The sequence below is a fragment of the Sus scrofa genome, chromosome 15 (genome assembly GCF_054392235.1).
Source record: "Sus scrofa isolate SSC_HxYL_T2T_F1_AM1 chromosome 15, Sscrofa_HxYL_maternal_Yorkshire_Landrace_v2.0, whole genome shotgun sequence".
NCBI lineage: Eukaryota > Metazoa > Chordata > Mammalia > Artiodactyla > Suidae > Sus > Sus scrofa.
In genome coordinates, this window is record NC_139397.1 from 101056342 (window position 1) to 101633057 (window position 576716).

Genomic DNA, 576716 nt, shown 5'->3' on the forward strand with positions numbered 1-576716 from the left:
TGGCATTTTGTTATAGAAGCCTGGATGGATTAGACAATAGTATTTGAATGCAAATGAAGATCATTCCTGCTGAGACTTCTCCTACCTCTTGTGCTTATTTGGAAATCTGGATTCTGAAGCTTTGTAATTTCCTTTTCTAAAAAATTGAAGTATAGTTACTTTGCAGTGTTGCATCAGTTTTTTTCCGTACAGCGAAGTGATTCAGTGTGTATATATATATATATATATATATATAGTATTTATATGTGTGTGTGTGTGTGTGTGTATATAAAATTTGTGAATATATAAGCCATTATGGCTTATCTCAGGATATTGAATATATTTCCCTGTGCTATACAGTATAAACTTATTCTTTAGCCTTTCATTTGTAATAGTCTGTATCTACTAACCTCAAAACTCCCAATCATTTCCTCCCCACCTCCTCTCCCTCTTGGCAACCACAAGTCTGTTTTCCATGTCTGTAAGTCTGTTTCTGTCTTGTAGATAGGTTCACTTATATCATATTTTAGACTTCACATATAAATGATATCACATGATATTTGTCTTTCTCTTTCTGATTTACTTCACTTAGTGTGATAATATCCAGGTCTATCCATGTTGCTGCAAATGGCATTATTTCATTCTTTTTAAGGTTAATATTGTATATATATATGTACCACATCTTTATCCATTCATCTGTTGTTTCCATGTCTTGGCTATTGTGAATAGTGCTGCTGTAAGCATAATATGCATATATCTTTTTGAGTTATATTTTTGCCCAGATATATGTCCAGGAGTGAGATTGCTAGGTTACATGATAATTTTGTTTTTAGTTTTTTGAGGAAACTTCATATGGTTTTCTATAGTGGTTGTACCAATTTTCATTCCCAGCAACAGTGTAGGAGGGTTCCCCTTTCTCCACACTCTCTCCAGCATTTGTTATTTAGTACACTTTTTTATGAGGGCCATTCTGACTGGTGTGAGGTGGTACTTCATTGTAGTTTGACTTACATTTTTCTAATAACCAGCAATATTGAGCATCTTTTCATGTGCCTATTGGCCATCTGGATTTTTTCTTTGGCGAAAGCCTATTTAGATCTCTGCCCGTTTTTCAATTGGGTTGTTTGCTGTTTTGCCATTGAGTTGTATGAGTTTGTATATTTAGGAAATTAAATCCTTGTTGGTTGCATGATTTGCAATCACTTTCTCCCAGTCCATAGGTTGTCTTTTATTTATTTATTTATTTTTAATGTTTTCCTTTGCTCTGCAAAAACTTATAGCTTGATTAGTTCATTTTTGTTTTTGTTTCTGTTGCCCTGGGAGACTGACGTAAGAAAACAATGACACGGTTTATGTCAGAGAATGTTTTGCTTGTGATTTCTTATAAGAGATTTAGGGTGTCGGAGTTCCCGCTGTGGCGCAGTGGTTAACGAATCCGACTAGGAACCATGAGGTTGCGGGTTCGATCCCTGGCCTTGCTCAGTGGGCTAACGATCCGGCGTTGCCATGAGCTGTGGTTTAGGTTGCAGACGTGGCTCGGATCCTGCATTGCTGTGGCTCTGGCGTAGGCCGGTGGCTACAGCTCCGATTTGACCCCTAGCCTGGGAACCTACATATGCCGTGGGAGCAGCCCAAGAAATGGCAAAAAGACACACACACACACACACACACACACACACACACACACACTCTCACGTTTTAGGGTGTCATGTCTTATGTTTCAAGACTTAAAGCCATTTTGAGTTTATTTCTGTGTATTGTGTGAAAGTACATTCTAACTTCATTAATTTACATGTGGCTGTCCAACTTTCCCAGTACCACTTGCTAAAGAGACTGTCTTTTGTCCATTATATATTAGTCCTCCTTTGTGAAAGGTTAATTGACTATAAATATATGGGTTTATATTTGGGCTCTCTGTTCCATTGATCCATATGTCTGTTTTTGTGCCAGTACCACACTCTTTTCATTACTGCAGTTTTGTGGTATTGTTTGAAATATGGGAAGGTTATGCCTCCTGCTTTATTCTTTTTCTCAGGATTGCTTTGACAATTCTCAGTCTTTTATGATTCCATATAAATTTTTGGATCATTTGTTCTAGTTCTGTGAAAAATGTCCTATGTATATTTGATAGAAATCACATTACATCTGTAGATTTCTTTGAGTAGTGTGGCCATTTTAACAGTATTAATTTGAAGTTTTGTAATTTCTCACTTTCATTTGAGAAAAAAACATGGTCTTAAAAACTTTAGAACTTCTGAATATGGCTTATATATGTAAATTTTTATTTCTACCTTATAAAAACAAAAATTTTTTAATCTTAATTTATTAATTTTTTTAATATTTTTTTATTTTCCCACTGTACAGCATATTAAATTATTTTTGGTTTGTCTTTATAGTAATATAATGTCTCCAGTATTTCATTGTGCTTTTAAGTGAGGGTCAGGCACCTTGTGAAGCAAACATTTTTGTGCAAAATCAGTATCTTTCTATTTTTCACATTTGGAAATAGAAAAAGGAATAGTGCCACTTTAGTTGGTATTCTGCCATGTGCTCAAAGCAAGTGTCTTGCCCTTCTGAATCTAATGTATATTCCAATTTTACTTTTGCTTGAAATGATTCTCTATAATCCTGCCATACAGTTTATCCAAATATCATCGGGGTGACTCCAGGTGACCAGAGGGTTCTGTGTTCCTGGCCACTTATTCTGGGTTCTTCAGACCATGACCAGAACCCATGAGCTTTCCAGTTTTAAAAGGTCTAGGTCTTGGGTCACTCAGAATCATTCTGTGTAAAAGAAACCTTTCTTGTCCACATTCTCTTCATTTGATTAGAAATCTATGGGAATGGGGAGGGGGAGGGAGCGGGAGGGATCGGGAGGGATCGGGAGCTTGGGCTTATCAGACACAACTTAGAATAGATTTACAAGGAGATCCTGCTGAGTAGCATTGAGAACTTTGTCTAGATACACATGTTGCAACAGAACAAAGGGTGGGGGAAAAAAATGTAATTGTAATGTATACATGTAAGGATAACCTGACCCCCTTGCTGTACAGTGGGAAAATTTAAAAAAAAATCATTTGCCCATATTAAAAAAAAAAAAAGAAATCTATGGGAATGAGATGAGTTATGGGAAATGCTAAGAAATTGGAGAATTGTAAATTTGCCTAGTGTTATTATGTAAAGCAATTAACAGTTGGAAGTTAATATTTCCTGTAATTATTAAGCCAAAGTACATATTTTCTCTCACACATCCCCCAAGACAAAGAATATGAGTGACTTTGAGCTCTTAAGTGAGCCTTCATATTTTGTCGACTTTCTAGAATTTTGTATTTAGTGTTCTGTGATCTATACCTGTATCTGTACCTACAATGTTAAGGATATTAACAGAGCCAAAAACGAGGAATGAAAGAACCCATATATTCCCACAAAATGTATGAATAAATGCTCGACCCAAGATTAATTAGGAAAACAAGACCACAAGGAGATACCACTTTACACCAATAGACTGCAAAAAATTAAGCAGTCTAACAGTACCAAGTGCTGGTGAGGATGTGAATCACCTGAATTTCTTGTCGCTGACAGGAGTATAAATGGATACAACTACTTTAGAAAATAATTTGGCATTATCTTGAAAATGAGAGCATTTAAATAAAGTTCCTCTCCCTTATGTGTATACAACCATGTGTACCAGAAAACATGAACATGTACTTATAATAGCCGCACACTGGAAACATCCCAACTGCGGCCCCTGGATGAGTCTGTGATAGTGTCTGGAACCAAGGATAATGATTCTGCACAACTGGTGTGAATCCAAAATAAAAGACTAAGTTAAACCAGAAGGGCTAAGAAGAGTACCTCACACAGTATCTAACACATAGAACACACATAATCGTTTCTTGCATAGATGAATGATAAAAATCATTTACTTGGGGATATTATGTGACTCTTTAGGTATTGGCAAATGTTTAAGCAGTTTCTCCTGACTCACCTATTTCCCTCTGGTAAGACAATAAATATTTACTAAGAACCCCATTGCCAAATATATTCACTGAATATTCTGAATTATATTTATTTGTATTTTACCATGTAAATGGTACTAAAATTTTTTCACCTTGATCATTTTGTAACTGGAACAAGCTTATAAATTTCTGGAGGGTTAGGGCCACATTCTGAGTTTCCTTTTTCTTTTCTTACAGAACTACATGGAGTGGGCAGTCAGTAACTGCTTAGAACCTAATGGTGAAACAGAAACCTACTCAAGTTTTCCTCTTTTTTTGAAAAATGTCTATTTTGAAAAGAACAAATCATGGCCAAAAGCAAAATCTTTCAATCAGGCTAGGAGCTCCATGACTTCAAGTGAATTTTTTCTTAAAGAAAAATTTGATATATAGATAGTGAAGTAGTGGCTGTTATCTTTATATATAGGAATATGTTTATGATAAATACAAGGGAATTTTTATGTTGTAATTCTAGGATGTAATGAAATTCTTAGCATACAAGGCATCAGTGATAGAAAAACATTGCATATCTGATATTCATCCAATTAAAAAGATCTAAACAATGTGCTATGCTCATTATCTTGCTAAGAAACATAGAATCCAGAAAGCTGTTGATATTTCTGTTCTAAGAGGTTATTTTTGTTGTTGTTGTTTAATCAAGTACTAATCAGGAGAGATGCACTTTATAACAGGAGAGGCAATTTATCTAACATCAAAACTACAGAGGCAGTTAGCCTTGGATGATTATTCTTAGAATTAAGTTAGCTTATTTCCAATTAATCTGTACTTCCTGTTGTTATAGCGGTTCTAAGAGTCACAAATTTAAAGAGAAAGAGGAACTGTACTTACCTACTCTATCTAGTATGTCTCTAATTTAAACCTTCTAATATGCTAATTGGTTCATGTGTATCAGAAGAGATTCTTTTGATAGAAAGCAACAGAAGTCCCAAACTGAGGTAACTTAACCGAAAAGGAAGTTTATTGTTTCATTAATTGAGCATTCTGCATCTGATATAACCAGGATTTATTGCTAGTTTTGCTTACTCTGAGTTGGCTCCATTTTAAGGTAGAATTTATAGTGGTGTTTACATGTCATCTAACAGGAAAGAGAGCTTCTGTCCTTTAGGAGTAGATCAAAAACTTAGTTCTCATAGGTTGATATTGACATGGAGCTATTCCTGAATCAATCAGTGTGTCCAGCAAAACAGAATTAGTTTAAGCTATGGTGCAAGTCTACCTCTACTTCTACAGACATAGGACTAGGGAGTCAGTTGCTTCCAGACACATAGGCTGCATCTAGAAGAATAAATATTTGGACAGAATTTAGAGTACTATTACCAAGATTATCTCTGTGCTAAATGATCCATCATCTACTATGTTACATGTTTTCAGATAATTCCACATTTTCTTTTTTTTTTTTTTTTTTTTTTTTTGTCTTTGTGCCATTTCTTGGACCGCTCCCGCAGCAAATGGAGGTTCCCAGACTAGGGGTCTAATCAGAGCTGTAGCCACCAGCCTATGCCAGAGCTACAGCAACGCGGGATCCGAGCCCCTTCTGTGACCTACACCACAGCTCATGGTAACGCCGGATCATTAACCCACTGAGCAAGGGCAGGAATCGAACCCGCAACCTCATGGTTCCTAGTCGGATTCATTAACCGCTGAGCCACGACGGGAACTCCTCCACATTTTCTTATATCTTTAATAATTATGTTTGTGTGTATGTAGAGTTATGAGGGATACCTGTCAAGATAGAACGGCTTTTTTGCTTCTTGGTGAAAGAAGCTGCAAGCCACTTTTCTGCTAGGATACTACAAAGATCAATTTGGAGCAGATTTTCCTAATTCTGAGAATTTCCTGAAGATCACTTCTTATTATCCAAATGGAAGAAGTAGGAACCCATTGACTCAGGAAAAGTATGTATCAGAATATTTTGTGATGTTTTAAAGTTTTCTCTGTGTATCTTTTGCTATGAAAGCTTAGAGAAATGTGGAGTACATTTGCATTATGAAAGACTTCTAGGAAGAAATAGAATGTCCCTGTTTCATTTGAGACTACCTTATCACAACATCAGATCGATTGAGTTGATTTCATCTAAGTTCACCTGGGTCTCCAAAGGAGCGTCTTTCTACAGGTAAGACAGATATTTGATGAGCAAATTGTAGGAAATCATGAAGGAAAGTTCATTCCATTAATGGTGTGTGCCTGGGAGACCTCCCTGTCATGAGGTCTGACTGAAAGGGTAAATGGAGATTTGTAACTTTGGAAGTCTGTGTACCTCTACAGCTTGTGGTGCATCACTGGGAGTGTAAAAAGGCTCAAATGAATGCACTAGACAAGATGACTGAAGTGCAGTGAGTTTGTGTGGTGGTGACAGCAGAAATGACAATTGACTCTTGGGGCCAATATGAAACTGGCTAGACAGCTTGAATGCCTTCTCTTCTTCCTCCTCTAATCTTTCTCTTTCCTTTCTTCCTTCTCTCCTTCCTTACCTCCTTCCTTTCCCATGTTAATTTTCCTGCTAAGGTAACTGAGAAACAGAGATGACTCCTTTTGACTGCGTAAGTGTCCACAGTTCCTGACAACTTGGTTAAGGGGAAAGTTTTCAAGAGGTAATAACTGGCCCTATGGGGGATTGAAGGATTAATTTAAACATTAAAAAGATTTATGATCTTAATTATACCTTAAGCTGATGATGCAGGCCACATTGACTTTACCAGACTTCCCCCCCCCGCCAAAAAAACCCCCAAGCTTAGAGTCATTCCTAAGAATTCTGCTTTTCTTTCTGCTTTCTAGCTTCCAAACCTTGTCAAGAATAAAATTATCTTTAAAATAAACTGTTCCACACCATCCAGTGGGGGCTCAGATGTCAATAACATGTCTAAAGACAGAATGAAACAATCAGAAGAGAAGAGGGATCAGCAGAGAAAACAAGGGTGGGAAAGTGGAGCTCTGGCAACTTCTATCCCTGTGGAGGGAAGGCTGGCTCGTGGACTTGTCAGACATCTTGGCAGAAGTATCTCCGTTTTCAGTCAACTTTTCTTAGCCAGACAACATTGAACAATCAAATCAAATCATTAACTCCATCCATTTTCAAATTCCATGTTCATGAAGCAAATTTCTAATTATATTTTGGCCTCCCCATAGGGAAAGAATTCACTGAATAAAGTAGATATTAAACTGGAATCCTTGGTGGCAGAGGATGGCAGCATCCAAGTGGAGCTTTGAAAACACTGCTTTTAAAATTAAAAGAAAAAACTACATTGGAAAATGTAAAAATATATGACAATATCATTCTTGGTTCACACTAAAATGGATGATTGATTTCAGCTCTCAGACAATAAAGGCAGGAAAAAAAACCTTGTGCTTTAAAAACCAAAATCCTTTATTTTTTTTGAGAGAACCTATGTGAGATTCTGAGGATATAGCAGCGAACAAGATGGCTGTTTGCTGCCCCTGTGGAGAAGAATTCTACTGGAGGAAAACTGATTATATAACAGTACTTAATAATTAAATATAACACTTTATAACAAAAGTGAGACTGAGAGATAAAAAGTGCTAATAAAATGTGGAATTTGGTACCTGTCCTAGTCTGTGGGGCTAGGGAAGGCTTTGTTGAAGAAATAACTGTAACCTGGGATATGAAGTCTCAGGAAAGAAGAGGATTCGTAGTGGCAGAGGACAAAGGGGAAATATTCTGGATCATATTAGTCAAGGTTCTTGGTTGCAAACAATACTAGCCAACTGACTGGCTAGAAGATTAAAAAACAAATTATTAAAAAAATATTGGGCTTATCTCTGAATCAGTTGGGAGACTGTGAAATAGGATTAGTGAATGAGAAAGAACCAAAAAAATCTAAGACAATGGGAAACACAATTCAGAATACACCAGGGTAATTGTTGCCTGAGATGCTGTAACTGCTGCTGTCCCCACTTGGTATTTGTGCTGAGCTGTAATTCATCTTCTCCTGTCACTGTGTCCTTGTTTCACTTCCATGTTTGGCAGGAGCATCTGACTGGCCAAGTATGGTAGCTATTTTTTAAGATGACTCCTATTCGTGACATTGCTTGGTATTCAAGCCCTTGTTTGGCCCCCTCTCATAGTGTATTAGGGTTGGTCTTTGTGACCAGTAGAATGTAGCAGAAGTGGGAGTTCCCATTGTGGTGCAGTGGAAATGAATCCAACTGGTATTCATGAGGCCACAGGTTCGGTCCCTGGCCTCGCTCAGTGCGTTAAGAATCTGGTGTTGCCATGAGCCGAGGTGTAGGCTGCAGATGTGGCTTGGCTCTGGCATTCCTGTGGCTGTAGTGTAGGCCAGCAGCTGTAGCTCTGATTCGACCCCTAGCCTGGGAACTTCCATATGTGGCAGGTATCGCCCTAAAAAAAAAAAAAAAAAAAAAGAATATAGCAGAAGTATGTAACTTCTGAGGACAGGTCATAAAGACACTGTCACTTCTACCCTGTTCTCTCTTAGACACTTGCTTTTGAAGAAGCCATGTGCCATGTTGTGAGGGTACTTCATCAGCCTTTTAGAGAAGGCTACATGGTGAGGAAGGGAAGGCTCCTGCCAACAACTGTTAGCAACTTGTCACCCACTTGTCCCCCATAGGAGTGAACCATCTTGGGACTGGATCTCCAGCCACAGTCAAGCCTTCAGATGATGTCTCAATTACAACCTCACGAGAGACTAAGCCAGAATGACCTAGCTAAACTGCTCTGAATTCCTGGAGCATAGAAACTGTGTGAGATAATAAGTGTTTTTTATTTAATTTGCTAAATTTTAGGGTAATTTGTTATGCATAAATAGGTAACTAATACACGTGCCTGTATCTGCCAAAAAGAGAGGTCCTACCATTTTACAGATGAGGAAATTAACTCAGAGAGGTTGAAAAGCATTTTTTCCCCCAAGTCACAAACTTTGCATAGCTCTACTTTGTACCAGCCACTGTTCTAAACATTTCCAAACATTACTTCACTTAATCCTCCTAGAAGCCCTGTGAGTTAGGCACTATTAGTACCTATTTGGGACTGAATTTTGTTCTTCTAAAATCAATATGTTTAAGCCCTAACCCCTATTGTGACTGTATTTGGAAATGGGATATTTCAAGTGGTAATTAAGGTTAAAAGAGGTCATAAGTTTGGGGGCCCTAATTCAATATGGTTGATGTTCTTATGAGAAGAGGAAAAGACACCAGGCATGTACATGTACAGAGAGAAAGTCATTTACAAACAGAGGAGAGAAGCCTCAGGAGAAACCATACCTGCCAATACCCTGACTGTGGACCTCCGACCTCAAGAATGTGGGAAAATAACTTTCTGTTGTGTAGGGCACCCAGTCTGTGGTGTTCCGTTATGGTAGTCCTAGATGGCTAATCCTAGTCAGCATCTATGCAAGTGTGACTGCAGCTTTGTCTCCGCTGTCCATCATGGTAATCATCCCCATTTTGCCTTTGGTGGTTGAAGCTGTAAAGAAACTGAAGCACAGAGAAATTAAGTAACTTGTTCAAGGCCACACATAAGTGGTAAATTGGGATTTGAACTGTCTAAATGAATCCACTATGCTACATCTTAATACATACAGCTTAACTTCCTCAAGAACTTTATATTCTATATGAATTTTTACATTGAAATTGTTGGCATAGTTTCTAAATGGGTTTCTGAATTTCCTGAACTGCCTGAATAATTTCACTTCAGACTAAGTTTTTCCCTGGGATACACTAAACTGTAAGTAATCTCTGTCAATAATGTCTGTCCCCTTTCACCCTCTCAAATTTCCAAGTGTCAGCAGAAGCATCTGATTGGCTGAAGTCAACTCCTATCTACCAGCTAAATGCAGTTAACTTCCTTAGCTGAATGAATGGCAGGAAGCTTTCACATAATAACATGGGTAGAGAAAGACTCTCCAATGCAAGGATTTACCCTTTTGTATTAACCTCACCCAAATGCGGTCCATGATGTCCTTAGTGCTTGCCTTGTACTGAGACACTGAGCACTTGATTGGTTCCTCAGAACACAACCCCTTTTATAATACGTTTATGAGAAATTAATATTCTACTAAACCTCTACTGTACAAAATTTCCATTATACACAGCCCAGCAAACCCGTAATACAACTCACTGTTAGATCATTTGGTTTACATTCTCAAAATTTCTCTTCCTGCCATTAGTCTCAACTGTCATTTTTTTTTTTCTTTCCCTTACACAGTCCTTAAAAATCCCCTCTGCTGTCTGGATTATTTTAATTCTATGCAAACTCCAGTTGGCAAAACAAATGGCCCATCTTCAGTGATGCAACAACCATCTATTACAAATTCAATTGCCTGTAGGTAACACTGCAGTGGGCTAGGGGTTTGCGTAAGGAAAGAGAGATAACTGTTGATGAACTCTGAGGCTGTGTCTTTCTCTAAAGACACTCAAATTCAATGAAAAAAAAAAAAAAGTATCCAAACAAAACCCAAAGAGCACCTATGCTTGCTAAACAGAAAATTTCTGTGGGCTGGGTTTAGTTGGTTTTGCTGTACCTTCTTCAGTGTTACTCTACCCTAAGTGACTTTTCAAAGTATTCAAATAATGCAAAGTTATTTCACAGCAGGAATTCTAGGCTAAGAAAACAGTAGTGTGTAATGACTTGTAGGCATGGTGAGAGAGAGCATTGGATAAATACTTCACCAGTGATCTTGGGGCTTGTAGGTAGGAAAACGGGTGAATCTGTACTGAAATCAAAACAGATAAATCTCAGCCCAAATCTGAAAACCAACTATTTTATAATTACAGTAACAGACTACATCCTTATTCTGCACGCATTTTGCTATATGATATTGGAGAAACAATTTGGTTTCCTATTTTGGGTTCTGACCCACTGCCAGCTGATAGTGAGGCTTAAATTAAAAACAGAGATATAGATGCAGATTGGTAGGGATCTGGCATTTGGGCAATTTTCTCTTTTTCTTTTTTTGCTAATTGTAACATTGCCCTTATTTGAATCACCTCAGGGCTGAGATATATCTATTTCACATATATGTAAAACAAAGCAATCAAATCTTGGTAGGAAAGGGCATGAATTACATTGATCTATTTTTTCTCAAGTACTAAATTTTCATTCAAGGATTTTGTAGCATCAGAGAAAGCTATAACTGAGTAGAGTATTAATGCACCTAAAAGCTAAATGCTGATAATGTGTAATGAACAGTCTGCTAAATGTTAATACAATTTATCCATTGTAAAATTTATAAACATGACATATTGCATGCACTTAGTGCTAATCTATTTTAGACATTTCACTTAGTTTGACCTATGACCATAATATATTATGTTCCTTGAGATATTTATCTTGTCATTTGGAAACAAGATTACAATTAATGCGACACACATGACTTTAAATTACTACCTCAACTAGAGATGTGTCAGTAATGAATTAGCCACAGCTTTGAACCCTCTGCTTATAATTTAAATTACCACCCTTTAGCTGATGCATCATGGTAATCCATTAAATAAATCACAGAATCAGAGAACCAAATAGTTTTTGATTCTAGAGATATGACATTTTTCCTCTTAATTTACCCAACTCTAGGCTAATGTATCCAAATTCATGTAATAAAAAGAATCACAAGAGAGAACATTTATATGTTTATATTAATGCTACAATAAAATCATAGCCAGACTTCACATGCTAGATGTACAAAAACATTACCCTTTTTTGCTGCATTCCACTTTTAAGGAGAAAAAAAATGACATTGGAAAAAGTAAGCTCATACCAAGCACTTGGTCCACAAGGCATTTTTCAGGAGAGAACCTGTAAGAAGTTCAATTTGTAATATTTCCACACCTTCTCAGCACTGACTTTACCAGTCTAAGTTCTGGAAAGGCACAGAATAGAAACACACTAAATATTTGCTGAATGATACCTGTGATAATAAATGATAACCATTTATTATGAACATTAAATTTTGTCCACTAGCCTCCATTTGCTCTGACTGGATGGATACCTTATTAAGCTCTTACTGTATGCAAGGCACGGAACTAAAGTGTATTTTTTGTATAAACTCATGTTTTGTGTATTAACTCGTATACATACATAACATGTATATATATACACTTATATGTAACACATGCTTAATATACATTATACACACACATACATATATATAGAGATAAAATCTCTCTCCAAAAAGATAATAAGGTTCTGAAGATCAGAGATTGTCTTAAACCTCTTTAGTGCTTTCCTCCTTGTGCCTGGGAAAATGCTATCACATAATTGTCACTCAGTAAGGACTTGCTGAGTGAACATTACGATGTTCTTTTGTGACTTCCACATTTAGTAGTGCCCTAGAAGACTAATAGTCCCCCAGAGATAATAGAACTATAAATACCCAAACCAGTGGTAAAGTAACAAAAATAAGAGAAGCCTAGCTTTCAATATATTAAAATGCTGTGGATTTACTAGATTCAATCCATCAACAGGTTAAATGCCTGGTATTAGGCTGGAATGGGGGACAAACTTCTACTCATTTATAGTCTAAATGAAGAGCCTAGACTAGTATATATGACACAAGAACTATTAAATAGTGAATCAGGTGGTACTGTCTAGAAAATGAGTTCAGAGAAGAAAGCATTAAGGAACAAAAAACAGAGTAGTTCCCTAACTACGTAGGCCTTCAAGTCAAATGGGGCATGAATCTGAACTCCACTCATTTTTGCTGTTTATCCTGAGGCAAGTTGCTTAACTGCTCTGAGCTTTTTGCATCTTTAAAATGAAGTACTATTTCCCTGTGGAGTTGTGACGAATAAGGTCGTATATGTTAAACACTTAGAAAATTGCTTTACACAAGGTAAACAATCATTTGCATTAGTCAAAAAAGTTTTCAGAGTTCCCCTTGTGGCTCAGCAGTAATGAACCCTACTCATAATCATGAGTGGCCTCGCTCAATGAGGTAAGGATCCAGTGTTGCCTGTGAGCTGTGGTATGGATTGCACACGAGGCTTGGATCCCACATTGATATGGCTGTGGTGTAGGCTGACAGCTGCAACTCCAGTTTGACCCCTAGCTTGGCAACTTCCATATGCTTCAGGTGAGGCCCTAAAAAAAAGGTTTAAAAGTGAAGTGATAATTTAGCTAGACCGTAGAGGGTTAGGCTTTGGGTAAGAGAGGAAGAGGTCAAGGGCAATCCAGGCAGAGGAAGGGCATCCACCAGAGAAGGCAGAAATAAGAACAGCACCTATGAGCAAGAGTGAGGGAGTCCTTTAAACAGAATGGGAGAGGTTGGCAGCAGGGGAAAATTAAAGGTGTTCAGTAAAATGGGTTCAAATAGTTGGAAGCCTTGATAGCACACTAGAGGCGTCTAGACTGGAAATGACACAGCGGATGGAGGATCCTTGGTTGTTCCATTCTCCAAGTTTTAGATGGCATATCATTGGGACTAATTACCCTTTGTATCTGCTTTTTCTTCCAGCACTTGGCATGCTATCTTGTATCATGGGCAGTAAATATATTATCTTTATGTAAATGAATGGTTTGCATGCTGACAGTCTTTTACTTTGCTTTTTTTTTGTATGTGTCTGATGTGTGTACATGTGTGGCTATCCCTCCATAAGAAAGGAAGAGTATATAGATATTAAAGATGACCGATAAGTGTCTAGGAAGCTTAGAATTAAAGTTCCATGGAAGTATAATATGAACTGGATTCTACATAGAGCATATATTTATGAATGTTGTCTCTGTCGTGGTGCTGTATTCTCTTAAGGAAGTACTCCAAAATGTTGTTTTAATAATAGAATTAATTATATTTCATATTAGTTTAGCATATCCACATCAAAACTTTTTTTTCCCAAGTTTTAAAATAAGGAAATTTACATCTTTTGGAAATTTAAATTTCAGTTTATTGAACTTATTGTGACATTTAATAAATTAAGGCCATCAGTCAGTAATTTGACCTGTAGAATGACTCAGTAAGAATATATCATGAAAAAAGAAACTAAGACTTTTTTCAAAACACTAGGCTTAATTTTAAGTGAAATTAATCTCTTAGCCAACTGCTGGATATCTTGGATTTCCCAGGCCCAAAGGCCTGGGAATAAGTTCTTTTTATTGAACTTGACTATTGTACTCTAAGAAAAATGTGTTTGAAAAAATAAATGTTTATTCTCTGTACTTTAGAAATAGCTATTTGAGGAGTTGATAGGATTTTTCTGGGTGTTTGATTGAAGCTGTCTGATTCTTATGTAGATTTTCATCAACATACAACACTTAGTTTGCAGAATGGTGGCTCACAAGAAAATGGCTCCCTAGCAGAGGCAAAAGTATAATTATGATATCATTAGAAATATTTAAATATAAATAACATTCTATATTTGTCCTTGTCACTTGTCTGGGTTTTGACAGGAGGAGCCAGTTTTGATGGGATTCCTGTGGCCCCATAGATTTTTATCCTGTTATCCAATTTTCCGCTGCACTGCTCCCCTTCTGTCAAGCTGAATGCCAGCCAGCCTTACAATTTCCCGGGAGGAGGAGCAAAGCTTTGTGTTATAGTGGACAGAAGAAGGAGAACAAAAAAACTGATTTTTCCCCTCCGAGTGCTGCACTCTTTCTTCCTAATGGAAAATTCCATTGTCTGGTGGTTGAGAGCATAGGGGGGATAGGGGAGAGGAGACACCTCACGTTTTCCTTCAGTGGTGCAAGATAATGTTGCAAAGCAGATACCAAGCTGAGCAGCATACAGATCAGCAGTTTTCCAGGATGCTCAGAGTCATGAGTGGCTGAAATGCTGCCAGAACTGGTTTGTGCTGAGTATTCCCCAGCATTTCAAATATTGGCTTGTTGTTGTATAAAATAAAAGGATACTCATCATTCATGGAGTGAGGGAAAAGAGCATTTTTTTCCCCAGGTGAAGATATCGCAGTGGATGCTGTTCTGTTTGAGAGTTTTCCATTGACACTAGCTCATGTTTCAGGACTTAGAGCAGACATCAGATGGGTAACAGAAATAAGTGGATTTGACAGGTGTTAAACAATAAGGAAGAGTTAGAAGTGGGGAGAGGTGGCAAATCAGGCCCTATCTAAAGGCCTTCAAAATGCCAAACTGCAAAGACCATACCAAACTAAAACATACTCTTCAGGCCACACTCTTCAGGCCACACTCTTCACTCTTTAAGCTGAATGTGACCCATGGGCTTTTGGATGAAATTTCTGGGTGAGAGAAAGAGTGGCCCTATGGGCTTGTTAAGGAACAAATGATACATGAGATAACTGAGAGGGCAGTTTTTTAATAACTATGCTCGCTAGGATTAATTTTGGGATTAAGACTTTATGATGCCTCAGAAACTGGGTTTTGTTTTTCTCATTTAAGCCTTATAATAATCTTTGAAAAATTGATTTATTACATGTGCAAAAAGGCATAAAGCTCAACAAATATTGTCTTCTTATTTGTATAAGTAAACCATGAGAGTTTTTATTAGAAACTTGGGAATATATTTATCCTCATGTATTACACATCAATTTCTATGCTTGTACATACCAGTGTTATATGAAATTGAAAATGTTGAGCTATATAAGAAATTCTGTCAGCCATTTTTTAAGTTCCATTCTGAATCTAGTGAAATGTCTTAGTGAATAGGATATGATTTTCTCATAAACCTGTGAGTACTTCAGGAACAAGTATATTGGGAACAAATGTGAGAGAAATTCATCCTTCCTACCTTCTGGGGAGTCTGTGCTTTAAAATGGAGATAGTACAAGCATATGTAGTAGGGATTTTTGTTTTTACCCTTGGTCATAGAACAAGTGAAAAAGCTTAATCTACCTCTTTTTTAAATTTTTTTTTTTTTTTGTCTTTTTAGGGCTGCACCTCTGGAATATGGAGGTTCCCAGGCTAGGGGTCTAATCAGAGCTATGGCTGCCAGCCTGTGCCAGAGCCACAGCAACACCAGATCCAAGCTGCATTTGCAAGCTACGCCACAGCTCACGGCAACGCTGGATCCTTAACCCACTGAGCGAGGCCAGGGATCAAACCCACCACCTCACGGTTCCTAGTTAGATTCGTTTCCACTGTGCCACGAGGGGAACTCCTTAATCTACCTTTTGACATTGAAATGGGGTTCTGATGCCTGTCAAAGTCCTGGGCTTTCTTTAGTCAATGCTTGAGTGAATGTATTTGCCAATTTAATATAGGAGTCAGGTCATTTAAAGTCATTGTATCCTATTCTTGGGTATAAATACAGTATCTTTGACAATATTTCAAAATATTTTTGAACACTTTCAATCAAATTACATTCTTATTTTATAATCATTAATTCTTTTCTAGGTTCAGTGCATACAAAATGTTTTGAAAAGAGTTAAATACCTGAAACCCCACTTGATTTGCTTTTTGACTCACATTAATGTGTCTAGTCAGTAATGTACCATTTTTTCCCTCCATCTTAAGAGACACAGTTATGAGAAAAATTAAGAAAAAGACAATAGCAGTTAATAACAGTATTTTAGTATTCACACTAGCTTTTAACAAAGCCAAAATCATGTAAGTTAGTACATCTGTAGTGGAAGAAATGAAACATCCAACTATTGAAAAAAATTGTAATTTTTGTTGCTGTCAAATCTATATGTTAACTTTAGCTCCAGAAATTCTATTGTAGTATGAGATCAAATAAATATACATGTTCTACTCTCATTCCTTATATTTTGTTGACTATATAGTTTATTAGAATTATAACACATTAACCAGATGAATAAGATTAATTAAATAGTACAGTCTTGAGTAGGTAGCAGATGGAATTACCTGATTTCCTAGTCAAGATTGTATTAAAAGTATGTGGACAAATCGAGAACAACAAGAAGCTGTAATTTTTAACTTATATTTTTCTGCCTCTTTTAAGAAAAAGAACCAGATACCTATATTTTCTGACTTTGTTCATACAGGCAAACTTATCCTAGGTTTTACCATTGTATAATGAATCAAAGTTGCAACAGTTGAATCCACCTGCACAGTGTCAGAATCTATTGAGGTGGATTTTTCTGTGATTTACTAGAATAAATTTAAAACTAGAAATAAGGAAATCATGAGAATCTATTTCCGTGTGTATACGTGTACTTTTTTAATAGAGGTGAGGCCATGGATGGTCTCCCTTAAGATTTCCTGCCTTCCTGTTTGTGCCCTGCTTGTATCATTACACTCTTAGTCTACACCATTTTTCAATTCATGGTTTCCAATAGCATTTTAATGGTCTCTTTTTTTGCTGGCCCATATGGAGGACATCGATTCTGTTGTTCATAGTGGTATGAAATATAGTTTGTGGTTGCTTTTGAGGCTAAAAGAAACTCTTTACAGCTTCCTGTTCCTCCCTGTGTTGCCAAAAATGTTATTGTTGGTCAGGTCTGGAGATATCTCCTGAATCTGTGACTATTTTTTAGATTTTCACAATAGCATATTTCATAAATACAACAAAATTTGCCACAGGAGTTGGGCTTAAAATAATCAGGGATGTTTATCCCTATCAAAGATAGTAAAACAAATAAAAATCAACCTTTTGATAAACAATTCTTAAGGATTTCAAAGGGAAACTCCATGTGTGCAATCCTTTTGATGTACTAAGGCATACAAAGGGATGGAACACTAACTAGTCTAAAGGTTAAAATCCCAAATGAATCAGACAAAAACTGTGGGAAAAAAAGGATAATACTTAGCAAAAAATTCTAGGTCTCAAAAGCCTTGTTGTTCAAAATGTCACCTGCTGACCAGCAGCTTCAGCATCACCTGGATGCCTGAAATGGTGAACCCTTAGCCTTATTCCAGACCTTCAAAATCAGAATCTGCATATTGACAGGATCCCAGGGGATTTGTGTGCCTGTTCAAGTCACAGAAGCACATAGTTTGTTCTTGGGCAATCAACACAATCATTTCAAACTTATCACTAGGTGATGTGTTTAGAAAGAATTGGGGTTTATAGAGGCAAACTGCTTTGTAAATACAGTCTGAATTATTTCTGTAGCACAAGAAAGTTAATCTCTCCAATAGGACCAATTTAACTTTTAATTGCCATTGTAAGCTTAAAGATAGATAATCTTAGAATAGAAAATATAAAACAATATTAGAACCCCAAAAGTCACATTTGAAAAACCAAAATACCTACAAACATGCTACAAAATATCCATTTGTGTTTAAATGCATGAATCTTCAAAATCATGCCTTTTTTTATTACTTGAACTGTTGACAGGATAGTTACTTGTGACTTATTTGAGTGTAAAAATGCCACTGGGGAAGGAAACATATGTTTTCCTCTTTTCAAAATTCAGAACTGGCTGAATGAATTAAACTCAAACTTAAGAAAATAATTTACCTTCAGGCTGAGCCTTTCCCATCACAGTGACAACCAGAATTTAAGAGTGACTTGAGTGTCATTTATGAATACTTACAGTCATAGGTTTTAATAAGGACATTTTCTCCTTCAGCATTCACAGTTGGGTTTTATGTTTGAGAACTGGTGGTTAAAGTGATCACTGATATTTGTTCTATTATTTGGATGCCTACTGATGTGATGGTACAGAATAGTTTTCTTGGATGTTCTCATTTTTTCCTCTCCTTCTCTCCTCCCTCCCCCACCCCCAAATAAGTATTTGAGTGCCTCTTATGTGCGTGGCTTTCAGGCAATAAAAAATTCAAAAGGAACAGAAGACTTGACTCTTCTAAAGTTCCTAATATTTTCCTGAAATAAAACACCCTCTCAACATATCCTATCTTAGTATTTTTCTTGCTGTTATTACATATTCAGGGCCAGTTACTTCTATTTTTCACTCTAGTTTCTTTGTTCTTCTTCCACATCACCCTTGTTTCTTTATAAGTAGGTCAGTTACTACGGCAACAGCACTATTCTGGGTGTGGTGACCACCACAATATATGTATGATTTTCAAATCTGAGTGCCTGAAACCAAGATCATGCTTTTTTTCTAGACATACTGTACCTTAACTGAGGCCTTATCATCCTATAAAACACTTTTTACCTGTTTGATGCATTTTAAATTTTAATTTAGGCATATTTACTCCCAAAATGTATATTTGTGTTAACCATTAGCATATTTGTTTTAAATAAAAATTCTATTGTATTTCAACATCTTGCAAAAATTAACGAGATATACTAATTTGGTCCTAAACTAGAGGAGTAGCATTCAACTCTATAACAGTATTTACCAAACTCCATAAATTCCAAAAAAAAAAATCAGGAAAAATTAATATAAATTTCAAATCTAGCTTTCAGGGAGTTCCCATTGTGGCTCAGCAGGTTACAGACCTGATGTGGTCTCTATGAGGATATAGGCTCAATTCTTGGGCCTCACTCAGTAGGTTAAGGAACTGGTGTCACCACAAGCTGTGGCTTAGTTTGCAGATGTGGCTCAGATCTGGTATGGCTGTGGCTGTGGTGTGGGCCTCAACTGCAGCTCCAATTCAACCCTTAGCCTGGGAACCTCCTTATGCTGAAGTGTGGCCCTAGGGGGGAAAAAAAAATCTGGCTTTCAGGTCATGGTAGGTTGCCTTTCGATGGAAAGTGGGGAAGCTTTTTCCCTTAATCTCATGTCCCAGAGTGAGATTACAACATAATTTCTGGTGGTGGGGCCCACAAATTAATCGACAGTAGACAGATGCAGGAGAAAAGATTATTATACTTGTGGGAGTACTCAGTAGTGAATGATTATCAGAATAGCCAGAGCTAGGGGTTTGTATATCAGTTTAACCAAAAAGGGGGTGAAGAGCGGGGCTGGGGTGAGACTGGTTAGATCTTCACTTTGGAAGTAAAGAAGATTTTATTGAGCAGTCTCCTCCAGAAAGTAGCTGGAAGCTTCTCCAGAAAGGGTTAAAGCCACCTCTATTTAAGAGAGACTTTTTTAGTCAGATGAGAAAGGTTTAGATAAGATTTCTTTCTGCTGATCCCTTCAGCAGCTTTTCCAAACTTTCTCATCATGCTGGTGTTGAAAAAGTTCTGTTTTGCATTTGTAATATGCAGTAATGCTCCACTTAGTCATGGGAGTGTTCCACTTCACGTTGTAGAAACCTTACAAACAGCCTCTGTCCTTTAATATTGGAGCACCTAGATCCCAAACAGGGTTTTTTGTTTGTTTGTTTGTTTGTTTTGATGTTTTCTTTGAACAGAAGTATCACTTTCAGTCAGGCAGTATACAATATTTCATTAAAGCATGTGTCTTTAACCCATTTTATCTGGCTGTTGCTTAAATTGTAGACTTCTAGATTAGTTTTAATGTAAATTATACATTAAATTGGTAAGAGTGACCATGCTAAAACCAGGTCAGCATTTGGAAAGTGAAAAACAAAACTGGAATCATACGAAAGTAATTTATGAGTTTTTTATGTTTAAGAGGAACAGACCATGTCAGTTCTAATTAAGCATTTTTTTCTTTGCTTGAATTTTATGACATGGTTAATAACCATCTCCATGATTTGTGACTAGTTTAGAAAAATTGTGCAATTTAAAAAGCACATGATTTGTTGGAAGGTTACAACCAAATATATTTGTTTTCTTCTCCCCCCTTTTTTTTTCTTTTAGAGCCACACCCACGGCATATGAAAGTTCCCAGGCTAGTGGTTGAATCAGCTAGCCTGGGAACATCAGCTATAGCAATGTCAGATCCGAGCCACTTGTGTGACCTACACCACAGCTCACAGCAACACTGGATCCTTAACCCACTGAGAGAGGCCAGGGATTGAACCTGTGTCCTCATGGATACTAGTTGGATTTGCTACCACTGAGCTACAATGGGAACTTCTCTTCCCCCTTTTTGATATCTAGTTTGAGGTTTGTTTAAATCTACAGGATCCTATATCTACAAATTTTCTATGAGTTAATCAAGATTAAACTCTTTGTCCTCCTGTCTTCCTCGCTTCTTCTTTTTAAAGATACTTATCTTATTGGACTAAAATTCTGAAAAATACACAAGTGATTTTCATTAAAAAGAAATTAAGATGACTGTTTTTCATGAAACTTTTCCTCAAAAGCATGAGGCATACAAATGTACCCTTATTATCTGGTGAGGTGGACCCTAGAAAGAGGAAATAATTCTGTTTCTCTCACCTCCACCTTTAACAGACATGCCCTTTATGCCTAGAGAGCGCATCTCAACTGAGAGTGACAGTAAGTCCCTTGTCCCCAAATATGAGTCATATGCCTTTCCGTTATGATTGTTCTATTCTACAGAGTCTAGAAAGTTTTCTTGTGTTCTGAGTGTCCCTTTTAAAAAAAAAAAAACATAAATTCTCTTGAGATGGACTAGTTATCATTACCTCTTTAATGGGGTAGAGTTGACAGCATCAAGGAATAAAATGGTACTTAGAACAGGCATAAAATGGATGGAATGTATGTAAAACATTGGAACACTGTATGGCAGTCAGACTTTTCATGCATAATTTGGATTTCATCTGTAACATAGGGTTTAACTGTTGAGCCATATTGATGAGAATCCCTTTATATTTGACAGTGTCTTAGAAATAATTTTATAGAAATCTTCCGACATGGAACCGATGTCATAGGTACCTAGGTCATACTGACGAGGATAACATTGTGGGATTATCAACTAGGGACACTGTAGATCTATGAGGATACGGTGGTTTATATAGGCCTCCATATGGAGAAATTCATGGGACTGTTGACTGTCATCCTGCCCTTGTTCCAGAACTGTATGTGGTTCTGAATTATCTAATCATTCAGTCTGAAGAAGGATTAAGTGGATACTTGCTTCTTACTACTGTTGCACCCTCCCACTTCTTACCTCCACTTTGCATATGTGTGAGGACTGTGTCTTAAGAGTACTATTCAAATTATATTATTAAGTACATCTCTATGTCTGGATTCTTGAGACTTAGAAAGTCCCCAGTAATTCACAATATATATGTATTTATTCATTTATTTATTCATTTATAAAAGCCACTGAAGTATTGCTATAGCCTAGGTTCCTCAGAGTTTGGAATGTAAGAGGTGTATTAAGGATTAACACCTGTAGAAAGGAATGGGTGAAACTAAGATTGGATAGAGGAGGAAGTCGAACTGTGAAGGAGACCTGGCGAAACACTGTCCAATCCGGTAAGCACCTCTGGAGAGAGGGTTGTCTGTCAGGGTCCTGGACCAAAATGGCTGGGCTTTGTGCCTCTGCCTGGCTTAGTTGGAGGAGGCAGACTAGCCCAGGTCAGGTGGGGATATGGGCAAGGTAGCTCCCAGCAATTAAAGCTGATCCTGAAAAAGCTGACTGCACAAGTCATCATTCTCCTATGCTTATTCACTACCTGCTATTCTCCAAATGGTTGAATATTAACATGGTGACTTTCTTTATCATTTACAGTATTGGTTTATTTCCCCAAAGTGATCGAGTTTATAACTGCAACTACTTGAGTGTTGCATAAAGATTAAGAGTAGGAACTTGACACTCTTATTCACCACAGTATTGGAAGCCCTAGTCAGAACTATTATGTAAGGAAAAGAAATAAAAGTCATCTGAATTGGAAAGGGAGAAGTAAAACTGTCACTATTTGCAGATGACATGATTTTTATATATAGAAAACCCTAAAGAGTCCACCCAAAAAACTATTAGAAATAAGAAATGAATAAAGTTGCAGTATACCAAATCAGCATACAAAAAATAAGCTGTGCTTCTGTATGCTAACAGAGCTAGCAGAAAGAGAAATTAAGAAAATCCCACTAATAATCACAATAAAAAGAATAAAATTCTTAGAAATATATACTGCAAACTAAAGACATTGTTGAAAGAAATTAAAGATGACACAAATAAATGAAAAGATATTCTGTGCTCATGGATTGGAAGAGCTAACATTGTCAAAGTGTCCAAAGCAATCTAGAGATTCAGTGCAATCCCTTTTAAAATCCAAAGGACATTAAAAAAAAAAAGAACAAAAAATTCTAAAAGGCCCTGACTAGTCAAGTAATCCTGAGAAAAAAAAGAACAAAACTGGAGGTATTACACTCCCTGACTTCAAACTGCATTACAAGACTATAGCAATCAAAACAGCATAGAATCAGCAAAGACACAGATACGAAGATCAATGGAACAGAATTGAGAGCCCAGAAATAATTGCACGCATATATGGACAATTAATTTATGACAAAGGAGCAAAGAATATACAGTGAAGAAAGGATAGTCTCTTCAATAAGTGGTTTTGGGAAGACTGGGTAGCCACATGCAAAAAATGAAACTAGATCACTATCTTATAGCATACATAAGAATCAACTCAAAATGGATTAAGGACTTGAATATAAGACCTGAAACCATAAAACTCATAGAAGGAAACATAGGAAGTACCTTCTTTGACACTGATCTTAGTAATATCTTTCTAGATATGTCTCTTTAGGCAAGGGAAAAGAAAAGCAAAAATAAACAAATGGGATTAAATCAAACTAAAACTTCTGCATAGCAAAGGAAACCATTAACAAAATGAAAAGATAACCTTCCAAACAGGAAAAGATGTTTGCACATCATATATCCAATAAGGGGCTAATATCCAAAATATGTAAAGAGCTCATACAGCTCAACAAGGACAAAAACACACAACCTAAATAAACAAAATGGACTGACGAGTTGAATAGACATTTTTCCAGAGAAGATATACAGATGGCCAGCAGGCACATGAAAAGATGTTCAGCATCATTAATTATTAGGGAAATGCCAATCAAAGCCACAATTAGATTAGATATTACCTCTATCCTGTCAAAATGCTAATTATCAAAAAGGAAAGATATAATAAGTGTTGGCGAGAATGTGGAGAAAAGAGAGCACGTTGTACATTATTGGTGGGAATGCAGATTGCTATAGCTACTGTGGAAAACAGGATGGAGATGCCTCAAAAAATCGAGAACTATCATTCCTATCCCATTTCTGGGTTTTTATCCAAAGAATACAAAAACATTAATTCAAAAATATATATGCACCCCTATGTTCATTGCAATGTTATTTACAGTAGCCAAGATAACAGAAATAACCTAAGTGCTTTTCAACCAATTAATAGTTAAGGAAGATGTGGTGTATACACACACATACTGAAATATTACTCAGCCATAGAAGAGATGAATTCTTGACATTTGCAACAACATGGATGGGCCTAGAAGATATTAGGCTAATGAAATGAGAGAAAGAAAAGTACTATAATATTTTACTCATATGAACATAAGAAAACAAATGAACAAACTAAACTAAATACGCACATAAATACAGAGAACAGAGAAGTGGTTACCAAAGGGGAAGGGGCTAAGGCGGGGGAGAGTAAATGCATAAACAGGGTCAACTGTATGGTGATTGATGGAAACTAAATTTTTTATGGTGCACACACTGTGGTATACACAGAAGTGGAAATATAATGTTGTACACATGAAACATTTTGTAAACAAATTTACCATGATAAAAAATAACTTAAAAAAATAGTAGTGTTCAGACTCTGCCTCAACTACTTACTAGCTAGTTAGCCCAGCGTATGTTTCTTAACCTCTCTAAACACCAGCCTCTTCATTTGTGAGTCTTTGGATGATTAAATGAGAAATGTATTCAAATTCATTGGCTCAGTATCTTGCATATTGTATGTGTCAATAAGTGTTGCTAACACTAATAATGATTTTTTGTCATCCTTATTCTCTACCCTGACTTGATCCAGAATCTAGAGCTTGAGAAATGTTTCAAATGCACTGGTCAATATTAGAAGAAGAAACCAGCTCCCAAAATATGTCAGCCTATTAGGCATCATGGTAGCAGAACAAAAACTAACTTAAAATAATTAAATAAGTGCAAGGCAAAGGGTGAGAGAAAACACCATCTGCCAGCTCTCCGTGAGTCATTTAGGAGGAGCTGGAAGATAATGAAGGCCATTGCATTCTGGTCATGGATGGGCCCTTCTGCTTGGCTGATGTTATAGCCTTTCTCTGAATAAAAATAGCCCATGCATCCTTTACCGCAGCTCAGTAAACACAGATTATGTGAATAAAACTAAAAGGATGCACAACAAAATCATTGGGGAGATTTGCTGCAATTTATTTTGTTTCCTAGCATACCAGTGAATTTCAGTGCAATCAACAATTTAATCTGAACAGTGAGGCATTCATTTTTTAGCTCTTTATAGTCACTTATATACTATTTTCCTAGCAGGATTGTCATACAAAATTCTCATCAGAGCCATGAAACAATGTTAATATTTAAAGCAGGGTGGTGGATTGAGTGTGTCACTACATGTATCACAAATGCTCTAACTTGTTTTTGGCCACTTTCTACCTGTGACGACACTGAGTATTTTCCAAACCTTGGTTTTTCTTCAACCAAACAGTGATGCCAAGCAATCCTGTAAAATTTAAATGAGATCATATGAGAGATGAGTAAAATGTTCTTTTAAAAATGTTTTGTAGAAGTTTCCTGGTGACCTGGCAGGTAAAGTTTCTGGCGTTGTCCTTGCTGTGGCACAAGTTCTACCCTGGCCTGAAACTTCTGCATGCTGCAGGTGTGGCCAAAAAATAAGCACATAGATAAATAAAAATTCTTTGTAAATATTAGTTGATCATGATTAGAAAGCTACTTTCGAAGGACAGCTTCACATTGTGACTTTTGAGATTAAACTGAGTACGTAGGCATGCAAAATTATTTAAACGGGGAGAATTTACCTGGGGAAATTACTTGAATTTTGGTGGCTCAGTTTTCTTATTTGTAAAATGGGAATAATAATATACTGACCTCATAAAGCTGTTAGGAGGACTTAGTGAGATGAGGTAGGTCAGACACCCCAAGTACGGTGCTTGGCACAGAGTGCTTATCTGGCTGCTATTGTTATGATTTTTAATACTAGATCAAATTGGAGTTATTTCTTTGTGTTTTGCACTGTTAAGAGTAATACTTTACTGGGTGATTATGGAATGGCCTACTAATACTTTCATTTTACATCTGGAGTTGTATAGTGACACCAATTTAAAACTGGCATTCAGAGGAGACTGCAGTAACAGAAATATAGAACATAAGGAAGAAGCCCTTGAAAGGGGGAGAATAGGTCTAGGTTTTGTTTTTCTGGATATTTCTATCATCATGTTAATTTTGATGTTTAAAAACCACAGATAAGTATGTAGCATATAATGGCGAGGAAAATGCACAGGTGTAGAGGTCTAGAGTCTGAGGTTGTAGTTCTTCCTGTATATGGACACTGGATAAAGCATTTACTCTCAAGGGCCACCAAAGAGGTGGATGGACAGATCAGTGCTTCTCACGCTTAGCGTTAGAATCACTGGGAGTGCTGTGGGAAAATGATGTCTCTGGCTCAGTGAGGTTCGCCTTTGGTCAACTGAATTCTAATGAGAAAGAATTAGTCTCCAAGCTCTCCAGGGGTTTGAGCTGCACGGTGAGGCTGACCAAACACCCCACTGGGTGATCACTAGGGTCTCTTCCACCTCTGAAATGTCACACATCTGTACCTCTCTCTTTACTGTAATCGCATACATAAAGAGCACATCCTAAATGGAAACAGAGAGCAGTAGTTGAAGAGTGTCAAGGAATTTGATTCAAGCTATTAGCTTCTGAAAAAAAGAGCAAGTTATTTTCTGAACCTCACTGTAAACTCTACGCCTCTCTCCTTATGAGAAGTGTGATGACTCTACTTCAAGTGTACAGGCTTTATACTGGACTCAACTATCCCCCTTTCAATGTCAGTTTACCTGGCTTATATGTGGAAAGTTATGCCCTTATAGAAACTTGTCTCTAATACAAAAAAAAAAAATACAACATTTACTGCAACACTTAAAAATGACACATACCCGCCCCCCGCCCCTGCCACATATGCGTAATAATAAGAAAAAAACATGTGGCAAACTGTTTCCAGAGAGGGATTTTTCTTTCCCACTGATTGCAGCATGGAGCATCAGCCTGGAAAGAACATTTTTGTAATAGAAATACTCAGTGAAAAACACCAACAATTTCCATTTATGTTGTTAACACGATGGAAGGAGCATATGGCTTAGATTAGTAAAGTGAATGTTAGCTATGAGGATGCATTTGCAGGAGACATTAATTAGGACTGAGAGTACCTCAAGTACTTGGGACACAAATTTGTTTAATAAGCTTCATAGTTTGCAGATGCCATTTTCCCCCCTTCACCATGATTCCAAAAAAAAAAATCTGTGCAGAGCTAAGTACACTCGAGAAGTCACATAATGTTTGGGCTTCACTCCATTCATGTTTGAAAGCAAGTTGACAGGACCTTCATATGAGTAAGACACCTCTTAGAGTGATACACAAACACAGGTGAGGGCATCGTCATGCTAAATCAGGATTTGAATTGAAGCTTGATGTATTCAAGTCTCTGCCTTTAAAGAGACCTCCATTCATGGGCCTCCTATAGCCAAACGCTGATGTGCTCTCTCTATTCCTGAAGACATTGCTCTGGGGTGTGCTTGAGTGGAGAGAACACTGCATGCGTCCTATCTTGTGTTTGTATCAGTCCCTGCTGCTGCCTTTGATCAGTGGCTGATAAAATATCTCTTGAGCTTTGTGGAGCTGATGAAAGCCATGTGTCTGGGCTAAGTATTTGGAATTTGATTTTTGGCATTCTCATGATGGTAATATCTGTCGGTGCATTTTAAAACATGAGCACATGGTCTTAGATACAGCGAATTCTCTGGTGGATACTGGCTCTGGTGGCTGACATGTGGGTTATGCTGAATCCTCAAAAGCATATACTGTATCACTTTCTTAAACTGTAATGACTCTCTTGGGACAAATAAACATTTCCTGTGAGGTCCCACACTTGCATAATTGCTGGCCGTGAGCTTTAGAGTCCTTGCTACCCTTGCAAAGTCATTTTAATATAAATAAAAATTTCCAGCTGTTTTAGTGGTCCTTGGTGAAGAAAGCAAAGATCAAATGGAAATTGGGGAAGAACTGGTTCCCTCATGAAGGTACCATTTGTGGGATGAAATAGAAAGGTAGGGCCTGTGAACAAGTAGACCAGGGTAGTGATTAAGAGGAAGGATTCTGGAGCCAGACTTCCTGGCTTTAAGTCTTAGCTTTACTACTTGGTTGTTTAAAATCTCAGGCACGTTACTAAGCTCTGTGTGTCTCAGTTTCCTCATCTATAAGATGGGGATAATTACAAGTTGATTATACATGTAAAGTGACTAGTTTTTGCACATCAAAAGTACGTAATAAATGCTACTGTGCATTGAGCAAACAGCCATGCTCGCAGTCCTGTTAATTTCAAGTGAGTATCTGTTTTGAGAACCAGGTTGTTCTTTAAGCCTAATTTAAGATTCTATGGCTATTCTGAGGCTGGTGCTATAAATGGGTTTTGTGGTGCTAGATGAAGAGTGTGAATACCAAATACCTAACTGCCCTTGGTTATAAAGTGTATCTGCTTCTAGGTATGTTAGGAGAAAAAAAAATTAAGACCATTCTTATTAAAAAAGAAAAAAAAAGACTATTCAACTCAGAGTATATAGCAGGGCCAGAAAATATGTATAATAACTTATTAGTCAAAACTTTTCCAAAAATAACAGAAACACCATGATATGAGACATCTTTTGTGGTGGATGTTTTTTTTGGTTTTTTTGGGGGTGGTGGCTACACCTGCAGCATATGGAAGTTCCAGACCAGGGATGCACCACAGCAGTAACCAGAGCAATGAAAATGCCAGCTCCTTAATCCACTGAACCACCAGGGAATGCCTTTAAAAGTTTTCTTACAGTTTTATTGAGATATAATTTCCTAGGTCTTTAAATGAGGGGCTTCAAACTACGAAAAGATCATACCTTCTAGAGTCTCAATTTTTTTAATATCAGGAAATAGTTCAATTTTAGGGTGGCAGGAAGACCAGGATGGCTGTTATCTCCATCCACCTCATAAATGGGTTCATTTTTTCATTTATTTCTCACTTTGTAAATACCTAACCTTGTAAATACTTACCTATGTGTTCATGTTTATCTTGTCTAGATAAGATAATGAGGGCCAGAGGCAGTGACCTTACCTCCACTATCTCCTGCAGCTCCGCGATATCTGCTAGAGAAAACATGAGCCCTGTGAACTCCCAATAAATATTAAGTGAATCAAAAAAAAAAAAAAAATTACCGTCTGAGGAGTTCCCATCGTGGTGCAGCAGAAACGAATCCAACTAGGAACCATGAGGTTGAGGGTTCGATCCCTGGTCTTGCTCAGTGGGTTAAGGGTCTGGCATTGCTGTGAGCTGTGGTGTAGGTTGCTTGGATCTGGCATTGCTGTGACTCTGGAGTAGGTCAGAAGCAGCAGCTCCCATTGGACCTCTAGCCTGGGAGCCTTCCTATGCCGAGGGTGTGGCCCTAAAAGGACAAAAGACAAAAAAAAAAAAAAAAAATTACCATCTGAAATTCCCTCTGGGTATGAACGAAAAAAATCTTTTTTTTTTTTTGCTTTTTAGTGCTGCACCTGTACCTTATGGGTTCCAGGCTGGGGTCGAATCAGAGCTACAGCTGCTGGCATGCACCACAGCCACAGCAACTCAAGATTCATGCCATATCTGGGACCTAGACCACAGCTCCCAACAACACCAGATCCTCAACCCACTGAGCAAGGCCAGGGATCGAACCCACAACCTCATGATTCCTAGTCAGATTTGTTTCCACTGCGCCATGACAGGAACTCATGAGACATCTTTTAATAGAAAATTTTTTTGTCATCTAGATCCCTGAATCATCATAATAAGAAATGTTATTGAAATATAACTGATTCCCAGATTGTGTCCAAGTGTTTTGTTTTGCCCACTTATTAAACGCAAAACAAAAATGCATTTGGTTTTTTTATTTCTAAATTGCTCCACCTAGTTCCGAAATAGATTTAAGGCCACTGAGAAGCACTCATTGAATATGTTCAGAAAACAGGAGTTACTAACGTTTATCGTCTTGTGGCTTTCAGTATCACTACTTGATGGAAAGAAGTCAATGGTATTTTTCTTCCTGGTTTCATTTAAACACATACCTTTGACTGCCACATGTGTTATTCATTAAAATCCAATAGAAACCAAGTAAGGAACTCTGTCTTAAGGAAAACCCACTTGTTGGAGAGCTCAGGGTTAAACATCCATATTATTTACTATTAGATTATGAACAAACTATAAGTTGACAGTCAGTGGTCATGTTATCATAGCCCCTGACACCTCATGAGGGGCCCTTCTTTCTGACTCCACCCAATCTTCAGTTCCTCTAATGTGTTTGTGGTGACTTATTTCATAGTTATCTAACTGGGTCCTACAATTAGAGATAAATGTGGGGTGATAAGGGCGTTGTTTCCCTTGACACTTACTGGATCTTTAGCATATGTTGGTTATGGTCAGTGTTTCCTTTGTACAGAACATAACACATTTGAAGACAATTGAGGGGATACAGAAGACTTGGTTTACACTGATATATTTAACTGAGAAATCAGGCAAATCACTTTATTTCCTTCAAACTAAGCTCTTCATCTATGAAATGACGAGGGTGAGATGTTCTAAAGTCTCTTTTCTAATTAACATGCAGTGATCTTAAGATACTAGGAATCAGCATAATTGTAGAAACTAGCAGCTGTATTACAGCTTAAATGGATAATTCCTTAATTGTGTTTAAATGGATAATTCCAGCTTAAATGGATAATTACATAATTGTGTTTACTTTATCCCTATAACACAAAACCAAGATATGGAGGTTTTCATATATTAAGATATATGACCCAGGCATAACCAAGGCTTTTCATTCTATTGTGTATAATTTTAGTGTCAAACTCTTATTAAGATGCCTCCCTTGACTTCTACAGCTTTCTGACTCTTAGAGGTAGGCATATTTGTGTATTAATTTCTTTATTGCATAGAATGGGAACATATAATTGAGAAGGAATAATTCCTGTCAAGCAAATTGCTAAAATATAATATGCATTAATTCAAAAAGTATTTATTCAGCAATCTAGTAAATAGGAATAAAATAGTTAATAACACTTGGGAATTGCCTCAAGAAGCTTATGGTCTAGTTGGAGTATAGAAAAGTAAATAGATAAGTTTAATACTGCAATGCTGATGATGATTGGGGAAAGTGCAGAGTGCAAAGTGCAAAGTGAGCACATGTGGGACACCTAATCCAGCTCAGGGAAATCACTGCAGACTTTCCAGAAAACATTGCATGTGAGAGGATGACTGGAATTAGATTATGGAATTGTTCCAGGCAGAGTGAAGCAAAATGTGCAAGAGCTAGAAGTGAGAACGAACCATGAATGTGCATAAACTGAAGGCTACTTACAGTAAACATTTGGGGGGTGTGGGGGGAAGCAGCAGGGAGATAGGACTCTTCAAAGGAACACAGGAAATTTGGGTTTGATCTTGAGGACAATGAAGATGTGTTAGAGGTTTTTCCACAGATGAGTAACATATAATGTTAAGATTAAAAATATAAACAAAACACTGACTGGTGTGTAAAGTGACTTGGGGTGGGGCAAAACTGTCAGCAAGAGATCAGTCAGAATATTGGAACAATAATCTAGAGGTGATGGTGGGCTAAACTAAGATAGAGGCAATTGGATAAAAGACAAAATGAATTCAAGGGATGTTAAGAAGATGGAATCAATAGGTTTGATGATAGATTCATTCAAAAATACTTGTTAGATTTCTGTATCTGTATATTATAGAGTAACTGGTATTAGGTATACCCTCTCACTGTAAATAACTATGAAATCTGGAAAAATTACATAAAATATTCTTTGCTGGCATTGGATAATGGCTCAGTACTGGGCTACAGTCCTTGGGAATGGGGAAACAAATGCCATAAGCTCTAGGTTCATGCAGGCTTTCTCCTCAAAAACACATTCTAGACTATTTTTGTAAGGAGAGGGAACGTAGTTTTGCCAAATGAAGGATAAGTCTGCAGCTGCTAAGTTGGCTGATATTGGGTTCAGGACACCAAAAATGGAGAACTTACAGGGAAGAAAGCCAAGACGTTTGAGTGGAAATTTTTCTTAGTTCCTTGGTCAATTCCTGGACTATACAACTGTAGGATGAAATTCCAGGAAGTCTGGAAGAGAGGCTCTTCCAGAGGGCTATGAGCTAAGCAGACATTCCAGTGCAGGGGAGAGGTGAGAGTGCAAGCCCATCCAGAGGGAAGCTCCTAGGCATTTAATTGGCTCACAGAAGGGCCACACTGTTGGAATAAATATCATGTCTTAGGAGTATAAAACACAAACAAAAAATGAGAACAGACCATCCTAATGAAGGCTAAAATCAACAAGAAAAAGTAAATCTGAAGTTACTTAATGCCTGCCATAACAAAACTCAACCATTTTTTAGAAGACAACATCATGCAGGATCCCTACAGTATATTCCCCACAGTGTTAAGCATTCAATAAAAAATTACTGCACATTTGAATAAGTAGGAAAAGCACCTTATAATCAAGTGATAAAATAGTAAATAAAAGCAAACCTAAAAATAGTGTTGGTAAGAGCTTCGTATTTATAGAGAGTTTACTATGCATAGATAAACTGTTTCAGTTAAAAATGAGACAGAAGAAAATCTCTGAACTTACGGAACTTACACTTTAGAGAAAGAAAATAGATGACAGACAAGATGTATAGGTAAAATATTTGGTAGGTTAGATGCTGAAAAATGCTATGGAGAAAAAGAAAGAACAGAAGCAAGATAGAGCATATTAAGAGGGTGAGATTTTGAGTAGGCAGGCACAAAAAGATAAATGTGTGAGGCTGATGGGGAGTAAAATTAAAAGATGGAAGCCGTGTTTTGAGCTTGTGCCTTCCTATTGCCCTGATAGACAATATAAGAGGAGGAACAGAATAATTTATAGGAATATGATATTTTGGGAATGTATATAAAGTGCCTGTGAGACTTTAATTGGAATTTCAGGGGGTGGGCAATTGGACAAATGCATGTGAGAGCAGATGTTAAGCTGGAAGTGATCAGCGTTGATAAAAACTATGACTAACAGTACAAAATAATGAAGCACTTCAGGATTTCATATACAGACATGAGACATAGAAGTAAGTCCATAAGACTGATAAATATCTGGATAGATGGGATAATTGAGTAGAATATGTGGTCATGGAAGTCAAGTGTTTGAGCAGGAGGAAGTGGTCAGTGATGCACTGAGAAATCAAATAAGCACTGAGAGGTTTTCTTGGAGTTAGAAACAAAGAACTTGGCAAAAATTGGTGAGAATTGTGATTAAAATGTAGGACAGAATTCAGGTTACATTGTGACGAAGGGAAAATAAGAGGTACATCTGTTAAGATATGGAGAACTCTAATTCTGGCTAAATAGGGCCGTAATTGAAGAGCCTCATCAGGTTATGGGACTCTGAGGGGTGTGTGTGTGTGCGCACATTTGTATTTTAAGAATAAAGACTTAAACACATATGTGTACTTACAAGTACTTTTTGAAGCACTACTTAACTATGCAGTCTCAAATGGAAAGGGATGAGAGCATGATAATGTAATAAGCATGTGGTATTTTAATCTGAGCAATGATTCTTCAGTGCTACCCATGAGGCACAGAGGAAACTTTAACTCTTGTTATACAGTTGTTCAAGTTAGATGAATCCTAAATTTTGCACACCAGGACTTTCTAACTTTATCTCAGATTCTTCCTTACTTAATTAGTTACAAGTAATTTTTAAACCACAAACACTAAAATGAGAAAAAAATTTATGGCAGTTTTTCTTACTCATTTTATTTATCATTGATTCAAGTGCAATTGTAGCCTAGTTCAATGTATATACCTTTCAAATTAAAAGACTAAAAAAATCCTGCAGTTACTGATTTTGAGATGGGAATTCAAAAATTATTTTAAATGGATGCATCTTTTGTTATCAACATAGTCAAACTTTCCTTTGTGTTTATACACATTATTCTTTAAACAGCGAGAACTCTTTGTAATGTTTATTACAATCTAGTGTAACCCCTGAGCTTGAATTATAATAATATATATTTTTGTCACTAATGGGTTCACTTACTGTCTAAACTTTCAAAGAAGGACATCTATACAGATAGGCTTTTCTTCTATTAATGGATGTGTATGAACAAAGTATAAATACTCTTAGAAATCTGTTATCTTCTTTACTCAAGTTTATAGGAAATAATTCAAGATGGTCCTTATTAAATTTCCAAGAATAAAGTGATGCAAATTAGAATGTTTATGAGAACTTATGCCATAATATTCCAAGAAAAAATTAAGAGGAAATTTTGAAGTACATGTTTACATCAGTGAGAATGAATTGTGACAAAAATATTATGCCCATTGAGGGCATGAAAATTGAGTCTATGAGCTTCTGACAAGATTGAAAGTTTTCAAAACTAAAATATTTTAACAACTATCTTTTGGTTTGACAAGTAAAAAAAAAATTATGTACTAGTTTTTCCAAGATTCACAATGATGTTTGAGACAAATTTTCAAACTAATTTAGGAATTTTTTTCAAAGTATTAATTCTTTCTGCAGACTCAGTTTATTATTCATCTTGACATCTTTTGCATTAAAAACATCTAGTTATCCTAAAGTGTCTCCTTTTTCATGAATGAATAGAGATCATCAAGAAAGATAAGCTATTAACATCATTTTGAAGAACTAATTATTGTTTTATTATACTGCTAATGCTCAAAGTGATCATAGGACACTTAAGCCATCTTGGCTCTGATAAACTTGAAAACAACCAAGGAATTTAGTGGGAATAATGACACTTTTTATGTTGCTTAAGGGAATATATTGAACAGGGTGACCTGCTGTGCTCTTCAAACCCAGAGGAAAAGATTATTCTTAACAGAGTATGAAACAAGATACTGATCTGTGTTCAATTAGTACTTCCAGCATCTTGAAATATAATGTCATTTAGTTTGTAGTCTGTATTTAGTAAAAGTTCATATTTTAAAGTTGAATGTGATTTGTTGGGAATTCAAGTCAGACTTTCACCTTGGTGGGTTAAAATAGTTTACAGAGATGAACAATTTGTATTTTGTGCATACATATCCCATTTAAAGAAACTGCATACTTGACCTGGTGTAATATAATATTTGTGTTTGAAGTCAGAGTACCAGTCTTTTCTTTATGTGGTTGGAGGCAGAAGGAGAGAAGTACACTCTCCTTTTTCTCTTCCTAGTAGGTACCCATTACCTGAAGCATGCTACCTTCCAGCCTCAGGTGGTCTGCAGTGATGGCGACACTTCCCTGTATGTGGAGTGGAGAAAGGCTACTCAAAGGAGAGCTTCCTCCCTGGCCTCTCCTCCTTTCCCCTTCTTTCTTATCAACTTCTTGAATTCTACTCTGTACTTTGTCTCAAACTTTCAGGCCTTTTGGAAGGCACTAAACAGCCAGGCTCTTGGGCATTGTGGATGTCTCATTTACATGCGAGGATTAGCTCTGGTTTGGGAATAAGGAGTCACCAAGTCCCTCCTTACCTCTCACTGGGAAGGACTTTATATAAGGTCTGTTGAGTTATAATTTACCCTGGCTGCCAAGGATGGGGTACCTGAGTGTTGTCACTACACTTCCAGTTTCCATGATTTTCTGGATTTTCCTGAAGTTTGGGGCAAGACAGATTAAAGAAAATTTACAGCTCTTTTGGACTCTTTGTGTGCCTCAAAGTGACTAGTTAACCCTCTCGGTATTGATGGTTGAGCCTACCAACTAGTTATACACTGAGGCATCATCAGTGGTAAAGGAACCAGAAACTTGTTCTTGTAATGCCTACACCACAGCCACAACAATGCCAGATCCAAGCCACATATGTGACCTATACCACAGCCATGGCAACACCAGATTCGAGGTGCATCTGTGATCTACACTGCAGCTTGCAGCAACGCTGAACCCTTAACCTACTGAGTGAGGCCAGGGATTGAATCTGCATCCTCAATGGGGGAGGATTCTTAACCACTGAGCCACAATGGGAACTCTGATTTTATGTGTCACCTTGACTGAACCATGTTACCCAGACATTTGATCAAATGTTATTCTGAATGTTTCTGTTAAGGTGCTTTTTTTAGATAAGATTAACATCTAAATATGTGGACTTTGAGTAAAGTAGATCATGCTCCATAATGTGGATGGGTCTCCTTCAATCAGCTGAAGGCCTTAAAAGATTGACCTCCCTGAATCAGAAGGAATTCTCCTAGCAGACTGCCTAAGGACTTGAATTGCAACTGTTCCCTGAGCCTCTTACTCCATCACATTTATGACTTGTCAAAGCCTCTAGAACTGCATGACCCAAATTCTTAAAATAAATCACTTTCTCTCTATATACATACATCTTGCTGGTTCTGCTTCTCTGGAGAACTGTGACCCATTGCTTAAACATAAAATCAAAATATTCCTGGCCCATGAAGAATCAACATTATTGAATGATTCAGTGAATAAAAATATATACTGGCAATTTTGTTTGGAAAAAAATAATTTAATAGTGAAATCTTCAGGGTAAGAATATTTCTTAATACTTCTAAATCCAAAATGGTGCAGTTTTCTTCATAGTATTTTAAAATTAAATGTCTAAAAAAGATATACTGGAGTTCCCATCATGGCTCAGTGGAAACAAATCTGATTAGGAACCATGAGGTTGCAGGTTCAATCCCTGGCCTTGCTCAGTGGGTTAAGGATCTGGCATTCCCATGAGCCGTGGTGTAGGTCGCAGACATGGCTCAGATCTGGCATTGCTGCGACTCTGGTGTAGGCTGGCAGCTACAGCTTCGATTAGACACCTAGCCTGGGAACCTCCATATGCCACAGCTGCGTCCCTCAAAAGACAAAAAAAAAAAAAAAAAAAAAAAAAAAAAAAGATACACCGGTTTGGGAAACAAAAGGTCTGCATTCTAGTCTTGACATTACTTATCATTAGCTTTGTGACCCTTAAACTACCTAGGTCCCAGTTGTTTCTTCAACTATAAAATCACAGGTGTGGACTAGTTGATATTTCAAGTCCCTTTGGTTGTGAAAGTTCTTAATTCTGAAATTCCCTCTGAAAACCCTTCCAGCATAGTTATTCTGAATATGTTACAAATTCCTGCGTATTCTCCTAACCAGCTCCTAAGGCAATGATATCATATCAAGTCCTGATAGCTATGTGGTTAAAGGGGAAATAAAAGAATGCAGTTTTTGAGTATCAGAGGTTTCTCCTTTCTCCAGGAAGCTCTTTGGAGAAAATTTGGAGATAGCAGAAGTTCACTGTATTTACAGTTAACAAATCTCTAACAATTGAGAATAAAGTAAAGAAGATGTCATCACTCAATTGTATCATGGATCATTTACATCCATTGCTTTGGCTGCATAGGAACTTAGTTGTTTGCCAATAACTTGATGTCTTGAGAAAGTGATAGGTCATTTTGCAGCCCAGCATTTAATAGCATTGTCTCACAAATCTGATTTCATCTTTCTAATCTGTCACCTGTTTGGGGGTATGATACAAGGTCCAAATCATAAGGCTTTAATGGCCTGAATGATATTTCATGTTTCATCTCCAAACATATTTATTTTACAGAGAATTCTCTGAACTTTCTCTGCCACATTCATTGAATGGAAATATTCACCTGAGCTTAAGAATAAAAGATTGTTGTAATTATGAGTCTTGTCAAAGGATAAATGAAAATGTGTTCACTTTTGGATAAGACATGAATTACCAAGTGCCTGCTTTTATTAAAATCATGGGAAAAATTAAATATCAGCAAGCATTAAATGGCATTTCAGTTAAGATTATTTTTCCTAAAATAGCGTTTCCTTTTTTGGTTGTTGAAAACTCAGTACTGGATATCAGAAAATATAGACAAAAGAAAATACTTAAAAATAAGAATACCATCCACCCAAAACAACTATGCTTAATGCATTGGTATTTGTTCTTTCATACATGTTTTTACACACACCAACATATAGCTTCCCCTTCACCCGCCACCTCCCACCAACTCATCAACAGATACATACATAAAATAGATGTCTTCCAAACTGACAGCTCTCAGGGTTCAGATTTTGGCCCACACATAATCGTTATATTTTTCTCAAAGAGCACTCCCAGCTACACTCAGACTATACACTGCTCTCAAAACCAGCTTACCTCTGATGGCCTAGATTGAATGCTGCAAGAGAACTACTAGTCCAGACTTGCTGGCTGTGGCTGCCTAGGTTTTGTTTGTTTGTTTGTTTGTTTGTTTGTTTTTTCCCCTGGATTCTAATTCTCTTTTCTCTAACCAGGCCTCAGTCAGGGTTCTCCTGGCTCAAAGGACCTGATATTTGAGTCTCAGAAAAAATTGGGTTTTGATCTTGATATTTAATCTTCTAGAAGTCATCTTGACTCCCATATAAATTTTGAGATGTGATTGAGTATCTGGGATATGGGGCTTCCCTGGATTTACCCATGAACAGCACCTAAAAGATGGGCGTTGCCATGCCAAATATAACAAATGATCATTCTTTCCTCTAAATGTTGAGTAGGTACTGGTCTTACAGTGACCTTTCTTCCAGGGAAGCTCTGTGGCATAATGGTTAGATAAACAGCCACTGTATCTAGATGACTCACATTCAAACCTCTATCATATTTTCTGGATGATGACCTTATGAAATTTACCCAAGAGCTCTGTGCCTTAGTGTCCACATCAATAACACAGGGCTGATAATACATGTACCTTTCTCATATATAGTTATGAGGCCTAAGTGCATGAGTACATGCTTAACATTCCTGGTACATGATGAATACTCAACTAATGTTAGCCATACTATTTCAATGATTCTAATAATTGAGAGAGCTTCCCAGAGAGGTTCCCTCCAGAACAATCAAAGGAAAAATGTCATCACTAAAAATAAAAAATTCCTGATAATTTAAAGATATCACTTCATTATATTAAAAAAAGTCTTAATCCATTGACTTTCTGGTTGCATTACCTAAATCTGCCTATCTCCATCCGTCCATCCATACATCCATCCATCCATCCATTCATCCATCCATCTGACTTTATATGTTGTTTTCTTAAGTTCATACTTTTTTGTAACTCACTCTCCAGGACAGTATATTGTGAAACTCTTTGTCTCAATAGATATACTTCCATTATGTTTTAATCTTCATTATCCTATTTATTGAATTGTATTTTGCCAATAATTTCTTGTTCCCATATTTTCATAGCTAAAAAGGATGGCAAAATAAAGTCTCATAAACATGGCTCCTTAATTATTTGGGGGGATAAACACCACAAAAGGAATTTTAAAGCTTTTAAAATATACTATCCAGTCATCTCCAGTAATACTAACTAGTTCATACCAGAATCTGTGGCCCTGCACCTTCACCAACAGAGAGCATTTAAAAAACTAGATGTTTAGGACGTCCCACTGTTGCACAGTGGCTTAAAGATCCAGCATTGCCACAGCCATGGCTTAAGTTGCAGCTGAGGCTCAGACTTGATCCCTGGCCTGGGAACTTTCATATGCTGCAGGTATGGCCAAAAAAAAAAAAAAAAAAAAATTCTTAGTAGGAGCTTACAGCTTTTCCTTTTCATCTTCCTAAATCCCCTCTCCTATCTTGGTTTTGGTTCAAGAGGGAGCAGCTAGAATACTTTTTATTTGTTTCTTTACTTCTCCTGCTTTATTCTTTCACATATCTACTAGTGTAGAATTGGTATGTTTTCTTCTTTTTCTTTTGATCTAGCTGGAACTCCCCTTGAGCCTATTCTGTTCATGGAGGCAGTGAGATTCAAGCATGGAAAACCCCCCCAGGGGCTGAATTCACCAGCCTTGAAAGTTGGAATGGGTACCTCGGGGCAACTACAAATCAGAAATTACACAGGGCAAAATGTGTTTTTTTCATAGTCCCAGGATGTTACTTGTTTACATATACATACACACACACACACACACACACACATGTTCATATATACACACAGACACATATAGATTCAGATATTTAGTTCAGAGAGAATTGAAGTCTGTCATATACATTGCAGATGTTTATGCCCTCATTTTTCCTTTTTAAAATTATAATGCTTCTTGTGGTAGAGAATTTCTGCATTTTCATGTGGTCAAATCTACTAATCATGTGGGAATTTTTTTTCCATATTTTGTAAAGCTGAAGAAGCCATTTCTGCTTTTCTGCCAAGATTGGAACAAGACAGGATATCCACGCTCTACACTCCTGTTCAACATAGTAATAGAAGTCCTAGTTGGAGCAATTAGGCAAGAAAGAGAAATAAAAAGTATCAGAATTGAGTATTCTGGGTAATTGAGTATTCACATGTAAAAGAATGAAACTGGACCCATATCTTATGCTATTCACAAAATGGATTAAACTCAAAATGAATAAAAGACTTAGATGTAAGACTTGAAACTATGAAATTCCTTGAAGAAAACACAAGCAGCATGCTCTTTGACACTGGTCTTAGCAATATCATTTTAGATATATCTCCTGAGGGAAGGGAAACAAAAGCAAAAAATAATCAAATGAGACTACATCAAACTAAAAATCTTTTGTGCATTAAAGGAAGTCATCAACAAAATGAAAAGACAGACTCCTGAATGGGAAAAGATATTTGAAAATTGTATATCTAATTAAGGGTTAACATAAAAAATGTATAAGGAACAAATACAACTCAATAGCAAAAGAAAAAGGACCTGATTATAAAAGGAATAAGATTGGAATAGACTTTTTTTTTCAAAGAAAACATACAGATGACCAACAGCTATATGAAAGATGCTCAACGTCACTAGTCCTTAAGGAAATGAAAATTAAAACCCCAGTGAGCTATCATCTCTCACACATCAGAATAAAAAAAGAGACAAATGCCAGTGTGGGTGTGGAGAAAAGGAAACACTTATGCACTGTTGGTGGGATTTTAAGTTGGCACAACCACTATGGAAAACAGTATGGAGTTTCCTGAAAAAATTGAAAATAGAACTACCATACTAGCAATTCAACTTCTGGGAATGTATCCAAAGGTAACAAAAACACTAACTTGAAAAGATACAGGCACCCTTCTGTCCATAGCAGCACTATTTACAATGTCCAAAACATGGAAACAACCTAGCTGCTCATCAGTGGATGAATGGATAAAGAAGTTATGATATATACATACAGTGGAATATTATTCAGCTGTAAAAAAAAACTAGGAAATTCTGCCATTTGCCGCAACGTAGATGGACTTTGAAGGCTTTATGCTAAGTGAAATAACTCAGAGAAAGAAAAATACTGTATGATATCACTTATATGTGGATTCTTAAAAAAGAAAAACAAACCAAACCCACCAAACTCATAGAAAAAGACATTAGACTTGCAGTTACCAGATGCAGAGGGTAGGGGGAGGGGAGTTGGAGGAAGATGGTCTAAAGGTCCAAACTTACAGCTATAAGATAAATAAGTACCAGGGATATAGTATCCAGCATGATGACTATTGTTAACACTGCTGTATGATATATACAAACGGTAAAAGATTAAATCCTAAGAGTTCTCATCACAAAGAGTAATTCTTTTTCCTTTCTTTTCATTTATTGTGTTTATAGGAGAGATGGATGTTAGCTTGAACCTAAGCGATAATCACTTTACAGTATGTGTAAATAAAATCATCATGCTGTGTACCTTAAACTTAGACAGTAAAGTATGTGTCAGTTATTTCTTAAAATGATTAAAAACATATTAAGTAATTTAAAACATCAAAAGCATTTGGTTCATCACCAAGGAAAAATTATATTCACATATATGTCCTTCAAATATTTTTATGGCTAAAATACTTATTTTACCTGGAGGCATTTGATTTGAAGTATAGTGTAGCAATCTAGATATATATGTACACACACACACACACACACACACACACTTAATGACCAATTCAAGTTCAACATATGTTATTGAATAATCCATTTTTCTGCTCACTTTATCATTATTAAATTCTTATTTGTCTGTTTCTGTACTTTCTGTTCTGTTCCATTCCTTACTACCTCTTTATTCCTTTACTAGTTCAACAATATATTTAAAAGCTAGGTTTTCAGTATTTTTAAATATCTCTTTAGGCTGTTTTCCTCATTGCTTATATATATACCTCATTGCTTATATATACACCCTCAGCATATAGAAGTTCCCAGGCTAAGGGTTAAATTGCAGCTGTAGCTGCGGTCTATACCACAGCCACAACAATGAGGGATCCGAGCCATGTCTGTGACCTACACCACAGCTCAGAGCAACACCAGATCCTTAACCCACTGAGCAAGGCAAGAGATTGAACTGGCATCCTCATGGATACTAGTCAGGTTCGTTTTATCACTAAACCACAGGAGAATCCCCCTCATTGCCTTTATTTTTTACCATGTTCTTGGATCTTTTCATGAATTTAGCTCAGCTGATTTCTAGAATAATTTTTATTCTCTTCAACTTGACTGTCATTCTCCTTGTCATGCATTAAAATTTAAGATTATCATGCTCCATCATAAGTAACTAGACATAGTTCCCAGTAACTGGGTCACCATGCTGCACAGTAGAAAAAAAAAATAATGTATTGGGGAAATAAAAAAAAGATTATAATCAGTAACCTTTTTAAAAAAATCCCCCAACACAAAATCTATTTCTCCCACATAGCTTGATAACACATATTAATTTACAGCACGGCAATAATTACCTCTGTCTTCACTCTCCTCATCATCCTATTAAAACAAAAGTGGAATTAAAAATTGCAAAGTATAATGAAGTGTCAAGGTTTATCTAGGTAACAAAAGCCAGGAAAACATGACTTAAAAACTAGCAATTGTACAAAAAAAATTGTTTTCCTTTATATTATCTTTGGGAGTAATGCACATTTTTATTTCTAGGATTCCCTTTTGATTTCAGAAAATGTTAGTGATTTTCTATTACTATAATTATCAAATTCCAAAGGCTCAACATTTTTAGCCATTTCAGTGACTGAAAAAATATTTAAAATCTAGAAGTTGGCTATCAATTTTACCCATGCTTCTCCTTCTTCACTTTTTATGTTTTAATTATATCAAACTTTCTTTATGTAGCCTTTAAACTGTAAGGAGTTTTCCCTTTTGTTTCTTCCTCATTTCTCACGTTTTGATTATATCAAAATGTCTTTATGTAGCCTCTAAATTGTAGGATTTTGTTTCAGTCAACATTGATTATTCCATCAGGCCTAAATTTATAAAAATGACCCCATATTAATCCATAGATTCTTCTCTTTTGAGAATGGATGGGTGGATGGATGGATCCCCTATGAACTTAATCTACTCCCTCAAGACCTCCCTATGGCATGTAACTTGACAATGAAGACTGAATATCATGGTTATTGGAGGGACCTTCTTGTCTCGGATTTTGTAGTCTCCCCTGGTGATTTTCTGTACCGTGAAGAGTCATCACATTGGTTACTTTGCCATTTTCATCCTACGTGCCCTCCACTTGCACAGAAGTGAGTGAATTCGAGGAGACAATGGAGGGGCCAGTGGTTTGGGTAATGTGATGGGTTGTGAACTCATCTGTAAGAACCATATACGTTTATAATCATTCACCTTTGAGCTCACAAGCCAAGTAAAGGATCTAGCTCCTTGATACTTATACCCCTTCACTGCTCTAGACATTTTTTTTTTTTTTTGGCTTAGATTTGGGAAATAAAGGAACAGAAAAGCCCAAATTGAAAGGGAGAAAAGAAAATGATGAATGCCAAAGAATAGCTTCACCTGAAGAGAACCAAAATTAGCTGTGCCACCTTTAAGTCCCACTGGTTTCAGGCAAATGACTACAGATTTTCACACATCTATGAGGCCTTCTATGAAGTTTTTTTCATCTAAAATATTTTTACACTAAACCTCAGAATATTGAATTTTATAAAAATAATGAAAATACAGTATTTCTTCACATAAGATTATGTTCGATGCTTTTGGCACCCTGAGTTATTTTTAATGAAAAAATTGTGTTATAAACTCATGGCAGTAAATTAGCAAAATCTGCATTTATTTGGTATTATCATAACCACCCACATTTAACACAGTTATTTAGCAAAAGATTTAGGAACTGTTTCTCATTAGCTGAGATAAATTAGCAGGATATTTATGGATGATATTAAACTGTTACTTTCCTGATCATTTTATAGAGGTCTCATAAATATCAACAGCTGGCTTATTTGTTCTTTGGGAAGTTCTTATGGGTATCAGTAACACCAAAGCCCAATATTTTAATGCTTCTCAATGTCAGAGCAGTTGACTGGCCAGAGAGTATTCTGAGCGAACAAAACTTTGACCCACTGATGAGCCTCAGTGGGATGAGGACCTCCATGAACCTCTTTTTAAAATTTTTTTTAATTAAAGTATCGTTGATTTACAATTTTCCTTCAACTTCCGCTGTACGACAAAGTGACATAGTCATACATACATATACATTTTTTTCTATCTCACATCATGTTCTAGCCCAAGAGATTGAACATAGTTCCCTGTGCTGTACAGTAGGACCTCATTGCTTATCCAGTCTAAATGTAATAGTTTGTATCTACCACCCCTAAACGCCCCATCCAGCCCACTCCCTTCCCCATCCCCCCCCCCGCCCCCGGCAAACACAAGTCTGCTCTCCACATCCATGAACTGTTTCTATTTTGTAGATAGGTTCAGCTGTGCCGTATTTTAGATTCCACCTATAAGTGATATTGTAATTCCTGGTCCAAAGAGCCTCTCAGATCTTATGTATAGATGTCAGGAAATATAGAGAGAGTGAATAATTTAGAGGGCATTAGAAGGTACTACTATGTTTTCCATAAACTGTTTTAATCCATGTCCAGTCCCTGGTATGCATGCCTCCTTCTTCATTAGACCTATTTCGTTTGCACAGGGACCCAAAAGATTCAAGACTGTCCAAAATTAGTTTCTAATCTGCTGGGAGCTATAGAACTCTACAATATTTTTAGAACTTGTAAACACTCTGTGAGTGGGGCAATGAGGTCTCAGAAATCAAGTATATTGTTCACTGACTATCTTATCTGCCTTAGGGATCATCTTCCAGAAAAGCAAGTCATAAACAATCTAACTTGAGATATTCAAAATGACCCAAGGAGAGGTTTTACTTACCTACAGGGAAGGGTAAGAACTACTTTTGGGAAAGTGTATTTTGACTGATCCTGGGGGTCACGAATGCCAAGCTAAATTTGAACTGTCTTATAAGCAATATAAGGACAGTTGAAGCTGATCAAGAACAAACTATGAAAATGGTGTTAAACTTTACCTAGGATTGATGAAAGCCAGCAGTGCTTAGAGGCAGACAGACAAGCCCAGGTGAGCCTTACAAAATCGTCTAGCTGAAGGGGATATGTGCCTGAGAGAGATAGAGAAACCCAGGAATCCTTATTAAGATTGACTGCAAGTGGCAACTAATTGCTTATAAGAACAATAATGAAGGTGGTTGTGAACTCTATCATGACATTTTGAGTTAGGGAAATTAAGATAGCAGAAATGCTACTGAAAATGACAGGCTAGCTGGAAGGGTTCTGGCTTTGGGTGAAAGTGGTGATTTTAAGGAGATAATCCTGGAAAGGGTCCCACATAAAGGTGTCAGATATTGAGATAGTGGATTAACTTTGTGATTACTTGTCAATGTGTCACTCTGAGAAGGCACAAGGTAGAAAGAGAAGGCTGAATCATGATGTGATGACACTTGAGTCACTTGGAGACTGAAAAGAAGCATTAAATTAGGATGTCGATGCAGAATGAAAGAGAGGACATAGGAAAGCAAAGTGCCTGCTTCACACTCATGGCAAGGGAAACCCTGACCAAAAGCATTTGAATGAAAGGGTCATACAGGTTTATCAGTCAGAGCCAGAGAACCTGGAAGCCCACGTGACTATTACAAGCAGAGAGAATTTAATACTGGACACTGTTTACACAGGTGGTGTAAGGGCCAAGAGACCAACAGGAAATGGTGAGCAAACCCAGAGACTAACCACAGCAGGAAACCACCAGACCCCCAGGGCTGGAGGGATTTAAGGGAGGTGGTGTTACTAGAAGCTGGGATTGTGCAGTGGAAGCTGGGAGCTGGAATCAGGGAAGAGACTCTGTCAGTGCTGACAGTATCACCAGAGGCAGATAGAAGGGGTGAAATGCCCTGGCTTCATTCCTTAGCCTGTCCTCCAGCCTCCCATAATTGCTGCCTGTTGGCCAAGTCTGCCTGCATGCTAGAGGGCAAGGGAGCCTGGGAAATGTGATTTCCTGCAACACAGAGGAGGGGAACGGCAGATCTGGAGCAGATCTGAACAAAAAGAGGCACATGCAATCAGCTCATCTCACCATACCTAATATAGAGCATTTTAAAATCTTGAGGGCTACCTCCCAAGAAACTTTTGGAACATAAATGTAGACTAAATGTTGATATTTTCTCCTCTGCATCCAAACAAATTTGCAAATGGTATTAAAAATAGAGAATTTAATGATCATCTAAAATGGCATTCAGTTGCCAGACTAGCCTGCAGTACCCCCTCCATTTCTTTATCTTGTTGATTCCACCATGCATTTCTTACCTATTTATCCCAGAGCTGAGCATCTGCCAAAAACAGTAGCTCTGCTGTTTTAATAACAGATAAAAGCTTTCCATGATATGAGTGGTTTTAAAAGATAATTGTGCTTCTCCTCTTATGTAATCATGACTCAACCTTACTATATATTTTGCAAATGATTATGATCTCCCAGCTAGAGGACTTAAAAAGTTTCTATTTTTAGATGCTTTCCCTCTAATTTCTATGAGTCTCTTAGAAAGTCACTTATTCTATCAGAGACTGTGCTTACGTTCATAGACGTAAGGAACAGAAGCCAAAGACAGAGAAGGGGGATAGACGGGAGCACCCTGATGTCCCCCAATAGAGGAATTAATGTTGCCTGGGTTGTTTGCCCCCTTTTTGTAGCACCATGAAACTGAGCCAAGTGTTTGGTGAAAAATAATAATAATTAACATTTATTGAGTACTCACTGTTTTCCAGATAAAATTTTAAATACTTCATATGTATTACTTCATTTGATGCTTAAGACAAACTTATAAGGGTGGTATTCCTATAATCCTGTTTTATAGATGAAATAAACCAAGGAGCCAAGGGGAATTTGCCTACAGTCACCTGCTTGATGTGTGTCAAGGACAGCATTTGAACCTTGCGGCTTGTCTCCAGACTACTCATCTCAGGTAGTCTCAGCCATGGAGACCTAGAGGGCTGCTAACACATATACAGACTTCGTCTGGGCAGAGGTGCTGCTATCAGGAGGATATGGGTTAGCGAGGTTCTTCTAAGGCTATATTTGGACAGATGTGCTTGGTCAGCTACTGAGCATTGGTCGGGGGGCAGGGGGGCGGTTTCTGGTGTCTGAACAGGAGGCAGGAGAGAGAAGTGCTCAAGCACCAGGAGCCTGGACAATTTGACTTGTCTTCTTAGGTATTTTACATTGATTTGGACGTTTGTTACTTCATGCATAAAATAGTAATGAGTAACCACCTCATAGGGCAGTTGTGAGAATTAAATGAAATAATATAAGTAAAGCCCTTGTCACATAATAAGTACAGCACTCAATGAAGAGTTGTTTTAGTAATTACCATTGTTATTGTCAAAAAGAGGAGGGGATCAATTTAGAACTGATTATCCCCTTCCTGTATTACTATGACAAATCCTAATTAACCACTGATTCGTCCCCTAAATCTATTATTTCTTTATACATTACATCTTCTCTACCTATTTGTTGATGAACACACCTAAGTGTTTCCACATCTTGGCCACTGTGAGTAATACTGCAGTAAGTGTGGAAGCACAGATCTCCCTTCTTGAGGAATACAATTTCCACTTCGGTCCACTCAGTCTCTGGCCCTGCTCCTCAACTCAGCTGAATTCTTGCTGGAGGCTTTCTTCCCTGGTTTCAGATTAATCATTGCCCAAGTAAACTATGTATGTGGAAGCCTTCATTGAAAAGAGACCTTCAGTTGGAAATGTACTGCCATTCATTTTGCACTTAAATAAGGGCAGGAGTTCTGAATTTATACCCAACCTACCATAGCCTTTGGAATGGCTGCTTAATTGGACATTAAGTATATACATGCAAATACACACTCTCTCTAGCGAATAGAGAAATATGCCACCAAACAATGCTGGCTTTTCCCAGTCATCAAGGGAGTAAGCATTTAAAAAAATTTTTTTTAATTGTAGTTGATTTACAATGTTTCAGCCAATTTCAGCTATACAGCAAAGTGATCCAGTCATATATATATATATATATATATATATATATATATACATTCCCTTTCTTTTCTTTTTTTCTTTTTATGGCCACACCTGTGGAATATAGACGTTCTGGGCTAGAGGTTGAATCAGAGCTGCAGTGTTGGCCTCCACCACAGCCACAGCAACACCAGATCCAAGGTGCATCTGTGACCTATGCCACAGCTTGCAGCAATGCCAGATCCTTAACACACTGAGTGAGGCCAGGGCTTGAACCCACATCCTCACAGAGACAACATCATGTCCTTAACCTATTAAGCCACAACAGGAACTCCCTACATTCCCTTTTTTATGTTATCTTCCATCATGGTCTATCCCAAGAGATTGGACAGATTTGCCTTATCTGTACAGTAGGGCCTCATGGAATATGCATGTTTTGAATGGATCAAAATCTTTCTCTTTCCCTTGCAGGAGATTCTGTTACCTCAGAGGAGGTGGGACACCCCAAACTCATAGCTCAGAACACCTGTACACACACGAACCCAAATTCATCCTTTTATTTCTTTTCCAATTCATAGATGCTATGGAAATTGGCAAGATGAATCCAAGGGAAAAAATTCTAATTTCTTAAATTTTATGTGTACATCCTGATAAAGATGGATGTGATAGAAAAGTGAACACGTTTTGAATCAATGAGCCACAGATACTCTCTTGCTGCTGTCACTTGGCAGTAGGGTTTGCTGAGTGTGTGTGAGTATATATTAAATAGTGTGATGAGGACCATCCCATGGGGGAAAAACAGAATGAAATGCAAAGCCCTAACCTTTTAGATTTGTGTCTACTGAGGGTCTCTGTGACAGTGTGGCAAGGCTCCAAGCTTTAAGCACTTGGCCATTGCAATTGGATTTTAAAAGATCCCAAGCCATAAATTCTGGCTGCAATTAGAGCTGGTGAAAAGAAAAATACCCTTGGAGTTATTAATATGTAAATCTAGTAATTTGGGAAATTGAATGATCTCAGATTAGGGTTTCTGAATTTATGCAATCTAATTTTGGCTGAAATGACATCACACTTCAACAGTTCTGCATAAATTGATGGCAGATTGCATAATGTTACTTTAAAAATTGGTGCAAAAAAGTTCTTGAAGAGAGAATAAGACAAGAACACGCATGTGGCTACAATGCATCACACCAAAGATCCACAGAGACTGAACTTCTCATTCCCAAAGTAGCCAATGTCATATGTTTTGGTAGGAAAAAAACATCTAGTAACAAAGAAATGATGTCTTTACATATGGGGCAGAATTGTTCCTTTAAAAATATTTTGTCTTTGTCAGACTTAGAATATTTTATCTCTATTCTGGTATAAGCAGAATAACCAGGTTTTCTTATCTCTGCTAATAGTCCTGCTATTGAGAAGGATAGTGTTGATAGGTAGAAATGTTTCTGGGAAATGTTCAATGGCCAAGCCTATAGACACAGCTGGAATCCATCATGAAATGGGATACATGGCTAATCAGCTTACAATATGGACATGAGATTTGACTGCTTTTGCTCTGCTTACAAGCACTTAAAACAATCTCAAGTAACCTGAAATAATCGATTTGTTTTGAAACCCAGTCACACAGTTCTTTTGTCTGACTAAAATAATAAATTGGAATAGTTATCAGGCTGCATTAATCAGTTTAGATCCTTTTAGTACTGTAAACATCAAGGGGCACTCTATATTCTTTCATCATGCTGAAATCTGTTGGAATAAAATATCCATTCAGACCTGGAGTCATCAGTCCAATTATCTGTCTTCAACAGTCACATGAAGGGCAGGCAGATTTGTGAAGAAGAGCATGGCTTTCTCAAAGTCAATTGTTTCACTATATTTTGTTTTATCTTAATAATCTTTTGTGAATGTGCCATGTACAAAAATGTAATCGTTTCTATGTAGCTATTTGCACTTAAGGCTCATTACAGTTATGTTTCTACATAAAAAGTATGCTTCTTGGTTTTAAAAAGCTAGCTACTTAAATCTCCAAGAGTTGAATATTCAAGGATTTGACAAACAAGTTCATGTGAGTCCATTTAGGAAATCAGCATTGGCTTTGGAGTAAGAAAACCTGGGTCTGAATCTTAGCTTCCCCACTGATAAGTTGGCTGATTAGGAGCAAGTAATTTAAATTCTGAGCCTCATTTTCTTTTGAAACTTGGGGTTAGTAAGCCATACCATATCTTGATTTCATTTATTTTTTCATCTATCCAATATTTGTTAAACACTTACTACATGTTAGGCCTGCCAACTAAAAACTGGCACTTGCCACCTGCCTCTACAAGGATTAAATTACAAACTGCTGCAACTGCTGATCTTCAGCATTACCCTGAAAGCAGTTCATGGTGGAGATCAGGAATGAGGCACTCTGTACTTTGGGAAAACAGGCAGAACCGGCCTTCAGATAGTTAGATTTTTTTTCAGGAGAAGATTTGACGAGCCCGATTCTTGCATATCCTCATATCTAGAAAAGCACTAACATCCTTCATGGTGACTTCCTGCTTCTCATGACTAGCGACAACCTTCTGCAAAACGTGTGCTCAAGTGCACGTACCGCCCCTCTTCACCAAAATCACACATACACTGACCTTCCCCCTATCTCTTTGGAGTGGTTTCTCAGAGCTATCTGAAATGCTGTCTCTTGGGCTATAAACTTCATTTTTCCCCAAATAAAACTTAACTCATAACTCTCTTGTGGTTTCTTTTTTTTTTCTTTTTTTCTTTTTTTCCAGTTGTCAGACCCTTTAGCAGATTCTTTTAGTGGATTGTTGTGATACAAAACAAAAAGTGAATAACTCAGTACCTACAATCCAGGGGCTTATCCATAACAGAGGTATGTTGTAAGAAAGTAATTAGGGCAACATTAAGAGGGGTATCATAATTGAGAGAGGGTCAGAATGGCAGGAAATTGAGAGCAAATGTGAATTTATCTCTCTGCTTTGTGGGGAAGTTTCAAAAAAAGAGGTAACATTTAATATATCAAAGAACCAAGAAGATTAACAGACAAGGAGATACAAAAGGGCATGGCTTGTTCAGAGAAAACAAGGTAATTATTATGGAATATGGGGGTTAGAGTGAGAGGAAACAGATATTCCTTTGCCATTGGAAGGCTCACAATCTTATCCATTGTGTCCACATGGCTTTCGGGATTTTCCTTCCTTTCAAAGAAATCCAGTGGATTATTCAAGCATTTTTTTCCCCTTTAAGCGTGTGTTCCCACTTTTCTTTCTTTTTTTTTTTATTTCTTCTTCTTCCCTTTTTTTTTTTTTTTTGGTACCTAAATGTTCAACAGAGTTTCTTTTTACAATGGATTCAACAATCAGACTTTCATATATGGGGAGAAGACTCACCAATTTTTATTTCGCAGGATCTTCCTTGGAAAGTATCTTAGGGTAAGGAGGTTGTACTGGCCATTTATCACTTTTTCTAACATGGTGTAAACTGTAAAGATAGATATGTTGCTCAACTATTCTATAGTTTCAAAAGCTAGTCCTCTTAATGTTCTTAAGTGGATATCTTTCAGCCTCATTCTGTGATCAATCAGGTGGCAAAGAATTGTTCATTGCTGTGGGACCCAAGAGAATTATGTGTAGGTGTAAAATTTATCTAAGTCTTAAAGGATAAATAAAAAGTTAGTGGGAATTCCAGACAGAGGAAACCTCAGAAATAAGGTACAGAGGCAAGGAAACTTAGGGCAGAGAACTTGAAGGATGATAGAAGAAATATAATTATTGATTATGAAATCAAGATGGCCTACCTACGTTTGGGCTTTATGCAATAAATGGTTTAGGGTAAGCAAAGGTTTTACATCATAAAATTATGACTAGAATTGTTCTCTAGGAAAATGAATCATAAATCTAACTGTAAAGGGAAGATCAGAGATAGGGAATCCAGCTAGTGCATATTTAGAGAATAAAAATGTGGTAAGAAAGGAAGGTTTGAATTGTGTTTGCAATATTGGAAAGAAAGAGAAACAAATTAGAAATCTATTCTAGAAGTGGAATCAGTTACCAAGTGACTAATGGGGGGAGGGCAGAGGGGTAGCTAAAATGTATTCAAGCTTTGGAACTGAAGTAATGCTTATTCCATTAATAGAAACTGAGAGCACAGGAGAAGGAGGAAGAGAATGTTTCAGGGAGAATAAGATGAGTTAATTAGCTACACATTGTAATATAAGTAGCACTAATAGGCTACATATAAAATTAGATATGTGGGCTGGAGAAAATTAAACCTTTGCCATTGCCTGGCATTTGTGTTTGCTAATTTTCTTGGTTTTGACTATAACAGACTAAGACGAAAGGTGAATTACGATTACAAACCTACCCTCTCAAGTTTACTGAGAATTAAGTATGATATTTTTGTCATCTATTCATACAATGCCCTCATAAGTGTAGCCTTTTTTCCCACTAATCTGTGTCTCCTCACCTGGGTCTCTTACTCAGCAGTCTCAATTAGCTCCTCAGCAGGTAGAGAATCTCTGTCTCTCCCCTTTACCTCTGGGTGACAGCTGGAAAAGGTTGTTGGTCCTGAACTCAGATAGCTTCTGTGTCTTTTTCTTCCTAAACTCCCATCGTTAATCTTTTGCAGACTGACAATAATTCTACTGTCTTCATTTCACAGACACAAAACTCACATGGCTTCGCAGCACTTCAGATAATTTATTACTAAGTTAAAAAGGAATGGAAATACTCCTTCAGGCTTCTCCAGTTTCACCGTGTGCTGCCAGGTCAACATTCTCAACACAGCTAAGCAGGGACAGATGGTGCCCATTCCCTCAGTGACAGAATCATCCAGCAATGTCAACAGCATTTACATCCTTGAGAGAGAGATGCCTTATGACTAAAAGTTTCTCACCATGTGTACTCCAGAATGCAGAAATGAAAGTCTTATAACAACTCATAGCCAATTATGTTCAAATTTAATTACATGAATCATTTAGAAATAAACTCAGTTACTTTGTTTTATCATTGTTTCCAAAGACTCTTTCTGGAAGGACATTAGGACACTTGACATAAAGGTACCTATAATAATGATTATGCAATATTCAAAATTGGACAGTGTTCATTTTCAGAATGTTCATTGATGGTATACATAAATACAATTGATTTTTATATATAGGTCTTTTATTCTGCAACTTTGTTGAAGCTATTTATTAGCTCTTATAGTTACCCTTGTGTGTGTTCACTATGATTCTCTATCTACAAGACTATTTTATCTGCAAGTGAAGATCATTTTACTTCTTTTCCAATTTGGTAGACTTTTATTTCTTTTTCTGGCCTAGTTATCCTGGCTAGAACCTCAAACATAATGTTGATAGAAGTTGTGACATCAGCCATTCTTGTCTTTTCCCTTATCTGTAGGGGGAAGTATTCAGTCTTTCACCATTAAATGTAATATTAGCTGTGGGTTTTTTAAAATTTATTTTCTAGACGCTCTTTATGAGGGTGATGAAGTTTCCTCTTGTTCTTATGTTGTTTAGTGTTTTTATCATGGAAGGCTGTTGAATTTCATCGTGTAATCTTGTAGCTATTGAGATAATCAAGCATGTTCCTTTGTCCTTTATTCTATTGATATGGCATATTATATTAATTATATATTACATGATTATATATAATGTAATTATATATATAATATATATATTATATTAATTGACTTTTGGATATAAAAACAACCTTTCATTCCCTGGATATTGCTTTTTTTTTTTTTTCATTTGCCAGTTTTTGTTGAGGGTGTTTTGGTCTATGTTCATAAAAGATGTTGGCCTGTAATTTTCTTTTCTTGTAATATCTTCGGTTTTGTTATCAAGGTAATACTGACTACATTAAATAACTTGGTAAGTGTTCTCTCCTCTTATTTTTTGGAAGAGTTTGTGAAGAATTGGAATGAATTCTTTAAATATTTGGTAGAATTCACTGGCAAAGCCATTCAGACCTGGAGTTTTCTTTTTAAGTAGTTTTTAAATTACTATTTCAGTCTCTTTGCTGATTATAAGTCTATTCAGATTTTGTTTCTTCTTGAGTGACATTTTGTAGTTTGTATCTTTTAAATAATTTTTCACATTTCATCTAAATAATTTGTTGTCATATGGCTACCTTTAGTATTCCCTTAAAAAACCTTATGTAAAACCAGTAGTAATGTCCTTTTTCTTATTTTTGATTTTAGTAATTTGAGTTTTTTTTCTTTTTCTCTGGTCAATCCAGCTAGAGTTTTCTCAATTTTACTGATCTTTTCAAGAAACAAATCTTTGGTTTTATTGATTTTCTTTTTTTCCCTTTCTTTCTCTTTCTTTTCTTTCTTTCTTTCTTTCTTTCTTTCTATCTATCTATCTTTCTTTCCTTCTTTTTCTTTCTTTCTTTCCTTCTTTTTCTTTCTTTCTTTCTTTCTTTCTTCCTAGTGCCACACCCATGATATATGGAGGTTCCCAGGCTAGGGGCTGAATCAGAGCTGTAGCCGCTGGCCTACACCACATCTATAGCAACATAGGATCTGAGCTGCATCTGCGACCTACAGTACAGTTCACTGTAATGCTGGATCCTTAACCCAATGAACAAGTCCAGGTATCAGACCTGCGTCCTCTTGGATGCTAGTCAGATTTGTTTCTGCTAAGCCACAAAGGGAACTCCTATACTCCAATAATTTCTATTCAAATATTATCATTTCCTTTCATTTGCTCTGAATTTAAACTTCTTTTTTCAGTATCTTAACATGGAAGATTACATTACTGACCTGAAATCTTTCTTCTTTTTTATTTTTTTATTTTTTTATTTTTTTTTGTCTTTTTGTCTTTTGTTGTTGTTGTTGTTGTTGCTATTTCTTGGGCCGCTCCCGCGGCATATGGAGGTTCCCAGGCTAGGGGTTGAATCGGAGCTGTAGCCACCGGCCTACGCCAGAGCCACAGCAACGCGGGATCCGAGCCGCGTCTGCGACCTACACCACAGATCACGGCAACACCGGATCGTTAACCCACTGAGCAAGGGCAGGGACCGAACCGGCAACCTCATGGTTCCTAGTCGGATTCGTTAATCACTGCGCCACGACGGGAACTCCCTTTCTTCTTTTTTGATATGGGTGTTTGCACTGTAAATTTCCTCCAAGTTAAACCTCATAAGCTTTTGTATGTTATATATTCATTTATATGCATCTCAAAATATTTATTTTCTAATTTGACTCATTCCTTATTTAGTACTATGTTGTTTAATTTGTGTATTCCTATAAATATGTATAGATGAGTTTTGAGTTTTGAGAGGATTGATTTCTTAATATCTTTCCAGTTCATTAAAATGGTATATCTCTCCATTTATTTATGTCTCCTTTGATTTCTTCCATCAGTGTTTTATAGTTTTTGACAGACAGATATTATACATGTTTTATGTTTATGTCAAATATTTCATATTTCCAGAGCTATTGTGAGATGTATTTTTATTTCAATATTTAATTATTCATCACTAGTATATAAACTTGTGATTGATTTTTGGATATTTATCTTATATCCTGAAACTTTTCTAAATTAGTCATTATAGTAGCTTTTTAAAGATTAGTTGGGAATTTTTATACAGACAATCCTGGTATCTGAAAAAAGAGTCTTTTATTTTTTCCTCTCACTTTTGGATGCTTTTTTAAATTTTTCTTATTGCACTAAGACCTCCAATAAAATTTTGAATAAAAGCTGTGTAAGTAGATATTTTTACTTTGTTCTATACCTTAGGGAGAAAACATTCAGTCTCTCACTAAGTATAATGTTGGTTATATATTATTTTCTAGATAGCCTTTATCACATTGATTAAGTTTCCTTCCATTACTATTTTGTAGAGAGTTTATGTAATGAACAGATGGTGAATTTTGTGAAAGACTTTTTTTTACATCTATTGATATGATTTTATGATTTCCATCTTTAGGCTATAGATATGAGTTTTGCTTGATTTTTGGATGTTGAACCAATCTTGTATTTTTGAGATACTGCTTCACTTGGTCATATCATGATATATATATATATATATATATATATATATATATATATCATAATATATTGTTGGATCAGATCTGCTATTATTTTTAAAGTTTTCATGTATATATTTATTAAAAAGTTATGTGTAATTTTCTTGTAATATCTTTTTAAGCTTGGATGTCAAGGTGGTGCTAATTTCATAGGATGAGTTTCAATTTTTGAAAGAATTTGTCGAGAATTGGTATAGTCTCTTTCTTAAACTTTTGGTGAAATTCAACAGTGATGTCATCTAACCCTAGTTTTCTTTGTGGTGAGATTTTTAAACTTCAAGTTCATTGTTATATATATTTATTCCTCAGTTATTTTTAATTATTTCCTCAAAGGTATTTATCCAGTTTATTTGGATTCTAAAATTTATTGACACAAAATTTTCATTATCCATATAATCTTTTTAATAACCTAGAATCTATAGACATACTCCCTCTCTTATTTCTAATATTGATAATTTGTGTCTTCTCTATTTTTCTTTTCCTGATAGTCTGGCTATCTGTAATTCTGCTGAGTCATTTTAAAGTGAATGATAGATGTCAGAACAATTCGTCCTTGAATACTTCAGCTTGTATATCCAGAAATTAAGAATATATCCCTCCATAATCATAAGCCAGTTCATAGAATGACACTGTGAGTCCCAGAGTCTGCAGCCTTGGATGTGGTTTTTGCCAAAGATACATGAAAGAACAGATAGGAACAGAGATAAATATACCATGAAGTGCATGCAAGGTTTTCTCACTTATACAGGCTCCTTTTAAAACCATTTATATTAAATTTGCCAATGAAAACTATTTTAGCCATAATTGGTTAAGATAATTATTTCTTTACTTTTTTATTTTTCAGAGTTTTATTGAAGTATTGTTGATTTACAATGTTGTGATAATTTCTATTGTACAATAAAGTGATTCAGTAATATGTATACACACACCCCTTCTTTTTCAGAATCTCTTCCCTTATAGATTATCACACAATATTAAGTATAGTTCCTTGTGCCATTATTTCTTTCAGTCTAGCTTTGCTTCTCTTACAGCCTCTCCCCTCTCACACCACATAGGTTTGGAATGACTGTGAGCATTTTGGGGATTCCACTTTTAAAAATTGGATAGTTATCTTGCTTGCTTGCAACCGCTGCTGTGCAAGGTGAAGTTATTGCTAGTTCTACAGAGGTACAAATGACTTCTAGGAATACTCTTATCTGAGGCTAGAAGTCTTAAAGCAACATAAACTATGGTAATAGATGAGGAAAGGAGGAGAAATATGGGACAAAATGAATGGAACCTGGGAAAAGGCAACCAGTCTGAGTAAATATAGATTGGGAAGCTGAGGATAGGCACCTAATGATGGCCTCGTCAAAATGCAAGTTCTCCCCTGATAGGAATATACTACTATTTCATGTCACCTTAAGAGTTAAATGTGTGTTATATGTACTATATATGGGAATTGCACAAAATAGCATTTATCAGAAAACCTGTTGCTGTACTACATTTTAAATACTTCTAGGTGAGAAGCGGCACTTCTTATGCATCTAAGTATATTATCTCACATCTTAGAGAACCTTATTCATCTTTACCTAAGCAAGTCTGGCAAGGTCAGAATTAGTATGATGCAAAATTGTTAACTGTGCTGTAGAATGACAAACATAATACTCAGGTGAAGTAAATATGGTAAAATGTTAATAATTGTTGAATCCAGGTAGTGGGTGCATAGATGATTATTGTAGTTTTATTCTCTATTTGAAAGTTTTCATAATGGGAAGAAAAAAAAATCACCTTACAAAATCCTGTTTACAAGAGAGAAAATTGACACAAACCTATCAGTAAGTTGATGTATATGATAGAAATGGAATTTGATTACACAGTTATACTGCTTAGTACTGTGTGCATCCATTTAAAAATGTATTTTGGTTTGACTTATCACATATCACTTAATTTCTGCTTTATTTTGTATATTTTTTATAATTGTTCATCAGATTAACATTCAAATATAACTGGAATGAAGTATGTTGGTGGAAGCCAAAAAAAATAATAATAATTGAAAGACAGAAGACTGGCAGAAACTTAAAAAATGTCAAATCCCCCTTAGCATATCACAATGAAATTTAAAAAGCTTTGATGTCAAAATCAATAAAACGTTTTCTAAGCTATCAATAAAGAATGATTTTTCAGTCATAAAAAAGCAAGATTAAATTATCTTTTTTATTCTCTCTAGACATTTTAAAATTATCGTATGGAAAAGCAAATAATATGCAGCCAAAAAATTCAGAAAAATAGAGTTGTGTCAAGTGGTTCATTAATAAGATGTATTATTTTCGTATTTTTTTATTTGTATGCTCTTTGTTAACTTTTGAATTTTGTGATTTGTTTTGACTTTTTTTTTCTCATTTAAAGTAACACAAGCTTTCATACCTAGTTTTGAGTTTATAAGTTTATAATCTTAAAGAAGGCTGTAAAATCCTCAGGTCCCAGGATTGGCCACTGGCAAAACTCTGTATTTTACATTGTTCATATAGATACATTTTGTTTTCTATTCTTCTCAACCTTATTTTTTTCTAGTAGCAAACTACAATGTTAAGACTGATGGAATATTAGAAATTCAGATATTTAAATATGTTGGTTGGGATATTGTAACTCAAAAAGATGGCAGCTTGTCCCAAGTCAGATAAATATGTAGTGATGACACAATTGTAAGATTCATGGCTCCTGACTACTGGCTCATGTTTTTCTCCTCATGGTGTGTAGCCTCTCTTTAGTTAAAGAAACATGTTATAAAATATGATGTTCAAAAGATGGTCTTGATGAGATGATTCTGTGAAATGCATTACTCAGTGACTAGTTTATACATCACATATTCAGTGATCATTGGAGTTTAACAGGTGGCTCCTGACCACATGATCTTAGAATTTATTTTTTATTTTATTGGAGTATAATTGATTTACAATGTTGTATTAATGTACAAAGTGATTGAGTTTTACATATACACACATCCATTCTTTTTCAGACTCTTTTCACATATAGGTTATTACAGAATTAAGTAGAGTTCCCTGTACTATTAGATCCTTGTTGCTTACCTATTTTATACATAGTAGTATGTTTATGTTACTCCCTAACTCCTAATTTATCCCTCCCCCCTTTCCGCATTTCCCCTTTGCTAACCATAGGTTTGTTTTTGAAGTCTGTGAATCTGTTTCTATTTTGTAAATAAGTTGATTTTTATAATTTTAAAATTATATTCCACTTATAAGTGATATCATATGGTATTTGTTTTGTCTGATTTCACATAGTATGATAATATTTAGATCCATCCATGTTGCTGGAAATGGCATTATTTCATTCTTTTTATGGCTGAGTAATATTTCATTGCAAACATGTACCTCATCTTCTTTATCCAGTCATCTGTTGATGGGCATTTAGGTTGCTTCCGTGTATTGGCTGTTGTAAATAGTGCTGCAGTGAACATTGGAGTGCATGCATTTTTTGAATCATGGTTTTCTTTGGACATATGCCCAGGAGTGGGTTTGCTGGATATTATGTTAGTTCTGTTTTTAGTGTTTAAAGGAACTTCCATACTGATCTCCATAGTGGTTGTACTAATTTACATTCCCACCAACAGAGTAGGTGGGTTCACTTTTCTCCACACGCTCTCTAGCATTTACTGTTTGTAGACTTTTTAATGGCATTCTGACTGATATGAGGTGATACCCCATTATAGATTTGATTTCAATTTCTATAATAATTAGCCATGTTGAGCATCTTTTCATGTCCATTTTGGCCATCTGTATGTCTTACTACTTAGATTTTCTGAGCATTTTTTGATTTTTTTTAAATTTGATATTGAGGCACATGAGCTATTTGTATATTTTGTAGATTAATTCCTTGTTGGTTGCTTCATTTGCCAATATTTTCTCCCATTCTGTGGGTCATGTTTTTACTTTTTTTTTATAGTTTTCTTTGCTGTGCGAAAGCTTTTAAGTTTAATTAGGTCCCTGTCTTAATTTTTGTTTTTGTTTTCATTACTCTAGGAGATGAATCCAAAAAGATGTTGCTGGGGTTTATGTCAAAGAGTGTTCTGACTATGTTTTTCTCCAAGAGTTTTATAGTATACAGCCTTACATTTAGGTCTTCAATTCATTTTGAGTTTATTTTTGTGTATGGTGTAAGAATTCGAACTTCATTCTTTCACATGTGTCTATCCAGTTTTCCTAGCACCATTTATTGAAGAGACTGTCTTTTCTTCATTGTATATTCTTGCCTCCTTTGTCCTAGATCAGTTGGAAATAGGTGTGTGGGTTTTTCTCTTGGCTTTCTATCCTGTTCCACTGATCTATATTTCTGTTTTTGTGCCCATACCACACTATTTTGAAGACTATAGCTTTGTAATACAGTCTGAAATCAGGGATCCTGATTCCTCCAGCTCCATTTTTCTTTCTCAAGATTGCTTTGGCTATTTGGGGTCTTTTGTGTTTCCATAAAAATTTAAAACTTTTGTTCTTGTTCTGTGGAAAATACCACTCCTAATTTGATAGATATCACATTAAATCTGTAGATTGCCTTGGGGAAATAGTCATTTTGACAATATTGATTCTTCCACTCTAAGAACATGGTATATTTTTCTATCTGTGTCATCTTTGATTTCTTTTGTCAGTGTATTATGATTTTCAGAGTATAAGTCTTTTGCCTCCTTAAGTATTTTTATTCCTAGGTATTTTATTCTGTTCAATGTGATGGTAAATGGGATTGTTTCCTCAATTTCTCTTTCTAATCTTTTGTTTAGTGTATAGGAATGCAGGAGATTTCTATGTATATAAAATTTCGATTATATATTGTATATTTCTATGTACATAAAATTTCTATTATGTATTGTATATTTCTATGTATATAAAATTTGTATTAATTTTATATCCTGCAACTTTACCAAGTTCATTGATGAGCTTTAGTGGTTTTATGATATCATCTTTAGGATTTTTTTGTACCATACCATGTCATACGCAAAAAGCTTTACCTCTTCTTTTCCAGTTTGGATTCATTTTCTTTCTTTTTTTTCTCTGATACCCATATCTAGGACTTCCAAAACTATGTTGAATAAAAGTGGTGAGAGTGGATATCTTTGTTTTGTTCCTGATCTTAGCAGAAATACTTTCAACTTTTCACTGTTGAGAATGATGTTAGCTGTGGGTTTTTTGTATATGGCCTTTATTATGTTGAGATAGGTTCCCTCTATGTCCACTTTCTGGAGAGTTTTTTAATCCAAAATTTGTGTTGAATTTTTGTCAAAAGCTTTTTCTGCATCTATTGAGATGATCATACAGTTTCATTCTTTGGTTTGTTAATGTGGTGTATGACACTGATTGATTTGTGGATATTGAAGAATCTTTGCATTCCTGGGATAATTCCACTTGATCATGGTGGATGATCCTTTCAATATATTGTTGGATTCAGTTTGCTAGTATTTCATTGAGGATTTGTATGTCTATGCTCAGCAGTGATTTTGGCTTATAATTTTCCTTCTTTGTGATATTTTTGTCTGATTATGGCATCACAGTGATAATAGCCTCATTGAATAGGCTTGGGAGTGCTCCTTCCTCTGGTCTTTGACTTTAAACAGCTCACAGGAGCAGGATTATAGAATAGTACTGAGAAATGATGCAAAACAGACAGCAATTATACACACTGAAATCCAGTGGGGAAGGAATGTATCTTCTATTCCATATTTTTTGTACCCACTTACATTCCTTTGAAAGAGAGAAAAGAGGGTTGGTTCTAGCTCCATTATCATGGAAATATTCTTTCTATTTAATCTCATTGCCACTTATTCCCCATTTTTACTCTCTTTTAAGGGAAGTGAAAAATGTAAGGAACTTCTTTGCTTCTGAATCTTCTGCACTAGTCAGGGTTTTCTAGAGGAACAATCAATAGGGGAGGTTTATATATGGGGGGAGAACAAGAGAGGGAGAGGTCAATATAGAGATATTTTCTATTTATGTATATATATTATTTACTATAAAGAATTGGTTCATGCAATTATGGAGGCTGAGAAGTCCCAAGGTCTACAGTCTGAAGGCCTGAGAACCAGGAGAGCCAATGATATAAGTTACAATCCAAGTCTAAAGGCAAGAAAAGACTGATGTCCTAGCTTAAAGACCATTGAGTAGAGAGAGTATATCCTGCCTTGCAACATTTTATTGTATTCAGACCTCAACAGATTGGCCTTGGCTCACCCACACTGGGGAGAGCAATCTGCTTTAGGCAGTCTGTTGATTCAAATGTTAACCTTACCCAGAAAAACCCTCACAGACACATGCAGAAATATTTTAGCCAGACACCTGGGTACCGTTTGGCCCAGTCAAATTGACAAAGTAAAGTAACCATCACATCTATGTTTCTCCTGGCTTTCACCTCTCCCTCCTGTCTCATCACTATCTTAGATTGGGGTTCCCCAGAAGCAGACCTTCAGATGAAGTTTTGGGGAAAACAGTTTACTGAGTAGTAACACCCCCAAGAAAAAAATAGAAGAGGGACAAAAAAAGGCCCTGGGAAGGAGAGGAGGCCAAATACAATATTAAGCAAAGTTCCAGTACAATTTTGTCTCAATCCTGTTGAAAAACTCTGGATGCATGTAGGCCGCCCCTCAGATTACCCTGTCCTGTGTCTTGGGACCTGGATACTTCTACCCACACAAGATTAGTGGCCATAGGCTGCACCTGGAGGACGTAAATCTCCAGGTGGTTTCCGCTCTCTGTTCAGGCAGGAAAAGTAGGCCCTGCCAGCCTAGGGTTGGCTGTTGGTGTGATGTCACAGTTGAGGCTTTTAGAAGTGAAAGCACTGTATCCAGGGCAATCAGAAGAGATCTGAGGAAGTTCGGCAGGGCACAGCCATGAGCCACAGTGGTTATCGGCTTCTTATCAATGATCACAATAATCTCAATGTTATCAAGGACTCACGTGCAGGATACTGGACTCTATGTTTCCTAGACATAATATTATTCAATCTTCATGTCACATTTATGCAATTAGTATAATTATACTACGGAGGCTGAAAGTGAGTGAAGTGGCTGGGGGTACAGTAAAGACTGCAAGAATACAATCCTCCTGTCCCCCAGATGCTGTCTGTCCTTTGCTCCATGTCCTTGCTTATCCTCTCAAGTTATCAGGTGAAAATATTATTAATTGCCATGCAAGATAATGGAGACAATGTCAACATTCCTATTTGTAGTGGAGAAAATCTGTCTCATTATTTATAGCCATGTTCTTATATATCTTGATAACTTCCTAAGAGATAATTCTGCATTCATTCAAAGTGAAACTTCCTGTTATTGATGAAAGTAATGTAGGTCTAAGGGGGACAACAAAAATATCTGCTCTTCCTCTGAAAGTTTGTTTTTTTTTAAACTACTTAAAAAATGTGATTCTTGGATGTCATGGAATTTTTTTACACCCAAGTTTACACTCTAGGTTTCAGAAATTTGCTGAATATGAAAGAAGTCTTTACCATGTAATGTTATTTTTCACTAACAAGATACATTTCCCAATTTAGCCATTCACTACTAAATGTAAAGAACAAGTGGTGAAGAAAATTATGTGTGTAAGCCATAAATTCTGGGAACTTCCTGCATTGGTAAGTGGTATAACTTCACCTCCTGAAGGCTTTCAAAGGGATGCTTGTGTCTTTTATAAACAAAAATAAATTGGTTTATATACACCACTATTCCAGATCTAGTAATTACTTCGAGTTCTTCGTTAAAAATGCATATAAGTGAAGATTTATAATGAGGCAGATTTAGAAGGTTTGGGGTTTTCTATGGTTACTTTCTGTTTGCCAAAGGAGTACTCTCACAATAGTTTCTTCCTCTTAAATGTTAATCTTGAAAATAGCTTAGCAAGGAATAGTTCAACCAAATTATAGCATTGTTTTATAATGAATCTCAGGTTGTTTTTCTTCATGAGTGATTTCGTCACCCATCATCTATATAATTAATATTTTCAGTTACTGGAATTACTCAACGAATTGAATAATTAAATTTTTGTGTAAGGTGACATCTCCCAAATTAGAGCTTTCCAATTATATATGTGGAGAGAAACAAGAAGTTTGATAAATTTGCACAATTGCACAATATTGAATATGTTAAAAAGTTACTCTGAGAATTTTTTCTTATTAATTTTCACCTTGTGTTTTAACACATGTTTGGCTTCTTTTATTGTGCGTCTAGCATTATTTTACATAGAAGATTGCACTTCAAGGAATGCTTTAGCATGTGTGGATATATTTAAAGTTACCATATAATAGTGTTGAGATGAAATCTTGCAGTAATTAGGAGAAAGACAGCTTGAGGCACCTAAATTATGTGGCTCCAACTGGCCTCTTCTAATCATCCTCATTTTGAAAAACAGAACTAAAAGAAGTTATCATCTTTGCTTTGTGAATATGTTTTTTATTAAAAAAGAAAGCAATGCTTATAAAAATCTCAGTAATACAGGCTAGTAGAAGAGGAGCAAGCCATTTCCATAAAAGTCCCTTTAACTCCTTGGCGTATTTATTTCTGTTTCTTTCTAGGCACTGAAGAGTGGTAGCTATTGTTTTCCTATAGTGTACATGGCTTCTGACTGCAGATAATATAGGTCTAAGCTGGAAAACAAAAATATCTGCCACCACGCGTGTGCACACACACACACACACACACACACACACACACACACACTCTCTCTCTCTCCCTCTTTCTTTCTCCCTCTCCCAAGGGACCCAAACAGCTCTTTCTATCCAGTGTGCAATCCCAGAAATCTCTTCTTACCTCTTTAGTTTTCTCAGAGCCACCCTCTTCTTTCCTTCCCTCTGGTCATTTAGCAGAATCCCTTCAGGGAGTGAAGGAAATGGTTTCAAGAATCTTTGAGACAAAGAACTTAAAAACTTGTCTACAGCTAGAAATCTGAGGGCAGAAGAAAGGGAAAACTTGCGGGAAAAAAAGATTCAGTAAGTTATGGAGCATCTATCTGCTGTCTTGTCCCCTCACAGCATCATATTGTGAGGTCTCCACCTTCGGGGTACAGCCTCTCAACATCACTTTCTCAACCCTTTCTCCCTCTTCCTGCTCTCTTGGGAATCACCTGGATAGAGTTCAAAGAGACAGAGCACTGGCTGACCCTCATTGCTATTCCCACACAGGAAAGCAGGTTGTCCACATCACCTGATCTGTACAAATGCCATATGGCGGGACCATGACTCTCAGGAAGGCATAGTAATACTGTAGTAATAATTTATATCTTTTCCCCCTACCTCACTAAAGAGTAACCAGTTTTAGACAAAGAGCCATATGAATTCTTTCTAATCCATGAGTTTCCTTACCTTGACATTGCAAGGTTTTTACCAAGTTTTAAGCACAGTAAACTGATTCTTAAAAAAAAAAAAATCTTTAAGTGACTAGAGAAAAAAGAACGTATACATTTATGTGTAACTGGGTCACCACGCTGTATAGTAGAAAATTGACAGAACACTGTAAACCAGCTATAATGGAAAAAAATAAAATTCACTATATAAGGAAAAAAAATCCTTATCTTGAAGAACAGATCAAGACTTCAAAACATTTGCATTTGGAAACCTTTGAGTAGAAAAACTGTAGTAACAATCAGAAGGGGTAAAAAGGTGAAATGTGCAAAACAGATGTTACACTCAATTTCATGCAGGAAAAAATTAAAAAAATCAGACCCTTGCTTTGTGATTTAGATGATAGACAATCTATACAGATGTGTGTAGACTGAAAAAAAATTCTACATGTGAAATTGGACATTTTTTAAATTGTGAGAACCTATTTTCCAAAGGCAACCAGGCTCAATTACTAAAACAAATCTCTTCCTTGTTTGGAAATTGTCTGCAGTGTTCATATCGTGATATTAGGTCAACACCATGTGGGAAAGAAAATAACTCTGAGGCTTACGCATCAAATGGCAAAATAAGATGAGAAAATTTCAGAACATTTTTATAAAGAAAAATGAAATATCCATGTACTAGTTGGTAACTTAAAATGTATCAAAATGCGTGAGTTGGGCATCTATTTAGCGCAGAGATTTTGTTGGGACACTAGATCTCATGGTCAGATGGTAATAAAAATATAAAAGACACAGTTTGGACGGAGGTGGGTAGCCTTTAAACTCCAAAACAAGCTTCAGAATGACAATCAATGCCTCGTATAGCTACTTGTAGGGTTTTTTTTAAATGCGGTATAAGCATCCCCGGGAAGGGTATTTCAATGTAATATGAAATTAATACAATAGATATTTGAATTAATACAATAGATATTTCGAGCATTCTTTTTCATAATGATCATCATTAAGCAAGAATAGAATTTCTTAATTTGGAATCTATAGGTATTTCAGAGGATCTATTGATGGGGCTACCCAGGGTCCCTGTCTCTGCTAAAAGTGTATGTAGTGTATTTTTATGAGAGAGTGGAGAGCTTTCATATATTCTCCTGAAGGCTGATGACTTCTCAAACATTAAGAAACTGTTTTTGAGAAAACAGAGCTCTACTAATAGTAGGAGACAAGTTGATTTATCTTATAAAAAAATGAATTATACAACACACAAAAGATTTTTGCAAATAGCAGAAGTGTAAAACAAAGTAAGCGCTATGTTTATGCCTTCAAACAAGTGCAATACAGCAACTCTGGTAACATAGTTGCCATTTGGATATGTGTTTTAGAAGTCCAAGCTATTTGTCATCAGACACCCTCTCTTTGCAACTTGAACAATTTAAAGAGTAGTGGGAAGTAACCATAGGCTGCACTATGTCATGCATTATTGGAAATTATTCAAGAAAGAGCTGGGAAGAGAAAGGAAATGAGAGATAAATATGGACTCAAACTTATGATCAAGGGACACTGACATGGATAAAAAGAAAGGCTCAGGTCAAGTGCCAGGTTGTGGCTTGCGAAGCACCATATCACATCAAATTGAATTCAACTCAGCAATACTAATTATTAACATTAATTATTAACCTATTAACATAGGTTCTTGATTTTAAAAAAATTGGAAACTTGAAACTTGGCCATATTATAATATTTCTCTTTCAACACAAGAAATACTTGTTCAGTAAATGAAGAAATTAAGATTTGGGCTTGGTTCTTCTCATTGGTAAGAGGATATTAGCAAGTAACAGCAATGGTGTGGTACATTTGCATTATATCGATTTAGCTAAGCTGGAAATAAATTTCCTAGAATTTCTTACCTACCTACATCCAGGTTAACGTGGGATACAAGAGATATGGCCTGCAAGATTTGGTAAATGGAAGTGAGGCAAAAGGAATGTTATTTTATGCTTGGAAGGTCAGTTTAGGGCACCATGCTCTGCTGGCAGCCCTCACGTGTTGCTGTTCCTTTGCTGGCACACCTTGTTGGCCTGGGCCTGTGGTGGCAGCTTCTTTAGTTCTTGTCAGATCTTCAGCTGCTCTGACTCCTGAGCCAGGTGCATGATGAGCTCAGACATGGAGAGTACCAGCTTCTACTGCTAGTACTCCTATTGATGAAGTTTGACACTCTTATCGTCAAAATTGGAGGTTCTGAGAGACTGACTGGTTTCAGTTTATCCTTGCCCTCCCAGCATGAGTCCATCTTTCCTTCCTTGCTGACTGCCCTGCTGTCTTCAGGCCCAGCACCAGGTGTAGAATCAACAGTCTCACAAAGATTGTTTAACCAGCTCCCATAGTTGTGTAAGGTTAAATCCCTTTTCTGTGTCATTAAGCTTAGGTGATGTCATATGCCCATATGTCCCCATATAAACAGAGGTGTATACACACACACACACACACACACACAGATTTAGAGTAGGGAATAGATTATTGAAGTCAGAAATAATATTCTTGTACCTTTTTAAAACAAATGCAAGCGCAACCATTTCTTATGCTAATTTATTAAGATTTATAAGCAAAAAACATTTTAAAGTTGTTCTGTGCTTTCCTAAGCTTAGGAAATAATTGGAAATAAAAAACTTTTATGGTTTAGTTTCCATCCTTTTTCATAATAGATACTTTCTAATAAAAACTGGGGCGTTTCCATTGTGGCACAGTGGAAAGGAATCTGACTAGTATCCATGAGGATGTGGGTTTGATCCTTGGCCTCGCTCAGTGAGTTAAAGATCCATAGTTGCCATGAGCTGTGGTGTAAGTTTGCAGACATGGCTCAGTTCCCCTGTTGCTGTGGCTGTGGTGTAGGCCGGCAGCTGTAGCTCTAATTCAACCCCTAGCCCGGGAACTTCCATGTACCATGGGTGCAGCCCTAAAAAGCAATAAACAAACAAACGACCCCAAAAAACTAGTGGAGACATAGATTTCTGCAGAGAAAATGGAGAAAGGGAAAATCTAGGAACTGCATGGAGTCATTCTCTAGGCACATTGTTTCTCAAAATTATCTAGGAAGGATATTGATCTTTTTCAGAAAAAAATTACATATAATTAAATATCATTGGTTAGGGTTATTTATGGAACTAGATGAGTATTTTATATCTAGTACTTTAAAAAAATTTTTTTTTATTTTTTGGATGCACCCATGGCACATGGAAGTTCCTAGGCCAGGGATCAAACCTACACCACAGCAGCAATCTGAGCTGCTACTGTGACAGTATTGGATCCCCAACCCCACTGCACCACAGGGGAACTCCTAGTGTTTTAAATCCCCATCCTAATGTTGGTAGGAGTTACTACACACCATACTGGTCCAGCAGAAGAGAGTTTAAGTAGAGAATCAAGGAATGAGTTAAGAGTCATTGTATCTTAGGGAAAGATTTGTTAGAAGGAATAAAGATAAACTCAAATTTGATTGAGTTAAAGAGTATTTATTGGGGATGTAATTTTATTTATTTATTTTAACACAACCCGAGGGTAGAAATATAGCCCCCGCTTCATCTCTTGATACTTTAGGGTGCATCTGGCATTCATTCCTAGGTTACTTGTGCTTTCAGTTTGAATGCCACTGACCAAATGGCTAGTGTCCTTTGACCTAGTTTGTGGGAGTACTGATTGTAACAGCTCAGCCAGTGTACTATGCTACAGGAGTTTCCAGTCTTGGCCCAGTCACCTTTGGGTGGGGAGAAAAGTATAAAAATGGCTGCTAAATGACAGAGGAGGGTCTTCTCAAAGAAGATAGGGCTGGGCAGACATCCTGAGATAATTTCTACTATATTGTTTTTTCTTTATTACCCAGTAAAAAGCAGCTGGACTCAGTTGTTTTTCTTTCTTTTTTTTTAAATTATTCAGATGAATTTATCACATCTGTAGTTGTGTAATGATCATAACAATCTGATTTCACAGGATTTCCATCCCACAGCCCAAGCACATCCCCCCCCCCAAACTGTCTCCTCCAGAGACCATAAGTTTTTCAATGTCTGTGAGTCAGCATCTGTTCTGCAAAGAAGTTCATTCTGTCCTTTTTTCAGATTCCATATGTCAGTGAAAGCATTTGATGTTGGTGTCTCATTGTATGGCTGGCATCACTTAGCATGATAGTTTCTTTCTTTTTTTTTTTTTTGTCTTTTTGCTATTTCTTTGGGCCGCTTCTGTGGCATATGGAGGTTCCCAGGGTAGGGGTCGAATTGGAGCCACAGCCACCGGCCTACTCCAGAGCCACAGCAACGCGGGATCCGAGCCGCATCTGTGACCTACACCACAGCTCACGGCAATGCCGGATCATTAACCCACTGAGCAAGGGCAGGGACCGAACCCGAAACCTCATGGTTCCTCGTCGGATTCGTTAACCACTGCGCCATGACGGGAAATCCAGCATGATAGTTTCTAAGTCCATCCATGTTGCTAAAAATGCTGGTATTTCATTCTTTCTAATGGCTGAGTAATATTCCATTGTGTATATATACCACATCTTCTTGATCCACTCCTCTGTCGATGGACATTTAGGTTGTTTCCATGTCTTGGCTATTGTAAATAGTGCTTCAATGAACATTGGAGTACATGTGTCTTTGCGAGTCGTGGTTTTCTCTGGATAGATGCCCAGGAGTGGGATTGCTGGGTCAAATGGTAGTTCTATGTTTAGTTTTCTGAGGAATCTCCATACTGATTTCCACAGTGGTTGCACCAATTTACAATCCCACCAACAGTGTACTAGTGTTCCTTTTTCTCCACACCCTCTCAGGCACTTATTGTTTGTAGACGTTTGGATGATGGCCATTCTGGCTGGTGTAAGGTGGAGTAATCTTCACACTTGGAGTTTCTGGTATGTATCAATATGATGGCACTAAAGCAGCAAGAGAGCTATTTGATTCCCACCTTACATCAGTTGTTGTTCTTAAGCAGGGAATCAAATAGCTCTCTTGCTGCTTTAGTGCCATCATATTGATACATATCAGAAACTCCAGGTGTGAAGATTACTTAGATCATATTTTTTTAAAGCATTAAATATTTTGGTAATAAATACTGCATATATATTTGGCCATTATAAGTCTTTCAAAATGATTTATTATCTTGAAAGGCCAATTTTAAAAAATCTTTAGATAAATGTTTGGTCTCCCTATCAATCAGAAATAGATGATTCAAACTCCTCATTCTCAAGGTATGGTCATAATAAATACAGCAATAATTGTAATAGTTTTTATGATGTATCTTGTTTCTCTGGGGTTTTGGTTCTTCCTCCTGAACAAAAGGAAAATGTTATGTTGCTTCAATGTTCATGCAAAGAAAATATTCCTTTTAACATTGAACCATAAATAAAATAATATATTTCTGATGAGAATAAAAATTAGCACAGTAGGATTGAGAAATTATAATGTGCAAGAAGAATAATGAAATTGCAGAATGCTGAAAGCAGATGGGCTTTAGACAACATTCAGAGAAAAAAATGGTCCAACCCAACCCTTTTAATTTCTAGATTAAGGTATTGAAAATTAGTGGGGATTAGGTAGCTTTCTGAGAACTAATCGTATTTAAACCAGGACTGGGCCTTGCAGTCCCAAATACAACCAAAATAACAAAATCTCAACCTAAAAAGTCTATCAGGACAATGAAACCTTTGCTCCATTGTCTCTATCTCTTTATTAAGCATTATTGTCCATTCAATAATTTATAGGTATGATTATACTATTTAATGATGTAAGAAAGGAAAATTGGTTGAATCTTCCCTATTCATATAATTAGAAAAAATTACTCTACCTTTGTTCACAGTGACTTTATTTTTTACCATAAACTGCTGCATAGTATATGTTTTTTAATAAAATTAATTGAAAGTGATATTCTTAGGATACTCATAACACTGATACAGTTAGCTATGTTTATCTTTTTTAAAACAAGAATTGGCCATTTCAAGGTTGATGAAAATATTAAAGACCAGCCTTAATTTTCATCACATATTGGCACTAAATACCAAGGACAAGAATCATATTTAATTTACTGTACATGTCTAAAATAATGGGGATGCTGGGAAGACTAGAGGGCAAGCAGTGAAAGCCTTAAAATACTCAGGCAAAAAGAATAATACTTTACTATTTTGGACTTACATGAGCCTGAAATCTTATCATTCTATCATGATCCCTGTCAAAATGTAACATTAAAATGTTCTAAGATTCAGAGTAAATGAAACATAAACTTATTAGGCTAAATAGTTGTATCAGTATGTCAGGGGAAATAGTCAGGGAATATTTCAACATTGAACCATATGCAATTGTTTGTATATTGCCTTTTCTTCCCCCGAGATATTCTGGCTGTCTTCCCATTGGTCAAGTCTCCTGGCTCATTTGTAAACTTAAATTTCATCCAGGGGAAGCCTTTCATGTCTATTTATAACACATTCTGCTTTCATTTGGTTTATTTAATGATTTATTAAATGCATTAAGCACAGTGAAATTTCCTATGAGAGTTGGAACATGTGAATAAAATTATTTTAAAATTATGTTTATGTTGTGATTTATAGAATTGCAAATTGTCAAAGACATAAGGGATCATAGTAAAGTAGCACAGAGTTGCTTGGAGCCCACACATTACTCTAAGACCTCACTTAAAAGCTGGTAATTTCCCTGAAATAGCCCAAAGGGGAAGCATATGCAAGGCAACTAACAGCGCATGGTTTGAATAGATGTTGCCTGTCCAGTAAAATGCCAAACTGAGGAAAGTATTAATCGAGAATGTAAGTACAGGAGCAACTTCTTAACTTGATTCAGAGCCTGACCCCATTTTCATCCACTTTATATCATCTTATTGAAAGGAGAAGGAAATTTTACTCAGGACCACAAACACTTGCCTCTTTAAAGTGTGAGCTAATGGATGGATTATGCAAAGAACAATGCAATTACAAACCTCTTTTATGATTTGATGAATTTAGAAAGTAATAAAAAATATTTGATAGCCATAGCACCTTGTATTGATAGTGACAAGTCACTTAGCTTTTTTTGTGTATGAGTGTCTTTAAATAACTCAATTATTAATTCAACAAATACTGATCATCTACTAAGTGTAAAGCATTTTACTAATTTCTGGGTGGAGGAATGGAGTAAGTGATGAGGAGGAAGCCTGGAAGGATATGCAGATGATATATTTTAAAGGGCCTTTTGTGACATACTAAGCAGTTAGGATTTATCCCTTTTAGTCTGTTAGGTGTCATTTAAGTATTCTAATCAAGAGAGAGACATGATTAGGCCTGACTTGTAGAAATAACGTGACAGTGGTATGCAGGATGGATTGAAAGAGGACAGACCTAGACTCAGGATACAAGGGTAATTAATCGGATTGAAGATGTTGGTAGCCTGAACAGTGGCCATGAGAGTGGTGATGAAAAATGATGGGTTTGAAGTATTGTTAGAAGTTAAATTATTAGCATCTGTGATTGAATAGTTGTGGAAGCTGAGAAAGAGGAATGACTTGATGGTGATTGATAGAATGAGAGAGTGATTGACAGTGATTTCTGGCTGGTACAAATTGAGCATGTATGGAACTCTCATAACCTCTATTCACTTTTATAACACTAAAAGTAACTGTTAAAGAGAACTGTTGATTTTATCTATACACATAAAACAATAAAGTATATTTTCGTGCTGCATTTGTAGCTTCAGCAAGGTTAAAAACAGGTTTCTGTTACTTTGCTTTTGCTAATAATCTGAGAAAATGGGTAGAAATTACCAGTCTTCATGGTTCATATTTACAAGAACAGCCTTCATTTCCCCATGAAAATAAAGAATAGACTTTATAGAAAATTCTACACAGAGCTTTGAGGTCTAACATGACAGGACTTGATAGACCAGGACATCTGAAAATCCAGTTTCTAACTCCAGAGAGCAAGTGTTTGAGGATAGAATTGATGAATACTTGACTTACACTAATTCCTTGAATATCAGGCCATGCATTTTATGTCATCTATCATTGCTGTTTCTTAGCACTTAGAAATATGAGCCCTGAATAAAAATGTAGAGGACCACCTGTCTCCATGGCAGTATTCCAAGAATCCACAGCCTAATTTATGCTTACCACTAGCAGAGGATGTAGATAGCCACTTTCCATTTGCCATTCACAGCTCCAATTTTCAACAGGGAATATTGCAAAGAAACTAACTTTACATGAAGGCATATACAATAGAGTGCACTCCTTGTACATGGCAGCTTAGAACTAGGTGCTAGGATCCAAGGAGGGACTTAGGATCTGAGGGGAACCAGGTAAGGCAGACTTGCACCAGATCTTTTCTAACATCTCTCTCAGCCATTTGACTTCTGAGTCTAAAGCAGTATGAGTTTGTTAGTAATGAGACTAGGGGTATTGTGTTTCAGCCTAGAATAGATTCGTGATATGAAAATAATTTATTTTTATTTAATTTATAGGTTTTTTTAAAGTTGGCAAATTTTTAATGAGTTTTCTTTCTCAGAACTTTAAACTGATGTCTTGAATTGTTATGGTATAAAGTAAAAAGAGTGCATGGCCTCTAAACAATGCAATCAGTAGTAACCTGTGTTAATAAGATACAAATGTCACTGACTGAAAATGGAAAGTAAAAACTGATATGTAACAATTATTTGTTTATGATTTCAAATGATCATACTCTCATAAGTGATAGCATTCACTAGTTTCTTTACTATCACAATGTTTGAGATTTACAACATACCACAGTTGTGTGTGGTATTAAATTAGACTTAGGACCAAGCTTTAAAACCCTGCCTATGACATTTTCTAGTAGTGACACTGTGGATCATTTATTTAACCCCTCTAAAATTCCTGTGTTTCATTTGTAATGCAGAAATGACCATAGCTATCTCACTCAGAGTAAATGCTCAATAAATTGTTGTTGTTAGTAATAGTACCAAAAGTAGTAGAAGTCTTGCTGGAAGTAGAAGTAGAAAATCCTTGTTTGTCCTACAAAATCCTTGAGATGAACTATTTTAAAAACTTACAAAATCATAAGCAGAAGAGAAGAATCAGGATTTTTTTAGCATGTAAAATAAAAAGGGAAGCCAGCATATGTGTGCATGTGTGCATATCTGTGTGGGTTTATATGGGGTTATGTCTCTGTATATTATTAGGACTAACGTGAGCTTTCAAATTTCAGCTTCGAATTTGGCTTCAAGATTTATGGCTGACAATTAGAAGAATAAGTACAATTATATAATTTTTAATTATCTATATGGAAAAGGATGTCACCTATTCAGGTCAAGCCAAGTTTTCCTTAATAATAATTTCTTCTTAAATAATAATTTCTCCAAGGGATTTCTTATGTGAGGATTTATGTGAAGGCATTTCATGATAAGGATGGATCATGTTTTAAGTATGTATTCCTGAAGCAAAAATAGTAATGTATTGCTTCATGTTTGATCCCTTGACAAAAGCCAGAGTCTTATCATTAATTGACAACTCAATGAAACCAACTCTATGAAGGATAAAATTCATACAGTTCAATTATGTAGCCTTTTCATGGTCTAGTTCATTGATTCAGGGAAGTACCTAGAGCAATTTAAGAAATAGATGCAGTTATCTTATTCAAGATAAGGCTTTCAATTTGCTTTCTAATGAAAGCAGGAAATTTGAGCTTATGCTCTTAAGTGAGGATAGATTCATGCAGTTTAAAAACAAAGAAAAAAATTAAGAATATTTGCATCCTTGTGTTAATGTAATGGTTAACCAAAAACTTCAGCGAAAAATACTTTCAATAACAGAAAAGAAGTACTTGTCCTGGGGATTACTTTCTTTAAAAAAAAAAAAGGTTTAAAATGAAAAAATGTTGTTTTCCATTTTTTTCTGATTATTCAATATCTACATGATTTCAGAATCCCAATATGAGACCCTGGGTGACATCATCAAAAACAGGAGGCCATTTAATCTTAATTATATAAATGGTATGTTGAGAATTATTAAATTGCAGTTTTGGAGAAGATTTGGGAAAATGGGATAAAGATTAGGAACAAGACACCAAATATATTTCTTTGATTATTTTATTTAAAGGTAAACACATCCATGTCAAGTAACAGCAGTATGAAAACATGCTATGACTTTTGTAATCAATTAATACTAGCATTATGACTAACACAATGATGATGATTATAAAAATAGCTGAAAGAGCAAAAGACGTAACTATTCTGTTCTTTTGACTAGTGCTATTGAAGTCTGTAAAATTTGTTCTCTCTCAGATCTTGTTTAGTTGAATGAAGATAGTTTTCCTTATTCAGTACTGAATGATTAGTAGTCAAGTGTGTTGGTTAAGAGCAAGGTTGAACAGTTAAAGGGTCTAGGCAAGTGTTTCCTAAATCTATTTTATTATAATATTATCATTATGATAATAGGAAAAGGCTAACCTGGGTCTTATCAAAAATATGGAGCATGGTATCATCCAGCCCTACTGAATAAGAATTAAGGTTGAGGGAGGGGAGAGGGAACATTGTTGTGAAATTGTAGTTTTGACAAGTGTGCTGGGTGATTCTTATAATCAGACAAGCCTTGAAACAACAGACTAAACCAATTCTCAGGAGCTGAACTTTTGGAGATGAACTTTTCTTTATAAATGCATTCCCCCATATCCTCACTACTTCACCCTTTAGAACCATGGAACAATCCATATATTCTCCATTAAAACATCATTGCCAACATTTGGGCTACTTTTCCTCCATTCACAGAATTCACCAGATTACCATCTGTGTAGGTCTCTGCTAGTAGGGCTTTGGGAGTACATTTTTCACTCACAACTCCTATGGTCTAGAATGCATGTTGCTGACACCCTACACTTAGCTGTAGAAGATTAAAATATAGAAGATTAAAATCTGGTTAATTCTGTCTTTATACATTTAACATATTGAGACATTTATTATTTTTCCCTCTTAAAAATGGATACAGGGTATAAAATATTGGAATAATTGCCCAAACTGTCTTCTTTTTCTTATCTTTCTAAGTACTAGCAGTGCCAAATAGTTACTTATTGCTTCTGGTTAATTTTGCAGATTTTAAGTTTTTTTTTTTTTTTTTAAAGATATGACATTTTAATTTGACATTTAAAAAGTCACATCCAGGAGTTCCCTTCCTGGTGCAGCAGAAACGAATCCAACTAGGAACCATGAGGTTGCAGGTTCCACCCCTGGCCTTGCTCAGTGGGTAAAGCATCTGGCGTTGCCATGCGCTGTGGTGTAAGTTGCAGACGCGGCTCAGATCTGGCATTGCTGTGGCTCTGGTGTAGGCTGGCAGCTGTAGCTATGATTAAACCCCTAGCCTGGGAACCTCCATATGCCAGCCATTGCAGCCCTAAAAGGACAAAAGACAAAAATAATAAATTAAATAAATAAATAAAAATTCACTATCAGATCTTTCATTTAGGCCAATTACCAATCCAGTATGATGTTTCTATGGGCTCAGTTAGCACGTGATGTAGAAACGGTACTCATCACACGTGTGCAAAAACAAACTGATGTATTTTCTTTTTCAAAGTAATGTTTCTTTTGAAAATCTACCTTTAACTAATCTCAAGTAACCTTTGGCCATAAAAATAACAAGAGTTAATTTTTACGAAGTCTTATAAAATGTTTTGGAAAATAGCTTCAGGAGAATAGGATTTTTTTTTTTTTTTTTTTTTTTTACCATTTCCTGGGCTGCTCCCACGGCATATGGAGGTTCCCAGGCTAGCGGATGAATCGGAACTGTAACCACCGGCCTACCCCAGAGCCACAGCAATGCGGGATCCTAGCTGTATCTGCAAGCTACACCACAGCTCAGGGCAACGCCAGATCCTTAACCCACTGAGCAAGGCCAGGGATCGAACCTGCAACCTCATGGTTCCTAGTCAGATTCGTTAACCACTTAGCCATGCCAGGAACTCCAGGACCCATTTCGTATCTTTGAATGTGCCCAGTTCTTAGTTGGTTTTTTTTTTTTCCTACTTTTTCATAATGAGAATGAACTGATTCTCTTTTGGCTATTTTTATTTAGTATTAAATAAGAGGGAATGTGGCTAGTCACTCAATATCTTGCCTTGTGACACAACAATTGTTATTGAAAAATTATATTTCATATAATTTCCCAAATTATACTTACTAAACATATAAATTCTGAGTCATAATGCAGTGTTTAGGACTCATTTAGAAGTTATCTTATCTTGTAACATACGAGTACAGTAGCCTCTTATAGAAGATAGTCTTGTTATAAGCTACGCTCCCCATATCCTTGAATGAATGCTCAGTCAGAATTATTTTAGCAGTGTATTCCTGGAAGATAGTGTAGGGACTTACAAAGGAAACTTTGCTATTTATTGTTTAACATATGTCTATAGTGAGAACACTATTTTCAGACAGGTGACTTAGTGTCAAATAATGGATCCTTCAATCTGCTGTATTTGTGAGTTTCAAATCCACATATATGTATTTAACTGCCATATAATACTATTTGGCTTTTGATCTTTCTTTTCAGGAGATATTGGAGACTTTAATCAAGAGGATTCTTGAAACATGACCACCTGACAGTTGGAAGACAGTTTTCCACCCCATAAAGGTGAGAATTTTTCAGGTTATTTGATTTCTTTTGATTGAATAGGATAATCTTCTACTTTAGGTTGATGTAATCATATTTCATAACATAACTGATACAAAAGATAGCAAGACAGAAAAGCAGAAAGTCAAGACTTTGGTTACAAACATTTCTTGTGGCAGTGCCCTTTTGTGAATTTTAAAATTGAATTTAAGACCCCTTTTTGTCATTCTTTATATTTTCATCTTGTTAAGTCTTCCCCTAGAGTCAAGGTGTTCTGTTATTTGACAAACATTTTAACTATGTGTTTGTGAGCCCAAGTATATCCTACAACAGGATAAAGGAAGCAATGGTGTTACTGTTTTCTGGACACATTCTTGTAGAACAAATGATTTGTCATATGATCTTAGAACATTCCAATTTCAGAAGATATATGTTAAAGATATCCAAGTTATGTGTATTCATACATATGTTTGCTTATATTATATAGTTTATAAATTTACTTAAACTTTCCTTTACCTAAAGGAGCTATATGTTTTACATTAGAAAATACTAAATGTTCAAAGAAATACATTATTAACAAAAACTAAAACTGTACCTTTATTATTTGAAATAAGTATATTATGGACAAATACTTATTCTTAAAAATTGCTTTTGGGGAGTTCCCGTTGTGGCATAATGGAAATGAATCCAACTAGGAACCATGAGGTTGCGGATTCAATTGCTGGCCTCACTCAGTGGGTTAAGAATCTGGTGTTGCCATGAGCTGTGGTGTAGGTCATAGACTCGGCTTGGATCCTGCATTACTGTGGCTCTGGCATAGACCAGCAGCAACAGCTCCGATTAGACCCCTAGCCTGGGAACCTCCATATGCCACTGTTGTGACCCTAAAAAGATAAAAGACCAAAAAACAAAACAAAACAAAAAAACGAAAACGAAGCAAACACTGCATTCTTTTATAGCATTAACTGATTAACGTAGTGGGAATTAGAGCCACTTAACAAAAATTATTTCCAAGACTTTCTCTTATAGTTGATCTCTAATCTCATAGTGTTGTGGTCAGAAAAGATGCTTGATATGATTTCAATATTCTTAAATTTACTGAGGCTTGCTTTGTGGCCTAACACATGATCAATACTGGAGAATTTTCCGTGTGCACTTGAGAAGACTGTGTATTCTGTTGATTTTTAGATGGAATGCTCTATAAATATCAATTAGGTCCACCAATTAGGTCTCATTTAAGGCTTGTGTTTCGTTATTGATTTTCTGTTTGGATGATCATTCCATTGCTATGAAAGGGGTGTTAGTCCCCCACTGTTACTCTGTTACTATTGATTTCTCGTTTTATGGCTATCACCATTTGACTTATATATTGAAATGCTCTTATGTTGGGTGCATATGTATTTATAATTGTTATATCTTCTTTTTGGATTGATCCCTTGGTTATTATGTAGTGTCCTTCTTTGTTTCTTATAGCAGTCTTTATTTTAAAGTCTATTTTGCTTGAGTTTTGCTACTTCAGTTTTCTTTTGGTTTACATTTACATGGAACATTTTTTCCATCCCCTCACTTTCAGTCTGTATATATCCCTAGATAAGAAGTGGGTCTTTTGTAGACAACATATAAACAGGTCTTGTTTTTGTATCCAGTCTGCCAGTGTATGTCTTTTGGTTGTATTATTTAATCCACTTACATTTAAGGTAATTATCAGTATATACGTCTTTAATGCCATTTTATTAATTGTTTTGGATTTATTTCTGTAGGTCTTTTTTCTTCCCTTCCTCTTTTGTTCTCTTGTGATTTGGTGACTATATTTAATGTTATTTGGATTGCTTTTTCTTTTTTTGGTGTGTATCTATTGTAGATTTTTGGTTTGCAGAGCATGGGATTTGATTATATCATGAAAGCCCCCCATCTACCATCTAATTGCACCTTCTTCTTTGTCTTTGGATGTAGCATATCTTTTTGGTAAGTTCTGATTTTTTGTTGTTCTTGTTGATGGCTGTTCAACAACAGCAGTTAGTTGTGATTTTGGTGTTTTTCTGAGAGGAGGTGAGCTCAAGTACTTATACTCTGCCATCTTATCTTTTTGTTATAAATTAATTTATTAACCAGCTCCAATTTTTTATTGAAGCAAAACTGACAGACAATATTATATTGATTCTTATGTACAATATAATGATTTGATATTTGTATATATTGCAAAATAATTGCCACAAAGTCTAGTTAACATCTGTCAGCATACATGGTTACAAAATTTTTTTCTTGTGTTGAGAACTTTTAAGATCCACTATCTTAGCAACTTTCAAACTGTAATATAGTATTATTAACTATAGTCTCCATACTCTACCCTATATTGCCATGACTCACTTATAACCATAAATTTGTACCTTTTGACTACCTTCATCTATTTTATCCACCCCTACTCCTCACCTCTGGTAGCCACTAATCTTTTCTCCATATCTATGAGCTTAGTTTTTTGTTTTGGTTTGTCTTGTTTTTTTGTGCCTTATTTGTTTGTTTTTCTAAATTCCACATATAAGTGATATCATTTAGTATTTGTCTTTCTCAGTCTAGCTTATTTCACTTAGCATGATGACCTCAAGTTCCATCCATGTCATTGCAAACAGCAAGATTTCCTTTTTTATGGCTGAAAAATATTGTTATGTATATTTATTTTGATAGGAATTGCATTGAACCTATAGATTGCTTTGGGGGGGTCTGGACATTTTAACAATATTAATTCTTCCAACCAATGAATATAGAATATCTTTCCATATATATGTGTCTTCAATTTCTTTCATCAATCTCTTATAGTTTTCAGTGTATTTCAATGGATAATAAAATGCCTATTCCTGGGTAATTTATTCTTTGATACAATATTAAATAGAATTTTAAAAATTTCTCTAATAATTTACTACTACTGTATAGAAATGCAACAGATTTCTGTAAATTTATTTTGTATCCTACAACTTTACTGAATTTATTTATTAGTTCTAATAGTCTTTTTGGTGGAATCATCAAAGTTTTCTATATGTAATATCATGTCATCTGTAAACAGTACTTATACTCTGCCATCTTATCTTTTTGTTATAAATTAATTTATTAACCAGCTCCAATTGGTGGTTTTTTTCATTTCCAATTGGTGTGGCTTTTCTTTATTATGCTTAATTACTGTGATTAGTACTGTCACTACTATGTTAAATAAAAGTGGTGAAATTGGGCATCTTTGTCTTATTTCTGAGTTTAGCAGAAAATCTTATAGATTTTCACGATTAAATATGATGTTAGCTATAGGTTTTTCATATATGGCTCTTATTATGCTGGAATATATTCTCTCTAGCCCATTTTGGTGAGAATTGTTATCTTATGTGGATGTTGAATATTTTCAATTGCTTTTTATGCATTGATTGAATTGATCATATATATGTATATATATATGTATATATATAAAATCTTTCATTTGTAAATGTGACATAGCACATTTACTTGCAGATGTTGAACCATCTTTGAATTCCTGGAATAAATCTCACTTGATCATGGTGTATGATCCTTTTAATGTGTTGTTGAATTTGGTTTTCTGATATTCTGTTGAAGATTTTTTTGTCTATGTTCATCAGAGATATTCTCCTGTAAAATTTCTTTTCTTGTGATGGTGATGTCCTTTTCTGGTTTTAATATCAGAGTTACACTGGCTTTGTAAAATGAATATGGAAGTATTCCCTTCTCTTATGTGTTTTTGGAAGAGTTTGATATGGATCGATATTAATTATTTGAATGTTTGGTAGAATTCATCAGTAAAGCCTTTTGGTCCTGGACTTTTGTTTTTTTGGGAGGTTTTTGATTACTGATTCAGTCTACTTACTAGCATTGGATCTTTTTAGATTTTCCATTTCTTCATGATTATATTTTGGAAGATTGTATGTTTCGAGAAATTTATTTATTCTAGATCCATTTTGTAGGTGTGTGGTTGTTTATAGTAGTCTTTTATGATTTTTTTTGTAGTTCTGTGGTATTAGATATAATCTCCTTTTTCACTTCTGATAGTATTTATTTGACTCCTCTCTTTTTTTTCTTGATTAGTCTAACTTAAGGTATGTCAATTTTTTATTCTATTCTATTTTTTTTTTTTTGCAATTCAAAAATAATGTCGAGAATTCACTGAGAACCAAATTCTCCTTGTTTTTTCTGTCTCTTCTAGTTCTTTTTGTTGCAGAATTGAGGGGAAAAAAATTAGCTTCCTATAGAGTTGTGAACAAAGATAAGTTAGGGAGAAATATATTAAATTCTCTTTAGTACTCTTTCCCAAGTTCTATTAGGATCATTATTTGTCTTGTACCCTAATCCAGTGGTTGGTTACATGTTGCTATTTAGTGTTCACTTGAAGGCTGATTTTTATCATTTCCACTTCCTGTAATAGTACAGGCAGTCAGTGTTTATGTCTAGAATGCATTCCAGGAAATCACATCAGAAACTCTGGTATCACTTTTCCCCTTAAGACTAAGATTGTAACTAAGGATTATATTCCTTTTACAGCTTCTAGAGGCTGCCCATATTCACTGGCTCATGGTCTTTTTCCATTTTTAAAATTTTTTTTTATTACTCAAATGAATTTATCACATCTGTAGCTATATAATGATCATAACAATCTGATTTCACAGGATTCCCAACCCACAGCCCAAGCACATCCCCCCACCCCCAAACTGTCTCCTCCGGAGACCATAAGTTTTTCAATGTCTGTGAGTCAGCATCTGTTCTACAAAGTTCATTCTGTCCTTTTTTCAGATTCCACCTGTAAGTGATAGCATATGATGTTGCTGTCTTATTGTATGGCTGACTTGACTTAGCATGATAATTTCTAGGTCCATCCATGTTGCTAAAAATGCCAGTATTTCATTCTCTTTAATGCCTGAGTAATATTCCATTGTGTATATATACCACATCTTCTTGATCCACTCCTCTGTCGATGGACATTTAGGTTGTTTCCTTGTCTTGGCTATTGTAAATAGTGCTTCAATAAACATCAGAGTACATGTGTCTTTGTGAGTTGTGGTTTTCTCTGGATAGATGCCCAGGAGTGGGGTTGCTAGATCAAATGGTAGTTCTATTTTGAGTTTTCTGAAGAATCTCCATACTGCTTTCCACAGTGGAAATTTACAATCCCACCAACAGTGTACTAGGGTTCCTTTTTCTCCACACCCTCTCAGGCACTTATTGTTTGTAGACTTTTTGATGATGGCCATTCTGGCTGGTGTAAGGTGTTACCTCATAGTGCATTTGATTTGCATTTCTCTAATAATGAGTGATGTTGAACATCGTTTCATGTGTTTCTCGGCCATCTGTATGTCTTCTTTGGAGAATTGTCTGTTTAGATCTTCTGCCCATTTTTTGATGGGGTTGTTTGTTTTTTGGGTATGGCGCTGCAGAAGGTGTTTATAAATTTTGGAGATTAATCTCTTGTCAGTCACTTCATTAGCAAATATGTTCTCCCATTCTGTGGGTTGTCTTTTTGTTTCATTTAGGGTTTCCTTTGCTGTGCAGAAACTTTTAAGTTTGATCTGGTCCCGTTTGTTTTTTTGTTTTTATTGTCAATACTCTAAGAGGTGGATCTGAGAAGATGTTGCTGTCGTTCATGTCAGAGAGTGTTTGGCCTGTTTTCCTCTAAGAGTTTTATAGTGTCTGGTCTTATATCTAGGTCTTTAATCCATCTGGAGTTTATTTTTGTGTATGGTGTTAGGGAGTGTTCTAGTTTCATTCTTTTCCATGTGGCTGTCCAGTTTTCCCAGCACCAATTATTGAACAAGCTGTCCTTTCTCCATTGTATATCCTTGCCTCCTTTGTCATAGATGAGTTGGCTGTAGGTGCATAGTTTAATACTGGGCTTTCTATCCTGTTCCACTGATCTATATTTCTGTCTTTGTGCTAGTACCATACAGTTTTGATGATTGTTGCTTTGTAGTATACTCTAAAGTCAGGGAGCCTGATTCCTCCAGCTCTATTTTTCTTTTCAGGATGTCTTTGGCTATTGTTGGTCTTTTGTCCTTCCAAACGAACTTTAAAATATTTTGTTCAAGTTCTGTGAAAAATGTCCTTGGTAATTTGATAGGAATTGCATTGAATCTGTTTATTGCTTTAGGTAGTATAGTCATTTTGATAATATTATCTCTTCCAATCCACGAGCATGGTACATCTTTCCATCTATTTGTGGTCTTTTTCCATTTTTAAAGCCAGCAATGGGTGGTTATATCTCCCTCAAGATGGTTTTATAACATTTTTTTTTGTAATATATGTCTTTTACTCTATAATATGGCAGGAATTTCTTTTCACATAGAATCATATAGATCACTTTTATATGTTTTACTGGATATGTATATATATAAAGCATTCATTTTATTGTTATATCTTAAGTTGTTAACCAAATCCCTCATGATGGACACTTTAATGGTTTAAGAAAATTTTTGCAATGATAAAAATGTTGTAATAAATGTTCCTCCAAAATATTGAGCTCATTTACATTGTCATCAAAAATATTTGAAAAAACTTATTTCCTTACACTCATACAAAATTTGGCATTATCAGTATTTTTATGTCTTTGCTACTCTGAGGAATGAAAAATGATTTATCAATTGGCATTTTTGTTGGTCATCTTTCACACTATTTTTAGTCAGCGATTTTCTTTGGGATTGCCTTTAATGTCATGTAACTGTTTCTTCCTGTGGAGTTATTTGTATGTATCTGGAGTGAGTTGTTTCTTTACATACTATGAATATTATCTGTCTCTCACATAGGTTGGAAATATTTTTTTTCAGTGGTTCATTTGTCTTTTGATTTTGTATATCCCTCCATAAAAATATGCAGTCAACTCTCTATTTTTTAAATCATTTTGATCTTTTGACATCAAACCAAAAAAGCTTTCTACTTCAAGATTCAGATAATACTTGCTTTTAGAGTTTTCGTATTACTTGTACATCTTTTTTACACTTATATCTAATCCATCTGTCCATCTGAACTTTTATCATTCATTTATCCTTTCAGATGAACTGAACATTCTGGTTTTATGTATTTTTAAATTTATTTTGGCCAAAATTAATAACATATATGGATTAATTTAGGGAGAATATTTTATCAGCTTTGGGTATTTCTTTTTTTTTTTTTTTTTTTTTTTTTTTTTGTCTTTTGTTGTTGTTGTTGTTGTTGCTATTTCTTGGGCCGCTCCCACGGCATATGGAGGTTCCCAGGCTAGGGGTCGAATCGGAGCTGTAGCCACCGGCCTACGCCAGAGGCACAGCAACGCAGGATCCGAGCCGCGTCTGCAACCTACACCACAGCTCACGGCAACGCCGGATCGTTAACCCACTGAGCAAGGGCAGGGATCGAACCCGCAACCTCATGGTTCCTAGTCGGATTCGTTAACCACTGCGCCACGACGGGAACTCCAGCTTTGGGTATTTCTATCCTTCATAGAAATATAGTGTGACTTTTAATATATTTAAATTTTCTTTTATATTATTTCACAAAGCTTACCTCTGCAAAACTGTGTGAAAAGCACAGTCCCCATATATTCCCTTTCCATTGTTCAACCTTCCCCACTACGAACTTCCCTCACCAAAGTGGTACATTTGTTATAATTGATGAACCTACATTAACACATCATCATCACTCAAAGTTCAAAGTTTACATTAGGGTTCACTCTTGGTATCATGCATTATATGGGCATTGAAATATGTGTAACAACACGTATCCACCATTGTAATATCATGCAGAATAATTTCACTGCCCTAAAAATTCTCTGTGCTCTGCCTAGTTATTCCTCCCTCCCCCAACTCCCGGTAACTATGAATCTTTTATTGTTCCCATAATTTTGCCTTTTCCAGATTGTCTTATAGTTGGAATCACACAGTAGGAAACTTTTCAGATAGACTTATTTCATTTAGTATGCAGTTTAAGTTTCCTCTGTGTCTTTTTATGGTTTAATTACTTTTTTTTTTTTTTTTTTTTTTTTAGCTGTGAACAATATTTTGTTTTCTGGATGTACCATAATTTATCCACTTACTTACTGAAAGATACATTTGTTCCTTTGGCAATTATGGATAAAGCTGCTATAAAGATCCATATGTAGGTTTTTGTGTGAATGTAATTTTTCAATTCATTTGGCTATGAACCAACGTACACAAATTCTGGGTCATATGGTAATAGTATGTTCCATTTTGTATGAAACGGCCAAATTGTCTTCCAGAGTCATTGTATCATTTTGCGTTCTGAACAGCAAAGAATGAGAGTTTGTATTGCTCCACATTCTTGTCAACATTTAGTGTCAGAGTTTTGGATTTTGACATTCTAACTAGGTATGTAGTAACATCTATTGTTTTAATTCGACATTCCCTAACAATATGCTGTTTAACATCTCTTTGTATGGTTAGCTGCCAATTGCATCTCCTTTGCTAAGGTGTCTGTTCAGGTTATACCCATCTTTTAGTCAGATACTTCATTTTCTTCTTGTTAAATTTTAAAAGTTCTTCGTATATTTTGTAAACAGTTCTTTATTGGGTTTATTTTTTGCAAATGTTTTTTTTCCCAGTCTGTGGCTTCTCTCATTCTCTTGATGTTTTTAGCACTGTCTCAGATTTATTCTTTCTGCCAGTCTTCACTGTTGTTGAAATAGGATCTGGGAGAGAGGTGAAATAAGCATGGGTATTCAGTGGACTATTTAGAACCAAAAGTCCAGTTCCTTTTTAACAACAAGGATTAGGAAAAAACATACACCTTTCAACAATATTTGTTGATTTAACTATATTTTGTTTTTTTTTGTCATTTTTGAGACTTTTACTGTGAACTCCACTTAGTGATAAGTGCTTTGACATACACTCTCTTATTTAATCTTTACATAATCGTCAAAGATGGGTATTACCATTTCCCTTGTATAGAAAGGAAACTGAAGTTTATGAAAGCCAAATAATTTGCCCAGTTCATGCTTCTAGTAAATAATGGATTTGAAAGCTAAACCTGTAGTTGATTGTGTCAGAAACTATAGTAACTCTACATACTGCTTCTCTAGTCTCTTTCTAAATTAACGCCATCATTACTCATTTAGCCTGAATATCTAGTTCTTTTATCTGCAAAAACCTATTATTATTGCCTGTTATGGGTGAGATACTTTTCTAGATGTTGAGGATGTATAGATGCATAAGACATGGTCTCTGCATGTATTCTTGTCCAGGAGTTCTTAGTTCAAAGGGAGGTAGACAAGCTGTTAAATTACATTATAACAAATGCAATATAGACACTCCTGTGGTAACCTAAGGTTGACTGCTCTTTATGACAGATTAACTGATCAGTGTTCAAGATTAAATAGAAAGTAAACATATTAAAATAATTTTGTTATTTTATACATTGAACAGAGAAGATGTTTCTTTTAACTTGGACTGAATAGAATGAAAGGAAGTACTAAACCACCAGGCCTAAATGGAAATACTGGGCCATCAGAATTGATCACCCTCACATCGGTATTCATCCAGTGATACTGAAAGGTGATACTAAATAAGAGAGGTCAAACCAATTGGGGCCTATGTGGGGTAATTTGCTTCTCTCCTGTTTTCATTCTAGTCAAAAATACTTCACTTAACCATGTAGAAGCAATTTGACTCTTTTTTTTTTTTTTTTTTTTTTTTAGTTCAAACCAAGGTATTAGTTTCCCTACCATTTCTCTGAATCTGAATATTACTCTATTTTAAAAAAAGAATTCCTGAAAATTTCCCACTAGCTTTATCCTTTATTGGAAACACAGCCAGGAAAACATCTCAAAGTATCCAAGTGTACATAGTTTCTTAACTCTACAATAACCTGAGGCTTTGAGTCCATACCTGCCTTAGATATTCTGAGAGAGCTTGTCATTTTGGTTACTTTTTAGACCCAAGGGAGGTCAAAAATACCTTGAGACACCAAAGATTACAGAACTGTGTTATATCTATACCACCATATTGCATTATGACCTTGTAGACTTTCTTTAGAAATAATCTGACTTGGGAGTTCCCGTCGTGGCGCAGTGGTTAACGACTCCGACTAGGAACCATGAGGTTGCGGGTTCGGTCCCTGCCCTTGCTCAGTGGGTTGATGATCCGTCGTTGCCGTGAGCTGTGGTGTAGGTTGCAGACGTGGCTGGGATCCTGCGTTGCTGTGGCTCTGGCGTAGGCCGGTGGCTACAGCTCCGGTTAGACCCCTAGCCTGGGAACCTCCACATGCCGCAGAAGCGGCCCAAAGAAATAGCAAAAAGACAAAAAAAAAAAAAAAAAAAAAAGAAATAATCTGACTTAACAATAGATGTACATTAAGTCATAGAACTAAATGATATTTCGGCTGAGGACAAGGATTCTATAGCTTTCCAACAGGGAACTTTAAAATATATGAAAATATAAATGAAGATTAATTATATGTGTGTGAAGCTGATAGGGATTAAGACATTTTCATAAGGCCACCAGGTTTAAAAGGTAACTTTAAAAAAAAATTAACTTGGAACTCTGCTTCAATGACAAGGGATAGGAAGAGCTGATGAATTAGATCTTAAGAAGTAACCAGATTTCTTGAACTATTAAAAATTTTACCAAAATTAAGCAAAACAATTTCCTAATGTTATATAGCAACTGTTACAATGCTAATGGTCTCAGAAAATAGTTTAAGAATTCTATGTAATAATATGTATTGTCTGAGATTATTTTGTTTGTGGCATTTGGTTAATTTACAAGACATGTATGTAGACTTGTTTCTTTGGTCAAGTTCCAAGTAGAGTCTTTAAAGACTGCAGAATAATCTTTTGTAACTGATAGGACCAGAAAAAAGAACAGAGATAAAGATATAGTGATTAGCAAAGTCCTGGATGCCCTTAAAAGTCTTGCCAAAGGTTAGAAACAAAACAAAAACTCAAACAAGTTATTTCCTTTCTTACTGGCTGATGTGGAAGAACTCTTTGGTGAGGAAGTTGAAAAATTTGCAATTGTGAAACAAATGTCATAATCTTTTCCACAGGTAATTTTAACTGTGAAAAATTAGAGGATTTTCATCCTTCCAATTGAATTACTTGGTTGTGCAGAGCTGTATTTTCTAAAACAGAAGTAAATAACAAAACATGTGGTTAGGATTTAACCTCATGTCTCTTGCTTGTTTGTGTGGCATAAAGTGAAACTGAATGGCCTCAGTAGCCTAGGGAGTTATGCGTGTGGTAACTTGAGGAAACCACACTGTGAAACAAAAGGATGTTGAAAAGGTTAGAAAGCAAAATTCATTTACAGGTTTGCCAGCTTTACCTTGTTGTTAAACATCACTACATGCTATCAAAGCACTTATTTTTAATACTGCAATGTTTCAATGAGGCAGCATCCCTTAGTGACTGGTTTAATGATATAGAGATCCATTTTCCTGTGCTTCTCCCTCTTCTTTTTTTTTTTTTTGTCTTTTTGCCATTTCTTGGGCTGCTCCCGCAGCATGTGAAGGTTCCCAGACTAGGGGTCAAATCAGAGCTGCAGCCACTGGCCTACGCCACAGCCACAGCAGCATGGGATCTGAGCCGCGTCTGCAAACTGCACCACAGCTCACAGCAACGCTGGATTCTTAACCCACTGAGCAAGGCCAGGGATCGAACTCACAACCTCATGGTTCCTAGTCAGATTCATTAACCACTGAGCCATGACGGGAACTCCTCCCTCTTCTTACTCTGAATTATCTTCTGGGGTCATCTTACACATACTCCTGGCTTCAATGATTGCCTGTGTCCTTTCACTGCCAAATTTATTTATTTTTTTAAATTTATTTATTTATTTATTTTTTCCATTATAGCTGGTTTACAGTGTTCTGTCAGTTTTCTACTGTACAGCAAGGTGACCCAGTCACACATACATATATTCATTTTCTCATATTATCATGCTCCATCATAAGTGACTAGATATAGTTCCCAGTGCTATACAGCAGAATCTCATTTCTTATCCACACCAAAGACAATAGTTTGCATCTCTTAACCCAAAATTTCTAGTCCATCCCACTCCCTCCTTCCCCCTTGACAACCACAAGTTTATTCTCCATGTCCATGATTTTCTTTCCTGTGGAAAGGTTCATTTGTGTTGTATATTAGATTCCAGATAATAAGTGATAATAATATGGTATTTGTCTTTCTCTTTCTTACTTCATTTAGTATGAGAATCTCTAGTTCCATCCATATTGCTGCAAATGGCATTCTTTTGTTCTTTTTTATGGCTGAGTAGTATTCCATTGTGTATATATACCACATCTTCTTAATCCATTCATCTGTCAATGGACATTTAGGTTGTTTCCATGTCTTGGCTACTGTGAATAGAGCTGCAATGAACGTGCAGGTACATGTGTCTTTTTTAAGGAAAATTTTGTCTGGATATATGCCCAAGAGTGGGATTGCTGGGTCATATGGTAGTTCTGTGTATAGTTTTCTAAGGTACCTCCATACTGTTTTCTATAGTAGTTGTACCAATTTACATTCCCACCAACAGTGCAGGAGAGTTCCCTTTTCTTCACACCCCCTCCAGCATTTGTTATTTGTGGACTTATTAATGATGGCCATTCTGACTGATGTGAGGTGGTACCTCATAGTAGTTTTGATTTGCAATTCTCTAACAATCAGTGATATTGAGCATTTTTTCATGTGCTTGTTGGCCATCTGTATATCTTCTTTGGAGAAATGTCTATTCAAGTCTTTGCCCATTTTTCCATAGGGTTGTTGGCCTTTTTGCTGTTGAGTTGTATAAATTGTTTATATATTTTAGAGATTAAGCCCTTGTCAGTTGCATCATTTGAAACTATTTTCTCCCATTCTGGGAGTTGCCTTTTTGGTTTTTTGGTTTTTTGGGTTTTTTTTTTTTGTTTTGTTTTGTTTTTTTTGTTTTTTTTTGTTTTTTTTGGTTTCCTTTGCTGTGCCAAAGCTTGTCAGTTTGATTAGGTCCCATTAGTTTATTTTTGCTTTTATTTCTGTTGCCTTGGGAGACTGACCTGAGAAAAAATTTGTAAGGTTGATGTCAGAGAATGTTTTGCCTGTGTTTTCTTCTAGGAGTTTGATGGGGTCTTGTCTTATATTTAACTCTTTAAGCCATTTTGAGTTTATTTTCCTGCATGGTGTGAGGATGTGTTCAAGTTTCATTGACTCACATGTGGCTATCCAGTTTTCCTTGCCGAAAAGACTTTTTCATATTATATATTCTGGCCTCCTTTGTCAAAGATTAATTGATCATGTCTGGGTTTATTTGTGGGTTCTCTCTTCTGTTCCACTGGTCTGTTTTGGTACCAGTACCACACTCTCTTGATGACTGGCTTTGTAATATTGCCTGAAGTTTGGGAGAGTTATGCCTCCAGTTTGGTTTTGTTCCTCAGGATTGCTTTGGCAATTCTGGGTCTTTTGTGGTTCCATATAAATTTTTGGATTGTTTGTTCTAGTTCTGTGAAGAACATCATGGGTAATTTGATAGGGATTGCATTGAATCTGCAGATTGCTTTGGTAGCATGGCCATTTTTACAATATTAATTTTTCCAACCCTGGAGCATGGAATATCTTTCTATTTCTTTACATTTTCTTTAATTTTCTTGATTAATGTTTTATAATTCTTGGCATATAAGTCCTTTACCTCCTTGGTCAGGTGTATTCCCAGGTATTTGATTTTTTGGGCGTGCAATTTTAAAAGATATTGTATTTTTGTACTTCTTTTCTAATATTTCATCGTTAGTATACAGAAATGTGGCTGATTTCTGAATGTTAATCTTATATCCTGTTACTTTGCTGAATTTGTTGATCAGTTTGAATAGTTTTAGAGTTCAGTCCTTAGGATTTTTGCGTATATTATCATGTCATCTGCATACAGTGATAGTTTTACCTCTTCTCTTCCAATTTGAGTAGCTTTTATTTCTTTTGTTTGCTTGCTGTGGCTAGGACTTCCAATATTATGTTGAATAACAGTGGTGAGAGTGGACATCCTTGTCTTGTTCCAGATTTTAGTGGGAAGGCTTTCAGCTTTTCTCCAATGAGTATTATATTTGCTGTGGGTTTGTCATAAATGGCTTTTATTAAGTAAAGTAATGTTCCCTCTATACCCACTTTAGTAATAATTTTTATCATGAATCGATGTTGGGCTTTGTCAAATGCTTTTTCTGCATCTGTTGAGATGACTATGTGGTTTTTGACTTTTCTTTTGTTAATGTGGTGTATGATGCTGATTGATTTGCATATGTTGAACCATCCTTGTGCACCTGGGATGAATCCCACCTGGTCGTGGTGTATGATCTTTTTAATATGTAGTTGGATTCAGTTGGCTAAAATTTTGTTGAGAATTTTTGCATCTATATTCATCAAAGATATTGGCCGATAGTTTTCTTTTTCAGTGGTATCTCTGTCTGGTTTTGGAATGAGGGTGTTGGTGGCATCATAAAATGTCTTTGGGAGTGTTCCTACTTCAACCTTTTGAAAAAGTTTACGGAGGATGGGTTTAAGTTCCTCTTTGTATGTTTGGTCCCACTGGTTTATTTCCCATCTGTGAAGCCATTCGGTCCTGGACTTTTATTTGTAGGGAGTGTTTTTATGATATATTCAATTTCATTTCTAGTGGTCAGTCTGTTCAGTTGATCTATTTCTTCTTGATTCGGTTTTGGCGGGTTGTAAGTCTCTAGAAAGTTGTCCATTTCTTCTAGGTTGTCAAATTTGTTGGCATATAATTGTTCATTGTATTCTCTTACTTTTTTTGTATTTCTGTGACTTCTCCTTTTTCGTTTTTTATTTTTTTTATTTGGGTTTTTTCTTTCCTCTTTTTGGTGAGTCTGGCCAGAGGTTTGTCCATTTTGTTTACCATTTCAAAGAATCAGCTCTTGGTTTTATTGATTTCTTCAATTGATTTTTGAATCTCTATTTTATTGATTTCCTCTTTGATCTTTATGATTTCCTTCCTTCTGCTGACTTTAGATTTTGTTTGTTCTTCTTTTTTTAATTCATTTATTTGGTGGTTTATGATGTCAATTTGAGATTTTTCTTTTTTGAGGAAGGCCTGAATTGCTATGAATTCCCCTATAAGCACTGCTTTTGTGTCATCCCATAGATTTTGAATTGTTGTGTCTTTATTATCATTTGTCTTGAGGTAGTTTTTAATTTTCTTCTTAATTTCCTTATTGACCCATTGGTTTTTCAGTAGCATGTTGTTTAGTCTACATGTAGTCAGTTTTTTCTCATTTATTTTTTGAGGTGGATTTCTACTTTCATGCCATTGTGGTGGGAGAAGATACTTGAAATAATTTCTGTACTCTTAAATTTGTTGAGGTTAGTTTTGTGCCCCAGTATGTGGTCAGTTCTTGAGGATGTTCCATGTGCACTTGAGAAGAATGTATATTCTGATTTTTTTGGATGTAATGTCCTGAAAATGTTGATTATGTCTAACTTTTCTATTGTGTCACTAAGGATCTCTGTTGCCTTATTGACTTTCTTTCTAGAGGATCTGTCCATTGGTGTGAGTATGGTGTTAAAGTCTCCTACTGTGATTGTATTCCCATCAATTTCTCCTTTTATGTCTGCTAGTATTTGTTGTATGTATCTGGGTGCTCCTACATCAGGGGCATATATATTGACGATTGTAATATCCTCTTCTTGAATGGATTCTTTTACCATTAAATAGTGTCCTTCTTTGTCTTTCTTTATGGCCTTCATTTCAAAGTCTATTTTGTCTGATATGAGTATTGCAATTCCTGCTTTCCTGTCTTGTCCATTGGCATGAAATATCTTTTCCCATCCCCTCACTCTCAATCTATATAAGTCCTTTGCCCTAAGGTGAACCTCTTGTAGACAGAAAATTGAAGGTTTTTGCTTTTTTATCCAATCTGCCATTCTGTGTCTTTTGATTGGAACATTCAGTCCATTCACATTTAAGGTTATTATTGATAAATATGTATTTATTGCAATTTAAACCTTGTTTTCCAGATGAGTCTATGTTTTACCTTTGTTCCTTTCTTTTTTTGGTTGGATGATTTCCACTTATTTTATGCTTGTGTTCTTTACTTTTTAGTTTTTGTGACTGTAATGTTTGGTTTTGATTTGTGGTTGCCCTGTTTTTTTAAGTATATTAACCCTTTCCTATATCTGCTTGCTTTATCCTAATAGTCATATAGGCTCAAACACATTATTAAAAAAAAAAAGAGTCTAGATTTTCTTACTTTCCTTCCCCATATTCTGTGATTTTGAAGTCCTTTTTAAACATCTTCATATTTGTCCTTTTGCTGTTCCTTGTGTTTATCATCACTTTTACAGCAGTTTTTTTTTTTTTTCCTTTTAGATGTGTATGCTGGCTTATTTAAGTGATTGCTTTCAAATTGTGATTTCCTTCATCCTATTTCTTCTTACTTCTTTTTTTATTTAGAGAAGCCCTTTCAGTATTTCTTTTAGAATGGGCTTAGTATTGCTGTACTCTCTTAGCTTTTGTTTGTTGGAGAAATTCTTTATTTCTCTTTCTATTTATTGTAAATTGTATTTTTGCTGGGTAGAGTATTCTAGGCTGCAGTTTTTTTCCTTTTAGAATTTTGAATATATCTTGCTAGTCTCTTGTGCCTGTAGTGTTTTGTAGAGAAATCAGCTTATAGCTTTATGGGGGTTCCCTTATAATTAACACTTTGTTTTTCTCTTGCTGCCTTTAGAATCCTCACTTTAACTTTTTCCATTTTTATTATAATATGTCTCAGTGTGGTCCTATTTGGGTTCAACTTGTTTGGGGCCTTTTGTGCTTCCTATATGTTGATATCAGTTTCCTTTAGATTTGGAGAGTTTTCAGCCATAATTTCTTCAAATATATTTTCAATCCCCTTTTCTTTTTCTTCTCCTTCTGGAGTTCCTTTCTAAAGAAATCTACATTACTGTTCATATCCACTCTTAATTTCTTGATATTCAGCCTTAATTCCTTCAGTATTTTCACTATCTCTCTTTTGAACCCAGTGTCTATCAGACTGAAGAGCTTTGTTTTATCGTTTGCTGCTTCAGGTGAATTCTCCTGTTCTTTTAACTGGGAATGGTTCCTGAGATTCTTCATGTTGCTTATGTTTTTCTGTGAGTTTAGGGAAGCCAAATTGTAGTCTAGCAGGGCTACTTTTATGCAAGAGTACCCCTTTGTATTTTGTGGGGGGTTACTATTTATTTTTGGTATGGGAGTTTGGATATTTGCTGCCTCTTTCTTCATTGTGAGCAGGCTATTATCCACAGGGTGCTGAGTGTGTTTCCAGGGAGAAGGAGGCAATGGGTAGGGATAGTATTCCATTCCTGGTTGCTAGGCTCTTAACAGCAGCAGGAGCCTGAGAAAGGTGGCACAGGCTACTCCTAGTTGTAGGGCCCTGGGAAGTGGTAATGAGCCTTAAGCAGATTTACAAGGTGCCCAGAACATTTGGCAGTGGAAACAGCAGGGTGTATGATTTCCTAGGGGAGTGAGAGCAATAACAGGTAGTGTTTGGTCACAGTGCCTTCTAAGGTGATTGGGGCCATAGGTGGTGCCTGTTCATGGACCCCTAGTGGCAGGCCATGCCCACCTCTAGAGACAGAGATAACTGCAGTAGTTTGCCCCCACCACCTGTAGACCACACAAAAAGCACCCTGTCCCACTTAGCCCATGCAGGAGGTGCTGCACCAGCTGCTCCTAGTTGTAGGGTTTGGGAAGGGACAGTGATCAAGCATCTGGGTGCTGCCCAGAGCATTTGGCAGTGGCAGCAGCAGGATGGTTGTGTTCCCAGGGGATTGAGAGCAACAACAGGTGGTGCTCAGTTGCAGTGCCCTCTTTTTTTGCTGACCTTTGAGGTGACTGGGACCACAGTGTAGCCTGCTCACAGGCCCCTAGTGGTGGCAGGCCATGCCTCCCTCTGGTTTCTGAGATGACTGTGGTGGTTTGTCCCTGCTACCTGTAGATCACGCAAGAGGCACCACCTCACACTTAGCTGCCTGCTGCCCTTAGCCCACATAAGAGGTGCCCAGATACCTGTAGCCTACACAAGAAGTGCCTGGTCTCCCACAGCTTGAGCAAATGGCTTCTCACCACCCATAGCTTGTACCAGAGGTGCCCTGCCCTCTGAGAGTCCATGTGTACAGGGAGTTTTTTATGGCAGTCTACCCCCATTCCTCTCACCTTTCCCAACAATGGCGCCTTGCTTCTGTGGGCCCAGACTTCCTCCTGGGTTCCCTCTGCTATGGCGTTCTGCTCTCCAGCCCAAGGCACACTGCTCCTTAGCCCCTCAGGTTGTCTCCGCACAGCCAACCTTAGTCCTCTCCCTGAAACTGACCTCCAGAGCCTGAGTCTGTGCCCCGCCTCCACCCAAACATCTCAGGCTGTGCTGTCTGGGGCAGATGGTCTATGCAGCTCTCACTCAATCCAGCTGCTGCACTTTTCTTGGCGACTTTGAGTTTCCTCTGTCTTGGCTGATCTCCCCGTTGGTTAGGTGTCTTCCTGGAGTGTACATTCCTTTCCTCTTTCACAGCTTCCTCTCATGAATGCTAGTCCCATTCTGATTCCTTTTCTCTCTCTCTCTTCTCTTTTCTTCTTTTGTTCTACCCAGTTATGCTGAGAGTTTCTTGCCCTTTTTGAAGGTTCAAGTTCTTCTGCCAGGATTCAGTAGATAGATATTCTGTGTGAATTGTTTTACATTAGATGTGTGTGGGAGAAGATGAGTATGACGTCTTACTCCTCTACCATCTTGATCCTTCTCCCACTGCCGAATTTACACTCCTTGTGAAGCTCTTAATCATATCAGTGGTACCCTTCTATTGGATGCTCCAGGCATACCTCTGACATATCTCAAACTACACTCATCTTCTCAGTCTCCTCTTTCTTTGCAAGCTGCACATATGTTTCTCTTTCTGTGCTCCTGAGTTCAGTAAATAATACCATTATGCACACATGCTATCACACATGAAACATGATTGTCCTCCTGACTCCCCTCTTTTTCCTATATCCAGTAGACCACCAAGACCTATCAGTTGTATGACCTGGGTCTCAAACTGTCCACTTCTCTTGAATTTCATTACTATTATAACAGTTCAGGCCCTCATCTAGTTTCTCCTGAAGTCCTCCAGTTTTCTAATTATTGAAAATACTGCTCATGTACAATTTTTTTCAGGATGTCATTATAATTAAGCAGATGTTATTATTATACCATTTTATGTTTAAGCAGACTGTAACCTATGGCTTTGTTATTAATGGAAGTTTGACAATGGTCTTTTTGTGAATGACTAATTTGGCCATAAAAGTCCTATCCCTGTGTATGGCTAAACCTGAAATGTGCAGTGTACACATGGCCCTTCAGTGTTCCCCCCATCCAAACTGTAAGGTCACTTTATTGACTGTTCCCAAAATATGGCATTTGAGAGCTTTGATTCTACCTTAAGTTCTAATCCAATATTAGACTTCTATGATAGCTAGAGAACCATTTTCAGCTTATGCTAGGAATGCCAGCCCAAGAGGGGATTAGGTAGGAAACATATTGTGTGTGTATGTATGTGTGCATTCTAAGGAATGAAGTGTCTATTCAAATTGAACATCATAGTAATTACCAAGAAATACTTCTTATTAGGTAAGATAAAAAATGGCACCATTTATTTTTTGAGAATTTGTATCCCCACGTCAGAAAATATTACATTTCTAAATGTGATTTTTTTTTTTTTTTTTTTTTTTTGCTTTTTGGGTCTACACCCACGTCATGTGGAGGTTTCCAGGCTAGGGTCGAATTGTAGCTACAGATGCTGGCCTATGCCACAGCCACAGCAATGCAGGATCTGAGCCATATCTGCAACCTACATCACAACTCACAGCAATACCAGATCCTTGACCCACTGAGTGAGGCCAGGTTTCGAACCAGTGTCCTCATGGGTACTTGTCAGGTTCATTTCCACTGTGCCAAAAAAGGAACTCCTAAATGTGATTTTTTTACTTTCCAATACTGAAAAAAAAAGATGTTCAGTACCATGTGCCTACATCTCAAATAACATGATCATAACATAAACACATTTGTGTTGTTTGGTACCTTCTTTAGTGAACTGCATGAGCGGCCTCCCAGCTTGCCCCATTCGTCTTAATGTACTTTTACTTACACATCATGTATAATAAACACTCTGGAGAGCAGAAGGATCAACCATACATGGCTCCCACAAAAAAAATAAAAATGATTAAAAGCAAGAATAAGTTCTCAGTATATTCCCTCTAATTCAAAGGAAAGATATCAGACCACTAGATTGGTTATTTCATTCAGTGCCAACATGAGAACATAATCCTTCAATGCTTTTCACTTATATAAATCTGTCTATAAGCCATAGGAAAAGCCGTTGGTTTTGAGGTGTATAGCTTTACATGTAAAAATCAGGTATTGGTTTAGTCTATTCAGTCAACTATTTAATAGATTCAGTGAGTAAAACATCAGTAACCATTTAAACTGGTTATTTGACATGATTTGGGGTAAAATGATAGATTTTATATTATTTTTATTTAATTGGTTATTAGGTTATCATTATATATTTTTCTCTTTCTAGGCATAGTCTAATTGCAAATATACTAAAAAACACAAATAAAATACTCCATAATGTTTTACATGTATATGTTCCAATAACATCAGTGTAGGTCCATCAACAGAAACATGATGGTCATTCACAGAGGAGAAAACATGGAGCCACTTTCAGCTCTGTACTACTCCTATTTGAAAACAAGAATGGAATAATTTTGAAGCTTACATGTGCAAGATATACTGTAAGTTCTAATGTAAGTTATGAGAGCCCCTGTGTCCTATGTTTCATTATAAATCGTACTCTTGCAGTATTTTTAATGAATGAAAGAAATTCCTCTTGTCACAAAAACAAAATGTAAAAGAAAAAAATTAAAGACAACAAATATGATTATTTTAAGACCACATTATAATTTTGTTTCTGTATATGGAGGATGTTTAGTCAATTACTCTAATTTGCCAGGCAATCTTCTAAGATTGGATTTTTTTTTTTCCAGCTGAACCTGTGTCATATGGAATTTCTCAGGCCAAGGCTCAAACCCATACCATAGTAGGAACCCAAGCTGCTGCAGTGACAATGCTGGATCCTTAGGAGAACTGCTGCTGTGCCATAGGAGAACACCTAAGATTGGATTTTTTTTTTTTACTGCTTGAAGATAATACAGTATAGATTGTGTGTTGACAAGAGTCAATCACAACCCTAAGTAGGTAACTATAAGATAAAAATGCTATGAGCTCTACAAAAACATTCTATTTATATAGTACACACACACATACACACACACACACACACACACGATACACTTTTTAATCTGATCTTGAGATTGATTACATTTAAAAGTAGAACCCTGATAACCAACAAGGACCTACTGTATGGCACAGGGAACTATATTCAATATTTTATAATGATATATAAAGGAAAATAATCTGAAAAAGAATATATATATATTATATACACAGCTATAGATACATAATACACACACATATATATGTTAACTGAATCACGTTGTTGTATACCTGAAGTTAACATGACATTATAAATCAACCATACTTCAATTAAAAAAAAGGTACAATTAACTTTAAAAAAAAGAGTAGAACTCTGTACATTAGTGTGTTAAATAAAATAGATGAGATCCTGCTATATATCTCAGGGAACTATATCTAGTCACTTGTGATGGAATATGATGGAGGAAAATGTGAGAAAAAGAATGTATATACATGTATAACTAGGTCATTTTGCTGTATAGCAGAAATTGACAGAACATTGTAAATCAACTATAATAGAAAAAATTAAAATCATAAAAAATAGATGATAAATAGTGCATAGAGGAGTTCCTGTCATGGATAAGCATAACAAACCCAACTAATATCCATGAGGATATGAGTTTGATCCCTGGCCTTGCTCAGTGGGTTAAGGATCCGGCGTTGGCATGATCTGTGGTGTAGGTTGCCCATGAAGCTCAGATCTCGCGTTGCTGTGGCTGTGGTGTAGGCCAGCAGCTACAGCTACATTTCAAACCCTGGCCTTGGGACTTCCATATGCCATGGGTATGGCCCTAAAAAAAAAGTGTATAGAATATGTGATTTATATGTTTAAATATTTAAATATATGCATTTAGATATTTAATTAATGATTTTATTAAAATAGATGAAATTGTATTTCAGTCATTAAAAAACTTTCTGACTCTTGGCCTTTTGAACTTAAGGTTTTGTCATAAATCTGAGTTACTTTTCTGAATATCTTGGTGCCATCTGTGGCAAGTGAATCATTTTTACTTAAGAAACTGTGAATGAGGCTCCTCTGAAGAGACAGTGTAACAAATGCTCTGCAGATGTTAACTCAGTTAACCATTTCAACAACCCTGTATGATAGAAACTACTGTAATGCCCAGTTGCAGATGAGGAAGGTAAATAGCTTATTCTATGCCACACAGCTAATTGGCACAATCAGGATTTAAATTAACTCCATAGTCCAGATGCCAATTTGCAAAGGACTGGCAATCATATCTGAGCATTTTTTGCTCAAATATTAACTTGACAGCAAGGGCACAGAAAATATTACCCAACCTGTGGTAGCTTGGTTGCAAGACATCCAGAGACCTGGAGTCTCAGCTTTCCATTGTCACTCTCTTATTCTAGAGTCAGAGCCACCTCTTACCTGCTCTCCTCCTTGGGCCATGTCTGCACAGCACCCTGTCAGCAGTCAGTAAAGGGAAAGTTGGCATCTAACAAGTAGCCTCTCTTTAGGTGACACAGAAATGACCCCTTTGTTATCTTTGACCGATTCCACAGCTGTCATAGTTTTCGTTAGCCATGGTTACAAACTGGGTTTTGTGGTAAGTTTGACTTTTGAAATTCTTTGAAGTTTCTCCTAGAACTAGATTTGAGTCTCTGTATCAGTTCCTCTATAAATGATACAAATTTGTGAGTTTATCTGCCTATAGATCTTCACAAATTGCAGTTTAAGCTTGCTTCTTTAAGATATTAGAAACTACTCTTAATTACTACAGGATGTTTTTCACTGTCTTTAGAATTTAAGTTAAAAAAACAACTCTAGTTTCTGTTTGGAAAGTGAAGATAAATTTTAGATTCTTTTTCACAAGCTCAGGGAAAACATTAGACTTTTCTGACTTTAAGTGAAGACTCATTATGCCAAAAGGGAAAACAGGGTTTTAAGGGACAATAACTATACTTAATATGTAACTTTCTTTTTTTATTTTACCACTGAAGCTTCAATACTAGAACTTAAATTGTTGTTTAGATTTAAATTATTCCTATGTCTTGAATTGCTGTTCAGATACCCTGAGGTGGTCATATGTGTTACTTCAGCAGAAAAGCCCTAAAAATTACCTCAGAAATTTTATTTCTTTATATTATAATTTGCTTACATTATAATTTCCCTCAATAATAATAGAAAAGTTGTCCAAAGATAAATAGAGCTTGAAAACTTAGTATATTCTTTCACATGAGGAAAGGCAGCTAGCATTTACTGTGTGTTCACTGTAGGACAGACATTTGATCTCACTTAAAGCCCATACCAAACATATGATATGGATATTTTTTCTCCCCATTTTATTAAAAAAATTGGATCTCAGAGATATTAGGTGAATTGACTAAGGCCACATGGGTCCTCCATGGCACACAAACTGGGGTTATCCTAACCTTAAAAATTGTGCTTTTTTTCATTACAATATCATATACTTCGGGAATTTTAAAAGTCTTGGTTATTTACACCTTTAAGTTAATCAGTCTCAGCAGTACACATTAAAGAAGAGGTGCACTTCTTGAGAGAGCTAGCAACTTACTCTTTTCATTGCAGATGTGGAAATCATGCCATACATATATCTTTTTAGGGCCACACCTCATGGATACTAGTTGGGTTTGTTACTGCTGAGCCACATGGGATCTCTGATGCTGAATATTAAGTATAATTTACTTTCGCAAGTGCTCTGGTTTAAACTGACAAATGCAACTGTGCTTAGTTAAATATCTCTTTTGAAACAATTAAAATGTAAAGCCCAAGTGTGAAATATGTGGACTCAATGTACAAAGTGTTGTTGTATTCTTTTCAGAGTCCTCTTACGGATGACTCAGAGGGACTATGGGGGAATCAGCAGGTGAGAGGCATCAAAGGTGACAGCTCACAGTTTCCTTCACCTTCAGTCCAAGGCAGAGGCTCAGAGTAACTGTTAACAGAAACCATTGTACGAGAGAATTGCTTAAAATTCTTCTGTTGCTCTCCCTGCACAGTGGAGACACTGTTTGTGGTTTGGAGAGCATAGCGACAGTTTGAAGCTGTTGTACCAGTTCGGAGTATATATATATCTCTGTAATGCAGTGTGCTTTCTTATCTTGAAGAGCATGTGTTAAAACAGTTGAGGTATGTTGACAAAATGGGGTCTGTAAGGAAAGAGCAAGTCTTGATGTTTCCTCACTTCATAGTTTGTGTTCAGTTGGCAGTGTGTGTGTGGACACAGGACAATGTTATTGCCCATTTGTGATGTGAAAAAGAGAAACAGTTATGGATTTATTTCTGTTTGTTTCTTGACAGCTGTGAGAAAGGCTATACCAAATTTCCATTATATTATAGCAAGTTTATTACTTCTATGAAAAAATAAAATACAAATATAATTTATCCCTGAAAAGAGATTATTACGCTACTGTAGCTAACAACTTATTAATCTTCTTATAGTTAACAGCTAGTAGTACTGGATAGAGGAACTCAAGATAACTTGATTTTAGGTCCTAAAAGTGTCTTGCAAATCACATTTTAAGTGTGCAATAAATATTTGTGAAGTAAATATACATGAATATAGTTCTTGCTGAGAGTTCTCACTTCTCAGTTGTATTTCCATTTTCATCTGTGAAGTGGAAGTATTTATCTCCGACGGTTTTAGGCTTATCTTTCAAAGATCCTCGAGTACTTTAGACAAAATAACCACACTATTTGTTATGCCAATCCTATGTGCCTGTGTGCGCACACACACTCTCACACACACACACACACACACTCACACACACACACACACACACACACACACGCACTAACCAGGAACTTCTTGCATATTTGGGAAGGTGAGAATACTTGTTTTGCCCACGGCTTAGAAGTCAACACCTGTCTTTGACCACAAAAGTAGGAAATGCCTTCTTCGTTATTTACCATGGATGTTTACTATCTGTTTTCTTTAAGTCTGGTGAAAAAACCATTGGTAGGGTTTCTGAATGGGACAAGTTTCCATAAGGAGCTTCATTTAGGAAGGGTTATCCTAAACACCAAGTTCAAAGGATCCAAGAAGAAGATACTCTGACTTTTCTTTGCAAATGTTGACTATTTTAATATTTCTTGGGCAGGATTGATTAGACCCATAAGACATACCTAGTCCCTTACAGACTATTCAGTCAAAACGTCCATGCCTGTTTGATGCACAGCTTGTAAACATGTCTGAGAGTTTTCATATCACTTGTCTTCTTCCCTTTCACTGGTGATTTAATTCTCAATTCTGCCTAAGCATCAGATTTCAAAAATTGCTTCATCTTAATTTGTGCTTAAATAGGGTGAGAAGTTTGATAATGAATTTCCTAAGGAAACACTGGGCTTTGAACAATATTAGCATCTCACCAAGGACGACGCACCTAATTCCTAGTGCCTAACAAATTAAATATTCTTAATCAGTAATTTCTTTTTATTGTAAGGAGATGACGTGTGATTTTGCATACATGGAGACTGAGATATGGGCCAAAGAGCCAAAATGGACAAAAGAGAGTAAATGGGCAGGATAGGATAGATAAAGTAGGCAAATAAATGAGGAAAGGAAAACAATGTTTATTATTTTGAAATTTTTCTCTAATTTTATTCACAGCTGCAAAAGAGATACATAGAAGAAAGAAATATAAAATGTAATGAATTATGGGAAAGAAGGAAAAATGAGAGGGAGAAAATGGTATAGGAGAGGTGGAAGAAAAATGTCTAGAAGAACAAGGTATTAGTAAAATAACCGTAAATCTTCTGCCCTTTCTTCAGTCTTGAGAATCCTCTGGTTTCATATTCTGCTTCTTTAGACAGGATGTACATTTATAGATTGTTTACTTAGTAACTGAAACCTTCGCTTTTTTTCCTCTTCAAAAAAAAAATCATGAAATGTGAAGATAGTTTGTGAAGTTTATTCCCAGTCACTTACAAGTGCAAACCTCATTTAGGAACAGTTGTAGAGATTCAGAATATTTTTTAATAATATAAAGTGATGAAACTTGAAAATAATTAGGTTGTTCTTAATGCTTTTGAACTTCTTAGAACATTTTTTCTGCAAAATAATTTAGTGATATTAGTGACATTTGAGTAAGAATTAATTTGAGTACCAGTAACAGCAGTTGTTGCTTTACAATTCTTTTAGAATTCTTCTAGTTAGTCATTAAGCACATATAACCCAGTAGAGCTAAGGAAACTATGGCTATGTTCTCTGAATTGAAGAGACATTAAAAACTCTATCTTTAGAAGACTGTCTCTTGCTGAGGGCGCAGTGCTGGGTTCTGAGGCCAAACTGTCTGGGCTACAGTTCCAGCTCTGCCTTTTACTGTCTAGGTCACCTTGGCAAAGTCATTTCTCCCCTAAGAAGGTACTCCCTGTGAAGGGGCCATCCCATGGCTGGGCTATAATTAATAAGTGCAAATAACTCAGAAAAATGCCTGACATCTAAGAATTATCTAATAAATTTAAGGTATCAGAGCGTACTGTCTAATATAGAAGAGAAAAAAAATCACTTCAAAACATTACGACAAAAAGACAGCAAAGAAGTAAGTAAATGTATTTTTTAGCCAAGGTGATGTGTATTCTTTAAAACTAAACAATCTATCAAAGTATCTTCCTTATAATTAGAAGTTTAGTAAATATATAATGAAAGGCTGGGTGGTTAATTAAAAGAATAAAATATAAAACTGAAGGTATTCACTGAAAGTACTCATTGAGGGAGTTCTGGTTGTGGCTCAGTGATAACAACCTGACTAATATCTATGAGGGTGCAGGTTTGATCCTTGGCCTCACTCAGTGGTCTAAGGATCCGGCATTGCCATCAGCTGTGGTATAGGTTGCAGATGTGGTTTGGATCCCATGTTGCTATGGCTGTGGTGTAGGCTGGAAGCTACAGCTCCAATTTGACCCCTAGTCTAGGAACTTATGTATGCCACGGGTACGGCCCTAAAAAGACAAAAAAAAAAAAAAGTACATCAGAAAGAGAAAGATAAATACTATTATGATATCACTTATGTCTGGAATCTAATATATGGCACAAATGAACCTTTCCACAGAAAAGAAACCCAGGGACTTGTGGTTGCCAAGGGCGGGGGGAGTGGGATAGACTGGGAATCTGGTGTTAATAGATGCAAACTATTGCATTTGGAATGCAAGGGCAATGAGGTCCTGCTGTATAGCACTGGGAACTATATCTACCATGATGGAGCATGGTAGAGGATAATGTGAGAAAAAGAATGTGTGTGTGTGTGGGGGGGAGTCACTTTGCTGTACAGTAGAAAACTGACAGAACACTGTAAACCAACTATAATGGGAAAAAAATAAAAATTATTTAAAAAGTACTCATGGAGATCTAACATGAGCTTATAATTGTATTAGGTCTGTTCAGAGGGAAAATATGATAAAATAACTTAGGTCTTCAAGGTTGTTTCAATTAGTTGAGAGGGAAGTTTATATATGACAGCTAAGATAATGTTTTGTAAATAATAAGCACTCAATATACACTCACGAGATGAATGACTGGAAAAGTCTGAAATAATTATAAATGATAACAGAAATATAAGAAACTATGATGTAGGCATTCAGGCGATCATAAGAGCCAGATGGATATATATAGTTCAGAAAGTGGGACTCAGGCTGTTATTTAAAGACCGTGGTCTTAAGCTTGTCATTTTTAACCTTAGTTGCACACTAAAATAAATGAATGACCACAGCCACCCCCAAGAAAATCTTATTTGACTGATCTGAAGTGAAGCCTGGGCATTTATATGGTTTAAATGCTACTGAGATGATTCTAATATTCAGTCAAGTTGGGAATTCCTGGTATAAATGATAGGAAGGACTGATAGGGGAGGGATGGTAGTGTGGGGCATTTCTGTCTAGAGCCATGAAAAGATGTTCAGTGTCTCAGAAGGGAGCTACACTGAAGTTAGACTAGTTTTATTTTCAAGTAATAACATCCTAAACGAGGGAGCCTGGAAGGGATGGAATTGACAGATATGTGGCTTGCTCATATGCCTGGACTTTGACTTTCGACCCAATTTAAATCCCCTTGGAAGGTGGCATAAACTCTGTATGCTTTATATTTCTCATCTATAAAGTGGGTGTTATTCTCTCAAAAGGGCCATGGAGACAGAAAGGACGTAGTGAAAAGAACCGAGTTAAGTGAATTAAGATTCTGGGGAAATGATAATGTCATGGCCAGAGCAGGAACATGAAAGGGGCTGAAAGGGAACAAAAGCAAGTCACATACTTCTTGAGTTTGTAAGACTGCATATCTAGAGAAATTAATCACTCATTTAAAAAAATTTCCATATAAAATACGTGGTGGATTAGAACACTTCTATTTTATAGAACAAAGTGAATTCCTTCCCCCCAGCTACTCACTATAAATTCCCCCTCAAAACTGATCATATCAACTCAGAAATGAAACCAGAGCTGTTAATGGCAGTTTGGATAAGCCTCTTGAAAGTTTACTTTGTGTTTCAGATGTTCTTATTAGAAGCAGAAGTATGTAAGTCCCGTGAGAAAAAGCTAAATGAAAATAGGAAGTATTGAAAATGAAAGCCACATACATGTTGTAAGAATTTGACCTTCCATATTCTTTCAGTAGATTTTTTTCTACATAAAAATAATTCAGATTGTTAGACCTACTGATGAATAATATCTGTGTGGAAGCACATATTAGTATTGCTATTTCTAAGTTAAACAAATGCAGTTGCTTAGAAACATATTAAATGGCCATCTATGCATCCTTTTGACTGGTTAAAAAGAACAAAATGTGTTAAGTGAGGCAGAGAGATCTAGAGAGAATAGTTGACCTGCGATTAAATTGTCTTTTTATCTGAAGCTATTGTATTAGCTCTATGATATATCTATGTCATGTTGAAATGGTTTTTAGATATCATTGGCCTAAATATTTCTATTACTTCCAAATATTATTATGTACATTTCCTCATTTTTTTGCCACAAGGGTGCTGAGAGATAGAAAGGTATCCCATTGTACAGTAGAATAAGGAGAATTACAAAGAGTGGTTGTTTCAAGAAATTGTAGTTGGCCAAGCAATGATAATGACCAAGTTGGAACCCAACTTTCTTGAGCTTTTGTGTGATATTGTTTTAAACCATAATATTCATACTGGCGGTCACTGCCCCTCTCCCCCCTCTTTTTTTAAAAAAATTAATAGTTGATTTTACAATGTTGTACCCATTTCTGCTATACAGGAAAGTGACTCAGTTATAGATATATACACATTTTTTAATATTCTTTTCCATCATGGTCTAGCACAGGAGACTGAATATAGTTCCCTGTGCTATACAGTAGGACCTTGTTGTTTATGCATTCTAAATGTAATAATTTGAATTCATTCATAAAAACCATCCCAGTATCTCTAGTCAGCTTGATATAACACTAATGAAACCAAATGCATTCACTTTTTGAAATTACGTGTGACTTGGTCTCTGACAAATGTTAGTTTTTAAAGCAAGTGATATTTCATATTTTCAATATGTGCAGGCTTTAAGTTTTGGTAGACTCGGCTTAAAATCCTGGAAAAGTTACATAACCTCTATATGCTTCAGACTTCTCTTCAATAAACTAGGTTAATAATTTGTAATTTATATGTGTGAGAATCTTATCAAGTAAGAATGAATGTGATGTTCTTACACATTTGGCTTAAAACATGTTATTTACATAATTTTAAAGTTGGAATTTAACTTTATTGATTTATGATTTATTGTAAAAATTACACTTTTTAAAGAAACACAATCTATGTTATAACTGAAGACACTCTGGAAAAGTTAAAATATGGAAAATATTTTTGAAGATATAAATATGAAACATAAGTTAAAATTATCAAACATTTTTGTAAAGAGATAAGTTGATATTAAAGTTCATGCAGAAAAATAAATGTATAGGAATAGGGAAGAAAACACTGTATGTTTCTTTTATAAGAAAAGCTATATGGACAGCCACACGCAAAAGAATGAAACTAGACTACCATACACAAAAAACAACTCAAATTGGAACATAAGACCTAAAATTATAAAATCCCTAGAAGAAGACATATTGGATAAGACCTTGACATCAGTCTTGGCAATGAGTTTTTGGATTTGACACTCAAAAGGCAAACAAAAGCAAAAATAAATAAGTGGGACTATATCAAACTAAAAAGTTTCTATACAGCAAAGGAAACCATCAACAAAATGAAAAGTCAACCTACTGAATAGGAGAAATTATTTGCAGATCATATATCTGATAAGAAGTTAAAATCTGGAATATACAAAGAACTCATATAGCTCAACAGCAGAAAACAAACAATGTGATTTTAAAAATGGATAGACCTGGATAGACATTTTGTCAAAGAAGATATACAGATAGCCAACAGGTACATAAAAAGGTGCTTTCAATATCACTTGTCATTAGTTGAAATACAGCTTGAAACTACAATGAGATATTACCTCATACCTGTTAAAATGTCTATTATCAAAAATAAAAGAAATAACAAGTGTTGGTGAGGGTGTAGAGAAAAAGAAATGCTTCTGCGCTCTTGTTGGGAGGTAATTTGCGCAACCTTTATGGAAAACAGTATGGAGATTCCTCAAAAAATTAAAACAGAACAACCCTATTTTCCAGCAATCCCTCTTTGGGGTATTTATCCCAAATAAACAAAATCACCATCTTGAAAATGTATCTACATCCCCATATTCACTGCAGCATTGTTTACAGTAGGCAAGACATGGAAACAATTTGTGTCATGGACAAATGAATGGATAAACATGTGTGTGTGTATATATGTATTTACATATAAGGTATATATATATGTATGTATATAGATGTGTGTATATGTGTATACATGTGTGTGTGTGTGTGTATCTCACATGGATGGACTTTGAGGTCATTATGAGTGAAATAAGTTAAACAGAGAACTTTTAACTTATTTAACTTTAAATTTTTTAAATAACTTTTAACTTATTTGACTTATTTGATCATACAGAAATATGATATGATCTCACTTATATATGGAATCTGAAAAAAAAAACCCTGAAAATACAGAGAACAGGAGAACAGATTGGTGATTGCCAGAAGTGAATGAAATGGATGAAGAGGATCAAAAGTACAAACTTCCAGCTATAAGGTCGATACATCCTGGTGATTTAATGTACAGCATAGTGGCTGTAGTTAACAGTACTGTATTGCATATTTGAAAGTTGCTAAGAGAGTAATCTTAAAAGTTCTCCCACAAGAAAAAAAAATGTAACTGCGTGTGGTGATGGATGTTAACTAAACTTCCTGAAGTTAAAATTTCACAAAGTATACATTATTAAACCATTATATTGTACACCTAAAACTAATACAATGTTTTATGTCAATAAATTTCAATTAAAAAATGAAATAAAGAAATAAGCTCAAAAGCAAAGAAACATACAAAAAGAAAACCTTAAATAGGCACTACCTCTAACAGATGCTAAAACCTATAAGTCATCTATAATTGAAAAGTGTGGTACTGGCACATAATCAAGAGATGGACCAGTGGAATGACTGGATATTGTAGAAATAGACCCAGGTACAATAGAACTTCAGTGTGTATGTGCATATCTATGTCTTTACATCCATTTCCAAGTCTCCTGCTCAACCTGACTATCTACCATTCCTCTGACTCCTTTCTATAACTGCTTGGAATTGCTCTTCTGGCAGTTGTAATTTGATTCCATTCCATGCTTCTAGATGTCAGTTTCACTCTATACCTGTTCTATTCAACATATCTTTCTGTATTGATAGAAATGGTCTAAAATATGGAATGAACAATGGGGTGGCGATTGAGCCCTTGAAATATAGCTAGTCCAACTGAGGGACTTATTTTAAAGTTCTATTTAATTTTAATTAATTTATATTTAAGTGGTCACATGAGGTTAATGGAAATTCTACTGAAGAATCAAGCTTTACATTCTAAGCTCTTTAAGGACAGGTTCAAGTCTATTTATTTCATTCTAGTGTCTAACATGGTACCTGAGGACTAACTGGCTTTTATTTTTCCAATTAATATTACTTGTATTATAAATACTCGGCATGAGGGCTGGTTGTACCCCAATATTCAGCTCCATAAAGGTACACAGTCATGGAGGAGAACTACATCTGTAATAGAGGCTTCTTGCAGTGTCTTTTCTCTTTGCTAGACAGAAGCTACTTAGCCTTAATCAATCAGGCTTGCAAAAATCCACTCTAATTTGCAGGAACCTCAGAGTACTGTTTCTATGTAATAGTGAATAAAAAACAAAATCAGGTGTAAATATATTTATTCACCCACATTAAGGAAACTATAGCTTTCTTAAAGTAATATTTTCATCTCTTCTCATAAAGAAATTTGTCTTTGAGGAAACATGCAGTCAGTGGGTTTACATAAACACCGGACTCAGAAGAGCAAAACATCAGATGGAGGGCTCAATAGCAGCAGAAGGAGAACATTAAAATTTTGAAAAGGAATTTCTGTTCTTCTAAAGATTGTTCAAATCAGATCTTCACAGACAGTTTGTGGCAAAGTCAAATAAAATGTTAAGTAGCATGCTGGTGTAGAAAGAACTAGAACTTAGGGCCATAGTTCACTGACTTTGACGTAGTTGACTTTCAACTTTCCTGTTCCCTTCAGCTGTGGGATGACAGCTACTCAGCTTCTCAGCACCACCTTTTATCTGGCAAAAAAAGAAGAAGAATTATATTGCGTAAGTGTGGTTTGAGGGATGGAATGAGCTCATGTAAATAAAGGGTCAACAGAGGTGTATTTCCCTCTACTCAACTCTCTGCCCACACTGACCCCACCTCCAAAAGGTTGTTGCCCAGAGTTAAGAACGTGAGAGCTGGATAATACTCTTGAAACCACCCAATAAAATATTTTCTCTTTATAAATGAGGAAATTTAGTATGGGGTGTATGAAGGCAAAACAGATACCAGCTGCAGGCTCTAAAAAAAGGAGATGGCAAATATCGTCAGCATCATACCTGTTCTGTCCTACCACCTATGTAGTCCTATCATCTGCTGAAGTTCAGATGCAACACTCAAATGCATGTGTTGAATTCTTTCCCACACTGTGTTTTTCAGTATTTATTTTTTTCTTTATTGAAAGTATTACTAGAATGGTTAATTTTCTCTAGTTGAGCTAATGATTAAAATCACATTAATAACAAATAACTAACAATGTTATTTTATCTACTGGGAGGGCAAGTTCTGTTCAGATTCTTCTACACTATTCTCTCTTCTAGTGTGCTTTGGCCTCTCCTAAACCTTAATGCACACAACTTTCACTTAAAAAAAGAATACAAAAAAAAAAAAAAAAAAGAATACAAACTCTTTGGTGACTTCTTTAGCTTCATTGCCTTTTCTTTTGGTGATCTTGAGACACAGCATAGAGCTGTTTAATTGTGATAAAGGACCAGTAAAATTACACATTAGAAACAAAGAACATTTTAGTGATGTCAGTTTTGAGAATTCTATTCTACAGCGCAGTGTGGATATGCAACATCAATGCATAGATCAGGTATTCACTTATAAGAAATCCCTAAAATACCATAGGGGATTTGCTTGGTTCAATGTTGAGTTTGCTTTTAATTTAAAGAAGCTATAAAACACATTCTCCTTGTTTCCCAATTTGGTTATTTAATTTTACATAGGTAAACACAAAACATTTTGTGTCAGGTTAATTTTCTCATATAGAATTTTTTAACTTAGCTACTGTTTTACCTAATGGAAAATCATTTTATGTGTGGTATTCAGATATCATAGAACCTAAGAGAAAGAAAGAATAATTATTTTTCTTTTGTTATGAGTTAATAAAACTTTAAGTACTATATGTATAATATGACAAAGAAAATAATATGTAACATTTTATCAAATTTTGGAACACAGCAAGAGTATATTTTTCTCCTTCTTTACATATAGAAATGACAGAAATGAATACAGAATTAAAGAGTATGGGAGTTCCCGTCGTGGCGAAGTGGTTAATGAATCCGACTAGGAACCATGAGGTTGCGGGTTTGATCCCTGCCCTTGCTCAGTGGGTTAACGATCCAGTGTTGCCATGAGCTGTGGTGTGGGTCGCAGACGCGGCTCAGATCCTGCGTTGCTGTGGCTCTGGCGTAGGCCGGCAGCTACAGCTCCGATTAGACCCCTAGCCTGGGAACCTCCATATGCCGCAGGAGTGGCCCAAGAAATGGCAAAAAGACAAAAAAAAAAGTATGTATACAATTAAGACTGAAATGTAAGATATAAAAAATATCTAGTCCAATATATATTTTTAAAGATTTTATTCAAGTGTAGTTGATTTACAGTGTTGTGTTTAGTTTAATAGATGTTTAATTTCCCTTGAACGGATATTGTCATGATACATACTATCCATCATCTATATCCCTTTTACCATTTGTCTATTAAGATTTTCCCCATTTTACTTCAATTTAAGTTAGGAGAAGGAGATTAAGGGAAGGATACAATATGGCTCAGTGGTATTATTTCGGAGATGAACCTACAGCTTATCCCTGGGAGGGATAAGGCATGGGTAGTTTTGCTGTTATCCATTGTAGATATGACCAACAGCATGCTTCATTTTTCAGCAGGTCTTCCCATCCTTCCCTTCAGATATTGTTCTCCTAACAGTTTCTCTTACTTTCTTTTATTTGTAGGCACTCTACCTTTTTTCATTAGCACATATCTGTTCCATACTTATATTATTTAAAAAATCTATCTCTACCTATGTATTTATCAATCTGTCTCATTCAGGAAGAAGTCATAAGATAATAAGGCTAATATTAGTCATAAATAAAGGAGGATCAGTCACAATACTGAATTTTGGTCTTTTTATTTTTCCATTAAGGACAATATTTGGAAAACTTCCAAGTTGAAATCTCTTCTGAAAAATTGCTTCCTAAGTGAAGCTATTTTGTAGTTGATTTTTCTCCCTCTCCCCCAGTTTTATTGAGAAATAATTGATATACCTCACTGTATAAGTTTAAGGTGTAGAGCATAATGATTTGATTTATGTATATTATAAAATCATTACCACAATAGGTTCAGCTAACACCCATCTTCTCATGTATATATAATACAAAGAAAACAAAGGAAAAAAGGAAAAATAATCTCCTTGTGATAAGAACTCTTAGGATTTACTTTCTTAACAAATTCCCTACATATCATATAGCTGCGTTAACTATAGTTATCATGTTGTACATTACATCCATGGGAATTTGTATAACTAGGAATTTGTATCTTTTGACCACCTTCCTCCCTTCCCCCACCCTCTGCTTTTGGTAAACACAAATTTGAACTCTGTAGGAGGGTTTTTTTTTTTTTTTTGATTCCACAAATAAATGAAATCATACAGTATTTATCTTTGTCTGACTTATTTCCCTTAGCATGATGCCCTCAAAGTTCATCCACATTTTTGCAAATGATTTTCTCCCTGTATGCTTTAGTGCAATATTTCTGGGTACTTAACCTCTTACTCTTCAGCAGGAACCTCTTTTTTTTTTTTTCTCTGAGAGTAATTAAGCTGGGAGAAAAAGCAGGTGTTCAAATCTTCATGGCCACAAGGGGGAAAATAATTTTAAAAAATTTTATCTCCAATCTATCTAGAGCATAATGTTTTTAAAAATGTGCCTTACTCAGCATAATCTTGTTTTATTTATTTGCTTATGGATTTATTCAATTTGCTTAACTGTGAGGGGATGCTAGAACCTGGCAAGAAAATTTTTTGGAACATCCTGTTTTGTCTTGTTCTTCCTAATGAGAGAGAAGCCCTAGACAGCATGCTGCTTTGGCACAACTCATGCCCTGACCCAGGAGTAACAGACCTAACTAGAATAAGGACAAAGGGGACTCCCAGGAGCTTCACTGTTAGTTCTTTATAATCATCATCTGTAGAAATTCACAGATCAGTAATCAAAACATTCAATCTTTGGACAAGTTATTCTAATAATGAGTTAGTTATAAAACTACAAATTAAATCATAAAATAAATTAGAATGTATAAATTAAATTATAATACCACAAGTCCACTACTTTTATTTCCTAATTGAATGTAAAGTGATCCAAAATGATCTATAGAAATAATTAAACTTTTTAAAGTGATAAATTAGTGAAATTAACTTGTTAATTATAGTGAGACATTGAAATATTAGTACTCCATTCAGACAGAAAAAATATGAGAGAAATTAAGTGATGATATCTTATTTTTCTCCTGTATTATATCTCCTTTATTCTCTATGAGTTCTAAGATCTACATTTTAAAATTTCTAAAGTAAACTATTTGATGATTTCCTTTCATTCAAAGTCAGTTAAATACACTTTCTTCAGTCAAGCACAGATATGTATCTTAAACCAGGTTACATTTCAGATGTCATTTTTAAAAATACCTTTAATTCTTAACTTCTTGTAAAAGGAAAAATGGACATCGTTGCATATTGACATTAGGTAGTAAATTGGTATAGCCTCTGCAAGGAGCAATTTGGCAACATAACATTAAAATTCTAAAAGTGTATAAAATTTGATCTACAAATTCCATTTCTAAATATTTATTCTGTACACGTGGGTTCGTGTGGAAAATGCTGCATCTGTAATGATAATGCACTGGGGTGTTTTTATAATACTGATGATTAGAAACAACCCAAATGTCTTTAATAGAAAACTGGTAATAGGTTTTGCTACGTCCATAGTGTGGAATGAAATAGAAGTATTAAAATAATATATAAAACAATAATAATAAAATTCTGAAGCTATTAAATTCATAATAACACATCATTTATTGAATAGTTAACTTGCATACATTCATGTAATGCTTACTATCCCTACAATGTATATACTATTATTAATCTCATTTCATGTGTTAAAAAAAAAAATCTAGGAAATGGAAAAGTTTCCTTTAGTGACCAATATAGAATGCAGTGAGATTATTATATAAACCCAGCCAATCTTATGTTGGTATACTATATAAGCAATTATAAAAGCATAGAGAGCATGCACCCATTTGAAAGAGAAATATGTATTTATAAAGAAAAGAAGAAAGAACAGAGGGAAGGAATCTATTAATTTATCTTAAGAATATAATTCTTTAAAAATGTGCTTTGGAGTTCCCATGGCACAGCAGAATATAATTCTTTAAAAATGTAATTTGGAGTTCCCTTTATAAAGAAAGGAAGAAAGAATGGAGGGAGGGAATCTATTAATTTATCTTAAGAATATAATTCTTTAAAAATGTGATTTGGAGTTCCCATGGCACAACCATGAGGTTGTATGGCTACTTCCCTCGCTCAGTGGGTTAAGGATCTGGCATTGCTGTGAGCTATGGCGCACGTCAAAAACACAGCTCGGATCCTATGGCTGTGGCGTAGGCCAGCAGCTGTAGCTCCAATTCTACCCCTAGCCTGGAAACCTCCATATACTGTGGCAAAAAAAAAATAAAAATAAAAATATGCTTTGATAAGTGTTATATTGTTTCTTGTTGTGCATAATAATATACATTAAAAATAAATACTTTTCAGTGCAGGCAAGAGTTTTATACATCATACACTGCAGTGTATGTGCTGCACTGTTCAATATGGGAGCCTCTAGACACATGCAGCTTTCGAGATCTTAATATATGGCTCTTCCAAATTGAAATATTCTATAAATATGAAATAGTTATCAGATTTTGAAGATTTAGTATAAAAATAATGTAAAATGTTTTGTTAATAATTTTATTGATTACATGAAGAAATAATATTTTTATTATTTTGGGTTAAATAAAATATATTGTTAAAGTAAATTCGCCTTTTTAAAAACCTTTTTATAATGTAGCTGTTAGAAAGTTTAAAATTACTCAATTTATATCTCTATTAGATACCAATGATCTGATATATTCAAATTTCATTGTACTTCACTTGCTTTCACTTCAGGATTATTTCTCTAACATGGTGGTGATCAACACTTGATGTGCTTAGAATCACCTGAGAAACTGTAAATACACGTGGGCCCCACTAAGACGTTCTGGATTTGTTGTTCTGGGCTGGGGCACTAGTGTCATTTTTTTAAAGGCTTTGCATTCTAACATGAAACCAAGGTGGAAAAACAACTGCTTAAACCCCCTCCACTTAATAGGGTATACAAGGAACTTAATTTTTCAGAAGGCAATCTTTTCTCAATAATGTTTTAGAAGCTAAGTTTTGCATTTTCTTAACTAGGTAGGGATTTTATTTTTTTTTTTAATTTTTTGAACAGTGTCAAATAAGGCACAGGAAATTTTCAATTAAAGAAATATTTAGACATTTTGTGTAGTTTATTTTATTGTGTTTGATTTCCCCAATACATTATTTTTTTTCCTACTGTATAGCATGGTGACCCAGTTACACATACATGTATACATTCTATTTTCACACATTATCATGCTCCATCATAAGTGACTAGACATAGTTCCCAGTGCTACACAGCAGGATCTCACTGCTAATCCATTCCAAAGGCAACCCCAAGCTCCCCAACCACCCCACTCCCTTCCCCCACCCTTGGCAGCCACAAGTCTATGCTCCATGTCCATGATTTTCTTTTCTGTGGAAAGGTTCATTTGTGTCTTATATTAGATTCCAGATATAAGTGATATCATATGGTATTTGTCTTTCTCTTTCTGGCTTACTTCACTCAGGATGAGTCTCTAGTTCCATCCATGCTGCTGCAAATGGCATTATTTCCTTCTTTTTTATGGCTGAGTAGTATTCTATTGTGCATATATACCAGACCTTCCTAATTCAATCATCTGTCGATAGACATTTGGGTTGTTTCCATGTCTTGGCTATTGTGAATAGAGCTGCAATGAACATGCAGGTGCATGTGTCTTTTTTAAGGAAAGTTTTGTCTGGATATATGCCCAAGAGTGGGATTGCTGGGCCATATGGTAGTTCTATGTATAGATTTCTAAGGTACCTCCACACTCTTCTCCATAGTGGTTGTACCAGCTTACATTCCCAGCACCAGTGCAGGAGGATTCCCTTCTCTACACACCCTCTCCAGCATTTGTTATATGTGGACTTATTAATGATGGCCATTCTGATTTGAGTCTTGCTTATCGTTATTAGTTAAATTTGTTTAATTATGATAGAACAAAGAGGCTTAATCCATATTATTGTTTGTTCTCCAAACTTGGCCAAATAAAACACTTAAAGCACTTTAAATAGAACAAGTAAAAGTTGCAAATCTGTAGAAAGTCCATGAAAATGGAATGTGGCCAACAGTACTGGCTCAAAGATTATGTCTTTATAAATCATAAAATAGATTTTTCTGGCCCCCATATTCCCAGTGTCATATAAACATACTGTGGTAAATATACCAATAGAATTTTTTGTACCCTTATGGATAAACCCTAGTTTTACAACGTAGCAATAAAAGATGATTCTTATCATTCATCATTGTGTTCCATGGAGCCAATATTCAACATCTCAATTTTTATATCTTTTTTGTAATTAATTTATTCCCTTTTCTACCACAATGTTCTGCTCCATATTTTGACTCCTATTGCTTACTGGGCAATGGTGAGAAAATGTTACTGATTGAGAAAAGAAACTGAAGGAAAATTAAATTGTGACTTGTAAAACTATCTACCTATTTCCAAGGAGAAAAACTCATTGATAAAATCTTGGATTTTTTTTCTGGCCTCTTTGGTATTAGCTATATAATTTTTTTCTGTTTGTAAAGTACTAGAAACTGATTCATAGGACTCAAAGTTTTGTTAGGGGAATTCACACTGTGGCTCAGCGGGTTAAGAACATGACTAATATCCATGAGGATGATTTGATTCCTGTCCTCACTTAGTGGGTTAAGGATCCAGAATTGCCATGGGCTGTGGTGTAGGTCACAGACATGGCTCTGATCCAGTGTTACTGTGGCTGTGGTGTAGGCCAGAAGCTGCAGCTCCGATTAGACCCCTAGCCTGGGAAGTTCCATGTGCTGCAGGGGCAGCCCTAAAAAAAGAAAAAAAAATTTTGTTAGCATTTAAGTTGTCAGAAACTTACCTTCCCTTATGAATTACTTTTTTTTCCCCAAATTACTGAAATTCTCTTATTAGTTATCTATATTGATGAGCTAGAATATAATTTTCTTGAGCACCAATATATCTAGCTTGTTCATTGTATCACCCCACTATCCAGTAAAATAACTAACACATGCATTTTTAAATAAAAGAAAATTTGTAAAGTTGTAATTTAATCACTGTGAATTTTGCATTTTTACTGTTTCAGAAACCTTATAATTGTCACAGAAAGAACTTCTACCAGGAGTACAAAGTACTTAGCAAAATGATCCTAATGATTTGAGAATTATTCAAGCCTCTCTGTCATCTGTTATTAATATATTTTACAGATATGCTTAAAAGTGAATAAAACTTCCAGCAAAAATTCATATATTTATTAACTTTAAAACAAATAATCTAAAATTAATCTTTATTAATTGTGAGATATTTAATTTTTCAGAATGCCCCAATACTTTGGAAATGTGATTCTACTAGATAAACCCTTGGAAATATTGTTATGCAACTGAATTCTGGATTTCATTTATATTAAATGGCAACAAAATATAATATTCACAAATTCATTTCCTGGGATTATAGATGATCTATGTTTGAATTATGGTTCTCCTAGTTACTAGCTCTATGGTTATGGACAAATTATACAACTTCTTTGCACCTAAGATTCCTTTTCAATAAAACAGGAAAATGTATGATACCCAGTGTCACAGAGCTGTTGTAAGGATTCATTTAGGTAATAGCTGTAAAGAAGCTCATATAGCCAACATTTGGTTAAACATGAGATATCAATATTATTGTTTGCATGACCATGAGAAATTATATAACTATCAAAATATTACTGGGCAAAATCCTTGTCAATACAGAGACAATGTAGCTTTAAATCATTAACTCTTCCAGTTAAAAGTTGCTTCAATATAGCCGGGCCAAATTGTTTTTAGTTTTCTGAAGTGATTGCTGCTTAATCACTTAGGAACAAGAGACCTACAAATATAAACCCTAATATTCTTAGTTAACAAAAAGAAGCCTATACAAACATAATGCTTGTATCATCAAAGTAGTCAAGATTGCCTCAATTTATTACCTTCCAGATACCACACATGAATAATTTCATTTACTCTTCACAATAACTTGATGATAAAAGTATAGTATTATTATTCCTTTTATGAGTCAGAGAACTGAAGCTTGGAGAATTTATGTAGCTTTCACCCAGCCCTGCAGTTAGTAAGTGTTAGAGGTGTAGTTTAATCATAGAAAATCAGATTTTAGCATATGTAGTTTTAAACATATAGTATTTCCAAATATGTGATATATATGAGATTTAAGATAATTTATGCAGCAATTTAAATATGTGTTTTTAGAAGTTCCCATCGTGGCTCAGCAGTTAGCAGACCTAACCAGTATCCATAAGTTTGATCCCTGGCCTCACTGAGTAGGTCAAGGATGTGGTGTTGCCATGAGCTACTGTGTAGGCTGCAGATATGGCTCATATCCTGCATTGCTATGGCTGTGGCTATGGCTGGTAGTTACAGCTTCAACTCATCCCTAGCCTGGGAACCTCGATATGTCACAGGTGCCACCCCCAAAAGATAAAAAAATAAATAAATATGTGTTTTTAAATTTTAACTTTTCTATATTCTTAAGAATATAGAAATTATTTCAAGTATCTTCTCTGACCACAATGGCATGAAACTGAAAATCAACCACAGGAAAAGAAATGAGAAAAAACTTACTACAGGGAGACTAAACAACATGCTGCTAAAAAACCAATGGGTCAATGAGGAAATCAAGAATGAAATTAAAAAATACCTAGAGACAAATGATAATGAAGACACATTCACTTAAAATCTTTGGGATGCCACAAAGCAGTGCTAACAGGGAAATTCATAGCAATACAAGCCTTCCTCAAAAAACAAGAAAAATCTCAAATCGACAACTTAACCCAACACCTAAATGAACTGGGAAAAGAAAAACAAACAAAACCTAAAGTCAGCAGAAGGAAGGAAATCATAAAGATCAAAGAGGAAATCAATAAAATAGAGATTCAAAAATCAATAGAAGAAATCAATAAAACCAAGAGCTGGTTCTTTGAAAAGGTAAACAAAATTAACAAACCTCTGGCTAGGCTCACCAAGAAGAGGAGAGAAAAAATCCAAATAAACGAAACAAGAAATGAAAAAGGAAAGTCACAATGATACTACAGAAATATAAAAAACCATGAGAGAATACCATAAACAATTGTATGCCAACAAATTTGACAGCCTAGAAGGAATGGACAACTTTCTAGAGACTTACAGCCTGCCAAAACTGAATCAGGAAGAAATAGGTCAACTGAACAGACTGACCACTAGAAATTAAATTGAATATATCATAAAAACACTCCCTACAAATAAATGTCCAGGACATGGCTTCACAGGTGGGAAATAAACCAATGGGACCAAGCATACAAAGAGGACCTTATACCCATCCTCTGTAAACTCTTTTAAAAGGTTGAAGAAGAAGGAACACTCCCAAAGGGATTCTATGATGCCACCGCCACCCTAATTCCAAAATCAGACAAAGATACCAAAAAAGAAAACTATAGGCCAATATCTCTGATGAACATAGACACAAAAATTCTCAACAAAATTTTAGCCATCTGAATCCAAAAACATAAAAAAGATCATACACCACGACCAGGTGGGATTCATCCCAGGTGCACAAGGATGGTTGAGCATATGCAAATCAATCAATGTCATACACCACATTAACAACAGAAAAGTCAAAAACCACATGATCATCTCAGTAGATGCAGAGAAAGCATTTGACAAAGTCCAACATCAATTCATGATTAAAAACTCTTACCAAAGTGGGTATAGAGAGAATATACCTTAACATAATCAAAGCCATTTATGACAAACCCACAGTAAATATAATATTCAATGGAGAAAAGCTGAAAATCTTCCCACTAAAATCTGGAACAAGACAAGGATGCCCATTCTCACCACTGTTATTCAACATAGTACTGGAAGTCCTAGCCACAGCAAGCAGACAAACAAAGGAAATAAAAAACATCCAAATAGGAAGGGAGGAAGTAAAACTGTCACTGTATGCAGATGACATGACACTATATGTAGAAAACCCTAAGGACTCAACCCAAAAACTACTTGAACTGATCAATAAATTCAGCAAAGTAGCAGGATATAAGATTAACATTCAGAAATCAGTCGTATTTCTGTATACTAACAATGAAATATTAGAAAGGAAGTACAAAAATACAATACCTTTTAAAATTGCACACCCAAAAAATCAAATACCTGGGAATACAGCTGACCAAGGAGGTAAAGGACTTATATGCCAAGAACTATAAAACATTAATCAAGGAAATTAAAGAAGATGTAAAGAAATAGATATTCCATGCTTCAGGGTTGGAAAAATTAATGTTGTAAAAATGGCCAAACTACCCAAAGCAATCTGCAGATTCAATACAATCCCTATCAAATCACCCATGACATTTTTCATGGAACTAGAACAAACAATCCAAAAATTTATATGGAACCATAAAAAAACCAAAATTGCCAAAGCAATCATGAGGAGCAAAAACCAAGCAGGAGGCAAAACTCTCCCAGACTTCAGGCACTATTACAAAGCCATCAAGATAGTGTGGTACTGGTACCAAAACAAACAGATAGACCAATGGAACAGAAAAGAGAACCCACAAATAAACCCAGACACTTATGGTCAATTAATCTTTGACAAAGGAGGCAAGAACATAAAATGGGAAAAAGACAGTCTTTTCAGCAAGTATTGCTGGGAAACCTGGACAGCTGCATGCAAATCAATGAAACTAGAACACACCCTCACACCATGCATGAAAATAAACTCAAAATGGCTAAAAGACTTAAATATAAGACAAGACACCATCAAACTCCTAGAAGAGAACATAGGCAAAACATTCTCTGACATCAACCTTCCAAATGTTTTCTCAGGTCAGTCTCCCAAAGCAAGAGAAATAAGAGCAAAAATAAACCAATGGGACCTAATCAAACTGACAAGCTTTTGCACAGCAAAGGAAACCAAAAAGAAAACAAAAAGACAACTTAAGAATGGCAGAAAATAATTTCAAATGATGTGATTGATAAGGGATTAATCTCTAGAATATATAAGCAATTTATACAACTCAACAGCAAAAAAAGCTAACAACCCAATTGAAAAATGGGCAAAAGATCTGAATAGACATTTTTCCAAGGAAGATGTACAGATGGTCAACAAGCACATGAAAAAATGCTCAACACCACTGATTGTTAGAGAAATGCAAATCAAAACAACCACGAGGTATCACCTCACACCAGTCAGAATGGCCATCATTAATAAGTCCACATATAACAAATGCTGGAGAGGGTGTGTAGAGAAGGGAATCCTCCTGCACTGGTGCTGGGAATGTAAGCTGGTACAACCACTATGGAGAAGAGTGTGGAGGTACCTTAGAAATCTATACATAGAACTACCATATGGCCCAGCAATCCCACTCTTGGGCATATATCCAGACAAAACTTTCCTTAAAAAAGACACATGCACCTGCATGTTCATTGCAGCTCTATTCACAATAGCCAAGACATGGAAACAACCCAAATGTCCATCGACAGATGATTGAATTAGGAAGGTCTGGTATATATGCACAATAGAATACTACTCAGCCATAAAAAAGAAGGAAATAATGCCATTTGCAGCAGCATGGATGGAACTAGAGACTCTCATACTAAGTGAAGTAAATCAGAAAGACAAATACCATATGATATCACTTATATCTAGAATCTAATATAAGACACAAATGAACCTTTCCACAGAAAAGAAAATCATGGACATGGAGCATAGACTTGTGGCTGCCAAGGGTGGGGGAAGGGAGTGGGGTGGTTGGGGAGCTTGGGGTTGCCTTTGGAATGGATTAGCAGTGAGATCCTGCTGTGTAGCACTGGGAACTATGTCTAGTCACTTATGATGGAGCATGATAATGTGTGAAAATAGAATGTATACATGTATGTGTAACTGGGTCACCATGCTGTACAGTAGAGAAAAATGATATTTGGAAATAACTATTAAAAATAATAGTAACAAAAATAAAATATAATAACAACTAAAAAAATTTAACTTTTAATTAAATCAGTGATTTTGAAATATTTTTACATACAATGAGGCTAAAGTTATTAGCGCAGGGGACAATCTACATGGGCCACATGACCTTTGTGATGGTACCACGTATACCTATTAAGACCCTTAGTAATTAAACTACTAGGATGTTAATATGATATAGCTTCTGTAGTCACAAAAGTGGATTCTCATTAACTGAATTTTTGTGTAATTATGTCCTTCTTTTATTGATGCACCTACGTATTTTAAATTGTAAAATATCAGTTATAAACTGTATTTGGGACTAGGCACTCTTTGATTTCCTCTTTTCTTGAAACTGTCATGGATTAAGTTTCATAAATACGTCTTTTAAAGCATAATACTGAAGATGCTGATGGAAATATAGGTGTGATGGTGTTTGCAATGAAATGAATCATATGCTTTCAGAGTAGTAGGAAGACCAAACTGATGAATCACCTGAAACCACTCATTACTATTGTAAAAACACCAGATGTGAAAAAAACAGCAAAATATATCATGCAAATATAGTGAAAATTATTTGAAATTTGGATTTTAATAGAGAGAAATTGAATATAAACTCCTTCATTATGTATAATATGTCTGGAGACACAAAGTTTTGGCAAGAAAGTATTCTGTCTCAAACATCAGTTTTTAAAGTGCAAGGACTACTATGGGAGGTGTTGAATTTTTAAGAGCAAAGTAGGAAGACATTCAAGTAACAGAAACTTCAGCACAGGGTGGTAGGTGCTAAAATTGCAGAAGTTGCAGAAGCCTTGTTTATGGCATTGGTTTCAATTGCCAAGGTTAGAATTGCTCAAATTATTGGTGAGACATCCATTACTGTTTGGCTGCCAAACAGCACAAGTGATGTTCTCGGGGACAAAGTAAGGGGAAAAAAAAAATCTGGTAGAACGACTCTGTCAAATATGATAATTTATCAAGCAGTAACATATTGCCCAAATATGGGGCAACATTTATTGCCCTGAGTACAAAAAAGTCCACAACATTCCCTTGAGACTTTAGAATGAATTGCCCAATATTAGCAGCTCAGCTGATCTTCAGGCGTTTGTGAGATATGATTTGGATAAAGGAGCCTAAGAAGAAAAAAAAGAAATATTGTTTGGCCAGTCTTTATTAACTCTTACAACTGGAGAAGAAATTTTAAAAGTATTGATAACTTCAAGGTAAACCATAACATGTTGGGTCATACACAGATTGTGCTAAGGCAGCCGCATCCAGTAAGAACAACGTGTTCCATGTGTTTAAGCTCTTGTTCTAGAAATAAGATCTACTCGCTAGGTCATGCATTTGGGAAGCTCTCCCAACCAGAGATATTTTTCAAAATTAAGGGAAAAGACTTAATAAAGTCATAATGATTGTCAGTTACATTAAGCTCAGGCAAATTAAATTCTCTACTTTTTCTCATATTTGAGAAAATATCAGCATCGATTATAAACAATTACTGTTTTCTGCAGTACATCAAAAACTTTATGTCTTTGGTGATAAAATGTACACAATGAGTAAGAAGCTATGCATAATGTAAATTGACTTTGCAAATCGGCATATCAGTGATATGTCTTCTCTTCTTTGAATGGACTGAATTTATTCTTTCAAGGTAAACCAACTTCTATTATTATTCCACATGAAATCAAAAATGAATGTGACAGTTGCAGATTTGAATCTGTGGGACACATACCCTGTCTGGAGTAACCCAGATTAGTATATCTGTCTGAATAACTTTGTAAAAAATTCACTGAAAGAAGTCACTGAAAATATCCTGAAAATTTTGAGTCACTTGATAAATACACTTCATAAATACTTGTCCAAGGAGAATGACTGGAGAGTGAGGAAGCTCCACATTTTTCATTATCCTTGACATGTTCTATAATAATACATTCTGCAAATGGCTCCGTCCAAAAGTTTGTTGAGCTAAAGTTATTCATGGAATTTTATGGCACTGTGACTATGAAAACAGCTTATATTCATCTTAGGATATTCATATTGTTTGTTTGGGGATTATTACATATGGCAATTTTGGGGGCAAATTTTCCAGAGACACTTTAAAAATAGTGACTCCCTCTTTATAGGGCATAGAACTCATGATATAACTGTTAAATAATCTTTAGTAATGATATTATTCATGTCCTGTATATCCTTATTCACTTTTATCTACTGTTCTTTCAAGAACTGAGAACTAAAGTTTTCCATTGCTTTTCTGTTTTTTCTCTTCTCTTTGTCTTTTTAAATTTTTTTTCATAAATACTGTGGTACCAAGTTATTGAGCATTTTAAGGTTAGAGAAATTACACTTTCATCATAGACTATTGCCATCTTTGAAACAAATTAAATTAATATTGTCTGACATTTTCCCTTCATTCACTCTGAGTTTCTTTTGTTTTATTATGTATGTCTCTTATAGGTCCTTTGTCTATAGCATATAGATTTTCATTTTTTTGACCTAATGTTTAAAATCTCTTTATTTCAGTAATGGATTTATCCTATTTATTTTTATTGTCATTTTTTTTTTAGATTGGCCCTTCCTTCCACTCCTTCCCTCTTTCTCTTTATCATCCATTAATTCATTTTCTTCTCAGTGTTATTTTCCTTTAACTATATTATCTGAGATTTCTTCCATTTATTTTTTTCCTCTTATAATTTCAAGGTATAAATCTGTGTTTAGACAGTAACCACTAAATATTTTTTGAAAAACTATTTAATGTTTATTCTCTAAGTTATTAGCTTCAAAAATTAATCAACTGTGTTTCTGATCCATGACATCTCACCGTCTCAGACTAGTTATGCTATTTATTTCCCTCCCGCATTTAAACATTTTACTTATTATCACTCTCCCTTGAAATATATAATTCTTATCACACATCTCTCTCCTGAAATTGTGTCATCTCTTCCTCACTATCAAACTTATGGAAAGAGAATTGTTGATACCAGCTGTCCCCATTTCTTACCTCCTGGGCTTCTACCAAATCACTCTCCTTTTTCACTCTTTCCTCTTGGGGGCTGCTTATCAGTCTCTTTTATAATGTCATAGTCCTCCACCAGGCCCAGATATGCTGTAATTCTAGGTCTCTTATCTCTCCTCTCTGGAACATCCATACCAAGAGTTTCAAATAACATAATGTGAAGATGACTTGCAAATACATATCTCCAGTCCCAGACCTCCATGCTGGGACCCCAGATCCATTTTGGAACTGCCTTCTTAGTATTTCTGGGACATATCAAAAGTCCTACCTTAAAATCAAAATGTCTACAACTGAATTCTTGATTTTTCCTCCCTGAACCAACTTCTGTCATCCCCTCAGCAAAGGGAGCTCTAAGAAAGCCAAGAGTGAGCGATGGGAAGAGTGGAAGGAAATGATGCAGGAGAAGAAGCCTGATCATAACTATGTTTGGAGGTCATGGCATTTGGGTTTTGCTTTGAGATGCAAAGCCATCTGAGAGTTTTTTGTGGGGAAGTTTTAAGACATATTTTAAAAGATCTCTCTGTCAGTGGAGAGGGTTGGCAAGAGTGGAACAGGAAGGTCAGGTAGAAACCTGTTGCAGAGTTTGGGATGATAGGCATAGGCTTGTAAAATGGTGGTAGCCATGAAAGAGATTGATGTGGTCAGATTCTAGTGCTCTTCCAAGGTAAAGTAAACAATATTTGTTGATGGGTTATATTTAGAGTATAAGATAAGGAGAAGAGTCCAGGACAAGTCCTGGGGTTTTGTTGTCATTCTCTGATTTATAAAACTTAGAAAGGCAGATATGAGGATGAACTGGAATCAGAGTTGAGTTTAAAGCTTGATGCTCTGAGATGCTCATTAGACATCAGATGAAGCTGCTGGTTGGGCAGGGGGCTTCACATATCCAGTTCAGAGTAGAGGTCAGAGCTGCAGGTATAATTTGGAAATCATCAGCATAGAGATGAACTCGAGCTTGGGGTTAATGGATGCAAACTATTGTTTTTGGAATGGATTAGCAATGAGATCCTGCTGTGTAGCACTGAAAACTATGTCTAGTCACTTATGATGGAGCATGATAATGGGAGAAAAAAGAATGTATACATGTATGTGTAACTAGGTCACTATGCTGTACAGTAGGAAAAAAGTTGTATTGGGGAAATAACAATTAAAAAAAGAGATGAACTTTAAAACCACTTGAGGGATCAGTGTAGATTAAAGATTAGAAGAGGTGGAAGCACTGAGCAAAGAAAATTGGTTTAAAAAAAAAAATGAGCTTTGTGTGTGTGTGTGTGTGGCAGGAATCCCTGGTTAGAATTGGTTAGTGACAGAGAACACATACCTTCAAGGAGGGTTTGGTTAACTTTTGTTTTAGAGCCTGTCTTACTCTTTAGTCATTACTTCTCCACATTAAGGCTACTTTGCTATTCTTAAAGAGCTCCCTAGTATCACTTGGACCCTTCACAGTACTGTGAATCTAAGTCCAGGAAAGTCATGACAACCCAGCTTCGAGTTGGATAAGATCATGCATATGTCTTCTCCAAGCTCCAATGGAGAGTTTAAGAAGGCTGTCGATCCACATCAGAGAGAAAATTTCTTCAAGGTTGTTGGCCCCATCTCTCCCATGGCCCACCCTCACCTCAACTCTCACCCTTCCAAATCTAGGTATGCTAGTGAGTACCTAGTAGAATTTGCTAAAATGTATTTCTTTACTTTCAAATGAAATCCATCATTTTCTTAAGAACATTGGTGTTTCATTCTATTTGGTTTCTGTTTTGCTGTATTTAACCATACTTCCTAAAAGGAAGGTTTGTTGCATATTAATCTTGGAGAGACTTTATAAGAAGATGAAGGTTTGTGGTTTATTAATCCTGTTCTCTAGTGTCAGAAACTTAGTTCAACTCCTTTATAGATACAGCCAACGCGTGAGAAGACTGAAGCATGCAGACATTAAATAACTCTCATTAAAATCACATAGCTAGTGAGTGAGACCTTTTAAGACTTTGCATTCTACAAAATCAAAGTATGTGATTAATTTATAAAGAGCGTAATAGTCCTATTCCTACTTTTCAGTGATATTTTTCATTGATGTGACAGAACTTATTAGTTTTCCAGATAAAGATACTAAAGATAGTACCAAGATATTATCATTGTCTTTATGAATCAATTTATATTACCACTCTAAGAAATTCACTACATTTCAAGTCAAGATAAGTAGGCTTTAGAGAGAATTTTTCATACTTTAGGTACGTGACTTGAGAGTTTTGAATTCTGTAGAAATATAAAAAAATTATCTTAATAAATACCTGCCTGAGGAAACAGAAGGGTTTTCATTTCATAAAGCTGAATTCATTAGCACAGCTTATAAGCCTTCCATGAGCAAGCTACCTATCTCCCAGCTTCTCTCTTTGCAGGTCTCCTCCTGACATCATATTGTCTGGCTTTACTTAATCACCAGCATTCTCCAAACATGCCAGGCTGTTTCCTATCTCTGTGCCTTGATTCCTATGTTTTCCATATAATGTATCTGTTGTTCTCTCCAAGAACAACATCTTCCAAGACTTAATTCAAACATCTGCTTATGATTTCATTCCAGTCACTATTACTCCTGCTTGTACCTTGTCAAACTCCCTTTTATACCATGTAAATTCCCCAGATGTAACAAACATCGTATTTTATTCCACTTATTTCTTTACATGTCTTTCTCTCCCTCTAGATTTTTTTCTTTTTTTTTTCTTTTTTTTTTTTTTTTTTGGCAAGACCTGTGACATGCAGATGTTCCTGGCCAGGAATGAACCTGATTTACAGCAGTGGCATAAGCCACAGCAGTGATAACACCAGATCCTTGGTCCACTAAGCCCCCAGGGAACTCCTATCTTCCCACTAGATTTTGAGTAGGTGGAGGGTTTGGATACCATGTCTAATTAATATCAATGTCCTTAATTAGTTCAAGGTACATTTAAGATGCTTAATAATATTTTATTATATTCAAGGGTGATATCTAAAATCTTCACCAGCCATGCTGTACAAGAAACGACCCATCTGAACGGATATTCCACTGATCATAAGGAACACCATACTGGTACGTATCAGCTAAATGTCAGCTCATCAAAATCTGCTTTATTTCCATTTCATACCTTCTTTCTTTATTATTTTGATCTTTGGGGATCTTATAAAATAATACACAACCAAATAATTTTATAGTTAAGTACATAGTTTTTTCCAAAAGCCAATTTCTTAAAACAGTGCGGGTCTACACTCCTGCCACATCAAATTCCACGATAAGATCTTACCAGACCTTCATATTAATACATCTGCCAGATTATTTAAAAGGGAATTGCTTTCTTTGCCTTCTAAATTGATGGTTTTGACACTCCCTATGTAGTTCTACATCATATGAAGTGCGGACACACCAGCTGGATCACTGAGAACAGTGAAATTATAAGGTTTTTATTGAGGGATTATTTATACAGCAGCAAGAACGATCTTAACCTTTAATACATATTAAATAAAAATCCACTGTCAGTTTGAGTTCCACGTTATGCTAGGCGAAAAACCAACCTACCAGACCAAAGCAACCATAGGTGCCGACAGGAGAAGAGCCAACCTGCTTAAAGAAAGTGATTGTTTTGATTTAGTGGTCTTCTTCCTGAAGATACTTAATTAAACAAGGGTTAAGCTGAAATAAAAGTAATGTATGATGATATTTTCTGTAATCCTCAAAGAAAGATATACAGACATAGGTGTTAGCCGTCATATTATGAGACAGCGGCTTTTAGAATTTTGGCAAGTAGGATCACAAATAATCTCAAATGCTATTTAATCTGTAGAAAGTATTTACAACAAGCTAATGCCCCCTAGAATAAAAGGGAGCGTTTAATGTGGCAGACCATGATGGAGGGGAAGCAATAAAAGAGAAAGCACAGCTTGAAGCGCAATATAACTGGGTGACTTACACCTCCCTACTGAAAGCAGCAGACTTGCAGTTACGGAACTGCTAATCTGTTCTACTGTTTTTTAATCAGATGTTGGCATTATCTGCCACTAATTGCTTTTTCATTTCCACTTGTAATTATTCCATTGCATGTTTGTAGTGAGAAGCTGAAAATGAGGCAGATCACTGAGAAAGAATTAATTGTTAATGAATAATCATCAGTAGGAAGCCAATTTCATTATCTTCAAAGAGGTAGCCAGAGATTAACCACTAGCTGTGGTTCTCCTACTTTCCGTGCATGACTGTAAAGTAATCACAAATAATCACGCCCTCCAACTTCATCAATTATTTTCTATTATGTGGATTGATACCCATTTTTGTCTTTGTTGTTTAATGATAATGGTGGTATTCATGCTGGGGAGTGCTAATTGGAAGGTGTTACATTCAGTGGGCTCTAGGCCTAATTATTAGAGCATCTTCTTCATTAGCACATGATCCTACAAGGGTTGCATGGTGGGAGTTACTAATTTTTCCAAGTTACAAGAATGTCGTCTTAGGAAATGTTTGTATGTCCATATGCCAAATAACACACAGAAAATCTTCTATCTGGTCAAAGTTGTGTAGCTTCTGACAGACACTTTCTATTCTATAAAGTGGGACATTTAAACCTAATATGAATCTTTAAACACTGAGTTCATTTCTGCCCTAGAATCATGGTCTGCCCAGGACTGGTGATGAGCTTTTGCTTCTGCTTTATTTCTGTACAAACACTTGTTCTTCAGAATGGCTCGAACAGGTCCCTGGGATTATTGTAGCACTCAGCTGAGCTTTGCCAGCTATTAATGGAAACCTTATGAGATGAGTTTGAAAGTTAGGATGGAAAGTTAGGATGGAAGTCTCCTAATGTTTGTTGCCTTGGTAGCCAGGTGATGTCACTGCCAGACTTAGAGAGGAGGTACAGCCCAACATGCACATTTGCATCAGGTTTCAGAACTTCTCAAGTCTCCTTTGCATGTATCAGCTCACAACATCCTTGAACAGAACAGTAAGATTTCTTGCTGGTAGACCTGCTGTGGCTCCAGAAACTGGCACAAAATCTCCTGTCCATCTTAGCACGGGCACAGAAACCTTCCTCCCTTTCCATTTCTGGAATGCGTGTAACTACAGCAGCCACTTTAATAAGGAAGAACTTCCTCAGTGCTTGTAATCCCTCCCAAGCAACCAAGGCCCTGTTTCTAACTATACCCGCAGCTAAAGAAAGGTATTGTGTGAGGCCATCTCAAGTCCAGTGGATGACAGAGCATGTTTCTGAGACATTTCCAGGAGAAAAACTTGCCAAAGAGATAGAAAAATTAGGTGTAGTTAAGAGTATGAGTTTGGGGTTAGTCCTACCCATTTTGTTAACTGTGTGAGCGAGCATAGATTATTTAACCTCTTGAAACCTCAGTTTTCCTCATTAGGTTGTTATAAAGCTAACTGAAAGGTTATATGTAAAGTGATAAACTCAGGATCTGGCATCTAATCTGAGTTTGCCTTGGTTAGAAAGCATATCAAGATGAACCTTAATTGTCTCAGTAATAGGTCTTTTCCTAGAAATAAAACAAAGGTTTTAGAGAATATTAGGTAAGTAAGTAGCCCAAGTTCTGCAACAGGCAAATCCTAAAAAGTCCCATCAGGTTAGTATGAGAGCATTTATTTCTTGCTCATCAAAAGTCTGCTGTGGGGTGGTCATACCTTTCTTCGCTCTAAACGGTTGGGGATCGAGGCTCCCTGCATCTGGTGGTTCTGCCTTCTGATGACACAGCCTCCAAGATCAGCAAGGAAGGGAAAGAGACAGATGACAGAGGCATAGTAGCTCTTAAGTGTCATCACCAGATGTGGTGCATTGTGTCAATTCATATCTTATATGCCAGAATACAGCTGCATGGTTCCAATCTTGTGGCCAGGAATTGCGGTCCTTCTCTGTGACTGGTGTGACAAACAGCATCATGTATTGTGTCTGCCATGGTGGGCAAAGAGTAAAATAATCAGGAGATTAATTTGAAAAGATTATACTGAGAGTACATAGAGATGTTTGGGAACAGAAGGAAGACTAGAATCTAGGATGCCCTTTAGAAGAATATTATAATCACAAAATAGAAGAGATAATGGAAGCTTGAGATAGTTTAGAAATGTCAGACAAGAGAAAGGAGTCAAAAAAAAAAAGTAAAATTCCTAGCTTAAATGGTGGTTCTATAGAGACACTGGCTTTGTATGGGGAGATTAGATATGGAGAATCAGAATAGGGAAGGCATATCAGGTGGTATTCAGAATAGTTATATATCCTGGTACTTCTGCTATGATCAGGGTAGGAACAATCATAGAAAAGAGTAAAATACACCTATGAGAGGCCTGGACATTCAAATGTCTGGAAGAAAGTTTCAAATACTTCCTAATTTTAATAGGTAGAGTCACTGATAAGTACCAAGCCTCCCCTCCGGACAGATGAAGAGGGTTTCTGAATTGTTGCAAGGTGAAATTCCTTCACAGAACTTCTCTCATAAATATAGTAATACTATTATTCTTTTACATGGCAACCTTAGGTACATCAAAACTTTACCTTCCAAGGACAATAACAGAAGACTCTTAGTTTATCCATTGTTAAATGGGAGGTTGGGAAGGAGATGGTGAGGAGGAGAGAAAGGAGGTAGGATACACAGATATACCCCTATCTTCACAGTTTTTTTAGTGTTACCTGTGATAAAAATGATTGCCATTGATGAACCTAATGGGTTTGTTAACTTATTAACAAGTGAATTTTTTTTCTTTTTTTTTGGCATTTGGGCGTTGGATAATTCCTAGACGCTGAGCTGTAGGTGGATGCTATGGCATGAAATGCTTTCTTTTGATTAAGTCATAATGACTAAGACCCCTTGTTCACATGCCTTATTTATTATACATGACATTTCACAGGGCATTGACCATGTAATTCAAAGATCCTGACCCTAGTATGATATAGTTTATCATGGTTTACTGGTTTACTGATGCTTAGCTGCTCTTTCCAAAAGTTTTATTTCTATCTCTCATGCCCTTCTCAATCACTTGACTGATGCTTTTGATAAGAAAAACACTCTACTCTCCCCCATCTCCAACCTTACCATTCCACTCCATAATGGCTACCACCACGCCACTGTTGCTAAGTTAGAACCCAATAATTTATTTTATTTTTTGTATTTCTTTCTTGTGGATCAAAGAGATGTTCAAGCCAGAGGTAGTACAATAGAGACAATTACCAACATTTGGTAGCAACTTCATTCTGTCAGAGACTAAGCAAGAGAGTAAGCAGCCCTTGAGAGCAAATATGAGCACCTGAGTAAAAAGGCATCCTGGCAGTTCCTCAGAAAACTAAATATAGAGCTGCCATATGACCCAGCAATCCCACTCCTGGGCATATATCCAGACAAAACAATAATTCAAAAATATGCATGCACACCTATGTTCTTGCAGCACAATTCACAATAGGAAAGACATGGAAGCAACCTAATGTCCATTGACAGATGAATGGTTTAAGAAGATATGGTATATATATACAATGGAATACTACTCAGTCATAAATGAACCTATCCTCAAAACAGAAATTGACAGACATAGAGAACAAACTTGTGATTGCCAAGGGGAAGAGGGGAGGGAGTGAGATGAATGGGGAGTTTGGGGTTGGTAGATGCATACTATTGCATTTAGAATGAATAAGCAATGAGGTGCAACTCAGGGAACTATATCCAATCTCTTGGGATAGAACATTATGGAAGATAGTATGAAAAAAAGAATGATATATATGTATGACTGGGTTACTATGCTATACAGCCAAAATTGACACAGCACTGTAGGTCAGCTATAGTAAAAGTAAAATTTTTTAAAGAAGGCATCCTGGAAGTAAAATGTGGGGAATATCACAGCCCTACAAGACATTTTCTTCAAGACTCAGAGAAGGAAATCAGATCCAACAAGCTTGATTTATTGGTATTTAATATTTGTGTATAATAATATTACCTTAAATGTTAACAGTTTTAGGACTTTATTCATGAATTCTGATGGCTGGTATTGTGTCAAGGATATGAAAATGAAGAAGCAATACTCCTTGCTTTCCAAAGTTTAAGCTTATATAATATTCTCTCCTAATGGCAGCCCTAATTCAGAGTGCTTCATGGTGTACAAAAGAAATCCAAAATAGAGATTTCAGAGTCTCCTGAGTGTTTTCAGGCATAAAGATAGTTTCAAAATTAAATAATATGGGCAAAAATTATGAATTTTTCTGAGATCATAGTCTTGGACTTTAGGGTAAAATCACTAATTACATTGCTCTTTAAAGCAGATTAGTGATAAAAGTAAGTGGGGCTTTCACATATGAAAATAAATCTTGATACAATTAAGGAAATTCCTAAAGTGTCTTTGGGAGTTTTCCTTCCGTCAGTCAACTAAGCCATCAAGTATCCTTACAAATAAGATATTTCTAGCACTTAATACATTTTCAGTACTTTATGCAAGAGATAAGAGCTAATTACATGAGACCAGGCTCACATCCTATATTACACATTTCCATTGAAAGAACTAGATTCTGAATCAAACATGAAGATTAGCTGAGGCTCAGGAACGAAGCCATAATAGACTGTTCTCAAGTGAAAACTTTACCCATGCATTGCTCTTCTCCCATTTTGTCATCTCATATCAATTTTAATACCTTATGTCTCATCAGAGGGCGGTTATACTCTGACATGTTCCCTCCTGGCACAAAGTGGCAGCTACTAAAATATAAATCACTCAGAGAATTGCTGGATTTAGAGCCAATTCTTCTAATCGAAAACAACAGCAATGTTAATTTCAGCTTGAGAATGATGGCTTTTGTATGGTGATATAATGGTACAGACTATAATAGTGTCAACTATTGCCACAAAATATGTTTCAAATGGGCTAACTTTTTTACATTTAGACTAGGGTGACTTCTGTCACATTTCTTTTTTTTGGCATGGAAACTGACAATCTATTAAATAAATATTAATCCCTAGCAGTCTTCAAAGCAGGCTCAACCATATCAGGATTTTAAATAACTTCATTAATTGCTTAACTACCTTTCCCCTAAATTCCTAAGGGATCTTTCAATGCTAGTCACTCTAATGAGTTAGCAAGTGATTCATGACTTCAACCTGTTATCATGCAAAATACATTTCCAGTTGGAAATCTTTACAGATGGTTTTGCCAGAAAGTAAGTAACCACTCTAGACTTTAAAGAAGACAAATTCCATTTATGCAGTGTATGAAGAAAAATGACTTGGCTTTATTTCTTTTCTTTGCCCTTTTTTAATATTAGTACTCTAAAATGGTGTAATGTATCAAAAAAATCTGTTTGGGCAACGCATGATCAAAGAAGGAATTCTATTTGAACAGTAAAGATGCTCTGGATTATCTGTGGGTGCATTATCCATAATAATAGCAGCACCTATTGCTAGTCCTAACTTTCCTTCTAAGATTTCATATCACTTCCCTCTTCTCAAAGAAGTTAATGAAAACACAGAATGGTTTTTCATTAACCTGGACTGGACACAATTGAGAAGTTAACTCTTTTTTTCAAAGATCAAGAAGAAATGATTTTTAGAAATCTGTTTTTCAAAAGCTGTGTTTCTGTTTCTCTCCACTTGAATGGTAATCAAGATTGAATACTCTTTATTTTTAATCAAATTTATTTTTATCATGCTAATGCATGAACACAATTTTTTAAAGTACTGTAAAGCTAATAAGGAGCAGTGTCTGACCTGGAGAAGCCTTTCTGGTAGCGCTGTATTCTCTCTTGTGTTCTAGACTGGCTACCCTGTAGGAGCAGAGCAGAACCATCACTTTAGCATTTACTTTTGCCTCTCTGTAGAGTCACTCTTTTCCAGTGTTCTGAAAGCTAGAGAAAGAGGGCTAAAAGAAAGTATGCCTTTCTTTTAATTTTCTTCTACAAAGAAGATATCTTTGAGTCTGAGGCCTCACTAGATATTAAATCTTCTATTTTCTGGAAATATAATTGAGGGGTAGTTGCTTAGCTCAAATAATCCTCTTGTTTATAGCCCCTCTTTTTACTTCTATCTTCAGTGTCTGGTGCCTCCAATTCCTTAGCCTTTCTTGGGGTTTGTGGCATGAATTGATTCATTTTCCTGAGACCTACAGATTTCAACTTTCTATCTTAAATTTGTTGAGAGTAGCTTTACTTTGTGCAGTGGATTTGTTGGCTTGTTTTGTTTGTTTTTGTTTTGGTGTTTGTGGAGGATGATGACGATCTACCATCACTTCAGCAGTGTTAAGGAGTAGGACAGTAATAAATGTATCGAGTCTGCCACATTAACTAAATGTCGACATTTGTCAAGTCTTGTCTTTTTTGTTAGGGATCTGGGAGTCAACAAACAGTTGGTCTAATTTGAACAGAAAAATATTTCCAATCTATATGATTGAAATGCCTAACTTTCTTTTTAAATGTTTCAGTGTTATGACTCAGAACCACCAGAGATTCCCCAGAACTTTTCTGCGGAGCTAGCACTCAAAGAAGGAAGGAATAAAAGACTAATAGGTGGTACTTCAGGCCACCAATCTTACCTCTCACCTCTGACCTACCAAGTTTCATTTTTACTTGTTTCAGATGTCATATTTTACATATGATTTTAATTGAACAAAAAATTTCAAACCTATAAAATGTTTGAAACCAGTTAAAGTAAAATTACACTTAAATGTAGATTATCCAGAATTCTTGAAAATGAGTGGCTGAGTTTTATGTGATCTGGTACCTTGTAACTCTTTATGTGCTGCAATGTTTGTCCTCATTGTTTTGTCTTTGCTATTACTTTTACGTAGGCTAGAGAATAGCTTCTATGTCAGCACATAGTCACATTCACAGGACAGGCTCTTTGTACCTGAAGAAGTGCTGGACTGATATTGACACAATATAACGGTGGAGTCCTTCATATTGCACAGTTGCTCTATGTTGCGGCTTTTATTTTCTCCTTCTTTTTACTTTTTCTCTTGTCTTGTTTAGTCTTATAACAACTTATCTAGAAGTTCATTTTTTTGCATTAGCTGTCCAGCATGTTTAGATATCACAATTAGATAATTCTTTTATTCTACACAGTCCACTCTCAATTAGCCCACATTCCATATAATCATCAGGTAAGCGTTTCTATTCCATGCTCAATTAAATACCAGAGAGTTTATTTTCCTGGGCACAGAGCTGTTTCCAAAGTTCATATTTTCAGAAACCTGAATGTTTTTTATCAGAGGATAATTGATAGATATTTCATAGAGAGCCAAACTAGAGATAGGTAAACACCTAATTTATTTCACAAAGGAGCATATCTCCATGCCTTTCTTATTCTTGTTGGGAGTGTTGCCATTGAGGAGAACATTGGCAGTTCCACTCGTGAGCCAGTCCTTTGTCCCTCCTTGGCCCACTTTAGAGGCCACCTGCATCTGTTAAATCTGAAAGGCAAGGATTTTATTCCTGAGTCAATTGTTGGCCAGCTCCTTTAAATCACAGGTTTAAAATATGTAATTTCTCAAATATGGAAAACTTATTAGTGGACACATCCCATTTTACAGAAAAAAGTCTGGAATATGAAATATTTGGAGGCCACTCAATTTTTACAAAAGAAGATCTGTAGGCCTTGGAATAGGACCAAATTTTGAATTATTTGAGATTCAAGACACGGATTAAGCTTTGCTAAAGGGTCCTCTTTATGCATGTACATACTCCAGAGGAGAAACACATATACCAATTGACCATATTCATAATTGTTTTAATATAGTCAAGTGATGCTTGATGTTTTCCTATTTAGAGGCATATAAATTATAAGAAAAAATATATGATATTGGAAAGAGATGCTTCCAAATGAGCAGGGATTTACCGATATTTTATGACAAATTTTACCCCTAGGTTCTTAATTCCTAGACTGCCTTACCCCGCTAAAACAAATATTGACAGGTAGAAGATCTGGAATAAACCTTTTTTTCTTCCTCAAACCCCATAAGGAACTCCTCCATGAGTCAAGAACTCTGCCATGCTGCCAGGGAAGACTTGCTCAGATAATACTGATGTTTTGCTGCCACTGCAGCCATCTCTTATGCTTGGTCACATTCAGTACTGACTCAGGGCAAACACTCAGCCTCAGTGTCCTTCCTTTTGCTTTTTATGTCTTTCGTTTAAGACAGAGGATATGGATCTTTTTCAGGCAACATGTAGTTTTAGACTAAGTCCTTTACTAGAACCCAGATTACAAAACACTACTTTCATGATCAGATAGCATAAATTTTAAAAAAAGAAAAGAAAAAGAAAAACAACAACAATCTTTTAGGTACAAGGAAAGTGGGCAGGTGAAGTAAAACGAAAATGAACCTATTTGAACTATACCACAAGTCACATTTATCACCAGTGCCAAAACACAATTCAAGTTCTGACTACAGAATCCTACAAGGTAACATCATATTGTGACTTCACCTGAGCATATTAACGGTTTACAACTGGTATGTGACGGTTGAGGAAAGTCATGTATTTTGGTTTTTATGGTTTATGTCTTTGGTGGTGCTTTTGCAACTGGAAAAATATATTGTGGTCTCCTCACTCAAAAAAGGCAACCGTTTATTATACCCTGGACAACTGTAATTTAAGTGTTCTAACGTCTAGGTGACTAAGCATTTTGAAGGATAAGTCCCCTTTTCTCATAAACTTTTAAGTAACTAGGAAGAAAATAAAAGAAAAAAATAGACTAAATTATGATTGATTTTTAGAATAAGACTTCATCATCTGTTCTAATAATATAGATTGGTGCTAAAGGATTTAGCAAAAATTATAAAGAAAATGGAAAGACTTCTGAAGTCAAATTATTAGATGGGCAAATTCAGATTCCTCAGTCATTTGGACTCTTTCATCATTTAGTAAATATTAAGCACTCAAATAATTCATGAAATTTCCCACGATACTTGGATATTTTGAAATAACTAACCATAATATTTGTCCTCAGAAAACATGGTACTAGATGGCAGAAAACAATCAATATGACAATAAACAGATAATTGCATAGCTACCTAGAAAGGAAACAAAGTCATGGTAAAGTTGGGAAAAGATGAAAGGGGGAAATTCACAAGAAGGTAAAACTTAATTTCACGTAAAACTCAGATATGTGGCTGAATTCTTTCTTGAGCTCAAAAACCAAAAAGAGGGGAGGGGGAGCGGGTGGGGTGGTTGGGGAGCTTGGGGTTAATAGATAAAAACTATTGCCTTTGGAATCTATTAGCAATGAGATCCTGCTGTGTAGCACTGGGAACTATGTCTAGTCACTTATGATGGAGCATGATAATGTGAGAAAAAAGAATGTGTACATGTATTGTAACTGGGTCCCCATGCTGTACAGTAGAAAAAAAATTGTATTGGGGAAATAACTATTAAAAAATAGTAATAATAACAAAAGATGAGATTGATAAAAAATGAAAAAGAAAATAATGAGTCATTTTTACAATAAGCAGTTTTTGCCTCAAATGTTCTGTATATCCATTTCTGATAATTAAAATGTGCCAGTAGATTTAGGAGGAAAATAGTCTATAAAGTAAAAAGTTTAAAGATTTTTTAGCATTGTAAGAATTACAGTTCAGGGGAGTTCCCATTGTGGTTCAGTGCTAATGAATCTGACTAGTATCCATGAGGATGCAGGTTCGATCCCTGGCCTTGCTCAGTGGGTTAAGGATCTGGAGTTGCGGTGAGCTGTGGTATAGGTCACAGATGAAGCTTGGATCTGGTGTTGCTGTGGTTGTGTCATAGGCTGGCAGCTGCAGCTCCAATTTGACCCCTAGCCTGCAAACTTCCATATGCTACAAGTGTCCTAAAAATAAAAATAAAAAAATGCAGTTCAGGATATTCAGGATATAAATAATATTTATTTATTAAAAAGAGCAGGATATATCATATGACTAGCATTTTATACACACACACACACACACACACACACACACACACACACATCACCTTCCCTTCCATCATACTTCCTCTCCAGAATTTCCTAGCTCTAATAATTGGCATCATCAAATGAGGTTTCTCCTCACACTGGTCAGAATGGCCATCATTAACAAGTCTACAAATAACAAATGCTGAAGAGTGTGTGGAGAAAAGAGAACACTCCTACACTGTTGGTGGGAAGGTAAATTGGTACAACCCCTATAGAAAACAGTATGGAGTTTCCTCAGAAAACTAAAAATAGAATTACCACATGATCCAGCATTCCAACTCGTGGGCATATATCCAGATAAAACTATAATTGAAAAATAAACATGCAACCCCCTATGTTCACTACAGCAGCATTTGAAATAGCCAAGACAAGGAAACAACCTAAATGTCCATTGACAGATGAATGGATTAAAAAGATGTGGTATACATATACAATGGAATATTACTCAGCCATAAAAAGAACAAAACAGTGCCATTTGCAGCAACATAGGTGCAAATAGAGATTCTCATACTAAGGGAAGTAAGTCAGAAAAAGGAAGACAAGGAGTTCCCATTGTGGCTCTGCAGAAATGAATCTGACTAGTATCCATGAGGATGCAGGTTCAACCCCTAGCCTCGCTTAGTGGGTTAAGGATCCAGCATTGCTGTGAGCTGTTGTGTAGGTCACAGACGCAGCTCAGATCCCACAGTTGTTGTGGCTGTGGCGTAGGCCAGCAGCTGTAGCTCCCATTCGACCCCTATCCTGGGAACCTCCATATGCTGTGGGTGCGGCCCTAAAAAGACAAAAAAAAAGAAAGAGAAAGAAGAAAAGAAAGAAAGAGAAAGAAAGGAAGGGAGGGAAGGAGGAAGGAAGGGGAAGGCAAAAAACCATATAATATCATTTACATGTGGAATCTAAAATATGGCACAAATGAACATATCTACAAAACAGAAATAAACTCAGAGACATAGGGAACAGGTTTGTGGTTGCCAAGGAGGATGGAGGAAGGAGTGGGATGAACTGGGAGTTTGGGGTTAGTAGATATACACTATTAAATTTAGAGGATAAGCAGTGGGGTCCCACTCTATAGCACAGGGAACTATATCCAACCTCACAGGATAGATCATGATGGAAAATAATTTAAAAAGAAAGTATGACTGGCTCACTTTGCTATTCAGCAAAAATTGGCACAATGTTGTAAATCAACAATAGTTTTAAACAGATGACTTCCGACCTATCAAAAAAAAAATTGGCATTATCATCCTCTACGTTGCCTAAATCAGAAATGTAGACATCATTCTTATTACCACTCTTTCACTTTGATGCCCAGTCAGTCCCCAACTTTTATACTTTTACAAGACTTTGTTGAATACTTTGCTTTTCTCCATTCCTACTATACTGCCTCTATAGGTCTTTTCATTAATTTGATTCCCACTTTGTCCAGTTCTCTAAATTTAAGCCATTGTAATTTTCCTGAAGTGCAAAGCAGAATGGATCATTCCTAGTTTGAAACCTGCTTCAGTGATCTTAAGGATAAAGTTTAAATCTTCAGGATGCTTTACCCAACCACACCTAACCTGGGCCCTATTTGCCTCTCCAGCCTCACCTTGCAGTTCTGTATGCTCCAGCTATCTTCCTTCCTCAACTGTAGTAACACTGGGAAGGCACTGTGGCACTGTTGGTGTCTGGGTGTTCAAGCAAACTCTACCTTTTGCATAAAATGTTCTTCCCTCCCATCTTTTCACAACCTACTATCTTTGTACTGTATTAATCATTTCCTACCAGGTCCTCAGTTTACTTAGAATTTCCACAATAAAATTTTTCTTGACTTTTTTTTTGCTGTTATTTCCCCAATACAATTTTTTTCTACTGTACAGCATGGTGACCCAGTTACACATACATGTATACATTCTTTTTTCTGCCATTATCATGCTCCATCATAAGTAACTAGACATGGTTCTCAATGCTACACAGCAGGATCTCATTGCTAATGCTCAACATCCCTGATTATTAGACAATTCTCTGATGGGGAGGTCAGTTATTTTAGTAGGTTTCCCTTGTATTTTCATTTAATGTTCACTTGTAAGTCCCACTTGCCATGTTACAAGTTCATTGTTGAGAATATTTACCATTAGATTATATCCCAACATGTAGCATGATGTCTAGCACTCAGTGAAGACCAATTGCAGAAGTTAATTAATAAGAGACATTTTATATGCTCTTCTACAAAGCTTTGTTAAAGAAAAAGCAAAAACAATGCTGCTACTAGAGATGAAACGAAGCTTCCCTGGTACTATTTGTAGATGGTGCTTTGGTATGATTCATACTTTGTTTGCTACACAGACTAACCTAGGCAAGCTAAAATTGGTAAGCACTAACCATTTATTAAGTCCATATTATCTGTCAGGTACTGCGTTGCATTCTCTATAAATATTATCTTATTAAATTTCAGTTACTCAATTGGAAAACATGGCAAACATCCACCCACTCTCTTCCTAGATTAACTGGGATAATTGACAAATACAATTGTAAGATATTTAAACTGTACATCATGATGATTTGTATATGAACACATTGTGAAAGGATTCCTCTTATTTAGTTAATTGACACATCTATCACCTCACATATTTACCCTCATTTTTTTTTTTTTTTGGTGAGAACTTTTAAGTTCTACATGTTAGATTCTCAGACTTCATTCATCGTGTGAGTTTGTATATATTTTTTTTTTACCAACTTCTCCCTATTTCCCACTCCCTGAGTCCTGGCAAGGACTTTTCTACTCTCTGTTTCTATGAGTTCAGTTTTTTTTGTTGTTCAGTTTTTTTGCTTGTTTGTTTGTTTTAAATTCCACATTTAAGTGATGCCATCTAGCATTTGTCTTTGTTTAGCTTATTTCACTTAGTATTGTGCCCTCCAGGTTCATTCATGTTATCAGAAGCGGAAGAATTTCTTTCTTTTTTAAGGCTGAATAATACTTCATTGTACACAAAGGCAGCATTTGCTTCATTCATTCATATAGCAATGGATACTTAGGTTGTTTCTATACCTTAGCTATTGTAAGTCATACTGTAATGAACATAGGAGTACAGATATCTCTTTGCAATAATGATTTTGTTCCTTTGGAGGTGTACTTGGAGGTGGGATTGCTGAGTCATACGGTAAAAACTAGGTCCGGAGCCTCCCACAGCACCATTTGGTCTGCTCCCAGTCCACTCTCCCTCTCCTTTCCATTTCCTCTCTTAGGACCCTGTTTTAAAGCTACCATTATTTGTTTCCTTCCTTAAAAGTTAGATTTTTTGAGATGTTATTTACAGAGAATAAAATTCTCATGTTTAGCTCTACAGTTGGTTAAGTTTCAGCTAATGTAAATAGTTGTGTTACCACCAGCACAAATGAGATACAGAACTTTTTTTTTTTTTTTAGTTTTAGTTTTTCTTTTTAGAGCCTCACTTGTGGCATTTGGAAGTTTCCAGGCTGGGGTCTAACTGAAGCTGCAGCTACCAGCCAGTGCCACAGCCATGGCAATGCCAGATTCAAGCCGAATCTATGACCTTAGCCACAGCTCCCAGCAATGCCAGATCCTTAACCCTCTGATCGAGGCCAGAGATCAAACCCACATCCTCATTGATACTAGTCAGGTCTTAGCCCACTATTCCACAATGGGAACTTTCAGAAAATTTCCATGACCCCAGAAGTTTTTCTCATTGCCCTTTGTTTTCAGTCCCCTTATCCTCCCAATCAGTGGTAATGTTAGATCTGTTCTCTTTCTTTATAGTTTTCACTTTTTAAGATTCTCATATAAATGAAATATTGAAGTATATAGGCTTTTGTGTTGGTGCAGGTAGCAGTAGTTTGTTCTTGTTTGTGCTGAATAATGTTATGTTTTATGAATATACCCAATTTGTTTATCTCTTTACCACTTAATAGACATCTGAGGTTTTTAGTTTTTGTCTATTATAGAAAAAGATTCTATAAATATTCTCATACAGATCTTTGTACATACAGATTTTTTTTTTCTTTTGAGTAAACACCTAGAAGTGGAATTTCTGGATCGTTTGTTAGGTGTATGTTGAATTCTACAGGAAACTGCTAAACTATTTTCCAAAGTTGCTGTATCATTTTGCATTCCTCCTAGCGATGTGTGAGTACTTGTATTGCCTCCTTGCCAAAACTTGACTTTTTTTTTGATGTTACAGTAGTACATCATCATGCTATTAACTAGTAACTAATGATGTTGACAGATTTTACATATGTTTATTTTGCTCCCTGTTTTATTTTCTCTTGTATCCATTCAAATATTTTGTAACATTTTAAAGAATGTAGAATTTCTCATCTTTTTACGGAGTTGTGAGAATTCTTTATATATCCTAAATCAATTACTTTACGAGGTAAATGTTTTGCTAACAGACTTTGGCTTGTCTCTCTTTCCTAACAGTGTCTTTTGAAGAGTAGTTTTTGATTTTGGTGAAATCCGATTTATTACTGTCCTAAGATCTTTGATGAACTTGAGGTCGCAAAGACTTTCCCTGATATTTTCTCCTAGAAGTTTTATAATTTTAGGTGTTTTGCATATGGTATGAGGTAATGCTAGAGATTAATATTTTTGCATGAGAGTTTCATTTTTTGCAAGTCGTAGCTCTTCCCCTTACACCAGGGTCTTTTCTGTTTTGTAGGAGTTGATAAGGTCTTTATATATACACTTACTTATATTATCCCAAGCCAACAATTATTTGTTTCTATAGTAGGCATAGGCAAGAATTGTCATGTTTGACTTTTTCTTAGACATTATAAGTAACTAATTTTGAATGTTCCAGACTAGTTATCATTATTTAGATTCAGCATGAGTGTGTCTGGGCATACCAAGTCATTGTTATATGACCAGTGGACACTGAAGTAAAAGGTGCTGGTGGCATAGTAAAAGATTAGATCCAAATAACATGGCCTGATCCCTTTTTTAAATACTCACAGTAAGTGATATGGGATATGCTTTCACAACCTTCCCTATAGAAGATGGTATCCATAGTCCTAGTATTGTAATATTTTATGAAGTTATGCTTTCTACTTTGTAGCATTCATCTTTATCAGAACTATAAGATATTAAGTAACAAAAAATGAATGACTTTTTTACATATATTTGCTCTTATTTTTTAAGATGCCAATGTAGATTTCACAATGGTATGTATGGCACTTATTTTGATTTTTAGAGTTTTCAGAAAACTGGAAATGAATTTTCCTGCTAGATAGATGTCTGTTTGGGTTCCTGGTTCCCTTTCCCACAATTTCCTTTCTATTTATTCTGCTTTACTCCACATGGATTCTGTAGATTTGATTTAAATTACACCAACTTGTACAGACCTGTCTACCCTAGAGAAGTTTGACTCTTTTAACATTCTACTCACCACTAATGTTTCTTTTTCATTTGGGCTTTTAATTTGGATGAATTCCAAATTACTATTTATTCTGATAGAAACACTACTAATTACACAAAGCATCTTAATAAAGAATGGAAACACAATTCAGTGCGACCTCCTTGTGGCATTCTAATACCTAGTTGCTTTCAAATAGCATTAAGGCACTTTTATTCTGCAGTTCTTACCCCATGCTATTTAAACTCTTGCTACTTGATGTTTTATCTAATGGAGAACAAACTTTAGATTCGAGAGTTTTTGATCCTTCAGATAAATCTTAAATTTGACTAAGTGGGAAAGTTGTTTGTTTGCTTTTTTCAGGGGCATACCTGCAGCATATGGAAGTTCCCAGGCTAGAGGTCAAATCAGAGCTGCAGCTGCCAGCTCCACCACAGCCACAGCAATGTGGAATCTAAGTCGAATCTGTGACCTATACCATGGCTCATGGCATCACCAGATCCTTAACCCACTGACTGTAACCAGGGGTCTAACTTTCATCCTCACAGATACTAGTTGGGTTTGTAATCTTCTGAGCCACAATGGGAACTCCCTAACTGGGAAAGTTTAAGCAAATATATTGACTTGCTGCTGAGGTTTTAAAATAAGTCACCAGAGTTTTACTAAAAACAGGGTGTGAAAATAAAAGAATAAACTTGATTTCCTAGGTCTTGACACTCCTCAGAATTTGTTACTAGATCCTAATCTTTTGTTTCCTTGTTTATGTTCCTCTGATAGATAGCATTAACTGCCTAGATTCTTCCTCCCCTCCTCATATCATATCCTGTGCTATGTGATTTTAAGGTTTTCCTATCAAGAGGTGAAGTATTCTCCTTGCCTCTTGATTCTGAGTTTAGGCATATGACTAACTTCAGCCAAGGAGATAGCGGTAAATGTGATGCAAACAGAGACACGAAGAAGCACTACCATGATTATGTTTATTCTCTTGTGTTTGATCATTGCCATGGAATCTCAGGCCCCGACTAGGTAGCTAGCCCTAGGATGAGGGTGAGAGACCCATGAAGCAGAATCAAGTTGACCCAGCTAAAACCAGTCTGGATTAGTTTACCCTCAGATTCCATTCAGATGTCTGAGTGAACCCAGTGTAGATAAACTGAACCTTGCAGACACATAACAGATGTTTATTGTTGTGTAATACTGAATTTTGTCATTGTTTGTTTAGAAAAAACCTGATATAATCACCAATCAGATTAAAAACCTTTTGTTTTATTCATTTTGTTTAGGATTCAATAGGGGCTTATTTAATGTATGTTGGATGACTTCATGAATAAAGAACAATTGAAAATAAATTTTCTCAATTTTTGTTGTTCTTCTGAGAGATCATGCTAATAGCCACAATTGAATGTCTCAAAATCTAATAGCAGAGGCCCATTCAGTTACTAACCTGTAATTAAGCATCACATTTTTTTCTCCCACAATCTTCAGGGATAATTTTCATGAGCCACTCCCAGTCCCCTAACATGGTTGGCGCTTAATAACTCTTAACAATAAGAACTTGTGCTGTAAGGAGAAGTAACCATCAATAAATGATCTGCAGACCATAAATGAGCAGTGCATACAACATTTTCTATACCCCAGATCAACATGGCAATAGCATATTATCTCCAGCCAGTTATGGAGCCATTTTTAATCTCATATCTTCCTGTTCCTCCAGTCAAATAAATACCCTTATCTTCTTTCCTTCTTTTTTTTTTTTTTTTTTGCTATTTCTTTGGGCCGCTCCCATGGCATATGGAGGTTCTCAAGCTAGGGGTCAAATCGGAGCTGTAGCCACCTGCCTACGCCAGAGCCACAGCAACCCGGGATCTGAGCCATGTCTGCAACCTACACCACAGCTCACCGCGACGCTGGATCGTTAACCCGCTGAGCAAGGGCAGGGACCCAACCCGCAACCTCATGGTTCCTAGTCGGATTCATCAACCACTGCGCCACGACGGGAACTCCTCTTCTTTCCTTCTAAACCCTATTCTTAAAAGTGAATCTAAATGGCAGCTAAATGAAGAGTTGCAAGTAGTGTTGCCTCTCATGAGAAGATTTGCATATTAACACACCTTTTTTTTTTTTTTTTTTTTCACTGAATCAAATGCCCAGTGGCCACTTTGCCTAGCACTATGGAAAGTGTTGGAGATATGACATGGACTGAGGCAAACAAGATTTGTTCCTTCATATAGCTCATGATTTGGAGATGGGGCAAGTGGGAAGAGATGGAAACAGAATAGGGGTAGCACATGTTTGAAAAGGGCACATCAGAGTGTGTGGCCAGAGCTCCTGACCTAGTCTGCAGAGGCAGGGAATTCCCCTGGGGAGATGATGTTTATACTTGAAGAAGAAGTCGGAGTTGGCCCAAGAAGTGTAGAAAATATTTCCTAGAAAGGCAACTGTTTATATAAAAGTCCTGAGAGAGATAGATCATAGTTTGTTCCAGGATGGCTAGAGTAAAAAGAAAAAGGGGGTGATCCTTGATGGCAACATGTTGAATAGTGTTCAAAGTTTTTGCTTGTCAGAATGCTGTCTAAGAGTAGCATTTGGATTATCTGGGATGCTAGTTCAAGAAGCAGACTCTGGTGTTTCCCCCTGTATTTCATGGCTAGAATCTCTAATCAGAAACTCCGATCTGCATCTTAATAGGTTCATGTAGCAATTCTTATACCCACTAAATTTTGAGAACCCATGGCCTAAATGAATAACAAGTAATCAAGGGTTGTTCCTGTTATATTTTTTGTGGCTGGTCTGGTAGTCATTTGTATAGTTCTGTAATTATTTATATGACCTACTCCTAGATTCTCTCCGGATTAGTATCTTTATTCTTAACCACTGCTATTTCAACAATGTGTTTATTGGCAATTCCAGATGACAGATGCACATGTGCTAAGATGATGAGTGTGCTCATCTGATTTTTCTAAATACCTCTCAGTAAACGAATAAACGGATGCTCAGAGAATATCTGTGATGCTATATTTAAGGTTCCTGTACACATTTTGTTTAGCATTCCAAATTGACTGTCTAACAGAATTAGGTAGAGAAACTATGTCTCAGATCCATGATGCTTTGTGAATAATTGACTAGCCACACAGGTGCATAAGATTTCAAACGTGATTTCCTTCTTTTGTGGAGAAAATGTATTATTAAAAGATGGCGTTGGGGGTGGAGGGAGATTCCAGGGATTCTTTATTATCTTTATAATAACAAAACTTTATGTATCGTTCATCACATGGTTTATCAAATAACCAGTGTTTTCTAAATGCCTTGCCATTGTTGTAATACCACCTGTACCACTGTTTCACTGCGAAAATAGAATTATATAATTCACTCAGATAGTAATCATTATGCTTTCATCAAAACCAGCTCTATCTTCTTCTTTTCTGGGTATCTATACTGCTATAACATGGATCTATACATCTATACTTCTCCTTTAAAGCACTCTGCCTTTTCTTCCTGTAGCATTTGTCCCAGTTGTGACGATATAATAACCTACATAATGATTCCTTTCATACCTGTCACTGCCGCTAGATTATAAACTGCAAGTCATCAAGGTTCATGGCAGAAGTTTAACTTATGTTATGTTCCCGGCACAGATAGGTGGTTAAAGAGTAGACAGACAGAAGGGTGTGGAGAATCCTATGTTTCCTTCACTCATTCCTCTCTTGGCTTTTCTAGTGCTGTTGTGCATAATGCAGGCCCCATAAGGAGGCAGAGGGGACACAGGCAATAAGCCTCTCTCCCCTCCTCCAAATCTCTGCTCATTCCAAACTCAATTTCTCCCCCTCTGGTTCTGACTCTCAGATGTCCTGCCACTGTAGACCTATGCAGATGAGTACATAATTTATTCTGAGACTAACGAAGCTCTTAGTGCACTGCCAAAAAGTTGTTGCTTTGACACGTGGCCAAGGCCACCCTCATACCACTATTCATGTACCACATACTCAGACCCATTCATAGAGAAAATATATTGTGAAAAATCATACTATTTCAAGTGTTTCTTAACTTTATTAAAGTTGACCTCAGAGAGAGAAATCATATACTCCTCTTCAGTGCCACTGTGGGAGGCAAAACATGGGATGGTTGAAATATAGTTCTGGTAGAGTTTTATATTTCAGTGTTTTTTATCCTGATATATCAATACAAAACTCATCACATGTAGTATAGCTCTAAAATATAGTGTTAGAAATACATATGTTATATACTAAATTTGGGAGGGGAGATAGAGTGGCAGCTGATGCAGAGAGTTCAACAAACAAGGTAAAAATAAATAAAAATGATCACTGACCACTAAGGAATTGCATGTTAAAAATCACATTGTAATAATGAAAATAATATTAAACATTAGTAAAGGCAATAATCAAATCTGGTGATAGAAGGTGGGCTCAAAAATATCTAAAGATTCAAAAATTAAAACAAGAAAACTCCTAATAGTATGTAAATGCTAAATATTAAATAAGAAAATTTCATGTTATATCATGGTTTGGTGATTCAAACATGATTACACAATAATATATAAGAGGTGGTGGAGAAACAAGAAAGCAAATGTATCCAGTTATAATTTTAAAGTCGGTCAATCAGTATCTAAATTACCCTAGACTACCCTACCTTGACTATTGCAATAACCTTTGAAAGGACCCTCCCACTTGTTCATCAGGCTTCTTTTCTGATTCTGCATTAAGTTACTTTTTCACTCATATCTGCATATCTTGTTAGGCTTCATTGAATGCCAGCTGTTCCATGAGGCCTTCTCCATAAACAGCTATACACGAATGTCTCCCTCCTCCAGAATTGTACCAGCACCTGTCTTACTTATGACTCTTAAAATGTGCTACTTTATATTTTAGTGACTAATGCACATTTTTGTAGTGTTCTTACTAGTCTGTAAACTTTTTTTTTTGTCTTTTTAGGGCTGCACCTGAGGCATGTGGAGGTTCCCAGTCTTGGGGTCCAATCGGGGCTGTAGCTGATGGCCTATGCCACAACCACAGCAAGACAGAATGCAAGCTGCATCTACAAACTACACCACAGCTCACAGCAACACCAGATCCTTAACCCACTGAGTGATGCCAGGGATTGAACCTGCATCCTCATGAATGCTAGTCAGATTTGTTTCCACTGAGCCACAACGGGAACTCCATATAAACTTTTGAGGTGAAATTTCTCTTTGGCTATACACTACACAGGGTATATTAAAATACCCAGCACAAATAGGTGCTCGATTGATAATTGTAGATAGTACATGATTTTCAAGAAAAGATTTTATACATCAGATGCCAGAGATCATCCATCTTTCCCCTTCTTCCCTACATCCCCTTCTTTGCTTTTCTAAACTTGACTCTGATGCCCACTGAAGGCTTAGCTCCTGAGGAAGCCTTCCATGAACCCCAAGCTCAAAGTGATCTCTTCTCTAACATAAACCCATAATAGTCAACATCTAAAATGTTTAAATCACCGTGTCAGGCATTCTGTTCCTTGTTGAGTACTACCTCATGGGGTAGGTCACCATTTTTATGTTTATCAACCCCACTCATTCGAGATGGTAAACTCCTCCAGAATAGGTGACCACATTTTACACATTTTAGTACTTATTGTCATTTGGTGTTTATTCTATATTTAGTTAGTGTCAGGGCTAGAACAATGCTTCTATTTTCTATTGCTATTTCTCTTTTTCTATCACTTCTATTTTTTCCCTAAGGTATCCTAAGCATCTAGAACACTCTTTGGCATATAGTAGGTCCTCAATAAGTATTTGTTGAAAATTGACTTCTAATAACTCTGAGTGAAAAGTTTAGTCTTTTGGCAGCAGCTTCTACTAGTTGATTTATTGGCTGTGAGCAGAAGGAAGTTGTGTGTCCTCCTGGCATGTCTATGCAGCAGCAGGAAGGTTAACTGGGTTGTTTCTATAGGCATCTTCTCTCTGATCCTCATTTCACTCTATCTTCAGCTTTGCTTCCTGTAGGAGCCATGTGCCAGGTCAGAGTGGCCTCTACTTGGAAATGCTGTCCTTAATGATATGGATCAAGTACTCTTTTTCTAACCACGTGATTTTTCTCCATCCTGAATAGGTATATACAGCATTCCTCCTTGTTCAAAATTTTCCTTATTCATGTGATAATCTCTAATATACATTTTAGTCTCCTGGAATTAAGATGGATAAATTTATCTCTATTCACTTATCATTAATAAGCATATGATAACTCACCTAAACATGAAGATATTTGTTAAGCGAGAGTGGTTTGAGTACATGTAGCAAGACACAGTGATATGGAGTCATATGGAGGGTTGGCTTAGAACATTGGTCTGTGTTTCTCTTTTTACTGTTGGAGCCCTTTCCTTGCAAGGTCCTACCTTCCTTCCTCCCGCCACCACCCCCCCACACACTGCTAGTATCTACTGAAGCCCTCTCATGCAAGGTACAATACTCTTTGCTGAAGATATGATGAGGAACAAGACAGAAGTACACTTGTCCTAATAGAAATAATACTTTTAGATGATATTTAGGCATTAAACCTCTAATTTTCACTATTTTAATTACAATTGTTATAAGTGCAGCAAAGAAGAAGTAGGGAGAATTATGGGAGCTTAAAGGAATCTATCCTGGCTTGGTGGGAAATGGGCAGAGGGGCTTGGCAGTCTGGAAAGGGGTATTTGGGAAAATGGTTGAGTGGAGAAGAACTGGTAGGAGAAAGCATGAAAAGGGGGAGGGAAGGGAGGGAGAGAAGTGGTCACTTCTCCATACTGTTACATATCCATCAGTTAATGAGAATGAAAAAAAATTAATCAAATTATTAGGTTAACTTCAAGAGACTCATTTAACTAATTAGCTCATTTAAATAGGGAAGAATACTGCATGTTAATATAAAATTGTATATGTTTGTTGAAAAGCCTGTATTTTCTTCCCTGAATTTAAAATAAAGCATAGCATATTGAATCCTGGCCAAATAACTAAATAGGAAATCTCTCTTTCTTTATGTACACATGAATCTGGGGTGGGGATGAGCACCAGATCAGGTCCTTTTTTTTCATCTGTATAATTATTCCAAGTTCAAGTTATTTGCTTTGTTAGTTTTTTAAATATTTATTAGCTCTCTCCTTAAGAAAATGTGCATTATTAGTCATTTTCAAATTGGTGATTTGTAGTCAACTTTTAAATGGATGTCTTTTAGAAAAATTTTTCACAGTTTCTGGTTTCTAGGTTGATTGAGTTTTAGTAAATAAATCACAGTAATCTAAGTGTAATCCTTGAAAGTCAGATTAAAGGGTATTAAAGGTAAAAACTGGTAGGAAAAGAAGTCTACAAGTTAATGAAATGGATGTAATTTAGTTGAAAAGAAACATAAGCCAATTGAAGATTACCATTCTATGGTAATCCTTCTTCTGGTTTACATTAAACTTGACTTTCTAAGGGCAGGGTTATTGGCTTTTTTATTCATATAATGATTTGGCCCCTGTCTAGAGGAGTGAAAATTTTATGTAACTTTAACACTATGAAATATATTTTGGAAAAAATATATATAATTATCACTGCAGCTAGTACTAGTGAAAAAAAATTTTGGTCAAAGGGAATGAGAAACATCTATAACTGTTACATGTGTAGTCTTTCTTTTGCTTTTTATGGCTGCACCTGCAGCATAAGGAAGTTCCTTCCTATGCCACAGCTTCCGCAACACCAGATGCTTTAACCCACTGTGCTGGGCTGGGGATTGAACGTGCACCTCTGCAGTGCTTCAAGCTGCTGCGGTTGGATTCCTAAACCCACTGTGCCACAGTGGGAACTCCACATGTATATTATTTTTGCTTATAAAGCTAAGCAATCTAATAGAGTAAAATTTATCTAAGTCACAACTGATAAGTGGCATTTTTCTTGCAATAATATCACAAAGGGTATTTTTATCCTTCTCAATTCAGCACTCAGCTTAAGGCTCCCTAATAGAAGGCTCCATTAGTCCTGCCACTTTTAGTAGCATTTGTTTGTACTTTAATTCTCTATAAGTAAAGGGGGTAGGCATATGAATTTGCAGGTGCAGAGGGGAAAATGAAAAAGCTGTAGTCTTCCTTTCCTCCAAAGAGAGAACTATCAGACCCAACCTTATGATTTCCCCTTTGGTTATGTGGACAAGTATGATCAATTCTGAGCTAACATCATCTGACACACTTCTCTACTTACAAATGTTGCAAGAGTTCTCATTTACTATCAGAGGTTCTCAAACTCTACTGATCCTTAGAATCACCTGGAGAGCTTATAGACTCATGGATGGCTCACAGAATTTCTAATTCAGTAGGTCTGGGATTGGGAGCACACATTGAGAATCCTGGCCTATAATATAAACCAAAATTCTCATGCCCTGAGAAGTTCATCATAGTCCAAAGATGGCAGAGGACACTGGTTAAGGGTGTGAGCTTTGGAATCAATACTCTAGGGTTCAAAGTTCAGCCACTTACTTCCTTAGCCACTGTGTGACCATGACCAAGTTATTTCATTTGTAAGATTGGGATAATAAAAATATCTCCCTCTTAAAGTTTTTATAAATATTATATGAGATTGTACATTATAATGTACTAAAAATAATGCATCCTACTGTGGTAGGTACCAGATGAATATCAGCTATTAGCATTGTTATTATTATTACTCTAGTCTTTCTTACTTTGATGTCTTAGTTCCAACCATATTAGACTTCTTCTAGACCATAGTTACATCACCGATTTTCCCTCATTGGAGGCTTCAACTGTCCTGTTTTCTCAACAGTGTCTACCCTTTTCCTGCATCATTCCCATTTTCAACTACCTAACTCCTACGCATTCTTGAAATTTCTACTTTTATATTACTTTTTCAGGGAAGTCCAGACCAACCACAATTGTAGCCTCTTTGTCCCTGGAACATAGTTGTTTATATGCTTGTTCATATCTGCCTTCTCTACTAGACTGAAAACTCATTAAGTCAGGGGATATCTGTTCATTGGTGCAATCACATGTCCAGTAGTTACTTACATGAATGAATGGTCACTCATGCTGTCCTCTGGGGCCCTAGCTGGGACTCATGAAGACGAATGTATAAAGAGAACTTGCCCTTTCACTAGAAATTTCAATTTTATTTTCCTGCCAGTGCTGGATATTTCAATTTTATTTTTTGTTACTACTGTTCCACACTGAGGATAGATGCAAGTGACAATCGATAGCACCTTTGGTGAAATTCTGAATATCTGAGGCATATGTCAGGTCATACTGTGTTACTATAGGGATTTAAATTTCTTTTATATTTTGATATATCATTCTACTATTATTTAAATCCTAAAAAGTGATAAGACTAATAAGGATTCTGGGAAGCATACATCAACACAGTTTTAGGAGTTTGGTATGGCTATTTTGTATAACCAACATAACACAATAATTAAAAACATATGTAAAAAAATAGAGCACCGTTGTATGACTTGCTGATGACTTTGGTCAATTTACCTTTCTGAGACCATGTTATACCTCTCTAAAATGAGCATGATAATAATTACCAAACAGAGGTATTCTGTAAAACATTTAGCACTTACTCTTAAGTACAGAAGGAGACAGATTTTAGCTTCTCATTGCTTTATAGCATGGCAATCTTCCTGCTCAGGGAGATTCAGTTGAAAGCTAATAGTGTGGATAATTTGGCATTGACTTGATTTTGTGAAAGGAGAAAAAATTTCAGCATTTAATGAGGGGAAATAGAAATGATGACCAGTGAAAAAATTAGTCAGTAATGCAATCTACAGGAAATCTCCATAAAATTACCACTTAGAATTGTTTGAGGATCTCTAAGTATAAAGCACATAGGACCACCTAGGATCCTAGGATCCTACGATCTCATAGGACTTTGACTAGTGGAAAATTTTGGCTGATTTTTTCTTTAGTGAACTAGTGTAACATTCTGTAATGTTGTTTCCCTAATTACATATGATGCAAGATGCTGACTGTTGCACAAGGCAGTTATCAGTCTTATATCAGCTTATCTTTTCATATTGGGATAGATGACTTCTGAGGATTAAGCAGGGCAAATTCTAGTGATTCTGGAACACTTGGATGCATTCTGTTCTCTGACCCACTTCTCTCCGGGCTATGCCAACAGGCTTTCAACACAACACCACCATTGAACTTTCTGTATCAAATGATAATTGACCATTTCAGTTGTCTGGATCCCTCATGGACTGTCAGCTCCTTGAGGAGAGCAATTATATGTTATTCATATGGGTACCTCGGTACTTGGCACAGTACCTGGCTCAGAGTAGGGGACTCCACTGTTGAGATGAACTGCAGTTGAACAGAATGTTCTAAGATTCATAAAGTATGTGACTAGAGAACTATCTAAGTTGACTCTGAGATAGTCACAAAGTGACAATGAGTCATTTTGAAATTATGAGACCACCAATTAAGAAATGTTCAAGTACAAGTGTGTACATTTGGGGGGAAGTTATCTGTCTCTCTAGGAAGAAATGATTTAGCATTTGCTTCTTCTACACATTGCTGTTTTAGTTGATAGGACCAAACTAAAGAAACTAAAAAAACCTTTAATACTCAGATTATATGGACCAATTTTTACTGCCAAATTCATAAGTACAGTCTTCCTAGTGTATACACAGATTGGTAGTTCTTGATATTCCTCAGTGATTTGAGAAGGCACCAATACTGACAAACATAGGATTCTAAAAAACTACATTTCTAAAATGCCACTGAGGTAAAAGTCACTCTTTTTCCTTAATATTAGTTAGCTAAGCATTTCAGCAGAAAAGATTCTTTAAATTCCAAGAATTAGACTTCTTTTCAGAAGGGAACCTGAAATTGAATGTCAAGGGACAAACTATCAATATAATTTCTTCAAATGCTTCACATTCTCTTCCCCCGAATTCAGTACAGAGTGGTACCCCTACCAGCAGGAGTCTCTGACCCAAGGAGGGTCACAAATTGAGCTTCTTCCTTTTCGAACCCAAGAGAAAAGAAGCCCTTTATCCATTTTGGGCTAGTAAAGGGAGCCAAAATATAATGGAACTTCAGTTTTCTCTGTAAGTTGTAGTCATTGTGAATTCTCTCCTCTAGATAACAAAGGGGGCTATTAGAGACAGACCTTCTCTGCCCTTCATGTTAAACTGACTTCTCTTTAAAATAAATTAATTTAAATTCTGTCACTGTATTCCACTCTAAGTTCCCACCTTCTCCAAGTACGTTCTACACACAAACTCAAATGGATTAATATTTTATGTCTAATAAAAATAACTGCAAAATAGTGTCATTTCACAGTGGACATAGATCAACATTGTATTTCAACTTGAGCTCTAGGGAAGAAAGATCTCAAATTATATGCATGAATATGCAATAAGCCTATGAATCATTCAGTCACAAAGTAAGGTTTAGAAAGGAGGATAGGTCCTCATGCAAATAAGAAAATAAACAAAATGAAATTCTATGTTTCTGACAAGGCCATAGAACACCTAATATTCTTTCTGGCTCTATATCTACACAACCTAAACATCTAATTGAAAAAAATGAAAAATAAAATTCAGTGATTTTTTTTTTTTTTTTACCAATGTAATATTGAACAGTTTTTAGAAATTTCCCTCTGTCAAAGAGACAGAAGTTTCTAGGTACATACCTTGAAAATATTGTAGGTTCAGTTCTGAACCACTACAATAAGACATATATCACAATAAAGTGAGCCACTTGGATTTATTGATTTCCTAGTACATATCAAAGTTACGTTTATACTATACTGTAGCCTATTAAGTGTGCCATAGCATTTTAGCCAAAATAACAATGTACATACTTTTAAAAAATACTGTATTGCTAAAAAAAAATGCTTACCGTCATCTGAGCCTTCAGCGAGTTGTAATCTTCTTGCTGGTGGAGGGTCTTGCCTCTATGTTGATGTCTACTTACTGATCATTGTGGTAATTGCTGAAGGTTGGGGTGGCAGTGGTAATTTTTTAAGATAAAATAGCACTGAAATTTGCCAAATGGATTGACTCTTCCTCTCACCTGAACACTCAGCGGCTGTTGTAGCATTAGTAATTGGTCTAATTTCATTATTGCCATGTCTCAGGGAATAGGGAGGCATGAGGAGAGAGAGAGACATGGTGAACAATCAGTCGGTGAAGCGGTCAGAACACACACACACATTTATCAATTAAGCTGTCTCCTGTGGGCACGCTTTGCAGTACTCCCCCAAATTACAATGGTAACATCAGAGATCACAGGTCCCAGGTCATAATAACAAATATATATAATCATAATGAAATATCGTGAGAATTACCAAATGTGACACAGAGACACGAAGTGAGCAAATGCTGTCGGAAAAATGTCACCAAGAGACTTGCTTGACACAAGGTTACCTCAAAGCTTCAATTTGTAAAAAACCACAATATCTGTGAAGCACAATAAAGTAAAGCACAATAACATGCAATAAAACAAGTTATGTTTGTACTTACATACATACAGTGTTATATAAATGTCTAGCATGAGACCTTTTTCTATTATTGTAATAATAATAGAGAATAATAATAACAAATAATAACAATAATATTATTATTATTAGAGAATAATAATTATAATAGGATGCGGGTTCAATCCCTGACCTCACTCAGTGGGTTAAAGATCCAGCATTACCGTGAGCTGTGGTATAAGTTGCAGACGCAGCTCAGCTCTGTGGTGTAGGCCAGCAGCTACAGCTCACACTGAACCCCTAGCCTGGGAACCTCCATGTGCCATAGGTGTGGCCCTAAAAAGACAAAAAGACAAAAAAATAAAATAACATTTAAAAATAAATAAAATTATTTATTTTCTAAAACTGAAGAAAATGTTCTATTTATGCTCAAAAGAAATATAAAAGTAACTCATCATTTGTTCGGGGAGAAATGAAAGTTTTCTGACTTGTAGTATGAATGTATATTCACCTTACATTTTTTTTTTTTTTTTTTTTGGTCTTTTTAGGGCTGGCATATGGAAGTTCCCAGGCTAGGGGTCAAATTGGAGCTGTAGCCACTGGCCTATGCCACAGCCACAGCAACGCCAAATCTGAGCTGTGTCAGTTTCCTACACCTCAGCTCATGTCAATGCCAGATCCTTAACCCACTGAGCAAGGCCAGGGATCAAACCTGAATCCTGGATCCTGGATACTAGTCAGATTCATTTCTGATGAACCACAACGGGAACTCCCCACCTTACAAATTTTGAATAACATAAAACTTAATGCCTAGAAATATCAGAATATGGATAAGATAGGACAATATTTTAGATAAGTAGAGCAGAAATCATAGGAAACTAACATTGCAGACATTGACACCTCAGGAATAACTTTGATTTATAAAGTGTCATTAAACTAATTTCTACTTAGTAAACTCTTGGAAATAAAGAATATGTATATTTGGGCTTTATGGTTCTGATTTTGATCTGGACAACAAAGCTGCTTGGCAAAGTCTCTTAAAAAAACAATAGGGCCCCTTTTTTTAAGTACGTAAAAGGCTCCCAAGAGAACTTAAAAGAAAAAAAAAATCTGCTTTCCTCTCTAAATCCAATATACTTGACATTCTGTATAAGCTGACATCAAAACTCTGTTAAAAATCATAGTTTTAAAAAAGGAAGTTTGGATTCAGATGTAATTCATAGGATAACAGTCTTACCCATGATTCTGACATTTGTATAACAAAATGAATACAATGTAAAAAAAAAAAATAGCAGCCATGAAGATTATGTCAAGAGTAGATTAGACTGATGATCTTACAAAGCTTCACTGAAGGTTGACATTCAGTCAACAAAAATTGTCTTTGTTTACTCTTCTTCTCATCAAAAGGAAAATTTTTTCCAAAGGCTGGAATGTCTGCAACTGCTTTGCAGACTACAGTTCATTAAAAAACATAAACTATGGATCAAATTGTTTTAACCTGTCTACTTCAATTCAGTGGGTGCTCTCTCAATGTAAAGGATGATCATTATGAAAGATCCTGCATCTATACAAATTAACTTATGATTTCAGCATGTGGTTATCGGTCCACTAAAAATTTTAGTCACGAAAGAGTTTGTCTCCGTTGGGTGTTTTATTGTGTTGTACATGTGAGCAGAGTGACATAGAATTTCAGAAAAGGATGTCAAGTTAAAGTATCCCAAGGTATTTAAACAAAGAAGTATGTACCATGTCGCATCATAGCTTATTTAGACAGTAGTTATATTTGATTTTATTGTAAAAAATGTTTTAAGTGTTTGAGTAATATCTGTGCCAATATTGAATAGGAAATGGCAGGAAGTCAAATTCATATATCTGCATGAGCCACTTGAGTTCTTATTCAGACACCAGGTAGGAAGTACAAGGAATATTGCCTCTTCAAAAATGCTGCTATGTTTATCACTTTATAGAAAGGATAATAGAGAATAGCTCATGGGATTTAGAAAGGCAGCTATATACAGAATAAAAAACAGAAGCAAAGTGTTTTATCTTTTTACTTAAGAGTTATTGTCTCCTTGGTGTGAATTTGCATAGTTGCAATCATGTCAAACAAAGCCCTTGCCTCCTAGATTTACATTCCATGGTCATGAACTGACAAATGAAATATAAACCACAGACACTTACTTTAGTTTGGAGGATCCAGAGGAGGAGAGAAGAGCAAAGAGGAGATACTATTATTAAAACAAACTTCTTAAGTGAGTGAATTTTTCACTGTTAGATGTTCTCAGACCTCTAGGTGATGATTACTGTTATATTTTAATGTTTTGAAAAGGTATTGGTTGGCGACCTTGATTCCTGAAAATGCCTTACTAAATCTATTATTTCGAAAATCATTTTGGCCAAATCATTGTTTAGATATACTGGTGTTTTCCATCTAAGTTCCCGGGGTGGAGGTTCCCTGTAGATTGGGGAGTCCAGGAACAGGGAGTAGCTACAGTCTCTGTACAAGAAGAGAGAATTCCCATAGTTGAAGAAAGTAGTGTGGAAGGCCAACAGCTTTTACTGTACAAAGGAAAGAAATCATACTACAATATTCGTCAGAACACATAGAAAGATATCCAAGCTATAGGCTTTTAGCCATTCTTACTTACATCAAAGTTCCAATAAAATAAACCTTAAGAATACTGTTTGTAAAACAGATTTAAGTGACCTTGAATGGTTTTTAAACTCCAATTTATCATGAACAAACCCATACTGAGTTCATATGCAATGCATTAATCATCAACTGTATAAAATAAGCTACATAATAAAATTAAATTAAATTTCAATTTACCAAAACATTAACATGCTAACAACTACCAACTTTGTTAAGTCACAGCGTAAAGATGCAACGAATAAAACACTAGAATCACTATACCAAACAATATAATTGAAGTTAAAATGCTATTTTCTGTGGTTCTTTTTAGAGAAAATAAAAAGTTGTTTACTTTAATGCAGTGACATTTTATTTTGTGATTAATTTTAAAATAACATTGTAAAAACTACAAACTCATTTTAATTTGACAAGCATTTGGTAATTAATTTTCAAACAATGCTATGGGAACCCAGAAAGCACTCTTCCTTTGACATGTATTTTATAATTTATTTTAAAACAATGCTGCACAAATCTGCAAAGGCATAATTCATTTGGGAGTTCATTAATTATGCAAATGAGTTGCAATTAACAAATCTGTTCCGAGGATGGCATTTGCATAATAATGAACTTCATGTTTGCGACATTATTTAATAAGATACCTTTGTGCATTTTTAAACAAAACACTCCTGTGAATACTATATGATGAGATGGGGTTGAAAATGGACATCTAGTCAATGAGATTCAAAACTGTATCCAGAAAAATGTTGTTAAAATAAACAGAATTATATATAATTTAAATAATAAATATGGATACTTTTTTAAAGCACAGGGGTTTTGATTAATCTCAGCTCACCTCAATAGCACAAGATTTTAATTTACATTTATAAAGACCAATATACAAATTAGGCTAAAGAAAGATGAAACAAGGAAAACTATAAACTTCATTTTAATATTTTAAGTGAAGGTAGGTCATACACTGTACACACGAAATCTCAAAACACACACATTTCAGTAGCAAGGAAAAATTAACAGTGAATCAACAGATCCCTCCTTTCTTAAGGATTATGTCAGAATGACCATGAAATTCAGTTGGCATTCATTTATCCAATTAATAATCATTTACTGAGCATCTACAATGGGCCAAACTGTTCTTAAGTTAGGACAAGTCAGAAGAATAAAATTTATGTATACTTTCAAGTGGCATGAAGCCTGAGGCACAGACATATAAACGCTAAAACTCAGTAAAAATTATCTTATAAGTAATAAAGAAATACAAAGTGTTACAGTGATACAGAAGGTAGGAATAACTCAGTTTGGTGGAATTTAGAAAGATGTCAAAGATTAAAAAAAGGGATGAACTGTTTTGAAGCATGGAAAGAAATTCATCAGTGGGTTAGAAGGTCAGTATTTGAGAAAAGGGAAGCTGCATATATAAAGTTATGAAATAGTGAATGATGGAGATGAGTTTGAGAAAATGGTGAGAAGGTCACTGTGACTTGACCTAGAGGGTACAGGTTTCAGAATAAATGCTTTTGGAGCAAGACTGTAAGGAGCCTTAGAGATCTAGTTTGAAATTTTAAAAAGCTAATGAGAGCAGTGCTAGAGTAGGTAGGTTTGGAAGGGACAGAGCAACAAGTAATTTTCTCTGCATCTGATCAGTCACAGAGTATCTTGAGTGATGAGTAATGTATATCTTGAGCATAGAGTAAGATGAGGTGAGTTTTTAAGTGAAGTATTTGGTATTCCAAATCAGTGTGATTTTGTGATGACCATAAGATTTTATGGTTCTATGTTATGTTTTTCCTAACTATTTGATCTTGTGTGTTTAGCTTATCTGATCACATCTCAGTTTGAAACCAAGAATTCCTTAGGAATTACTCCATGCCCCAACTGCACCATCTTTATGCAGCTAAAAGGGTCTTCCAAGCCCAGTCTGTCTGTCTTCTACTTACCTGAAGTCTACCCAGTCTTCCAAAATGTACCTTTGTGCCTTGGAAATTGAAGTAAATAAGTAATAACGGATGAAACAGATAAAGACAGTAGCCCAACCAGACAAGCAAGACATATTTAGAACCACCTGGCATTCCCTGACAAGTTTTGTTCCAGAATCGTGTGGTTAAAAACAATGGTGAAAAGAAACAAAGGGAAGTGTTCATGATACTAACATATAACAACCTTACTCCAACTCTGTATTTCCAAAACCTTATAAAAGATTTTCAACCTCTGATTCCAGTTACTAGGAATCAACGCCATTATTAGAAACTACCACTGACAGTTTTGAGCCTTAATCTATGGTCCTTTGTTTATACTTCATTTGTTTAAAGTACCATTTTCCTTAGGTTGTTTTCTTATATCCCTTTAGAAGTTCTGATTATTTCAACCCAAAAGAAAACTTATTGGGGGGCTGGTGGTTAACATTACCATTTTGTGATTCCATATTTTTTCAGTTAGAGTTCTTCAGTAATAACAGCAAAAAGGGAATTTTGTGGAAGGATGTGGGGGAGCTCATGGGATTCGTTTTATTTATTTTTTATTTTTTTAAACTGTTATTTCCCCAATACATTATTTCTTTTCTACTGTACAGCATGGTGACGCAGTTACACATACATGTACACATTCTATTTTCTCACATTATCATGCACCATCATAAGTGACTAGACATAGTTCCCAGGGCTACACAGCAGGATCTCATTGCAGTGAACCAGGTTTGGAAAAAGCAGGTCCCTTGTCCAACTGCCACAAAAAGGAATGAAACTCTGACCAATATTCAAAGCCCCAGGAGAGATAGTTTTACTGATTGAATTCAGCTCAGGGCCTAATTGGATCTAGTGAAAGGAATAGAAGTGAAAAAACCTAGCTTTACTACACTACCAGAACTTCACACAACAGGGAAAAGACAATTTCCCAAGGAAAGAGTGATAAGACTAGAGAATGGATGCTGGCTGGCCAGAGGAAATAAATATCCACCTCCATGTTTTTGCTTTTATGGGACAGATGATAAGACTTGCTGACCATGAGCAGGAGTACACACCTGAAGAAAAAAAAATGTATTAAGGAGAAAACTGAATCTGAATAAACGTGGGAATCCTTATGCTAAAAACAAGCAAAAGAAAATAAACGAAAACAAAACACAAACAAAACCTATGTCTGAGTTGGAGTAAGGTTGTTATATGTTAGTATCATGAACATTTCCCTTTGTTTCTTTTCAGCATTGTTTTTACCATGAGATTCTGGAACAAAACTTAGCAGGGAATGCCAGATGGTTCTAAAGGTATCAGTCTTGTTTGTCTGGCTGGGCTACTGTCCATTATTACTTACTTACTTCAATTTCTAATTCTGTCTGCTCCCTCCCTCTTCATACCATCTTCCCAACATGGCTCTTTCCCTGTGCCTTCAAGGGGAATAAACAAGCATGCCTAGCTTGTGACATCTCCAATGTAGACATGATGAGTAACTTGGCCAGATAGTAATGATCCTAATGTTGAAAACGGATATATCCATGTCAGTCACAAGACCTTGAACATCAGGGCCATTATATCTGCTCAGAACAACTAGCTAGCTAAAAATGACTTCCAGCTGTCTCTGAAATGCAATGAATTTAAAAGTGTAAAAGGAACTGAAATAATTTGTTGTTGTTGTTGCTTTTTAGTGCCATACCCACAGCATGTGGAGGTTCCCAGGCTAGGGGTCAAATCAGAGGTGTAGCTGCTGGCCTATGCCTCAACCACAGCAATGCCAGATCCGAGCCGCATCTGCAACCTACACCACAGCTCACAGCAACACCAGATCCTCAACCCACTGAGCGAGGCCAGAGATCAAACTTGCACCCTCATGGATGCTAGTCAGACTTGTTTCCACTGCGCCATGACAGGAACTCTGAAATAATTTTTTAAAAAATATAGCAGTGTAGTAACTGCATTGGCTATAGAAATTAGAGAAGCAATTATATTTATTTATATTTGATCCTGGCAGGAATTGTAGGATTTTTATATACACTAGATTACAGAATGAAAACTTCCATTAGGTACCTGGATATTTTGAAATATTTGGAGAGGAATTGTGATAAGATATTATACAAAGATTTTTGAGAGAGGAAAAGAAAACATTGTTAATTGAAGTATTATCAGGGCAAATACCATCCTCATACAGTTTATATTATGGTATATGCAGAAGTTGGAAGGAAACACCTTACGACCCATTATTTGTGTAATGATGCTGTACAAGCTTTAAGTTAAGCCCTGAAATTCTTTCTCTATGTTTCTCAGATCCTCATAAAGCATTCTCCACATACTCGGGATGTTGTCAAAGCTGTGCCCTCCATATGCCCACAAACAATAAGGCAATGACCTTCCTTTTCCTTAGCAAGGGTATCAGCTGTAATCTATTCTGAAGGACTTCTTTCTCATGTCCTTCTCCCTTTTGAAATCCAATTGCCAGAAATGGTTAGTCTCCTGGAGTTAAATCAGGCTGCTGTCAGCAGGCATTTTTTAAGTTGATATCTGGGAGCTTCATGGAGTATAAACATTTTCTCTGGTTTAACTTTATCTGTATAATGAAGCCAAAGGAGGTTTAGACTGGACTGTACTGGATGTAAGTTGATTTAAAAACAAAACAAAAAATTTGGATTCCCTTTGTGGCTCAACAGAAATGAACCCGACTAGTTAGTATCCACGAGGACGTGGGTTTTTTCCCTGGTCCCATGGGTTAAAGATTTGGTGTTGCTATGAGCTGTGATGCAGGTCATAGCCATGGCTCAGATCTGGCATTGCTCTGGCTGCAGCTCTGATTGGACCCCTAGCCTGGGAACTTGCGTATGCCACACCTGCAGCCCTAAAAAAAAAAAAAAAAAAAAAAATAGTTGACTAAAGTAAAGTGCCTGATTGTTTTCATTAGTAATTTTTACCCCTAGTTGGGGCTAGGGCTTCTGAGATTGGAAGATTTTTTTTGTTTGTTTTGTTTTGTTTTGGTCTTTTGCCTTTTTAGGGCTGAACCTGCGGCATATGGAAATTCCCAGGCTAGGGGCCAAATCAGAGCTGTAGCCACTGGTCTACACCGCAGCCATAGCAACGATGGATCCGAGACACAACTTCAATCTACACCACAACTCAGGGCAATGCCGAACCCTTAACCCCCTGAGAGAGGCCAGGGATCAAACCTGTGTCCTCATGGATAACAGTCAGGTTCATTAACCACTGAGCCATGACAGGAACTGCTTTCTTTCATTTTTTTTTTTTTTTCTGATTCTAGCCTACAATATTCTGACTGATACAAAGGAGAATTTTAATGATGTATTATTCTGTGTATATTTTGATGGTGTTCCCTGCCAAATATATAGCAGCAACAAACAAACAAACAGTCAGTGGAAGAGAAACTAGTGCTTTCCATGGCATTATTAATTCTTTTATTTTAAACAAAATAATGAGAGCATCCTCTCATATTTTACAGTTACAAGACAAAATAGCTCAGAAGAAACTTTGTGGGGGTTTTTTTGTTGGGTTTGTTTGTTTAATGGCTGCACCTGCAGCCTGTGGAGGTTCCTGGGCTAGGGATTGAAGTTGAGCTGCAGCTGGGGCAACAGCTGATCTTTTAACTCACTGTGCTGAGTCAGAGAACCTAACCCCTGCCTCTGCAGTGACCTGAGTGCTGTAGTTGGATTCTTAGCCTACTGCACCACTACTGAGATTTTGTGTTTTCAGGATTTTTGAAAAGCTTTTCAAGGTTGCTTTAGTATCTAATGTGTTGTTACTGTCTTACTCAAGTAGACCCTGAGTAGAATTCTCGGAGACAAATGCTTTGTTTCCATGGCGATAAGATATATGTCACCAAGCATGGCCCATTTGGCCTATACTCCTTTTTGTCCCAGTTTAAGGCTGGAAAGGTTGAGTCTGAAGAGCTGTTTTACTAAGTTTAAAACCCAGCCCCTCGGGCTCTGTGATTAAGTCTGTTAAGACATGACTAGGAATCAAGACATACACATTCTAGTGTATAGAGTTTCTACCTCATATCAAAGGGGTCTCAATGATGAAGGAATAAAAGATGAAAATACACTATTCTCAGAAGAGAAAAATGTTTAGAGGTGACTGATTCCTTCACTGGGAGGCAGTATAACTTCATGATTAAGACCATAGACTTTGGTCTAGAGATCAATTCCTAGGTCTACCACTTAAAAGTGGATTCCTAACCTCCTCATTTTCTTTATTCATAAAACAAAGATGATATTAGCACCTAATCTTCAGGGTTGTTGTAAGATGTCATATATATGATAAATATAATATTGCATATTTATAATACATATCATATATATTATATATTATATATGTTTATAATATACATTATATATATCTTATATATCATACATATCATATATATTTAATATATAATACATAGTAGTACCCAATAATAATATAGGTACTATATATATATATATATATATATATATATATAAGTTAAAAAGCTTTAAAGAAGTATATATGTATGTATATATGTAAAAGGCCTATAAAGAACTTTGAATAGTGACTGGCATCGTGTTTTTATTAAGTAGTAATAATACCATTATTATCATTATGTCCTGTCATATGTAACCCTGTGTATGATGAGAAACTGAAGGTCATAGAGTCCTTCCCAATGATAGCAGAACTGAAATAATACCTTTCTTCTTATCTCTTTAGATTATATCCATGTAATAGAGAATCTATAGTAATAGTGACTCTAAAGAGATAAGAGTTTATTTATTTCTCATATAGAAGTCTGGAGTTAAGCATCCCGGGCTGTTCTGGCAGCACAGTCATCAGGAATCCATGATCCTTTCATTTTTTGACTTTCATTACAGCCTCAACTTTACCTCATAATTCCAGATGGCAACCAGAGCTCCTTTCATCACAGCTGTAGTCCAACATCAAGACAAAAGAACAAAAGCTAAACATCCCTGCTGAATAAGTTCCCTCTAAGCAACCTACCCAGAAGTCTATTTCATCTCATGGGCCAAAACCTCGTTGTGTGGCCACCTAACTGCAAGGGAGGAAGAAAAATTGTAATCTTTAGGTTGCCTGCTTTTCTACCCCAAGTAAAAATCTTATTCTTGGAAAGAGAGAATGGATATTGGATAGCATCTCACAGTCTCCAGTCCTTCTTCATTCTTGGTGGAGAGGATGAGAAGTTCTATCTGAGCACAGATGCATAACCTGGAACTACTTAAGAGCTGATCCTAGACCCAAATGTGGGGCGAGGCTTCCTTTACCATACCACCACTTTTTCTGACTTAATTGATCCAGGAATAAAAGGGTTACAGAGGAGTGACCATAATATAAAGCAGAGAAACAGAAGATTGTACAATTTATAAATCAATGACCTCTTTGTACTCTTCAGCCATTTCATGATGGATTTTTTTCTCTATATTGTGCAGAGCATTTGGCCTTGTTGACCCTTAGCAAGATATAAATTAGCCCATTCATCCTATAGAAAAAAAAATGATAGCCACTCAGATGCAGTACATTCTAAATATTCTTTATTTGCAATGCAATAATTTTTTAAAAGAATGTGTTTACTCACACAATCATGTTGTCAGCCTATTGAAAGTATCCATAGATTTAAGGATAAACATTAACTGATATAGTTGCAAAATATTATCTATAATCATTTTTTCCTAAGTAGTCATAAGTGCTGAAAATTTAGCTGAAATCTTCTTAGCTAAATAAACATAACTAAAATGTTACTTCATTTAGATTCAAACATAGAATCTGAAAACATACTTTAATTCTAGCTTTTTCCTAAAGGATATTTGGGATCAGGCACATTTCTTAAATTTAATTATCAGGAAGGATTTTTTACGTCTTATTATTTTTATTTGACCTATCTACAAACTATCTTTTGAGAAAGATCAGTTCTTAAAATTTGGTACTTCTGGCAGTTTCAGCAGTTATTCAAGGATTATGAATTAGTACATGAGATGTGTTATGAAAATGATCTGTGTGATAAAGAACAGTATGCATATTCGTAGCTGCTTCTTGTTATAATAATGTGGAAAACATTGCATTCACTTCATAACAACACAGTTAGAATTCAAACTGTGAATTTGAATGAAGTGAGAAAAAAAATAGCTTATCTCTACTTGGAGGAATTATTTTGACTACTTGTATCTGCAGATCCAAAAGATGGGGAGGGGAGAAAATCATCGCCCTGCAATGGAAATCAGGTTAAGAGGCAGACATGAACAAAAGAGCAATTGATATTGAAGAAAACCTCACAAAGGAGGAAGGGATTATGAGTTCAGAAGTCAGAGGCCTTCACTGAAGACAGGGGCTCTTTGCTTCCCAAGGCTGTACCACCTTGTGCTCCCCCACCAAAGGACTTCTCTTTGCCTGGATCACCACTCTTCTATGATCCTACATCCTTTTTCTGAAACTTAGACTGACCTCCCTTTCAGAAGGGAAAACACTTAGCCCCCTAGAATCTCTCTCAGCCCAGGTCTATAGGTTAGAATGGTCACTTTGCTGTACAGCAGAAATTGACAGAACATTGTAAATCAACTTATAATAGAAAAAATAAAAATCTAAAAAAAAGGAAAAAATATTTTGGGTGATAGAAATGTTCTAGATTTTGACTATGGTAGCAATTATATGAGTAAATAAATTTGTCAATATTCATTTAAAAAAAAAAAGAAATTCTCCAAGAAATTTCTTTTGACTTAGAGTCTGGAAAAACCCACTGTATTATGAGAGAATGATTTAAAGCCTGGAAGTTCATTGAAGAGTGACATTGTCAGATGCTCAGAGATAGGGCACCTAACTCCCTCCCCTTCCCAAACTCTTGTAATTAGTGAAAATTCAATGGAAACTGAAAAAATAGAGCTGGTATTCTGAATAATACTAACTCGGAGCCTCTCAGATATTGACTGAGCCAAAATGAAACTTTTTCTAATGAGGAAAGCCATATCCTTCAGGCAACAAAGGCTGTTTTCAAAAGTCAGAGGACCAGCACTATTTAACAGACCATCTAGGACAGCTGTACAAGTTCAACAGTGAAATAATTAGACATTCCATAGTGCTGTCATTTGATATGAGGTGCCCAGACAAGGTCTCTGAGGCAGTGAAACAAGGGTCGGTAACACAATAAGGGAAAAAAAAAAAAAAAGTGTGACTGGAATGAGTAATACTGAATGGAATTAAGATTCTGCACTTGCCTCACCAAAGATTTATACTCAAGAAAATCCCAAACCTAAATAAAGTAGGGCTTGGAATGTTGGAAAGCTTTCAGAGATGGGAACATGTGTGAAGCTGCCAAATGGGTCATTGTTTCTAAAAATGATGTGTCCCAAGATGACAGCAAACTTGTTTTTCAGACAACTGGCATTCATTTCTGTGACTGCTCCAGCACCTCCTTCTTTCTTGATTTGTCCGGAATATGTTCTGTTCTGACAGGGCTGGAGAGGAATCCACATGTGTTGCCAAATTGAAGTATATAACTGTTTGGAGGCTTTTGTATCTTATCAAATCATTTTCATTTGGTAAATGTTACTATAATATCATTTAGGAAAGGAAGAAGAAATAGGTCAGGTTGAGCATTTCATTCAGTCATCATTTCAGAAACCTCAAAACGCAGAGCCTGTAAATAGCTTCCTGTTAATGTGTTCTTTTTCTTTAAGTTCAAAGGACTAATTTATTACTTGTATATTTTATTTTTCACCCCAATTGTTCCAATCTTTCCAGTTGTGTTTGCCTTTTATAAGCATGTGTAAGATTTGGTTTTGCTCTCATTTGGTTTATTGGCTTTCTCAGTGATAGCTGGAAATGGTTTGGTGGAGGGCTCCTCATTATTTTCCAAAGACTGATCTCTGGAAAATTTAAATGTTGTCTTCCCCTTTGTCCTTGCAGTCCTCTCACTCCTACATCTGCCCCAGCCAGCTGTTTTCTGTGTCCCTGTTACCATTTACACAAAGCTGGGAGTCATCCTCTATCATATCTGTTTTCCCCCATATGCCAACAATCGCCCAGTCTGGACAGTTCTGTTGCAGAGAGGTCTTCAAAATGTGTTGCTGTCCTCCTTTCTCATTGTCTCTCTATGAGGCTCCTGAAATGACTTCCTATCATGATCCCACACTGCCTCTTCCCTTCCTCTCCCACACCCTCCCCCACTCTACTGGCATCACAGGCAATACCTACCTAGTTGTTTCTCTTGTCAGAGACTTCCTTGTGTCCCCAGTTGCCTGCAGAGTGAACTCTGCAGTCACTAGTAGGGCACTAAGGCTACTTCTTATCCTACCTTAGTTCAACTTTCTAGCCTCACCCCCTGCCATATCTTCCCCTGCCCTCTGCTTCTGGCCACTGACCATTTCACTCTTCTCTAAAATTCTATGCCTTTTACTATTCTGTGTCTCTACACAAAATAGAATAGACCTTGAGACTTGAATGCACAGAATAGACCTTGAGCCTTGAAAGGGTTTCCTTGTTCTCGCTGCCAGGCCCTTTTTTACTACAACCCTGCCCAAGTGTCTTGAGGTAGAGCATGCTGCTCCTTGAAGTCTCTTGAAACTTGTATTATAGCATGTGCCATGTTTTGTTGGAATCACCTTTTTCCGTGCAGCCTCTGAGTATTCTGAGAGCTCTACGATAGCAAAAACTGTTTTATTCATCTTCTGATCCTCAATTCCAAGCATAGGACCTGGCACAAAGCAGGAGCTTGGAAAGAGTTTGTTTACCAAATGATCCTGTAAGGCAGGCATTTCAGATTGCTGTAAGCTTTAAGAAGAGCAAATCATCTGTCAGCATTCTCTAAGAAAACCCTCCACACATGCAATGACTTTTAGCAGCAAGGATGTTCTGCATAAAATCAACAAATGGAGCTATAATAGTAAGGTCTTAAATGGGATCATACCCTTCTAACATTTGTTCATCCATCCACCCATCCATTCATTCAACAAATATTTTTGAGTATCCGCTCAGTACCAGGCACTATGCTAGATGCATCAGCTGTAACAGCTGTGGAGAAATACTAAGAAGCCTTTATAGGCATACCTGGAAACTCAGCTAATTCTCCCAGCAGTGTTCCCCAGGAAAATGGGCAATAGATTCTGTGTGTGTGTACATTACACATATATGTATATACAAAGTTATATTCAAAAATTTTTAACCACCAGCAGGGCACAGACGTTAACCAATCAGGTAGATACATTAGTTTTACACTAAAGCCCTTACCCACAGAAAAAATGTACTGGAATAGAGTGGGAAAAAGTAGAAAAAAGTGCAGTAAGAATGTCTACCAGCAAGTCTAGGACCCAAGGTGCAGCTTTGAAGAGGGATTTTAAGTCTTTCCATCTGCATTTCTTCCCAGCCCCACAGGGAGAAAAAGCAGTAATGAATTAGAGATTGAACCATCTTATTTTTCGCATAGGCACACATCACTGGTTTCTATCTTTTAAATATTGTCAATCTCTGTGCTGAGAAATATAGCATTACTTTTTTTTTAAAGAAGTGTTTTTTGCTTTTTGGTTTTTGTTTTTTTGTAGAAAGCAGGGCAGTGGTCAACTGAGAGAGCTGGTGAACCAGTCCTCACCGGCAGAGCTGATAATGATCAGTCAGTTGCATGCCATTTTGCAGCTGATACCTCTTTCAACAACAACAACAACAAAAAAAAAAAAAGGAAAAAATGATATTAATTGCAAAAGTTTCACAGATGTCTGCAGCAGTTGACCAGAGCTCCTGGGTTATTGCTTGTCAGACTATTAATGGGTTTGGCTAACCATGACAGTCATTACTTTTCCCCTCCTGTGAGCTACTTTCTGTGTAATTTATGCATAGGTTTTGCCAAGATTTGACAACTTTCAGGATATTAACATAAAATTAGACTGCAGCGCTAAACAATGGGTGGCTTTAAAATTAGCTGTGGTGAAAACCAATCAAACAGAATTGGCTTTTCCTTTGCATTGCTGCTAAGTTTATTATAGCTGTCTTTCTTTCTTCACATAGAGTTGGTATCAGTAATTCTGCACAGATTAGAGGAAAGAGGAAGGGCCGAGAGAGGCATGATACCCTATGATCTCAGAGAAAGAGTTCTTTGTAACCCAGGCAGGCTCCCGCCAAATAGAATGCCTGATAGGAGCTTAAATGAATTTGTACTGCAACCCTTCCTGAAATCACCAAAGCACACCCACATTTTGAATCTCATCCGAGAGGAGAACTTTCCCTTTGCCATCTCTCGGTTCCACACAGCTTGCTCCTTGAATGCCATTACAGAATGCGATGTGTGTGTTAATAAGCCAGGACATCTGGTAACCAGCTTTTTTCTGATTCATTAACTGATTCTGCTTCTGAGGCCAGGGGGGATGAGAGGAGAAACTGGAAGGTTTTGCTTTTAGCAAATGGGCACTTGATATACGCCTTGCTCACTTGGCCTTGCCTCAACTTAAACTTTACCCTAAGGTTAGCATTTAAATACAAGCAACCTTTGGTGAACAGTATCTTGTCCCATTAAAAAATAGATAGCATTTACTTTGGTCTATACAGTCTGAAAATGCAGGAAAGAGGAGAGGAATCTTAGGAATCTGATAGCCTAAATCCTATTTTAAAGCAGAAGATGAGGGAAGTGAGGAACTTGCTTAGGATTACACAGGTATAGTTGTGGCAAAGCAGGGGCCAGACTTCAGGTCTCCTGACCTTTAATCCAGTCTTTCTACCTCCACATATTGCTGTCACGGACTTTTGCTTTTTTTTTTTTTTTTTTTTTTTTTGGCCTTACTGTTATTTTTTAGGTCACCAGGAATTGCTTGATTTTTCTTTTTCGACCTCCCATGCATTTGCCTTTAGAACCGTTAAGCACACTACAGGTGCTGAAACCTCCTTCTGACTCTTCTAATAAGTGATTAGGGACCCATTCAAGCATTTATAAAAGGTGCTCAGGGATAGTCAATTTAAACTTTTGAAGAATGGGTAACTTCAATCCAGATTTTGAACAACTCTAGGGAATAGAATTAACTAATTAGAATACAATGGGAAAACTAATGGAAAATAGAACAAGGTTACGAAAACCTCGCAATGATCAAGGCATTTAAAAATTGTAACAAAAAAATATATATATACATATACTCTTATCCTATCAGAAAGTGATTTTTTTTAACCTTTTTATTGAAGTAAATCAGGTCCAAATGCTCAAGAGAGTGATAAAGGAAAGGAAGTCTGACTTGACGGTACATGTTGGGAGATGAAATGGACAATGAAGTTTCCATATGTTGTTTTTATGCAGTAATTAGAAACTGTCACACACCGTTTCATTTTTTCATTTCCTTGGGCTTATTTGCATGTTGGAACTTCCTTTGGAGCAGAATGGAGAGCATCAAACTGGCACCCAGTTGCAATGAGCAGTAGCTCGTGGGCGTCCTCTCCACCTCCAAGGCAGGAAGGAAGCCAGAGACAGGTAGTGTCAAGGTGCAGAGGACAGCTAAGCTTCGAGTAGTGCAGCTGCCCTGGACACCGTTCACATGGCACCTCATCCCTCCCACCTGGGTTGAAGTGCTGACCAAGCCCTCCAATTGGTCTTCATGGAGCACTTTGGCTCCTCTGAGCTTATATCCCTTTTAAAGCACTTTCATTTCATCCATATTATCTTTCCTTTTCTATTTGCCCGGGCAGACTTGAAGGCAGGTACCCTATCTTTCCTATTGCCAGGCACCATCTGGTTCCCATGGGTTCTTAGCAAATCTAAATAAATAATCTTTTCATGTCTGGATCCTTATATTTTCTATCTTCTTAGAAATCTTTAGCATTATATATAAAAAAAATACAAAACCAGAACAGACTAGGCAGTTTTCATTTAATGAGGACTGTGACTAGGAGATGTAAACTCCAGAATTCTTTTGAATGTCAATTGTGTTCTAAAAATCTGCTGCTTTCCACTACTAAGCTGCTACAAGTGAACTGAGAGATCCCAGGAAACTGGAGGAAAAAAGAAACTTCATTTGTCTATGATGAAATATCTTTCTGGACAGCTCTCCATCTGAATTCTTAAATGACCTGGAACCATAAGAAGAATTGAATTACTTATGATGCAGTAAAAGAATTTCCAAAATCACATTGTTGTAAGAAAGAAGTTCCTTGAGAAGTTTAAAGCTTAATTAAGTCCTTTAAATAAATCATTTTTAAAAAACTAAGGATAAGCATCAAAAAATTAGAAACTCTTATCGATCCCACCTCCAGGTGCAAGCATCATCACTATTTTGATATTTGTCCTGTGAGTTGGATATAGATAGGTTTTATATGAATTTTTCACCAAAAGATGACTAATAATGAAGCTAGTATTTTATAACACTTTTTTTTTGGCATAAAAGGCATCAAGTACTTTTTTCTAGAACAATTATTTCTACTACATCATTTTAATGCCTGTAAAGTGTTCTGGCATATAGGCATTCTGTATTTTATTTAGGCAATCTCCTTTGCTTTAGACATCTGGATTGTTTTACATTTTTTTCTTAGTATAGTCCATGGGATGATCATTGTTGAATATTCATCTTAATGTATATCTTTATTTCCTTGGGATATATTTTCAGAAATAGAAATGCTTAGCAAAAGGCTATGCCCATTTTTCAGGCCTTTGATGCATACTGCCATTTGCCTTCCAAAAAAGTTGTATGAATTTAGAATCCCACCAGCAGAGCGAGAGGCACTTGTTTCCTGCTCCTCTGCCAACATGAAACATCATGGTTCTTTTTAATCTTGGCAAATCTGAATAGTGAAAAATGGTGTCTCTTTGTTATTTTGATTAATTTACTCTTGAAACCAGTATTTCTGAAGATAGCACTTGCCCCTGTACATGATTAACTGTGTCAGTAGTTATACCCAGAATTCATTATTACTTGTATTTATAGGATTGTCATGGTTTTACAGCTGATAAAACTGATCTGTTTAGATCACAAGGCTGTTTGATCTCCTGGAAAATACAGACTTATGTAAATAAATCATGGGGACTATCTTCTTCCTTGTGTCTGGGAAAATACAAAAGACAATAAAATTTAAAAGCCATAGTTTGCTTGCTGCTAAGGGAGAAAGGAGTGAGATGGTTGGAAGGTGACAGTGCTATTGGTCAGTCCAGTGGATGGCATCCATTGGCTACAGTACAATTGCTAGAGGTGACTGTGTTGGTATCTGTAACATGTTGATGTGTGAAGTGAAAAAATGAATCCTATTCCTCAGGAGAGACCTGCATATGTCAAGTATATTGTCTCATTAAGCCAATCCATTTATCAACCCACTGAATGCCAATTAAATTGCACAGGATGGTGCAGGTATATGGTGGGCTGTTGGTGCCAAACTTTATTACAGCTGAGCTTTTCTGGCACAGTATGTTCCACCCAGCAAAATGGCAGGCATATCAAAGCCAAATTAAATGTTCTTGAAATAATGCCTTTAAAGAGGATGAAATGCTGCAACCTGGCAGAAGAGAATGTGAAATGTAATGTCAGTTCTTAGTGTACTTTTAGTTCCAATGAAGATGTCAAGGCTCAGATCCAGCCAGTGCCAAATGTCTTCACAGCGTGCAAATTAGATCAGTGTAATTTCATCAGGAGAATGATCAGGTTCTGCTGTAGTTATGGCTGAATTCACTGCTTCTGCTGAGGGCTGGACTGAGGACTGTGGGGCCCAGCTGAGCTCACACCACCATCCTGAGAAAGAGGGAGAACCTGATTTGTGCATTTTTCTCTTGATGCCACTGTTGAAAGTCAGTCTCACCTCTCAGGCACATTGCTAAATGAGCATCTAACAGAGAGTACAATGACTTCATTTGGGTTTTTTAAAAAAATCTGTTTAGTGAAAATTAAACCCCAAGTAAGTGAAATACTAAGCCAGCTGCTGGGAGGGCATTAGAAGCAGAAGAGCTTTATGTTTGTGGTTAAACATGAAATTTGTATGAAAACATATGGATGTTGGTATTAAATACTTAAAGTATTCAAATTTAAATGTGTTTGGATATATATATATATGTATATGATCTGATTCATTGATATAATGATAGATATTCTTAAGAGGTACTAGAGATAAGTAGCTAGTACAAAATAAAGACAACTGAAAATCTCTAATGAAAAAGCAGAAACCTAGTAAGAATACTCTGATTTTCAGTGTTAAGTATAGAAGAAATAGGTCTGGGTATATATGTTGGGAAGGAAACTATAAGTGATTTAACATTTGGAATAAATTGAAATAAACCAATTTTATCAGGGGGTCACTTATCACCAAAAAATTGTTTCCTATTTTAAAATTTTTTCTCAATGCAGCACTCTTAACTATACTCCTGGAATGGTATTTTAGTTTAAAAATCAATTTTTATTTTCCTTTTCACATGTAGCTTTGTACCAGAGCAATAGTATCAAGATTCCAGGAGTTCCCATTGTGGCACGGCAGTAATGAATCCAACTAGTATCCATGAGGATGTGGGCTGGATCCCTGGTCTCGTTCAGTGAGTTGGGGATCTGGCATTGCCATGAGCTGCAGTGTAGGTAGCAGACGTGGCTCGGATCTGGCGTTGCTGTGGCTGTGGTGCAGGCTGGCAGCTGTAGCTCAGATCTGACTCCTAGCCTGGGAACTTCCATATCCCGCAGGTGCAGCCCTAAAAAGCAAAATAAATAAATAAAAATAATAATAATAAATAGCTTCAAGATTCCTCTTTGAATTTATTGCCATGGCCCCAGTAAAGAAGCAGAAAGCCCCACAATTGGATGAAATTCCCAAGAGAAGCTAGAGAATTTGCAGTGCTTCCTGTTCAAAGAAAGTTTTATCTGTAGAGGATTTTTTGCTTGTTTTTGTTGTTTTGGGTTTTGTTTTTTTTTTTTAAGTACTATTTACTTATGCCTTTTAGCTTTTTCCTTTTGTTTTTTATTTTTATTTTTTGTTAGAGGATAGTTGATTTACATGGTTGTGTCAATTTCTGCTATGCAACATAGTGACCCCATCTTACATATATATTTATATACATTCTTTTTCTTATACTGTCTTCCATTACGTTCTACCCCAAAAGACTGGATATAGTTCCTGTGCTGTAGTAAGACCTCATTGCTTGTCCATTATAAATGTAATAGTTTGCATCTACTAACCCCATACTCCTCATACATTCTACTTTCTCCTCCTTCCCTCTAGCAAACACAAATCTGTTTTCCATGTCTGAGACTCTGTTTCTGTTTTGTAGACAGTATCATTTGTGCCCTATTTTGGATTCCACATATAAGTGATATCATATGGTATTTGTCTTTAAGTGATATCATATGGTATTTGTCTTTCTCTTTCTTACTTAGTGTGATATTCTCCTTTGCATCCATGTTGCTGCAAATGGTATTTTATTCTTTTTTATGGCTGAATAGTATTCCATTATATATATGGACCACATCATCTTAATCCATTCATCTGTCAATGGACATTTGGTTTGTTTCCATGTCTTGGCTATTGTAAATAGTGCTGCAATGAACGTAGGGGTACATGTATCTTTTTGAATGAAAGTTCTGTCTGGTTATATACCCAAGAGTGAGATTGTTGGATCATATGATAGTTCCATATTTAGTTTTCTGAGGAACCTCGCTATGTTTTCCATAATGGTTGTGGTCAATGTTCAGCCTTTTCAAACCGTGTGCATTGTGCTGGTATAATAATCACACACATTGTTTCAATTCATACTTACCTATTTTAAAGTGTTTATTATATGGTCTTTATAAATTATATTAACAATGCTAACTAATGAAGATGAAATTTTAAAATACCCACAATCCACCATTCAGATATAACAATGCTAATATTTTTATATATTTTTTCTACTCTTGAGTCATTTTACATCTGATTTTGTTTTTAAATTTTCACATTGGAGTTCTCTTTATATAATTTTGTCTCCTGCCTTTAATATATCATGAGCAGTACTCTATGTCAAACCGTCAAAAATGATTTTAATGCTGCATAATACTCTATGGTATGTCACATCCCCTTTGATTGCATATTTGTATCAGTATTTGGTTATTTATTTTCACAATAAACATCTTTACAAATAAATCTTTGTCCATATCTAATTAATTTATTTGGACAGATTTTTAAGAAGTAGAATTACTGAGTTAAAGACATGAATCTTCAAAGTTCTTGTTATTACCATGCTATTTCTCAGAATCTACCTATAAATCTAAAATTTGTAGCTCCAAGAACAATACCTTTACAGACTCAGATCTATAAAATAATTCATTTTTCCATTCTAAAAGGTATATTATGATTTCTAATGTCAAACCTTAAGTTTTGTAGAAATGGGATAAATAGTTCAACTATAACTACATGAAATCTGAGAGTAAGACTATGGCTGCCCTCCTTGTGTTGTTATTCATGTGAAAGGTGTCAGGCACTCTCAGTTACTGGAATATCATTTAATTGATTGGTACAGTCAACTTAGAACATGCCTAAAGTCAACGAAAAATGATTATTCCAAGCCCTGAAGCTATTGTGACATTTTCCCAGTATATTTAGTTAGTATATACACACCAAAAATTTACTAAAAGCTACTGTTACTTTGAATTACTTTTCATTCCTGTGTATCTCTTCAGAATCATTGACTCTGTACTGTGTAACTTTCTTTCATGTCCTATTTTAGCAATAGGCGTAAGACCCAAGGCTATTTCTGGGGCTTGCCAAGACCCAGATGCCAAGCCTTGGAATATTGTAGCAACATCTGGCCTTTTGGTGCGCTCCACAGGCAGTTGTGCATTGAGCTTGGAACTGCCTTTAGAGATGTTATATGGTCAAACAAAATCTAATGGTGTTTGGGCTGGGTGCTCTCTGAGGAATCATTTGCCTTTCCACTCACTTTGAATATGTAGCAGATATACTTAGAGCTATTAATCATGCAGAAAAATAATGTTTTCTACACAAAATAATTTCTTTTTAAAATCTTCTTTACTTGCTCATGTTGCATTCCAACCTAATTTCCAGCTATTTGTGAATTTTTTCAGGAGTTAAGAGAGACACTGCCTATTTCAGTTTTGGAAAAACCTTGAACAATTGCACCAAATTCATTAAGAATTTGCATTTAGGAGTGGCTTATATTATTTATGATAGTCAAAAAAATTATTAATACCCCCAAGACATTTTCTCAAAAATAACTTTCCTAGTTGATTGTGTTTATACTATTTTCTAAATGAATGCAATACTGTGACCCACCATAATTAGTTTCCTGTCATTAGATGAGTAAAGATCTGTTTTAACGTCTTTTTCAATAAAGGGATTAAAACCCATGTTTAAATAATACCAATGATTTATTTAAAGTTATTATCAATTTAGCATAAAGAGTAATCCCAATTGTTTCCCTTTTTGAGTATGCAAGATTAGTCAGAAATAAGAAAAAAATGTAATTAAATTAACATATTGCCTCCAACAATTTTTATTTTTCAAGTGAAAAAAAAATGCATTTATGAATATTTTGCCTCCTTTGTGGAAAATAAGGTCTAATACCACACCACAACACATGGACTTCTTCAGATAAACCTTTATCCTATTATTTTTAGAAACTGCTAGATTTTAGCTCCTTAATAAACAATCTGTCATGAGTTTATGAAAATGTATTTCATTTTCATTGATAATTAAGTTTTCAGATTTTTGCACTTTTCCATAAAAGTTTAATATCAGAAATTTGTTTCCATTTATCTTGCTGTTTAATATTTTTTAGTATTTTTTAAAGACAGCCTTATCTATATAATCTTTGAGTTAAAGCACTAAATGAGTGATTAGCATTTTCTTACCATAAATTCAAATTGTATACATATAAATGTCTGCAATGAAATAAGAGGAATTTCCTTTTAGATATTAATTGAATACTTCCCCACCTTTCAAAAGAAGTAGAAACAATCCCTGCCCCAAGGGATTTAAATGTAATCCCTTTACCAATTTAAATACGGTACGGTTTCCCTAATATCTAAATGATTAAAATTGAGGATCAATTTAATAGAATGTAGAAAGACCATTTCCAGGTAGGCCCAGCAGAATGAGAATTGTTGATTGGGTAGCAAAATTATAGCAAAGGGCCAGTTGAAGACATTTAGGTTTTGATATCTTTGCTTTACTATAAAGTGGATAATTTCTTTTTTCAATTAAGGACTTTGGAAACCTCCTAATTAGCCCAAATGGCATGGGTTAGTACATACTGTTTTGTAAAACTATCTACTTGAACAGTTTACTGTAACGAATTCCCATATGAATTAGACAACTAAAAGAGGTCTTTTGGTTTGCATCTGACACCAGGCTCAGATGTAAGAATGATATGGAAACTACCAAATCATTTTAATTTTGCTCCTTTTTCTTCAAATCTGTCTTTTCTTTCACTTCTTTAATATGCCCTTTCTCATTGGCTTCTTGTCCTATACACAGGATCTAAAATCTTTCAGCCCAGGTGCCTTCCCACTAGACCCAACACAGTTATGTCACTGGTCACAACTTTCTCTTGTCATTGCGTCCAGTGAGCAGTGTGGCATCAGGGCTGGATTAGCTTTGCTCTACTTGTTTTTTCTGACTTTGTTTCTAATGCTCACTCTTTCTCTATGTAGTCTGAACAAACTGGAGAAAACTGTTATTCTGTCCCTACAGAGGAAAAAAAATAATCTTTGGGCTGGAAATCAGCAACCCAAATGTGAGCAGAAAATAACTTGTCCCTGCTTTGGCCCTTTCGTGGGTAATCCCACAGGCCCATATGTTCCTCCTACTTGAGAACAGTGGTGGCACCAGAATGGTAGTACAACCTGAGCCTGGGACTGAAGCAATATGCTGCAGCATAGGCATAGGTAGGAGGTAGGATAAGGGACATAGAGACATGGGAAGGAGGCTTGCCTAAATAGAATGGTGGCCTCACTTTGAGAAACAGAGAACAGTAAGGCTGTAAGCTTAACATACAGCAAGATTGGTCAGGCCTTGAAATTCTGCTAGTAGGATTAAGAAGCACTTATAATTTATTTTGTGTGAGGAAGTGACATTCATGCAACTACAAGTGGCTTGGAAGTTTCCAGTTTAGCTTTCCATATATTTTTCTCTTCCTGTACCTTTCTTTATCTCTTACCTCTTCTTGCTCATCTCTTAACCCTCAAAAGTGACATCAGCAAGATTGACAGAGTAAGAACTTCTGAAAATTTTCTCCTTCATAAAAGCAAAGAGAAAATTGGCCAAATATATACATTAGAATCACATTTTTCAAAACTTTTTTTTTTTTTGCTTTTTAGGGCCTCACCCAGGCTAGGGGTCAAATCAGAGCTACAGCTGCCAGCCACAGCCACAGCAATTTGGGATCCAAGCTGCCTCTGTGACCTACACCACAGCTCATGGAAGCACTGAATCCCTGACCTGCTTAGCAAGGCCAGGGGTCAAACCTGTATCCTCATAGATACCTCATCAGGTTTTTTTCTACTGTCCCACAATGGGAACTCCAGTGTTTTTTAAGCTAAAGGATTCTTGGATATTAACTAAACGATTTCAGCAATTTAGGAAGTGTTTGTTCAAGAAAGATGGCTGAATCATTGTAAGAACAGTGAGTTTTGTGTCATTTTAACTTACCCTATTCTCATCCCCACTTCCCAGCTTAATGGTAGCCTTGAAATGTAATAGCCCATCATCATAGTGAAAATCAGGGGTCTGTAAGCCATTGGAAGCAGAAGAATGTAGAGCTCCTTCAAAATTCCGTTCCCAGAGAATTGGCATTATTTGACTTGTTTAGTGGTTCTCAAGAACACTTTTCATGAAAGGTTATATGTATTTGACCTTATTCAGAGATCCTCCAGTGTGAAATGTTTTTCTTCTGGGACTTTTGTAGAAACCAAGTATAGGAAATTGTTGACATTGTGGTTACCTGAATCATGGATAACAGCTGGAGCAAACAATAGGCTAATCAAAAAGCTTAAAAAAGGAAAATGAAATCTCCATAGGGACTTTGGTAGGCTGAAGGATATTCTTGGTATTCTAGAAAGCTGTGCACATGACCAGGGCCACATGTATTCTCAGGAAAGAGTCCAAAAGGCCCTAAGTTCTCACTCTTGGCTAACATTAAGGTTCTGCACAAGCTGGAAATGAAGGTTAGGGCAGAGTTCTCAACTGTCTGGTTCAGTGATAAAGGCATATCCCAACATGCATACAGAGCCCTTTGCCAAAAATCTCTTTCTAATTATTAACTGACAACTAACCTAACTGAGCAGAGATTTCCATGGCCAAAACTGACAAAGAATACAGACTTTATGGAATTCATCAGAAAAGTCACAAAACATCAACAGCAACAAACCTTGAGGAGGAGGAATTTCCGACTTTCCACATTATATTATTTGAAATGTCAAGCTTTGACCAAAAAGTTATGATACATACAAGGAAATAAGAAATTTGGTCTATAACGTGACAAAAAGAAGTCAACAGAAAATGTCCTTTAGGAAGCTCAGATATTGGACTGATTCAATAAAGATTTCTACTCAAATCATCTATTTAAAATATGTTCAAATAACAAAAAGAAACTCTGTGTAAAGAATAAAGGAAAAGTATGGGAGCGATGTCTTATTCTGAGAATCATTTTACTGGATATAGGATTCTCAGCTGGCATTTTTTTTCTTTCAACATTTTGAATATGTCATCCTTCAGTTTCTTGCTTTCATGGTTCCTGATAGAAATCAGCTGTTAATCATATTGAGGCTTCATTATCTGAGATGAATTGGATCTCCCTTGCTGCCTTAAAGAATCCCTATTTCTTTTTGTCTTTCAAAAAATATGATGTATTGAGATGTGGTTGTCCTTAATTTTATCCTGCTTGGAGTTTAAGCTCCTTGGATGTATAGATAGATTTTTTTCATTAGTTTTGTGTAGGTTTCAGTAATTTTTTTCTTCAAATATTTTTTCTTCCTTTTTTTTTCTCTTTTGCTTAGATTTACTTTAGGCGTTTATTAATATGCTTGATGATATTTTATAGGTCTCTGGGATTATGTTCCTTTTTTTTCCTCTATTCATCAGGTGGCATAATTTTAACTGACCTATCTTCAAGTTCACTTATTCTTCTGCCTTCTTAAATCTATTATTGAGCCCTTTTAGTGATTTTTTTCATTTTAGTTACTGTGCTTTTTTAAATAATTTTATCTCTATATTGGTATTCTCCAGTTGTAAAAAAGATGTAGGAAATGTGAATATAACTATAACATGTAAAGAAATGGAATTAGTAATCAAAAACATTTCACAAAGAAAAGCCTAAGGCCAGATTACTTCACCAATAAGAGCTACTAAACCATTAAAGAGGAATTAACACCAATATATTTCAAGTTCTTCCACAAAAATAAAGAGGAAGAAATACATCAAAACTCATTGTATGAACCAGTGTTGCCATGATATCAAAACTAGACAAAGATAACACACACAAAAAAACTACAAACCAATAGTCTTTCTATAGATGTCTTCAAAAATCATTAACAAAAATCATTTCAGTACCATCAAACTGAATCCACTAACACAAAGTAGTAAACACCATGTCAAAGTGGGATTTATCCCAGAATGTAAGGTTAGTTTAACACATGAAAATGAGTGTGATATGCCGTATTAATAGAATAAAAAGCAGAACCACATGATCATCTCAATAGACACAGAAAAAGCATTGACAAAACCCAGTATCCTTTTCTGATAAAAATACCCAAGAAACTAAATCTAGAATTTCTTCAACCTGATAAAGCACATACAGGTATTCCCCAATTTTCAAAAGTTTGCTTTACAACACTTTACCTTTACTAAAGACCTACATTAGTATCTGTTTTCACTAACTGAAAGAAATATGTAAGGATTTTTGCTTTTATGAAAAGAAGCAAAAAAGCCAAAAATACCATTTAGCATTTGTTTTGCAGCAAGCCATTAAAGAGGCAGCAGCTACCCAGAGCATGGAGAGTGGCCCTGCCGAGCTCCTTCTCCAGGAACTATACTCAGCATCTCAGCCTCAAGTCACCATGGTTTTGAATTGTGTCTGTGAGCATCTGTTCTTTATCTCTATTTATTTTGTGCATTGTTGGCAAGATGTGTTCATTTGAGCTTACAAAAGATTTCACAGGGATGCTCTACTTTTAGATACCAATAGAAGGTAAACCTGTGTACAAAAAGACAACCCCACAATTAACATCATACTTAATGGTGAAAGACTAAAAACTTTAATAAGATCAGAAACAAAATAAGGATGTTTGTTCTTATCACTTCTATTAAACATTGTATTAGAGGTTCTTTTCAGACAAGAATGAAAAGTAAAAAGCTTTCTTTATGCTAAATGAAATAAGTCAGACAGAATAAGACAAATACCATATGATTTCACTCTTTGTGGAATCTAAAAAACAAATAAAATGGAAACAAGTTCATAGACTCGTAGATAGGATACATAGAGAACAAACTGGTGGTCGTCAGAGGGGATAGGGGTATGTGGACAAACAAAATAGGTAATTAAAAGGTACAAACTTCCAGCTACAAAAATAAATAAGCCACGGGGGTATAATGTATATATAGGGAATAGGGTCAATAATATTGTAACAACTTTGGCAATGGATGGTAACTGGACTTACTGTGGCGATTATTTTACAATGTTTAAAAATATTGAATCATAGCTCCTGTTGTGGTTTAGCAGTTTAAGAACCTAACATTGTGTCCTTGAGAAGGGTTTGATATCTGTCCTCACTCAGTGTCTTAAAGATCTGGCATTCCCACAAGCTGTGGTATTGCACACCAGAGATGTGGATCAGATCACACAGCAACACTGGATATGCCAAAGGTATAGGCTTAAAAAGAAAATATATATATATTGAATCATTTTGTACACCTGAAACTAATGTAATATTTTATGTCAAGTATAACTTTAAAAAAAGAGAAGATATCAAATACTTTAAAAAAAAAAAGAAAAACCGTCCAGATTGGAAAGGAAAAAGCATATGAAATGATTTTGCATATATAAAACACTAAGTCCACTAAAAAAAAAATTAAAGTAAATAAACAAGTTCAGCAAGCTTATAGGATACATGATCAAGATATAAAAATCAATTATATGTTTATAAGGGTAAACAATCTGAAAAGGAAATTGAGGAAAAAATTCCCCTTAAAATAGCATCAAAAATATAATACTTAAAAATATATATATAATACTTAGAAAAATAACAAAAAGTACACAACTAACACTAAAAACTACAGAACATCATCAATAGAAATTAAAGAAGACTCAAAAAGGAAAGATTTCCCATGTTCATGGATTGGAAGACTCCCCAGATTGATCTATAGGTTTAATATAAACCCTGTCAAAATTTCAACTTTTTTGCAGAACTTGATGAGATAGTACTGAAATTCACATGAAAAGGCAAGAGATAGAGAATAGTTGAAACAGTCTTTAAAAAGAAGAACACAAGGGGAGACCTCACATGTCTCCATTGTAAAATTTATTATAAAATGAAATTAATCTAGACTGTGTAGGGCTGGAATAAGTATATACATATAGGTCAATGGAATAGAATTGAAAGTCTAGAGATAAGCCTTATATTTATGGTCAGTTTTTAACAAGAATACCATAACAATTCAATGAAGAAAGGATAGTCTTTTAACAAAGTGTGCTGGAACAAGTTGATATCCAGTAGGAAAAAAAAAAAGACATTGGATTCCTTCTTCAGATCATATATAAAAATTAACTCTAAATAAGTCATAAACATAAATATAAATGCTGAAAATATTGGCCTCTTAGAAGATAACATAGGTGTATTTCTTTATGACCTTGTATAAGCCAATATTTTCTTAGCTATGACCCCTAAACAGCAAGAAACCACAGAAAATATAGCTAAATTGAATTTTAATGTTGAAAGTGTTTCTGCTTCAAAGGACACTATCAAGAAATTGAAAAGAGGAGTTCCTGTCATGGCTCAGTGGAAACGAATCTGACTAGCATCCATGAGGACCCATGTTCGATCCCTGGCCTCACTCAGTGGGTTAAGGATCCGGTGTTTACCACGAGCTGTGGTGTAGGTGTAAGCGACTCAGATCTGGCACTGCTGTGGCTGTGGTGTAGGCCAGCTACAGCTCCGATTCAACCCCTAGCCTGGGCTGGGTATGGCCCTAAAAAGACCAAAAAAAAAAAAAAAAAAAAAAAAAAAAAAGAGAGAGAGAGAGAGAGAAAGAAATTGAAAAGATAATACAGGTAATGAGTATGGCAATGACTTTTTGGAAACAGCACCAAAGCACATACCATGAAAGAAATAATTGATAAGCTGAATCTCTTGAAAATTAAAAATTGCTGTTTTGTGAAAGACAACATTAAGAAAATAAGAAGACAAACCACAGGCTGGGAGATAATATTTGCAAAAGATGGAATATTTGAGGCAGTCTCCCTCCAACTTTGATTCACTGGCTGCCACTGGTGAGCCAGGGCCCTTGAGGCAGAGGAGCTGCCATGGCCAAGTACCTGGCCCAGATCACTGTGATGGGTACGTGGTTGGGCAGGGCCTTTGCTTGGGCCCTGTGGCATGAGTTTGCAGCGAGGCAGGCAGCAGGTGATGCCCAGGTACTCACTGGACACCTGTCTACACAAGCTTCCAACCTCTCTGGCCTCAGTATCCTAGAGTCACAATAGATTCTCAGTGTCTCCAAACTGAGCCCCAAGGAGACCCAGAAGAACTACAAACATCTATTTAAGGTAAACAGTAAATCTGTGGGTGGCTCCTTCTACCTGCAGTCAAAGGCAGTTAGAGCTAAGGAGCAAAGCACCTTGATGAAGAATTCAGAATCCTGGGCCAGAAGAACAGAGAAAAAGAGCAGATGCCCAAAACTTGACCACTTGGCTCCTCCCACCCCACCCACCACTTCAAAATAATTTTTTATTAAAGGACTATTATCCAAAATGCACAAGGAACTTTTATGACTCAATAATTACAAAAACAAGAAATCTAATTTAAAAGTGAGTCAAAGACTTTAACAGACACTTCACCAAGAAGATATACAGATAGCAAATAAGCATAATGAAAAGATGCTCCACATCTTATGTCTTCAGAAAAATGGAAATTTAAAACAATGGTAGGATACCATTACGCACCTATTAAAATGTCGAAAATCTGAAACACTGGCAGTATCAAATGTGGGTGAGGATTGGGATCAACCAGAATCCTTGTCCATTGCTGCTGAGAACGCAAACTATTAAAGCCACTTTGGAAAACAGTTTGGTGGTTTCTTATAAAACTTAACATACTCTTAAACAATCCAGCAATTATATTCCTTGGTATTTACCCAAAGGAGTTGAAAATTTATGTCAATACCAAAGCCTGGTTTCTGTTTCTATCAACTTTAAACTGTTTGTAAACATATGTTTATATCAGCTTTACCCATAATTGTAAATTTTAAACAACCAAGATGTCCTTTAGTAAGGGAATGGGTAAATAAATTGTGGGATTAGACAATGGAATATTATTCAACACTAAAGAAAATTGCACTATTAAGCCATGGAAAGACAGGGAGGAAGCTTAAGTGCATATTAGTAAGTGAAAGAAGTCAATTTGAAAGAAAGTTAATCGTATGTACTGTATGATTCATACGCATTGTATGATTCCAACTATATGACATTCTGAAAAAAGCAAAGAAAAAGATTAGTAGATGCCATGGATTGGGGAGAAGGAAAGGGATAAGTAGAGCACAGAAGATTCTTAGGACAGTGAAACATTTCTGCATATTACAATGATTGATAGATATCATTACATATTTGTCCAAACCCATGGAAGGTACAACCCCAAAACTGAATCATAATATGAACCATAGACTTTGGGTGATGATGATGTGGCAGTGTAGGTTCATCACTTATGACAAACGTACCACTCTGGCAGAGGATGTTAGTAGTAGTGGGGGAAGAGTGTACAGGTGTGGGAGCAGGGAGCAGATGAGAAAAACCTATGCCTTCCTCTCAATTTCACTATGAACTTAAAACTGCTCTTAAAAAACAGTCATACCCACACACGTTTTTAAAAAGACAATGCACAGAATGGGAGGAAAATATCTGCAAATAGTCTATCTGATAAGAGTCTAGTATTCAGAATATGAAGCTCTTCCTATGATAGTATTTTTTAACAACCACACAGTGAAGAAAGGGAAAAGGATTTTTATAGCCATTTCTCCAAAGAGATATACAAATGGCCAATAAGTACATGAAAAGATGTCCAACATCATTAGGCATCCGGCAACTACAAACAAAAACTAAAATAACACTTAACACCCACAAGCGTGGCAGCAATCAAAAAGTTGGCCAATAAATAGTGGTGGCAAGGATGTGGAGAAATGGGAACCTTCATATGGTGCTGGTAGGAATGTAAAATGATGCAGCCACTTTGGAAAACAGTTTGGCAGTTAAACATAAAGTTACAACTTGACCCAGCAATTTCATTCCTATGCTCAAGAAAATTGAAAATATATATCCACAGAAAAATTGTACACAAATGTTCATAGCAAATTTATTATAACAGCCAGATAGTAGGAACAACCCAAATGTTCATCACTGATGAGTTCATAAAGAAAATGTGATATAGCTACACCATGGAATATTCTTTAGCCACAAAAATGAATGATATCACTGACTCATGCCATGACAGGATGAACCTTGAAAACATCATGTTAAGCAAAGGAAACCAGACTTAAGAGGCCTCGTATTATATGAATTCATTTATATGAAATATTCAGAAGAGGCAAATCTACAGGTAGATAAAATTACTTAGCTGTTGCCATGGGCTAGAGGGGGAAAAGGGAAATGACTGCTGTTGGGTTTGGGACAGACGAAAATATTTTAGGATTAGGTAGTGGTGATGGGTACATAATCTTGTGAATATATGAAAAAATATTACTGAAAGTTACATTTTAAAATGGTAAATTCTATCGCATATGCGTTAGACAATAAAAATATATTCTCTCACCACCTACATCCACCTACCCCCCCTAATGATTATAGTCATAGTTAACGGTAAAGGAGGGTCAGATTCACAATGACAGGGAAGGAATATTTTTAATGTCCTCTTCACCCACATCAAGCCTCTAGTTAGCCCATGTGCAGTGATCCTATTGCATTCTCTCCCAGTCAGTCTTCTACACCTCCACATTCTGTACAACTCAGACCATGTTAGTAGCATTGCAGATCAGCTAGAAAGAGAACAAATTTTAAAAGGGCAATAAAGGAGTTCCCGTTGTGGCCCAGCAGTAATGAACCGGACTAGTATCCATTACGATGCAGGTTTGATCCCTGGCCTTGCTCAGTGGGTTAAGGATCTGGTGTTGCCGTGAACTGTGGTGTAGTTCACAGATGGGGCTCGGATCTGGCATTGCTGTGGCTGTGGCTGTGGCTGTGGCTGGCAGCTGTGCCTCTGATTCGACCCCTAGCCTGGGAACTTCCATATGCCCCAGGTGCAGCCCTAAAAAGAAAAAAAAAAAAAAAAAGGCAATAAAATATGTGTGTGGAAAGAACTTATCCGAATCTTCCCTAAAACTAGGCTGATGGTATCACTCCTGCTTTGCAAACCCTCATAGGCTGGCTCCCTGTTACATTCAGGAAAGAGTTCCCATTCCTTACTATGATCTGCAAGGCCTTTGCAGTTGTAGCCCGACTTCCTAGAAGCAGACAAGCACTTCTCTAAACTCTAGACATAGTCATTGAACGTCTCACTGTTTTCTGGACATAATAAGGGTTTTCTTGACTTAGACCCTTTGAACATACTTTAAAATTTTTTATTATAGTTGATTTACAATGTTCTGTCAATTTCTGCTGTACAGCAAAGTGACCCAGTCACACATTCATAGACATTTTTTTCTCATATTACCTTCTATCATGTTCTATCACAAGTGACTGGATATAGTTCCCTGTGCTATACGGCAGGACTTCATTGTATATCCATTCTAAATGTAATAGTTTGCATCTATTAACCCCAAACTCCCAGTCCATCCCAATCCTCTCCTCCCACCCACATTGGCAACAGTACATCTGTTCTCCGTGACCATGAGTCTGTTTCTGTTTTGTAGATAGGCTTATTCGTGCCATATTTTAGATTCCACATATAAGTGATAACATATGGAATGTGTCTCTTTCTCTTTCTGACTTACTTCACTTAGTATGAGACTCTCTAGTTGCATCCACATTGCTGCAATTATTTTGTTCTTTTTTATGGCTGAGTGGTATTCCATTGTATATATGTAACTCATCTTCTTAATCCATTCATTTGCCTATGGACATATGTTTTTTCCACATCTTGGCTATTGTGAATAGTGCTGCTATGAATATAAGGGTGCATGTATCTTTTTCAATGAAAAGTTTGTCTGGATGGATGTCCAGGAGTGGGATTGCCAGATCATACCGTGGCTCTATTTTTAGTTTTCTGAGGAAACTCCATACTGTCTTCCATAGTGATTGTACCAATTTACACTCCCACCAACAGCATAGGAGGGTTCCCTTTTCTCTATACCCTCTCCAGCATTTGTTATTTATTGATTTACTAATCATGGCCATTCTGACCAGTGTGAGATGGTAACTCAATGTAGTTTTGATTTGCATTTCCCTAATAACTAGTGATATTGAGCATTTTTTCATGTGCTTATTGGCCATACATATTTCTTCTTTGGAGAAATGTCTATTTAGGTCTTCTGCCCATTTTTTGATTGGGTTGTTTGTTTTTTTGTGCTGTTTAGTCTTATGAGTTGTTTGTATATTTGGGGGATTAAACCCTTGTCGGGTGCATCATTCGCAACTATTTTCTCCCATTCTATAGGTTTTCTTTTCATTTTTCTTTTTAATGGTTTCCTTTGCTGTGCAAAAGCTTGTAAGTTTGGTTAGGTTCCATTGGTTTATTTTTGGTTTTATTTCTACTGATTTGGAAGACTGACCAAGAAAACATTTGTACAGTTGATGTCAGAGGATGTTTTGCCTATGTTCTTTTCAAGGGTTTTATGGTGTCATATTTATGTCTTTAAGCCATTTTGAGTTTACTTCTATGTATGGTGTGAAGGTGTGTTCTAGGTTCATTGATTTACATGTAGCTGTCCAGTTTTCCCAGCACCGCTTGCTGAAGAGACTATCTTTTTCCCATTTTATATTCTTGCCTCCTTTGTCAAAGATTAATTGACCATAGGTTTATGGGTTTGTTTCTGGGTTTATTTCTGTGTTCTCTGTTTTGTTCCTTTGGTCTATATAGATGTTTTTTTTTAATCAATATCACACTGTCTTGATTACTGTAGCTTTGTGATATTGTCTGAAGTCTGGGAAGGTTATGCCTCCTGCTTGGTTTTTGTTCCTCAGGATTGCTTTGGCAACTCTGGGTCTTTCATTGTTCCATATAAATTTTTGGATCATTTGTTCTAGTTCTGTGAAAAAAATGTCATGGGCAATTTGATAGGAATTGCATTAAATCTTTAAATTATTTTGAGTAGTATGGCCATTTTAATGATATTAATTCTTCCAATCCAGGATCATGAGATATCTTTCCATTTTTTTGAATCTTCTTTGATTTCCTTTATTAGTGTTTAATGAAATATTATAAAAGGAATATAAAAAAACAATACCTTTTAAAATCACACCCCCCAAAATTAAATACCTAGAAATAAACCTGACCAAGGAGGTGAAAGACTTACCTGCTGAGAAATATAAACAAACTTTTACTTCACACTGGAAAGTAGAATGTCTTTGGTTGATTTGCCTTGGAATGGTTTCATTGGTTTCTTTTCTTAAAACAGATCAATGTTTCAGTGGTTATTACTATGTATAACTCAACCAAGTAGAATTGTAGGTCTACTTCCTTTGATAAACATGATCTGCCAGACACATAATACTATTATCCTAAATATTACTTCTGTTAAGAAGTATCAAAAATTTAGAAAAAGACAAAATGGAGCTCTGTTTATTTGACTATTAATCAATGATTAAGGCTCAGACTCTGTGTTTCACATTAATTTATAGATTTTTATTTGGAAGAGATACAAATGAATTCTTCCTGGCAGAAGAGTTAACCACAAATGTTATGGTTTTATTGACTGTATAATATTATGTTGTTTTGTGTCTAACCCAGCAATCTTATTTTGACTTACCTTCTTTCCTCTTTTGCTGTTAATACTCATGTCCTCAAATACTCTTTGAACCAGTGTTATTATCCTATGGGTTTCCTTATTAGTGAGTTCAGTAAAGATTAGACAAATACTTATTCCCTATTTGTAAAAGAGGTATATTTCACTTTACATTTATTTCACAGTTTTACATTAAGTACTAAACTAAGTCTCCTGTTTTCAGAAGTCTTTCCAAGACTTGTGTTGTAATTAGTTTTTTTAATTCCAAAAGACTTTTTAGAAAAAATCCATATTTTAAGGGAAAAAAATTGAGATTCGTGCATTTCAGAGCAAGCTATTTTCTCGTAGCCCAATGCATTAAGTATGGGAGATGAATAGTGAGCCTTGCAGGCATATGCCACTTTCTGCATCTGTTTCTTCAGAGTGATGTAAATTCTGTGTCGTCTTTTCACCCACAGCCAGGTCCTTGAAGAGGTATTATTTATAAAGTGGAGAAATAAAGGACTCCAATTCAAATGATGTAATAGCACATCTGATTAATGGAATCCACATGAAATTCTTGACATTCATTTGCCTAAAATGAATACCTATCATAATGTTAACTGTTAGACTTTTTAAAAAATTTGGGCCTGTAATATGTGAAAGTTTGCTCTTTTTTTCTTCTTATGGAAATTTACTTTATTATCCAGTTTGGGATTACCTTAAATTGTACTATATCCCCAAAGCATTTTTTACTCAACAAATGTTAACAGGGATACTTTTGAGTGAAATTTATTCACTAATATAGAAAAATGCTGAAATGATAGAATAGCAACAGCTTGAATTTGGTATGTCCATTTATAATTATTACCCATGAAAAAGTTTTAAGAAACAAATTAATATGTAGAGAAAAGGAAAAACATGCTTCAAAAATTGTGTACACAAACTGAAAGATGACAGACACAATGTATGTGGGTTTTAAGGAAAAGAAAGAAAAGGAGACTATCATCAATTTTATTAAAGCCATGAGGCTTGCAGGGTAACTATGGAGAGAATAGACAAATTCTGGATATTCTAGTCCTTGACCTATTACTTTTGGTGCAATAACTAGAGTACATTCCTGATACTATATTTACTTTTAAAAGTCTTCTGTTAATGAATTACCTGGATTTTCAATATTTTGTTTTATATCATAAAAGTCTTCCTTTGAGTTTCTTATGTTTGCTTTTTTTGTATTTTATTTAAGCATACAGATCTGAAATAAATATGCTTCAGATAGAAAATTAAAATACTTTGTGGAAAGTAATTCCTCTCCAAGTAAGAGCAGGACTGTATCCTGCCACAATATAAATAATAAGTCAAAGAACAATTCTACTTTAAGTGAAATTGCATGATTTTAGTAACTTGGGAAAATGGATCTTTGGTTTCTGCTTGAATTCAGACAAGATGCAAAGGATTTGATGTGTAAAAAAATTTTCAATATGATTTTTTTGCTTTTAATTTTTTAATTTAAAGTATCGTTGATTTATAGTCTCGTTCCCCAATATGCTTAACTGCTACAGTCAAGGCTTCTTTTATTTCCCTAATGAATTTCTTTCCTACTATGAAGAAATGACTCTCTAAAGGACAATCATTTATTACACCTGAGCCTTCCTGGTCCCATTTGTACCACATGCTGCTTAATAATTTGCAGTGATTTAGGAAGATTGCCATAAACACTCAATTAAACAATGGCTTTGGATGCAACCTATATAGTACACATTTAGAACTGCCGTGTTAATTAGACAGAATCTAGCAACCACTGTGTTCTGAGTATCCTGCAGACAGCAGACAACCTATCCTGGAGGACTAAAGGTAGTCATCCATTTTCTTTGGTTCAACTAGGTACATGTGGTGTTGCCACAGAGTAGAAATGGAGCCATGGAGGGAAAGAAGTAGACTAAGATATAGAAAACTGGATTTTTAACTCTGGCTCTAATATGCTTTCTTTAGTTTTTGCTCCTTGGGTAATATCCTGAGCTTCAGCTTCCTCCTCAACATAGAATGTGAGCTATAGCTGATAACTTTTTTGACATTTCCCTAATCAATGGCATACTTCTCTGTAAGTTATGTTAAAGGTAGAAAATGTTTTGCAAAATATTACCAGGATATACTATGAAAAATCTCAGTGGCTTATTTACATGCTGTATCCTGAAGCAACATGATAAAAATCAAACTGTATGAGACAGAGTAATTTAAAACTGTAATTGTCAAAAATTTTTATTACTTCTGGGCCAATGATATATAATTGCCAGACAGTGCACTTTAACTAACAGTAGTTTAATGACAGAATTTCCTGTGGGGAAGATAGACACATAGCCATATGTCTAGATAATGAAATCTGAAGGATAAAGGGAATATGAATGAGTGTGAAGACAAATTTTACTGAATTTATGATTATGCCTTGGACAAGTCCTATATTATTGTTTGAAATAAGCCCTATCTGGTAAATTTTTTAAACTGTGGAAGTTAGGTAGAATGTATTCAACAGTACAGATATAGTCCTATAAATAAATTAACTCTCTTGGTTCATAATTAAAAGATTTAAAATGAACAGTTTTAACTTTTAGCTTCATTTTTTTACTATATCATTTCAATCATAATCTATTTATGAAATTCAGTGTGTAATATATTTTTTTTCTTCATTTGTCTGTTTAAATAAAGTAGTGTTAATTTACATGGACTCTAATGTGTAGGGCAGTATGACCATATAGTTCTCTTTATATAATGCCTAATATAGTACAGTAGAAATTTGAAACATTTTGTAGTGATTCCTAGCATGGTGTGAAAATCTTAAATTTTGGAGTTGGCATATTTAATTTCTTTTCAAATAATGTCTGACTGATAAAGGACAAGCCAGTTAGAGTTGCTGAGACATTTTTCTCATTTATAAAAATATGCATAATGATATTATCCAGGGTCTTTTCACTGTGTAATAAAATAGTGACATTTATTTTCAGGGAAGTATTTGTGACATTCATTCAAGTAAATTACTTTCCCCATCTCTTTAGACATTAAGAGTGAGAAGAGTACTTGCCAGTTTGATCAGGAGTGGGAAAGGAGATGGAGGAGGAGTAGAAGGACAAGGGCAGCATTTTGCAATTTTTCGAAATATGTGTGCAGCTCATCTCTCTAGAAACAAAAGTACTAATAATGCCTATCTCAAGGCACCTATGAGCATTTATGGAGATAATGTCGTAAGTACTTTGAATTTTTTCTTTATAATTTCTAAAATAGAAATAGCTTGTTTTATTTGATGATAAAGAATACCTGCCATTATAATTTTGATGCATAATTTTCAACACTACTCATGCTTAAAGAGAAAAAATTACTAAAAGAATGGGATTCTAGGAGTTTCTGTCATGGCTCAGGGGTTAATGAACTCCACTAGTAACCATGAGGATACAGGTTCCATTCCTGTCCTCTCTCAGCAGGTTAAGGATCTGGCATTGCCGTAAGCTGTGGTGTAAGTAATAGATGCAGCTTGGATCTCTCGTGGCTGTGGCTGTGGTATAAACCAGCAACTACAACTCTGATTTGACCCCTAGCCTGGGAACCTCCATATGTCCTGGGTGCAGCCCTAAAAAGACAAAAGAGACAAAAAAAAAAAAAAGAGAGAGAATGGGATTCTATATGTAAAATATTTTGAAATCTGATTTTTTTACCTAATAACATCAATTGAACTCATATCAGATACAGATTTACTACATACTTTGAATGGTTGAATAGTATTCCATTATATGAATATATTATAATTTTTTAAACAATTCTGAATTTTTTGACATCTTGCTTCTAAGAGTGAAAAATTGGAAACTATAATCAATTTCCCAGTACATAAATACTTGTGCACTTGTCTGAGTACTTCCTTAAGATAAATTAGTCAGTAGATCAGTAGATATGCACTTGTCTGAGTACTTCCTTAAGATAAATTAGTCAGTAGATCAGTAGATATGCCCTGTATTCAAAGTTTGGACATATGATACTGAAAGCCAGTATATTAGTCACTGCATTTTAAAAATCACCCTGCATGCAACTTAGTGGCTTGAAAAACAATAGTCATTTATTATCTCCTATGGTTTCTGTTGGTAAGAAATTCAGACACACTAGGGATGGCTTGCCCATACTCTATAATATCTGGATCTCAGCTAGAAGATCAGAAGTCTAGGGGCTGCAGTCATACGAAGGTTTAGTTATTCACTCGTATTTCCAGTTGTCTGGTGGTTGATGCTAGGCACTGGCTAAGTGCCTTCCTTCTTCATGTGATGGTTGCTGGGTTTCAAGAGAAGGCATCTAGAGAAAAAGAAAGAGCTAGGTAAAACCATATTGCATTTTATGACCTAGACTTAGAAGTCATACAATATCACTGTTGCCACATTCTGTTAGTTGCAGCAGTTGCAAAAGTCACCCAGGTTCAAGAGGAGAGCACATAGACCCCATTGCTCAATGAAGGAATGTTGATGTTGCATTTGTAAGAAAAACGTGACATAGCTTATATATTGATACTGCTCTCTTTGGAAAACACTGTATGCCCCAGCCAGTATTAAGACTTCTGATAGATATTTTGAGTAATGTCTGTGCCTATCCATCATATGAAAAATAGCATTCTATCATTCTATCAAAATGTCAGCTTGTTTTTATGATTAAATATTCTAAATTTTGTTTGCAAGTTATTTACCATTTATATTTTTTGTGATTTTTTGCTGTTTGACATAATTATGTTTTTGTAGATGTACTCATTTGTTTAATAGTGATTTATAAAACATCTCCATATATTAAGAAAAGAACTCTTTGTCAGTTTTGTTGAAAATATTTTCCTAGTGTGCCCTTTACTGCTTTATTGCATTGTTAATAATTTATAATCTTTTAAATATACTTTCTATCTTATATGCCATACTTAAATATACCTTTCTTACCACAGAATTTAAAAATCACATTTTTACTTGTGTGCTAATATATTTGTTTGTAAGTTACTTCTAATTCCATATAGATTAAAGACAGAGGCTAACATTTTTCCAGATTTTTTAGCTATTTAGTTTTGTTTATTGAAGTAGTCAAAATACCAACCCATTTTTTTAAATGCTCATATCCAGAGAAGATGAAGAAGGAATTCTATGCTGATTTTGTTCTGCTGAATATAAGTCCATGCGTCTTCTACATATGGAAATGTTATATTTGTCGTGTATTAACTCCCACAGATACTTGAGTCTCTGGACTTTTTATCATTTATCTCTAGTGTAATTCAGTATCAAGATACTCTAATCATTACAGCTAACAAATACATTTTAATATCTGGAAACCTCCCTTTCTCTAATGTAACCCATGAAGAGCTGTTCAATACTCAGTCTCTAACTCTACTTCCTCCCTAGTGACCTTATCCAGGCTCATGGCAATAAGAACTTTCCATGATGACAACCCCCCTTTTCGTAGCTCCAGTCCAGACCTCTTCTTTGAACTCCTAACCTAGTTACTCCCTAGGAAGTTGAACAGGCCTCTTTGTTTCAACAGTTCAGAACTCAACCCTTGAATGTTTTTTTTTTTTTTTTCTCTTTAGATCTTCTCTTGCCCCATTCTTCTCCATCCCAGTAAATAACGTTATACCAGTTACTCGGGTAATATCATGAAAGGCAGATACAGCATGGTGGTAGCAAATTGTGAATCATTGTAATAGCCAGGGATTTCGAATTCTTCTAGCATAGCCATTAAAATAGGCAATGTGACTTTAGGGGGACAAGTTAAATCTACACTGAATCTAGAGTGTCAAAATTTGTGCCTGATTTAGTAGATGAACATGGGATGCGAAAAAGGAGAGTCAAGAACCCTTGGTCCTGCTGAGTATTTTGGGAGTTTATGTTTATAGATGGGGAGATGCTATCTTCAGACTTCTATCTCAAGGCTATTCCAGTTTCTTAAGTTTTCCCATAAGCAAGCAATGTGTAATTCCACTTCTGCATTTCTCATAAAGAGTATTTTTTTAAATATTTGTGTTTTCTCGTATGTTTTAAATAATTAAATATGTAGTTTGAAAAAGTGAAGGATAAAAATAGTCCTGAAGAACATACCAGGTGGAAAAGACTATAGACTTCAAAATGAAGTAAAGGTTTACATTAAAAATCATACATTAAAATAAGAATAAACTCCATTTTCACTATTGTTAGATGAACAGTTTAAAATACAATAACTCTTATAAATAGTACAAAATCAGTGGAACAACATAAGATGATTTTGAAGAAAAGTTAAAGAAACACCATACTTGACACAAATGATGTAATTTTATACATTATTATTTGGTGATAAAATTTTGCATCTGGTGACCAATCCTTTTTTACTTAGTAAAAAGAGAGTCACATACAAAAAGTTTTATAAGCAGTAATATCCAAAGAAAACAGGAGGAAGTCTTGTACTTTATTATCCTCCATTGGTCCTTCCAGATCCATTCTCTGCTCTTTTCCATGGTGATTGATGCTCCAGCAAGCTAACTACCATGGACTGCATCATCTTAAGTCCTTCACATCTTTACTTTCCCTTGGATTCATCCAGTGGGGGAGGGACCAGGTAGATATCAGAGAGGGGAGGAAAATGCATTGTCACCTGTATCAATTATTAAATCCCAATACGTATTTGGTTCCAGCTAGACTTCTTTAAGGAATGAGATTCTGAGTAGTTCCTGTTTTTCCTTTTTTTATGTTTTTTTTTATGGATGCACCTACAGCATATGGAAGGTCCCAGGCTAGGGGTCGAATTAGAACTGCAGCTGAGGCCTACACCACAGCCACAGCAACACAGGATCTGAGCCACATCTGCAACCTACTCCACAGCTTGTGGCAATGCCAGATGCTTAACCCACTGAGCAAGGCCAGGGATCAAACCCACATCCCCATGGAGAATATGTTGTGTCCTTAACCCACTGAGACACGGTGGTAACTCCCTCTTCTTTTTTCTTTTTTTTTTAATGTTTAAAATTTACTGCAACAAACATACACTTTTATAATTAGGAAACAACAAATTATAAGTTTTCTCCTCAAAGATAGTATATAAAATTATGTTCATTCAATAAGATCTTATTATGTTTTTAAAAATAAGGAAACAGCATGAGTAAAATATTAACAGTGATTCTGTTCATATAGTGTCACAATGGCTTACTTTTCCCTTTTATTTGTCCTGTTGCTTTTAAGTTCTTATGCACTGGAATATGGAAAAATCTCTAAAATTCAAAAATTGAGTTTTTGTGATAGAAGAAATATGTCTCCTGTCACACATAAACCTGAGGTTATCTTCTGTATTTAAACTATTATATGGAAATCAAATGCGCTACTTTCTGTCACTGGCTTTTTTTTTTTTTTTGTCTTTTTGCTATTTCTTGGGCCGCTCCCGCGCGGCATATGGAGATTCCCAGGCTAGGGGTAGAATCGGAGCTGCAGCCACCAGCCTACGCCAGAGCCACAGCAACGCTGTATCCAGCCGCGTCTGCAACCTACACCAGAGCTCATGGCAACGCGGGATTGTTAACCCACTGAGCAAGGGCAGGGACCAAACCCTCAACTTCATGGTTCCTAGTCGGATTCGTTAACCACTGCGCCACGACGGGAACTCCTGTCACTGGCATTTTAACTTAGATCTGAAAATTCCAAATTCCTTTCAACATTTATCAAAAAAGCATGTTCACAGCCAATTCCATTTAATTCAATATTTATTTAACTTTTTTAAAGTACTAGAAGAAACATTAAAATATATTCTTAGACTTCCATTTGTAATGATTTCCAAACTAAAATATTAGTTTTAGAAATAGAAACACTAATAGTGACACTGTACTGATAGCAATGTCATAATTTGTGACATATTTGCTTATCAGGAAATAGAAAGCCTCAAAACAATCTCACTTAATTTTACAAATTAAGCACTTCAGAACAAATCTTTTCCTTTTTATGGAAAAGCAAAATTCTTTGAATATAATTTTTCAGTGAGTCATATCATTAAATTTTAAGTTAATATAAAAGAAATACAAATAGTTGAGCTTTTATCAATCCTTTTAGTCTTTTACACTTGTATCTCCTTGTGTAATGGTCTCAAAGGACTTTTTAATTAATAAATAGCCAGTGCAGTTCCAAAATGGTAGTTAAATACACAGACATAATTTACTTACTAAAATTGAAGGTTCATTCTTTCTGTTAAACCAAATTACAAAGTAGAATAAATCCTTAAGTTATGAATTTTAATTTTTTAAAATTTCATTTATATTCTCCCCTTTCATTTAATATTTCTTGTCAGAAACGGTGCCTACTTAAAAAGCAAAGTCAGACTTAGATCCATAAATCCTATTTTATAGAATTCAAATCAATGAAGAATTTCCATAACTATGATGACACAGTCATTAGCAATAGCACCCCTTAGATGTCTACCTTGTGTCTGACCATAGAAAGAGATGTAAAGTGCAATTACAGCCAGGATCCTACAACCCAAACATGCTTGTTAGGTTTGTTTATCCAGTCAAACCACATGCCACACAGCTGTAAGCTATTTTGAGAAAGTTTACTGGACGCTCCTCTGTCCAGGAATCTTTTCTTTCTTTTCGATTTTCTGCTTCATATCACACTGTGGACTATGTAATATGACTACATTAAGTGTTTTCTGAACCGCTGCTATTTCTAAATAGTTCTGATGTCTTTAGGGGCATTCTTCCCTCAAAAGCCAGATTTCCTTGAAAGGGATTCTGGTTCAATTAATTAATTTAGCATCATGAGAATATAAGTTGATATAAACAACCGCAGTTATTGTTTTGTCTAACAATGGCCAAGGTGCGGGGTTGAAGCAGGGAATACAGCACACAGATTGCTGTTTTTAGGGAGAGTACATTCTGGTGGAGGAGACCAAAAGTCAATAAACAACCAAATAATTAAAAAGAGAACACTCAGAACCATATCTAGTCACTTGTGATGGAATATGATGGAGGATAATGTGTGAAAAATAATATATATATATTTAATTATCTGCACATTACTGGGTCATTTTGCTGTATGGTAGAAATTGACAAAATACTGTAAACCAACTATAATGGAAAAAATAAAAATCATAAAAACTAGATAACTAACAAGGATCTACTGTAAAGCATAGGGAACAATGTAATAACTTACATGGGGGAAAGATTATGAAAAAGAATGAATATAGGTATATGTATAACTGAATGACTTTGCTATACACCTGAAACTAATATAACACTGTAACATCACTATACTCCAATAGAATAATTAAATAAATATTTCTAATAAACATCAAAAATAAATAAATAAAAAGAGAATGCTCCCAAAAGGACCGATATGCACATAAATAACTGGGTGACGTTTCCTGGGAGGCCTCTTTCAGGCCTCTATTTCCTGAAGCGTCTTAAAGAGCGTAATTCATATCAAGTGACTGCAAATCTCTATTTTGCTCCCTTTCCTTTGCTGAGACATTAGAGGGAGAAATAAAGGGTGGGATCCAAAACAAAAAAGAACAAAAACCTGAGGACAGAGCGGAGAAAAGGAATAGGCATACCGAGGACTGTAAAACAGCCAGTGAGTGTGAACACCAAGACAAAGCAACTGGAAGAACTTGTGCCCACAGTAAGTGGGGCATCTTGAGCTACCATCACTATTACAGATGCTCTAGGCCTGTAGAGCTGGGAGTGATCTTTGCTCATGTAGTCCAACCCCCGCCCTGTCTTATAGACAGCATGACTGGCACCTGAAAGGATGAAACTCACACATGTCGTGGATAGAAATTTGGAACCAGAACTAGAAGTTAGATTTCCTGGTAAATTTAATTTACATCTCTAACAATATTTGCTCTCATCTGAGTTATGATGTGAGTACTAAAAAACATGATTCCTGAGCTAGAATTAGGAAGTGATAGTATAAGATTTAGATATTCATAAAATTAGGTATTCAGTGAATGTATTATGGTAATTAAAGTGCTGGGCATTGAACATCCTGTAAATTATTAGTAAGACTGGCTCATGGATCTTTTATTTTCCTTTTCTTTTGACTTGAAGTATAGTTAATTTATAATATTGTGTTAGTTTTAAGTATATATCAAATGATTCTGTTATATATATATATGTGTGTATGTACATATGTGTATGTTATAGGAATATAGGTTATTCCAAGATATTGAGTATAGTTCTCTGTTCTATACAGTAGGCCCTTGTTGTTTACCTGTTTTATTTATAGTAGTGTATGCATCCCAAACTCCCAATTTAATGGATCCTCTTCTGATAGTGTTATGGAGAAATATAAGCCCTATTCCTTTTCCCCAAAATCACAAACCAAAAGCAGCTTGAAAATGGAAAAAATAGAGCTTCTATTCTGTTGCAGAAGGGTGCTTGAAAAGTCCCAAACTGGAGACAAAAAAAAAAAAGAGAGAGAGAGAGGGAGAGCTAGGATGATTAGCTCTTTAGTTACTTGGAAGGAATTCTAGTGAAGATTAAAAACACTGTGGTCTGGTCTATAGTTAAATCCCATGACATATAATTTTAGCAATCATCTGGGAGACAACCAATGGTGGGGTGTAATTACAGAAATGCTGACATAGCAGAACACAGTGGAAACTAAATTAATTTTCAACATGCATATCCAAGACCTAATAAGAAACTTCATTCATGATGAGAAAATAATTGAGAAATAAAAAAGTGAGAATATGTGAGTAAATATGGGAAATAAACTGAATTCTCCTTCTCATCTCTCTGCTCCTTCCATTAGCTCTTTACTTCATAATTTGAGTAACAGCATCAAGGGATTCTTCCCAACAAGTCCTCTGAGTGAAGGCAAGAAGCTGGGTTAATATTTCAAGGAACTTTTTAAAGCAACCTGCTTCTGCTGACATAAGGAAAAAGCTAATTAACAAGAAAAATACCTAAATTGCATTTTTGAAATTGTTAGGGGAAAAGCATGAAATAACAACTGTAACAATAAATCTAAGTTTCTCATGGACCCAGTTAGGGGCCCAGGAAAACCAGAAAATAAAACTCCATGAAGGTAGAGCTGAGAGATGGCAGCTGCTTAGAGACACTTGTAGAAACAGAAGCAGGACAAGAGAAAGAGTAGGTCAGTTAACAGAGGGGATGTAGAACTTCAGACCACATCTTCTCAAATCAACCTGCTGTTGGAAGGAACTAAATTTCTCTTGGCTACAGAGGCTGCTTTTGTTAAAAGCCAATAACCCTCTCACGGTCAGGAGCGATGATAGTAAATGCTTGCTTTGACAAATAGGAGGTACCATATGCAGACTTAGCAAAAAGAGGAAGCAAGAGGTACACTTTTTGTTGGATCTCAGTTCAGCTCTATGTAACAGAAGCTTCTGACAAGAGGAGAGAAAATAAAACTCCATCTGAACAACAGTAAATGGGATTCCCTATCAGGGATGGCTTGGTATTATTTATCAATTATTAGTCATCGAATATTGCATAGCAAAGTGCCCCCAAATTTACCATCTTGGATCAACAATAAGCTTGTGTTATCTCACACAGTTTCTGTGGGTCAGCAATTCAGGAGTGGTTTAGATGAGGTGGTTCTAGCCCTGGATGCCTTATGAGGTGGAAGTCAAGATGTTAGCATTTTTACATGACTGTAGGCAAGGGGACTTGCTTCCTTACTGACTGTTAGCAGGAGGCCTCTTGGTTATTCAGCACAGGGAACCCTCCACAGGGCTGCTTTTCAGGGTGTGGCAACTGACTCCTCTCAGAATGAATAATCAAAGGTCAAAAAGTCAAGCCTTAATGATTTTCATGCTCGTCTTGGAAGTCACACTCCTTAGTTTCCACAATGGCCTGTTAGTTACATGAGCTTATTGGTTATATATCTTCCCTATAGTGTGTGTGTGTGTGTGTGTGTGTGTGTGTGTGTGTGTGTGTGTGTGTGTATATTATACAAGGGCACGAGGACCAGGAGTTGAGGCCCATGGAGCCATCTTGAAGACCACCTACCACAGTCATTTACATGTTGGACTTCCCAAGTGGCTCACAACATAGTCATTTACATGCCAACATCAAAAGTTTTTACCTTTTCCCCTACATACCGCTTATACTATTATCTATATATTTTTTTATTTGAACATTTTAAGCCCATCTTAAGCAACAGTATCCAGAAAATCATAGATTTGATGTGGTCTTTATAATTTTAATGTACTAAATCTCCAAAGAAAAATATAATTTTTCTTATATCTCCTAATAGTAACTCAGGCATCACCAGTGTTACACACACTGCCCTTTGGAAAACGCCACTAGCCACACTCTTGAGCTGGTCTTGCTTGAAGGAGGGTCTCATAAGTCTGGTGTAAGTCAAGAGGCATTTGTTTCATGTGACATCTTCACTTACACTAAATTCCCTAGAAGTCTAAGATAATAGTGCTCTTGGGTAGAGCACAACACTACAGCATAGTCCATTTGCTACAGTGGTTATAACTGTCACTTGCCTGCTATCTTTTGTAATTACTTAAAATAGAAACAGTTTAAAGAATTGAACCGTGAGGGTAAAGCAGATTGTTCTCAGGACATAAAACTAAACTCACCTTATTATGTATTGTTACACTGCTGTCCACTCTCATTACCAAAGGCCATAAAGCAATTGTAACTGTTCCCTGGAATGTCACCAGCAATAAGTGTTTTTGCTTTACTGTTCTGTTCAGCTGAGTGTAATAGTTATATTTTTGAACTCTTACAGCTGGGAAATCTAGAAATGTATTCTGATCTTTATGAATTGATCAAAATACTTGGTTTGGGTAACCTTAGTATTACCTTAAGTATCATTGGGGAAATCATGTCATAATCACTGAATTTTATTAGCTACCAGCCCTTTTTTTTTTTTTTTAAATCATAAAACTCAATGTTCTGAAACCTAGAAGCTATTCTGTCCCATGCTGGTGACTTTATCTCTTCTTTTGATGGTACGTCCATGAACCCTGATTATGCTTTCCTGAGGGTGTTGTATTTATTGGCGTCCTTCATGACCAAAGGTGATAGTACAGATGATGGTACAGTGTGGCTGATAGTGAGAATCTCTACATGAGTAACAGAGCATGTCCCATATTTCAGCCCAAAAAGCCTGTGATCATTCGCAGGGTCAGGATTCTGTGATTTTATCATATACTTGTCATGTTTACATTTTTACTTCATTTAAGAAGAAAATAATGACTTTTACTTTAATTCTAAATTTGTATCCAAATTACTACAACTATTACACTTTAAATTAGATTTTCCTCACCATTGTGTTTCATAAGATGGAGGAATTACGGGGAGTTGCAAAGCAATACATACATCCACCATGCCTATGCCATTATTTCCTCTTCTTTCATCAGTTTCCTTATATGAGGAAGTACAACTTCCAAAATTTGCAGCTTTAAACTGTATATGCCCAGCCTCTGCTTCATCAAGACAAAGGAGAGTAGGCTCACCCTAGGTTGTTCTAGAGACATTTAATACCTGGTCTCTGTTATAGTACGTGTGACTTGGGCATTTTTTTAAGGTGATTGATGCAATTATTTTTCTCTTCCCTTACCCAGATAGGAAGTGTGCTGCATCTTCATAATCAAAAACTCATCAAGCTAAATTTAAAAAAAGGAGATGTATTGTAAAGCTATAAAGGACCATTGTGCATGTGCCTAAGAAAGAATCCAAGTAGATATGGAGCTAAAAGTGGATCTCAAGGTCATGCTCAGGGGTTATTCTTTCTCTCTCTCTCTCTCTCTCAAGCATCTTGTCTTCTCTGTCATCCTTGGTTCTCTCTTTGTTTCTTCACTCTCAAGCAGCTTCCTCTGCTTGCAACTGGTCCCCATCCCTCACACCACACAACTATTTCAGTGCCAACCATCACCTCATAAGTATCTGTGTCTCCATTCAAATTAGAGAAAAATAAAGAGATCTGTATGTAATTTATACTTTTCTTCTATAGATTTAAGAGAGGTGATATTAATGAGAGTCCTTCATTTACTGAATGGAATGAGGAATATGAAAATATAAGATTACATAAAAAGATTTCTAATTGGTCTAAAAGAGAGAAGGGGAAGTTAAGAGAGAGATAAGTTGTCTTGGTAGTCAGTAAGAAATTTGGTGAGTCATTGAGAAGAACATAAATGTTTAATCGGGATTTTTGTCAAGTTTTATTGGGTATTGTGTGATGTTATTCTCTTTTTTTTGTTTCCTTATCATATCTTCTGCAATATCTATCTTTTGCTAGCCTTTGTATGGTCACAATTGCCTTGGGGGACTGTTATTAAGTCTTAAGTCAAGGTGAGTAGGGCCAGCCGAGAGCGGAAGCTCCACTGAGCAATACTCTCCTATCTGTGGGAAGGGAAAAAAACCTAGATTCCTCAATTTCCTGGCTCACTTTTCCACCATTTAGCACTCATCTTCTTCCCTAGCTTTATTCCCCAGAAGTCATCCTCACATACCCAAAGTCTGAGCTTGAATGAACATGTTTCTAGATTCTCCTTGTTTTCTCATACTTCTGTGACTTTGCTCATGTAATACTACGTCCTCATCAAGAATCCATTTCAGCGATTCCAACAACTACTCTACATCAAGAGCAAACCCAGGGCTACTCTCTCCAGTCAAAACTAACTCTCCTACCTCTCAACTCTTATAGCACTTGGTTTATACTCATATAATACTTCTGTCCCAGTATGCCTTGCCCCAAACTTACTGATTGCCTGTTTCTTTTGGAATGTAAGAAACATCTTTTTCACATCTCAGGTTACTCACCTATGAGGCCAAGCATGGTGCATGGCACACACACATGAGCACTCAGTAAATGTTTCCTGAATTGAATGAAAAGGTAAGTGACTCAGTTCACTGTATGATTTGCATAGGGTGTGTTCCATCCAGACTCTTACACTGTAGCACTAGAAAATAATAGGCTAAAACATGTACACTTAAATAAATGCTTTTCCACGATGAAGATATTTTGGCCTCTCCCTAATAAAATAATGAACTTTCATCTACTTGCCTCATAATCAAGTCTAAAGATAAATGAGAGTGTGAGCATGCAAACACTTTGGGAAGTAAAAGCATGCTGTATAAATAAAAGCGATTGTTTATTTCTATAACTGCTACATAGAGTAGGATTCCTGTAACTCAGTATTTCTCCATACTTTGGGGTGAATGTGATAGTTTCGGTTAATCTGAACCCTCTAAATTAGTGCTATTGAAATGGTGAGCCATGGACCAGTCCCAATCTGAGAATATTAGTCTATAATGTGATAAATGGAAACATTTACAGTCAACATTTAAAAACATTTATAGAAACTTGACAGAACAATGTAACGATTGAATTTAATAATAAAAATGTGACTTATGTCTGTACACTTTTGTTAGTTAATTTCATTTTTCTAGCAATTCATTTCTGTTGTTATGTGGTAGAATAGATTGAGAACAAAAACAAGACATCAAAAAAGCTGGTCCTTCAATGGACCAAAGTGAAGAATTTGAGAAACACATCTCCAGAATGGAAGAGAACACCCACATTGTATACATGGGAGTGTTGGGGAAAAAAGATAAAAAATACACTGGTAGATATTATAAAATGCTAGCATCAATAAAACATTAGCAAAAGTTGGTATAAAAGAGTAGTATAGTGAATAATAGTAAGAAAAAATATCTGAACTGTGACAGTTCTGATTTATAGTATTTGTTTTGATCAAAGCCTTGCTAAAATATTTTGTGCATCTTTAACAATCCTCTCTGCAGTCTCCTCTCTCTAGTAACTAAACTTACATTCTGGAACTTTTTGAGAAAATAACATTCTCTCCCATTGTTTAATGAATTTAGATGTTGTGCTTGCTGAAAGAAAACATCTATGCACTCATTTAATTAAAATGAACAGTAATTCTCCAGTTATCTGTAAGTCTTCTTATGAAAAATTCCTATAGGAGGTCAGTAAGTCGATGTCTTTGAAATACAACTGAGTTTTGTAATCTTTTGCTATTTTTGGTAATATTTTTGGTAATGACACTGACTTTTTGTGGAAAGTCATCTTTTTTTATATAATGATTTTAATTTTTTTCCATTGTCACTGATTTACAGTGTTCTGTCTTCTTAACCTGGGTCAGGATATTTTAAGTAAAATTCCGGAAAAAAATTCTGTAGCTCTATACAGTGACAATGTTAACTAGACTTAGTGCATCATATACAAATATTGAATCATTACATTATGTACCCAAAGCTAATATATGTTGATTATGTATCAATTAAAAAATAAGTTAGAAATATATCAGTTCAGAAACCTGAAATACCATTTCACACTGTGCTTACCATGATCTGCCTCCTGAGTCTAACATGTGTGCCCTGCCCTGAATTACTCTCTGTCTGTTGGCATCCCATGTGAGTATTTCACTTGGCACCAGCAGCAGCTGCTCCCCATGGCAAAGCAGCTGTGAAAATTGATCAGCCAGGATTTTTCACTTGAATCAGTTTATACTGACTACACAAAGATGTGGCAGACAAAACTTTGCCATTTCTTTCAAATTTACCATCTCAACCTTATGCTTGGAGCAGCATGTTTGGTCTGTGCCTTAGGTCTTAAGAAGAATACCAAAGCCTCCTGTCACTAATAACACCCTTTTCCACATTAACCCTTCAGATCTCAATCAGTTTTTTGAGAACAGATAGAACTGACTTCCCCAGGGTTTGGCTTCTGTCTCAGTGGGTGACACTAACACATTTCATCTTTTTGAAGTGAAGCAATCTGTCAGTTTCAAAATAGCATTTCTCTTTTCCTCCCATATTTACATCTGTAACCAAAACTGATCCATTTCACTTACCAGTAGCTCTCAAAAGAATTAGATCTTTTATCTAGCTATCTACCTACTTATCTATTTAACATAGTTACTGCCTTATCATCTGGATTTTGAATAATTTCGCTTTTTAGGGCTGCACATGTGGCATATGGAGGTTCCCAGGCTAGGGGTGCAATCAGAGCTACAGCTGCTGGGCTACGCCAGAGCCATAGCAACTTGGAATTCGAGCAGCTTTTGCAACCTACACCACAGCTCACAGCAACACTGGATCCTTAACACACTGAGCAAGACCAGAGATCGAACCTGAAACCTCATGGTTCCTAGTCAGATTTGTTTTCGCTGCGCCATGACGGGAACTCCTGGGTTTTGAATGATTTCATACTTTTTGTCTTATACTCATGCTGAACCTGTCCGTTTGACTCTTATTTCTTTCAGCCTTGTGGCTGCTCTCCTGACTGATTTCACCTATCTATCCAAGACCGTCTTGTCTTACAAGTCCCTCTCTTTTCCACCTATCCCTGTCTTCCTAGGTTAACATAATCCTGTATGAGCCTTTCATTTTATCATCCACTACCACATGTGAGCCTTGTCTCTGATTGAATTCCATCTCAGAAATGCTAGTTCTAAATAGATCACTTATACAGACCACTTGTATAGATCACCTGTACAGATAACTGTCAAAGAAAACAGAACTGGATCCTGTCCACCAGTCTCATTTTTGCAAGCGTCCTTGGGAAGCCACTTCGTGTGTTCTCAAGGGTCCCTGATAAATGTGTTTAATCTTGCTTATTCAGTGCAGACAATTTGCTAAATGCTCCATATATGCACTCATTGAATGCTTATAATACTAGAAAATTTGGAGCATTATTCTTCCCATTCACAGGGTAAGACATTGAGGTACACAGGGATAAATGATTTGTTGTTTGCACAACTTTTCAGAGAGAAACCAGGCTTAACCCAGGCAGTTTAGCTCTAGAGCCCATGCTCTTAACCACCATGCCCCAAAAGAGTGTTTCAGCATCTAATATTTCTGCTTTCCATCTCTTCTCTAGGTCCCATGAACTACCCAGGTTCCCCATTTGGTCACATTCTGACAAACTAGAGGAAAATAAAGATTCTCTCTTGAACTCATGAAATCTTATGACTTCCTCTTTACTCATCATGTTTTCATTTCTTTGTGCAAATGGAGTTCAATTCCTTTTTTTTTTTTTTTTTTTTTTTTTTTTTCTCTTTAAGCCTGCACCTGCAGCATATAGAAGTTACCAGGCCAGGGGTCAAATTGGAGCTGCAGCTGCCAGCCTACACCACAGCCATAGCAACACTAGGTCCGAGCCACATCTGTGACCTACATTACTGCTCATCGTAGTGCCAGAATCTTAACACACTCAGCAAGGCCAGGAATCGAAGCCATGTCTTCATGGATACTAGTCGGGTTCATTACTGCTGAGCCACAGTGGGAACTCTTGAATTCAGTTCCCTTATCTCCATGGCTTTCCTCCATAACCTTGCCTCCAGCTGACTTTACTGAATAGAGATAGACATTTGTAATTCTCTTCCTGTCATGAGGTGCAGATTTGGAGAGAGCCAGGCTCCTCCAGAAATGCTCACAGCCCTTATCTGACCTCCCAACTCTTAAGAGTCTAGAAAGAAAATTTTTATTTTCCCCTTTGAGTTTTTTTTGCTTGACTATTACACAATTTTAGGTCGTTTTAATGCACAGAGGACTCTGTGGAATTCCTTACCGTCCCCATCAAGGCTGAAATTCAAGCACATAATAAGTCAGACTCTTAACCAGAACAGCTGTTATGGTGGCAAAGGAAGGAGCCCAGGAAGTGACATAAATTTAAACACTTTAAGTGACTGAATAAAATTTTAATTTTCAGAAAGGGAACATTTGAACCTGATAATCCAGTAGCCATATGTTATGCAAAAGTTTACTGGCAAGAACTGAAGTCTTCTACCTCATGTCAAGCTATATGACTTCTTCTCATAAAAGGGCAGGACCCTGCTTTTCTACTTTTCTTTTGTTTTAATAATAATGAGCCTGAACTTGGTGATATTGAGGAGTTAGCTTTGATTCTCTTTTTCTTTCTCCTCCAAGCTATCAACTAAAAAAAAAACTTCCTCCTCTGGTTTACAAAGAGCAAATATCATGCCCCCCACCCCCTTTTCTGACTTCATCTCTCTCCCTCATTCACAAACTTCACCCATACAGGCCTGCTTTCTGCTCTGTGGCCCTTCACAAGTCACTTTTTCATGTCTTCAGACTCTCCTCACTAGCTCTTTTCTCTGTTCACAATGCTATCTCTTCCCTGATCTTTTCATAGCTTATGCTTTTCTGTCCATAGCAGCCTTCTTGAACCATCCTCTCTGAAGTCCACTGATTCTATCACATCACTTTAATTTTCTGCAGTGCACTAATTAGAGTTATAAGACCTTAAACTGGGAATTTTTACCTAAGTTTTAGCTGAGTTCAAAAACAAGAGGTAAAAAATACTCCGACATTTTAAAGTGAAGTGCTAGGTTATCTACACAGGACTCTTCAGAGAAGTGGACAACTTGGTTTTGTAATTCTTGTTTAACCCCTAACCTATAGTCAGGGTTACCCCTATCGTCAGACAATTATGGGAAGCATTTGATTGAGAATCCCAGAGTAAGAGTGGACTAGAAAAGCCAACAAGGAGGTAGTGTTTGCGTCAAGGCCTGGATTTTGAGAAAATGTGGAGGAAGTAGTAGATGCCAAGCAGAAGGAAGAGCGAGGGCAAAGGCCCTGAGCACAGTAGGAGGTTGCTGGTTTTCAGGAGCAGAGCAAACCAGTAACATCACAGCTTCACCAATTAAGAACATCGTGTCTGAAGGAGGTTAAAAAGGAAGCAATGAGCTATGCTAAGGAGTTGGAAGTTTTTAAACAGGACAGGCAGATTTTAGATGGCTTTAAGTAGAAGAGTGATGATGTGATAAACATTTCAAAACATCTATCCAAAAAGACTAGTCACCAAAATGAGATTTGAGAATGTGCTTCAAAATCCCCTGGGATGATTTCTTTAAAATGTAGTTTCCTAGTTCCTAAACTAGGGCCCAGACTTCTGTACTTCTAACAAGCATCCAGGGTTGAGTAATACAGCTTCAGAGTAGAAGCTGCATGAGCCTCTGGACTCTATTTTATTTACCACTGTATACCCAGTGGTAGCACTGAAGTAGTAGGGATATTACCTAATTTCTGAGGATCTCGTAAAATGTTTGAAATGAATGTATAAATAAATAACCAAATCTTCGGTGTTTAGAATCAATGTGATCCGCTTTAAAAAATCAGATATTTAAGGGGTTCCCCTTGTGGTTTAGTGGGGTTAAGAACCCAGCTAAGTGTCCGTGAGGATGTGGGTTTGATCCCTGGCCTTGCTCAGTGGCTTAAGGGTCCAGTGTTGCTGCAAGTTACAGCATAGGTTACAGATGTGGCTTGGATCCAGTTTTGCCATGGCTGTGGCATAGGCCTACAGCTGCAGCTCCAATTTGACCTGTAGGCCAGGAACTTCCATATGGCACAGTGGCTATAACAAGAAAAAAAATCAGATATTTAACTAATCAGCAAAATAAATAAGATTATTGGCAGTCCTTACCTATCTCAAATATTCCCTGAACAAATAAACTATAATTTATGCCAGTGCTTTAATCATTTTCATTAATGTATGAATCATATTCTGGCTTCTCTAATTTACTTAGATCTGGTCAGATAATCTGTCGTTACAGGAGGCTGTTGATGAGTAGATGATTGTTACAGGTTATAAAATGTAACAAAGCAATAATTATTCTTGAATATAGTTTCAGTTGCTTAACACTCAGTGTTGTGTAACATCTTTAGCATCTGTGATCTGTAATGTTTGAGAAGGAAAAAAAATAAGAATCAAGGCAAAACCCTATAGTTAGAATATCAGCATTTTTCTTCTAAAATTCAGCTAATATACATAGACATGGAGAACTTTTACATTTTTGTTTTAGTATTTATGGTAATTGCAAATATTCTTTTTTTCTGAGGATCAAAAGAAATGCTATGAAGTTCAATAAATAATCTGTAAAACTTTGAGGATAATACAAATAATCATAATAGGAGTTTCCCAGTGGCTCAACAGGTTAAGAATCTGGCACTGTCACTGCTGTGGCTTGGGTTGCTGCTGTGGAGCGGGTTCAATTTCCGGCCTGGGAACTTCCATATGCCATGAGCACAGCCAAAAATCATCTTAATAATCATAATAATATGTGCTATGAGTCATATAAAGGACAACATAGAAAGACATACTTTTCATAAAGTAAATAGGAGTGAAGTATGAGAAACTGTGTAATCTATAACTAAAAACTACTAAAACTTTAAAGAATTTCTGGGATGAATTTATATCATTTCTGTAGATAATATACAAAATATTAAATGTAACTAGATCACTTACAAACCCAATCCATATTGGGTAAATCCCATATCTTACTCACTTTATCTTCAGGGATTAATAAAGTACGGACCTTCAATAAATGTTTCATGAAAGACCGAATGGTTATCACATTTGATTTATATCTTGAAATTGATGAGACCAAATTCATGTTCATTCGGTTGAACATATCTCTTTCCTTGTCATCAAGATACATTGTATCTTTATTTCCAGGCAGAAATCCCAATGTATCTTTATTTTATCACACAAGTTACCTTTTGGTCTCAGAAGAAACTGGGTAAGAGGATGCTTCCAGTTTAAAATGATCCACCACAACTTTTTGACGAATGTGGTAGTGTCACCTTCTTATACCAAGATCAGGAAAGTGTGTGTGTGTGTGTGTGTTTGTATATAAAATCTAGAGCTAGAGCTAAATTGAAACATAAATACCCACAAATACAAATACACAGTGCCATATATATATGAATTGTTCATATTTCTGTAAATTAAAAGATGTGAATCTGTATTACCATTATTATGTAATAAGCTGTTATGATTTCAAAGGGAAAAATGTTAAGGCCCATTGTCATAGGCCTGATACACGTTATTGGCTTTTGAGTGTGTGTTCCAGAGAGATCCTACTAAGGAGCTAAATATACTTAAAGCTAATAAAAAGAAAAGATTTTTTGAAAAAAAATTATATTGAAGCTCTTTATACAACCACTTTATTCCACTTTCTGTCAGAGCTTATGTGCTTCCAAGGAAGTACAGTAATTTGTGCATTTTCTATTTTTAAATCATTCATTGTTCTAGTTAAATATTATGAGTGTATGCCAATTCCTAAAAGAGTTGTGCAGAGATAGTAGGTGCAATTGTGTTGTACTCAAAATAAATTCATGGTTAAAGCAAATATTTAACAACTGTCAAATACTGGATTGCATGTAGAAAAACTAATCCTGTATAGCTCTGGTAAATTAAAACTTCAAACCAAACCTTCCTTCTGTGCTTTATAATTAGAAAACCAAATGAGGAACTTTTCTGGGCAGCCTGGTTTAAAAAACCCACCTGTTTTCTCTTTTTTAAAAGATATTTTTGAAGTTAATATATTTAAGTAAAGGATTTAAATGATTCAGAAAACTGGAATCAAATCATAAAGAATAACCCTCTTACATTTAATTATTATGTATAATTGTGATATACAGCAATTTGATAAGTGGTATAGAAGGCATTTATTATAAATAATAAGCACTAAAAAAGAATCAAACTCAGGTTATGCAAAGAAGACATCACCTGAGAAACAGCAACCATCCATCCCATGAATCAGTATTCAGAAGAGCTGTATTGAAACATTAAGTTCAAGCATTCAGCTTTCTGATCATCCAATCACCAGTGTCATTCTATTGGCCCCACCATATCTGTCTTCAATCTTTCAGGGACACTTAGTCTCTTGACTCCTTTTTTTTTTATTATTGCTTTTTATGGCTGCACCCATGGCATATGGCAGCTCCCAGGCTAGGAGTCGAATCAGAGCTGCAACTGCCAGCCTACACCACAGCCATAGCAACATGAGATCCAAGCCACATCTGTGACCTATACTACAGCTCACGGCAATGCCAGATCCTTAACTCACTGAGCAAGGCCAGGGATCAAACCCTCATCCTCATGGATTCTAGTCAGGTTCCTTACCACTGAGCCAGAACAGAACGCTTAGTCTCTTGACTCTGGATTTAAAGGATTATCTCTTTCATTACTTTCTCCAAATTAAATTCTATGCTCCATTGTTTCAAATACTCGATTCCTAATTCCTCAGCCCTCTTCTATTGTCCTTTAGTCTGAGTGCACAGAAAAAAACATCTTTGGCTCAGTCTAATTCTTCACTTTCTAAGAGCATACTCACATTGCTCAGTGCCTCTGGAGAAATTTTAAACAAACTTCAAATTGGTGTGAGCCTAAATGCATGATTTTTCGGACTCAACTATGTTCTCAAAGAGTTCTGACAATCCTATTTTTTCAAAATATTTAGAACTCCTCTTTTCTTTCTCTTTTGATTTTTTCTTTTTATGACCACACCTGCAGTATATGGAAGTTCCCAGGCCAGGAGTTGAATCCGAGCTGCAACTGCAGCCTGCACCATAGCCACAGCCACACTGGATCTGAGCCAATCTGCAACCTACACCATATCACAGCAACACAGGATCCATAACCCACTGGGCAAGGCCAGGGACCAAACCACATTCTCACTGAGGTAACATTGGGTCCTTAACCCACTGAGCCACAACGAGAACTCCATAACATCTCTTTTCTTTTTGAATCTTCAAGTCCATCACTCACTTAGGTACCTTGCTTTTAGTTTCCCAAGGAAAAGAGAGGCCATCAAAATAGACTGGCCTCAATCTCCTATTCAGATTCCAAGCTTTCCTGCATTCCAGCCATATCTTCCTCCCTCCCTTGTACTCGTATGACTATAGGACAGGGTTCCTTCTAATGGGTTCCTTCTAACTCTTCTAATGGGGGGGGGGGTGTCCTATTTCTTCCCACCTTCTTAGGGGACCATGTTCTAGTTGCTAGCTTCTTTTGTCACTGTAGTCCCAAAATCTCTTCGTATACTGATTTAAACTCACAAATAATGAAATGATCAAGTCAGGAAAAAAATACATAAAACCTCTCTGGATGTTTCTCTGTGGCCCCTATCCTTTCTCTCTTCATGCTTTATTTGCTATCCTTCTTGAAAGAATACTCTCCTTGCCATTTCCTTTTCCTCAGCTCCCCTGTATTCTTTGACCCATCCGTAATCTGGTTTATGCCTCCAGCACACCACTGAAAGAACTCTTACCAAATTCTCAAGTGACCACTGTGTTGATTAAGATTACAGCAGAAAAGAGATAGAACTTTCAAGTTGCAATAATTTGAAGAGAATGTAATGAAAAGACTATTAAGAACCATTGGTGGAGCCCCATGAACTCTTAAGGGATGGTATAGTACTCCAGGGCGAATAAATGCAGGAATGCACGAGGGGTGCACAGGGAGAAATGCCTGGCAGAAGCTATGACCTTAGGTCAGGGAAGCAAATCTACAGAGAAGAAGCTTCAGGGGAAACATCCTCTCCTCTCTTCTTACCCCCTTATCTTCTGCCAGTGCACACCATTTGTCTAACTGAAACAGAAGATAGGTTGCAATAGAGTTCAGTGAGGCCACCCACACTGGTCAAACTCCTGGGCATGGAGGAAAGTGAAGGATGGGGACAAACAGAAGATAAACCGGCACAACCTTAGTGCCAAATATATTGTGTAGCTTGCATCTTTATCTTACTAGACTCTTAGTAGCACTGAACAATGTTGGCCTCTTCTGGAAACTCTCTTTTGTGAGCCTTCCATGCCACTGCTATCTGTCTTATTCACCTTCTTTGGCAGTGTCTCTATCCTATGCCTTTCTTTTTTTATTGTTAAGTTTTTTTTATTTTTTTAAATTTTTCTTATAGTTGATTTACAATGTTCTGTCAATTTCTGCTATACAGCAGTGACCCAGTTATCCATATATAAATGTATATATATACATATATATACATTCTTTCCCTCACATTATCCTCCATCATGTTCCATTATAAGTAGATATAGTACTCTATGCTATACAACAGGATCTCATTGTTTATCCATTCCAAATGCAATAGTGTGTGTTAGCTTAAAAAGATGCACAACCCGAAAATTGAGAGTTAAGTTTTATTTGAGGCAAAATTAGGACTTAAGCCTATTTGATATGTTTATATCAAACATATCATATGATATGTTTATATCAAATAGCCCTGAAAAACCACTCCCAGGAGACAAAGGGAGAAGCTAGGATATTTGAGTTTTTGCAACAAAGGGGAGTAGTAGGAACAAAATATTTACAGATAACCAGATTTACAGAAAACCAGTTTCTATGGGAAGCTGTAAAGGTCTGGGTTTACTGGAATCACTTCTTTACTATGCACCTCAGCTGAGGGCCAGTCTTCTTTGTTTTTTTCCTGAGTTCCCTCAGGGCTCACTGGCCCACCCTTGGGAGTGGCTGTTCTCCGAGATGACTGTGACATCTTTTGTTTTGGTCATTTAACTACAGCCCAGGAAGCGGTATTTCATATGGCTCTGAAATACTTCCCCAAAGAGGCAAGGGGTAATATCAAGATATAAGTCATAAAGGTGAAGGGGGAGGTGCATACTGCCATGCATACATTTTACAGAAGTTTGCTGCTGGTCTCGTAAAGGTTACTACTAGCCACAAACGTCAGTCATCATTGAAGGATTTTAGTCTTTTTCTAGATATGAGGAGATGCAAGAATTGGGCTCATAAAATCTTCTCCTAAAAATATCTAACTATCTGAAAACTTGTTCTTTCAGTTTTCCTAGAGCACAGAGTGCCTCACTTCTGGTCTCCACCCTGAGTTCCGCTAAGGGGTTGCTGTGGGTTAGCAGCTACAGTGGCTCATGTTTTACTCCATGTAGAAGCTGATGGAGAAGCATGTAGAAGTGCTAAAATTCAGTTCACATTTGTGTCTACTAATGCCAAACTCCCAGTCCATTCCACTCCCTCCCCCTACCCCTTGGCAACCCACAAGTCTGTTCTCCATGTCCATGAGTTTGTTTCTCTTCTGTAGATAGGTTAATTTGTGTCTTTCTTAAATGACAGTGTTCTTTAAAGCTTACTTTTCCTCTCATTGCCCCTCAGTGGCCTCATCTGTTCCAGTTGCTTCAGTCACGATCTTCATGATTCCCAAGAGTACTTTTTTGGACCCAGATCTTTCTCCCGAGCTTCAGGCCCATTTACCCATCTGTCTATAAGGCTGCTTCACTTAGAAGTCTTGTAGATACCTCCAGATCAACATGTCAAAATTAAAGCAACATTCTAACCTCAAATCCATTCTGTTTATGCTTCCTATTTTCGTAAAGAGACCATCATTCTTGCAATTTCCCCAAAAAAAAGAAACTTGGGATTCGAGTTAACCTACCACTTTTACAACTAATTAGCATCTCTATCATTTTTATCTCAAGCACTTCCCAGTGTCACTGATTTATATTCATCCTCACTGCCCCTGCTTAAGTCTAGGCCACCATAAACTCACATCTGGGTTCTAGAAGCAGCCCCTTCCCTTGGTCCTCTTCATCTCTTCTTGATCAATTCCATACTTTCAGCCTGAGTGTAATTTCTATGACACCTTCTCATTATATTTTCCTTCTTTAAAAACTTCCAGTTGTTCCATGTTTATCTTAGAATAAAGTCGCAATTTCTTACCTCAGTTTTCAGAATTTATCTTCTCCTTTCTTAGGCATCACTCTACTAAATTCCAACAGAGCAAAATCTCAGTTACTTAAACAGACCACAATCAATCTCACCTCTGGACCTTCACACATTCTTTGCCTTCTTGGTGCACCATTTAACCACTCCTTACCTGGGTAATCCCTGCTTTGCTTTTAGGCCATATGTAAATGTCACTTTCTTTAAGAAGTCTTCTCTGATAATCCAAGCCTAGATATTATGCATCTATCCTATAGTACATTATATGTCCCAACATGAAACTTGTTTTACTTGTGTGCATGTCCCTCTAGACTCCAAGAAATGTGTGCTCCAAGACTGGGTCTTTCATTTTCTTTGGTGCATCCCCAGCACCTAGCAGAATTGCAAATATTTTTTAATGAATGAGTGAAATTGCCTTTGAGGTCATGAAGGCATTTAGAAAGTGGAAGTATATAATTGATGAGATGAGGAGAGGCAGCATTGCAGATGGTGTTCTAGTTCTGCCCCCAATATTGTATTTATTCCAAGGGCAGTGGTAAGCCACAGAATGTTCTTAAATGACAAAACAATAGGCAGAATTTGTGTTTTAAAGCGAGTAATTTTCCTGCTGAGGGTAGAGTAAACCAAAGGAGAGGAGAACCTGGATGTTGGACAAACAATTTTGAAGACTAAACAAATTCAAGCAACAAGTGACACTTTATAAGACTACAAAGAAAAGTATAGCTGTGGGAGCTGTTTGGAAAATATAAAGAGCAATACTTGGACATGAAGGGCAAAGTAGAAGAAGAAGTAAAACATTACTATAAGTTACATCCTGGGAACCAAAAAAAAATATTTCTGTCATTTATCAGAATGGGGAAGTCAGAAAGGAGAATTTGTTTGGGGGAGAAATACAGAAAAAATTAGACATTACAGTGAGGCCATAACATCTAAGTAGAAATGTTCTAAGAAACATGTTTGTAGGATGGGACTGAAATATCTCTGTGGTTTCTCAAGGAAGAACACCTTTTCCTGATCTTAAAGAATATATTCTGCCACCAAGAGAAGCATTCTAGGGCCTGAGGTGAGCTGTTGTCTAAATTCTGAGTCCTGGCAAATTCTTTTTGGTGAGCTGTTGTCTAAATTCTGAGTCCTGGCAAAGACTATTAATGATGGTGGACAGAGAACACAGAGGTAGAAACTGCATTATGTATGTGTGTCCCCTCTCTGATCAAAGGCATAGTTTTGAAGAGCAGTCAAGACAATTCCAAGTCCTTGCTTTTTCTGTTATAAATCCCCACCTAGCTGAAACACACATTGCCAGTTATTGCATTAGCTTTCTGCACACTGCCTTTAATAGAAGCTTGTTAATTAATAGAAAGAGGGTTTAAATGCACAGGGAAGTGTTCTCTAGTGTTCAGATGTTGGGAGTCTGTGTAGACATGTGTGAGACACATGACACAGCATTTTGTAAATGACCTCCATAGGTTGTCTCCACCTGACAAAAGTATGCCCACTACTTGTAACGATATTTGAGGGTTTTTTTGGTTTTTATTGTTTGTTTGTTTTGTTTTTGTCTTGCTTTTTAGAGCCACACCTGTGACATTTGGAGGTTCCCAGGCTAGGGGTCAAATCGGACCTACAGCTGCTGGCCTACACCACAGCCACAGCAACTCAAGATCCAAGCTGCATCTGCAACCTACACCACAGCTCATGACAACACCGGATCCTTAAGCCACTGAGAGAGGCCAGGGATCGAACCTGCATCCTCATGGTTCCTAGTCGGATTCATTTCTGCTGTGCTATGACGGGAACTCCTGAGTCATTTTTTAAAACAAAGTAAAACTTATATTTACAAATCATAGAACAGTTTTCTTTTTTCTCTCAGCCATTCAAAGCTGTTTTGTGGGTCTCTTTCCCTCTTCCTGAAATGTCTAGGACTTTCCAATTCTCTACATTTGGCAGGTGTTTAAAGTGACTCTTCCCTCTTACAGGTATTTTCTTGGGCTCTCCTGAGACTCCTCGTCACTGGAGATGTCTCATTTACATTCCTCAACTTCTCCAGCTGGTCATCTGACATTTCTCCTTTAGTCCCTGGTTATCTAGGAGGTCACATCCAGGCTCTTTCTAATAAGGCCTCCTTGACCTTCCTTCCAACAGCCTTGCTGGGAAGAACCAAAAAAAACCAAAACCCAACAAGTTTCCTATGAGGCCCCATCTGGGCCTCTGTCTGTGGGCCATGAAGTTTCTTTTAAGAGCATCACCCTCCTCCATCGCCATGGGTTACTTCAACTAGACACATGTCCTCATGGGGCTTTCAGGCATGACTCCAGTCTACCCTATTCCCAGAGTTCCAGGAGGTATGCGAAAGTCCCTGTGTGGCCTTTTTGAAGCCCCTCTCACTTGACTTGAAGAAACAAAGAAAAACCTCTCAACCTTCTCTCACCCAAAAGAACCATAAGGATCCTGACACCTCTCTATCTGAAGAATCCTTCCAGAAACCCCTTCTCTATTGAGCTTTCCAAACTTCTTTATAAGCTGGAATCAGGTAGTTAGCTAATGGGATCAAGAACCTCCTCCTATATGAGTCCTCAAGTCATTAGCACCTCAGCTGAGAGCTGGCAGCACACTTGTCACCTCTATTTTGGGCCTTAGCTAAAACCCAAACAGGAAAAGACCTACTTAACATCCTGTTACCACTGAGATGTAGCTATGTATTAAACACTTATCAAGATCATAAAATTAATATTTGACTGTGAGACCAATCTGGGTAAATGAAGCCTAGAGAAGACAAATGAGAGAAACTATGACACGTGGAATAACAAACAGCTCAAGAACGTGGGCATGTACAACTCGTCTAATCCCTTGAACAAATGCTTGTTTCCAGAGAAAATGACACTCACACCAGTGTCACACTTTAAAGGGGAAAGTAAACTGTTCTATACATCTATGGAGCATAATGGCAACATACATGAGAAAGAAATGAGCCATATGATTTCATTTTCAAATATTTGCATATGTGTTTTGTGTGAAGAACAACCAGAGAACAAATGAAGGATGTTTATTCCAGTAAACATGAAGTATGTTCCACAAAATTATTCAGATATTTAAAGAACAGAGAAAGACTACAAATTTTTCTTGCAGGTTTTTAGTTTTTTAGTTTCTTTTTTCTCAGAAGGACCGACTTGATATGAGAAGAGACCTCATCTCTAAAAACCACACTTCAGCCTCGACATATGACTTCAGAGGGACTTGTTTGCCCTTTGGAAAGTTTTTAAGCTTTATAACAGAGAAATAGGCATGGAGTAGATTGGAGAGCTGGGAGGGGTGGGGGAATTAGCTGGGGATTTTCATCCAGAGAAGACACAACAGGAAAGCCCTCCAGTGGTCCAGATCTCCATCAGCTCTATCTCCCCCTCTCTCAGTAACTTTCTTCTTCACCTTGGTCTTGAGGTCTAGTGACAATATTGACAATCACCTCATACCCCTGAACTCACACTGTTAAGTAGTTCCTTGGTTAAATACTCTTCATTTACCCTTATTTGAGTGTGCCATCCCTTTTCCAGATGCACTGAGAACAGTCTTTCTGTAGAAAATTTGTGTTTGCCAAATTCCCCTTGGGTTGGTCATTGGAATTTCTCAAGAAATACTTGGGATTCAATCCAGTGTCAAAATGGTAAAGATAGCATTTTCTAGGGGGTAAATTGACTTTATATGTACCTATTCAGGAGGCCACAAAATATTTTCCACAAAATTATTTTGTAAAACTAAGCTTACAGCTCATGGATATAGCATTGCCACTGTTCACGTCATACAAATAACAAGAAAATGCTAATCCAAAAATTACCTTTCGAAGTTTAAAGGCAGCTTAAAGGATTTTTTTTTTAAGGGACAGAAAATAAAAATCTATAATTTTAGAAATCCTTCCATGTACCCAGCCATCCAACCACCACATATTTTAATGATTCACTAGGTTGGAAGCCAGTCTCCTCCTTGGTGCATTCATTGCAAAGGAAGCACAAGGCAAAATGCTAAAACAACCTGTTCAAAATTTATTAGGTGGAAAACATCCTCTAAAAAAGTACAAGTGCATTAACTCCATAAACCAGCAGGACCCAAGAGTTGCTGTTCAGAGATGCAGCTTGAGTAAAAGAAGAAGTGATTTGTAGTTTCCATATCAAAGGTCAAGCTGAGCTGAGCAGGGTGGCCTTTTTGTGGCAATTAGTGTTTGCACATTTCTCAAATTCTTCATTCTGATCCAATCTGGCACTCTTTGTTAAATAAGCCACTCCCCTTCCTCCCTAATTTCTCCCTTCTCAAAGGATCCGGAAAAAAGACAAACTGTACCCTAGGTCAAAGCTGAATAATCACGTACTTTATATTAGAGAAGTTTGAAAAATACTTTTTATTTTCTTTACCCTTGGTATTTTTTGCATATTTTCAGATATTTCTCTGCTCATAGAAACTGTGTGTCTAAATCCAAAATGGTTTATTTTATGGTGAAGTGTTCAAAAGTATTATACAGGAAAAGGTTAAAGCTATTTCATAAAGCTGTCGAATAGACAACAATGAGCTCTTGATTGAAGTATTAAAAGCGTCATCTGAAGTTCCCGTCATGGCGCAGTGGTTAACGAATCCGACTAGGAACCATGAGGTTGCGGGTTCGGTCCCTCCCCTTGCTCAGCGGGTTAACGATCCGGCGTTGCCATGAGCTGTGGTGTAGGTTGCAGACGTGGCTCGGATCCAGCGTTGCTGTGGCTCTGACCTAGGCCGGTGGCTACAGCTCCGATTCAACCCCTAGCTTGGGAACCTCCATATGCCGTGGGAGCGGTCGAAGAAATAGCAAAAAAAAAGAAAAAAAAAAAAAAAAGAGCGTGTTCTTAGAATAAAATTGTTATAACCTATTCTTAAGACCTGAGTTTTGATATTTTCTCTCTTTTTCATTTTTAAAGTTGCTACCTATGAGCAAATTGATGAGTTTATAGATTATTCTTAGAAGACTGGTTTCCGAAAAGTAGAATAATTTAGAGTTAAAAAATTAATTTTTTTTTTTAGAACAAGTAAGCATTTTCATCTGCTCATTGTTCAGTCAAGTCTGTGCTTAAATTTTCTTTTCACTGTAGAATAGATAATGGTGTAGGTTATTAGTTAAGCTACTGGATATGATCATTCATAAGATAAACTAGTGTGTCAGTATTTCTAACTAAGGCAATCAGTCAGGAATTTCTCCCTTCCCTTGATTTATGTTTTTTGAGTGTGTTGGAAAATATTTTGTACTTTAAGATGTACAATAATTAAACAAATATATTTAGCTATCAGCAGTTTCATGTGGTATGTAAACAATTCTATATGTAAAAATCTAAAATCTAAATGTAGTACACAATTTATACTAAGAAATTTTGTGTTTTACAAAGTAATAAGTATTTTTTTCCAGTTAGAATAAAAGTGTTTCCCTAATATTATTTCCTCAAAAGATAATCTTTAGCAGATTCTACACATGTATTTGAGCATAAAGCTGGCCACATTCCTTTTATTGCAGTAAATAATCCATCACCTACATTGTTCAATTGTACATTGGTGCTTTCTTGGTAAGAAACTGTTTGCTACTTTGAGAAAGTACATCATGAAATTGTCCACAATTAAGGAAATTTAAAATCAGAGGCCATATGTTTATTCTATATGTTTAATTCAGTTAGTAACCATAGATAAACAGATACTGTGAAGTCATTTTTTTTCCTTTTTCTGGTATTATTCTTAGCTGGAGCATTGTTGGGAATGGGGATTGATTTTTACAGAATCAGACAGAATTAAATAATTTTGGAAGAGGACAGCCCTGGAGCTGACTCTCTGGTACATAAATATGTAGCTTACAATTCCAGGGCACTAAAACTTTTTTGCAAGATCTCAAGTTCAAGTCAAGAGACTCCATTCACTGATGCTAAGGCAGTAGGAAGGCACACATAGAGAGCTGCTATCCCATTTCTAAAATGAGCTGATGGGCTGAATAAGTCTTTTCAAAATTTTGTTTTTAAGCATAAGAAATACAGTTTCATATCACAACACAGTAGCTACTAATACACAAACACGCCCTCACATTTATATACAATTGACACTAAATTTCACAAAACAGTAATTACTGAAATTATAGCCAAAGCACTGTTTTACTATTCTATTCCATTCATCCTATTATTTTTGTAAGCTGACCATCCATGACCCAGTATGTTATGTCATGTCCCACTGAAGTGTAGCATCCAGCTTTTGAAAAGCACTGTATCGTGTGTTATAAAGACTGACAATGAGAGCCTATTATTCTCCAGTTTCCAGATAAAGGTGCCCAAGAGAACATAAACTTTTTCCTTTTCTTTTCTTTTTTTTTTTCTTTTCTTCTCTCTCTCTTTCTTTCTTTCTTTCTTTTTTTCCTTTTTCTTTAATATATGGCCACACCAGCAGCATATGTAAGTTCCCAGGCTAGGGGTCAAATGGGAGCTGCAGCTGCCAGCCTACGCCACAGCCATAGCAATACAGAATCCAAACCACATCTGCAACCTACACCGAAAGTTGAAGCAATGCCCAATCCTTAACTCACTGAGCAGGGCCAGGAACCCAATTCATATCTTCATGGATACTAGTCGGGTTCTTAACCTTCTGAGCCACAGTGGGAACTCCAACATGAACTTCTTTTGATCAGTGCTATCTATAAATTCTTTTAGCTTCACAAAAACTGATTAAATTGGAAAATCTAAGGCACTACTCAGACACTTTGAATGTCTAATTCCCTGAGATGAGTAAACAGAATCTTCTAAAACCTAAGTTGAGTCACACACTCTCATTAGTTGAATCACTTCCAGATAGCAGGTAGTAATTGATGTTTATGCAGTTCATGACCATTTGATATTATTAATTAATGTATTTCTCAGATTGAAAACTGGGATCACCTCTTACTTCTAATCACCTAGGGAAATAGTGGCAAGGAGGTTAGATGAAGAGCCTCGCCTCCTGCTTGGCTCTTTCTGTCCTGAGAGGGGAGGCTGAGCCCAGCTCTAGTCTGAGAATCTTGGAGGCAAAGATTCTTTGCTTTTTGTGCACAAGGAGAAGTCTAGCATTACAGAATTTAACTGGACAGACCCCAGAATGGTCTGTGGGCTTCTTGAACTTCTGCCAAGAAAAAACCCATTGATTTGGATTAAGTCACAACTCTCAGGAAGAATAAGTACCTTTCAAATAACAGCCTACAAGCTTCTAAAAATTGACTGAGTTCACTGGAGTTCTTTGAAAGTGTCAGGTGGCTAAAAATAAATGCAAAAGGACTCAGGTCTTAGATGCCAACCAAACCTAGAGCATGAAGGAAAAAGCCTAGAACAGAGCACACACAGGGAGCTCCTGAGAAGCTTGATGAGTGACAATGGTCTAAGACAGAGCAGAGCCCGAAAAGGAAGTGGGCACCAGAGAGGGCTTTAACCCCTGTATTATGTAGCATTAAAGACTAAGCTTCTCTTAATACCTGTAAGTCTGAACCATAGAGAAGCTTCAAAAATGACTCTTATTTCTTCCTCACATATCAATCCGGGGAAAGTAGGCAGCCTGCTATACTCCACACAGTCGGGCATCCAGGCTTCTTCTGTCTCATTTCTCCATTATCATTTGGGGTGTTCCCCTGCCCCATAAGGTATGTTTTCTAAGGAAGTTTCCTTTAAATAGAATTTGCTACAGCTTTTGGGGGGAGAAAATGCCTGAAGGATCATATGCACAATGTTTTAGACTTAAAATATTGTGCACACCGTACTCGCATTGACTTGCCTCTGGTGAGAATGAAGTCACAGAGCTGCAAGGATTGGGGGGGGTTGGGGGGATGGTGATGCTAGAAAAGATAGTCCCTGGCTCCATCGTCAGATTCCTAGCTTAACTGTGTTACTTAAGGGGAGAGGGCGCTTTGATGAACAGCCAGCAGTCTCTGTCACAACTCCCTCTTAGTCATCCCCGGCTTATGGTACATTTCTGTATCTACTGTCCAAAAGTAGCCTGCGGTGTGTCCAGGATGCTGTGACTATGTATAAAGCATTCTTAATGGTGCAAATTTTACTTGTGCATTTATCATCAGCTCCCTGACATAACTACAAAGCCTTTTGAAAAATAACCTGATATTAATTTTAATCCAGTTTTTCTATTAGCTTGGAATGCTTTACATTGCTAATATAAAATTTCTGGGACTAAGGCCATAAGTTAAAAGTGAACGTCTTTAATCAGTTCCAGACTTCCAATCTTACTTCTAGATATAAATCTTACTCCTTGAATTTAATATATACTGTAGGAAACAAGGCATGTTTGACAAGACATAAGCTTTAAAAATATTGGTTTGAACAGAAATCAGGCTAAGTGTTAAGGTCTTACAATATCATCTATCTATACTCAAAATTTGGGTTCTTTATATATGAAACAATGCATAGCCCAGATAAAAACTGTTAAATGTATGAATAATCTAGACTTGAATTTTAATGACTTATTAGCTGTTTTTAAAGGAAAGTTCTTTCAAATAGAATTTGAATGAGAGTTCCCATTGTGGCACAATGGAAACAAATCCAACTGGTATCCATGAGAATGCAGCTTCCATCCCTAGCCTGGTTCAGTGGGTCAGGGATCCAGTGTTGCCCCAATGGCTGTGGTGTAGGCCATCAGCTGTTGCTCCAATTTGACTCCTAGCCTGGGAATAGCCATATGCTTCAGGAGTGGTCCTAAAAAGCAAAACAAACAAACAAATAAACAAACAAAAACAAATTAAAAAAAGAGAGAGAGAGAAAATTTGAGTGTAAGGAAAGGATCAGTTTTGTCTAAATGGAAAACTGGAATTTCTGTAAATCACTGAGCACCTGCTTCTTAAAATAAAAGTGAAAAAGTAACTTCTGTGTTAAAAAAAAAAATACGTATGTAGAAGACAACTCAGATTCTGTCTAATTCAGAAGTTGGTTTTTTTGTCCATTCAATCCATGATATTCTCTAAGAATCAGTGCCCTGATCCTATATCTTTATAGGCAGTCCTCCCTTATACTGATAAGAGGTCTCTGGTTCCTCTATCAACATCATAGCCTTGCTAACACCTAATGAATTTAGCCTCATCCCTGGGTTTAAAGAAATCAAAGATTTCAACAAGGACTTCAATATTCAGAGTTCTCATTTTGAAAGGCTCCAAATGATTTCTATTACTCTGCCAAGTTCTTTACAAACAACACATCACATTTTCTTTTAACAGGCCATAATGGTTTTCTCTTTTATTTATTTATTTATTTATTTTTTGCTTTTTAGGGCTGCACTCATGGCATATGGAGGTTCCCAGGCTAGGGGTCGAATCTGAGCTGTAGCTGCCGACCTTTGCCACAGCCATAGCAATGCGGGATCCAAGCCATATCTGTGAGCTTCACCACATCTCGCGGCAACATTAGATCCTTAACCCACTGAGCAAGGCCAGGGGTCAAACCCGAATCCTCGTGGATCCCAGTCGGGTTTGTTAGCCGCTGAGCCACAAAGGGAACTTGGTTTTTCTTTTAACTTTACAGATTTCATTCATACATTCCACAAATATTTTCAAGCCGCTATATGATACACCATTCTAAGTGCTGTGCATGCAGAGATAGACAAGAGCAGTGTGTGTTTTCGTAGACAAATGTAATAGTATATGACAAAAAATACAAATCAGAAAAATAAAGCAGGTATCCTAGCTTGATCAAGGAGGTGCTCCCTGTGGCAGTGACATATGTACAGGGAATAAGGGAGCAAGTCATGTGAAAATATGAAGAAAGAAGTGTATGAGCAGAAGGTAGAAAGTACCAAGGGCCAAAGATTTTTAAAAATAGTCTAGTATTTTGGTGCAACAGCAAAAAGACCTAGGACTAGAATGAACTGAACAAAGCATGGGGTGAGGTTGCAGAAATTCACCAGGCCTGTTAGCTATGACCAAGGGACCATATGTCATCGGGCTAAATGAAATGGAAACTCATTGGAAGGGCTTGAGCAGGGAAGTAACATGACTTGATTTATGTGTTTAAATGATCACTCCGGCAGCTGTGTGGAGAATTGATGGAAAGGGGATAAGAATGGAAGCACCAGTAAAAAGGCTTTTAAAGAAATGAGAAGAGATAGTGACTTGAACCAGCATGAAAAGGGTGGAGGTGGCAAACATATTTTTGTGAGACTCCCTTTTAAGCTTCGTTAGTTGCCTTCCCAGAAGCCATCCTCACTTTGATTCCTTGCTGACAGAGCTCTGACGTTAATCTGGTGTGCCAGCCAGGCGATAAATCATGACTGGTCTCATTGTGTCCCCAACCACTCCATCCCCGATTGTTAAGCATTCTTTTGCCCAACACAGTTCAGAATGCCTGGTTTTCCAAAAAGACTTCAGAGAAATACATCTGACTTTCCATGATGGCTTTCTTTTTATTGATGAGTGAAGGAAAGGCATTCTGTCCAGCTCTCTCTCAAACCAAAAATTTCATCAGTATGGAAAAAGACTGAAAATGGAAAGGGGAACGTTTCCCAAAGTGTACTCTATGGACAAATAAATTTGAGAAACACCATGCTAGAGTACAATACAGTCTTATTTTCAGAATTTTTCAAATATTTATATGCTTTGTGGATATCTAAGAGCGAGCTAAAGAAATCAGATTTTGCCTAACTTAGGTAACCAGAGAATTCCCCTTTGGGGAAATAATCTGGTTCCCAGAACTAGTCTTGTCCAGAATAGCGTAATGGTCATATTGGACAAAGAAATGAATCTTTAGAATCAAATATTCTTCAAAATCTTGGTACATCATTGATGAGCTCAGAGACCCCACAGCGGGCTGCAAATATCTAAAGACTTAAAAGTCTTTTGAAATAAAAGTAGATCAACTAGGAGTTCCCTGGTGGCTCAGCAGTTAAGGATCTGCCATTGTCACTACTGTGGCACGGGTTCAATCCCTAGCCCCAGAAACTTCTGCATGCCATACATGTGGCCAAAAAGAAAAAAAAAAAAAATGGATAAATTATGTGGGAGAATCTATCAAAGTAGATGTTTGATGTTAAGATTTGAATTCTCAGAAATTTTATTCTGCAAGAATTAGAAGACTCATTCAAAACAAAATTTCAGTAAAGACAGTTAGAAAATTGCTTCCTGGATTTTTCCTCCTTATTAAATAGACTCATTATGAATTTCAGTTATTATGGAAGCTGCTACTCTCCTTTGAGGGAGGGGGGGGGAAGGAAGAAGGAATCAGCTAACAGTCTTCTTTATTAATCATTCATTCTGTTAATATAAAAAAATATTTAATTTAAATAAGGAATCTGACCTATACTAGAAATTTTACCTTAACAATTACAGACAGTTATAGAAAGAGATGGGATTTCTAACTATAAGTCATTGAATCTGTTTGCAAAGATAGCAGGCTTCAAAATTTTATCTCATCATAAAAAAGGATTAATATGGCTTATAACTAAATGTCAAAATGGATTTTCATTACATAGTCTAATTTTTCAACCACAAGATGTTGACAGAAAAGAGCGATTTACACTTAGCTGCTCAGCTCAAATTTTCCTTGCTGGGTTTACTAACACTAGACTTTATACTCTAACTGGTCTAACTATGTAATGAAACTCAACCAAAAATATGCTCTTAAAACCTTACTAAAGTGTGATCCATAGCCTCGCACCTTCGGCCTCACCTGGGAACTTGTTAGAAATGCAGAATCTTAGGCCCCACCCCGACCTACTAAATCAGAACTTGCATTTTAACAAGATTTCCAAGTGCTTCATGGGCACAATAACATTTGAGAAGCTCTTACTTAAGAAGTCATTCTCCAGGTGTTTCACTCTCATTGAGGATCGTTCTGCTACCACCAGGGGTGGTCAGCAGGTTTTTCTAAGAACTTGACACTGGGATTATAGCTCAGCCTCTTCCCTGTGCAACAACTTAAAATGTGTGAGCGACAGGTAATGTTTAGAGTGCAAAAGATTTGCCACATCTTATTAAATAATTCACATTTTATCTATCTAGTCTTACTTGAGTAGGGCACAAGACTACAAAACTGTGTGTGTGAGAGACAGACAGACACACAGTGTGTGTGTGTTTTTGTGGGTGTTGGGGGTGGGGGTGCCTGGCTCCAAGTTCATACATTTAGCAAAAATGCAAACAGCCATGTCCTTAGACACTGAGTTCCTCAGAACAAAACCCCACTTTATTGGAAGTATATGGACTCATCGAAATCCTTTCACCCTAGATTCTTAACCAAATTTCTGAACCATGTTTCTCTAAAATCCACAAGTTTATTCAAAACTTAGCCCACTCTAACACTTCACCAAACTAACTGGGTGGCGTGAGCTCTCAAGAACCACTGATGTTCTCAAAGCCTGACCACCATAACCCAATGTGCAACTCCCTGCCAATCATTCACCCCAGCCCCATAGCACAGGGGCAGTGCTACTGGGAAAATTCACCATCTGTGTTATGGGGAAGCATAACCATACCCTTAGCTGCCTTCATTCTTCCTCTGCTGAGCCCAAGACTTGGCCTTTCTGTGTAGACCCTCTTGCTTCCTGCCCTGTTCCAGTACTCCGTGTTACAGCTACATTCTCTATGTGAGGTTTGCAAGCACCAAATTTATATGCCCATAATCTCTTTCAAAAAACCAACTTCTAAATTTGAAGAGACCAAGGCAGCTGGAATGGGGGACATCAAAGTTGTTCCGCAGGCTATGGTCATCTTTAGTTATCATCCTTAGAGGAGGAGAGAGGGAACTAAAAGTTAGGACCCAGGCTGATAGAGTTGAGACCCGAGAGAGGGCTTGCTATCTGGTAATAGCAAGGATAAAGAAGATGAGGCCTATGCTGGCAGAGAAAGTGAGAAAGGAAATGTGGAAACTAGACATAGGCAAAAGGCAACAGAGGGAGCTGTCTTCTTGGTCATCTGAGACATGACATGTCCTTAGGGCAGTGACATTTCCCTGGCTTTTTCACCTCGCTGATGATTTTTCTTTCTTTCTTTTCTTTTTTTTTTTTTTTTTTTTTTGTCTTTTAAGGCTGTACCTGTGGCATATGGAAGTTATGGGCTAGGGGTCGAATCAGAGCTGTAGCTGCAGCCACAGCCACTCGGGATCCAAGCCATGTCTGCAACCCACACCATCGCTCATAGCAATGCCAGATCCTTAACCCACTGAGTGAGGCCAGGAATCAAACATGCATCCTCTTGGATACTAATCAGATTCTTAACCTGCTGAGCCACAATGGGAACTCTGCTCTGATGATTCTTTCGTAGACCTACTATGGATTGCTTTCCCTCTGTGTGACCCTAAACTTTGGTGTCCTTCACCAGTCTCTCAAAACTATATTCTCTTTCCACATGTTTTCCATCATTCACCTCTGTGTTAATGATGCTACAAAATGGTATCTTTAGCATTGTCTCTTCTGAGCCCCAGATTGTCTATCTAATTGTCTTTGGAATATTTTCAGTGGGATATTTCTCAGAAAGTTCAAACTCCACACAAATAGCCCTGCTGGAATTATCTTCCCATTCTGATTGGTCCCCCTTCTTCACACTTTATTCCAATAAATGGCAATACCTAGTGACACCATGACACTGTGACACCATGCCCAATTCCTGCCCTCACCCCATTCCTTCCTCTTCAGCCCATCATCATTTAGTCCAGGCTCTTGGCCTTTCACTCTTATTTTAATATATCAGTCATTTAAACTATCTGCTTCTAATTTCCTATCACTCCAGTCTCTCTAGGCATGTGATATTTTACAAAATATTTTTCTAAATATAATAAAAACCCCTACTCCTTAGCATGGCGCATGAGGTTTCCATAATCTAAAGCTTGCCTACTTCTTCTGCATCTTCTCCTACCACTGCCTGTTCTATGTCATATGCCTCAAGTTCCCTAAACACACCATGCGATTGCATGTGGTCCTCATGCTCCACCAGCCTATCTGGTAATCACCTCATCATACTGAAAGAGTCAACATATATGTCCCCCTTCGGATAAAGCTTGTTTTGACTCCAAGAATTGACCCTTCCTTTGTTCCTACATGGAATATTGCACTTTAAAATGTGTATTCTTTGTATCATGTTACTCTCATGTGTGTTACTGTAATTCCCTCAAGTGTGGGATCCTGTCTTATTTATAGTTGTATAGCACAGTGCCTGACATAGGGTATGTGTCAGTAAATATTCAATGAGAGAAAGAATGAATGTATAGGCATGGGATAAGTTCAAGGAAATCAGGGAATTTGTAATTTACTTGCTGATGCCTAAAGTTTATCAAGACTAAGCCAGGTTTAAAGTGAGATGCCTCTGGCAGACTGGCCAGCATTCAGAACGTGAGCCAAAGGAGAGAGATCAGAGTCATTCTTGTGATGGGGGAACCTAAGAGGAAGCAGATCTCCTAAGGTATGGGCAATGACAAGTGGTCAGGGACATTCCAAAAGGAGAGGCCAGATTTTATCTGTGAACAGACATCTGAGTTACAAATGCAGAGGAGCATTAAAAGTACAAGAAGGCTTGCTCTCAGACAAATGTTCTCTTCAATTCCCATACCAGAGACCTTTTGATGTTGTTTTCAAGTCATACTGTCATCTCACTTCAAACAATATCCCTAGCCTATGCACATCTTCCGTTTCTTTGAGCTGAGTTCTCTCCTGTGAAAAACAAAGAATTTCCCTAAATTGGTGTGAAAAGCCATTTAGAAGTCTTACCTGTGAAAGATTATCCAGTGAAGTGAAGTTATGAAATCTGGGATTTCTTTTTTCTTTTTCTTTTTCTTTTTTTTATGGCCACATATGGAGGTTCCCAGGCTAGGGGTTGAATCAGAGCTGCAGCTGCTGGCCTACACCACAGCCATAGCAATGCCAGATCTGAGCCACATCTGCAGCCTACAGCTCAGGGCAACATCAGATCCTTAACTCACTGAGCAATGCCAGGGTTTGAACCAGCATCCTCATGGAAACTAGTCGGGTTCATTAACCACTGAGCTACAAGCTCTCTTGGCTTATAAAAAAAAAAAGGTCTTATGCTTTTGATAGTGTGCTTTAGAATGAGAGTCTGTTATGAGGGCAATGGAACAAGTTTATCCTGCCTCGCCCTTGTTCTGTTTTATGGTTTTTATTTTATAAACAGCCTAAAGGACTCAAAGTTGCTAAAATGACCATTGGCAGTGACTGCTATCAATATGAGCATTGATCCCCAAACAAGGATTCATTCAGTCAAGCCACTAAAATTTTATTTGGCTCAATGAAATTTTTTTTCCAACGGAGCTATGAAAGTGTTTTTGCCCATTCCCTAAACCATTTCTAGTTGGATACGGAATTGGATTTCATAAAGATTTATGAACACTTCCAAAATCACTTAACGGCTGAAAGTCCTATAGTAACTTTTTCCATGTCTGAATAAAACGTGAGGCCTGTAGAAGTAACAGCCATAAAAGAGCAGTGTGATTAGATTTGGATCTTTTCCACCCAGGCCTTGCTCTGTCTACTGCTCGACCCACAGCTCTATTGCTGGCCCACGTCTTTTCCCCCTAATGAGTTACACAAGCTGGTTGAAGCTTTGGAGTGCAATCTTTATACTATTAACTTATTGGAGTTCAGTTAAATGTTAGGATGGCCCACCCCTAATTATTGGCAGTAATTATTGCTCCTATTACTACAAGGGGTAATTATGTCTCAAGTGCCAGTTACCTGAAAATTATTCTGAATAGGGTTGAAATAGATTTATTTTTATATTTATACCTGGATATAGGTAGGTCAGGTGTTCCCGTAACTGTTATTAACAAAGTCTCATTATTAAGATCTGACTTACATGACTCTAGAAAGTCATCCTGCTTAATTTTATTCCTTCAGCCTCACTTCCTATCCCTGACACTTACTGAACATGAAAAGCACTAGCTAGGCAGAGTGGTTCTCCTTGATGGAGAGTGGTTCAGAGTCTGCTTTCTTTTTTTTTTTTTGTCTTTTGTCTTTTGTCTTTTAGGGCCATACCCACAGCATATGGAGGTTCCCAGGCTAGGGGTATAATCGGAGCTATTGCCGCCGACCTATACCACAGCAACGCCTGGCACCCACTCTGAGAGCTGTCTTTCTAGACAAGCCAATCCAGTCTCCTTGTAAGGGAATGTAAAAGGATCAGGAATATAGTCACTCACCTTGAGCAAGCCCTTAGTGCTTTGAAAGCCATTGCCTCATCTCAAAGTGAAATAGATCATCCTACCTAAAAGCATTTTCTTCTAAGGATCACTAAAGTAAGATTATGTAAATCTGTAATATAAAGTATTTAAGTAGCTAGGAATAAGCCTTGGTAATATAGCATTACCTCCTACCTAACTGATATATATTCTAGGTAGCAGAATTGACTGCAATTTTTAGTCAAGTTACTCTAGATATAACTAAAGCTGGTATCTCAGTACTTTGTACTAGTAATAAAATCTCAACTAGAATTGATTAAATCCAGAGTAATGTGAACTATATGTAACTTACAATACCACTAACTTTAAAAAATCAGCTAGGGAGTTCCCACTATGGCTCAGCGGAAATGAATCCCACTAGTATCCATGAGGATGTGGGTTTGATCCCTGACCTCGCTCAGTGGGTTGGGGATCCAGCACTGCTGTGAGCTGTGGCTTAGGTCACAGATGCAGCTCAGATCTGGTGTTTCTGTGGCTGTGGTGTAGACTGGCTCTGATTCGACCCCTAGCCTGGGAACTTCCATATGCCATGGGTGTGGCCCTAAAAAGAAATATAAAAGAAAAAAGAAAAGAAAAAAAATGAACTAGGTTGGACTTCATATAGTAATTTTCATTTTCTCCTCCCTGAAGCAGTAGTAATTTTTACTCAGTTGTGACCAAGAAAATTGTTGCTGGCATGTTCAGTTTCTATACAGCATTTACCTTCATGCCCAAGTTTGTACTTGTGTCATATTAATGGGACCTGGGGTGGCATTTCCTTTTATTAAAATGGTTAATTCTAAATACAGAGGCTTCTCAGTTTTTCACTAAAAGCTCAGTCTCCATTACTAGAGTCTCCAGTATTCTCCAATTACACTGCAAAATCATTTAAATCAGGAATGTTCTGTACTGCTACTCCAGGAATGTTCTGTCTTTGCTCTTCTCCTGATCCCTGAGGTCTGTCTATGATCTGTCCAGGTGTTTATTGGCATTTTTGTCTTCTCTAGGTTTTGCAGTACTGATCTTACTTACTCACTTACGGATAAGAAAAATAAATTCCAGATTAAGCCTCTGATGAATATTTTGTCCCTATAGCATTTGTTTTCAGTTTTTGTTTTTGTTTTAATTAAAAACCGTAGGCTTGGCTACCATGTTGCATTTTGTATTATTTCCTTTTGCACCACTCTATCAAGCTTTACTGATAATAACTTCACAACTACTTCAGTGTAGCTTGGAAAATGTACTTTGTAAACTGCAAAGATCCATACCAGTGTGATTTACTCTTCAGTCATTTATCAGAAGACCACATATATAAGAGGACAAAAGGAAATGAGTCCTGGACACTAGTAAAGGAAAAAACTGTATTGTTTCTCTACAATAACGACTTCTGACACCAAATGAGTGGGTTTTCCTACCAAGTAATTCTTCTGTTCTCCACAGACACCAGCTGGGTGTCCTGTGACATAATTCCATTCTGACACTAACTATCCAGAGCACAGACTCTATAGGAAGGGCTTAGTTCCACAGAAGAGATGCCACTCACAAATCTGGGCCTCTAGTACTTCTGACTAAGCAACTGAAAAACTTAGGGGTTCCCATGACTGCCTCCTTAGGTTCAACAATTTGCTAGAATAGCTAACATTACTTATATCTACTGGTTTATTATAAAGGATACAACTCAGGAATAGCCAAATGGAGGAGATGCACAGGGTAAGGTATGGGGGCAGGGAGATATATAGGGTTTCCAGGCTCTCTCTGGGCTCAGCACCCTCCCAATAGCTCCCCACACCCATCATTTAGAATCTTTATGAAGGCTCCATTGTTTAGGCACAGTTGATTAAATAATTGGCTGTTGATGATTGAACTCAGTCTCTAGGCCCCCTCCTCTTTCCTTAGAGTTTGGGGGGATGGGACCAAAGGTTCCAACCCTCCCGTCCCAGGGTTGGTTCCCTTGGCAACCAGTCCCCCATTCTCAGGGGGTTTACAAAAGTCACCTCTGCACTTGCGTATCTCGTCTTCTTGAATAGAGTTAGCAACTGAACTAAATGGCTTTCTCCTACCTATCTGTCTATGAGTGTTTTTCTGATTCCTTTTGCAGGCTCTAAAGGAAAAGGATTCTCTGTGTGTGTGTGTGTGTGGTAACTTAATAACATTTGAGGAATGGAAATAACTTTAGTTACAATATAATTGAACCCTTTCTTTCTTTATTTTAGGGCCATACCTGAACTGCAGCTGCTGGCCTGTACCACAGCTCATGGCAACGCCAGATCCTTAACCCAATGAGCAAGGCCAGGGATCGAACCTATGTCCTCATGGATACTAGTCATATTCGTTACTGCTGAGCCACAAAGGGAACTCCCTGAACACTTTTATTTTAATAACAAAGAAGCTGTAAAAATGTAAGGGCACTTCCATTATCAGCTTCATGCCTCCTCAATTCCTGTGTGGTTTCTAAACCTAGTTTTTTAAAAGCCTGCTGATGTTTACGTGAAGCAATGAAAAGAGTAGGAAGTAGCTCTATGATCCAGCAAAAAATATTATGTTATCACTGTATTGAATTGGTATTACTATCCTTTGGACAGTAATAAGGAAGATGGGTTTTAATTTTTTTCCCCATTTTTACCCACAATTCTAATTAGTTCCTTATGAACAACATGTAGTTTTAAAACCAGAATAGTTTTTCAAGTTTCTGTAAACAGAGGAAATTTACTTTGCTGGGTCAATATACTATGCAACTGTTATAAACAAAGCTTTTCAGTGTGCACCAAAAATAGAATATACAAGCTGTCTGCTGGACTTCCATTGCATAGATGTGAGATAGAGCTGTAATTATTTTTATATATGTGGTATTATTCATTATATTTTACTAATCCAAATTAGAATTATTTTCCCAAAGTTTCTTCAGGATTTTAAGCAATTCGGGAAAATTTTGTGCATTACATTATTTCTCTTATTTTGCACTGTCGTCCTTATTGTACACAGGTAGTCTCTTTCCACTGTTTACATTCCTCCTATTTACTGATGATATTTTAGTTTCCGATGTTCTCTTTCCTCTTTTATCTAGTCTACAAATACAAATCACTGTTCCCCCAGTTTTCTCTAATTAAAAAAAAAGAAACAAAAGAAAGTTAAAGTATACGATCGAAGTAAATGTATTTCCCTTAGTCTCCCAACAAAATATTTTGCCATTCTAAAAGCCCCACTTTTACATTATGTAATTTGTGCTATATTCACAACATATTTTTAAAGCTGCTTTGAAATTGTTTTCTGGCTTGAAGTTTGTATGTCTTGTCTGTCTAATTAGATTGTCAGCTGTTCAAGAGTAAGTACTCATCTTTAACTTCTTTTGTGTCTGCAGAGTGCTTGGGACACGTGTACATAAGTGTTTGTTGTGTGATAAAACTTTACCCATGATTAAGCAATGTTACACTGTTTATTCACCATGATCCTTTCTGAAATGCCTAGGAACTCAGTTTTTCAAGATGAGGTCGTGTGTATGAGAGGCCTCAGATAAGACATAGTTGTATAGCCCTTTTCCATGGACTCTAACCTCCGATAATAGAAGACAGTGATGCTGTAAACTATCTGTGAGTCTTGTGAACTTTTGAGATCTTGCATGGACCAGTTGTTAAATCATTCCAGTGCACAAATCCAATCTTCCAGATCAGATTACTTACAAGATAAAATGTTGTCACATAATAAAGATGTGCTCTGAGGGGAGAATGGTTTTATACCAGGTCCTTTATACACTGTAACAAGAGAAGCAATTGTTTCTTCTTCTGAACTGAAGCGTGAAATAGACATAGTTTAAGAACTTGTAAAATTTCAGGAGTTTGGGGAGTTATAAAAAAACTGATAAAAGGTGAAATTCCTAAAAATTGTCCTTCTACTCCAGAAAAATTTCCCCGAACACCCCCATCAGAAGAAACTTGTCTTTTGAATTTCTCTGGTAGGCACCATTTTGTATGTCATTTGGTACCTACGGTCTCAAATTATTTCTTGAGCTCTTTATTTCCCCAACGAAAGGGAACATTTCCAGAGGGAAAGAGAAGTAGGCTGTGTTTGGGATGAGTTGAAAGAAAGTTAGTTGGAGGCCAAGCATGGAGGGTATTAAGCCCCAAGCAAGAAATTCTAATTTAATTGGGTTGAGTTATGGGGGGGAGGGGAATCATTGACAGGTCTCTGAGAGGGAAATGACATATTCACAGCTGTAAAAAAATCATCTGCTTATGTATGCCAAGGTACTAAAAAGTTACAAGGGGATAAAAGTATCAAGAGAATAAGGATCCCAAATCCATTTGTCATGTTACACAAAGCATCTCTCAGTTATACAAAATAACTGTTCAATAAATATTTGTTGAATGAGTGAATAAATAAATAGAAGCAAATTGAGACAGAAAATGCCTTTTATTAACTTAGACAACCTTCCATATGAGAGTCATTTGCACTGAGCTCAGATTTCTATACACAGTTTATTTCTGTAAGTAGTTTATTTCTATACAAATTACATCATTAATGATGATGATGATAGAAGAAAAGAAGGATGAAGTAGAAAGGGATTTTTTAATTAAATATCAATTGATTATGTGCTCAGCAAGGCATTAAACTGCTTGATACACATTCACTCATTTTCCCAAGCCAACCAGAGAAGACTTAAACCAGGAGATTAAATACCAAGTTTGAGAAACACTAACAAAATGTATAGGGTTTTGACTGGCTGTCATGGCCAGTACTCTCACTGTCAATGCCCTGCCCCTTGGGCTGCCTGAGCTCTGGCTCCAGAAAGACAGTGTCCCTGGTTCAGCAGTTTCTGGGTTCTGGAGCCTGTGTCCCTCACCTCTTCCCCCACCCCCACCCCCACCCCACAGGACTCCTCTGGCACCTGGGAGCATGCTTGGAAACAGATGCAACCTGTAAGTATGGCACAGTTACCCCTTTACCAGGAGAGGATGAGTCCTTGGAAATATACCCCAGTCTCCAGGTCCTCCAGGTGTGGGGATTCTGAGGTGTGTTTTACATAATTCTCAACAGATTCCAGAGCTCTCGTAACAAGGAAGAAGCATTATTTCATGTTTTCTTTAAAAGCATTGATATTTATATTCAAGAATCAGGAAACTGGGGGTAATATTACATATCAGGATAAAAGAGGTTCTTGTTTCATGTTAGGAACTTTATTACTGTGGGAAAAAATAATCTCCTATTGACTTAGTTTGGATCCCCCAAGACTTCTAAGACAAGTGCTTAGAAGTCAAATTATTGAGGGAAAAGGGGTGTTTCAGAATTTGGGGTTAGTGGGAGGCAGGAAGAGATTGCAAATATTTTCTTCATGCACCACTAATTGCTTTCCATGTTACATGCTTTACTTTAGTGATTTAAAGTATATATTAAATAAAAAGTTTTAAAAACTACATGCCAAATATGTCTATGAATGTTCCACAAACTTCAAAGACTCATCTCTAGAACCCAGACATATTGTTCAAAAACATTCTCCTCCTCCTCCCTATTCCAACTCCTTCTTTCTTGTTGCTTTATTTTTCTTTTTTTGCTACTACTACATTCCACCTTAAAAACGTCGTTTTACTTCCTCATATGACCTGTAGCTGACAATTTATGTCAACTTTTTCCCCAATGTACCCTATCAGTTATTTCATTTTCCCTTCCCTACACTCCACCCAGACTTAGGTTCTAGGACTGCCCTTTATGCCTACATCATTTGTTAGCAACCAACTGTCCCTTCTCTTTCCCAGCTACATGACATTCACATTTGACTCTGTTCTCTGGTTCACTGAGGCCTATCATGTTTCTCCTCAGAAATTATAAGCTTATTGGGAATAGGACCCATATTTTGTAGTACATTTTTGAATCTGCCAAAGGACACATTGTTTTGTATATAATAATGCATGATCATAGAATTATCCAGATTTCTCTCAATTTATGACATTAATGATGTAAAAAGTACAAATCACGAAGAGCCATTCAAAAAATAATTATTGTACACCTGGTGTTGGCCAGGCAGCATATCAGGTGCTAGAGATAGAGTGGTGAACAACAGTAAAAACGAAACATGTGTGTTCTGCTCTCTAGCAAGAAAAACTTGTAAAGACACCTGTGATTATAAATTAAAGAGCTCTAAAAAGAATGAACAGGATGGTTTGTAATATGATGACCTATTTTAAGTGGATGGACAAGAAAATCATCTGTGAGGAGGAGACCTTTCGGCTAAGACTGAAGAAAGAGGAATCATGTGAAAAGTCAGAGGTTGTGTATCTGGTCAGAGGTAATAAGATGGGCAAAGGCCCCAGGGTGAAAAAACTTTGATGCACTTAAAGAAATTAAGGATGGGCAATGTGGATGAAAAAAGTGCTCCTGGGGGAAGTGGCCATTGGTGAGATGGCAATGTAGACAGAGGCCAGATCACAGGGTCCTTGTAGGCCATGCTAAGTGTGGTTTGTACTAGAAGAGCATGGGAAACTCTTTAAAGAGTCTAAGCAAGGAAGTGGAATGCATGATTTGATTTAGAATTTAAAAATTCACCTTAGCTTCAATGTAGAAAATTTATGATGTAGGTGAGAGGCAAATAGTGAGAATAGGTCTCAGATCCCTAAGAGATCAGATCAGATGACTTTACTTGGAAGAGGATAGGAGCAAGGCAGGAGAAGCTCATCAAACAGATGAGCTGGGGATATAGTGTGAAAATGGATTAATAGGACTTAATTACTGATGGATTCAAGGTAGGGAATAGAGAGAGAGAGGACTCAAGAATTACTTTCCAGTTTCTGATCTGAATAACCAGGCAGATGGTGTGCTGTTCTGGGGAAAGGAAGATTGAGTGGAAGAATAATTGAGCTGTGGGTCGGAATTCAGTGTTAAGTTTGTTACGTGCACAGTGCTCATTTAGACATCCAAATAGAGACATCAGGTAGCAGTGAAACATATGAGTCTGGAGTTGAGAAGAGAGATCCAGGCTGAAGACCTGAACTGTGACTTATGGAGTATTTAGTGGGATTATTTAGCTAGTATTTAAAGATTCAGGAAATGAGTTAAAGAAGGAGGAGGAGAAAGAGAAGGAAAGAAAAAGAATGGAGCTCCCACCCCCACTCCCCGGGGGCTTTCCTATACTTAGGGAGGAGGGGAAGAAACCAGCAAAGGAAACTCATAGTGGCCAGATAAAAAAAGGGGAAAGAGTTCAAAAAGGTTAGTATCATGAGAAGAGAGACTTTCAAGAAGGAGAAATGCTCACTCTTGATAATAGCTGAGAAACTGGGCAAGCCCATGTGAGAATTGTTTCTACTGGGCAGGACTTCTTACCAAGGATAGAAATCACTTGAAGTATGTTTTTTATTTGAGAGTTTTATCCAGCTCCTAGCACATTATGGGCACTTGAAGCATATTAATCAAGTGACATTAATTGAATGACCGAGTATTTGAGTTCAGTTCAGGGTAAGGGATAGGCCTAAGTAGTTTTACAAAGTCCCTCTCTTCCTGCATGAACATGCTCACCCACCTGCTACCTGACTGTCACTCTTACCTGCAAAAGTATCTATTGGAGAGAGAGCAGTATCTTCAGGCTCTGTCATAGCAACATTAAATACCATTTATTCCTCCATACTTGGGAAAAGTGAACTGTTCAATAAGCCTTGGATGAATAAAAATTGGGGCTAACATAGTGCATGAGGTCATAAAGGATGACTTTCTGAAATTGTAATGAAAATCAGAACCATGACTATAACCATCATCATAGAAATGAGGTCCTGTCCCATCAAGACTCCTTCATCTTAGCTCCACATTGGTATTTACCAGTACTATTACCAAGTTCTTCTAGGTTCAGTTCTCAGAACTCTCTTAAGTCTATTTCTTCCTTTATCCCTCCTGTTCCTTCCTAGTTCAGGGAGTGCTTAGTCTAATGCAGCCCTCCTTGTCCTGTAAGTGCCCCTAAAGCATTCTGAATTTTCTCTAGTTAGTAAACATCTGTCTATCTACCACTTGGCTGAAAATTTTCCTAAAAGCTTGCCCTGCCTTGTTCACCTTGGCATTCTGTGGGCCTACCAAGTGCCCATTCAATGAATATGTTGAAAAAAGGAACAAGTATTTTAATTATGTATCTGCCTTTACAACTTCAGATGTGCTATTTCAGTTGTTTTAATGTGCACAGACGCTATGTGATGAGCACGTTTTCTTATGTTTTTTTACCATAGAGTAATAATATATTAACTTGGACCTGCATTGCCTACAAATACCATCCTAATCATTTATGGCTGTGGCTGGTTGCTCTAGAAAGAAACCTGAAGCACACCATGGATTAATTAGGATGAGAATCAAGCCCAGTTCAGGTGTGTTGTGCTGTGGGTCCTCAGCGCTTTTTCATAGGCTCATTGTGGTGTGTGTCTCTTGACCTCAACTGGGTCTGAGCCCTGATGGCAGGTGCATCCGGTGGCAACTGGGTGGATGTGTGGAAATGGGGAGCGTCAAGAGTCCCAACAGAGGAATCTTTTGAAACGAGGCAAGTCACAGCGCTTCCTTAATCCAGCCCTTGGACTTAGCAATAGCCTTAAAACACCCGCCCCTCTTGTTCAGCCCTAGCCACTGCTCTTCAAGCAATAAGCTGGGACTTAAGAGGAAGTGCGGGGAGGAAGGAAGTGGGCATAGAGGGGTGCAGGGCTCTGAGTCTCAAAGTGAATACCAAAACGTCTTTGTCACCAAAATATTTCTCAGGTGCCTTCAGGGAGTGCCTTTTGTTTGTTTTTAATTTGTGTCTCCCTGATTGATTTTTCTAGTGGTTCCTTATGGCCCCCAAATCAAATATAGCGCTTAACCAACGAAAGATCAGGATGAATCCCCACCGCAGTCCATCCCGGTGCCCGAGTTTGCAACTGGCCAGGCCAGGCGGGGCAGGTCGAGGAGCCTCATAGTGGGGCTCTCGAGGCTGATTGGAACCTCGTCGCTACGCATCTAGGCCCCAACCACAGTTAAAAGGCGAAGCCCGGGGCCCCTTCTCGCCCTACTCTTGCAAAGTCCCAGGAGCCAGGCGTCATCCCGCGCTCAGCTTGGACTAGGTGGCCCCAGTCTGGCGCGCGTCCTGCGCAGCTAAGGTCCCCCAGCGCCCCCTACAGCCGCGCGATGGGGGAAACGGCGCTAGGTACTGCGCCTCTGCACCACGCCCGGGACCCCACCCAGCGGCCCGCGCCCCAGACCTCGGGAGTACCTCACCTCCTCGGCTCCAGAAACAGGGCGTGGGGCCCGGCAAGCGCGCAGCATCCCGGGCCACCTCTGATCGCTCCGCCCGCTGCGGCCCGACTTCCCCTCCCTCCTTCTGTCCCTCCCTCCCTTCTTCCCTCCCGCCTGCCCGCCGGCGCCGGACACGCTGAGCCTCTTCTCTTGGGGCGCTCTTCCCCTTGGCTGACCGTCGCATCCCGCGCAACTTTGAGATAGACCATGGTCGTTTGGTGTTGAATGTTCCTTTCCGCAAGCGCATGGCTGTACAATCGAGGCGCGGGCCTGGCCCCCGAAGGGCAGCCGTCTCGAAAGCAGTGATGCTACTGTTGTGCTTGGGAGTCCCGACTGGGCGCGCCTACAACGTGGATACCGAGAGCCCGCTGCTCTACAAGGGCCCCTCCAAAACCTTGTTCGGCTACTCGGTGGTGCTGCACAGCCACGGGGCAAACCGATGGTGAGTGGGGTCGGTCTCGGTAACTCAAAGCCGCGAGCAAAAGACGCCTCAGGGATTCCCTGCGGGTTGAAACTTTCCTCCCTGTGGAGGAGGAAGGAGGGGGACGCAGAGACGGCCAGCTCGCGAGAGAAGTGCCCGGGAAACTAATTTGTCTTGAGGTGGCAGCACCCAGTGTGCGTTCTGGAGTTTGGGGTGGTGGGCGGGCGGAGGAGGAGGTGGGGAGAGCGGCCCTGCTGCCAGCTGCACGTCTGTAGAGACCTGGAGTTCAATGGGCAGCACCGCTCACGTCTGCGCGCACGTGCACAATTCTCTTTTTAGGCTGGTAGTCGGGGCGCCCACCGCCAGCTGGCAAGCTAATACTTCGGTGGTCAACCCTGGGGCGATTTATAGATGCAGAATCGGAAAGAATCCGGAGCGGAACTGCGAACAGCTTCAGCTGGGTGAGTTGAGTCTGCGACCAGAAGCTAGTGACCCCTCCCCACCCCCATCCCCACATACCCAAGGAAGCACAAGTCCTGGAAGAACTCCTGTTGCCTATTCTCCAAGTGAATGATTTTCACTAACTTCACTCGTGACAACGATTGCAGTTCTCTGACAAAACTATGTGAAGGAAAAGTTTTTTTATGAAACCTTCTTTTCACCTCTCCCTTTCTTCCCGCATTTGTAAAACACATTTTCAAGTCTCTCAGCACATTAAGGACAGGATCCAGCTAAGCCAAGACTTGAAAATTTTATTTCCATCTTTGACATATCAGCCTTATTAAAGAACAGGCTAAGGAATAGATAAGGATTAGCAATTGGAATTGATTCCCGATCCTGTCATTTAGCCCAAGAGCTTTCTAAAAAAGAAAATGATATAGTTTTACTTTGAATGTGAAATCTAAAAGAACACAAGCAAAAAGTGGCATCTCCATTGTTAATATACTTAAAATAAAGCTTAACGTATAATTATTATTTTTTCTCTCCAAAAACTGATGTTACGTAGATACCTCTATTTTACGTCATTTATTAATGTCTCTTCTTAGGTTTGTGATGACTTGAAAAATGCATTCTGGTGAGGGAGGGGAGAAAGTTCGTGTTTCAAATCCAAAAGCAGATTTGCTTTGCACAGACACATGGGAGAAGAAAGGGGAACTAATATTAATTCAGACTATATCTTGTTCTAAATATTGTTAAGAACTGCTATGTATGTTGCTTATTTTCTGAAAAGTGGCATTGTTCTTATTTTACCCATGAGGACTCTGACTCAGAGAGTTGCAAGGACTTTTTCTAGAATTACTTAGCTAGCAAGTAGAAGATGGGACCCCAAGTCAAAGTCAGGTCTACTTGTGTCCAAAGTCTAAGCCCTTTCCTATCATGTATACATCTTCAGCGCAAATAAAATTAAATGAAAATTCTAATATGTTGTCTGCTGAGCTGATACGTCATCTGTGAAAGTGAATAAAAGGTCACAGTTGGTACCTTTCTCATCTTTATCTTTGTATCAATGCACTTTTGGGATAAGCTAGTTATTGCGTCTTACCACCTCCTCCCCCCTTTTTGGGGGTAGTAGTCTTTGCTTTTTCTCAAACTGGGAAGCTGCTTCTCTTCATTGAGAATGAATTCAAATAGAGTACGCACATGATGGAATTTTATTTTTGAGTCAGAGAGCATCCATAAAAGTCTTGAAGTTGTCTGCAGGGTATAGAGTAAACTTCATCCTCTCATTAAGCATTTTCCACCCCCAAAGGCAAACTAGGTAAGCATAACACATTCACGGACCTATCTATTTGGATAATCTGCAGATCATAATTTTCATTGCATGAGGAAGTTATAGGATGAAGAATTAGGGAGCAGAGCAGACGACCTTGATCTGCCAGAGGATTTTGACAAGGTCTCAGGAGGGAAGTTTTTTATTTTTGTTATCCTGTCATAGTTTCCTGATTCATGGTATTACAACTACTGGTATTTAGCCCTTACTTCCTGTATGGAAGGGCACCGAGTCTATTTGTAGATGTCTGTACTTAACTGGGAAGAGCCTGTCATAATATTGGATGAAATTTAAAATTTATCATAATAATGCCTGTCAGAATTGAAGGAAAAACCTAAATTCTTTGGGCACACAGAGCATAGGGATTGACTCCAGAAATAACCTCCAAGGAATGTGCATGTGGTAGATGTGCAGCAAACATGAATTAAGTGAAGATTTGTTGGACGGATAAATGAATAAAAACAAAGTGCAATTTTGATTGTTTTCAACCTGATTGGTGAATAAGAGCATTAATTAGAAGTGATAAGCTACAGGGATATTTTTAACTTTCAAATTTTTGATCAATAAAAAAGCTATTTACTAGATGAAAGGCCAAAAAGAAGGAGAAGATTTCTAGTCAGACAACTGGTTGAAACACTAATAGCTGTCGTAATAGCCTTGAGCATTTGCAAAAGAGTTGACTGAAGTTACTTCTCAGATAACATTTTAAACATATCTTCTCTTCCTCATAGAAAGAGATGGTGTGTTTCTATTCAGAACAATCTCAGGAGTAACTTTAATTTGTAAAATCAGGGACTGAGGATAATGTCTGAAAGGGAACACTGAAAACAATAACTTGGTAACTAAAGACATTTAAGGATTCTCAGGCTTGTGGACTATGTAATATTTTTTATGAAGAATTTTCAGGGAGAAAATACATACAGACCATTGTCTATATAAGATGACTTCACTTGTTCTGTTTCAAATGTGGGTGACTCGTAATGTATGGAAAAAGCTTAGCTCAGTAACTGACATAACTGACATTCAAAAAATATTACTTTTTTGTTTTCTACTTAAATCTATATCTGCACATTATCTATTATAGGCAGTTTGAGGTTAAAAATAAGGACAATTAATAGATGAAACCAAAAGTTAAATGTATAAATGAAAAGTACCAGTTGGAAACACAACAACTATTTTTTTTTTGTTCGCCCAACCAAAAATCTTATAACAACTAAAGACTGAGCTATGATTGCCCTGTCATAAGATGTTTTCTTTCATTCATGGCTGAAAGTGCTATCAAGGAGATGAAGTTGGAAGACCCCTTAAAATGATGCCCATCTCCTACACAATTCAAAATGCTATTTCACATGGACTTTTTTAGGTCTCAGAATTTCAGTTAGAAGTTTGATTCAGATATTCAGATAGGCTCCTTCCCTAAAAAGAGGAGCTCAGTGCCCTTCCCCCATCTCCTACCAGCATTGTCCCGTATTATGGTATCTTTGCTATGGTCATAATCAGAAGTGAGCAGCAAATGGCTGTTTATCTGAAATGTTCAGGGAATGAGATGTTGAGAGTCAGATACTCCTTTTTTATCCCTTTTAAAATTTTATTGAAGTATAGTTGATTCATAATGTTGTGTTAATGTCTTCTGTATAGCACAGTGACTCAGTTACACATATATATTCTTTTTCATATTCTCTTCCATTATGGTTTATAACAGAATATTGAATATAGATAGTTTCCTGTGCTGTCAGTAGGACCTTGTTTTTTTATCCGCCCCATAGTGAAGTGAAGTGACAGAAGAAGAAGCGCCTTTCTTCCTGCATGCAAACAGGCTTTTTCCACCTCCCTGCCTGCCTATGAAGTGTCTTTTCCCTCACTTCTTTGGTACTTCCCTCTAAACCAGAGAAAGGTCATCTTCCCCTCAGGGGGGTCTGAATCCAAACTTGTTCATAAAGGCCTCAGTGTGTGGGGAGGCCATAATAATTTCCAGAGGTTCAGTTGCTTTTTCACTCAGGTGCTCTGCAACCTTGCTGAAGTTTTTTAAAAGGATGCATTGATCACAGATGATTGCTAAATGAAAGCATCACAAATAATGGCTTTTTAATGTATTTAATCATAGTTCACCCATGGATTACCAGTATCCAAAGAATTAAGGACATAATAAAATGTATAAATACTATTAAATTTTACCGAAAAGATTGTCTTCATTTGGTTATTTGAAAGGCATATCAGATCTTTCATTACTTTGGATTTGCCACTAATAGCATTATATATGTATGTGCAGGCATGCACACACTCACGCACACACACACCTACACCCACACTTATTTGGGTAATAGAGGCTAATGTTACACAGCCCAATACAGTAGCCATTAGCCATTGTGGCTACTGAGCACGTGAAATGTGGCTAGTTTGTAGTGAAAGGTATTGTAAGGCAAGTTACATCCTGCATTTCAAAGACGTAGCACCAAAAAAAAAATTACATATGTAAATATATGTATATAAAATATCTCTTTTTTAGATATTATTACATTGGAATATTTTGAAATTCATATTGATTACACATTTAAATGAGAATATTTTTGATGTACCAGATTAAAATTTATTAAGATTAATTTCACATATTCCTTTTAATTTTTTTTAATGTGACTACTATAAAATATTTCACATGTGGCTTTTATTATGTTTCTATTAGACATCACTGCTCTAGAGAAACGTAACTTCCCTGTGTAAAATAACATTAACTTTTTAGCAGGTGCTTTCCCAGTGTCTACATATAAAATGAATAGAATTTTTACTTTTATTTTCCAGGCCTATGCTGTTACTAGACCTTTAAGTTCCTTGCTTGTACTTCTTTTTCTAATTGGAAAGAGCAATGATTTATCACAAGTTAGTCATTATTATTCCCCTTCATATGTCTTCTGAGAATTGAATTACCTTAACCAGTCTCCTGGTTTATATTACATAACCTGTTTGGAAGAGGATTAGCATTTGTATCATTAAACGAACTCACACTTGAAGGTGCTAGCTACCTGTGGATGTGGTGGTGCTGAGCCGAGCTGCTGCAAAAGGCATGGCCTGATGCAGCCCACAAGCTATCCTCCTCCGTAGCTGCATGCTTTCCCCTGGGTGTGTGGACTACAGTGAAGCTTGACAATGAGCAGAGGTTGGTGATGGCAGAGGCACAGATGCAGGGACAAACACTGAGCCTGGGCAGGATGGTGGGATCGGCCACAAGCATCTAGGCTGATCTTACACTTGCAAGAGGCCTGATTACTAGGCTCTGGTGGGTACAGGGAGGGATTCAAGTGGCTGGCTTCTTACATTATGGTAAGAAGAGGCCATCCTCAAAGGCTCCTGATGGGTGGGGGTAAAGGGAGTGGGAAAAAACCTAGGTAGCAGTGTACAATAACACCTGTTGAACTAAAGTTGGCAGGATCTGCAAAAGGTCCATGGTGGCTGTACTGACCTTTGGCTTAGTCAGTGATGGAATCTGCTGTTTTTTTGCAGAGCAGGTCTCTGTGACCTGGACTTTGTAATTATTGCATGAGAGAGATGAAAGACGTTACCCAAGGTTCTGACTTGGGCTGTTGGATGGATGATGGTGCTATGTCCTGTGAGATGTAAGAGTAAATAGCTAGTAATCAGTTGGATGTGTGGGTCTGGTAGGCAGGAGAGGTCTGTACTGGCAATTCGAGTTGAGGGTAATTGGCATAGAGATGATAATCAAAGCCATGGAGGTTAAGGAGTTTAACCTGGGAACTCTAGGCCGAACAGATCATAGTGCCCAGGAGAGGTCCCAGAAGATTCCTACAATTTGAGAAGCAGCTAGAACAGTGTTGCTCAACTCTGGCTGCAATCTACATTCTCTGTAGAGCTTTAAGAATACCATTGCTGCCAGCCTCCTAATAAAACCTCTGGGGCTGGGTCTAGGTAGGTGGGATATTGTGATTTATACTAAGAATATTTGATTTTCATCCCCATTTCTGGCACTGAAATCCTAAAACTCTTGCAGTTTTCTAAGTTATTAGTGATAACTATGTCTTTTGTTATGTTAATGAGATGACTTTAAGACCTAAGGGTGTGGCTGGTTGTCAGTGGAGCCAACCACCAGGTTAGAGGTTTGAAACTTTCATTCCCCCCATCTCCAACTTTCAGAGAGATAACAGGGCCTTGAGGTTGAACGAGTTGCCAGTGGCCAGTGATTTAATCCATCATGACTATGTAACACAGCCTCCATAAAACCCCAGAAGGGCAGGGTTGGTGAGCACGTGGAACTTTAGGATGAGTAGTGAGCTCAGAGATGGCCTAGAATCTTTCCTGCCCCTTCCACACACCTCGCCCTAATTGTCTCTTCCACCCGGCTGTTCCTGAGTTAATTCTTTTATAATAAACTGGGGATCTAGTAAGTAAGTTCGGTGCGCCACTCTAGAAAATTAATCAAACAAAAAGAAAAAAATGGAAACCTCAGTAGCTGGTGGATTTGAAATTGGCTTCTGAAGTGGGGAAGGAGGTGGGGAAGGTACAGGTGAAAGAAGTCTTTTTCATTTATTTTAATCAACTATTAAACAGGTACTCCCAGTGCTTTTTACCTTTCAGCTTTCTTCTAAAATTCCTTTACTTATTAAGGAAGTTTTGTGCTAATTTATTAAAGTTGCCTAAATTTCCTAATACTATAGAAATAGTCACAAATTACTAGATGATAGTCAGCTATTTTTTGGTGGTGTTCAGTAATGTACAGTACTTATTTTTCTGTTTTTACCTTTTGACCCCCTTCACCCATTTCTCCCTTCCCACCTCCCACCCCCACCTCTAGCACCCACAGATCTGTTTCTATATCTATGAGTTTGTGGTTTTTTGGTTTGTTTGTTTTAGATTCCACATATAAGAGAGATCATACAGTATTTTTTTATCTAACTTATTTCACTTAACATAATGTTATTATTTCATTCATGTTGTTGCAAATGGCAAGATTACATTCTTTTTTATGACTAAATAAAATTCTGTTGTATATACATACTAGATTTCTTCATCCATTCACCCCTCAATGGACACTTAGGTTGTTTCCCTATCTTGGCTATTGTAAATAAAATACTTCAATGAACATGGGGGGGGTACATAATTTTTTTTTAAGTTAGTGTTTTTCATTTTCTTGTGATAAATATCCAGAAATGGAATTGTTGGACCATATACTATTTCTATTTTTAATTTTTTGAGGATCTTCCATACTGTTTCCATAGTAGGTATACCAACAGCCACCATTACCACCAACAATGCCCATCCTTTTTCTCTGCATCCTCATTCACTAACTCTTGTCTTTTTGATAATAGCCATTCTAGTAAGTATGAGGTGATAGCTCATTGTGGTTTAGATTTGCATTTTCCTCATGACTAGTGATATTGAGCATGTTTTTATGTACCTCTTTATCCCTCTGTATGTCTTCTTTGGAAAAATGTCTATTTAGGTCTCTTGCTTAGATTATTTGCTTGTTTTGCTATTGAGTTATATGAATTCTTTATATGTTTTGGATATTAGCCTCTTACAGATATGTAATTTGCAAGTATTTTTTTTTTCCATTCAGTAGGTTGCCTTTTCATTTTGTTGATGGTTTTCTTTTCTGTGCAGTTTTTTAGTATGATGTAGTCCCACTTACTTATTTTTGCTTTTGGTCTCATATTTTTAAAATTTATATCTAAGGCCTATGTCAAGGAGCTTGTAGGACTGAACCCTTATCCTATCGATCTGACATTATCTCCAGGTAGTGTTACAACTGAGTTGAATTGTAGGACACTCATCTGGTATCAGAGAATTGCTTGGTGGTGGTGTGGGAAAACTTTCTCACACACACACACACATTGGAATTGGATGCAAAACCCTTAGTAGGGCATCAGAAGTTTCCAAAAGTCTCTAGATGATTCCAGTATTCATCTATGATTGAGAACCATTGGAGAATGGAAAAAAAAAGAAAGAAAGAAAAATAGATTGAGAAAGAAAAGTCAAAGAGTTAGCTAGGAAATAAGGTCAATGTCATTATGGAAGTGGAAGGATGAGAGGTTTGGAGAAGAGATGAATGGTTGACAGTATCAAAAGTTGCCAAGAGGTCAAGCTAGGTAAGAACTTCAGAGGTTTCTTGGGATTTAGAGAGAGTTGATTTATTAAAATCTTCATAAGACCAGTTTTAGTGGTGACACCAGCCTGCAGGGGGGTAAGAAATGACAAGAAATATTGGCAGCAGGTGTCAACTTTTAACTAGGTTCTTCCTTTATTTATAAAATGTGTCAATTACTTATGCTGGTGCTGAGAATAGGAAGTTGGCTAAGACAGCTAAAGCCCTCAAAGTACTTGTTGACAAGAGAGACAGGAATATGTAAAGCATAAGGATAGAGACACACACAGTGGGGAGAAGAAATTGTTTGGATGATGAGTTTCCCAGAAGAGCAAATACTTGAGTAATTGAGCCAGTTCTGACCAGCTTTGATGAGCACTTGGTAAAATCTCAATGAGTGTGAAATGGATAGATACATTTCTCAGATTGGGGTGGGATCTTCTGGGATTTGCTGTATATTTCAGCATCATTCCAAGAGGTCTAGGCTAGCCTTGGGTTTTAGACTCTGCCTACTCATGCCAGGCAATCGAAAGAATATCTCTAACTGAGATAGGGAGCTTCTGACAGGGGCTTTAATTTTAGTAATGGCTGGAAACATCAAATTAGAGTGTGGAAATAGATTTGCAAGTGTCAGGACTGTGCTCAGTCATGCAGTGTGTTTATTCTGATGCTCTCAGTTTCTCCTCAACATTTTTTTAAATGATAGAAAATCTTTTTCATGTAGTTTATATGAACTACTGTAATGCATACTGAATATGTTCTGAAATAGTAAGAGTGTAGACTTAGTTGTCAAATATCTTTTAGGATATATTTTGTGAAGTGGATTAGATGTGCCCTTTTTAAATTATGCCCTGTGTAGAAGCCTCTTGTCAATATCTGCCCTCTAAAATTTTTCTAGATCTACCTCACCCCAATACTATTCTCTGTTTTCCTGTGACCATTTTATAGTATTCATTAGAATATCATTATTTTGTCTGCAAATCATTGTCTCTGCAACATCCTATCCCGTTTGTCCTTTAAACTTTGAACGACAAGATGTCCTCTCTTGTCACCTCCCCCTAATCTCGCTCTGACCCTACACTGATTGGTACAGGGCTCCCTGCCTGACTTTTACTTCTCTCACATATTTTTAAACCTTGATATCATCTCAACCTCCTTCTACATCCTACCCTGTGAATTCCAAACCAAGCTCAGAACTTCAATATTGACCACTGAGCGTTATGTGTGAGCAGGTTTCCCAGGAGTTCTTTTTCTGTTTACATTTTTGTATTGTTTCAGAGCCACTCAAGTGGTATTTTTATGAGTGATACTTTTTCAAATGAACCCTTAAGTCTAAGAGATCAACTGAAAACCATGGAAGTAGAGAATTTTTCCCATTTTTTTTTTAATGTTGAAAGTTGTGGTTATAATGTAATAAGTTGCTGTGGAAGTAAAATTAGAGTAAGATATTAATGAAGTCAATACTTGGATGCATTCCCCGAATAACAGGGAAAGGTACTAATGGCAAATCATTGTAAAGTAGTATAGGGTGGTGGATAACAGTGTAGGTTTGAATCCTTCCTTCCCCTTATACGGGTTGTGACTCTGGTCAAGATGCTTAATCTCCCTTCGTTTCAGCTTCTCCATCTGTAAAATTGGGATAACGATAAAAATACCTCCCTCATGGATATATAACAAAAATTAAATCAGTTAACATATACGTTTACATGTATTAAAAGTATGCCTGATACATAGGAAGCTTATAACAAATATTTATTATATAAACGATTATATAATTATTATTGTAAGACAATATTTCTTCTTTTAGGTATGCTCACCAAATATATCAGTTGCTGTGTATTTTTCTGCTGTAGTTAGTAAAAGGACTTGTATAGGTTTTCTGCAGAAATTTTAAAAAGTTTGGGCCTGAGGTACCTGAAGGAAACTCTGATCTTAGATTCAAGCTCTCAAGCAGGATGGTTTTTAGAGATTTGAAGTCTGATGATGACTCGGGATCAACCCAGATTTATAAAATTTCAGCCATCAAGCTTGGCACTACTTCCTGAAGATGTTTACCTCTGTGTTAGAACTCTTTTCCTAAATACAACATAGTAAATAAAATGATGCAATAAAAAATTAATTTTAATTAATTAAAGTAAAATGAAATAGAGGATTGTTAATAACTGGCTTTTTCAGGCCTCTGATTATAGGAGCTGATTCTCACATAAACTGAGTGTGATTATCAACCATTATCAGATTCTGATTAGGAAGTCTTAGAATAAGACACTTAAAACATATTTTTCCTGAAAAAAAAAAAAAAACTTTGTTAGTGGTTTCTGAGTTTGATATTTTGACTCTCATCTGCCACTATATGAGTTGGAGGGAATGGTGTTGGAAGTTTAGTACTTTCATGTCATATCTCTTCTAAAACTTAGGTGTTTGACTTTTCATTACTCATTGCTGTTAAATTCATGAATATCACTATTACCTTTGAGAAACATCTCCACCAAATTTTATTAGATATGTGGTGAAAGTACACAGTTTAATATAATAAATATGATAGAATGGATTTGATTGTAATTAGGGTTTGATAAGAAACTAAAACAAGGGGCCATTTGACTTAGCAGCTGAAGGCAAACTGCTGATTTAGTCTTACAGCACTGTGAGCTCCCTCTGCTGGTGGATCCCCATCAACACAATGTGGGTATGCAGGGAGCAGAGCATTTACCATTTAATGAACACCTACTAGGTGCCAGGAAGTCTTATTTGCACAGATATAAATTTTCTGTAATTTTTACATCCCTCCAATAGGGAGGGATGTAGGTCCTATAGTATTGCCATATTTGAATTGGTTTGTTCGCTTTTAATACTGTATGTTTTTTTCTATATTCAGAATTTAGATAAATGAAGGAATTTTATGATTATTTTCACTCGGTAATTATTGCTTCTACAAATAAAGATATCTTGAATGAATGACTCTATAGAACATAGGATAGAATCGGGGTCACTTATTTTTTAGAATTATTTAATAAAAATTTAGAATGGAAGAGTTCGAAATATATTTAGAATGGAAGAGTTCTATATATAAATAATATATATAGAATTATTTAATAAAAATTTAGAATGGAAGAGTTCGAAATATATAGGACTCGTCTTTCAATAGACTAGAACCTCATGTTTTAAAAAAGTTATTGTTGGAAGTAGGGTCTTTCACTATTTTTCTGAAACTTAAAAATGATGTCACATGTTTTGAAAGATCAGATAAGTGAGTGTTGTCTTAGCCATAAAGCCAGACCAAGAGCCCCAATCAAATTTTTGAATTGAAGCCACAGCACAGTGATGCAGGCAAATAAGCCAAACGTGCCACTGCATCCAGATGTCCCAGGCTGCCCTAGCCACAAAGTGTGTCACTCAAGCTGTCAAAAAGTTACAGAAAGAAGACCTTTGAATCTGGTCTTTCCCCTTGGTCCTTCCTCAGTGGAAATACCAAAATATTAAGAACTGATCTAAGTTGAGAAAAAGGTCAGAGTAAGATAAGACCAAGTATGTAGCATTTTGTGTGTGAACACTTGAAAATTGATTTTATGTCTGCAGACAGATTTGTGATATTTTATACACTTTCAGCTGAAAAAAGATTTAGATGATAAAGTTGATTCAGTTAATTCATACATCTGAAATATTTGTGGAGTTCTATCATAGATACTTCAGACTAGTAGAAAGTAACTACTTTTAGGTCTTCTATTTCTAAAAGTTTTTTAGTTTTCTTTTTTAAAAATTCTTTTCCATTATGGTTTATTACAAAATACTGAATGTAGTTCCCTATGCTATATCTATTTTATATAGAGTTGTTTGTATCTGCTAATCCCATACTCCTAATTTATCCCCCCTTTTCCCTTTGATAATCAAAAGTTTGTTCACAATGTCTGTGGACTATTTTGCTTTTGTAGATAAATTCATTTGTATCATATTTTAGATTCCACATATGAATGATATCATATGATTATCTTTCACTGTCTGACTTCACTTAGTAGGATAATTTCTAGATCCATCTACTTTGCTGCAAAAGGCATTATTTCATTCTAAAAGGTTTTTTTTTTTTTTTAATTATTTATTTTTGCTTTCACCTGCAGCATGTGGAAGTTCCCAGGCTAGGGGTTGAATCTGAGCTGTAGCCACTGGCCTACACCACAGCCACAGCAATGTGGAATCCGAGCTGCATCTGCAAACTATACCACAGCTCAGGGCAACACCAGATCCTTAACCCACTGAGCAAGGCCAGGGATCAAACCCAAAACCTCATGGTTCCTAGTCGGATTTGTTTCCTATGCATCATGACGGGAACTCCCAAGTTTTTTATTTTTGATGCTTATCTTTTCCATTTACCATCCCCATGGGTTTGGATAAATCACTTCTTTAAGGTTCTCTTTTCTCACCTGTAAAATTGGAGTGATAACATTGTCCTCTGCTGCTACTGTGAGAATGAAATAAGTTAACATGTATGGGAAGACCTCGCGGACAGGGATGTGCCACAAATACGTTAGGGAGAAGGATGTATGCCATGACGTATGTGCAGCTTAATCATATCTTTTGCTTAATCCTTAAAATAATAATGTCAACATCAACTAATGTTTGCCTGTTTTCCTGCCAGGCTCTGGCCCGAGCACTTCTCACATACCTCATTTACTTCCCACAGTCCTTGCAGAACCCCTCTGAGACATGCATCTCCCACAGGCCCAGCTAATTCCCAGTCTTAAATCATCCTACTCACATCACACTTTGTAAAGATCTTCAAACCTGCAAACACTGTTTTCCTTCAGACCATCTGTTACTATCCTAAAACTTAAGGGACTAATGTTTTTGAAGAGAAGCAGGGAACATAGTAGTGAAGGAAGAAGACCTCTCTAAAGTTAGATCCCTGAGAGATGGGTGAAAGTTTGCATTAGTACCCTCTAGTCAAGGGTTTGGATTTCAGAATTCCCTCAGCAAATATTTTGTTCCTGCCTACTGAATGTAAGGCCCTGTTCTGTGCCATGGGAATGTCTCAGCAACAAAATAGTCAGTCTGCCCTCATGGGGGTGACAGTCATGACAGAATATCTGGTTTTCCGTATCTTCTGTCACATTTTGGCACTTGGAACAATGTCTCTAAAACAGAATAACAGCAACAACAACAACAAAAAAAGGCCAGGATAGGAAAGAATATACCTACTTGACTTTGTACTAACATCCTTTGCATCTGTCTATCAGAATTACTGTTTAACCACATTTATATGCACATGTATGTCCCTGACACACAATCAGTAAGTGGAAATAAAAAACTGAATAGTAAGCATACATCTTTATATTTTCTTTTCTCAAATGAAAACCAAAAGAGGAAAAAAAAAGATGGGCTTAATTTTCAGGATAAGGGGTATGATTTTTATGTGGCTTTGTATTTTTAGTGTCTGTTGGGAAAATGCATTCAGCTGTGTTAAGAATTAGTCATTCTAATTGTATGAAAGCATGGAAAATGATCCCATGTTAATTTCTACTGACCTCTTTTATGTTAAACCATGTAAGTACTTTTTTTCAATTATGAAGCTGATTTGATTTGCTAAGACTTTAGATTAGTAATGTATGAGCTGAATTGAAAACCAGATTATAAATCATTTTAACATGACATTTGGATAAAATATAAAGATGATCTGTGTTTATTTATGATGTCCTGTCAGGGAAATGCATGAGAATTAGCTTTCTCATGACAGTTCTAATAATCATCATTTCTGACCAGTTTAGAAATCCTCCATTTCCACATGAGGAAAATTGGCTTAATATTTGATATTCTATTTCAATATTTAGCTGAAACCAAGGAGGGCAAAAAAGTATTACTGTTATTTTCTAGATGGAGTAGTTTCTTTTCAAATACAATGCGACACAGGAAATGGCCTAGCTATGCTGTTCACAAGCCCCACTGCACACTACCATTACCTGGGGAACTGTTTGCAAAATTCTCAGCCCAGATGCATCAAATCTGAGCCTCTTAGAGTGGAACCAGGTATCAGTATTTGTTCAAACGCCCCCTCTCCATGCAGCAGGTGATCCTAATGTGTGGCCAGGGCTGAGAACCACATGAAAAGGTATGGCCTCTGGAGCAAGGAGTTTAAGGAAAAGCTTCGGAGAAGCCCAGAGCATAAGCTGGTGATGTGAAGGTCTGACCTCTCTGCCAAGATTCTGCAGGGACTACAGAGTAAAGAGGAAAAGGTGCTTGAAATTAGGCAAAAACCCTGATTGGTAGTGGCGATTTATAAACTGATGTTGGAACTGATTCCCTCTGGTGACCAGTGCTGAAAGCACCTCAGGATTATCATTGCTGTTGTTGGGTGCTGCTCTGTGGCAGAAGCAGTGTTAGGAAGTGCAAAGAAGAAACCTCTGTAAGTGTGAGTCTGTGTGTTTGTTCACTTACTAGAATAATCAAGGTGTGTGACCCTAAGTGTGGGAGCAGTGATGACATTGTGATAAAACATACAATAATTCACTGTTTTGTGCAAAAGAACTTTTGGGCCATTTTTATCAAGCAATTTACGTGGTGTTTTGGGAGTTCTAAACATTTGTATATTTACTCCATGAATACTATTGTGTGTTTAAACTTTGAGGTGGCATTTCTAGAGCAGTATTATTTGACCATAATCTTAATGAAACTGTGTATTAAATACACAACATTTTAACAGAGGTAATGGGTTCTTGGAGACCTCTGACCCCTCCTGTCTTTAACTTTTCCCTTACACAATTGCTTAGTTAACTGAGTATTGACTATAATTTTAGAAAGACTTTGGTATTTTTATTTTTAAAAATTTTTTATTATTATTATTTTTTGTCTTTTGTCTTTTTAGGTCCACAACCCTGGCATATGAAGGATCCCAGCATAGGGGTCTAATCAGAGCTGTTGCTGCCGGCCTACGCCACAGCCATAGCAATGCCAGATCTGAGCCGTGTCTGTGACCTACACCACAGCTCACGGCAATGCCAGATCCTTAACCCACTGAGTGAGGTCAGGGATTGAACCGCAACCTCATGGTTCCTCGTAGGATTCGTTTCCGCTGTGCCACGATGGGAACTCTAAGACTTTGGTATTTTTAGAGTTGATTCTTTATTGCAGTGTCAACTGGAATAAATAATAATAACTTCAACTTCAGGTGGAGGAATATGCCATTTATTATCTATTTTTGACACTAGTAAAAAAATAAGCAATTGGCAATTTTAGTAAAAAGTCAAATTGAAAATTTTGTGTCATAATGAAAATTAAAATTTATTTCATTCTTTCTGTTTCTTTCATTTATGTTGGCATCTTGTAACTACAGTAACAACTTTCTATGTTAGAACTTACCACACAATACTACAATTTACTTGTCTTTCTCGCTTCTTCCCTCTTCCTGTCCCTTCCTTTCTGTATAGAGACCTTATGCTTCCACCTGGGTCATCCTTGATCAAGGTTTGGGCTGCATCAAGATTCCCTTCCCATTCCAAGTAGATGCTGCTAATCAACCCCAGCAGTCTTCCCAGACCTTTCCTTAGTCATCTTCCTCTGTCTCGTGCTCTAGGTAGGCAGCGCCAGTAGGTGGGAGTTGACACTACTATTCTGAAGTGTCAAAAAAACTCTGCCAGAAAAAGATGATCCACCTACCATTGCAACAGTGTTCCAGATTATGGGAGTCACCTGGAGTAGTCAAGTTCTCAAATACTAAATCAGTCTCCAGAGAAGGGACTAGGAGACTTTCTTTAGTTCAGCTGTGTTGAAGGGTTGGTTTGTCCTGAAAAAATTTTTTAGAAAACAAACAAATGTATAAAATATATATACAAACATCTTTCCACACTCCTTACCCAGTCTCTTACCCAGGAGACTTATTGCAAATAATTTCACTTTCAAAGACTAACCTCATCTAGGAAGTATTCTGACTTTGCCTGGGAAGCTTTATTTAGGGGTCAAGGTTATCAGAGACAAGGAAGTACCTAATGATTTAGAGTATGGTCCTTAACAATGGATGAAAACTTAGTTCCAAAGTTAAGTAAACAAACCCATGTTCCATGTCTTTAGCCCATAAACTTGGTGCAAATACGTTTACCTGCCTTTGGAATTAAGCTCAGGTGGAATAGAACTGTCACCTGGTAGTTGAAGAGGATGGAAATGGCAAAAGGAATCTTAATGTCCTGTATCTTATTCTCCCCCCAAAACCGCTTTACTCAAAATCACATTTAATCTAGGATCCAGCTGCAAAGCCAAGAAGTCACTTTAACAATTTTTTTTTAAATAATTGAAAAGATGTAAAGAGAAATCACTTTCTCTTACATAGCATGGAAGTACTCTATTGCCATGTGCAATATTTTATTTTTGGCTTTCTGGCTATTCATGCCTTTGTCAAAGTGCCTATTGAAGTTTTTCTTTACTAAAATAATTCAGCTTTTCAAAGTTTTTTCTTTGTTGAAAAACCTTACAATCCACTAAATGTAAACCGTAGGTCGGTTTGTTTTATACACTAGACTTTATTAGTATGTTAATTATACACAGCCACTTTCCACATGCTCAGTCATCACCTTTCAACTTCAATAAACTGTGACTTAAATTCTGGGGACCATATTGCAGTCCTTCTATTCTTAATGTCTCAATGTTTCTTAAAGAAATTAATGTCTTAAAGAAACATTTAAGAAGGTGCTCTGGTGATGTTGCTAACACTGCTAGATAAATGTCCAAAGCAAAGGGGCACATTCTTTGCCAAGCATCACACACAAGGAGGGGTTGCACAGCCTGTGCTGGTTTAAGCTGGTGTTCCCCTCTCTGGGTCGGGTTGGTTAGTTATCTCCCGTGTGGAAGCCATCTCTTCTCAGTGTTACCAGTCGGAGGTCTTACCTACAAACCAAAACCACCTGTGAGAGAACAATTCTGCTGGCACAGAGTAACTCACAGTGACCCAGCAATGTGCGCTGAATATAAGATGACAGGGAAACAGTGAGGAAGGCATTCCATGGATGGCTGAAAGAAAAAAAATACTGGGGATACACATGCATGTTTGTTTTCTCCGCTCTTGTGGAATAAAGCTGTTTTCAAGATAACTGATGGTGAAATTATTTTCAATGCTGCAGGTAGCCTTAAAGGAGAACCTTGTGGAAAGACCTGTTTGGAAGAAAGAGACAATCAGTGGCTGGGGGTCACACTTTCCAGGCAGCCTGGAGAAAACGGATCCATTGTGGTAGGTTATTGGCCTGGGTCCACTGAGAACATGATGGAATCAGATACTCTGGGTGTGACTTTCACATCATTTGGTCTACTTTTGTGTTTTATTCAGACTTGTGGGCATAGATGGAAAAATATATTTTACATAAAGAATGAAAATAAGCTCCCTACGGGTGTTTGCTATGGAATGCCCTCTGATTTACGAACAGAACTGAGTAAAAGAATAGCTCCATGCTATCAAGGTAAGGCATGGTTTTGATATTAACTGCATCAAGAGAAATAAGAGAATGCCTTTAAATTTTTTTCACTTTTCAATTTTGGATACTCAAGGGTGGGGGGAAATCTTTGAAATAGCTATGTTCTTTTTAGCTGCTCAAAGTATTATTTCCTTTCCTTTTTTTACCCACTTGCAGCAGTTTTAAATTTCAAAAATGTACTGTGTGTTTCAGGGACTAGGAATTTACAATTTAATTTGAATAATTTAGCATCTAGTTGATAATTTCCCACTTTAGCATTAAATATATTTCCAACTCCATATAAGTGAATGAATGCCCAGGAAAGGTAAGACACTTAAAATCATGAAATTAGACTGAAAAATCTGAGCAGAAGGAAGACTGTTTCTTGCTTCCCTTTCGCTTCCAGCAATATTCAGAAAGATTCAAAGTATAAACATAAATCTCCACCCCCATGTCTTTTTTCAAATTCACATTTTCTCCTTGAAACAGCAAGGGATTGATATCTTAAGTTTGAAAGGCCTTTCTCTTTAAAATTTTAGGTCGTAGGTAGCATTAATGCATATAGAGCTAGGACATAAACTGAAATAAAGCAGTGAGTGTCCACAATGCACTAAAAAATAATACCTGCAAAAATTCCAAAAATGTGTTTTTAAAATAAAATACATATGAATGCTAATTTCTGGTTTATCTAACCAGAATGATTACCCAATTGTCCCCTCAAAATTTCTATTTCTTGACAAAACTTGGACCAAGTTTTCAAATTGGAGTTGATTCTGTTTATATTGGGGTCTTCCCTCCCTCCCTTCTTAGAATTTGATATAATAGGAAACATTATAGCATCTGTATTTCTAATTTGCTTTTGAATGCCAAGAGGATAAAAGGTGAATTTTAGCTTCTCAGTGGCAGTAAAACTTTGTTTATCTGTCATCTTCTTTTTCATAACAGTTTATGGTTTATACTTTAAAACATTTCCCAGTAGAGGCCTCTCTCCTGGTTAGTTGTGGAGGCCCTCATGGGTGTTTGAGGTCTTACAGTCTCTCCATAATGCAAACCTGACCAGCCTGTGTCATAATCTCATGTCCAGATGAGGCCTTTCCCTTTGAGAGCCTGGCTTCCTTTAAAATCAAGTGTGAAAATATGTGATGATAGGACTTAGCTGTTTCTGCTGAAGGAAACCTATCAAAGGACAGGGTAGTAGAGATGCAAGGTACAGATACCCCTCAACTGCAGCACCCCTTTCCACATAGCTGGCCTCATGTCTGGGGCTTTTAATTGACTCAACAATCACATATAACTGTTCTAACGGTATGAGAGGATGCACTTGACCCCTTAATGTTTTGCAGCTTTTGTTCTGCTGCTGGCTTGTTTCTTCATTAAATATTGGTGCCTCCCTGGGTGCAGATTTCAGTCCCCCACATTTTCTCTGTCTTCTCTGTGTGACTTTATGCAAGGACTGATTATGTACATGGATGACAGTGTCCCCATCCCCCCAAAAAACCCATTCTATGGGAAAAAAAAGTGGCAGAAATCTAAGACACTTAAAATTATAGTAATTTTTTTTTTTTCTTTTTTGGCTGCTCTGAGACAGATGGAGTTCCTAGGCCAGGGGTCAGATCCAAGCCACAGTTTTGACCTACACTGCAGCTGTGGCAACACCAGAACCTTTAACCCACTGTTCTGGGAGGGGAGTGGAACCTGTGTCCTTGCTCTGTGCTTCAGAGACACCTCCAGTCCCATTGTACCACAGCAGGAACTCCTATAATAATTTATTTTTAAATAAAAGGACTATAGGATCAGAGAAAATATAAAAAAGAGTGAAGAAGCATGCAGGGAATGGTAATTATAAATGACTTAGCAAGGAGTTCTCACATTGTGGCTCAGCAGTAACAAACCTAACTAGTAACCATGAGGATGTGGATTCCATCCCCTGACTCTCTCAGTCGGTTAAGGATCCAGCATTGCTGTGAGCTGTGGTGTAGGTTGCAAATGCGGCTCTGACATTATGGTGGTTGTGGCCTAGGCCAGTAGCTGCAGCTCCAATTCAACCCCTGGCCTGGGAACTTCCAAATGCTGCAGGTGTGCCCTTCCCCCCAAAAAACATGCTTAAAGTCAACAACAAAAAAATCATTATTCCAAGCCCTGAAACTACTTTGACATTTTTTTTCAGTTTATTTAATTAGTATAATCAAACCAAAATTTTAAGAAAAAAATGACATAGCAACTTAACTTTTCTAGTTAGCAAAGCCAAAACGAAGATGTGGTCCTGATTATTTCCTTTATAGAGGCTTATTTACGTCAGTTTTTCAGGAAAAGTGAGCGTTGTTTCCGTATTAAGTTTTACAAAACATTCATTCATGAGGGCTTTGTAAGAAGAAATCTCCACGGGATCTTAACTCAGTTTTTGATTTTCAATGAGGGGCAAAATCTAGGAAGCCTATTTTAATTTTTTTTTCTTTTATGACTGCACCTGTGGCACATGGAAGTTCTGGGGCCAAGAATTGAATCCAAGTCACAGCCGTGACCTATGCCACAGCTGCAACACTGGATCCTTTAACCTACTGTGCCTGGCACGTGAGCAAACCCATGCCTCCACACTGACCCATGCCACTTTAGTTGGATTTTTAACTGACTGAGCCACAGCGGGAACTCCAAGGAAGCCTATTTTATTTTATTTTATTTTATTTATTTATTTTTTTTTTTGTCTTTTGTCTTTTTTGTCTTTTGTTGTTGTTGTTTGTTGCTATTTCTTGGGCCGCTCCCGCGGCATATGGAGGTTCCCAGGCTAGGGGTTGAATCGGAGCTGTAGCCACCGGCCTACGCGAGAGCCACAGCAACGCGGGATCCGAGCCGCGTCTGCAACCTACACCACAGCTCACGGCAACGCCGGATCGTTAACCCACTGAGCAAGGGCAGGGACCGAACCCGCAACCTCATGGTTCCTAGTCGGATTCGTCAACCACTGCGCCACGACGGGAACTCCTATTTTATTTTTTAATTTAGTTTTATTATTATTTTGGGGGACACACTACCAGAATAGGAAAGTTCCTAGGCTAGGGGTTGAATCGGAACTGCAGCCACAGCAACACAGGATTCGAGCTGCATCTGTAACCTACACCACAGCTCATGGCAACGCCAGATCCTTAACCCAATGAGTGAGGCCAGGGATGGAACCCTCATCCTCGTGGATACTAGTCAGATGGTATTGTTAACTGCTGAACCATGAAAGAAACTTCCAAGGAAGCCTATTTAAATGGAAACCTGGGACTTGCCACTGTGGTGCGGTGGGTTAAAATCCAACTGCAGCAGCCTGGGTTGCTGTGGAGGCGTGGGTTCCAGGCATAGTGGGTTAAAGGCATAAAGGCTCACCTGACAGTTTTTTGAGTATATGTTGTATGCTCTTCCCATGAGAAAGGCAGAGTGGATATTTTTATTGCTCTTTGACAGGGATAATTTGAAGATTAATATGGAAAAGATTTGTGATCTTAAATTTTACCAGTTACTCTTTTTTAAATGATACTGTAAAATCGAGACTTTACAAGGTATATTTACAAGGATATATGAGATAAACAAAATTATGCAGATTTTATCTTTATTTTTAAATGAAATCCTGAATTGTTTTCTACTTCATTTTAGATTATGTAAAAAAATTTGGAGAAAATTTTGCATCCTGTCAAGCTGGAATATCTAGTTTTTACACAGAGGTAATAGTCCAAAAAATAGATGCTATGGATGTTTTTATATAGCATTTTAATTGTTTTGAAGATCTAGAAGACTGATAATGAGTTTTGAAGTAAAATCCCAAATAATATGTCTTATAAATTTGATGTATTATAACTTAATTTTCACTGCTCAATATTCAACATATGTGGTGAGAAAAATATTAATATTTAGGTGTCTGGCTAACTCCAGAGCAACTAAAAGTCTATACCAAATAATGTTACTTTCATTAAGAATTTAATAGAAATCAAAAGTAGCTGTAGTATTGTCAGTTTAGGCATTGAAAATAGCTAAGTACATTATTTTTAATTGCTAAAATATATAGCCAAGTATATCTAAGTATAGTAGTTGAAGGGGAAGGAAGAATATGAATTCACATTTTTCATTAGAAGTATGATAATTGGGAGATTTAAGAACATAATAATATCCTTTTAAATAAGATATATTTCCAAACTCTATTATTCTCTTTCCAACACTATCTCATATACAATGAAAGATCACAGTTGTACTCCCAAATCACCCACTTTCTCTTAACAACCCATCATGAAGTTACGAATGTTTTCTAAATCTATGTGGACAGGCTGTATCAAGCCTTGAGTTAACAATTTCCATAATTACCAATAGTATGTAAAAATAATAATAATGCGTTCTGATTTTATATTTAAATTCACCTTCTCCCCCCCCCAAATTTTAAATTGTTTAGTAAATTTAAATGAAATGTTAAGTAGGTTTAATTACTGAAAAGTTTTGTATTTCACCAGACAGGTATCTGCTTATTTCAATCATCCCTCTGTTTCCTTTTTTTGAATTTCTATGTTTATCATCAGTCATGCCCCAATAATATTTGACTTATTTTTTCCTAAGCTAACATTATTAAGGAAACTATTCATTGGCTTTTTGCAAATTGAAATAAATTATGTCCATTTTTTACTCTTTGGAAAAACGTGATAATCTCTGTAATGAGCACTAATGAATTACCCAGATACAATTTACTTTAATAGAAACCACATTGCCTTTCTCCCCAGAGCTTACTCTAGTGTTCAGTGGTTCTGCCTTTGATTTTAAAGTTCACCGTTAAGTATGAAGTGAATGTTCCTTTTCTGAAACTCTACTTGTAGGTGAAAATTCATTAACTAGTTTCTCTGGCTTTTTTTGATATATTTTTAATCTCATAAAATGCTTACATATCAGAAATTTATTTTAAAATATATTTTTGTCGCTAAGTACTTAGTGTATATCTGGAGGGGGTTTTGTATAGTGAAATCAAATGTTTAAATGATCATAAATTGCTTTTTATCTTACAGGATTTAATTGTGATGGGAGCCCCGGGATCATCTTATTGGACTGGCTCTCTTTTTGTCTACAATATAACTACAAATAAATACAAGGCTTTTTTAGACAGATACAACCAAGTGAAGTTTGGAAGTTATTTAGGTACTATAAAAAGTGACAAACTCAAATTGTTTCTGCCTTACAGATACTGGTAATTATAAAGAAGGAAAATCGTACCTTCAAAAGATCAAAATGGCCAATAGGAATTAAAGGGCCACTTCAAAAACTGCATCTTTAAGAATGTAATCTATGAAACTTTTAGTTAACTTAATATTTTATATATGTAACTGTTACCATCAATGTATAGTTAGATAAGAACTCCTGGTTTGGTTTACTCTTTGCCGTAAATCACTTGAAAGTCTGTATCTTTATACGGTCTACGTTTTATTGTAAAGGTAGTGTCTATTGAGTGCCTGCCATCTCCTAGGAACTTCTGTAAGCACTCTACATGAATTGATTCATTTAATCATGAATGAGTGAGTAAGTGTGGTTTCTTCAAGGACCCACTGAAAGTCAATGAGACTGCGGATGGCTTTCTAGACAATGGGTGACATTATGAAGAATATGTGTCTAAAAACAGCTCATTGACCTTTGCCTCATAAGTTCTTAGAATATTTCCCAGAGCATAACTATTTTTATCTATCTTCTTATTTAAGAAAGAATACTTATTTAAGATAGGATACTTTATAGTCTATGTTTCTACAGAAACCCAAGATTTTCTCTGGCATTATTTCCCTTGTTGTAGTATAAGGAATTCTTTTCCTAAGGTTTCTTTAAAAATACAGATTTGTTTAAATGATGTGTGCTTCAAATGTGAACAGCCTACACTCAGGAATAATTATAATAGAAAGCAGGATTTTTCCCCCATTTAAACAGAAGGAATTCATTTTCATACAGAGGGAACTAATTTACAAGTCAACATTTACTTGTTTATGGTTGAAGGATATCTTAAAGGATTACAAAAAATGTAACTTAGTATTATACCTTTGACCACATAATAAAATGAGAATATTTTACCTGTTGTGTTATCATACAATTTTATCATAATTGGGAAGGTTTCAGGGCAAGAAAAATTCAAGTTTAGGAAAAATATGGGGTTTTTTTTAACTTCAAGTTCAAAATGTTATATTTTAAATATGCTAAATTATTTCTGTTGTAATCCTAGAAGCTAGAATGTCCTGATACCACAGAGACTAACAAACCAAATGTAAAGGTGCTATCTTCAATTTCTAAGACTGAAAAATATAAGCCATGTGACTAGTTTCATGATGCACAATAACTGCTTAAGGCATATAATACATAACCAGTTTTGAATATTGCTATGCTAAATTTTCTTAAATCTCTGGTTTAGTGTAGTTATTTTGAATTTAGTCTTATTTAACTCTGAGTGGATTTATGATCGGGGTTTTACCCATTGCCAATGATGATTCTCATACTTTTCTACATTTTCTTGAAGGATACTCGGTTGGAGCAGGTCATTTTCGGAGTATGTACACTACTGAAGTAGTTGGAGGAGCCCCTCAACATGAACAGATTGGTAAAGTAAGAATTTCATTTTAGTATTTTATTTCTTCAAAAATGTTCAAATAGATCACATGAGAGAATAAGATATTAAAGGGCACCACCAAAATTCTAAGCATTCAAGCTGAAAATGATGAGCAATGTGCTGCTGTTAGAGGAAACTTAGTGAAAGTTGTATGGCTTTTAGATAAAATTGTGCAGAAAAGCTTTAAGGAAAATTATGGAAGTCAAATGATGCTCTTCTTTCTAATGAATAATTGTTTCTGAGATGATAGAATTTTCTCAAGATATCATAGGAATACACTTATTGGTTAATAACTTTATAGCTGAAGAGAAATCAAGGCAGCTACATTTGTGGTGTAGTAGTGTTAAGACTAGAAAGAATAAAATATTATTTCTCATTTAACTTTCATTACATTGTTGTGAATGTTAACTAAATTTTTCTGAGCCTTATTTTGAAAATTAAGGCAAACAACGTTTTCTGTGCTCTCTGTAATGGATCCGTGAGATTGTTCCTGAGAAGGTGGTTTTGCAAGGAAGGCATGTTAATGTGAAAGTGGATCCCTCGGCCTTTTGTATCACTCTGAAAAGGATTTTTTAAAAATATATTTAAGCAGGAAGTTCCCCTGCGGCACAGTAGGTTAAGGATCTAGCATTGCCAAAGCTGTGGTGTGGGTTCCATCCCTGGCCCAGAAACATCCACATGCCGTGGATGCAGCTAAAAAAAAATTAAAAAATAAAAAAAACCTGAGCAATTATGACAATTAATGTTTTGACTGAATGAAAAACTTTTAATGTGATAGTAGTGTAACCTTTCCTAATGCTTTTCCCTATTGCAGGCATACATTTTCAGCATTGATGCAAAAGAACTAAATATCTTACATGAAATGAAAGGTAAAAAGGTAATATGTCTCTACCTTTGGTTATCACTGAGGGCGTTGGTGAGTAACTCTGCTTTTTTCTCAATGACTGGATCTGGTTTGCCTTGGAGCAGCTTGGGTCTTATTTTGGAGCTTCTGTCTGTGCCGTGGACCTCAATGCAGATGGCTTTTCAGACCTACTGGTGGGCGCCCCCATGCAGAGCACCATCAGAGAGGAAGGAAGAGTGTTTGTGTACATCAACTCTGGCCTGGTAGGTCCGATTGCCTGCAAACTGGAAGCCATTTATGGGATTTTGATTACAACTGATGCTCTTCTTATTCCAGCAAGACTATAGATTTTTAGGCTTATTTTACCAATGAAAATTAAAGTTGTGATACTGTACTGATGCTCTAAAAATGAAATGGAACATGGTAGGGAAAGGGCCTCTGTCCTATTTTAATGTCTCAAAAGTATGAGATCAGGTGTCTGAAGTTTTTCTATTCACAGCTTGTGTTCACTCAAGTAGTAGAAGTGTCTTCCAGTTTTATTATGATGCAAATTTATAATTTGAAAGAATGATTTTTCTATAACCCTAAAAATGTGGGTGTCCTACTGGTTTGACAGTGAGTGTCCTTATATAATTTGGTAGTTATAAACACTACTGGAAGTAGATGATAAAGTATAAAATGTTTTTAATTTCTTGATTTGAAACAATTGGAAGCAAGAATTTTGATAAAATGTTTATTTGCACAGTTCTTACAGATTTTAATTCTTGATGTGAATGTAAAATTGACATTGTTTATTCCAAAGCAGATATAGTAGTTGTAGAAATATGTGTTTACTTGCTTATGGTTGAGTTTTAAATTATGCACAGTGTTTTGGAGTAGAAACTGACCAGTTAACACTTTAAAGAGTTCTGCTGGCCTTATCTTGGCCAGTTTATCTTCTTGGTATTCTATCAAAAGAAGGACTTGATAGGACCTTAATGGGGTCTTCTTGGCTTGTTTCTTTAAGAGCAAGAACAGGTTTGTTAAGTTTCTTAAGTCACAGCATTTTCAGTTGGGATTTAACAAAGTAAAATCTGTTTCAAAAAGATAGCTTATTTAATTAATGGTTTCAGGTCGTTTAATAAGGTCCTGTATTCAGCATAAGATGAAACTCTTTACAATTGAAGAGAGAACATACTCGGTCTTACAAAGCTGAGACATTCTCAAAGTTCCAAATATAGAGCAGGAAAGTTATTTATATATTGGGGTTTCCTGGACTTTAAACCTAAGTTTAATAGGGAAAGCATATCACCTATGAAGTGATCATTTTTATCTCATTAATGGTGAAATACTTTTTCTTGAGTAGATATTTCACATTCCCTTATCCATAAATGGTCTTCCTTATACTAGTTACATCTTCATTCTACATACTTTTCTTTCTCTTTAAAACTAAACTTTTTAAAAACATTTTGCAACAGTAGAGTATATACCCAAGATAAGGTGATATAGGACAGTTTTTCCCATTGAAATCTTATGCAAGCCTAGAATGAAAAACAGATAAAAGGGGATCTTTTATCCACTTGCTTAAAGGGCAAGGGAGGGGCTCTACCCAGTAGATTACTTGTTCACCCCTCACTTCTTCACTATTCAATGCTGGATTAATTTCATAATTGATTTCAGCTTTAAGATGTCTGAATAAAGTATTCTTCCTTTGTTCCCTTCCATCTTCCTGTTTCTTAGCTCTAAAAAGATACTAGCCACTCCCTGATATTATATTACATATTTATTGGTTTGATTTGCCATTGCCTGTTCTTCTGTTGGAGTATAAACACCATGTGGAAAGGAATCCACTGTCTCATTTACTGCTGTTTCCTCAGGGCTCAAAAGAGTTCTGGACAAGCAGGTGCTCAGTAATTGTTTTTGAATGAACTCAAGAAGGAATGATACTTGAATGAATCTGGCTTCCACCCACTTCTGCTAAAATAGCTCTCAGAGGTCCCCAGCGAACTCTTAGTCACCTTTCTGTGACTGGAGAATCCTTGAAGAAGAGTGATCTCCACTTCTTGAAACTCTACCCCTGGAAATTCAGTGCCATTGAGTTGTCTTAGGTCTGCACCCCCTCATCCTCACTGGAGCCTCTTCTGCCTTCTGCCCTTTTTAAATTAGGCAATTCTCTAGGAGAAAAATAAGTATAGAAATTTTTTAGTTGGAAAATAAAAAGTAAAAGGCACTTCACAAGGGGAAGAACATTTGTGTCTGTGGGAACGAAGGACAGACTAGTTTGGGAAGAGGAAATTATCTATGATGAGTAGTGTGTGGATTTTTTTATTTTTTCATTACAGGGAAGTTACATGATCAGAATTGGGAGAGAGGTCTGGCAGCTGTTATTGCAACAGCTCTTTTGGAAACATTAGTGAGTGTCTAATTGTAGTAACTCATCTTCCAACTGCAAAGACAGCAGTTAACTGATCCATGCTCCAGTGCTACTGGAAAAAAATTCCAAAGGCAGCTTAAGTTGTGTCCCTCCTCAACTCAGAAAGCTTAAGTGGTTGTTTTGTTTTCTCAATTGAGAATAAATTTCTCCCAGCATTCAAAGTCCCACCCCATAAGACTCCAGTTTGACTTTTTAGGTCTCATTTATTGTACATACTAATCATTATAGCTAAATGCTTTGGAATTTGTGTTTTGCTGGTTTCTCTATGTATCAAAGCTGTGCCATTCCTTAAATAGCCACCTTGACTACCACTTCCTTTATGCAATCTTCTCTGGCTCTCAAAATTAGACATGCTCTCTTTGCTGCTTGAGGTCTCAAAGAAGTCTGAACTTCTGAGTCATTGACATGCTTGTGCTACATATTCCAGCAACAGAGCACTTCTTCAGGAAAGGGCGTGTCATATACACACCCTGCTTTTCCCCTTTCACCAGTTCACTCTTCGCATAGTACATTGCCTTTACTAGGAGCTCACTAAATATTTGCTGCATTGAATTATCAAAATGATTTATTGGATTTTCAAAGCTAGGGATCATGATTTTGACATTTTTTTATGTCCTCTGAGCTCTAATCATTCTATTCTGTATATTGACATACTTGATAAATATTTATTGAATTGAACTGAGATGTGTGTACTAAAGCTCAGACTATAGTTTGTCCAACTTGTTGGAAGCATTAGAAAAAAAAATCCATATCCAATTACAACAGTAAATCATGTGTAAAGTTGTCAGGGAGTGTTATAATGACACCTTTCTCTCCTCTCTATCTAGGGAGCAGTAATGAATGAAATGGAAACAGAGCTTGTCGGAAGTGACAAATATGCTGCAAGATTTGGGGAATCTATAGTCAATCTTGGTGACATTGATAATGATGGCTTTGAAGGTAATTAAAAATATCTAATTCTGTATTTTCCACTTTTAAAATGGCACATGGAGGAGAATATAATTGGAGGTTTATGTAGTTTGCGTTTCTATAGATGATGAAGCCGGACTGGTATGCTAACTTTTTTTTTTAGTGTTGAACCTGATTTCTTCTCAGTTGTCAACTATTGATTCTCACCACTATTAATAAAGAATAATATTCAAAATACCTTATTTCATTGATTCTAGGGCACCATTGATTATAAGTAAGATCATTATTTTATGTGTCCCTTAAAAAAAATAGTGCCTCTTAAACTGACTCCCTATTTTTCTATTTTAAGAAGGATTCTTATTTCATAAATATGAAAATGTAATAAAAAATGTGTATCATAGAACCGTAGTATTTAACTATCAGTTCAGCAGAGACACGGACAAAACCCAATAGACCCTGGCTGCAGAGCTGGAGCCCGGCTCTGAAAGCTCCTTGCTATGCCAGCCTTTCCTTGCTCAGCTGCCACATTGTGGGAGGATTTGGGAATTCCAGGAGAGAGTCCTGAGCAGTGAGTGGTAAGGGGGCAACTGGCAGACACGGAGGTTAGTTGCCAACTGATATAGATGCATTTCAATAATAGAAATGATGATGCCATCATAACTGTGATTGTGAATTAGATGTTGGTCCTGCTGTGGATGTACCTGTCTACCAGCCTGCCCTCTTAAAATTTGCTTTTTTCAATATACTTCTGAACAGTAGTTAAGCCTGCTAAAACTGTGCCTAAAATGATAAATGGACTTGAGAGTGTATAATTCCTAAAGTTTAGCAAATAAGCATTTGATGTTTTCAGGGCTCAGAATTGTCTTCTTGATGGTCATTGGCAACCGTATGTAGAATTAGGTCAAAACATCCTTGGATCCTGGAAATAAGTGAGGGAGTACTGTAAATTCTCACTTTCTTAATTTCTTCTTTTGCCTAAATGATTCATTCTACTTTAAATGTATAAACCATGTTATTCTACAAGAAGAAAGCTAGTTGGTTATTGAATATATGTTCCCCATGAGCCCTATTGAATATAAGTGTAATTTGTTACAAAAATATTACCATTTTTGGATTTGTTTTACTATTTTTAAAACAAAAGGAGATGAAAAGTATATGTAGATTATTTTTATGGTAATGATTACATATAAAAATTTACATCAAAATATCAAATGCTGTTAGGATGAATGTTACATTTCACAAGTAATCAGCAATTCTATAGTATTTAATTGAACACTTATTTTGTGTCATTTGTACCATGCCAGGTATAGAGTATGTGCCATAATGAATGTAAATGAAGGACATAGTGGCACTCTTTTCTTTTTTTTTTTTTTAATATATATATTTTTATTTTCCCACTGTACAGCAAGGGGGTCAGGTTATCCTTACATGTATACATTACAACTACATTTTTTCCCCCACCCTTTGTTCTGTTGCAACATGAGTATCTAGACAAAGTTCTCAATGCTATTCAGCAGGATCTCCTTGTAAATCTATTCTAAGTTGTGTCTGATAAGCCCAAGCTCCCGATCCCTCCCACTCCCTCCCCCTCCCCCTCCCATCAGGCAGCCACAAGTCTCTTCTCCAAGTCCATGATTTTCTTTTCTGAGGAGATGTTCATTTGTGGTGGATATTAGATTCCAGTTATAAGTGATATCATATGGTATTTGTCTTTGTCTTTCTGGCTCATTTCACTCAGGATGAGATTCTCTAGTTCCATCCATGTTGCTGCAAATGGCATTATGTCATTCTTTTTTATGGCTGAGTAGTATTCCATTGTGTATATATACCACCTCTTCCGAATCCAATCATCTGTCGATGGACATTTAGGTTGTTTCCATGTCCTGGCTACTGTGAATAGTGCTGCAATGAACATGCGGGTGCATGTGTCTCTTTTAAGTAGAGTTTTGTCCGGATAGATACCCAAGAGTGGGATTGCAGGGTCATATGGAAGTTCTATGTATAGATTTCTAAGGTATCTCCAAACTGTTCTCCATAGTGGCTGTACCAGTTTCCATTCCCACCAACAGTGCAGGAGGGTTCCCTTTTCTCCACGGCCCCTCCAGCACTTGTTATTTGTGGATTTATGAATGATGGCCATTCTGACTGGTGTGAGGTGGTATCTCATGGTAGTTTTGATTTGCATTTCTCTTATAATCAGCGATGTTGAGCATTTTTTCATGTGTTTGTTGGCCGTCTGTATATCTTCTTTGGAGAAATGTCTATTCAGGTCTTTTGCCCATTTTTCCATTGATTGATTGGTTTTTTTGCTGTTGGGTTGTATAAGTTGTTTATATACTCTAGAGATTGGCACTTGTCAGTTGCATCATTTGAAACTGTTTTCTCCCATTCTGAAAGTTGTCTTTTTGTTTTCTTTTGGGTTTCCTTTGCTGTGCAAAAGCTTTTCAGTTTGATGAGGTCCCATGGGTTTATTTTCGCTCTAATTTCTATTGCTTTGGGAGACTGACCTGAGAAAATATTCATGATGTTGATGTCAGAGAGTGTTTTGCCTATGTTTTCTTCTAGGAGTTTGATGGTGTCCTGTCATATATTTCTTTCAGCCATTTGGAGTATTTTTGTGCATGGTGTGAGGGTGTGTTCTAGTTTCATTGCTTTGCATGCAGCTGTCCAGGTTTCCCAGCAATGCTTGCTGAATAGACTTTCTTTTTCCCATTTTATGTTCTTGCCTCCCTTGTCAAAGATTAATTGACCATAGGTGTCAGGGTTTATTTCCGGATTCTCTATTCTGTTCCATTGGTCTGTCTGTCTGTTTTGATACCAGTACCACACTGTTTTGATGACTGTGGCTTTGTAGTATTTCTTGAAGTCTGGGAGAGTTATGCCTCCTGCTTGGTTTTTGTTTCTCAGGATTGTTTTAGCGATTCTGGGTCTTTTGTTGTTCCATATAAATGTTTGGATTGTTTGTTCTAGTTCTGTGAAAAATGTCATGGGTCATTTGATAGGGATTGCATTGAATCTGTAGATTGCTTTGGGTAGTATGGCCATTTTTACAATATTGATTTTCCCAATCCAGGAACACACTCTTTTCTTATGGTTTTACAATCAAATGGAATATAAGATGAAGACATTAAAAAAATTAAGTGGTAAATTTAAAGACCCAACTTAATAAATATCTATTAAAAAACATGTTTTTGCACATTGATATTTCATATACTTATATGAAATAATAAAATTCTTTCTTTAAAAACAAAGTCATCACTTGGTAAAATATTTGTTTACTTAGAATTCCTTCCTTCTACACCCTGTTTTAACTGACACAGCCAAGGAAAAGCATTCACTACTTTGAATGTACTAAAATATTTGTGTATGTGCTCATAAGAAATGAGTTTTGTGGCATCTAAATGTTAATAACAAACCTGAATTATTCTTATAATCAGATTGAGTTATAAAAACGTTATGGACAGTAGGCAAGTTCCCTTATCAAAATCACTCCAGTACTTGGGAGAATCTGAGACAATTTTCCATTGATGTGAAGAACAGACAGAAGCTGTTCTGTCCTTTAGACTTAGAGAGGGAGAACTTAAAGGAGACCTGCAGGGCACAATGCATTATTTCAGAGTGAGTATGAGAACCTGGGTTTCATATAGCATTTGTGTCTTGGAGCCCTCAGCCCATCTCTTAAAGATAATACCTTTATGCATGGAAGACTGTTAATTCAAAGGAATGATTTCAATATTTCAGGATATTTTTGTGCTATTTATAATTTCATATATAATCACAACTATTTACATCTAGTGGCCACATTCATTCTGATTCACTTCAGTGTATGTATGTAATATCATATTTTTTTTCTAATTTATTCCATTTTTTCTTCCAGTTTTATTGAGATGTAATTGACATGTAACACTGAATAAGTTTAAGGTATACAGCATAATGGTTGATAAGCATGTATGGTCTGAATTATTTTGCAATAAGTTTACTGTCCATCACCTCACATAGTTACAATTTTTTCCTTGTGATGAAAACTTTTAAGATCTACCCTCTCAGCAACTTCCAAATACACAGTACAATATTGTTAACTATAGTCACCATGCTGTATGTCCCCAGGACTTGCTGATTTTGTAACTGGAAATTTGTATTTTTTTGACCAACTTCACTCATTTCCTCACTTTCCATCCCCCCATCTGTTGACAATCAACAGTTTGATCTGTTTCTATGAATTTTTTTTAAATTCTGTGTATAATTGAGATTACAGAGTATTCATCTTTCTCTTATTTATTTAGCGTACTTCTGTCAAGGTCCATCCATGTTGCTGCAAATGACAAGATTTCTTTTTTATGGCTGAGTAACATAGCTGTTTTGCCCATAGATGTGTGTTTTCTACATTTTAGGTTTTAGCCAAGACTATGCTGATTTGGAAGTTGGTTCAGTGTTAGTTCTTCACTGAGGTCTTTAATCCCATTCTACTGTATCTGCCTGGGTGAGACAATAGGGCATCTGTGTTTTATTTTTCATTATGAGATTCTCTTGTTCCCTCATCTTGTAACCTAGTTTATTTTTCTGGGATTTGGATGAAGTTACTTCATGTTCATGGCAGGGTGTGTGGGCTTGTGTGGAAAAGAGATGAAAACTGCACCTGTTCTTTTTCCTTCTACCCCCAGTCTTAGATGCAAATCAGACTTAATGTCCTTTTCCTATGTGCAGTTTTGTAGTGTTTTGAATAGTAGACCTCAGTTATTTTGGCATTTATGATATAATTTATATTGTTCTTCAAAAGAAACAAAATATATTTTCCGTGTCCTTAGAAAAGCAAAACAAGCCATTTTCTAAGAAGATAACAAATCAGTTCAAGAGTCCAGCATAAAAAGTTCATCAAATGTATGAGAAAGTTTACAGAATAGATAATAGAGAGACAGACCTACTCAACCATTGTGACCAGACAGACAGATGATAGCATTTTACCCATAAAGTAGATTAGGTCATTCCACTCTTTTTGGTTTAGGTTTTTACTTTGAGCTTTATCACTTGACTTTTATTTTTTTATTAATCGTATTTATTTTTATTAAAGCATATTGTCACCTGACTTTTAGCATGTGTTTGAGTATTTTTTAACAGAACAATAATAAAATTCTACAGTTGTAAACTTTATGTTGTATTATTTTATGTGCTCCTAAAATGCTTATATATTATCAATCATTTATTGAGCACGTCTTTCACACAGAAGAGGATCAGGTGCCAGTAGGGGAGAATGTTGGTCATAACTCTATTGTTAATGATTTTATAGAGTATGTGATGGACAACACAGATCTAGAGTCAGACTGCAGTGTTTAAATGCCAATTCTACCACATCTGGTTCTGTGACCTTGAGCAAGTTACGTTCTGTACCTCAGTTACCTTATCTATAAAAAGTGGGTATCCCAAAGTATTTCTTTGATAGGGCTCTGGTGAGAGTTACATGGGTTACAGTGGGATATGTGAAAATGCCATGAATTATATGTAAAGCCCCTATCACAGTGCCTGCACTGTAAACATTATATAAGTGCTAGCTGATGTTAAGATTATTATTATGCTAATGATAATCATTGTGATTTTTATTGGCAGTGGAATAACATATACACAGTACTCTAATAAATAGATTAATTAAAACCTACTGTATAGCACAGGAAAATCTACTCAATAGTTTGTAATAACCTATATAAAAAAAAGAATGGATATATTTATATGTCTGATTCACTTTGCTGTACACCTGAAACTAATACAACATTGTAAATCAACTAGACTCCAGTAAAATTAAATTTCAAAAATAAACTATAATAAAAAGAAAAGTAAAAATAATTGTCAAATACCTCAGTGTTTATTCTGTTTTGTCCCAAGTGAATTGCATTGACATGGAAAACCATTTTATTATTTATCATATATATTCTCCTCATTACTATTATGATAGGTAAAACTTCAGTACATTATAAATAGATCCAAATGTCATCATAGGAAGTAAGATTTTGGATCTATATATAAGATAGCCAATGACCAAATATACTTAAATGTCTTCTGCTTAGAATTAAATTGATCTGGGTCTTCTTACTTCAGCTGAAAAGGCTCATCTGTGTATTGTTTTAAGATAATTGCCTACTATAGATCACTAGTGCTAGAACTGATAAACAGAAATTCTTATAGTATCAATAATCTTGTAACCCAACTTGTGATCTGTTCATATATTATCATTAAGAATCAAGGTATAAAATTCTAGTTACTCAGGAGTAGCCGCAGTGGTTGAAGTATAAACCCACCACGGGTTAATGAGATTGCTAACTGGTCTTGTCTTCAGTGGTTACAGGATACTTCTTCCCAACTGGTCTTGTCTTCAGTGGTTACAGGATACTTCTTCCCTCACTCCTTCCCCTTGCCTCCCTCTCCCTCTCCCCTTCCTTTTTTCCTTCCCACCCCTACCCCTTATGTTGCTGAATGTATTCAGTCTGCACATAATTGGCTCCAGCTTTTCCAAATTGTTAGTCTTCCTGTGTGCCATGATGCCTTTATGTTCCCCTCCTATTGCTCGGGGTCTGTCTAAAACTTTGCTTTTCTTCACCTGCCCCTGATCTGGCAATACTTTCATCTCAGCATTGGCATCACCTTCTATGAGAAGCCTTTCCTAATTTCCACCACCTTCTCTTCACATGCTGTGTTATTATTTTTACTTGCTGTTCTTCCTTTTTGGGGTACTGCTCCTGGCAAATGTCTCAGGTGCAGTAGGTGCTCAATAGTTTTCCACTGAATGAGTAAATGAATGAGGTGTATTTGTATATGAAAACTTAAGCATGAAGGTTAGTTTTATGAAAACAAAATAGTTTGCAGAAGCAAAAGAGGCTAGCCTTGGTATGTGTAAGCAAAATAGATATAAGGTGAGCCTACTATTTAATTTTAGATGAAAATAGAAAAGCTTTTTCTTTGAAAAATTGAATAGCATTTAGCATAGAATTATATATCAAAGATGTTTTTACTCCCATTGAAGCAGCAGTGAAAAATTACCTCTGTAGCTGTTAAAAAGCTTTCAGATCTGATGAACAATGATAAAAAAAAATGAGTATCATGAAAGCAAACTTTCTGTATTTTAGGTTTCTATTTAAGTAATAAGAAAACATTGTATATAAACAAATGTATAAATAGACATAATATTTGGTAAAAAAATAATGAAATGCTCTTGCAGCTATTGAACATTATTTTTCTCCTGCATGCTATGTACTTATAGCATTTAAGCAACCATGTCATTACTGCTGTTTTTTCTTGTTCTTTTTTTATGTGAAAACATAGCCTTAACAAGTATCTTAATCACGTTCATTGGGACAGGATTAATTTAGAATTCATTTTGCAAATAAAATAAAACCTAGAGTTTAATGTAAGAATTCTTGTGGTTTTATAATATTTATACATTATAATAACTTATTATATGCCACACACTGTTCTAAGCACTTTTACATGAGTTTTGTATTTTTTTCCTGAGGATGATTTCTCTTGTGATCTTGTGCTATAGGTGAGGGAACTGAGATACAGAGAGGGGGACCTGCTGTATAGCACAGAGAACTCTACCCAGTATTATGTGATAACTATATGGGAAAAGAATCAGAATGGATATGTGTATATGTATGACTGGGTCACTTTGTTGTACAGCAGAAATTGTCAAGCCTTATAAATTAACTGTATTTCAATAAAACTTAAAATAAGGGGGGCAGGGCTCAGTGTAGCTCAGTGCTGGGGGTCAGGCCCTGACAGTCTGACTGTAGAACTTATAAGCTTAAGCATTCTGTTAACCAGCCTCTAAGACCCTGAAACTCTAAGCTTCTTCCTTACACAGATTTATCTGTACAATCCTGTACAGTGCTATGACAATGACAATGTTTTATAATTTTTTTCTCTCCAGTGAGAAAAATGTTTTTGGATAAGGAGTTTACTTATGTGATATGAATTAAGGAGCATGAAGGTTAGTTTTCAGAATTGCATTCTTTGCATTAAGAATTTATTTTCTGCCATTTAAATTCTTGAATAGATGTTGCTATTGGAGCTCCACAGGAAGATGATTTGCGAGGTGCTATTTATATTTACAATGGTCGAGCAGATGGGATCTCATCAGCGTTCTCACAGGTAGGATAGTGTTCCATTTTCAAAAGAAGCGTTGGTAATCTTTCTTAGAACGTCCAGTATTAACGTGAACCTATTTTTCTTAATTCGCTCTTTCAGATGCTTAATATAGTTTCATCATTTTCTCATAGTAACAGTAGATATTCTCACTTTTAAGGTTATTAATAACTCCTTGAGGGAATTCCAGTTGTGGGGTTAAGGACCCAACATAGTGTCCATAAGGATGCAGGTTTGATCCCTGTCCTCACTCAGTGGGTTAAGGATCCAGCATTGCCGTGAGCTGTGGTGTAGGTTGTAGATACAGCTTGGATCCTGCTTTGCTGTGGCTGTGGCATAGGTCTTGGAATTGACCCCTAGCTAGGGAACTACCATATGGCACAGGGATGCAGCCAAAAAAAAAGAAAAAAAAATTTAAAAACTCTTTGAAACCATTTTTTTTTTTCCATAAATGAGAGTTCTGGTTCATTTCCATTCTACTTTATCTTTCACCTAGTAAAGATTTCTCTCTGTATTTAATTAAATTTATGTTTTGAGATCTATCTTTACTATTCCAAATAAGCCCATTTGAATTTGGTTAACTGTGTCTTGCCTTGCGGCGGCAGCCCCACATTTCATGGAGATTACACAGGGAGGGCAAACACTTGTATGCTTCTCTGCTCCTTTCAGAGCAGAGCAATAAGATGAGAGCACCTTACTGAAGTTTACTCATCTAATTCTGGATTTCCTTCATATTTTGAAAAATTGGGGCATTTCAGTACATGGAAAAAACTACGTACTTATAGAAAGAAGAAAAAGATTTTCTAAAGATACTCTTGGGGAAACATTAGCTACTACTGTTATTTCTGATTAAGCAAAAACCAGTAAATGTTTCTCTATGTAACATGAAAAATATATACTTGTCTAGCAAAGAATGTTGGTTGTCTTAGAATGAATGACACATGCTTGTAAGTCAGTTTCTGGACATGAAATTAGGTACATGGACTAGGAAGCACATATCTGATTTGAGTTGCTAGGAAGCAGTCTGCCTAAAAGCGGTAAATGAGTAGCAGGCTCCATTAAGTGATTGTAGATGTCTCATTTTCCAGATTCCTTGTTTGGTTATTCATGTTCCTCAGGGAAATAACATATAGAGCCAGAAAAAAGACCGGAGAGAGAGTGCCAGGACTGTTTTAGGAGATGTATACTACATAATTTTCTCTCTGCTCAGAAAGTAATGAAAGCAGTTTTTTTTTTCTTGTCCCAAAGTAGATGTCAACTTCTCACTTCAAACTAGAAACTACTCTTTCTCTTAGACAAGTATATTTGACTTAACTACAAGGCATTTATTATTAATGCACTGGGGTGTGTGTCAGGGCTCATTATTTAACTAAATCATTGTTTCTCTGAGATGCTAGATGTTCAAACCCTGCTTTCCACTTACCTTATCTATTTTTCAGAGAATTGAGGGACTTCAAATCAGCAAATCATTAAGTATGTTTGGGCAGTCTATATCTGGACAAATTGATGCAGATAATAATGGATATGTTGGTGGGTATAAAATTTACCATGTTTTCTTTCTTTTTTTTTTTTTTTTTTTTTTAGGACTGTACCTATGGCATATGGAAGTTCCCAGGCTAGGGGTTGAATCTGAGCCGTAGCTGCTGGCCTACAGATCTGAGCTGCATCTGTGACCTACATCACAGCTCACCTCAATGCTGGATCCTTTAACACACTGAGTGAGGTCAGGGTTTGAACCTGTATCCTCGTGGATGCTAGTCTGGTTCTTAACCTGCTGAACACAACAGGAACTCCTACCATGTTTTATAAATTGAAATAAGCTGTACTGTGGATGCTGCTTTATTGTGAAGTATATAAAACTGGCAGGTAAAAGTCCTAATTTACTAGTGAATTTTTCCCTTCATTTTTAAGGCTTTTTTTGAATTCAGGGATGAGTCAGAAATAATTAAGTAATTCCTGAGCTTTACAGTCTTAGTTATTTAACATTTTATTCCTTGTTCTTGAAAAAATTAAAAGTGCTCATGAAAATAAATCAAAAAGGAGTTCCCATTGTGGCTCAGTATCCTGACTGGTATCCATGAGGATCTGGGTTTGATCCTTGACCTCACTCCCTGGGTTGAGGATCCAGCATTGCCATGAGCTGGTGAGCTATGGTGTATATCACAGACATGGTGGCCCTGAAATAAAATAAAATAAAATAAAATAAAATAAAATAAAATAAAATAAATCAAACATATGATGATGAAAAAAGAAAGAGGGTTTTTTAATGTAATTTGAAAGGCTATTTCTAGATGAATGTTTATAGTTTAAAAATTGAATTTTGTTAAGGCTGTCTTTATATCATATGTTTATATTTATATTATAAAGGGATGAATGTCATTGTAAATGATCAGATTCAGACAAATGTGAAATGAATCTTAAGATGTAAGCATATATTTTCTAATTAATTTTCTGTAAATAGTGTTTTGATATAGTCAAAAGGTGATATGTAGTTAAGTATTTATGGCAGAAAGTAATTCTCTTTGACTAATGATGATCATTAATCTGTGTTGTTTTTTATCCTCCAGATGTAGCAGTTGGTGCTTTTCGGTCTGATTCTGCTGTGTTGCTAAGGTAAAGTTGATACATTTCACTGCTTAATGACAATTGGGCTTAATTGTAAATAATGGGAGGCAGTTTTTAAAATCAGCAGTGGTGGTGACCTAATAACACTCTTTTTGGTACTCTGAAATTGAATCATTAAACTTTAAGATACTTTTTCCATCTTACATAGACATGTACTTAAACCATCAAAGTCAGTATTTTCAGAAATTTAAATGAAAAATTTCTGTTGATTCATACATGGAAATTAATAAAGTATATATACACAAACTGTTTATAAAGTAGATTCATGAAATTACTTGACCAGTAGAAACTGACAAAATAAATGTAATTGTCTTCTTAAGGAAAAAATAATTCTGCTATTAATATTGCTAATTTTATTTCATTCTTAGGACAAGACCTGTAGTGATTGTTGAAGCTTCTTTAAACCATCCTGAGTCAGTAAATAGAACACATTTTGACTGTGTTGAAAATGGATTGCCTTCTGTGTGCATGAAGCTAACACTCTGTTTCTCATATAAGGGCAAAGAGGTTCCAGGTTACATTGGTAAGGGGCCCTTACAGAATTAATGCCTGGTGCACTATGCACTTCACTCATACATCTCATGGTCATCTTTTAAGCCCTTTCTGTACTTCACCGTGGAGGTTTTTAGGGCAAGAGACAGCAGCTACCTGATAACCTTTCTCCATCTTCTGGATTCTTGCTTTGTTCTAACCAATGAGTTGAACATGTTAAGTTGTTTAGAGATTAGGGCAAGAAGCAAAGCAAGGGTATCACTTGCTATGTTATTTAAGGTGAAATAACCGAGCTTAATCTGCAAGATCCCTTTAGAATAGAAAGAACATTGCCACACTTCCTCCCCTGTTTTGCTGAAACAAGGTTCTTAAAAGCCTTGAGCTGGCTTATGATTCTTTTCTTCAAATTCTTTCCTGTTTGAGTAATTGAAGAAGCTTCTCTGGAGTCTAGATCTTGGTTCTAATTTCCATAAATAACATGCATCTCTTAAGGTTTTACCGTGACTGTCAGCTCTTAAGAGTCATGCCCATTTGCCTGTAGATGGGCAACTCTCAATTATCTCCTGTGGAGAAAGTCATTTTGATATGGCTCATCCACCACTGGGATTAGTCCCAAATCACATATGTGTGATTTTATAAGTTTTACATTGTTTCTAGCTGGTTAATGTTTCTAATTATGTTATATTTAAGCTAATATTAAAATAACTGCTAATAAAACTAGCCCATGGTAGGAGAGAAGCATTCCTGAGTTTACCATTTGGACATTAATAATTCTTCAACTTCATGGGCCCCACAAGACCTATCAAGAGTTGTTTATATCCATGACCTGCAGGCTGTAATCTAAACATGAAGGGTACCAAGTATTTATTGAACCAAACAATGCATCATGTAACAGAGGCCTCAGTCTAAAGTAGCCTGTAATAAGAAATACAGAATGAGCCTGGTATCTCTACTTCAGATCAGACTCATTTTTAATAGCACTGTGCAAAAGCCATCATGAAAGATGCAGTGATGGGACAGTGGGCAAAACCTTCATCTGGTTATCGATTAGAGAAATGGTATCGATTTAAGGACATGACTCTAGTAACACAGTAACATAGACAGCTGATGGATTATCTGAAAGATACACATTAAATAGAACTATTTTCCTTTGTGGAAAATCAGAGCTTGTTGTACTACCAGTTCCGTTGTGACCAAATATTTCTTCAAATGGTTGAAAACAAATATATGAAAAGCATAAATAATCATAGCATTGTTACAGAAGCACACTTTATGGCTGTCATAAAATGACTTTGGGGAGAAATAATTCACATCATAAACATATTTAATGAAACCAGGACATTTTGCCTTTTGCTATGAGTGGATTTTTATTTACCCTTCTTTCATATACTTATCTGAACTCAGGGTAATGAATTTGTAGATGGCTGTTTCAACTGCAACTCCATCTCTGAGGCATTGAATCTCAATTATTGTCATTTCAAAGCCAATTGATTTGGACTTTATTTTCTAAATAAAAGAATGTTGAAAGATTTATTTGAAGTTTGTAGGAATGGCGTAGGTTTTATATTTATGTTTACTTGAAGTAAATAGAAAAAAAATCCTTCCAGAAGAATAAGTTACTCCTAAAATGAGAAACTATATAAGTTATTTGAGGAATTATATAAATTATTTTAAATATCACTTATGAATTATTGCTCCTATATAATTAATGGTATCTCAGCAGACTTTTAGATGCAGCTTGTTTTGCAAAGAACCCTTTTATTTTCAAGTTTTCTCTTAAAGTATAATTGAAAACCTTTGTACTGATTCGATTGATTACATAGTTGAAATGTATTAGTTTCAAGTGTACAACGATTCAATATTTGTGTACATTGCAAAATAATCACCAGAATAAGTCACCATACATAGTTGTAAATGTCTTGTTTCTTGCAATGAGAACTTTTAAGATCTGTTCTCCTAGCACTTTTCAAATATCCAATACCGTGTAATTAGCTGTCGTCACCATGTTCTGCGTTACCCCACGGCTGATCTGTTTCATAACTGGAGCTTTGCACCTTTTGATCCCCTTCACCCGTTTCACTCGCCCCCACCTCAGCCTCTGACAACCACCACTCTGACAAAGAACCCTTTCAGATTCAAGAACCAGCTCTTTCTTCCTTGGTAAGATCAGGCGTGGAATTTTTTTGGTGGTTGTAAATTTTCCTTCATTTTCTTCCTTATCAAAGATCTTCTTTAGCAGATGATTATTTACTAGGTCAGATCTGAAATAAGTTCTTAACAAACCACCAGAATATTTATTGAGAGAAGATCTATCTGTATGTGTTTATTTTTGCACAAATTAGCACTAGAAGATCAAACCAGAAATCAATAAAAACAAGGAGAAATAATCAGGGTCTGGGGCTGGAGAGGGGATGTCTGTTGAGTCAACTGTTTATATAGGTTTAACTTTTAAACCATGTGTTCACTTTACATGAAAATAATCAGAAAAAAAAAAAAAAACAGCAACCCCTCAAATTGGAAACAAATGGAAATACATGAACCCAACCATTTATGAAATTAGTTCTGTAACCACACAAAATAGAATTATTCCAAGTGACATTTGAGCATAGTACTCTTTCTGTACTTCCTTAGCCAGATGTTCTTAAGGACAAAAGGACAGAAAAATCTGAAACTTTACTCAGAACTTTTATTATTAGTAAAAACTTTGGTTTTGTAGTTTTGAAATGTTTATATATAGGAGGATTAAGCAAGTAGCTAGAAATGTTAATTTTAAAAATAGAAATCTAGAGAAAAGCTTATAATTCTTTTTCATAATTTATAAAAATTTTTGAAATTTGCATTTTAAGTTCCTTCTTTTATGTTTCCAGTTTAGTTTTTAGAAAGCTATTTAATGAAGTTTAATATATTTCCAGTATTGTATATAACTTGATTGTTATCACTTCAAAAATAACAAAACAAATGCCTTTAGATAATAATATTCATTACAATTCTCTCTACATTTCTGCAGTTTTGTTTTATAACATGAGCCTGGATGTGAACAGAAAGGCAGAGTCTCCATCGAGATTTTACTTTTCTTCCAATGGAACTTCTGATGTAATTACAGGAAGCATGAAAGTATCAAGCACACAAGCTACCTGTAGAACACATCAAGCATTTATGCGGGTAACATAAACTCATTTTTGTTAACAGCTATGTACACTTCAATATTATTAGCACATTTAAAATCTTCTTCATTGGTATCTTTTTATAAATCATAATTTATTTATTTATTTATTTATTTATTTTTTATTTTCCCACTGTACAGCAAGGGGGTCAGGTTATCCTTACATGTGTACATTATAATTACAGTTTTTCCCCCACCCTTTCTTCTGTTGCAACATGAGTATCTAGACATAGTTCTCAATGCTATTCAGCAGGATCTCCTTATAAATCTATTCTAGGTTGTGTCTGATAAGCCCAAGCTCCCGATCCCTCCCACTCCCTTCCCCTCCGATCAGACAACCACAAGTCTCTTCTCCAAGTCCGTGATTTTCTTTTCTGAGATGTTCATTTGTGCTGGATATTAGATTCCAGTTATAAGTGATATCATATGGTATTTGTCTTTGTCTTTCTGGCTCATTTCACTCAGCATGAGATTCTCTAGTTCCATCCATGTTGCTGCAAATGGCATTATGTCATTCTTTTTTATGGCTGAGTAGTATTTCATTGTGTATATGCACCACCTTTTCCGAATCCAATCATCTGTCGATGGACATTTGGATTGTTTCCATGTCCTGGCTATTGTGAATAGTGCTGCAATGAACATGCGGGTGCATGTGTCTCTTTTAAGTGGAGTTTTGTCCGAATATATGCCCAAGAGTGGGATTGCAGGGTCATATGGAAGTTCTATGTATAGATTTCTAAGGTATCTCCATACTGTTCTCCATAGTGGCTGTACCAGTTTAATTCCCACCAGCAGTGCAGGAGGGTTCCCTTTTCTCCACAGCCCCTCCAGCACTTGTTATTTGTGGATTTATGAATGATGGCCATTCTGACTGGTGTGAGGTGGTATCTCATGGTAGTTTTGATTTGCATTTCTCTTATAATCAGCAATGTTGAGCATTTTTTCATGTGTTTGTTAGCTGTCTGTATATCTTCTTTGGAGAAATGTCTATTCAGGTCTTTTGCCCATTTTTCCATTGATTGATTGGTTTTTTTGCTGTTGAGTTGTATAAGTTACTTATATATTCTAGAGATTAAGCCCTTGTCAGTTGCATCATTTGAAACTATTTTCTCCCATTCTGTAAGTTGTCTTTTTGTTTTCTTGTTGGTTTCCTTTGCTGTGCAAAAGCTTTTCAGTTTGATGAGGTCCCATGGGTTTATTTTTGCTCTAATTTCGATTGCTTTGGGAGACTGACCTGAGAAAATATTCATGATGTTGATGTCAGAGAGTGTTTTGCCTATGTTTTCTTCTAGGAGTTTGATGGTGTCCTGTCGTATATTTAAGTCTTTCAGCCATTTGGAGTATTTTTGTGCATGGTGTGAGGGTGTGTTCTAGTTTCATTGCTTTGCATGCAGCTGCCCAGGTTTCCCAGCACTGCTTGCTGAATAGACTTTCTTTTTCCCACTTTATGTTCTTGCCTCCCTTGTCAAAGATTAATTGACCATAGGTGTCAGGGTTTTAAAAGCAAGTGTTACCCCCTCTTGAACTAGTTGACCTGTTGTTCCAGAGTCAACAGTGTTAGATAATCCTGAGACCTGGATAATTCAAACTTTACTTTTTGCTTCTTCTTTATTTCACATTTATCGCATTGGACTGCATCATTGTTTTGAAAGATTTTCCTTTTCTTCTCCACAATTGCCATTGTCCCATCCCTGTGTGTACACTTGCCTAGAAATGTGCATACCAAGTAGCTCTGCTGAGCCTCACATGGACTCCTGGGAGATTTTGGCAGAGGGCATGGAGTGGGGAGGCAGGGAAGTTGGTTTTGTTTTTCATGTGACTTTAATGAAGCAGAATCCAACAAGACTCTTTTGGATTGTGTCTTTGTCTCTGTGCCAGCATTGTCAGTGATGTCAGTGGGAACTTGCACAGTTGTAACATGGTGGGGATCATCTGTGGGCCAGGACGGCGGTTCTCATGATGGTTTGGGGTATGTCTGCCAAAGCATAGCCGATTTCATGTTTCTTTTATTAAAACACTCATTCCCAAACTGATCATCACGTTCCTTGCATTGGTCACATTTTATCATATGAAGCAGTGCCAGGTCTTTTTCATTAGGGAATGGTATACTTCATCAGAAAATGTATTGTCACAAAAAAGCCAAACTATTCCCGGGAGCCCTTTCTGGGATTTCAAATAGTAGCTTCAGCTTAGAACTTAATTTTCCCTTAGATGCTTATTCCAAGCAAATGCAAACAAGCATCAGGGCTGTTAAATGCTAAGAGCAATAATCCCTGTGCTATTTCTTCATTTCCCTTAACAGTTTTTATTGTCGTACTAGACTAAAGCTATTAGCTGCTTGAGAGCCAAAGGTATAGAATGATATTAGTGTAACCATCATTGATATGGAAGGGATTAAAGAGAGTTTGTTTAATTCTACATAGTTGATTTTACTTAGATTAATCATTTTTAGAGACAAATATTGAGACCATTTTGAAGGCAATAAAAGGACCAGCGTTAGATATCCATAAACATATTGTGTTAAATTTGTGTAAATGGCAGCAAATTGATCTGATTTATTTAGTCCTTTTTTCCTGGTATTTTTCCTATGCCTAAGCATTCATCAAAAGTGTACACTTTCTTCAGAATGAATTTGTACTAGAAATGACAATTTAGCAGAGGTTTGTGTTGGTTGCATGTATACTTGTATACTTGGTGTGTTACCATGGTAGTGACAACCACAGGTTGCAGGCATGATGTTGGGCCCTCCTGTCAATTTCAAACAGAAGCACTTACCTCTGGGATTGATACATAGTATAAAGACTTTTTTTTGAAAAAGTGATTGTTTCTTCCAATATTTTTTTTCCTTCCTAAATTACCTTGCTTTGGTTTGGGACATTTTAAAACTCACACATAGAAAGGCAAAAGGCTACTCTAGCATTCACCCTTGCAACAAATCCAAAAGTGGGTATAAGAACCACAGAAGCAACTACCCCAACCTTGAGTTTTTGTCAAGGAACAATAGCTGTTGCTGAGGAGGAGATGAATACATAATGAGTGTGTTTTCCACCCCTACTGGCACGGAACCCGAGGCATTTGGAAACGTGAACTGGACTGTTCTTTTCCTCTATAAAATGTGTCCAGTATCAGGAATGTTAATACACATATGCATTCTACTTCAGAACCCCTTGCAATGAACTGTGGTGATGCTTGTTAATTATGTACTCAGCCCTCACTTCTCAGAGGACTCCATGCCTGCTAGTGGGATATGTTTGTTTTGTATAGTTCCTGTTGGCTATACTAATTAATTAAACTCCACTTCTCCATCCAATTAATTTAATAGATAGTGAGTACCTATGCTGTGTCAGCTTCTGTTTGAGACATTTATATAGGTCAGTGACTGAAATATAAAAAGATGAGGACCTTTATAGAGCTTATAGTCTAATGTGGTGAGATGAAACATAGTGTAACAAAATGTAAATTCTGCAGTATTTTAGAGGAAGGTATGTGTGATGGAGAAAGGAAAAGAGAGCAGAATACAGGAAATTAAAGAGTGCTGGAGAAGGAGTGAAGAGTACAATTTTAAATAGGATGGTCAGAGGGAGCCTCATTCAGAAAGTGACATCTGAGCAAAGACTTGAAGGAAGTGAGGATATCTGGGACAGTGGTTCTCAGCTTTAGCCTGCAGCAGCATCACCAGGAAGGCTTGTTAAAACACACATTACTGGGCCCTACCTGGAGTTCTTGATTCAATAGGTCCTCAGTGAGGCCTGAGAATTTGCATTTCTACAAAGCTCCTAGGTGATGCTGATGCTGCCAGCTTGTGAGATATACTTTGAGATTCCTTGATCAAGTAGGGAACATTATGGAAAGAAGAGCTGGGTAAAAAAGCCTCAAGACAAGAACATGCCTGGTTGTTTTAAATAAACACGAGGAAGCCAGGATGGCTGGAAAAGTAGCAAGGGGGAGAGTAGTAGAAAGAGTCAGGTCTTTGTGTCTGTTTCTGTTTTTTAAATTCTGCTGTATCATTTGTATTAGATTCCACATATTAGTGATCTAATATAATATTTGTCTTTGTCTGACTTCCTTTACATAGTATGATAAGGGAAAATATTCGGAGGGAAAGAATAAATTGGGGTTGGTATTGATATATACACACCATGGTATATAAGATAGAGGGGTAACAATTACTGTATAGGAAACAAATTGTTATATAGGAAATTTACTCAATACTATGTAATAACCTACATGGGAAAAGAATCTGAAAAGGAATGGATATATGTAGATGTATAACTGATTTATTTCACTGTACACCTGAAACTAACACAACTTGATAAGTCAATATATTCTAGTGAATTTTTTTTTTAAGAGTCAGTTCTCATAAGACCCATGACTTTTTCTCCAAGTTAAATGAGGACCTATTGTAGTTTGGGGCAGAAAAATGACATGATCTGACTAATAAAAAGGAATAATCTTACTGTTGTTGAGACCAGACAGTAGGTGACCACAGGCTGACCCAGGGAGAAAAGGATGGATCCAGTGAAGGAGGTAGCAGTATATATGTTGAGAGGAAGCTGAAGATAGACGCTACACAATTTCCTGACAGATTGGATCTCTAGCATCTAAGAAAGAGAGTCTCCAAGGTGACTCCAAAGTCATTAGCCCAAGCAATGGAATGAATATAGTTTTCAACAGCAGGGCAAGGGAAATAACTCTTGAATGGAAAGTGTTGAAGTTCAGTTGTGGACTGGCTGAACTGGAGAGACCTGTTTTACTTTCAAGTGTAAATAGCAATTAATCATTTATATCTACTCATCTGAAGTTGGGAAGAGGAACTAGAAATATTACAGTGCATTTCGGCATATGAATGGTTTTGAAAGCCATATGAGGTCATCACAGGAGGAGAAAAGAGCCAAAGTCTGCACTGTGAGTGACACAATGTGAAGAGATTAGAGAGAAGAGAAAACTTAACAGAGAAGATGAGAAAGACTAGTCAGTAAGAAAGAAAACCAAGAGCTTACTTGTGGCATCCTGGAAGTGAAATGGATAAAGCAGGGCAAGGAGAAGAGAAGGACAATGCTTTCACTGCTGCAGCTTGGTCAGATAAGAGGAGGACTGAGGATTGATCATTGGATTTAGCAATGTAGAAGCTGTTGGTGATCATGATGCCAGCATTTCAGAAGAATAGAGCAGGGGAAAAAAGGAGAGGAATTGGAGACAGAGTATAGGTTATTCTATCGCAAATTTTTTCTCCAAAGGGGTCCAAAGAAAAAGAGTTGGGAGCCATTAGCTGACAAGGGACATGGAGAAATCTTTTTTTTTTTTTTCCTAAGATAGGAGGAATAGCATGTTTTTGTGCTGATGAGTGTGTCCCAATAGAGTGAAACATTTATGATATAGATGAGAGGAAAGGATAGTTGGAGCAGAGTTCTTGAGAAGGCAAAGGGTATGGGATTAATTGTGCAAATGAACGGATTGATACTAGATAGGCACATACAGAGTTCATTTGTTTATGAGCTTGCAGATGCTGGGCAGATGTGGTTGGAAGAACTGGAAGTTCTCTTCTGATTGCTTTAATATTCTCAGGGAAATAAGAATCAAAGTCATTTGCTTCAGTCAGAATGGGAGAAGTGGTGCTTAAGTTCGGGAAGAAGATGGGAAATAGTCTTCTAGGAGAGTGGAGGAGTGACAAGAGGAAAGGTGAGGGATGGTGGGAAATGTTGAATTGGAGGTCTTGGTGCCTCCAATGATGGTCACTGGATGATCATCCAGCAGATAATTAGCAAATTTTTGGCGTTAAATATTAGAAAGTACCAGAAAGATCTCATCAGTATTACAACATGTAAGAAGAGCCAATTACGCTTGGTCTTGCTGGCTTGGATTCCAATCTAGGCCTCAGTCTTACCTTTTCCCACCCTAACCCATTCCCCACATTGACACGAGAGGGGCATTTCGACAACACAAATCTGATCATATTCTTTGCTTAAAATTCTATGTGAGAACCTTCCCATCCCCCCTTCAGGTGTAAATTAGGTGGCCCTCCCTCTTCTGTACTTGTGTGAGTGTGTGTCAAAATGCTCATCCCCCAACACAGGTGTGGACTTAATAGGTTATAGACTACGACATGGGCTCTGACTTTCAGTTTGGTATTCCCATATTCTGCCTTCTACAGAGAGGACCCATGAATAGATATCTTCAAATGTTTGTTTATAATTTAATGTCATTTTTCATTGAGTAAGGTAGTATAAATATTTCTGGCCTCACTCTTTAAATTCCTTCACTACATAAACACAGTAGGAGGATGTGGGCCTATAGCTCAGTTTTCAAGTTGGCCAAATACAAATTTCTATGAAAGTCAGACAAGAAGGCTGACTTTGTGTAATTTCAGGCATATGCTAATTTGCATGCTTGTGGGGGCCCTATTTTATATAATTGTCCATAAAAATGTGGCATGGAATCTTCATTATTTTTAATATAGATAGCACATGCCCATCTAAATTAAAAAATTTAAGCAAATCTACTTTTTCCCTCCTAAATATTAGTTACTTCAAGACATTTTTAGATATTCTAGCTTTTTGTCTTTAGGTGGAGCTGTAAAAGTTAAGTAAGTGTGAATATCTGTCAAATGCAGTTCTTGCAAGAGTGCACGTACATTTTATATATTGTGAGAAAAGCATAATTAATAGCTAATTAGGATAATGAAAGTAATATACAGCAGATGTAGAGAAGACCTTGTGGAAAATTAGTATGAATTAGATAACATGTGATTTGGTCAAAGCAAGCTTGTTGAGAAGAATTAAAACAGTGGACATGTGGAGGGACAATCAGTAGCTGTCTGGCTTCTACACCTGGGGAATAATTTAATCAAGTTTGCTATTGTAACACTCAGGGCTTCAAGCTGTTCCGTTTTCACAAGTTGATAACTTGGGATTTGGGCCTTGATTTGCAACATTCCTATATGGTCAAGGTTTTGGGTTGAGATGATCACTTATCGAGTAATCTAATAAAAACATCTCCATGTGTGAGAATGGAAAAGGCATGAGAGATCTTGAGTACTCTGATTCATGCTCCACGTCATCTAGGCACCACTTAATGAATACAAATCTAATACTTGTATTAGTAGAAAATGTAGCTCATTTTCTTTAGTGTTCATTGGTTGACCATTGTCTAATTTTCTTCTTATTCCTTACAAATATTCACCACAATTTATTATGAGAAATTCAAATACCTTAATTCCTTGGTTGACTTATATAGCTTCATTTTTAAATAAAATACACATATTAAGGTTTCATGAGATGTTAAACATTATACGTACCAGACACTGTGCTTAATGTTATATATACATTATGCCATTGAACCCTCACAACAATAAGGTGTAGCTGTCATTGTCATCATTATCACTATTATAATTTTCAGATAAGGTAACTGGTCCGTAGATAAAGTAATTTATCTAAAGTTACACAGATAAGTGATGGACCTGAGGTTTGAACCCCAGAACTCTACCATGAGACCACTTGCTTTCAGCCATTATATACATGTATTAATAGTGTTGAAATGATGAGAAAAAACAATATTTTTAATAATTACATAGACATAGAATAGGTGTAGTCTTTTATGTGATGTGTCATCATATTAACTCCCTTGATTTTTAACAAAAGTCACTATAGGTATATGTAGCATAGCAATAATGTGTTTGATAGGTATTTTTGGTATTCTTTAGGGATTATTAATTTATGAGCTTTGGAAATCTGTTTTTAGGCAGAAAGGTTTAAGCCATATTCCAACTCTGAATTATCTGTATATAAATAGAAACCCACTGACATTATTCACCAGGAGGTCTGTCTATTAGTGTCATGGATCTACTCACAGACTCACCAAGCGTAAATATAAAACTGAATTATGGTTAAAACTAATAGCTATTCTCAATCAAAACACTTGAGTTTCTTTGATGGTCAAGAGGGACTTTGCTGAATCTATTTTTTTTTTTTTTTGTCTTTTTGTCTTTTTTGAAGGCTGCACCCACGGCATATGGAAGTTCCCAAGCTAGGGGTCTAATCAGGGCTGTAGCCGCCAGCCTACACCACAGCCACAGCAACACCAGATCTGAGCCACATCTGCGACCTACACCACAGCTTGCACCAATGCTGGATACCCACCCCACTGAGGGAGGCCAGGGATCGAACCTGCAACCCCATAGTTCCTAGTCAGATCCATTTCCTCTGAGCCATGACAGGAACTATGAATCTGGTTTTTTTTGTATTTTTTTTTTTTTAAATGAAGAGTACTGTAGATTAAAATGAACATACGAAAAGTAGAGTCAAATCAAGCTTTACATTTAAATTATTAGTGTGAAAGACAAAGTATGTGACTAGTTCTTCAAATATCTTCTGAGTATAGTAACAATTCTATTACCAAAAAAGAAAAGCTGCATAGTTCCTATGTAGGTGGACTGTACCTGCTGATTGCAAGGTGCCCTTTCAAATCCAGAGATTACATCTACTTTTAACTTCTGTTGTGTTTAAAATACTTGTTCTATAGATTTTCCAAGAATATATCTTACTTCTTGCAGTTTAAATTGTCAACTGAATTCTGTTATGAATCCTCATGAATTCCTTTATAGCAAAATCTTATTTTCCCATCTTCTTAGATGGGAAGAAAAAGAAATGTCTGCTTCGAAATCTTTTATATTTATTTCTTTTAGGCAGGGCTCAATGAAGTGCCTTTTTTTTTTTTTTTTTTCCTTTTTAGGGTCACACTCACAGCATATGGAAGTTCCCAGGCTAGGAGTCTAATCGAAGCTATAGTTGCCAGCCTACACCAAAGCCACAGCAACACAAGATCCAAGCCATGTCTGTGACCTACACCACAGCTCACAACAACGCCAGATCCCTGACCCACTGATCAAGGCAAGGGTTCAAACCTGCATCCTCATGGATACTAGTTCGATTCATTTCTGCTGCACCACAACGGGAACTCCAGAGAAGTGCTTTCTAAGAGATACCAGGTGTTTCATCTTATCTGACTTTATTTTTTTAATAGACTTTGGATTCTAGAATACCTTTGCTTTCTTGTGAAGTGCTTTCTTAATTGAATGCCAAATGCTTTCAAAGTTTGCCTTGTCAGTTATTTTACTGTTGGTGCGTATATATGTTGGCAAATAATTTTGATAGTAATGAAGTATATTCCCTTTTAACAAGGAGGCTATTGAATAATCAAATGAAAAAATGAAATACATTTTAAGTTCATGGGAAAATATTTTTAAAGAGAGAGAAATAATGCCTACATGTAGAAATAAAGATTAAAATGTATGAATTGACAGCATAATAAACTCAACAGTTGTTTCTTGGAGGCAGAAGATGATAAATTTTTAAAATCTAATCACTCAAAAAGACTTTCTTGAATACATATAAATAAGATTAAGAATGAAAAATGCTCTGTTAAAATTGGTTAAGATAGTAAACTTAAAAGAATGTCATATAGGAGTTATCTTGTAGCTCAGAGAGTTAAGGATCCAACATTGTCACTACACAGGCTTGGGTTGCTGCTGTGGTGCAGGTTCAGTCCCTGGACTGGGAATTTTCACATGCCGCAGGTGCAATCAAAAAAAAAAAAAAAAAAAATGAAGTGTGTCATATAGAGCAGAATGGATTCCAAATGTGTTTCAGTTTCTGTGTAATTGATAAATAAATCCAAGAACTTTTTTTGTGAAGTATAAAAGCACAAATGTAGAAAAACCATAGTGACTAAAAAGAAAATTGAATAAAAATTCTGTAGGATAAAAGATTAAAGATACAAAACAAATTATTTTCTTATATGTCATTTATAGACTGTTAGAAAATATAATTGTAAAAGGTCCATAATGAAAAGCAAAAAAAAGGATATGTTTCATAATAAATATGAGATAAAATGAGTCAAATTGAATCAAAAAGTAACTCTGAGATATAAAAAGAGAACTTGAATAAATTGAAAGAGCTATCATATCTCTACAAGTCTGCTACAGGGAAATATTAAATAGAATAAAATGATTGGCACTTTGAAATGATTTACAAAGAGTTTATAATGGAAAATGCTTATGTTATAATGTCAAGTTCTGAGAAGTATGCGTAGAAAATAGCATGAAGAAAATATGCCCAATGTAGATCTTTATAACTATTATTGGATGGTTATAATTTTTCATTTTTAATACTTTTTGTTTTTTTCATAATCATGAATTTTTGGAATGTGCAAAAATATAGTTCAACTTTTTAACAATTTTTATCTTTAAAAATAAGGATTTTCTTTGACTTTCAAATGCTGTATTTGACCTTATGTAGGAAAGGATGGGCTGTATATGTTTTTTATTTACATACTTATTTTTGTTATTAAGTTTTTCGGTTTTAAATTCCCTTAGAAAGATGTACGGGACATCCTCACCCCAATTCAGATCGAAGCCGCTTACCACCTCGGGCACCACATCGTCATCAGTAAACGAAGTACAGAGGAATTCCCACCACTTCAGCCAATTCTTCAGCAGAAGAAAGAAAAAGATAGGATTGAAAAAACAGTAGGACTGTTTTGCTTTATTTGAAATATTATGTGACACATGAAGTGTTTTTTTTTGAAATGTTGCATAGTTCTGGTGAAATGAACTCTCTCTCTGAATGCTTTTTAAATTTTTATGATTTTTTTATAAAAAAGATTCATGATATGTCTTGTTCTCCATTTTTCTTTATTTTTTATATTCCCATTGGAATACTGAACTGAATACTTTTAAATATGCATTTAGTCAGAGCAGTGGTTTCTCATATACATAAAATGTTAATCTTCTCTCTTCTACGTCTTGCCAGTGAAGAAAATATATTTCTAAGTGAGCATTCATAATGGAAGTTAGTTGCCTTCATGAGTTTGTTATTCAGTGCTCTCATTTGTGTTCAGATTGTCTTTCTCTTTCTCATTTTTTGTCTCCTTTTTCATTTTTTTTCCCTTCTTACCCACCTTACGGATTCACTCACATCTTTTTAATCAGATTTTTACTCATTTATAAACATATGCATTTATGTCATGCAACAGTCTCTCTTTTTAAACAACTATATTCTTTTCAGCTACATCCCAGGATCCAATTTCATTTTGAGGTAGATCCTGCATTTTAACCAGTGAGCAGCTTTTTAAAATTTATCCCAAAGTAGATGTTTCACTGTGTGTTCATTCCCAGGTTTCCAGTTGTTCAGACTTTACTAACAGCACAAAGTCAAAAGGATGTTTGGGGGCATGGTGAAAGCATTCATTAAAACGTTTGCTAATGGCACACAGAATGCAAAAGATGACAGGGACATTTAAAGGTATAGTTCATATCCTATCCAGACAAATTGCCCCTAAGTTGCTTTAAGATACTTGAGTTTAGGAGTTCCCGTCATGGTGCAGTGGTTAACGAATCCGACTAGGAACCATGAGGTTGCGGGTTCGGTCCCTGCCCTTGCTCAGTGGGTTAACGATCCGGCGTTGCCATGAGCTGTGGTGTAGGTTGCAGACGCGGCTCGGATCCTGCATTGCTGTGGCTCTGGTGTAGGCCGGTGGCTACAGCTCTGATTAGACCCCTAGCCTGGGAACCTCCATATGCCGCGGGAGCGGCCCAAGAAATAGCAAAAAGACAAAAAAAAAAAAAAGAATAGATTTACAAGGAGATCCTGCTGAATAGCATTGAGAACTTTGTCTAGATACTCATGTTGCAACAGAAGAAAGGGTGGGGGAAAAAATGTAATTGTAATATATACATGTAAGGATAACCTGACCCCCTTGCTGTACAGTGGGAAAATAAAAAAAATATTAAAAAAAAAAAAAAGATACTTGAGTTTACAATCAGCACTGTCTAGTCTACAATATTTATATTGAATGAAGAGAATAACTTAAGAGCAAATTTTCTCTATAGATTTGTGTGGAAATATTTTTGCAAGTCAGTATTTTTCACTCTTCTGTTGAACTTCAGATTTCAATATCAACTTTTATTTTTTTAATTCAATGAATTTTATTATATTTATAGTTGTACAACCATCATCGCAGCCTAATTTTAGAACATTTCCATCCCAAACCCCCAGTCCACCCCTCCCTTCCCCCACATGTCCCTTTTGATAACCATAAGTTTTTCCAAGTCTATGAGTCTATTTCGGTTTTGCAAATAAGTCCATTTGCATCCTTTTTTTTTTTTAGATTCTGCATATAAGTGGTAGCACATGACGTTTGTGTCCACTGTCTAACTTCACTTAGTGTGATAATTTCTAGGTCCTTCCGTGTTGCTGCAAATGCCATTATTTCATTCTTTTTTTATGGCTGAATAATATTCCATTGTATATCAACTACTTTTAAATGTCTGTAATGATGAACATCTCAATATTATAAGTACACAAGCCAAAATCTTAGCAATGTGTATTCATATTAGAATGATCTACATTTTGATTTTCAGAACCTGCTTTACAAATAAGAGTAGTTTTAAAAATTGTTACTTAATTATCTAGAGAATGATTTATACCTTCCCTCTCCTCCCCCTGGTACAGACAGTCTCTGATCTGACTAGCCATTTGACAGCCCTCTACCCACTTCACATGTCATGTGCCTGGTTCTTTCTCTAACTTTCTAGATTTCTTTATTTTTTGCATCTCTCCTTCTTTCACCTATTCCTCTCAGCTTCCTTTCTTTTTTATCTCTCTCCACTTTGTCCTTGTCCAGCTTATAACTCAGGGCTTCCTATGTACCTTACAGTATCTCTGGGTCCTAGTAGAAGTCTCAGAATCAAATAAATTCTGGAACTTCCTGATGGACTATCATTTATTTCTGTTTACTATGTACTCAAAGTAAATTTTCTCAATCTCTACATTGTATTATTTTCAACAAATATAAAATCAGTGTTCTACCATCTGTAAAAATTGTCATGCTTATGCATAATAAGTGGGATCAAACTGTAGTACCAGAAAATTGAGAGGAACTCAACAAAAAAAATCTTGGCAGCACAGGTTTTACACACTTACAGAGATTACTATCACAGTTTGACTAAACTTCTTTTTATACAACTATTATGAAAGAAAAATTTTTTTCACTTAAAAACATAGGCTTTAAATTTATGTAATGAAAGAACTTGGTTCCTTTAGCCCTGGAATTGTCATTTGAACCTACTGACTGATTCTCAAATTGAACTCTTCAAAAGGGATAAATAGTTATTAATTTGCTATATTAGTTTTTATTTTTCTCATGTATCATAGATGTCTTATTCTTTAAAAAAACATATAAATATATCTACTGATTTGAACCTGAGTTAAAAATACTATTGTATTTTACTTCCAGATAAACTTTGCAAGATTTTGTGCCCATGAAAATTGTTCTGCTGATTTACAGGTCTCTGCAAAAATTGGATTTGTGAAGTAAGTATAATTTACTCTCTTTTATTCATCAAGATGGGGTAATTGATGTGTGCATGTGGGTTCTAAAGAGAAAAGGACTAAGAACTAGTCCTTGGGGGTTAGACATCTTTAAAGACCTGGAAAAGAATAGCATTCTGCTGAAAGAGATCAAGTGGTCCATACATCATTCATGTAAGTATACACTCAGAGGTTAGCACTTTTTGAAAAAAGTGAGAATATGTGAGCACTATGGTTTTATCAAGTGTGTTTTAATCTTTTATTGATACTCAGAAGATATTTCAGGATACTAATTGTGCTTTCGGTTGTCAGTATTAAAATTGTTATTTTTCAGACTACAGTTGTTAAGTGCCTGTTAATAGAGTTTTAGTGGTAAAATGACCTAACCTTTACTACATAATGTTTAGTATTTTATCATCCAAAAACTGGTTACATAATTCAGACTGATGTACAAAACAATGAAATCCGTGTGTGTGTGTGTGTGTGTGTGTGTGTGTATTCCCACATTTGAAAGGGAATAAACTATCCCACTCTTCTAAATTCATAGAAGGGAAACAGGAAAAAAAATTACATATAATGTGCTTAGAATAGTACACACAGTGCAAATTAGATAAATATGTATTGCTGCTGTTATTCTATGATGGGAAATAAACCATTGTGATTTTGTATCATGACTAGATCCCCTCTATTGAAATGGTTCTTCATGTCAGAAGGAGAATGTGAAAATGATAAGCAGAGAGATAAAACCCACACTTCCAGTTAAGGGCTGATTGTATGCAGAAAGTGAAAGAGGAGAAGGAGGCATGAGTTAACAGGGCAAGAACATGGGAGACTGTTTTGGGGAAGTAGGGATATAAAGGAAAGGGGTTTAAATTGGGGTGTGTTGATCAGTGAGGGGTGGAAATATTAATTTCACAGAGAAAAAAACTAAGGATCAAATCTTTGGGGGGGGGTTTAATTATATTTAAAGAGCTTAAAAAGAATAGGGAGTCACTCTGGAAGAGTTCAAAAAGGGTGTCCCCTATCACTGACGAAATATCTTCCTAGAACTAAGAGCAGAACCAAGTCCACAGTGAACCAACCAATAGAGAATATGAAAAGACTGACTTAATACTGTGATTTTGATAGCATAATGTGCTCACATAGCATAATGACTGAGAAAAGGTCATGGAAGTTGGCATTTAAAATGTGACTTATGGGGGCGGAAAGGATGTCACTGGCAAGTTTTGACATAGAAATACCAGTGCAGTCATAGCTAAATGACAGTCAGTGATTAAGGGAAGGAGAATAGACTAGGAACAAGTAGGTTCATTGGAATTTGTATGTATTTATCAAGTGTTATTTGTTTAATCATGGGGAGATACAACAAGTATGAGGATTGCAGGCAGGGAAAAGAATAAATTGAACAGAGAAATTGTCTGCTTAACACTAGGGGATACCCTTCTTGAACTCTTCTCTGAAGCACTTGACAACTGTTCACCCCCTTTTTTGAACGCCTTTTGCTTTAATTTCCATGATGCTATCCTACTCTCCTTCTCCTCATACTTCTCAACTTCCTCCTTCTCAGCTATGTTTAGAGAATCACTGATTTTGGCTCTGTAGCCATGGCTGTGGCACAGGCTAGCAGCTATAGCTCCCATTTGCCCCCTAGCCTGAGAACCTCCATGTGGCACAGGTGCAGCCCTTAAAAAAAAAAAAAAAAAATTCCTCTACCAGGATGTTTCCAGGGTGAGCTTTCTAACTTACACTTCTCATAGCAGTGCTTCAGTAGCTTAAAATCTAAAGACCCTAGTGCTCATCCTCAGCACTTCTGCAGGACTTTTCCCCATTGAATAGCTGTACTTGCTTGGCCATGCCATAATCTCTTGAGCCTCTGTATCTTTTCATTTCTCCCACTTATCTACCTAACTTGTATATCTTATAAATCTCAGCTGTTTCCTAGGTATAGGCCCCCTTTTTCTCTAGCTACATAAACGGAAACCCTCCTGTGGCCCTGATCCCATTGCACCTGTGTTCACCAGTATTGTTGTGCGTGGCACACAGTGCCTGGAATACTGTAGGTGGCAAGTGGATGTTTCCTAAGAATGGAACAAGGTCCTAAAGGAAACAGTATGTAAGTGGATCAGATTCAGATTGAGGAGCTAGCATTTGAAAGAAGTTAAGATTCTCCTTATCTTCAGCTAAGAAGCTATGAATAGATGCTTGACACTAATTAAGAAATTTTAGGAGTTCCTGTTGTGGCTCAGTGGGTTACAAACCCAAGGGTTACAAACCCAACTAGTATCCACAAGGATGTGGGTTCGATTCCTGGCCTCACACAGGGAGTTAAGTATCCGGAGTTGTCATGAGCTGTGGTGTAGGTCACACACGTGGCTTGGATCCTGCATTGCCATGGCTGTAGTGTAGGCTGGCAGCTGCAGCTCCAATTCAACACCTGGCCTGGGAACTTTCATATGCCCCAGGTGTGCCCAAAAAGAAAAAAAAAATTTTTCACCGAAGCAGCTTGAGTCACTGGTTTAGGTGCAGTTTTGATCCAGTGGCTGGGAAGTTTCCCATGTCATGGGTTGCAACAGAAAGGAAGGAAGGAAAGAAAGGATGAGGGAGGTAAGAAAAAAAAGAAAGAAAGGAAAAGAAAGAAAAGAAAGGGAAAGAGAGAGAGAGAGAAAGAAAGAAAAAGAAAGAAAGAAAGGAAGGAAGGAAGGAAGAAAAAGAAAGGAGAAATAAAGATTTCAATGTGCAAGGAAGGGGAATACAGAGAATTAATGGATGAGCGAATAAAAATTGAATTTTTATATGGCAAGTGAGGGCTCTAAGGATGGCTTTGGGGCCTTATGAAGGGAATGGGAAAAGATTCAAAATGGCTGTTACAATAAATGGGATAGAGACTCAACCAGGAATGAGTAAAAAGGTTGACAAACAGTGTTGAGTAGCCTGCTGGGGTGGGATCACATATGGTAGAGAATAAATTAATTCTTTTCACTTAGGCAATGCCAGGATAGCCTTGAGCATCTGCAGTGGAGGGCCAAGAAGCCCTAACCTATTTGATTGATAATTGGACTTTATACTTAAATCATCCAGATTTGCTGCTCAGATAGTCCAAAAACAGTGACTGCTAACTACTTTGTAATCCAGCATGTAATTGTGGTGCCTTTGTTGAATTATTAGAGGAATAATTTATAACCTTCCCATTCATGTATTTATTTTCTTCCTAAAATGCTTGATCTTCTTGGTGTTTTTCTGTCATGGGGCTTTGATAAGAAGATGAGTTTTGTGTGGGAACGATTAAGCAAAAATAAGTGGTGTTTTCATTTTCTCAAATGAGACATTCCCATTGTCACCTTGTCATCGTTCATTGAAATCTCTCTGGCCCATGAAAAATGGGACATTGAATTTCATGTAAATTGAAATTGAATATAATTGAAATTATATTACTAAGAATTCTTCTTTGCTTAAGAATGAAAATACAACTTAATGAAGATATGAAATCACGAATTTGTTAGTTTTCCTTAATTATATATTTCTCACAATAAGAAATTATATTATCTACTTCACATTTTTAACTTGAAGGTAATGTTTTCTGTTGTCGGGATACCGAGTCCATTATGATTTTTAAAAGGCAGCCAACACAGGGTAAGGCAGTATTTCTCCAGGTGTGGCCTTTGAGTCACCTTCATGAGAATCACCTGTGATGTCTGGTAGAAATGCTGGTTCATAGGCCCCAGCCATCCAAACTAGAATCTATGGGGACCAGGCCAGAAATGTTCATTATTGAGAGGATTATTAGTGGCTCTTATCAAACTAAAATCTGGGAACCAGTGTTACAGTGGTTATGTGATTCAGATTTGAAGTCACACTAATCTGGTTCAAGTTTATCTGCCCTTGACTAGCTGAATGACTTTGTTGGAGAAGCCTTTCAACCTCTATAAACTTCCTTCCTTGTTGATAAGAAGGTGAAATAGTACCTACTCTATAAAAGCACTATAAAAATACAGTAATGCAGGGCCAGTGCAATGCATAACACAAAGCCTGGCACACATGAAGATTTGATAAAATTTGTTACTTTTGATAACATTATGGTTGGAATGTTTATAGGCTATGATAAAAAAAAAATGTTTTATTGCCCAGAACGTGAAATATTGCCAATGAATTCTAAATATTTTCTGCACATGACACTGGTTATTTGTCCAGAGTTTATTATTTTTTCTGTATTGTCCTGAGAATGTTCCAGCCTGGGCCTGGGTCAATTGTTTTCCATTTTATGAGGTTTGAAGTGGCCCACATCTCAGTATAAAGTACCAGCCACACATCTTTCGCATCATTAAGAAAGTTACAGGCTTTTTCTATTAGGTAAATGATAACTTATTTGACAAATTCTCAAATGAAAACTCTTACAGTTAATTTTTAGGCCCATGGTGAAGGGTTCTGACAAACTTCTTTACATTTTAATACTTTGAATTTAAATTATACTCTATCCAACAAAACTGTGCCTCTCCCACATAGTAGTGCTCTCTGCCTTCGCAGTCACGGTAGACAAATTGTGACCATTGTCTATGCCTTCTCCCGACTCTGACTCTATTGGCATTAATGGTATTCCTGCGTCTCAGAGCTATAAGCTTGCTTTAGGTAAATGTATTTACTCAGGAAAGAACAGGCATTTCTGACAATAATAGAAAGCCAACAGCAAGCTAAATCGTGCAGCTGTACTCTGTATCATGTTTTCATTAAGTTGAGGCTTCCTCCCAAATCTCTAAATTTTCAAGACAGTGAACCACATTGAAATGGCCTTAACACTGCAAAATGAAGATGAAGAAATACGACTTTATCAGGATTATGAGTAGCAGGTATTAGCCATTGCATAAGCGATTTAAAATCGAGTCTTTCATAGAGATGACTGATCTTAATGACATTACTTCTCCTCTGTGCCCCCATCATGCTTCTGGGGTAAGTGATGGAGGCTTTTCCTGAGAGACAGTGCTTTCATATCAGTTAGGAATGCTTTCAACTGAGAGTAACAATACCCAACTAATAGTAACTTAAAAAATAAGTTATCTTACAAAATAAGCGGTCTGGAGGATGTAATTGCTCCAAAATCTGGACATCCGGGGGTATTCTTCCTTTCTTTCTTTCTTTTTCTTTTTTTTTTTTCTTTAGGGCTGCACCTGTGGCATATGGAAGTTCCCAGGCTAGGGGTTGAATTGGAGCTGTAGTGGCCGGCCTATGCCACAGTTGCAGCAATGTGGGATCAAGCCAAATCTGCAACCTACACCACAGCTCATGGCAATGCTGGATCCTTAGCCCACTGAGCAAGGCCAGGGGTCAAACCCACATCTTCGTGGATACTAATCGGATTTGTTACCACTGAGCAACAATGGGAATATCCCATGGTTATCTTTTTAGTTCTCTTGGCTTTCCCCTCGTGGCTATCAGATGGCAGCCATGGCACAAAGATTCCCAAGAAACGAAAAGGTGCTAGAGAAAAACGCAGTGTCCTCTTGTGGCTGCCTTTCCAGGAAGGGTCGTTCCTGAGCAGACCTCTTCTGATGAACCAGACTGGTGTCGCCTGCTCTCCCCCGAATCCCTCCTGGTTGCAGGAAGATGGAGTCATCATGATTGTGGTAGATCAATTAGAATCCACTCCCTGAAGCTGATCGAGGGGCTTATCTTCTGCAGGATCAAGGGATTACTGCCTGAGTAATCTGGGTTCTGGTAGTAGGGAAATCACTATTGGGTAGGCAGCGAGCACCGTGAAACAAAGAGTGAGTCTAACGAAACTGTCCATTGATTAAATGCAGGTAGGAATATATGCCTCCCTGAAGTCAGAGTCTGGGAAGAGGAATTATATGCTTTATACACTAAACATTCTAGTTACTGGTTCAATCTTCCAATCTGTGTTCTGCTGTCTTCTGCAGGATCTCAATGCATTTGTCTTTATTCAATAAAATCTTCTTAAGTAAATATCAGGTAACATATTTTCCAGTAGATGAGAATTTTCCAGTATTTAATTCTTTTCCCAAAGTCAGTAGTAAAGGAAAAAGAGGACAAAATTTTACTTGGGCCTGTAGGCCACTAGCTGCAGGCTAGTTTTTTGTTAAATAAATGACTCGTGTACCTTGACATGGGTCCATATCAGTTTATGTTATATTTTGTTCTAGCATTTTGATGAAAAACATGATCGTTATGAAGCAGTCATTCATCTTATCGAGACAAAGTGCATTCATTATATTAGGAACTGGGGACCATCTCTCGCAAAATAAAACATCATTGTTCATTCAGGAAAAACATAGAGCCTGGTGCTGAAATATATCAGTCTTCTGTTTTTCCTTTCACTTATTAAGTTATGATTCTGTAAGTACACAGTACCTTGATTGATTTAAATTATGTGGATTCAACGTTGCTTTGTAAATTTCAAGTCTGCATTATGCATGTTTTAATGAAGAATGAACCACGATTCCTGGAGAAAGCTCTGGTTCAGCCTTGTCCCACTTCCAGATGTGCACCTGGTCCTTTATTATGCCTCACATAAAAAGCTGGTGGATATCTTTCTGACAGCACCTTGTTAATGAATCAGGAGACAGTAAAGTGTGTGTGTGTGTGTGTGTGTGTGTGTGTGTGTACATACATATATATATAATATATCACAAGAGTAGAATTGTAATTATGGTAATGTGGCAAAATAGCTCAAAAATGGAAAATAGAGCAGGAGCTTCGCTGCTGAAATGTGAACACTGTGTTTCTCTTTAATTTGCTGTTGTCTTGGAACCTAGCTGTTTATGCAGTGCTTTCACCTTCTGTTGCTTGTCTAAGTGCCAACTTCTTTCCCAAAGGTGTTCAGTGACTAATGCTTTGGTTACAAGCCAGAATATTTTATAAATGTCTATTTCTAGGCAGCTCTTCTACAAGTCTTAATTAAACTTTAATGTCAAGCCGAAGTTTACTTTTAGAACCTCTTAGGTTCCTTTAGTTGTAACATGATTTTAGAGATGTGGTGGGTCTGTGGGACAACTGTGTTCCTACATGTCTCCCCTCTGCTATTTAACACAAGGCCACCAAGCAGGTGCATCCTTATGTAACACACAGGTTTACAGCACAAGAATGAGTCAATCACAGCCATTCTCTTAGATGTGGGTAGTGCACTGCCACTGAGTCACATTCTTCCACCCTGAAATGATAGCTATGGTTTAGAAGAGTTATTGCCTTGTCAGTTATCATACATCCTTCCAGAAATATGCAGCTTCTCAAACCCAGGAATTAGAAGCTAGAGATGCTGCAAATGGACATTTTCTTCATTCCTTTCTCCTCGATGTCCTGAGTACCAGACAAGGAATTAAAGAGGTCTGGGTGGTCATTTCCTCTAATGCTGTGTCCCATGTCGTCTGAAATAATGAAGCTTCTGTTAGTGTTGGAATAATACAGGTTTTCGAGGTAGTAATATATCGGAAGCTGATTATACCCCTCAGTCACATTGCTCAGTGGCGGAGCCAGTAAACTTTTTACATGAACAGACAGATAGTAAATATTTTAGGCTTTGTGGGACAGAGATCTGTCTCAACTGCTCAACTCTGCTGTCATAGTGCAGAAGTGGCCACAGACGAATGAGCTTGGGTGTATGCCAATAAACCTTTCTTTACAAGACCAGGCAGCAGTCCAAATTTGGCCTTCAGGCAGCAGTTTTTGAACCCCTACTCTATGGTATGCTTGCTATTTATATGACAATGCTGTAGTACATTTTTACTTTTTATTATTTATATATAGTTCCTTATAGTATATTTTATTTTTTTAATGGAACTTAGTAAAATTTAAGTTGGTTGCCAAAATTAGCCTGACTTGGGGGTTTTTTCAGGAATTAATTCTGAGTTAACAAACCATAAGAGTCTGCTCATAGACAGACACAACAGAATTACATATATACGTCTCCTGAAAAACTATAAAAGCTCCAAACTGGAATTGCCCAAATTCCCAATGATAGATGAAAAAAAAAATAAATAAAATGTGGTGTGTATGTGTACAGACAGATAGATAGAAGAAACAGTTTATAGCTCCATGCATCAATATAGATAAATCTTACACAGAAAATTTTGAGAAAGAATTCAGATACTTGGTGATTATGTACCCAGGGATTGATTCCATTTATATGAACTATAAAACTGGGCAAAATCAGTCTGTATTAGTAAAAGCAAGATAGCAGGTGGGGGCAATGATAGGAAAGAATGGGTCCCAAGAGTATTTCTTTGGTGTTGGCAATATGTTTTTCGTTGATCTGGGTGCTGGTTTCAGGCATGTATTCAGTTTCTAAAAATTTGCTGAGCTCTATACTTAGGTCGTATTCATTTTTCTCTATGTATGTTCCACCTTGATGAGTAAGTTTAAAGTGGAAAAACAATTAGAATAAGAGGGGAAAAACTTCTAGGTGTTAAGGAAAATGTCCAGTTTCTTGGAGATTTATTATTAGAACTATAAAATTGGGGCAGTGTCCACACTCTAATAATTTTCTTTGTACATTCTGAGGTTCATAATAGTATGCTTCTCAAAAACTGTACTCTTTCCAGTAACCAGGTTGTCGTTACCTTACTGGTCAACTCAGCAATTGTATTGCCACTAAAACTTTACGTTGTGTGGGCACAAATCACATGAAAGTGGTAGTAGATGTTTACTTTATCTTAATGAAAAACTCGGAATTTGCATACCATCCCAGAACAGATAAGCATGGCTGTAATTTCCCTCCCCACCCCATGGCAGTGTAAAAATTGGAGAACTTAACAAATCTATTAAGAGTATAATCCATGTTAACTTAGGTTTAATCATGAAATATTCAGACTTTCTTTATTTTAAAACAATTTTAAAATCTTCATTTAGTTCAACCTAAATAACAAAAATAGTAAAAAAAAAAAAAAAAAAAAGCAGGAAGCAACATGCCATTTTTGTCAAGTAGATGGAAGCTGTCACATTTAGAATGGATTCGCAATGAAATCCTACTGTATAGAACATGATGGAAGATAACATGAGAGAAAGAATGTGTATATATGTGTATGACTGGGTCACTTTGCTGTGCAGCAGAATTTGGCACAACATTGTAAATCAATTATACTTTAGTAAAAAAAAAAGAGAGAAGGAGCAACATGCTTTTGCTACTCCAGGAGAAAGAGGTTCCCTGCTCTAGTTTCCCAGAGCCTTTCAAAATTCTTGGCATGTATTTCTAATATTTGTTGACATTTGTTTATAAATCTGCCCTTCATAAGCTCTACGAAGGTGGGAATTTGTTAAACTATTCTTTATCAAAGACTAATAGACATAGTGATTTCTTATATAGGCACTTTCAATTAAAATCATCCTGCAAGTAATGCTTAAAAGCATCTATTTTGGCATTTGTTCCTTCACTCTGTCCTTAAACTCTTGTTGTCTTAAATCAATTCACACATAACTAAGAAAATGCCTCCTATGTATTTAACATTTCCATAGTTTATTCAAACATAAATCTTCCATACAGATGTTCATCAGAATGGCACAATGTAAACCTATTGAAGAAACCTTCTAAATTCTAAATTGCTAGATGAATGTTTACCTTTTTTATTGTTATGATTATCCTCATCTGCTATTTTCTTTTGGGTCTCATTCTTCTCTGGTTGAACTCATTTTTCTAAAATTTACATTCTTTGATATTTAAGAACATCTGTTTTTGAGGAAAGCTTATAGAATTGTGATATTCTGTAATTCAAGTTTTGAGCTCTTCTAACCACCTAATTGGTAAAGGGAATGAGTCTCCTTGTTAGAATATTCTAGCTGTGGTATCTTGAATACATTTCTTAAACCTCAAGTTCCTCAGGATTTCATGGAATGTGCATGAGCAAAATCTTCACTGAATAGTAGTTATTATGACAGATGGGGTTGACTGACTCTTTAAAATGCTAAATGACCTCACCTCCAGAAGAAGTGGGGCCAGAGCCTGAACTTGAACTCATTTATATGTTTGGATTTGCAGCAGCGTTCTCTTTTCAATTCACAGGAGAGTTGAGTATTTCTGCAATTCTGTTTTTAATTTGATCTAGTTATTGGTAGAGGTGATCAGTTGCTAGCCTTAGCAGTCCTTTCCGTACTGTGCTCACTTCCACCAAAGCATTCTCTATTTTGGTGGAAAGAGTCTCTCTTTTCTCCTTCTCTGCCAGGTTCCTCCAGTTCCCCCTTTGGCTTGGGCAGAAGCTAGTGCAAAGTCTATTCAAGGGTAAAGAATGAAAAGAAGAAAAAACACTTTTCATTTAGGAAAAAAAATTGTTTAATTTAATTTTATTGGGGATATAGCTGACTTAAAAAGTTGTGTTAGTGTCAGATGTACAACAAAGTGAATCAGTCATACATATATGCTTATCCATTCTTTTTCTCCCACATAGGTTGTTACAAACTATTGAGTATATTTTCCATTTCTTGGGCAATAACTAACTGAATTTACCTGAAACATGGGTAACTGAGATCTTTTTAACATGGATTACAGATGTTTATCTTGCATAGGGTCATCTCCTATGGTTGTGTTTCCAAATTTTATGTTCATGAAAATAAATGAAGCAAGGAGACCTTTAATTCCCAAACAAAAATTAAGCAGCATTACTTGATTTTTAGACCACATGAAAATAAAACCTATCTTGCTGTTGGGAGTATGAAGACATTAATGTTGAACGTGTCCTTGTTTAATGCCGGCGACGATGCATATGAAACAACTCTGCATGTCAAATTACCCTTCGGTCTTTACTTCATTAAGATATTAGATCTGGTGAGTATCAAAAACTCCAATACCATGAGACCATATGATGCTTTCTTTAATTTTTTTAAGAATGTAAATGGTAGGGAGTTCCCGTTGTGGCTCAGCAGTTAATGAACCTGACCAGTATCCATGAGGATGTGGGTTCGATCCTTGGCCTCACTCAGTGGGTTAAGGATCCGGCGTTGCCCTGTGCTGTGGTATAGGTTGCAGGTGTGGCTCAGATCTGGCATTGCTGTGGCTGTGGTACAGGCCGGCAGCTGCTGTTCCAATTAGACCCCTAGCCTGGGAAACTCCATATGCTGTGGGTATAGCCCTAAAAAAAAAAAAAAAAAAAGTATAAATCACTTCATCAATTTGAGGTATAAATATGTGGGCTATGAGTCTTAATATTCAGACTTTCAGACTTATCACTTGGGCTTCCTATGATTTTGAGACTTTCTTTATGTCCCCGATCAAAATGGCAACTTCCTTGGGAACTGAGATTAAGAGAGTCAGCTTCCTGCCTCCAAGTCCTACCATGAAACAGAAGCGATTGTCCAGTTACACAAGCAAGCTGACCAGGTGCCATTGCTTTTCTCATGGGTGCCTCCTCATCTGTGGTGATGCACTTCATGGTTGGGGTCCCTACACAGGCAGTACTGGTCCTCCATGCTGGGCTCCCAGAGTTACCGCTCTGCTCTTCAAGTTCACGTACACTGTCTCATTTCCAGAGGACTTCCAAAATTCTAGGACTAGCATCAAACTCCAAAATCCTGGTGTCAGCCCTGTTGGAGACAAGTTTCTCTTTTCCTACAAGCTTGGAACATCTTTTTCTTCTTTTTTTCTCTCCTTTTTTTTCCCACTGTGTTTCAGTCATCATCAGTAAGGTATTAAAATGGTTGAATTTGAAAGAAAAAATTGTCTTGGAAGCTTCTCTGCCTCTTAGAAAATTTACCCATTTCTTATCCAGTGATTATCTCTTCACACTAAGGACATTTAGAAAGGCCTTTGTCCTCTCATGAATACTTGTTACTTTCTCTAGAGCTTTGGGAGCCTATTTGCAATGGTAAGAAGGAAAACTCCAATATTCAGGATATCTACTATTCATAGATGTATAGTTCCATGAATATTTGAATATATATGTATATCTTATTGTGGTTACAGTTATTACAATTAAATACCTTTATCACATTCTCACATCTGAGACAGAAGAGGGCCAATGAAGTATAGACCTAATAAATTCCTTGCTTCATGATTTTCCAAGGACACTTAGGTTAAATAGGGAACAAGAAACGTAGATAAAAGCTACAAGTCCAGGAATTAATCTGCGGAGAATTTACGTGGCTGTTAGAAGAAATCTATACACATACACACATACTTATGAAATTTATTTATATTCCTATTGATTTATCCCAAAAGTAAACAGAAAATAGTCTTCCCAGAAGGTAAATTCTTTGAGCATGATTTTCTTTTCAAAAAGCATCCTTAAACATATGTTACTAACTTCTTGTTCCCTTCCTACCTGAACAAGTTATCTCATTTTTCCTTTTAGGAAGAGAAACAAATAAACTGTGACGTGACAGACAGCTCTGGCATAGTAAAACTTGACTGCAGGGTTGGTTATATATATGTAGATCATCTATCAAGGGTAAGCATTTAGCATTTGTGGTTTTTGTTACTGACATGAATATGAAATATTTTGTTTTCCTTGTGTTTGTGCTGCATACAAATAATGTAATTATTACTGTTGTTATTATTATTGACTATGGGCAACTAATGAAGTGAAATAAAACCAAAACTAACTGAGCTTGAGATCTTTGAAATTTTGCCTATATTCTTGGCAATGTACACTGTTTGAAAAGAAAGAAAAAGAAGGGGCACATGTTTATGTCAGGACGGGCATGTGCATTGTGTCAATCAGAATTCCGCTCCCTGGTCTCACCCTTCCCCAACACTCCCCCACCCCACCCCAGGTGGTCCTATCTGCCAGGCATGTTACCTCTGCTATACAAAAAGGTGTTTCTGGCAAGAGTCCTCACTCAAGTTGTTAAAGCATCTCTAATTTTGTCAGTCTGGACCTGCCTGTCTGTACATTCAGAGAAGGCTTTGTCTCTGAATGTCACTTGTGGAAACGCTGATGCTTTCAAATTGCCTCACACCTCACACTGGCTCTCTGTCTGAGTAAGGGATAGCCTGTGCTTCTAGAGCATTGTCTCAAATCTGCATTTCACTGAACATAAACAATAAGAAAAAGTAAAATTCAGATTATAAAAAAAAAAAGCTTGTATTATTTTTTAAATGAGTATTCCCTGTCTGTTTTTCAGGTAGATGTTAGCTTTCTCCTGGATGCCAGCTCACTCAGCACAGTAGAGGAGGACCTCAACATCACAGTGCATGCTGCCTGGTACATTTCATTGTGAAAAACAATTCTGCTAAAGGAAATGAACCCCTGACTTTTTCAGGGGTGGGGTGACCTGAGGGGAACCACGTAACTGTGTATCATTGTACGCAGGAAAAAACTTCCCTTATGTGACCTGTTAGGACAAACAAACAGAAAACCCCTCTAACATAGCGTAGTATAGCATAGAAGGAAATAGCAGTGTAAATAATGAGAGTGGATTTCTGCCAACTCTGACACAAACATTTCTTGCTACTGCTTCCACTTTTATTCCTGCTCCACATAGCATATTCTAAACCAACCTTCAAGTATGTTAGGTATGCATGGGTGTAATTAGTTCTCTCTGAAGAGGATCTATGTACTGACTGGATTCGAAGAGACTGTTTCTCTTTGCTTCTGCAGCGAAAATGAAGGGGAAAAAGGTGGGCTGAAGCATAACCACGTGACTTTAACCGTGCCTCTCAAGTATGAAGTCATGCTGACCGTTCATGGGTGAGTAGATATGGAGGCCTCCTGTAAGGCTCTGAGCTGATTTTAAATTCTGTTGCTTCTTAAACTACTGGTCAATAACATATTCAAAGTTTATGGTTTAAGAAAAAGTCACTTGTTCTTTCTGGCTCTTAACGATTATCTCGGGGTTGCAGTCCATTGCTTAGCTGTTCATATCTTAATCCACTCTATAGTCATCACAGAGACCACCTCAAACTCATGCCCAGATGGAGGAGATTTCTTACTGGAAGAGCCCAGTAAACCTCTAGCAGGCCATGCCTGACCTTTCAGAGACATGCTGCACAGGCCAGGGGCCCAAGTGACAGGATGTAGTCTGCATGGTTCATGCTCAGTGACAGGGCAGGTGTGAAGTTCAGAGAAGTGTAAGCTTGGCCAGATCACAGTTCTCAGAATATGAATCTAGCTGCATGGCAAATGAATCACAAGAGACAGAGAGCCTGCTGCAAGGTGTCCCTTTTCCACTCTTTCTATCCATGAATTACAGCATTCCTTTCCCCAGAGCCAGCATTCACGGATTCCTCACAATTTTAGAAATTGTTTGAATGGACCCTCCTCTGATTCAGAAAGGAGATGTGAGGAGAAAGAATTAAAGGAGTGTTAAATCACCTTTAGTTATTTTATTGAAAGTGGAGCCTATTAATCTTTGTTTAAAATCACATTTTTGTAGTAATAGAAGATAAGAGATACAGAACAAATAGACAGATGAGCTTTTCTAGTTGCTCTCAATATAAATTACCCCCAGTCATTCTTAACGACCCATGATGATGGCATATAGTTATATAAAGATAAAATAGTGTCTGAAAATGAAGCAACTCAGTCTCAAGTTTGTGGGATAAAAAAAGCAGGGGAAAAGGGAAGCCATTCAAGGAAGAGCAGTGGGAAGCAAAGAAAAGCCAATGGCAGTTTTCCTGGTTTTGAATGTTTATCTTGCTTCACCTCCTTGATTTTCTTATGATGGGTATATCCTCCTGGCTTTCCATTATCCACATCTTATTCTGGGCAAAAAATGCTCTGCAACTATTCAGCTGCTTATATCTAGAGCATTTGGATATTTCTCTTTTCTTTCCTGTGTAAAAGAGCCTCTAACATATTACCTCATATTAGCTTCAAATATGAGCAATTTATGGAGTCAGGATTTCCCTAGGAAAAAATATTTCTTAAAGTTCATTACTGACATACATATGTCTAAATATAGGTAAAAGAATAACAACCTTGTATTCTAACAAAATAGTGCCCTACTTATTGCTGTTTGAATTGTTCCCCAGACTTGAGCTTCATCACAAGTAGCCAGCAGGAATTGGGGGATGGTAAGCAATTACTCAGAAATCCGTAAGGGAGATTAAAGCATAGGAGGATATTGGAGCTCTAGGGAAAAGCTAAGAATTTATCTCATATCACTCATGTTTGCATGAATCACTAGGGCTGAGAGATAAGGAAGGGTCAGTAGAGTGAGGCAGGCAGTGTTGGGAAAGCAAGCAAAGGATACTGGTGGAAAGAGATACTGTCGCCCAAGTCAGCACGTGACTGTCTAATTTCACTACATTTTCACTAAAATCATTATATTTACCTAGAAACCAAAAGTATTCCATGGTACTTAGAGGTACCTGTAGTCTAAATGATGGCATATTTTAGATGTAGGTTATATTTAGACTATAGGGAAAGACTGTTTGTAATATGTAATCAAATAAGACAGTTAAATTAAATCTGAATTTGTTTCTGCCAGGTTTGTAAACCCAACTTCATTTGTGTATGGATCAAAGGAGGAAAATGAGCCCGAAACATGCATGGCAGAAAAACTGAACTTCACTTTCCACGTAAGAAAAATTGATACTCGTAACAAAGTGATGCCCCAGAGGACATCATATCCCTGTGTGTGTGTGTGATGTCCCTCAGCTTCAGGAGACCACAGCTGGCTGAAGATCAGGTGCCTTTTGGTACTCACGCCGTTGCCTTCTTGGCCCCTGCTCCTTCTTTCCCATTTGTTTTATACCTCTTACTGAAGCCCATCTCCTTATAGCACAGGTAGGAATAAGCAAGCAGGAACAGAGGTAATGGCTGAAACAGGCAACGTTATGGGAGGAACTGAATCCACTAGAAGCAGAAATCATACAGAAATCAGAGTAGGTCAAGGAAGGGCATCTTTGAGTGCAAACCAGTGAAATCTCTACTTGGTTCAAGCTCTTCCCAAGGCTTAGCCTTACTAAATAAAGGAAGTTTTTACCTCTGCATCACCGTTGAAGGCCCTCTTGATCAGCCTTTCAGGCCAATCATATGTGATCCGTGATGAGTGGTGCATCATTTATTTAAAAATCTTTTTAAAGAATACTATCACCATCCAGAGTATTAACATACTAATAAAGAGCTAAATTCTGTTTTTTACTGTCAAACTGAAATTTTTGTAATATCATGGATATTGATAATGAGTGAATCATTGGAGATTAGGTCCACAAAAGTATTTTCTGAACCAAAAGCACTGCTCACTCATTCTTAGAGCTGTGTAACAATCTACAGAATGTACATCTGGATTAGGTACGTTATGATATTTTATAAGGTGATGCCTTTCATAATACATATCAGAATCACTTGAGGTGCTGCATCTAAAATGCTAACTCCTGGGCCTTGCCTCAGATCTGTGGAAAAATGATAACCTTGGAATTCTGGAGTCTGTACTCAAGTTGAAAAAATGTAGCCTTCTACTTTGGAGTTCCAAGAACATGCTTTTATCACAGCCCAGTAGGGGTTTGTGCTCTGATAAACAGAAACTGAGGTGGACTCTAGAAGGCCTATTTATTAATTTATAATTAATAGTTAAGTATTATCTAGTTAAATTACAATGCAGTGACAGGGTCTGGAGATTGTTTAAGTCTATAGGCTTGGCGAGTTGTCCAAGTGTGAAGATATTTTTGGAGGTCTAATAGTTATTAGGAGAAGAGTTCCCATTGTAGCTCAGTGGGTTAAGAACTCTACGTAGTCTCTGTGAGGATATAGGTTCGACCCCTGGCCTTGCTCACTGGGTGAAGGATTTGGCTTTGTCACAAGCTGCATCATAGACTGCAGATGTGACTTGGATCTAATGTTACTGTGGCTGTGGCGTTGGCCTCAGATTTACCCCCTTCATATGCTGAAATCCCCAGATTTATCAACAATAATGAAATATCATCCCTTTACACATTATTATTAAAAATCTGGTTCTGGTGGGTTTTTTTTTTCCCCCTTTGGCTTTTTAGGGACACACCCATGGCATATGGAAGTTCCAAGGCTAGGGGTCCAATCAGAGCCACAGCTTCTAGCCTGTGCCACAGCGACAGCCACACCAGATCCTTAACCTACTGAGCAAGTCCAGGGATCAAACCCACATCATCCTGGATACTAGTCGGGTTCATTACCACTGAGCCATGATGGGAACTTCCAAAAACCTGTTTTATTTTTTCTGAAACTCAGTTACCTACCCTTTTCTGATTTTCTGAGTGTATTAGCATTATAATTATCCTGAATTAAGTAGATTCTTATTCACTTACTGCTGAATTCTCAGAGTGATTTTGTGAAAATGACAAAGAATTTAGAATTAGAATACCTGAGTTTTGAATACCATTTCTTGTCTCTTTTTACCTTTCCACTTGGGTACCACATTAACAATTCTTACCATTTTCCTGAGTTGGCAAATAATAAAATGTCAGCCCATCTCATGGGATAATTATAAGGATACTCAATCATGATTTTTTAGATACATAATGTGCCATACCAATGTACAGTTGGCCCTTGAACAAAACAGGTTTGAACTGTATGGGTCTACTTACATTTTTTTCAGTAGTTAATACTACAATGCTACACAAATCACCATTGGTTGAATCTGTGAATATAGAGGAACCGTCAATACAGAAGGCCAACTTAGTTATACTCTGATTTTCAGCTGCTCAGAGGATGAGTGACCCTAACCCTCAAGTTGTTCAGGGGTCAACTGTATATTATTGATGTCTTTTTCTTCAGACTATTTCTACAATAAACCAACAGTGTAGACATTATGGTCTAATCAACAGCAAAAGTTGAGGGCTAGGAATAATGACTAGCTATATTATTAACAGTTTAAAGTTAACTATGGATATTCTGTCTCCCTTTTCCATGAAGCTGTCAACACAAACCTCCACATTATAAATGTTGCATGAAACACATGGGTTCACCTAAAAAACTTGTTAGTATCTGCACTTTTATAAAAAGTATTTTTTGTGTATTTAAAATTTATTTCTTCTTATCAGGTTATCAACACTGGCCAAAGCATGGCTCCAAACGTTAGTGTGGAAATAATGATACCAAATTCTTTTATCCCTCAAACTGATAAGCTGTTCAACATTTTGGATGTCCAGGTAAAAAAAAAAAAAAATGTGATTCTTCCTTTTTTCTAAGTAATATTGCTAAAATGGAGATTCGTGTTAACTTGTTTCAGTCACACAGTCTAAGCTATAAAGTCACCGTGCATTTACTGTGTGCACTTTGAATATTGCATAAGAACTGTAGGATATTTGCAGGTGACTTACACAGTGACAGAACTGTGCTCTATTACATTTCCTTCGTGATAGTGACCTGCAGAAGTCATTTAATTGGTAGCATTGTCCATAAAGCTTGAGACCACTGTTGAAAAATTAGTATTTCAGCCTTTTATTAATAAATATTCAAATCACTACTTAAGGATCAAATTCCTGTGTTGATGATTCTATCAGAATTGCTTTGCTCTCCCAATTTCAAGACAAGCAATTGATGGATAAACCTACTCAGTAGATTTGATATGTGATCCTTACAAATATTACTTGAATTCCAGGTTTAGATGGTATGACATGCTGTTACAACATATTGTTGTGTGTCTAAAGCCAAAGAAATGTTTAATTTTATATTAATGTTCAAATGTCCATTTTTCACACTGTCCTAGTTTCTGTAAGGTTAAGGCCATTGATCAGTTTAGGACCTATATCCAACCCTCTGAAATTTCACTGGGTTTCTGTTGAGTTTTTGCTACAAAGATTTACTCTCTCCCAAATAAATCTGTCAGAAAATATTTTCATACAATTTTAGAAGTACTTAATGTATTTCAGAAAAGGTAAGGTTTACAAGGTAAATTTTAAAGCCACATAGCTTTTGTTGTTCTTTCCAATACTGGATGATGAGATTTTTCTACTTTTGTAGACTACTACTGGAGAATGCCATTTTAAGAATTATCAGACGAAGTGTGCATCAGAGCAGCAAAAAGGCGCAATGGAGACCCTTAAAGATGTAGTCAACTTTTTGTCAAAGACTGATAAGAGGCTGCTCGTAAGTTTCAGTTTTTCAAATATAGAATGAAACACTTAAAAAACAAGAACCAGGGGATTTGAACTGTTAATTGTAGGAGAGAAACCAGGTCAGGTAATATTTGTATGTAGGAGGAACAGACAAGATTGGAGACTTGACATAGACTCAGGGTTAAATATATACTACACAGTTTCTTTATCTAACAAGGGCCCAATTCATGGCAACCAGACATTGTACCAGATCCTTTAGGAGGCTAAGATGCTGTCCTCAGCCGAGCAGACTTTGTGGCATGAGGTTAGTTTTCACTCTTTCCATTTTAGTGAATTTTGGTGGCATGGGGGAAACAAGGGAGCCCTTCAAATGATCCAAGTTTTACAGTGAACATAGAAGATGTAACTTAGCAAGACTCTGATTGGTTGTCTTTTTCTGTCCCAGAAGATTAAGTTCATAAGGATAATGACACCACATGAGCAAGTTAAAATACTTTGTTTTTGTATAATTTATTAAATATTTGTTTTGTTTAATGAGATAATTTTTTAAATGCATCTATGAAAGCAGATCTTTAGTTCCATGTTTACAGCAAGATAATATATACAAATGCCACTAATGGGAGCAGATCTTGAGTTCCACATAAACTATTTTAACCATATTTTTTAAAAATTGTTGAAACTTTAATGTAGCTCTTTTGAATTCTTTCCCAGTACTGCATAAAAGCTGATCCACATTGTTTAAATTTCTCATGCAATTTCGGGAAAATGGAAAGTGGAAAAGAAGCCAGTGTTCACATTCAGTTGGAAGGCCGACCATCCATTTTAGAAATGGTAAGTTTATGATACAGTGACCACTCGTGGATAAAATTTCATTTAGAATCTACAAACTCAGCCATCTTATACAGATATGGTGGTATGGAAGGAGGCATTCAACAAATTAAGAATTTATGGATGAAAGTAAATCTGGAGGGCAACTCTAAAACTGCATTTATTACTTCACATTGCATTGTCTAAATGATATGGCTTTAGTAATTAAACAGATAACTAAAATAGCCTAATTTAAGAAGTTTATATTAGCACATCCAAGTATTAATGAACCTTGATTGAATCAAAGAAATTGGCTGCCTTAACATTTCATATATCCTTCAAGTTCTTTCCAAATTACTTTATGCTTAAAAACCTATTGTATTTAATATACATTTACTTATATTTACAAAAATGTTTTCCATGTCATACTACAACATCAAAATTTATCAACAATAAAACACACACAAGAACAAAATGCACTTTTAAGAAGATGAACTTTGAAAAGTTGAATTCATAAATAAACACATGTTGGATTTCTTCCTAGAAAGGAGTATGCATATTTATGAGAAGTACTTTGATGGGTATTCTGTTCAATTTCCTTTTCTGATAAATATGGATATTATCTCTTTTGCAGAGGTGTTAAGATTAGATGATTTTTGTAAAGCACTTAATAGCACATGACACATAATAAGACAAAGGAAATGATAGCTATTATGTTCTGTCAAGAGGAAGATGCACTAGCCATGAGCTACGGTGGAGGTCACAGATGTGGCTCAGATCTGGCATTCCTATAGCATGGTGTTGGCAGGCAGCTGCAGCTTCAATTCCACCCCTAGCCTGGGAACTTCAATATGCCATGACTATGGCATTAAAAACCAAAAAAAAAAAAAAAAAAAAAGAGGAATATGCACCAGACAGGGAAATAAGAGTTATGTGTTTTAGTCCAAGTTATTTGAACTTTTGCAGACTGCCTTCATACACTTGAGGATCAGGTTTCTCAACAGTAACCACTAATAGCATTCTGGACCAGATAATTCTTTGCTGTCAAGGCCTGTCTTATGTATTGTAGGATACTTATCAGTATAGCTGGCCTCTACTCAACTAGATGTTAGTAAGCCTCTCCTCCCAAGTTCTATCACTGAAGAATGTCTCCAGACATAACTGACTCTTCTCCAGGAGACAAAGTCATCTCTGTTGAAGCACTGGTCTAGAAAAAGTATATGTAATTTATTTTCAGTCCTAAAATTCTACATGTTCTGTCTAAAATTTAAATAACCTTTACACAATGGCTTTAACTTTTGTGGGTCACAGACCTCTTTAAGAACTAAAGAATATATTCTCATCTACTCTAATAAATGCATGTGCAAAAAAAAAAATCTCAATTTTGAATTTCAAAGGTCCTTTGAATCTGTGGATCCTGTCCATAGATGCCTAAGCTCTGTGGATTCTGGGTTATAAAGTCCCCGTATTAGATAGCTCTGAGTTCATCCACTGATTATATTTTTGGATGCTATAAATGTTTGTACCAGATTTTTTCATTATATTTGGTATACTATCTATATTTGATCAGAGCAGCAAGATGACAATGCTATTGAAAAAGAAGCCCAATAAAATAAATTTGAGGACACATTTATCAGGTAAAGGAAGTCTTCTTTGGGAATGAAAATTTAATATCTAAAATAAAAATACACTGGTAACTATAATATTTAAATATTAAATAGTATAAATATTTAAATCAAATTCTCTGCACAGTATCTATGTTTAATAAAATGATTTCAACAAAATGATGCCATATAAATTAATACCAAGGCCATGCCTTTGAAGTCAAAGGAAGCATTGTGTTGCAATTACCTACACATGGTGAAATAAATTGAAGATAAATTGTGCAGACCTTTAGCTAGAAATAGTTTCTCCTGTTCCTTACCTGCCATAATTGGTCTTCAAGAAATAAAACTATGAATTAGGCTACAGTGTGATCTTTTTTTTTTCTTTTTATTTTACAGGATGAGACGAGAGCACTGAAGTTTGAAATAAGAGCAACAGCTTTTCCAGAGCCAAATCCAAAAGTTATTGAACTTAACAAGGATGAGAATGTTGCACATGTAAGATTACTTTTTTAACTGAAACATTAAGATTGTAGGGAAAAAATAGTGCTAGGGTGTTTAGTCAAGAAAATCACGGAGAGCCTGAAATGCTTAACCGGGGCTTGGCATTTTCCACACCTTGCCATTTCTCTGCAGGAGGCTCTTTCAGGAGGTGATTTTGGTAGGAAGCATCAAGGATATAGCCTGTTACACTCCTGGTTTCTGCCAAACAAGAGAACCAGTCTTTCCTATGGTTTTTTTAGACCAGCAGGAGAACTATTGGGGATGGTAGAGGGACTTCAAAGGAAATAGAAGCATGTTTTCCAAGTGGTGGGCTTTGTTTTTATTTTTAAATAAATTTTATTAAAGTATGGTTTACTTAGAAAGTTGTGTTAGTCTCAGATGTACAGCAAAGTCAGTCAGTAGTACAGATACATATATCCATGCTTTTTCAGATTCTTTTTCCATACAGATTGTTAGTGTTGAGTAGATTACCCTGTGTTATACCATAGATCCTTGTTACCATCTATCTATTTTGATTAATTTATGTAGGTTCTACTTGAAGGACTACATCATCAAAGACCCAAACGCAGTTTCACTATAGCGATTATTTTAAGTAGCTTGCTACTTGGACTTATTTTACTTTTATTGATTTCATACGTTATGTGGAAGGTAAGCCTTTAATAATTACTAATGTTAAACCACTGAAAATGATTTTGTCAAAGCCAGTTAGTGATGCCCACATTAGATTTAAGCATTTAAGTATTTTTTTAATATTTTAAGTATTTTTTAATATTTAACTCTTTAAATTTTAAGTGGACATATAGTCCTGATCTTTTCTCCTAACTTCTGTACCAAAGTCTTTCTAGAAAAATATGGCATCTTAGAGGTAATTTATTTCAACAAACATTCAGACTATAACATTAGATTTGAAAAAGTCTTGCTATAGAAGCATTTGAAAAACACTGCCCATTATGTTGAAATTTTATGTCAATTTTGGAGAGAGTGTGTGAATCACTAAGTCCTACAGTAACAACAAAACAATACTCTTTAACCCAGTATTTCCAACTAATTTTTACTGCCTACAACTGGTGTTGACTGTAGTATGTTTATAAACTATACACTAGTGATTATGCAATGCTATTTTCAGGCTGGCTTCTTCAAAAGACAGTACAAATCTATCCTACAAGAAGAAAACAGAAGAGACAGTTGGAGTTATATTAACAGTAAGAGTGATAAAGATGACTGAAGACTTCTTTCAAATTGAGAGAATTAATAACAGACTCAGGTTATACTAAAATTTTAGATATTGTTTACAAGCAACCATGAATTTTTCTCAGACTTCTATGTACATTTTTTACTCATAACTTTGTGATATACTATGTCTTAATGCAAATGAAAAATCCAAGCAATGATTAGTCTTTAAGAGAAAATAACTGCAAAGGTAATATTTTAATATATCCAAAGATGATCTTTCAGCTCTGAAATGGGTAGGAAAAAAAACACTAAAGCATTCAGTTTATTCAAGATAAGTAATCCCTTGAAGGTATCTTGAAATGAAAGAGCATCTGAATTAAAATTATGTTGAGGAAACAAACAACTCAACTGGAGATGACTTGAAGTATCAGTTCTTTAAAAGAAGCATTATTTACCTTATGTGCTTGCTACAGTAAAATAAATTCCACTGAATAGGTAATGACTCATTTCTAATAGATCTTTGAGATTTGTTTGGAATATGTTCTCTAGAAATAACAGTTTTTTCAAAGAGCTGTTTCCAAATTTTCTAGTAACTAGAAGAGAGCTATCATCATTTTAAAGCAGATTTTATCTTTAAAGGTGTTGATTTGTAATATATTTCCTAGGGGCCTTGATAAACATCAACCATTTATTCAGCAGTCTATAAATATTACTGGACCTGATTAGCAAACTTCAGACTATTTATACACTGGTTTGAGCTTAATGGGGTGACTTATAGATAATTACTGTTTATATAGCCATGATTTTTCTTTCTGTATATAAATATACATATGTTTTTCCAAAAAAACTGTTTATATAGGTATAAATCCACTAGTCCTTCTAGAACACCATTTTTTCAAGGGAAGGTTACTGAAGAGTAAATGTTAAAAATCCATCTTTAGTCACATTTTTTGTTTATAAAAACAACAGTCCTTAAGAATTCTAATTTATATTCTAACACAGATTGAATGTTGCACTTCAGCTGATATTTGAAAGATAAATACACTGATATATATAAAATGTGAAAACTGTACCTTACTAAAGATTTTTAACAATCCGAGCCCTGCAGAGACGATATTGTGAGCCAATATTTCACACAAATTAGAAACTGTTTAAAATGCCGACTGTCAAGCAAATAGACAAATTCTTATTTGGATGTTCCTCTTTTCTCCTCAAATATAAGTATAAAACATGTTTTCACCAGGAATATAAGAACATTCTCTTCTGAATGGAAATAGAGAAACAAAATTCACAAAATTAACTGTAAACTGAAAAATAGAGATTTAGCTTGTATCTAATGAAAATATGACATCAAAATGTCCATTTTTTTTAGTGATAAGTGAAATATTTTTTGTTGATGTTAGTTTTTTTTATAATGAAGTAGTTTCTTTCTGGATCTAAAATAATTTATCTTTAAATGCCTTCTCACTTGCAAATACAGTCAAATTTTGTAATATCTATTCATGCATATGAACTAAAGGCTGATCATTATGGAATATAATTTCATCTGATTTGCCCCTATATCTGTCTTTATATGATGGTTGCAGCCAGATTTTCAAAATCCATTAAGGGAAGTGACCAAATAGAAAAGTTAGAGGGCAGTCTTTACTACTATGGAGAAGGATTTCTTTATACAAGGTCCCTGCCAACAGTTGTCTTCCTCAGACTGCTTAATTCCTATAACCTATCCATTCCCAATGTGGTGGCTGGAGAATGAGAAATGCACAGAAATTTATGAAGGTGTTTGAGCAGCAAAATGCAATTACAATGAGCATGAATAGTCCTTAACTTGGTGTGTACCAATAGAAATTAAATTGTAAAGAACTCTTTTTTGAGAAAAAGATATTTTTGGGTGTTTTTACTATGGGGAAAAAAAAAAAAAAACAAGTAGTTCTTTCACGAAAATGCCTAGGATCACTGGTGGAAAATAAAATCCAAATTTAGAATTGCTTTCTCAAGGATGATCCCTGAAAAAATTTTAATTTCGTTCTTTCCTATTAGAAATAATAGCATTTTAGGTAGTACTGCATATATTGAAAGCAGTGTGCTATGATTACATTTTCAGGAACAAGAACACAGCTCCCTTTTGGGCCAGATTCAGACCAGATATTTTGCATATTTTAAGATTATGTATATTATGAATCTCAAAACTCTCAGAGACTGCTACAGAATTTTAAGTTGTGGTACTGTAAAATTACCCGTCTTTTTCCTTTTGTTTTTGGCAAGTAGTCTAGGTATTAGAAAGATTTTGAGAAAAATAGTACTATGTCTGTACTAAAAAACATTTAGGTCATCTCTGAGCTGTGCAATTTTGAAATTCAGTCTCGCTGGATTAGGTGCCTCATCAGGATATCAGGACGTTCTTATGTGAACTCTGTGGTCTGTTTGCAAGAGCTACAGGAAATTTAACACTGAACTAATGGACTCAAATCCAGAAAAAAAAAGAATCCAAATCATTTCACTGTTCAATTATGTAGGTTAAATATTGCTATATCATGTTTACATTTCAAGTATTTTAAATGCTTACCTTCCATTCCACTAAATACCATCCAAAAGCAGAATTTAATTTTTTTATGTTTTTTTAAAAACCTGGAAGCTAATTTTTAGTAACATCAAAAATAGCAAGTTTAAAATTCTTTGAGATTTTTTCCTTAGCAAAATATCTGTTTAAAACATGACAATATCCCTTATATTAAAATTCTACATATTCCTCTTATAAACAATTACAGGTTACTTTGGAATCATTCATTTCTTCTATCCTTCCTCCATAAAGATTGATAAGTCTTGGGTGTACTCTGTAAAGAATATAGTAATACACATGACATTATTTTATCGACCTATCATTCCGTTATCTTTTACACATAAAACCTATTGAATATGGTACATAATATCAAATACAAATCTAATGACAGCCAACAAACATACATTCATTGCAGAGGAGCCAGGTAGAAAAAAATGCAGGGCCTGATAAATCAGCAGTAATTACTGTGAAGCCCAGCTAATTGTACCTATAGAAAGCTCCCATCCAGCAGGCTTCTCAGGGAGCCCTTGCACACTTCTACTGCCTGAGTCAGAATACTGACCAATCATGAGTCTGCATGTTCCCAAGCCTGTTTATAACTAGTTGCCCTTGTTAATAAATAATATGTAAAACTGTTCTTGTGTAAAGTATGCTTTGTAAAGACTTTATAAAAGCAAACTGCTAAACACCAAGTGTTTTAGTGTTTGTTGTGAGCAAAAGGAAATTTTAAAAGATTGGGGGATTAAATTGTAACCATCTGTTACTGAGACAGCTTCACAAGGTTTAAGATCTTAATTCATTTTAAAAACTTCAGAATGGAAATTGTGGATACACATTGTCTGTATATTTTATGAAGAACTGTAATTCAGAACGCCAATGTAGAGACTCATAAGTGGTTCTATGTAACAACTGGTGAGTAAATACAAAGTTATACTTTATCAAAATTATACATTCATCTTTTTATGCTTCCCTGATTTACCAGTTTAAAAAAATTAGCCAACCATCTGTTTTGATAGTTATAATAAGGTGGCTTCCACTATAAGTTTTGTGTCTACCGGTAGATATATAAGGTGGTGAAATAATTAGACTTACCTAACATGAACCTCAGATGCAACTTCCATTAAATCACCGTCTACATTCCAAGGGAAACTGTTTCCTGAAGTAGTTTCATATGGTCCATCCTCTTCCTCTGGATTGTGTCCACTGATGTTACTCCTTGGGTGAACTTTTACTTCTTCAACAGTGTAAGTTTCAACAAATGGAAAATTGAACTAAAAAAAACAGAAGAAATAAATGCAAGTAATCTCAGTAATTGCTTTATCCCTAACAGTAATGCAAATTAGGAAAGTTCACTCTGATCTCACTTGCTAGTAAATATCAATGTGCACACTGATGTTTTTATAGCTTTGAAACTAATTAGTTCCAAATTCTTTGGAAGAAGGAGCCCCTTTTAGATCTAGCTCATTTAGATCTAGCAGCTGAAAAACATGTTTTATGATAAATATTATATGCTATGAAATTGCATACAATAATTTCCAATTAAAGACAAAATCTTTTACACTGGTCTGTTGATATAGAAGATTTATATAATCCGCTGACTTGATTATTGTCAACTAGTTTAGCTGATGTAAAGCAAACACTAGAATAAATTTCACATTTGGGATTTAATTAGGAAGAACTAAATTTATGAATGTGAAAAGAAAAAGTCCATCCACTATGATTTTTACAGGTATTTGCCTACCTCATCCTTGTTTTGAAGATGGGCACAAGTTGCAAAAAAATTGTGTTTGTTTACCAACCACTAAAGAATTGTGCAAAGTAACCTTCAAATTTCAATTTTTTGTATTTGCCTAAGGAAACTATGGTGAAAAATATGTATTCTCTGAAATAACCAAGAAAAGATAAACAATTTTTAGTAGAAATGTACAACTACTCATTTATTTCAGTTTCCAGACAAATGGCATGAGGTTTATTCCAAATATATTATCTCCATGTTTCTCCTCTTCTTTTCCATTAAGACATCGATTAAGACCAGAATTTTAAAAGTGACAGATAACTTATATTTTCCCCATTACCCTTATTTTACATAGGTAGAAAACCAAGGTCCAGCTGTTTTTACGGTTAATACTGAATGAGGCACTGGGTTTCATGGTGGATTATACTGGGTTACCTGATAGCACCAGCTATCCTGAGTACAGAGTTGGCAGGCCCCGAGCAAGGCTCTCTCTGAAGCTGCCCAACAGTCACTCCATAAGAATCTCCATATTGGGTGTAAGGCCTTGAGGCTACCCTTCACACTGTGCACTTGTAAAATTTTCAAAAAATTTCATTTGAAAAATAATGCGTTTTAAATGAGTGAGTGATCACTGGCTGTTATGGGTTAAATTATGTTCGAAAAAGATCTCTAGAAGTCCTACCTCTCACTACATGTGAGTGTCACCTCATTTGGAAATAGGGCCTTGGCTGAGGTATCAAGGTAAGATGAGGTTATTATGGTAAGCCCTAATCCAAAATGACTGATGCCCTTATAAGAGAGGAGAATGCCATGTGAAGACACTCAAGGACTTGTGATAGAGCATGATGGAGGATAATGTGAGAAAAAGAATGTGTGTGTGTGTATATGTGTGACTGGGTCACTTTGCTGTATCATAGAAAATTAATAGAAAACTGTAAACCACCTATAATGGAAAAAATAAAAATCATTCTAAAAAATGGAGACTGTGATGCAATTCAGGGTCAGAGACTAAAGCGATGCAGCTGAAGCCAAGGGACATCAGGAAGTGTTGGCCAGCACCAGGAATTCTGTTATCTTACACCATCAGTTTTCCCATGCACACTTGACAAAATGAAGCTCCATCCATCCACCCACACATATTCATTACATACAAAGCCACAGATGTTGTAAGATGGGACTTGAGGAAAGCCAAGAGCTTGATATCACATGTGAGGAAGAGAGGTAAACAAAGTTGTGATACATCTAAGTGCCATGATGATGTAAGCACAGAGAAATGAGAAGAGGCAAACAGGCTCAGGACAGTGGGTGAGCTGTCCTCTTAAGCTGAATCTTAAACTGCACAGAAGAATTAGACTGGAGGCAAAGAAAAAAGTGCTGGAGAGAGGAAACTTCGTTTTCAAGAGTACAGAGATATGTCATGATCAAGCATAATATGATGTTAATGCACAGGACTGGAATTTGGGCATTTACTTTTCAGAATACATAAGTGCCTATATTGGATTTAAAAACGTAGACATATGTAGTGTGATGGGCTGAACTGTGGTCCCTCTCGCCAATTTATATGCTGCAGTTCTAATTCCCTGTACCTGAGAATGAAACCACACTTGGAGATAAAGTCTTTGCAAGGGTGATTAAGTTAAGTGAGGTTTTTTAGGGTAGGCCCTAATCCAATATTACTGGCGTTCTTATAAGAGGAGGAAACTGGAACACACACAGAGACCCCGGGAATATACATGCAAAGAGAAAAGACCAAATGAGGACATAGCCAGAAGGCAGCCATCTGTAAGCTGAGCAGAGAGGCCTTGGGAGAAACCAAACCTACCAAATCTGTCTCAGACTTCTAGCTTCCATAACTGTGAAAAAAAAAAAAATTCTATTGCTTAAGCCACCAAGTTTGTGGTATTTGTTATGCCAATCCTAGAGAACTGACACAATGACCAAAACAGGAAATCTGGTGGAGGATGGCAAGAGGTAAGGCTCTAACACAGGCAAGGGCTAGACTACAAAGGACCAGATGCATTCCACACTGAGGAAATTAGATGTTGCCTTGATAACAATGAGAAAGACTTGAAAAATTAAGAAGATTGATTAGGTATGTGTTTTAGGAAAATCCCTCCAGAAGGAAACAGAAACAAGACCAGAAAAAAAGGAAGACCAGGAGATGGCTACTGTAAGCAAGAAGGGAATAGGGTTTGAATTAACTGGTAGACTAGGTGTGAAGAATGAGGGAGGGAGAGGGCTCCAGAGTAACTCCAGGATGGGTAAAGAGTGACACCATTGCTCTGTGTAGGGAAGCACAGAAGGAACATCATCAGGGGAAAAGGTGACAAGATAAGCAGTGGACATGCTGAACTCAAGATCTGTGTGGGCACACAGGAAGGCACAGTGGTCTTGCAGAGAAGAGAGAGCCTTTGGTAGTGTGCAAAGTTCAGAGAGTGGTTCAAGCCATGGGAGGCAATGAGATCACCCAGGGAAAGGTATCATGAGAAGATAAAGCTGCAAACAAATCCCTGGGGAAGCACTAACATTTAAGGGTTCTAAACCCTCTACTAAAAAAATGATGGTCAAAGAGAATGCAGAAATGTATGAATAGAGAAAGCAAAGACCAGCTAAGGATGGAACTGAAAGGACTTGAAGAGTAATTTTTACCTTCCATCCATTTTACACAGAGATGGGGAAGGCAAGATGAGTCACCTACAAATGATGGTTTTCAGTATGTTCTACAGTTGTTCATATATATGAACATTCAGTTCAACCTGGTAAAGATGATGGGGAGACCTAGATTGTTGCTCTTCTTAGGCTGCAGTGCTGCATTTCCCTCTGGGTACCAGAACTGCTCTTTAGACATTAGATTATATCATCATACATTTAGCTGGTCTTTACAGTATTACATAATGTATTTAACTTTACATTTTTAACATGTCATCATGAAGGACACAGACACATGTATTTGTGTATACATATGTCTATAATTTTTTAACAAACATATCTAATATTGCTTGAAAGTAGTCACTTTGAGAATCAATCCAATTATTTTAATATACAAAATTATACAAAACGTTTTAAAATTTCTTTGCAAAAAATTACAGAGTAATAGCATGGACTTGAATTATGGAAAGACCTAAGTCAATCAGTTAAGCCTGATGAACCACACACAAACACAAATACACACACACACACACACAAACATAGAGGTAATAGCTTTGTTTTTTGGGGTTTTTTTAAACAAAAAGCAAGATATGACTGGTTGAGCATATGAAAAAAAATGTTATATCTTGCATAACCTGGTCTCCTTTTGAAAAAAACAATTATTTTCCCAAGATATTCATGTCTTTGTCTTGCTTTTTATAGTAAGCAGCTATTTTTAAAATCAGAAGAAAGCTATTTTCATATTGAAAAAAAAAGATATTTATAAAAATTACCTAAGATATTTGCCCCTTTAAGCAATTCCAAAAGAGAATTTCCCTAAATAATTTGGGCAAACATACCTCTCTAAAATAAATATACAGCTTCTCAGGGTAAGGGCCTTGAGGTTACTACTCCTTTAAGTTCTCATATTCATTTAATAGAAAAAGATTAGGAAATGTTTATATCAAGGTAATGACATCTCGTGGAACACAGAATTTGGAGCACTTTGTATGTTACCATTTTGTTTCTATTTTCTGATGTAGAAAAAAAAACCACTGTACATGTACTGCTTTCTGATTAAGAAAAATAAAGTTGCAAACAAAACTAATTAACATTTGAAAAGGCACACATTCCTTTAAAAATCAATAAATCACTGTATTACTTAAGCTCACAACCTACATTATTTATGCTTTTATCTATAGGCTCCTTTGAGATTTCTATTTAAGGAACATAGGAGGATATCTACTTCTTTATGTTCTGACTTCCTAAACATTTCATTCAGTTGGTTGATCAATAGAAACTGATCAAATAGTGTTGTAGACAGGAGAGAACTGAGACTTCATGAGGACTGCCTTGAGAAAGTTTAAAGTTACAATGAGGTAAAAACTGAGACCTTTATAATGGATAACTGTGTAAGCACAATACAGCTGCTGGTCACTGGCTGGATTTGCTCTCCTCCCACCACCTGTTCTCCCCCAAATACATCCAGGCACAGTTTTATACCTTTAAGAAGGTATGAGACAACAGGGTTTTACAAGCATACTATGTACTTCAAGACTCATAATTTCAGAAATTCACATATTTCTGGATCAGCTCCCTAATAACTGGCTCAAAATATCTGCCAAAAGAATACGGCTTATAATAGTTACTGCTTCTCTTTAAAATAAATCCCCTAAGTGGAAATATAATTGTATCGATCTCCACAAATTCCACCACACCTTCTAAGTTTAAAATAAAATAATGTCTGATAAAAGTGGTGTATTTGAAAATATATTCCAGGAGTTCCTGTCATGGCTCAGGAAAAAGGAATCTTACTAGCATCTATGAGGATGCAGATTCAATCCCTAGCCTTGGTCAGTGGGTTAGGATCCGGAGTTGCTGTGAACTGTAGTGTAGGTCACAGACGCATCTCTGATCCCGCGTTTCTGTAACCAGCAGCTACAGCTCCAATTCAACCCCCAGCTTGGGAACTTCCATATGCTACAGGTGCAGCCCTAAAAAAAAGAAAAGAAAATATATTCCTACAAACCTGTTCCAATCAATATTAAGCAGGCAGATCTAAACCAAATATTAGGAAAATCCAGAGGTCATAACTTTAGACCAGAGGTTTGCTGCCATAAAATCAAGAAGGCTAAAGATTTCAGATTCCACTACTTTTCATTCTGAAGACCAACCAAGTAACTTTATCCTGAATTTACTTCTCATTTCAATGTAACACTACATGTTCTATTTTCTCTTTGCACACACATACATAAAATGTATGTAACTTCCAACCCATAATTCAAAAATGGCCAATCTATATTAATACTGGTGGATACTTTTCAAAATTTGAAGAAAACATAGAAAAAAAATAAAGATTAATGCATTCAGAAGAAAATAAAGCCTTCTTACAAGGCAGGACTTGTCAGCTCTGCCAGCTTCTCTCTCCCCATGATTAATTGCTTTGCACACAAGTAACACAAATGATTTACTACTGTACCTGATTTTTAACACTTGTATATCTTTTCAGGTGTTTTATAAATTCTGGCCGAGAAGTGTTTCGTGCAATTATAAGAGCCATACTTCCATTATTTAATCTGAAATTAAATATTTGTATTGAACATTAAGAAGTTTCATAGGAGATTGCATCAGAAATTACTCTCTTTTCATTCTTTCTAACACATACAGTTTTACTAGAAGTTTTAAGCATGCTAGATAAATCATCATCACATTAAATTTACCTAAAATTCTTAAATCATACCTTGCTGTGTTATTTTTTAACTGACACGGCCTTTCAAATTAGTTTTATTAAACAGCTGACTTCCTGCTCAGCAAGCTCTGACATTAAGGGCTTTTTAAAAAATGAATCAGCATGAATCCTATTCACATATCAAGACATAATTTGAAATCCAATGTATTTACTTAGGGATTATAAATGTGAAATCATGAATTTTTTTTAAAGATTCTTGTAAAATAGTTAATAAATACAAATGGTTTAACAACTAGTTCAACACTCTTTAAAATCTACAGTGTGGTTTAGATATTTATTTATGGGCAGGTCTAGTGACATAGGAAACCAGATAAATCAAAGTGGCCCTTGGATGGGTGAACTGGAGTGAACAAATGCTACCACACATGTTCAGTTAAATGACTGCACATTTTAATCTTGCATAACCGTTCAGTTCAATCTAAGAGACTGCAAATTTAGAGGTGTGATTTAGTGCAAAAAAGCCACTCACAGATGCGTCTAGTTTCAGAAGGCAGTTTGCAGAAATACGTGCAAATGACTTCTAGGCTCAATTTCAGTGCAAATATAAAGTTATTCCAAGAACAACAACAATGACATAAAAAAGAGCACTTTAAATCACATGGAAGGTCAGGTGAGAGCTGTAAGGGGCTTTGGAGGTTAACCAGTCATTCACTCAATTTATGTAAAAGAAAAAGAAGCCCCCAAGACTAAGTAATTGTTTCAAAGACAGAGAAAAACAAAATGATCACTGGAACCAGAACTCTTAATGCAAGGTTCAGTGTTCCTTTTACCCATCATGCCACCTCTTCCCAACTGGAAATAAATAGTTATGGAACATTTATGTCTTACCTGTCCTTGACTGTTTTGTCAGTTACTTAACTTTTACTGGTAAACATGAGAAGCATTTCATATGTCTACCTTTCAGTACTTAGTAATTGGAACACACGCTAGCTATGTGCCTGGCATTGTTCTAAATATTTTTCATGTATAAATGCATTTTATCTTAGAAAAACTCGAACAGAAAAATATTAGTTCTGATCAGCAATTTGCTCAGAGGTATGTGAAGTAACTAATACTTTCTTGTGAAAAAAATAAAGCTGAAAGCTGAAACTCCTGTACCATTTTCCTGAATTATTCAAAAGACAAATTTATGAATATCTTGGTCACCTGGGCTCACTCCTTTGCAAAACCAGCATGTTTGATTACAATCCACAGAAGAAGGTTTTTTTGTGTTTTTTGTTTTGTTTTGTTTTTTGCTTTTTGGGGCCGCACCTGTGCCATACGGAAGTTCCCAAGCTAGGGATCAAATCAGAGCTGCAGCTGCCAGCCTATGCCACAGCAACATGGGATCCAAGCCATATCTGTGACCTACTCCACAGCTCATGGCAATGCTGGATCCTCGACCCACTGAGCGAGGTCAGGGACTGACTAGTATCCATACTCATGGATACTCGTTGGATTCATTTCCACTGCACCACAATAGGAACTTCCATAATCCACAGAAGAAATCATCCTTCTCTGAAAAGTTCATCAATGCTGATTAAACCCAGAGAGTAAGCAGCAGATGCCAGGCCAGCTGCAAAATGTCTGGAGCAGCTTTTAAGGAGGCATGAGTCCACTGCTCCCAGGAGAGCAAGATCACCTCCTGTGAAGGTCTTTGAGCAAATATGAGGGTCAGAGTTAGCACGAGGTTAGAGCAGCACTGCATCAAGTCCTGGAGACCATGGCCCTAGTCAGCTAGCCAGGTCTTCCCTTTTCATGGGGGCAACTACATTAGGATTTCTGAGGGTATGGGGAGGAGGCAATCAGGCTCCATTTCTAAATCACACAAGCTTCAAAATGCTCCTTTCAAGCATCAGCATTGGAGATAATTAGTGAGGACCCTGACATTTGATTTTCAGTTTCTCTTCTTCTCTAACTTTGGGTATTTCCCTCTTTCTTACCTTCATATCAATTGCCAAGGAAAACATTTGAAATTGGTTCCTATGCCAATTGTTAATACTTCTGGTTAAATAATATGTGGGGGAATTGAAACTAATCATGAAATCATGTTATATGACATGAAAATCATAACATGAAGATCATGTTATAAATCATAACATGAAAATCATGTTATAAAGTGCCAGAGTATGTACATAAGCCATTCTTTGATTCCATTTCTGGGGACAATCTAGATGTGATGATACTATACACCATTTAAGACCCCTTCCTCTATGCTCTATAGGAATGTGAGAGAAGTATTTTCAGCCCAATAACAGACAACTACATGAAAAGGATGTGAGAGCAATGGAATACCTGAAGCTTGTGGATAAAATGATACATAAAATATCTCATGAAAATGTGGGCAGTAGTTCATATGCACCACTATTCACACTAAAATAAAATGTTTCCTCTGATTAAAGGCAACACACACACACAATCTTCATGCTATGGATGGTTATATCTGCACTAAAACTGGAAGAAGAAACCCCCTAAGAAACAACAGAATTAAACATAATGTTCTCAGTGACTGCTAAATAAACATAATAAAGCAATCAAAGTTGACATAAAATAACACAATAAAATCATGTCAATAAAACTTCAGTCATACTAAAAATTCTGAGTAACTTTCTGATAATTTTTCCAGTATAACAGTTGTCTAAGCCTACTCTGATGAAAAATCCTTTACAGTTGCTAATATTATACAGTCAAAGAGAGACTACCTCTTGATAATAATCTAGACAGCCAAGAGTTAGCAGGGTATTCTGATAGATAAATTTGGTTTATAGAGAAGTATCAAAGATTCGATAAAAATTCTTACTAACCTGGTATTAGGTGCCAAGCCTCTAGGTGCCACTGAACATAGGCACGGAATTGCCATAATGCTGACATTCAAGAACCGACCCTGGATCATTTGCCACTTATCATTATAGTCTAAAGGCAATGGAAGGGATCAGTTACATTCCCTCACCAGAGCAAAAATATCAATAGAGCCTGGCTCAGTTCCCAAGGAGATAATTTCAGACTCACCAGATTTGGGAGATCCCTCTGCCCTAAGAGAAAACAAAACAAAGAAACAAAAACACATCATACAAAAAAATTAGCATTTATTAATCATGAGAAGATTGGAGAACCCAACATTCTATACATTAGACAGTAAGTAAAAATATGTGAACAATTCTGTTACTGCATTATTTGTTGATTCATCAGACAATGGTTTTCAATTTTTTTTTTAAACACTACAGCACTTACTTTGTGTGGCTTTGAATATTATTTTCTTGCCACACCAGAAATTCTCATGAGGGTAGATACTATTGATTATGTTTGTCTGTGTTTAGGCTCATTGTATCCAAAAGTATCTGGTGTACATCAGGCATCCCATAAATAGCAGTTGGATGGATAGATGGATGGATAAGTAGATGTATGTATGTATGGACGGATGGATGGATGAATGGATGATGGGGTGAATAGTTGTTTTGAAGAAAGGTGCCAAATTACATGCCCTAATAGAATCTGTAGGACTCCATGATTCTATATTCTTCACTAATATGAGAGTAAAAACCAAAGATCACAAGTCTAACAAATTATTTATATCAAGCTGTTTTACCCAGCCCAGTTCAGTGAGTTAAAGGATCCAGTGTTGCTGTAGCTGCAGCATAGGTCACAGCTTTGGCTCAGATTCAGTTCCTGGACTGAAAACTTCCACATGCTGCAAGTGTGGCCATTAAAAAACAAAAACGGAAAAAAAAACTGTTTTATGCTTTTAAAAAAGGTATAGATGCATGTTTTATTCTGAGCTTTTAACTTACCTTTCTTCTAAATCCTGAGAGCTATTAAATGGTAAAAATGATATTTCACAGTCCTCTGGTCTAAAACAAAACAAAATGTGTTATTAGCAGTCATTGACTCTGAGATAAGAAATCATGGATTTAAGAAAAAAAGATTTACTTAAGTTTTGCCAGTGTCTTAATGATAGCAAAATCCATCCGTTGGTTAGGGGACATCCATCGGTATTTCTCTGCCAGGGCCAAAGCTCTTCCACCAAAGCCAAACATGGCTGAGAACCCAAAGCGAATAAACTTGCCAGTGGTGCTAAAGGTGCAGACATCAACCGGTTGTATATGCCCTTGAATATTACATTGAATATTAGTCAGTCAGTAAATACAGTAGAGCCAGTTGTCAAAATGGCAAATATGGTGGAGCATATTTATTTACTTAGAGAAGAAGAAGAAAATGTAAGGCTACTTTCTACCATAATAAATATTTTGCTTTCTCTTCAACTCTCTTTACCTACAACTGCTGCAATTGCCATTTGTAACTTTTTCAGGTATTAAGAGAAGAAACACAAAGCAGTAAAGTTTGTGGCTTACTGCTATTTTAAATAAAACATGGTTAAAGAAGTTGAAGTATGTGTGCGAGGTAAACTCAGATAACAGTAGTTTTGCATTGCATTTATTTGAGCTTATATGCTTTACATCAGTTGAGATAATAAAAGTTCTATTGGAAGTACACTGGCTGAATTTTTTTTCTTGTCCTTTTTTTTTTTTTTTTTCCTTTTAATAACTATTCCTAGAGTTTTGGTACAAACAGTATCTTACATATTTAAACATTATGCATGGATTTTCTTGACCTGGCTATTAAATTGTGATCTTGAATATCATTATATTTTTTTCTATCAAAACTATAACAGAACTTCACTTACTTCTCGTTATAACACCTATATTCTGAAAAGATAAGTAGTTCAAATGGTGAAGCTTTGCTGATTTGGTTTTTAGTCAAACATTTCTCAGTTTTGAGAGGCAAAGAAACTTAGACAAGTTTGACAGAAATAAAATAGCCTTCCTTTTATAAATAGAAGCTTCCTTATAAAGCACAAATTCTTTGGAAGAATTCTTACCCATTATAATGTGCAAAGTTGCAGTTACCACGTGAGGGATTCCATGGAGAGAATGTGCCAATACATTAGTAGATCCTGTCAAAGCAATTTTAAAACATGATCAGTGTAGCAAACATTCTAAATTAATCATTTGCTCTTTATAGAGATGTCACCACATACTGTTCAAATGAAAACTTAAATGGAAGTTTATAAGTTCTTATTTACATCATAGGTATACATCAAAGGGTTACTGAATTATTTAAGTAACTTAAAAATTAGGAAACAATTTATGGTATCTACTTGCTCACAGCTTCTTCCTTCATGGATGTCTATTTTCTACCTGAAAAAAAAAAAAAATGCCAGCTATATCAAAGTCTGCTCCATCCAACTTTAATGAAAAGGTGTCTAACTTCTTTACGAAAATGAGCACCAACAGCAGAAGGATGGCTCTGGAAAGCAGAGACAAATGCATAAATACATAAATTTTTAAAAAGCCAAATAATAACTAAGAAAAAAGTACAAAAAACACTCTTTGAGTACATTTTAAAGCTCTCAACCCAATGGGTATTGAAAAATGGAATCCTATATGAAGAAAACATTTAATTCCATGATATTGGCCATAGTATTTCTGATTTCTACAATCACTGGAATAATTTAAGATCCACATGGATTTTCCTCAGCAGCATACAGAGAGAGAGAGAGAGAGCTCTCACATCAGGCTCCCATAACATTTGTGTGTGGCTGAGATCTTGGGGTAAAGGCCTGCTTTTGAAGGGGAAAATACCAGCTAGCCCCTGCCCTTCCCCGGAGTTAAAAAGAATTTAAAATTAAGCTACAATTTTTCTTGATTTAAGTCCAGAAACTGCTAAGAGCTGGGCAAGCCTGGATGTATTGTATTCTAGAACTGTCAAGGCAAAGGCTAGTCTCCTGGATTTGCTAATTAGGAACTTCCCTGTGTGGGCATACATAATCCCTTCCATTTGTATCCCTTTGAACTGATGTGTGCTTGGGTTGCTCAGTGAGAGAAGCTAAGGGAACCTGGCTATTTTCAGGAAAGACATTAAAACAATAATCATCATGAGATACTTATCTAAGCATGAATGATTTCCAGACCTCTAGTGATACCCATGCAAAGAAATGTCCACATGAACCTATCTGGTCAACTGGTTTTAACTGATTCTTCAAATGGTAGTTTATGTTCTGACCCTTCTTACTCAGAAGCTTCATTGTCCAGCAGCAGTGGCCACACCTCAGTGTTTATTACAGTTTGAATCTCAGGCCCCACTCCAGACCTAACAAGCCATAGTCCACATTTTGTAAGATTCTCAGTTATGTGTATGGAAAGGCATCCTCCAGAACCTATGGTTCAAGGATCAGCACCTGGGATCATGTTAAAGGGGCAAATTTCTGGGTTTCGCCTCCATCCCATGGAAGAGGCATGTCTGGGAATGGGGCCTGGGAGCCCATGTCTTAGAAAGTTCTCCAGGTGGTTTGCCTGTGTCCTAAAGTCTGAGAACAAGTGGTCCAGAAACTGTTCCTCCGTGGATCTTTACAAGCAGTCAATTATAAAGGCCTTTCCAATTATCCTTTGACCCTCTACAGGCTGCCCTTTGGCCATCTAATTGCTAATTAACCTGTTATGGAGGGTAAGCAAAAACAAACCAATCTATTTTGCTTCCAATCAGATTTATGGTAGAGGTTTTGGAGGAGGCCACATAATTAGAGTGAGATATTTAGGATTATCTATGGATTACAGTATTCCATGAAACACATTCCCTCCATTACCATGGTTAATTAGGAGTATCCATAAAAGCATTGCTCTAGAAAGACTATTAAAAAACATAATGTAATGTTGTCAGGTGCAATAGAGAATGACACATGTCATGACTCAAGAAAATAAAGACCATTTACTTCCTGTGAGTTAGAATGATGCTAAGTATCCCCAAGCAACAATCATTTTAGAATGCTATAAATTGCTTTTTTTTATTTTTATGTCTTCTCAGGCTTTGCAACTTTTAATTCCATTGCACTTGGCAGTGAGGATAGGCCTGACCAGAAGTCAGAAAACCATTTTAGTCATCTTCTACTCTGTTTAACATGTACCTTAATCCCTAAGAACATTTTTTACACTCTAAATTAAAAAGGCAAATTCATGAAGAAAAGTAGAGGCAAAATTATAAAACTATAGATTGCTCCATATTTTTGTCTGAATAATCTAAAAGAGTACAAGTTCCTAAAACCAAATGTGAGCCATCCAAAAAGATATCTACATGCCAGAAGAACATGCTGCTCACATAAATAAAAACGATATAATTTTAGCATTCTCACAAAAGCTATAAATGTTCTACCTCAAGGTAAACATCTTAATTAGCCTGAAAAGTTAGTTTTCTTAACACAACCAGCAACTTTGCTCAGCACCACCTCCCCAAACCTGCTAAAATGTCCTTACTCCCATGAGTAAGGACAGAAGTAGCAGCTCATGTAAAGCATGACTGGTGGAAAAACCAGGCAGAAACTACAGAGGCAAAAAGAAAAAGAGAAAAAAAAAATTGTCCTTGGAAGTAGAAGCACTTCTACAGAACAATTAACTTAATTAACCAGACATCATGAATATTCATAAGGCCATTAATGTCTCCTACATTCAAACAGATAAATGTGATGTAATGACTTCCTAGTCAAGCATATCTAAAATTCTCATGAAAACTGCACCTACACTTTGGTTCTTTGCCTGAAATATCAGAAATTAACAGTCCCTTGGCAATATTTTATTCTCCTCAAATTAATTGGAAAATGAATTTATTTATGTGAATTCTATAGGAATATATGGCTCTCTGTCATCAGTATGGGGACAGAGGCTTGTTTTACAACAACTGGATTGCTTTTTTATTTTTATGTCCTCTCTGGCTTTTTTCTCTATCCTCCCCTCATCCCTTTAATCGGAATCTCTGTATAGTTCCTTAGCACCAGTTCCCATAGCAACAAACACCATTGCTAATGGCCAACAGTTCAAACACAGGCTTCCCCACATCTGATCCATCTGAGTCTAACCATAATTCAGCAGCTTAGTCTGTTGGCTCAGTGGAGTAATTTACTAAACAGTCTCCCCCTGGGTGTCTCTCTCCAGGAGGCAAATGGCTTCAAAGGCAGACTGTCTTTTGCATTCAGCTTAGAAACTTCCTGCCTAGCCCTTATTTCCATTCTCTGCCAAAGCACTGACCAGACCTAGAGCCCTCATATTAAATACATTCTGCACAGGACTTCCTCTTACTACTAGACAGAATCCATAAGCTGGAGCTCCTATACAACCGCTGAAGTTTTGGCAATAGGCTGTATCTTCTAAACAAAATGTATTCAAATAGCATTTCTACATATGCACTGTATCTAGAAAATGCTTTCAAAATCAGAGATATGCTTTAAAAGTATAATGATAATAAAATGCAATACCATTTCTCTAGATAATCTGAGTTACATATTAAAAGGTAAGAATGATCACCAGTTTTCAAGCTAGTATTCATTTGCTGTCAAGTGCACACCTGTAGGGACACCTATCTTTCCAGTTTTGATGCACATCAGTTAATGAATGACCTCAGGAGTGTAAGTACCAAGGAGGAGAAGAATGACCTATGCACATCCACTTTGCATGGAGGAAAATGCGAGGAGAGCTCCACCACTATAGACAGCACTACTAAAATGACATGGAAAAGTCAGTGTGACCCTCAAATGCATCTTCTTGAGTTGATACATTTTGTTCTCTTTGACCTGAAGGGTTTTCTCACAGATTTTTCTCAATAGATTTTACAACTATCAGGATATATCTGAATTATCCCTCTCCTTTTAAATTCTTGTTTTTATGAAAGACTTTTTTACCCTAAAAGGGCATTGGTGTATCCTTTGCTCTTTGTCAATTAACAATACTAAATATACTGAATTCCATACTAAATGATGGTTATCAAATGGATAGAACATTTATATTTTCGACCATGTGCATTGTTTTCTATTTTTACAGAAAAGAATACAGTTGACCCTTGAACAACATGGATTTTAACTAAGAGGATCCACTTGGAGGTAGATATTTTTCAGTGGTAAATACTATAGTACTTTCCAGTCCCCGGCTGGTTGAATTTGAAGATGCAGAGGAAAGAAGGGGCAATTGCAAACTATAGGTGGATTAACCCCTGAGGTTTCAAGGGTCAGCTGTAATTATTTCTGATTTTCTTGTAGAGATAATATATGATGTATTAAAATGAAAAGGAGTTCCCACTGTGGTGCATGGGGTTAAGAATCCAACTGCAGGGAGTTCCTGTTGTGGCTCAGTGGTAACAAACCTGACCAGTAACCATGAGAACTCAGGTTTGGTCCCTGGCCTTGCTCAGTGGGTTGAAAATCCAGGTTGCTGTGAGCTTTGGCATAGGTTGCAGACATGGCTCGGATCTGGTGTTGATGTGGCTGTGGTGTAAGCTGGCAGCTTTAGCTCCGACTTGACCCCTAGTCTGGGAACTTCCATATGTCATGGGTGCGGCCCTAAAAAGAAAAAAAATTTAAAAAAGAAGAAGAAGGAATCTGACTGCAGTGGCTTGGGTTATAATCCCTGGCCTGGGAACTTCCACATGCTGTGAGTGCAGCTAAAAATTAAAAAAGAGAGAGAGAGACAAAAGAAATAATCACTTAATCACTTTCCCTCACTACTGTTTGTTTCAATAATAATTCGGGAGGAACAACTCTTATAACAAACCTGAAAAAAACGCTTTCATCGTTTTTGTATCCCAGTGTTTCTGAACTGCTCTCTCTGGCCCTGACCTTCTTTTACTCCCTTCCCCTAGTCAGGAATCCTCCTAGAACAGGCTCCCAGTGGTCTTCCCCCCCTACTCTGAAGCTCCAAATCTTTACCTACTACATTCAGAGCCCTTTCCATGGCATCCAGGAGCTCCTATTCTGACCCAATACCACCCAATGAATGGCTGTTTTCTATCCCTCAACATTCCTGGATTTTGCCTTGCCATTTACTATTTTTGCAGCCAAGAAATTAACTCAAATTCCCATCTTTCAGGCCAGATCCAACCTATTTCTTTTTTTTTTTTTTTTTTGCGAAACCAACCTATTTCTAGGTCCAATTCAAGTGATACTTAGTCTATAATGTCTTCATCACATTCACTTTATTGAGTATTCACTGTGTCACATTCTGTTCTAGCTGCAAGGGATACAGCAGTCAGAACGAATCCTTTTGGCATTCTGGAGATTATCTGTTTATACTTCAATTAGGGGAGTTGAGGTACCACATCTTACTTCACATGAAATTATAAGCAGCTTCACTAGAGGGGCCTGGTTTTGAAATTTCCTATCTGGGACTGTGTGGTCATTGGATCTTTATATGGGAAGAGAGAAAAAGTGGTTCCATCGATTGCCTGCTTTACTATGTATTAAACCCTACACACAAACTGTCTGATTTAATACTGTAATACCCTTGTCATGACATGAATATCATGCATGTTAGCTCTCTTTCATAGATTAGAAAAACAAGGCTCAAAGAAATCAAATAACTTGGCCAAAGTCTCGCAGTTGCTAGTGGAGATGCCAAGGATGGGTCTTTCAGACTAAAAGTATGTGTCTTTAATGCTGTGTGACACTATCTAGGTAAGGAGGTAATACAAGGAAAGATGCGGGAGAAGTCCCAGTTAGCAGATCCACGGCCCCTCCCTTGCCTGCTGGTATCACACCAAGTGGAAGCTGTGCCCGCACGGGAGTCAGGATGAGGTCTGTCTCCACCCGGGAGTTCTTCTGGGCTCTAAGAAGCAAAGCATGGGCCACTTCACTGGCAAATCCATCTCCCCCAACACAGACAACACTAGAAAAGAAGAAACTAAGTAAAAGAACATAAAACATCAAAATAACTGGTAATCATTTGTAAAATTTATACTCCACAATATTCATCATCTATATTTTGTGTATTTCCTCATGCACACCTTCGAACATTTTAAAATGTGTCAGTGGATGAGAAGACATTAGCACTGCACTGATAAAGTTTACTTCACAAACATCATACCTAGATGAAAGCCCATAGACAAAATATTTGTAGTATGGGTTAAGAGGCGGGAAGACACTTAAACATGGTAATTTACATCTGACCTGAATTTTGCTCTGTTAATATCCCAAAGCATATTCTTCTCATTTTGTTTATGTTAATACTAGTGATGGCAATTACTTTAACTAACACAAGCAAAAGTCATAAAAAATCCTGCTAATTTTCAATATAGCTCTGAAAAGACAGATAGCAATAAAATTCATGTCAAATATGAAGCTTTAATTTAAGGATCTGCTAATTATCATTAGTATATGAATGGTAATTGAGAACCTGAGCTGGGTAGTTCCCATTGTGGCGCAGCAGAAACAAATCTGGCTAGGAACCATGAGGTTTCGGGGTCCATGCCTGGCTTCGCTCAGCGGGTCAAGGATCTGGCGTTGCCATGAGCTGTGGTGTAGGTCACAGATGCAGCTCAGATCTGGTGTTGCTGTGTCTGTGGCATAGATCGGCGGCTACAGCTCTCATTAGACCCCTAGCCTGGGACCCTGCATATGCCATGGGGGTGGCCCTAAACAAAAGACAAAAAAAGAAAAAGAAAACATGAACTGGCTTTCATCTCCTGTACATTACTGTAATATGGCACTTTTAAAATGAGTGTTACTACCCTCTGACCCTAGTCAGTACTGCAAATATATATATATATATGTTTTGCTTTTTTAGGGCTGAACCCACAGTCAGAGTCAGATAGGAGCTACAGCTGCCAGCCTATGCCACAGCCACTCAGGATCTGAGCCACATCTGTGACCTACATCAAGCTCATGGCAATGTCAGATCCTTAACCCACTCAGTGAGGATGAGGATTGAACCCAAATCCTCATGGATACTAGTTGAGTTCGTTACTACTGAGCCAAAATGGGAACTCCTGCTAATATTCTTTTTAACACCTCACAATAGGTAGGAGTGGTGGGGATGGGAATCTATGAAAGTCGTGTAAGATATGAGAAGTTTTGTCATAATCATCTGTATGTAAAAGATGCAAAACAACCTTAAGTATCAAACTACATCCATTTACCCACAAGGAAAAGATCTTGTGTTACTGAGAGCAGGTGTCACAACCCAAGGCCTTCAAGGCCCAGCTGGGGTGGAAGAGTCTGCTCAGTGCAGGAGAGATGCAGCTCCAGCAGCACCTAGCAGGCAGGCTTACAAGACCACAACTTCTGATTTTTAGAGGCAAGCCACAGATCCTGAGGTGGGGTGAATTTCCTAATTTATAAATACTAGTGTTCAATATATTTAAAAGCTCTACATACCAAACAAAACAGCCTATGGGCCATAATCAGCAGTGGTAACTAGCTCCCTAAGTTAAGGAAGCTAAAGAAGTTGGTGCATCCAGAGGCTGGGAATACTTTTTCCATCAACTCCCTCTACCTTGCCCTCAGCCTTCCATCCAGCCCCAGCACCTGGTGGAGGTTCAGCACTATGGCGACACATAGCCTAAGTGTTCCAGGTCATCGTGATTAGAAAGACTTCAGGATATGAGGTGTGACCCAAGTCATTTGGGCCTAGGGTTATTATTTTACATCTAAACTGATTCCAGGGGACAGGAGTGTGACCACTGTTTCAGAGAAAAGTGATTCTATCTACTGAGAGCCAACTTCGTATCAGATAATACATTGGCTCTTTTCTATCAAATTCTCAGAATTTTGTAAAGTAGGCATTAGCATCATCTTTACAAATAGGGAAGCCAAAGTTTGGTTTGAATCTCTTTTTTTTATGATTTTTATTTTTTTCCATTATAGCTGGTTTACAGTGTTCTGTCAATTTTCTTATCTGTATGATTTCCAAGACCAGATCTATGAGCAGATTTCCAAACGTTCTACGAACTTAATTGTAACTCCCAGTTACTGTCTACCTGCTAAGGTGTGTGTGGCCCATAAAAGGAGCACATAAAGTGCAGCATCCAACTTGGCACAAAGAAGGTGCCTCTTCCACATAGTATGGCAACAATTGGACCTAGTCACAGTATTGTGTACATGTTAACTCACTGCTTGAGTTAGTAGAAATGGCCTTTCTGTGAAAAAGCCCTGCCACAATTTTCAATTTTGTCCCAACACCTTCTGTGTTAAATATTTCAAAACTCTAACAAATGATAATTATAACAATAAAGTAAGATTTAGTAATTACTATGTACCAGACACTGTTTTTGGCATCCTGCATGTACTATCTTATTTAAACAATAACTGTCCCCAATAGATGCTTTTACCCCCAATTTACAGATTAGGAAACGAAGACATTATAAAGATTAAGCACTTTTTCCAAGGGCATACTATAGTTAAGTTATGGAATGAGATTTTGAAACAAGACAATTTGGCTTTCAAAACTACACTGCTATTTTTTAATATTATATTCCTTTCTTAAATATGAAACCTAATGAAAACAGCCTTATGAGAATTTTATGATTTTGGAAGTCAGTTTCCCAGTAGAATCACTGTGGAATTAAATGAGTTAGAAAGGAATATATTTATTTATGATAACAACAACTGTATTATTAAGTTCATCTCAAATTATGCTTACTCAACATAGGGAATACACTTAATACAAACATCACATGAATCTGGACATTACAAGAAAAGGCAAAAAAAACCAACTTTTTACAAAGAGTTAATTTAACCATGTTTAAGAGTTATCTTAAGACATAAACCTTTGTATGAGGTACACCTTGTATTTTCAGAATAATAAACTCCTCCTTGCCATGACCCCAAGTAGAACTTTTCTGTCTAGAAAAGTACAACTAAAGTCCAATATCTTATTTATCTTTATAAAAAGTGATAAATAAATTTTGAAAAAGAAAAAGGTGATAAGAAAAATTTTTAATGGGTGTTTATATATTTATCAATCAGTATAATTATTGAAATGTTTATACTATTGGATTTTTTTACTTAAAATTTTTCTTTTTGGAAAAGAGGTACTTTTTTAAAAAACCTGACTTAGTAATACAGATATCATGGTGGTAATTAAATGTCAGTTTAAGCCAAATGTCTAGATTTTTATGTGTCCAGTTAAGGATGGAATTAAGAAAAAAAAAAAACCCTGTAATTTGACAAATTAAAAATTTTAAATGCAGTGAAACAAAAGAGGAAAATATGGTATACATATAATCTCATAAGAGCTACAGATTAGCTTAACCATTTTCACATTTACTATTACTGCTTCAAGTCTATGGACTGATACAAACTTCCTATTCATGCCCAGTATAAAGAGGGGGCTGTATGAAGATGGATGGGCCTGCAAGCATTAGCAGTGGATCTAAGAGTGTTTGCTAGGACATCCTGGAGTTGCACACCCACTGTCATGAGTGTTGAGACACTGTTCCTGCTGGTGTTAGGAATATATCACAATGTGTCTTCACAGAAACATATACAACTCATTTAAAAAAAATTTTTAAAAACCTCCAAAATCTTAGCAAATAACATTTCTTAAACATTTATTAAATCATGTTGCTGCACTGAATAATACACATAGAATTTCTCTTGGATCTTAACCTTTCTGGTCTGTTTCTGAAAACCTTTGGTAATTTCAACTCACTTTCTATCAATAGCTCCGTTAGAGTAAGGCAAGAAATGCTTCAGGCTCAGAAAGTGAACTCCTCTTGGATCAAAATACCATAGAATCCTGGGGTTACCTTTCTCACCCTTGAGTCTTTTGTATCTATTTCTCAAAAGTGCTCCTATGGCTGCTCTTTGAACAAGTTTGGAAACCGGAAACACATGAATATAGCATCTTCCATCTTCTAACAATTCTACTTATTAGGGAATTGTTCTTTGGAAGTGCCTAGAGAAACTATGTTTCCACTGTACTCCTTATATACCTCTCTATGTAATTCTAAGTAGAGTGACTTAAAATTATCATTTTTATTAAGATAGTTATCCCAACCACCACTTCAGCTCCTACTCAAAAGACTGGGCTCAAAAATTAATTAATAAATGAGCTATTTAAAGATTACATGACTTTCAATAGAAATTTTAAATTATTTTAAGCCCTAAATAAATCAACATGCTGTAGAGTTTTGAAATAGTATAATCACTGAAACTCAATTCACATAATGGTTAGGCTGAAATATTTGGTTAAAAAAATATAGGTAGTAACTAAAGGATCTATACATCTGGTAGTGCCACACCTGCCATGTAGAGTAAATAAGAATTAAGTAATTTCAGGTAAAGAGAAAAATATTACTCAACTGCACTTAAGCAATAGTCTTTCATCATTCTGCAAAGTTCTTCTTGATCTCTGTATTGTAATAATGACCAATGAAACTTATTTATTGATACCACATTTGTCAGAACCCTTTGTAATGCTGATAGCAAGACCAGATCTAATATCCACAATATCTGTTTTTATTATTTATATAATCACATTTTGAAACAAAGACTTATTTGCAAGGCAACTACTCCTATATACTCACAAACTGTGTTTCAGGACTATGCAGCATATTAAGAGAGGGAGCTGGTAGGCATGATTCCCCCAATTACTTTCCTTAAATTGTAAACTTGCAAGATGATTTCCTAAATGTGGCCTATTAATCAATCTGTCTAGTTCTAAGTATATAGCTCTGAAGTAATCTCCTACCTCATCTTCTTCATGCTTAAGATTTATGTAACATTGCCATCTAGATTTACTCCCATCGATTAAATTCCCTTTTGAAAAATTGTTTTACTTACTAAACTTTCTTCTTCATCCAGCAATATTTTTCTCACCCCCAATTATGCATTTCTGGAAAACAACCCTGCTAATGTTTTGTTTTGTTTGTCTGTCATTTTAAGGCCATACCCAAGGCATATGGAGGTTCCCAGACTAGGGGTTGAATTGAAGTTAAAATTGCTGGCCTACACCACAGGCACAGCAATGCCAGATCCAAACTGTGTCTGCAATCTACATCACAGTTCACAACATTGCTGGATCTTTAACCCACTGAGCAAGGCCAGGGATCGAACCTGCGTCCTCATGAATGCTAATCAGATTCGTTTCCGCTGAGCCTCTAAATTACAGAAGGTGGAGTTCCCGTCATGGCTCAGTGGTTAACAAATCTGACTAGGAACTATGAGGTTGCAGGTTCCATCCCTGGCCTTGCTCAGTGGGTTAAGGATCCAACGTTGCTGTGAGCTGTGGTGTAGGTCGCAGACATAGCTCGGATCCTGTATTGCTGTGGCTCTGGCGTAGGCCGGCGGCTACAGCTCCGATTCGACCCCTAGCCTGGGAACCTCTATATGCCTCGGGAGTGGCCCTAGAAAAAGGCAAAAAGACAATAAATAAATAAATAAATAAATCATAGAAGGTAAGTAAACTTAGCATCTTTCATTCCTTCTGAAAATAATATATTTGTTTCCTAAAATGTTTATCTTCAATCATGTCCAAATTAACCAGCAGGTAGCTACTAATATCATCAACAAACATGCAAAAAGAAGGTCATAGTATAGTTATGCCATATGACCAGTATAATAGCTTCCATCAATGCTTTTCTAGATACTCACAGGGTTAAAGCTAAGAATTAAGGACTATCCATATAAATATATGCACATGGGTAAGTATAGCGTGGTACACTGATTTCCCAGTGCTTTTAGATTCCTCCTTTTGCTTTCCTACACCCAATTCTGAGAGGTAGATGACCAGGCCACATGATCATAATCATCAATTGTTATTACACAGATATGAATGAAATAGAGCCTAATTTCATGCGTCAGAAATATTTTAAAATTATAGGTCCCAAATATGTGGCTAAAAACTAATGAAAGCATTGAACAACATTGCTTATTATAAATAACATTGCTATAAGACATATATAGATTAATAATACAACCTACCCATCAAATCCCTGTAGTTCACATTCTTTTAGCAGTGACAGAGCGTGCCCTTCATATTCCGTTACTGTTTTTTTAAAAAAGAGAGAGAGAAAGGTGAAAGTTTTAAACCAATGATCGACACTCTTTACTTGGTTTGGCAAAATAATATGGTAAACATATGGTCAGGTCATAAAACAACATTTATTCTTGAATATTTATTTTTTAATCATGGGAAAGAGGATTAAGTGTTACTTGCCCAATGTGTTTTACAGCTTTATGTAAAAGAGGGTCATATATTCGTTCAAGTACATAAGTCATTTAGGGATATCCCGCACAGAGCAGTTAGATAATTTATCTTGGTGCCTGTCTGTTTAGTGTTCCCTAAATAAGACACATTTCCTTTAAATCAGAAGCCTAGGAGCAGCAGTATTTTGAAAATAAGGCATATTAGCTGGCATCAAATAGTCAATGTTAAATCGCTTTGGCAACCTTACATGAATAAATTAGCTGAAAGGTTAGTGTAAGATTTACATACTAGAAGAATGTGTATCTGGAACTGCTAGACTAAAAAGAGGAGGAGTTGGATGTGAAAACGTGAAGCACAGCCAACACCAATGATAACAGACCCAACGCCAAGGAGGAGGGTGGCACACAGGCCCACCAGAGCCCAGATTCTCCGAGGAAATGAATCTGTCACTCCCTATCGTTGTCTCTACAGTCATGATGCCCTATGCAGTATTGCAAATGCCAGTGAAGACAGGATAAACTGGCACACTGCAGATGGCATCAAGCATCCCAGCCACATTTAGCATTTTCTAGGGCAGCTCTGCCAGAAGAGACAGCCCAGCTGTATCCACCCATCAAAGATTTCTGCTGACTGACATGACACTGCAGATGGATTTTTTGTGTAAGAATGTGCATCATTATATGCAAGATTACATTAATCTTTCATGCCTGTCTGTCCCTGGTGCCAGCATGGTTCAAGCTTTCCCTACAATGTTTTTAGATATTGTTAAAAATTATTAGTCTTGCTGTCTAAAAGAATCATTCTGTATCCAGCAGCATTACATTGTAATTCTCCCACAGCTTATTCAAATGCAGTTAACATTCACATGAATAAAACCTCTCTATATTAAATTCTAGTCAGAAGAAAGCTACAAGAAAATGAAATATAAAATATTAATATTAATAAACATAGAAGGTTAAGTTATCATAAATGACTATGTGCTGATCATTCATCTGTAACTTCAGCAAGTTGTTGCGACCTTAAAAGCAAAATAATAAAATGTCTTACAAAAACACATTAAAATTAATTAAGGATATTAGGAAAAGATATTTATGCTGAGCATCAGTTTATCAAGGCTCATTTTTACACCAAAACTTACTCTGGCAAAGCTTTTCAAATCCAAAACAAAATTAGTCTTAAAATTACCTTGTGACTGAATGCTACTTTTATTTAGGAAAAATGTGAAATAATAGTCTACTTTTTCCCTTCGGCTTGCAAGTGAAATGTGACTATACACAGATGCAAATTATATAAGAACAGTAATTTTTAAGTGACCCTGTAAAAGGTAAAGAAAATGACTGATTCAGACAGAAAAGATGAAAGAAATCTGACCACAATATATTAGGACAATAAACAAAAATAATCAAGTCCTTGGTTTCAGGGAGGTTATATTCTGGAGACAGATAAAATACGCTAAATTTTAAAGATGAATGTACAATATAGACTAGTAACAAGTGATCACAAAGAAAAACAATGTATGGGGAAAAGATAAAGAATAATCTGAACTACTATTTAGAAGGAATCAAAATATATGTTTAGATGGGATATTATGGGCTCTGGAAGCAGAAAGAGCCAGATTTGAAGAGCACCCCACTTCAAATAAACATCAACAGTGGGCTGCTAGGCAGATGCAGTTTCAAAAGAAAGTTACTAGCCTCTTCTTTCATCTATTTTGATTTTCCAATGAGATTGACACCCCTTTTATGTAGGAAATTTGGAGTTTTCATTGTTTACGACTCTTTGAACACACAGTTCTCACAGCTGGGATCTGCCACACACCTCAACCTTCAGTTTAAATATTACTGCCTCAGAAAGACAATGTTGGAGGAAGGTAATGTCTTGAGGTTAATACTGAATGTTGATGAGGAAACAGGTAAAATCAGATGAGTTTTGATTCAGACATAAGAAACATTTCTTGGTCTGGGGATAAAACTACTGAGATGCCATTTTCTTTCCTGTCCTATTGGTACTTCAAACATAGGAAGTTCTAAATAGAATCCATCATTTCCACCTTCAAATACACTGCCTTTCAATTGTACTGTCCTTTTTTTGTGTTCCATCATCCACTCCCCACTACTCAACATAGGAAAATGTCTTCTTTCTAGAGTATCCCTTTCCTTTACCCTGAACAACCACTCCCACACCCAAAGCCAGTTGTTTCTGTCTTTTAGTTGTTCTGCTGTATCCCCACATTCCTCAAGCCAATGCCCTGGATCCAGCCACCACCATTTTTAATATGCAAACTACATCAGCCTCTCCTCCAGTCTCACTTCAGCCTTTATCCCACTCTAGCCAGAATAACCTTTCTGAAGCATATATTTAACAACATCCCTTCCCCACATAAACACCACTGATGACCACTCATTGTCCCCAGGAATAAAGCTGCAACTCCCTGATTTCATAGTATTGGAAATAGGATGTGTGTGTGTGTGTGTGTGTATAAATCCTATTTCTATATCCATAATTACTCAAGGGATACTCTAGAGTAATACTCTAGAAATTTTCACACATTACTCTTACTCTTTCTCTCTCAATCACTCTAGCTAGATGTGATTCATGAACATTTACCATCCAGGTTTTTATTTATTTACTTTTGTGTGTGTGTGTCTTTTTGCCTTTTCTTGAGCTGCTCCCGCAACATATGGAGGTTCCCAGGCTAGGGGTCGAATCAGAGCTGTAGCCACCAGCCTTTGCCAGAGCCACAGCAACGCAGGATCCAAGCCGCGTCTGCGACCCACACTGCAGCTCATGGCAATGCCGGATCGTTAACCCACTGAGCAAGGCCAGGGATGGAACCCGCAACCTCATGGTTCCTAGTTGGATTCGTTAAACACTGTGCCACGATGGGAACTCCTACTATCCAGGTTTTTATTAAGATGTAGGTAAAATTGGAAGGGAGTAATGCCTCAGCCTACTAGCATATTTTATAACACAATTTTATCAGATCACCTAGTTTTCTGCTAGGTGAGATCAGGAACAGTAAGAGGTATCTCCAAGGAAGGGAAGGCTTTAAGGAGAGAACTAAAGAGCCAAAGGGAATGAATTCAAAGAGATTTGGTAGAAGCGTCAAAAATTAAACGCATGATCCTAGAAAGAGGAAAAAAAGTGATAACAAAACCCACTTTCTTGACAACTCTGCCCAGGGTCAGACAGGAGACAAAATTATCTGGTGACAAGGCACCCCCATTGGCACTGAGCTGGCAGAGATCAAGGCTATACGCAGAGAAGTATTTTTGACCATGATAATGATAATGAGCATGATAAGGTCTAGCAGCTTTGTTATTACAAAGACTGACTAAAGGGAAGCAATTATCTGTCTTGAACAAGAGAGATAAAGGGCAGACATAATATCTGTTTTCAAATACCTCAATGCTCTTACACACAAGATGGGAAATATTTATTTCATTTATTTTGTATCACTACAAAAGACAAAATCAACCCTAAAGATCACAAGAAAGCAAATGTCAGTTCTTGAGGTTGATATCTCACACAAAGGCATCTGGCTGGAGGAGTGGGTAGGTATGCAGTATAGCCAATACCCCTATTCAACATGCTAAGTGACCCTGGGCTGCATCAGCCCAGAAGAAAGGGCACATTTTTTTAAGTTACCACAAAGGAGGTGCTCTTTTCTAATATACACAGAGGCACAGCGACCCTGAACTCAAGTTAAGAATGTCTAGCAGTGTTTTCTGGCACACTGACTCCACCACAGGGTGCTGAGGCTGGGTGACCCCACACCTGTACTCCACTGTACGAGGGAAACGGAACTAGACAGCCTCCAAAATTCTTCCCAGTTTAATTTACCTGCTGCCTTGACTTTTTCGCTTTATTGTTCTAAGAATTATCCTATGAATCTATGATGTCTAAATTTCCTCTCACATCTTTAATAGTGTAATTCCTAAATCTGCTCTGCTTTGGGAGGAAAAGAAAGAAATGCTATCATATGCCAGCATGTGCTTACCATTCATGCTCTTCGATTTACATACCAAGTTAATAAGAATAAATAACTCTCTTCTTTCTAGGTTCTTCCAGAGTTCTTCTGATACCATTAGGAGATAAGATACTGACTGTACTGACAGTGGCAAAGCACACCGTTAGCTCAACTATTTCAAAAGATGATTATCTACATTTAGAAGCAGTTAGGGTTTCGGCACAAACCAAAATGGAAGATATATATTTTTATTAATGTGGTGAGAATCTTCTTTTTTAAAAATAGAAGTTTGTACCTTTTGACACTCTTCGCCCATTTTACCCTCCCTAACCTCTGGAGAAATCTCTTTACATGTTTTGGTTTATTTGTTTGGGGGTGGTTAAAAATATTCCACATATAAGTGAAATGGTACAGCATTTGTCTTTCTCTGGCTTATTTCACTTAGCATAATATCCTTAAGATCCATTTATCTGTTCCCAAATGGCAAGATTTCTTTCTTTTGTATGACTAAATAATATTCACGCACACATGTATATACCACATCTTCTTTATCTATTCATCCACTGATGGACACAAGTTGATTCCATATCTAAATTATTGTAAATAGTGCTACAATGAATACGGGGTACAGATATCTTTTTGAATCAGCATTTTTGTTTTCTTAAGATAAATACTCAGAAGTGTGGAATTGCTAGACCATATGGTAGTTCTATTTTTAATGATTTAAGGAATTTCTGTACTGTTTTCCACAGTGTCTGCACCAATTTAAATTCCCACCAACAATGCATAAGAGTTCCCTTTCCTCTACATCCTCACCAACGCTTGCTATTTCTTGCCTTTTAGAAAACAGCCATTCTGATAGACGTGAGGTAATATCTCACTGAGGTTTGTGCTGTATTCCTCTGATGGTTAGTGATGCTGAGCCCCTTTTCATGTACCTGCTGGTCATGTGCATCTTATTTGGGAAAATGTCTATTAGGATTATCTGTCCATTTAAAATTTTTTACTAAGGTATAACTGATTTACAATGTTGTGCTAATTTCTGCTGAACAGCAAAGTGACTCAGTTATACATGTACACATACACACAGTCTTTTTTTATATTCTTTTCCATCATCTACCCCAGGAGATTGGATATAGTTCCCTATGCTATATACCATAGGACATTATTGTTTATCCATTCTAAATGTAATAGTTTGTATCTACTAACCCCAAATTCCCAATCCGGCCCATTCCCTTCACCCTCCGCCTTAGCAACCACAAGTCTGTCCTCTATGTCTGTGAGTCCATTTCTGTTAGGGACCTAATCAAACTTAGAAGCTTTTGCAGAGCAAAGGAAACCATTAACGAAAACAATGAAAAGACAACTAACAGAATGGGAAAAAATAGTTGTAAATGATGCAATCAACAAGGGCTTAATCTCCAAACAATTAACATTAAACCCTCCAAGGGTTTAATACAAACAACTCATACAACTCAACACAAAAACAAGCCCAATCAAAAAATGGACAGACCTAAATATACATTTCTCCAAAGAAGAGGCCAGTAGACACATGAAAAATGCTCACTATCACTCATTATTAGAGAAATGCAAATCAAAACTACAATGAGGTACAACCTCACACCAGTCTGAATGGCTATCATTAATAAGTCTACAAATAACAAATGCTGGAGAGGGTGTGGAGAAAAGAGAACCCTCCTATACTATGGGTGGAAATGTAAATTGTTACAACCACTGTGGAAAATAGTATGGAGGCTCCTCAGAAAACTAAATATAGAAGTATCATATGATCCAGCAATCCTAATCCTAGGCTTATATCTAGGAAAAAAAAAAAACACAACTCAAAAAGATACATGCACCCCTATGTTCATAGCAGCATTATTTACAATAGCCAAGGCATGGAAACAACCTAAATATCCATGAATGGATTAAGAAGATGTGGTACATATATACAATGGACTACTACTCAGCAATAAAAACGAATGAAATAATGCCATTTGCAGGAACACAGATTATTATACTAAATGAAGTCAGAAAAAAAAAAGACAAACACCCAGTAATACCGTTTATACATAGAATCTAAAAATGAACCTATCTGTCCATTTTAAATCAGATTGTTGGGGGAGATTTTTGCTATTCATTTTAAAAAGAAATTTATAGAAAAAGTATTATACATCTAGCTATAATTTTTCACATACTGCTGTATTCATATAACATCATCTCTTAATGACTTCATCATGGTAAAGAATTTGCTACATAATTCGTATTCCATTTGGACTCAGGAGTGCATACAAGATATGTTCATGGTCACACTGGACATGCAGAACATGTACTCTCTCTGCTTCACTCCTTCGTAGAAGATACTTTTTCTTTCAAAGTCTGACTTTAATCTTACTATTACATAGTTTGTAAAACTGAAATGTACAGCATATGACCATCTTTCTGCAGCACTTCATAACACACAAGGTAGTTTCAAATTCATTACCTTATTCACAATACAAAACTACACTGTGAGATAGGCAGAAAGATTCTAAAACTTTTCAGACACCCACACATGGTATTCAGTCCTTCTCAAAATACAGGAGACATATTTAATATAAACATTTAGCCAATATATATACAAAAATGGTTTTATAAGCAAAATGATGCAATTTTATAATTTTGCCTGTAGGAGGAGTGTTAGGCAGCTAATAATTAGCCATTCTGTATAAGTATATTAAGAAGTTCTAAATTTACTATTACATGTATAAGTTTATTTTATGTAAAACTAAATATAACATTCAATAACATCTAAAAATTTAGGGTAAAAATCCCTAGAACATAGTATTTTTATCTCCAATACAATTGTTTTAAGAAGAAAGGCACATGCCTATTATTTCCTCTACCTTAGTTCAGGCCTCACATCCTGGTTTCCTCTCCTCCAATCTCTTCCTCTTCTTTTCTAATCTTCATTCTGAAGACAAAATTATCTTTGCTAAACCAGATTACAACACTATGATAAAAAATACACACCAATTTGGGATCAACGTCTGATGAGTAAACTCCTCATGGTGAGGAGTAGCACAAAGATCCACCCTTAATCTGGACTCAGATTTCCTCTTGTGCATGATGTTGGCAGCCTTCCCAAATTCAGTTCAGGTGTCCTCAGCCTTCAGGGAAAAGGGTCCCACCCTCAGCCCACAGGAAGGGTCTTGATGCTTAAAGAGAGTGAGTGCTTGGGAGGGAGGGGGCAGAGATGCTACATTAGGACAGTCAAACTGAAGAGAAGAAAAAAAAATTAGGGAGGGGTTTACATCCCTGGAATAGGGACGATCCCAGGCCAGGGACTAAATCCAATCCAACTGTGACCTATGCCACAGCTGTGGCGATGGTGGGATTCTTAACCTACTGTGCTGGGCCAGGGATCAAACCTGTACCTCTGCAGGAACCTGTGCCACAAGAAAACGCCCTGAAGGGAAGAAATTTTAATCCTTGTTCAGGACTATTGAATCTCTCACACATGCACTCCTCTCCCATCCCACTAGATTTGAATAAAGAAGAATCAAATTGCACTGGCTATCATTTTATGATGATAGAAAGGACCATATATATTTAAGATGAAGCCAATGTTATGAAAGAATTACCAAAACACTATGAGCACAATGGACACAGACACCCCTACCTGTATGTGCTGATAGCTTACCTGCTTCTTCTCACTCTTCTTTTTCTGCTCTGCAGAGAGAAAACATTGTTTGCCTCCTCTGACATGCCCAAACTGTCCAGTTCAAATATCTTCCTTACGCCTTTCCATCAAAGTTAATATCACCCTCTGAGACACCATAATTGATTTATGTATCTCCCATTTATATCTACTTTAAATATCTATTTTAATCCCTAATAAATTAACAGTCACTCAAGAGCAGGTTGTAGAGCTTTTCCATTTTGAATTCTGCAGAGTGGTTAACACAAAACATTGATTAAGAATTTCTTGAACTGAAGTACATATAGTAACATCCACATAAAACTGTTTCAGATAGGAGGTCCCGTCGTGGCTCAGTGGTTAATGAATCCGACTAGGAACCATGAGGTTTCAGGTTCGGTTCCTGGCCTCGATCAGTGGGTTAAGGATCCAGTGTTGCCATGAGTTGTGGTGTAGGTTGCAGACGCGGCTCGGATCCCACGTTGCTGTGGCTGTGGCGTAGGCCGGTGGCTACAGCTTCCAATTAGAACCCTAGCCTGGGAACCTCTATGTGCCGCAGAAGCAGCCCTAGAAAAAGGTAAAAAGACAAAAAAAAAAAAACAAAAAAAAAAACTGTTTCAGATATTTAATCAATGAAACAAAACAATGAAGTGTTACTGAGCTGGCCAAAAATAAGTTTACTCAACTTTTAACTGTCTCATCCTAATGTGAATTGCAAACTTTTCCTTCTGCCAACCCTTGAAAATATTGAGTGGAAAGGAACAATAGATCTGAACTGTTTCTTTTTCTTATAAATCATCTACAAGTAAACCAAAAGCCGAAAAGATCAAAAATGAACTCCTTTACTACAACTTTAATTCAGAAACTCCTCTTGAGTTTTTCAGGGTAGTTTCTCCTGAGGCTTCATTGCAGTAGATGCCCTCTGAAGTGGATGATCTTCTTACAAAGATTGCTGTTATTGTTTTTAAGGAACTACCTTCTACCCCACCCATCAAGTCCTGAGATGTGGATTTAAGAACCTTATTTTTATTGTGAGACCCCTCTCCCTTGGTTATAGCAAGGCAAAGCCAGGTCACTCTGAATTTATTTTCCAGGAATTTACAATTGGGACTAGGAGATGCCAAGTGCACTCTGGCCTTGTGTCTGAGTAGGATTCTCATGCAATCTCCTCATCAATTAAAATTTACTGCAAATTTACACTCTGTGCTAGTGAAGCTACATAGAAATAAAACCAGAAAAACTAAGGGTGTGATTCAGGAATAGCATCAAACCCTGCTTCTCACCCCACCCACCATGGGAAAAATAGTCTCCAGGAAACAAAAGATTTTGGTCACCAAATTTAAAAAGTTGAAAAGAATTTTACTCATCTTCTTTCTATTAACTTCAGCATTAGCAAATTTCTATTTTCTTGGGCACAAACTTAAGCACCTTTCTTATTTTAAACAATGAATTTAAGCTCCTGGCTTCTCTAAATTCATCTAAAATTAGCAGTTAAGTGCTTAGTTTTGACCTAACCAGCAGGGGTCAGAGTCAGAACAAAAACCACCTAATGAAGGATTCCATGGAAAGACATCAAACATTTAAGTGAGCAAAAATCAATGACTATTAAACTGCAGAAATAATGTATAAATAGCCAATATCTCAATGAAGATATCGCAAAGTGTGCAACCTTTTTAAAAATGATACCTAATAACTTTTAAAGTCTGAAAAACAGTCAAAAGAGAAAAAATAAATAAATTATAATCCTGGAGCTGGCTGCAGTAACTTACAGAGGCACATAAACAACTTTAGATATTACAAGTAGCTTCCAAAATTTGGCTTAAGAATGAATTTAAAGTCATTTTGCTTCCTTAAGTATGATTTTTTAAATGGCAAAGTTATGTCCTGAAAATACTTACTTGTTACATCAGTCTTTATTCCTGCAATTTTCAACAGTGGTTCAACCTTCTCAGAATAGACCTGGGTAGCTTCTTTTTTGTGACTTTGGGGGTTGAGGAGTATTTTTAAAGATTTTGGTCTGTTTGAAAAATCTAAGAGGAAAATATAAAGACAAAAATTATAAAGTCTTGTCAGTATTTGTTTCCCTTTAAAACCATACACTAAGTCTGGTTAGAATGTTATACACCTATTTAAGTAGTATTTGCTATTTGTATTTGAAATTCTAGCATGAGTTCTCCTGAATATGGCATTATTTTAAAACATTTCACATATTTTCTAGCAGAGAAACAGGACTATCCTTCTTTAACTCCTGAGTTACAACAAAGCATTTAATTTGTGAAGGAAGGTGTGAATGAAAGTAACTTTGTGAATATTAGGCAATATTTATGTATATTTACCAAAGTATCAATGATACATCAAATGTTCCTTTAGCATTTGTCTCTGGGTAGAAAAGCAATGGACTGTAACAACTGGAAAAGTCCATCTTACTCTCCTTGGATAAATGTGCTCATTAGGGAAATTATTGGAACTGGGCACTCCAATGACCCAAGGGCTACCCAGGGCTGACCTGCTGATGAGCCCAGGGTGGAGTAGAGTGTGCAGGGCCAGGTCATGGCCAGCACCCAGGCAGTGCATGCTGGAAGCTAAAAAGAGAGTTGAGGTCGGAGTTCACGCCTGAAAAGGGGCCAGGGAGAAAGAACTCTTCCCTGAGGAATTGGGAAAGCAAAGCCTCTCAGCGGGGACCTGGGGATGGTGCCGCCTCACAGTTGGGGCTGAGATTTGATACTACAATTTTCTGGGCTTGCAAGATGCTTATCACTTAGAGCCCAGTTGGAGCAGGTGCAAAGCAAATTTTCTGTTGTTAGGAAAGGGCAGGGGGGACAGAGGAGCCACAAGAAAGCTGACGACCACTTCTTTCATGGTAAGCTACTCTCACAGGGCCACGCTTCAAGGTTAGAAAAGCAGTTACTAACATCCATTTTTAATGAAACCGTTACTACAGCCAAAAGAAAAATGTCCATTACATCCAAGCCGGGTTTTGTGCCTCACATGAATATAATATTTTATGTCTTACCATACTTGATATAATAAATTTTCAACAGCACATAATGTTTGAACTCAGGGAGAGTCTTGGCTGAGAATGAGATAGGGTGATGCTGAATTCCTCACCTCTTCTGTATTTGGCCCTGGGATCCCATTTTGGTAAAAGACTTCTGCCAGCCTCTTCATCACCCATTCTTGAAACCTCAAAGCCATGCTCAATTCATTCCTTGTTTTCAATTCCTACATTCAAATGAGTGCCCAGATTTTTGAGCTGATGACCATTTGCTTCCATGCTTCTGCCCTTCCTGGCTATTTCCCCTGACTGTGTTCTCCAGGGGCACTCAAAGGCACGCTGCAGCCCCCACCTTCCCCACATCCTCAGACATCATGTCTCCCATCAGCCCTGCACTAGTTCAAAGCACCAGGGCTCATCACTGCCTGTGGAGAAAACCTGCACCCCTGAAAATGGCATACAGAGCCTCCCCTAAGTGACTCCTATCCACCCTCTCCCCTTTCTCTTACACATATATTCAAGCAACATTTACTGAGCATTTGTGCTGAGTACTGGGTAGCGGGAAACTGTGATTAACATGTGGTTCAAGCTTTTAAAAGGGAGAAGGGAGAAGATGTATCCACGAATAGAGAGAGCACAAGACAGCACAGATCTGTTAACACAGAGGCACAAAAAGCCAAGCAAGGGCCTGACAGGAAGGTAGTTAGCTCTTACTAGGAATCCAGAAGAGGCCCAAGAGAAGGGAACATGTGAGAGGGGCTTTGGGCTCCTGCTGCTTTCACTACTGGTAGTTCCCTCCTGCTTCACACCTCATCCTTCCCTTAGCAAAACAGCAAGGGTCAGGCCAGGGAGGAAATTCTAAGCAGTGAGAACATTCCAGAAAATGCTCGAAGCAAACTAAGCACAGAGGGTATTCTGTTCCACTTCAGCTTCCCCTTCATGTTCTGGACCCACTGTATCACTTGTCAAATACCAAGTCTGCCAGGCCTTTCTCTGTTTGGTTTTCCCTTTCTACTCTGCCTTGTCTCCACTTCTTTGACAATTCAACCACTTTTTCGAAGCTCACTTCAAATAACATTTCCTTAGAGTTCGCTCTGTGGCTCAGCAGAAACTAATCCAACCAACATCCATGAGAATGCAGGTTCCATCCCTGGCCTTGCTCACTGGGTCCGGGATACGATGTTGCCATGAGTTGTGATGTAGGTTGCAGACCCAGCTTGGAACCTGCATTGTTGTGGCAGTGGCATAGGCTGGCAGCTGTAGCTCCAATTCAACCCCTAGCCTGGGAACTTCCAAATACCATGGGTGAGGCCCTAAAAAAAAAAAAAAAAAAAAAAAAATACCACTTCCTCACTGAAGCCCTTCCTAATCACCAACAGGATTCACCTCTCTGGCTTCTCACTCCTATGTCACTATTTGTACCCCTATTATCTATTTCTTAAATCATTTATTCAAAAAAAATGATAAAACACTCAATGTCTCAAGACTCCCACTGGCCAAACCTGGCACAACACAAAATGGAATAAAGACAGTAATACATCATACGTTCTACATCGACTTTTTAAAAACCCAACTCCATGAGCCATACCAACACAAAAGACAGATAAAAATAAAGGGGGAGAAGGAAAAACTCTTTAATAGTAGAGTAACAACTAATAAATATGGGCAAAAATCACAGAGTTAGAAAATCATTATTTTCTACCATCATAATGATGCATTCAGGGAAGAATCAGCAATGGAAGCTAAAACCATCAGTGAGAGTCAGCTGGGGAAAAAAATATTTACTTATTCTTAAACTCTGTCCTTCCCTATTACTCTATTTACTGAAGGTAAAAGGGGATATTTATAGGAGGGAAGTCTGGCATAAACCTCCTCTGTTCCTCAGTCAAGCAATCAAAGTTAATAGCACCCTGAGTGATATAAACCCACAGCACTGAGACACACAATCTCTGTGGTGTTCCTACCCCAAGTGCATGATGTGGACCTAACATGATGAAACCCTTAGACAAACCCAAGTTGAGGGGCATTCTCAAAATAACTGCCTTAATTTTTTTTTAAAATGTCAAGGCTATGAAAGACAAAAGTGGAGGACCTGTTCTAGATGAAATGAGATTAAAGAGATGACCACTAAATGCAGCATGTGATTGTGGATCAAGTCAAAACAAAACCAAACTGCCATGAAAGACAGGATTATTGCCCTTTAACCAGGAAGGACTAAGCAGATAAATCTAGGGCTCGCTTTTTTGGGGGCGGGGGGCATGCCTATGGCATGTGGAAGTTCCCAGGTCAGAGACTGAACTCAAGCCACAGCAGTGATAACACTGGAACCTTAACCTACTGAGCCACCAGCAAAATCCCTAGGGTTCACTTTGATTAAAACATGACAAGGAAAAGAAACTTGTTCTAAATTCCAGAGTCCACAAGTTAGACTGAAAATCTAAATTGTTTCCCTTACCTAGTGACTTTGTTAGAATATTTTGGTGCATTTCTCCAGTAAGGACAGATCCAGTAAGAAAGGTGTCTGGGCCCTGAAATGGCAGTCCCCAAGTGTTATAATTAAAACCAAACTTTATTTCCCCCTTTTCCTGTATCATGACTGTGGAAGAATAGAAGTGTAACTGGAATAACTGCCAGACAGGATTCTAGAAGCTGTGGTTCTATCAGTGCACAAAAAAAAAGGCTTGGCCTCATGAAGCTTCCACTCCAATGGCAGAAGACAGAAATAAAAAAAGAGAATTCAGAGCATGTTAGGTCATAAAAAAAAAAATTCATAAAAATGAACTCTGTGGTGGGAGAAAAGGAGGGCAAAGGGAGAAGTGACTTGCTGGCCAGAACAGATCATGTCACTCGGAGCCTTTACAAAGACTTTGGCTGTGGTTCTGAGCGAGAGCCGCAGCAAGGAAATTTTCGAGCAGTGCAGCAATATAACTTTAGGTGTTAAAAGGATCACTCCAGCTGCTGCATGGAAAGCAGACACAGATGGGGTAAGGACAGGCAAAGTAAGAAGAGTTGTAATATTCCAGGTGGGAAATGACTGTACTTAGACACAGTGGTTGAGGTAGACATTCCAAGAAAAGCTAGATTCTAGATACAGCTCCTTATGAAGGTATAATCAACATACACATTATGTTAGTTTCAGATGTATAATACTATGTCTTGACATTTCTATCCATTGGGAAATAATCATCACAATAAGTCATTCTCTTCTGTCACCAGAGATTAGAAAAAAATTTTTTTCTTGTGCTGAGAACTTCTAAGATTTACCTAGCAACTTTCAAATGTATTTTGAATATATTCGATTATATTTTGAAGGGAGAAGGGTCAGGATTTTTTTACTGTTTGGATATGACATGTGAAAGAGAACTTGCATGTATAGCTGAATAAGGAGAATAGCTAGACAGCGAGAAACTACTCTACGTCTATACAAAAATGTGTCTTCTGTGACTTCGTACATAGATGGGCAGCATCCCAACCCACTAATCTGTGCTTTGCTTTTCCTCTTACAATATTCTGGAGGTGATTCCACACCACTACGTACAGTGCCATCTTACTTTATTTAAAGCTGCCTTGTTTGCTTTGTATGGATGAACTGCAATTTAATAACTAGTTACCTGGGGACGGGTGCTGAAGTTTTTTCCAACTTTCTTTTACTGCAAATAATGCTCCAATGAATATCATTTTGCATCTATTGACATAAAACTGCAGGACAAACTTCCAGAAACAGAATCACTGGATCAGAGGGTATGTACCTTGAGAGTATGTATTGTCAAATTACCTGCCATGGAAACAATGTTAGAGTTGTGACCCCAAAAAAAGTAAATGCTGGAGCAAAAGTAACTGGTCTTAATCTTGGCTCCTCCTTTCGTCAACTGTGTGACCTTAGGTTATTGTCTAACTTCTCTTTCAATTTCCTCATCTGTAAAAGGGGGATAATAACAGTACCTCTCACAAAAGGTAACTGTGAAGATTAAATAAGAAAATGTATAGGACTTAGAAAAGTGCACAGCACATAGTAAGTCCTCAGTTTACCTATTATTTTTACTATCTATTTACACTCCACCAGGAACTTAAAGAGTGTCTACTTTCCTTTCCCTTGTAAATTTTTAATTTGTTTGATCTTTGACAATCTGAGGGGTTGAAAAATTGCTTATCACTCTAATTTAAATTTACATTTCTCTTATTATGAGAGAAGCTGAGAAAATTTGCAAGTGTTTAAGAGCTATTTTTAGTTCTCCATGAATGGTCAGTTTATATCATTAGCCAATTCTTACTGTGTATTGTCTTGGTCATGTAAATTGCAGCAGTGCTCAGTACAGTAAGAAAACCAACCTTTGGTTTATTATATGGGTTACAAATATTTTTCCCACTTAGTACTTTAATTTTAGTTATGTCGTTTTTTCTACATCAAAGGGGGGTCTAAGTTTTCATTTTTATGCACATATCACTGAATTTATCATTTATTTAATGGCTTCTGGGTTTTGTGTCATATTTAAAAGTTACCTTTTAAATTTTAAAAAAATCCTTACTTTTTCTAATAATTTTATGGTCTCAATTTCATATTTTAATACTATCTGAAATTTATTTTGATAGTAGATACAAAATCAGGAGTTGATTTTACTTTTTTCCAGATGGCTATCTATCTGTCCCACAATCATTCATGGCATAATTCATCCTTCTCCCACAGGTTTCAGTTTTCTTTTCCTTTTTTTTTTTTTTTTTTTTTTTTTTTTTTTGTCTTTTCTAGGGCTGCACCCGCAGTATATGGAGGTTCCCAGGCTAGGGGTCGAATCAGAGCTATAGCCGCCAGCCTATGCCAGAGCCACAGCAATGCCAGATCAGAGCCGCATCTGCAACCTACACCACAGCTCATGGCAACGCCAGATCCTTAACCCACTGAGCAAGGCCAGGGATCAAACACTCAACCTCATCGTTCCTACTCAGATTCGTTAACCACTGAGCCACAAAGGGAACTCCACTCTCCCACAGATTTCAAATGCCACCTATAGATACACTAAATTTCTGGATGTGTATGGATCTCTTAAGTGTCTAGTCTGAAGTCTAATGATGTACTCATGTCAGTATCATAATGTTTTAAATATTATAGTTTTATAATATGACTTAATAGCTGGTAGGGTTCGTCTCTCTTTCCTTACCACTTTTAAGGATTTCCATGTCTATTTTTACAGATGATCTTTTTTTTTATGGCCGCACCCACTGTATATGCATATTTCCTGGCCCAGGGAGTGAATCTAAGCCTTGATCCATGGCAGAGCTGTGGCAACACCAGACCCTTTAACCTAATGCACTGGGCCAGGGATTGAACCCACACCTCTGCAGCAACCCAAGCCACTACAATTGGATTCTTAACCCCCTGCATCACAGTGGGAACTCCTACAGATGATCTTAAAAATCAGAGTGTCTAGCATGAAAAGATTCTTCAAGTATTTTATTAGAATAAAATTAAATATATCTTAGGGGTAATAACATTTTTATGAGATTCAGTCTTTCTTTACAGAAACATGGTACACTGTTCCATATTAAGACTTCTGTGTCCTTCAGTACCATGTTAAACATTTTTTCAGATAAATGCTGAACAAGTCTAGGTTCTTCATCTTTTTTTGCAGCTGTTATCAATATGTTCCTAACTCCAGCTCCTAACTGGCCACTGATGGCATATAACAAAACTACTCATTTCTACACTAGCACTTAATTTTCTCATTGTTTGTCACAGATTTTTCCTTTTATGCTCTTGGATTTTCCTGGCTAATAGTTATTTCATCTTTCAATAATGGTCATTATACTTTCCCTTTTCCAATTGTCATACAAATTCATTTTCTTCTCTAGTCTACTTGCACTGGCGGTTTCCACAGAAGAATGTGATTAACAATGCTGATGAAAGAACTCTTGTCAGTTCCAGAACTTAGTGGGGACTCCCTCACATTTGTCTCCATGTAGGCTTGAAAATTAGAGATGTGTTTATCATGTTGATAACATAGCCATCTGTTCTTATTTTATTAAGGGCTACTTGACTCTAAGTAAAATCAATGTATATTTTTCCTTTTTTGAACTTCACTGTAAGATGTTGGTATTAATTTCATGTAAGCTCTATAAATAAAACTATTCTTTCTCTGTGATTCAGAATATTTTAAATAGTACTAAAGTTTTCTGTTCCCTAAAGGTATGGTACACATCCCTGGGAAAATATCAGAATTGGTGTTTTCTTTTTAAGAAGTGACAAACAAATTTCTGTTTCTTTGGTGGTAATTGGTTTGCTTACATGTTCTGTGTATTTTGGAGTTGGTTTGGCCATTTTTATTTTCCTAGACAATGTATTCATTGGTTTCATCCTACTCCTAAGAGGCAGATCAGGTTGCCTGGTGGGTTATAGATATTGCCCTCCTGTGGAGTAAAAATAGCAGCACTAATTTTCCCTGATAATCAGAATTTATCACTTTTGCCAGCACAGCAACTTCATTATTATTACTTTTTCATTTTTTGGCTTAGTCACATGATCCAATAATGTGGCCAGGTAGTTTTCAACATCCAATTCAAATCAACCATTGTCATGTTCCCATATGAAAATATTCTCTTATACTAAAAGCTCTGAATCAGTTGAGTTCAGTCATACAGGCCAGAAGCAAAAATATTATGAGTGGGTCACAAGAGGTAAAGAATAGAAATGATACTTCTGCTTTCACTCATTGGGCCACATACCCATGTATTCTGTTCATGGGACTAATATCACAAGATTTAGTCTCTAAGTGGAATACAATGTAATAAAAATGGGAAACACAGTTAGACTAGTGAACCCCATAGTTGTCAGCCAATTGCCTCATGTTTTTTTGGTTTGTTTTGGCTTTTTTAGGGCTGCACTTACAGCATATGGGAGTTCCCAGGCTGGGGGTCAAATCAGAGCTACAGCTGCCAGCCTATACCACAGCCCCAGCAATGCTGACTCCCCAACCCACTGAGCAAGGTCAGGAATCAAACCCGAATCTTCACAGATTCTAGTCAGATTCCTTTCCTCTGCACCACAATAGGAACTCCGCCTCACTTTTTTGGGGTAAATGAGCTTTTTGATCAAAAGCATTATTGTATAGGATATAAATTCACTGAACAAGGCACTTAGTAGGACCTGCGGATGGTAGTGTTGTCAGAAAGATGGTAGACAGGGAATGCAAATCCCTATCGACCAAAAGTGAGCATTTATAGAAATAAGGCCAAGCTCTGACCTTTCACAGGAAGGGATCCAAAGTAATCAGCACCAAGTGCCTGACTGCTTGTTCTGGGATATAGGTGTATCCAGGGCTCAAGGCTGATCTGTTTGTAGGTAGAAGACTCAACAGTGGTGGTAGTCAAATCAGCCTTGGTAAACAGAAGTGCTTGTTGTTAAACCCCTGTATTTTCCTCACTCTTGCCTGAGGTCCACTTTGTTTACTAGTTCTTTGTGCAAGCCCTTGCTCTGAAAAGACACTATACATCTGTAGCATGGGGCATCTTACCTACCTGATTATTTCCTCTTCTAGAATAAATTGTCTTTGGTGAGCATTTACAGAAAACACAAATCTCATATTCTGTTCTTATTCAGTGAAAGTCATCCATGCACTTTTGCTTTATACAGCTTTGTCCACAAACCTTCCAATTTTTTTCTTCCAACTGTTTGGCTAAGTTCTTAACCACTGTCTATACACTGAGATACATCTATTCATCTCATCATCACTCCTTAACTAGTGTCAATTCTTTGAAGTTCTGACTACCAGAAGGATCTCCCTTCCATACTTCCTTTTAGGAACACTCTTGAGTGGAGCTGCAATGCTTCAGGAAGTCACTTCTATCATACCATGCAGCGCTACCTCTGAACTAAGCCCCACTTATTTCCCCTAGTCAACTGGTCGTAGAAAATGTCTCGTGAAGCCACAGATATGGAACGAGGGATGGGGGGAAAACAATGCAGTAGAGAATGATCTCACCAGCACAGTCAATGTAATAGAAACTTCTCCTCCAGCTCTTGAATAATATTATCTGTATAAAACAGCTTTTTGGAGTTCCCACTGTGGCACAGTGGGTTAAGGATCCAAGGTTGCTACAGGTGTGGTATAGATCAGCTGCAGCTCAGATTCAGTCCCTAGCCTGGGAACTTCTGTACGTCGTGAGTGTACCAAAAAAAAAAAAAAAAAAAAAAAAAAGTTTTCTATTTAAAACAGAATATTTTATGTTTTACATCAACTGGATGTTGATCAATACACATATTTAATAGACATCTCAAATTAAACGTATTCAAGACTGAAATCCTGATTTTTCTCCACCAAACCTGGTCTATCTACCCACCATCTTCCTTATCTCACTGAATGACAACTTCATCCTTCTACTTGATCTAGTCAGAACTTCATTTTACTTTGAAAAACTACTTAAGCATTTATCCTACCTTTCTAATATGCTGTATTTCTGGATAACCAAGCAGTACCAATTGCAGAAGCAATACCATTTAGAGAAAAATATGCATAACTCATTTAGGAAGAATGATTGACTTAGAAAGTTTACATGATCTACCTTTAATTAAATAATTAGTTCAGGCAAGGATAATCAATGCACATTAAAACCATTAGGTGAAAGATTTACTGAGACCTAGACATTCCCTTCATCCCTCTGAGTACCATTCAACACATTATCTACTAGTTTCAAATAGAGACACTACAATAGAAGGATCAAGCTTTCATCTCCTTGACTCAAGGATCAATCTTAGCCTTGGGGAAACTATCTTGGCCTCATTAATAGTGGGGATGTCAGACATGATGTATCACCTGAGATGATATATAAAATCCAGAGAACCACTTGTGAAGTATTATTGCCCCAAATCTACAATATAAATCTAATTAAGCCCTTAGGTTGAAAACCCAGTTTATAGGATATACAGGGAATAGAAGAACAAGTTCAATGATACCTGTAAGAAGCATTCAGGTAGGGGCAGAACAGTACTGCTCAAAGTCTGTGGTCTCCACAGTGACAGCCCAACAGCAAGAAGTTTATTAGGAAGGCCCACACCAGACCTACACAGTCAGAATTTCTGGGAGTAGAGACCAATCATATATATTCATATTCTTTATGAACACTAAAATGTCTACAGGACAAATAATCCAGTCTCTTCCCTAAGTCCATGTCAGAGAGAATAAAAAAGATAAAGCATGTTGAAAGGGGCAAGGTGTAGTGTTATAGTTTAAATGCATTTGGTTGACTGGACACTGGTTGGTACAAATTAGCCTTAAAAGACATTTTGTATAACAGGAAGGAAATTTCAATGTGGACTAGGTATTAAAGAATAATAACTAACTACTTATTCATTCACTTGGTAGGATAATGAAATTTGGCTATTTGTAAAATTTGTGTTTTTAGAGATGCATACTGAACTATTTCTGGGAGAAGTACCATGATGTCTACGATTTACTACAAAGCACATTGACAGAATAAATGTTTGAAGGAACTATGGGAAATATGAGAACTGTAAAATCAGGTAACAGAAGTATAAAAAATATAAAAACATTACAATGAGCACTTACATGTTTGACAGTTTTTCAAAATGGAGTAAAAAATATTTTGGAGTCATCCTTGGCTTTTTTTTCCCCCCAGTATCCCTCCTAACCACAGAGTCAATAAATCTAGCCAGTCCTCAAAAACAAATGCAAAGTCCAACCACTTCATACCTCCTCTCCAGCTCCTACCCTAGACTTAAGCCACCGTCTCTTGCCTAGATTATACCAATTTCCACTTAACTGGTCTCCTGCTGCAATCCTTTTACCCACTCACATAATCTACACTCTATACAGCCAGAATGTCCATTTTGAAAATAAGTCAAATCATGTCACTCCTCCACTTAAAACTCCCAAATGCCCCCCATTTTTCTTAAAAGTCAAAAACTATACAAACCTTGTAAGATCCTTCAGGCACTATACCCCTGTGACCTTGTTTCCAATTACTTTGCTCCCTAATGACTCTGCACATGACTCTTTTTTTTAAAGTAGGCCATACCAATAGCATATTGAATTTCCTGGGCCAGGGACTGAATCTGAGTCACAGCTGCCATATCCTTTAAGCCACTGCCAGGCTGGGGATTGAATCCACCCCTCAGCAGTGACCCAAGCCACTACAATCAGATTCCTAACCCACTAAGAGAAGGCAGGAACTCCTACAGACAACTTTCTTGCTCAACCTTTTGTACTTAACTGTTCTCTCTGCTCAGAACATTTTACCCTTCCATAGCTATATGGCATCCCTTCTAAAACTTTCAGCTCCCTTCTAAAACTTCACAGCCTATTAAGTTTTCCTTAATCACCTGTGTACAATGGCAAATAATTTCGTACCATTTGACATCATAGAAATACATTAATTTGATTTTTAAAATTTCCTCTTAAGAATTACAAAAACAGGAGTTCCTGTCGTGGCTCAGTGGTTAATGAATCCAACTAGGAACCATGAGATTGCGGGTTCGATCCCTGGCCTTGCTCAGTGGGTTAGGGATCCGGTGTTTCCGTGAGCTGTGGTGTAGACGAGGCTCAGATCCCCAGTTGCTGTGGCTCTGGCGTAGGCCGCATCTACAGCTCCAATTAGACCACTAGCCTGGGAACCTCCATATGCTACAGGAGTGGCCCTTAGAAAAGGCAAAAAGACCAAAAAAAAAAAAAAATTAAATATTTGTGCCCCCTTCCCCAAATTTACCCATTGACATTCTAATCCCCAATGTGAGATATTAGGAGGTGGAGCCTTTGGGAGGCAATTAGGTGATGAGGGTTGAGTCCTTATGAATGAGATCACTGCTTTTATAAAAAAAGACCCTAGAGAGCTCTCTAGCTTTCTTTCTGCCACATGAAGACACAATAAGAAGAGGGCTCTCACCAGAACCTGACCATGCTGACACCCTGAGCTGACTTCAAGCCTCCAGGATGGTAAGGAATAAATTTCTGTTGTTTACAAGCTACAATAAATTTCTGTTGTTTACAAGCTGGGTACTTTGTTATATCATCCCCAACAGACTAAGACGCCACTACAAGAATATAAAGCTACTTGAAATCAGACTTGATGGTTCTGCTCTTTGCTGTATTTCTAGTCCCTAGAATAGTATCTGGCACACTATGAGCACACACATGGAATTATTATTCTTTTAAAAAGCCAAATGATAAAGAAAAAATAAATTATAAAACTATAAATCCAATTGCATTAAAAACAACAAAAGATCAACATGGTAAAAACAATCATTTAAGCAAAAAGTTTTCCCTTTTTCGCTGAGATATAAAATAAATCCAGAAATATAGCTGCTTACATTAATTCCTAAAACAAAACAAAAAGACTAAGGCAAATACTTCACAAAGAACCAAAGATTTATCAAAAGTAGGTTTTGCAATAGACATCTCTATCCCTTGAAAGAAACTCGTAGCATGAATAAGCTAACAACCTCTTAATCCTGCCAAGTTAAGCTTAGAAAAAATAAAAAATAATTCAATCCCTATCTTATATTTACTTTCTACATACACAAATTTAAAACCTGTAGAAGAATTTCATTTCAGAGCTGGTGAAATCTTTTATAAATTAAATGTACAGCAACAATGAAAATACTGACCCTTTTACTCAGAATTGAAAATAAATCAGCTTGCCTTCCAGAAACAAATCAGCAGTTCTTGAATCATCAGAAAGTGGGCCCAAAAGAAACTGCCTTTATTCCACATGGGTTAGTTGATTTTGGAAAACAATTTCAATTGTACCATATTAGGCTTGGATTCAGAGGGCTGTCCCTCAACCCCATCAGGGCACTTGGGCTCCGTCATCTCATAAGAGAAAGGACAATGCAAAGAAGCAGGTAACCAAGGGGATGGCACTAGTGCATAAAGATGAAGCCAAGTCAGAACTTGCCAGGTAAGACTGCCAGATGATCTGGTAAACCTATCTTCCATGGAAAGAACTGCAACAGTAAGAAAATAATTTGGAGACTTCGAAAACTAGGTTAGGAAGGTAAAAAGAGGGGGAAGTTCTCTAAGTTTTATGAAATTTTATTTATTTATTGAGAAAAACAAGACAGTTTAATTTTGTTTGTGATGAAATAGATATGTCTCCTAGATCTCTTACCCAAACTGTAAACATTTTGATGTAATATAGCAGTATACTACACTGTAAAAATTTACGTAAATTACTGGCAACAAAGAACTCTACAGGAAACATTTTTAGAATGAGAATGCAAAACATCAGGCAGTCATGACCTTATTCTTCTCTTGTTCAGTTATGACAAACTATTTAATATGAAAGCTGTATTGAGGCACATAAATCCTCTGAACTCCTTGAAAAAATGAATCTGAAAATATTTATTCATAATTTTATAATAATATAAATAGCCCCTTAAAAGATAATCTAAGTTAAAATACAGGTATGATTCAACATTAATATGCAACTGACTTGGTTCTCAGGCCTTTGGTAACCCCTCAATTCATACTCTAGAGTATAGTCCTTTTTAGCACGCCAGTTTGCAATGAACCAGCAATGTAAAACAGAATGGCCAACTGTTCCTCTGTTAGTAACAAATGTGCTAATATGTACTAGTTTAAACTTGATCTATCAGTGAGTCAATGAACCATGAAGGGTGGGGGTTAATCAGGGTGTTCTCCAAACAAAGGCTCATGAGAGCAGCGGGAACGCCACTCCCAGACTCACATCTGTGCTGTTCGGTGTGCAGCATGATGGAAATGGCATGGTGTTCATCAGAGCTAAGAGCCCAGAACCCTGTCATAGTGTTGTGTATACTCACAATCATCTTATACAGAAAAGCAACTGAATTGTTGCAGATGCAAAACCCAAACACAGGAAATAAAGATCATACTTAGCCACAATTCTCAGGAGCTATTAATATTAAACTATGCCCAGTTAATGTGTAACAGTGACGGTAAAAAACCTTTCACACATAAGATCTGACAACTTCCCAGCACTGCTCAGAGTTTGAAGTATTTTATATTAGGTGACTTATATAAGTGTATCAATTGCACGATACTGTCAGCAAAATTAATTGGTAGGCATCTTTACACACACCAGTGAAAACAATCTAAATGTTACAGTCTACTTAAAGTAACAAAGAAGCTTAATAACTTCTAAATGCACATGCAGCCCATCAATGTAATATATCTCTATTTCTAACAGCTGAAATGGATTGAACAGCAATTAATAGAAACAATCACCTGCTGCCAAGAATAATCACCTCAATACTCCAGTATTTAAATAATAAAGGAGGTAACAGTATGTAAATGGAACCAGAGTGAACAAACAGAAAGAGGAGGAAAAGAGGGAGAAAAAGAGAATTCAACAAAATATATCATCCATTTATCTTGATATTTTTATAACAACCCTGATAAAATTTTATTTATTTTGGTTACTGTATCACTTTCCCCAATCAAAATCCCATACTGAAAAGAAATACATGTTACTGGCTTCAGGAAAGTTTTTTATTCCCTTGTGCTGCTTCAAATTTAACCACAGAATTAGTTAAAATAATTAGCATTTAAATATGATTAGCTCTGGGAGTTCCTGTCATGGCTCAGCAGAAAGGAATCTGACTAGTATCCATGAGAACTCAGGTTTGATCCCTGGCCTTGCTCAGTGCGTTAAGGATCCTGCATTGCCAAGAGCTTTGGTGTAGGTTGCAGAGGAAGCTTGGTTCTGGTGTTGCTTTGAATGCCGCTTAGGCCAGTGGCTGCAGTTCTAATTTGACCCCTTAGCCTGGGAACCTCCATATGCCATGGGTGTGGCCCTAAAAAGAAAAAAAAAAAAAAAAATTTAAAAATAAATTAAAAGTATGATTACCATTATGAAAATCCAATTTGATGACAGACTTGAATACTTTCTAAACGAAGTTATGAAAATGTTAGAGAAAAATTCCATAAAATTTTAAATTTTTTCATTTAATTATAATCAATAGTTTTATAGTTTCATGGGTGAAACATAATAATTTGACATTTGTATATATTGCAAAATGATCACTGCAGTAAGTCTAGTTACCATGTTCAGCATACAGAGTTTATTATTGAATGTATTCTCCATGCTACACTTTATCTCCTTGTGACTTATTTTATAGCTGAAAGTTTGTAACTTTCTGATCCTCTATACACATTTCACCTTATGCTTCACACCCCTCCCCTCTGGTAATCACCAGTATGTTCTCTGAGTTTGTGTTTTGTTCTGTTTTGTCTGATTTTTTAGATTCCACGTATAAGTAAATCATGCAGTATTTGTCTTACTAGGACTTATTTCACTTAGCATAACACCCTCAAGGTTTATCCATGTGATCAGAAACGATACCTAACATGCTTGTATTTTTTTACACATTCATTCACTCTATGTTTTTCGATTGGAGAATGTAGTCCATATACATTTAAAGTAATTACTGATGGTTATGTATGTACTCACTGCCATTTTGTTAACTGTCCTCTGGCTGTTTTTGTAGTTCCTCTGTTCTTTTTTTTTTTTTTTTTCTCTCTTCCTTTGTGGTTTTAAGGCTTTCTTTAGTGTTATGTTTAGATTCCCTTCTCATTTTCTTTTATGAGTTTACTCAAGTTATTTGCTTTGGGTAACCACGAGGTTCACATGTAACATCCTATATATAGAAAACACTTTTTTTTTTTTTTTTTTTGTCTTTTTGCTATTTCTTTGGGCCGCTCCCATGGCATATGGAGGTTCCCAGGCTAGGGGTGGAATCGGGGCTGCAGCCACCGGCCTACACCAGAACCACAGCAACGCGGGATCCGAGCCGCGTCTGCAACCTACACTACAGCTCACGGAAACGCCGGATCCTTAACCCACTGAGCAAGGACAGGGACCGAACCCGCAACCTCATGGTTACTAGTCGGATTCATTAACCACTGCGCCACGATGGGAACTCCCATATCCAGGTATTTTTAAATTTTGATTTCTCCTTGGATTTGATGATCCACTGATTGTTCAGTAGCATGTTTTTAGTTTTGTGAGTTTTCCATTTTTTCTAGTAATTGATTTCTAATTTCTTACCATGTTATTGCAAATGCAGATTTCATTCTGTTTTTATGGCTGAGTAGTATTCTTGTGTGTGTGTGAATTGCTGAATTATGTCAGTTGACATTTCCATTCTTAATTTCTGAGGAAACTTCATACTCTTTTCCACAGTTGTTGCAATATTTACATTCCCATCAACAGTGCATGAAGGTTCCCTTTTCTCCATTTCCTTGCCAACATTTTTTGTCTTTTTGATAATAGCCATTCTGACAGGTGTGAGGTGATGTCTCATTGTGGTTTTGATTTGCATTTTCCTCATTATTAATAATGTTGAACATCTTTTCCTATGTCTGTTGCCCATCTGTATGTCCTTTAAAAAATGTCTATTCAGATACTCTGCAGTTTTTTTTTTTTTTGTTTTTTTTTGTTTTTTTTTTTTGCCTTTTTAGGGCTGCACTCATGGCATATGGAAGTTCCCAGGCTAGGGGTTGAATCAGCTATAGCCACTGGCCTACACCACAGCCACAGCAACGCCAGATCCAAGCTGTGTCTGCAACCTACACCACATCTCATGGCAACACCAGAGCCTTAACACACTGAGCAGGGTCAGGTATCGAACCTGCATCCTCATGGATACCAGGTGGGTTCATAACCCACTGAGCCACAATGGGAACTTCCTCTGCACATTTTTTAATCAGAGTGGTTTTGTTATTAAGCAGTGTGAGTTCTTTATATTTTTGGATATTAATCCCTTATAATTTGCAAATATATTCTCCCATTCAGTAGGTTGCCTTTGTGTTTACTGATGATTTCCTCCACTGTGCAGAACCTTTTTAGTTTGACACAGTCTAATTTGTTTATTTTTGCTTTTGTTGCCCTTGCCTTTGGAGTCAGATTCAAAGAAAAGGAGAAAAATTCCAACTAAGAATACTTAGCACAGTTATCATTCAGAATTGAAGGAGAGAGGAAAAGTAAGTTTACCAGATAAGTCTAGGAAGATCTGTATTTCAAGAACACACATTTCATGGAAAAAATGAAGATACTTGAAAAAGTTTATGTGCTATAATTATGTTGTCAAAGACCCTGAACTTAATAGTAGTGAGAGTGATAAAAACAGATTTTATTCAGAACTTGCACAATAGGCAGAAAGAGACTTCAGTATAGAACCAGGCTTAATTCAGACTACAGCATGGGAAACTAGGAGTTCACAGACAAGGAATAAGACAGGGTCAGTGGGTGGAAAATTACTAAGCAGAAATATCAGAGGTAAAGGGTATTCTGGCTAAACCCACCTAATAGAATTATTTGCTAAAGACATGATAGGGTAGATCGGACATCATCATGGGGGTGCTGGAGAAAAAGAAACTTGAACAGATATTGAAGCAGATCAGATATGGAGGGTTGGGGGTTCTAGGTTAACTGACTTTTAGCAGGGTTCTTGCTAAAAATTGGTTTTATGAGGAAGTGAAGAGATGGGCCTGGGAAAAGGTTCAGGAACCTGTTACTTAAACAAAATTAGCCCACATTATAAATGATAATGACAATGCGTTTCCAAAAGTCTAGTATTTCAGTATAAGAAAACTTTAAAAGACAGTCTCCATCAATCTGCTTTGGGATTATCATTTTGGACACAATAGCAGCTGCATTAAAGCAAATTTTGCCACATGAGTTCTGGTCCAAGATGTCAGTTCTTCCAAAGTTATTTATAATGTGATCTCAATAAAAATATTATCTAGATCTAGATAATTTGATACTAAAATATGTACCTAAAATTAACCTTCAAAAATAGTAGAAAATAAAAAAAGATTTAACTGGTCCCACCAAATATTGAAATATACTACAAAGCCTCTTTAAATAAAACACTGTCATGTGAAAAGACAGACCAACCAATGGAATAGAATAGAAAGTCCAGAAAGAGACCAAAGTTCACATGGGAATTTAGTGGTATCTCCCATATTTAGTTTTATCTCAAAACTTTGGGATAAAAACAGACTTTTTTTGTAAATGGTATTGGGACAACTGAGTAACTATTTGGGAAAAAGGTCCATTTTATACTACACATAAAATAAACCCCAAATGTATTAGACATCTAAAATTAAACTGTGCAAGCCCTAGAAGGAAATTTAGATAATTTTATCTATAGCCTGTGTCTAAAAAAAAGACTTTCTACTATGATTCAAATACCAGATGCAATTAAGAAAAAGAGTAAGGAGTTCTCATTGTGGTGCAGCAGAAAGGTATGAGACTAGTATCTGTGAGGATGCAGGTTCAATCCCTGGACTCAATCAGTGGGTTGGGGATCCAGAATTGCCATGAGCTGTGGTGGAGGTCACAAACACAGGTTGGATCCCAAGTTTCTATTGCTGTGGTGTAGGCCCTCAGCTGTAACTCCGATTCAGCCCCTAGCCTGGGAACTTCCCATATGCCACAAGTTCAGCCTCCCTCCAAAAAAAAAAAAAAGGGGGGGGGGGAGAAGAAAAAGAGTGTCTAATTACATAAAAGTTTTTAAATAAAATCTTTGAATCACAAAATCACTATAAGAAAAGTCATGAGAAAAACTGTATATCAGGAGAATAAATATTTGCAACATATATCACAGAACAGAGTTTAATCTTTAATATGCAAAGAATTTTTTTTTAATTGAGGGGGAAAAAAGACCAAAAGTATTCAGAGAAAGTGGGGAAATGATATGAACACAATCCACAAGATATTAAAAATGGCCTTTAGACATATGAAACGATGTTCAACTTTTCTTGTTTTTAAAATTCAAATTAAAACTATATTGACACATTTCTCACCTACCACAATGCAAAAAGTTCTAAAGCATGAAAAGTAGAGTCTGTTGGTGAGGCTGTGTGGAAACATAAACTTTCATACATTGGTGATAAACATGAAAAATGGTACAAATCCAATGGAAGGGAACTCAGCAATATCTAATGAATCTACATAAGCACTTACCCTTTAACCCAGAATTCTACTCAAAATACAATATGTACAAAATTGTTTATGACAGCATTATTTGTGATTACAAATATTAGAAAAAATCAAAATGCCTAAACATGCAAAAATGTTGAGCAATTAGGATCAAGATGGCAGTGAAACAGGAGGACATGGAGCTCATCTCTTCCCACAAAAATTCTGGGTATACATCTCCAAATAGAACAATCCTCATAAGACACCTACTGAATACTGGCAGAGAAATTTAAATACCTGACAAGACAAGAGGGATCTCCACATACCTGGGTAGGACAAATGGGGGAAAAAAGAAAAAATAAAGAGAGAGGAGAAGCGGAAGCAAATAGAGACCCGTGACCCTGGGAGGGACCTGAAGAGGAGGAGAGGTTCCTGCACCTGGGGAAGTCCCTTCACCAGTGAGAGGTCAGCTGGAACAGGAAAGCAGATTTGGAGGTTCAGAGGAGAACACAGCAGTCAGTGTGTGGCATGTAAGGCAGAATGAGACATACTTTGATGAGTTCTGCCACCATCCTGTGCACCCCAGCCTCAGATTCCTGACCAGTGATACTGGAGGGGGCTGGGTACTGGAACATGAAGTTTAGAGAACAGATCTGGGGAGAGAATTGTGGTTGGCTGTGCACAGGCCACCAGAAGGGGATGGAGGGCAGAGTGTTCCAACGGGGAATATTTGGGGAGGAGGCCTATGTGGAAACAGAGGCTAAGTGCCATTGTTTTTTGGTTTTTTTTGTTTTGTTTTGTTTGTTTGCTTTTGCTTTTTGAGGCAGAAGAATGAATAAGTGAGCTGGAAGACAAAATGGGGAAATCCCTGCTGAAAAAAGAACAAAGAAAAAGGAATGAAATGAAATGAGGACAGTCTAAGAGACCTCTGGGATATTAAATGCACCAACATTCTCATCATAAGGGTCCAAGAAGAAAAAGAAAGAGAAAAGGGGCCTGAGAAAATATTTGAAGAGATTATAGCCCAAAACCTCCCTAACATGGGAAAGGAAGCATTCACTCTGGTCCAGGAAGTGCAGAGAGTTCCATACAGGATAAAACCAAAAAATAATATGCCAAGATATATATTAATCAAACTAACCAAAGTTAAAGACAAAGAAAAAATACTAAAAGCAACAAGGGAAAAGCAACATAACATACAGGGTTATGTGTTATATATACATATAACCATAAGGTTATCAGTAGATTTTTCAGCAGAAACTCTGCAGGCCAGAAAGAAGTGGCATGATATATTTAAAGTGATGAAAGGGAAAAACCTACAACCAAGAATACTCTACCCAGAAAGGCTCTCTTTCAGATTTGACAGAGAAACCAAATGTTTTTCAGACAAGAAAAGGCTAAAAGAATTCGGTACCACCAACCAGCTTTATAACAACTACTGGATAACTTCTCTAGGTGGAAAAGAAAAGGCCACAATTACAAACAAGAAAATTACAAATGGGAAAGCTCACTGGCAAAAGCAAACATAAAATAAAAGTAGGAAATCACCCACAGACAAACATAACATCAACACTACCAACTGGAGAAGAGAGTACATACACAGGCAGAATATTGAAAATGTATTTGCAATTAGGAGGTCTGAAACCTAGAACAGTCCTGTATGAATATATACTACTATATCAAAATCTAATGGGAACTACAGACCAAAAAACTGTAATAGTCACACACATAAAAAAGAAAAAGTATACCAATACAACACTAAAGATAGTCATTAAATCGCAGGAGAGGAGAACAAAAGAGAAAGGGAAGAAAAAAGATATAAAATTACCAATCTGAAACAATTAAGAAAATTATTACATTGAATGTAAATGGATTAAATACTTCAACCAAAAGACATAGACAGGCTGAATAGATACAAAACCAAGACCCACATATAATGCTGTCTACAAGAGAACTACTTCAGATCTAGGGACATATACAGGCTGAAAGTGAGGCAATGGAAACCAAAAAAGCTAGAGTAGCAATATTCATATCAAACAAAAATAGGCTGAAATAAAGATGGAGTTCCCACTGTGGTGCAATGGTATCAGTGACATCTCTGTAGCGCCAAAATACATGTTTGATTCCTGACTCGGCACAGTGGTTAAAAGGATCCAGCATTGCCACAGCTATGGCCTAGGTCACAACTATGGCTCAGATCTGACTCCTGGCCTAGGAACTCCATATGCTATGAGGTAAAATATGAGTTATTAATAAATAAATAGATAGAGAGATAGATAGTTACAAGAGACAAAAAAAGGACACTACATAATGATTAAAGGGTCTATACAAGAAAAAGATATAACAATTATAAAGGTATATATGTATCCAAAATAGGAGCACCTCAATATATAAGGCAAATACTGATAGCTATAAAAGGAAAAATTGACAGCAACACAATAATAGTGGCAGACTTTAACATCCCACTGACAACAATGGATACATCATTCAGACAGAAAATCAATAAGGAAACACAGGCCTTAAATGACACAGTAGGACAGACAGACTTATAGAACATTGGTATAATTGATATTTATAGAACATCACATCTGAAAGCAGCAGAATATACATTCTTCACAAGTGCACATGGAACATTCTCCAGGGTAGATCATATCTCAAGCCTGGTAAATTTAAGACAATTGAGATTATATCAAGCATCTTTTCTGACCACAATGCTATGAAACTAGAAACCAACTGTAAGGAAAAAAAAAAGCAAAAGACACAAACACCTGGAGGCTAAACAATATGTTACTAACCAACCAATGAATCACAGAAATAAATAGATAAATAGGAAATTTAAAAATACCTAGAGAAAAATGACAATGAAAACATGGTGATCCAAAACCTAAGGGACAGAGCAAAAGCAGTTCTAAGGGGAAAGTTTATAGCAATACAATCATATTTCAGGAAAGAAGAAAAATCTCAAACAACTTAATCTTAAACCTAAATCAACTAGAGAAAGAACAAACAAAACCCAACGTTAGTAGAAGGAAAGAAATCATAAAGGTAAGAGTGGAAATAAATGAAGTAGAGATGAAGAAAAACAATAAATAGGATCAATGAAACCAAAGCACAGTTTTTTGGAAAAGATCAACAAAATTGAAAATCCTTTAGCCAGACTCATCAAGAAAAAAATGAAGAATGCTCAAATCAATAAAATTAGAAATGAAAAAGGGAAAGTTACAACTGACACAACAGAAATAAAAGGGGATCATAAGAAACTACTATAGGCAACTATATGCCAATAAAATGGACATCCTAGAAGAAATGGAAACATTCTTGGAAAGGTACAATCTTCCCAGACTAAACCAGGAAGAAATAGAAAATATGAATATTCCAATTACACGTACGAAAACTGAAACTGTGATTTTAAAATTTCCAAAAAACAAAAGTTCAGGACCAGATGACTTCACCGGTGAAGTCTATCAAACATGTAGAGACATGTTCATACTTATTCTACTGAAACTCTCAAAAAAGCTGCAGTGGAAGGAATACTCCCAGGCTCATTCTATGAAGCCACCATCACCCTGATACCAAAATCAGGCAAAGATAACACAAAAAAGAAAATTATAGGTCAGTATCACTGATTAACATAGACTTAAAAATCCTCAACAAAATACTAGCAAACTGAATCCAAAAGTACATTAAAAGGATCATACACCATGATAAAGTGGGATTTATCCTGGGGCTGCAAAGATTCTTCAACATCTCCAAATCAATCAGTGTGATACACCACATTAACAAACTAAATAAAAATTATATGATTATCTTATCAGATGCAGAAAATTCACTTGACAAAATTCAATACCCATTTATGATTAAAAAAAAAACCCAGAAATAGGAATAGAGGGAACCTACCTCAACATAATAAAGGCCATATATGACAAACCCACAGCTAACATCATCTTCAATGGTGAAAAGCTGAAAGCATTTCCACTAAAATCAGGAATAAGACAAGGATGTTCCCTCTCACCTCTTTTATTTAACATAGTTTTGGAAGTCTTAGCCATGGAAATCAGGGAAGAAAAATAAATAAAAGGAATCCAAATCAGAAAAGAAGTAAAATTACCACTGTTTGTAGATGACATGATTCTATACATGGAAAATCCTAAAGATGCTATCAGAAAATTATTAGAGCTCATAAATGAATTCAGTAAAATTGCAGGATACAAAATTAATACATAGAAATCTCTTACAATCCTATACACTAAGAATGAAAGATCAGAAATAGAAATTAAGGAGACAATCAAATTTATCATTGCATCAAAAAGAGTAAAATACCTAGGAATAAACTTGCCTAACGAGGCACAAGACCTGTACTCTGAAAAATACAAGGTGCTGATGAAAGAAATCAAAGATGACATAAACATATGAAAAGTTATATATACCATGTTCTTGAACAGATAGAATCAATACTGTCTAAAGAACTATACTGCCCAAGGCAACCTACAGATTCAGTGCAATCCCTATCAAACTACCAATTGCATTTCACAGAAGTAAAACAAGTTTTTTGTTTTTTTTTTTTTTAATTTGTATGGAAAGATGAAAGACTCTGAAGACCAAGCAATCTTTTTTTTTTTTTTTGTCTTTTTGTCTTTTATTGTTGTTGTTGTTGTTGCTATTTCTTGGGCCGCTCCCTGGCATATGGAGGTTCCCAGGCTAGGGGTTGAATCGGAGTTGTAGCCACCGGCCTATGCCAGAGCTACAGCAGCGCGGGATCCGAGCCGCGTCTGCAACCTACACCACAGCTCACGGCAACGCCGGATCGTTAACCCACTGAGCAAAGGGCAGGGACCGAACCCTCAACCTCATGGTTCCTAGTCGGATTCGTTAACCACTGCGCCACGACGGGAACTCCCAAGAAGACCAAGCAATCTTGAAAAAAGAAAACAGTGTTGGGAAAATCAGGCTGCCCAGCTTCAGACTATGCCTTAAAGCTAAAGTTGTTAAGGAGTTCCCGTCATGGCTCAGCAGTTAAGGAACCCGACTAACATCCATGAGGATGCAGGTTTGATCCCTGGCCTTGCTCAGTGGAGAAAGGATCCAGCGTTGCAGTGAGTTATGGTATAGCCTGGTGGCTACAGCTCCAATTAGACCCCTAGCCTGGGAACCTCCATATGTTGCAGGTGCGGCCCTAAAAAGGCAAAAAAGGAAAAAAAAAAAGACAAAGTTGTTAAAACAGTATGGTCCTGGAACAGAAACAGAAATATAGATAATGAACAGGACAGAAATCCTAGAGATAAACTCGTGCACCTATGATCAACTAACTTATAACAAAGGATTCAAGAATATACAATGGAAAAAAGATAGCCTCTTCAATAAGTGTTGCTGGGAAAACTGGACAGCTACATGTAAAAGAATTATATTAGAACATTCTTTAACACTATACACAAAAGGAAGCTAAAAATGGATTAAAGATCTAAACATAATGCCAGATATTATAAAATTTCTTATAAGAAAACATAGGCAAAACACTCCAACATAAATCACAATATCTTTTCGGATCCACTTCCTAGAGTAATGAAATTAAAAACAAAAATAAACAAATGAGACATAATCAAACTTAAAAGCTTCTGCACAGCAAAATAAATCATAAAAAGTGAAAAGACAACCCACATAATGGGATAATATCTTTGCAAATGAATCAATCAAAAGGAATTAATCTCCGACATAGAAAACATTTAAGGGGGATGGGATTAAGATGGTGGAATAGAAGAACTGGAGCTCAACTTCTCTCCTAAAAACAACAAAATTCACAATGAAAACTGAGCACTCTTCACCCAAATGGACCAGAAACCTTAAAAAAGATATCTTACTACAGAAGAAAAAGAGGAGGACACATCAAGAGGTAGGAGGGGCGATTTCACGATATAAACAACCCCATATCTCCTGGGTGGGAAGCTCCACAGACTGGAAACCAACTGGATCACAGAGACTCACCTACAGGAGTGAGAGTTCTGAGCCACACATTAAACTCTCACGTGTGGGGATCTGGCACAGGGAGAAAGAGCCCCTGGAGCATCTGGCATTGAAGTCCAGCGGGGCTTGTGCACAGGAGCTCCACAGAACTCGGGGAAATGGAGACCCCATTCTTAAAAGGCACACACAGACTTTCACGTGCACTGGGTCCCAGGGAAAAGCTAAGTCTCCATGGGAATCTGGGTCAAACCTGACTGCAGTTCCTGGAGGACTTCCTGGGAAAACAGGGGTGAATGTGGCTTGTTGTGGGGGAAGGACAGTGAAAGGAAAGCTCTCGGGAATATTCAGCAGCAGTGCCTTTCTCTGGAGGTGGCCATTTTGGGAAAATCTGGCCCCACCCGTCAGCAAGCCACTGAGAAGCCCCAGGGCAAACAACAACCCAGGTGGGATCACAGCCCTGCCCCTCAGTAAACAGGCTACCTAAAGACCCCTCAGGCACACAGCTGCCTCTAATCCCATCCAGAGACTAAGCCCCACCCACCAGAGGGATTAGAATCAGCGCCACCCACCAGGGGGCATACATCAGCCCCTCCCATCAGGGAGCCTACAGTAAGCCCCCATACTGACTTCAGCCACAAGGGGGGCAGACATCAGAAGTAAGAGAGGCTACAATTCTATTATCTGTCAAAAGGCCACCACACCAAAAACCTATAAAAATGAAAAGACAGAGAACTATAACTCAGATGAGGGAAAAAGGAAAAACCCCAGAAAAACAACTAAGCAAGGAGGAGATTCTTAGCCTCCAGGAAAAAGACTTTAGACTATTGATGTTGAAGATGATGCAAGACATTGGAAATAAACTGGAGGCAAGATATAAAACTTAAACAAGAAGAGATGCAAAATACAATAACTGAAATAAAAAATTCACTAGAAGCAGCTAACAGCAGAATACAGGAGGCAGAAGAACGAATAAGTGAGGTGGAGGACAGATAAGTGGAAATTACGGATGCAGAACAGAAAAGAGAAAAAAGACTGAAAACAAATGAAGAGAGTCTCAGAGAACTCTGGGACAACGTGAAACACGTCATCATCCATATCATAGGGGTGCCAGAAGGAGAAGAGAGAGAGAAGGAGACAGAAAAGAATATTCCAAGAGATAATAGCTGAAAACTTCCCTAACATGGGGAAGGAATCATTCAAATCCAGGAAGCACAGTGAGTACCATATAAAATAAACCCAAGGAGGAACACCCCAAGACACATACTAATCAAACTGACCAAAATTAAAGACAAAGAGAAAATCTTGAAAGCAGCTAGGGAAAAGAAACAATTAACATACAAGGGAACCCCAATAAGGTTATCAGCAGATTTTTCAACAGAAACTCTGCAGGCCAGAAGGGAGTGGCATGATATACTTCACATGATGAAAGGAAAAAACCTCCAACCAGGATTACTCTACCCAGCAAGGCTCTCATTCAGATTTGAAGGAGAAATCAAAATCTTCACAAATAAGCAAAAGCTGAGTGAATTCAGAAACACTAAACCAGCCTTACAACAAATACTAAAGGAACTTCTCTAGGCAGAAAAGAACAAGAGAAGAAGGAAAGAAAAAAGAACAACAGAAACAAATCCAACACAATTAATTAAATGGCAATAAGAACATACATATCAATACTTACCTTAAATGTTAATGGACTAAACGCCCCAACCAAAAGACAGACTGGCTGAATGGATACAAAAACAAGACCCATATATATATGCTGTCTTCAAGAGACCCACTTCACTTCTAGGGACACATGCAAATTGAAAGTGAGAGGAGGGAAGAAAATATTCCATGCAAATGGGGATCAAAAGAAAGCTGGAGTAGCAGTACTCATATCAGACAAAACTGACTTTAAAATGAAGACTATTTTAAGGGACAAAGAAGGATATTACATAATGATCAAAGGATCAATCCAAGAAGATGATATAAAAATTTTAAATATCTACGCACCCAACACAGGTTCACCACAATATATAAGGCAACTGCTAACAACCTTAAAAGGAGAAATCAACAATAGCACAATAATAGTGCGGGACTTTAACACCCCACTTACAGCAATGGACAGATCAACCAGACAGAAAATCAATAAGGAAACACAGGCCCTGAATGACGCATTAAACCAGATGGACTTAATAGATATTTATAGGACATTTCAACCAAAAGCAACAGAATACACATTCTTCTCAAGTGCACATGGAACATTCTCTAAGATTGATCATATCCTGGGCTACAAATCCAACCTCAGTAACTTTAAGAAAATTGAAATCATATCAAGCATCTTTTACGACCAGAAATCAACAAGAAAAAAATTGCAAAAAAAACACAAACACGTGGAGACTAAACAACATGCTACTAAAAAACCAATGGATCACTGAAGAAATCAAAAAGGAAATTAAAAAATACCTGGAAGCAAATGACAATGAAGATATGACACTCCAAAACCTATGGGATGCAGCAAAAGCCATTCTAAGAGAAAAGTTCATAGCAATACAAGCCCACCTCAGGAAACAAGAAAAAGCTCAAATAAACAAGCTAACTTTACATCTAAAGCAGCTTGAGAGAGAAGAACAGACAAGACCTAAAGTTAGCAGAAGGAAAGAACTCATAAAGATCAGAGCAGAAATCAATGAAATAGAAACGAAGAAAACCACAGAAAAGATCGATGAAACGAAAAGCCGGTTCTTTGAAAAGATCAACAAAATTGATAAACCCCTAGCCAGACTTATCAAAAGCAAAAAAGAGAGAGGACTCAAATCAATAAAATTAGAAATGAAAAAGGAGAAGTAACAACGGACATCACAGAAATACAAAGGATCATAAGAGACTACTGTATGCAACTATACGCCAATAAAATGGAAAACCTAGAAGAAATGGACAAATTCTTAGAAAAGTACAATCTTCCAAGACTAAACTAAGATGAAATAGAAAAGATGAATGGACCCATCACAAGACCTGAAATTGAAACGGTGATTAAAAAACTTCCAACGAACAAAAGTCCAGGACCAGATGGCTTCTCAGGCGAATTCTATCAAACATTTAGAGAAGAGCTAACACCTCTCCTTCTGAAACTATTTCAAAAAATTGCAGAGGAAGGGATACTCCCAAACTCATTCTATGAGGCCACCATCACCCTAGTACCAAAACCAGACAAAGATTCCATAAAAAAAGAAAACTACAGGCCAATTTCACTGATGAACATTGATGCAAAAATTCTCAACAAAATACCAGCAAACTGCATCCAACAATACATTAAAAGGATTGTACATCATGATCAAGTGGGATTTATCCCAGGGATGCAAGGGTTCTTCAATACCCACAAATCCATCCACAATATCCACATTAACAAACTGAAGAATAAAAACCATATGATCCTCTCCATAGACACGGAAAAAGCCTTTGACAAAATCCAACACCCATTTCTGATAAAAACTCATCAGAAAGTGGGCATAACGGGAACCTGCCTCAACATGATAAAGGCCATATACGACAAACCCACAGCAAATATCATTCTCAATGGTGAAAAGCTGCAAGAATTCCCACTGAGATCAGGACCAAGACAAGGATGTCTGCTCTCACCACTACTCTTCAACATAGTTCTGGAAGTCCTAGCCATAGCAATCAGAGAAGTAAAAGCAATAAAAGGAACCCAAATTGGAAAGGAAGAAGTAAAACTATCACTATTTGCAGATGACATGATACTATATCTAGAGAATCCTAAAGACTCTACCAGAAAACTGTTAAGAGCTCATCCATGAATTTGGCAAAGTCGCAGGATACAAAACCAATACACAGAAATCGACAGCATTTCTATACACTAACAATGAAAGAGCAGAAAGAGAAATTAGGGAAGCAATCCCGTTTACCACTGCATCCAAAAGAATAAAATACCTAGGAGTAAACCTATCTAAAGAGACAAAAGACCTGTACTCTGAAAACTATAGGACACTGATGAAAGAAATCAGAGATGACACAAATAGATGGAAAGATATACCATGCTCATGGATTGGAAGAGTTAATATTATCAAAATGACTATACTATCCAAGGCAATCTACAGATTCAATGCAATCCCTATCAAATTACCAAGGACATTTTTCACAGAACTCAAACAAAATATTTTAAAGTTCGTTTGGAAGGATAAAAGACCCAGAATAGCCAAAGATGTCCTGAAAAAGAAAAATGGAGCTGGAGGAATCAGGCTCCCGGACTTCAGACTATACTACAAAGCAACAATCATCAAAACTGTATGGTACTGGCACAAAGACAGAAATAGAGATCAGTGGAACAGGATAGAAAGCCCAGAATTCAACCCACGCACCTACTGCCAACTCATCTGTGACAAAGGAGGCAAGAATATACAATGGAGAAAGGACAGCTTGTTCAACAAATGGTGCTGGGAAAACTGGACAGCCACATGGAAAAGAATGAAATTAGAACACTCCCTAACACCATACACAAAAATAAACTCAAGATGGATTAAAGACCTAGATATAAGACCAGACACTATCAAACTCCTAAAGGAAAACATGGGCCAAACACTCTGACATAAATGACAGCAACATCTTCTCAGATCCACCTCTTAGAGTATTGACAACAAAAGCAAAAATAAACAAATGGGACCTAATCTAACTTCAAAGTTTCTGCACAGCAACAGAAACCCTAAACAACACAAAAAGACAACCCACAGAATGGGAGAAAATCTTTGCAAGTGAATCTACTGACAAGGGATTCATCTCCAAAATTTATAAACACCTTCTGCAGCTCCATACCCAAAAAACAAACAACCCCATCAAAAAATGGGCAGAAGATCTAAACAGACAGTTCTCCAAAGAAGACATACAGATGGCCAAGAAACACATGAAAAGATGTTCAGTATCACTCATTATTAGAGAGATGCAAATCAAAACCACTCTGAGGTACCACCTTATACCAGTCAGAATGACCATCATCCAAAAGTCTACAAACAATAAGTGCCTGAGAGGGTGTGGAGAAAAAGGAACCCTAGTACACTGTTGGTGGGATTGTAAATTGGTGCAACCACTGTGGAAAGCAGTATGGAGATTCCTCAGAAAACTAAACATAGAACTACCATTTGATCCAGCAACCCCACTCCTGAGCATCTATCCAGAGAAAACCACGACTCGCAAAGACACATGTACTCCAATGTTCACTGCAGCACAATTTGCAATAGCCAAGACATGGACACAACCTAAATGTCCATCGACAGAGGAGTGGATCCAGAAGATGTGGCACATATACACAATGGAATATTACTCAGCCAATAAAAGGAATGAAATACCAGCATTTTTTGCAACATGGATGGACCTAGAAACTATCATGCTAAGTGAAGTCAGCCATACAATGAGACACCAACATCAAATGCTTTCACTGACATGTGGAATCTGAAAAAAAAGGACAGACGGAACTTCTTTGCAGAACAGATGCTGACTCACAGACATTGAAAAACTTATGGTCTCCAGAGGAGACAATTTGGGGGTGGGAGGTTTGTGCTTGGGCTGTGGGATGAAAATCCTGTGAAATAAGATTGTTATGATCTTTATACAACTACAGATGTGATAAATTCATTTGAGTAATAAAAAAAATTTTTTTAAAGGAATTAATCTCCAAAATACACAAATATCTCACACAGCTTTATATCAAAAAAACAACCCAATCCAAAAATGGTCATAAGATCTAAGTAAATATGTCTCCAAGGAAGACAGATGGCAGAAAAGGCACATAAAAAGATGTTCAACATCCTTATTAGAGAAATGCAAATCAAAACTACAATGAGGTATCACCTCATACCAGTCACAACAGCCAGCATCAAAAAAATCTGCTAACAAATAAATGCTGGAGAGGTTATGGAGAAAAAGCAACCTTTTTACACTGCTGATGGAAATGTAAATTGATGCAACCACTAGGGAAAAGAGTATGGAGATTTCTTTAAAAACTAAATATAGAACTACCATATGACCCAGAAATCCCACTCCTGGGAATCTACCTAGAGAAAACCATAATTGTAAAAGATACATGTACCTCAATGTTCATTGCTGCACTATATACAATTGCCAAAACATGGAAGCAACCTAAGAGTCCACTGACAGAGGAATGGATAAAGAAGATGTGGTACATATATATAATGGAGTATTATTCAGTAATAAAAAAGAATGAAATGATGCCATTTGCAGCAACATGGATGGACCTAGAGATTATCATACTGTGTGAAGTCAAAGAAAGCCAAATATCACTTGGCATCACTTATATGTATAATCTAATAAAAATCATACAAAAGAACTTATAAAACAGAAACAAACTCACAGATTTTGAAATCAACCTTATGGTTATCAAAAGGGAAACCATGGAGGGGAGGGATAAATTGGTAGGATGAGACTAACACACACACACTACTATACATAAAATAGAAACTAAAAAGATTACAGGGAGGTCTACTCAATGTCCTGTAAAATCCTATATGAGAAAAAAGAATGGATATATGTATACCTATAACTGATTCATTCTGCTGTACACCTGAAACTAATACAACATTGTAAATCACCTATAATCCAATAAAAAATTTTTCAACATGCAAAAGTGTTGAATAAAATATAATACAGACCACACAATGGAGTTTTACACAAGTTTAAAAAAGACGAAATTCTCTCTGAAGGGATATGGAATGATTTTCAGCGCATAGAGTGATTTTCAGTATATGTAATCAAGGTGACAAAAGAAAATGCATAAGAGTTTATACTGAATGTTTCTTTTTGTGTAATATAGGAAATATTATAACATACATATATCTGATAATTTTACAAAAAGAAATATGAGTATTAATAACCAGAAACCAATGGAATTGATCACCTATAAAATGGATATAGTGAAAAGGATACCAGAAAGAAAGTTTTTTTCTTTTGGGAACATGTTTATATTCTATACATTCAGCAAATATAATTAAATCAGTGAAGATGGAGGGTAAAAACATAAACCTGAATAAAATAGAAACAAAGCCAGCTGTAGTTCAAATGAGTAACATAGCAATTATGAAGAGGGAACAGCTAACCTATATAACTTTTGAACACAGTACTTGAAATATATACCTTCAATCTACAGGGCTAAAAAACGAACTCCCAACAAATCTTAAGCTCTTTTTATTAGGTTTACTTTCCTAAGTGGCATAGGTGCAGCTATTTTGAAACTATTTTGTGTATATAATATGATTGAGCAATGGAAAAATGTGCTGCTGTCATTGGGAGCCAGAATTCCTTCTACAGAAGAAGTGTGATACAGATATCGAAAGGAGAGAAACAAGGATTTATCCTATAGGATTGGATTAGAGTTATCAAAATAAAGTCCTGATTTCTTTTTTCCTTTTTTTTTTAGGGCCTCACCCACAGTATGTGGAGGTTCCTAAGCTAGGGGTCAAATTGGAGCTCCAGCCTCTGGCCTACATCACAGCCACAGCAACGCAGGATCTGAGTCATGTCTGTGACCTAGACCCCAGCTCATGGCAACGCCAGATCCTCAACCCACTGAGCCAGGCCAGGGATCAAACCTGCATCCTCAGGAATGCTAGTCAGATTTGTTTCCACTGTACCACGATGGAATGTTCCCTGGCTCTACCTACTGCAAGAGCCTAGATGTTATGACATCCTAAGAGCAATGTGCACACTTAGCACCTAGATTTTGGTTTCTCAATATCATCCCCCACCAAAAGGAACCACAACTCTTTAGAGAAGTGGCTCATTCCACAGCTGGGGCAAGGAAGGTACAAATTAAGTCTGAAATATCCAGTTTTGCCAAAAAGTGAAGAAATGCTCCTAAACTGATGGAAGAAGGTTGAAAAAACTTTAAGAGGCTCCTCAAAATGTCTTCACTTCCGTACCTCAAAGAAAGCTCAATTTGCATAAAAGGAAATTGCTTTTCTCCATAAACCTGCTCCTTTGCAACAGTTCCAAGCATTCACATACACCAAAGAAATCAGAGTCATTTCTCTCTCTCATGCATGAACAATTCATCTTATACTATAATAAAAATGTTTAAATTGTTTTCTCTTATCTCCTGGGCCCGAAAGATCTAAAATTGCCAGATCAATTTCAAGCATTACTCATGGATATGCTAGTCAACTATTAAAAAATGCTAACAATTACATAAATTAATATGAACAGAGCTTATTGCTTTAACTAAAAGCCAAATATTGAATGATATTTTAGAACCAACCAGGCCTCAGATATACAGAACACAGATAATATGTGTTAACTATAAACAACTATTTTGTTGGCATCCATGACTTTTTGACTTTTTATATCACCAAAAAGAAGATATAAGAATAGCAGATCTGACCAATATTCCAAAGATAGAGGCTAAGAGACACCACCAGGTAAAAATGAGAGTCTCTTTGAAGTAGCATTAAAGAATATGGAATATGCTAACTTTTAAAGTATTGGGATAGTCTTGTGGGCTAAGAACATGAGCTGTGTAGCCAAACTGCCCAAATTAGAATCCTAGTTCCACAACTTTAATTATGTGACCTTGTGCAAATTTTCTACCCCTGTCTCCTTTTCCCCGTCTGAAAAATGGTAACAATAATAGTACCTGTCTTGGGAGTGCTGTGAAAACTAACATCAACTGGTATATGTGAAACAGTTGATATACTCCCTGACACACCAAGAAATGATGGTGATGACAGTGATTATGATGATATTACTATATAGTCTATTAGGAAACTGACAGTTCCTCTCACCCTCCCCTCTGTAAAGATGATGCTTAAATGTAGTATTGAAGGACTAAAGGGTTTAGATCTGTGAATTGTGAAGAAGTGCAATACTATTTACAATAGCCAAGACATGAAAGCAACCTAAATGTCCATCAACAGAGGAATGGATAAAGATGTGGATATATATACAATGGAATATTACTCAGTCAAAAAAGGACAAAATAATGCCCTTTGCAGCAACATGGATGGAGCTAGAGATTATCATACTAAGTGAACTAAGAGAAAAACAAATATCATATGATATCACTTATATGTGGGGTCTAAAATGTGATGCAAATGACCTTATTTACAAATCAAAAATAGATTCACAGACATGGGAAAAAAAAACTTACCATTACTAAAGGGGAAATGGAGGAGGAATTAATTAGGAGGTTAGGATTAACATATACACACTACTATATATGAAATAGATAACCAACAAGGACCTACTGTATAGTACAGGGAACTACAATACTCGATATTTTATAATATCCTATAAGGGAAAAGAATCTGAGAAAATATGTATTTCTGTATGCATAACTGAATAACTTTGCTGTATACCTGAAATTAACACAACATTGTAAATCAACTATATTTCAATTAAATTTTTAAAAATAAAGAATTGCAATAATGCAAAAAAAAGAGAAGGCGTTCCTGTCATGGCACAGCGGAAACAAATCCAACTAGGAACCATGAGGTTGCAGGTTTGATCCCTGGCCTCACTCAATGGGTTAAGGATCTGTCGTTGCTGTGGCTATGGCATAGGCCAGCAGTTATAGCTCTGATTAGAACCCCTAGCCTGGGAACCTCCATATGCCACTGGTGTGGCCCTAAAAAGAGAAAAAAAAATACGACAATACTTTGAAGAGCTATGTGATAGTAAGAAGAGCTATCATGTGAGTGGCCACTGTTTGACATATATTAATATTTGTGTCACAATAATCCAGCAAGATTGGCATCACTGGCTTCATTTTACAAATAGAAAGCCAAAGGCTCAGAGAAGACATGAAGATAAGGTTCACAGCTAAGCAGCAAAACTAGGAACCAAAATGAGATTATCCAAGTAAAAATCCCATGGGTCATAATAACATTCATAAATCCAGCAATGATGGATTTTTCATTCATTTAAGTAAGAGGAGAATAAAAAGAGTTGAACTTGGCCATGCTCTCCTAGAGTGATCATCCTTTCTATCCTTCTTGTTAGGACTAGGTCACCTTATTTCTAACAGACTTACTAGTATCTGCAGTGAGCAGTTTTAGAAGTCTCAAAACACTAATATATGGTGTTTGAACTTGAAAGCCTTTTCATTCAGTATGCATCATAAATTGGAAATTTTTATTTTTGGTAGGACTTTCTATTGGTAAAATGAAGCCAATCCTGCTAGACAGGAAACCACTGGTAAAATTGGGTGTGTACCCTGCAGCTCTAAACTCAGGGAATAGGAAAGCCCTTATCCTCTAAGATTTTAAGGGACCCTCTCCTTTGCCAATATTAGGCTTCAGCACAGGCTGGATTCCCTGGCTCACCAATTTCTTCACCTTCTCATCTTCTAGGAATTCTTTACCCCACATGACCCATTGATGTTAACCCACCAGTGCTGTCACAAACTTTTTAGATACATATATATATACATGTGTGTGTGTGTGTATTTAAATATATATATATATATATAAACAATATTATATATGGTCTCAAACACATAACACAGTTTTACACTGCCTTTCAAGAGATTTATACCACTCTTTAAAAAAATCTATAAATAGGAGTTCCCGTTGTGGCTCAGTGGTTAACGAATCCGACTAGGAACCATGAGGTTGCGGGTTCAGTCCCTGCCCTTGCTCAGTGGGTTAACGATCCGGCATTGCCGTGAGCTGTGGTGTAGGTTGCAGACGCGGCTCGGATCCCGCGTTGCTGTGGCTCTGGCGGAGGCCGGTGGCTACAGCTCCGATTCAACCCCTGGCCTGGGAACCTCCATATGCCACGGGAGCGGCCCAAGAAATAGCAACAACAACAAAAAGACAAAAGACAAAAAAAAAAAAAAAAAAAAAAAAATCTATAAATATACACGTAAAGGTGTCATATCTTTCTATTGGGAGACAGTGTGGCTTAGTAAAAGATAGCCAAGGCTTGAGCCTCATTCTACCACTATTTATTAACCACATAACCCAGGAACAACTCTGTCTCTCAGAGTTGTTCCCTTAGCTATCTGTGAGGATTGAAAAAAAAAATTGATCACAAAGTGTTGTGATAAAGATTCAATGAATTGATTGATATTAAAAGCAACTAGGACAATGCCTGACACATAGTAGATAAGCAATATATTCAGTTCACTTCACTAACATTGAGTTACGCAGTTAGAAATAATGATAATAAAGGTAATTAACATTTATAGAGTACTTACTATATGTGAAACCCTATTCTATATGCTTTTAGAAAAACTGTACCCAAGAGAACTCACAGTCTAATAAGGTATCATCTACATAAGCCCACAATGAGAATGTAAGCAATCATTTTATCAGAGGTATGAGAAGGACTACAAAAACCTAAAAGAGGAAGTACCTGATTTTGCCATGGCATTCAGCTTTGCAGAGGATTTGGTGGTTACATCAGCCTTTGAACTGCAAAATGGACCTCACTGTATACAAACAGGACATGAGAAGCAGTCCAAACAGATGGAAGTTCCTAGCTCTGCCACTTCTTTAGCACACAAGCAGGCACTGAGGAATGAGAGAACATGGCCCTGGCACTAGATGCTGCAGAAACCCCATGCAAGCAGCTTCATCTTTTTGACTGCCTCTTCTCTTAAAGAAAAAAAAAAGTGTGACTAGCAGAGACAGAAAATGTGTTTTTAAGTTAATATTCCACTTAAGATATTTTTCTTCAAAGAATAAAACAAAAATAGATGTTTTTTCTTCAATGATAATGAGAAAAATGGCTGATTTGAAAAATGTCATCTCAATGCTTCAGCATAGTCACTGAAAACATCCACCTACCTGCCTCAAACAGCACAAATATATTCATATAAGATTATAATAAAATTCCTGTAGTTACATATGATATCTCTATAAATACCACACAATTTCATTACCATTAATGGTAGTCTAATGAATACCAGGGGGCTTGATAATTGTCACAATATGAAATATTATGTATTTCCTAGTTAAGCATACTGTGAGAATGTTGCTTTATTACTTTTTACTTCATTTTTTCCAGTGGAAAAGTTGTTAAATGACAATCCATCATACTCTACTCTCATCTAAGGGTTGATCTAACTTTTTAATCTCTCCTGTAGGCTTATAGCATTTGTGATTTGTTTAGGACACTCAGATAAACAAAAAGCCTGGAAATCAGTCACAAACCCAAGTGTTTATATTGTTTTAAAAGTTCCTTCAGGCTAATAAAAAGAACTGTTTGCCGTCTTTTTCACAGTGCATTCCTAATCCATTTCAAGGCATTTGAGAAATCTCAATTAATAATGGTGACAGTCATGAGGAGGACTATTTTTAAGGATTGAGAACTGCATTACAGTATTACTGCACACCCTGAATTCTGAGAGTGAGTTTTAGAACCCCAAGAACCTAGAGTTTAGAATCATCATGTACAGAAAAGGGTAATTTTTGAAAAAGATGCAGTAACTTCTTCCTAACATGAAAAGTGTTTGAAGCCCTTTTTTTGTTTAGGACAGAGTCTAAACTGTACCATGAACATAATCCCAAAGAATTGTCGAGTACAATACCACTGACTTGACAGGCAACAGCACAGCATTTAAGGCTTCACATTCCAGATCCAGGGAGATAAAAATTTGTTTCCAGTTCTTTCACCACATACTAGCTGTGTAACTCCAGACTAGCAAATTTTCAAACTATTTAAGCCTTAGTTTCCTCATGTTAAATCTAAAGCTGGGAGTTCCCATCGTAGCTCAGCAGAAGCGAATCTGACTAGCATCCATGAGGACGCAGGTTCAAACCCTAGCCTGGCTCAGTGTGTTAAGAATCTGGCATTGCCGTGAGCTGTGGTGTAGGTTGCAGACACAGCTCAGATCTGGCATTGCTGTGGGTAAGGTGTAAGCCAGCGGCTGCAGCTTCTATCCAATACCTAGTCTGGGCCACAGGTGTGACCCTAAAAAATAAAAAAAATTTAAAAAAACTAAAGCAAATGAGTATAAAACTAAATAACTTACTTAATTCTACTAATTGTTATGCCATGCCTTATTTTAATTCTTCAAACCTGCAACAAGACTCACAAAATAAACACCATTATTACCCATAAAAGAATATATTTGTTGTTCTTGGTGCTATTATTATGAGGATTTAATGAGATAATAAAAATTGCTGCAAAAGTAGCACATAGTAAATGCTTAATAAATGTCAGCTATTATTATTAAGATTTAAATTTTAAAAATAATGATCTCTCTATAATTCAGTAAAGGCAGAAATATTAACTAATTCATTTAACAGCATGAAAACTTAATTCAGCATTTTACTGGGGAATAGTTAGATAAGTTCCTATTTAGCCCTTGAATATAATCACATGATAAAATGTGACAGAGCATACCTAATTTTTTTTTTCTCCAGAGAAGAAATTTAGTTACTCAAAAGACACAGTCAAAAAGACCTTTATATAGAAAAAGAATTTGAAAGACAGCAAAAATAACTTGAGAATAAATATAACTTGTAATTCCTTTTCTCAAGGTAGTCTATAATGACTGGAGCAGGAATAATATTTTCTTCTATAAGACATCAGTTACTAGTTTTTAAATATAATTATAAGCAATTATATCCAAAATATATCCCTCCCTTAGGATAAAAATGCTACAGAGGCCTGTGAGAAGCCCTGGGGAAGACAGCCTTTTGTCACTCATTCCAGGTATAAACACCATTAATCATTTCTAAAGGACTAATTCTAGCTTGCCTCCAGCTGAAGGAGTCATGTGAGTGAGAGCTGCCACTAAGAAGAAAAGAAACTTGAAGGAAAAAGAGAAACTCTTGGCATGCCTCTGCCTAACCAAAGTAGTGCTCTTGGAAAAAAAGTGATAGTTTTATGGGACTCAGGAATGAGTACTGGCTAACCTGTAGGAATATTTAACATACAAGAATATAGAATATATACCTATAATTAATCATTGCAGAAATACCCTTGGTAAGTATGGAGTGCAGACGTCTACATATGTTCATCAAAATAAACTTAATGTTGTTCAAATTTTCAACATTTGCGGTTCTTGGCCCTGGCAACACATTAGAATCACTGAAGAGACTTCTCAAGGAAACTGGAGTCTGGGTCCATCCAGACCCATTTAATCAAAATCTCTGAATTCTCAGAATTAGAGGCAGTAAATCCTAAGGAGAATGATTTTTTTAAATGAAGTTCACACGTACATATGTCACAACAAAAATGCTATCCTTTTTTATTGCACCCTGTGCTTTTATGTTTTCAATTTCTCTTTTTGTTAGATTGTTTTTAATTCACTTACCTCATAGTCTCTGCTTGTTCTATTGTGTGCAGTTCTTGGGGATCTACCTCTATCATTTATGTCCACAGACTCTTATGATGGTTTTTCACAGTGTTAATTTCTGGAGTGGAAATAGCTCAAAATGTCAAGCTAGCTATTCTCTAGGTTCAAGGTAATATTTTTTTCTATTCTTTATTATGCAAATTTTGCATGTTTCCATCTATTTTTATTTTTGAATACAAGTTTCATGAAATTAGAGGTCTGGCTTTAAAAAGTTTAAATACCTTTGAAAAGCTAAGAATGCTATTAGTCATTAAGAATTTAACAAAAACTAGTTAATTTCATGGTTTTATTCTCCAAGTCCAGCTTAGAAAGCCAAGAGCAAGTTCGAAGCATAGAAAAAAAAATTTTTTTTGAAGTAAACTTATTTTTTGACAATTTCAATCTTTGCTTTGATAAAGTATTTCTTATTTGCAACGTGATTTGTATTCGATATTTTATGAAGTTATAGAAATGAAAGATATAAAATACTTCGAATATATTTCATAAGCAACTTCTATTCAAAATAATATTACACGAACACTCAGTTCACAATTTGTGGATCACAGTGAGTGTACATTTGGAAGCTTTCTAGAAACAAAGTTTTACTCCATAATACTAAATATAAAACATATCAATTAGGAGCTACACTCACTCAAGGATAAATAACAGGTATGGACTCCACCCAGTGAGGCAACTCTGGGGTAGGGGGTGGGGGTTACAATCCACAGAACCCAGTTGGAAGCCACTACAGGAGGAAAACATCACATCATCTTTGTTGGACAGAATATTTCAAATGGGACTAGACTTTAATATTTACATGTAAATGAGGTGAAACATTTAATCAGTCTCTACATTATTTCAATATATATTGATAGTAAAATTTTATTCAAAGTGACATGCATAATTTTAATGTACAACTCAACTGCTCATAAAACAAAGTCTTAAATCATTTTTTGGTGCTTCAAAAGAAAAACTACCATACCTCAGAAATAATGTCCTTGCAGAAAATAATTTGCCCCTAGGGAGAAAATGTTGCCAATGCAAATAGTACCCAGCCAAATGTCTAAAGCTATCATAATTTCGACATACAACAAATGCTCATTTTAAGATAACTGTTATAATGTTGATTTCCAGTTTATTTTTCCTTATAAGTGCATCACTTGGCAGCATAACCAAGTAAAAAACTTCACATCATTCTGTTCTGCTAAAAAAAAACTGTACTTGGTTCATGATAACATAGCTGATGGTATAGTTTGGATTTTTTAAAAACCCCAAAACACTTCATGATTTTCTCATACATAACAACATAAATATTAAACAAAATATTGTTTAGAGCCCTGGTTTCTACTATCAAGGAAAGGAGACGATGAAATCAACATTATTATCACGTGGAAAAGAGATTTGACATCTTTGGAAAACTAAGAAAAATTATGCTTCTTAGGAATAAAAGCCAAATATTTAAGTAATTTTTAAATTTTCTCTATTTTTCATAGCTGAAAATTGAGGGATGCTGTTGAACTAAAATTTAAGAACAGACTACATCATAAGGACAAAGTGTATTAAATAAAAAAGGTTCATTTATATGTGCCTACTTCATGAAAAGCCATTTAGAAACAAAATAGAAAAATATGGTAACAGAAATAATTCAACCAAATATGGACTAAAAATGCCTTTGTCAACTGTCTTTGGATAGCAATTAAGAATTACAAATAAATTATCAAAACCAAAATATAACAACAAAGTTCAAAGGTCCTGTATAGAAGGGTTCTTCTTTTTTTTTTTAATCACTCTTTCTATTTTGTACTTCTGGCTTCTGTCCTATTTTAATATATGAATATCCCCCAAGAGTCTATATTTAGTCTTTGCTTTTTTTTTTTTTAACTCTATACTACTTCCTTGCAATCTTTCACCTATTCTCATCACATCTGCTCTTCTCCACTTCTCCATATACTCTTCTCAAAATGCCAGCTGGCAAAACATCTCCAACAGGATGTTGTAATATATACTTAAGGGGTCTGTAACAAAACAACTTTCCTTATAACCAACCAGTGTCCTGATTTCACTCTGTTTATGGCTACTATTCTCCAAGTTACTTGGGCATAAGGCCTTAGTTTTTTGGTTTTGTTCTGTTTTGTTCCCACAGCTTTCTCCTAAGTCCTCCAATGAAGATCAATCAGTTCAACTTCTGAAAATCTTTCAGTTTTGAGTGGCTCTAAATATCACCTTAAGGGTGCTTTGTTTTGTCCTTCTATATGGGGGTACCTGTCAGAAAGCCTACGAATATGCTTTAAAGTGTGGATTATAGTGTCTAGAGAAAAGGTTGGTTCAGGGTCCATTGGAGCTTGCAGTTCACTATTTCTAGGAAACTCAAATATGCAAAGACTGGATCACACCTTAATTGAATAAAAATTAATGTATCTAGAGTACACAATGCTATACTTAAATGTTGTGCGTGTTTATCTTTGTGCCACAGGTATTAAAAAAAGCAGAGAAGACGGTGTTAAATGACTTTCACCACAATGACAACACATCAGGCTTATCAGTAACTACATTAAAGCCTTAATCAATTACAATTTTTAAAGATTTAAATTTTGGAATCAATGATCAATGGTTATGATCCCTCTTAATTTGCTCATACCTTCTTTGTGGCCCTTAACACATTTAAAAGTTTCCTTGTCTGTCCCCCAAGGCAGGAGTGTTTTACACAGGAATACATCTCATTTGTTTTTGTACTTCTAGCACTTAATACAGTGCCTGATCCCAAATGAGTGTTGGAAGAATTAACTTATATTGACTATTAGTCAATAAATTTATGAGGGACTTTTCTATTACTAAGAAAAAAAGATACTATGCTCAACTGTATTATTACAAATTACAATGTAAAAGGACTTATTTTCAAATATAAACAGTTCTAAAACTCTTTTTATATATCTATAAACCCTTTTTAATCTAGTCACTCTCTGTCACTGTCTTAAAACTTCAAGTATTTGAGAATTGGCTTCTTCCTTTTAGAGTTGACAATTGTTCTTTCCTCAAAAATTCATCACATCTTATTCATTGTTGCAGTTCAAAATATAAATGTGCATATTTGAGAGTAACATTTAGTATCCAAATATTCTAAAATTATAATTACCAGGCTAATTAGACTAAAAGACCAACTAGTTGGGGCTTTTACATTGTTTTCATGTTTGTCTTAACAGAAGAATAAAGAAGAGAAAAAGATATAAAAGGCTGTCAGGGAAAAAAATCCAATTTTCTGATTAAAGATAACACTCCAAATAAATCAATGAAAAATGTATTTTTTAAAAATCTGCTCTTTTGCCACAAAAACATTTAAAAAGCAAGATCGTTGGACTTCAAATAGTGATGTCTAAAATTCAAGTGTAAGTAATTTATATTTTTGTGATGTAAATTTCTATCTATTGCCTCCCAAACTTAAGTCAGCTCTGTTTCAAACACAAATTCCTTAGTTGGGGACATTTTTAAAAAAAAATTTAGAGAACCAACAACCACTACCTACCAAACCTTCATGGATACTAGTTGTGTTCTTAACCTGCTGAACCACAACAGGAACTCCCGGATTGCCTCTAATAATGTAAACTGTTTATCTGATATATATAGTACAGAATAAGGACAATGGATGTTTGACAGAAAGATAATCCACAAACAGACCCAACTCAGAGGAAATCAGAACCAAAGAAGACCAGAAAGAAGTAAACAATCACCCTCACCCCAGGAAGACTAGGAAAGACACAGGCCACCTCCACTCATAGAATGAGCCTTGAGCCAAATGTATTTGACTCTCAGATAACTGGCACTTTAATGAACACCTGGATTATGCAACTTTGAAAGTAAAAGAAATGCCAAGAAAAACATTCTCAGATGGCGACCTTACAAAGGAAGTGTCAGTGTCACACAGCACTTGGTGGAGAGCTTTGGAGCCTCATGAATGCATTTGTGTATGATGAAACTGATCCAGAACTTTTTCCTGGGGCTCAGGGATGCAGCCCTGGCTCCTCCCATAGGACCTGTTTAGTCCACAGGGGGCAGAAATGGAGCAGTCATTCATTCATTCAGATCATCTTGGATTGGTTCCTTCATTTTCATGAGAGGATTTCAACCCTGTTTTGTTTGCATTGATTGATTTCAAAAAATCAATCTAGCTGATTTAAATCAGCAAAATCACTCTGTCTGCCAGGACCATGCCAGAGACTATGACCTCATATATTTTACTACCTCCAACTGTTATCAAAATCAAAGTTATAAAAAAGAACATTTCCACAGGATGACTGCCTAAAAAAAATGTAGTTTATTCATCTCTATAATATGCTTAGATTTTAAACCTGGATCAAACCAAAACATCATTCATTATGCTGAAAAAATATGTGGACAGTGTTTTGTGGTGTGTGTATGTGTGTTTGGGTATATTTGGACAAGTCCCTCTACTCCTATAAAATTGCTTTTACTAAATTGAGCTTTGCTGTGATAACTGCTGCTTACTGGCTGTTGGTTTTATGGGTGAGAAATATTACGGAAGTTGTCTCTCACATCACTGAGCCAGCCCTTCATAAGCCCTGTGGGAGAAGAGTTCCTCAGACCTTCAAGTGCAAGGAAGAGCTTTGCCTCTCCTCAAATGACGCATTCTTATTTTATAGACCATGCAAGTCCCATGAGTACCTGTCCATGTAAGGAAATTTAATTTTTTTTCATTTTCATTTTAACTTCTCTTATATCTCTTCTCACATGAATTTAAAATAAGAATGTTGTAAAAGACCCACTGTTAAAGTGGCATTCTTTCAGTTAAAAATATATATATATTTATAATTTTTTTTTCCAGAGAGAGGAACCAAACTATGGCCTCTGTAGTTTTCTTTATATATATATATATATATATATATATATATATATATATCCTCTATAGTTTCTTGCCTTCATGAAACAATCAGGTCTCCTTCAAGATTCCAAAGAGGCTAATGGGGAAGTATGCAACTCTTTAGTTAACAGGGTCTCCTGGTTTTAATAGGTCACTCAGCTCATCTTCTCTGTACATAGAACAGAGCTGGCTGCTCTTGACCAACTTAGGTCCTCAGTCTCCTTGATCAACAATTCTTGGCCCAAAATTTTCTAACATCACAGTGTGCCTGCTCTTTGTCTGGCACCCATCTCTGTCCTGAGTCATCTTACCCCAAGCTGTGCATCAACTACACCAGCTGCCTCTACCCTGATCAATCTGGCAAACAGGAAGAAATGGCAAAAAAAAAAAAAAAAAAAAGCAAGCAAGATTTACAAGTCTATGTGGAAAAAGAAATACTAAAACTGTTTGTTTGAGAGTTTTTTGTTTTTTGGGTTTTGTTTTTTTGCTTTTTGTTTTTTTTGTTGTTGTTTTTTTTTTTTTTTTTTTGCTTAGGGCCGCACCTGCAACATATGGAGGTTCCCAGGCTAGGGGTCTAACCAGAGCTATAGCAGCCACTCTACACCACAGCCACAGCAACGTGGGATCCAAGCCATGTCAGCAACCTACACCACAGCTCAGAACAAGGCCAGATCCTTAACCCACTGAGTGAGACCAGAGATCAAACCCACATCCTCATGGATACTAGCTGGGTTCTTTTCTTTGGCTATTAACTTTAGAAAAATCTACCCTAAAATATAAACAACTTAAATATCATCTTTAAAAAACTGCTATTCTCGGAGTTCCCAGCGTGGCACAGTGGTTAACGAATCCGACTAGGAACCATGAGGCTGCAGGTTCGATCCCTGGCCTTGCTCAGTGGGTTAACGATCCAGCGTTGCCGTGAGCTGCGTGCAGTGTAGGTTGCAGACGCGGCTCAGATCCAGCATTGCTGTGGCTCTGGCGTAGGCCGGTGGCTACAGCTCCGATTCGACCCCTAGCCTGGGAACCTCCATATGCCACGGGAGCGGCCCAAGAAATAGCAAAAAGACATAATAATAATAATAATAATAATAATAATAATAAACTGCTATTCTCACTGAACAGCCACGTGTAAATCATGAAATTAGAATACTCCCTCACATCATATACAGAAATAAACTCAAAATGACTTAAGACATGACACCATAAAACACCTAGACGAGAACACAGGCAAAACATTCTCTGACATAAATCATACTAATGTTTTCTTATGCCAGTCTCCCAAAGGAACAGAAATAAAAGCAAAAATTAAAAAATGGGACCTAATCGAACTTACAAGCTTTTGCACAGCAAAGGAAATATAAATAAAGTGAAAAGACAAATTATGGACTGGGAGAAAATAGCTGCAAATGATGTAACCAACAAGGGCTTAATTTCCAAAATATACAAATACTTCATACAACTCATTATAAAAAAAAAAACAAAACAAACACAACTCAAATAAAAAAGAGGAAAGAGTTCCCATGATGGCTCAGCGGTTAATGAACCCAACTAGCATCCATGAGGACATGGGTTCAATCCCTGGCCTCACTCAGCGGGCTAAGGATCTGCTGTTGCCGTGAGCTGTGGTATAGATCACAGATGAGGCTCAGATACCACATTGCTGTGGCTCAGGTGTAGGCTGGTGGCTACAGCTCCAATTAGACCCCCTAGCCTGGGAACCTCCATATGCTGCTGACAAAAAAAAAAAAAAAAAAAAAAACAGGAAGAACACCTAAATGGGCATTTCCCCAAAGAAGACATATAGATGGCCAACAGGCACATGACAAGATACCTAACTTCACTAATTATTAGAGAAATGCAAATGAAAATTACAATGAAGTAGCACCTCACACCGATCAGAATGGCCATCATTAAAAAATCTACAAATAATAAAAGCTAGAGAGGATATGGAGAAAAGGGAAACCTCCCTTATTCTTGTTGGGAATGTAAATTGGTACTTCCACTATGGAGAACAGTATGGATGTTCCTTAAAAAACTAAAAACAGAGTTACCATACAATCCAGGAACCCTGGCATATACTTGGAAAAGACAAAAACTCTTAATTTAAAAAGATATATTTACCCCAGTGTTCATAGTGGAGCTATTTACAATAGCCAAAACATGGAAGAAACCTAAATAATGTCCATCAACAAATTAATGTATAAAGAAAATGTGTGTGTGTGTGTGTGTGTGTGTGTGTGTATTCAATGGAATATTACTCAGCTGTAAGAAAGAATGAAATAATGCCATTTGAAGCAACACGGGTAGATGTAGAGATTATCATACTAAATGAATTCAAAGACAAATATTATATGATATCACTTATATGTGGAATCTAAAAAATAGTAGAAATGAACTTATTTAAAAAAAAAAAAACAGGAACAGATTCACAGACATAGAAAACAAACTTATGCTTACCAAAGGGGACATGGGAAGGGGATAAATTAGAAGTAAGGGATTAACAAATGCACACTACCACATGTAAAATAAACAACAAGGATTTATTGTATAGCACAGGGAACTATATTCAATATATTTCAATAAATTACAATGGAAAATAATAGAAAAAATATATATATATACATATATATATATACACATACACACTCCACGTCACTTTGCTGTATACCTGAAACTAACACAATATTGTAAATCAACTATACTTTAATTTAAAAAGAAAACCCTATTCTCAAGTCACTCAGTACATATATTCACTTGCTATTAATGTGTAGATGGAAGGAAGATAAATTCTGATATAAGCTCAAAAGAAACATTAATTGAGAATTAAATATGCTTTCAAAAACAACTCTCAAATGATGCAAATTATTTAAAAACTGTTTTATTTCAGATTCTCAAATCTTTTTCATGGAAGTTGATCATTCAACAGTTACTTCCTATGTCATTCTCTAAGGCCAGTATTACCCTGATATCAAAGTCAGACAAAGATACTACGAGGGACAAAAAAAAACCAAAAACAAAACAACACAGAAGTATCTCTAACAAATATTAATGTGAAAACCTCAACAAAAAACTACCAAACAAAATTCAATAAAGTATTAAAAAGGATTATATACTATGACCAAGTAGGATTTTTTCCTGGAATGCAAGGATAGTTTAGCATATGAAAAATCAATATAATACACCACACTAAGAGAATAAAGGGGAAAAAACGGGATCATTTCAAGTGATGGGAAAAAGCATGTGACCAAATTCAGCATCTTTCATGATAAAACCACTTAACAAACTAAGAATAGAAGCAAATAACATCAACATAATCAAGGATTAGAATATTGATAAAACAGTATCATGTTTAGATCAATAACCTACATCAAAAAAACCAGACTCACTAAAAATTTCCATAAGGAGTACTTACCTGCCAAGATTTCCTTGAATTGTCTAAACCATATGTCACAGTGATCTTCACTAAAATTAATAAGATCAAGTGTAGAGTCCTTCAATTTATTTTGTTCCTTTCTCAAGCATATGAAGAGTGTGATTCCTAATAAAGTGCCACTTTTCTGTTGTTTAACAGAATAACGCCATTTCAGTTTGACAGAGAATATATCCTTGAGTTCAATAAATTCTTCTTTACGTAGAAAATCATACTTGGAATCACCTGAAAATAAATTAAGTTTTCCAATCAAAACTACTGTCTCTATAACTTACATATATGAATAATTAATAGTGAAAAAAATAGAAAATCTTTATCAGCTGTAATTTTATTGATTATGCTTTATGTTAAGCCCTGTATGAGAGGGAGAGGGAAAAAAAAGAAAAAGAAAAATTGGATTTTCCCAAGAATAAAAAATAGAAAAAAATGGAAGAGAGTTCCTGCCGCACAAGGTTTAGGACCTTCAGAATCTGAGAATATTCAATATATGAAAACTTCCAAGAATATAAACAAAGCAACAATTCAGTAATAATAAATTAGTGTCATGCAAGAGACTTCCTGATACTTATAGGGACAGAGTAAAATAATATAAAGAAGAGAATTCACTTACAGAAGTGAGTTTATGAGAGGTCGTTGAAGGCAATATGCAAGGGGAGGAAATGTACATTCTAGGTAAAGTAACACGCAGAAAGGAAATAGTTAAGATTACTATGAGTAGAAAACATGAATTCCTGCCAATGTAAAAAGAAAGATCCACCTGAAATCTTATTATAGTATGACTGTATTTTATAATGGCATTAAATTTTACTAGTTATGTTTAAACACAGGTCAAAAAATACTTATTATTGTGATAATGGACAATTTCAACTGATTCTCAAAGTAGGAATGTTTTATACTTGAAAAAAAGTACTTTCAGGAGTTCCCATTATGGCTCAGTGGTTAACGAATCTGACTAGGAACCAGGAGGTTGCGGATTCAATCCCTGGCCTTGCTCAGTGGGTTTAAGAATCCAGCGTTGCCATGAGCTGTGGTGTAGGACACAGACGCGGCTCAGATTCCCGGCCGGCAGCTAGAGCCCCAATTAGACCCCTAGCATGAGAATCTCCATATGCCACAGGTGCAGCCTTAGAAAAGACAAAAAGACAAAAAAAAAAAAAAAAAAAAAAAAGTACTTTCAAAACTTCCACTCTGGACAACATGGAATCATAAGGACTCATTTTACCTTCCTCCTGAAACAACTCAAAGAGTACACCAGAGATAAGAAACCTTAGTTTTCGGACAGAGGACATGAGGTAGCACAGGAGGACAGTGATCCCAGAGAGGGGGAAAATAAAGAAGCCATGTGATTCCCAGTCGACTGCCAGGAGGGTCCCCAGGCCACAGAGCAAGTAGGGGAACCCTGGTGAAGCCTGGTGGTCCCCCTGAGTTGATTAGAGTTCCCTGGGAAAATTATTATAGACAAGAGAACTGCATGTAGAGAGAGAGCTCTGTGGATCTGCCCCTTGAATCCTCAGCTGAGCATGGATAGGCATGTGTGTGAGATCAGGGAAAGAGCTGCCCAAAGGGTCAGAGAAAACAAAGCTCAGAGATCATACAGGTGTTTCCACAAGCCAAAGCAGAAAAATAATGCAGTACTGGGAAGAGTATTGTCTCTTTAGTGAGCTTACCAAAAGCTGCTCTGAATTCTACCTAACAAAGCTTAAAAGCAAGCCTAAAAGGATTCAACTGTTTCCAGTAACAACATCCTAGAACAAACACAAGAATATTTATAGGAATTCAAAAATATTCAGCAACTGTACATGGTAAAATTCACAGTCTTATTCAATCAAAAATCATGACACATGTAAAAAGACAGAAAAATATGACCCATGATAGGAGAGAAAAAAATCAATAGAAATAGATGCATAAGTAATTATGAGCACTAAAACAGCCCCAGCAAGAAGAAACCCTCTATTAGCTTCCTTTACCCTTAAGCGGGCACAATGATATTCCTTCTCTGCATTCTCCTGGAGTTTTTTGGCCTCTCCTAACCATCTTGCAAATGATAGCACAATTGCTTACAAGGCACATGTACCACCAAAAAAGAATGAAGATCTTCTCTTGGTGTTTGCAGTGGGGGATAGGGTGAACCCAAAGGCAGTATTTCAGGCCTGTCATTTCCTCAGAAAGCTGAGGCTTCACCTCCATGTACTTTCTTTTCTTTTTTTTTTTTTTTTTTTTTTTTGTCTTTTTGTCTTTTTGTCTTTTTGTTGTTGTTGTTGCTATCTCTTGGGCTGCTTCCGTGGCATATGGAGGTTCCCAGGCTAGGGGTTGAATCGGAGCTTTAGCCCCTGGCCTACGCCAGGGCCACAGCAACGCGGGATCCAAGCCGCGTCTGCAACCTACACCACAGCTCACGGCAACGCCAGATCGTTAACCCACTGAGCAAGGGCAGGGACCGAACCCGCAACCTCATGGTTCCTAGTCGGATTCGTTAACCACTGCGCCACGACGGGAACTCCCCTCCATGTACTTTCTACTGCTATTGTCACCTGGGTGATCAAAGACTCAAAACCCTCAAAAGTATCAGTGCAACAGGAAACATTTATATGTACTAGAAAACAGTCATCACTGTTACTACAATCATCACTGAAACGAATCAACACTGTATCACCATAGGCCAAAGTGTCCCATATGTCTTCATGAACAGAATGAGTCAACCTACCTTTGCTCTGTAAGTACTAATAGATTATTTGTGTTGGTAAGATTGACTTTTCTCTAGTTCAATGGCTCTCAAACTCTTGGTCTCAGAACCCATTTATACTCTTCAAGACTGAGGGCCCCAATTGTTTTTGTAGGTTATATCTATTGATATGTACTATATTACTCTTCGGAACTGAGACTTTTTTAAGTACAAAAATACAAAGCATACACTTCATTAGCTATCGGGGCAATGGTGTCATCTTGTATGTCAGCCTCTGGAAAATTCCACTGTACCCTTGAGAGAGAATAAGAGTGAAAATAACAAATAAGTTCTTAATAATAAGAAGAAAACAGCTTTGACCTCACTAACCCCATAAAAAAGTTTGGTCCTAGACCACCCTTTGAAAATGCAGCTTTCACATATTTTAGACTCTTTTCCCTTTGATCATATAATGAAGTTTGACCTTTTACAGACTCAACTTTTCAATTAACTAAAATTATTTCCATTTGAATACTCCAAATTTGTATAGACTGGACAGTGAGAGTTCCTCCAACCTGCCTCCTTAGTTACAATCTCCAGATGTCTTTGAAAATAACCTCTTATAACAGCATAGAGTTTCAGGATCATGTAAACTCCCCAAGGAGCTCTCATTCCTTGTCAGGAAGTATATACTAGAAACTAAAAGCTGTATTGTATGTATCATATACAAGGGAAACCAAGTTCTTTCACAGTAAATCATCAATAAGATAGTTGCAGCTGGTGAGCTTATTAAAAGCTATTTGCACTTGTTGGGCAGGTAGACATATGGCCAGGATCTCTAGAACAATTGGGGTTGGGGGAAGACCAGGGAGATTCTACATCCTTCTTCTACCTTCAAGAATGGAGTAAAGCCGGCTGGTCAACAGTTGTGACAAAACCTTACCCTGTGGTGTGTAATATCCATATAGTAAACAGTGTCTAAGAGGTATAAAGAAGCTGGCCTCCCACATAGGGGTCTTCAGGGGGTCGGCTTCATACAGCTGAATGTGTACAGGTAACTCCTATCATTTATCTACCTTAGGGGACTTTATATTCTTGACTATATTTGTGATTTCTTTTCCAAAAATCAATCAAACAATCAAGTTGAATATCTTTGCATTTATTTTTCATTTGTATTTCTTAGAAGAGCTGCCACTACACATGCCTCTTTTTGGTTGATTGTCTATTTCTTATTAATTTCTCAGAGTCCTTCAAATATTCTTGAAATTAGTCCTTTATTATATATGCATATGTGACAATTTGTTCTAGGCTAATCTTATATTTGTTATAACCTTGTGTCCCATACCATGATTATTTATGTAGTCAAGCATACAACAAATAGCACTCCAAAGGAGGAAGGGAGGGAGGGACCACTGAGGGTAAAAAATAATGCAAAGGATGAAATATACTCTTTTCACTCAAAGTCCTAAATTATTACCATATGTGCTTTACTTTGGCAGTAAACAATTTATTGACTATTCCTATTTAAAGTCTCTTGTAAGTTGCAAATTTAAAGATACCAAGCCAACAGCCAAGATCCAACTTAGTAGTAAGAACTAAAAGAATTTCTCAAAACAGGGCAAGAAGGGCAAGAATACCTATTATCACTCTTACTATTGCCAATTATTCTAGACTTTCTCACCACTATCACATAAGGGGAATGAAATTAAAACAACTGGTGGTAGAAGGGCTGGAGGGGGAGCTGAAACTATAACTCTTTATAGATAGTATAAATATATTTACAAAACCCAAAAAGAATCAACTTAAAATCATTAGAACTAATAAGTATATATCCAGTATGGAAGCTGGTTACAAATCTATCAATACCTAGAAAGAAAGCATATTGGAGATAAAGAGATCTTAGGCAAATTATTATCCTAGGAACAAAATCAGCAAAATGATCTTGGACTTGTTTGGTGGAAAAGGCCATTCAAAATACACTGAGAGACAAAGCATTGAATAAACATAGGTATATCAAGTTCTAAGATTACATATTTTTATGCCAGTATTCTCATATTAATAACTACTTATAATGCAACCCCAATCAAAATCTCAATGGTATTTTCTCTGTGTAAGGGGCAAGGAACCTAATCAAATGACTTGCAAATTTTCTTGGAATAAATATATTAAGAAAATGTTTTAACAGTAATGAGAAGTGCATACCTGATTAGATAACATAATGTTCTGTAAAGCTGTAATAATTTAAACATCTAGAAATAGATAAATGAATGGTCCAAAGAGACACCTGTATGTGTTTTAAAAGTCACCAATGTGATAATTGTACTATCCAAGCTCAGGAGCAAATATTCAGTAAACGGTGATTTAGGACTGGTTCATCTTTAAAAGAGAAAAGAAAAAAATAGATCTATATTTCATCAAATACACCAATATTCCTAGGTTAGAGAGAACTTTATATAACCATAAATTAGTAAAGCCATAAACACTGAACTAAAGGAAGACATTCAGAGACTGTGATACTTAATATAAAAGTAATTTAATGCCTATAAAGTCCTAGAGTCCCATAAAGAGAAGTCACAAACAAAGGCCAACTGGGCAGAAATATTTGCAACATATGACAGTTAAATAATCTATTTAATCAAGAAAAGAAACACTTTAGTGGAAAATTACATAAAAGACCCAAGACAGGCATTTCACAAAAGAAGAAATGCAAATGGTCCAATGAACATATGAGAAAGTTCAATCTAATTAGTAATCAAAGAAATGCAAATTAAAACAACAAGACACCATTTTTTTTTGCCTTTTAGACTGGCACAAGATCAAAAATAAACCTCAGTGATGGTGTGGGTAAAGGGAACCAGTCCCAGCACTGGTGGGAATGCAAAAATGGTAACTGCTGGAGTACAAGTCAGGAATATGTATCAAAAGATTTCAAAATGTTAATTGCAGTAGTATTTTAATAACAAAAATATTTGAAGTACTCTTATGTCTTCAATAGAGGAATGGTTTAATCTTCTGCAACTCATAAATGAGCAAGTTAGAAGATCTCTTGTGTTCTGATCTGGAAAGACATTCACGTTTAAGACATATGAGTACGTCGAATACAAGCAAGTGACAAAATAATCTGAAGGATTTGATCATTCATTGAAAAGAGAAAAGAAAACTCAAGTGGAAAACACATAAAAAAACTTAATAGCGGCTACCTCTTAAAAGAGAGGTAAGAGGGAGTATAAGATTCATTTTTTCTTTTAAACTTCCCATTACCTTTGGTAAATTTTTTTAAATGAAGAGAAAGGAAAATGCTTTAAAATATGCCTACTTTTGATCCAGCAAATTACTTCTAGGATTTAACCCTAAGGGAATAAATAATATGCACAATTTAGCTAAAAGAATACTTACCCAAGCATTATTTGAGTGAAACTTGGAAACAACCTAAATGTGTAACACTGAGTATTGCTTCTGGAAAATAAAGCATATTCATGTACCAGAATGCTATTCAGCCATTAAATGTAGAAATCTGACAAGAAAAGTGTCTAAAACAGTGAACCACATTGCCATTACTGTTTTGCATATATTTATTGAATACACAGTGTATGTGGAATATATTTCCATATGCACATATGTAAGGAAAACTTGGAAAGCAAGTGAGATTGTGATTTAGTTTGTGTATATGAATTTTTAGTTTTCCTACAATGTAAATATTTCTGTAATTAATTGAAAAAGATGGCTTCCTTTGCTCATCCTAAAATAGTTCCTGATCCTATTACTCACTTTAATTTTTAAAATTTGATTTTCTAAAATGTAAGGATAGCTAATATTACAGAACATGAGCTCTATGCCAGACACTGCCCTAAGCACTTTACATCTATTATCTCATTTAATCTTTACACTAACCCTAGATAAATATATTTTCCTAAAAGAGAAAGAATGCAGGATAGAGTGTTTAAGTAACTTATCCATGGTTGTATGGCTATTTGGGGTTAGATCTGAGATTTAAATCCAAGAGCTTTGGCTGGTCTTTCCAACACTGCACAGAAGTAAGATCCCTCTTCAAGTAAACACACTCTCATCTGACCCTCTGGATCTATTTTTTGTTCTAGCCAAACTTTAAACAGTTGCCAAACCATTGTTCTATCTCTAACTAGTCCCTAGGAAAATAGTAAAACCACCAATGTGTCCTAACTTGAGTAGTAAGTTGATTCTTAAACACCTCTGGGGTAAAGGGCGCACCCTCAGTGATATCAAAAATCCACATACAATTTATAATTGGCCCTCCATATCCAGTTTCCCCCATCCATGATTCCACATGCAAGGATGCAGACAACTGCCTGCTATTTACTAGAGGAAAAAAAATCTGCATATATGTGGACATGCGTGATTCAAACCTGTATTTCATCAGAAGCTTCAAGGTGACCATCAGGGAAATGGAAGGTTAGATTGTAGCAACTGAAGCTGACAGAAGTGAAAATTCTGAAAATATATGTAACTCTCTATGAGTGGTATTTCCTGCTTTATCTGCTCAAACTTCCAATCTTTTCCCGCATTTGCCCACAGGTTCAAATTTGGGGTTTCACATGAATTAATTCTTTGCCACTGAGACAAAAGGAAACTAAGAGAGAACCACAGATTTAGAATAAACATTTTGTTTTTATTTGAAATGAAAATAAACATAATTGATCTGTAAATAAAATAGTTTTTGCTTCTTTTACAAATTCCTAACAAATATACAAATGTTCTTTTACAAATTCCTAACAAAATATACAAATGTTCTTCAGCACTCTATTATTCTCAGTAGCTATAGAAATAACTCAGGTGCCAATTTCCTGCATACATGTTCTGGTCTGTTATTCATTTCTACAGTGTTAATCATTCCTGTGACATGAGGAAATCTGCCCAGTTCTTTCTAATCACAGGCCTCACCTGACTTTGAATAAAACTGTTTCCCAACAGATGTGAAGATGTGTATATTATTAGTTTTGCAGAAAATTATTTTCTCATTCTGAATATGGTCTTTAGTAATAAAACTTAGAATTCTGTGAACTTGAATTTAAAATGTTTTTTATCTAATGGCTTGGAACTGTATAAATATTGTTTAGTCCATCATAGATTAAATGGTGATTGTCTATGTCTTTGTTTTGTTTTTGAAGATCTTAAGATATAAGCAGTGGACCAGCTGGCTCTGCAGGGCAGCTGGACATTGGTTTCTAAGACTTGAAAGAGCTAGGGCCAAAGGTTCCTCAGGTTTCTAGGTGGAAAGCCCTCAGGCTAACCCCCAGCTAAGGCTGAAAGTTCTGGAGATCAACTGATAGGATAAACTGAAAATCTAAAAAGGTCATTGTTTCTCCTTAACCCACACCAACACACTTACTCTTTGGGAAACATGTAGAAAACACAAATATTTATGAGAAACAAGATTAAAGACAAAAAAAGAAAATAAACCATATTCAGAGAGAAGACTATTATCTTGGAGTCTATAAAAATTGAGCACCTGCCTATATGGGAAAAGAATCTGAAATAGAACGGAAATTTTTCACTTTGCTATACACCTGAAACTAACAACATTGTAAGTCAACTATCCTCCAATAAAATTTTGAAAAATTGACCACCTAACTACACCCCTTTATAAGTAGTACCTTAAGAATGACTCAGACTATCTTTATTCTCTATGTGAATCAGAAAAATATTGCTTTTGATTTATAAACTACTTTATCGATAAATTTACAAAATGCTCAAACATATTTAGGTCTTTTATCTCTGCTTAATTTTTTATCTGCAAGATAACTGCTTCGATACCCAGGCCAGCCACTTCTGTTGTAGTACAAACCAGTTTCTGCCATGAATAACAGCAAATGTTTTCATAATTGTATGCAAAGGCACATTTCCATGCACATCCAAACACATTCAGACCTTGTATAAAAGAGAAACTAAAGAATTTTAAAAATATACTTTGGGGGGCTATAGTTTACATATTCCTTTAATTTTACCTTAATATTAAACATACCTTTATCAGTGAAAAATATGAAACAAAACTTAATCCATAAACTGATATTTGATAACAGTAGATAAAAATACGAAAAAGTATTTATGGACACTTTTTTCGAAGCTTATGAGAATTAAAACCTTACAGATGATACATAATTTTTCCTTGTGGCATGAGGTTTATTATTTTAAATCTATTGGTTCATTAGGATCATATTGGTTATAGTTAGTTGTTTCAGAACATTAACTGTCCTCTCACATTACTTACAGAGATGCTGGGACCATCTGTTCTAGCACAGGATTTAAGTATACGTCTATTGGATATCATGCTATTTATTTAATTCAGCACCCACTTCCTATTGTTGTATTTTCTTGGGGGGAAAAGTCAATTTAATTACAGGGAATAAAGATAACCTTTCCTGGCAGGTTACCCTGTCACCATGAGAGCAAAGCAGGCCCTGATTAAAGTAGGTTACGGTAGTTAACAAGAAGAGTAAAACCAACAACACTTAAGAATATTTAGCAAAGGTTTAACAAAAATAGAACAGTGAATGGCACTTTTAAAAATATTACTGTAAGCCCAGGGCTTGTCTGAATCAATCTTGGCACATCTGTCTGATGCAGACCGTAAACAGGATTAGAGCTGGATTTATCTGCTTGGCGCTAATTGTGCTCACAGTTCCTGCACATGTCCACTCTTTAAAACACTGCCTGAAAAACAAGCCTGTCTGATAGACAGCTCCCACAACATAGTGTAGACACACACTTATGGTCTATGAGATGGTTAAGCAATGTGATGGCTAACAATTTTTTTTTTTTTTTTGGCTCTTCAGACTTACTTATCTAATCCCCTAATTAAAAATACAAAATTCTGTTTGAATACACCACATACTGAGATAAATCTGTGAAGCAAGGGACCAATAAATTTGAATACACTTTAATTGTAAGAAGAAAACACAATTGTTAATAATCAGGTTAAACCAGGGTTTAAACAAATAGGGCCGCTCCAGTAATTTACTGAAAAACCATCACAATGCATTACTATCCTCAAGAATTATGACTTAACATTTGTTAGCAGAAAAGTTTCAGTTCCTAAATAATGCACTTATCAAGAGTAACAAGAAGAGAATTTTTATCTAGTAAAAGAATTATAGAGGAAATTCTAAATGTACAATTTATTGAGAGAGATAAATGCTGATCCAATACCCCAAAATCATATTTTTATCACACCAAATAAAAAACTACTGTTTGATTTCTATCAGCAATTTTCCCTCCTTACTGCTATCCTGTGTAAACAGCTTAGATACTTCTCTTACAAACTTAACCACTTGAAGATACACAGGTGCTTTGCATAAAGTCCAAAATAAACTAATCAGTCCAAAAATTTAAATATTATTCTTTGGTTTGATGATTTCAAATATAGACAGGGAACAAATAATTCTTAATTCAAAACATTTAATACCTATGATTCAAAGTGATATTAACAATTTTAAATTACATAGTCTATGATTAATCATAAATGCCACATTTTAAAAAAGTACAATCAAAAATTTAGACTGACTCCCAATCATAGACAATCTCTTCTAAAGTTTTTTCTTGATATATAACTTACTCATGTTCCAAATATTTTTTAGTGAGCTCTTCAGTTTTTTTCCCAAATTTCTATTAATAAAAGTGTGTCTATATTTACACTGTTGTTTTGTGCAGACAAGTAATGGAGAAATTAGCAAATTAAGCCAGTCATTTAGATATTTAAACCAAACACCTCCATCAGCAGTTCTCAATGTGTAGTCTCAGGAGGTACAAAGGGCCAAAATGATTTTTATTATAATGCTAAAGATGTTATTAGCCTTTTTCACCATGCTGACAGTTGCAAAGCAACAGTGGTTAAAACTCCTGGTGTCAGTATGAATCGAGGCAGCAACACCAAATTTCACTAATAATTGTTTCATTGCTCACCACCTCAAACTTACAGTTTAAAAAAAAAAAAAAGTTTCACTTAGCTGTCGATGAAGCAGTAAAACTATAATTTTTTTAAAATCCCTACCCTTTACTATATTTTTTAACATTATGTGCAATGAAATGGGAAATGTGCAAAAAACATTTCTGCTACAAATGACAGTGATGGTTCTCTCTGGGAAAAGCATTTATATTATTTGCATTGTGACTTGCTGGTGTTTGTGGTAGACGATTTTTGCTTGAAAGACAGACTAACAGACTACGGCATTCAGACATGAGTATTCGACAAATGTTTTCTGGAAGCTGAACAAATGTTTTCTGGAAATTGAGCAAAGTGAGCCAGTCACTTAAGAAAAACAACTGAGAATATTTGCTGTCAATGATGAAAGTCTAGTTTTCAAGCAAAATAGAATTTTGTAAAACTTGTACCTACCATGGTGAGCTTGACAGCTTCCCAATAATTAAAGAATTTTCTGGTGATACTGGCAGTGATGTTAATGTACCTGATATTTTTTAGATGTTATATAATAAAATATCAACATTTGGAAGCTCTGTATAACTCATCAGACCAAATTTTCCACATAGTCAATGCAGGATGTTATAAAATCATGCATAATAAAAGATTCATTTGAAGTACAAGACAGACCAATACACTTTCAATTAACCGACTATAAGAGGTTAATTGATATGTTTTCAGATCCTGCTTTGTAATTAACATTTAAGAAATCAGCACTTACCAAGTTTTACAACAGTATCAAAGAAGGATATCCACAATTACGTGAAAACATTATTAAAATACGTTTCCTTTTCTAAACAATATCTATGACCAACTGGATTTTCCTTATATACTTTAACTAAAACAAAATTACAACAAACTGAATCCTCTTTAATTTCCTTGATTAATGTTCTATAGTTCTCAGCATATAAGTCTTTTACCTCCTTGGTCAGGTTTATTTCCAGGTATTTGATTTTTTGAGGTGACATTTTAAAAGGTATTGTATTTTTGTATTCCTTTTCTAATATTTCATTGTTAGTATACAGAAATGCAACTGATTTCTAAATGTTAATCTGTATCCTGCTACTTTGCTGAATTCCTTGATCAGTTCAAGTAGTTTTGGGGTTGAGTCCTTAGGTTTTTCTGTATATAGTATCATGTCATCTGCATACAGTGACAATTTTACTTCTTCTCTTCCAATTTGGATACTTTTTGTTTTGTTTGATTGCTGTGGCTAGGACCTCCAATACTATGTTGAATAAAAATGGTGAGAGTAGGCATCCTTGTCTTGTTCCAGATTTTAGTGGGAAGGCTTTCAGCTTTTCTCCAATAAATGAAAAAATATTCCATGCTCTTGGGTTGGAAAAATTAATATTGTAAAAATGGCCATACTACCCAAAGCAATCTACAGATTCAGTGCAATCCCTATCAAATCACCCATGACATTTTTCACAGAACTAGAACAAACCATCTGAAAATTTAAATGGAACCACAAAAGACTCAGAATTGCCAAAGCAATCCTGAGGAACAAAAACCAAGCAGGAGGCATCACTCTCCCAGACTTCAGGCACTATTACAAAGCCATAGTCATTAAGACAGTGTGGTACTGGTACCAAAACAGACAGACCAATGGAACAGAAGAGAGAACCCAGAAATAAACCCAGACACACACGGTCAATTAATCTTCAACAAAGGAGGCAAGAATATAAAATGGGAAAAAGACAGTCTTTTCAGCAAGTGATGCTGGGAAAACTGGACAGCTGCATATAAATCAATGAAACTGGAACACACCCTCACACACATGCATGAAAATGGCTTAAAGAATTAAACTTAAGACAAGACACCATCAAACTCCTAGAAGAGAACAGAGGCAAAACATTCTCAGACATCAACCTTACAAATGTTTTCTCAGGTCAGTCTCCCAAAGCAAGAGAAGTAAAAGCAAAAATAAACCAATGGGACCTAATCAAACTGACAAGCTTTTTCACAACAAAGGAAACCATAAAAAACAAAACAAAAAGACAGCTTACAGAATGAGAGAAAATAGTTTCAAATGATGCCACTGACAAGGGCTTAATCTCTAAAATATGCAAACAACTAAAACAACTCAACACCAAAAAAGCCAACAACCCAATGGAAAAATGGGCAAAAGATCTGAATAGACATTCTCTAAAGAACATATACAGATGGCCAAAAAGCACATGAAAAAATGCTCAACATTACTGATTATTAGAGAAATGCAAATCAAAACTACTATGAAGTACCACCTCACACCAGTGAGAATGGCCATCATTAATAAGTCCATAAATAACAAATGCTGGAGAGGGTGTGGAGAAAAGGGTACCCTCCTACATTGTTGGTGGGAATGTAAACTGGTACAACCACTATGGAAAACAGTACAGAGGTACCTTAGAAAACTCAATATAAAACTACCATATGACCCAGCAATCCCACTCTTGGGCATATATCCCAACAAAACTTTCCTTGAAAAAGACACACACACCTGCATGTTCATTGCAGATAGCCAAGACATGGAAACAACCTAAATGTCCACTGACAGATGAATTAATTTTTAGTACATATATATAATGGAGCACTACTCAGCCATAAAAAAGAACAAAATAATGCCATCTGCAGCCACATGGATGGAGCTAGATATTCTCATACCAAATGAAGTCAGTAAGAAAGAGAAAGACAAATACCATATGATAGCATTTATATCTTGAATTTAATATATGGCACAAGTGAACCTTTCTACAGAAAAGAAACTCATGGACTTGGAGAACAGACTTGTGGTTGCCAATGGGGAGAGGCAGGGAGTGGGATGGACTGGGAATTTGGGGTTAATAGATGCAGACTATTGCCTTTGGAATGGATAAGCAATGAGATCCTGCTATACGGCACTGGGAACTATATTTAGTCACTTATGATGGAGCATGAAAATGTGAGAAAAAAGAATGTGTATATGTATGTGTGACTTGGTCACCTTGCTGTAAAGTAGAAAATTGACAGAACACTGTAAATCAGCTATGATGGAAAAAATAAAAATCATTTCAAAAAAAGATACAACAAACTGAATGCAGACACAATCCTGAAAAATTTAGCTTTTAGTAAGGCTATTAATGAAGGCTGTGTCTTTTTTTCATTTAAAAAGAAATTTTACTGAAGTATAGTTGATTTACAATGTTGTCTTAATTTCAGCTAAACAGCAAAGTGATTCAGCTATATATATACATATATATATATATATGTATATATATATATACATCTACACATATCCATTCTTTTTCATATTTTTTCCCATATAGGTTATTGTGGAATATTGCACAGAGTTCCCTGTGCAGGTACCAGTGACTATCCATTCCATATATAATAGTGTGTATATGCCAATCCCAAACACCCAATCCATCCCTCATCCTCACCTTTCCCCTTTTGTAACCATAAGTTGGTTTTCAAAGTCTGTGATTCTGCTTCTGTTTTGTAAATAAGTTCATTTGTAACCTTTTTTTATTCAATTCATATAATAAGTGATATCATATGAAAAGGCTGTGTCTTTCTATAAAAGAGATTTGCAAAATGTAAAGTAGTTGAGAAAATGGTATTGATTGGGGTTTTTTTGGAAACTAGTTTTTAGTAAAAAATATTATTTATGCTAAAATGCAATAGATTTATTGTTATATTTAATATTTTAATGTCTTGTAATTTCTAATATAAATAAGTACAACTTAGGTAATATAAACACAAGCTCTTTGTGGTTTTTAATAATTTAAGAGTATGAAGGAGTTCCAAAGAGCTCCCATTGTGGCTCAGCAGGTTAAGAACATTGTCTCTGTAAGGACAGAAGTTCAATCCCTGGTATCACTTAGTGGGTTAAGGATCCAGTGTTGCCACATAGGTCGCAGATGCAGCTCAGATCTGGTGTTGCCATGGCTGTGGTGCAGGCCTCATCTGCAGCTCCAATTCAACTCCTAGAATGGGAATTTCCATATGTCCCAGGTGCAGCTGTGAAAAAAACAAGGGGGGAGGGGTGTTCCAAGACCAAAAAGCTCAAGAACCCCTGGTCTACCTATAGTGTTGTGCGATAGGGCTAACCTAAGAAAAATGGTGTGATTCATGCATTTTTATGGTTTCATATCTCATCAAGTAACTAAGATTTTATCATCCAATGTTTTAGGCTATCTTTGCAGTAAGTCCTACTATATCTAAACCTAGTAAAATAAAAGAATGGTTCACAATTTCATATTGTGTATTTCATATTCTAAAACATGAATTTATCATGCAATTGACTGGTTTTGTCATTTCTACTTTAACCAAGGCACTTATGTACTTCTACTGGGACTATTTATTCCTTGATTTTATTGTATACTTCTGTGTTTGCCTCTGTCATTTTATATGTCCATTTCCACCTCTATTCTTTAGGAAAAACATTTATAAATAGAGAGTGTCTAAGAATAGCACACACGGAAAATACCTTAATTGGTTCATCTTACTCTTATAATCTAGTCTTTTTTTGGCATTATAAGTTATGTATATCAGCTCGTACATGAAATACAGTTCTTATATATTCTCCTAGATGACCTTTGCACAGATTCCTCATGCACCTCAGAAGTTTAGTAATGAGTCTTCCTTTTTCTAATTTCTCAGCAATTTACTTCACCAGTATCTTCATCCTCCTCCTCAACTCTCAGCTCTGTATCCCAGCACCTAGCTCAATACTTCAAACACAGGCTGGGCGTCCAATAAAATTTTGTTATTGACTATATTTACCATCAATCAGATAATATTTTAATCACAGTATATGTAGTTCAACCTCTGAACCTTTGCTCCTTCATTTCCCAGCAAATGGAAGGCCTTCTTGACTCTAATCTTTTCAAACATTAACCATCTGTCAAAGTACATTGAGCCCCTCCTCCAAGAAACAGCCTTTATTTTTCCAGTCCCTCTGAATTCCTTTGGCCCAGTACCACTCAGCTGAAAGGTAGTCACTTAGCAGAAATCCTAACTTAACAGAAGTGAAGGCACACAGGTCCCTCGAAAACTTTTAAGAACTTAATTTATATATATTTTTCCCCACACTAATTAAATGTCAACTACCTTTAAAAAAAATAGCAATGGGGAAGGGATTAGAGAAAGATGAGACTATAATAGTTTAGGGTAAATTCAAAAGCTTATTTCAAAAGCTTATTTCTTTACTATATTTGAAAGCCTAACATTCCAGCCACTCCTGTGTGGATATTAAACTGCTAACATTAATGTAACAATCTCCACAGACAACTGTTTCTATGAGAGCAAAGGTTATGGAAGTCTTCCTCTTCCATGACCTGAAACTTTCTAGACAGTGGAAACAGAACTAGATGAAGCCACAATGATGGCTTCTATTGCCAGCATCTAAAGACTGTGGCTGGGTATGGGTTTCCTGCGTGGTAAAGGCCCTTCTATCTCACAGTCCAAGCTGATTGCTACTCATATCAACATAGTCATGATGACTTTGCTTTCACCTCCACCATTACTAGCAATCAAATGCCCTCCCTAGGCAGGTCCAATCCCCTGTCACCTCATAATAGTAACAGAAAAGTTATCACATAGTCCTCCAGATCATCTGAAGGGCTTTGCTTCTGAGAGACACTAAAAGGCTCACTTTTACAGCACTCCCATTCAGTTTTACCTTTAAGACTGTCATTATTTGCTAAGAAGCCAGGAAAGTATTCAGAATAATACTCTAAGTCCAGAGTATCTGAACTTAGCATGTGCAGATCTGTATTGCTGGAAGGAAGCAGAACCATGACATGGGAGACTAAAGGAACTGATAATTTTTACTTAATGAAGCATGAGCTTAGCACCAGAGAAGAAAAAGTTTATCTAAGGAGCAAAGACAGCTAGAAAGAGAATGCCATTATCCCGACCATCCAGAAATGGACTAGAAGAAATTCACCTCATCATGCTCCAGGACTCCTGAACTTATCATTAGTCCACTTTTCAGATGCCAGGTACGGCACATTTGTGGTTGAGGAATCACTGTATGTGTGTGAAGGGAGCAGAGTGGTAGAATAAAGAGAAACTACCAAAAGCTACATATACTGAACATACAAAAGTAAATTTAAATGCAAATATATTCAGAATTGCTAAAATATGGAAACAACCTAAGTGTCCATCAATGGATAAAGAAAATGTCACACACATATGTGCATCATGCACGCACACTCACACATACCCCATGGAATATTATTCAAATATAAAAACAAAGAAATCTTGCCTGTGAGATACCTGGGATAGAAGCTTAAGGGCATCTATCCTAAGTGTAATGTCAGACAAAGAAAGACAAATACTGTATGACCTCACTTATATGTGAAATCTTAAAACACAGAAACAAAAACCACAAGCTTGTAGACACAGAATGGACAGGTGATTGTCAGAGGTAAGGGGTAGCAAGTGGTTGAGGAAGGTCCAAAGGTAAGAATGTCCAGTTTTAAAATGTCAGGGGGATATAATGTACAGCATGGTGACTATAGTTAATAATACTGTATTGCAAGAGTTCCTGTTGTGGCACAGCATGAACTAATCCAAAGTGTATCCATGAGGATGCAGGTTCGATCCCTGCCTTGCTCAGTGGGTCAGGGATCCAGCATTGGTATAGGTCGCAGATGCCACTCAGATCCCCCATTGCTGTGGCTGTGGCGTAGGCCAGAAGCCCTAGCTCCAGTTCTACACAAAGCCTGAGAATTTCTGTATACCTCAGTTGCAGCCCTAAAAAATAATAATAATACTGTCTTGCATATTTGAAAGCTGCTAGGACAGCAGATTTTAAAACATCACAAAAATTAAAATTTTGTAACCATATATAGTGATGATATGAACTATACTTGCGATCATTTCAAAATGTACACAAGTATCAAATCATTACACTGTACATCTAAAAATATGTTTTACATCAATTATACCTCAAAAAGTACACATTTGAGATATTCTAAAAATATTTGTAAATCTTTATTAATTTGACGAGGACTTGAAGGCTTAGACTTAGTGGAGACAATGGAAAAGTGCTAAACAATTTTAATGTCGCCAATCCATTTTATTTAAATATCCAATGTAATAACTTTCAAGACAAAGTTCATGTTTATTTTTAATATGCTAGGCATATGAGAGATATGTGTCTTTCGTTTCCATCATTAAAAGTATATATTTGACAAACACATTTGGTTTCTGTTTTATTTTTGGCATTCAAAAACTCTAAGTAAATCTAGTGATAACTGATTCTAAGGAAGAAATATTAAAGTGAAGTTACCAATAAAATATAGTCAAATATCCTAACTTTTAAATTCATTTCAGTTGGACTTAGGCAAATGCAAAAAAAAAAAATTACAACTTAGTAAACATACAAAAACTGTAAATTATGCTGGTCAGTTGATAATATTCAGCCTCCTATTCACATAAAATATGATGTTCTACCTATATATTTAAAGGAAAATTTAAAAAGCCATTTTTGAGTAGAAATCAGAAGATAGAATTTTTTCTAAAAAGCATTATATTGATTCATAGAATCCGATATGAATTAAGCTCAGTGTTTGATGTTTTGAATAATGTTATTTATTCAAGTGTGTTCCCAATTTAAAAAGTTTTAACAGTTTCTTCTCCATGCCTTTTGTCGTAATAATTTTTTACCACATAATTAATTAGTACTATGATAAAAGACCAAAATTAAAGTAAGAAAGTATGACTTGATAATGTGAAAATTTCAGAGAAAATTTAACATTTTAGATCAGGTATATTATATATTTTCTAATACCATAGAACATGTAATCGAAGCAAAATAGCTTATAGGATTACAGCAAGCTCTTCTCTACTGTGCTATAATAGTATTGTATTTTTTAGAAAGATAAATTTGATATCAATACGATGTGACACAACTGCATCAAACCTTAATTTCACTCACAGTAAGAAGTCACAGGATTAAATAACACTGTGCAGTCTTTTAGAAAAGTTTATTGCTTCCAGATGGATTCAAGTTTCCTTTCAGCCCTGATTACATCTAATATGCACAGGGTGCCAACATTATAAAGGACAGAGTCAAAAATATCATTTATATAGATAGCACAGAGCAGGGTGGAGGAACTTTGGCTTCTAAATAGGTTGTACCGATCAGGTCTTGACTATTTTTAAGACATTATAAGGAACCTTTAATAAAACACAAATACCACACTATATAAATATCTTGCATGATGGCTGTTCCACAGAAAAACACAAATCTACAGTGAAGTATCTGTAAGATGACTCCTAGCTCAAGCTGCATGCTCACTGCCCCCATGTTGGGTTGTGCCATGTGTCACACTGCATGAGGCTTGCCACCAAGATGTCCACCTGTGCCTCTGTGGCAGAAGAGGCATCCATGTTTATTTCGTTTATTAGCACTGTTGAATATAAGTCATTGTGATCAGAGAGGAAGACCTTCAAAAACACTGACTACTTCAAGCCTCATTTGCTAAGTTTAAGGATGCAAGTACCTCACTACTCTTGTTTAAAATAGCATTTTCTTCTACAACTGAAGTATCACTACCGTAGTATCCTTTCCACAAAACCCAAACAAAGAAAGATCACCCCATAATGGGAATTAAAAAATAAAATCGCATCTGCTCTGTCTAGTCTATGAAGGAAAAGCAATAAAAATTCATGATTGAAGAAAGATTTCAGTCTGTAGATCAGAAGCCAACTTCTAAAATACAGTAAAATTCTAGTAACACTTCCATTTTCTTAAGTTTAATTTTTCAAATGTTTTGAAAGTTTTGTAGAAATTACAAATTTGATTCAATACAAATGTTAAACAATTTATTATGTAGACTTCCAAACAGATTAGCAATTTAAATACAATTATGGTCTCAAAGCTCAAAAGAAGAAAAAAAATGATTAATTTCTGAAAGGATATAAAATCTTTCTTGCTAGAGAACCACTGGGAAAAGTGGTTTTACAATAATTCCTACTCATGCCTAACTTTCTCCCTGTGGATACTCAACCAAAACTAAGACAAATATCATTACAGTACTTTATTATTCACATTTTCTTTAGAGAGAAATAAGTTCATTTATGTAAGGGATATATAAATGAATGTTACAATTTCAAGTGATTTTAATGGAAGTTTTGCCCTTCTATTTTCAATTAATTTGATACGTGATAATTAAAATGTATATGAGCATTAAAGTTTTTAATTTTACTTGCTTTCAAACAGTGACTATATCTTTGATCAACTGCATGAAAATGCTCTAAGGTACAGGGTGATCAAATGAAGAATAAAATTATACTAAAAATCTATTTAAAGTTACATGCCAGGTCAATAACAAATCAATGCAACAGAGTCCAACTAATTAGGCTACCAGGCACTAGCGCAGATAAGAGGTTTTGTGTCAGCTGATGACACGCCCATTAAGTATTACTGATATTCCAAATACTATATGTGCTTGAGTTAACTATTACTAACCAATTTGTTTTTGGTAATGGTTAACTATTCTTAAACTGGTAACAATGTCTTCTAAATAGCAGATATTTTTGAGTGAAAAATGGGCCTCATTCCTCCTTTCAGTTATTGTTGCCTGGACACTCTCCACATGCCAGACTTGCTCTACAAAAGAAAAGATAGAGATCTTTCCTGACTACACATTACCACTGCATAAGGATTAGAAAAAAATAATAAATAAGGGAGCAAGCCATGTAGTTACAGATCCAGAATTTCTCATCTGCAATTCCAAAATCCCCAAAGGTCTGAAAATTGGGGTTTTTTCTTAAATCATTTGTCAACAAAACCAGAGTTGACCTCATTTTGCCCCCAAATTGGACCTGACAAGGAAATTCTAAGTCTTTATTTATGCCACTTAGCATGGATATTCTTAATGTTTCATTCAGAAATATTAATGTTTGAATATGCAATGTGCTACCTGAGGCTAATTGCGGCGTTACATACTCATAAACATATGCCCCATGTTAGCTTTCTAGAAATCAGTAAATAGCTGAATTTCCACACAGCTGATTCCAAGGGTTTCTAAGCAAAGGGAACAGTAAGTGTAAAGGTCCTGTGGCAAGAGCATACTTGGTGTATTCAAAAAAATAGCAAGATGTGGCCGGAATTAGCAAGAAAGCAGGGAGGCTAAGTCCTGAGAATACAAGGTTCTGGAAGCAGGTAGAATGTGTAGGGGTACATAGGCTACAGAAAAGACTTTGGATTCTAGCCTGAATAAGATATGAAAGCTTTGAAAGTGTTCGAGTGGAAGAAAAATTGTGATCTGAGATGTGATTTAAAAGTAACATCCTATCCTGATACATAGAGAATAGACTGACAGGTGACATGGTTAGAGATGGAGAGACTAGTAAGGAAGTTTATACAGTACTCCAAGTGAGAAATGATGGTGTCTCACACCAAGATGGCAGCAGTGACCCTATTCAATTTTGAATATTACAGAGGAAGAATCAACAGGATTTGTTAATGGATTGGATGTAGTGTAAGAAAGAGTAGAATTTAGCAGATCTCCAAGTGTTTTTGGCTTGGGCAATTAGGAGGATGAATTCTTTGTGTACCAAGATGTGAAAATCTACGGGAAGCACAGAGTTGGAGGCTGCAGGAGAGAATGTGGAGTTTATTTAAGAACAAGCTAAGTTTGAGAAATCTATTAGACCTCTAAACTGAAATTTAAGTAAGCAGTTTGGTTTATAAATCAAATCTCTCCAGAGAGAGAAGGGAAAAAGACAATGAGGTCAGAGGACAGTCATGGAAAAAATGAGGACAGCAAAGAGTGGAGTCTGAGAAGGAGCAGGCCAGAGGGGTGGAGGAGAACCAAGGGAGTGACATCCTAGGAGGCAAGTAAAGAAAACTGTTATCAAGGGGCATTATGTGCTCAACTGTCAAACTCTGTCCATAGGTCAAGTCAGGTGAGAACTGATCTTGACAAGTGAGCTGTGGAGAAATGGCAGTCCAAATCCTGATCACAGAAGATTCAAGAAAAAAATGAGAAATAAGGTAAGACATCTTATCTATAACAAGTCTAGACTAAAAAGTTGGTGGTGAGGAGGGCTAAACAAATGGAATCAAATACTCTACACAGATTATCTCAATTCAGCCTCATAACAATTCTATAAGGTAGAAATGACCTTACTTTAAAGGTGAGGATGCAGAAATTAAGCTAAGTAGTGTGTCAATGATTTTACTGAGAATGTTAGAATTTTATCCAAGCATGTATGATTATCAAAGTGCATCCTCTTATACTACTACACAGCTTCCTATGAATTTACCATACAAAATAAATAAATATTGAGAAAATGACATAGTCTTCTCAGAAAGGACACTGGTATGGGAATAAGGAGGCCCTTGTTGTAGTCTAGTTTTGTCACCAATCTTGAGGAAAATGCCATGATTTTTGAACTCAATAGTTCATTCCTAAAATGAGGGTTTTTCTCAGAAAGGACACTGATATGGGAATTATGGGACCTTTGTTGTAGTTCCAGCCTTGTCACCAATCTTGAAGAAAATGCCATGATTTTTTGAGCTTAATAGCTCATTTCTAAAATAAAATAAATCAAGAAAACCAAAGCAGTAGAGTAACATGAACAAAAAAAAAGAGGCTTGAGAAGGCCCATGAATGAAAGAAAACAACAGCCCTTGAGATCTTGGCTCAGGTCAGTGACCCACCAACGTGCCACGAGCCTAAATGTACGGAACAGTGGACAGGCCTGGTCCACCAGGGCTCCTCTGGGGGTGGGGGCTGGCCTCTCCCAGGCTCTCGAACATGTTTCTTGTTTATCAACCCTCCTGAGAATCGACATTTCTAATGAGCCTAACAAAGTAAATATGCTCCTTCAGAAAGGAGCTCTCTGAATTCCCGTGGTGACTCAGTGGTAATGAACCTGACTAGTATCCACGAGGATGCGGGTTCGATCCCTGGCCTCACTCGGTGGATTGGGGATCCAGTGTTGCTGTGATCTGTGGGCAGGTCACAGACACAGCGCAGATCCTGAGTTGCTGAGGCTGTGGTGTAGGCCCAGCAGCTGTAGTTCCGATTGACCCCTCGCTTGGGAAATTCCATTTTGTCATGTGCCCGGCCTTAAAAAGCAAAAAACAAAAAAGAAAGAAAAGAAAGGAGCTCTAGAAACTTCCTCACACTTTTTGATACAACCATGTTTAAAAGGAAAGCAATTCTCAAGGCTTCAGAGGTGAAATCCTTACAGAAATCCAAGAAGGACAAAAGAGGCAGAGACGATTCTCATCTGGTCTTACCATCACTACATCACCCTCTGGTTTTCAGCAGAGAGCTCGTATCTGGCTCCGTCCTCTGCCAGGGATGTCCTTCCAGGACCAGGCACAGGGACCCTCACTGGCTGAGAGCCATTTCATCTTCTCGAGCTTTCAACATAGAATGGTAATACTAGAATAACTGGATTTTTTTACTTTGAGGAACTATTATTAGAGCTGGCATTTCTCCCTAGTACTCCAAAGATTATTTGGAGAGCATACTGCTTTCTAAATCATGAAGGCAAGAAATGTATCTTGCATTAATAATTTTTCTAGTTCCAAAGTTTAAATGTTTCCTCTACGCCAGGTGCTTACCAACCTAAATACTGTAGATTTAAGGATGATTAGATATGGCTCTTTTCCTGTAGTAGGTAATTCAGTATATCAGGGAACAGAAGCATGGTGTATAGCTAACCGTCATGTTAGCTTCACCAGATTCTTATTTCCAAAGCATTGCTTCACAAAAGGATAGTGGGACCCACTAGAGATTTTAAAAAACAACCACCCCAGAGTTCCCGTCGTGGCTCAGTGGTAACGAAATCTGACTAGTGTCCATGGGGACACAGGTTAGATCCCTGGCCTCACTCAGTGGGTTAAGGATCCGGCATTGCTGTGAGCTGCCAGGTGGGTCGCAGACGCAGCTCAGACCTGGTGTTGCTGTGGCTGTGGCCTAGGCCAACAGCTACAGCTCCTATTCAACCCCTGGCCTGGAAACCTCCATATGCCATGGCTGCAGCCCTAAAAAAAACAAAAAGAAAAAAAAAGAAACAACCACCCAATCTGTTTCATCATTCCAGTTTCCACTCAGAGCACCTTTTCAACATAACATAGATTCAAGATTCATTCATCTGCTCTATAGACTTCTTTTTTAAAACAGTACTGCATTAAAAGGTGAAACGAAAACTAAATTTCCCCTAGAAACATGCTTTTATTTACACTTTTTTTTTACATACTCTCCTATATTAGCTGAATTCTACAAGTACAATTTGTATGCATCATCAGAAAAAAAAAACACACATTTTAAAGTTGTAGGCAGTCTGTAGTTGCCTGAAATTAATTCTATATTCCAACTATTTCCTTCATTAACTTCTAGTAAACATCCAAGAATGAATGACTAGAGAGGAAAATAAGGTATTCAGAAGCTCAGCTATTTCCCAAGTTCTCATGTATAAAGCTAATACTAAGGAATAAAACTTCTCTTTACATATTTGCCAAATTACTTTACATATATTCCATAATGTGTGGCCCACCATGCAAAGAAGCACCTAGTTTTTACTGTAAAAAGCATGGTCCAAAAACCAAGGGAATGAAAATGAGGATAAAGTGTCTGCCAAACTAGACCCTAAATCAGATACTCCATCTCATTTAACTATAAATTATCTTCAGGTTATGGTGAGAATTACAGGAGGCAGTATCCCTATTTCCCAATTTTAGAGAAAACCAAACAGATCCTCTGAGAGGTAAAGGGGCTTAGTAATTACAGATGTCAATGGCAGAGGCTCGCCTGCAACCTAAGCCTGGCTTTTTTTCTTTTTAGATCCAGACCTTTGTCATATGGAAGGTCCCAGGCTAGGGGTCCAATCAGAGCTGCAGCTGCTGGCCTACCCTGCAGCTTGAGGCAATGCTGGATTCTTAACCCACTGAGTGAAGCCAAGAACTGAACCTGCATGTTCATGGAGACTAAGTCGGGTTCTTAACCCGCTGAACCTAAGCCTGGACTTTAAAGCTCACATTCTTTTCCTCTGTTCTGAACACTAGAAGGACTTATAAAGGACCACCTTGTCATTACAATTGTATGAATATGAATATCTACTTTATAACTAGACTTTGAGAAGATATAGTTGGTTCCATATAATGGGTTCACACTTCAGTATCTGTTTTGCTGTCTTTCTGGAACCCCAAGGGCAAAGTAGCACTTCAGGTTCTATTTTTTAAAAAGGCCCAAGGAGAAGCAGCAGAGATAAGTGACTGAAAACATGACCTTTTGGAGTTCCTGTCGTGGCGCAGTGGTTAACGAATCCGACTAGGAACCATGAGGTTGCGGGTTCGATCCCTGCCCTTGCTCAGTGGGTTAACGATCCGGCGTTGCCGTGAGCTGTGGTGTAGGTTGCAGACGCGGCTCGGATCCCGAGTTGCTGTGGCTCTGGCATAGGCTGGCAGCTACAGCTCCGATTAGACCCCTGCCTGGGAAACTCCATATGCCGCGGGAGCGGCCCAAGAAATAGCAAAAAGACAAAAAAAAAAAAAAAAAAACGAAAAACATGACCTTTTAGAAAGGGGGCTGGAATCCAGGCTTTGCCTCTTACTACCTACGTGACCTTGGAGAAGTTACTTGAAGTCTTTTTCAGTTGTCTCATCAGGAAAATGGGGATTATAATATAACTCCTCTGAGGATTGTTGTGAAGATTCAGTGAGTTAATATGTAAGATTCTGGTAAGAGTTCCTGGCACATACAAAGTATGCTAGGCAAGAATGATTAGAGCAGGCCTCTACCTTACACTTAGAATACAAAAATGCTTGGGCCTTGTCCTTCCCTGATGCAGACTAAGAAATGCCTCCCTTAAGGGATCTACTTAGAAACATATCGAATAGGTTAGAAGGAGAAAAGTAGGAATCAAAAGCATAGAGAAAATAATGGGAAGATTAATCAGAAATAATAGTAAGACCTAGACTTTCATCATGTAATCAAGACAACATCTTTTTTTTCTTTTTCTTTTTTTTTTTTCTTTTTTTTTTTTAATTCTTTTTTCTTAGGGCCTCACCTGGACCATATGGAAGTTTCCAGGCTAGGGGTCAAGTCGGAGCTATAGCTGCTGGCCTATGCCACAGTAACACCAGATCCGAGCTGTGTCTTCAACCTATGCTGAAGCTTCCAGCAATACCGAATCTTTAATCCAGAGTAAGGCCATATATGGGATTCGCATCCTCATAAGTATTATAATTATAATTAATTATAGCATTAAGAATACTAGTCAGGTTCTTAACCCTGGGCTGCAACAGGAACTCTAAGACAGAACATCTTTCAGTTGGTTCATTATGATCTATAGAAGCTCCAAATGAAATGCTCAGCTTTTGGAGTTCCCGTCGTGGCGCATTGGTTAACGAATCCGACTAAGAACCATGAGGTTTTGGGTTCAATCCCTGCCCTTGCTCAGTGGGTTAACGATCCGGCGTTGCCGTGAGCTGTGGTGTAGGTTGCAGACGCGGCTCGGATACTGCGTTGCTGTGGCTCTGGCATAGGCTGGTGGCTACAGCTCCGATTAGACCCCTAGCCTGGGAACCTCCATATGCCGTGGGAGCGGCCCAAGAAATGCCAAAAAAAAAAAAAAAAAAAGAAAAAGAAATGCTCAGCTTTTATTGGCTTTATCTAATGAAAAATAAGATTTGTTGTTCCTGTTATTCAATATAAAAGTCTTTAAAATTAAAAAAAGGAAAAAAAGAAATAATGGTAAGATAATAAAATTATCAGAAATGAACTCACATGCTTACTACTATTCCAATTCTAGTAAGATACAAATATTTTCCCAAATATTTGGGGAAATGTTTCAAGTTCAGTTTGTATCCTGAAAGAGCTTATGTGCTCTAGTCACAAGACAAGCTCTTCATCAATTCCACCCCAGGACAGGACAACAATGTTTTTGACAAACACTAATGGTGATGAAACATGCAACAGAAATTTAATAATCATCACCTGGTTCATCAACTTGTGGTTTTTCTGTGGATCCTGGATTTTGTTATGAAATGCACAGATGGTGCTAAGGAGGAAACCTTGCATACTCTGGGAGGAGAAGGAGACACTGCACTCATCACTGCCCTGAGCACTCAACACTGGATGCTCTGAGATAACACCAGCCCTCAATGAGCCACTCTCCTGATTGACCCTTTCAGTTCCCCAACAGATGTGACAACAGTGCCATAGCAACTATTTACAGCAGAGGGAGTTGCTATGAATTTGAGACTGAGTGATGACGTAACTACAAGCTCATCATTAACAAAAGCACGTTAGTCACCTTAGATACAGAAAATAAGACCCACAGCATAATTATTCCAGAATATTCTCCAACTGTAATGTCTTGTCCTAAAGGTTTCATTTGTGTGCAAAATCTTTTTGTGAAAAAAAAAATGTAAACAACTCTATATTTAGAACATCTTAAACTTGCTGTTTATAGACCGTGACTACTGACAAACTCTTATTTTAAAAATTTCTCCAGGTAGCAGAAATCAACAACATTGTAAATCAATTACAAAAGTTTTTAATTATTTAAAAAATTTAAGATAAATAAATAAACATCATCAACTTCAGAAATTTTTGTAAAGACCTCCACAACCCTGTAGCTACCCATTTAAGAAATGGTTTATACAGTGGTTCCCAGCCTGACTTCCAGATGATTCTAGACTTTCTGTGACATGAACTTAATGAGCTCTGTTTTGTTTTTACCTACTGGGAAAAGGAAGAAAGGGTGCTTTAAGATGCCCATGGAATCAAGGGATCAAAATTACAGAAACCATTGCTTTAGTGTGGTTGTCATTTCAAGTACCCATGGCCATCACAGTGCCCAGTTTATTCAGAGAGTTACTAGGATGCTGGAAGATTAGAGATCAGTTCATTTAGTTTAAAACTATTTTCAGTGGGCATGAGATAAAAAAATACGAAGGCAGTAACCTACAGAGACATGCTCAAGCCTTAGTATATTAGGATTTGGAATCCTGGAAACATTTTCAACAAGTTGTTGAAAGAACTTTCTAAAAAATAAAATTGAGGCATATTTTTCTACTCTGTTAAGGGTATAAGCTAAAATTTACATATGTTCGCTTTCCTTTTATGTATTTTAGAATTACATTATTTTTCCAATACATGCATGCAGTTACTACCTATACAAGATTATGATAATCTATCCCAGGTAATTACTGCTGAGATCAGCAATTTAATGCCCTTTGTTTGCCAAATTTTTGTTTTCCCAAGGACCAATCCCACTCTATAAAGATGTGTTTCCAGGATACATATAATTACGCCTGGTATAACATCTGTTGCTTTGCGTGTTCAGAGGCTTACCAAACCAAGGTAAGAAAAAGCTTCTGTGTCTACTTTAGGAGAATGGCTAAAGTATTAAAAGCTTCAAGCATCAATAGAAATGTCTTTTAAAAAGCAATATTTATCAAAAGTAAAAGCTAATTCTAACTTAACAAATATTTCCATTCCAAATAAAATTAACTTATTTCAGCTCTTATTTAGATAAATGTTAATGTGGTTGTTGTATCATTTTTCAATATCATTACTCAATAATTCTGAGATTTATGTTTACTATGATTTCATGTTGGAATCTCAGTGAAGTTTTCTACTTCAATTATCTTTCAGAAGCAGACTATCTAACAACAACCAAAAAAAAAAAAAAAAAAAAACCACAAAAAACAAAACCAACAAGAAGAACAAAAACCCACAACCTACACTCCAGGACAACAGAGAAGATAATAATGGTGACCTCTTTTCTGTATTTCACCCTTTTATAGCACAGTGGATTTAGATAACAGAACAGCACTGCATTTTCAAATGTAGGTCAGTATTTTGATTGTACCACAAAAGTGAATTGTTCAGACTTAAATAAAGCAGGGCAGTACCAGCCCAAAAATCACTTTTCCACATGGTCTTTGAAGGTTGCCCAACAATCTGATAGCCCTAAGAATTTCCAGATTTTCAAGAATTTATTGGTAAGATTTATCAAGAAGATACAAAGATAAGTGAACAATGATTTAAGTACTGAAACCTGAAATAAACCCTTAATAAATGGGGGGGGGGAATCAAACACAGTAATCTCTTAAATGTTTGTAATCATAGACAAAACGTTGAAATTCTGAGTTCATCACGTTTTCAAAAAACTTTGGGACTATTCACGATTATCAGTAAATTCAAATGTATTTCACAACCTTCAAGATGCACAACACTTGCTGCTGTTATATAACTAAGATTGCTGTTTGAGATGCACTGAGACCAAATAGATATTTCAAGCTCACAAAGATTTAGAGCTGAGGAAACCTACTTAAAATGTTAAAGAAAAAAAATCTTTCCAAATAATTCTAATATGGTTCAGCTCACTTAACTCTTCCAGCAATTCTTATTTCTTAGCATTATATGTAATTTGATGTAACCAACCATATATTAACCATTATATTAAAAATTCAATAGAAACACACACACAAAAAAAAACTCTTACCTCACTGTTAATAGGAATTTGGAGGGTGGGGGAGATGTAAAACCCACTTTCAGGATTGGAAAAGATTGGGCTAAAGGAGCATTATAGCAAATCCATTTGTTCTGGATTGAACTGTGTCTCTCTAAAACTCTTATCCTGAAGCTCTAACCCCCAGTGTGACTTCATTTGAGCCTTAAAGGAATAATTAAGTTTAAATTAGGTAATAAGGGGGGGTGCCTTAGTCTGACAGGATTAGGATCAAACAGAAAATCTCTGCAAAGTCCTTAAACTTTTTTTGCTCCTCCTGGTTCTTTAAACGTCTGGACTAGAACTGTAAACACTGCCTCTTTGAGCTTCTACACTTAAGAGGACCCAGCACTGCCATGACTGAAAATTTAAAGGTCAAGACTGACACAGGATTAAGTAGGGGAAAAGGTCAGTTTGAAAAGTTTCACCAAAGCCCAGAAGTGATCAATGAGAAAAATGGCCCTTCATCTACCTCTACACCTCCCCCGCAGCTCCTGCCTCCAGCTAATGCTGCTCCTAACACAGTCTCTTGCCTGGGATCTCAAGTTCTGACCTAAGGGGCTGAGGGGAGGGTTTTAAGAAAGTCCCATATGGAGGAAGATTTTACCTCAAGCCAAACGCTCCCCCTTCTTACCACTCTAATGCTTGTCCTCTCCTGGACTCACACATGATTTAAGGGTCTCAGAAAAGGACTCTGGAGTATGGAGACCAAAAAGAGAAAAGAAAGGGGGACAGAGCTTATTCTGGGAATTTTTCTAAGAGTAACAGTAGTGTTAGACATTACATTTTGCCTTTCTCCTATATCATTTTAACCCTAACCATTTTTTTTTAATGGCTGCATCCACAGCATATGTAAATTCCCAGGCCAGGGATTGAATCCTAGTCATAGCTGCAGCAAGGCGGGATCCTTTAACCCACTGCAAAGGGCCAAGGACTCTGCAGCAACCCAAGCCTCTGCAGCCAGATTCTTAACCCACTGTGCCACAGCAGAAACTCCCTGACCATTCTTTTTAAGATAAACCATCTTCAGGCATTAAAACACCATTTTAGGAAGGCATTTATCTCAAATTTAAAAATACATAGTAGTGACCTGCCTGGCTAGCTCAGTCAGTAGAGCATGAAATTCTTAAAAATACATAGTAGTGAATTTAGTTTTTTGAGAGCAGAGTTAAAAATTATGCAAATAATGAGTTACTTATATGTTTGAATATTTTATTGTGAAGACCAATACATACTCATTTAAAAAGATTCCCACAGCTTCTATTGTTCTTAACCAGCTTCTGTCTGAGCCTTTCTCAAATCTAAAATAAGTTCTTGATAGCACACTGTTTTCTATATTATCATCCATAAACTTTGAGAGGCATTATTAAAATTCAGTGGTTAACAGAACTATTTAATCTGGAAATAGTATTAGCCTAAGACACCATTAGATTTATTCTCATATATAGGGATCAGGCAGACAAAGGAAAGAAATCCAATTATTTAAAACAGTAATCCCATAACTCTGGGATTTTGTTTTAATTATAAAGAGTGTGTCTTATTAAAAACAAAACAAAGCCTTGTCCTTTAAGGGAGAAGCCCCATGTTTCTCTAGTGAACATGCATGCAAGATTTCCTAAAGAATGCTTCAACAAATTAATTCTGTTATTCTTCAATTTCCCATGATGTAATTGACTTCTTAAAAAGAGCATCAAGTAAATAATTATGAGCCCACCTGTTCACAATGCCATACCAGGCACCATACAAAGTTAATGAAAACATATTTCATTTTGTTCCCCATGATAGTAGAGACAAAATTCTATGCCACGATAGTAGAGACAAAATTCTCTGTACTAAAAGCTAACAATAAGCATAGGCAGAATATATAGGATGGATAAACAAGGTCCTACAGGGAACTATATGTAATATCCTATGATAAACCATAAAGGAAAAGAATATTTAAGAAAATATATATATATAAACTGAATTATTTTACTGTACAGCAGAAACTAACATTGTAAATCAGCTATACTTAATTTTTTTTAAGTACAGGCAGTAATTAAGTATTAAAATGATAATTACCTGCTGTATAGCACAGGGAACTATATCCGATCTCTTATAATAGAACACAGTGGGAGTTCCCGTCATGGCGCAGTGGTTAACGAATCCGACTAGGAACCATGAGGTTGCGGGTTCGATCCCTGCGCTTGCTCAGTGGGTTAACGATCTGGCGTTGCCGTGAGCTGTGGTGTAGGTTGCAGACGTGGCTCAGATCCTGCGTTGCTGTGGCTCTGGCGTAGGCCGGTGGCTACAGCTCCAATTCGACCCCTAGCCTGGGAACCTCCATATGCCGCGGGAGCGGCCCAAAGAAATAGCAAAAAGTCAAAAAAAAAAAAAAAAAAAAAAGAACACAGTGGAAGATAAGAAGAATGTGTATATATATGTATATATGTATTACTGGGTCACTGTGCCATACAGCAGAAATTGACACAACACTGTAAATTGACTATAATTTAAAAATAAATAAAATAAAAACAATTCCTAAATAGTCTTTGTACTTCAAATAGGACTCCAGATACACCCTTTCATGAATGCCTCCCCTCACCTATGATTCCTCCAGTGTTTTGGAAAGCATAGGGGGCCCAGAGGGGAAGCCATGATAGCAAATAAATGGTCTGCCCTTTAAGAGGCAAGAAAAGCCATTGGGGACTTCTCTAAGTTGGTCCTACTCCCATCATACACAGAGGAAAACTAAACCACAATTTGAGGAAATTACACTCCCCTTTGGGTCCAGCCCACTAGCCCACTTAAATGGCTCAGTGTTGAGCCCAGAAGGCCACGGGAAATCCCTCTTTCTCAAGGGACATGAGGCTCCTGGCTCTCCTATTTCAGGCCTAACAGAAAGCTATTTAGGTACTCAGCACAGCCTCACTGGGGCATTATCACTGAAACTAAAGCTTTCAGTCATCTGGTCACCCTTCACAGAATTGAGTTTTGGCATGGAAGGAACACACATATTACTGAGGCCAAAGCTGAACACAGCAGGTCAAGCACCTAAGGTACCTGGCAAGGTCCTCAGCTCAGTTGCAGCCAAGTGATGGTAAGCAGGGGACAGAAGGTTGTCCTAATGACATAAGTCACCCAAGGGACTAAGAGAGACTAAGAGCAACAAAAGCAGATGAATGAGCACAGAAATATAAATGCTGACATACTTAGAGTCTATAGGAGTCCAACTGATGCATAGAAACCCGATAAGCAGAAAATAACAGCAAGCTGCTCTAGCTATGATCTTAACATAGGTGTTTGTTGTGATTAAGGGCTATACCTCATATATGTTTACTGGGTTTAGAGTTGGTATCAATATGTACATAATACAAAATTTTATAGATAATGTCCTCTGGTATAATAAAGGGAGTGGAAAAAATTTCTCTCTTCCACTGGAAAACATGGACAAATAATGCTATACCAAAAAGTTTTGTTTTTTATTTTGTAGATGTTCCAGGTTTAAAGACCATAAATATATGGTCATATTGCTTTCTTTGAATAACTATGACTTAAAGAAATTAGACGAAACAGAAAAGCAGGAAAGAAAGAGCCAGACAATGGAAATCTGTAACCATGGCTTCTTAGTCAAAGTCATACCAAACCAAGTAAAAGGGCTTTTACTTGTAATATAATCAATGGCTTATGTCCTCTACAAGTTCTTCCAGTCTCCTGGAGCAAACATTTCATGACTTTATTGAAACTTCATTTCCTTTTCCTTTGTCTGCCCTTAAACATTCTTTGAGGATTAACCATTAGCAAAAGATCTGAACTGACCACTGATACATTACAATTGCTACACCCCTCTATAAATTAAAAGAGTAATTTCAGAACCATTAGAAAGTAATTTTGCACATAAAATTTTGGATCCTAAAGGAGCCATTAAAAGGGCACTTTTATATTTTAAAACATCAATGACACAACCACGAAGAGACTTTTAAAGTATTGTGCACAGACAGTTCAGTTCCTTTCTGAATTATGTCATAAAGCTGACTCAAAATGTTGTTAATTAATTTCAATAGCATAAAAGCCAGAAAGTGAGCCTCCTCTAACGAAACATAGATTCACATTAAAAAGTGACTGGCAGGTCAAATTCTAAAAAAGAAACAGTAGATACCACTACAAAACTAGCAGATGTTTCTTGGGGTCATTTGTACAAAAACATAAGCATATGTTAAAGAAATGTGACACTATCATGGAATCAGTTGGTGTCTAAAATAATAGCAGCTCCTTATGGCAATATGGTAATATCCGTATCAAATGCACAACACATTATGTTGCAACAGTATGTGCAGACAAAAGAGCATCAGTGGCAGCAATAATGACCAGTGCTTTCATTAAGGTGAAAAAAATAAAATAAGGTTATATCCAGGGCATAATACTGTTTAACAGTAAATTGATCGTGATAATATCAATATCGTTGAATTTTCAGAGTCTGCATTTAACCAATTTTACTGATACTCTTATAAAGGCAGATTATTAACCAAATAAGAATACTGAAGTTTTTAGAGGGGCCTCCAACATGGGTTTTCTTCCGTCTACCCTAGGATAATGAAAATAGTTGGTATTTTCAAAACTAACAATAATACTTAGTTTAGAATATGACTAAGAATTCTTCACTTCAAAAATCAATGGTTTCAACTTGGTGTCCTATACTCAATAAAGCAATAGATAACTCCTGAGTCATTTTAATGTGGAGTACACATAATTCAGTCAGTGCATTATCAGCTTCAACCTCAGAAGTCAAAGATCTTCTAGAATATTCCTTTGTTGCTAGTCATATAATCCCAAAGCATAAAATGTTACACAATAAATGCTAATTAAATGTTACTGAATGAAGATCTTTGAAAAGTAAAAGCAAAAAGGCATTTCACAGCTTTGCATTGTTGGGATTCATGTTGTGCTCTAGCAAAGTCAGATTTGAAAAAGCACTTACAATTTTCAATGCACATATTTTTCCTGCAGATGAATTGGATGCAAGGTGAATCTGGCACACACCTAATAAAGTGCTCAGGTACTAAGAATATTTGAATAAAATTAGGTTCCCCCATAAGATGTTTCCATGGCAGGAAGCCCAATAATAGAGTAGGTTTGGTCCCAGTGTAAAACATTCAAACAACCTGAAAAACTATAGATTTGTCTTTAATTCAGAAGCTGGATACCAAGACATTTTTCCTCACAATATGAAAACTGCTAATTCAAGGAAATGGAAATATGATTTTTAGAGAAGAATTTGTTTCCACTTTTAAAATAGGAGTATACTATTACAAAAATGTATCCACATTATAGTAAATATTTAAATAAAATATTCTCACAAATAAATGGGCTATGGATGGGACTTCAAAAATGTATTATAATCACCAAGATTTTAACTGTAATATTTTCATCTGTATAATGAAAACCACAAAACATATACTATCTTGCCTTTACACTCTCAATACAAGAAAACATGCTTAAAATATAAGGAAACCAGTAATTCTAACAGTTGTTCAATTTTATTGATCTTATTCTTCCTGCACAGATGGGCACTAGAAAGTGCTTTGAATTAAGTGTTTGTAACATTTACTAAGCTTGAAAGTTTAATCTGGAACAAATAGTATTTGTATTAGGGAAAAAAAAAAACAGATTTTATGAAATAAATGAATTTGTTTTAAATGATAAACAGTTTTTCTACATATAAAAATTGACATTTAAAGTTATTTCACTGACATTTTATATTGCAATAATACCTAGATATTATGGTTGTACAAAGATAACTTTATCTACCAATATTTAATGAACAATGTTTTCCGAAAATAGCTTTAAGGTTTTTTGTTGTTTTTTTTTTTTTTTTTAAAGTAGCCCCAACCTAGTAAGAAACCGCACAGAAAGGGAAACTCTGAGGCTCATGGAAAACATAGATCTTAAGTTTGATAGGGTTCAATTTACAATTCTTCAGGAGCAATTTCTCCAGCTTACGCATTTTTCAAGCTTTCTATTTCCCTTCTGTTTGGACATTTTGCTAGCTACTGGTATATTTGATGCTTGGTAGAATACATTGCATAAGATAATTCTTAAACCAGCAAAATAGGAAGCAATTTTAGCTGTGTCCACTATCTATTCCATTGTCCAAGCTGAAAATCTCGGCATCACCATTGTTTTTTCTCTTTTCCTCAAAGCCTATACTCTCCAGATACTATTTTTGACAATATCCCTTTTCACCTACCCTCACCTGTCTGCTCTCCCTACCACATACACCCTGCCTCCTGGATCTTATGGTCTACCGGCCACTGACTTGGGCTCCTCAATGTGGAGCCTATTTACAATCAATCTTATCCCTGGTTCTAAAACCGAAACTCACTTACTTTAAAAAACAAAAACTTGATATCCTCCAACATTCTGTTCTTGCACTCCTTACTCAATTCTCAGGTTAAGACATCGACTTCCTGGCAGATATTCAAAACCTTATGCAAACTACTGACTTACACAAAGCACTGTCACCTCCCCCCATTAAAGGAAACTCTCCCCACAGACTATGGTCTTGTTTCCCACATAGGTCAAAGCCTTCTTTCCTGAGATTTTTTTTTTTCCAAAATATTATCTTCCTATAATGATTTCCTTATTCCTTTTTATTGCCTACTCCTAATCATGCTTCAAGGCCCACATTCAAGTTTACCCTCATACCCCTCTGAAGCTTTCCCTGACTTCCCTCTCTGACCAATCCAACAAAATTTTTTCTCCTTTAGCTACATTTCCATGATTCTTTATAATGCCCTATAAGTAATACCTCAATTGCACCTAGTTATCTTGCTGATGAGTCTCCCTGCAGACTGTGAAGCCTTTGAAGGAGAAATTATATCAAATTGATTGTAGCCTCCCTGGAACCTATGAGAAACCCCAGCTATAATAGGTGTTTCCATATTGTAAGGGTGAATAAGCTAAAAACATGAGTGATTTGATGAGAAAAATACAAATTAAAGTATGTTGAATTACCATTTCTTATCTACCAGATTCGTTTTTTAAATGTCTGACAACATTATCTTTTGAAGAAACTGCACAGAAAGAGGTAACCTCACACAATGATAGAATAGCTAAATAGCACAATCCTTTTGAGGGAATTTGGAAATATTAGCAAAATTGTACAGGCAGGAAGTAAATGTCAAATCTCTGTACCTTTTGCTTCATTTTGCTATGAACCTATAAGTACTCTAAAAAGTCTATTAAAAGTAAATATATACTTATTCTTTGAGTCAAAAACTCCACTTCTAGGGATCTATTCAAAATTATAATGAGGAAAAAAAGACATGAGAAGATTTTTTCTTTATAGCACTACTTGCAATAGCAAAAATGATTAAAAACAACCCAAATCCTTCAATAGAGAGATGGTCCAATAAACTATAGTACACAGTGGATTATTGTGCAAATATAAAAGGAAATGTGGAGTCTTGCTATATACTTTATCAAGTGATATACTGTGTATAATGTTAATTTAAAAAAAAAATCAAAGTGGAAAAGAGCATATATGGTACACTACCATGCACTTAGGAAGGTGGGTAGGGGTGAGGTAAGGAGAATATATGTACATGTTTGTTTATGTAAGAATAAACCAGGATTGAAAAGGATAGAAAGCCCAGAAAAAAAACCCAAGCACCTATGGTCAACTAATCCATGCAAAGGAGGCAAGAACATACAATGGAGGAAAAGACAATAAGTGATGCTGAGAAAACTCGACAACTATATGTAAAAGAATGAAACTAGGCAATTCTCTAACACTGTACACAAAAATAAACACAAAATGGATTAAGGACTTAAGTGCAAGGTTAGATACCATAAAAGTCCAAGAAGAAAACATAGGCAGAACATTCTGACATAAATTGCAGCAATATTTTTTGATTTACCTCCTTGAGTAATGAAAATGAAAACAAAAATAAACAAGTGAGACTTAATTAAACTTAAAAACTCCTGAACAGCAAAGAAAACATAAAAAAAAAAAAAATGAAAAGACAACCCACAGAATGGGAGAAAAATCTTTGCAAATGAAGCAACTGACAATGGATTCAACTCCAAAATATGCAAACATCTCACATGGCTTTATATATATATAAACCAAAAAGTGGGCAGAAGGTCTAGACATTTCTTTAAAGAAAACAGACTGCAAAAAATGTCATGAAAAGATGCTCAACATCACTAAGTATTAGAGAGATGCAAATAATCAAAACTACAATGAGGCATCACGTCACACTGGTCAGAATGACCATCATCAAAAAGTCTACAAACAATAAATGCTGGAGAGGGTGTGGAGAAAAGGGAACCCTCTTACACTGTTTGTGGGAATGCAAACTGGTATAACTACTGTGGAGGACAGAATGGAAATTCCTTAAAAAAAAAAAATGTAGAACTACCATATGATCCAACAATCCCATTTCTGGGCATACATCTGGAGAAAATAATTCAAAAGAATACATGCACCCCTATGTTCACTGCAGCCCTATTTACAATAGCCAAGACATGGAAGCAACTTGGCTATCAACAGAGGAATGAATAAAGATGTGCTGCAGATATACAATGAAATATTACCCATCAAAAAGAGTAAAATAGGGAGTTCCCGTCGTGGCGCAGTGGTTAACGAATCCGACTAGGAACCATGAGGTTGCGGGTTCGGTCCCTGCCCTTGCTCAGTGGGTTAATGATCCGGCGTTGCCGTGAGCTGTGGTGTAGGTTGCAGACGCGGCTCGGATCCCGCGTTGCTGTGGCTCTGGCATAGGCCGGTGGCTACAGCTCCGATTAGACCCCTAGCCTGGGAACCTCCATATGCCACGGGAGCGGCCCAAGAAATAGCAACAACAACAACAAAAAAAAAAAAAGACAAAAAGACAAAAGACAAAAAAAAAAAAAAAAGAGTAAAATAATGTCATTTGCAGCAATATGGATGGATCTAGACATTATCATACTAAGTGAAATAAGTCAGAGAAAGATAACTATCACATCGCTTACATGTGGAATCTAATAAAAATGATACAAAAGAACTTTAAAATAAAAAAGAATAAACCAGGAGTTCCCTGGTAGCCTACTGCTTAAGGATTTAGCATTGTCACTGCTGTGGCTTGGTTTCAATTCCTGGCCTGGGAATTTCCAATTCCTGGATGTGCCCCCCCCCAAAAAATAGACAAAAAAATCTAAAAGGCTTACCTATAATAGGAAGGAAGGAAAACAGTAGATAGGACACTAAAAATTATCCTTCTTAGAATACAACTTGTTCAGCAGATTTGATTTTGGAACCATATACATATTTTACATAATTACAAAACAAGACTGCATTTTTTAAAAAGCCATGCCCCAAAATTAAGCAAAGATGAAACCAGTAATTCTGCATTATTGAGTTAGAAGTTTAACATCACAGATAGGAGTGATTCCAAATGTCTTTAAAACTCAGTCATTTGCCTACACACAGCATTTACTCTTAAGTGATGTATGACCCTAAGAGCAACAACAACAAATTACAGAATGATCTTAAATGGCACTCAGTAATTATTTCAGTGATGGTAGCATTGGTGTGTTATTTTGAGATGTAGACTTACTGTAGGATAAGGTAAATCAGTAATGATAATGTTGCAGTTCGAAAATAGGATTTTAAGGGTAGGAGAAAGGAGATAAAATAAAAGCCTTTTAGTCTTGAACTCTAGAAGTATGAGCATAATTCCATGGTACATTTTCCCTTTAGAAAAAAAAAAAAAAATACACAAGCTTCTCAGCTCTGCTTTCAGGAAAACCTAGGAAACAGGAACATATAAGGGAAGTAATAGCAATGAGCGCACCTGGTGCTCAAATTGTGGTCTCTAAATACTACTATTCATTTCACTTATCATCAGGGATGTTGAGCATTTTTTCATGTGCTTGTTGGCCATCTGTGTATCTTTCTTGGATAACAGTCTATTCAGGTCTTTTGCCCATTTTTCCATTGGGTGATTGGCTTTTTTTGCTGTTGAGTTGTATAAGTTGTTTGTATATCCTAGAGATTAAGCCCTTATCTGTTGCATCATTTGAAACTATTTTCTCCCATTCTGTAAGTTGTCTTTTTTTTTCTTTCACTGTGCAAAAGCTTGTCAGTTTGATTAGGTCCCATTGGTTTATTTTTGCTCTTATTTCTGTTGCCTTGGGAGACTGACTTGAGAAAATATTCACGGAAACAACCCAAATGCCCATCGACAGACAATTGGATTAGGAAGATGTGGTATATATACCCAATGGAATACTACTCAGGCATAAAAAATAAAAATAATGCCATTTGCAGCAACATGGATGGAACTAAAGATTCTCATACTAAGTGAAATAAGTCAGAAAGAGAAAGACAAATACCATATGATATTACATATCTGGAATCTAAGATACAGCACAAATGAACCTCTCCACAGAAAAGAAAATCATGGACTTGGAGAATAGACTTGTGGTTGCCTGGGGGGAGGCGGAGAGAGTGGGAGGGATCAGGAGCTTGGGGTTAACGGATGCAAACTATTGCTCTTGGAATGGATTTAGAATGAGATCTTGCTGTATAGCACTGAGAACTATGTCTAGATACTTTCATCGCAACACGACAATGGGAGGAAAAATTATGTATACATGTATGTGTAACTCGGCCCCCATGCTGTACAGTGGAAAAAATAAAATATAACATAAAAAAATAAAGTTACTAGAACATAAAAAATAAATAAATAAATATTATTACTCATTTCAAACAACTAGGCTTCCTTGATGATAGTGTTGATGCCATGTCTGAGGCATGAAACGTTCAAGATGAGCCTGGAATATCTTGCCATTCCAGAAAGCAGGGAAAGCTAAGAGAGAAGGTGAAAGAATGTCAAAAGTTCTCTGAAATCAGCCTCAAGAGGTTCCCATTGGTCCAAAAATCCAGAATCTGGGCAATTAGTAAGAATAGTCATTGCTGTGAATCAAAATATATTTAATACATTTAAATACCTGAGTTTATAAGGTCACTGTGGCTGCTGTGATTTCTCCTTTTAAGAACTTTTCTCCTTTTTAAGAACTTTTCTGAGTTCCCACAGTGGCTCAGTGGTTAACAAACCTGACTAGTATCCATAAGGATGAGGGTTTGATCCCTGGCCTCGCTCAGTGGGTTAAGGATCCGGCACTACCATGAGCTGTGGCATAGGTCACAGACATGGCTCGGATTCTGCATTGCTGTGGCTGTGGCATAGGCTTGCAGCTACAGCTCTGATGCGACCCCCTAGCCTGGGAACCTTCGTTATGCTGCAAGTAGGCCCTAAAAAGACAAAAAAGATAAAAATGACCTTTTCTGCTACAAGGAATGCACTTAGTTGACGGCCTTCAGTTATTTGTACCTTCAGGATCCACCCCAACAAGAGCTGAGGTCACACTCCTTCCAGGCCGCCCTCAGCCCATGACTGAACACAACTGAGAACTAGCCATTTCTGCCCAAGGCAGGACTCCTGATGAGCCATCTCTCTCCCAAGCCCTCATGTAGGTTAACAAAGATTATCTATAAACTCCATGGGCTGAGGCTCTCCCTGCCCCTGCCTGCTTCATTCCTCCTTCACAGGTGTCAGATTGGCATCACCATGTGAAGGCTACCCCTTCCAATCGGCTTCCTCCTCCCTTTTATCTTTCACCGACACTGACCCTCAACAAACTTTTCATTTTCCTATGAAGAACTACAGTCCAGACAACCCAGTTTGTGCAGAAAATAAGTCACAAGGAGAAACAAAAGGGGGGAGAGGAATCTATGAATTAGAAGATATAAAAGAAATAAATAGCAACCATCTGCTATATGTATCTTACATAAACATTAATTTACATTAAAAAAAGAAAAAACAATTAGAAGACAATGAACACTCACTGAATATTTAAGGATACAGACAATTATTTTAAATTGGAATAGTGATAGAGTGACGCTACTGAAAATTACATTGTGTACTATATACTTTTTAATCCTTGTCTCCTAGAGGTACATATAAGATGTTTATGGATGCAATTATAAGATGCCTTGGAACTTCTTCCAACTTTTCCAGAAAAAAAGGAGGGAACTGGGTAGGCAGATGGAACAAGACTGGCTTAAAAACCATTTTAACTCAATAACATGTTTTACAGAGCCTCACCCCTCAGTGGGTTGAACATGAAGGCTTATTCTTCTTCCTATATTTGAGTATGTTTAATATTTTCCATAATAAAAATACTGAGTTTAAAAATCTTTGTCTATCCCATTTGGCCATCTACTCAGGAATTAGAAGTGGAGAGAGAAATGGAATATGCCCTCAGAGTGGAAATATTGTAAAGGCCTGAAAGAAGTCAGATGATTTTGTTTTATGTGGACCGTGATGTGATATTACCATTAAACTCAGACATCGCATAGCTTCTTGAAGGCATTGGGGGAAATCTTCTTATTGGACTGAGGAAGCAGAATAATCTACTGGGTAGAGCATAGACTCTCGAGTCGGAACACTTGACTTTGAATCCCAGCAACTCCATTACTAGCATGACCTTGGGCAAGTTATTTAACATCTCTAGGCCCTAGATCTCAAAATCCTATCTGGACTACATAGTCCCATTGGGAAGATTAAATAAGATAGATACTTAGCACAGGGCCTGGCAGAGTAAACAATAATGTTCCCTATTTTCAGTCAAACCCTGGACACTGATGTGCATAGCAGCAGCAGTAGTTTCCAGAACACTGTTTTAGATGAAAATCCTGCAGTGTATTAGAGGAATTCCCTGATGCCAGCTGGTACCTTATTTTAGACTTACCTGTAGGCTTTCCCTAAGACCATAGCACTATGACGACCATTGTCATTGTTTTTGTTTTAAATATATGAGTATCTGCCTGCCTGCTGACCTGTATCCCTGACTCTGGATGCAGTCATCCATTACTCTAAGGGTCCTCGACTTCTGGTTCACATCCCAGAAATCAGTGTAAGGTTTATCTCCTTCAAACTCCACCTCCCTCCCTCTTTTCCCTTTTACTTCACCACATACTGGTCTCAGAAAACACAAGAGCATGTAAAGAGCCACAGCTACTTTGCTCACCACATACATGACCAGAACTCACTTGCTCAGCCTATAACACACCCATCATTTGGCATAGTACTTCTAAAACTTGGGCAGAAATACAGTCATATGGAAGGTATTAGAAGGGCCTGTGTTTCAGACTTTGATGATGCTTGCAGATTTATCAATATTTGAAATGTGATCTAATAACTTCGTCAATTAACAGGCTAGGCAGGATTGGCAGTAAGTTTCAAAATGGGTAATCTAGTACTGAGATCACATCGAATTATATTTACTCCAGCCCTGGCCCTTTAAACTAGGATGGTTCACTTTCCCAAATTACAGGGGGTACAAAACGCATAGTCTAAGCAATAGCATCTTCCTGTGTACCCAGCCCATCTGTTGATCCCTATTATCTACTGTCATGGCTCCTTGGTCCTTTAGCTCCATCTTGCTCAGTCTGCAATTCACTTCAGGTCCTCTCGCTCTGGCAGATCCCATATAGATCAGCCTCTCTGGTTTACCAACCTTGCCCCAGTTTCATCCTTATCTGTTTATCAGTTTCTAAGTCCCTTGCCTTGAATTCAAGTGCCATTCCCCACTTCTAGGAGAGTATTTCTGTGCCAGCTGCAGTCCCAAATACCCCCACGTGGAAGAGGAGTCGAGAAGAAGGGGACAATAGATTAGTTTTTAAAAGCACTTGCCTTCAGACAAGACCATACGGTTGGCAATTAGGAACATTAGGATGCAGACTTCCATGGGTCAGGGTACACAGGGTACGCAATTACTTTGAATATACTATTTCTGATAGTAAGAATCAATTTTTGCCAAATTTTTGCCAATTTTTTTTTTTTTGCTTTTTAGGGGTACACCTATGGCATATGGAAGTTCCCAGGTTAGGGGTAAAATAGGAGCTACAGGTGCCGGCCTACACCACAGCAATGCCAGATCGAGCCATATCTGCGACCTACACCACAGCTCACAGCAACCCCAGATCCTCAACCCACTGACCAAAGCCAAGGATCTAACCTAAGTCCTCACGGATATTAGTCAAGTTTGTTACTGTTGAGCCACAACAGGAACTCCTGTTTGCAAAATTTTAGTGTAAATAGTAAATCATGACCATAAAGAATAAGACAATGATTTTTACAGACAAGACTTCAACTTTACTATCGGCCAATTGATTCACCACAACAGATAAAAGCATATTTTTGTACTCACAAAATATGTTAAGGGGCTCTGCTACTAGGGCATCTCTGGACTCAGTTGTATCTTTAAATCAGCAACTCAAATTGTATGATCATATCAGCTCTATGTTTAGATTAATTACCTGAAATCTGTACATTACTACAGAAATAAAGATGAAAACCTATGCCTGGGAATAGATGTTTTCAAATCTTGAGGCATCCAATGTGTTAGAGCTATGTTGTCCAACACAACCACCACTAGCAGCATGTGGCTATTAAATTTATTAAAACTTAAATAAAATTTAAAATTCAATTCCTCAATCACACTAGCCACATTTCAGGTGCACGGTAGCCACAAGTGGCTGGTGGCAACCATACCAGAAAGGGCAGACACAGAGCATTCTATCATCACACAAAAGTTTCACTGAACAGTCATGCTTACAGATCCACACTCTATTTTTCTGTGTGGACCAATTTACTTTAAGAAAAAGCTAATATTTATACAATATGAGCTTTATACAGTATTTCTACATTAGGTTAACAGACCTGTCAAAGCACTTAAAAACTTCAACACTACAGGCAGTTACTTGATAAACTTGCTTTTTCACTCCCATCTTTTAAAAATTCCTTCAAATTTGACAGCTTTGGGAACATTTTTAAAGAAGTCTTTTTCTTCTTAATATGTACACTGGTGAATCAAAGCATCATGTTTTACTGAGTAATTGGGTCCTTCGATAATTCATATGCATAATGGGTCATTTTGGGGTTTAACCCCTGCTTCCATTATTTCTGACCAACGGTCCACTGACAGATGTCCGCCTTTGGGTGTACACAACAGAAGACTGGGATCTGTTTCACGTACATCTGTTCCCAAACAGCTTAGGCAGATTAATACTCAGAATGTACCCAGCTCTGCTAAGTCCCACGTAATCACCAACTCTTGTTGTTTTAAAATTGTTTTCCTCATTTGCACATTATACCACATTACCTTTCACGCTGCAGCAAAGTTTCCAGCAAATAAATGTTTATACAAACTTAGAGCACAAGAAAATCATTAACTCCCTTGTAAAAGAAACACTTTCAACACCTTATTTTGAAGCCCAGCTTTTTCAGATTTTCTGGTTCCTGCTCTAATTCAGCTGAGCTCAAAGTCATGGTAGGAATAACCCTTTGAAAAAAACATAACATTAAATAGTATACGCTGAGGTAGTAAGTTTATGGATAATAAGAATTGTGAACCATAATTAAGATTTGAAACCTTCCTTTTATTTTTAAAAATATTAAAACATAATATTCTAATGCTAATCAAACAAAATTCAATGAATGAATGGGTACAGCAGAAATTGACACAACACTATAAATCAACTATACCTTAATAAAAATTAAATTTAAAAAATGAAAAAATCCTTGCCCTGAAATTTGATTAGAAGGTACAAGAAATGAAACTGAAGAAAATATAAGATAGTCCTTTCGTCTATCATGAAAAATCTGCTCATGACTCACCTAGCATCAAAAAATGGTTTCCCTTTCAAAGACAGAAATACAACTCCTCCACACATGCCAAACCTTGCTCAGACTTAAGATGTCCTAACACCAAAAGTCTATAAAAATAGGTTATTTTCTTTCAAAAGCAACTTCACAGAGTTGATGATTCTTAGAGACCACATAATGTAAATGCCTCATTTTGCAGATGAATTAACTGTAACTCCGCGGGGGTTAAATGACTTGCTTTAAGTCAGTTACACCCACACCCATTATTCGCAGACAAGACTTCAGGTCCCCAGGTGCCCACTCCTGAAACTTTTCCTGCACCAAATGGGAGATTACAGACAGCTGGAGTAGGGAGCCTATAAAGAACTTATCACGCTTTTTTTCTTCAAGGTGCTACTCATTAGGAAATGATAAAGGTGCCCAGCAAGAGAGAGCAAAGAGATGCTTGTGGATATTTGGCATTCCTGTCATGGAGATCCCTACGTGGATCATTCTTCAGTGTACTAAAAGATGAGCTTAAAATAGTTTAATCCTACTCATTACTAACTCTCCCTCTCAGCCATTTGTCCTTTATGGGAAACATCATAACCAGGTCTCATGCCCGGTATTGGGGATGCACAAAAATGCCTGTATCTTCTACTTCCATCTAACATTTCAAATAGAAATTTACCACATAGTAAATAGGTGTTCCTAGAAGTTTGTCCTTGGTTGAGATTTAGAACAATGCCAACAGGCCATCAGTAATAATTTTGAAAATGTTGCACTCTGAAAATATCTGATCTAGTACCAAGATAAGCAAAATGATCTACGACATCTGCCCATGTCCCTTTTCTGAGCACTCTTCTCAATTTTTGACACCTTATGCCTAGTCCTAGGCACCATGTTGGGGGCTAACAACACTGTGGCACTACCCTTGACCTAATCTGCCTAGATAGGGTTCCATGACCCAGACTTGCCTGACCTTTCCACTTAGCCTTAATCCTCACCTGATCGCTCTCCACTTCATCAGGATTTTGCCCTTCTCTAGGGCACAACTAACTACACAATTATCATGAATAAAACCCATATGATTCCACAAGTAAAATGACCATGATTTGAGATTGCAATAGAAAGAACATTAGGCACCACTGCTGGCAATAACAAAGGTATTTTCTGAAGAGATGATACCCTTTTGTATATACAGTTTACATTACATTGTGTTTATATTACACATGTGCCATCCTGGTCAATCTATGCCCTGGTCAGAGCTTGCTTTCTCTATCCTGCAGCTGAACAAGAGGGAACCTTCTGGCCACGATGATCACGGTGGCGAAGTGGACCAACTTTAGCTTAAGAATGTTTTTATAAGGAGTTCCCATTGTAGCACAGTGGAAACAATCCTTCTAGGCTTAATCTCTGGCCTCAGTCAGTGGGTTAAGGATCTGGCGTTGTGGTGAGCTGTAGTGTAGGCCAGCAGCTGTACCTCCAATTTGACCCCTAGCCTTGGAACCTCCATATGGTGCACGTGGCCCTAAAAAGCAAAAAAAATATATATATATATATGTATATATACATGTGTATATATATATGTGTGTGTGTATATATATATATGTGTGTGCATATATATATATATATACACACACACATAATGTTTTTGTAAAAAGAGTTCTAATGCTTTAACAAAAGGGGAGGGAGGGAAACACTCCTACAGGTGATGAGAAGTCACTATTAATAGCAGTGTAGTAATCAGATGGTAATGCAATATGCAAAACTAAAGTTCACCAGACCAGATAACAAGTGCATGCATGTAACAAATATTTATATGTCAGGCACTCTTCAAGGTGCTGAGACTAAATGAAATAAATGTTCTGAACATCATCCCTTTTCCCCATGTAGATCCTGTCTCTGAGAGCCACATTATCAGATCCCCTGCTTCTCAGGCCTTCACGTTTGATCTGAATTAGGCCACCAGCCTTCTTGGTTCTTCAGTTTGCATATGGTATAGAGCAGCATATCTCAGTCTCCATAATCCCATAATCTCCAATTCCCATAATAAATCTCCTCAAATATACATATACACCACACACTGTGTTGTACATTTTTTTTTCAAGGTTCTGCTTTTCTGTAGACTCTACATCATTACAAATAAGCTAAAACCAAACAGAATGCAGAACACCAAGAAGGAGACCTAATGTAAACAACGGTGAATGATAATGATGTGTCAAAGTGGATTCACCCAATTTTAACAAACAAACCACCTTGATGGGCAGTGTTTATATTTTGGGAAGCAATGCATGTGAGGGGCACAGAGTGTGTATGGAAAATCTCTGTACCTTCTGCTTAATTTTGCTGTGAACCTAAAACTGCCCTAAAAATAGTCTATTCAAACAACAGCAACAACAACTATTAAGGCACTATGAAGTTTAAACACTGAGTGGTCTTGCAAATATCTCTTATGACCTGAATGACCAGCGATCTGATCCCCACCCTCACCCTTTTCTGGAACAGCCAGGCACTGGCCAAGGAGCAACAGACATGGTCTCCCCCACTATGTCATCCCAATATGGTAACCTTGGTGCAACTTTTCCTCCTTTTCATCCATTTTCCGGACCAACTTCATTTGCCTTTCACCACTCACCTGGAAGCTAATTCCATAGAAATTATTTCTCACATTTAAACGTATCATCTCTTAACTCTTCCTTTTTTTTCCCCTCACTCTTACTGTTTTACCAAGTAAAACATATTTTGGTTTCATCTTACTAAGCTGCTAGGCTTCTGAACCTCCAATTTCAGGGCCCAAAGTGCTTTGCATACTAGGTGTAAGTTACAAGAAAGAAGTACACCTAGCTGAAGGAAAAGAAAACGGAAAGGTTTTAGGGCAAAATTAAACAAATATCAACACTTTGAACCTTTAGAGTTATATCTTTTTAAACTCTACTGCCAGGAATGCTAATTAAGCCTACTTTTCCTCCATCACCACTCACTATGTAAAAGAGCATATTTTGTTTCAGGTCATTATTTGACTTTTCATGTACCAGTATTGCAGCACTGGTTTGAATACTTCCCATTGCATAATGTCTCATTTTAAGCCTACAGTATTTCAGCTTCATTGTAGGTTATATCAATTCTTGTAGGCCAATTGAAACTCTAATTGTAAAGGTCTGTCTCCAAAATTCAAAGTACTTAAAAACTAAACAGAATAATTCTGCATCATATCCCTAGCTTTTAACTCAAGAGTTCTAGAAAATATTACACCCTGGTTTTCAACACACCTGAAAACAGTTTTAATTAAGTTTCAAGGTAGTTTTAGTTAAGTGAGCATAGCACATGCAGCAGAATTCCCACTAAGAACCAGGGCTGAGTCCCTGATTAGTCAGTTTTGCTAGATTCTTAAACAAGCAACCTTAAAACAGTCACTTTTCCTATTCAATATAAACAGCCTATTGTGTCTTGTTTTCCAACAAGGGAAGGCTTTTTAATTTTTTTTTTAATTTTGTAAGTTAGCATTTAGAAGGGATGTGTTCCACATCCCAAGATTTTTTTTCCCTAAATCATCTCTAGACTAAGACTTGAAATAGTTCTACTGTACAGAACTGTAACACTAGAAAAGTTTTAAAGGCAATTGATTCTAAAGTCGATGTTAAACACCAAAAGTTTCTTGACTGGGCTTCTAGACAATGGCAAGGAACGTGAGGGATGGAAAAGTCCAGAGAGACCATCATTGAGGTTAAACTTTCAGAAGTCCACAAAATCAGAATTGGATTCGGAACGCACGTGTAGGTATATTCCGTAAAATGCTTACACTTTCAGCGTTACCTTCAGAAGTTGATGGAGTAACACTTCGACTTGGAGGGAAGCGTAGGTGACCTTCCCGCGTTTAGAAAGCACAGCCCCTTCGGGGCTCAACCCTTTCTCCCGAGTGGTGTAGCAGAAGCTGAGTGTGAAGTTAGTAGTGGGGTCGCGCCACAGGCGGAAAGCCAGGCGGGAGGGGCAGGGAGCGGGAGGCCCCTGGGTCCGGCTTGGGCTCTGCCTAGTCTGGAGGGAGAAGGCGGCGGCTTCGGGACGCGGCAGCTCGCTGGGGCAGAGGAGGAGCTAGCAGAGGGCGGAGGGAAGGCGCAGGGAAGGAGGGTGCGGAGCCGGGAGGGGGGTGGGGAAGGAGGCACCGCGCGGAAGGCGGAGGAGAGGGACCTCCCCCTGGGACCACTCACCTGTGGGGCGCTCGGGCTGGATGGGCTGCCACCTCAGGGCCCGCTCGCTCAGCACCACATCGCAGCTGTCCCTACCGATCTCGAAGATGCCCCGGAGCAGAATCTGCTCCGCCGCTGCCTCTGGCTGCTGCCCGGACGCCCACAGCACCGAGGGCACGGCGTCGGCCGCGGGGGGCGCCTCTTCCTCCCGGCAGCCCTCCAGGGCGCTCACCCGGCCGCCGCGCTTCCCCCGGGGCATGGTGGAGCCTCGGGCTGAGCCTGAACCAGGGGTCGGAGGAGGCCCTCGGGGAAGGACTTGGAGACCGCGGCTGACTTGTCTTTAGCTGCGTCCGGAGCTACCATGGCAACCGCGTGAGGGACGGAGACCCAGTAGGGAGGCGGGGCGGGCAGGCGGGGCCACCCTGACCCAGTCCAGAACCTCGGCCCGCCAACTTCCAGTCTAACACTTACTACAACCACAACCCCACCACCAAACACACACCCCACATCAGTCCAGGAGGAGGAGTAAGTGGCTCCCTTTGCCTAGTCCCTACCATTCCTTGAGATTTTCGCACCGCATTACCCCCTTCTCGAACTTCAACTTGCATACTCACCCTCTGGGCATCTCATTAAAATGTAGATTTTTATTGAATAGGTCTGGGAAGAGGCCACAACACAGTTTCTAGGAAGCTCCCAGGTGATGCTGCTGGTCCTCAAAGTTGTTGCGAGAGTATAACCCTCTGATTTTCCGCTTTTCTTTCCAGTGGGCTATCTTGAAGCACAGAGGTTTATAACGATGCTTGCGTGCCCTCAATAGTTAGCTGATCTTTATGCAGCTGGTAATAGAGAATTCACTTCCCAAAAGCCAAAGATAAATCCCTGGTTTACAAAGACAGATTTTCATTTTAACAAATTTCATATTAAAGGAAGTTGTCTCCATGCTATAAGTATTGAGGGTCCTACTTTCTCCCAAGATACCTCCTGTGCAGTTTTGTGTCTTCAGGGATCTGACCGTCCCTGGAGATTACAAGCAGTAGGGCTTGTTCTCCTGAAAGCTACTGCTGTAATGCTGCGTTACCTGGAAATGGAGCAAGCCCTGGAGAATTCACCCTTCACTTTCTCCTGATAGCTGAGATTCATGAAATTAGCTGTTAATTTGGAAAGCTCAGAGTCTGGAGGCCAGTGGTTCTCAATGATGATTGCACATTAGAGTCACCTGGGGAGTTTTTAAAAATCCAGATGCCCAGGCTATACTTAAACACAATTAAATTGGAATCTCTGGGGATGGGGCCAGACTTCAGGAGTTTTTAAAGCTCCCCAGCCGATTGCAACGTTCTGCTAGAGCTGAGTATTGCTGCTTTAAGCAGAGTATTAACAGGGAGTTGACAGCTTGATGGTGAGACAAGGAGAGAGTTCTCAGGAAGAGGAGTGGAATGGGAAGTAAATCAGCAGGCTTATTTTTTTAGATATAAGGTCCGAATAATTGTATTGAGAAAAAATTAAAATTGTGAGCCTAGTTTCAGGGTGGTAGGGCCTAACCAATGACTTCCAATAGGTGGCCACTTCTCTGTCCTTGCCCCTGGTCATGCTGCAGTCAGAAAATCTCACAGTAGCAGGAGCATCTCCAGGTTCTCTGCTCAAACTTGACTTTGAAAAAAACTGAGGATGGAGACCATAGGCCTAGCCAAATCCCTTCCAGACATAAAGCTCCTATATGTCAGGTAAGCAAGGAGTCTGACTGTTTAATGCTCTGAAAGCAAATACCCAAGCTTCCAGGCAAAGCAGACAGAGCCTCAGTTTGATCTGATTGCAGAGAGCTGTTTCTTGGAGCAGAAGTGCAGCTGCTGCTAAGCTCCACGCAGGCTTCAGGTGGCTCAGCTCAGCAGTCGTTAGTGGGGAAGGCTGGTGCCCTGCAGAATGAGTCGCAGTTCTGGAGTCAGCATCTTGTATTCACAGCTGTCAGGCAATCAACACAATTAGAGCTCATTGGCATTTTAAAAGCTCACTGAGAGCCAGGGCAAATAGGCCAAGGCAGTGACTACTTCTTGGGACCTTTGCAAGGGGCAAGTTGCCATTTTTCAAGCTTCAGTCAGGCCAGAGAGCCAAAAACATTGGCTTTGCTTTTCTTGAGGATGAAAGCAATGGCTGTGTTCCATTTCTTCCTTTTGATGAGCTGTTCTCGTCCAGGGATCTAAAGGTTGCAGTGCCCTGGAGCTCTGTCCACAGGATCCATCTACACAGGCATCAGTGCCATGGCTTTACTTACTTCTCAGAGCTTCTCAGGTGAAGTCATCAACCCCAACCACTCCCCTGAACTTCAGCTCATGTCCAACTGCCTACCTGACATTGCTACTTGCCTGTCCAACAACCACCTGAATGAAACCTAACATCTAAAACCAAATTCATGATTTTCTATCACAAACCTGTTCCTCCCAATATGTCACAAATCTCAGCAAATTGTGTCATCAAAATATCCTCCTTGTTTTCTCTCTCACACACCTCACATCCAATCCACTGGCAAATCCTGTCAATTCCATGTGCAAAATAGGCTTCTCATGCTAGCCTGCACCCCTGTACCTCTCACTTTGACAATTTCAAAAGCCTCCCAGTCCATCTCTTTGCTTTCCCCTTTCCCTGTACTGCCTTCTTCAGCCCAGTCTGTTTTCCACCCACCAGTCACATCGCTCCTTTTAAAAGTAATAAGATAAGGGGTTCCCACTGTAGCACAGTGGGTTAAGAATCTGGCTGCAGCAGCTAGGGTCACTGTGGGAGTTAAGGTTCAATCCCCAACCCCAGGCAGTGGGTTAAAGGATCTGCTGTAGGTGGTAGTTGTGGCTCAAGATTCAATCCTCAGCCCAGGAATCTTCCATATACTGTGGGTGCAGCCATTAAAAAAAGGAAAAAGTAACAAGATCTTATCACTCATCACCCATACCTTCCTCTGACTTCCCATCATTCTTTTTTTTTTATTATTATTATTTTCCCACTGTACAGCAAGGGGGTCAGGTCATCCTTAGCCATCATTCTTAGAATAAACTCTTAGCAACGAATTTGGAATAAATGTTTAGCAAAACCCCAAGGCTCTATGTAATCTGGTCCCTGGCTATACCTCTCCAAGGTCACCTGCTAACACTTTTACCCTTGCTCTCCCATACCAGCCTTCTTCCTAGTCTTCAAACACAGTGAGACTTGTCCCTTCTCAAAGTTTACTTTGTTTTCTCTAACTGGAATGTTTTATCTGCCAGGCAACCTGATGTCTCCCCCCACCACTTTGTGCACTTTTCTGCTTAAAGAGCACCTTCTCTAAGAGGGCATTGCTGAGCAGCCTTCATCACTCACCACCTCGTAACCCTGTGTGATAGTTTCGTATTGCTGCTGTTAACACAGAATGCCTTAAAACAATCCAAATATCTTACATGATGGAGGTCAGCAGTCCAAACTCAGTTACAGTGGACTAAAATCAAGGTTTCAATATGCCTACATTCCTCCAGGAGAGGGGAGGTATCATTTCCTTGCATTTTCCAGCTTCTAGAGGTTGCTAGCATTTCCTGGCTCATGGTCCCTTCTTCCAGCTTCAATGCTAGCAACATACATAGCATTGTCTCCCTGCTTTCATCATTTCATCTTCTGTCTCTGACTTTGACCTTTTTTTCCTCTTATAAGGACGCTTGAGATTACATAGGGCCTGCCTGGATAATCCTTAGCAACATCTGCAAAATCCCTTACACTAGGTGGGCTCACATAGTCACAGGTTCTAAGGATGAGAACATAGACAATTTTAGGCTACAAGTAATTTCTCTACCATACCCTGCTTTATTTTTTCACATCTATTATAATTACTTTTTTCTATCTTTATTTGTTTACTGTCTAGGTTCCCCATTGAATCAGTTAATACCCTTACTGATGGAATATAAGAAATGCTCAATAAATGTTATTATTTTTGCTAGAATAAAATTTCCTTGATGGAAGGAAATTTATATTGTTTTTCATTAAATTCTTACTGTCTAGCACAGAGCCTAGCACATAGTAAGAGCTCAAGAAAAAGTATGAAAGAATGAATGAATTTCTGTAACATTATCTGTAACAATAATGCCAGTGCCACCCAATAGTTTTTCCTCCTAGATCCTGAAGAACAATTATCCCATACATGTTGCATATGTAATAAATACACTAGTACATGAGAATGGCACTCTGGAAATTTTCAAGGACCTTCCTGAACATTGCTTTCCCTGCTTTGGCTGAAGCTTGGGTATTTGTTAATATTGTTTTCAGGAAGTTATTAGTTGTCTAGGCAAATGCCAGGAATGCAAGCCTGATGGGACAGCCTTCTGAAATCAGGGACACCTTCTCAGTTACACAGATGGAGGCAGGTGAAATCACAGCCAACAGAGACATTCAGACCTACTGCATTGAAGACCAGGGGCAAGGAAATCTCATGCTTGTGCTCTGGCCCATGGATAATCCTAGTCATTCCCTTTGCTGTCTTTAAAGTTTAAAGTTTGTGTGACAAATGATTGAGTGCATATGTCACCAAATTACCATCAACATAGTTCTTTTTCAAATTCTAATTTACAGAGTATTTTTATTATGGACTGCTCAGTGCAGGAGGAATAAAATCCAAACACCCACCTTGATCTGTGAGACCCCATGTGATCTGACTCCTGCCCACCTGCTCAAACTCTGTCTCCTACTATTTTTCTTCCATTTTTATACTACTTATGTCCAATCAGACTGGCCTTCTTTCTACTGCTCAAATAAAGCAAGTCCTTTCCTCATTCAGGGTCTCTGCTATTGTTGTGTACTTGGCCTGGAGCAATTTTCACAATGGCCTAGCTTTGCATGGTGCCCAAATCCACATCATGTCACCCTCTCAGAGGGTCTTCCCTGACCATCAATCAAAAGTTGCCCCCTACTCAATGTTATTTCCTTCATTGCATATCCCACGATCTAAAAGTACTTAATGGAATTATTTGCGTACTTCTTGTCTGTCCACCCTCTGCCATCAGATGGGTACCTCAATGACAGACGTGACCTAGTCTGCCTGCTTCTGGCTCTATCTCTCGTGTCTAAAAGAGTGGTCTCAGTATGAAATGTGCTCAATAAATGTGTTTGTTGAACACATGAATGAATAAATTAACTGTTTAAATTGAATTCTGTTATTAATTTCTGATGCTATTGAACATATTATGTCCCATGAGTGATAATAAAGAAAATAAAAATTCAGGATGTATTTAGTTTCTTCACATCAACATCTATTTTGGGTGAAGCGAGCTTTCATCTTTCAGTCATTTCTGATGCTAAATGGGCACTTTGTCAATGTGTCAAAGGAACCACTTCCTTCTCATGCTGAGCAGAGATTTTGTCAGAATGTTCTTGCTACCTGGGCTCCTGCTGCCTAAAAGGTAGAGGGCCATATGTCCCTTCAAGAATTACAGAGAAAATAGAAAAAATGACAGAATCCCACCAAGTCAGAATATCACATTTTCTTCATGTGCCAGTTTTTTGCATTTATGATGAAATTGTTTAAAATGAATTTCTCACCTGTGTCCTGTGACCCATCTCATGCAATTATGAAATGGCATGACCATGTAATGTCTAGCTTCTGAATAAACAATAATAAGTGACCCAAGAAAGAAGTGGGCCCCTCTTCCCTTTCCCTCAAGGTTTCCAAACCAGTTTGTAGGTAGGTACTGATATCCGTAAACTTGGAGCAAACAATTTGAAAGGTATTTCCACCAAATAGAGAGCTTAAATTTTTTCACAGTAACTGCCAGCAATGCTGGAGTGAAGAATCTTAAATTAGGTATAACCAGAAATATAAATAAAACAGACAATTTCAGTCAGAAACCTATCCTTATTTCCTAGAGCTCCTACTATTACAGGTGTGAAAAAGGCATTGTATAGAGGAGGCAACACCCCATCTCTCTGTGGAAAACAGTCACTGCTTTCCAACCTCTTACCCATAGGCACCAAAGAGTTTAGCACTGGGTACAGTCTTTGAATTTTACATAATTTTCTGCCACCATTTGGGGGCACTTCAGTATTCTCTACAATCCCCAAGTCCCAAATTTTCATGACAGTCTCATCTCTACTATCTACGGTGTCCTCTGTTGTAGGTTCCCATTTTTAAACATCCTCTGAACCTTGAACTTCTTGAATACTTAAACTCAAAAAAGGATTCTTTCTGAACACAAACTCTTATTCTTTTCAAACTTGGATGTGCTTAAGAATCTTAATTTTTTTTAAATGAAAATTCCCAGTCTCTGCCTCCCACTGATGCTCTGAGATTTTGAACCTGTAACTGAACTATTCCTAGAAGCACATGTTTTAAAAATTACAGCAGGTGATTTTGAGTGTTTTCAACAACATAGTCAACACTTTGACAGTCAGTGAGTGGATCCTTCCTCTTTGTCCTTCTTTTTATCCCTGCCCTTATAGCAAAAGGCTTGTTCATTTGTCTATCATTTACATAATATCCAGCTAGAAGTGTTTTCAAAATATGATCTTACTTATCACATTAATAAATTCCAAAATCAGGCTGCTCTAAGTTGGCCATTAAGAAATGGGAGTCTTTTTAAAAAATAGGACCCAGTCAAAATTAATAGTTTTTTAGCTAAGGAAACCAAAAACAAAATGAAAAGAACCTACAGAATGGGAGAAATATTTGCAAACAATGCAACAGACAAGAGCTTAATTTCCAAAATATATAATTTGACAGCAAAAAAAAAAAAAAAATCTGAAATTGGCCAAAGACCTAAATAGATATTTTTCCAAAGAAGACATACAAATGAAAAGATGCTCAAAATCACTAATTATTAGAGAAATCCAAATCAAAACTGCAATGAGGTACCACCTGACACTGATCAGAATGGCCATCATCTATAAGTTTACAAATAATAAATGCTAGAGAGAGTAGGGAGAAAAGGGAACTCTCCTACACTGTTGATAAAAATGTAAATTGGTACAACACCTATGGAGGACAGTATAGAGGTTCCTTTAAAAATGAAATAGAGTTACCATGTGATCCATCAGTCCCACTCCTGGGCATATATCTGGGAAAAGCAAAAACTCTAACTTGAAAAGACACACACACCCCAGTGTTCATAGTGGCACTATTTATAATAGCCAAGATATGGAAGCAATATAAATGTCCATCTACAGAAGAATGGATAAAGAAAATGCAGTATACACACACACATTGGAATATTACTTGGCCATAAAAAAAGAATGAGATATTGCCATTTGCAGCAAGATGAATGGACCTAGAGATTATCACACTAAGTGAAGTAAGTTGGAAAGAGAAAGACAAATATTATATCACTTATATGTGGAATCTAAAATAAAATAATACAAATGAACTTATTTACAAAACAGAAAGCAGACATGGCTGCCAAAGGGGAAATGGGGTAGGGAGGGATAAATTAAGGGTAAGAGATTAACAGATACACACTACCATAGTATAAAATAGGTGAACAACAAGGATTTACTATGTAGTGCAGGGAACTATATTCAATAACTTATAATAACCTATAAATGGAAAAGAATTTTAAAATATTATACACATAAAAGAAGCCAATCAGCACTTATAATATTCTGCCAAAAATTTCCTTAGTCAGATCCACAAATTCATTTCAAGCTCTATCTTCCAGGCCATTGCAGAATTGTTAGCGCCATCTTTGCCCATCTACCATGTGCATTCACTCTTTGCTCCCCTGGGCCCCATGGCATATCACTTCAATTTCTCAACTCCTCTCTTCTCAGCACCTGTAATTTTTTTATCCAAATGCCATAAAAATCTTCAACTATCTTTCAACTATCTTTTTTTTTTTTTCTTTTTAGGGCCACGCCCACAACATACAGAAGTTCCCAGGCTAGAGTCAAATTGGAGCTGTAGCTGCCGGCCTACACCACAGCCACAGCAACACAGGATCTGAACTGTGTCTGCAACCTACACCACAGCTCACAGCAATGCCAGATCCTTAACCCACTGAGTGAGCCCAGGAATAAAACCTGCCTCCTCATGGATAATAGTTGGATTCTTAACCAGCTGAGCCACCACGAGAACTCCACCTGCAACTATCTTCTGTTTCCACTCTGAATTGTGGGCTTCTGAGAGATTTTCACTGAAGCATGTGGATTAAGGCTACTACAAACTATAACATTAATATAGTCTCCAAACTTGGCTCAGTTCTAAGCCCTACTGTGCTAGTATTGATTAATCTTGATGGAGCTTATTCTCTTTATTCCTGGAGAGGCTGTTCTAAACCTTCTGTTAATCTCCTTCAACTCTCTCTCATGTAGCATGTCATCATCCCTCCATCTTCACATGAAAGAATCTGGTCAGAGTAGACTCTCACTACTCTCTAACCTTTACTCCTGAAATTCTCTTTCTCTACCCTGACTCCTGTCTCTAGAAAGAAGTAGCTCTCCTCTCCAAAGGAATTGCCTGTGTTCCAGATCTCGTACCCTCCACTCTTCTTAACAACTTCCTCTACCCAACACACCCACAAAGATGTAACATTCTATTTCATCTTCACTATATCCACAGTTTTCTCCAACTTTATGTATAAAAAGACCAAGCAACAACAAAATCACAGTCTCTTTTGTATCAGAGAAGTCTCCTTATGTGACAGAGAACCCAGCTCATACTGGCCTAAAAAATACGACCTAGTTAGAGAGGTGGGGATAGCTTATGAAGAGGATTGAGCCAGTGGCTCAAATAATACAGTGCAAGAACCAGTTCCTCCCCCTTTCTTCACTCTGCCTTCTATAGTGTAAAACTCTCTGCTCCAGGTATATCCCCCTACTCTACTCTCTTGCTTCCAAATAGCCAAATAGCTGCCACATGGAACTTAAATTCACTTGCATCACAATCATTTGTTTAAATTACATCATTTTATACATCATAAAATTGTGTTGAATGAGTGTTTGTGAAGCCAAGGAAAATGCTGTATTTGCTTTTTCACAATTCTGTTTATTTGTATACATACTTCCCTACATATAGAATAATTATAGGATTTTTCAAATGAAAATAAGTAATAGTTTATATTCTATGCTTTTTTGTTAATGCTATGATAAAGCTTTAAAAAAATCATGTTTAGCTTATTGGGTGTGCCTATTCACACTTGACTAAATCTGGATGTCAATTTAAGTTACTTCACACAAATAAAAACCAATAAACTTTTACATAATTCAGATGCTTGCTTATTAAATAGCTATGATTTGTCAGCTTGCTTAAATATCAAACCTGGTACTAACATAATATGCTGATAGTTATATGTTATGTTGCTTGAACAAAGTAATATTTTTTATAAGATTTTAAATGAACTCTTCTACACTTATGTATATTTAACATATCAATTAATTGTAGGTGATAATTGTATTAGTTTCCTAGGACTGCCATAACAAATTACCACAAGTTGGGTGGCTTAAAACAATAGGAATGTTAGAAATATATACATAGAACTTCCATATGACTCCGCAGTCCCACTTTTGGGCATCTATCCGGACAAAACTCTACTTAAAAGAGACACGTGCACCCGCATGTTCATTGCAGCACTATTCACAATAGCCAGAACATGGAAACAACCTAAATGTCCATCGACAGATGATTGGATTCGGAAGAGGTGGTGCATATACACAATGGAATACTACTCAGCCATAAAAAAGAATGACATAATGCCATTTGCAGCAACATGGATGGAACTAGAGAATCTCATACTGAGTGAAATGAGCCAGAAAGACAAAGACAAATACCATATGATATCATTTATAACTGGAGTCTAATATCCAGCACAAATGAACATCTCCTCAGAAAAGAAAATCATGGACTTGGAGAAGAGACTTGTGGCTGCCTGATGGGAGGGGGAGGGAGTGGGAGGGATCAGGAGTTTGGGCTTATCAGACACAACTTAGAATAGATTTACAAGGAGATCCTGCTGAATAGCATTGAGAACTATGTCTAGATACTCATGTTGCAACAGAAGAAAGGGTGGGGGAAAAATGTAATTGTAATGTATACATGTAAGGATAACCTGACCCCCTTGCTGTACAGTGGGAAAATAAAAAAATATATATATTAAAAAAAAACAAAAAACAAACAAACAAAACAAAACAAAACAAAAAAAAACAATAGGAATGTATTTGTTCACAGTTGTAGAGACCAGAGTCTAATCAAGGTATCTGCAGAGTGGGTTCCTTCCTGGGAGGGAAAATCTCTTCCATGCCTTGTCCATAGATTCTGGTAGTTGCTGGCAATTCCTACAGTCCCTTAGCATATAGACATGTCATTCTAATTCCTGCCCACATCTTTATTCTCCCTTTTGTGTTGCCTTTGTGTCTGCATGCTCTGTTCTCTCCTTTTATGGACAACAGTCCCCTTTTTAAGGGGACAACTCTAATCCAGTATGACCTCATCTTAATTTACATCTTACACCTAAAAATGTATTTTTGGATACTATTCCAAGTAGAATCACATTCTGAGATTCTGGCTGGACATGAATTTTGGGACACTCTACAGCATATATATTTTTTTCCTTGACAATATATTTCAGGTGAGGTAAATGCATTGTTAGTTAATTAGATGAAAATGAAACCTTGGGAAGCAAAATCACTCTTTATTTAACTTTTTGAATATGCTAGTTAGAGTCAAGGAAACATTAAAATAGAGTTTCTTTATCCAAAAACATTACGTTAAAATTTATAAATGTCTAAATAAGTAGTCTTGCCTCTGTTGACTAGGAAATTCTTTTAGTAAAGAAATATTTTAAGTATCCATGCCGTGAGCTGTGGTGTAGGTTGCAGACACAACTTGTATCTGGTGTTGCTGTGGCTGTGGCATGGGCCCACGGCAACAGCTCCAGTTTGCCCCCTTGCCTGGGAATCTCCATATGCCGTGGGTGTGGCCCTAAAAAGACAAAATAAATAAATGAATAAATATCCCTACTTAGATTTTAGTTATAACTTACATGCATTTTTCACTTCTGTTTACTGTATACTTAATTATTGGCTAGAATAAAGATTAATCAGTTATCTAACAATGACAAGTTATGTTATCCCATCTTCTTTTTATTTTTATTTTTTTATTTTTTTTTAGGGCTGTATACACAGCATATGGAAGTTCCTAGGCTAGGGTGCAAATCGGAACTGCAGCTGCTGGCCTGCACCAGCTGCCGGCCTTCACCACAGCTCTCAGCAATACCAGATCCCTGAGCGAGGCCAGAGATCGAACCCGCATCCTCATGGATACTAGTTGTGTTCATTACCACTGAGCCACAATAGGAACTCCCCAAGTATTCTTTTTAGAATTCAATTACATTTTCCACTCAGTTCTTGGATATGAACATTTCTTGGCTGCATACTTGAAAACTACTACAGATTATAAATTTATAATTCCCTGCCACGAGTAGACAAGCACTAAAATTGTTAGCGACACTAGCCAAATGAACAGTTCTCTTAATCATAGTCATACCTTTTCATGGTCATCATTAACTGACATCATTCAGAGAAAACACTAAAGAAATCTTATTGATGTGCTAGGTTTATACAGTGAATATTTTTGAGGTATAAATTAAAGTTTTGGTAATCCAGCAATGTTTATCTCAACCAGTAACACATACTGTATATTAATATGATTATTTTAAAGAAAATTATTATTGTTCAGTTTTCAGTGATTTTTATACTAAATCATCTTCTGAGAGTACTGATCCTCCCAATGTTTCTGTTTCCTAAACAGCTCTCCTAATAATTCATGTGTAGCACTAGAGTGAATTCCTGATGTCACTAAAAATAGTAACTCTATGTTCTTTAATTGTGCTGTACTGACAAGGAAGGTCATAACTTACCATTAACTTACCGTTAGAGGAAAATGAATTTAAAAACTATTCTGATTATAAAGTACTCTCTTATACACTGTGGGTTTCTATTACTGTGTCATCATCTGCCTAGATGTAGCCTATTTTTACTTTTTAATTTGTTAAATGCTGCTCAAAATTCTCAAACTCATTTCTGAAGTACATAATTATAATGGATTAGATTCTGATCTGCTGTAATCTAAACTCCTCAATGATGATAAGGAAATTTGGGACAATACATAACACAAAAAATAAAACAAGAACCACTGCTGAAAGAATGATGAACAGAAAAGAAAAAAAGTAGGATGCATTTGAGTTCTTAATGAATATAAAAAAGCGGCATAGTCTAGAAAGAGTCTATAATATTTTAGTTCTTATTGTATTCTAATTCCAATTATATTTAACCAACTGATATTAGTAAAAAGAGAAGATGAATGATAACTCATGATTACTGATTCTCAGAAGGAGTGGAGGAGAGGAGTTTGGTGCCATGGAGTCACAGAAAATTAATATCAATCGTTCTTTTTCTGCAGAATTAATGCTTATAACTTTAGCTGGGTTCAGAATCATTTGCGGCCCTTTCCATTCCCAACTGACTAGATTTGTAGCATAGTGGTTAAAGAATGTGCTTCAACATCAGGTTAGTGTGGTTCGATTCCTTGAGAATGTTCATATTTATTGAGGATCTGTGGGTCTTCTAAGCACCAGAGAAACAGTGACAAACAACAGAGACAAAGTTCCTGTTCTTGTGAAGCCCACATCTTTAAGAAGTAAATAATTTTAAAATAAACTAAAAAAATAATAAGCAAGATTGCATTAGATAGATAAATGCTCTGAAAAAGACGAGAAGCAACATAAGCGTTGAAGGTGGTGGCTACTTTAAATGGGAATCAGGAAGTGTTTCCTTGAGGAAAGTTGCATTTCAGTTAGAACTTGAATGAAGAAAAGTAACTGTACAGAAGGATCTAGGTATCCCAGCTTCCTGAAGTTTCTCCATCTGTAAAGTAAGGCACAGGGTTGCTTTAATGATGAAACGTGGGAATGAATGGAAAATAGTTAGCACTTACCTAGTAAATGCATGAAGCCTTCTTTCTGTCTGTCCTTACAACATCAAAGCATAAAGTAGGGTTAGCTTTTAATCTTGTTCACCGCAAAATAAGTTATCAAGTTGTCTCACATACGCAAGATTAAATTTATTCTTTTGTCTCTGGATGTCAATCCATCCCTCTGGACTGCTCCATACCTGGGGGTCTGTAAAGATGGTTACTGTCACCACCCATCTACCTCTAAGGTAATTGGGCAAATAGCACAGTAATGTTTAGGTAGCCAAATCCACATTTAATGTAGCTGAAGATTTAGCCCAGGATTAACACAACATCCTGCATTTTAAGATATTTTAAGATTAGCAATTTAAACAGAAGTCCCCAGAGGCTGTGGCCTTGTCTTATTGATGCCACTAATTTGGTTTTACAGCTAATTCCATCAGAGCCATTGAACCAAGTGTTAGTGTGTGTGAAGAGAGTCCATGAGTCAATTGCCAGCACAGAATTCTTCCTGACATAGGAAGGCAGATGATCTCAACTTTTGAGTGCATACAGTGCAGATTTCTAGTTGAATGGTTCTTGACAATAGTGTCCTCCAAAACATAATGCCTGGCCAGGAGCCAATGATTATGCCACCATACAAATCACTCTGCATCTGACGCCAGAACGCCTCTGTGCATGGTAACAACAAGAGTTCTCAGTCCTGGTGTTCCACAAGATGTTGCCTTGGCTCTTTTATTCTTTATCAGACCCTGGAATTAAAGATTTCATTTAGATGGTTTTCAGGAAATAAGTGGTGGTGGAGGAAAAGGAGAAGAGAGGAGATTTTAGTATAGTTTAAGAAATAGCTTTGCTATGATGCAACTCCCATCAAGACAAATTCAACCTATGTTTTGAAACCTAGTTTTATTAATTGTTTAATAGATATTTTCACTTTAAATCTCTTGTTTAATTATAGAACTAAAACAGCTTGGCTCAAACTGTTAGCTAATGATCCATGTATCATTTTAGTAATTGCTAGCTTCTTTCAGAAATGCATTAATTTTTTAAGAATTATAGACTTTCAAATGTGAAAACTAAGTTTTTTTAAGATTATTAGAACACATAATTTGTTTCAAATGTTATTTTACTATAACATATCATAAACCCAAAATTAGCAAAACATTTTTAAGGTATTATAATCCTCTATTTTAACTGACATTTAATTGTCTTTTTTTGGATTAAAAGTAGATAGATCATACTATATTTGTAATTGATGATATAAATGAAACCTAAGTTATGTAGTATTCTATTCAAAAGGAATTAGGCACCAGTTAAAATATTTAGCCAAATTTCATCTCCAATTTATGAAAATATCTGCTGATTTTAAATACCAGCTTATTCTAGTAATAACTTCAGAACATTTTCACGTTAAATAAGTAGATCAAAACATCTTATTTGATAAGAATAGTAATTATTCAAGATGAGAGAACACACAGAATCCTAAACATTACTCATAAGAAGTAATATACAACAACACTAAAAGAATTTTTTTTCCCAATGAACCTATAGATGCCAATGTTTCTTCTTTTTGGTTGTTTTTCACTTAGCGAAATATTTTCTTCTCTTATTAGCTAGATACAGGCACTGGCCAATTATGAAAACTGTAAAGTCTCTTTAAATATGGCTAACAATTTAAAAAGAAAAGAAAAAGATAATTGAAAAGGTTTCTTGTGGTTTGAAAATGCCTTCCAAATATTCATTAAACATTTAAGTGAGTAAATTTGTAGAATATGTTTCTGACATTGGCACGGGTTCTGTGGTATTTCTCTGATCAGATGGAAGTGTTGTGTGTTATGCAGAGTGCATTCAGTTCATTCATGCATAAACAATATCATTTTCATAAATTAAAACCTCCCCTGCAGAAGGAACATCTGTGCCTGCCTTTGAATAAAAGATGGTGGCATGTGAGTTACTCCTTGACTGACTGAAAGAATCTTTATGTTTAGAAATAAGTTATACAGGCAAAATGGGAGGACAAAAAAAAAATCACACCTCACTTAGTCTTCATTCCTACCCTAAAATAATCTACAGTTAGATTCCCCGCTTGCCGTTTTAAAAGCTGAAATTCTTAATGTCATCCTCTTACTCTTTCTTCTGTTCACTACAGCAACAGTTTTTAGTTTGCATGAAGATGTCTAATTTTAATTACAGGTGAAATTGAGCTGCTGAATAGATCACATCAGATCTGAATGTTCACTTCATGGTCTCCTAGGCTGGAAGGCTGTCAATGTTCAGATATCATATCAGTATTATGCCTCTTAAAGTAAGAACAGTGAAAGCAATCTTGGATATAAGAAGCAACAGCTTGATTCCTCAATAACAACTCTGCTTCACTTGGAATGAGATGACTGCATTTTGGATAAAGTTAGGACTAACTTAAAAGTATTTCTGTCATGTGATGAAGGATGATGGAAAACATGCTAAAATGATATATTTTAAATTGCACTCAAACATTTTTTAAATGTTGAAATATTCCTTACTGCTACTGTCACAGCTTGACGTAGCCCCCTTGGCAATGTTATTAGTATGGCTAATTGTTCCCGTCCATTAGATTACTCACATTTTTCTGGAGCAGCTTGCTAAATGAGGTCAGCTTTCTGGAACCCCTAAATCACAAATGAGAAGGAGATTAAAGGAACAAGCTTGGGATGGGAGGTAGTCATCCAATGTGGCATCCGAATCAGAGGAAGAACAATGGAGTTACTAATGACAGTAATCAGAGTACCACAGTAGAGCCAGGGCCCAAGTGCCAAAACATTATTCCCTAGAAATTATTCCTGTCAGTCAATATATCCAGAGGAAGAAGAAAGCCAAACTTTTTTAGTGGCCTTAACAGTGGACAGAATCATCTCTGAGTTTTCCCAGTAAGTTCTATTTATAAAATAGCAGAATAGTACTTCAAAGGGGCTAAGGAAACAATTACACTTTCCTAAAAAGTATTATAGTACAAATAGTATGTTCTTGAGTGTAAGTAATACATTACTTTTTTTCTTGGAAAATTATGGTAGTCATCACGTGTAGAACAATGATAAAATGCTACTTTTTAGATTCTTTAAATTAATTAAATCATTTCTTCCTGGTATATTCTATAGGAATATCATTTTTGCTTTTTGGGAGAGTACTGATTTGCAATAGAGAACACTTTACTTCAGGAAAAGGTACAGATAACAAAGCACCAAGACAACGATAAAGTTTTTCTAATATATTTTTAAACATGTAAACAAACTAAGCTAGGATACTTGTATCTTGCTTGTTAATAATTAACTAAATTCACCTTTTAAAAATCCCTATCTTTAAAAAAAATTGAAGAAAACACATAACATAATCATTTAAAGGAATGGAAAACAAAACAAGACGAAACACAAAAATACAACTGTTTGTCTCTCCACAACCCCTCCCCCACTCCAGCCTCATATTCCAAGTAATGAAGTATCAGTTTGGTCGTTTCATTATCTACAAAGAACTGGTGACTCCCTAAGCAAGATAAATAGACTAGAGAGTTTGCATTAACTTTTTTATTTTATTCTACAAACAGAATTTAGTGTTTTGTTTTGTTTTAACTCAGCAAATAAAGTAATTATTCGGCTTAGGAATTAAATATACTTAAAAACATCACTTTAAGAAGAAATGCAACAACTGCTCAGATTTTCAATACTATTTTATTGCAACTGGATGGGTGTTTTCTAAATTGTGCATTACACCATAATATACAGGATTACAAACAAGATTACAGTACAGGTCGATTTCAGTGGTACCAGTATCACATTTCAAACAGCACTTATTCTGGACTGCATTTTACATGCAATAGCTATTGTTCTAATTATGAATTAAATGGTCTGACTTTACTTAAGCTACTGTACTAATTGACTACAATAGGTATAAACCCCAACATTAACAACCTGATCAGATTTAGGCTCAGATTCATTACATGAATATATGACAAACCACCCATTGTGTGACTATGTATAAAATCATGCATTTATATTTTCTGGAAACATCAATAGCTTCAGACTTTCTGTAAAATCATGGAATGCAAAGGAGTAAAAGACTAAAAAGAAACAGTGCAAATTGTATGTGATAGTCAAGCAGCTTTTGATTTAAAGAAGGGTATGTTGGCATTTGTTTATAATATGTATATACAAGCTTGTGCAAGTAATGTATTTAATTGATATGTTTTGATAGGGAACACATCTCTTGTTTTTATTCTTCTTAATAATTATGGGTCTGGTTATCATTTTAAGGAAAGGGAAACACTTTAAAGTGAAATGAATTGCTCAAATTGTGCAATTGTTTTAACAATTAGGGAGGAAAGAAGTGCTAAGGCAACACAATAACTTTCTAAGCACTTTTCTGCTGGTTTAAATTAGTTAAATTATTTTGTATAAATTAGATATAATTCTACTTTTCTGATATGTATAAAAATTGATGAAGCTGCATGGTTTTAAAATAGGAAATCCACATTATAAAAAGTCATTAAAAATTCTGTACAAAATCACAACAAAATAATTCAGCATGGGAAAGGTAACAAGTAGTAAAATGCTGGTTGAAAAATATATATTTATATATATTTTAATTGGCCCATTACTAGTTTAAAAATTGCATAGATCCTAATTATTGCTTGTGATTTTGTTATCCCGATCAAATAATTAATATGCTCTTAATACAGCTACACCAAATTTGTGGTGCTTTTTTTTTTTAACTTTACTGTATTATTATTTTTTTAAAATAGAAGAGCTATAGAAAATAATACATAAGGTGAACAGGAACTTTGATCCCCTGTTTCTTTCAAAGGCAGTAACGACAATAAATACATATATCACTTGAAGCTTGGAGTATTTGCACTTTGCAGCAGTAGTACCTAAAGGGCTGCCTTTTGTAAACACGACAGTCACTGTAAGCACAGTGGGTTCATTTCCCAGGGATGGTGAAACTGACGTGCCTCTAATCGTGAAAGATGGCATTAAGCTGGGCACTCATGACTCGCTCATGATGTGAATGGCTATCGAACGACATAATGTTGTCTATAGGGATCTCACAGCGAGGGGCAGCGGCGCCCGAGAAGATTGATCCGTGGCTCTGGGCCCCTGCCAGGGTCGCTGCAGGATAGTGCATGGTAAAGGCATAATTTTTCTCAAACTCGGCGGACGGTTCGTGTTTGAAAGAGAAGTTGCCGTTGATGCTGAGCGGCGGGCTGAGGGGTCCATCGAAGGAAGGGCTGGTGCAATCAGTCAGGGGGCTCTCAAAAAAGGGCTCTAACGCTGCGCTGTAGGCGTGTGGCGGCGGCTTTACGTGGAAGACATGGGAGCTGTCCATGGTGCCGTAGGGCGGGCTGGGCAGCCCGGGCGACTGGTAAGAGTAGGGGTGCACAGGGAAAGAAGCGCTGGCCGTGGGCAGGTGCGGAGGCATGTCCTGGTTCTGCTCAGGCAGAAAAGTCCGAGGATTGAGCTGCAGGCAGCCTGCAACCAGGTTGGTGGTGGGCTGGGATAAGCCCTTGCAGAGAGTCTGTACAAAGGAGACCAGGTCAGGGCTTTTGCCTGAACGCAAGATCTCCGACAGAGCCCAGATGTAGTTTTTGGCTAAGCGCAGTGTCTCGATTTTGGACAGCTTCTGTGTCTTGGAGTAGCAGGGCACCACCTTGCGCAGGTTGTCCAGCGCCGCATTCAGCCCGTGCATGCGGTTCCGCTCCCGGGCGTTGGCTTTCATTCGTCTCAGCTTAAAACGCTCCAGGCGCGCCTTGGTCATCTTCTTCTTTTTGGGGCCACGTCTTTTAGGCTTTTGATCATCATCCTCCTCTTCCTCTTCCTCCTCCTCTTCCAAGTCCTCGTCTTCCTCCTCCTCCTCTCCCCCGTTCCTCAGTGAGTCCTCTTCCGCATTCATGGCTTCAAGGTCGTCCTCCTTTTTGTCTGTCTCGTGCTCCTCGTCCTGAGAACTGAGACACTCGTCTGTCCAGCTTGGAGGACCCTGGGGCTGAGGCTCTCCCATCAGCCCACTCTCGCTGTATGATTTGGTCATGTTTAGGTCTCCTACATTCAACAGGAGAGAGAGGAAAACAGAAAAGGAGAAAGAGGCTACATTCGAAAATTCCATATGCCTTCAGCTTTCACTAACTAGCCCTGCAGAAATGTGTGTAAAAAGAATTACCAACTCATTTCAAAATTGATTGCACCTGAGGAAAAGTTAAATGCAGAGTTTTATAATGGCTTGTGTGTGCCCCGCTGGAACAGAGGAGACAGGATTGGGCTGGGAGCAGGGGAGAGAGTGAATATGTGTTATACGTACACTGTACACTCCTGTGTGTATGTTTCTTTGCAATTAAAAAATTCTACGTGTATTTATGATGATTACCTGGTAGGATAATGTGTGTGAAAATGAGTGTATGTTTTGGTGACTTCATATTTATCTGCATGAGTTCAAAGTCACTCACAACTCCAAAAAAATGATGAGTCTGAAAATTGCAATTCCGTTTCCATCTCTGTCCTGGCTTCCCAGTACTTAGCGATTAAAGTTGAAGAGCCATTACGTAATTTGCTAACGCCGGCGGTGATTTTTAAGAAGATTATGCTGACTAGAGATTGAAAAGCAAATGCATGGCAGAGGAGAAGTAGTTTCCACCAAATTATTTCACCATCAACGAAACATTTAGTAACAAAAGTGGGTTGGGGTCTTCGACCCCGCTCTCGCCTTTCTTTTCTCGCCTCCCACCCGGCTGGCCCTCTACTGAATTTCCACCCTGTACAATAAGCGATTGCTTCAGGGCCAGGGCTGGGGCACCGCACTGAGCGCTCTTCCACGCGCTGGGGATCAGGTGCGGAAGGCTCCTCTCTAATAAACAGCCCATTGAAAGGACCGCCCGCTCTTTATTGGGGCTTTTCAAAGTTCGCCTCGAAACCTCCCTTTAAAAGATTGAGTAATTATAATGGTCAGCGATTGGTAATGGCGAAGTTGCCGCTTCTAATAAGAAAAATAAAAAGCCTTTAGTGAGACAACTGAATTTCTGGCTCCTGCAGTGGCTGCTGGGGACTTTGCCGACCCTGGAGCAGTAACAGGTAGTAAGAGTGGGTCCCTTTCCCTTTCTCCACATTTTTCTTCCTCTCAACTAAACTACCTGTCAACCCGCTTTACTTTCTAGGGTATGTATATTCAAAGTATCAATGCTACTTTCCTTCAGTGAAAAAAATAACTTGGCACTCCCGGTGCGCATGAAATACATGTAGACAAAATAAATCTTGGTAACATGGGCTTTTTCTTTTCCTTAGTGAAAGAAGTGAAAAAGTGAGGAAGTCATTTGCTTTCAGAACTTCGAAGTCACCACTAGCAAATAATTATAGAGTTAGTGCGCGCTACATTTTTAAAAAATCCAAAGATGCTCCTATACTTTCGCCCTCAAAACACACATAGAAAAAAGGTAAAACATTTTTTTTAACTAAAAAGCTGGCAGTGAATATTTGAGTAATGTGAGTCAAATTGTGCGCGTATTTGTCTGCAATTGTGGAAAGGAATGCATGTCTCAATACCCACACATGCGCTCACAAACACACAGAATATGTAGATACACATCTTCAAATGCTGCTTTTATTCTCAGCAAAAATGAAAGGATTGTAATTACCTGTAGTTGTTAGTAGGTCCTGAGCAGTGATGGTCTCATAACCCTCGGGCCCCGGGACGCGGTGCTTCTGCGTGGGGCGAATTCCTCGTGTCCCGGCCTCACGGGCGCTCAGGTTATATAGGCGAGGTGGTGATGCTGAACGCGGGCGGGGCTGGGAGCGGAGCGGCGAGCAGGTTCCTGCGCCCTGCGCCTGCGCACGCGTCCAGGCCTTGCGCTCCCTTCCGACAGTCTCCTTTCCCCCGCCCCCCGCCCCTCGCCCCTGCCACCTCCGCCTCCCTCTTCTCCCACCCTCCTCAGACTCCAGCTCCGTTCTCCCCCACCCCTACCCCGCCCCATCTTCCTCCCCGGCATGCGCCATATGGTCCTCCCAGTCCAGCCAAGAGCCGGGAACCACGTGACCTGCCCATTTGTATGCCGCGGAGCGCTCCATTCCGGCCCCTTTGTGGCCAGAAGAAAGTGGCCCATCTGTCGCCAGTTAGAGACTCCGCGGACCTGTTTTTACCCGCAGGAGAGATTAACCCTTTCGGGCGGCAGAAGGGAGAAGGGGCGCGGGGGAAAGGAGGCGGTCGGGGTTGGGGGGGAAGGAGTTTGAGAGAAAGGAGCGGGAAAGCTAAAGCTGGCTGGGTTTACAGAGTTAGTGGCCTGTGCTGAGGAGCTAAGTAGGGCAGAGGTGAAAGAGGCAGAAGCGGGGAGACTCCTTTGGATTCTTCTCCCAGGCACTAGCTTCCTGCTCACTCCCTTCCTTCATTGTGGCCATCTCTTGGTTTCTCCCCTTTGGTAGATGCTTTGCTCATTGGTGCCAAGGGGTAGCTTCTCCCAATTTCCATCGGCCCCTTAAGCAAACCTGAACGCCATATAAAAAAGGCTTCGTTTGCGAATGCAGTTGTGAGACTAGTCCTCTAACTTCCTTAGCTGGATCGCCCCACCCAGACCAAACAGTATACAAAATTTTGTACCTACCTATTTTACCATACACGCAACCCCATGCGTCCAGACCCTCAGCTACCCTTGTTCCTGGAGATCCCTCATTATGTCTCTGTCACTCTCTCCTGTGAGCCTTATCCTCAGAACGCTCTAGTCCTTGGCCTCATTGGTTCCTGGAGCTCTCATGCTTGAAAGCTGGAGATTCTCTGACGCGGATTCTGTCCTATCAACCAAGGCCATTGGATTGATGTAAAATATGCCCTCACCCAGATGCTCCTGATTCCCTGCCACAGGCTGCCTCACTCCCCATCCCCACTCTTGGGCCTGTAAATAGGAACTTGGTTGAGACAAGATTTCTCAAAGGGAAGTGCAAAGGGCCTGTGGTAAAAGGGTCTTTTTCATTTCTGAAGAAGCCATATTTGTGTTTAAATAGCAGTTCTTTTTTACTCGTTACCAACAAGGCATGCTCTAGAAGATACAATTTTTTTAAATAGTTAACTCTATCCCTTCTTTGTCCACTCTTTCTCCACCAAATTCGCTTCTAATCCTCCATTAATTAACCCTTTATCCCCCTCCCAGACCCGTGTCCCCTTACAATGAATGTGTTGAACTTAAATTGCTTATTTAAGAGCAGTTGTTCTAAAAGCCCCTTGAGTTTGAAAACCGTGTCACGGTTGAGCTGTTGGAGCTGAGTGCATCTGGGAACAGAAGTGGGGACGCTATGGGGAGGGGAAGAGGGTCCTAACGCAGCCTTCCTGGTCCAGCGGTAAATCTTAAAGAAAAATAACGGGGGGTGTGACACCTGACCCGTTGCTCAAAGCATGGCACAAATCATGTTGAGTTTCCAGAGCTAGAACTCAAGAGTTTTGATTTCTGTGTTCACTCTTCAGTGTACGAAGATCACAGAGAATGATCAAAGAACTCACCTAGGAGCCTAGTATCAGTATTTAAGTACGGTCTGTATCTTAAGTGATGGGCATCAGAGTAATAGCCTGAAGAGATCAGTCCATAACTCTGAGTTCTGAGGACACATGGAAGGGTTGGACCAGGAGCTACCACTCTCCCAGAAGCTGCCCCGACGGCCTATCCCGCTGTGCCAACAGAGATGTGAAGCTTGTGCTCTGGCTCTCATTTCTCCGTCTTAGGGGGCGTTCAGAAGAGATCTTGGGGGCAGGATGGAAGAGAGACCCAGTTGCCCCAAAGGTCTGGGGGTGACCTAGGGGATTTCCCTCTCCCAGGAAGCGGAAACGTTACCAGTTTGAGACACCCCGTGGAATACAGATTTTTGGTAGAGCCAGATGTTCTGGGGTAAGGAAGGGAAGGAAACTCGGGTATTTCGTCAGCCGAGACTCTAACGGGCAAAGTTCAGGAATCAGGAGACTCGGTCCCTCCTTCTCCTCCCGATAAATTCACCTCTAATCCCACTGTCCAACGTTGGCCCAGACTTGGGGATTTGTACAAAGAAAAGGGCACTCTGGGTTCCAGAGACCTGGGCGAAATTCGTCTCACGGTGGCTCAGCAGTCGGTGCTGACCCGCCTGTGCGTGGGGAATGTCTACTTCCAGCGCTGGCATCGCTGCTGAAACTGCCCACGGGACCCCTGGGAGGTTGCAGCCGGGTAGTCAGTAGTCACACATGGAAGGGAAGAGTGTCCAGATTGGGACTGGGGTGGGATGTTTTTGTTGGGAGGGGAAGGGGGCGAGAAATTGGGGCCAGATGACGGCAGCCGCAACACTGGGAGAGGATGGATTGCTGCTGAAGCGGGGCTCAGACGGAGAATTGTCGCTGCGGCCCCGCCCTGCCCCCTTATTTTCTTTTCCCTTTGGACTTTGTTTCGACGGTTGCACACTTTCCCCCCTCCCGATTCCCTAAATACCCTCCCTCTTCCTCTGCCCCATCTACCCGTCAGCGGTACACCCTTTTCAGCTTCGGTCCCCACTGGGCGCTGCGGGCTGCTGAGCGGCACGCGAACCGCACGCGCGGGCAACAAAAGCGGCTTTCATGACTCACTGCCCTCGAGCAATGCCCCAAATCTGTCGCCCCCGGGTCCCCGCTCTGAGCGCGCGGCGCGGGCCGGGCGGTCCCGGCCGTTACAGCGGCTGCCAGGGCGCCGGCGGGAAGTGGGGGTGGGAGGAGGCAAGTGGCCAGGGGTGGGGAGAAGGGAGTGTGGCCAGGGCGGGGAGAACGGGATCCGGGGAGAGGCGTGTGGCAATGCGCGTGGGGGGTGGGGGGGACGAGGGATGAAGGCCTGAGGCCCGGACTTAGGGGGTGGGAAGCGTGTAGCGGGCGGAGGGTGGTGCGACGCATTCACAGGGCTAAGATAAAGAGCTGGGGCCGGGCCGGCGTCCCCGGCGGTGACCTGTTTCTCTGGGAAACAGATGCTCCCTCTTGGCAAAGGAAGGTTTACGTTCAATGAAAGAATTAAGTATGGCCAGGGCGGCCCCACCGACCTCGAGCGGTGCTCGCGTCCTCTTCCCCACTTCTCCCAGGAGATGAGTGTCCCGGCCTGGGCATGTTGGAGGGGCGGAAGATGCGGGGGGAGGGACTGAGGGGCGAGCCAAACCGCAGGACACTGGATCCGCAGGCGGGCTGAGAGCTGTAGATTCCTCACAGGCCCCGTAGAGCCCTTGGGAAGTCAGAGGGGGATGTTGTGGGTCTGCCCAGATCTCGGGCTTAGCGCAGGGTTTGCACCTTCGCCTCCAGGGAGACCACTGGGCGCCCGGATCCTGGCCAGGGGCTGAAGCTGCCCGGGCTCGACAGGCAGGCGGCGGGGGAGAGCCAAGAGCAAGAGAGAAGCTATTAAAATGCTTCGCCGTCGCCCCGAGCGCAAAACCCGTCCTCCCCAAATCTCCTGGGCTTGCGGCATAATCTTAATTAAGATAATTGATTCATATTGCACCTGCGAGAACGGAAAAAAAATGATTCCAACCCTCAACCCCACAAATTGCTTAGAGCTATTGGATGGAACACGACGCGGCTGTGATTTGAGGAGTGATTTAGTACCGGGCTTCCCCAACTCGGCCTGCCTGGACTCTTTTATTTATTATTTACATCCTCTTAGTCCTTCCAGGCCCTGAGTGGCTCCCGTCATGGCGCCTACAGATCTTGAGGGACTTCATCTTTGATTCCCAGTCTGCTGAGGGGCTTTCCTTAAACTGTCATCCCACACTCATATTAAAAACGTAAAATCAACGCAGCTCCGAGGACTGGCAGGCATGGGTCACTGACATGATTTCCCAAGGCCTCTTGTGTCAGATGTGTGTGATTGTGTGAGTGTGTGTGAATTTGAGTGTGAGTATACAAGTGTATAAGAAATTGTGTGTGAATGTGCAAATCAGTGTATATATAGCAGGTGTGATAGTATGTGAATATACGTGACTTGTGTCAATTGAGTGTGAATGTGTAATTTATGTAAGTGTGTGGGGTTGTGACACAGGTGTGTGTTCGTGGGCTCTCTTGCTTTCAGGTGAGGAGCGTAAACAGAGGGCTCACACCTGTTTCTGTGGGCTGAGAAACAGCATGAGGTCTAAAGGGGACCCGCAGCCCCAGCAGTAACTGGCAAACGCCCTATATTTATCAACCTTTGCCTTAACAGAAAGCAACAAAGCCACAAAAATCCCCAATAGCTTGTTTAGCTGCAAGTGTGGAAAACAGAAATACACCGACGGCGCCTGAGTTTCTCCTGAACAATGGCTACTGCAGAGGGTTGGAGGAAGAGATGAGGCAAGTTTCCAAAGGCGAGAGAGAAGCCGAGCAGGTTTAGAGCCCAGGGCAGCTTACAGGACAAAAGGCTTCCTCAAAGTATCAGCACCGTGGACAACTCCCACTTCTTTGGCCCTGGAATTTGCAGTATTAAGGTTCAGCAAAATGATCCCCCTTCCAGTGGCATTCATTTTTTCCTGTTCGCTTTCTTTCGAAAAAGCGCTGACACCACATCCCGAACTTTTCATCGAAGAGCCCTGTTAATCTGCATTTAATTAGCCACCTTCTTTTCGGAATAAGTTTCCTGGAAAGCTAGATAGCTAGGTTTAGGAGTAAGGGGAAGCTTTAATTGTAGTTTGAACTAGCGAGTCTGAAACAAATCTATAGAATAACTTTCAGGAAGATAGTCATTGTTCTAATATTTGCCACAGCATCAAAACCAAAAGGAACTCTTATTGGTTGTCCACAGAAATAATAACATATCTAAAAATAATTTTGCTTTTGTTTTATGGAGCATACATTTTATTGGTAATATAAATATTTTATCATTACCATCATCCTAGCAACCCTCCTGTTATTTCATATTAAAAACTATTTCTATTAAATTAATGGGGAAATAATCCAACCAAAATTAAATGGCATTATTTGCTTAGATTTGGTGAGCCATACAATTACTTAAATTACACCAGATTGAGAATATTTCATCTAAATACACATGATATCCAAAAATCCTGGAAAAATTCCTGTAGAGATGTAACTCTGAGAAGATCAAGCACCTTTGGTAATTTAAACATCATATTAATATACACCATATGCCTCCCTCAGTTATTGATGTAATTTTTAAATATTATTATTAGCAATCGGAATCCTTACTGAATATTATTTGGATTTTGCTGAAATGGAAAATATAATTATTTTTGATTCAAGAATATACCATAGAGGATTACTTCTTAAAAATAAAATGTTTCCTTTCCTCTTTAACAAATACATTTTCACAGGAATTAAATATTGATAATTTGACCTTTTATGTCTTTAACTAATCAAAGGGGGAAAATTCCAAATGTAGATCTCAGAGTTTGGCCCTGGTGGGTCTTTCCGCTTGAGCAGGCACTGAGATTAAAGGAGTTGAACTTCCTCTTTCACTGCTCTCTCCTTGCACTAATTGCTTATGCAAAAAATGCAGATTTGTATTAATTAGTAACTCCACTGATTAGTTCTGTGGTATTTTCACATAATAAATCATGCTGCAGACATGAATTTTGGCACATCACCCAGTAGAGGCTCAGGCTGCAATACGGATTTCATATTAAAATAAAATCTCTAACTAAATCTACCTTTCTGATGCAGGTACCATGAGCAACCGCCTGCTGGGAGCACCTGTCATGGGAAATTACTTTCACTCAGTGACAAGCCACTTTGGGGGCCTAAACAGGTCAATCTGATTATGAGGTTAGGCTCTAATAATAAATAAACAAATAAATAAACACATAAACACATACCTAAATGACACACACGTGCCTAAGCTCTAGACATTTTTTGCAGACAATGATGTATAATAGAGGATATACTTGTAATGGAACCAGATTTTGAAAACGACTTCCCGGATTATGGATAAACACCTCACTCTATTTTCCTCCTGTGAGATCTTTGCTCCTTTGTGAGATGGTCTGATAGTGTGAGACTTTCATCACTCATCCTCATTGACTTATCTTCTCCCTAGTCAGACAAGCTAGATATGGATGAAAAAGAGGGACCACTAAAGCATTATGAGCAGGGCATGAATGCCAAGAGCCATCTCAAAGGGAATTGGCCACCCCTGTGATCATAGCATATGGTGAGAAGCTGTGAGGTCAGGCACCCACAGTTGCCTGATGTGAGACAAATTCTCCACTCCCTATTGGTAAGTATATGAGCTTCTACACAGCTTCTTTTGTTTTTCTTGAAAACCATTTAATTCGATGAGGCAGATTACAGCCAATATTGCTGAGACTATAAATTAGACCCTGGTGTCTTATGTGCTTCAGACCAAACCTCTACATGCCCTTGTTTTCTTGCCACCAGTGACACATTTCCAAGACCCCTCTTGTGTTCACAGTACTCTTATATTTTCTGGTCCATGTCCACTGTTGAAAAATATCTATAAGTTCATGCTTCTTAAGCAGTTAAGGGAGAGAAAGAAATGCTTAATCTAATGCCCCTACCTGGAATGCCTGCAAACTTACAGGGTGCAAAGAAAAAGGAAGGAGTCCTTAATCTTGACATTCAGAGATGAATAAAGGCTAAGGGAGATGTATCTTGGATGGCGGCTGGGGCACCATGCTCTGCCACAGTTGTGCTTGCAGGTTTCAGTCTTTCTGCCTACTTTTAAGACCAGTCCTGAGGTAGCAGGACACAAGGATGGGGGTGAGGAGGGTGCAGCCTCTAGGGAGGCTTTCTCTAACCATCATTTACTGAAACTTTTGTATGCTTTGTTGGTGAAAGGAAAAGTTCTGCATTTTGTGGTCTTTTTATCTATTTACCTTATATGTGAATAACTTTTTTTTAAGGAACTAAAAAGCCAGGAGAGCAGATATAATTTAAAGAAGCCCTCTATTAAGTCAAATATGCTTTTTTTCTCCTTTGAATTTACTCCTGAATCCTACTTCATATGGCTTGACATGGACAAGATTGATCATCATTCATGAGAAAATAATCCTATATTTTCTGTGTTGGTCCACAATACTGGGGTGTCGAGGCTATGTAGAGAGCTAAAGCTGGGCATTAGCAAAGATTCCAAAGTTGCTTTAGTTTATTATTGGAGAGTTTGTCTCATTCCCTTCTTTTCAGAAATTGCTTGCTTCACTGAGTAATAAATGCATCGATCAAACCTATATTGAGAGAGTTCCCGTCGTGGCACAGTGGTTAACCAATCCGACTAGGAACCATGAGGTTGAGGGTTCGGTCCCTGCCCTTGCTCAGTGGGTTAACGATCCGGCGTTGCCATGAGCTGTGGTGTAGGTTGCAGACGTGGCTCGGATCCCGCGTTGCTGTGGCTCTGGCTTAGGCGGGTGGCTACAGCTCTGATTCAACCCCTAGCCTGGGAACCTCCATATGCCGTGGGAGCGGCCCAAGAAATAGCAACAAGAACAACAACAACAACAAAAAAAGACAAAAAAAAAAAAAAAAAAAAAAAAAAAAACCTATATTGAGGGCCATTATTGCCAGGCACTATGCTGCTACGTATCTGTGTATAGAGGTATGGGGATAATAGAAACAGACATTAGCCTCTGCTTTCTCTAAGTTTTCTACCTAGTGAAAAAGATAAATTCTAATAAGATTCTCTCACAAGTGAGTGTGCAGCCATCTGACTTAAGTGCAGGAAAGGAAAACAAAACCCACCAATCTATAAATGCTGGGGACAAAGGAACCTGACAAAGACTGAGGTGGAGGGCTCCAGAGGAAGTGGAGTTTGAAGGTAATGAAAAGGGTGTTACCCAGTGAAGGAGGCTGGCCTAGGGGAAAGTCCTCCAGGCAATGAAGAGAATATATAAAAGCCTGAAGGCAAGAGGAGTGTGGAAAGCTTCAAAATCTAAAAAACATCCAACGTAGCACTAAGAGAAGAAGGATAATGGTAAGAGGGAAGGCAGCAAAAAGGAAGACAGAAGCCAGAACCTGCTTCCCACTGAAGTGCTTTGCACTGCTGGGAGGAGTCTGAACAAAACTTAAGATCTGGGTTTTTAGAAGATTGTTTTAACCACAGTATAGAAATATGATTGTAGAAGGGATGAGTTGGGTAAAGGAAGGCTGTTGTGGTTTTCCTAACAAGACAAGATGGTACTTGGACTAGGCTAGTTGAGGAGGAGATGAACAAAGTTAAAGAATATATTTCAAGATATTTAGGTACAATATTGTAAATCAACTCTACTTTAATAAATATTTAGATAAATTGGAACTATACTCTAGTTTCACACAAATTACCCAGTGGCCATCAAAAAGATGTGATTTGGCATAGCCTTGGATGAATGTTATTGGTTTCCTCAAGAGTAACATACTGAATTTAATTTAAATCAACAAGGACCAGTTAGCCCATACATAACTACAATCTAAAAGTATTGCCTAATTTGCAAAGCAGGTACTAAATCAACCCTAGTACATATTTATTGAGAACTTAGGACATTCCAGGTGACTGAGTCAACAACTATGATAATTCTCATTTGATAGATGAGGAAAATTAGGCTTCTGTGGGTCAGGTAATATGCCCAATGTCACCTAGCTAATTTGTGGCAAAACTGAGATTCAAATTCAGTCTACTTGACTCCAAAGCTTATACTTTTTAGCTGCTACATTGTACCAGGAAAAGGATATGACCAAGATTTATTTATAAATTATGTTTTATAAAATCACACTTTCTCTTTTAAAGAAATAGTTTTAAGCTCAATGTTTAGTTGTTCAATTAATCAAAAAATAACATTAATACAACTGTAATATAAATTGTTAAGTCTTTCTGGAAATAGATATGGGAGAATGGTAACTAATAATTTAGTAAGTTAAATCCATCTGAGTTTTGCAGTAAACTAATTTAATTGATGAGAAACAATCAGGTTGGAGGAAATTATGCAGATAAATTATTCTACATCATAGAAAAACCTGTCTCATAAAAAGCTTGCTATTCAAGAAGTACACAAAAATGTGTTAAAATTGTTTTGGTTCTGGATATTTATGGTTTAAAATAAGCAATCCTTATTTAGCATGGCTCTGTGTTAGCCTTTGAAAAAGAGTGAAAATTTTTGTTTTCATTTGGAAAAATTGTCATATTTAATTATAACTCATGCTTATTCCTGAGCAAATTCATTGCCTGAACACATTTAAAGGGACGTACTTTCATATGGAGATGGGGAGGATCTCCCATGTGACTCACATCCTATGGAGACGGGGAGAAGGCCAAAAAAAAGGCTGGCATCTCATTAATGTAATGAAGTTATTGCTGATCTTTTATGGTAAGATTCCAATTGTCAACAATACATGCATTTTAATCGGGTAATAAACAAGCAGAGGCATCAAATGCATAATTTTTGTTGTTGTTGTTTGTATTATCTTGGTTTTGGGCTCACCCTGCGGCATTATGGAAGTTCTCAGGGCCAGAGATCAAACCTGAGCCACAGCAGTGACAACAGGAATCGTTAACCACTAGGCCCCCAGGGAACTTCCTCTAATGCACAATTGAAAAGCAGAAAAATAAAGTTTACTTTTCCTTCTCTGAAGAAATCATTGTCAATTTTATGGAAACCATGTTGAAAAGTTGTCTATTTCAGCACACTAGATGTGGTCTTCAGGGACATATCATGCATTGAATGGCAGGATTTTTTAGTTCTACATACACATGTATGCCCAGTAATATTCTCCATCCACTAGCTTTCTCATACACATATGTATATGTCTCATCTTGTAATCTTTTTCCTGATCTGGTCAGCAAAGCCTTGCCTTCCTTCAATTCATGTATAACTTTTCTAGCTATTCTTGCATGTTTGAATAAACCACCAGTTTACAAAAAGTTTTAGCTAATTACAAAGGCTATGGGAACGTATTGGTTTTTTTACATTCATAACTAAACTGATAAGTAATCTTATTTCTCTTTTCAATATTGTACAATTCTTTCATTGACAATAACCAGATATGTTGCATAAATATTTTTCTATCTGTAGATTTTAAACCTATGTTTATAAATATTTTAAATGAGTTTTAACAATTGGATTTTGATAGCTGTGACTGATTTGGTTTCTTATTGCTTATTATATGAGTATCTACAAGCTATTGTGTATAACCAAACATCAATATTAGTACAGAGAGTACTAGAAGCTACTGATTTTGAAGAAATGAGATCTGAGCTGATGTACCAGGGGCCATGATAAAAGAGAGTCCTGAAAAATCCAGCCCAGATCATCATGCTTGTTGCTTTCCAATAAATTTTGGGGTGCTTTGCCATGAAGCAATAGCTAAATGATAAATGTGCTATGAAAAAAAATTTTTCCAGGTAGCTTAGGGATTTGGATGTTGTGATTAACCAAAACTTATTTGTTCAAGTGAGCTATCAATATCCTATACTTAAAACTGTTTCAAGAATTTTAAAACTGTACCTATACCTCCTAGTAATCATTAAACCAGTATTTATGTGTTAGAAATTATGCTCAATGATATAGAAAAGTTCTATAATTTAATCAAATAGCTCTATGAATATATATTTTTTTCATTATTACTGACATTCAATAGATGAGGAAATGGAAATAGTAGCAACTTGTTCAAAGTTACACATCTAGAAAGAGGTGGAGTCTTTTATTTTATTAAAATTTCTTTATTATCAAACTATCAAGAATGAAGAATAGTAAATATTTGGGGAGAACTTGTGGCCTATCATTTTCCAGGTCTATTTTCCTTTCAGCAAGATGACCCTCTCAGTTCTACACTCTTTGAGCCTGTCACACACAATCGTAAGGAATTCATGCTGTACTTCCTACCTGCAGCACATATCATGGATTGTTTCACTCAGCATTCAACTTGTTCCCTTCTTGTGAGCTTTTCTAGAGTGAAAAGCCTGGAAAGCTACTATAAAGGAATACATTAAAAATATTTTCTGTAGGCCCTAGATGTGGTACATGTTTTTCTGATCAAATACATTAGGCTTTTATTTTTATTTTATTTTATTTTTTTGCTTTTTAGGGCTGCATATGTAGCATGTGGAAGTTCACAGGCAATGGGTCAAATTGGAGCTGCAGCTGCCAGCCTATGCCACAGCCACAGAAACACCAGATCCGAGTCGTGTCTGTGACCTACACCACAGTTTACAGCAATGCCAATACTTAATCCACTGAGCAGGGCCAGGATCGAACTCACACCCTCATGTAATCAGATTCGCTACCACTGAGCCAAAACAGGAACTCCATGCATTTATTTAGAACCAAGTTACATGGGGCAGTCAGAAATCAGGGGATCTACTCAGCTGGTATGAATTCTGGTGCCGATATGGAAGCCAGCAGATGCAGCTGCAGCTTTCTGATTTATCATTTAGAAAGGTAATGGTTTTCTTAATAGCCCACTTCTATGACATAGCTTTGGATATCACACCTGGAATCTCAGTCTAGAGTTCATTTCTTTAGGCCTCCTAGCATTTTTGTTAATTGTCTACACCCATCATGAAATCTATTCATACAGATTCTAGAAGAGTTGAATATACTGCCTATAATTAAGAACTCTTTCCTATTTGGTAATTAGTACTAGAAGGGTTTATAGGCAGCAGAACATGAAGAACATAATTTTCCTTTTACATGATTGGGTTCAAGCTATTAAACCCATGGCACCCAGCAATGAATTAATTGGTTATAAGCCTGCACCTGTGGTCACCAGGAATGAAGTGCCACACTGAGTGGCTGCTGTGATGGACCATTATGGGAGCACAGGAACATAAGGGATGTGGAGGTGCGCTGTCTTCCATGAACTACACTAACTTCAAGAATGACTTATTCAAGACACCATCAAGAAGTTAAGGAATGACTGATATCCCTAAAATAAACCCCAGTCATTTATATCTACAGAACTTATATAGGCAGCAATCAAACACAGGTTGGTTGCTACATTACAAGGTAGTAGAGTTGTGCTCAAAATGTGGTCTCTGCATCAGCAACTGGCTACTTGGAAAAGGAAATTCTTGGGTCTCACTCTAGAACTATGAAAACTCAAAATCTGGGAGTGGGGCCCAGAAATCTATGGCTTAAGAAGAACCTCCATGTGATTCTGATGCATGCTAACTTTTTTTTTTTCTTTTGTATCTTAGGGCAGTATATGGAGGTTCCCAGGCTAGGGGTTCAATCAGAGCTGTAGACACTGGCCTACATCACAGCCACAGCAACACCAGATCTGAACCATATGTGCAATACACCACAGCTCATGGCAATGCCAGATCCTTAACCCACTGAGTGAGGCCAGGGATTGAACCTGTGTCCTCATGGACACTAGCCAAATTTGTTTCCACTGAGCCATGATGGGAACTCTGCATGCAAAATTTTGAAAACCATTATAGTTTCCCAATACTCCACTGCAACCACCTGCAGATCTCTTTTGTAAAGGAGCAAAAACAGAATTACAATGGCAACATTTGAGCGAATTTCACTGGCTCCAAGTACTTGAAATACTCAAACTACACTGAATTACTCCTTGTCTAAATTATATTCAACATATGGCGCCTCCTCCTACCATATCCAGTGAGGCTGGTGTGGGTTTGCTTGAAGTGCTCAACTTGCAAGAAAATGGAAATTCTCTTTGTGCACCACACCCCCCTCTTGTTACTGCCTCCAACTATTACTGGTGTCCGACCCTAGCAGGGCTTAGGTGAGACAAGAGCAATGCTAGGCTCAGGAGAAAGATAGTAAATAACTGCAAGGTTTTGCTCATAATTTCCCTAAAAGAGGGATAAATGCATCAAAATACATTCTGAATGTGCTAGTCTAGGTAGAATAGAATATTACTTCAGATCGACCTGGATTTATGGATACTGTTATAAGCATTAGTAATTCTGAATTCAAATTGCTGCTGAATCCCCTAGTTCTCATGTTTTGTTCAAGGTTGACTAAAATATACATTCAAAAATGATCTACAGGAGTTTCCATCATGGCACAGTGGTTAACGAATCCGACTAGGAACCATGAGGTTTCAGGTTTGATCCCTGGCCTTGCTCAGTGGGTTAAGGAACCGGCGTTGCCGTGAGCTGTGGTGTAGGTCACAGATGTGGCTCAGATCCTGCGTTGCTATGGCTCTGGCGTAGGCCAGCAGCTGCAGCTCTGGTTTGGACCCCTAGCCTGGGATCCTCCATATGCCACAGGTGTGGCCTTAGAAAAGGCAAACACACACACACACACACACACACACACACACAAAGATCTATATAACATGAAGCTGAAATACAAAAAAAAAATTATTGACTTGATATAGGAAAATCAATCTAAAATTTTAAGAAAAAAAGAGTGAATTAATTATGCACAACATTTGTGTTCACCTCCTGACCATGCCTCACTATGACTAATACCTATGCATTGCTAGGGGACCAACAGCATCTTTAAAAATATCTCCTTTCTAGGCTTAAAGACTTAAACATAAGACAAGACACCACAAACTCCTAGAAGAGAAAATAGGCAAAACATCCTCTGACATCAACAATACAAATGTTTTCTTAGGCCAGTCTCCGAAGGCAACAGAAATAAAAACAAACAAACAAAAAAAATAAACCAATGGAACCTAATTAAACTTACAAGCTTTTGCATAGCAAAGGAAACCATTAAAAAAAAAAAAAGACAACCTACAGAATGGAAGAAAATAGTTTCAAATGATGCAACTGGCAGGGGCCTAATCCATAAAATATGCAAACAACTTATACAACTCAGTAGCAAAAAACAACACCACAACTGAAAAATGTGCAGAAGACCTGAATAGACATTTCTCCAAAGAAGATATATAGATGGCCAACAGGCACATGAAAAAAATGTTCAACATCACTAATTTTTAGAGAAATAAATCAAAACTACAGTGAGGTTCTACCTCACACTGGTCAGAATGGCCATCAATAACAAGTCAACAAATAACAAATGCTGGAGAGGGTATGGAGAAAAGGGTACCCTTCTTCATTGTTGGTGGGAACATAATTTGGTATAACCAGTATGAAAAACAGTATGGCTGTACCTCAGAAAACTAAATATAGAACTACTATATGACCAAGCAATCCCACTCCAGGCATATATCCAGACAAAACTTTTGTTCAAAAAATACATGCACCCATATGTTTATTGCAGCACTATTCACAATAGCCAAGACATGGAAACAACCTAAATGCCCATCAACAGATGAGTGGATTAAGAAGATGTGGTACATATATACAATAGAATACTATTCAGCCATTAAAAATGAACAAAATAATGCCATTTGCAGCAACATGGATAGAACTAGAGACTCTCATACTAAGTATAAAGTCAGAAAGAAAGAAAAAGACAAATACCATATGATATCACTTATATCTGGAATCTAATAAATGGCACAAATGAACCTTTCTATAGGAAAGAAATAAACTGATGGACTTGGAGAACAGACTTGTGGTTGCAAGAGGGAGGGGAAGGGAATGGGATGGAGTGGGAGTTTGGGGTTAGTAGATGCAAACTATTGCATTTGGAGTGGATAAGCAATGAGAACTGCTGTATAGCACAGGGAAATGTATCTAGTCACTTGTGATGGAACATGATGGAAGATAATGTGAGAAAAAGAGTGTAGATATTATACATAGAGAGTGTGTGTGTGAGAGAGAGAGAGAGACTGGGTCACTTTGCTGTACAGCAGAGATTGACAGAACATTGTGAATCAACTATAATAGAAAAAATTAAAATCTTGCAAAAAAAGGAGTTCCCGCCATGGCTCAGCAGAAACAAATCTGACCAGCAACCATGAGGATACAGGTTCAATTTCTGGCCTCGTTCAGTGGGTTAAGGATCCAGCATTGCCATGAGCTCTGGTATAGGTCACAGATGTGGTTCAGATCCTGCGTTGCTATGGCATAGGCCGGTAGCTATAGCTCTGATACTCTGATTTGACCCTAAGCCTGGGAACCTCCATATGCTGCAGGTGCAGCCCTAAAGATGAAAAAAAAAAAAAAAGAAAGAAAGAAAGAAAGAAGGGAGGGGGAATGTTACTTTTGAACTGAGATTCCTGATAGCATCAATGATCATGGGTTTCTAGGATGACAGGCCAGAGAACAACATGTAAGAATCAGAGGTAAAGCGGGATTTTTCTCCCATAATGTAAAAATCTGGTAGCAGAATTAGAGTGATGATTGGATTGATTTAAAAGAGGAATCTGTGGTCGTATCTTAAACTTTCACGGGATCCTAAGGAATGAATTCAGTAAAAATAATAATCATAACAATAACATATGGGAGTTTCTGCTGTGGCACAACAGGTGTCTTTGGAGCACTGGGATGCAAGTTTGATCCCTGGCCCAGCCCAGTGGGTTAGGAATCTGATGGTGCTGCTCCTGCCCTGGAATTCCATATGCAGTGGGGTGGCCAAAAAAAGAAAAAAGAAAGAAAGAATATTTAAAAAAAAAAAAAACATATGAGAAGATCATGTCATTGTGAAGTGGAAACGAATCTGACTAGGAACCATGAGGTTGTGGGTTTGATCCCTAGTCTCATTCAGTGGGTTAAAGATTTGGCATTGTTGTGAGCTGTGGTGTAGGTCAAAGATGTGACTTGGATCCTGCATTCCTGTGCCTGTGGTGTAGGCTAGCAGCTGTAGTTCAGATTCAACCCCTAGCCTTGGAACCTCCATATGCCGTGGTTGCAGCCCTAAAAAAATAAAACAAAACAAAGATAACATATGAATGATAAAACCCAATAAGGTCCTGTCACAAGTCACAATGTTGTCTTCATGGCTGCTCACTCAATTCCCAAACTTGAGTCTATCCCTAAAGCCACAGTTCTTTGTATACAGAAGAAGCCAGCCAACCATAAAGAAAGACTTTGTGTATCACAAGCACTTCCCATAAATCTTTCTCTCAGCCTTCTTCAAAAGTATCTCTGACTGTTTACAAAGATAGCTGTGTAGTTGTAAAAGGGAAATAGCTGGATCTTTCAGGTATTATTGGCTGCTGAATCTAAAGTAACACAGTCTAGGATGTCACAATTATATACCCAGCAGAATGGGGAAATAGTAAGGTGAGATGACAATTGGATTCTGGGGTCTCATTCTGCTACAGTGGTACCTGTGGGTCTGCAAACCTATACTGTGGTCGTTTCCACATTTCCTGCATGTAGAGAAGACTGAATATCTGGTTGGCTCCCTGACCCCCTCCCAAATAAGGGTTAGCATGCAATAGAGGTCCCAACCAAACATCTTGAGCTTCCTGTCCTATTCCAAAGTAAATCTGAACACTGGGGGAACTGCAGAGGCCAGTCCAGCATCACAGTTTTGAAATGTGTCAGGTGATGTGGCAGCAGCTACATCCCCAAATAGCTGTGCTCCCCTTTTCTTTCATAGAAGCAATCTCCCCAAATTTTAAACTATGGAAATAGCCACCCAAAAAAAGTTTACACTTCCCTTCCATATTTATCGTACCTACATATGGCAATCTAAGTTTTGGCCAATGGGATGTGAATGAGAATGATGGGAGCAATTTCTGGACCTTGTCTTTATAATGAAGCAATGTGTCTAGCCCTTCTTATTTTCTTTCTCCTTTGTGCCAGCTGGAATAGATACCAAGACACCACCTGAGTGACAGTTTAAGAATAAGATAGGAGTTGGGTCAAGGGTAGTACCACCATAACAGCTCTAGTCTGCTTATACAAGGACTTTTGTTTAGTGAGAAATAAAATTTCATTTTGTGCCCATTATCATTTTGGATCTCTTTACAGCAAATGAGCTCATATGCTAACAAATACAGGTAGTGATTCCTGTCATATCCCCATAAAAATCATTAGCAGCAACAGTAAAAATCCATTCTTGGTTCAGGCAGATGACAGTTGGGTCTTGGAGAATTTAAATGAATGATGATTTTAAATGCAGTTGCTACTCCATATGATGTCTTCAGTTGAGTAGGTCAACACACCCTGCTATCTGGCAATCAGTTATTATTCTGACAAGAGTTTTGTTTTTTCTTCACCTCAATAAGCAGAGAACATCAGTAGGAGCTTGCTTTGACATGTTCTATTTCAGGTATATGCAATAAGTTAGCCTTCAAGGACTTTAATCATCTCATCCTCCTGTAGAGCCTCTTGCTTAACCACTACCTCAATGGCTTTATGTTGATAAATGTTGAGTGTAGGAAGTGACAGACTATAGCTGCATTGAAGAGATTCATGCATGCCAGAGGATGGGAGGTACAACCAGGAAAAATTTAGGAGCCTGACACATAAGTGAAGATTCTGGGGGTTCAATGGAGTGGGACACACCAGATACTTCTTTCAAAGTAAAAGGCAATTTGCTTCACTTTGCACCATCTACCACAAAGTTATTGCAGATTGTTATCCTCGAATCAAAATCACTGAGTTGGATTAAATAAACTTAACTGAAAAGAAAGAGAGAGTAAGCAAAGCCAGGGTTCTTATCCATATTAAATCAACTTTGGAAATGTTTGGGGTGGTTCTAAACAGGTTTGTCAAATGGGTTGAGGTATGGACCTTATGCTCTGCATAGTTTAAGTAAATTGCATACAGGGTAGGATAAGAAGCCATCTGTGACCTGCAGTATAAAGCATAGTTAGAAGGTAACTTTAACAAATGTAGGATATGGATGTCAAAGATATAAGGAGGAAATGTGCTTGATGAAATGAAATGAGGAAACTAGATAAGCAGAATAAAGCAAAGAGAAGAAATATTCATATATATGTATTTTTTTAAAAAAATAATTGGAAGAACCCTCACACTTTGCTTGTGGGAAGATAAAATGGTGCATCCACTGTGGGAACAGTCTGGTGGTTTCTTAAGAAGTCAGAGTTACCATATGGCCCAACAATTGACTCACAGGTATATCCCCAGGAAAACTGATAACATATGTTCACATGAAAACTTTTACACAAATGTTCATCACAAGACTATTCAAAATACCCCAAAGGTATGGGAGTTCCCATCGTGGCTCAGTAGTTAAAGAATCTGGACTAGGAACCATGAGGTTGCAAGTTCGATCCCTGGCCTCACTCAGTGGGTTAGGGATTCAGCGCTGCCATGAACTGTGGTGTAGGTTCATGTCTGTGGTTGCAGACTCCGCTCAGATCCCGCGTTGCTTTGGCTCTGGCATAGGCCGGTGGCTACAGCTCCAATTAGACCCCTAGCCTGGGAACCTCCATATGCCACGGGAGCGGCCCAAGAAATGGCAAAAAAGACCCAAAAAATACCCCAAAGGTAGAAAAAACTCAAATTTCTATCACCTGATGAATGAATAAATAAATGTGGTATGTTCACACAATAGAATATTATTTAGGTGGAGTTCCCATTGTGGCTCAGCAATAACAAAACCGACTAGTATCCATGAGGATGCAGGTTCCATTCCTAGCCTCCCTCAGTGGGTTAAGGATCCGGTGTTGCTGTGAGCTGTGGTGTAGGTTGCAGATGCAGCTCGGATGCCCTATTGCTGTGGCTGTGGTATAGGCTGGCAGCTGCAGCTCGGATTTGACCCCTAGCCTGGGAAGTTCCATATGCTGCAGATGTGGCCCTAAAAAGCCAAAAAAGAAAAAAAGAAAGAAAAGAAAGAATATTGTTTAGGCATAAAAAGTAATAAATACTGATAGATGCTACCACAACATGGAAAAATCTTGATGATAGTTTGCTAAACAGAAAGAAGTTAAATGCAAAAGGGCATATGCTGCATATGTCCATGCATATAAAATGTCTAGAATAGTCAAATCCATATAGACAGAAAGTAGATTAGTATTTTCCAGGGGTTGAAAAGAGGGCCAAATGGGAAGTGACTGCTAATGGGTGAAGGGTTTCTTTTTTGGATGATGAGAATTTTAGGAAATTAGATAATGGTGATGGATGCACAACTTTGTGAAGATACTAAAAACTACTGAATCTTACACTTTACATGGTGAATTTTATGGGATGAAAGTTTTATCTCAATTTAAAGAAGTAGAAAATGCAACCGCAATATCTTATTCCTTACCCTGTGTGGTATTATGTGCCTCAGATTTTCCTACTACCACTTTGGCCATTGTTTATAAGTTATTGTGCAGGTTTCTCTTCTCTTGCCATCCCTTAAATCTTGGTTTTCCTTAGGGTTCTCTCCTAGGCTTTCTTCTGTTTGCCCCTTACATAATTTCTATTAGTAAGGCAGTCGTTGCTTAGAAGAATTTTGTCATGCACAAATTTCATTTACCATGGTTTAGTTAAATAATCCAGTCCCCCAATGACATGCTTCAAATTTCAGTTATACAGTATATTAACAGTGAGTAATTTCATAAAGTATAAACTTCATGGCTAGTTCCACAAATCCCTATGTAAATGACAGATGTGCATCATAACCAGTGACCAACCACATCACTCTATTGATGACTGGCCACTGTACATCATTTATTCAGTTCATGCACAGACAGCAAAGCCTGTGGTTGGGCTGCCTCCTTGTCTATCACTGATGAACCATGTGACAGAAAAAAGTGAAAGTTGGGCAAAGAAATTAAAAGTGATAATGCAGAAAGGAAATTGGATGATTAGGCAATTTGAAAGTGGAGACAGTAAAATAAAACCAGAATGAGACCTGGACTACAAGAAGCCTCTGAATGAACAATGTTGGGAAAGTCTGATAAATCAAAAACAAGGTAAAGGGGTTTCAAAATTGTTAAATACGGAGTTCCTATCGTGGCCCTGTCGTGGCTCAGTGATGAATGAATCCGACCAGGATCCATTCATGAGGTTGTGTTACTCAGTGGGTTAAGGATACAGCGTTGCCATGAGCTGTGGTGTAGGTCACAGACGTGGCTGGGATCCCATGTTGCTGTGGCTCTGGTATAGGCCAGCGGCTACAGCTCCAATTAGACCCCTAGCCTAGGAACCTCCATATGCCGAGGGAGTGGCCCTAGAAAAGGCAGAAAAACAAAAAGAAAAAAAAATTGTTAAGTACAAGTGCCCTCAGAACAAGAAGCTGCTAATAGTCGAAAGGGAGCCTTTACTTCTACTTTGGGTTGAAGACTGTACTGAAAAAAATCCCACCAGTTTAACTAGCATTTGGGCCAAACATTAAAGTTAGGTGCTATGTTGAAAAAAATATTAATTACAAGAAGAATGAAGGATGTTTTACTGACAGGAAAGGCTGATTTCACTGATTAAGAAATTAGCATGATTTTGCAGAATTCAAATTGTACGTAAATGGAGTTACAGAAGAAATAGCTGACTGTGGGAATGTTGACACTGTCACTGTTCAAGAGACTCTAGAAATGTAGCTACAGGAACTTCATAAAGGGGACATTTAACATAAATGGGGAAAGTGGCTGTGACAAAAAGAATGATGTCCCAAAGGAGGTGACACTAGCAAACAAACAAACAAAAACTTCAAATTGAAGGAAGTCACAGAGATATTTTCCAGCATTGAGAGTGCAAAAGACAGGAGTTCCTGGTGTGGTGCAGCAGAAATGAATCTGACTAGGAACCATGAGGTTGTGGGTTCGATCCCTGGCCTCACTCAGTGGGTTAAGGATCTGGGATTGCTGTGAGCTGTGATGTAGGTCACAGACAAGTCTCAGATCTGGTGTTGCTGTGGCTGTGGCGTAGGCCAACAGCTACAGCTCCAATTCAACCCCTAGCCTGGGAAGCTCCATATGCTGCAGGTGAAGCCCTTAAAAAGACAAGACAAAAAAAATTTTAAAGAAGAAAGAAAGTGCAAAAGACAAAATGTTGGCAGTTGATCCAAACTTCTCATAAGGAATGTGATACTTCACCAAGGCAAAGAAAAGATGTTCATTTTGTATCTAAAATTATAGGATAAAAAGGCAAAGACTATTCAAACTTCTTTTGATAAGTTTTGTACAAAAAAAATGATACACTTCAATTCTCAATGTTTCTAATGTTTTACATTTCCATGTCCTAAATAAATATTATGAAATTAATTTACCTCATTTCCCCCAAATAAGAGAGTTTTAATGCTTAGCATTTTAAAGGTCACAGACCAGTTGTAATTCTTCCTACCGATTATTAAGATCACTGCATGTTTTCAGTTTACAAGACCATTTTTATGGTCCTCATTACCATGGAAGGTGAGGTCTGCCTGTATTTTTTTGACACAGATAGAGAAAGCTTAATTCAAACCAGCTTAAGTGGAAAAGGCATTTTTTTTTTAGCTCATATATTTGAAATGTCCAGGGTAGGTCTTTTCAGCCATGGCTGGATTCATGGCTGAGATGACATAAAATGAACTTGGCTTTTCTTCATCCCTCAAATCTGTGTGTGGGTTTTCTTCTTAGGCTCTTTGTGATGGCCTCCAGGGACTGTCACTCTTATGGTAGCAAGATGGCTTCAAGCTCTAGTTTCATATTTTTCCAAGTTCCAGTCCAATGGGATAGGGCAGAATAGGCCTTTTCTTTTTAAAAAAAAATCAGTGGCTCTTATACAAGTCTTTAGGTTTCCACTTATTTTACTAACCTAGGCTGCTACTCTTATACCCCAATCACTGTGGCCAGGTATATGTGAGCTTCTACTTGACTTGGATATGAGTTTCATATTCTACCAATGGGCCAGAGAGTGACCCCTACTCAAATTACACAGACTGTTGTTGAGGAAGTGCAAGATACTAAAAAAAAAAAAAAAAAAAAAAAAAAAAAAAAAAAAAAACCTGAGGGAAATGAACTGGCAGACAAGCCATAAATGTCCACAGTGTACTCCTTGGACATTATCTATCACTGCAGCTTTAATTGTCCTCCATTGGAGAGTGACTCTAAGATTTATCCAGAAATTGTGACCTATAGTCCTAACGCCTTGATAGAAAATTCACCTTGGGTTCATTGAAATCCAGTGTGAAACCAATGTGTCTGAAGGTGAACTCATGTCTCCTACCCCCAACCCCAGCCAAATCTGTCTCCTCTTTGTTCCCAATCTCAACCAATATCTTCAGTGTCCACCCTAGTTTTTCATGTTAGAAATCTGGGGATATAGCTTTACCCCTGACTCTCCATCACACTTGATTAAAATCCATCACCAATAAGTTCTTATTAATATACACCTAATACCCTTGAAATAAGCCCATTTCCTTCTGTCCATATTTCTCTTACCCGATATTAGCTCCCATCTTTATCTTTGATTGCATCACAGTGATATTATCTTTCAACTTGTTCAGCCATTTGTTACTGTGGTAAAATATACATAAAATTTATCACCTTAATATTTCACAAGTGATTAAATCTAGTGGTATATGAGTATATTTATATTGTTGTACAACTGTCACCACCATCAATTTCCAGAATTCTTTTCCTCTTGCAAAACTTCAACTCCATACCCATTAATGATAACTCCCTATTCTTCCCCTTTTCTGCTCTAGCAACCACCATCCTACTTTCTGTCTCTATGATTTTGACTATCCAAGATAATTCCTATGAGTGGAATCATAGCGTATTTGTCTTTTTGTGACTGGTTTATTTCACTTAGAATAACATTATCAAGTTTCATCCATATTGTAGCATGTGTAAGAATTTCCTTCCTTTTTAAGACTGAATAATATTCCATTGTGTGTATATTCCACACTTTGCATATCCATTCATCCATTAGTGGACATTTGTGTTGTTTCCACATTTTAGCTTTTGTGCATAATGCTGCATGAACATGAGTGCACAAATATGTCTTTGAGATCTTTTCAATTTGTTTTGGTGTATACCCAGAAATGGAATTGCTGTCTCATACAGTACTTCAAATTTAATTTTTTGAGGAACCTCCATACAATTTTCCATAGTGGCCGTACCAATTTACATTCTTGCCAACAAAGCACAAACGTTCCAATGTTCCCAAAGCTTTACCAACACTTACTAGTTTCTGTTATTTGATAGTGAGCATCCTCATGGGCATGAGAAGCCAGCCACTGGATTCTATCTTCTTTTCATACTTTAGTCAGAATGATCTTTAATAAAAATATAGTGATTATGTCACTACTATGTTTAAATCCTTCAGTGTCAAAACTACAGCGAGGTATCACCTCATACCAGTCAGAATAGCCATCATCAAAAAGTCTACAAATAGGAGTTCCCGTCATGGCTCAGTGGTTAATGAACCTGACTAGCATCCATGAGGATGCAGGTTCAATCTCTGGCCTCACTCAGTGGGTTAAGGGTCCAGCATTGCCGTGAGCTGTGGTGCAGATGCGGCTGGGATCCTGCATTGCTGTGGCTGTGGCATAGGCCGGCAGCTACAGCTCCGATTGGACCCCTAGCCGCAGAACCTCCATATGTCTTGGGTGTGGCCCTAAAAAGACAACAACAACAAAAAAAAGTCTACGAATAATAATTGCTGGAGATGATATGGAAAAAAGGGAACCCTTCTTATACTGTTGGTGGGAATGTATGTTGTTTCAGCCACTGTGGAAAATAGTATGGAGCTTCCTCAAAAAACTGAAAATAGAATTACCATATGACCCAGCAGTCCGACTCCTGGACATATGTCTGGATAAAACTATAATTCTAAGAGATACATGCACCCCTATGTTCATTAAAGCTCTATTCACAATAGCCAAGACACAGAAGTAACCCAAATGTCCATCAATAGATGAATGGATAAAGCAGATGTAGAACTATGGCAGCAACATAGTTAGAACTAGAGATTATCATACTAAATGAAGTAAGTCAGAAAGAGAAAGACAATTACCATATGGTATTTTAGATGTGTACTCTAAAATATGCAACCATTTGCAAATGAAACTATTTGCAAAACAGAAACACTCACAGACATAGAGAATAGACTTGTGGTTACCAGCGGGGAGGGAAGATGGAGGAGGGATGGACTGAGAGTTTGGGGTTAGTAGATGCAGACTATTACATACGGAATGGATAAACAAGGTCCTACTGTATAGTATAAGGACTGTATTCAATATCCTGAGATAAATCATAATGGAAAAGAATATTTTAAAATGTGCATATACACACACACACACATATATATAGCCAAATCACTTTGCTGTAAAACAAAAATTAACACAACATTGTAAATCAACTATACTTCAATAAAAAAAAAAAATCCTTCAGTGGCTCTTCATTGCTTTCTGGATAGTCTGGTCTCCTTCATATGTCTCATGCAGCCTCTCCTGATTTCCTCCCTTGCTCATTTCTCTAGCCTCCTCTCCGCTGCTCCCTTTTCCACGTCTTTCCTTCTAACCCATTCCCCATTTTTGTACACATATATACACTCAGCATTTGTCACTCTGAAACATGCTCAGGTCTGTGCAAATGCTGCTATTTCCCCTCATATGCAACACCATTTCTTCTGTCAGACGCTTGCCCAGAGCTAGCTCCTGGTTATCCTTGAGATCTCTGAACAGACACCATTTTCCACCAGAAAATTTCTTTCATGAATTCCCTCTGCCCAAGCCATGTCACCACCCCTACTGTGTGCTCCTGGAACACTCTACCCTTGCCCTAACAAAGCACTTCATCACATTCTATAATTGTTCACTTTCTCACTGTATTTTTCTCTACACCTGTGCTGCCCAATGTGTGTCCATTAAATACTAAAATGTAATTAGTGTGACTGAGGAAATGACTTCCTAATTTTATTTAATTTTAATAAATTTAAATTTTTAAATGATTTATTGAAAAATTATTAAGTATATTTAGAAAAATCTGGATATGTGTCTACTCTTCAACTGCAATTTTATTGAATCTAAATACAGGTTCAATAACAAATGAAAATGAAGCAGCTGAATGGAGATAAACTGTGAGTATAAAATATTTTCTGGATTTCAAAAACTTATACAAAATAAAAAATGCGAAATATCTCATTAACTTTTAAAATTTGATATGTTAAAATGAAAATATTTTGATATTCCAATTTAAATAAAGTCTTAAAATTAATGTTAGTTTTAATTCTACTTTTAATGTGGCTATTAGAAAATTTTAAATTATATATGGCGCTCACATCATATTTCTACTGGACAGCACTGACGTCTACTGAAAGTTCTATGGAGATAGGAATCATGAGTGCCTATTCACTTACTTTAAAAATTTTAGTAACATTTATCACGTGTCAGGTGTTATTCTATACATTACTTACAATGACAAGCATTAACGTTTTAAATCCTTATTACAACATTTTAAGTATTACCTACATTTTACAAATGAGGAAATTTGCAGAGATTAATAAGCTGAAGGTCACAGAGCTGACCTTGTGGAGCTAGTTTGTAAGGATCCAGACTCCACACTCAGTAACTCTGTTATGCTATCTCTTGTTCATTCTTTTATTACAGGTGTTTATGGAAATAATTAACTTTTAAAAAATTATTTAAGACAATATGAAACTTTTCCAGTTAAAAGTAATATGAAAATATTCTCCCTTAATTAATCAATCTATTGCTCAATCAGCATTAACTAAATGATTATGTGTCTGGTATTGTGCTGGGTGGTAGGGACCTGGATGTGAAGGAAATAAAGGTTTACTTTCAAAGAAACTCTGTTTCATGGTGATGACAGTGACATGAGACAATAATAATACAAAATTTATTAAACAGAAAAATTTCAATACAAATATACTGTTGAAGAATATATGAAGTTGTACCTACCTTAGCTGAAAGATGATCGATGTGATGGTAAGAGGGAGAGAAAATCTTAGAGGATGTTTAGCAGTTGGTTACCTGTGGGTAAGTGGGAGTGGTTGATGAAGCAAACCCTAAGCAGGGGGCACCATTTAAGCAGAGGAAAGAAAGAACCTGGTGTTTGCCATTGAAGTGGTTAAAGCCAAATGAATAACAAGTTCAGATATACCTCCATGAAAGACCACACTGGACAAAGTTGGAGAAGAGATTGGAAGGAAGTAACAGCATTATAAAGCAGAGAAAAATTTAAGAGTCTGTTGCTCTTGTCCTGAGCAAAATGATAGTAGTTGAGGCTAAAGTGGGGGCTGTGATGAAGTAGCACACATATTTAAGGGCTCAGGGTAGATTCAGTTTGATGTTTTGATGTTTGAAGGAAGATGGTGTTTGTTGCAGATGCTGCAAATTACTTAACATCTATTTTCACTTTCTTCTTGGTTTCTTGAGGTGCCAATATGCCTATCCCGGGTAATCCAGTCATAGCAATCCTGTTCTCTACTTTCTGATCTCCCTTGAAACTGGGGCAGTCATCCGACCTGCTCAGAGGTTCTTCAGAGAAAGCTTTGTTTCCTGGCAGACTCAAGGATAATGCTGGGTTTTTCTGTTTTCTTTGAAAGAGAAAATGATGAACTTCTGTCTCGATCCTATTGGGGAATGCCAAGTGAATTGCAAAAATATTGCTAGGCATTTTAAAGTTAGTGAATCAATGCTATAGCCACCCACTTCAAACCTAGTTGTTAAGTGAGAAAAATAAAGCAATAGCACTTAAGTTGCTGTTAATAAAGGGTGTGTAAATTGAATTGTCTACTACTTGTAGCTGACCACATGCCTCTTTGATAAGTGGTTTAAATAAGAGTTAAGACTTTTCCTGACTTAAGTAATTGGGTGAATCATTCAGGAAAGCCTGGGGGTAGAACAGGATTAAAAGGAAATTTGTTTATGCTACATACAAAGCATAAAGAGCTAAAGGTTGTTTATGCTAAATGTGATGGGTGTGGGTATATCCAAGTAACAAGTAGGCCATTCAATAAACATATTCAAAAACCAAGAGAAGAGAGAGCTCTGGCTTGGAGACACAAACTTACAAATTATTAGCATATCAGTATAACAAATCAATTCATCTAGGGAAATAAGAAATAATAAAAGTATTTTGCTTGTGAAGTCATACCTTTCAAGTACGACTTGACGTCATACTAGTATGTCACAAGTAAGTCATAAATATGACATTGAGTCCTTAGTCTTACCCTAAGATATACAGGGATCCAAGATCTTGGAGCTGAAATGTTTTCTGGCTGCCTAGTTTGAACATGGAGTATGATATCATTTAAATATAGGATGAAAGCATAAAGGAAAAGAAGAATACTGCCAATTACATTATCTTAAGTGTCCCCAAAAGCAGGTTCTAAGACAAAAATGAAGTAGTTCTTTGAGAAATTATTCCAGGAAACATGGGTAGGGGAACGGTGAAGGAATACAGGAAGATGGAGGAAGTGAATAAAGGATGTATTATCAGGCATTTACTACTGTAGTTACCTGGAGCTTCAAACTGCTGGAGAAATCAGGAAGCCACTGTGGAACATACCTCAGAGTTATTTCACCTGAGCACAAGGGAGCTGGGGTATGTATATACCAATTTCGTTTCCCCCACCACCAGCTTTATTGAAGAAAACTGACAAATAAAATTGTAAGACATTTAAAGTTGTGCCCACCCATTTCTGTCAGTCACTGGTGAGGGCCACTCCCATGCACATGGGCAGAGCAGGCTCTACAATGAGATGCTGGTACTGGTAGCTGGGTAGTCTGGCCAGCATGCACTACAATGGCAAGGTCCTAGAGCCATGGGTAGGGTATCAGCAGCATCTGAGATGGAGAATAATCAAAACCAGGAAGGCCAGGGGATATAAGTGGAGGCAGCTGGAAAGGAGTAAGAAAAGTTGAAAGAGGAGAGGAGATAGAACCTAAAGGAATTTTCTGAACCAAAGAACGTAACAGTCGGAGCATTCCAACAATCTTGGGCACCAGCAAAGGGGGCTATTAAAAGAGCTCACCAGCTCTAAACATAAGGGGTGCTATGTTATAGAAATGGAATTTTAGTGGCATTTGAAGAGCAACTCCTGCTTTTACTATTAATTTATTTCTGAGTAGACTAAAAATGCATTTTCCTCGGTTTTTTGTTTTTTGTTTTTTTTTTTTTTTTAGACACTTGAGAGAAAATGAAACAAGGAGCAACCAAAAGACTGACCACTGCTAAAATATTTTGCTCTGTTTCAATGAAAGAAAAATTTTTAATAAAAATTCTCTGGAGATTTTGAAAAGTAAGAAGAAAATACTCTATTTTTCTGATAATTTTTTAGTGGGTGACATCTTAGGCTTAATGCCAATACCTTGATGTTCTTGATTGTAAATGACTTTCTTACGCCATAAAATTCTGTGAAATCTCTGGAAAGACTACTACATTGCAATGTGAATTATAAGAAGCCAAGGGAATGTCACATCTATAACCAGAGATGAAAATATCTTGCAGGCAGTCTTGTTTTTCACAGTTTGCTTGGAAATTTTGTTTTTAAGAACCAGAGTTTATATGCAATCATATTTATTTCTCATTGTGTTTGAACTTTCACCATGTAGGAAACCAGAAGAGAGTTATGTTAAAGGGTAGCTCAGGTGCCCTGGTGATTTAGAATTTTTCAGGCCCAAAAGACCTTGCACTTTATACAACGTGTCTATTGTCAGGGTCAGGCTTTCCTGGTGATTTTTCAGAGGCTTTCTATGAATGAAAATGACCCCGAATATGACACAAGAATTGAGAGTTGGTTGATCTAAGAATATTTTCTTCCAGAGACTATGATATGTTAGATATGGTTATAAAACACATTTATTTAATTGGCTGTTCTGGAACAATTTATATTTTTCTTGTAATAGCCCATCTGGCATAGTGATGTTTGAAAGGCTATTATAGGAAAACATGGTGCTGGTCTTTGATGTAGCATAAAACCTGATGTGTATGGAACACATTTTAAATACTACAAGGAGGGCCTTCTTTTTATGGAAGAGTTCAGTTTGCTGTAGCACAATGCCCTGAGTGCCAAGGACACACAACCATACTTTTTTTAAAGAAAGTAAATCTCCTAGTTCATTCTCTCTGAATAACTTTCCCCAAATGGTGATGAGAACGTAGCAAAATCATGTACGAGTTAAAAAACTGTGATAAACAGCTTCTAGAAAGTTGTGACTCAAGTAAAAGCATTAGAATATGCATTGTTTTCGAGCAGATGCTGTTAAAACTGAAAGAATTTTTGAGCCATACCTACTGTAAACCTCGCAGTTTCCTGCTTTAAAAAAAAAAAAAACCCAAAACATATAAAACAAACAAAATAACAAAACAAAAATGCCAGACCGGCAAGACTGGCATTCAGCAGAGTTGGAGAGTATGACGCTTCTGCTTATCCTGTTTGGGCCCCTCCAAAAATGTCTTTAAGGGACAAAGAGTTCGTTTTAAAAACATTTGCAGATAGATTCTAAGTTCCTCCCCTGCTCCTCAAATGATGCTAATTCAAGCCTCCTTTAAAAAAACTATGCTGCGGGAGCGGCCCAAGAAATAGCAACAACAACAACAACAACAACAACAAAAGACAAAAAGACAAAAGACCAAAAAAAAAAAAATTAAAAAAAAAAAAAAAAAAAAAAAAAAACTAATGCCCAGGGGTTCCCATAGTGGCTCAGCGGTTAACAAACCCAACTAGTTAGTATCCATGAGGACGCCGGTTCGATCCCTGGCCTTGCTCAGTGGGTTAAGGATCCGGCATTGCTGTGAGCTGTGGTGTAGGTCTTGGATTCAGCTTGGATCCCATATTGCTGTGGCTCTGGTGTAAGCTGGCAGCTACAGCTTGATTTAGCTCCCTAGCCTGGGAACATCCATATGCCGTGGGTATGGCCCTAAAAAGACAAATGACAAAACAAAAACAAAAACACAAAAAACATAATACCCAAAATTTTACCTCCTCATTTGGTAAGACTGATAAATTTACAGTTCCAAAGGAAACAGAAGAAATGTAAGAAAGGAGAAGAAAGCCACAAGATAAGCATTTAGATAATTCATTTAAAACATAAAATCCAGCTCAAAATACTGTTTTGGGGAGGGGAGGAAAAAGGACTCATCACTACAGTGCTTCTGTTTGCCTCTTCTTCCTCAGGCACAGTTTTAATCCTAGGGCCTTTCCTAACTTATAGCCCACCTTCCATATCCCGGAAGAGCCCAATGCTCTCTTCAAATCTCCTCTATATTAAGGTATTAATCTATGTTAAAGCATTAATATATTCATGTACCACACTTCAGGTAACATGTTTGCATTTTCTGGAAAAAAAATTCATTTATCTAAAGGGATAATTCAAATGTTGGGAACTGTGGGTAGCATAGCAGGCCATTGAAAGAGATGCATCTGGGAAGGAAGACTCTCTGCAGCCAAGGAATTCCCTCTGAGGGTGGGAACTCAGCCTCTTCTCTAGTAGGTCTGCTCCTGTCCTAGAGGGAGAACTTACTCCCTTCCTCAGGATTGCCTGCTGCAAGTCACTCACTGTAACACGACCATGACAAATGGCCCAGGAAGAGAATGATCAGAGTCTGTGTCCTGTCTGTATTTCATCAAGACCTGCATCTGTGTTCTTAAAATAGGGTTTCCCAAGGTATGTGTGGTAAAGTCTTAGTTCTTTTCATTGTTATATAGGAGAATGAATTTGCATGATCAAATAAGTTTGGGAAATGATTTGTGTCATGGCTTCTCCTTCAAGGGTCACAGTGACTTTAGTAGAATAATGTCCCAAGAAATCCTACAGTAAGTGTCAGGGTCGAGAATTTTACCTCACTTTCAAACTAACAAGATAACCTGTCCCCTTTTCATAGATACTGGGAGAAGACACGAGATTCCTGGGTCAGAGATGAAGAACTTTCTTACAGCAAGTAACATGAATAGCATGTTTGTCTTTGCTCCCTTTATCCTCCAAAGCACAAACACAGGGGAACCTATCAAAGGATTTATGTTACAGTTGAGGAATTCGCCACTCAACTTGGAGAGTCTACCTCTTTTCCTTTCCCAGAGGAAGACTACCTCATTCCTTAAAGTTGTCTGCTACAAAGCTGTCCATTGCAACACAACCATGACAACTGCCCCAGGAAAGAAACAATCAGCAAGAATGTAAAGGGATGTCTGAGGACTATGGCAGATTGCTTCCCTAACAGTAACAAAACCTTCTTTAATTTGTTAACCCAGAAATCCCCAATGTGTATGCCCAGACAACAGCATTCAGTGGAACATATTTTGAGAAAGTCAATTTCTTTTCTTTTTTTTTTTTTTTTTTTAGCATTTCTTGGTATTTTTATTTTTTATTTTTTGGCTGTGCCTATGGCACGCAGAAGTTCCTGGGCCAGGGATCAACATGAGCCAAAGTAGTAACCAGAGCCATAGCAGTGGAGAAAGTCAATTTCTCCTTGTTCATATTTTTGGACTCCACATGGTGTAAGTAGGTCAGAGTCTTTTATTTTATGTACTTCCATGGGCTTAAAAATTGTTTAGTAGTTATCAATATAAGGAAGAGGTTTTCCAACAAGGGATCAGACAGATTTTTTTTTTCAGGATTTACTACTTCTTTCCAACCAGCTTGTCTTTGAACCAAGTCTGGGACTCATACATGGTTTTTTTTTTTTTTTTCTGATCAAGGTATACTGTAATCACTTCCAAGACCAAGTAGGAATGGCTGTAGATTTCCCTATCATTAATCATAGCCCTAGTTTTATCATTTAGGCATCTTTAGAGCAGAACCTCTTCTGGAATTTTAAGGAACTTTTCTTTTCCAGAAGGTCTATTCAATTATGCTTGGTCTTCATCTTTCTGTTAATTTGAAGAATCTATGAAAATATAATCCCTTTAACAAAATGTAATGATCAACCTTTTGGAAAAGAAGATATTTGTATAGCTCAGTTTACATAATTTTATTCATTCCCTGGCCACTTTTTCCATTCTTTCTTCTGTACCCTGACCGTAGCTCTACTCTTCCATCTTTATCTCTCCGAATTCTGGAAGTTATCTTTTCTAGTTTCACATCTCTCTTTCTCCTCCATTGCTGTTAGTCAGGATACCTATTTTAATTAAATTATCACATGGACTTTCACTTTCTTTTCTGTTTAACTTTACTCTAGGGATAGGCAATTGATGACTGGCATTCTCTTCCTTCTTTCCTCAAATTGTATCTTGGCCATTTACAGCCCAATCGTCACCCACATCCACACCTTTGTTTGAATGCCTAACTAAAGAGCAGCTGCTGCAGCTCTACTTGTCCCTTTGTACCCATATGATTTCTTTCTTTCTGGCTATTTTGTAATGGCGAAATACCATGAACTGCTTTTTCAAATCTTGTTGCTTATGCTCTCAGTCAAATATAGCATTGGATTTTTCACCTTTCCTTCAGCTGTAATTAACTAGAATCTTTGTCGTCTGTCAAAAATTCAAATTTTGGTATATTCTCTTCCACTCCTGTTTTGTATTATAAATGATCATTCTCAGTTTTCTCTGTAACAATATTTCACATGTTCATATAGAAACTGTGCTTAATTGCTGTTGCAATATGATATTCCCTTGAAATTAGAGGGTGGTGAGCATCTGTTTGCTCATCTTAAAATTCTGAAAATGGAAGCTGAATCAAACATCCATGATAAATCATTAGCCATGAATCAGCCTTACATATTGTGAGAATGAGTGCTGTTTTTCCCTGGAGCTGCTGATCATGGCAAGGTACTGAACTTTTACAAAATGACTATGTACCCATATTGCAGTCATTTAACCTGGTTCTGGATCTTCTTGGCCATTTCCTGCTCAGGAAATTGGGCTCCATCTAACTGCACAGCTGGTTTGGCTTTAGAAATCTCACATTTCTACCCAAATTGTCAGGCCCGTTGGACAGCCAGGCAAATCCATGGGTTTCAACATAAAAACCTTCAGCATGTGCCCCGGTGGCACAGGGAATCTGAGTTTTTCTCTGAATGTCTCATCCATTAACAGAAAGATAAGGAACCATCTCCCTTGGAGCTGCCCAGAAGGGAATGTAAGGACTAAGTAGCTTGGTCTCCCACCAAATATTCCCCCAGTTTTCAGGAAGTTTATTATTTGGAAAGACCTGAAACTTAAAGACTTCAGTAAATTTCTACTTTTGTATCTTCATGGGAAGATGTATTTTTTAGTTCTTACTTCTCCATCTACAGCCAAAAAGATGTAGGAAAATAGGAAGCTAAAGTGGTCAGGAAGAGGGAAGGTTTTCCAGGTATAGACAAAATTTTCCCCACCTGCAAATTAGAATGACTCAGTACCAAAAAAGATGAAAAGATTTAGTTTATGGGATCACAAGGGCAGGACTAGAGTCAAGAGTTCCACTGACTACCTTATGCGAGGCATAACTCCATGTGCTGGAGATACAGCAGGGAACCAGAGAGAAAAAAGTCCCTCATGGAGCTCCATCCTAGTGGAGGGAGGTGGATAATAAACCACGGAAGTATATTAGACTGTGATAAGAACTAAGGAGAACAATACAGCCTGGAGAGGGATTGGAATGTTGGAAGTTGGGTGTGTGATAGACTGGGTAGTCAGAGAAGACTCCGCTGAGAATGTGGCCTTTGAATAAAAGTCTGAAGGAGGTGACAGAGAGAGCCACACAGAAAATTGGAAGAACTGCATTCTAGGTAGAAGGAGCAGCAAGTTGAAAGCCTTGAGACAGGGTCATGTCTGCCAAGTTAAAGCAGCAGTACAGAGGCCAAACTGAAGGAATCGATTTAGAGGAACAAGCAAGGAGGTTGAAGCAAAGAAATGAGGGAGAACCGCAGGTGAAGGTAAAGTGACAGAGGCGGCTGATGAAAGACCTCGTAGGTGGTTGTAAGAATGTTGCTTAGGGACATACATGGTTCCTGCTACTCAGCGTTTATAATCTATCAGGGGAAATATATGGATAATGATGATAAAATGAGATGACTATTAAAGGTAGGAAAGCACGAGGTGTTATGGACTCATGGAGGCCTAGGTCCTAATGTGCAGGATGATCTCTTCCACGAGGAAAGGCTGGATATGCTGAGATCTACAGAATGAGCACAAGTTGGATGGAGGCAACGCCTCTGGATGTGAGCTGTTCCTGGCAGCACAAGCAGAAGCAGTAGCAATAAAGAGCCCTAAAGTGAACATAACAAGAACTGAAAAGGAATATATCATAACTAAGGCAAAAGAACAAGTGGGACAGAGCTAAGGGTGAAACTGGGGAAGGGAGGTGGTGAAGGGGCAACTAGATTATAAAAAGTGCTGTAGGCCATATAAGAGTTTGAATTTTACCTACAGCAGTAGGCAGCTACGGACAATTGTAAACAGGGGGACTATATGATTGCCCTTGTGAAAGATGCCTTTCGAAAGATGACTCTGGATGAAGAGTGGAGGGCAGATTGAGAAGCCGTGGTAAAGGGGAAATGGCACAGGAAGGAGGTGACAGAACTTTGGGACTTTGCTAGTAGAAGGAATGGAGAGACAGGGCACACTTGAAAGATGTTTATGGACTAAAATAGATAGGACTGGGTGACTGGTTGGACGTGGCATTGCTGGTGGGAAAGTTTAAAGTGCAGAGAAGGATCAAAATGCCATTCAAGTTTCTGACTCTGGAAACTTGATAGATGATGGTGCCCTGGGCTCCGAAGGGGACAAAAGAGAAGAAATGAGGTCAGAGATAGACTTTGGCTTTCAGAACACGTCATTGGTCAAAACCCAAATAGCATTTGCTGTATTTTTCCCTGTAACTCCTTTTCCTAATTGAAAATTTAGAGGTGATTTAATCAGTTCACTCCTTGGGTAACTTATATTAATCTTTATAATTTACTACAGGAATATTATTTCAAGGTAGCATTTGCTACAGATCTTTTTGTAAATCTGTGTAGCTATGAGGGACTTGGTTTCAAACAAAATCACAGAAATGCTGGCAAGTTGTAGCATAGCTGAGCATGTGGCGCCATCTTCAGGACAGCTTGTTGAAAGCTTATAAACCAACCAGTCTGAAAGGTGAGATTTTGCTCCAGAGGGTCCTTCCAGGGAGTGAGTGTAACTCCGCCTTGTTTGGTAACAAGAAACTGAAAAAGTGTTTCTGCCAGCTCCCAGTGTATGATAAATTCTTGTCTTCCTGAGAGTTACAGTTCATCATAGGATATGGGACAGTGGCTGATTTTCCTTTGAAATCATTCCAATTTGAAAGTGACTGTGAGCTGGACAATGAGCTTTGCTGTAGAAAAGCCTGGAGAGGGAAATTAAGGCAGTTATCACTTGAGGTTTTTAACCCTGATGGCCAGATTCTCTGAAACTTTTATAATTTCATGTCATATGTTCATGTTCTGCATTTGCTGCCTCACTAGGTGCGTCACCAAGTGGAATTTAGTTCTTATGCATTTGTAAAACTTTGTATAAATATAAAAATTAGAAAAAATTATTAGTCTTTGCACCTCAAATATTAAGATAGGAAATGTAGTATCATAGTTATGTAATCTCCACTTTTAAAAAAACTGTAAATAAGAGGAGTTCCCGTCGTGGCTCAGTGGTTAACGAATCCAACTAGGAACCATGAGGTTGCAGGTTCGATCCCTCCCCTTGCTCAGTGGGTTAACGATCCGGCGTTGCCGTGAGCTGTGGTGTAGGTTGCAGACGCGGCTCCGATCCCGCGTTGCTGTGGCCCTGGTGTAGGCCGGTGGCTACAGTTCTGATTAGACCCCTAGCCTGGGAACCTCCATATGCTGCAGGAGTGGCCCAAGGAATAGCAAAAAAGACCGAAAAAAAAATTATAAGAAATCAATATTGTACTCATAGATAAGTACAGTAAGGAAGAATGCTATAGCTCACGAGATGACTTTTATTTTTAAAATCCTCTCAGTCTTTAATTATACTATCTGAAGAAAATCCACTCTCTTTTTGTGGGGTCTGGATATGGAAGCATGAATATATGTGTTTATCAAAATGTATCTGCCACCTTCAACTACAGGATGCACTGTTTAACCTACACTGAGCATTTAGCACTGTCTTGTGAATAGCTGGGAGATAAACATCTTGGTTTTTACATGGAGGCAAATGGTTTCTACCATCTTGTGGCACCCTGCTTGCAAATGGGCTTTCTTCCTAGACTGCTCTCATTAAAAAGGCATGTCTTTCTACTGAGGAATTGTGAGTCCTAGAATTCTTATTAATCTTAAAAGAAATTATACTTTAATCTAAATTCTATTTCTAGATAAATGGGAACCCAGACCACCCCCATCAATGACTGGTTTGCGTTTCTTGGGGTGAGTGGTAGGGGACATAGAGAATGTGTGTCCCCTAATAGTATCTAATAGAATTATGTGTTTACCATGTGCTGAGTGCTTTCACATGGATTATCCCATTTAATCTTTATCATCTGAGTACTTTTTTTCATGAGTGGGTACTTTCATTATCATCTATGTTCTATAGATCAGGATACTGAGGCTTAGAGAATATAAAATAATTTGCTCAAGGCCCACGCTCACTGTTTGGTAAAGCTATGGAAATAAATCCCAATCCAGGCATTCTTTCTCCAGAACCAATAAACTTGATCAAAACCTCATACTACCTTTTTTTTTTTTTTTTCTTTTTTGTCTTTTTAGGTCTGCACCTGTGGCATATGGAAGTTCCCAGGCTAGGGGTCAAATCAGAGCTGCGGCTGCTGGCCTATGCCATAGCCACAACAATGCCAGATCCGAGCTGTGTCTGCGACCGAACTACACCACAGCTCACTGCAATGCTGGATCCTTAACTGACTGAGAGAGGCCAGCGATCAAACGTGCATCCTATGGATACTAATCAGATTTGTTTTTGCTGAGCCACAAAGGGAACTTCTTATACTACCGCTTAAAGGCAAAATATTTCCCCAAAAGGAAAATAGCCATAACCGTATTAGACAATATAACTTTAGAGCAGTTAAATTATGTTTTATTATTCATAAGGAAGTGTTTGGATATCATTCTAATCATTTTCTTCATTAAAGATAGAGGTAAATCAAAGATGTTATATGGCTGAGTATTAAAATCAATATTAGGTTGGAATTGAGTCACAGCAGAATATCACCAACTTAGTAGAAACTTCTGGGAAACGGTAATAAATGTCACATTTTATCAACACTTGTAGAAGAATGTATTGTAAAAGTTTAGTGGTCAATTTTCTAAAGTTTGAAAGGCAGTACAGAAACATTAGTCCCTTAGCATCTCTAGTGCAGAGGATGATTCTAAATAAATGATGACCACAGAGTTCCCGTCGTGGCACAGTGGTTAACGAATCCAACTAAGAACAATGAGGTTGAGGGTTCAATCCCTGGCCTTGCTCAGCAGGTTAAGGATCTGGTGTTGCTGTGAGCTGTGGTGTAGCTTGCAGACATGGCTCGGATCCCACATTGCTGTGGCTCTGGCGTAGGCCAGGGGCTACAGCTCCAATTCGACCCCTAGCCTGGGAACCTCCATATGCCGCGGGAGCGGCCCAAGAAATGGCAAAAAGACAAAAATAAATAAATAAATAAATAAATAATGATCAGACTGAAGTTGGTAGAGAAGCAAGATATTTGCAGGTACATGATCTTATTTCTAATTTTTCTTCATGTCTCATTAATTATCCTCTTGTTATTATTTATATTTCTATAAACATTTATGGACTCAAATTTGATATAGCGCATTTTATAACCTAGGTAATATATCTTCTAAGTCATATTAACTATATTCTGTTTTCCCATTTAATTAGTTGAAAGTTTTTAGTCATTATTTTTGTACATAATCAATAACTTCCAGAATCATCATTTTTACTGTTCTTGACAGTTTTTCTGCTTTCATGTGTGTTTCTGCAGTGTGGCTCAGTTCATGCGTAAGTGGCATCAGGGATGTTAGCTGGGAGGTCACATTTGGTTCACATGTGATTTTTTTTCTCCCAGCACGTTGGTGTTTTGTACAGTGTGTAACAGCAGCTGAGTGCAAAGTGCACTAAGACAGCTGAACATCCTGGACTGGGCTATGTGGTGCCCACTCATCCACAGTCCTCCCTTGGTGCCACCTGGCCTCATGCTCTCCCGAGCTGCTCACGGCGTGGTTCTCTCTGACCTTTGTGCTCTTGGCTGGTCTCCACTACTCAGAAGCCCCAGCCCTTCTACAAGCCTCAACAATCCCCAGTTGATCTTTGCTATGTGTTTTTTTAATGCAAGGACCTACTTATACGTAGTATTTCTTTATTTATTAGCTATATAATCATTTGTTCAAACTGTGCTGTATTTTTATTAGAAATACCATTCTTTTCCTCAGCTCACCATTATAAAGTTTTGCATGTATTGAGTGGAAGTTACATGTGTTTTGTGTGGCTTGACCCTGATAATTTGCCCATAAACCCTAATGTTTTTAGGTGTGATTTTGTAGATTTGAGTAGGCTTTTCCTTATTCAGGAATACATGGGTTGCATTAAGGCAAAACTACTTGTACACTGATTTTGCAAGTGAATGACAGAAGAGCCACCACAACAAAAAACCCACAAAGAGATCTGGACTCCAATTTGCTTCTAGAAAGGTTACCTACATTTGGAAGTGAATATTCACATGTGAACAACATTCCAAGTGATATGCTTTGTTGCTTTGTTTATATTACTGATTTTGCTAAAGCAGTTATATGTGACGGTAACTTTGTGACAATCACTGGTCACACACAAGTCCTGGGATGTCAGAGATGACAGTGAAGGTGGTTATTTTATCTTCTAAAGAGCTAGACCAAAGACAAAGGAAAGCATAGTCTTCGGATGAATAGCCAGATTGAAGATGAAGTTCCATGTCTATTTTAGAAAGAAGAAACATGCATCGACCTCTATAAATCATTTGGATAATTTCTTTGAGATTCTGGTATGTGTGCTCTTCAGGTCCTAAAAAGCCTGAAGAACACGGCACAGTTCTTTTCAGCCTCATCTCTCTTTTGACACAATATAATGCCCCATCTTAGAATATATGTAGGAAAAGTGTTCATGAATGTCATGTCCATATTCTGGAGCTAGAATGCTTCTGTCCCAGGTAAAAAAAAGTCAGGCTACCAAGTGGTACTTACAGAGAAATTGTTCCCTATTGTGTGTTTGTAGAAAGAGAGCATGAATATCAATTCATAGTAAATTGGAACTACCCCACCTTAGTTCCCTTAAAGTATTTGTTTTCAAAGAAAGCTATAATAAATTACACCTCATAAAACATATGTGCTTTAACTTGGGTTACATACTTTTAACTGCCCGCATCAGACTGGGTGTTTCTCACCACCGGCATAACTCAGAAGTGCTGCCCAGGACATACAGAAGAGTCCAAGACACACTCACAGCTTAATGCAAATGTTTCCCAGCTTGGCATCTACTGCCCCGGGTGCCAACTGCCCCAGGTTAGCAGGTCAGTGGTTTGGAGCCTGTGCTTCATGCTAATGTATTGGGAAGGCAGGCTCTGGTGCCAGACCATCTGCGTACAAAGCTAGGTTATTTACTTCCTTGCTGTATGACCTAGGTAAATTTCCTAGTATCTTTGCTTCAGTTTTCTCATTTTAAAAAATAAGGATGGAGTTCCCACTGTGGTACAGTGGGTAAGGAATCTGACTGCAATGGCTCAGGTTGCTTTTAGGCATGGGTTCAATCCCTGGCCCTGTGCAGTAGGTTAAAGGATCTGGCATTGCTTCAGCTGTGGAATAGGTCACAGCTATGGCTCAAATTCAATCCTAGCTGAAGAATCTCCATGTGCCATGGGTGTGGCCATTAAAAAAAAAAGGATAAAGTAATTCCAATGATATGATGTTACTAGAAGAATTAAATGTAATACATGTAAAGTAATCAGCATACTGCTGGCATATAGTGTTTCATGCATGTTAGCCTTCATGATGATGTTTTCTGGGTGGCTTTTTTTCCCTAAATTATCAGTAAAATTATCACTGTGAAATATTTAACATTTCAAGGAAGCTTCTACTAAAAAAAGCATAGCATGCTTTCAACATAGGAGAATTGAGGTAACCAGTCACACTGAAAGGGCTAACTGATAACCAGAATGGGTTGGTTGCTTATTCTCTGAGGCAGTGTCTGTCTCTATAGACAAGAGGACATTGAAGATTACTGAGTGAGTATACTTGTCAAAGAGAACATGGGAAATAATGTGACTAATGGCTGTAGGCTAGTGTCTAACATGCTTCTACATGGCTCTCTGCAAAGTTTGGTGTGTATGTAGATTTATAAGTTGTATTACTTAACTATTGCTGTGTAACAAATACTCCCCAATGTTAGGATTTACAACAAGAACAACTTGCTCTTTCTCATGATTCTGTAGGTTGACTAGATGGTTCTTCTGTTCCACTTGGTATTTGCTGGAATCTCTCAGCTGCACCCAACTAGTGACTGGGGTGGCCAGAAGGCCTCTCTTACATGCCTGGGGACCTGGTACTGTCCACTCTGGTGCCCCATTTCTCCTTATGTGGCCTCACTCTCAACAGTTTTTCCCCCTCTAGAACCTTTTACATAGCCTCTTTCTATCAGGGTAAACTGAACTTTCTTACAGCCTGGGAGCTGTCTTCCAAAAGGGAGAAAACAAAGACTTCCAATCCTCTTAAAGGTTAGCCTAGAACTGACTCAGCATCACTTCTGCCACATACCGTTAGTAAAAGAAGTCATGAGGAGCTCCCATCATGGCTCAGCAGAAACAAATCTGACCAGTATCCATGAAGATGAGGGTTTGATCCCTGGCCTCACTCAGCGGGTTAAGGATCTGGCATTGCTGTGAGCTGTGGTGTAGGTCACAGACGTGGCTCGGATCCTACTTTGCTGTGGCTCTGGTGTAGGAAGCAGCTGTAGCTCTGATTCGACCCCTCGCCTGGGAACTTCCAAATGTATCAGGTATGGCCCTAAAAAAAAAAAAAAAGAAGCCATGAGCACTGCTCAGACTAAACCAGTGAGGAAAGAGACTTCACTCCTTGGTGGGAGGAACACCAAAGATTTTGTGGCCATCTATAATCCACACTGCCTTCTCCTGAAGGCAAGATCTGGGTCTTCTTGGTTTTGCAATTGGCTTCTAGCACCTAGGAGTATACTCTGCACACAATATGTTTCAAAAATGTCAATTGATGGAATATAGAGAAATCATAGCTATAAAAATTAGAGGGGAGAAAAAGCTACCTGGAACACTCAGGACACAGGCCCTCAGGGCATCTTGGGCTCCCCACCAGGGAAATTTGGTAACTCTTTCCAACTGTTTTCTTACCAGAGAAACTTTGGCAATGCACTGACATCTCTTTCCAAGTTCTCTGCTTCTGTGCTCACCTAATCTCAGACACTTAGCTGAAATCTGCTGATTTGTGACTAAAAGCCATTACAAACAGTGTATTTGGAATTTAGGGCAAATGATGACATTTTTCAACAAATTAACAGTTGTTATGAAAAGATTCTACTAAATTAATACCTCTGTCCATTTTGGGGGGGAGGCTATCCCTTAGAAGAAAAATGAAATTGCCTAAGGCATATGTTAACAGCATCATGGCTCTTATACCACCTATTTTGAAGCATAGGTGCTACAGAGTCTTCTCACTCTAGGCACACAGCAGGCATTACCACTTACACATTTACTACTTTCGAAGGTATGGTGCATGCACACACACACATGCACATGCCTGTACAATCTGATAAATAAGATACAAAATAAAACAAGATAAAAATGTACCAGCATAAAAGAGTGAGACTAAATAGAAATCAGCTGTTAGGTGATCTTATCAGCAAAACACAAGGATGGCTCTAGGGAAGGTAAAATAGCTCAGTTAAATTTACCCTGCCATTCTTTGTATTAGATATCCTGAAACCGACACTGTACTAAAAGTAACATCTTTTTCTTCCATTCAGGCCTTTTTCTCTGCCAAGATCCCTGTAAGTAGAAAATGACAAAAATTTATGAAGGTTACATCCAAAAGCAAAGGCCTGAGGCATATTGTTGGAAAGATAAAGACGGTTCATTAGGGAATTCTCTGTTCCTTTATTACCTGAGAAAAGATGGAGCAGTAATTGACATGTGGTTCTTGACAGATGTTGACAAGGGAAAAACATGTAACTGAGCCCCTTGGAGTTTTTGCAAAGGGTGATTATGATGCTTGCCTCCATGTTCCATAACCTCAAGAGTCCAATCACATTTCCCCCCTTACCCTAAGTGCCAAGCAGACATTCATGCAGATGTTATAGGACTATATCAACATCTGGCCAAAGAATAGAATTCTCTCATCTCACATCAAGGACATACACAATAGAGACCATTGAACGTGGAGTGAGTGCTTTGATATATTCTATTGTTAATTTCTCTTGGAATAGATTGATTGCTATGGAGAAAGAATTCACCAATATTTTTTTTCCTTTTTAATGATCAGAGCTTGTATATGGGCATGCACCATAACATTAAGCAATTTATTGTTTTGCTCCAAAATTGCTCATATTTTACTTGATAAAGTAATAACATGATAGAAATATTAACAAATACACCATCAGAATAGCTTTGTATAAGAATAAGAATTAGACTTAGAAAGGAAATATTTTCTCCATGTCTGCCAAAGATCCAGATGAAAAGTTGAAAGACTGTCAGTCATGCAGATGTTCTGTATGTCCAGATGTTATGTAGAGAAGATATTTTGCCACAAAAGAAACTTACTTTTTTCACCCATATGTTTCATTATAGTTGCATTTTGTATAAAATTATAGAATAATGGCAATTATAAGCATTAATTAAAATAAAAGTAGAAATAAAAGTAGAGCAAGATCTAAGAATAGCGTTTTTATGTATGTAGTAGTAAATTGAGAATACCATGGTTTTAAAAATGAGAATTGTTCATGCTAAGCAAAATATCACACTGATCTGATTTCAGTATACTCTGCATTTTTTTTCTCACCTTATATTACTCCATACTTTAAGAGGTTGGCTAAATAATAATTTGAGATTTGTTTGTTTTCCCCTAATACTTTCCAGTTAGCCCCTCATGCAGCAGTCTCTGTGGGTTATTAGCAAAGAGGGGATGCGTATCAGAGTGAAAAGCACAAATAGCCCTAGGACTTTGTAAATTTGGTTTCCAAAAGTTTAAGCTTCAAAGAAAGGAGTCCAGTTAATAAACAGAAAGTAAAGACACATGCTCTTTCTTGTACACCCCAGTTTCTGGACTGAAACACATGCTGAAATTGAACAATGCACTTAGACAATGTGCTATCATGATTGGATCAGCCAGATTAGGTGGGCTTGGGTGAGTTTTAGGAATAATCAAGTGCAAAATCTCTCTGCAACACCAAAGGATTATTTCTCTTTCACATGATATGTCTGCCATGGGTCCTCTTTACTGCATTTCCAAGCTGAAGGAGAAGCCCTTTTGTGGAACACTGGCTTTCTGATGTCAAAGGATGGGCGGCATGGTGGACCACACACTGGTTCTTAAAACTTCTGCTTGGAAGTGGGTGATGCCACTTGTACTGATGCATCATTGAACAAAGTGAGCCATGTAACCAAGCCTGACACCTTAGGAAATATAATCCTGCCACTGGGAGGGGCTTCACTGGGAAGACCCAGAAGGGAGGGGCAGTGAATATTTTTACCTCAATACAATTTACCGTAAGTATCATTTTAAGTATGCATTTTGGGCTTAATTGTGCAGATCACCAAGTTAGATATGCGTCAAAATCATTATTCATTTGAGGGTTTTTTCCCCTTTAAGAAATTATAAAATATGAGAGAAAATTCTAATTCAGATAGAAAACAGACTAGTGAAGCAGTTTTGGGTGTTTCCAGGTAGATGTGCATTTTTGTGCTTATAGTCATATAGAGAATGAGAGTAAATTCATGTTCAGAGTGGAAAACAAAAAATTGAGGAAATTGATCTTCATCTAGTCAAACTGAGAAATGTTTGTGGTTTAGGATCTATCTAGGGAGAGAAATGAATGAGGAGAAAGTAATAAATAATATTTATGTGTCCTTTTACAACCTATAACTGTTATTTTACTTAATACTTGTAGTAATCACCTAAGGGAAAGGTCATTCACTTCCATTTAGCAATGAGGACTGTAGGCTCAGGGTTATTGGCCTGTGTTTTCAGGGTAAGTGTCAGAACCAGTATTTAAGCATTCTGCTCTAGTTCTATACACTGTATGGTTTACATGCTAAAAAAGCAAATGGGGCAAAGTTCTGGGTACCTCGGGAGGAGCTCCAAAATGAGGGACAGACTGGAAGCAAGTAGATGGAGCATAATGTAGGAGTCTCCTCTTCTCCTATGGAAAAAATAAATGAAAGAAGTAGAGTCACCTGGCATACACCACCTTGAGTATTTTGAAGCCCTTGACTGATGATATGAGAAGCAGTACAAGAAATACTTACCAGTGACCTACAAGCTGGATGACAGAAGAGGATGAACATGCTGATACAGATTGTGGATACAAAAGAATTTACTTGGTCTTAAAAGTTAGATATAAAACCAGTTCAACTATTTAATCTTACTGTCCATCTCCCATGCTGAACTCCCTCAGGCTAGGAAGATATTAAGTGGAAAATGACTTATTGGTTCTCTTTGGAGAAGGATCTATGGTTCCTATCATTGGCAGAAAGGGACAGAGTACTAGCTTTGGTGCAAACATTGTGATACTGCCCACTTCTGGTCAGAGATGATAGTGAAGGATCCTGCACTGGTTGTGGTTTCTAACCTAGTTCAGGTCTTCTGAGAAGCAGTCACCAAGGTGAGACTAGACTGGCAGGGGATTTATTCCCCGAAGAACTTACAAAGGATAAAAGAAAAGGAGCAGGAGAGGGTGGGAAGAGCATCAGATTATGAAGGTGTTACACCTGTGAAGAATGAGGGGGAAGGAAGGAGAACTAGGTAGAAAGAGTCAAATTGAAATGTATTTCTGATGTCACTTAAATGTGGAATCTAAAAAAAAGAATACAAATGGATTTATTTATAAAACAAAAACAGACTCACAGATTTCAAAACTAAACTTAATGGTCACCAAAGTGGAAAGGGGAGGGAGGGATAAATTAGGCATTTGGGATTAAAATACACAGTACTGTATATAAAATAGATAATGGACAAGGACTTACTGTGTAGCACAGGGAATGATACTCAATGTCTTGTAATAATCTATAATGGAAAAGTATCTAAAAAGGAATACAGGTGTACATTTTTCTGTACACCTGAAACTAACATAACATTGCAAATCAACTATATTTTAATAAAAATATTTTTAGAAAAGAAATGTAATTCTATCAAAGTTTAGCCATACTTGAGGACTTGAGGAATTTTCACACTCAAATGGTAAGTTGTAGGAGTTCTGTGTCTGGTAGGAATGGGTTAACTGAGACTCTGTGGGAGTGTAGCCTCAGTGTGATGGATCCAGAGGAGCAGAAACTGGGACCAGCAATCAACCACACTCCCCTCAGCAGGAAATCTGTGCATCGCAGCCCACCCCTCATACCACATGGATCTATTTCTCCACTTAGGTTTGGGGAGAATTCCTCCATGTTCCCAAGGACCTCTCTTCATGAGGGGAAACTTACAGGGAAGCTAATAGGATGAATGAGAATTCTCATCATTGCAGTTGGTCTCAGAAATATAACTAGTACCCTCCATTATGCATCCTAAATTCTCCTCACTCTCAGCTACACCTTGGACTGTGTAAGTGCCTTAACCTGGTGCCTTAAGTGTCTCGGCCTTTGGCAATCACGTTTTTTTTTGCACTAGGTTGTTGCACATGGGTGTTAACCATTACAGTGGGGCAAGGAGGTATCAGTTGATGCCCAAATAGATCACGTGGGGTTCTGCACATATTCCTCTCTGATCCTGTTGTGTAAAGCAGCCCTATCTCCTCCTGTTGATCAAGATAAATTACCCTACCAGTGAACCTGCCATAGTCACTCTTCTTCTGGCCTGCTGGTCCATGGTGTATCAGTAGTAGCCATAGCTAATAGTTCAATGAGGCCCTTTCTTTGTTACCTGAAAAGACTGTTCTCTCTCTCAGGACCAATATCTCTAACCTTGCAGAGTTTACAGCTGTGGAGTGTACCAAAAAACCCCAGTGTATCGCTGGGAGGAATGGAAAGCCAATCTTGCTTCCAGTCCTTGGTTCCTAGATCCATGCATTCTTCCTATTGGGAACACAGCACCATGTAGAAGGTTCCGATTTAATGCATTGACTACATCCTGAAGGATGAAAGCCTATCCTTGCAGAGGATGACCTCTGGGCTGAAGCTTCAACTGTGCCTTGAGAAGGCTGTTTCAGCACTCTCTGAGGCTGGCTGCTTCCGGATGGTGTGGCAAATGCATCACATGAGAACAATGGATCCCATGGTTATGTCTTATAACTCCTTTGCTTTGAACTGGTTCCTTGGTCAGATACTATGTTGTCTAGGATCCAAGGCATTCTGTAAGTCCCCAAATAGCAGAGCTGGCCGAGATTCTGCAGGCAGAAAAGGCAAACCTATACCTGGAACAGCTATCTATCCCTGTGATGATGAATCACTGACCTTTCTAGGATAGAAGGGGCCCAAGGTAACCAACTTGCTAGGAAGTAACCAGTTGCCCCACTGAGGAATAATATCATTCTAGAGACTCAGTGTTGAGATTCAGAGGCAGCAGTAATTACACTTGATTTTTCAATGTGAGTCCATGCCGGTGGTCTCATACACAGCTTCCATCCCAAGTGCTAGAGCCACTCCATTCATGCACCTGCATGCTGGTTCTGGGGTGGCCAATGACAATGAATGGCTGACACCAATCAGGCAAATCATTTTGTCAATTCGGTTGTTCAGTGCCTCCTCAGTAGGTGTTTTCCAGTGGCCATTAACATGTAACATAAATCTTCACATTTTTGCCATAATGGACTTTATGTCCATTCACATTCTGCTCCGCACACCTCCTTGCCTCTAATTTTCGAGTCCTTTTCTTTCCAAGTCCCCGATAATGGGCCACTGCCCACAAATCTCTATCTATCCTCACCTGGGGTCACTTTCTACTGCACAATAAAAGGATGGTTAAGTGTACTGCTCTCAGCTCTGCCCATTGGGAAGATTTTTTCTTTTCTCTATCTTTGAGCGCTACCTTCTCATTTCCATTTTCAGTTTGCCTTCCTGTACCAAACTATGTCATACTTTGGCCCCAAGCCATATGATGGCTCCCTCAGTCCCAGTACTATCAATACAACATGCCCTAACTATGAAACAAGTGTGAAAAAGCCTTTCCAAAACAATATTGCTGATGCTGTACCATACAAGTTATGCATTGTAAGAGCAGCTCTTATCCTTATCTTTTACATTTATTTGATGCCTCAACAACTAGAATCATATCCTAATCAATAAACAGGACAGATACATATCGTATTCCAAGATGCCAATCTTGGCAGCATTTGAGAACATCTTATTTGTAGGCACATTTGCATTTATTCAGAGTTTTTAAAAAAGTAAATATAGACAGGCTCAATTCTTGCTTGCATCAATATATTTCTCTTTAATTGTATTCCAGTAAACTACTTCCACCTGGAAAAGCAGGTAATGGAAACCATAATCTCCAGTTCATAAAGGGACATCATTGTTCTCTTTTTTTATTATACAATAAGCCATGATTGGACAAAGAACAATGTGTCTAATATAGGAATGTTTTTAAGAATTATGAATGTTGAAGCATGGCAATCCACCATTACCTTCATATATTACAAAGACTGATGTTTTTATGAGAAATTAGACTTGTTCAGGTTTGTCCCAACGTACAGAAACAGGGATCTGAAGTGGAGGTTACAGGGAGGCAGATTGTGATAATAGAAATAAAAGTTTTATGACAAAGCTACAGAAAATTGGAATGGGTTGTATCTAAAGGCAGTGAGTGTCCAATGGAGGGTTAAACATTGGCATGTCTAATGGGAGGCTACTTGAATAAACTTTAGGGATATTTTAAAGATAATTCATCCACTAGAAGTGGAAAGATTAACCTTGAAATAAAGAAAGCAGCACAGCACAATGAAAAGAACATAGGTTTAAACCAAAACCTAATAGCAATGTCAACTTTGTCAAATTACATACTTTTCTCCTCCAGAAATGGGAATAATAATAATACCTACCTTGCAGGGCTTTGTGAAGCTCTACTATAACAAAAAATATGTGTCTAATAGAATGTCTAGCACATAGCTGTGTTCAAGGAAATTTCTTATTATGATCTGATTTTATGTAGTTAAAAATGCCAACATTTGACCTTTTTAATCTATAAAAATGATAATTACATGTAATTTAAACTTATATTGTTAACAAAACTAGACATAATTAAACCCCAATTCCTAAAATGTCTCAATTCTAAGATTCAGATTTAGGATCTGTTATTAGCAAATTCTTAGATTTCTAAAGATTTCTTATTGCCAATTTTAAAAACAGCATAGCATGATGATTTAGAGGTGAGAAGTTTTCTTTTTGGTTCCCTGAAGTTCCAAATGATTAGGCTGACCTCTGATCTATGGTTCATACCCTGGGTGCAAAATTGCTGGATTATGTAGAATTCCAAAGTCCACATGGTCTGGAAACCTATGTCACAAATTTATGGGGGTAGGGAGAGCATACATGGATTGACAAGTCATTACAGCTTCTGTACCCTAGTCATATGCTCTGACAATTACGGCAGATTACCAAGAAGAAATTAGGCAATCATGTTAACTAATGCTGTTCTTGTCAACTTGCTCTTTGGAAGCAGCTGAAAAGGAGTAGAATTAATTGATATTTCTAAAATCCAGAGAATTTCTATAGGCCGTGGGATAGTTTTAGTAAATGTGGGAGCCATAGAGGTTGTACCTCACCAGAGTTTAGAATTGCAATTTTCTATTATAAGTACTTTCTGCTATTGAAGTCACATGAGTCCTCTTGAGGCATATTCATAGGTATACTTTAAGGCAATCTATTTCCTGACATAAGTAAATGTTTGTTACTTTAATTATAACTCATCAAGAAAGACCATTTATTTACCTGTCTGTTGATCAAAATTTCTAAATTATGGAGGGAGGAAAAATGCGAATGTAGCTTTACTTAAAAGAAATAACAATAATTTACTTATGCAAGAAAATTATAGAGTATACATAATAAGTTATGCTGGGTAATGCTGTAGTAAACCAATTGGATATATCAGTTACATGGTTATTCTAGAACCTATATTTCTAACCACCGCTCACAGTAAACCAAAAAATCCCACTACCTCAATTCTTTGAAAAAAAAAAAAGTATAAGTAGTAAAAGAAAAAAAAAAGCCCTTTACTTATAAAAGTGACTAATAGTAACTAATAGCATATGGCTTAAAGGATAATTTAAACTATTTTATGTTACTTCCACAAAGATATTATTGTTATCATAATGATTCCTTTACACTTAGAATGAAGAAATAAATATGGGGTTTTCACATGATAAATACTGAGGTACAGGTCTGAAAACCAGAAAGAGATGTTTTTCCAGCAGAGCTGATCAGATTAAGCATGAAACGATTTTTTTTTTAATTACCCCACAAATCAAAACAAAGATGAGGGAAAAGTTCCATGAATAAACATCAGGGTCATAGTCTAGGAGAGGGGAAAACATATCAGGAAACCAAAAACAAGTGGAGCCAGTTGTCAATCTAGGAACAAGGCAGATGGTTAAAGTCGGAAGTCACATAAGCAACAAAAAGAGCCAAGGTCCAAACCACAAAGCAGAAGTTATGAGAATAACACAACTGGGCTCTAATCCCAAGGCTGAGAATGGAAGCCAAGCAAAGGTGCCTAGTCATAGAACCAAAGGGCAGTTGTTGAAGCAACAGAGCTTTTTTTGTTTCCTGCCCTTTAAAAAATGCAACAGAAGATAATTAATGTCTATGCCTCTCTGCCATGGTTAGATTAGAGGCAAGTATGGGCTGATTGAGAGTTTTTACCTATCCGACAAGATCAGGAGACATTTTGATTCTGTGGAAGTCACTGTCACAGAACTTGAGGCTGAGGACAAGTCTGAGAAAATCCGACAGACGGAGTGCTCTTGAACTAACTCACTTAGGCCAGGTGACTTTTTCTGCATTATTTCCTTATTTCAGGACAGGAGAAAGAGAACCAGGAATTTGAATTGTTTTACATGGCAAGTGTGACTTCTTTTTCTTCTTGTTTTAAACAACATGTCTGTATTATGTCTAGTTAATGGCATTAAGGGCTAGAATTCAGTTGTCTCCCAAATGGGAGAGAAAGAACATGTGAATGGGGGGGGCAGTTAATTGGGTAGTATGTTATTTTAAAAAATTCCATCATCTGTGTCCACATTACAGTAAGAACATGCTTGATTTCCCTTGACCCCTTCTCTGTGTGATTTTTCACTCCTCTCCTTAGCATTGGCACAGTGTAGATCAGAGGCCAAGAGGTGTCACCAGTCCATTGTCCTAGGTAACTAACAATACAAAATATACACCCCAGAGTTTCAGTCAGTGGGTTCCCAACAGATCAACAAGTGGAAAGTCTGACATCTTCCCCGGAGTGATGGTATTAAGCTAATGGTGTTCTCTGACAGGAAGTTTTTTTCTGATACTGTGTATGTTTTCCTAACTCCTCTTACTGCTCACTCCCATGGTTATCTCTATGGCTCTGGAAAACAATGCCAACCCCCTCATCAGTGTTCTATTTTTAGACCTCATTTAGTCTATAGAGTCAGATGGCTCATATTTAGCTTCCCTTAAATTTCTCCCATTAGTCATTCAAACTCATCATCGCCTTAGTCATTTTTGTTTGGTTGGTTTTCAGTTTATGATGCTTAGCCTAAGAATGAAAACAGCATTTCCAGGAATAGCTCATAAGGGTGCAGTCAGATACTTTAGTCTATATACTGAAATGACTTTACATTATTTCTTAGAAAGGAATCTAATTTTTCATTCTTCTTCAATTCATACCTCCTTCAGCCTCGCAGTTTTGAGTTCCTTCTATCAATGATACTCTCCCTTCTGGGAGAACAATTTCTAGGATATGTTGTTATCCCTAGAACTTAGCACCATACCTGGAACACTGTTGGAAATCAAGATACACTTGATACATGAATGAATAAATGTTTTAAACATCGCAGGTAAGAATTATTTCTATTTTTTTCTGGATTTAGGAGAAGTTTCTATTTTTCTATTTTTTTATGCAATACCTCTCAGTGTTTTAATTCAATTTATACATGCAATTAATTAGGCTACTAGAGTACAATCTCATTCTGTACAAGAATTTATATGCATATTTTTGCATAACATTTGTTGAGCCACATACCTTAAAATAATTCTTGCCACAGGATTTCTGGCCTGGTAAGCGACTGAGAAATCATCTAGTCTGATTTCAATATTTTATGGATGTGAAAGAGGATAACAGACTCTCAGATTATAGGAGGCCTGATTTAAAAGTTTTGTACAATAATTTTCTCTTTTGTTCACACAATTCTTCATGCTGGGAGCTGACACCATCTTGTACGTAATGGTCAACTCTTTGACGTCAATCACTCAAGCATACATTTTTTTCCTTACATTTGAAAATGGAGTTCCTGTCTAAAGAACTAATCTTCATCTGTGATTTGAATTCTGCAAATTGCAGGCTCTCTGGCAGCCCACTGCTGATTTGTAGTGGTTTACACACTGAACACCGTAATTCTAGAGTCTTAAGTTGATTTCTTAGAGTTTTGAGACTTATCACAGGTCAATAACCAGCATCCATCTGAGGTTTTTAATACGGTCTCTTTTTTACACATACCTATTTTCCTCAGTGTATTTACTTTTGCTTCTACATGGAATTTTGAGGTTGGTCACCTGGTGGCGCTATAGTTAATAGCTTGATTTTCATGTGTGTTTTTCCATTGCCTTCTTAGTTTTGTTTTTAAGTGGCAGTTATGTGAAATATGTACATCTTTTAAATTCTGCTGCAGGTGAAATGATTTAATGGCTCGTGACTTCTAGATTAATTTAAAACATTAGAAACATTGTAAAAACAGACTCTTGCTAATAATGATCATTATCGTAATGGCTTGAGGCATAATCATTTACCAACATTAACCAAGTGATTAAAATCCATCATGAGTTTAATTTGAAAAGATTTAAGTTCCTTTGCAATAAATGGCTAATGATATTGGCTTTGTCTTAGTGACGCCAAAATGGATCATTATACGACTTTATACTTCCACTGCTAGATAGAAATGAAACCCATTCTTATTAACAGGCCACATTATGCCTACTGTTTACCAAGAACCTCAGTGCCGAATTGGGCCACAAGGAGCACCACGTATAGGCGATTGTCACTCTTTAATGGCCCTACTGTCTGATAATTTATTATTTCACAAGGCAAGTGACCTTAACAGATATTGAGATTAATTACTGTAGTCAGAAAAACCTGTCAGGAAGGAGAAATTAGTTTCATCAAAACCAGGTATGGTATTTATAATGATCAGATCTTCTTTGATAAAATATTTTCATAACTTTGTAACAATGTCTTTAAAAAATGTCTAATCTAAAATTTAGCAGTAATCAGCCAGAAATATTCTATCTCAACTAACAGAAATAAAAAAAGATCCAGTGCTAAATTTTTTTCCACAAAGAACCTGCCTCTGGACTTTTAGTTACCTCCTCATTAATTCTTTTGATGAACCATGAATAAAATCTTGACCTGCTACCCAGCAATTACCCTACGAGGATCATGATCCTACTTCCAAAACACCTTAAGAAAATTAAAAAGGGGAAAATAAACCCACAGTAAACAATGGTCCAAAAAATCAAACAAACTTTGGCAGTCATGGAAGGAAAAAACCCATATTTTATAATGAGTACTGTTTTATCTCCACAAGTTTTCCCCAAAGGAAACAACCAAGTAAATCTCTCTCACTGATTGCTGTTAGAGATTATTCTTCCACAGGCTCAGTGATGAATTTTGATCTTTATGGCTTGTTAGCTGTTTCCTCCTCAAAACAGGTCAACATTGTTTATTCCCAGTTTTCAAAGAGCCAGAGACCCAAGATGGAGGATTAACATGCCCGAGATTATTTAGTGAGTGGGTAGAAGGCATGTCAATTGGCCAATAAAATGCTAATGTGAAAAGTAAATATCTGCTTTCTAATCAGTTTCAACTGTTTCAAAACTCCATTTCTTCAGAATGCTAGTCTGTGGGTAGGCCAGAATGTTCAGATAGGTAATGAGTTTAAAAACATCCTGAGGGAGGAGTTCCCGTCGTGGCTCAGCGGTTACCAAACCCAACTAGCAACCATGAGGATGTGGGTTTGATCCCTGGCGTTGCTCAGTGGGTTAAGGATCCAGCATTGCCATGAGTTGTGGCGTAGGTCACAGATGCAGCTCAGATCCGGTGTTGCTGTGGCTCTGGCTGTGGCTGTGGTGTAGGACTGCGGCTACAGCTCCAATTGGACCCCTAGCCTGGGAACCTCTATATGCCATGGTTGTGGCCCTTAAAAAAAAAAAAAATCCCAAGGAAAATCAGATAATTTAAAATTCATGCATAGAATTTGCTACAATATTTTAATGTGGTAAATTTTTTTCTGTGAAATTATGGGCTTTGGTAGCTTCACTTTATTAACTCATTTATTTAAAATAGCTGCGGAGCAACTACCCTACATAAGATGCTAGGAGTTAGGCATCCTAAAAAGTCAGTAGTGCCTGGGTGAACCCTCTGATGATTCATAGTACTGCAATTCCTACCCGACTCCAAGTATGTGTGTCACATCCTTAAAAAACATGTCTTTAGTTACAAGTAGAGACAAAATGTGAAATTTAGCATAGAATATTAGAATGGGAACAACGGTAAGAGAGAATCTAAACAAGGAAACAGAATCCTCCAAGTAAAATTACTTATTCAAGATATTTCAGACAGTAGGTAAGAGAAGTTGAATACAAATTTTTTGGAGTTCATCCTACTACACCAAACGATTTTCCTTCTAAATAATATGCACACTATTGTATGCAATATATGGAATAGATGGTCAATGGGGACCTGCTGTACAGCCCAAGGAAATCTACTCAATATTTTGTGATAACCTAATGGGAAAAGAATCTGAAAAAGGATGGATAGATGTATATGTATAACAGAATCACTTTGCTGTACAGCAGAAATTAACACAACATTGTAAATAACTATACTTCAATAAAACTGAAAAAAATTCTTAAACATCTTCATATAACCAAAATAGGAATTTTAATTCTCCAAACCTAAATGCAATAACTGTTTGCTGAGATACAAGTGATTTGGGGGGCTGGTTTTGTTTTTGTTTTTGCTTTTTTTTGGTCTCCTAAGGAATAACATAGTAGAATATAATAGTGGCTTATGTTTTTATCTATGTATGTCTCAATACAAAATAAGTAGTGAAATTTTATATGATTTAAAGATACAAAAATTGTGTTCCTTGGGTTTTATGGAGCTTCCATGATGACTCTAGTGCCTTTATGGACTGAATTTTTTTTCCCCCTTTCAATAAAGAAAGACAATACCTCCTTCTATAAGAATTAATGACTATAAATTTGTGCTGTGGTTTATAGATTTATTATTCCCAATAACTTTTTTTTTAAAGTGCTTAGTTGTTGCTGCTATGGTTTGAAAATTCCTTACTCTAGTTATTTAGCAACTCTGACCAATTAAAATTTATAAGTTCTATATTTGAAATTTTGTAAAACTTTTCTTTCCTAGCTTGGTAGGGTGTTCTTCATAGTTATTTTAATATTTTATACTAATTTAATTATGTACTAAAATAGTACACGATGATGATCTGCAAATGGTAACAAGACAAAATCCAGAATCTGTGCAGCAAAATGGAGGATCATGCCACATGGAGACAGGTATCTAGCTGCAGGCCCATTAAAGCTTGCGTGTAACAGTCTGACCACTTATCTGCTTAATTTCCTGCTAGCCAGACATGATCACATCAATTTCCTTTACAAGCAACTATTACATAATTACAACTTTGAGGGGGAGCAAAGTCATTTTAGACTTTGAACACACCAGGACCATAAGTTAATTAAGCCCCTTCACAGGGAAAAAAATAATAACACCTACCATGTTTAGAAAGTTTAATTGTGAAGAGGGTGGAGACTTTCACATGGTGGAAGGCACCTCACAGAAGCTTCAGAAATCAAACCAGGTCATTTTGTTTTGTTCTGTTTTGGTATTTCATAGAAATTTTGCCAAGGGAATAGAATGTAAGAATTTTTTCTAAATCCCCAAACTAAAAGGCCAACCCTTGCCCTTATAGTTATACTACTTCCTTTAGCCAGAGGTAACAGTTATGCCATTATGTTCATTTTTATTAACAATTCATTGTTTTTCTTTTTTTCTTTTTTGGCCACACAACCTATGGCATCCTAGGCAAGGGATGGAATCCAAACCGGAGTTGCAGCCTACACCACAGCTGCAGCAATGCTGGATCCTTAACCCTCTGCATGGGGCCAGGAATCGAATCTGTGTCCATGCCACTTCAGAGACACCATGGATTCTGTTGTGCCACAGTAGGAACTCCTTCATTGGTTTTCTTGATCACGTTGGCATCTATAGGGAAATGACCATTTAAGTTTTCCTGGATTTGAACATGACATGAATAGATTAACATGTCCTCTTTTGCAATTTGCTTTCTTCACTCGACATTATATTTCTGAGGTTCATCCATGCTGACACATGTAGTGTCGGTCTTCCCTTGCATGTAGTTTAGCAGAGTTTTCTATTGTGCGACTCCAATCAAATTCAATTTTCCATTCTATGATTAATGTGTACTTATTTCCAGCATTTTGTTGTTGTGGGCAAAACTTCTACAGTGCATTCTCATATATGTCTCTTGATATATATGTGCAAGTTTTTCTAAGTTATATACCTAAGAATGAAATCGCTGGGTCAGAAGGTATTTTTTTTCCAAAGTAGTTGTATCAATTACTCACCACAAGCAAAAATAAGAGCTCTTTTACTCCAAATTTGCCAAGACTTGGTATTCTCCAACTTTAAAAAAATTTGGGCAAACTGAAAAGTGAAAAATGGTATTTCCTTGTGGTTTTAATTTGCATGGCTTTGAAATATAACAAAGTAGCTTGTTTATGTTTTTCCCATTTTAATACTGCCTTATTCATCTCTTTTTTAATTATAGATTTTCTTTAAATATTATGGGTTCTAATCCTTTGTTGGTTATATGTATATAAATACCTTCTACCAGTTTGTGACTTGGATTTTTCCTTTTTTTTTAAGGTATACATTATGAATAGATGCTCTTAATTTTAATACAAAATTACTAATCTTATCCTTTATAATTTGTACTTTTTCTGTCTTGTTCACAAAAATTTTCCTTATCTGGAGTTTTAAGATAAATTCTATTATTTTTTTAAAGTTCTAAAATTTTCACTTTCATTTCCAAGTTCTTAATCCATTTGGAATTGACTTTTAAAGTATGATATAAGGAAAAGACACACTCACACCTATAAGGACATCTAATATATGACCAAGTTGGCGGTACAAGTTAGCAGGGAAAAGATGAATTATTCAATAAAGTCATTTAATTCCCTTTACTCAGCCTCTTTTATTCCTAAATTTGCCTAGCATCAGAAGAACTGAATCCCTACAGGTCAGATTTTTTAGTCTCTTATCCTATAGATTATTCCCTTAATATCAAAAAGATACAAGTTGTAGAATGAAGTGGGACAATTTGTTATGCATTAAAAATAACTCCCAGTTGCCCCATCCTTCCAACCTCTGGTAGCCTTTATTATATATTCTCTCTCTTGAATTTGTTCCTTGTATAAGTGGAGTCAATTGCATTGTTTGTCCTTTTGTGTCTGGATTATTTCACATAATATAGTTTAAGGTTTATGTAAACGTTATGGTATGTATCAGAATTTCATTCATTTATAAGGCTCAATAATATTGATTGTATGTATATATTACTTTTTTATCCATGTGATGATGGACATTTGGATTATTTCCACCTTTCAGCTATTGTAAGTAATGCTGTTATGACCATTGGTTCAAGAATCTGTTTGAGCACTTGCTTTAGTTCATTTGGGTATATACCTATAAATGGAATTGCTAGGCAATAGAGTGATTCTATGTTTAATTTTTTGAGGAAACACCAAACTATTTTCCACAGTGGCTGAACTATTTTTACATTCCCGTTAGCAATGAAAGAATGTTAAAAAAAAAAAGAAATTTCTCCAAATCCTTGCCAACACTTGTTATTTTCCATTTTTTTTTAATAATCCTATAAGGTGTGAAGTTGTATTTCATGATTTTCTGCATTTCTCTAATTAGTAGTGATGTTGAGCTTGTTTTCATTGAACATTTCTTTGAAGAAATGGAATTCCAAAAATGAAATTCAACCCATTTTTTAATTGGGTTGTTTGAATTTTTTCTCTTATTGAATCTTAAAGGAGTTCTTTATATATTCTAGTATTAATCCCTTATCAGAAATACAATTTGCAAATATTTCTTTCCTTTTTTAGATATTTTTTTACTGCCTTGATAGTATACTTTGATGTACAAGTTTTTAATTTTGATTAAGTGTAATTTATTTTTTCTGTTGTTTTTTCTGCTTTTTGTGTCATAGCCAAGAACTCATTGATAATCCAATGTCATAAAGATTTTTCCTGTTTTCTTCTAAGAATTTTTTATTTCTAATTTTTTTGGCCATGCCCACAGCATGCGTAATCTGGGGCCAGAGACTGAGCCCATGCCACAGCTGTAACCCGGGTTATAGCAGTGACAATGCCAGAACCTTAACTTGCTGAGCCACCAGGGAACTCCCTAGTTCTAATGTTTAGAACTTTATCCATTTTGTACACAGTGCAAGGTAAAAATGATACATATTTTTTAAAAGAAAGAATTTTCTAACTGTTACTAGCACAAAGCATTCTTTTTCATGGCCACACCCACGGAATATGGAAGTTCCCAGGCCAGGGATCCTAGCCGCAGCTTTGACCTACACAGAGCTTCAGCAATGCCAGATCTTTAACCCACTGTGCTGGGCTAGAGATTGAACCTGTGCCTCTTCAGCGACCCAAGAGCAGCACCACAACCCACTGCACCACAGCAGAAACTCCCAGAAGAGCATTTTTATTTTTTCAAATATACATACAGAAAAGTACAAAGTCATAAGCATACAGCTCAATAAATTTTCACATAGTGAACACATCTGTGTAACGAATACTCAGATCAAGAAATAAGCTATTTACCAAACTCTCAGAAGGCCCCTTGCCGCCTTCTACCAATCACTACCCGCCCTGGGAATAACCAATGTCCTGAATTATTTTTTCTTTTTCTTATAATTTGATATATGTATATATTGTGAAATAATTCCAGTATCTTCATTACTAATATGGCACATTATTTTTGCTTGTTTTTTGAAATTTACAAAAATAGAATCATATTGCATGTACTTTTTTTAATGAGTTTTTTTTGTTCAAAAAATGTAAGATTCATTCAAATTGTTGTTTGCAACTGTAGTTTATTCCTCATTACTGTATAGCATTTCTTTGAGTGAATATACAACAATTTTATATCTCTGTTTTACTTTTTTTGTTGTCTTTTTTTTTTTTTTCAGTGCTGCAGCTGCAGCATAAGGAGTTTCCCAGGCTAGGGGTCAAATCTGAGCCATAGCTGCTGGCCTATACCACAGCCACAGCAACTTGGGATCTGAGCTGCATTTGCAGCCTACACCAGAGCTCATGGCAATGCTGGATCCTTGACTTTCTGAGAAAGGCCAGGGATTGAACCTGTGTCCTCATGGATGCTAGTGAGATTCATTTCCACTGAACCATGATGGGAACTCCATTTCTCTGTTTTACTGTTGATGGGCATGTAGGTGATTTCCAATTTGGAGTCATAGCAAATAGTGCTGCAATGAATATTTATGTACATTTCCATTACTGAACATACATACTCATTTCTGTAGGTATATACTTAGAAGTGCAATAACTGGATCATAAGTTATATATATGATCGACATTAGTATATATTTCCAAAATGTCCAAAGGGTATGCGTGGGACACAACTTTATAGCTTTTCAGAATAATAGAGTAACTCTCTAACGACAATTTCAGGTTCTAAAACAGACAATTGGAGGTTGTTAAAGATGTGGCATGTGGCATATTTCTGAATCAGGGGCCTTTCTTTTTTTTTTTTTTTTTTTTTTTTTTTTTGCTTTTTTAAGGGCACAGCAGCAGCATATGAAAGTTCCCAGGCTAGTGGTCATCTCAGAGCTGCAGTTGCCAGCCTACACCACAGCCATAGCAATGTGGGATCCAAGCCATGTCTGCAACCTGTACAACAGCTCATAGCAATGCCAGATCCTTAACCCAGTAAACGAGGCCATGGATCGAATCCACATCCTGTGGATACTTGTTGGGTTTGTTCCCACTGAACCACAATGGGAACTCCCCAGGGGCCTTTCTAACTCGCCCTCAATCATACCTGCTCATAGAATCAGCCATGACTAAAACTCTGCCATTTTTTTTGCTACTGTTTTTGATTTTTAGAGAGTAAATTGCTGATAAATGGGTGAATTATAAAGAAATGTTAAGATCTTTATAAAATCTTACAATTGTACAATTAATTCTACGATTTAGCATTAATGTTTAAAAAAGTAAACTATGCATACTGAAAAAAAAAGTCTAATTTTTAAGACATTCAGTTCTTTCAAGTCCAAGCAAATCTATATAGGAACGAAACAATATAGCAAAAGAAGACTTTGGGAACAAGTCTGTGTCTATAGTTGTAGTCTTATCTCACTTATCATTCTTCTGGTGTCCCCTACCCTCTTGTCATTGAACTGCTTTTATTTTCCCCAAATCTGTCATGCTCTTTTGCTTTTATGCCTTTGTACAGACTGCTGCAGCTCTGCTGGAATGCCTTCCTGCCCTCTTCCTCATGCACCTAACAGAGACTCACCTTCTAGCCCTGGTGTAGGCCTCATTTCCTCCATTAAGCCATTCTAACAAAAATGCTTTTTCACTATGTCCCTGAATTCTAATTTTATTCATTGGTCCAATCTGTGCTGTAACTGCCTATTTTTACATCTCCCCAGCTATAAGTTAGTAACTTCAGGGCAGACTATGTATTCTTTATCATGATAATGTGAATATCCAATTAGTATTTGTTGGCTAAATGAATTTTAAAAGCCTTTGAGGGACAGAATACAGAGCTGAAAACTAAACCCACATAACTATGGTCAATTAATCTTTGACAATGGAGAAAAGAATATACAATGGGTAAAGACAGTCTCTTCAGTAAGTGGTGCTGGGAAGGTTGGACAGCTGCGTGTGAGTCAATGAAGTTAGAACACACCCCCTCACCATACACAAAAATAAACTCAAAATGGCTTAAAGACTTAAAACATGATATCATAAAACTCCTAGAAGAGGTCCTAGGCAAAATGTTCTCTTATATAAATTGTACCAATGTTTCATTAGGTCAGTCTTCCAAGGCAATAGAAATAAAAAACAAAAGTAAACCAATGGGACCTAAGCTTTTGTATGGCAAAGGAAATCACAAATACAATGGAAAGACAATGTACAGAATCGGAGAAAATATGTGCAAATAAAGTGACTGCAAGAGCTTAATTTCCAAATAGCTCATACAATTCAACTACAACAACAAAAACCCAATTAATAAAATTCACAGAAGATCTAAATAGGCATTTCTCTAAAGAAGACATATGAATGGCCAATAAGCACATGTAAAAATGCTCAATATCACTACTTATTAGAAAAATTCAAATCAAAACTACAATGAGGTACTACCTCATACCAGTCAGAATGATCATCATTAAGAAGACTACAAATAACAAATGCCTGAGAGGGTGTGGAGAAAAGGGAACCATCCTATACTGTTGGTGGGAATGTAAGTTGATACAGCCACTCTGGAAAACAGTATGGAGGTTCCTCAAAAAAACTGAAAATAGAATGATCATATGATCCAGCAAAACTGTAATTCAAAAAGATGCATGCACCCTATGCTCATAGCAGCACTATTCACAACAGCTAAGACATGGAAACAAACTAAATGTCCATAAACAGAAGAATGGATTAAGATGATGTGGTACGTATATACAATGGAATACTATTCAGCCATAAAAAAGAGTGGAACATGCCATTTACAGCAACAGAGGTAGACCTAGAGATTATCATACCAAGTAGAGTAAGTCAGAAAGAGAAAGACAAACACCATATGATATAACATATGTGGAATCTAAAATATGACACAAATGAACCTTTTCTCAAAATAGAAACAGACTCATGGACAAAGACAACAGACTTGTAGTTGCCAAACAGGGAGGGGTTGGGAGAAGGATATAGTGGGAGACTGGGGTTAGCAAATGTAAGCTATTATACATGGAAGGTATAAACAAGGTCCTACTATATAGCGCAGGGAACTATTTTCAATATCCTATGACAAACCATAATGGAAAATAAACTTAAAAAAATAATGTGTGTGTTTGTGTATGTATATACACACAAATTATTGTGTAGTTTGCATAGTTTTCTGTTTCTTCCTGATCAGAAATGCATTTGAATGCCTTTTCTGGTCTCCTTATCACTGCTGCAATGCTTTATTTCACCCACATGTTGCAACCTTTTTTTTTTTTCCTTGCCTCCCTAGAGTGTGTGATTTGGTGGAACCATATCCGTAATGACATCACCACCACTACATTTGCTTTGGTGGTTGACTTCTTACGTTATCAATGGAAGCATTGTGAAAAACCATAGAGGAGCAAGACCCATGCGCAGAGAATCCTCAAAGACCATGCTGCACTGTGCGTAAAGAGAACTTCAAATATTAGTTCAGTGCTGCTATTAAACACTTCTCTTTATTTCTCCTTGAGGGTTGGGGTTGAGAAAGAATTGATATAAAAACAAAGATAAATGATGGAATACACTCTCCTTAATGATGTGTTACATCAGATAAGATTACTTAAGAACTAATTGTTCTCAATCTTGGCAGGCCACTGAGTTTCAAACACACCTATTGAAATGATAGGAATGAGACAGGCCTGAAAGTATTGGTAGCTGCTTTTGATGCAACGGAATGTATTTGTTTTTGGTACAATTCTGCAAGGGTAAGTTAATATAAAACTTGAGGACAAGTCTATCTCCAGAAACTGAGCAGGGATCATAATTCTATAAAAGTTCAGAGTAGCTTTTAGTCTGGACTTAGATTTTAAAAAGTAACTTTGTATCTTTATCTAATCTTTATTTAGAGATTTCCCCCATGCTTTGCAAAATAGCAGATAATAAGTCTAATTATGGGTAGGTCAGGGGATACTTAAATGTTTACATATGGAGATGGACACAAGACCCACCTGCTCTGAAATACCTCCTTCATCACAGGCTAAAGAGAGTCTAGAATTCTCAGCCTTTGAAATATTTCTTTAAGATATAGTCTCCCAAATGTTTCCACAAGAGGTTCCCACTAAAGGAGAAGACATCAAGACTCACCCTCTCACATCAGACTCATTAATAATCAGAATACATCAACGTATGGATTTTAGTTTGGTTTGGTTTGGTTCAGATTGGTTTGTCTTGTGGGGAATTTATTGGAATCACTAGTTGTCATCTCAGAAGCCTGGGAAGAATTCATGTAACTGAACAGATAAGGACTAGTTCTTCCACTGCTTAGAAGCTCTTTCCATTTCTCCTTAGGGTAGCACTAACTCCAAGAATACAATCCTGAAGCAGAAAGATATGTGATGTCCACAGATTAGAACTCCAGATGTGCCCTGTCAGGTAGCACATGAGGACACAGGTGCTGGAAAGGCGATCTAGGAGCCAACTGAAATTAACATTACAATCATTTGGGGAAAGGAATCCAAACAGAAACAGCACATCCATAAATTGGGACCTCAGACAAGACACTAAATTTGGCTTCTTTGTATTGTTGTTGCAGTAGCTTCCAGGGCCTACCAACTTTAAGGTGAAATCTGAGTTCTGAGTATGCTGGCTGCTGAGGAACTGTGGGAATGATGAACCTCATCATTTTTCTGAAGAGGCTGTTTGTCCCACTGCCCCAGGCATTTGGAAAACAAGGGTTTTAATTTTGAATCTGGGCTCTGATCAAGCATCTACTAAAATTCTAGCTATCTTTAAGACAACTGTCTTTCCCTATCTCTCTTTTACTTAAAAGTCTTGATCAAACTTACAAAGCCAGGTACAAAGGTGTGCTATATGCCATGACCCTGAATGCAAATGCTAAGACACTAAAGGGGGTTGCTGGAACTCTCTGAATTCCTTAACATATCCCTGGGGTGGATTTATACTTTCACATAGGCAGGAAAATGTGTAAAGGCAAAAAACGGGCTATTGCTATCCAGAATCTGTTATCTTACTTCACCTCCTTGCTAGATAGTTTCTAATCTGTTGACCATGGCATGGTTCATGTTTTTCACTTGAAGGAGTCACTTTTTTTCCTGAGAGGGAGGGACACTCCTTTTCCTCTGGGCAAAAGTTATAAATCTTGCTTTTCTTGTTACATTTTACAGTCTTATTTGAATCTTTATACAAAGGGATTTTATAGTAGTATCAATGAAATCCATTAAGGAAAAAAGAAATGACATGACTTCTAAAAGGTAATAATTATCTATTTAATACAATTTTGCTTCTTTCAAAGAAATGTAGTCACAACTGTTTCCTAACTCTTTGGAGGAAGCCACTGAATAAATTCAATAATGCTTAAAGTTCCCTATCACATCAATTTTATACATGGTTTGTAAAGATTTAAATGTTTCTAGTGGTCAGTTTTTTTTTTTTTTCTCTACTTATGAATCAGCCTCCTTCCATTAAAAAAAAAAAAAAAATCCAAAAACTATAATTAACTCCTTCTGGGGGAAAAAGCCAGAAACCTAAAAAAGACAATTGTGATTAAAAAAAAAACATGTCAAATTTGATAACTTTTAAAGGGAGATTGCAACTAATATACAGAGATTTCTGAAGTCTAATACATATATGCATCCAGGAAAATAGCAACAAATTTTAGTAATCAGCTAAGTTCCTAATTCTGCTTCTCTATGTATCCTTGAATATCATTATCTAGCATAACTGAGTATGAGGGAGAAAACAGAAGCAAAAGATCAGGACCTCAACCATTTAGGAAGTTACTAAATACTGACTCTAGTGCCTTCTTGAAGAGTATGCATAAGCAGTGCTGATTTAAAAAGTGATGCTCGAAAAGTCAAAGGCCCGTGGAATCCTCCTCTGGCCTGGGTATTTGAACGCACGTGTGTAAGAAACAAACTTCACCACAGACCTCTGTGAAGATGAATCTACCTGTGGGAATGTCAACTGTGAAAGTGCTGTCAGCTATGATTGCTGGCAGCATGAGGTCATGTCTTGATTTGCTACCTTGGTGAACACTGACATTTTGTGGTCATCCATACTAACAGAATGAAGGCTTTTCTTAAGAGAATGTGACCAAATAAGACATCATCAGTCATGACTTTTCAGAGGTAAAAAGTGAAGCATGCAGCCTTTTGGCACCATGAGACAGGTCAAATGACTTCTACAGAGTAATGACGATAATAATGCAGACAACAACACAGCCTTTATGCTCTATCCTTTCATGATTTTATCTGAAGTCACATTTTCACTCAATATCTCTGCGCTCACAGTATTTTACATTTTTGGATAAATATATGACTGAAAATTCCAGGGCTCCCAGTATTCCTGGAGCTGATGTATAGGGTTCTGAGAAAAGGTAATTTATCCTTTGACCCTGAGGATAGCACAGATGTTGGTCAAAGAAGGTTAATTTAATATGATCCATCCAGTCATAACATATCCAATCCCTTCTTTAATTTTTATTTCCAGCCTGTAAAACCCTGCAGGGCAATTTGCTGTACAAGTTTACAATGTTATGCCTCTTTTAAGTTATATTAAGACTCTCCTGTTCAGGCACCAGAGAAGACTCATTTATTCTCAGATTCCAGGACAGAATGACCAAGTCTATTTCAATCATTATTTCAGAGACCTCAATAATTTTATGCCCCTTACTCTATAGAAAGCTGAAGTGATCTCTCTTTGTCAACCCAGAGCATGGAACCAATGAGGATTTAAGCAGCCTGATCAGTTCAATGTGTGCCAGACACAAAATACATGTAACTTAGATTTCTGCAAAAATTTTCTATGTATTGCTTCATAGAAGGGGATGCTGGCAGTGGAGGGGGAGGAAGATGGAAGGTATAACCTAAGAAGAGAGGACAAGGAGACTTGGGAAGCTGGTGGGAGAAGAGCGAAAACACAGATCTGGAGAGAGTGGTGAGCAAGATTCACTGTGCGAAGGAAAAAGAGAGGTACAGGAGGAAAACTCAGGCAAGTGGGGAGAGGCAGGGCCAATTTGTGTTCTTAAGGGCCTCCAGTGAAAGAACAGAAAGAATGGAGACATTTGCAGTCATTCTTCTCTCAAGGGCTGAGTAGGCTTCAGAGTATTGGTTAGTGCCCCATCTCAGCTGAGGGCAGACATAGTCTTTGTCTCTCAACTGCATCAAGGAACTCCCTCAATGAAGGGAACTATAGGTCCCATCATGACAGCCTCTTGCTCTGAGCTTCCACTGGAATTTTAATAAGGATAGGTGAGATGAGGCGTGTGTGTGTGTGTGTGTGTGTGTGTGTGTGTGTTATACACATTTTTGACTATTTTAGGACCACCATGGAATGGGAACCATTAGGTTCTCCCATAAAATATCCTCCAATGATAGATTTGATCACTGGGTTTGGATGATAAAATCTAATGTTTACTGAGCCCTATGAGTCAGGTACTGTGCTTCCTTCTTCACAGAGATGATCTCATTCAAGCCTCAGACCTTAGTGTGATGTATAGTTTTATGAACCACCATTCTACAGATAAGGAAACCATGCTTAGAGAGGTTATATAACCTCTCCCAGCTAGTAAGTGCTGGAGCCAGTTTTCCATCTTAAAATGTACACTCAATAGAGTATACATTTGACTGCCTAACCCCTGGTACTGCATCACAATGAAGGCAGAGTCAACACATGTTTGGCAATCTTATCATTACAAGAAAGGGGTTTGGATTCTTTTTAATTATGCGGGGACCATGTCTAATGACACATGAACATCTTAATGAAACCAATGTATGTCCTGACCATTCCAAAGCAGTGTGTACACTATCTTTCAAAAGTCACTGGAGAATAAAAAAGCAGACTGTTAATTCTGACAAGAGCCTCTGTATGAAAGGACTAGTTGAGATCCATATTTCCAATTCATTGAGTGCCTCCTTTTTATAATGTTCCTAATGTCATCATCTAAGGACAATTGAAAGCTCCATTCTTCATTGTAGTATTGTCCTTTGCTCATTCTGCTTCAAAAAGTCTGGCTGTGCATAATGTCCCCATTGAATTCAAGAGAGGCATAATGCTTAGATTACAGGGTGCAAAGTAAGATTATGAGCTGACCATGATTCAAGAAGAAAGAGTTATGAGTTCCCGTCATGGCACAGTGGTTAACGAATCCGACTAGGAACCATGAGGTTGCGGGTTCGGTCCCTGCCCTTGCTCAGTGGGTTAACGATCCGGTGTTGCCGTGAGCTGTGGTGTAGGTTGCAGACGCGGCTCAGATCCTGCATTGCTGTGGCTCTGGCGTAGGCTGGCAGCTACAGCTCCGATTCAACCCCTAGCCTGGGAAACTCCATATGCCATGGGAGCGGCCCAAGAAATGGGAAAAAGAAAAAAAAAAAAAAAAGAAGAAGAAAGAGTTAGAATCTTGACTAGAAAAGTCTGCCATAGTCTTTCACACTCAAACCTGTGCATAGCACTTGTATACTGAAAAAAATCTTGTAGCTGTTTTAAATCCCTGATAGTAACAGTGCGTTCAATCTTTGCAAATGAAAAAGAAAGAGAAAAATCTTAAAATGCTCAATGTTTTGTCTCTAACAAACAACTTACATTAAAGTACCACTATAAGAGCATTATGCTTAGTGAAATACATTAGGCAGAGGAAAACAAATACTGTATAGTATTACTAATATGTGAAGTTTTTTTAAAAAAGTCTTATTCATAGAAACAGAGTGTAGAAAAGTGGTTGCTAGTGGGAGCAAGCTTAAGGGAATAAAGAGAGGTTGTTAAAAAGATACAAACTCTTAACTAAAAGATAAATAAAGTCTGAGGATCTAATGTAAAGCATGGTGACTGTAGTCGATAAAACTATATTGTGTGATTAAATTGGCTAAGAGGGTAGAACTCAGATGTTCTCCAATAAAAAAGAGATAAATATGTGATGGATGAGTTAATTAACTAGGTGATGGGAATCTTTTCACACTGCGTATGTATATCAAAGCACCATGATGGATACTTTAAATATCTCACAATTTTAGGGAGTTTCCATTGGGGCTCAGTGGAAATGAATCCGACTAGGAACCATGAGGTTGTGGGTTAGATCCCTGGCCTTGCTCAGTGGGTTAAGGATCCGGCATTGCTGTGAGCTGTGGTGAAGGTCATAGATGAGACTCAGATCTGGTGTTGCTGTGGCTGTGGTGTAGGCCAGCAGATATAGCTCCGATTAGACCCCTAGCTTGTGAACTTCCATATGCTGTGGGTGCGGCCTTAAACAACAAAAAGAGAAAGAAAGGAAGAAAGAAAGAAAGAAAGGAAGGAAGGAAGGAAGGAAGGAAGGAAGGAAGGAAGGAAGGAAAGAAAGAAAGAAAGAAAGAAAGAAAGAAAGAAAGAAAGAAAGAAAGAAAGAAAGAAAGAAAGAAAGAAAGAAGGAAGGAAGGAAGGAAGGAAGGAAGGAAGGAAGGAAGGAAGGAAAGAAAGAAAGAAAGAAAGAAAGAAAGAAAGAAAGAAAGAAAGAAAGAAAGAAAGAAGGAAAGAAAGAAGGAAAGAAAGAAGGAAGGAAGGAAAGGAAAGAAAGAAGGAAAGAGAGAGAGAGAGAGAGGGAGGGAGGGAGGAAGGAAGGGAAATATCTTACAATTTTATATGTCAATTGTATCTTACTGAGATACATTTATCTGATTTATTCAGCTTTATACTGGAAAAAAGTATACTATGTTAATGTTGAACTTTTTGGATCTGAACTTTATCACTGTATCTCTGCTGCTAGATAAAAATTTTCGAGACAACACATATAAGACACAATGCCCTTTCCTTTAGTGAAATCTTAGCCTCAAATAGATATTAATTTGTATTTTGACTTTTTTGTATGTCTGGTCTCCAGTGAAACTAGTCACTACATCTCTCAATATCTTATAGTTTTAATTTTGTTCATGTTTATCAAGCACTGTCCAAAAAAAGGGTTTTGAGTGATCACCTTTCTTTAGTCTCCACACCAATGCCATAAACTCATAAGCTAAGAAAGAACCTTCTTCCATATTGTGTAGGTGAGGGAACTGCAGCTGACATGTCACAGCAGTTAGTGTAGGCTACAGGGGCAAGATTTGAGTCACCAGTCTGAGCCCAAAGCTCATTTTCTCACCAAAAAACCTTCCTGGCTTAACCACCTCAATAGATCTTTCAAACCAAAGATCTGAGAACCCTTATCATGTAGCCATTAGATGGCCTGTGTATGCTGGAGAATTCAGGAGGTAATATAGTAATTGATTTGTCAGTATTCTTGACATGGAATCTTCCCTAAAATATCATCATCTTTCCTAGAATATCTCATCACAAAATCATAATCCAGTCAGGAAAACTGGTATACCCAAAAGGCTGCCTAATCCAAGTTCTTTTTCTGGAGCACAACAGCTGATACACAAAGCAGTTGGCATGAGTTTTCTTTGGGTCTGAAAAACAGTATGATTTAACGGTAAGAATACTGAATTGAGCAACAGGGGATCAAGCTGTTAATGCCCACAAAGTAAATTTGTCAGGTTGTTTACCTCTTTGGACCCAATTCTGTTCATCTGTGTACCAAAGGAGTCTTTCACTCATTCCTTCATTCAAGACAGATATAGTAGATGCTTATTATGAACCGAGACCTGGGCTAGATGTTGAGCTATCAAGGTGTAAGAGATAGTCATTCCCAACTAGAAACTTATAGTTTATCAGGGGGAAAAAGACAAGTAATTCTGGGTGGTGAGTATATTGCTTTAAGTATACAGAATGTTCTGTGTTAACACCTACTAAAGAACCCAGCCTAGGCATGGGTGGGAGTATTCAGGGAAAGCTTCCTAGAGGAGATGAATGAGAACCAACACAGTCCTGGAAGGATGAGAACAAGTTATCCAGATAAAGAAAGGTGGGAAGGGGTGGATAGGAAGGAAGGGGCAAAGGCTTTTCAGGAGGAAGGAACAATGCACAGAGCCTCGGGATAAGAAGGAGCCCATTGTGTACCCACAAAACTGAAAACAGTTCAGAGTGACTGAAGATTTGCAGGTGTGCAGATTGCAGAGGTGTATACCTGTGTGTGCATGCAAGCTGGCAGCTGGTGGGGGATGGAGTGACGGAAAGTGGGAAAGATGGAGGTATAGAGCTCATTAGGAGCCAGTGGCTGAATAACTTTGAATTCCATGAATATCCTGACCTGGGAGAACCAGGAAAGAGTTTTAAAGAAGGGGCTGGCATAAGTGATGGGTTTTTCTTTTTCTTTTTCTTTTTAGTGCTCCACCTGTGGCATATGGAAATTCCTGTGTTAGGGGTCGAATTGGAGCTGCAGCTGCAGGCCTATGCCACAGCAATGCCAGATCCGAGCTGCAGATCCTTAACCCACCGATCAAGACTAGGGATTGATCAAACCCACATCCTCCTAGACACTATATAGACTCCTTAACCCACTGAACCACATGGGCATTCCTCTGATGAGTACTTTTCAGGGCATTCTGGACCCAGTGAGGAGAACAACTTGTGGGAGAGTAGGCTGGAGGTAAGCAGGTTGGACAGGAGGCTGCTGAACTGATCTAAGTCAGGGGTTCTCAAACTTGAGTTGGCAAGACAATTACTTGAAGCACTTGTTAAAATACAGATTTCAGAACTCCAGCTCCAGAGTTTCTGAACAGGCAGGTCACTAGTGGGTCCTGAGAATGTGCATTTCTAACAAGTTCCCAAATTCCCAAGTTCTGCTGATGCTTCTCATCCAGGGACCACACTTTGAGAACCACTGTTTGCGGGAATGTTGATTGCTAATTGTAAAATTCTGGGATTCCTCAAAAACAAAAGCAGTTTTTCTTTCATAAATATACATTTTGCAAAACACATTTATTCCATCTAAAAGCATTTTTCATAGATGAGTATGGGCTTGATAAACCATTATCATTGTCCTAGATATTCTTACTTGTTTCCACTTTGTTTCTTTTATTTTCTCAAGTCAAATTTTATTTGATACACCAGAGAAAAATCTCATGGTACATCCAGTAATTTGCAACGGGATTAAAAAGCTGAAATGCCATGGCATTTGACTAAATCCTTTGTTCAACCGAAATACAATAGACCAATTGAAAGCTATAATACTTGGACTCAGATTTTAGAAATAAAACCTTGTAGAGGAAAAAAAAAGTCTTATCTGCTTTACATGGATTTAAAAACCCATTCCTCCTATTTTGAGGCTGAAAAAAAAAAAAAGAGTTTATAACTCCAAACCACATATAAACCCATAATCACAAATTCCTTGTCTTATCAAGTATCTAGTAAAGAACATTATATCAAGGAGAAACAATGACTCTTCAGAAAGGAAAGGAAAAAAAAAAAAAAGAAACTCTGTTACTTTAGAACAAGGCCTGCATGTCCTTGAGTCTCAGTATAAATGAAACAAAAAAGTTCTGTGTTCAATTTTTTCATCTAAATGACAGTGAATTTTAAAAACCATCAGGCAGCTGTGCCTTAATGGTGGACTATTCATACTGCAGAGTTATTTTAGCAACACAATGAATCTGTCAGTGTTAAAACATATACCCATCTCATAAGAAATATGTGGTCAAAATAGTCAACATGTAATAATTTACCAACACCATCTCCTAGGAGTTTACTTCCAGTGATTCTACATGGATTCTCTTTCTTTCATTAAGTCATGGGAGGTGTGACTTTACCAATTCTTTTGTATGTCGATATTGGCTGTTTTGTTCAGAAAGCCTTGCTTCATCATGCTTGTCCAGTGTCCCAGTTATACTTTGTTAACATCAAATTTCCCTTGAACATGGTAAGGATGCCTCCATATTACTGAAAAATATTAATCACCTGAATCTTCATAGAAGGCTAAGTACAGCTGGAATAGATAATAAAAGGGACTAGAGAAGCTGATTCTATCAATTCAGGCATTCTCTTTGCCAAGTAACTCTGTTTGTGAACTCACAATTAGTTTCACTAGAAAGGATTACAGCTTCCCAAGCAGTGGGCCCTAATTATAATTACAGGTGTGGCACAGGCTGCAGGAGCAGATGAGCTCATAAGAAACAAAGACTTGCTCTGCTGGAAGATGTCTCTTGACTAAAGAACAAAGAGCAGCAGCGTAAATGAGTTACCATGTAAACAAATTGAGCAGTCACTAACATACATCAGGGTGCACGTTGCTCAGCCAATTTACACAACTGTTACGGTGAACCTCTCTCTACCACCTCCGTCCTTTCCCTGGTGGAGGTGAATTTTGCTTCCCTGACCTCTTCAGGCCTCCTACTGCTGGCCAGGGGTGGACTGGGTAACAGTAATGAAGTTTTGTTCCCTTCATCTTTCACCACCTGCCTCCAGTCTCAGTTTGCTTTGAAACCACCACAAGAACACAACACAGCCAGTGACCCTGAGTGAGAACATTAAAGCTTCATTTTTGACCTCAGCTAGAAGGACAGTAAACCAAACTTTCTTTAGGGATCAAATACTTTAAAAAAAAAAGGCACCAATTTTATTTGTCTTTAGAAAGTCCTCTTTGGGTCCAACAGTGAATTAGGTTGGATTTTAGGCTAACTGGAGCAACATGATTTACTTCTTGACTTCCAGATTTATATGAAAGCAATTTACAGGGCTAGCAGCCAAATTGCCACTGGCAAAGTGAATCAGAAGAGAACTGCAATCATGCAAATTATCAAAAAAAGAAAAAAGAAGAGGTACAAGATCTTGTTTGCTTAATTTAGGTGGGTCAGTTTATCCCCTTTTCCTGCTTTCTGTTTGCTTATACTCTCAAAGACTGGTCTATTCCATGTGGGCTGGAAGGTGAAGGACAGTGTTGGGGCGGCACAGAGGTTAGAGTTTCAGTATGGCCTGTCAGAAGGTCAGAAAGTGGATTAAAAGATCTTTCAGGCAAGCAAGGGTTTTAACTTGGTTTTTGTAAGCCAACATAGGGGAAGGTTGAAGAGAGGTGACTATTAAGGAAACTTAAGGAATGATATTTTATTTTATTTATTTTTTTGTCTTTTGTCTTTTTGTTGTTGTTGTTGTTGTTATTGTTGCTATTTCTTGGGCCGCTCCCGCGGCACATGGAGGTTCCCAGGCTAGGGGTTGAATCGGAGCTGTAGCCACCGGCCTACGCCAGAGCCACAGCAACGCGGGATCCGAGCCGCGTCTGCAACCTACACCACATCTCACGGCAACGCCGGATCATTAACCCACTGAGCAAGGGCAGGGACCGAACCCGCAACCTCATGGTTCCTGGTCGGATTCGTTAACCACTGCGCCACGACGGGAACTCCTCCAAGGAATGATATTTTAAAGTAAGAGTTTCATCTTTCCTCGACTATTTTTATAGTTACATGTGAATCAATATCTTAATTCATATCAGAAATTTGGCTTTGGATGAAGAACTTCTAACCTGGAGGGTGACAGCTGAAAAAGGGGCATGGCGGGGGATGTCATTTATTAAAGTAATGAAGAATTTGTTAAATGATTGGCAGCATTTTCTTGGGAATATGTGGGCTAGAAAGTATCCTAAAAATAGAACTAGACTGTCTTACATACCTATGTAGAATGCAGGACATATGAGAATCTATGTCTTTAATGGCTAAAATTGCACGTCCAGTACTACTTTGCAGATGTTGGTTTGGCAACTTGGAACTCTGAGGGCAGAGGAGAAAGTTCAGTGTGTACAAGTGTGTGTGGCTGATCAAAGGGGGATGGCAGTAAAAGCTGCCTTGACATAGTAACAAAACAATCACAGCATTATCCCCTCAAGTCAGAGAGACAAAGACAAATGAGAGGGCCAAGCCCCTTGAAAGCTATTAAAGATTTGAGTCACTGACAGGCAAGCTCTTTTCAATAGTGACCTCTGTTGTTTCCCAGGACTAGCCTCCCGGCTTTCTGGTCACAGCTTGCTCAAGGCCCTGCAAGAAAGAGACTGAGGTCGCAGGGCTGGGCCTGCAACCTCCACACCAAGCCAGGTCTGACATGCCAGTCCTGTGAGGTGGTGCTGGGCCGCTGTGTGACGTGCATCGCTTCTCCTGGGAATGTCAAGGCCCTGGGGTCAACATCCCCTGTGGTGGGAGCAGAGAACAGAGACCTACCTTGGCAATTTAAAAAAAAATCTTTATCCTTCCTAGTTGTTGACTTAACAACTAGCCCCTGTGAGAAGTAGGCGCCCTGCAGATTTGCTGCCTGCTTATTTAAGCAGGGAGGTGAGGTAACCCACCCACCCACCTAGATGCCAACAAACCTTGTCTGTGTATCTCCCCAGCAATGCCAGGCAGATCGTGGATGCTCCATGGGCAATCAGGTAGGGCATTCAGACAGGGCAGCAAATGGGTCATGATGCCTGGGTGGGATTTTTGCCAAACCTACATTAATGTTTCTTTTTTTTCTTTTTTCTTTTTTTGGTAGAAGGGGCCAAGAGGTCCAACCTGCTCCAGAACACTGACCTGAGCTGACTATGGTGAAAGTGTTGGATCCTTAACCCACTGTACCACAAGGGAACTTCCAACAGAAGGTGTTTCTGAAAGGGCTATAACATTTGCCCTGTGGAAAGTAGAAAATTGAAGACAAAAGCACAGAAAGTAAGAGGTCTTAATTTAACCACTAGCACCAAATAGCCATAGTGAAGGTGATTCCATGTAGCATTTATTTCTAATGCTTTGTTGGTGGACAGTGAGCAATAAAAAGCCTCTGTAGGTGAGAATCATGTTATTTTTCCAGCTCCGCACACTCTCACAAATATGGATATGGGAGAAGGGCCCTTTGCAAAGAGATTTTCTTGCTTTCTCGGTAACTATAACTTACAGTTCAGCATCAGAGTTAAGGCAGAAGGAGTTAATTTACATGGCCACTGTAGTGTTTCCCACTTCTGAGATTCCCTGAGGCCCAGGATTAATCTGCACCTTTCATAACAAAATATTTCTTGTCCTTTCTAATGTTTTCCCTTTGTATCCTTTTCACTGGCCTTAGCTAAGCACTGAATATTCAAGGTTAGAATAAAGTAATGTTGCTGCAGACATTACAAAAAAAACGATACTTCTAAACAACAGATGGGCCCTCTCTTATCTACAATAACTATGTGCTCATTAAACAAAGCACTATAAACAAAATGAAATTACCTGTATTTATTGTCTTTAGTTACTGCTAACAGTTAATGTACCAAGTATTAATTTCTTTCATTTCTCACGACTCTGAGGTTCAGTGCTATTATCATTATCCCATTTCAGAGTTGAGGAAATGGAGGCAAGAAGAGGCCTTAAAGCCATAGAATAAATAAGAAGGGGAGGAGGAGTTAAGATTTGAATCTCTCCAGATCCATGCATTTGAGGTTGAGACATAAGAAAATGTTTTCCCTTTCAAAAAGTTTCACTGAGTGATTACTGTATTAGCTTTCTTCTCAAATTCACACCCCTTCTCCCTTCTACCACTTTCCCCTATTAAACAAACAAACAAGAAAAGCTTAAAAAGTTCTGGTTGTGGCTCAGCAGTAATGAGCTCAACTAGTATCCATGAGGACGCAGGCCTCGCTCAGTGGGTTAAGGATCCAGCGTTGCCATGAGCTGCAGTGTAGGTGGTAGACATGGTTCGGATCCCCTGTTGCTGTGGCTGTGGTGTAGGCCAACAGTTGCAGCTCCAACTAGACCCCTGGCCTGGGAACTTCCACATGCCACAGGTATGGCCCTAAAAAGCAAAAAATAGAAGTTAAAATAAAAAAGCTTAGATTTACCAGGAAATGATATTTTAAACAGAGTTAGTTTAACTTTCCAGTTGTAGCTGACAATGCCATCAGACCCTGTGTAAATAGCTTTGCAGTATCTTTTGGTGTGACAATAAAGAATGCTATAATTATGCTATTTATACACTTATGTTGTCCAAGATACTGGATCTGCTCCCTAAAGGAGCAATCTGCACGTGACATTAAACTTCCAGAGGCAGCAACTATACCATACTTGGAGAATGAGTCACAACTTAATGGGAAGGGCAGGAATGAGGTGTTTTTATGTTGCCTTGATTATTCAACTAATTCCTGTCTTCTGATGTTTTCAAGGAAGCCAGGCCCACCCAGGAAGAGGAAGAGGCAAAGCCTTTTAGAAGTGAGCCATAGACTTTTTGTCTCTAAAAGATATATCATGACTCCTTTTCAACTGGTTATCTAGTTGATTCTAGGTGTTTAGTAGAGGGAGAAGATATAAATATCTCTTATTTAAGGGATGAGGTAATTAAGGATTGACAGAATTAAAGAACTTTTCTTAAGTTCTATGAGGAGGAAAAACAATGTCGTTATCCATAATCTAAAGTTTCCCATCTATCTCTAGATTTTAGGCAGCAACATAAAAATATCTCCTGTGTTTTCAAAACCACTAGGTTTTCTTACCCCTCTAGAGATAGTGAAGTTTTGTGTTCAGCGTCTAATCTCTTAGTTTAAACGGACAATTACAGGATTGTTGCAAACATCTCACTTAAGTCATCAATAGGTCTTCTTGTATTAAGAATTACTTTATAAATATATTAAACAATTAGAGTGTTGAGGAAAGCCACTGAAGGTCTTGATTTTTATTTTTTTATGATTTTTATTTTTTCTGTTATAGTTGTTGGTTTTTATTCTTGCAGCTTCTTCCACTTTTCAATGTGGAAGAATATAGCAATATTTCTCAAATAACAAAGAAGTTATTTTAAAAAAAAACCCTCAATATTGTGAGTGTCTGAGCTGGTCTTTAATAATAGGCATAGGTGTTTGATGGTAAGAAGCCTTTAGGCACATACCTAACAAGGCCTTCAGGCTTTCACTGTTACCTATTCTCATAGGGTTTGTCATGTTTTATTGGCTTCTCATTGATTAGTCATTGTATAGTTTGGCACCATAGTGAAATTTCATGATTTTAGAGATAATATTATGAACAAAAACCAGATTTTTCTTTCTATTATGGGTCATTTAATTGCTCTAAGTGCTTTTAAAAAAACCCTACATATTCAGCCAGTTACATATTCTTTTCTATACTACCTTAGTCTTTTGATCAGGGAAATAACAATGCTGACTTCAATTTGAGGGCTCTGGGTGGGAGGAGAGGTGTCACTGTAGTAGTGGAGGAATAAGTATGAGCCAGTAGCTTGGAGAAGAGAAGGAATAAGAGTGATCATTAGAGTGGGAGCAGATAACCTATTAGAATAATTTGGCAGGTCTATTACATGCTGTAGCCAGGTGTGTGTGTGAGGAAGAGAGAGACATGGCCTATTAATTTTTAGCATGCAAGCTGTTAAGTGCTGCTGCATTGATATTTAGCACAATGTAGGCCCTTAATAAAAGTTAGGAATCCCAACTTAGATTTTTTTAATATAAAATTTTTACTTTCATTTTTCTTTTCTCCAGGTATTCAGTTGAAGATTTATTTTTCTTCCTTTCTGACCATCATAGGGAGTTCCCATCATGGCTCAGCAGAAACAAATCTGACTAGCATCCATGAGGATGCAGGTTCGATCCCTGGCCTTGCTCGGTGGGTTAAGGATCCGGAGTTGCTGTGAGCCGTGGTTTAGGTGGCAGATGCGGCTCGGATATGGCGTTGCTGTGGCTGTGGGGTAGGCCAGTGGCTACAGCTCTGATTTGACCCCTAGCCTTGGAACTTCCATTTGCCTTGGGTGCGGCCCTGAGAGACCAAAAAAAAAAAAAAAAAAAAAAAAAGACAACTCCCACTTTTCTTTTACCTTCCCAAAGAAAATTTTAAAGAATAACGATCTGCCGCTTTCTAGTTCTCTCTTACTTTAGGCAAGGATATTCCTATTCCAATTTGGTAATTTAAAAATGTTTTAATTTAGTATCTACTATGTACCAGACAATGGAACAGATTTCCAAAACTTATGATCTCAATACTGGAAAAGAGTTTTTTTAAAAAAGAAATTCTAGGTCACATTTAAAATTTATGTCTATGTCTAAGTGTTATACATTTTAAATTCTTTTGCTATTTTGGGCATAGTTTATAGCTTTTTAGAAAAGGAATAAATGAAGTCTGAGGAATCCACTGCTCCTGTTCCTTACTGTGTCAAAAAACAAACACAGTTTTTTTATTTTGTTTAGTTTGTTTTGGCCATGGCATGCAGCAGCTTGATATGGGATCTCAGGTACCAAACCAGGGATTGAATTCAGGGCACAGTGGTAAAAGCGCCAAATCCCAACCACGAGCTCACCAGGGAACTCCCAAACCTCAATTCTTGTATGTAATTATTTCTTCCTAGCCAGTTATTATTTATTGTTTTTTTTTTCCCCTGGGTTATAAACAAAGATGAATGTGACTTGTGAAATTCAGTGTTTTAGTTCCTTTGGTTTCTAAAAAAGTAGCTCCAGTGCTAAACATCGGAAACTGAAGCATCCTCTCAGAACGTGGAAAAAGCAAACATTAAATTTCCAGGGAGTTGTCTTTGAAGCCTTTAACAAGTGTCTAGTATTTCACTGAGCTCTTCAGGATCCCAGCTACCACTGTCAGCTCTAAAACAAGTGGCTCAGCTCCCCAGGAGAGATGGAGTTCCAGCTCAACTTAGCCTTATTACCAGAGTCTAGGAAGCAACTCAAATGTTTCTCAGTAGATTCATCTGGAATGTTTCCTTAGTTGCTTTGATGGTTTGGAATAGAGAGAACTTGCTGATTTATAGGTAAATCATGATTTCCTAGAAATTATGGCTAATTTCAGGCTACATTAGGGTGCCCAATCAGTAGTTGAGCAGGCTTTTGGGTGGAAGCATTACAAGGGAGACTGACAGGACTGGTGAAATTCCCTGACACACTTGGATAGAAGTTTAGATAGTGATGAAACTACAGAGAGGCTTGTTGTTGATGCTCATAGGTGGGCATTTAGTGTGGATCTTCTTCACTTGATCTAAATTCATTCTCACCACTGTCAATCTCTAGAGCTATCTTTCAACATCAAAGACAAGATCTGAGTACTGCCACTTCCTTCTAGAAACCACCAGGAAAACATAACATTTTTAGCCTTATGGATTCTCTTCAGTTTGCAAATTGTATTTTGATTTGTCACTGAATTTGTCAGTGATTGATATCTGCATCCACAACTGAAGATGACTGGGTTTTTCCAAAGTTTATGGATATTCAACCTTTCCCTCCAAAAGAATTAAAGGCAGGTTATAAAAATAAATCCAATGATATTTTTCTAGTTCAAGGCTGTTTCTGAAATGCAAAATGTCCTTAAGGATTTTTTCAATTTTAATACAAAGCATGCAAAATAACAGAGAAGTAGCAAAAATGCATTTTACTTTCTGTATTGCTTTTGCCCCAGAATTACCCTCACCGTAATAATCAAGAGGAGTTTGACACCTGAAACTGGGCAGAGCTCCTGGGCTAGCCAAAGTCAGTACTACACACCCAGTGGTGTTCTCAGAACACCTTTGATTTCACCACCCCTGGGTGTTCACGGAGAAGGGATGACACTGAAAGGTATGCAGCCAAACAGTCGTTGTTAACTGTAAGTGTCATCTTCTGCTGGGAACTAAGATAATTAAGTAATTGCTTTCATGCCACCACTTACAGATGCTATGGCCTCTCTCTGGAAAATAATAACCCTTTCAGTGGACCAAACCCATACTTTATAGCATATAACTTTTTAGGGTTCTGCAGTGTTTAGCATTTGAAATTATAGTTTGGATGCATTTCAGAGGAGCACAGCCAACTTGGCGATACTCACTGTCTGCCCAGCCAACCCAGACCCCTTCAGAAGGTGATTTCCAGTCTAAATTTCTCAGACCTTGTTTTCCCCCTCCTATTTCCTTCTCCATTATGTTGCTCGCATTCATTACTTATTAGCTGTGCCAGCAGAAACACTGGCTGAAAAAGTCAGGAAAAGCACAATCAGTCCAAATTGAAGGTCGGTAGGCATATAGATGAAAGATTTAGTGGGGAAGAAAATATGGTTTTAAATGACTGTTTGGGATGCTTTCAGATTTTATTAATCCATGATATTTGTGATATTATTTATCAAAGGAAATAGATCTTTCTGTGTCCTCTCAACTTATGAACATGCTCAAGTGAATCCCCATTTTACAAACCACACTCTCAGTTTTTTCCCTTCAGTTTTCCCCTGGTACCATCACAGATTTACACTGCTCTGAAGGTTTCTCCACTTGCTTCCTTCCCATCAACTCCTCAGCCTTCTGCATCTGACATTCTCTTCTGTCACCCGATATTCCTGCTACCCCTGGTGTCACCAATGTCTCACTGATTGCTCTGTGCACTGGCTGCTGTCTATCCTACATTTGGTACTTCATTCTTTACTTCATGAATCTCTCTTCTCCCATTAGATCCTCTAACCTACATCCTTCTAGCTATTCTCATATCATTCTGACCAACCTCTTTCTGGCACCTTTTCCTCCACCCACGTGATAAATGTTGCTGTAGTCCTGGGTTATGTCCTTTGTAAGCTGCTTTACTCCATACGCTTCACCCAAGTAAAATTCCTCACTTTGTGGAGTTCCCATCATGGCACAGTGGTTAACAAATCCGACTAGGAACCATGAGGTTGCAGGTTCGGTCCCTGCCCTTGCTCAGTGGGTTAACGATCCGGCATTGCCGTGAGCTGTGGTGTAGGTTGCAGACGCGGCTCGGATCCCACGTTGCTGTGGCTCGGACCTAGGCCATAGGCTGGTGGCTGCAGCTCTGATTCAACCCCTAGCCTGGGAACCTCCATATGCCGTGGGAGTGGCCCAAGAAATAGCAAAAAAAAAAAAAAAAAAAAAAAATTCCTCATTTTGGTAGAATAAATACCTATTTGCTAATGACTCCCACATAGGAGTCATTAGCATATGACTCTCCATACACACACACACACACACACACACACACACACACATGTATATCTATGTATATATGTGTGTATACAGCGTGTATCTCCAATATCAACTTTCATTCAAGTTTTGGATTTCTACATTGAGTTTCCTGTTTGTCATCATCACCTACATAGTTCATTGGCCTCTCAAATGGAAATGACTGTGGTGAATTTCTATCTTTCCTCCTTCATCAGCTCTTCTTGGAGTATTCTCTTTCTTGTAGTGTCTTCACCATTTATCCAATTTAGAAATCCAGAATTTCACTTTACATCTTTCATCCTATCAGTTGTCTAGATTGGCTAGATTTTTCTCGAAATACTTCTTTAACAAATCCCTTTTCTCCATTCCTACTTGAACTTAGTTCTAGTCTTTGTCATCCCTTGCTTGGATTAATGCAATGTTTTTTCTAATTGTTTTTTTCTCCCATTAATTGTTTCTCCCTCTCAGACCTACCCTCCATGATGCTATCTGAAGTATATTAAATCTTATATAAAGTAAAATGCAAACTTGACCCGTGTTACATCCTTGCTTAAATCTTTCAACTCTTAATCATCTACACTATAAGCTCTATAGGTTAGAATTTAAGGTTGTTTAAATTTTATTTTTATTTTTAGGGCCACACATGTGGCATATGGAAGTTTGTAGGCTAGGAGTCAAATGGGAGCTGCTGCCAGCCTACACCACAGCTACAGCAAAGCAGGATCTGAGCTGAATCTGCGACCTACACCGCAGCTCATGGCAATGTCAGATCCTTATCCCACTGAGGAGGCCAGGGATCAAACCCTCATTCTCATAGACACTACTCAGGTTCATTTCCCCGGAGCCATGTCAGTAACTCCCAAGATTCTCATTATGAAAATAATCTCCCACTCTTCCTTCTGACCCCTCTCTGCCTACTCTAAGCTTCTGTATTGACTAGTTTTCAATCCCTACACATGCTGGATCTTGCATCTAAGATGTCTTCATATGGTCTCTCATTCTTAGAATGACCTCCTCTTCTAGTGCCTAACTCCTTTAAGGCTCAGATCTGGTGTTACATCTACCAGGAATCCTTCTCTAGCACCTCGAAAGCAAGATTATGCACCCGTCCTTAGTGATCCTATAATACTATGTCCACAAATGTTACCATGTTTTACCACATTACAAAATCATTAATCTTTAGTGTTCTGTGTCCACTACTACAAACTCTAAAGACAGATGTTTCTAGCTAGCATGAACATATGTGTGCTCCATGTGACTTCTGTAGTACCTTGTGCATGATAGTGACTTAGCAAATGTTGACTTTATGAAGGTCGTGTTGATTAGATGTTGAAGTTTGCCTCAACTAAGACTTTTAGGTACAAGTACCTCTTGATTTATCATTGCTAAGATTTTTCAGTTCTTTATGATTTCTTCTCAAGTGCTATCTATTTAAGATAACAATTACAGATCCTTTCATGATACTTCATAATGATAATTTTGTAAGTTTTAACACTTCCTTTTCACAAGGACTTTAAGTTATACTTTTGTAGAAAGTTTTACATTCTGTGTCAGCACCTGGGAACCCCTGGGAGGAGGTGGGAAACACAAGGAAAGCAAGCTCAACACACATCTCTAGTTCATTGACAAGCCAAGTTCCTTCTGGGATGATAAGTTGCTAAGCACTAAAGTCCTCGTCATCTTTAGTGAATGAGAGGAAGAGGTGGTGTGGAAAGAACATCCTGTTTTGCAGAACCTCAGTGACTGAAATGTTGTCATCTCATGTTATTTTTTTTTTCTTCCTTAGTGCATCTGTTTAATCTTCTGCTGCCCCCAATAGTAACATGGTTGATTTAGGTCAATGAGGTCCAATTCATGCATAAGAAAAACAGGACAGTGAATTCCTTTCTGACAGCCCTAAAAAGTTATAGTAGTACACAAAACAGTCCTAGGTCTCACAAGTACCATCTTCTCATTCCTGGAAATCTTTGAATGATGTGATACCCATCATGATGACTTTTTATCAGCCCTCCTGTCTGAATCATTGTATTACCAGAGGCAATTTATTTCTATTTTATGAAGATACTTAGTTTGAAAACATCCACCAGTATAATGAGGCAAGTTCTCATTAACAAAATTGAGGTTATATGAGAAAAGAGTTGTTCTACTAGCAACTTGAATGCCTGCTGTATACCAAGCATGTACTAAACACTTTACATATGTTCTCTTATGTAGCCTGCACAGTAACATTCTGAAATAAGATCTATTATCCCATTTTTAATATGTGGAATCCAAGCTCAGAGGGCACAAGTAACTGTCTTGAGGTTTTACAAATTGGTAAGTACCTGAACTTTAATGAAATGTCAGTCTGTTTTGTCTCAGCTAAAGTACTCTAAAGCTCCTTGTTCTTTTTGCTAAAACATAGCTTAATTTGACTCTTACAGCTACTTGGCATGTTTTTAGCTTTAATAAGCTATGTAGTGAAAGTAGTAGATATGTCATTTCAAATTCCTGAATGATGAGTACCTTTAATACTAACAGAGTCTCAGATGCCAGAACTTAACAAATATCAGCAATAATTACATGTTAGCATTTTTTATTTGTTATTGAAGCTATAGGCTATAGCAGCATTTTTATTCACAAGGAAGGATGAGAGATATCTCTTGCTTTCATGGGTCACGTAACCCATTTGGGTTAGTCAGTCCCTAAGTTTGTGATGACAGCTTAACATGTTGAAAGCACTTATCTATATGGCTCTTTAGTTGTGTTTGATTTTGGTCTTTGAAATGAAAGGATTGGAGGAGTACTAACCTCATAGCACTTGCTTACTCATGAAACATGGTTTTATCAAACATAAAAGGAAAACAACTTGACATTGCTCTTTAAGACCCATTTGAAAATTCTGTATGGTTATTTAAAGTTTGCAGGTTCCTTACCTCTTCAGAAACTCACTCAGAGGAAGCAAGTCTTAAATTAGAGAGAAATATTGCTAATTAGGAACTTCAACCTGAAGGTTCCAAATCCTTAAATCTTTCTAATAAAAGGAGACACACACTCTGAATATGAAATTCAATTCGTTTTTCTTTTCTAATAAGGGAAGAGATGATTTTACCATGTTTAAGAAAATGTTTTGGATTTTAGTCACTTTATTTTAATTAAAATACCTGGCTAAATCCCTTCTTTGCTATTTTCTCAAGTTCATCTTGGGTACATAAGATTATTTTCTAAAATATTAGATTAAAATGTGACTAAATGCACTCACCCACCTATTATAAGCTTTAAAAAATTCAGTTAGAGAAGATGGGCTATGGCGTTTCCCTTTTAAAAATAAAATAGATGTTCTTTATTATGGGAACATACCATAGAGTCTTAACTTTCCAAAATTGTGTCAAGATTATATTTCATGGATTGAAAAGAAAATATCATATCAGCATAATACTTAGATCCAATCAAGTAGGCAGATAAAATTTTATAGGCTATAATAATAACAAATTATATAGTTCAAGAACAACTTTTGACTTCACTTAAACCTAGCCATGCTATTTAAAAAGACAAAGGAGGCAGTGAGAACTTAGCTGGGTTTCAAACCCATAAAGCTGGCTCTCAACAGCATGAGTCACTCAGAGATAAAGACATCCAGTGATTTACTTGAATTATGCACTGCCGGCCTAGAAAAGATTTGGGAAATTAACAGTGTACTCACTTTTTTTGATGGCATGGCAAAAGAAAGGCTAATTCATAAAAAGGAGAAACCCCTTTCATTTGACATTGGATTTCCTCCTAGCTCAAACACAAATGGCATTACTAATAACAACGCAGTGTGCTGGGAGTCAAGATGGAGATTGTGTGCCTTAAAGAATAGGCTACCATCTTTTGAGCATAATGAAGTCAACTTGGGTAATTTTGAGTCTATAAATGGTCTCATTTGACAAATTTATCTCTTCTTTTTTTTTTCTTTTTTTAAAGAACATCAATAAGAGTTCATTAATTTCCCAACCAGCTGTGCTTTGTATTAAACTTGACAGTTTCCATTTTACCCTGTGAATGATTTCTTGTCCTGGTTGGAATGTAAGATTCAGGTATATGCAGATGCTTTATGGAGTCTTAGGATGATGTACGATTATAATGAGAAAGCACATTATCTACCATCTTTTGCCTTGGAAGATATTGACAATCTGGGTGAATAGCCTAGCCTAACTGAGAAACTAGGCCAGGCTAAGTCAACAACAATCTCAGCATCATGACACTTGGTGGTACAAGTGTCCTCCCCAGTGCTGTCACTGCCACTCCCGAAGCCGGGAAAGGGCTGGGGCTCATGAGAACAGAAATCCAGGGCTCAGCCAGGCCCATACAGGGGTCCTCACCAGTGGAGGAATGACTTAGATGGTTAGCTGGGACCTCCTCAGAGATGGAATAAAAGAAACAGGAAATGGTTTCTTAATACCAAGAAATCGTTCCTCCCAGGCTCCAAGAAAGTCCAGAATGTGATCAATCAATCATTTTCTCGAACCTGAATGCATGCATTTGTCAGGTTACCTCTGTAATAGCTGCAGCCGTGCCTTTTGGCCTCTGGCTGTTTGCTTATTCACAAAGCATAAGTCTTCTGATGGCCGCTTTTGCCCTATACAGTTGCTTCATGGCGGAAACTTGGATGTTTCACGGTGTCCTTAAAAGCAGCTTTTCACTTCTATCTCCTGGCTGCTCACTTTCACAACCTGGGCAGCCCTTGTTATGTCTCCTCCTCCACGTTCCTGCCTAAGGGACACTAATTTGCAGGGAGGATGATTCTGATTCTGGCCTTGGTTTCCCTCCCACATAAAGCATCTCTCTCTTTTACCAGCATAGTCTCCTGATACTGGGAGTGATTTTGCAGCCTTGTTTCTGTGAGTATGCTCATATCATTCCTAGTTTAATACTGAACTTTTTTTTTTTTTTTTTGGTGTTTCTCTTAGCATAATTTGTAAATTACTTCCCAGAGTCACCCTTACTAAATGTCTGTGAACTTATTGTCCAGAAAGGCTTGACAAGCAGAAGCTGCTGCCTGGGGGCTGGAATGTACCACTTCCTGTTCTTTCTCTCCAAGCCAAAGCATTCTATCCAAACAAAAACTCAACTCCGTGTACATGTGACCCAGAGTGAGTTTGAAACGAAACTCTCTGAAGATGAAAAACTTTACACATTAACTCCTGGTTTCACTCCATCTACTTATAGTGCCTAAGACCACAAAAAGGGCCTTTCAAAAAGAACCAAAATAAACAAAAGGATAGCTCAAGCTGTGGGCTAAGGCAAACAAGGAACCCACTGCCACAGAGAGCATCAGATGAACTGCTGCTACGTTCTGACAAAATGTCAAAAACTAAGACAATGATGTTGTCATGTTTAAGTAATTGACCCCACAGCCCTGACAGGACACTACACAATCCTCCTAGCATATTTCAGTGTAAAGAAAATTAGTACTTAGACCCCAACCCTGGGTGTTTATAACCAGATTAGCAGAAGAATGCCATGTCTTCACTAGGAAAAAAAAAACACTATGACAACGGTATGATTCTTCTGTTATAAAAACCTGGGATTCATTTTGCTGTTTTCCTTGTAGCCATGCTTCCAGTTCTTCTATCAATAATTTACTTAGGATATAATGTGAACCCTACCAAAACAGGCACCTACCAAGAAAGTACACTGAAGGCTTGCTCTTTCTTTTCTTCAGGAGATGAATTAACAATAGGTCATAACATGAATGGAAACAGGAAATCACTGGCCAATTATGAGGTAGCTCCCCATAAAAGGGCAGAGTGAGGAAAGAAAACTCATTTTATACAAAAGAAGATGCCACCCAAAAGAGGGAAGACATTGAGAAGAGGGTAGGAGTTGGAAAAATGGTGATGATTCTGGGTTTGGAAGTGATAGTAAGTATGTCGTTGATGAATGTGGGGAGGACTGAGAAGGCTGAGCACCAGTTATAAATGCCTTGAGCTCTGGACACAGCAGGTTCAGGAGCCAGTGTTGTCTCTGCACCAGTTCAGGTCACTGCTGAGGATGCAGTTCGATCCATGGCCTCATTCAATAGGTTAAGGATCTAGGGTTGAGCAAGCTGAGGTATAGGTCACAGAGGGTGTGCCATAGGTCACAGCTGTGACTTGGATTTGATTCCTCGCCGAGACCAGCTCAGCAGGATGGGGCTGAAGAATGGGTGCTATGGAACTTAAGGAAAAAAAGTTAACATAAAACAAGACACAGAGACATTTATCTTAAGTAAAGGTAGGAACCAGGGGACTCAAGGTCTCAGGGACCAAGAGCCCTGCCTCAAGAAACCACACTGCTTGTATTGTGCTCTTGAGGATTATGTCAAGTGAAAAGGGGGTTGTGGGTGCAGGATATAGGGGTTTTTTTATTATATTAAAAGTCACTTAGCTGGTAAATGGTTAAACTTTTTACTCTAAACTTTAGGCATTTAAGAATGATTAGCATATGAGTTAGCTATCTATGCATAGCATTTCAGAGAATCCTCACTGTGCTTCAGCAAACCAGCATGCCTATTTGCGGCAACCTTGTGTGCCTAGGTTTGCACCTTGGTTCTCTTTGCTAATGCATATTCTGCAAACGACCACTCATAAACCATTTAGCCATGAGGTTCCTCTTTCTCTTATTCTTTAGAGGACATATCATGCTTGTGCAAATGGCGTGCCAATCTGCACAGGTCCGGTGCACCTAGACCATTGTATTCTGTCCTCATTCAGCTGACCCCGCGAATAACCCATGCCCTTAGGTCTTTGTTCTTAAGCTTAAATCATTTACCATCACTGTGACTGTTTTTCAAGCCGGAAGGTGGAATAAAGTAAAGAAGGACAAGATGGAGTTTTCAGCAAAGAGGCTAAGGAAATATTATAAAAACATGTCTTGCAACAATTCCTGACCTAGGACTTCCATATGCCACAAGTACAGCAAAAAAAAAAATAATAATAATAATAATAAATGCCTTGGGCTCTGGACAGGCAGGGCATGAAAACTCACTAATGAGTATGACACTGGAGGTAGGCTGCCATGGTAGCTTTGAAACCATGAACCTTGCCTTAGCACTGTTCTGGTACAAACTTTAGGACAGAAATTTTGTGACATGGGTAGCACTTCCCCTCTCTTAAGCCCTTGTCTTCCCTGGTGAGATTCCCCAGCACCCAGCATTCATGAGACAGTTCCTTGCTAGTGAGCAGCATGGCAAGTGCCCAGCAGAACAAGTACAACACAGCTTTATTTTGTACTGCTTAGCATCTCTGGGATGACCAAGACCTGAAACAGCTGTAACTCACAGGCCTGGCCTGTTCCACTGTAGGAATCCACTGAGATCTCCCCATATATCCCCATGGGTGGGGAAGTACCCATTCCTCACCCTCAATATTTGCTCCCACAGAATAGGATACCATCTTGGCCCCTGTGGTAGCTACAGAAGCTGGGGTTTGCTCTCAGATCATACCATTTACTTGCAACTCTCCAAAGCCAGGTTCTTAAGCCCCTAGCATCTTGCTCATTGCCAGGGCTTTGAGAAAAACCAAGGCAGGCAATGCTCCCCCTTCCTTGACTCTACCATTTTCATGTGCATTAGGGAACTCCTCCATATACAGTCAGCAAGGAGTGGGAGCCTTGGATGAGGCATAGAAAGGACTTTTCTTGCAGACAGAAGGTACATCAAAGACTTTTGCTGATCAGTGGTGTGATTAACTAACTGAGGGGGGTCCTCAGGATATGGAACTTTCAATGCTAAGACTGTGAAAATCTCAGGCCAACCAAGATAAATTGCACATAAAACTGTATAGGAAACCACCTCGTTTTCCCTTATATGACATAAAACTTTTAATTTTGATTCTGCTACTTTGGAACTTGTTCAAAAAAAGGCTGAAAATTGCATGCTTAACAAATTATTATAATAGGTATATAGATAGAACATAATCAATTTTAGAATAATAAAAAAAAATTCTTCTGCAAGCACTTACATACTGATACAGATCTGTCAACTTTGTCCTTAAGTTGTACTTTAAAGTGAGATTCAAGGCTTTCAGTTGGATAGTTCTGTTAGAATAACGGTAATAATTATAACTAGAATTTATATAGCACTATGTAACTTTGAAGATTTTTTTAAATTCCTTTTCTTATTTGTCCATATACTAATTTTGGGAATGCTATTTTCATGCACTTTTTTTTTTTTTAAATGAAGAGAGTGAGGCTTAGAGGAGTTCAAAGACTTGCAAAAGACCATACAATTCATAAACAACAGAATAGGATCTCAAATGCAATACAAAACCTGTGCTTTAAAATTCTTAAGCAATTGGAGTTCCCGTCGTGGCGCAGTGATTAACGAATCCGACTAGGAACTATGAGGTTGCGGGTTCGGTCCCTGCCCTTGCTCAGTGGGTTAAGGATCCGGCGTTGCCGTGAGCTGTGGTGTAGGTTGCAGACATGTCTCGGATCCCGCGTTGCTGTGGCTCTGCTGTAGGCCGGTGGCTACAGCTCTGATTGGACCCCTAGCCTGGGAACCTCCATATGCCGTGGGAGCGGCCCAAGAAATAGCTAAAAAAAAAAAGTAAAAAAAAAAAGTAAAATTCTTAAGCAATACACCAGCCAAAGGGAATAGCACATGCAAAAGCCCTGAGGTATTTTGAGAGAGTTTGACATTCTCAAGAAACAGAGCTTTGTAGAACAAGCATGGTAAGAGATAAAGCTGCAGAACTTCTTTTGGGTGCGGAAGGCAGTGTGCCATGAGGGCCTTAGTAAAGAGCTTGGCCTCTGAAATATGGGAATAGAATGATACTGAAATGGATGAGTGAAATGATCAATCTTGTATCTAAAAAAGTTTACAGTGTTGCTTTGTGCAAGTTTGGGAAGGTTAGTTAGGAAGCTATTGAGGTTGTTCAAGCAGGGAATGTGGTGGCTTGGACTAGGGCTGTGGCAGTAGAGGTAGAGAGAAGTGGGTGGATGGGAGAGATATTTAGAGTGTAGAATCGGTGGACTTGATTGGATGTAGGGAATGAGAGGGAAGGCCATATGAAGGTTGACCTTGGACAGACAAAGTTCCATGGAGAATCAGCATGACAGAGGTCAGAATGCTGACCTTTCAAAGGCGTTACAACTTCACCAGATAACTCCACAGGATAACTTAGTAAACTTAAAATAGAGTCCACTGTACACAGTGCTAAGTATACAGTACCCATGAGTGGAAACTGAGAAACAACAACGCCCTCTCCACTAGGGCAGGCCTCTCTCTGAACCTGTTTTCAGAGCAGTCAGCTGAAAATGAGCCCTTAGAACCAGTTAAGATCTTAAAGCCAACTAGGCCTAATGCCATTTACTGAAATACATCGTTTTTCTGTTTTTGTGTTTAACTATCAGAATTTAAATATTTTTTTATCTACCAAACAATACATCATTAAGTTTGGAGCATAGGAAAACAAAGCAAAATAGCTGAGGAAAACTAAAACTGGAGAAAAGTGAAAAGGATTTTGTCATTCCCCTCCCCCCCAAAAAATTATTTTTTTTTCCATGTTTTGGCTTGTGGAAGTGAATTAATAAGTGAATACTTTACTGTCTATATTTCTTGAATTATGAAATTTATTCCTTTCCATTCTCCTGGTAGTAAGTTTAATAGTGTCCCCAGAAATTCATGTCCACTCAGAACTTCAGAATGTGACTTCATTCAGGAACATGGTTTTTGCAGATGTAATTAGTTAAGGATCTGGAGATGAAATCGTCCTGGATTGAGAGTGGGCCCTAAATCCAGTAACATATGTCTTTACAAAAGAATAAAGGATGCTGAGACAAAGAGGAGGGCCACATGAAGACAGAGGTAGGATTGGTTTCACAGCCACAAGCCAAGGAGCACCTGGAGCCACCAACAGCTGGAAGAGCGAATTCAACCCACAGCAACCTGAGACTTTCAAAGGGAGCATGGCCATGCTGACACCTTGATTTCAGACATCTCACCTCCAGAACTGTGAGAGAAGAGATTTCTGTTGTTTTAAGCTACCAAGTTTATGGTAACTTGTTATGGCTGCCTAGGAGACTATTAACACCCACTAAATAAATGTGGAACAAATGGTTACTATTGTCTGTGCTTTGGTCCAAACTTGTTCCCTGGTTTCTGTCAGGAGCCACAAGGAGTATGTGATGTACTTTTCAAAAGAAAACACTGACAGAAAGGAGTTTTGGGTGGGAAAATTGGTTCAGACTTAGACATGTGTTTTAGTTGTCTGTGCATATCTAAGTAGATGTTGAACTGTCAACTGGATATATGGCTCTGAATTTCAGACCATATATCCAGTTGGTCTGGATAGGTCTGGTCTAGGTATATATCTGGGAGTTGTCTATGTACAAGTGGAACATGACTCACAGGACTGGTTGAGATTGCTGAGGATGTGAGTGTGGTGAATGAGAAAAGAGGAAGACTTTAAGCAGTTCCCTCAGGAATTCCATCATTTAAACATGGGTAGAAAATAATAAATGCTGGAAAGAGTGTGGAGAAAAGGAAACCCTCTTACACTGCTGGTGGGAATGTAAACAGGTACAGCCACTATGGATAATAATATGAAAATTGCTTCAAAAACTAAAAAAATAGAATTACCATAAGATCATCAATCCCACTCCTGGGTATACATCTGGAGAAACTATACTTTGAAAAGATACATACACCCAATGTTCACTGTAGCACTATTCACAACAGCCAAGGCATGGAAATGACCTAAATGTCCATAAACAGATGAATGGATTAAGATGTGGTACATATATACAATGGAATATTACTCCGCCATAAAAATGAATGAAATAATGCCATTTACAGCAACATTAGATGGACCTAAAGATTATCATACTGACTGAAGTCAGTTGAGCAAAGACAAATATCATATGCTATCACTTATATACGTAGTCTAAAAAAGGGACTTATGAACTTATTTACAATAGAGAAATAAATCAAAGACATAGAAAACAAACTTATGGTTACCAAAGGGGAAAGTGGGTGGGAGGAGTAAATTAGGAGTCTGGGATTAAAATATATACACTACTGTATATGAAGTGGATAACTAACAAGGACCTACTACATAGCACAGGAAACTAATTAAATCTTGTAGTAACATATAATGAAAAATAATCTTAAAAATAAGAGATTATATATCTGTGTGTATAACTAAATCAATTTGCTGTATACATAAAACTAATACAATATTGTAAATCAACCTTATTTCAATAAAAGTTTTAAAAAAATAAATGCAGATAGAGGAGGAAGAGACACTAAAGGAGAAGAGAAAGGAAGAGTGGAAAAGATGAGAAAAAAAAACAGGAGAGGAGGGTGGCATGTCTTTTATCCCAGGGGAGGAAGCTATCTGCCTGTGCTAAATGCTGAGATGTCAAATAAGATACTGAGTGAACGTGACCATTGGTGTTAGCAACGCGAAGGTCACTCGTGGCCTCAGCAAGAGTAGGTTAGGTAAGGTGGGATTCAGATTGCAATAGTTTGGGAAGCATAGGCATAATTGAAATACTTTAATATGTTTTCTAAAAGGGAGAAAGTAAATAGAAAGACAGAAAGCTTCACAAAGCTTGGCTATAAAAGGGAGTAGAATAGGAATGCTCTGTTTGTGTGTGTTTTAAGATAAAAATGACTTTGGCAAGTTTAAGTGCTCTTGAAAAGGAAAGCTGACAGGGGGTGGGGAGAATTGTTTGAAGGGAATGAGTTTGAGAATACAGAGTGGAGAAAGGAGAAAATCAATAGGGCAGAGTTCCATAGGAGGGATTCGTCAGACACATGGAAGAGCTGGCTTTATATAGGAGGTATGATCTTTCCTCCATTGTGACAGCAGGAAAGGCAGGACAGGTGGGAATAGCTGTGGATTGGCAGGTATAGATTTTGTGGTGGAAAGGTCAGGTTGGGAATTATCATCTAATATATCTTTTCCCAGAAAGTTAAATGTTCATGACTTAATTTTTCACTACTTCAGACTCTACACTACTTTACACTGAGATCCCCGTCAATACCTGCAATGAAGCCAAATAAGCAGTATTTTTGGACTGTGATTTCTCTCAAACTTCAGACCACATAACTGTAATTGGCTAAAGTGTCAGTTCACTGCACTGTTTTTATAAAGTCTGGCAATTTTTTTTAATTACTAATATCTCCAGAAAATGGCATACCTATTCATAGAAATTTAATGTTGTTCTACTTTCCTGAGAGAGATAAATTACAATAGTTTCCAAAAGGAAAATAAATATGCATATTCATTAAAAAAATCTCTTTGGAGATGTCCTAATTGATTCAACCAAACTTTAACAAATGTAAGCAGTCATATATAGGATAAGTGCTGTTTTGTCATTATCCTCTAAGTTAAAATTGAAGAAATATTATAAAGTCGTACATTTGTCATACATACAAATGCTCATATGCTTACATACAATATACAGCAAGTGAATAGGCAGACATGTAGAGAAATGATTTGGTAGTCGGGTTGGTAGTGAAACCACTTAACTATTCTACTGCTCCTGTTACCAGGCATAAAATCATCCGAATTTAGCAACTGGCTCTTAACCTTTGAGTTTTCTGGCTCAATTCTTTATGTAAGAATTCTAGTATCATGCCTGAGCAACACTGTATAATAAACCAGATACTACTTTGAAATGTGTGTAGTCCTCTGAGAATCCTTTTTTTTTTTCCTTCTGCATAAGTGGTTTTTCTTCTGAATTTAATCCTTTTGTCCCTTATTAAATTCCTAATGGCATATTCACCCTCAGGAATTGCAAGAAGCATGGAGCATTCCCACCTGTCTTCTTGGGCACAGTAATTATCACCTGATAATGCTTGTGATAGGAAGGGCAGCATCCTTGGAAATCAAGGCTGAATATTAATGGATGTTAATTCACTATTTCATCTTGTAACATTGTTTAGCTGCTGTACTTGTTAGCCTTCTGATCTACAGTTAATAAGCCATTCTTGGAGTTCACATTATGGCTCAGGGGAAATGAATCTGATTAGTATCCATTAGGACACAGGTTCAATCCCTGCCTCGCTCAGTGGGTTAAGTATCCAGCATTGCCATAAACTGTGGTGTAGGTTGCAGATGCGGCTCAAATCCTATGTTGCTATGGCTGTGGTGCAGGCCAGCAGCCACAGTTCGAATTCAACCCTTAGCCTGGGAACGTCCATATGTCACAGATGCAACACTAAAAAGACAAAAAAAGAAAAAAATAAGCTTAAGAAAATAAACCATTCTTATTACTGTTGGAGGTGAGGGAACTGGCATTCCATCAATGAAGTTAAGTAAATTTTGCCACATTTTGTCTTGCTTTACAGAGGACAGCAGTTTCTATAATTCATCTCAGAAATGTATTCATAGGGCAATTATATGGCTATAAATGTAACAGCATAAAGGTTTTCTTGTAAAGCCCAAGTACTATTCATTTAAAAATATGCTAGATTTCATCAGACTTCTGACAATAGCAAAGTTACTTTTCATTTACCTTTGAAAAGTGATACTCCATTTGTATATGAATTTTTTCAGTTTCTGAATTTTTGGTTGAGGGCTTATAATTCAGTTTTTCTACTGTTATTTAGGGAATGTTGGGTTTCATTGTTGAACCAGATTTAAAATGATGATATAAAGAATATTATAAATTTAAATTTTCAAGGTTGGTAAACTGGATTCTTACAGATACCTAAAAATATTTTTGAAAATAAATGAAAACCAGAAAAAGAATTTGGAAAACAAGGGTCTAGGGTTCTAAACAACTCACTGCAAGGCCTTCAGCAAATCACTTAATGCCTCTGAACTTCTATGTCCTGACTATAAAATGAGAGTATCAGTCTACATGTTCTTTCTAATGTCTTTTTTGACTCTAACATTTCCAGGAAAACCACATGTTATGGGCCAGAGTATAAAAACTATAAATAATAATTTATTTTTTGTGGAAAAAAAGGAAGGCACACTAATTTATTGTATTACAAAATACAGGAAATAATACAGGCGTAATGCAATGGACATGGAGTGAATCTGTTTGGGGTTAAAATCATAGCTTCACGATTACTGGCCTTAAAAGCTCGAGTCATGCTCTCTGCAAGTTTCCTCACTTCTAAAACGGGAGTGATTGCTCCTCCTTGATGACTATGATAATAAACAACCAAACAGATACACAGGGCTTAGCATAGTGCCAGACACAGTAAGTGCTCAACAGAGGCTAGTCATTCTTTTTGTTGTTTTTGTCACAGAGAGTTGCTACAAGGAAAAAGGCGTCCACTACAATCAGATGCTCCATAGATAGTACCTATTCTTGACTCCTTTTTATCAGAATTTATGCAGTAGAAGTCTAAGGGTATAAGACTAGTTATACAATATGAGAAAAGAAGCATGAAAAATGGTCAGAAATTTTCCCAAGTCATGAGAATTAGACAAGGAGTTTCTGGGTGAGATCGATAATCCTACACTGGGGAAGTGGGCTCATGATGTTGACTCAAAGCAGAAATCCAACATGCTTAGCATTAAAAAACACACTGGGTTAGAAAACTAGGTAAGGGAATCAAAAGGTAATAAAAACACCTTCAACAACCAGGAAGTCAATTCACTCAACAGCAAAACCCCAGAGATGTGGGAAGACCTACAGAGGAAAATCAATGAAGTGAGAGTTCTTCCTTATATCCTGGTACAAGCAAGACACTGTGCCGAGCTCTCACCAATAGCCCTTTCCTAAACTTCCTACCTCCTTTAGCTGCTTCCTATCAGTATATCTTGATTCAGAAGACGCTGGACTTGTAAGCTGAATGCTCACTCTGCTGCACAGTTGAAATATGACTGAGGAAGACTCTTAGCCCAGTGGAGTTTGTTTCTCCTACCTGGGGAATGCACTGTGATGAAAGAATTACACAGTATAATCTGTTCCTATGCAATCTATATTTCCAAATTTTACAGTTGAAATTTCCAGTGGCTGCTTTGCTTTCAGTGAGCCCCTCTCACTGTCACCCCACCCTATTTCTGAGAGTTACTCAGGAGTCTTGGCATCTCTGGCAGCATCCTTTTAGTTTTTTCTGTTCTGATCTTTCTTTTTCCATTCCACTGTTGATTTGGCTGCTTCTTATACAGTGTAGCCATTTGATAAAACTGTCATTTATTGGCATACTTGCTCTTAGAACTAGGAAAGGGGCCTGGTTTTTTTTGTTGGTTTTTTTTGTTTTTTTTGTTTTTGTTTTTGTTTTTTTAGGTCTGAACCTGTGGCATATGGAGGTTCCCAGGCTAGGGGTCTAATTGGAGTTGTAGCCACCGGCCTACACCACAGCCACATCAACGCCAGATCCGAGCCGCATCTGCGACCTACACCACAACTAAAGGCAACGCTGGATCCTTAACCCACCGAACGAGGCCAGGGATCAAACCCGCAACCTCAAACCCACAACAGTCGGATTCATTTCCGCTGTGCCACGACGGGAACTCCAGGGGGCCTGCTTTGACCTTCTTCCAGCCACATACCACCCCATGGAGTGGGGAATCCACTGGACATATTTGCCCTTTCCTAAACTATGCTCTGGGTCTCTAGGACTCTAGAGTCTCCTGATCAAAGGGACTTTAAGCTTCAACTCTGGATCCTTCATCCTAAAGCTTGAACATGGAATGAGCACACCCTATAGGACAGCTAAGGATGGCTATTTGCTGTGAGTATGCATCTGGAGATTGGAAGTGTTGCCTGGGATATCTACACACAGGTGCATAAGCCCCTTCCTCACAGGGGACAGAGTGGGCATGGGATGGAAAGAGAAGGGGCTGGATTGTGGCAGCAGACAGAGGAGGGGGAAGAGAATTCTAAATTTGAACTGATTTTCCAAATCATTATAAAGATAATGATAAACTTGGCCAGCAGGAGGTTGGGTCATATTCTAGACAATTAGGTAGCTTGACTTGTAATGTTTCCATATTCGGGTGTGGGTGTGCAAGTCTCCTTTGTACTCCTTCCTGGGGCCCAGGTTGTTGGGGTGGGCCTGTCTGAGGAAAGTGACCACTTCTGATACCTCCTCTCCAGCTCTGAGGAGGGCTCTGTCCGCTCATTCCTCTCAGCACAGTGACACTAGTCAGTTACTTTAATAAGATTTCACTGAAGACCTGGAAGTAACCAAAGTCTACTGCAGAGTAACCAACAGCTATATTCAGGACCCACAACCTCAGTTGGACTGCAGACTCCCTAACCAGTTTCCACAGTTTCTGGTAACGTACAGACCAGCTCTGCCCCACCAACAAGGATCTCTAGGTACCTCCAAACTCCAGTCTAAGCCCAATTCTTTGGTGTTTTTCTTGTTCCTGTTTTCAGTGAAGTCAGACTTGTTATACTGAAGCCAGGATGATAGACAGTAACATTATCTGCTTCCTTGAGATAAGACCCCATCTACCTAACCAGCCCTCATTTGTGTGTAATTTGACCACAGTGGCCTGGCAGAGATCATCACAATTGTTCCCTCTATTTTTCAAAATCCTGATTGCTCCGTCTTCCCTAGCACATGTTTGGGTTACTAACAGAATGCGGCAGGGTCCGGGCAGCAGAGTATAAGCCCAGATCAATTTCCCGTCACAGCTTAACCCACACTAGGAGGAGGAGGGGGTGGAGGAAGTGAGACTCGCTGTTAAGTCCTTCTGTCACCGCCTTGCCTCAGCTCCCAGAAGCCTGTGAATAACTGCCTAGACAAAAAGACACAAACCTTCTAAGAACAAGGTATTCTTGATTTTAGGGTAGTCTAAATCAAGACCGGAAACAGAGTCCTGCTAATATTCCCAATTATGGAATTATACAGTTCCCAAATATAGCATTATAGAATTAAATAGAATTCAACATATCAGTTGGAAGCAGCAGTATGTGGATTACATTTTTATAATCCAGGGCTTTCTGAAAATATTAATCTCCATCTAAATCTATATCTGCAAGATTTTAAAGGTTCACCGAAGTCAGTTCTCCCAGAGCAAAGTATAAACCACTTGCTACCCCTCCTGCTTGGCAACTTTTAATCTTCAAAATTATTAGAATCAAATCTCTAATAAACATTTTTAAACAAATATTATTATTATCATTTTTTAAATTTTTATTTCATGTCTGTACCCACAGCATATGGAAGTTCCCAGTCTAGGGGTCGAATCTGACCCATAGCTACAACCAATGCCACAGATACAGCAATAGCAACACTGATCCTTGTAACTAACTGTGCTGGGCTGGGGATCGAACCCTTACCTCTGCAATGACCTGAGCTACTGCCATCAGATTCCTAATCCATTGTGCCACAGTGGGAAATCCAAACATTATTAAATATATTTACTAGGAGTTCCCACTGTGATGCAGCAGGTTAAGGATCTGGCATTGCCACAGCTGTGGCATAGGTTGCCGCTATGGCTCAGATTCGATCCCTGGCCTGGGACCTTTCATATGCCATGGGTACAGCTGAAAAAGAAAAAAAAAATACGTTTACTGCTAAACACATTCATGTTTATTATTAAAATGAATAATAATATCTATCCTATCTGCGCCATAGACTATTATAAAGATTGAAAGAGGAAACGGATGGAGAGCCAGGGTAACACACTAGCCCCTCTAAACACTGTGGAGTCAGAGCAGCTCAGTGACATTACTGTCAGCTACTCTACAATGTGGGATGTGTGGGTTTCAAAGGCAGGTTGTAGACTATAAAATGATTCAAAAGTTAGGTAATACTCTTTGTACAGAGGCTAGCTGTTCTGGTGATCATACTTGGATTCAATTCAATGTCTTACTGAGTGTCCTCTAAACATAAGCTGGTATAGGCATTGAAACTCAAACTACATTTTTTTGGCTAAAAGCAATATTTTTAACTGCTCAGCTGTGTTTATATCCACGCTAGAAAACCTGTAAGAGCTCCCCTGCTGCTGAAGACCAAAGATCTCTATTGTTTTCCTCCACTTTCCTCTTTAATCTTTTCACATGACCAGGGAGAAAGAATGTTAGGATCTGCCTTCATCTAACAAATGAATCATTTTGTTTTGTTTTGTTAGCATGAACACTATGTGAAAAACACAACTCCCAAGAGGAAGACCAGATTCCAGAATCAGAAGACCTGTTTTTAAGCTCTTCACAGTTGAATTATTTAACATGATCAAATCAGACTTTGATCATATGTCAAATTGGATTAAGAACACTACCTACCTCATAGGAGTGTTGTGAGGATTAAAGGAGATGATGAATATAAAGCATTTAGTCTAGTTGATGCAAATGTTAGTCATTTTAAAATATTAATTATATTATTTCTGAACTAGGTGCTAAAGAGTAGACACGGATTATAAATTAAAATCGTTAAGTGTAGAATCCTTCCAAAGGCAATAACTACTACAAATCAATAATGTGGTTGACAGTAAAAGACAGAGCACAACTTTTGTTATGCAGAATCCCATCTATGCAGAATACATCTGAGAAATGGGAAAAAAGTACATATATACCCTATATAAATAATGGGCACAAAATGAATCATGAGCAACCGGCAGCATATTATTATTGTAATATTTGATAGTGGTAATTTGATTCTTCTCATGAAACTCTATTATTCTACTATTGATTTTTCATAGAGAGGGTTATATTTTCCATGTTCATGGGCAGTGGCAAAGCTATTCCAACATGGTCCTATTCTAGAAGTTACCTTCTAGAAGTTCACTCCTGAGGTCAGTGTGCAGGACATACACAGAGAGATACACGGATTTCAAGGCAACACAGGCAGGGCAGGTATTTCCAGACTGTCACTAACTCCCTGCCTCGTTTAGTACAGAACATTGAGGGAAAGCAAACTCCTTCCCAGTAAAACAGCTTTCCAAGTCTAACCCTCAGCGCTTGTAGACTGAGATAGAGAATGGCCTGGAAAACAGTGATGGGGTCCTGATAGAAGAAAGAAAAGTGAGTTAATACACATAAGGAATTTAGAATAGCTTTGCGTATGTGGTAGATCCTTAATGAAAATTAGTTTGTATTATTTTTTTCCAGGAAAAGAAGAACTTGGATGCGCAGAAAGGTATCAGTAGAGCCTGGACAATTTGAAAAATGTGTAAAACAACTTAGAAATTTAGACCCCAAAAGCATAGCATACATGGATGTTTTGTTTATTTGTTTAAAATAATCAATTCCTTAGTAGATAAAGGAACTCATAATCCTACCTTTTGCAGTCGGTCTCATGGAAGTTAACTCTGTAGTAATCTACATACACAGTTATTTCTTAGTTTTAGAGGTTTTTTTTTTTGTTTTGTTTTTTTTTTTTCCTTTTACAACCACACTTGAGGCATATGTACATTCCCGGGCTAAGGGGACGAATGGGACTACAGCTGCTAGCTTACACCACAGCCACTGCTACCCCAGATCTGAGCCACATCTGCGACCTACATTGCAGCTTGCAGCAACACTGGATCGTTAACCCACTGAGCAAGGCCAGGGATTGAACCCCCATCCTCACAGACACTATGTCAGGTTCTAAATCTGCTGAGCCACAACAGGAACTCCTATTTCTCAGTTTTAAATTTATCATCTTCATAAATTTCCAATATAAAACCCTTCCAAATATTGTGACACCTGAGAGTACGTATCTGGATCTACTTACCACTGTTCAAGTTCTAGGGCCCACCCAGAGTAGGCAGATGAGACTCATGTAAAGCTGCCTTAAGG

At 37.1% G+C, this 576716-nt stretch overlaps 3 protein-coding genes and 1 pseudogene across 9 annotated transcripts; 2 read left to right on the plus strand and 2 right to left on the minus strand.

The window, feature by feature from the left end:
* Positions 1-73586: 73586 nt before the first annotated feature.
* On the plus strand, positions 73587-327348 carry ITGA4 (integrin subunit alpha 4). 2 transcript variants are annotated; one of them, XM_085000022.1, is made up of 35 exons: positions 73587-73757; positions 77977-78057; positions 129384-129472; positions 195801-195986; positions 207506-207587; positions 221370-221569; positions 243583-243717; positions 244162-245054; positions 245373-245494; positions 261988-262094; positions 262191-262320; positions 265948-266015; positions 267336-267465; positions 268820-268905; positions 269724-269786; positions 269879-270016; positions 272994-273105; positions 281117-281211; positions 282645-282735; positions 283773-283818; positions 284199-284353; positions 287330-287484; positions 297855-298007; positions 300776-300852; positions 311458-311608; positions 313131-313226; positions 313903-313982; positions 314379-314468; positions 316210-316300; positions 318740-318847; positions 319662-319787; positions 320468-320587; positions 322567-322665; positions 323200-323319; positions 323798-327348. In XM_085000022.1, exons 8-35 carry the CDS (start codon positions 244858-244860, stop codon positions 323894-323896), a joined length of 3105 nt encoding a protein of 1034 aa, XP_084856148.1. In that variant the 5' UTR covers positions 73587-73757; positions 77977-78057; positions 129384-129472; positions 195801-195986; positions 207506-207587; positions 221370-221569; positions 243583-243717; positions 244162-244857; the 3' UTR covers positions 323897-327348. The 2 variants fall into 2 exon arrangements, with proteins under 2 accessions (XP_084856148.1, XP_084856147.1); XM_085000021.1 differs by lacking the exons at positions 207506-207587; positions 221370-221569 and adding an exon at positions 237601-237786.
* On the plus strand, positions 187032-187527 carry LOC146396025 (mitochondrial import inner membrane translocase subunit TIM16 pseudogene; annotated as a pseudogene).
* Positions 322973-456846, minus strand: CERKL (ceramide kinase like). Of its 6 annotated transcripts, none has more exons than XM_021075443.2 (13): positions 456510-456846; positions 407538-407780; positions 360001-360132; positions 350228-350291; positions 344050-344192; positions 338372-338446; positions 337423-337600; positions 337284-337343; positions 336505-336527; positions 336300-336408; positions 333247-333343; positions 327497-327675; positions 324085-326678 (listed from the first exon to the last, which is right to left on the minus strand). In XM_021075443.2, exons 1-13 carry the CDS (start codon positions 456745-456747, stop codon positions 326597-326599), a joined length of 1623 nt encoding a protein of 540 aa, XP_020931102.1. In that variant the 5' UTR covers positions 456748-456846; the 3' UTR covers positions 324085-326596. The 6 variants fall into 6 exon arrangements, 4 of the variants coding, with proteins under 4 accessions (XP_020931102.1, XP_020931101.1, XP_084856149.1 ...); XM_021075442.2 differs by having other exon boundaries at positions 344050-344207; XR_014829867.1 differs by lacking the exon at positions 336300-336408 and having other exon boundaries at positions 322973-326678.
* Positions 456847-473065: 16219 nt separating this feature from the next.
* On the minus strand, positions 473066-477123 carry NEUROD1 (neuronal differentiation 1). Its single transcript, XM_021075510.2, has 2 exons — positions 477032-477123; positions 473066-475448 (listed from the first exon to the last, which is right to left on the minus strand). Exon 2 carries the CDS (start codon positions 475435-475437, stop codon positions 474367-474369), a length of 1071 nt encoding a protein of 356 aa, XP_020931169.1. The 5' UTR covers positions 475438-475448; positions 477032-477123; the 3' UTR covers positions 473066-474366.
* Positions 477124-576716: the final 99593 nt, after the last annotated feature.

Coding starts and splice junctions, on each gene's coding strand:
- ITGA4 (XM_085000022.1), top strand. CDS start 244,858: ATGGCTGTACAATCGAGGCGCGGGCCTGGCCCCCGAAGGGCAGCCGTC. Junction 270,017..272,993: donor TGTACATCAACTCTGGCCTG/GTAGGTCCGATT, acceptor CTCTCTATCTAG/GGAGCAGTAATGAATGAAAT. Junction 284,354..287,329: donor AGAGGTTCCAGGTTACATTG/GTAAGGGGCCCT, acceptor ACATTTCTGCAG/TTTTGTTTTATAACATGAGC.
- CERKL (XM_021075442.2), bottom strand. CDS start 456,747: ATGCCCCGGGGGAAGCGCGGCGGCCGGGTGAGCGCCCTGGAGGGCTGC. Junction 360,133..407,537: donor ATTCAAGGAAATCTTGGCAG/GTAAGTACTCCT, acceptor TTTTCCTCTTAG/ATTTTTCAAACAGACCAAAA. Junction 338,447..344,049: donor ACTTGGTGTGATACCAGCAG/GCAAGGGAGGGG, acceptor TTGCTTTGACAG/GATCTACTAATGTATTGGCA.
- NEUROD1 (XM_021075510.2), bottom strand. CDS start 475,437: ATGACCAAATCATACAGCGAGAGTGGGCTGATGGGAGAGCCTCAGCCC.